Source organism: Saimiri boliviensis, chromosome 7 (genome assembly GCF_048565385.1).
Source record: "Saimiri boliviensis isolate mSaiBol1 chromosome 7, mSaiBol1.pri, whole genome shotgun sequence".
Lineage (NCBI taxonomy): Eukaryota > Metazoa > Chordata > Mammalia > Primates > Cebidae > Saimiri > Saimiri boliviensis.
The window spans coordinates 95,115,201-95,691,916 of record NC_133455.1 but is presented as its reverse complement, the minus strand read 5'-3'; the positions used below and the strand labels follow the sequence as shown (position 1 = coordinate 95,691,916).

Below are 576,716 nucleotides of genomic sequence, written 5' to 3'. Positions count from 1 at the left end.
CTGTTTATATGTTTTAAAGTTGCTTCAAAATCTGAGAAGGAAAATATTAATAAAATAAAAGCCATGTAAAATCAGTTTTAAAAACTCTTTCAATTAAATTTTGAGGGAAAATTTTCATGCAGGAAGCAAGTAGAATAATATTTGCTAGTAACTGCTGCAATGAGCCTTACCTGCTTGAATAAACTTTATCTGATTCCATGCCCTTGGGGCTAGTCTGGAATGTAGGCCTTTCCTTCATATTTCCAAAACACATCTGTTTGCTTCTGTCATCTTTGAGAATGAAGGCACCTTTTCTTATTAATCTAGATGTACCCAGAAAATGTTAAGGGAAAAATGGTGTTAGAGGATTTACTTTAAAAAAAAAAAAAAAAAAAAGATTATCAGTCATTCTTACCACATAGCTTGACTTAGATTGCATTCTTGATCTTTCTATATACAGCGTCTCCTTAGCAGCAAATACCTCCTTTAAAAAGACGAAAGTCTCTAGCACATGCACTAAAACCCTGGCCTCTCCCTAGTGAGAGGGCTGGGCTTTGGAAAGCAACAGAGAGGATGATGGAGTAACAGCCAGCAGGCACGCCTCCCCATCCCACCATTTTGGATTTTCCTTATCTCTTAAGTGGTTCTGCACATCAGTGATTCTCGGAGCGTGTTCCCTGGATCAGTAGTATTAGCATCACCTGAGGAATTGTTGAAAATGCAAATTTTTAGATCTTAGCCAGACTCACCGAATTAGAAACCTTGGGGATGGGGCCCAGGAATCTGTGTTTTAACAAACCAAGTAATTCTAATATACGCTGAAGTTGAGAAACACAAGTTAGATCATTGTAGCAGTCTAAAATGAGTACTGTGCCCAAATCAGTTTGAGTAATGCCACAATGCTACAAGTTTGTATATTCCATGTAAGAAATCACAGGGTTCCTTAGCAAGTTAAAAGCCAGGCATTCTGTGGCAGGAAGCCTGATTGACCATTTCTGTTTAACATTATTTGATCACAGAAACCGTGAGGAAATTGACATTTTTAGCCATTCAGATCCTGGAGTGAGATATGGCCATGTGACTAGGTTTATCCAATTAAATGTAGGTAGAAGTGATATGTGCCACCCACAGACCTGGTTCCCCAATACCTTTCATGAAAGATCCTCCCAGCTTTTTCTCCTGGCCAGTGGCCTGGGAAATTTTAGAAACTACATGTTAAAGATGGTATAGTCTCTATCAGCCTGAGTCCCTGAATGACTGGAGACATCACCCAATTCCCTCGTGGGAAACTGCCCTGAAATGTTTTTTGAGTAAGAAATAAACTTTTATTGTGTTTGAACTGTAGATTGAAAAAATTCCAACTATAACAGTACTTGTCTGGAAGATATAAAGCTAACAGCTGTTTCATTGCCGCTAGTTCTAACTGGTGGCAAGCTGAAGCTGATAAAGGATCATAAGCTTTTAGACAGAAAGAGGAAAGACCCTTACTAGACATAACTGAAGACTTTTCTGTCCATCAGCAATGGGTCTTGTTATAACCAACCATATGTACAGACATATGGACCTATTCCCTCCTATATAGAGTGCTGGCTTTCATGCTTAATTATCATAGCTATCATGAATGCCTACTTTTTTAGAACTCAAAACTGTGAGTTTTCCCCTTGAGTGAACATGCTATTCAGCAGATTCCTTCACAGGCATGTGATTGCTGGCCTGGTAAGTTAACAGGCTCAGCTTTGTTTATCTGTGTTTAAGTCACCTTTATAAAAAGAGAGATTTCATTGGTTTATGGTGAGGATTAAAAGAGTACCACATGATAAAAATCAAACACAGTAATTAGCTTTAGTAGGTTCTCAAAATATTAGTTCTTTATTCTTTCTGTGTTTTAAAAAGGGTTTTTTTTTTTTTTTTTTTTGAGACAAGAGTGGTCTTCTCAAAGGGAAAGCTTCACCAATGTAGGTGTTCACTTTAGAGCTTATGTGTAAAACAATTTATTTTTGGAAGTCACATTATTAGTTTCTGAACAATTTGACACTCAGATTATTTATTGGATTCTTGTTTCTCTTTCTAGACATCTGCCAAGTGATGAATTCTGTATCATCTTGTCTTACACATGGATTTGATGAACATAAACATTCACAACTGAAGCAAGTCATGGAGTTTATTAGATGTAGGACTGTCTAGAGGTCAATCACCAATGGTTATATATTTAGTAGAGGGCTTTAGGGTAAAACTCCACTTCCCAAGTTTTTCTTTGACAAGAGAAAATGTGGCATACACTGTGACCCATCCAATAGCATCATTTATTTTTATCCTTGTGAAGAGAACGTCCCTTTGTTTGTGTGACAATGTGGCCATGACTCTTTGGCAATGACAGTTTGAGGGGAGAGCAGGGATTACTTTTGACCAGTAATCTAATTACTTTTGAGAAAGATTTTCCTCCCCTGAAAAAGCATAAGCTGTGCAAGAACCTTTTTGCCTTTACCTTGTCCTTTCTCTCTGAGATCCTGTGATTTAAGGACTTTTTTTTCTACCTTTAGTAGCCATTTTGCCATCACAAGGTAACAGCCCACAAGAATAAAGCCAGTAGAATAGAAAGATGGAAAGAGCCAATGTTTGCTCAAGCCACAGAAGCACCTCTAGGACTAACAGCCTCCAGGTTTCTTATAAAGTAAACAATAAAGGTGATTGGAATTCCAGCCATCTTTGGTCAAATTTCTCTTTACTGATAGCAAAGGTGACAGAAATTAATAGCCGATATTGCATGAATGATAGACGTGTGTTTATAAGAAGTTTTAGGAATTCAATGCGAGGGGCATTTTGTTTAAGTGTTTTTTGTTTGTTTTGTTTCTCGCCCCGAGACAGAGACTCATCCTGTTGCCCAGGCTAGAATGCAGTGGCGCAATCTCGGCTCACTGCAACTTCTAACTCCTTGGTTCAAGGGATTCTCCTGCCTCAGCCTCCCAAATAACTGGGATTATACGCACACACCACCATGCCCAGCTAATTTTTTGTATTTTTAGTAGAGATGGGGTTTCACCATGTTGGCCAGGATGGTCTTGATCTCCTGACCTCGTGATCTGCCTCCCTTAGCCTCCCAAAGTACTGGGATTACAGGCGTGAGCCACCACATCTGGCCTGTTTAAGTGTATTTCTATTTAATCAGCCATGGTAAAAATGCTGGAAAATCCACTCATGTTTTCTGGTGTTCTGCCCTTTACTCCGACATACACTTAATGCTTGCTATTCATGTTCCACTAAAAGGTAGTAGTCTAAATAGACACTTTCTGTTTTTGGAAATGCCACTGGATTTTATTTGAAAGCATATTTAAGTGATAATAAACTGTCAAATAATATATAGATGTTGCAGGCATTTGATAAGTCTTCTCTTTTATTTGTGTACAAGAGAGATTTTCATAAGCATGTGTTCTCTTGAGCAGCAATACTGGATGATATAATTGCTTTGCAAAAATGTAAACTAAGCAGATTTATATGTTAATTTTGCCTTTCCTTAACTATAACATTTATTAATTAGAACACAGAAATTTGAAATTACTTAAAAGTTTCTTTTTCATTATGAAAAGAACATTTTTCAGTAAAATGTAAACAAAAGTAACAATATATTTGAAATTATGGCCAGTGCAGTACCTCATGCCTATAATCCCAGCACTTTGGGAGGCTGAGGTGGGCAGATCACCTGAGGTCAGGAGTTTGAGATCAGCCTGGCCAACCATGGCCAACATGGTGAAACTCCATCTGTACTAAAAATACAAAAATTAGCTGGTTGCAGTGGCAGGCACCTATAATCCCAACTACTTGGGATGCTGAGGCAGGAGAACCACTTGAACCGGGAGGCAGGGGTTGGAGTGGGCGAAGATCATGCCACTGCACTCCAGCCTGGGCGACAGAATGAGACTCCATCTCAAGAAAAAAAAAAGTTATGACTTTCTTGCCTTTAAAAATATAGGAAATATCTAGCAAGGCTAACCAAAAAAGAGAGAAAAATATACAATTTATAATATCAGAAATGAAAGAAGCTAGTTACTACTGATTTCATTGACATTAAAAGGATAATAATGGAATGTTATTAACAACTCTATGCCCACAAATTTGACAACTTAGCGGAAATGGACTGTTTCTTAAATAATGCAAGATGAATGAAAATAGAAGTCACTCCTGTGGAGTGCATAGGAATGAAACCGTTTGTCCCTCCTGTAACATGCCGTGTCTACCAGCAAAGGTTGCCATGGTCGGCTGTTTGTGTTCATGTAGGATTTCAATTTATGGAGAGAATATAACAGGCCTCATGTAACTTGTATGCTTTGTAGATTTTTTTTTTTACCTGTGCTTGAAAATGTTTTACATGCTTTAAATGTGACATTATGTTAAGTACATGGATGTGTATAATTTTGTAGCCTATTTACAAGTAATTCAATGAATTCTCTGGGGGAAAAATCCTGCACAGTTACTGAATCATAAAATGTTGGGAGATTCGTGGACACAAGATATAACTACTGGTATTTAGTGTGTTGCCAAATGGCTTAGTTACTATGTGAATAACAGAGAAAAAATACAGTGATCTAGTGTTCCTGACTATTCGTATTATACTTAGAGTTAAAATTTTCCCCATCTCTACTCTAAATCCATGTTTTCCTGTAATTTTTTGGACTTTTAAAAGAGTTCTTATCTTTTACCTGTTTGGTGCTACCATGCCTGTAAATGTTGTTCAGCAGTGTATAGATGTACATATACCTATGCAATTTTTGTTTAAATTATCCGCATGCTGCTAAAATATCTCTTTATCTTAAATGGTAGAATAAGGAGGAACAATTAGCAAATTCATGAATTGTGCTCCCTCTAGTCCTCAAGTCTGAAGTAAATTATAAAATTTATTTTATAAAGGTTCCCATCATAAATCCAAAGGGTTGGTAGATTGAAATTATGATGATGTTCACGCACATACACAAAATGCAGCTTTTCCTAAGGAATGAGTTTTTAAATTTTTGTTCCATTCTAGTTGAGGTAAGCTGAGTAAGTGCTGGCCATAGATCAAGGAAAGTAATTTCCATTTCCTTGATTTCTCTTGAACTATCCCCACACTCAGTCAGTGTGCTTCATGGATATGGCCTATAGTAAGCTTTGTGTGTGTTGACCAGTAAGCCATTTACCCTTTTTGACCACAGGAACCAAGTTTGCTCTGCATTAATGAGAGGTAGGATGGAGAGGAAAGGGGAGAAGATTATTTTCAAGACTCATGAGTAAGTTACCAGCAGTACTATACTGGATGAACAACAGATATAAGAGTTGATTGAGAAGAATTTGGGGGAAGAGAATGGGTTTCATTTTGAGTATGTTTTGTTACGGCAGTGATTCCCAAAGTGTGGACCCTGAACTAGCGGCACCAGAATCATGTAGAAATTTTTTAGAAACGGATTCTCAGGTCCCATACTAGACCTACTGAATCATAAACTTTGGGGATGAGCCCAATCCCATCCCCCAAACAATCTGAGTTTTAATGAGTGCTCCAGGTGCTTCTGAGGCACCTTTCTAAAGTGAGATCCTCTGTGTTAGAATAATCTGTGTCCCAGTGTAGATTTTTGGTAGTGAGTTGGAAATAAAGGTTTAGAGCTCTAAAGTCAGACTTAGGTGGGAGATTTTGAAGTGACCAACACTTAAGTGCTAGCAGAAGGCAGAGAGGCAGGTAAGATTGTCTAGGGAGAGTACTGAGGATGAAAAGAGCAGAGTTCCAACAATAGCACCCTTGGGGCGACAGTTAGGGAGGATGCAGGTGAAGTGCTGGGCCTTCCCGCAGGGCTGGACGGTCATGCCTGCATACCCTTCCTTGGGGCTTCCCAGTCCTAAGGCAGCTTCACCCCTAGACCTAGAATCTATGAGCCCACAAATAAAATGGTAGCATAATGAACATATTTGTAAGGCAAGTTTTTTCATCCTAGAAAATTAGGTGTGAGAAACATATGATTTGTGGGGTGGGGTGGGGGAAGGAAAACTGTTTAAAGTTTCTATTTCCTTGGTTTTACCTACATGCTGACCTTTTTTTTTTTTTTTTCATTGTTTGGAATATGCTTTCCAAGCCTAGTTTGGTTTGTTTTGTTCCTATGGTAACATTTCAAAGCCTCCTGAAGCTGTGCTGCTCTTCATTACTTTTCTAAAACTATCAAGCCAACAAACACACTCAGTGAGAAACAATTGTGAAGAAATTTTAGTAATTATCTCAATCAGTCTTCACTTAATTCTTTTGTGTTCAATTTCTAGCCATGCTATAAGGTCATTACACCTGAGTTTCTTACAAACTGAAACTTTAAAAAATCATAGTATATAGAATACTTAGTTAAAAATAAATGTACCTTTTTGTAAATATTTATACTCTCTCTATATATTCTGGATTATAGGATTATTTCAAGTAAGCTCATTGGCAAATAGCACTGTTACTTACATCAGTTGATCGCAATTTTTTTTTTTTTTGAACAGAAGCTATTTTTGTTACTTTATTTTATTTTTGACACAGGGTCTTGCTCTGTCACCAGGCTGGAGTGCAGTGGAATAATCATGACTCACTGCAGCCTTGACTTCCCCGGGCTCAGGTAATCCTCCCACCTCAGATACCCGAGTAGCTGGGACTACAAGTGTGGGCCACCACACTTGGCTAATTAAAAAAAATTTTTTTTTTTTAGAGATGAGGTTTTGCCTTGTTGCCCAGACTAGTCTTCAACTCTTGGACTCAAGCGACCTACCAACCTGGCATCCCAAAGTGCTGGGATTACAGGCATGAGCCACTGGGCCTGGCCCAAATTTTAATTTCATAGAAATCACCTGGAGATGTTATTGAACTAACGATTCTGCATTTCTAACAAACTCTCATTGATTCTGATGTTGCTAATCCACAGACCACACTTTGAGTAGTAGCAAAGCTTCAGATAAAATAGACTGAGTCAGCTGAGATACATTAATTCAATGGAATATTTTGAAGTCATTAAAAAAATAAAGGCATAAATAGAAAAGTCTGCAAGGTGTGTTGTTTAGATAAGAAAGATAAAATGAAGAACAATGTATATGATGACAGCATGTTTCCAAGGAAATTTATATATGCAAAGAAAATTCCTGAAATAATACATAAGAAACTTAATTAGAGATTGTATTTCAGGAGCGTCAGTGAGGGCCTGTGGTAGTAGGTACACTTTCTTTTATGATGTCTTAACATTTTTGTTTTACTCAATAAATATTTAAAATATACAGAGTATAAAGAACATTATAAACAAAACCTCCCAAATATAAAAAGTTGTTTTAAAAAAATTGCTGCAGATCTTTTTCTTAATATATTGTCATGTTAATAAAACAATTAAAGCTCTTTTTTTTTGTTTTGTTTTCAACCCTTTTTGATCCCAAACCACAGACATTGGAGGGGTCATTTGACCTCATGGGGCCACAGGTTCCTCATAGATAATCTGGTTGCTCCTACGTTCCTCTAGCTTCTAACAGTCCAGTTATGAAATATTTTAATGCATACTTTCTTTGTCCTTACTTTATAATTGACTAAGACCTCAGATTTTCACTGAGATTTCAGGAAGCTAGCATCATGCTTTACGTTTTTCTTTTTTCTTTTTTTTTTTTGCCAGTTGGGTATTATATTGGCTTTAAAGACAGATTTTGGCTGTGGGCTGACCTGTAGGCTATTTCCCCCTTAGGAAATAACCAGACAGCAAGGAGGATAAGAGGGCCAAATAGAAGCATCTGGTCCTCCTGACAAAAATGCTGGGGAATGATGTCTTCTGGTCCACCCTCTCTTGAATACTCATGAATGGAGTGTTTCTTTTCAGGTTGAGGTGTGACAGACTTCAGTAGTGGCAGTGAGTGCTTTGGTTACCACTGGTTTTGCCGTCATCACTGTCACTATTTAAAGTGTTTTCTTGGCTTAAACATACTGGGAATGTGAGATGCTGTGGATGCATCAACCACTCAGAGGAGCCTCGTGCAGGCCTTGGCTGGTGATGTGGTTTGGCTGTGTCCCACCCAAATCTCATCTTGAATTGTAGCTCCCATTATTTCCATGTGTCATTGGAGGGACCTGGTGGTAGGTAATTGAGTCCTGAGGGCAGGTCATTCCTGTGCTGTTCTCATGATAGTGAATAAGTCTCATGAGATCTGATGGTGAATAAGTCTCATGAGATCTGATGGGCTTATAAAGGGGAGTTACCTGCCCCAGCTCCTTTGCCTGCCACCATGTAAGACGTGACTTAACTCCTCATTCGCCTTCAGCCATGCTTGTGAGGCTTACCCAGCCATGTGGAACTGTGATCAATTAAACCTCTTTGCTTTATTAATTACCCAGTCTCATGTATGTCTTTATTAGCAGGAATGAGAACAGCTGGAAAGGTGAGAAGACACGTTAGAGGGTCAACTCAGCTTTCCCCTCTGTTGCCAGGATTCATTTCAAAGAAGGGAAAATAGAACCATGCAACACCAAGATCATGAAATTCAGAAAGGAGCTACAGAGCTTATAGCTTAAAGTGAACGCCAGGAACAAAGTACTCAGTTCCAGCTGAGTGGGGTTATGGGATAGTTTTTCTGAGAGGGTTCACCCAGCATCTGTCTGCCAAGTATTTATTGAAAAGGCTTGTATTAACTACAAACATCCACTAGATGGTCATTTGAGGTGGGTTGCTGAGTCACCTGTGACCTTGTACACACTTACACGGTGTTTTCAGGAGGCTGTTTTCAGTGTTCCTTATCACACCACACACTTCACTCCCTGTCCTGTTTTCAGAGTCAGAGTTAATTCCCATGCACAAATAACATACAGTGTCTCAGTAATTTTCCATGCCCAGACCTCAAATGCCATGTACATAAACTTGAATATGTTCCATCTTAAAGATGAGCCAGATGAAGTTCATGACGCACAAGTAATTTGCCACAATCCCATAACTTCTATATTGCGGAACTTAAATTCAAGCTGCGCTTGACTCCAGAGTACAATGTATATGCTACAGTCAAAATACGTGTCAAGTCAATATCTGGAAACCCCTAGTTTGAACAGAAAGCCAAAGGAGGAGTCTAATGTTGAAGTCAGATTTGTGACTGATATTAGTGTTGCTGTGTGCCCCCTATCTCTCCCCCTTCTTTAATTCTTTGTACATGCTGGTCATTCAATGCAAGGTAAGCATCTATAATTTTTCCTTGGTCGTAGATGTGTCAGGTGATAGCACAGAGCCATCTGCAGATGCTTAGCAAACAAATACAAAAAAGAACATAAGTATGGCAGCCGTCACCCAAATGTGTATGTTTAACCCAGACAACCAAGTATTTGGGTTTAACCATTGAAAGCCTTCTTGTAATTGCTGAAGGGTACTTGTTTGTAATTGCTGTGACCATTCTTCAAGTTGTTTTTGAAATTCACACTCAAGAGTGGAAATTTGAGAAGACAAATGGCCATGATAAGCCCCTTGCAGATGTGTTTTTCTAAATAACTGCAAGGTGGAATCTCCTTCTAAGCTTCGGGTTAAATTTACAGGCAGCCACAATTCTGCATGCTGTTTTAAAATTGTAACATAGGTTATATTTTACTGCTTAACATTTTGATGAGACAGACATGTAGCATCCCAGCTACTGGAAGAGAATTTAATACTATAAAAGGATTGATTCTGCTTTATGTTAGGAATACCTTGCCCAAACAGAAGCATATAAAAGTGTGTAGCACAAATCAGAATTATATCAGTAACGTTATTGTGCAAAGAGAGGGCATAGTTGTTGCCACTAGTAATGTACTCACCATGTGAAAGAACCCATTCAAAAAAGGAAGACCTAGTCTCCTAATTTAAGTACGAGCAGGGCTTAAAGTTTGTTTCCCTTTTAGTTGTAATGTTCTGAAAGCCCATACTCTGATCAGGTGATAAAACTATTGAGGGACTCCCAAATCCAGTAGTCTAATTTGTAGTCCTAAGATATCCATGAGGGACTCAATCAAGTAAAGTGTCATTATCAAACAGTGGCCCTTGGCACAGCACAGGTTGTCTGCATGGAGACCAATGGATGGCCTCAAACTTAAAACTTGAGTCTCTACTCGGATGTCCTCTAGGAAGATTAGACACTTGTGAAGGTTCACGAGAGACCTCAGTAATATCAGTAGTAATAGCAGAAGTAAAGGTCAAATTTGCAAGCTTAGCATGGGCTGATAGTAAAGTGAAAAAACACAGGGATTACAAGACAATAAAGTCAAGTCATTGAATTTAATCCATCTCAGATTTTCAGTTCAGGGGTAGGATGGGGGCATACATTGACCTGTCCAAGAAGTATCATTGGAAGAAAAAGGCAGGTCAGCATCCCACCATGTAATAACATTAAAAGCAGGGGGATTTAGAACATGACTCCAATAAACATGTTCTTGAGCTGATCTCATTTGGCAAATGACAAGAATTACCAGTCACCCTAACATCTGTGCCTGCCTTACTTTCTCGGTTTTCCCAATTACCGCCAGATACGTAAGAAACGGGTTCTCTGCAACTGTAGGGCCTTCCACGGTGGCAAGCTGGATAGCTGCGTGTTGATACAATCTCTTTAGCTGTCCTCTGGTGTCGGGTGCCTTCCGAGCCATCACCATCATTGCTGATCCATTCTCCAATGACAGGTCCTGCTCTCAAGAAGAAAGCCCCATATTCCCCCTTTTTTGTTTACTAAGATATACTTTAAAGAGTTTGATGAGTTTATTCAATAATGGCCTGACTGGTTAAATGACAGGGAATGCCAGTTTTACGTTGTATGTGTTAAAGTTGCAATGCATATGCAAATTGAGCACTAAGATAGTAAAGACTATTAACAGTTTTTATAGTTCGTTGAAGGCCTAAAGTCATAGTACATTAAAACAGAGGAGCAGTTGCATCTTTAGTTTTTTCTCTGGTACAGGGGGTAGCATGTATTAAGCCTGTGTAAGTGTCCACAGTAACATGGGGAAATTTAAAATGTCCAAAGCGTGGATACTGAGTAACATCAGTTTCCCAGATAGCATTAGGCACCAGACCTCATGGATTGGCACCAAGCCCTAAGGAAAAAGGAGAGAGAGAATGCCGTTGGCAATCAGGACACGTTTTAATAATCATGGGAGCTTGAGAAAGTGTTAAACGCTTGTTTAAGACTGTGAATTTTCCAGTGAAAAAAACGCATGATTAGCTTGAGCTTGCAAAAAGCCGGAAAGTCTGCAAATCATGTTTGTGGTTGCACCAGAGCGTTAGCTTGAGTGTTCCCTTCTGATAAGGGACCAGGTAACCTAGAATGAGGGTGAATAGGGGTAATGTAACGATGGTGACAATGGGCACAGAGGAGCGCTTGCGCTGCAAGAAACAAAGCTATTAGAGATTCATTAGTAATGCCTTTACATGTGCAAGATCTAAATGAGTGATACTATACAGTGCATAAGCAGAATTACTATATTTATGTTTTGATGAGGAAAGGTTTGTAAGACCAGTATCAGGACACCTAACTTCACCTGTTAAAATGTTTCTGGATTTTGTGTTGCCAGTTTTGCATGGCATCTTACCACACTATAGCTGTCTTTTTAGGTTTTTTTGGAACCATCCGTAAAGACACTGGTGTGAAGCAAGGGCTTAGAGACAACAATAGACACAAATTTAACAGGCACAGTTTGTAAACAGTTCAGGAGCTGACAGGCTGGTAAATGGAAGCTGATGTTACCAATAAAGTCAGCCATGGCTACTTGCCAATCAAGATCACAAGCTAAGAGAGTATGAACTTGTTCCTTACTTAATGGTAGGAAAAGATTAACAGGATTATATTTTGATAATTGGATGCAACATCAGCGCCCCTTTATAAGAAGAGAAGCTATTAAATCTGTCATCTTTGTATAAGTTTAGAGGAATTATGAGACATGTAAATAGCACAAAAAATACAGAAATGGTAAAAGATAAAGCCTACTTACTAAACTAAGGCATGGAAGGGACAGATGTTTTAAGTAATTTTTACCATATTTTGGCCCTTGAAAGTCATTAGAATGTGACTGCAAGTCACCAGGATAATAAACCTGCATTGAATTAGCTTAAGTGTGAAAGAAGAAAAAAAGGAGAAACGTTTAAAAATGTCTTCAGGTGCTGGCCATTTTCCTGCATTAGCCTTTAGCTAGAATGTCTTAGAGATGAGCTTGGGAAAGCAGGGCTGTGGTCAGTTTCTTCCCATTTGCTCTGGGCTCCGTAGCCTCTCTTTTTAGCAGCCTGCCACCTGTTGCTACTCTTGTCTTGAGAGGAAGGGAGACTGCAAGTGGTAGAGGCCAGAAAATGACCAGGTGGTAAAGTGTGTGTGTAAGCGTGGAGGCAGGAGGCAAGAAGGTAACAGGCTGGGAGAAAACTATTCCACTTACCTTCCAGGCCACCTAAGCTTGGAGCCAACCCTGTTAGGTAAGATACTGAAAATACACTGGGCTTTTTGTTATTTTTACTACCCCCAAGCAGAGGCTCAGTGGAGGGGCAGACATGCAGCATCGGGTCTGCTTCGAAGATTCCTACCCATGGTGTTTTTAAACATTTGATAAAAAAGCAAAACATTCCTTACTGCTGTGTCTGTTGTCTGAAGATGACAGCAGCTGGCAGAGCTCGTCCACCTCAGCCTAGTTAGCATTTAACATGTGGCTAAGGGAGAGCACCCCTCGTTAGCGGGCTTCTCCCCCAGAGCTCTCTACTCTAGGCTGCTCCACACTCCTCTGCCTGCCTTAGGCTAATAATGTTGGGGTGCAATGGACTGTTTCTTAGCTCTTTCCCTATGGGGGCAGGGAAAATAGGAATTTCTTGTCAGCTGAGACATGTGAGGGGTGGCAGGGATGGGCAGAAGTAGGAAAAGCAGCAGCAGAGCAAGCAGCAGGCCACTTTCTGGACACAGTTACTGAGGCATGTGACCATGGTGAGGAGGATTCTCAGGACCAGCTGGAGCTGCCTGCAGCCACCCGGCGACTCGGTCTGTGCCCCTTGGCCTCCCCTCACTCACCACAAACCCAGAAACGGGCAACTTGCCTAGACAGCCAGTGACTAAATGGACATTCCATGGCATCTTAGCAACTCTCTTGCCCCAGGCCCAAGAAAGCCAGAGCTTTCTGGGATAAAACCCAGGAGGCAGCATGCAGCTTTCCCTGATACTCCAAGGAAACGGGGAAAAGACAAGGCCAGAAAGGTCGATGCTGGAAGTAGGAAGTGAGAACTTGCATATTAGGAAGACAATCACAAGCGGACACTTTCCTTTCCTCCCGCAGGCACCCCTCCAGCAGGGACGTGCGTCAAGGGGACGCAGCCACCCGAACATATAGATATCCTCTGACCAGGGGTCTTACCCAAGAACCATCCTTTGGGTGGCCTCCAGTATCCTTAATGGGGATGGGAAGTGTTGTTGCCTGAACGGGGCCAAGGAATGAGGTTCCTTTAATGGTAGAGGAAAAGAAGGCAATCGCTTTTCTGTTGGGGGAGGAAAAGGCTCCGGACTGCCCTTATCCTCACTAGAAAAAAATCTCTTCCTTATTCCCCATAGAAGGGAGTAAAGGGAAGACAGCAGTCTCTCCTTATTGTTCTGGTTTCTGTTTTTCCTTCTCCTTTAAATCTCCTGAATTCCCTTCAGGTGGAGAAAATGGGTGGGTTGACTCAGAGCAATCTGGTAGATAAAGAGAATACAACACAGATCGTACCAGTACCCAGGTGGTCAAAACAGTAACATTAGTCAAATGACCTTGCTCATAGCCTCTTTCCAGGCGGCGACCTACCTGCTCCCATAACTCCAAATCTAAGGTTCCTTGATCAGGAAACTAAGGGCATTCCTACCGAATTAAGAGCATACACTTATGTAGAGCTCCAGGGTCTACAGTGCACTGGAGGGCCTTAAGCAGCTGTTGCACTGTTTTTAAAAAATGCTTTCTGCTCTTTGGTCATTTCTTGACCCATGATAACCTAGCCTCTGGTATTTTACATGTGTGTTCCATCCTCCTGATGGAAGTCAGATTTGTCCCTTACTGGGATTCCCTGAAAATTGATGAGCTCTCCTCCTTCACACGTAAATTCAAGGTGATCACATTGTGAGGCACCAGTTGCAGAGTTTATAGCTTGCAGTGAATGCCAAGAACAAAGTACTCAGACAGTTCCAGCTGAGTGGGGCTAAGAGGTAGTTCTTCTGAGACAGTCTGCTCCAGCATCTGTCCACCAAGTATTTATTGAAAGGGCTTGTATTAACTAGGAACATCCACTAGATGGTCATTTGAGGTGGATTCTGAGGCACCTGTGACCTTGTACACAATCAAAGTGCATTCTCAGGGGGCTGTTTTCAGTGTTGCTTATCACACCACACACTCCACTCCCTGCCCTGTTTTCAGGGTCAAGGAGTTTTATTTCCATGCGCAGTGCCTTAGTAATTCTGCATACTCCAACCTGAAATGCCACGCATGAAAGCTTTAATATGTTGCCATGCACCTCCTACAGGAGCTAAATGATTGCTTGGGAGGGTAGTTTGAGATTTTTGTAAAGGACTAATGGACTTGATTACTCTATAAAATTCAGACATTACTGTAAATGTTGTCTAGAATATCAGCTAAGGAAGAAAGTATATTTTATGATTTTGCTGAAAGGAGCCATAAAAAATTAGTCTTCTATTCAAAATAGAAATGTGTGACTCACATGATGTACAATATATTTTTTGGGGTGAAAAATTTTATAGGGATACATTTAAGGATACAGTGTATCTCTATAAAAAATGATTAACCTCTTTGAATATAAATATCATCTTAATGATGCCAGTTACTTTTCCTCTCCCAGTTTTGATATGAAGGAAATAAAAACAGTTTTTATTAGTAATTTATTGCTGCAGAACAAGGAACCCTCAAACTGAGCTTTAGAAAACAATATTTATGACCCCACGCTATTTCTGAGAACCAGGAATCTGGGAGAGGCTTACCTGGGTATTCATATTCAGCATTTCTCATAAGGCTACAGTCAAGAAATTGGTCAGGATGGCAGGTTTTTTTTTTTTTTTTTTTTTTTTTTTTTTTTTTTTTTTTTTTTTTTTTTGAGATGGAGTTTCGCTCTTGTTACCCGGGCTGGAGTGCAACGGCGCGATCTCGGCTCACCGCAACCTCTGCCTCCTGGGTTCAGGCAATTCTCCTGCCTCAGCCTCCTGAGTAGCTGGGATTACAGGCACGAGCCACCATGCCCAGCTAATTTTTTTGTATTTTTAGTAGAGATGGCAGTTTTTGAGGCTTGACAGGGGCTGGAGGATTGGCTTCCAAGATGGCTCACTTACATGACCATTGGCAGAAGGCATCCTGTTCCTTGATGGCTATTGGCAGGAGGCTTTGGTTCCTCATCATATGGACCTCTCCATGAGACTACCGGCATGTTCTCATGACATGGCAGCAGACTTCCTAGGGCAAGTGATCCAGGAGAGAGAGAGCAAGGAGGATGCCGTAATGCCTTTTATGCTTTAGTGTTGCCCATCACTGACTGTCCCTCTGCCACATTCCATTCATAAAAGCCAGTCACTAAAGCCAATCCTTATGAGGAGGAGAATTCAACAACACTTTTCAAAGTGTGAGTATCAGAAACTTGTGGACATATTTTAAAACCAACAGGATAGTCAAATTAATTAACTATTGAAGCCATCCATAGTTCATTGTACTCACATATAGCCAAGTGTTCCCCACAGATATTTTCAAAGTATGGGACTGAGTAGTTTCAGTGATTATACTTTATGGTTGCTGTCCATATACTGTCCGTATTTTGTGTCACCTGGGCCATCAGGTACCCAGATATTTAATCAAACATTATTCTGAGTGTTATGTCAAGTGTTTTTCGATGAAATTAACATTTAAATCAGTAGATGGAGTAAGGTAGACTGGATGAGGCCCACTCATATTAAGGAAGGCAATAAGTTGAAGGCCTGAGTAGAACAAAAAGATTGGCTTTCCCCATAGGAGGGAATTTTTTTCTTCCTCGTTTACTTTAAAAAGGGTCATCATCTTTTTCTTGACTTTGAACTAAAATGGAAACATTGACTTACTGGGTCTTGAGCCTGCTGACCTTTAGACTGAAACTGTGCAATTAGCTTTCCTTGTTCTCAGCTGAAACTATACTGATATGGTTTGACCGTGTCCCCACCCAAATCTTGTCTAGGTCCCACAATTGTGATGTCATGGGAGGAATCTGGTGGGTGGTAATCAAATCATGGGGCCAGTTCTTTCCTGTGCTGTTCTCATGAGAGTGAATAAGTCTCACAAGATCTGATGGTTTTATAAAGAGGAGTTTTCCTGCATAAATTATCTTCTCTTGTCTGCTGCCATATAAGACATGCCTCTCATCTTCTGCCATGGTTGTGAGGCCTTCCCAGCCATGTGCAACTGTGAGTCCATTAAACCTCTTTTTCCTATAAATTACCCAGTCTCAGGTATGTCTTTATCAGCAGCATGAAAACAGACTAATACATATACCATTGGCTCTCTTGAGTCTTTAGATTGTGGACTTACCATGCATGCAAATCTTTGGTCTTGTTAATCTCCATAATCATGTGATATTTCTTATGATAAATATGTTTATACACACACACACACACACACACCCTGTTGGTTTTGTTTACCTGTAGAACCCTGACTAATGCACCATATATGGCCAATTCTGGAATGACTGGAGATTTACACATCTCTCTTCTAGACAGCCGAGTTAAAGGTCACAAGATATGTTTTAATTTTGTTGCTTCCTGCTCTCTAGCAGTTTTGCACTCCAGGTCTTATGCATTCAGCTGGCTAGTGTAATTTAGGAGGATTAGTCATAACTCCAGCCTTGAAAAGTAATAGCCATCATCTGTACTAGTAGGATTTTGGGAATCACACTGGAAAGGAAAATATCAACTAAAGACTCCTTATTTCAAATAAGTATGGTGTCTTAGATCGCATTCTCCATGTCCCATTCAGATGTATATTCAGTCTTCTCAGGCTCTCAATCACAGCTTCATTCTTTCAGTTTTAGATCCTTTGTAATTAGCCTATACATTGTTCTATTTTGAATAAAAGCGAGATTTTATCTAATTTATTCTGATATATTCAGTGGGTTATAATCAAATTGTTCCCTAAAATTTTATCCATAAATATATAGAAAAATTTTATTTTTATACTATATTTATTTTTCTAATCTATGGATTTTTCTCCCAATTAAATATATTTTCTTTGTTCCAAATACCCATTAACACAGTTTTACTTCCACTTTTGCTAATTTTACTTTAACAAAAAAAGGTCCTATATGACTTATTTGCATTTAATTTAATCACTTCATGGTGTTTGCCCTAATACATCCCTCTTGACTAATGAGTTATTGCTATTTTTAGAGAAGGACAGAGCAGGGAACATTTCTAAACATTATATTACAGATGAGTCTTACATGACGAAGTTTGTTCACCCATTAGGCCTGTTCAGCTTAGTTCTTCAAAATTTGCTATCTTCACAACTAATCAAACTCAGTGACAGTTACTGCAAGACATAAATTGTGGTTATAGAATAGAGAAATAAAATTTTTTGTGCAAATGAAGAGCAGATTCTCCTTGGGAAATTAATTTTCACTGTTTAGTCTGAATGATTATAGCTCTTTATTTACATTTCCTAAGCAATTACAGACATTTACGTGAGTGGTGATTCAGTTCCCACTCAATCATGAAGAAAGGGGAAGCAAAATGGAAAAGAAAAAGACCAAAATTCTGAAAATGGTAAACCCCCATATCCTTCTCAGGCTTTTGGAGGTCTAAGGATGTGCATCTCTTGTCATCAAATGTGAACTGGGTTAGCAGGATACGGAGGTATGAAAGCTGTGCTTGCCTTCCCAAAGGAAACAGCAGCAGAGACTATTAAGCACAAAAATTAAGGGCCAGTAAGAGGGAAAGTCAACTTGGCTTACAAAAGCAACATGCTCAAAGCTCCTGGGAGCTGATGGACATTTACTAGTGCTTCCAGACTCTTTCAAAAAGAAGCTTCTAGTAGAAGGGTAGAGTTACATCCAGATGTCACTGAGAGTGGCATTGTGACACAGGGGGAAGCCACAGGCTATTTGGACAGACGTACCTGGGTTAGGCTTTTGTCTCAGTCACCTATGAGATGTTTGTGGTATGATAACCTTCTCAAAATTCAAAACTGTATACAAAACATCTGGGGATCTTGTTAAAATGTGAATTCTGACTCATTAGTTCTGTGGTGAGGCCCAAGATTTCACATTTCTAATTAAAAATGCCCATGACTGCTGATCTCTAAACCACTCCCCGAGAAACAAGGGGCTAGAGCAAGCTACTTTATTTCTGAGTTTCAGTTATTTCCTTTGACATTTAGAAACAGTGTCTTACCAGTAGTGTCTAGTATGTCTAATCAAAGAATTGCAGCTTTAATTATAAATGGCATATGCAAAGAATCTAGCATACAGCCTCGCACACAGTAGGTGTTCCAGAAATCATGTTAATGTTGAACTTTTCCCCATTTAATCAGCTTCAAGTTCTTTGCCAATTAAAGTCAATGAGCAATTATACCTGTGACATTCCTAGTCCTATTAGGTGTGATAAGATTTGACTAAGGTGGCTTTCATGTTATATATGCATAATAGGGTTCATTTTTAAATGCATGACTAGTTAGATACCTGAAGATTTATGTTTTTTTTTTCGTTTTTTTTCGTTTTTTTGTTTTTTTGACTAGTACAGTACAATGTAAACTGGGAGGAAGAAAAAGTATGAAATAATACATAGAATTTTAACAGTACTACCTAAAGAAACTTTTAAAAGCTCGAAATAAGACTGACCAGGATTTTGTATTCTTCACACAAACTGATGTGCAATATATTTAAAAAAATTACTTGCAGCCAGGCTAAGTGGTGCTGGCAGGCTTACACTGAAGACTCAACCACCAGAAGAGTTTCTAGGTCCTCAGGCTATTTTTCTGTGTTACTCAAAAATTCTTTGTTATTGCTTTCACATTTCAACAATCTAAGGTTTTACCCCTTTGTACAATATCTTTGGTAACTGTTTCTGATTTTATAAAGTTAGGATTTGAGATAATTAGGAGTTCTATTCTGGTGAAAGTACAGGAGTCCTGTGATTACCCAGTGCATTCCACAGTAATTATCTACACTTGTGCCGTTTTCCCCTGTGGCCAAGCGGTCCTGCCTTATTATAGTATGGTTAGTGCTTAAAATGTTCTCTGGGGAGGAAATACCTAAGACAAGGCCTGCTCCCTTTCTCTGCAGGGTGTGAGAAGGTTAGGACAACATGTCTAGATTGCTCTGCCATCGTTTTCCTTTCTGTGGACATCTTGCAAGTGGCTTTAACTTGAGTTGAAGTTTGCGAGAAGAAAATCTTAGTCAGAAGATGTACATGATAAAGTAATAAGATGTTTCAGACATAAAAACCTAAGAGTTACATTTTGTTTCCTTGAGTAGGTAGGTTTGAAAAGTAAAGGACAACAGGAAAAACTTTAAAATTGTTTGAGAAATAACTATTCTTCAAAATCTAACTAGTAAGGGCAGCTTGTTTTCTTTGCAGATAATCTTAAATTAGAATCAATGGTTTTTAATATGGCACTGCATTCTCTTGCTCAGTAGTTTGAAGCAATTTTGCATAAATGGGATGATCTACCTTTAAAACATACTTGGAATACAACTGTGGAAATGCCATTATTATCTCAATTTTGAATATATAGAAGAGAGAGACACAATTTACACTGGCAGCAGATTCCAGGATGAGGTGCAGCAGATTGGACTTAGATGCATTTGTGCCCTGGATTCTTCTGCTGTCTCACATTCTTGTCAATGAAGAATGTTGATACAGCTAAACGTGAGATTTTCTTTTCATCAAAAATTTTAACTCCCTAGATTCTACATGATGATCAAGAAATTAAATCAATTAACTGACAGATATTTGATCGGCATCTTCTATGTGCACCTTCATTGTGTCTGGTGTTGGAATAAAAAGGGCAAGTAGCAAACCAACCACAGTTCTCATCCGTGCAGAACCTGTCATCTAGCAAGGTGAGAGAAATGCCAAATAATCAGATTTGAAGCTCAGAAGCAAGGGTGAGCTGAAGACCTAGATTTTGCAGTCATTAGTATGTAGCATAAATGCATGTGATAGCAATAATTTAAGCATACCCTTAGAATGACCTTATGATGTGGCAGATAAGCTCGAATATGTGTTCCATGCTAGGGAATCTGAGAGTGGCCAATCTGGGTATTTGTTGCTCATGTACGATAAACGTCTGAACCTTCCAGCCTCTCCTATGGAACAGGGGATTGAGGCCCTGAGTTTCTGGATTAAATGAAGGTTTCCAGGTAGAGGCTGGTAAGGGTTAAATGTTAAGTGAAAATGCTATGTAAACTGCATATGTTTGTGGGCAGTTTTCCTGCCTAGCCTGCCACCACTGGTCTGTGCAGTTGTATTATCCATCTTGCTGCCAGTGGGCGGTAGGAAAATGGATATGTTCTCCAGGCCACTACTGTACTATATGTAAGGTAGATACCTTGTCCAGTCCACCATCACTGGACCATTTCTATACATAAGATGGTTCTGTCTAGCCCACTACCAATAGACTCTCTACTGTATATGTAAGCCTCTAATTAAAATCAATGTATCATTTGCTTTCTCTGGGTCTCTTCTTTGGCTTCTTGATCCTGGTGACTTCCCTACTGAGGTTAATAGATCTTCAGGTCAACACAGTACAAATAGTAATTGAAGCTCTGGGTATGAATGAGATTGGGTAGACCAGTAGCCTTTAACCCTTAGTTGAGTATCAGAATAACTTAGGGAGCTTTAAAACATTCTGAAGCTCATGCCCTATCCTATCTCAATTAACTCAGACTATCTCCTGGGGGTGGGCCTTGGCACTGATAATTTTAAAAGCTCCCCAGTTGATTCTAACGGGAAGCAAGAACTAAGAACTGTGGATATGGAGAGGGGGAAAAATAGGCAGAGTTTAAAAGAAGTCATGAGATATGATGTCAGAAAGATGACTAACTACAGGTATCTGCTGCTTATGGTTCCCACTGAAAAAGATCCCAAACAATGAATAAACCATCTTAAGTAGAGTATGTGAAGGAGAATGCTGGAGTACAGCGGGGGTCTGTTGGAGACACTGTAGAACACAGAAACTCAGAGTAGCCACACAGAAAGGAGAGAAGCACCTTGTAGCTGACACCTTACCTTCCAAATGAAAAGCAGCTCAGAACCAGGAGGGACTTCCCTGTACACGAAGAATGTAAGTGGGAGGCTCCTGGCAGCCTCCATTAATTCTGTCAACACCTACAGTTTTGGTTGTTTGGGGAATCCTACAGTTCTTACAAGTCCTGAGCCCAGTTTGAGGAGCACCCAGGAGATGACACAGCTGCATTGCTTCAGGGAAAAAGCCGATGTTGTTCCCCCTCCCCACTGTGACCCAAGCTGCTGCAGCTGAAAGGTGCCATTTTGAAACTGGACAGCCACTGGTAGAGTGCATCCTACCCTGCAGGACAGTAGCCACCGAATCTCCCCATCCTTAAGTCTCTGCCACCATTATACTTTGTAGAGCACCGTTTCCCAGCTGAGCTACTACTTATCCCCTAGGAATAAGCTACCTTGGAGACACTCTAGCTTCTCTATTCCAGGGACTACAGCACCCTAGTCTGGCTACTGGGAGCTCAGATCCAGCTAAAGAGCCATAATTTGATTCTCCACCCTCAGATGAGCAGCACCTAAGCAAAGCCACCAGCCAAACATCCCCCCACCAACTTCCCTGAAGCACAAGCTAGCCCTGTGCCCTGCCTTCAGGAGAGCAGCACCCAAGAGTATGAGTCTGCCACAAAAACTCCTGCAGCCTGTGATACTGAGGCACTCACAGACATGGCTGACTTTGAATATAGCTGAAGAAATTGCACAAAGTCTACACTATTGTACCCACCCAGAACCAAAGCCAACACCCCCTACCCAACTGACACCCTAGGAAACATCTGCAGGTGAAAGGCTTCCTCCACATAAGGCATGTAAAAAAGTTGGAAGAGGTGACCATTCCATCAGATGCGCAGATACTAATGCAGGGATATGAGAAACATGAAAAAACAAGGGAACATAACAGCACCAAAAGCATAGTTCTCTATTAGACTCTAACGAAACTAAAGTTTACAAATTCCCTGAAGAAAGATTGAAACCGATCATCTTAACGACACTCAGCAAGATACAAGAGAATACAGACAATTCGATGAAATCAGAAAAACAATTCCTGATCTAAGATAGAAATTCAACAAAGACATATCAACAAAGAACCAAACAGGAATCTTACAGCTAAGGAATTTAATAAATGAAATAACAAAATACAATTGATCTCCAACAACAGATTAGATCCAGCAAAAGAATTTTTGAACTTGAAGAGAAGCCTTTCCAGTCAGAGGTAAAATAACTCAATCAGATGGGAGGGAAAAAAGTCTGCAAGACACTATTAAGGGAGCAAACATTTGGCCATTGCGGGAGTTCCAGAAGGATAAGAGATGGACAAAGGCACAGAAAGCTTATTTAACAAAATAATAGATAAAAATTTTGCAAACTTGGGAGAAGTATGGAATTCAGATCTATTAAGCTGAAAGGATGCCAGCTGGATTCAATCCAAATAGTTCCTCTATGAAGCACGTTATAATCAACGTTTTTTCTTTTTCCTTTTTTTTCTTTTTTTTTTTTTTTTGAGATGGAGTTTCACTCTTGTTGCCCAGAGTGCAGTGGCATAATCTCAGCTCACTGCAACCTCTGCCTCCTGGGTTCAAATGATTCTCCTGCCTCAATCTCCCAAGTAGCTGGGATTACGTGGATGTGACACCACACCTGGATAATTTTTGCATTTTTAGTAGAGATGGGATTTCCTCACCATGTTGGTCAGGCTGGTTTTGAACTCCTGACCTCAGCTATCCACCCACCTCGACCTCCCAAAGTGCTGGGATTACAGGCGTGAGCCACTGTGCCTGGCCCAAACTTTCAAAAGTCAAGAGAGAATTCTAAAAGCATCAAGAGGAAAGTCTCAAGTCCCACATCAGGGAACCCCTATTATACAAGTATCAGGTTTCTCAGAAGAAACCTTGTAGATCAGGAGAGAATGGGATGATATATTTAAAGTGCTGAAAGAAATAAACTGCAAGCCTGGAATATTATAACCGTTAAAGCTTTCCATCAGAAATGAAGGAGAAATAAAGTCTTTCCCAGATTAAGAAAACCTGAAGGAATTCATCATTACTAACCAAACCTTATAAGAAATGCTTAAGGGAGTGCTTCAACTAGAAGCAAAATAATCACTATTATAAAGACATATAGAAGTCTAAATCTCACTGGTAGAGGTAAATGTATTATCAAATTTAGAATACTCTATTTCTGTAATGGTGGTATATAACCTTTCATATCTCCAGGATGAGGGTGAAAAATCAAAATTGTCAACAATAACTATAGCTACAATAAGTTGTTAAGGAACACACAGAATAGGAAAGGTATAAATTAAGGCCAAAAAAAATTATAGCAGGGAGGGAAAATACCTAGAGTATTTATTATGATCAAAGTTGTTATTGGCCTAAAATAGTCCATTATAAAGGTAAGAATTTTTACAGAAGCTTCATAGTAAACAAATTTCAACCAATTTTGCAGATACACAAATGAGAAAAAGAAAGGAGTCAAAGCTTATCGCTACAGAAAGCCACCAAACTACAAAGGTAAGTAACGAGAGGAAGAAAGGAACAAAGGATATACAAAAGACCCAGAAGACAGTTTACAAAATGGCAGGGGTAAGTCCTTAGTTGTCAATAATAACTTTGAATGTAAATGGATTAAATTCTTCAAGAGTTAGGATGACAAACCAGTGTCATAGTTCCCAGCATTACCACTGTGTGATGGCTGTGGAGTTGGAAAGGGGTACTGTTGAACTTTTATCAGTAAGGGTCAAAACAGCCCTGGAAAGACATTTCTTTATGTGACTGTTTCTCCTCTTCTACTAAAGAAATAACCGAACTTGTACCATCTGATTATAACACACCTTTCCCCTCATGTGTTCCCTTCAGCTTCACATTTCAGATTTTATACCCATACACAAAAGACCTTGTTTTGTTTTTATATTTCAAGATTGATAGGTATTGTTACTTAAGTACAAAATCCACAGTGGGACATAATTCACGTCTGAATTTAAAGAACTCCAAATTCAATTCAATAAGTATCTTTTATTCTGAATGTTTACCACTATAATAAGTTCAGGAAGTGGAGAGGGAAAGGAGAAGGGAGGGAAATCTGACTCCCACTCTCAAGCTTGCAGTACTGATTATAAGTGCTTCCCGTTATAGCAAGTAGTGTTAGAAGAGTTATAATATACAAAAAGAAGGCATTGCGTGTGTGTGTGTGTGTGTGTGTGTGCGCGCGCGCACGTGCGCACGCGCGTGCTATGGAATAAACTCAATTCAGCAGGGCAGAGGTGATGTGTCCACCTTTCACTTTGGGCATAACAAGGTGAAAAGCTGCCTTTCATTTCCTAAAATAGCCTGACTTCCTTTCTTCCTCTGTGTACCACTTTGCTTTATCCTGTGATGAAGGATACTCTACTTTGGACCACTGCCCTCTAGGATTCCATCATTTTGATAAAGTGTCTCTCCAAACTATTTCTTCTGAGACAGAATGGTTTTCTCTTTTACTTGGTATTCCATCTCGCAGAAGTCCCAGAACTTTATGCAAATCCATTCTAGAATTTATTCATTCTTCTAAGTCGCTCTTCTCTCTGCAGGAGGTCTTGATATTTTCTGATTAAATGAGACCGGCAGATTTCCTCTGAGGTGTGAGTGGTCAGGAGCCCAGTTAACCGGCAAAGTGAAGAGAGGCAGAGCCCTAGTGGATAGCTAGTTCTGGCATTCATAGTGAAAGTTGAAAAGCAGAGTCTAGGAAAAGCTGTATACCTCCGTCTCCTTGTCCAGCTTACCATGCATCAAGCTGAGTGCTTTACATGCCTTGTACCATTGAATTCTCTCATCACCCCTAAAAAAGTGAATTCTTACATATTCCACCTTAAAGATGAGCCAGATGAAGTTCATGACACACAAGTAATCTGCCACAATCCCATAACTTCTATATTGCAGAACTGAAATTCAAGCTGTGCTTGACTCCAGAGTACAATGTATATGCTACAGTCAAAATACGTGTCAAGTCAATATCTGGAAACCTAGTTTGAACAGAAAGCCAAAGGAGGAGTCTAATGTTGAAGTCAGATATTGTGACTGATATTTGTGCAGCAAAACCTAGCACAGGTGGGCAGACAACTCTGTACAATTAGAACATGTCTTTTTATATTTAACACAAAAGTTTTTTTCTCCTTACAAATTGACAACTTCTTTATAATATTACCCTTTCATTGAAATTTTGCAGAAAAAAAGCAGGGCAGACACATACATCCCATGCTTTTGGTAAAAATGGTATATTTGGGTTTGTACTGAGAGTAGCTTAAGGCATAGGAAGAGGGCAATCAAAAAAAACAATGGCACTTGGCTCTAAATAGAGAATGATGAAGTGGGCTTTCTTAAATAATTCTTTCTGTGATTACTTTGAAGAGCCCACTACAGAAAGAGTGTCCTGGCAATAATCATCCTGTAATTTATTACTCTTTAATTCTTGAAATATTTCTGTGACTATTTCTGCTTGCTAAAGGTTTCTTCAAATACAGGTTTTTATATCCTAAACCAAATACACGTATCTTTTTTTGGCAGTGACTAGAATGCATTGTCATTAATAAACATAGCCCAGTTAAGTTGCAAAGTACTAGGATCTATTGAGTATGTCTGACATAGACCAAGTGATTTTATTCCTATCAGCCTTCACAGTCATGTCCCAGTTAGTGGAGGATGTATTGAGTCCTATGAAAATGCCCTTTAGAATATATTGCATTCTTATATGGCAGTCTCTGTACTTAAGGGGTTCACAGTTTATTTATTACAGTATATTTGTATGTAATATGATTTTTTACCTGTATATTGTACATCAGCATTCAATACTTGTTTAGCATACTATAAAGATCTATTATGGGAATATGAGTGAAATAAAAGAGTCATTCGTTATTTTTGTCTGGTTATGATCCAGTCGTATATGCCATGATAACTCGGTGATTCTTCTAGACCATTGCAAAATACCGTCCCTGACATTCAAGCATTTCCTGGAGAAATTGTTTCCCGATAAACCATGGAGGAACCAATATATTCCTCTTATCTGATCTCTAAATTGGAATTCCAGCATAAGATCTTATTTATTTAAAAAAAAACAAAAAAACTCGTAAAAGCTCTGAAGCCCACTGATACAGATCCTATTTTCCCAGATTATTATAGTAGTTCATGTGGAACCCATTTAAAAATATATTTTTCAAAAAGAGATGACAGTAATCATTTCCTATTTACTTAGAAGATTCATCACTTATTATAGAAAATATATTATTGTTTTTCCAGTAATTAAATACTATGTTTTATGTGAAAGAAGAGAAAAGATCCTGATTTTGGGGGCATACATTCTAAAGAGACAAACTGCATAATTTTTGCCCCGATAGAGCTCTAATATACTTCTCTAAAACAAGGGTCAGCAGATCTTTTCTGTAAAGGGTCAGACAGTAAATATTTTAGCCTTTGTGACCTATATAGTCTCTGCCACAACTACTCAACTCTGCCATAGTAGCATAAAAGCAAAGTGGTCATTAGACAGTAGCAAATGGGCATGGCTGAAATTGGTCCGCAGGCTGTAGTCTGCCAGCCCCTGTTCTAAACAATCAATGTTAATGTTAATGAAGATATATAGGACAGATTAGAAACAAGCAGCCGTATTTATTAATGATACCTTTTCTCACCCCAAAAACATTAGAAGGCAGAAGTGCTAGAAGATTTTAACAATGACACCTAGAATTTCAGAGAATAGTTCACTGTTATATTTTGCCTAGAATATTAAAGAAGATATGTACTCACAACATTTTAAAATTACCATTTCTTTCTGTAATAACATTAACTCCAAATGAGCTATTTTCATGCACCAATAAAAAGAGCACATGCCATTGCCCTTCTTATTAAACAGTATAAGAAGTGAACCAGGCATGATGCCTTTACCCAGTGCCATACAGAGCAAGACCGTGGATATAGTTTAATGTGAGTTATTGTAATTTTTGCCATTACTTTTAATGGTGTTTCTTAGAGACTGCTCCCCAGTTAGCAGTCTCTAAGAAAATTATTAGGCTGATACAAATTATTGTGATTTCTGCTATTACTTTTAATGCCATTAAAAGTAATGGCAAAAACCACAATAACAGATGGTATTAAAAGTAGTGGCAAAAACCACAATAACTTTTGCACCAGCCTAATAACTTTCTTAGAGACTGTTAATGGGGAGTTGTCGGCTATATACAGCTTAAAGATGGATTTAGTTTGGCTTGCATGGTGTTCTATTAACCTGTTATGACTTGAAATCAGATGATTTGAAAACTGGATGATGTAAAATGTGAATCTGGTACAAAAGACTTGAATTTCTGCATGGCCACCATGAGAAGGAGCTATGCTTCTGTTTCTTTCATAGTTTCTGCCATTCACACATTGCATGCCCTCATTCTAATGTCTATTCCTTGTAACTCATTAAATCTTGGACCTGATCCTGTAGGTATACATGTGTACAGTCTCTCATCCAGGGACAAAGCAGAGATGATCTGCTTAATTCTGCATCAGCTTCTTAGGTACTCAGCCCCAGCAGTCCTCACTGATCTATGTTGGGCTGCTCTCATTGAATGATGACTATTGGTTGGCATGGTGGAAAGATGCTCATCTCAAGGCCATGAGAGAAGTATTGTCATTACCCATGTTTTACAGAGGTAGACTGAGGTACTTGGCAATCAAGCAACTTGCCCAAGGTCACCCAGGGAATAAGGGGAGTTGCCATACCAGGCTGGAGGCCACAGTAGTAATAATCTTAGCCAAAGTTGGAAATAAGAGTTTCTAGTTTTCAGGCATTTGTTATCAGAGAGCTACCTTCTAAAGTTCCTAAAGCTATGCAATTTTACTTTCTATTAACACTGATTCCATAGGGAATGTTGTTTGTAGAACTTTTATTTTAGTCGAAGTAATGTAGACACAAAGTTTAGAAATAAAATGTCCAGTCCATACTGCTCTGTGGAAGTTGCCTCTGATGTTTACCTATAGGATTCTAAATATATACTTTTATTTCTTCATTTACGGATTTTAATCACTGACCTGCTTTTGTGGTAGTTAAGGATTTAAGCTCTTATTGCACCTCACTCTCATTTCTTTCTCCTAGTTTTCCATATAATTGTATTATATTTTAAATTACAATGTTCCTATTTTTATGATAATAAATATTGCTCACTAATAACTTCCTGTACTGTGATCACATTTTCATTTCTCTTAGAATATTTTCCTTCCACAAATTCGGGGAAATAGCATGTGTTATTTATTTGCTTAGTTTTCTATTTATTTAGTTTCCCATAAACTTCTTTTCTTTTCTTTTCAAGGCAGAGTCTCACTGTGTTGCCCAGGCTGGACTTGAACTCCTAGTCCCAAGTGATCCTTCTGCTATAGCCTCCAGAGTAGCTGGGATTACAGATACATACCACTGTGCCCAGCTGTATTTGTTTTGTTTAAAATGCTCCACCAAATCTTTAAACATTGATGAACTCTTTTGCAAATGCTTAAATACAAAAAATAACCTCTCATCCTCACTTTTTCACTCCAGTGTAGAACTCTTTTCTGTGGTTGTCTGCTTGATGCTCTAATCTAGACTGCTCTGTAGTTTGGTGCAGAGTTCTCAGACTCAATACAATTGACTCTTAAGCAGTGGGGGGTGGTGGAGTTGGGGATTAGGGGAACAGATTCCCCATGTAGTAAAAAATCCACAAATAACTTTTGACTCCCTGAAAACTTTATTAGTAATAACCTATTGTTGACCAGAAGACTTACAGTGAACATAAACTAGTAAATTAATACAAGTTTACATTATAGGTATTATATACTATACTCATATAAAAAAGTAAGCTAGAGAAAAGAAAATGTTAAGAATATCATAAGGAAGAGAAAATATGTTTACTGTTCATTAAGTGGAAGTGGATTATTATAAAGATCTTCTTCCTTGTTCTCAAGTTGTGTAGGCTGAGGAAGAGGAAGGGGAGGAGCTGGTCTCACTGTCTCAGGGGTGGCAGAGGTGGAAGAAAACCCTCATATAAATTCAAGGGTCAACTGTACTTTTCACATCCATAAAAGGTTTTGTGTCTTTGACCTGAATTTTGTGTCTTCACCTTTCTTCTTTTCTTACCTCATTTTGTTGAAGCAAACATCTTTGAAGCTTCCTGGAAAGGTGTGTACGGCAGTATGTTTTTTTGCTTGTTTAGTTCCTGAATGTTTGAAAATGCACCTTTTTTGTATACTCACACTTACCCTTTCATCTAGGCTGAGTTCTATGTTGGAAAGTGTGCTCTTAGAATTACGAAATCATTGTCCCTGCTGTCATCTATTGTTTAATGTTGCTGGGAGCCATCTAGTGTCATTATCATGCCAGTTTCTTTGCATATGACTCCCTATTCCCCCAGCCCTGCTTATAGATTTTGGGGTCTTTCACCCTGTTCTGAAATTTCACAGGGTGTGTTTATATGGGTCTTCTGTCTGCCAAAGAGGTAGACAGTGGGGCTTTCAATATGAGGACTTACGTCTTTTAGCCCTGAAAAATTTATCTTTATTTTGTTTTTGATAACTTTTTCCTTTGATTTTTTAAAAAATATTTTGGAACTCTTATTAAGATTTAACCCCTTATGGTGTAATTTTCTAATTTTCCGCTCCAATTTTTCAGTGATTATCTTGATCATGTATCTCAATCTTTCTATTGAAATCCTTGCCGTTGTTCTTAAAAGTGATTTTTTTTCCCATTCATTTCTATTCTGGTTTTATGGGCATGATACATTTTCTTACTTTTCCAAGGACATTATTATAGGCTTTCTCTCTCTCTCTCTCTCTCTCTCTCTCTCTCTCTCTCTCCGCCCCCGCCCCCCACCTCCCTCCCTCCTTCCTCCCCTCCTCCTTTTTTAAAAAATAAAAATAGAGACAGGATCTCACTATGTTGGCCAGGCTGAATTTTGAACTCCTGGCCTCAAATGATTCTTTCACCTTGGCCTCCCAAAGTGTTGGAATAACAGGCATGAGCTACTGTACCCAGTTGGCTTTTTTCTTTTTGAAATTTTCATCTTAATTTGTGGTCATCATGTCTTTCAGGTTCATGGTTCTTTTTTTCCCCCTTTTTTTGGCCTTTCTTCCTTAAGTTGAACCATTTTCTTAAATGTCTCATGGCTCCCTATCTGCCCATTCATATTTAATAGCAAAATACTGAAAAGCATGTTGGATGATCTGCAACTGGAAGTGAGATGTTTTGCCTGGTGAGCTTCATTGCAGCGGGATCAAGTAGCTTGTGAACTTTAAAGGCCACCATATATGTGAGGTAGCTCAGTTTCTCTAAAAAAGGATTATCTGCACACAGTCATAGTTGTTCTGGAAGCAGGACTGGGAAGCAGGATGCAATCCTAGTATTAATTATGGAAATACTCTCTCAAGTCCTTTGTTTTTAACTTTCCACCTCATTCCAGTCCTGAATAAACTTCTGATATCCTGGGAGGGTGGTGGGGATCTGAGGAGTACAGAGAAAGCTTTCTCTAGCCAGGTACATGGCTGAATACACAGTTGATAGATTCAGACAAATTTCCTTTTCATAGAGATGAATCTCAAATATCAGTTGTGCTGCCATATCAATGAATTATGGTAATTAAGGTAGAACCAATTTTAGGGCATAAATATTAGAATTTACTGTTAAATAATCATGACTTTTGTGTAGAACCATTTAACTATAGCTATGTCTTTGGAGAACTTCTTAAATTCATTTTCATAATCAACATGAAAGAAAAGTACAGCTCTGTATGATCATGGATACTGACTCTGCCATACTTACCACTTACCACTAAGTTTTTGAGCAGTTTTACATTTGCTTGTGTTTTATTTATTTTGCTTTGGTTTGTCAAGAGACAGAATGATTATAAACTTTGACTAAACAGGTTAAACTATTCTAAATAATTAAAGCAAAAAATGCTAACATAGAGACAAACCTGTCAATTGTACTTTTGGGGGTGGAAAATGATTTTATGTACTTGAAATATTCACCACATGGAAATAAATTAATACTTTATGCTACTCATATAAGATGCAAAAAGGCTCTGCCTCCTACATGTATTTCAAGATTTTTTTTATTAATAAGCTATCTCCAATTTCACAATGAAAATGCAAGAATTCTATTCCTAGTTCCTACTAGGCATTGACAAATGTCCCTTTAGACACCACCACCCACACCCGTGCTCTCCAAGAACTTGCTAATTGCATCTGAATTATGTCACCAGTGGGAGTCTTTAAATAAGAATGAAAAGTTTCTTGAGATATGTATTTTTTCAACAGGAAGAGGTATAATTCTAAATCTTTTCATAACAAGGGTAAAAATAACATTACCTTCAAAATGAATTCAACATAATGAAATTAAAAATATGGAAATTGCTTACCAAAAGACATAAAAATTTATTTCAGCACGAGTGTTAGGAAGATCTACCTTCACAAGGCAAAATAATAAACTGTATTCATTTTCTGTGGTTGCCACAACAAAGTTTGAGAAACTGGGTGGTTTAAGAAACAGAAGTAAGTTTTATCACAATTCTCAAGCCTATACAGTCCAAAATCATAGTGTCAGCAGTGTTGATTTCTTCTAGGGCCCATCCCTCTTTGATTTATAGATGACCATATTCTCTTTGTATCTGACCATGTCTTCCTTCCATATGTGTCTGTGTCCAAATTTCTCTTCATATGAAAACACCAGTCCTGAATTAGGGCCTACCGTAATGACTTCATTTTGACGTCATTACTTCTTTAACATATATTCAAATCAAGTTACATTCTGAGGTACTGGGGTTAGGATTTTAACGTGAATTTTGGATGGGAACACAGTTCAGTCCATGACATCAAGATTGCAAGAGAAGCTACTAACCTGCAGTGTATCCTTTCTTCAACTTTTTTCTCAAGAGGTCAAAAGGTACTTGGATTGAGTCTGCCAGTGAAAACAATAGATTAATAACTTGTGTGTAGATATTTCCCAATTTAGATATAAGCTACATAATTGCGTTTAACCAGATATGGAGCTGTGGTATTTGCTCAAGTCACATAGTGATAAGTGTGTAGGGCGGTAGTTACATAAAATTTGACCATGTGTTAAGCACAGCACTTTCATATATATATATATTTATTATCTGTCTAAATACGGCAATCCTATGATGAACATTTCAGAGATGAGTGAACTGAAGTTAGAGATGGTAACTTTCCCAAATTAGCACTGCTATTAAGTGGTGAAACTTGAGTTTGACTCTCTGTCTGGTTCCAAAGACCATATTCTCTCCATATTTTGTGCTGCTAAACTTGACCATTCTTCGTATTAAAGACCTTTTTTGAAATATTTTATTGACTTCAATTTTATGTATTAAATTGATACAAAATGCTTTTTAAAAAAATCATCTCAACTTTTATTTTCAAATCAGTGGGTATATGTGTATGTTTGTTACATGCATATATTGCATGATGCCGAGGTATGGGATATGAATGATTCTGTCATCTGCGTAGTGAGCATAGCACCCAGTGTATAGTTTTTTAACATTTGCCTCCCTCCGTCACCCCCTCTAGTGGACCTCAGTGTCTATTGTTACCATCGTTACGTCAACCAGTATCCAGTGTTTAGCTCTCACTTACAAGTGAAAATGTGAGATAGTTGGTTTTTTGTTCCTGCATTTATTCACTTAGAATAATGGACTCTAGCCGCATCCATGTTGCTGCAAAGGACATAATTTTGTTCCTTTTATGGTTGCATAATATTCCACGATGTATGTGTACCCCATTTTCTTTATCCAACAGACCGTTGATGGCACCTACCTTGATTCCATGTCTTTGCTACTCTGAATAATGCTGCAATGAACATGCAAACACATGTGTCTAATTTTGCTAGAACAATTCATTTTCTTCTGAATATGTACCCAGTAATGGGAGTGCTGAGTCAAATGGTAGTTTTAAGTTCTTTGGGAAACCTCCAAACAGTAACCGAACTAATTTATATTCTCACCAACAAGAAATAACCGTTCCTTTGTCTCTGCCGTCTTGCCAGCATCTGTTGTTTTTTGACTTTTAAAAAGCAGCCAGTCTGCAGTTTGTGAAAGGGTGTCTTACCACGGTTTTGACTTGCATTTCTCAGATGATTAGTGATATGGAGCATTTTTCAAACATTTCTTGGCCACTTGTATAACTTCTTTTGGGAAGTGTCTATTCATGTCTTTTGTCCACTTTTGAATGGAGTTATTTTTTGTTTCTGGAATTGTTTAAGTTCCTTACAGATTGTGGATGTTATGCCTTTGTCAGGAGCATAGCTTGTAAATATTTTCTCCCGTTCTGTAGGTTATCTGTTTACTCTATTGATAGGTTTTTGGTTGGTTTTTGTTTTTTGCCATGCAGTGCTCTTTAGTTTAATTAGGTCCCATTTGTCAATTTTTGTTTTTGTTGAAATTGCTTTTGAGGGTTTAGTTATAAATGTTTTGCCAAGGCTAATGTCCAGAATGATATTTCTTAGGTTTTCTTCCAGGATTTTTATAGTTTGATACCTTAAATTTAAATCTTTATTCCATCTTGAGTTAATAATTTTTGTACCTGGTGAAGGTAGGGCTCCAATTTCATTCTTCTGCCAACCAGTTATCCCAGCAGCATTTATTGAATAGGTAATTATTTTCTCATTGCTTATTTTTGTTGACTTTATGTGTTGACAAACTTTTTAATCACCTGAATCCTCTTTGTATTAACTCTGATTTTTGTAAAAGCAAAATGTGAAGGAGAAATTTTAATCAGTGAAAATGTCCCACATCTATGTTCATAAATAAGTGTGTACCGCAAGGCAATGCTCAGAGATTGAAAAATCTTTAATGATACTGTGAACATTATGGCACTAAAAACTCATATGAGAAACTAAATACGATATGGAATTTAAATGCTTAAATATGGCTTTTAAAAATTGTTCATAAAACTTATGCAATAATTTATATTCTTTAGACCTTACTACATATATAGTCACTTTAGTAACACTTCCCTTAATGCATTCACTTTTATGCGCTACTGATCAGAGTTCTAATTTGTTCAACATTTTGAAATGCATGATCAAAAGGAATTGTGCAGGAATTGTGTGTCCTGATAATATTAAATTTTCCGTTAAATTTTATAGAAAAAAATGTTTGACACACTTTTATATGTAAACTTTTTGCACAAAGCAGTCTATCACTTTTAGGTATAATTTTTTATTTCTAGAAAGTTAAATACTATATAATTCTGTAAAAACATTAGAAAATCTAGTATTTTTCATTGTGTGTGTGGAGATAAATTTATTTCATGAAATTTTAACAATAGTAATCTTGCGATTTCTTTGGTCTCTTTAGAAATGCCCTTAGCTTGTGGAGGTCACAATAGTACCATGATTATCTTGAAATTCACTGAATTTCTGAGTGAAACAATTGATCATGATAAAATAGGACATGGGATGGAGAAAAGATAAAACAGATTATAACCCCTGTCAGTAACCAGCCATGAGCTAAAAACCTCAGATTTTAGGGTAGTGAAAAGAAAGGAAAAAAATTGGGATGCAGTGGGTAAAATTTACAATAGAGATTTATTTATTAACCTTTACTTTAGGCTCAGGGGGTACATGTGCATGTTTGTTATATATGTAAACTGCACATCACAGGGTTTTGGTGTATAGATTGTTTTGTTAACCAGGTCATAAGCATAGTATTCAATAGGTAGTTTTTTGATCCTCCTCACCCTTCTCCCTCCTTCTACCTTATGTAGGTTCTAGTGTCGTCTCCCTTCTTTGTGTCTATATGTACTCAACGTTTAGGTCCCATTTCTAAATGAGAACATTTATTTGTTTTTCTGTTCCTGTGTTACTTCACTCAGAATAATAACCTACAGCTCCCTCCATGTTGCTGCAAATGACATGATCTAATTCTTTTTTATGGCTGCATTGTATTCCATGGTATACATGTACCACATTTTTTTTTAATCCATTCTACTACTGATGGGCATTTGGGTCAATTTCGTGTTGCCGTTGTGAATAGTTCTCTAATAAATATATGAGTACATGTGTCTTTATGGTAGAAAAATTTATATTTCTTTGGGTATATACTCAATAATGGAATTTCTGGGTTGAATGGTACTTCTGTTTTAAAGCTCATTGAGAAATCACCACACCAATATCTACAATGGTTGAACTAATTTATATCTCTACCGCAATGTACAAGCCTTCCCTTTTCTCCACAACCTCACCCGCATCTGTTAGTTTTTTGGCTTTTTAATAACATCCGTTCGAACTGATACAAAATGGGATTTCAAATGCATTTGATTTGCATTTCCCTACTGATTAGTGATGTTGAGCGTTTTTTTTTTTCAGATGCTTGTTGGCTGCTTGTATGTCTTCATTTTAAAAATGTCTGTACATGTCCTTTGCCCACTTTTTTATGAAGTTGTTTTCTGCTTGTTAATTTAAGTTTTTTATAGATTCCAGATATTAGACTTTAGTCAAATGCACAGTTTGTAAATATTTTCTTCCATTCTGTAGGTTGTCTGTTTACTCTGTTGATAGTTACTTTTGCTATGCAGAAACTCTTTAGTTAGTTCCATTTGTTAAATTTCATTTTGTTGCAATTGCTTTTGATGTCCTCGTCATGAAATCTCCAGGTCTTATGTTCACAATGGCATTTAGTAGGTTATCTTCAGGTTTTTCATATGTTTAGGTTTTACATTTAAATATTTAATCCATTTTGAGTTGATTTTTGTATATGGTATAAGGAAAAAGCTCAGTTTCAATCTTCTGCATATGATTAGCCATTTATCCCAGCACCATTTATTGAGTAGGAAGTGATTTCCTTATTGCTTGTTTTTTGTCAATTTTGTCAAGGATCAGGTGGTTGTACAAGTGCAGCATTATTTCTGGCCTCTCTGTTCTGCTCCTTTGGTCTGTGTGTCTGCTTTCTTATCAGTACCATGCTGTTTTTGTTACTGTAGTCTTGCACTATAGTTTTAAGTTGGGTAATGTAATTGTTCTAGCTTTGTTCTTTTTGCTTAGGATTACCTTGGCTATTTGGGCTCTTTTTTAGTTCCATATGAATTTTACAGTAGTCTTCTTTAATTCTGTTAAGAATGTCATTGATAGTTTGATAGGAATAGCATTGAGTCTATAAATCAGACAGTGTCTCCATTTTAACAATATTGAGTCATCTTATCCATGATCATGGAATGTTCTTCCATTTTTTGGTATCATTTCTGATTACTTTGCACAGTGTTTTGTAAATCTCATTGTAGAGATCTTTCACCTCCCTGGTTAGCTGCATTTATAGGTATTTTATTCTTTTTGTGGCTATTGTGAATGGGAATACAACCTTAATTTGGCTCTTAGCTTTAATGTTATTGGCGTACTGGAATGCTACTGATTTTTGTACACTGATTTTGTATCCTAAAACTTGCTGAAGCTGTTGATTGATCAAGGAGCTTTGAGACAGAGACTATGGACTGTAGAATAATAACCTACAGCTCCATACATGTTGCTGCAAATGACATGATCTCATTCTTTTTATTTTTATTTTTAATTTTTTAAATTTTTATTTATTTTTTGCTTTTCTGATGCTTTCCATCATCACAGAACACACCACCTGTAATGTGTGCAAAAAGGAAATGTGGGGTGGAAGGAGAGGAAGTTAAGTTGGGAAAGGCTGGATGGTCACCTCATTTCTTTTCTTCCTTCTAATCCTTTTCATTCATGGCCAGGATCATCATGAGTTTTCTGAAGAGAGTAATAAAATCTAAGAAGATGTAAATGCAGTGCCAGATATAATCTTCATCTCCATTTTTTCAGCCTGTACAATTATGAGTTGAGTATCAAAAAGGACAGAACCACACGTAATCACCCGTCCCACATACAGGTTTTCCTGGAAAAGCCAAATGGATCCAAAGAAAACATTCCCCTGGGAAGACAAAAGCCATAGGCACAGGGCTGACATCAAGATGCCTCCCAGAAAGAGGTAGCTATGGCACTTGCCATAGAGGCATAGGTTTTCTTTCTTTTCTTTTCTCCCCATGGGACATTTACTGAACAATTGCAATTAACATCACCATATCCATCCTTGAATCATCTTTCTGTAACAACTGTTTTCTTTTCAAGCAACATTCACTTAGAGACTTTGGATTGGACAGGGATTCAGTTAATGCTTCCCTAATTACATAAGCCAAGGAGGTAGCAGTTAGAGTAAAAGGAAACATTTCAAGAAGCCCATATCCCCAAAACTCCATCTCGACTGCAATTAACAGGAGGAAACCAGCACTTGGAAAAACAAGCAAACCTTGAAGGGGTGAAAATGTTACGTATGTACACACATTTCCTTGCTTTTGTAAAATCCCAGACAGCACTGAGACTTGGGCCTACACGTAGTTTTTTTTCACATGTTGATAGGCTGTTTGATAACTGATTCTACAGAGAGGGGAAAAAAATCACGTTGTTTGTTCTTTTGACTGACAACTTGATTAGAAATAATTTACATTTCAATTTAAAAAGAGCTATTAAATAAAAAGTATGAAAAGCAAAGTACCTTAATGTAACTAAGAAGAAATATGGAATACATGCCTTAGACAAATATTATCCTAACTCTCATCAATTATTTTGATAATTGAGTTACAATAAAATAATTGAGTTACAATTTGGGTTTTCTATCTGTAGAATCGTATTGTCTGAAACAGGAATAGTTTGGCTTTCTCTCTTCCTATTTAGATGTCTTTTATTTCTTTCTCTTACCTGATTTCTCTGGCTAGGACTTTGAACACTATGTTGACTAGGAGTGGTGAGAGAAGCCATCCTGTTTTATTCCATTTTTCAAGGAGAATGCTTCCAGCTTTTGCCCATTTAGCATGGTGTTGGCTATGAATTTGTCATGGATGACTCTTAGTATTTTGAGGTATGTTCCATCAGTGCCTAGTTTGAAGATTTTTACCATGAAGGGATGTCAAATTTTATCAAAAGCCTTTTCTGCATCTATTGAGATGATCATGTGGTTTCTGTTTTTAGTTCTGTTTCTGTGGTGAATCAGGTATACTGATTTGTGTATGATGAATCAACCTTACGTCCCAAGATTAAAGCCTATTTTACTGTGGTAGATTAGCTTTTTGATGTGCTTCTCCCTGTCAGATCAAGTGTCCGTCTCGTGCTGCCAGGATTCCTGTTCAATTCATCCCTACTCCAGCCATTGTTGGGGACCAGGAATGAGTCCCAGTGCACAGGAGCCTCGTGTGGGCTTTCCAGTTTACCCCCACCTTACCCCAGCATCTGAGTCCTTCGTCCATTTGTTTGGAGTGGGTGGTCATCTTGCCTTGAAGCCTTACAATAGAGATTTAGTCATTGCAGTATGGAAGTAAAATTTTAAGCACCCAAAGGAAAAAGGTAGTATTCTTTTTAGCTAAAGTCTTGTGATAAAAGATAAATGATAACCCCACAAAACTTATCTACAAATGTTATAGTGGTGAATTAACAATTTAGAAATTATTGCTGGTGAATTAGATTTTGCTCTTTTATTAAAGATATGGATAACAATTGACAAGACAAAACCAATTTTTGCTGACTATAAACTACAAATGTGACATGCTTACAGTATTAAAATTGAAAGCATATAAGAATTATAAAAATAATTGAGTTACAATAAAGTTTTCATTATATGCTAAGTTATAGGAAGACATACACATTTATTAAATGATTATGTGATAGAACTTGATGTTGACATAAAGTAGATTTGAGCTGATATTTAGTGGTTAAACGCAGGTCTTATGAATATTGCTTTGGATTCATCTCATAAAATTTTATCCCCTGGGAAAACCCTTTGAAGTTATAAAAGATCATATTTTCTGCATAAAATAATAATTATACATAGGCACAGACATAAACAAAATTACACCTATATAAAAATAAAAATATGAAGAGTTAAAACCCAATGTGTTCTTTAATTCAGCTGGATTAAACAGATATTTAAATTTTTAATTATGAATTATTATCAGAGGCTACAGAAAAAGCTGATAATAATAAAGCTTCCTAAACTTGTATGAGAGCAACATGCTTCCTAAATTTGTATGAGAAGTTAGACTATAAACCAATATTTCAAAGTATATGGCAGCAACAGACAAACCATATTATATTTAATAATTTTAAACAAGCATTTTCCTGATCTATTAGATGCTGAATTCGTATACTGCTAAGAGGCAGTTTATAGTATGGCTCCACAAGAAGTTACCTTTCTTCTTGGCTGAAAGAGATTTAACCGTGTTTCAGTCTCATCACTCAGACTTTGTGACCTATCTCACTTTGGGAAGAAAACATAAAAATTATGGAATGATCTGAAATTTTGAAATAATCTGAAATATTTCTATTCACACATATTGCTGATCCTTTCAAACACTTTAGGGATCTTATTTAAATGCAAAAGTAACTTCTAGTCTTATAGTGATAGAACTGTTGGTAACATTATTGCTGCCATCAAATATATATTTGCAATGATCCATTATTGTGACAATTAAAATATACAGAAAAAAAGATATTAAACAGTTGTTTGCTTTCCCCCCAAAAAATTAAGGGAATAATTGACACTTGATAAATTTGCACTTCAAGTAACAAAGCCTTCCTTCCTTCTTTAATAAGAGCAGGAGAGACTGTTGTGATTTCTCATTCAAAATTACAGATCAGACACCCATTGATACTTTGTTGTACCATTTTTATGATGGTGGAAATATAAGAGTTTATTCAAGTCTAAGTTTTCTGTTGACTTTATTCTACCCTAATTTGATTTTCTGTAGAACAGATCTGGATGGTCTCAGTTAATCTGTACAGTCACTTGAGGATGGCGTTGAAATGGGAAATGTTCCCCTGCTGCCCCACAGGGCGTGCGACAGGGAGAGACTGGCTTGCTTCTTCAGTGCCTGCTGCTCAAACCTTTAGGGGATCATACAGAGGGGCAGGCTGTGGGGCTTCGACACCATGACAGCATCTAGGGGTGCGTATTTACAGCTCCTGAAGCCCCAGTGGGCGTGTGTTACCATGTGCTCTTTTAGTTTTGCCATCTATAGGCAGCTTGTATTAACCAGCTGTCAGATAGAACCTCTCCCTTGTTGCAAGGACAGAGGGCTTTCTGTATCCTGGATTCTTGCCTTGGTGTACCAGAAGACTCGAATCACACCTGGGTTTGGAGAATGAGTGCAAGGTTTTATTGAGTGGGAGTAGCTCTTAGCAGATGGGGGACCCAAAAGGGAAATGGTTTTCCCCTGGAGTCTGGCCGCTCAGCAGCCTGTGTGCTCCTCCCACCGCCCCAGCAAACTCCATGTTGCTTTGCTGGTCAGTGGCCTGCCAGCATGCTGGTGCCTCTCTGTGCATTCCTCTCAGTGTCTAGCAGCTTGTGTGTTCCTCCCCTGAAGTGCTCCTCTCCACATGCAGCTACTTCTCTCTCTGTCTTGCTATGGCCTTGGGTTTTTATGGCCGCAGGACGGGGGATGTGGCAGGTGAGAGTGGTCTTGGGAAATGCAACATTTAACCATGAAATGCCTGTCCTCACCTAGGTCTGTGGGGGTACAGCCCTAGCCAGGAACCACGCCCTCCTCTATCGGGCCCTTCCCTTCCCCACTTCTGTACCATTTAAAGGGACCACTCTCTTCCCTTCCTAGCACTTCCATATCAGCACAACACTCAATCAGAAGATATTTATTTGTGAAAGTGAATAAACACAGCTTACAACCAATGATCACTTGTGTAATTATGCTCCAATTAACAATATAGTAAGAGGCATGTAGAATAAAATAGAACTATAAGTCCTCAAATCAATGAAGTAGAGGATTAAACTTAACCAACATGAAAGAATTGGAGAAAAATAGAGAACAATACTGCTAAATTATAAATCATAACATAGATTGCCAATAGTGTAGAAATTTTCAGAGGAAAGAGATCAGTGTAAGCTGAAATCAGGGGTATTTTATGAAGGAGCACGGAACTAGGACTGAATTCCAAAGGCTGTTTAGAATACAGTTTGGTAGAAGGAAAAAAAAAATAGTTTAGCTATTTAACACTGTTTTGATTAGACGCAAAAATACAAATTTATATATTGTCAAGGAACATATATTCAAAATAATTTTTATTGTATAGTGGATTACTTATATGTCCAAATATAAGTGGTTTTGGCATCATCACTCAGAAAATGCTTGTATTATATTTATTTATAAAGTTTCTTAGAGGCACTGTTTTAATTATTTTATTTGAGAAATAAAGTACTGTGGGAGGAAAATATGGTATCCTAAAAATAACTTCAATCGATGCTTGCTCTCAGAGACCACCAGATAAAATCTAGAGAAATAGAAGCAAAAATATTGGCATACGGTTAGTAATTATTCCTAAATGTAAGGCATCATAATTCTAAACATTCTATGTCACTACACATAATAACATTGTAGAAATTATAAATAGTAGCCCATCAAACTTATTTTTCTAATAAAGTCTTAGTGTTATGTAAAAGACAAATGTGGCTTAAGATAGAATTTCCAGGGATGAAATTGCATACCATTTCCCAAATGGCTTTATCTCTAACAGCTTAGATGGAAATGAAAATATATATTCTGGGAAAATGTGTTGAGTATCTCAAAGTTTATTTGGTATTGGTAAGAGGTTTGATATCAAAGATGTATGTTTGGATAAAGTGATTTTCAAGGTAGAAAAGTGATATCAACTAATAGAATATAATTCTGATTAATGTTATAAGTATATATTTGTTATTTCATGTGGCACATGTTACTTATTTTAAGTGGCTCTTCTAGTTGGGAAAATGTAGACTGTCTTACACTCAATATCATTTTCTGTGAAGGTTTATGTGGCATTCTATTGATGACTCCAATAAATGTCACTAGACCACTTCAAGGATGGAACCAAGGCCTATGGAATAAGTTATCATTTTTAATGCCAGTGTCTTTATTTAGTGAGAAGATTATTATTACCAAATAATGTATTGACCTAATTTAATTCTACCTTTTTGTCTAGTCCAGTAACATGTCACTGAGGTGGTCAGGATCACTTGGTCTTCCAGATCTGTGATCTCCAATCTTCTTGCCACTAAGGACCAGTTTTGCGGAAGACAATTTTTCTACGGATGGGAGGTGCTGGAGAGGGTTGAGAGGGTTTGAGGGTAGTTTGAGGATGAAACTGTTCCACCTCAGATCATCAGGCATTAGAGTCTCACAAGGAGCGTGCAACCTAGATCCATCTCTTGCGTGTGCAGTTCACAGTATGGTTCACAGTAGGGTTCATGCTCCTATGTTGCCACTTGTCTGACAGGAGGTGGAGCTCAGGTAGTAATGCTCACTTGCCCACACTCATCTCCTGCTGTGTGACCTGGTTCCTAACAGACCATGGACTGGTACCAGTCCATACCAGTCCATAGCCCAGGAACTGGGGACCTCTGTTCTAAATATCACTCGTCTAAATATCTCTGTTATCCAGCATATTCTTTATAAGTAGATTATTCACTTCAGCAATTCTTTTAGGAAGAAATAAACTGTGGACACATTTTTGTCAAATTTACTGATAATTGACTCTGGCACAAAAAATAAAGCAACATTATCTGTGAAACAGACAGAATGATTTTCATTGAACATGCTTGTTAATTGCCCAACTCACAAAGCCAGAATATGAACTGAAGTATGTTACTTACAATTAATGTTACTATTTCTCCAGTAGCAACAATGATATTTAGAGGTAATTGTTTTGAAAAGGACAGATTATCTAGTATCCAGAATGAGAACTTGATTGATTACATCAATAATTTTCCAAATATATTTTACAATACTGCTCAAGGATTTCTGCAAATGATGTAATAAAATTTAGTTTTAAAATTTTAAGCTGTAGTTGAAACAATGTAAAGCACTATGTGATGTACACATATGTAGCAAATATAGCATGTTAGAAGATGATAAAGTATTAACATGCGTTCTCATTTATTGAATTAAAAAATCAGAAAATGTAATATAAATGGGAATTTATAAAATGATGTATACTGTCTGGTAAAAGAGTACTCTTATCTGTTTAATATATTTGTGTTCCATGTATCATTTTTGTGTAATGTGTACTGAAGAAGGTGAAAACCTAGAAAAGTAAGCAGAGTCAGAAAGCTGGTTTTTACCTTGAAGTGTTTTCTAAACCTGAGTGAACTTGAGTTTAATTTTTCCTGACATGCTGGGCATAAAGGTAATGAAGCAAAGATGTAAGCCTACCCAGTGTGAAAGATCAGTGTTCAAAACGCTTTTGTATAAATATAGGACTTCAAGTGGCTACACACTCAGAATAAAAGTGAACAAGAAAAGGCCTCTTAACGTCAAACTCCAGGAAACTGACAGCAAAATTACCTGTCTTCAGACTTGGCACTGAATAAAGTGGGAAAATCTGTATCTGTGAGGATGCAGAATTGCAAGTTCTCCATTGGCTTTGCAGCTCACAATTCACAGTACTTGGGTAAAAATACAACAACCCACAGTTAATATCTTTTACAACTAGAATTTGTGATTGGTAGAGCCCGCAGTGATTTTTCAGAACAAATACATGTCTTCTCTGAGGAAGCCAACTTTAAACCAGGTCTCATCAAATTCTCAGAGGTAAAGAGATGCAAGAAACATGAAGTTACAGAAAGAAAAAATATCACAGATTATCCAAGGAAATAACAATATGAGTGAGAAAAATCAGAAAAGACTAAAAAATAAAATTGACCAAAACTGTAGATATTGGAAATATATTTAATATATTTGAAAACATAAGAGAATTGCGCCAGGCGCGGTGGCTCAAGCCTGTAATCCCAGCACTTTGGGAGGCCGAGGCGGGTGGATCACGAGGTCGAGAGATCGAGACCATCCTGGTCAACATGGTGAAACCCCGTCTCTACTAAAAGTGCAAAAAATTAGCTGGGCATGGTGGCGCGTGCCTGTAATCCCAGCTACTCAGGAGGCTGAGGCAGGAGAATTGCCTGACCCCAGGAGGCGGAGGTGGCGGTGAGCCGAGATCGCGCCATTGTACTCCAGCCTGGGTAACAAGGGCGAAACTCCGTCTCAAAAAAAAAAAAAAGAAAGAAAAGAAAACATAAGAGAATCAGAAATCTAAGAAAATTTGAAAAAAACAAAACTCCTGGAAAAGAAGATGCATTTAATAGCATAGGAAATCCATTTGAAGAAAGAATTACAGTACTGTAGATCTGTAGAGAGTATTCAGACTACAGCCTGGAGACGTGGAATGGAAAATATGAGAGAGAGGTTGGCCGTAAGCAGGAGAGAGTGGAATGGTCTAGCATATGTTTAACTGTTGCTTTGAGACGAAAAGAATCATAGGGGAGACACACTGAAGAGATAGTGAATGAGAATTTTTAAGAATTTAGCAAACACACCAAACCATAGATTAAGGCATTCTAGTTACCCTAAGCAGGATAAATATAAGAAAAATCTACAAAATTTATACTAAGACACCTTTTAGTGAATCTGAAAACGACAAAAATTAAAAGTTTAAAAGCAAGCAGAAAGGAATATATATATACACACACATAATAATCTACCTACCTACCTACCTATGAATCTATATAGATGGCCTTCAAAGTACTGTATCTACTATTAGGCTTCAAACTGCTTTGCATTGACCACAATGGAAAAGAGAATACTGTGAAGTCGTCATTACAATAAGCTAAGAGAAAAATAACTGTCTTCTAGATTTCTATTCCCAATAACATATTTCAAAAGTAAGGTAATATTTAAAAAACAGAAAACAATGACAGCTTGCCACAACAAGATCTTCACACACAAAGAAGTTCCTGCTTTAATTCAAGTTTATTTCAGGCAGGAGGAAAGATACCCCATATGGAAGCTGTGAGTAACAAGAAGGGATGATAATCAAAGAAAATTCTAAACAATTATTGACTGTATAATAGCAATCTATTTTTAAAAAAGGAAAACATATACATTAAAACCAAAATACATGAAAAAAAGGATGTATTTTAGGAAGGGTCATCAGAATTAAAGGTTCTTTTTCAGAAGTCAGTAAAAACACTTAATAAAAAATGTTAAGTTATATTTGCCTGTGTAAACTTTTAGAGTGAGCACTCAAGAAAAGAAATGAAGTTATAATGACTTCATTCTCAGTTTACTGTCCACTGCACTTGCCTAGGCTACTGGATACTAGATTGTGTGGTGGTGGTGGTGCTCCCTTTTTGAGAGGGAGTCTCGCTCTGTCTCCCAGGCTGGAGTGTAGTGGCACGATCTCGACTTTGTAACCTCTACCTCCTGGGTTTAAGCAATCCTCCACCTCAGCCTCCCGGGTACCTGGGATTACAGGCACGTGCCACCACACCCAGCTAAATTTTTTTTTTTTGTATTTTTAATAATGTGTACTAAAGAAGGTGAAAATCTAAAAAATTATTGGGTTTCACCATCTTGGACAGGCTGGTCTTGAACTCCTGACCTCATGTTGTACCCTTCTTGGCCTCCCAAAGTGCTGGGATTCTGTTTTTAAGACTAGTTATAGCTTTGCACAGTGGCAGTATCATAGCCAATGAGGTTTATCTGAAGAGCCATTATTGCTAATTGAAAACTTTTCCCCAAACTCCGCCATGACAACTTGCAATATAGTCGGCATTGGCAATTTCTGACAGTCTGTATGGAGACTGAATTAAAAAAAAAAAAAAAAGAGAGAGCGAAAAAAAGACTTAAGATTTACATTTCTTAGCACAGAGTCCAATATTACACAAGAATCAATTTCCATTGTCAGATTTTGACTACCATTGAGCAGAGGAAATTGAAGTAAGTAAATGCTATCTATCACTAACTCTCTGACTGGTTTTCACAGGACAGTTCCTGTAATGCTTGGTGAGTGAAGACAGGAATAGCATAGAAATGCACACTGGTTTTCTGTTATCTGTTTGGCAAAATGGTGCTGCTTTTTAATATTCTAGTGAATAGAATTTACAAGTGCTGAACTTTTTGTAGTGGATTCCTCAAATGCCTATTTTAATCAACACTAGTCCTTTGGGTAATTATTTATTCATACTTTTATATTTCTCTTTTAAATAGTCTGTTCCTTACTTGATGGAAAAGTGCGTGTGTGTTTGTATGTGTGTATGCTACATAAGCATTTAATCATCACCAAATTATCAGCAAATATCATATAATTTGTTCCTGAGAAGATTTTTAGAAGGTAGAAGGGATAGATATTAAACTTATTTCAAGAGTTGGAACTTCAGCTTAGTAGGGTGAAGTGATGAACACAAATCCACACAGCTAGTGATTGACAGGATTAAAAAACCCATCTGATTTCCAGCCAGATGTCTTTCCCACCAGTTAATGCTCACTTGCAAATGAAAGTGTTTGGTCATGTTAAAGACACAGAAGCTCTTTTTTGGAAAATTTGCATTGCAAAATTTATATTTTCATTTTCTATTGCAGCATATATCTGCAGCAAACTCTGAATAAGGATTAAAAAAAGACTACTTGATACACCAGGGCAGAAAACAAAAATCTTTTTGTTAAAATTTTAAAAAAGAAATGCATTTATTGGGAAATTTCCAGAATTTCCAAACCTTAGTAATATACTTACAGTGTTAGATTGTATGCATCATGTGACACATATGGATATGCATTTCCCATTCAATATTTGATGGTCGCATTATGGGTTAAATACAAATTTGAGATCAAGTTTTATTCCTACCTATGGATTTACTTTCTCTCTTTCCTTTTTAACCTGTCAGAGAAATACTTTGGCCCTCACAGTCATGGACTAGAATTTGTATATACTTAAGCATCCATCTCAATTTTGTTTCTTTGATGTATTACTTGAATTTTCTGACATTGTCACTTTTAAAGTTTTATTGGTAATAGACTGGCCAAAATCTCACCCTATGAAGGAACTGATGTTCATTAAAGCAGGAGTCCTCCAAACCCTGGGCTGCGGAGCGGTACCAGTCCGTGGCCTGTTAGGAATGGGTGGCACAGCAGAAGGTGAGCAGCGAACAAGCAAACGAAGCTTCATCTGTATTTACAGCCACTCTCCATCACTCACATTACTGCCTGAGCTCCACCTCCTGTCAGACCAATGGCAGCATTAGATTCTCATAGCAGCGAGTGCAAATCCTATTGTGAACTGTGCTTGTGAGGGATCTAGATTGTGAGAATCTAATGCCTGATGATCTGAAGTGGAACAGTTTCCTCCCAACACCATCCCCCACCCCACCCCATCTGTGGAAAGACTGTCTTCCACAAACATGGTCTCTGGTACCAGAAAGGTTGGAAACCACTGCTTTAAAGGACTCTGATGGAAAAAAAAAAGAAATGAACTATGAAGATCAGTAGTATTATGCCCTCTTGCCCGGAATAGTGGCTCCCGCCTGTAATACCAGCATTTTGGGACCTTGAGGAGAGTGGATTGCTTGAGCCCAGGAATTTGAGACCAGTCTGGGCAACAAAGTGAGACCCTGTATTTAAAAAAAAAAAAGTTATTATGCACTCTTGCATTACAGAGCCAGCCTAAAGAAAGTCTACTCCATGGATGTTGTAGCACTTAAGATCAAATTAAGTTCTACATAATGAGAAGCCTTTTGAAACTAAACAATATGGAGTTGATCTATGATAAAAATATACCTTAAAAATCTATCTGTACATCAGAATTGTTTTTCTAAGTTGAAAATACATTTATGATTTTAACTCTATATCCTTGAATTAAAAACTAAAGATATACTCAGGTACAGTGGCTCACACGTATAATTTCAGACATTTGGGAGGCCAAGGCAGTGGATCACCTGAAGTCAGGATTTCAAGACCAGCCCGGCCAAAATGGTAAAACCCCATCTCTGCTAAAAATAGCAAGGTGTTGTGGTGGGTGTCTACAGTCCCAGCTGCTGGGGAGACTGAGGCAGGAGAATTGCTTGAACTTGGGAGGCAAAGGTTGCAGTGAATGAGATCACACTGCTGCACTACAGCCTAGACTACAAAATAAGACTCCATCTAAAAAAAAAAGGATACATACCTCACGAAAATTGAATAGTTCAGAGACCTTTTGGTAAGAAATTAGTTTCCTGACCACTCTTCTTCTATCTTCATTCCCATCCCCACAGCCAACATTTTAAAATGACATTTATTGTAAGTTTCTATTAATAACATCCATAACTATAAATGATTTTTATTTTTTATTCATGTCAATGTTAGAGCACATCCACTTAAATTTTTGTAGAGATGGGGTCTTGCTATGTTGCCCAGGCTGGTCTCAAACTCCCAGCCTCAAGTGACTATTTTACCTTGGTTTCCCAAAGGTGCCTGGGTGATTTATTAACTTTAAGTAACATACTTCTACTTCCTGCTCTGTTTACGTAGTCTATACTTGATTCCCTGTTCTATGAGAGGGTATAAATGTAGTATACCTGCCCTTGTTTTTTTTCCACTCCCTCCTCTGTTTCCTTCCAACTGCTTCTTCCTTATAGCTATAATTTTAGTATTTTGTTTGAAGAATTGTTAGCATTTCTATTATGTTCTTCCCATAACAGAAGTTTTCATCTTTTATCCATTGGTTGACTTGAAAAGCTGACAACTTGTAAACACCATTTTCATTACAGTATTATGACTATGTAAATATTATCTACTAGCTTAAGTAGCACTATATTCTCTTGTCTATATTCCCTTTTCTACTGGCCTAGTTCCTAAGTAAGATCAAGTAGATTCTCCTTTCTCAAACACAAGCTCAAGTCATAGTTTTGTTTGCCTTGTGTTTGAAATACAACTTTCTTGCAAAGGTTTAGTCTACTCCTGATGGAGGAATTTCTATTTGACCAAATTGTATATGTCATTAAATATTTCTCTGCTATAAATTGTATTTTTGTTGCACTTTATATTTTTTGTTGGGGAATAACTTCTCTGAGTTATTTAACGTCCGAAACCAATCTGAATTAGTGGTGCAGCTGAGACAGGAGAGTTCCCTGACCCCACTTCACATAACAGAGGTGTGGCTTATGTGTTTGGCTACTGAGCACTCAAATCCCCTACTCCATGAGAAGCATACAGATGGGCAGTTGCAGGAGCTGGGGCAAGTGCTCTGGGGCTCTGGTCCCAGGGTAGGGCCTAGGTGTGGGTGCCTGCAACTCCCAAAGCCCAAGTAAGCATGGCATGTGTTATAGGGTGCTCTTTTAGTTTTGCTATCTGCAGATGGCTTAAGTGTTAGCCAGCTCAGTGATCCCTTTGTCTTGTTGCCAGGGCAGAGAGCCAGTGTGACAGCTTTCTATATTCCAAGCTCTTGTCCAGCATCCCAGAAGTGAATCACACACAACCTTGAAGGATGGATGTGGGAATTCTATGGAGGGGTGGTGGTGGGATGGATGAGGAGCTGGAAGGGGGATGGAGTGGAAAGATGATCTTCCCCTGGAGTTGGCTGTTCAGTGACCAAACTCCTGTCCAACCACCCTCAGCAGAACTCGTTTCAGAGTTCAGACACTCCTTCTCTTCTCTCTCTGCAGCGTTGTTCTGCCATTCATCTGCTTGTCTCCTTGTCTGCTTGTCTCCTCATCTCCTCCTGGAGCCTGGGGTCTGGGATTTATATGGGTACAGAATGTTGGGGGGTGGGTCCCAAAAGGCAACTTTTTGTGAATGAAAACAGGAATGCCTGTTCTCATTTAGGGCCACAGGTATCTAGGCTTAAGGGTGGGGCTTTTGCCAGGGAACCACCCCTTCTACCTGGTATTTCCCTGGTTCCTGTCTGTATCACAGCTGTGCCTGCTACATAACTGTCTTCTTAGGATTTGAGACTGTTTTCTTCAATGGGATTCCTGGCTTCCTTTACATAGACTTCTGTTACAGATAGCTCTTTTTTCTCTTTTCTAAGAATTGAGTTTTAATTTTTTAAATTGACAATAGATATTCATTTGAGATAATAAGATACTTTTTTAAAAAGGAAACATGGTACTAAACATTGGTGAGGTGTGTTTCCGTATCTGTGGATTTTGGAGAAATATCTATGGCAGCCTTTGTCTTTGATGTTGCCTGGGAGTGAGACATATCCATTTACTTTTCCTTCATTAGAAAATCCATTACTTATTTTACTCAGTTAGATAATTACCAAATGGAACATGAATAAGTAGTTAATGAAGCTTTTCAATAGTAATCATGAACTATGCTTCTTCTGTTTGCTAGCCTTCATTATTTTGTTCAAGATATCTTACATGTTTTCTGTCTTTCCATAGCCCTGAAACAGAGGATTCATTTATATTTCATACATGAGGAAACAGACTCAGAAGGTATATACAGCTTGTCCAAGGACCAGTGTTTCGTAACTGGCCAAGCTCTGATTAAACCCATGTCTGACTTACTCCTTCTTATATGCAAAACTGCTTCTCTCAAAGTAGCTGTTGTTGGGTTTTAGTAACAAAGATAAAAGGTTGTTCCTTGGCCTGTTATAATGTACACAAATAATGAAGCATTTGGGTAATTTCCAACTATTTTAATTACTCTCAAAGTAATCTTTTCAGCAGTATGGATCACTAGAAATAGTCATTAAGAGACAAATAGATGTTAGTATCACTTTACACATCTCATTTGGGACATTTTATCCTGGTTAAGAATCACAACAGAAACTTTAGATATAATTTCCAAATGAAATTGTCAGGTTTTAGTTTTCAAGCTTAGAATGATACTCACATTCACATCTACACATTAAGAAATCAGAAAAAAAATGAAAGGATATTCAATTTCTTTAATAATAGAGATGCCTTGAAAAGTACTCTGCTCAGTACTCCTGTGCTACATGTAAGAAGATTGTTTCAGTGAAGATTTTATTTACAAATAAAAATGATGTTTTTTTTTCTCCTAAATCAGTGACTATAAAGAAGAGAACTAAAGATATGTATTGGCTCCACATTTAGAAGAAAACTAAGAGTATTGTTGAAATTAGGGGGATATAGTTTATGTCATTTATATACCAGCCTCGGAAGTATCATTCTTTAAGACAAAATTGTAGGTAATGAAGTGAAGGAAAGGAATCTGTGTTGAGATATATTCAGTTTTAGCTTGAAAATATTAAGCTTCAATAAGCGTACTATATGGAGTTTCTAAAGAATTATCACACCTCCTTGATCTTTGACAATGTTTTACCAGGAGGCATTACTGCAGTCATTATTCGATTATGTCTTTAGGTCATCAGCAACTCAGTTTCCCATACATCATGACCTTCTCTAAAGTTGCTATGACAACAGCATGATACTTACAACAAAGTAGCTAGTTAAAGCTAAGCCTATAAGTAGTAGGAAGCACTTGAAATATTATTGTCTATTGAATTTTGAGAGCTTCCAGCTGTTTCCACAATTCTAATAAAATGTATTAAAATCCAGATTGCTTCCAGAATTGAATTATTTGTGCCAAGGATATCTTATAAATATGACGTAGAGGAAGCACAACATTCAAAATACTTACTATAACTTAAAATCTAGTACTTTCATAGAACAAGTTATGGCATATTCTCATGATGTTAAATAAATGAGAAAAGAGAAAATCAAATACTAATACCTTAAACTTCTCAAAGAAAGTTATCCAAAGTGATTTTCCAAAGAGAAATTAACCCTATCTAGAGCTTTTTGATCAGAACTTATTCCATGATATAACTTTGGAGCCTCTTTCTTTTCATCTGTGTGGATCTTTCGCTTTTTTTGAGTAGCATGGATGTTAACTCTTGGGGTCACCATTAGTGAATCACCAACACATTTATTTACTTAAGTAATATTTAAAATATTCCTAATATATGAAGTTATAATAGTAATCAAGTTGTTCTATCCTCTGGGAACCTTGGTTTCATTCTCCAGTATATATATATTTTCTTCAGTATATATTATATATATATGTGTGTGTATATATATGTATATATATGTATCTTTATATATATATATGTATATATATATATGTATCTTTATATATATATAAAGATACAGAGAGAAATACAGAAGAGAAAGATTTGTGGCAAAGACCAAGAATCTTGTCATAAATTCCTAGTCCTGGATCCTAATTCAGGGTGAAATTTTCAGGTGTCACAACAGTTAAACCATTCATCATCTGTAGCAGTGTTCCCCAACCTTTTTGGCACCAGGGGCCAGTTTCATGGAAGGCATTTTTTTCTATGGACTGGAGTAGAGGGAGGGGGTTGGTCTGATGATTATTCAGACACATTACATTTATCATGCACTTTATTCATATTATCATGTTATAATATATAATGAAATAAATATATTACTCACCATAATGTAGAATCAGTGGGAGCCCTGAGCTTATTTTCCTGCAACTTAACAGTCCCCTCTGGGGCTGATGGGTGACAGTGACAGATCATCAGGCATTAGATTCTCATCAGGAGCACAAAACCTAGATCCCTTCCATGCCCAGTTCACAATAGGGTTTGCATTCCTGTGAGAATCTAATGCCACCAGTGATCTGAGGTGGAGCTTAGGTGGTAATGCAAGCAATGTGGAATGGCTGTAAATACAGATGAACTTCTCTTATTCACTCACTGCTCACCTTTTGCTATGAGGTTCAGTTCCTAACAGGCCATGGACCAGTACTGGTCCGTGGGCCTTGGGACATTGAGGACCCCGATCTGTAGGGTATGGCTATATAATTGTCCTTTGAAACTTTACAGACCACTTTGTGCTGAAGATGGTTTAGAACTCATTTCAAGGAAAGTGTACTTGTGGTAGAAATGTACTCTGAGTTCCATAGGAGATAGAAGAAAAAATAAAAACATCTTCATAATGCTGACCTTGTTTGATTACAAATTGCATGAACTAGTTCTACCAACAGTGTGTAATTAAATACATTTTACTTCAATAACCATTAAATTGGTATTGATAAGAAGTGCAGTATTTGACAAAGTCTTTAAGGTAAAAGTCTCCATAAAGTATTCCTCACTTAAGGATTATAGATGGTGCCTTTAGTATGTTTTGTTTCAACTTCAGAGTACCTGAGGACTGACTGTCACTTCATTTCCCGTTTTCAAAAATAAACAGCAGAATGCAAACAGTTCCCAAATTTGAGGTTTAAGATGGACGAGCTGAATCTCTTATAAGACCCACTGCAATCAATAATGAATTATGAAGAAAAATTGTTATGTATAATTGAAAACGAATGTCACAAAGTCCACATAGAAAACCTCTGATTTGTTTTTGCTTTTGTTTTTGTGATGTTGGTAACATTAACTTAAGAAATAATCCTTTGTCACAGCCTGCAAAGCAAATCCAACTCCACAAAGCATTAGTTAGCATGAAGTATGGATTTTACTGAGGACATTGTGAGTAGACTGAAAAAAGGTGCAATGTGGTACCATAATACTTGCTCAAAATTCCCATTAAACATTTCCAGTCTCCTCCAGAAATTCTTCTTTAGCCAAAATACACTTCAACCACATCTTCCCTACTGCCTCCTAGCCTCCTCCTTTGCTACTTATAGCTGTTTATTGATTAACAATACACTCTTGTGCTAGCCTTCTCTTTTTAATTTTTTATTTTATTTTTTAATTGTACTTTAGGTTCTGGGGTGCACATGCAGATCATGCAGGATTGTTGCATAGGTACACAAATGGCAATGTGATTTTGCTGCCTTTCCCCTCCATCACCTACATCTGGCATTTCTCCCCATGTTATCCCTCCCCGACCTCCCCACCCCCCTGCTGTCCCTCCCTTGGCCCCCCCAAACAGACCCCAGTGTGTGATGCTCCCCTCCCTGTGTCCCTGTATTCTCATTGTTCAACACCAACCTATGAGTGAGAACATGCAGTGTTTGATTTTCTGTTCTTGTGTCAGTTTGCTGAGAATGATGGTTTCCAGATTCATCCATATCCCTACAAAGGACACAAACTCATCGTTTTTTTATGGCTGCATAGTATTCCATGGTATATATGTGCTATATTTTCCTTGTCCAGTCTATTGTTGATGGACATTTGGGTTGGTTCCAGGTCTTTGCTATTGTAAACAGTGCTGCAATGAACATACGTGTGCATGTGTCTTTGTAGTAGAACGATTTATAATCCTTTGGATATATACCCAGTAATGGGATTGCTGGGTCAAATGGAATTTCTATTTCTAGGTCCTTGAGGAAGCACCACACTGTCTTCCACAATGGTTGAACTAGTTTACACTCCCACCAGCAGTGTAAAAGTGTTTCTATTTCTCCACATCCTCTCCAGCATCTGTTGTCTCCAGAATTTTTTTTTTTTTTTTTTTTTGAGATGGAGTTTCGTTCTTGTTAACTAGGCTGGAGTGGTGCAATGGTGCAGTCTTGGCTCACTGCAACCTCTGCCTCCTGGGTTCAGGCAATTCTGCCTCAGCCTCCTGAGTAGCTGGGATTACAGGTACGTGCTACCATGCCCAGCTAATTTTTTTGTATTTTTAGTAGAGATGGGGTTTCACCATGTTAACCAGGATGGTCTTGATCTCTTGACCTTGTGATCTGCCTTGGCCTCCCAAAGTGCTGAGATTACAGGTGTGAGCGACCGCACCTGGTCCATCTCCAGATTTTTTAATGATCGCCATTCTAACTGGCATGAGGTGATATCTCAATGTGGTTTTGATTTGCATTTCTCTAATAATCAGTGATGATGAGCATTTTTTCCATGTGTTTTTTGGCCTCATATACGTCTTCTTTTGAAAAGTGTCTGTTCATGTCCTTTGCCCACTTTCAGATGGGTTTGTTTTTTTCTTGTAAATCTGTTTTAGTTCTTTGTAGATTTTGGATATTAGCCTTCTGTCAGATGGGTAAATTGCAGAAAGTTTTTCCCATTCTGTTGGTTGCTGGGTCATGCTAATGACTGTTTCTTTGGCTGTACAGAAGCTCTGAGTTTAACTAGGTCCCATTTGTCTATTTTGGCTTTTGTTGCCAATGCTTTTGGTGTTTTAGTCACAAAGTCCTTACCTATGCGTATGTCCTGAATAGTTTTGCCTAGGGTTTTTATGGTTTTAGGTCTTATGTTTAAGTCTTTAATCCACCTGGAGTTAATTTTAGTGTAAGGTGTCAGGAAGGGGTCCAGTTTCTGCTTTCTGCACATGGCTAGCCAGTTTTTCCAACCCCATTTATTAAACAGGGAGTCCTTTCCCCATTGTTTGTTTTTGTCAGGTTTGTCAAAGATCAGAGGATTGTAGATGTGTGGCATTGCCTCCAAGGCCTCTGTTCTGTACCATTGGTCTATAGCTCTGTTTTGGTACCAGTACCATGCTCTTTTGATTACTGTAGCCTTGTAGTATGGTTTGAAATCAGGTAGCATGATGCCTCTGGCTTTGTTGTTTTTGCTTCAGATTGTCTTGGCTATAAAGGCTCTCTTTTGGTTTCATATGAAGTTTAAGGTGGTTTTTTCCAGTTCTGTGAAGAAGGTCATTGGTAGCTTGATGGGGATAGCATTGAATCTATAAATTACTTTGGGCAGCATGACCATTTTCGTAATACTGATTCTTCCTAACCATGGAATGTTTCTCCATCTGTTTGTGTCATCTCTTATTTTGCTGAGCAGTGGTTTATAGTTCTCCTTGAAGAGGTACTTTACATCCTTTGCTAGCTGTATTCGTAGGTATTTTATTCTGTTTGCAGCAATTGTGAATGGGAGTTCACTTATGATTGGGCTCTCTGTTAGTCTGTTTTTGGTGTATAGAAATGCTTGTGATTTCTGCACATTGATTTTGTATCCTGAGACTTTGCTGAAGTTGCTTATCAGTTTAAGGAGATTTGGGGTTGAGATGATAGGGTCTTCTAAATATACAATCATGTCATCTACAAATAGAGATAATTTGGCTTCCTCCTTTCTTAATTGAATACCCTTTATTATTATTTTTTTCCTTGCCTAATTGCTCTGGCTAGAACTTCCAATACTATATCGAATAGGAGTGGTGAGAGAGGGCATCCTTGTGTAGTGCCAGATTTCAAAGGGTATGTTTCCAGTTTTTACCCATTCAGTATTATATTGCCTGTAGGTTTGTCTTAAATAGCTTTTATTATTTTGAGATACATTCCTTTAACACCTAGTTTATTGAGAGTTTTTAGCATAAAGGGCTGTTGAATTTTGTTGAAGGTCTTCTCTGAATCTATTGAGAAAATCAAGTGGTTTTTGTCTTTGGTTCTGTTTATGCAATGGATTACATTTACAGGCTTGCCTATGGTGAATCAGCCTTGCATCCCCAGAATGAAGCCTACTTGATCGTGATGGATAAGCTTTTTGATGTGCTATTACAGTAAGTTTGCCAGTATTTCATTGAACATTTTTGCATCTATGTTTATCATGGATATTGGCCTAAAGTTTTCTTTTTTTGTTGAGTCTCTGCTAGGTTTTGGTATCAGCATGATGTTGGTCTCATAAAATGATTTGGGAAGGATTCCCTCTTTTTGTATTGTTTGTAGTAGTTTCAGAAGGAATGGCACCAATTCCTCTTCGTACATCTGGTAGAATTTAGCTGTGAACCCATCTGGACCTGGGCTTTTTTTGGTTGGTAGGCTATTAATTGCTGCCTCAACTTCAGCCCTTGTTATTGGTCTGTTCAAGGTTTCAACTTCTTCCTGGTTTAGGCTTGGGAGGGTGCAAGTGTCCAGGAATTTTTTCATTTCTTCCAGGTTTACTGGTTTATGTGCATAGAGTTTTTTGTAGTAATCTCTGATGTTGATTTGTATTTCTGTGGAATTGGTGGTGATATCCCCTTTTTCATTTTTTATTGCATCTATTTGATTCTTTTCTCTTTTCTTTTGTATTAATCTGGTTAGTGATCTATTTTGTTGATTTTTTTTTAAAAAAAACCAGCTCCTGGATTTATTGATTTTTTGAATGGTTTTTTGTGCCTCTATCTCCTTCAGTTCTGACCTGATTTTAGTTATTTCTTGTCTTCTGCTAGCTTTTGAGTTTTTTTGATTTTGCTCCTCTAGCTCTTTCAATTTTGAGGATAGGTCAATTTTAGATCTTTCCTTGCTTCTCTATTGGGCTTTTATTGCTATAAATTTCCCTTCAGACACTGCTTTAAATGTGTCCCAGAGATTCTGGTATGTTGTGTCTTTGTTCTCATTGGTTTCAAAGAACATCTTTATTTCTGCCTTCACTTCATTTTTTATCCAGTCAACATTCAGGAGCAGGTTGCTCAGTTTCCATGAAGTTGTACAATTCTGAGTTAGTTTCTTAAGTCTAAGTTCTAATTTGATTGCTCTGTGATCTGAGAGACTGTTTGTTATGATTTCCATTCTTTTGCATTTTCTGAGGAGTGATTTACTTCCAAATATGTGGTCAATTTTAGAGTAGGTGCAATGAGGTGCTGAGAAGAATGTATATTCTGTAGATTGGGGGTGGAGATTTCTGTAGATGTCTATTAGGTCTGCTTGATCCAGTTCTGAGTTCAAGTCCTGGATATCCTTGTTAATTTTCTGTCTCATTGATCTGCCTAATATTGACAGTGGAGTGTTAAAGTCTCCCACTATTATTGTATAGGAGTCTAAGTCTCTTTGTAGGTTGTTAAGAACTTGCTTTATGTATCTGGGCTCTCCTGTATTGGGTGCATATATTTTTTGAATTGTTAGCTCTCTGGATGCATTGATCCTTTTACCATTATGTAATACCATTCTTTGTCTTTCTGGATCCTTGTTGGTTTAAAGCCCATTTTATCAGAGACTAGGATTGCAACTCCTGCTTTTTTTTTCTCTCCATTTGCTTGATAAATCTTCCTCCATCCCTTTATTTTTATCCTATATGTGTCCTTGCACAAGAGATGGGTTTCCTGAATACAGTACACCAATGGGTCTTGACATTTTATCCAATTTGCCAGTCTGTGTCTTTTGATTGGGGCATTTAGCCCATTTACATTTAAGGTTAATATTGGTATGTGTGAATTTGATCCTTCATTTTGATGCTAGCTGGTTGTTTTGCCCGTTAGTTGATGCATTTTCTTCATTATGTCGATGGTCTATGCCATTTGATACATTTTTGGAGTGGCTGGTACTGGTTGTTCTTTTCCTTGTTTAGTGCTTCTTTCAGGAGCTCTCGTAAGGCAGGCCTGGTGGTGACAAAATCTCTCAGCTATTGCTTGTCTGTAAAGGATTTTATTTCTCCTTCACTATGAAGCTTAGTTTGGTTGGATATGAAATTCTGGATTGAAAGTGCTTTTCTTTATGGATGTTGAATATTGGCCCTCATTGTTTTCTGGCTTGTAGCGTTTCTGCAGAGATCTTTTGTGAGTGTGATGGACTTCCCTTGGTGGGTAACCCAACTTTTCTCTCTGGCTGCCCTTAGCATTTTTTTCTTCATTTCAACCCTGGTGAATCTGATGATTATGTGCCTTGAGGTTGCTCTTCTTGAGGAGTATCTTTGTGGTGTTCTCTGTATTTCCTGGATTTGAACATTGGCCTGCCTTGCTAAGTTGGGGAAGTTATCCTGGATCATATCCTGAAGAGTGTTTTCCATCTTGGATTCATCCTCTCCATCACATTCAGGTACACCTATCAAACGTAGATTAGGTCTTTTCACATAATCCCATATTTCTTGGAGGTTTTGTTCATTTCTTTTTACTCGTTTTTCTCTATTCTTGTCTCGCACTCTATTTTATTGAGTTAATCTTCTATTTCTGATATCCTTCCTTCTGCTTGGTCAATTCAGCTATTGAAACTTGTGTATGCTTTGTGAAGTTGTCATGTTGTGTTTTTAGCTCTGTGATGTCATTTATATCCTTCTCTAAGCTGTTTATTCTAGTTAGAATCTCATCTAATGTTTTATCTAAGTTCTTAGTTTCTTTGCATTGGGTTAGCACATGTTCTTTTAGCCCTGTAAGTTTATTATTACACACCTTCTGAAGCCTGTTTCTGTCAATTCATCAGATTTGTTCTCCATATACCTTTGATCCCTCACTGATGAGGAGTCGTGATCCCTTGGAGGAGGACAGGCATTCTGGTTTTTGGTGTTTTCATCTTTTTCATGCAGGTTTCTTCCCATATTTTTGGCTTTATCTACCTATGGTCTTTGTAGTTGGTGACTTTTGGATGGGATCTCTGAGTGGACGTCTTTTGTTAATGTTGAAGCTATTTCTTTCTGTTTCTTAGTTTTCCTTCTAACAGGCCCCTCTGCTGCAGGACTGGTGGAGGTCCACTCCAGACCCTGCTCACCTGGGGATTACCTGTGGGAGCTGCAGAACAGTAAGGGTTGCTGCTGGTTTCTTCTTCTGTTATCTTCATCTCAGAATGGTACTCGCCAGATGTTGGACTGAACTCTTCTTTACGAGGCATCTCTTTGTGTATACAGGGACTGGGGAGCTGCTTGAGGAGACAGTCTGTCCCTTATAGGAGCTCAAGTGATATGCTGGGGCTCCATTGTTCCATGCAGAGCTGCTGAGCAGATATCTTTAAGTCTGCTGCAATGGAACTCATAACTGCATGTTTTCCCAGCTGCTCTGACCTAGGATGGTCGGCTTTATTTTTAAGTTTCTCACGTGCTGCTGCCCTTTTTCAGAGATGCCCTGCTCAGTACGGAGTAGTCTAGTCACAGTCAGCTAGCAGAGGTGTTGCTGAGCTGCCGCAGGCTCTGCCCAGCTACTGTGTGAACTTCCTTGGTGTTGGCGGACTGCCTCTGTGGTGGCAGATGCCATTTCCCTGACTAAGCTGGACCGTCCCAGGTCCAGCTGCACTTGCTGCAATACTCTCAATCCAGAGCATTTCATATTGCCTGTTTTGTGGGAGTGGTACCTGCTGAGCCAGATCGCCTGTCTCCCTGTCTCAGCCCCCTCCCTTTCAGTTGAATGGGTGGCTCTGTCTCCCAGGTGTTCCAGGCTCCAGTTGAAATGGCCACCCAGATTTGTGTGAGTTTCTGTGCGCCAACCCTCGGCACCAGCTGTGTTGAAAACTCATGGTGCTTTTCAGCCTGGGAATCTCCTGGTCTGTGGGCAGTGAAAACTTGTTTGGAAATGCAGTGAGCACTCACCCTCTGCATTGTTCTTGCTGGGAACTGCACTCTGGAGCTGTTCCTGTTTGGCCATTTGGATCCTCCTGTGTTAGCTTTCTTTAGCTTTTCTTCTTTTGTATTCTCCCACTTAACCAGTTCAGCAAGCAAGACTTCCTAGCCAGGATCAACTCACTTTAGAAGAAAGTAGAAGATTATATATTAAAACAAAACTATATAAGCATTTTGTTGTACTTTAAAAGAGTAAACTATTCTCTTTTCTTGACACACCCAGAGAAATGGGAGCAATAATGAAAAATACATGAAGATGACATCAATTCAAGTTATTTCTAGTTCCATTTCCTGTAATGCATTATAAATTTCAGCTAATCTTCTCTATGGGAAAACATTTCAAACCAATTTTCTTCATTTGACTGGCAAAACAAAGCATGATCTATTTTTCTTCTGTGCACTAATACAGAAAGCAACCAAGCTTTCATTTTCAAGCCAATAAATACAAAATGACTCATTAATTCAAGGGTAAGTGGTACTATGAACCAGTTTTAGAGTCTTTGGGATTTGCACAGCTGTAGAAGTTCTGTGCGTACACTTTTTAGTAAGTACTGTTATAAAATCCAACTCAAACTAGTTTCAGCAAAAATGGAGAATTTATTAGAATGATGCTGGAACAGCCCATACAATTGAATGGAAAACTTCTGGAACATAGCAACCAAGAAAACTCAGGACTTGAATATAGAAGTTGACTTCCACGATTCTCTACATTTTTGTCTTTTGTTTATACCATTTTATAAAATGGAAACATGGTAGCCAGAAGCTTTGGTGTCACATTTATATCTGAAGAAGAAAAAGAGGCTCTACCTTGCTAACTCCACTTAGGAAAAGGGCATGGATGGCCTGATTTGTCCAACTTGTTTAACAACCAAAACTGAGGAAGTCATTGCAGTAAAAGATAAAGGTGCACTGCATTACCCAGGCACACATTCACCTCAGCAGTGAGAGGAGGAGGCTCCTGTTATAACATAAGTTGTGGAGGCGATTGTGCCCAGTAGTTACTAGGCAGACAAAACCGTAATTGTCACAAGGGGTCATACTTGTATTTAGAATAGCTATTCCTATGGTATATTTACTAGTGGCTCAAAGAGCATTTTAAAAAATTTTACAATATGGTGCAAAACAAATTTTTGGTGGAAATGTGGAGACTTGACATTTTAATGTGGTACACATGGCTGTTTTAGTTTCCATCTCAAACTGGGAAATATTTTCATAAGTGTTTTTATATAATGTGAGTTGAGATGATCCTTGCCAAATCACACTATTCTTATTTACCTTCTTGGTTCCATCTGTTTTTTCTTGCAAAGAGAATCCTGTTCCTAGACCATTTCTTGAGGCCCTAATTATATACAAGAGGAAACACAGCTGTGAATTAATCGTTGTTACTGAAGTTTTCATGTATGGTATTTCATTATAAATGCACATTTACAAGGTGGTAGCTGCCATACAGACAAAATAATGGTAACTAATCCTGAATTCTGTTATGGTTGCCACTGAGAGTGATAACTTTGTAGGTAACTTAGAGATGTGCAAATACAGATAATTTTAGATTCATTTGAAAAGCTAATGAGAACTCTAGAATCCTGTGCTTACACTATTGGCTAGAGGAGGCCACAGGGTATCTTGAATTTGGTGTAGGAATAATTTGCCTCTGAAAGGGATTTTAGAAGTGATTCAAATGATAGAAAAAAAACTAAAGAATTAAGCAGAAAATAATAATGTATCTGGAAATACTATATTTGGTCTTTCCTTAAATAAGTAAATCAATAAATGTATTAAAATTTCTCACGTAAGTTTATTTAACTGAGACAGAATCGGGAGAATTGTTCACTTCTCTCAGCAAATACCATAAAAAGGGTTGTCATTATATTTTTAAAGTATAATAATATTGCTTTAAATAATTGCAGTAGTTAAAGTATTGAATTGAGAGAGAAAAAAAGCAAATAAATCAATTTTTATTTAATGTCTCCTATATACCATGCACCTTGCTAGGTACTTAGATTGGTAATGTAAACCTCACACGTATATGAGAGGTATATTATCCTTTCAAGGATATAGGAACGAAGGCTTCAGAGACTAAACAATTAATCAAAGGAGCACATCTATTAAGCACAAGGACCAATAATCAAACCATGTTTGCAAGTTATCTATTTATTTCTTCAGCCAGTATTGACTGAGCACCAGTTAGAGCTCAGGTAGTAATCTGAAAGCTAGGAATATAGCAGGGGGAAAAATGCTGAGAACTCCTGCCGTAGCATAATGAAAATGTCATGAATAGGTCCCTGCTAGTGAGGTGTATCTATATGTGGACACACATCAACCAGTATGCCTTGTCCATCATTGAATCAACATCTATATTGACACAGAATCATATCAAACTGAGAAAGTCCAGACTCCTGTCTGCTCTTGCACCATTGATTAGTGAAGTTCTTCCATCTCACTTTATTCTCTGACTTGATCTCTGCTTTGAACCCTAATAAAAAAGCAAGAGTCAGAATCCTTGGATACCTATTTGATCAATCTAAATTATGTTTCTGCTTAATGTCTGATTCCTTCTTCTGATTTTGAGTCTTGTTTATAATTTCAGTAGAGTGGATTTTGTGATTCTAGTTTTACCTGTGACTTGAATAAATACATGAATCCTGTTTGACTCCATGGTCTAAACTCAAGAGGCATTTTGTCTGTTTTCAGAAAATGCTGATGTTTCCTAAAGCAAATTGCAAGAAGATGCTTTTAAATTCTAGTTTATACTTTTCCATCAAATTTAATGGAATCATACAAATGTGACCAAAAGCATGCTAAGGAATTGGGGGTGTGGATCAAATGTAAGGTTGTTGACTAATTCTGCCTTGGGAAGAAGGGATGGTAAACCAGATTTAGAGAGACAGAATTACTTGACAAGAATCACATAGTCACAAAAAGATTTCCAAAACTGAGTTTTTGTTTTTGTTTGTTTGTTTTTAAGACAGAGTCTCACTCTGTCATCCAGGTTGGAGTGCAGTGGCATGATCTCAGCTCCCTGCAACCTCTGCCTCCCAGGTTCAAGTGATTCTCCCGCCTTAGCCTCCAGAGTAGCTGCGACTACAGGAGGGCGTCACTACGCCAGACTAATTTTTGTATTTTTAGTAGAGACAGGGTTTCACCATATTGACCAGACTGGTCTTGATATCCTGATCTCATGATCCACCTGCCTCAGCCTCCCAAAGTATTGGGATTACAGGCATGAGCCCTGTACACAGCAAAATTCAGTTTTTGATTCAAAGTTGTGGTTTTTTTTTTCCTACCAAAGAATTTCTTTTTATTTTTTAACGTTTCAGATGTACTTTATTTGTTCAGTAATGCCATATTTTAATAATGCAGTGTTTTTATTTGGCATCAGTCATGATGCCAATCAGTATTATTATATCAGCTAAAATAATTATTGATCTTTCCATTCCTTTGGAGTGACTTTGCTAATGGGACAGTTCCACTGTATTACAGTTTGTGTTGATGTGTATTTGAATACATATACAGGAGTGGCTCCAGTAGCAACAAAGAGTGGTTCTAATCGCTAATACAGCATTTCTGTATTAGTCATGAAAATCAGGTATAGGTTTCTGGTGGCTCTTCCTTGTATTGTTTGATGGATGCTTTAAACTCAAAGGCAGCTTAGTTCATTTTTGGCTAAGGCAAATATTGTGAAGCTGGCAATGAAACTATAGCAACTTCAGCTATTGGTTTGGTGCAACTTTGTGTCAGGTTGGCTTTTTGTTGTTGTGGTTATTGCTTTATTTTTATTTTTTTCATGATGGTGGTGGTCAAAAATGCATAACCTGAGATCTACTCTTTTAACAGATTTTTAAGTGTATAGTATTGTTAATCATAAGCACAAAGTTGTACAGCGGAACTCCAGAAATGTCTCATCTTGTATGAATGAAATTCTAGCCATTGAACAACAGCTCCCAGTTTTCCCTTCCCCAATTCCCAGGTAATCACAATTTTGCTATCTACTTCTATGAGTTTGACTACTTTAGATACCCCATAGAAGTGAAGTTATGGCTAGGCATGGTGGCTCATGCCTGTAATCCCAGCACTTTTGGAGTCCGAGGCAGGTGGATCACTTCAGGCCAGGAGTTTAAAACCAGCCTGGCCAACATGGCAAAACCCCATCTCTACTAAAAAAAGTAAAAAAATTAGGGTTTGGCGGCACGTGCCTGTAATCCCAGCTACTTGGGAGATGAACCCAGGAGGTGGAGGTTGCAAATGAGCTAAGATCAAGCCGCTGTACTCCAGCCTGGGTGATAGGAATGAGACACAATCTAAAAAAAAAAAAAAAAAAAAAAAAGTGTGACCTCATATTTTGTTCTTTTCAAGAATTATTTGGCTATTGAGAGTCCCTTGCATTTTTATATAAACTTTAGGAGCAGCTTACCAATTTTGCAAGAAAGGCAACTGAGATTTTGAAAGAGATTGTGCTGAATCTATAGATCAATTGAAAGAATATAGGTTCTTAACAATAAGTCTTCTGATTTATAAACGTGTTATCCTTCTGTTTATTTAGATCTTCAATTTCTTTTATCAATGTTTTGATACTTTGTTATAAATCTTATCCTTTTTTTAAAAGTTATACCTATTTTATTCCTTTGATGCTATTATAAAAAAAATTGTTTCCTTAATTACATTTTCAGAATGTTTATTACGAGTATGCTATTTTTATATTGATTTTGTATCCTACAATGTCAACTATTTTTGTAAGTCAAATTCTACAATACATGTTCTCTATTCATGAGTCTTTTAATTCTGTTCTGAATAGAATATAAATTAATTCAATAAAAAGTGTACTCTATCAAAGATCCTCCATATATTAAACTATTCCAAAATGTATTTATAGGATTTGAAATTAAATATTGCATACCATTCAAGTTATCACTGTATAAATTACTCAGTTCATCTTTTGTTCTTGGAAATAAATTTTAAACTCTTTCTACAAGCATTGTTTTCAAGACCTACAAATCACTAAAAACTTCAGAAACTAAACTTTTTTCGTGCTCTATTCAATGAATAATTTCATTAAAGATTTAAAATTGATTGAAATGGCAACCAAAATTTAGACATTTACAAAAGTGTTCAATATCATTGTAGGACAGATAATTTTTTTTTCAAACCTTTCTGAAATCTGATTGAAAAAAACAGACAAAGAGAAAATGAGTATTGCTATGCTGAAGTGTGGTATTCAGTATTAACTTTGTCTTAGGAATATCGTAGTTCAGTTATTATGTATAAAGAAAGAAGATATTCTTATGTTTTGACAATTACAGCTTCTACTTCAATTATTAGATTAGCACAACCTGTTTGCATGCTGCATTAATTATGCACTAATTACTTTAAGTGTTTGATTGCTGAAAGAACTTATAGACCCTAAACATTATATTTATATGGTAGTTTTATTATAGGCTAAAGATACAGTATAGCAACTGCAGGAGAATAACGTGCCTTGAAAGAGGTCTGAGGCAATCTCAAGTTCAGTCTTAGTTGTCCTCACACTTCTGGATCCCACAGGATGCTCTTTGTTTTCTATTCTTGAATGATCACCAGCAGATGTGTGAAACTTCGATTCCCAGGAAGCCCCCATGTCTGCTTGTGGTGAGGGTCATTTATAGTGAGCTGGCTACATAGGCACATTTCTGCTATGCAATCAGCTGCAATCATCAAAACCCCTAGGTACCAAAAACACCAAAGGCAATTGCAATTTAATAGATTGCTAAATCATATTATTATACCTAAACAATGCCAACAGGCTGGTTTTGAAACAGCTCATGAACACATGGTTACAAACACCATTTGTTTTTAAGTTAAAATATTTTATAGTTTTGGCCAGTGGTCAGTACTTTGCTCCAGGCAACTCTGGAGAAAAGCATGCTATCAATCCAGACCACCTGAGATTCAATTGCGTAATGTAGTCCAATCCAGTGACCCTCAGTCAAGGTGTTTTCATAATAAATTGTTCTTTATCTACACTAGTAGCGTTACATCTTGCACACCAGTGATATACCAAGCAAGTCAATAAAATACTAATGATTATTTTTGTAATAACTCAAGCGTGGATATCTACTTTAAAAGGTAGTTCAATCATCCTACAATTCCTCTATGTTGCCTCATGTTTTTGTATCAGTTTAACATTTCTCTTGCCACTTTTGTCTGTTGTAATTTGGACTCTATGATAAGTGTGTGCTGACTGATTTAAAACCATGATTAACTGATTGCTAATTAAATCTAATGCCTCTTCAGAATAGTCATTTTCCACTGGGCTCAGTTATTGAGGAGTTTGAATTCTTCAAACATTTGTTCATCTATATCTGTATTATTGTAGGTCTTATTGACAACTATCAAATTGATGCCACCAATAATTTGCGGTAGGATTACAGATCTCAGACTTATAGTCTAAATTTATCAGTTGTTTTATAACTATATTATTCATTCACTGTTCCTTCCAAACAAATAGAACCTTTTCCCATATAAAATAGTATTTTGTACTAGGGTATAAAGTAAAGGCAATGTGTTATTGAGTTTGGGATTCCAAGTGTTCTGTGCACATAATCAGATACTTTCCTTTGTCTCACAAGACTGAATTGAAATGAATTCCTAGTGGAAGGGGACTTTTAAGATGGACCGCCAACTTCCCATTAGGAGTGTATGAGTAAAATTTATCTACTATCTGTACAGATTATACAATCGAATATGTTGTATTCTGGTTTATTCATGGTGCCAAAGCCGTTAATAGACACTGATGCAATTTATGGTCTCTATTTAGAAACTCTCATACATTAGAGGACCTAACTGTTTTCTGTAAATGGAATCACTGTGACTTCATATTCAGTGTGCCAGGTTAATGGACTTGGGCTACTTCTGCTTCTATTTGAAATAATATATCAAAAAGCCCTGCTTCGGTTAAAGTACAAGTTATTTCCCACCATTGTGCTCCCACACGTCGTCTGAAAATTTGTTCCATTTGATAACCGCATTTTCACACCATGGAGCTTGCTATCATTTGCCTTCTCACCAGAATGGGATATCCTGGAGACATCCTATTCCCGCACGAAGGGCTGAGTAACTGATTTCATTACAACATATTCTGTATGTTCTAAATATTCCTAGGGCTGATCCTATTTCGCCCAAGGCTTCTTTTGTTCTGGAAGCCCCAAGTTTTAAAATTCACTATATATACTGTTACCACTGTGTGCTAATTACCTGGGTGTAATTGTAAAATATATTTCATAGCACAAAATACTGTGTTCCTGGGGGAAAATTTATACAGGTAGCGTTTATTCCTAAATGTCCCATTTGTGTGTGCCAGATGGTCTCCTATAGGCAACATCTCCAGAATTCAGTTATTTTAGAATCCAATATACAAATCTACCATGTGATCCCTATAGATTGATTGAGCTTGACCCACATAATTTTTTTTTTCTCTAATGCTTTTCATCCACAAAAACAGGGTAAACTCTGTCGGCAATAACACCGACATACCAGGCAAATGACAGATAGATTTTCACATTTGTAACCTGGTACTTTTCCTAACACTTCACCATGAAATTTACAGTTACAAAACGATTCCCAGCTCCATTACAGACCAGGGTATTTAAGGGTTGATTTGGAGGAAGAAATATTATAAATAACATCTCTGTATGGAAACCCCAAAGGTAAATGTATCTTTTAAATATGAGCCAAAAGACAGAACCATGTCAGAGCTATTCAGTATAACCATCATTCAGTTTATATTGTTTCATGTTGCCTTGAAGCAGATGTCTTAGTCACCCTCATAAGCTTAGGGCTCAGGTCAGTTGCCTTCCAGTTAAAATAATTTTGTTTTAGTAATGGCAGAGGCTTTGGAAAACAAAGTGCTTCACCCATATGAGCATTTGAGTGTAAACTAAGACAGAAAGCTATTTGTTCTAAGCTTGTCTGGAGGCACCAAAGTTGTGCTTGATTTTCTGTTTTGAAGACTCCATTGGTTAGCTCCTTCAGCCTCAGTCATTATTTCACCTTCTTTCCATTTCCTTCTTTCCATGGGCTTAGTTTGACCCAAGTTTTTTCTCTCTAAATTGCCGCATCAGGCTTGGCCATAAATCTGGTACATATTTCTGGAATATAAAATACCTCAGGCTGGTCATGGCGGCTCATGCCTCTATCCCCAACACTATGGGAGGCCAAGGCCGGAGGATTACTTGAGTCCAGGAGTCTGAGGTCAGCCTGGGAAATACAATGAGACCCCATCTCTATAAAACAAGTTTAACGAAAAACCTCAACGATTTTAGTTTTCTGAATTTGCATCTGATTTTGAGAAGGGAACATTTTTGTGCTGATCATTTGATGAAGTCCGGAACATAGGTGCCTGAGAGCAATGTATGACTGTAGCTTGGCTACCTATTAACCAGAGTACCAGTTCAAGGATTTAAAAAATATATAGCAAAGTCTTATAATTATAAACAACTTTAGCACTTTTGATTCGAATAAAGTTTCCTTCCCTCTCTTCTTTCCTTCTTTGACCTTTCTTCCTTTCTTTCTCTCCCTTCCTCTCCCACTTACTCAGACTGTAAGAACCTCAAACTATTGAATTCTTTAAAGACATACAGACCTTTCAAGTTTTTCCTTTGCCTTTCCAAGCTTCTACAGACCTTCAAAGGTTTCACAGCAGCACCATAAACAAGGTATTATTATACACAAACTTCCAGTCTTTATACTGAAGATGGATGTCCAACCAAGTCCACTCAGCTCTTACCTGAAGAAAAATATCACAACTTGTAGCCACACCCGAAACAGCGGAGTTAGACTCATCTCTGGAGGATAATAACCAGAATAACAGACTTAACTTATAATTTTCGAATAGTAATCTGACAAGACTTACAGAACTCAGTTTTTCAGATTTTAATTTTTTGAAAGATAAAGACATCTTAGATCAATAGTTACATGCAAGTCTGAAAGGGTAAAATCTGCTATGTTCCGAAACAAAAAAAAACCTTGCAAACCCCACAGATCAGTCACAGCAGCTAAGGAACCCAGAAAGTCAGGGAGACACAGGACAGTTTTCAAAAACCTGTTTATCAGGATGTTCCTTGATCCACAGGCTGCCCTCCCATCCACTGGAGTCTCCTGACAGAAGCAGATTTTAGCAGACTTTACAGAACTGCCAAAAATATAGTCTTCAGAATGTTATAAACCATAATTCCCAAACCTAATGAGCATGTATTGAAGTTTTGTTTAATGGGTAATGAAGGAACCAGCCAGTTCAAAAGAGTCTAAGAAAGACCTACATGTACATGGTCAGTGAAGGAAAAAAGAAATAGGAAGGGAGATACAAAATTGGTTAAAGGACTGCAGGGCATCAAAAGTATTACCTTAACTTCAGCACTTTTGGAGGCTGAGTCAGGCGGATTGTGTGAGGTCTGGAGTACAAGACCAGCCTGGGCAATACACTGTCTCTACCAAAAAAAAAAAAAAAAATTGCCAGTCCTGATGTTGTGCACCTGTAGTCCGAGCTACTCAGGAGGCTGAGTCGGCAGAGAGGATCACTTAAGCTGAGGAGTTGGAGGTTACAGTGAGCTGTGACTGAGCCACTGCATTTCAGCTGGGTGACAGAGACCCTGTATCTAAAATCAATCAATCAATCAATCATCAATCTGTCTGTCTATAAAATCTTTGGGTTTATTTTCTCTATCAGACAAAAATAACATAGCAAATAAAATAATGTTTATCAATTTTCTACAAATTAATATCTGACATTACAGAATTATACTGGGTTCAGGTCCTCAATAGTAATAAGTAGTAAGTCAACCAAGCTTTTGTTCCCTTAGAATCAGATGATACTCAGGCCTACTAGAAAATGTTTATATTAACAATAAAGGCTATACATTCATGATTTTGTCTTAAGAATTTTAAATAATTTTTCTTAACATCCCACAAGGCCGGAATAGGCTGACTGTTTCCTTGTCCTGGAGTTAAGGGAGATATATGCTGATGGTAAAGAAACTGGTTCACCCTTGCGTGGAATTGAGGCTCTCCCATTTTATGTAAAATTGTTATTTTGAATTACTGTTATTCAAAAGGTGGCTTCAAGATTTTGTAAGTAAATACTCCTTAGTTAAAATTATAGGCTGATTTTTGTTCCCTTTAAACAGTATATACCTTTTTAATGGTGAGATCTTAATTTTATTGTTGGTTAACTCCTCCATAACATAACAGTTATACAGGCTGGTGGCAGATGCAGTTTCACAGGACCAGGAAAAGGAAACTTCTAAAACAGTTGCAAAAGCTATGGGCTGATAAGACCCCGAAAAAGCAGGGTGTGGACTAAGCTGGCTAAGACTGACTAGACCCAACGTGGCACTGGATTTGATCTAAGTTTCACTGAGGACCTCATTACATACGCATTAACATACTGAATCACACACCAGTCAGTGCCATGACAGTTCAGACAACACCCATATCTGATGTAAAAATGGATATGACACCGCAGTTCTAAGCAATCTCTACCTTTTTCCAGAAATGTTGATGAATATTCCACTTCTTGGTTAAAGAAACCCATAAAGCCAGCAGCCTCTTGTGTGTGACTCGCTCTTAAATATGCCCACACTCCTTTTCTTGAGTGTGTACTTTTCCCGTTGCAATACGTCTCTGTACTTGCATTACTTTCAGACTCATCCTTGAATTCCTTCTTCTGACAGTGTCAAAAGCCCAGACACTGCTGGGATCAGGGTCCCCTGCATCTGGGGTCCTCCCCTAGCCCACTGGAATCAGTTTTACTTGCCATTGCTACCACAGACTTTTCTTACCCTTTTTACAAAATAACAGATTTTAGCACTGTTACTTGACTTTTAAGGTAAAATTCTTGAAAATATTTTAATAATTTAAATGGAAAAAGAATAAGATATGATTGGGAATTCTACATCCTATGGTAAGTTACATTTTGAGGTTATATGATTCTATGTTATAAAACCTAACAGTACGATTTATTAAGATTATCCCTTCATATTTGTAAATGTTAATCAGCTGCAGAAAAACAAACAAACAAACAAAAATAACACAACCTTTTTATTTTAAGGAAATTAAGTCTTGGCATTTTAGCTTTGTTCACAGAGGTCTCCGAAGAATAATTTGCCAAGTCACTATCTCACTAAAGACAATGGGATGCTATCTTTTAATTCACAGCTACTTAGCAGAGTATTTTACTAACTCCCTTACGTTACCCTGGAAACACATGTTCCTCTAGAGGAAGCCCTTTATTATACATTAAGCTTAGTTCCTTCTGCCTGTCTTTCTGAAATCTCAGTGAGTCAAGAGCACGAGGTAGGTACTCAGGAGCATGTTGTGGAATGTAGTTGTAAAATGAATGTATTTGCAATTCACATTCTCTGTAGAAGTCCTTCTAAGCCAAACTATTATGCTTTTCAAAATAGAGAGAAACACTTCTTTTAGAAAGAAAATGTTATTAATCATTACTTGACAGCAATTATTTGGAGCACAATGATGTTCTGTGTCTTGGGACAATTCAGATTTTTTTCCCACTAGTGCAGTTACAGTGCAATGTTTCTCCCTAGCAAGCGTACAAGAGATGGGATTGTTTCTTTTTAAGACAAAATACTTGTGTGGATTCTCCATGAAATTTAAATTTCGGTAAGAAATTAGGTATTTAGACTTAAGCATGCAGATCACTGTTTCAGGACACTGCCCCTTTTTTTTCTTTCGGTTCATTGTTTGCCTGTTTTTATGAGATTTTTCAATTATCTAATTTTTAAGCAGAAAGCAACCTGAAAGCTGGAAAGGGGTTTGGTTATTTAAAAGCATAGATTTCCTAACACTTATCAACTTGACTTTTTTCAAAGATGAGGGTTTCTATTAATATGTTTAATCTCTCATTCATTCACTCATTTAACAAAAAGCTAATGAGCATTTATTTTATGCCAGATATAGTAACAGGTACTAACGATAGAAAAGGAACATTTACATGAAGAAAACATGTCCCTGGCTTCTAGAAACTCATAGACCAGTGGGAGCTAATACAGGACTCCTTGAATGTAAACGGTGTTCTCCCCAAAATAACTCTTCTACTTGTTACTTGTGCTGATCTTGTGAACAGGATTAAAGAAAGTCTAATCTTCCCTCAGTGGTCAGAGAAGGAGTTGCAGTGATAACACATGTATTTCTCCAGGAGAATCCAAACATCAGACCAAGAATGGTTGCCTCGTACTTTCCCCAGCCACAGCATAAGAAACTGCAGCCTGCACTGATTGCCCTTCCTCATTTAAAAGGCTAATCAAGACTAACCCCCTCATGCCTTACACTTCAGTCTATCTTGATTATCTAGAGAAGCCCAGGGCTCCCAGGCCATCCACTTTCCCCAGGATTCTAATTCCTGAAAATTTCTGCATATACTCTATTCTAACAACTAAATCCTCATGGTTTCTTTTCCCTGAAAAACTCTTTCTCTATACTTCTATGCATTTGTTTTCCCTGAGACAGACGCTCACTCTCATCCAGGCTTTAGAGCAGTGGTGCAATCTCGGCTCACTGCAACCCCTACCTCCTAGACTCAAGGGATCCTCCATCCTCAGGCTTTCAAGTAGCTGGGACAACAGGCGTGCACCACCACACCTGTAAAATTTTTTGTACTTTTGGTAGAGACAAGGTTTTGCCATGTTGGGCAGGCTGGTCTCCAGCTCCTGAGCTTAGGCAACGTACCCTCCATGGCCTACCAGTGGGCTGGGATTACAGGCATGAGCCACCACTCCTGGCCATCAATGTGCCTTCTTAATCTTCAGGGTTTGTGATCAGCAAAGTCTCTTTTTTTTTGGGGGGGGGGCGGGGTAGGGAGAAAGAAATAAAGAAAAAGAGAAAGAAAGAAAAGAACGAAAAAGAGAAAAAAGAGGAAGAGAAAGAGGGAGAGAGAACGGGAGTCTTGCTTTATTGCCCAAGCTAGAATGCAGTCTACAAGTGGGTATTGAAAAGCTCTTTTATGTCAATAATTGTGCTTAACAATGGAGACAGGAAGGAATAAGGGAAGAAAATAACAAACAAGCAGCCAACCAATATTTCATTTAAACCTTTGAAATGCTATGCAATTACTGAGGAGTGATTTACTTCCAATTATGTAGTCACATTTAGAGTAGGTGTGATATGGTACTGATAAGAATGTATATTTTGTGGATTTGGGGTAGAGAGTTCTATAAATGTTTAGTTTGCTTGTTCTGGTTCTGAGTTCAAGTCCTGAATATCCTTGTTAATTTCCTGTCTCGTTGATCTGTCTAATATTGACAATGTGATGTTAAAGTCTCCACTATTGTTGTGTGGGAGTCTAAAGTCTCTTTATAAGTCATTAAGAACTTGCCTTATGTATCTGGGTGCTCCTGTATTGGCTGTGTATATATTTAGGATCATTAGTTCTTCTTGTTGCAGTGATCCTTTTACCATTATGTAATGACCTTCTTTGCCTCTTTTGATCTTTGTTGCTCTAAGACTAGGATTGCAACTCCTGCTTTTTTTAACTCTCCATTTGATTGGTAAATCTTCCTCCATCCCTATGTTTTGAGTCTTTGTGTATCCTTACATGTGAGATGGGTCTGGATGCAGCATATTGATGGGTTTTGGCTTTTTGTCCAATTTGCCTGTCTGTGTCTTTTGATTGGGGCATTTAGTCGATTTAAATTTAGGATTAATAATAATATATGTGAGTTTAATACTGCCATTTGATGCTAGCTGGCTGTTTTGCCCATTAGTTGATGTAGATTCTTCATTATATTGATGCTCTTTACCTTTTGGTATATTTTTGGAATGGCTGATACTGGTTGTTCCTTTCTATGTGTAGTGCTTCTTTCAGAAGCTCTTGTAAAGCAGGCCTGGTGGTGATGAAATCTCTGAGTACTTGCTTGTTCACAAAAGATTTTATTTTTCCTTCACTTATGAAGCTTAGTTTGGCTGTATTTGAAATTCTGGGTTGAAAGTTCTTTTCTTTAAGGATGTTGAATATTGGCCCCCACTCTCTTCTGGCTTGTAGGGTTTCTGCTGAGATATCTGCTGTGAGTCTGATAGGCTTCCCTTTGTGGGTAACCTGACCTTTCTCTCTGGCTGCCCTTAGCATTTTCTCCTTCATTTCAACCCTGGTGAATCTGACAATTATGTGCCTTGGGGTTGCTCTTCTTGAGGAATATCTTTATGGTGCTCTTTGTATTGCTTGGAGTTGAATATTGTTCTGCCTTGTTAGGTTGGGAAAGTTTTCCTGAATAATATCCTGAAGAGTATTTTCCAGCTTGGATTCATTCTCTTCATCACATTCAGGTACACCTATCAAACATAGATTAGGTCTTTTCACATAGTCCCATATTTCTTGGAGACTTTGCTCATTCCTTTTTACCCTTTTTTCTCTAATCTTGTCTTCTCGTTTATATTGAGTTGGTCTTTGACCTCTGATATCCTTTCTTCTGCTTGATCAATTTGACTGTTAAAACTTGTGCAGACTTCGCGAAGTTCTCGTATTGTGTTTTTCAGCTCTATTAATTGACTTATATTCCTCTCTAAATTGTCTATTCTTGTTAGCATTTTCTCAAACCTTCTTTCAAGTTTCTTAGTTTATTTGCATTGGGTTAGAACATGTTCTTTTAGCTCACAGAAGTTTCTTATTATCCACCTTCTGAAGCCTGATTCTGACAATTCATCGTACTCATTCTCCATCAGGCCTAGTTCCCTTGCTGAGGAGGAGCTGCAATCCCCTGAAGGAGGAGAGGCATTCTGGTTTGGGATGTTTTCAACCTTTTTGTGCTGGTTTCTTTCCATCTTTGTGGATTTATCCACCTGTCATCTTTGTAATTGCTGACTTTCAGATTGGGTCTCTGAGTGGACGTCCAGCTTGGTGGTGATGTTATTTCTGTTTCTCTGTTTTCCTTCGGTGGATGCCCCTTCCCCACAGAGCTGGAATTTCCTGGGTTCAGCTGTGTTTGCTGTGAAACTCAACTGTCAGCGTTTCCAATTGCTGTTTTTTTGTGGGGGTGGGGCCAACTGAGAGCCCTATCACCTGGCTCCTCACCTCAGAGCTCCCTTTTTTTCTTTTCCTAATTGAACAGTCGATTCTCTCCCAGGTGCCTCAGTTGCCCGCCAAGGCGCTGGGATCTATGCGATTTCCTGTGTGGTGACCCCGCCGGCTGAAACAGTGACGCTGAGATTTGTGGAGCTTTTCTGCCCGGCAATCTCCTGGTCTAGCTCCCTGCTTCAGTCCCCCTTTCAATCAGCTGAATGGGCGACTCTGCTTTCCCAGAGCTCCAAACGCCAACTAAAAGGGCACCCAGTCCCGCATACTCCGCACTGAGAACCGCCACACCGGGATGCTGGCAAAACAGCCACACTGGCCAAAAGAGTCGCGCTGGCGACCTGTGGGGCTTCTCCACTGGGAATCTGGTCTGTGGGCAACAAAAATTTGTCTGGAAGTCTGGCATCCACTCACTCCCTGCACCTTCACTGGGAGCTGCAATCCTGAGCTGCTGCTAGTTGGCCATCTTTGATCTCTCTCCCTCAGCAAAGTCTCTTATTAGATCTTCATTCCTTTTCTGAAATTCCCCTGGCCCCTTGCCTTCTGAGAGCTTTCTCTAATGCCTTTCAAATGCAGGTAGTTTTCTCTCTCACTTAGTGTAACTTAGGGCTGAGAGGTGGGATAGATGCTTCTGATAGAACCATTGTTTCCTCCTGATTTTTATTACAAAATAACTCTTGAAATTCATGTCATGTCATGGAACCAGCTGTAAATCCTCGTTGGTGCTATCCCCAAACCACCACATCCTTTACATTCTTATGTTGAAAATTTTCTTCCTCTCCACCCAACCCTAGCATTTTCTGAATGACTTTATTATTTCATGAGTGAATGATCATGGACCCTGAAAGTACTGGTCAAACCAGAATATCCCTGTGTATCACTTAAGCAGGAAAGATTTATTCTAGGGTGACAAAGGACTTGAAGAATCATTGTGAAATCTGGAGGAAATTACCTATTAAATTAACAATGACTCTAGGATGGACCCCTAAAGGATTTGTTGCCTTCTCTCTAATTAGGAAGCTATCACCTCCAGATCCACCCAATCATCATCATGATAAAGAAGCTACCGTTACAAGGAGATCTTCAATAATGCAACAGCTATGATGTGCACCAGCAAAAATGAGTGTAGTGTTCTCTGCCTCTTTACATGAAAAAGCTAGTGATTGGATGCTGGGACCTTGGCCAACACGGCCTTCATATCCCTGCTGGCCAAGAGAAATAGAAACATCAAAAACATGTTCTCTGTCTCAGATCTGCATTCCAAAAATCAGACTAACAAAAAAACATCAGAGGGAAATGTCCTCATGTTTTATTTCCAACACCAAACCCATAGACTACACGGAATCTCACAGATTCTCAGCCTCTCTTCCTGTAAGAATGTAATAAAGGCTTCTTCTTCTTCTTCTTCTTTTTTTTAATAAAATCAAATTCCTATACTTGGCCTCTGAACACTGTCTTTTCTTTATTTCTCAGGGGCTTCTCTCTTTGCAGTCATGTGTCAACTCTACAGTGATTAATTCCCATCCTTTACATAAGCATCTGATAGAATCACCATGTTAAAAAACAAAAATCTCACTTGACTCTCACAATGATATCCTTTCTGTTGTTGGAATATGGCAAACCCCTTCTGCTCTCCAATCATTTGCTCAATATATCTATTGTACCTTGGAATATTTTCCTTTGTTCTTTGCATGCCTAATCTATTTTTACAGCTAATATCCCAGTTTAAGTCCATCAGAAAAGCCCTCCCTGATCTCCCTCTCCCCCATGTCCACCTTCTCCAATTACTATCCCATCACGATGTTTATTCTCTTTATAATTCTTATAAAATTCTAAAATTGATTTATTTGTGTATTTACTTCTTCATTTATTTGTTTACTGCACTAGAATATAAGCTTACAGTTCAGGTATGGTTCTTAGTCTTTTTCACTTTTTTTATTCACAGCCCATAGCACATAGTTTGGCATACCGGACAAGTTTATGTTGTCCATTATATGTTCAATAATGAATGAGGGCTTTATACCAGGCAGAAGAAAATGGTGGGAGGCATATAAAGGGATGAAGACAAAAAAAAACAAAAAATCTGCCATTCCCTGGTCAAGATTTTGAAGCATCATAAAAGAAGGGCATTCATTTTCCTCTCCTTTCTTGTTCTGGCCTCCCGAGAGTAAGTAGAGCAGATTCCTGACATAATTGTGCCCTACATCTATATTTAAGTTACTGTAGTATTTCACTGATTTCTCATCTAATGGAATTTCTACTTTTTAATGATTTCTTTGATTTAGGAGATATATTTGTGATATCATCTGGTTTACGGCATGATTTTTTAGGTATCTATTTTTCAGCTGCCTCCCCGCTGCCCCCTGCAACTCTTTTTAAAAAACCATGCTTGTTTGCTTTTTTTCTTGCAATAGCTTTTGGTATAACCCATCTTGTTTCTTTCTGTTTGTTTATCTTTCAATCGGGGCTATTTTTCTTGGACCAATTATTTGCTTACTCCCTGTTGCATAGTCTTTCTGCCGAATTGCATATTCTTTTCTTACTGAAGAGTAAAAGTTTAATATCCTTGATTGCTTTGTCTAATTAAGTTTAGTATTATTGCCTCATTTTCTGGTTATGTATTAAATAATTAAGTGTTCCTGAAGGAAGGAAAAATATTTTGGCTTTAGAATCATTTTGGTTCAGAGAATCATGTCTGATTTCACAGAATCATAAAATCTCAAAATTAAGTAAGATCTCAGACAGTATTTACTACAGAACAGTCACCAATGTATGAATCTCTTCTAATATCCACAATAGTATATGGACCATGAGGACAGAGTTGATGCCTATGTTTGCTGCTCTGTTCCCCATACCAAGCAAGATGTCTGACATATAGTGGGTTCTTATTTAACATTTTTTTTTTGGAATGACAAAAGTAAAATTTCCATTTGGGTAACATGATTTTTTTCTAATTCAGAAAACATGAACATATTTTATGATCATTAATTACTCCTAAAAAAATACTTACCCAGAATCTCCTTAAGCTGATAAGCAATTTCAGCAGTCTCTGGATACAAAATCAATGTGCAAAAATCACAAGCATTCCCTCCTATACACTAAGAATAGACAGCCAAATCATGAGTGAATTTTCCTTCACAATTGGTACAAAGACAATAAAATGCCTAGGTATACAACTAACAAGGGATGTGAAGGACCTATTCAACGAGAACTACAAACCACTGCTCAAGGAAATGAGAGGACACAAACAGATGGAAAAACATTATATGCTCATGGTTAGGAAGAATCAATATCGTGAAAATGGCCATACTGCCCAAAGTAATTTATAGATTTAACGCTATCACCATCAAGCTACCAATCACCTTCTTCACAGAATTGGAAAAAAACACCTTACACTTCATAGGGAACCAAAAATGAGCTCACATAGCCAAGACAATGCTAAGAAAAAGAAAAAGAAAACAAAAAACAAAGCTGGAGGCATTACACTACTTAACTTCAAACTATACTGTCATCAAAACATCATGCTACTGGTACCAAAACAGAGATATAGACCAATGGAATAGAACAGAAGCCTCAGAAAGAATGCCACACAACTACAACCATCTGGTCTTTGACAAACCTGGCAAAAACAAGCAATGGGGAAAGGATTCCCTATTTAATAAATGGTGTTGGGAAAACTGGCTGGCCATATGCAGAAAGCTGAAACTGGATCCCTTCCTTACATCTTATACAAAAATTAACTCTAGATGGATTAAAGATTGAAACATTAGGCCTAACACCATAAAAACCCTAGAAGAAAACCTAGACAGTAACATTCAGGACATAGGCATGGGCAAGGATTTCATGACTAAAACACCAAAAGCAATGGCAACAAAACCGAAAATACAAAAATGGGATCTAATTAAACTTAAAAGCTTTTGCAGAGCAAAAGAAACAATCATTAGAGTGAACCTGCAACCAACAGAATGGGAAATTTTTTTTGCAATCTACCCATCTGAACAAGGGCTACTATTCAGAATCTATGAAGAACTTAAACAAATTTACAAGAAATAAAAACATCAAAAAGTGGATGAAGGATATGAACAGAGCCTTTTTTAAAAGAAGACATTTATGCAGCCAACAAACATATGAAAAAACTCATCATCACTGGTCATTAGAGAAACACAAATCAAAACCACATTGAGATACCACCTCATGTCAGTTAGAATGGCGATCATTAAAAAATCTGGAGACCACAGATGCTGGAGAGGATGTGGAGAAATAGAAACGCTTTTACACCGTTGGTGGGAGTGTAAATTAATTCAACCATTGTGGAAGACAGCGTGGCGATTCCTCAAGGATCTAGAAATAGAAATACCGTTTGACCCAGCAGTCCCATTACTGGGTATATACCCAAAGGATTATAAGTCATTCTACTGTAAAGACCATGCACATGTATGTTTATTGTGGCACTGTTCACAATAGCAAAGACTTGGAACTAACTCAAATATTCATCAATTAATAGAATGGATAAAGAAAATGTGGCACATCTACACCATGGAACACTATGCAGCCATAAAAAAGGATGAGTTCATGTCCTTTGCAGGTACATGGATAAAACTGGAAACCATCATTGTCAGCAAACTGACACAAGAACAGAAAACCAAACACCGCATGTTCTCACTCATAAGTGGGTTTTGAACAATGAGAACACATGGAGACAGGGAGGGGAACATCACACACTGGGGTCTGGGGGTTGGGGGGCTAGGAGAGGAATAGCAATGGTAAGGGGATTGGGAAGGGATAGCACTAGGAGAAATACCTAATGTAGATGATGGAGTGATAGATGCAGCAGACCACTACCATGGCACATGTATACCTATGTAGTAAACCTTCACGATCTGCACATGTACCTCAGAACTTAAAGCATAATAAAAAAATAAAATACTTCAAGGATGTTTGTAAATATGTTTAAGAAAAAACTACAAAGAGATTCAGAGCAGCTATTGTTGAAAAGCAAGATACTGTAGCAACATTTATCAGTAAGAAATGGATAAGTGAAATGTTATATATTCATTTGATAGAAGCCTAAATACAGTGGTCAAGTAAATGAACTACAGATACTTATCAACAGGATGAGTCATAAAAATATAGTTTTAAGAAGAAAAAGCAAGTCATAGAAAAGTAAAAAGGAATTATTCCATTCCGTGAAGTTTAAATACATATAAACATACAAAATATATGCTTCAGGAGTCCTTTTGGCTGCCATAACAAAATGTTATAGACTGCGTGTCTTATAAACGACAACAAAACATATTTCTTACAGTTTTGCAGTCTGGGAAGTCCCAGATTACTGTGCCAGCAGATTCTGTGTCTAATGTGAGCACATTTTCTGGTTAATGGATTGTTGTCTTTTTGATGTGTCCTCACAGGACAGAGGGAGAAAGAGTCTCTCTCCGGCAGTCATTATTTCAACACATAAATTTTGTCAGGGGGCACAAACATTTAGACCATATTAGGAGACATACGCATAGCAAAAGCATAAATAAATGCTTGAATATGGTAAGCAAGACATTCAAAGTAAGGTTTTCCTGCTGTGGATGGAAGTGAGTGGTAAGAGAGCACCTATGAAGACTACATAGGGGCTTCATGGTAACACTTTCTTCCTTAAACTGGGTAAAGGATACAGATACTCTTATTTTTCATATTTTTATGTGCTTGAAATATTTTATAATAAATGTCAAATCCCAATGGACTGAAATAAAATTAAGCAAGGAATAAAAGATATTCTTTCTTAAAAAATATAAATATGGTCAGAGGTGGAGCCAGATGGCTGAACAGAAGCCTCCATTAGTCATCTTCCCAACAGGAGCACCAAATTGAACATTATCTACACAAAAAAGCACCATCATGAGAACCAACGATCAGGTGAGCAATTATAGTACCTGGTTTTAACTTCATATCTCTGAAAGAGGCGCTGGAGAGGGTAAGAGAGACAGTGTTGAATTGCCCATACCATCCCTCCTGCGTCCCATGGCAGTGATCATGTAATGCAGAGGGAATCTGGGCACTTCAGGGAGGGAGAGCACATTGATTGTGGGACTTTGCATCGGAATCAAGTGCTATCAACATCAAGCAGAACTCAGCCACTGCCCATGGAGCCACTTAACATCAAGTATTCAGATAAGCCCTAGACAGAGGGGAAGTGCCCATCCCAGCAGTTGAAACTTGAGTTTCAGCAAGCCTTGCCAACAAGCTAAAGTGCTCCGGGGTTCTAAATAAATTGAAGAGGCAGTTAGGCCACAAGTACTGCAACTGCTAGGTGAGTCCTGGTGCTGTGCTGGGTTCACAGACACTGGACTTGGGGTACAAGTGACCTGGTGATACACCAGCTGGGGTGGCTAAGAGAATGTTTGCATCACCCCTCCACCAACCCCAGGCAATGCAGCTTGCAGCTCTGAAAAAGACACTTTTAATCCTCTTGAGGAAAGCAAAGGGAAGAATAAAGAGGGCTTTGTCTTATAACTTGGATATCAGTTCAGCCATGGTGGGATAGGACACCAGAGTCACAAGGACCCCATTCCAGGCCCTAGCTCCTGGATAACATTTCTAGACACATGCTGGGCCAGAAATCCTTCTTGGAGTGCCCTGGCAGGATCCATCACCTGCTAACTAAAGGGTCCTTGGGCCTGAATAGTAAGCAGTGGTAACCAGGTAGTATATACCGAGGGACTTGGATGATCCTCTGAGACACGCTGGCTTCAGGTGTGACCCCGCACATTCTCAGCTGTGGTGGCTATGAGGAGAGACTCCTTCTGTTTGAGAAAAGGAGAGGAAAGAGTAAACGGGACTTTGTCTTGCAGCCTAGGTACCAGCTCAGCCACAATGGGGAAGAGCACCAACCAGGCTCTTGGTGTCCCTGGTTCCAAGCCTTGGCTATTAAATGGCTTTTCTAGAACCACCCTGGGCCAGAAGGGAGCCCAGCTGCCTTGAAGAGTGAGTTCCAGACCCGGCAGCATTCACCACAAGCTGACTGAAAAGCCCTTGGGCCTTAAGTGAACATCAGCAGTACCCTGCAGGCTTCCCGTGGGCCTGTGGTGGCAGGAGGTTAAGAGGAGAGAGAGAATGCTGCCTCAGGAAAGAGGAGGAAAGAGTGGGAAGGACTTTCTCCTGTGGTTTTGGTGCCAGCTCAGCCACAGTAGAATGGAGCATCAGGTAGATTTCTAAGGTTTCTAACTCCAGGCTCTGGCTCTTGGGCAGCATCTCTGGACCTGCCTGGGGCCCAGGGGGACTCACTACTTTGAACAGAAGGAGACAAGCCTGGCTCGCTTTGCCACCTGATGATTGTACAGCCCTATGGTCTTGAGAGAACATAAGTGGTAGCAAGGGAATGGTCATCGCAGGCCTTGGGCAAGATTCAGTGCTGTGCTGTCTTCAGGTCTGGCCTAGGACAGTTCCAGTGGCAGTGGCCATAGGGGTGCTTGTATTATCCTTCCCCCAGCTCCAGGGAGCTCAGCACAGAGACAGAGAGAGAGAGAGAGAGAGAGAGAGAGAGAGAGAGAGAGAGAGAGAGAGAGAGAGAGAGTCTCCATTGTATTGGGAGAAAATAAGGAAAGAGAACAAGAGTCTCTGCCTGGTAATCCAGAGAATTTTCTTGGATCTTATCCATGATCACCAAGGTGGTACCTCTTGATACCAAAAACTTAGTGACCAAAAACTTACATCACAACACCCATGTTCCTTCAGACATCTGAAAAGTGTTCCCAAGAAGGATGGGTACAAACAAACCCAGACTGCAAAGACTCCAATAAATATCTTACTGCCCAGACATCAACAAGCATCCACAAGTATTAAGACCATCCAGGAAAACATGATCTCACCAAACACTTAAGGCACCACTGACCCATCCCAGAGAGACAGATATGTGACCTTTTAGACAGATAATTGGACATAGCTGTTTTGAAGAAACTCAAATTCAGGATAACACATAGAATAAATGAATAATCCTATCAGATGAAAGATAAATTGAAATTTTAAAAAAGGAGAAATTCTAGAGTTAAAAAATGCAGTTGACAGGCTGAAGAATAGATCAGAGTCTCTTAGGAGCAGAGTGATAAGAAAGAATAAGTGAGCTTGAAGACAGACTATTAGAAAATATACAGAGAAGACAAGAGAAAATAGAGAAAGAAGCATGCCTACACCATCTAGTAAATAGCATCATAAGGGCAAACCTAAGAGTTACCAGCCTTGAGGAGGTAGAGAGAGAGGTACAGGTAGAAAAAATGTATTAAAAGGCATAATAACAGAGAATTTCCCATCAATATTCAAATACAAGAAGATTAGAGAACACCACACAGATTTTACTCGAAGAAGATTACCTCAAGGAATTTAATATCATACTCCCAAAGGTCAAGGATAAAGAAGGGATTCTAAAAACAGCAAGAGAAAAAGAATAACATCCAATGGAGCTTCAGTACATCTTGCAGCAGACTTTTCTGTGGAAACCTTATAGGCCAGAAGAGAGTGGCATGACATATTAAAGTGTTGAAGGAAATTCTAAATTAAAGTACTGAAGGAAATTCTATTTCAGTATATTATTCTGGAATAAATTCATTCTAAAATAATTGGTGAAATATCTAGTGAATAATATATCAGGTAAAATATCTCGTTTATGTTTCCTTCATTGAAACAAGAAGGAGAAATAAAGAGTTTCCCAGACAAACAAAAGTTCAGGGATTTCATCAACACCAGACCTGTCCAACAAGAAATGCTAAAGAAATTTTTTCGATCTGAAATAAAAAGGGTATTAGTGAGCATGCAAAATTAATGAAGGTACAAAATTCACTAGTAATAGTACACATAAAACAAAGATATAAATATGTACAAACAGCAAAAAATTTAAAATGCAGGGAGGCAAAGTGTAGAAATTTACTAGTTTTTTTTGCTTGTTACTTTGTTAGTTTGTTTATGCAATCAGTGTTAAGCTGTCATCAGCTTTAAATAATGGGTTGTAAAATATTATTTGTAAGGCTCATAGTAACTTTAAATCTAAAAACATACATAGATGAACAAAAAATAAGAAGAAATTAAAATGTGCCACCAGGAAAAATAACCTACACTAGCAGGAAGAAAGAAAGCAAGGAAGGAAGGAAGGAAGACAAGACCGTAAAACCACGGAAAACAAATAACAAAATAGCAGAAATAAGTCCTCACTTTATCAATAATAACATTGAATGCAAATGGAAACCAAAACAGAGCCGGATTAGCTATACTTATATCAGAGAAAATAGATTTCAAGACCAAAACAATATAAAGACACGAAGTCATTATATAATGATAAAAGGGTCAGCACTATTGACCAAAATGACCTAATAGATATTTACAGAACATTTTACTCAACATTCTTCTCCTCGCAACGTAGTTCATTCTCAAGGAAAGACCACATGTCAGTACATAAAACATGTCTCCAAAAGATTTTTTAAAATTAAAATTCTATCAAGTATCATCTCTCACCATTAAAAAAAAGAAACTAAAAACCAGTAAAAGGAATTTGGGAAGCTATACAGACACATGGAAATTAAATAATGTGCTCCTTAATAATCAGGGGGTCAGTGAAGAGATTAAGAAGGAAATTTAAAAATTTCTTGAAACAAATGATAATGAGAATACAACATACCAAAGCCTATGGGATACAGCGAAACAATAGTAAGAGAGGGTTTTATAAGCATATACATCAAAAAGGAAGACAAATTTCAAATAAACAATGTAATGATGAATTTTAAAGAACTAGAAAATCAAAAGCAAACCAAGCCCAAAATTAGAAGAAGAAAAGAAATAATAAAGATCAGAGCGGAGATAAATGAAATTGAAAAAAAAAATGTAGAAAAAATAAAAGGTGCTTTTTTTAAAAAAAGATAAACACAATTGATGAACCATTAGCCAGATTGACGAACCATTAGCCATATTGAATGATAGAACACTCAAAATCAGAGATGAAAAAGGAGACATTACACCCAATATCACCAAAATTCAAAGGATCATTAAAGGATACTGTGAGCAACTGTATGCTAAGAAATTGGAAAACCTGGAAGAAATGGATAAATTCCTAATAACCTACCAAGATTGGACTATGATGAAATCCAAAGTCTAAACAGACCTATAGCAATTAACAAGATTGAAGTTGTAATAAAACATCTCCTAGCAGCCTGGCACAGTGGCTCATGCCTGTAATCCCAGCACTTTGGGAGACCGAGGTGGGTAGATCACCTGAGGTCTGGAGTTCGAGACCAGCCTGGCCAACATGGTGAAACCTCATCTCTACTAAAAATACAAAAAATTAGCCAGACATTGTGGTATGCACCTGTGATGTCAGCTACTTGGAAGGCTGAGACAGGAGAATTGCTTGAACCTAGAAGGCAGAGGTTATAGTGACAGAGATTGTGCCATTCCACTCCAGCCTGGGCAACAGAGTGAGACTCCATCTCGGGGGAAAAAAAAAAAAAGTTTCCTAGCAAATGAAAGCCTGGGACCCAATGGCCTCAATGCTGAATTCTACTGAATGTTTAAAAAAGAACTAATATCAATCCTACTCAAACTATTCCCAAAAAATAGAAGAGAAAAGAGTACTTCCAAACTCATTCTACAACACCAGTATTCTCTTGATGCCAACAACAGACAAAGACACGTCAAAGAAAATAAAGAAAACTGCAGGATAATATCCCTGGTGAACAGTAATGCAAAAATCCTCAACAAAATAGTAAACAACTAAATTCATCAATCCATTAAAAAGATCATTCATCATGACCAAGTGGGATCTATCCCAGGGATACAAGGATGATTCAACATATGGAAATCAATCAGTGTGATACATCATATCAACCGAATGAGAACAAAAACCATTAACAAGTGTTATTACCTCATTTGACAGATGAAGTAATTGAGGTGCAGAAAGGTGAACTGACTTGATCAAGGTCAAACATTTTGTAAAAGGTGAAGGTAGAACTGCAACCCAGGTTGCCCTGCCTGAAAGTCCAATCACTAACAGAAGTTTCCCACCCATCCCTAATCGACCAATTCTTAGTACAATAGAAAACCGTATTTTTAAAGCTCTTTCAGTTGTAATATACGACAGTTCTGTGAGGAGGAGAGCTCTGAATGCTTACTAAGGCATCAGGCAATTCGTCCGTGCTATATACCCACATCTTTCAAATAACCTTATGAGGTCAATACTGTTATTATCTGTGTTGTACAGATGAGGAAAATGAAGTACAGAGAATGGAAATCATTTTCTAAGCATCTCATAACCAACCGATGGCGGATTCAAGCCTGTAAAGTCGGATTGCAGTCTATGTAGCTTGGCTGTTAAGCCTTGTGCCTCAGAACTATTATTATCCTTCTCTCAGCCTGCAAAAGCAAAACAAACATAAAACTAAATGGAGGTATTATAGAAGAGGGGAAATGGAGAGAAGTGGAAGAGGGCTTTCCGTGTGCAGTAGCAGGGAAAGTGGCGGCAGCTCGCAGTGCGTGGATTAAAATGTTTACATGGAACGCGCCAGTTTAAACCTCTGGCCTTGAAATCCTGCCAGCGCGCTTCCCAAAGCGTTGAGCTAGGTTGAGTGGATGGGATGGATACTTTCAGAGACGCCTGCTCTTCATGGCCCCGGGTGCTGGCGCCCACCACTGCCGGGACTTTGGCGCCGGGACCTGCGGGGAGTTCGCTATCCTCCCTGCTGGGGACCACTCAGCATTTGCGTCCTCCGTCCTCTGCGCCGGACCACGCGCCGGCCACTGACCCAGATCCGACGTCGAGAACTGGGCACTGTCCGCCTGTTTCGTCCCTTGCTCTTGGTGCTGGGTGAGGTCCTGCAGCAACAGGAGCAGGAGCGGGAGTTGATCCGGGTGCGGACGCGGGACGGCTGGAGGCGGTGGAATCCATCTGCTTCGCCGGCGCTCGCTCAGGGCACTCACCGTGGGCGCGCACTTTCGCGCCCATGTCGTCTGAGGGTCACGGACTCTGCCCAGCTCTGGAGGTTGTGGCGGGTTTGGGCGTGGGTGTGTGTAGAAGATTCCTTCCTGAAGCCCAGAAGAGCAAGAGGGACATAAATTGGCGCATTTCTTTTCCACTCCTGTTTGAAAAGAGGGTGGCAGTGGGCAAGTGGGGGCAGGCGGGGAAAACCATGCTCAGGCGCAGCGACTTCGTGCAGCCGGGCAGGTGCGGATTCTGACACTGGGACCTACTCGCCTCCCTCCTCCTGCCTTTCCCACGGTTGCGGCAGGTGGCGCGAGGTCTGCTCCCACCCTGACCCCCAGCTCACTGCCAGGGGCTAAGCCAGGGTAGCTCAGTTGATTGGGGACCCTGTTGGCTGCCGTCGGCAAAGGTGAGAGAGATCTGGGGTGAGCGGTCAGTCCTGGAACCTGCGAATGTTTGGGAACATAACCCAGTCCCGGGAAACCGCTCCACACCCTCCCTCTCCTGCTTTTTAAATCCTCTTTTGACTGTCCCACATGCCTCTGATGGAAAGGAGAGGTCCATTCAGATGGTTGGGGCCTTGGAATTTTATTTTTGGTTTCCAATACATACTGGGTGTAATGATTCAAGAAATTAGAGGTAGTTTGTTATCAACAAAGGTTTTAGAGTGAGGTGACCTCCCTGCATCAGATCAGTAAAATCAATAGTAGATTAATTGCTCAGCTGTATTTAGGTATGTGGTAAAACCAACCTGTAGGCTTTGTTTTGTCTTGTTTTGTTTTGGCATGATTCTTGAGGCAGAAAACAGGCCAGCTGAAACAGCGTTTCAGGGATACCAATCAATTATGCACCTAACAGGCACTTAAACTAGTAACCAGAACTTCCTGCACATTTAACCACTTTTTTTTCACATGACACCTTTCCCCATTTTTCTCCACCCAACCATCAATGTTAGTAAATCCACAGGCTGTAACGATGACCATGCTATTATTAGATTTCTATTTCAAATTAGAAGGCATATTGTGCATTTTTTCTTTATTTGCTATAGGACATTTTTGAGGAAATTGTAAGAAATTCCATAAAGCAGTATGTTATTGCCATGATTAGGTGAGACTTTTCTGTTGAATAGACTAGAGATTCTCAAAATGGGGCCTCTGAACCAGCTGCATCCTCTGAGAAGTTGTTAGAATGCAAATTCTTAGGTACCACCCCAGCCCTACTCAATCAAAAATTCTGTGGTTTGACCAAGAAATCTGTTTTAAGAAGCCCTCCAGGTGATTCTTTCATACTGGAGTTTGAGAATTACTGTAATAGACCATAGCAGGAGGCTTCTCAAGATACGGTCTGTTGATCATTCCAACAAAAACATCTGGAGTGTTTGTTTCAGAAAAAAATCCATAGTCAGTGCTATATCCTTTCTTCCTCAACCATATTCTACACCTGAGTCTGTGATTTGCAGCCTTGCCAGTTGCACTTCTAAGTGGCTCATCAGCTAATTCACGCACATAATGAAGTTTTACAATTCTTATTATAGGAGTCACTATGTACAATATGTGTGTGTGTGTGTGTATGTTTTGGAGTAATGTTTCTCATTTATTTATTTATTTATTTATTTATTTATTTATTTATTTATTTTTGAGACGGAGTTTCGCTCTTGTTAACCCAGGCTGGAGTGCAATGGCGCAATCTCGGCTCACCGCAACCTCCGCCTCCTGGGTTCAGGCAATTCTCCTGCCTCAGCCTCCTGAGTAGCTGGGATTACAGGCACGCACCACCATGCCCAGCTAATTTTTTGTATTTTTAGTAGAGACGGGGTTTCACCATGTTGACCAGGCTGGTCTCGATCTCTTGACCTCGTGATCCACCCGCCTCGGCCTCCCAAAGTGCTGGGATTACAGGCTTGAGCCACCGCGCCCGGCCCTGTTTCTCATTTATTAAAGGAAATGTATACTCAATAAATAACAGGCAGAAGGATAGAATGGAAATACTGGTTTCTTATGTACTGGGAAGAACTAAAGATTAAGCTCCTCTGCACCTTGGGGAGAAATTAATTTTTCAGTTAAATATGGCTGCCTCCAGATTTAATGTATTGTCAGTAATACTCAAAAACCCTGGTCCTATTACTAGCTCTGTGACATTGTCAAGTTACTTAACTTCTTTAAATCTTAGTGTGTCATCTGTAACATGGAAATCCTACTTGATGAATTTTGGGATTTAGCTTAAATGTCATCTCAGAGACCTATCCTGACATTCCAATCTGAAATAGTCGCTGTGACATGCACAGTCTCCACATGGGACTTAGGATCTGTTATTCTTTCTTATTTATTTATTTATTGGTTGGTTGGTTTTATTTGCTTCCACTGGAACATGATATGTGAAGACACAGACTTTGCTTATGTTGTTCATTCTTGTGTGGTCCGTAACTAGAACATAGTAAGTATTTCACAGATATTTTTAAAATGAAGAATGGACTAATACAAAGACTTGTTCAGGGCCTCGTCGCAGTGATAGCCGTGTACGTGGTTGGAGTATGATGCCACAAGTACATGGGAGGTTCCAGGGAGCATGATGGAGTTACCTCTCTAAGGCAAGTCAACAAATTATAGGCTTGCATTTGTTTTCTTGTATGATTTATTTTAAAAATACCTTTCTTTTTTTTTTTTTAAATTTCTGAAGTTTTCTGGTTTTTACCTATGCACATCTCTTTTCTTCTTTTGCATGATTAACCAGTTGGTAAAATTTGATATTTGCGTATATTTAATACTGATTTATTTTACAGAACTAAATTTTCTACCTATGTGCAAATAAATATTTATTGTACAAATGAATGATGAAGCACGTGTCCCAAGTGATGATAATTTTAAAATTGCATTGGAATTACTTCTAATGGGCTTATAATTTTGTCTTCCTCAAATGCTTTTTTTTATTTATGTAAGAAAACCTCTGAAAAACATAAACTCTAATATGTGTAGACACTCATAATACTCATAATACTTGCTAATAAACTAGCATAAAAAACTGTATACTTTAGGTGCTAAAGGAAATAATCTGGTAGAAAGGGGAAACCCGATAATGAAAGATATATAAAGGGAAGAATTGCGGGATTTATGTCCTTGCTTAGGAAAGAGAGAAATGTATTAATATAAAAGTGGAGGGATAGGCATTAGCTTGGAATCAAGATAATGTATCTATACTGTTAAGAAGGAAAGCAGTTTGATTTGCCTTTTAAATTAGTTAAAAGAAGCAAAGGGAAGAAATATTTTTACTGTTCTTTATAATTACAAAATCACATGCATTGTCCCTCTTTGTTTTTAGTGTGGATTCAGGTTACTTCCTGAAGTGACTTGCTTTTAGCCTAAAGAGCTTCCTTTAGTATGTCTCATAAGATGGGTTTGTTAGTAACAACTTCTCTCCATTTATATATAATTGAGAATGTCTTTATTTTGCCATCATTTTAGAAAGATAATCTTGTTAGAAATAAGGTGTTTGGTTGACAGTTACTTTTGATCTTTCAGCATTTTGAGTATGTCATTCTCCTACTTTCTGTCTTCATTGTTTCTGGTGGAAAGTCAATTGTTAATTTGAATGAAGTTCTCTTGTATGTGATGAATTATTTCTCACTTGCTGCTTTCAAGATTTTCCCTTTGTCTTTGACATTCAGCATTTTTGCTATGATGTTTTTGAGTGTGGATCTCCTTGCACTTATCCTCATTAGAGTTGAGTTTTGTACATGTGTATGTAAATAAACGTTTTTCATCACATTGGGAATTTTTCAGCCATTATTCTTTGAATATTTTTTATGCTTCATCCTTTCCCTTCTGTTCTTCTGTTACTCCCATTTCATGTATGTTGGTGCACTTAATGGTGTCTCTGCATTTCTATGAGGTTCTGTTCATTTTCATTTGTTCCCTTTTCTCTCTGTTTTTTAGATTGCATAATCTCTGATGATCTGTCATCAGATTTTCTAATTTCTTTCTTCTGGCAGCTGCAATCTACTATTGGGTCCCTCTAGTGACTATTTCATTTCAGGTAATGTACATTTCAAATCCTCAATTTTAATTAAGTTCTTTGAAAACATCATTTCTGTCTTTTTGTTGATATTCTCTATTTGATGACACATTGTCGTTGTACCTTTTTTAAGTATAATTTCTTTTAGTTTTTGAAACATATTTATAGCAGATGCTTTAAAATCTTCAAGTCCACCATCCAGTCCCCTTCAAAGACAGTTTCTATTGCCTGTGTGTGTGTGTGTGACGCTTTCTTCCTTTTTTCTTATATTGTAACTCTTTTGTTAAAAAGAGAGCTAGACATTTTAGATAACGTATTGTAGCAACTGTGACTACTCTACTCTTTCAGGCTTATTTGCTTGATGACTTGACTGTTTTTTTGAGGTCTATCTTACTTACAGTGTGTAGCCACTGATGTTGCTTCATATAGTGCAGCCTTGGACACACACACAATCTTTCTATGATGACTGTGGTTTTAGAAGGGTTCTCTTTTTCTATTTCTTTGGTTTTTCTAGCAAACTATTCGTTTCTCTTGTTATAAGGCTCAGCTGTAAGCAGCACTAACTGACAACTGGTTACACTACTGTTTTGACAGTGCTGTGGGGCATAGATTGCCTTCCAGTTGCATACAATTAAATCCAGTCCTGTTCACAGGGGTAGCATAGGAAACTAGGCTTTGAGATTTGTTCCTGCCTGCTGAATGCTCTTTCTTTCTCTGATTGTCTCTAGTAAAATTCTGGTTGATCTATGATTTTACTTATTGCTGTCATACCCATTCTTAGTTGCCTACTACAAAATCTCCATTGTTTTCAAAAGTGTCCTTAGGTTTGAAAGTTTCTACATTCTGTTCTATATAAAGTAGGTTTCCTTAGGGAGCTTTTTGAAACTCTCTGTTCTTGTTGCCTGCCCTTCCTCCGGGCATGACTCATTGTTTACTAATAAGGCATTGGTGGGGACAGCAGCCTCTCATCTTCTTGGGTTTTGTCTCCTGCCATGGAACCTCTGCCTTACTAGCAAGCTGTGGGTGAGGATGATGAGGGTCCCAGGATTCTCAGTATACTTTGCCTGCATTGGGCTTCCTCTTTACAAATGAGGATTGTATGGAAAAAGAGGATCCTGTCTCTCTTACCTGCTTGAGAAATGCTCCTGCAGTGTCCTTCCTGGGGAGAGACTGTAGCCTTATACTGGGAGCTAGAGAGAAAGGGAACCCTGTGTTATGGCTTCTCCTGTGCAGGATACGTATTCCATCATGCTGAGCTGGCAGGGTTGCAATGGGGATGAAGTAGCTAATGGTTCAAATGGCAAACTCCTTCAATTTTCATAAAAATTTAGTAGATTTTATTGAATAAATGTTTCTTTTATCATTGTCATATGCACTTAGGACAATTTCCAGAGACTTTAAAGAAGTTTTAACCACTATTCCAGAAGTATTTCCATAAATGATGGAGGCAGGAGAATAGGACCTGGAGGCAGGAAACCTAAGGACTTCCCAGAACGAAATCAAACAGAAACATTCTGCAGTCCAGGATATATCCTTTTCATTTACACAGGGCGTACACAAGTAACCAATGAGAAACCTCTAGAGGGTATTGAAATCCCAGAAAATTCTGTGATTAGGACCCTTGAGCTGCTTGCTCAGGCCTGCTCCCACCTTGTGGAGGGCATTTTCATTTTCAACAAATCTCTGTTTTTGTTCCTTCATTCTTCCCTTGCTTTGTTTGTGCATTTTGTCCCATTCTTTGTTCAAAACACCAAGAACCTGGACACCCTCTACCTGTAATATGATAAAGTAACTGGGGGAGTGTCCCCAGCTCCCAGTTCTGAAGAGATTCTTGGCCTTTCTTACCCGGAAGAATGGGGAAAGGGGCCCCAGAGGCAAGGTGAGCTTACCATTCGAATAAATATCAGGGACCCAAAGAGTTTTGTGGGAGAGCGATTTATTAGAGAGAGAGAGAGAGAGAGAGAGAGAGAGAGAGAGACAGCTCCCCCACTGTGGTGGGAGCCCATCTGGCTTTCCCTCCCTAGCCCACGCACAGGCAACCCACAAAAAGAACTTTACATTTGAAATCCCTCTGGTTCCCAGATAGAAGTGTGGAACCCGGAATCTCCTGCCTTTGAAACCATGCCCCTTGCTATCCGGGAAGAGAAGTCCCTCAATAATTTTATAAGAAAAAGCTAAAATGATAGCATGTGCTAGAAAACATAATCATTCCATTTTTACACTGCTAGCTATTAATTTGCAAATCACATTTATAATAGCTATGACAAGCTGTACATCAACAAATGGTGTAAGACTATAAAGGAAAATTCTGCTGATTAAGACTTTCAGTAATATGTCATTCTAGATGGCCAGGGTTTACAAATAGCTAAATTATTTCCATTTTAAAGCTTTAATCCCTGTGCATGTGAAACTTTCTTAAATTTGTTATATAATTCTCCAGTCTTATTAAACAGATCATACTAAATTTAGTTTCCTTTGGCTTTATGATCAGTCATTGCAAAATTAAGTATTATGGAATGCTATAACATAGTGATATTCTTAGACTTATTGAACAGGAGGTAGCTGACCCCATGTTGAAACAATTTGAATTTGTTTTGTGTTTAAATATGGGAGATTCCCTGTAAAATTTAAATTTAATTTATTTTGAAAAATCAGATCTGTTTAGCTTTCATTTCCATTTGGCTACAGTATAATTCTCCAGCTTTATTAAACAGGTCATACTAAATTTAATTTCCTTTTGCTTTATGATCAGGAATTGTCATTGCAAATATTAAGTATTGTGGAATGCTTGATATTCTTAGACTTATTGAAGGAATTAAGGTGCTTTGTCCTTAAGTTGCTGAAAAACAGGATTTTTATCCATACTCCACAAGCCAGTTATTGGATCTCATGCGTGAACGAATTTGAGTTAAGTCACAGAAAACAGTGAAAGAAGCAAGTTTATTGGAAACTACTCTGTTACAGAGCAGGGCATCCTTAGAAAGCAAGAGAAGGAATGTGCCATCCTTTGTTAGTGCCTTTATTTACAAAAACCTACAAAGAGCAATACTTAAATTTGGAATGTGCAGATGTGCTCACTAAAGGTAGTGGCTATTATGGTTATCAATGACCTATCCTTCAACCTAAGCTTGCTCATTGGTACCATCTTAAAGTACAGTGAATTGCATTCTTAGGGCATCTGGACAGTCTGTGGGCTGGTTGGGAGATACTGTATGTGGCCATAATGTTCTGTGATTATAACTGGTGGTCAGCTTAGAATGTGAATATTTTCAGACTGTAAGTATTAATCTTACAGGTGCCTTGTGAGTGCCTAACTACTCACTTCAAGATGGTGTCACTGTAGTCATGTTTTATTAAACAAGAGGCTTGGTAAGCAGAGGTTTCTCTAATACTTACATGGGAGAGCACAGATGAGTCTGGTACTTTGTGAACCGACACATACAGCCTGCAGATATGTTACAGAGATGTACTGTTTGGCTGACCCCATGTTGAAACAATTTGAGTTTGCCGTGTGCTTAAATTTGGGAGATTCTCTGTAAAATTTAAATTTAATTCATTTTGAAAAATCAGATCTGTGTAGCTTTCGTTTTCATTTGGCTGCAATTGGCTAATGCTGAGCAGTGGCTGTCCCTTGTATTAGGTTGGTGCAAAAGCAACCAACCTAATACAAGTTTTTGCATAATGCCAAAAACTGCTATTACTTTTGCACCAACCTAATAGATGGGCATGTGTTCTCTATTTTGTCTCAGTCTTCACCCCTCCTTACTGCCAGATCCATGGTTTTTTTACTCATTTGCCTGCTTTTCTTACCCTCTCCTGAAAGTATCAGAGTTTGTGCTTCCAACTTTTTATTTCAACTGGACATGGGATCCAGATAGACACAATTCTTAAAAGAAAAAAAAAAAAGGAAGGGTCTGTAAAAGAGTTAGCAGGCTCTAAGTGAGATCACTAAGTGATCCTTGTGACACTTAATTTGCCTACTCAGAGGACTTCTAAAAAATTACATGTAACTTAAAAAAAAATTGCAAATTAGTTTCAGGTCAATGAAGTTTCTAGATAGCTAAATCCTTTAAAAAGGAAGTCTCAATAGAGGATTTTGATGATTATTTTTGAACTTAATGCTATTGATAAGTTGGGCATAGTTTACTACATCCAAAAATTTTTAATAATTCACAGTAGTTATTTCATGTAGCAAATACCTGGTCCTTTTCTGAACCTCCATTTCTTTCTCCAAGATTTAGACCTCAAAACTTCTTTCTATACTCCTGTAATAGCTTCCACGTTGTTCTTTTTATCTTTAGCTTTTTGTCTTCAATAGTTTTTTTTTTTTCTTTTTGAGATGGAGTCTTTCTCTGTCACCCAGACTAGAGTACACTGGCGTTATCTTGGCTCACTGCAACCTCCGTCTCCCGGGTTCAAGCAATTCTCCTGCCTTAGCCTCCCGGATTACAGGTGCCCAGCACCATACCCTTCTAATTTTTGTACTTTTGGTAGAGACGGGGTTTTGCCATGTTGGCTAGGCTGGTCTCAAACTCCTGACCTCAGATAATTCCCCTGCCTCAGCCTCTCAAAGTGCTGGCATTACAGTCGTGAACCACTGCAACCAGCCTTCAATCTATTTTTCATACTTGCTAATATGCTACTTTGAAACCAAAAATCTGATAGAGGCAACTCATGTTTTATTTCTGTGGCTCCACATCTTTAATTGCTATAACCACAACTCTTTAACATAGCCTACAAGACCTTATATGATTCTCTTTCAGCCTCATCTGCTAGTGAGTAAAAGATTATATCTTCAGGTAAATTTTCCACTTTTTTCTTTGTTTAATTCACTAACTTCCCATTAGTGTCCCAGGGAAAATTAATGTGAATATTGAAGTGCATACCTTTTAGACATTTTCATGGCTTATATCTAGCTAAAATGTAATGTTTATTAATTAACAGAACCTTTTGGACAGGTATATTTTCAAACATCTAACTAAGAATCTACTATGTTTAAAATTACCTATATGTGTTTGTGAATATGTCATTGAATTTATTACCTCTATTTATATTTAACCAAGATAGCTAACAAGATCGAAGATGATTCCAGGTGTTTATAAGTTCCTTTGTCTGCAAGCTGCTGTGATGAGAGTGTATATACAAGGTTGTTAAATGCCTGGGAAGATAAGATTAAAATTCAAATCACTTTTGAATCTGAGGAAGGACAATTTAGGCTTGCTGTGAGAAATATGATAGCATGTTGTTCAATCAGAGCCAGTGTAGTAGAGTTCACTTTGTAATGAACACTAAATATAAGATACTCTATGTGCTAAATACAAAGCAAACCAAGAAATGCAGGCTACAGATTTTGTTTCTATAACTGCTTATGAGATCTTAGCTGTAATTAATTACTCTCTTTCTCTATTACTCCTTCTAAGATTACCTTGGACTTCAGCTAGGAGTTCAGTTGGGCAGGGTTCCTTGATTGCAGTGGTATTGGGTAGATTTGCTATCATCTTCCATTAATCTGTATCATCAAGCAAAGTCATAGAGAAGAGCCCTTGGCTTTCACCTGTACTATCCCTGACTGTTTATTTCTCAGGGGTCACAACTGAATTCTCTTCATGAAGCAAGTACAAAACACAACTGACAAAGTAGGCAATGTGGTAGCTCGGAAAGGAACAACTTTCAAGTCCTATTTGAGCTGGTCCTATACCTGGCTGTGAGGGTCAAATAGAACTCAGTTTAATAAGTAGGTTATATAGCTGAACTATATTTTATGTGTGTGTGTGTGTGTGTGTGTGTGTGTGCGCGCGCAAGAATATACTACAGTCTCTGGCGGGTAAAAGCAAACCTTTTGTTATTTTATTTTGTTATTTAATGTTTATTCAAAAGAAGAAATATGCATTCTATAGGTTAGTAACTGCTTGTCAATTGCCAGGTAATGTGTTAATTTGCAGCAGTAAGAAGACTACATTAGCATTTGGAGTCATTACTGAGTTTCACTTATAACAATTTGGTGCCATTCTCATGTACCCATACATCTTCTGCATGGGCTAAATTAGATAATTAATGGAGGGTATAATATAAATTGCACTAGGTATATCTTTTAAGTATTTATAATGGCATGATTCTCTGCAGTTTCCCAAGTCTTGTAGTTACGGCCTTTTGTTTGCTCTTATGATTGGCAGGAGAATTGATAGTGGCTTCTGTATGGCTTTTCCTTTCAAAATAGGCTTTGCTGCATGGTCAAAGTGAATGCAGAGGCACTGTTAATTGCTGAAGATATCACTCAAGCTTTACAATTAGGAACTAGGGAAATAACCAATGAATGGGATAAAGATATTCCTGAAACTACAGTGAGGCAAACTCAGGATAGAGTACCATTTACCGTATGGATTCCATAGTCCCCACTCTGCCCAGTGGGATACAGTGGCAGTGTAGATCCCTGGACATGAGTGCTGTTTTAGTACCTGTATTCCACAATTTACAAAAGAGTTTGGAATGTTTCCCTATCCCCAAGACAGTTACCCAGATAAAATAGCCACATATATATTTAGATAAGGTTAAGAGTAAGATTCAAGAATACAAAATGATATTAATTTGGCATTTTCTCTCAATGGTACCCAGCCCCTTTCACTTAAAGGCCACTTGGAGTGAATTGACTCAGGGTTTAGAATTGTTTGAGAGCCAGTGTTTAAGCAGAGTAACTTTATCATACTGGTGTTCACTAGATTTGTATTCTTTTTTCTGTTTTATAAACCAGATATGATCTTAGTGATTGCTTATTGGTTTCATTCCTGAAACTTCATGTTTTAGCCAGAATCAGAGATTGTTTCATGTATTAAGGTTTTCTGAACCACATGTGTCCTAGGGCCTGTTAATGTTGATGATGCCACCTGATTTCAGTCATTTTTGACTCCACTGAAACTTGCTGAAACTAGAAAACCTTTTTTATTTGCTATACTTGCTGAAAAAAAACATTATTGGTCTGGAGATCACAATCAGTAATCAACATTTAAAAGACTGATGTTTTCTCCCAAGGGTCTTTATGCAGCAACAGTGGAGATTGATTTGGATTCTAATGGGCAAAAAACGAGGAGACAAATGGGTGAGATGCATAATAAATCTAGCATTCCATTCTTCAAAGCAAATGTAATACCTGTGCCATGCTGAGATCATTTATTTTTTTTTTTTGAGACAAAGTTTTGCTCTTGTTGCCCAGGCTACAGTGCAGTGACATAGTCTTGCTCACCACAACCTCTGCCTCCCAGTTTCAAGCGATTCTCCTGCCTCAACCTCCTGAGTTGCTGAGATTACAGGCATGCACCCCAAGCCTGGTTAATTTTGTATTTTTAGTAGAGACAGGGTTTCTCCATGTTGGTCAGCCCAGTCTCGAACTCCCAACCTCAGGTGATCCACACGGATTGGCCTCCCAAAGTGCTGGGATTATAGGTGTGGGCCACTGTGATGGCCTTAGCTGAGTTCTTGTCCAGGTACTAGAGGAACAGTGAGAGGAAGGTCATAAATGAGATGTATATGCATTCATTCCTCAATATCCCTGAGGGATTGGTTCCAAGAACCTCATGGGTATCATAATCCACAGATGCTCAAGTCCCTTATATCAAATGGTGTAGTATTTACATATAACCTATGTACATCCTACGATATATTTAATTTTTTAATTCATTTTTTTTGAGACAGGGTCTTGCTCTGTTGCCCACACTAGAGTGCAGTGGCGCCATCACAGCTCACTGCTGCCTCAATCTCCTGGCTCAAGTCTCCAACCTCAGCCTCTCAAATAGCTGGGACCACAGGTGTGCACCACCACACCTGGCTAAATTTTAATTTTTTTTTATAGAGACAGGGTTTTGCTATGTTGCCTACCAGGTTTTGAACTCCTGGCATCAAGTAATACTCCTCAGCCTCCCAAAGTGCTGGGATTGCAGGGGTGAGCCACTGTGCCTGGCTGCCATATCCTTTAAATCATTTCTACATTACATATAACACCTAATACAGTGCCTACACATTACTTCATCCTCATGGATTCAACTTAGTATTAGGTGCAGTGAAAAATTCTAGTTTTGCTTCTTGGAACATTGTGCTTTTCTTTTCTGAATATTTTCAATCCTTGGTTGGCTGAATCTATGGATAGAGAACCCATAATTACAGGGACCAATGCATTTCCCTGCAAGAGGGTGAAGATAACCTCAGGTGAAAAAAACTTCATGGTGTTTCTGAGAGATATGGTTTTTAGATTCCCTGTTTCTTCCAATACTTCTCAGATATCAGTGTTAAATTTGTTAATATTTTACTTTTTTTTTTTTCTGAGTAGTGCTTTAATGTTTACAAAAGTGGTCTATTGAGATGGTGTCAGTTTGGAAATCCACAGCAGGAGTTTCTGTATTTTACTTTGAATAAGCTCAGTCTAAAAGGATGTCAGTACCAGACTTACAGCAGATTATTAAGAGGTCCTGAGTTTGATTCCATACCTTGAAGGGAGGTCTTTAAAATGGGAACTTTTATTTTCATTAGGTTCCTTTACATTATTCAGAGCCACTAATTTCCCCAACGGTCTAAAAATCTTCCTGTCCCCTTTATTCTGGTAAAGGGCAGCAGGTAGTTGTCCTGCCAGAGCTTCACCATCTGAGATGACTGCAGCTGAAACCTTGACTTGCCATTTTGCAGTCTAGCAATCAGTGGCTACCAGTTTGCCTTTCTGGAATTTAAAGTAGATTTTTGTTTTCACCGGACTCACCTCAACCCAGTAAGTAAATGCAAATACTGCAAATATGCCTAGGGTTCCTTTGCCTGAATTCTACACTGGTACCAATTTCTCTAATTGTAGCATCCTTTAGTTGCAAATAACACAAACCAGTTCTGGCTTACTTAGGCAAAACGCAATTTGTTTACTCATAGAATAGAAAGAAAATCTGGTCTACTTAGGGTAGGTCAGGGAATTACGGAACTCTCCGTAGGGTATTCTCATCTGTTAGCCCAATTCCAATTGCTTTGTGTCCTGAGGTTCAAACTGGCCTTGACCAAGTCACATTCTCACCTACCCTATGGTGACAGTGGGGCGGGGGTTTGTGGCAGGAGATGGTCCTGGTCCTGTGGTGAGTAGCCCCACCAGCCACTCATGGCATCATGACAGAGCAGGTCTCCCAAGAAGATTGTGAGGCCCACAAAGCAACACAGAACAACCCGGATTACCCACTAACACCTGATTTGGCCTTTTTATTAATGGCTTTTTTTTTTTTTAAAGCAGACTACAGTGGTGTTTAAAATATGTGTATCATATAATGCTTAGAAGATACTTTTCTTGATACAAGTTTTATTTCCTAAAGAGAATTGTTGAAATGTGCAGAGTATCTGGAAAATAACATCTATGTCTATGTAAAAATTATATAATTATTTAATTAAAATTATGTAATTACAGAAAAGTGTGTGATTCAACACGTTTCTTCAAATTTTGGTTATGATGGAGCAAGGTAAAGAAAAATAGCAACAAAAACTAATGTTCTTGCACAATGGGAGAAAGATTATTGTTAAATATATTAAAAAGATAAATTCCTAAGGGTATTAATGGAGAAGGAATATCTGCTCAGCAGGCACATATTGAAAACAATAACAATCTCAACATGAGTCTCAAAGGCATATAATTAGCATACGGAAAAAATAGCTTAGACCTCAGCTCTGGCTGTTAGAATCATGTTTTTAAAAGCACAAAAGCCCTATCACCATTTCCAGGAGTTGTATCATGGGGCCCAGTAGGACTGCTGTGGTGCACAGCTCCATGGGGCTCCATTCACATAGAAGTGTATGCAATGTGTGGCCCTTGGGGTTGTGCAGTGTGTGACCTGTATGGCTAGAAGCAGTGAACTGACCATCAGCATTAAACTTTTTTTTTTTTTTAACCATTATTGTCTTTTTCCACCAGCATTTAAAAAATCTCCCCCATTTTTTTTTTTTTAAACTTAGCCAGATTTGCAGCCACTGGTGAGAATCCTTTGTCTCTTATTCCTATGCCTAGCTTTAGAGTGCCTTTTTCTGATTACTCTTTAAAGTTCTCTTTGTGTTAACCTTGATCTCTACTGAGAACCCTCTCGGAAGAGAGACCCCCACCCAAGCGGGCTGAAAGTATTGAGGGGCAGACACCCAAATAGCACAACAGAGTGGATCTATCCTGGGGACCAGCAGCCTAAGAGTCTGCGGGGCTAACAGCTCTCCAGACTGAAAGCCTTGAGCAGATTTTCATCCAGGTAGTTATTTACTCTTTGACAGGTGATTCTCATTAATACACAAGTGTTCTACACATACACATAACTCAAGAATATACCAACTAGGCACCTGTTACCCGCCTACCACTAATTACAAACTAAAAGTATCTTCCACAAGGGAACCTTGTAAGCAGGGTGAACTTAATGTTCCTCAACAGATTTCACCTAAAGTTTTCTTTTTGTTAACCTTGATCTCACCTGTCTACAGATGGGATTGGTAGAATTGGGGATATCGAACACACAGAATTATTAGCTCCAGCCTGTACCTCACATGGGTGATGCTGAGCACCACATCTTATTCCAGGACAAATGCTGGAAGAACTGGTTATGGCACATGTTTGGTAACACTGAAATGCTCAAATGTGTTAATGGTAAATGGCTAATTTTGATTTATCCCTAGTAACAGCCTATGGCAGAAGAAGTCATCAGAGTAGCTAACTTTTGTGTGTCCTGCACAAACCTTCTTACTTAACCATCTCCCTAGTTTACTTTCTTTTCTGTTTTTTATTTTTTGATAAATATAGGACATGTACATTAATTTAGAAAAACACAAAAATATGAAAAAAATGTTTCAAATCTAATCTAATTAATTGTTGGTGCTGCCTCTGACTTCATTATAAGTTTATGTTATATGCTCAATATCTTGTTTTATGGAGGACTAACTACATATATGGAAAGTTCACAATTTGTGAGATGTTTAAGCCTGTTACAAGAGGTACACGTGAAGCTATTGATATTAATTAAACTCAAAAGGAAGTAATAAGGAAGAGCAAAGGACACACAAGACTCAGAGAATATTCGTGTGATGCTTTAATAAGGTAACGGATATGGTGCAGTGGGGAAGCAAGGCCCAAACCATCAGAGGGTGCAAGGCTTCCAGGGGCCGCCCTCCAGGGGCCATTTCTGGTTTTACAGGTAAACTGAAACAACTCTATACTTATTTCTGGGAGGGCTTAGAAGAATCGTAGTAATAGTTGGATAAGATATGAATGAGATTTACTACTGATTTATAGGATTAGTATATGTAGTAATTTTATATGGTGTATTTATAATATAAATATTTATAATATAAATACACCCGTGATTTATAATGTTTAATGTTCAAAACTCTCCTGGAGGCAGTGGGCTGGCTTATCTACACTGTTGAGGGATGTATGGGTTGATGGTTTACACCTAGAATAATAGTTACACAGCCTGGCTTGGCTATGTGACTGGCAGACTATAAAAGAGTCTACTGTAAACTGGTGATGGCACCATGCTAAAATCAAGGTACATATTTTGTGACTGAGAAAGGACCCCTGGAAGGCTGCACCTGGAAGTCTTAAACCCTTCTGGTTGCTTGAGCTTTGCTTCCCCTGCTGTACCATATCCTTTACCTTTATTAAAGCCTGACATAAATATACTCTCTGAGTCTTGAGTACTTTCAGTATTTGAGTCTGTGTAATTGAAGTGTATACTATTTGCAATTTGCTCTTACCAGGCAGGCGTGAATGAATAAACAATAGATGAATATAAACTGTAATCTGGTATCCCTGTATACCACATTGTGCTTAATTTACTGGTATCCCTGTATACCACATCGTGTCTGATTTTGAATCTGTTTTTATGTTTTTGTCAAAAACATCTTTAAAATTTTAAGCTACAAGATGTCTGCTTTTTGTGAAAAAAAGAAAAAGCCAGAGTACAATGTAAAGCCCTGATAACTTTTACAAAGTTTATTCAGATGATTTGCATATTGTAATAGTTTGAGAATATTGCTCAAATCATAGCCCACTTGCCTAACATTTAAATCAACCTTAAGTAGGCTCCTGAGTGTAAAAGCTCCTTTACATATCATAATGAAAAAAAAATGAGATAAGGCAGTTTTGTTGTTAACATTCTTAAAAGAGGCTTTAATCTGCTAACAAAGAGAATCTAAGAGTTGTGTCAATGTTACCTTTTAACTTGAACTTGCAAACTTCTGCAGCTGCCTATATTTATTCTGTGCTAAATGTTATTAAAATGTTGTTAAATAATTTTTAATAAGTGCATCCATTCAGTGCTAAGAAATATTTCTTATACTCACAGAAATATTATTTAATTTTTTTGCAATGGTGTTATTTCTGTTTTATCTTTAAATTTGATTTTATTTTATGAAATAATATGCTTTTCCTATTTAGCCTATTTATATGCCACTAAACATACATGAAAGGCACCGTATTTGTAAATCTTGGCAGAACGTTGTCATTGCTAATAGAAACAACTGTGTAAATAGGTGAGTTATAAATAAGAGTGCGTTTTGAAATCTGATGTTTAATTTTCCCACCTCTTCAGAAAATTATTTTATAAATTCTGAAAGATTACACTTTTAAGTTGACTGTAAAACTTTGGAGCTCTTGCAATTTTTTGCTGTAATATTTGTTTGCCCATGAAATTGTATCACAGCCTAAGTAAATATATCATTGTGGCATCTCTGCCTTTGTTTTACTTTTGGCTGTATGATCATGGCCAGGGATTTTAGCATCTGTAAAACATTGTTTTACCTGTCATGATCTAAGGAAAGGCCAATGCTCTTCTTTAGCAATTCACAGGTGTTCTTCCTTGTTCATTTAATGTGTATAAAACAGTTCTCAAAAGTTTGAATTAGCCAAAGTACATTTAGTACTCCAAAGGAAACTTACGCTTCAAAGAAATCATTTGTTAAATAATTTTGTAAACTTCAGACACTGTTTGCAAAACAAATCTTCATCCCCCACTTTTTTGTACATTGATGGGGAATCTATTCACTTTTGAAGTCATTGCCCCTATTTTGATCTTAAACTATATTCCTCCAACAGTATAACTCCTGTGAATGTTTACTGTGGATGGGAGAAGGACATATGTCTTATAGGGACTGTTTCCATAGAGCTGAAATGAAAAGGCACAGTGTGTTGGCAGACTGCAGAACATAAACCTGAGAAAATGGTTCCTCTGCAGCTTCCTTAGTAATCCCTTCAGGAAAATATTTAATTATCACTGTCAGAAATCCAACATGTACTAGCCTAAGCAGAAATAGTCAATTTTTTTTTTTTTTTTTTTTTAAGAAGCACGATAGGCTGGCTCACAGCAAAAAAGGAAACTTGCAGGATTGAGGACAATGACCTGGATCTCAGCAACTGGAAGTGAGAACTGAAATGTTACTCTTGTTATCACTCTTATTTTCTTTGTTTGTAGGCTTTGTCTTCATGGACCTAGGGTATTCATCATCCAAATAATGTACATTGTACCCATTAAGTAATTTTTCGTGTCCCCCCTTTGCCCTTCTCTCCTTTGCTGGCTTTGTAGAAGCAATTTGCCATGAATTCTACAGCTCAAGGAGATGAAGTCTGTCAACACCCTGTGGGAGCTTAGAGGCAGAGCCTTCTCCAGTGAAGATGTTACCAGAAAGGGGACCCAATCTACACCCTAAAAGTGGGTTCTTAGACCTCGCACAAGAAAGAACTGGGGTCAAGTCCATAGAGCAAAGTGAAAGCAAGTTTAAGGAAAGCAAAGTAGTAAAAAGATGATTGTTCCATAGGCAGAGCATCAGCATGGGCTGCATGACTAAGAATACTTATAGTTATTTCTTGATTATATGCTAAACAAGGGATGGCTTCTCCATGAGTTTTCTAGCAAAGGGGTGGGATTTCCTGAAAGTGAGGTTTCTTCTCTTTTCTAGACCATTTAGAGTAACTTTGTAACCTTGCCATGGCATTTGTAAACTGTCATGTTGCTGGCGGGAATGACCTTTAGCATGCTAATGCATTATAATTAGCATATAATGAGCAGAGAGGACCAGAAACACTTTAATCACCATCTTGGTTTTAGTGGTTTCTGATGCCTTCTTTGCCACATCCTGTTTTATCACCAGGGTCTTTGTGACCTGTATCTTGTGCTGATCTCCTATTCTCATCCTGTGAATAAAAATGCCTAACTTCCTGGGAATGCAGCCCAGCAGGCCTCAGCCTTATTTTACCCAGGCTGTATTCAAGATGGAGTTCCTCTGGTTCAAATGGCTCTACATTTTCAATTGTTCTTCAAGCAGATACCTTGATTGCAGCTTTTAGGGACCCATAGCAGAGGATCCAGTCAAGTCAGGCTTGGACTCCTGACACAGAGAAACAGATATTAATATGTATTGTCTTAAGCTGGTATGTGGGCAATCATTTGTTATCCAACAACAGAAAAGTAATACAAATATGAACATGATTACTGACTTCTGAAGTTTAGAGTCTCATGGAAGATATAGCCAAATAAAAGAGTTATTTACAATAGAATATGGTAAAAGTAACACTGAAATGAAGGCAGTGCTGGGCTGTGCTCAGGACACAGGGAGAGGGAGTAAGGATAGACATTCAGGAAGCAGAGGCAAGGGCAGAGGACGGCTGATCTGTTGAGTGGGAGGCTTGAAGTCCTGGCTGCCTGACTCCGGGCCCAATAGAATTGACGGTCAGAGAAATGCACAGTAAAACGAGACTGGGGAAAATGGTGGATAGGAGGCAGGACTAACTTGCAGCTCCCAGTCAGAGGGTCAGAGCAATGTGTGGAGACCCGCCTCATGAACTTTGGCTCTAAGAAGTACTGCAGGAACGTGCCAGGAAAGCGGAGAGAATCCACAGTCTTTGAAGAAGGTGGATTGCTCCTCCAGGCTCTGTGGGACAGCTGAGGAACTGTGAATTGGCCTGCTTTCTCAGCTAGAAGGCTTACAGCCTGGGGCAAGTTCTCAGCCCTGCTCACTAGCTGCCTGGAAATAAACTGGGTGCTATTGGTGCAACATGGTGGGAGTGAGACTGGCCTTTTGAGCTTCGAGCTGCATTAGAACTGGGTGAGGCCTCTGGCTGCTGGCATTCCCCCACTTCCCTGATAACCTGTGTGATGCAGCAGAGACAGCCACAGTCCTCCTTGGGAACATAACCGAACTGGCGTGGGAACCACACCCCCATTTCCCCAACATCAGCTGCAGCAAGCCCTGCCCAAGAAAAGTCTGAGCTCAGAAATACCTAACCCTCCCCACACCTGATGGTCTTTCTCTACCTGCCCTCGTAGCTGAAGACAAAGGACATAATCTCTTGGGAGCTCACTGGTCCCATCCACCACCTCCCCTAGGGCAAGATTGGATCCTCCCTGTACAACCGCGGCTGGTGTGCACTTGAAAGCGCCACCTCCTAACTGTAGGCTGACCAAAGCTAAATTAGTATACTTAACAAAAATACAGCCAAGGACCCTCACAGAGTCCACTTTACTACCCTGCTGCTTCTACCAGGCTGGGCGCTGGTATCCATGGCTAAGAGGCCTGAAGATGGATCACATGACCGGACACTTTGCAGACACACCCCAGTACCAGCCTGGAGCCTGGTAGCTCTGCTGGGTGACTAGATCTGGAACAGAAATAACAACAACTGCAGTTCAGCTCTCAGGGAGCCCCGTCCCTAAGGGAAAGGGAGTGCACCACATCAAGAGAGGTCCCCGTGGGACAGAAGAATCTGAACAGCAGCTCTTGAGTCTCAGATGTTTCCTCTGACATAGTCTACCCAAATGAGAAGGAACAAGAAAAACAATTCTGGTAATATGAAAAGACAAGGTTCTTTAACACCTCCAGAAGATTACACTAGCTCACAAGCAATGGATCCAAACCAAGATGAAACCTCTGAATTGCCAGACAAAGAATTCAGAAGGTCAATTATTCAGCCAGTCAAAGAGGCACCAGAGAAAGGTGAAGTCTAATGTAAAGAAATTTAAAAAAGAAAAAAGGTATAGGATATGAGTGAAAAAATCTCCAACAAAATAGATAGCATAAATAAAAACCAATCACAGCTTCTGGAAATGATTCTCTTATACAGATATTAAATGTCAAAAGTTTCACTTATTATCTCCTTTAATTTACTGACTTGTTAGATAAACAGAGGACATTTCAGGGATACTGAAATGATTTTGCTCATAGTTGTAAAACTTATCTTGGAGGAACAATAAAATGTTTGGAATAATCATTTTTATAGTGTGGAAACAAAACTGCTCAAACTTCATTTGCAATTCTATAAACAAGAATAATTACCCTCTTCAATGTACAGACATGTAAAATAGCCAAAGAAAAAAGGTATAAGCAAGCTCACACAGACCCAGCATTCAATTGAAAGTACATCTAGAAATCTTTTGCCCACCTTGGTTTTTCAAAATTCTCCCCAGCAATGATGCTGTTAGTGTTGGAACATATCTGAGATATGGCACCAAAGTATGTTACTGGTGGTGAAAACATATGGATCTACAGACACCCCAATTCTTGCCTCCTCACAAGAAAACATTCAATAGAGAAGGCAGAGGCAGAAGGAGAGACTGAGGCATGTTTTAGAGCAGGAGTGAAAGCTTATTAAAAAGCTGTAGAGCAGAGCAAAAGAAATGGAAAGTACACTTGGAAGAGAGCCAGGAGGGCAACTTGAGAGACCAAGTGAACCGTTTGACCTTTCGAGTTGGGGTTTTATATACTAGCATTCTTCCAGGGTCTTGCATTCCTTCTCCCCTGACTCTTCCTTTGGGGTAGGCTGTCCATACGTGCAGTGCGCCTGCTAGCACGTGGGAGGGGAGCATCTGAAGGGTATTCACTAGAGTCATTTGCACGCTCATCTGAGGCATTCTCCCCTTACCAGTTAAATGTCCCTAGTACATCATATACCAGTTGAACTCTGCTATTTTGCCTCTTAGTGTGCCTGTGTGAGCCCACTCACCCAACTCCTAAGATCTTACCGGGAAGCTACTGATCACCAATTTCAGATTTTTCCTTATTGGGAGCCTGCCTTTCCCTGGTGCTGGCTGCTCCCTATGATTATTTTAGAGAAACCATTAACGACCATCTGATCATCATCCTAAAATTCCTGGTTAGGGGCAGCCCTCTCCCGGCCTGTTTGAGTCTAACTAGCTACCTAATTCAACAGTGGCAAAAATGATCTAGGAGAAAAGTAAGCTCAGGCAGAGACACAAAGAGAAAACTCAGTATAGTCTTTTAAGACAGAAAAGCTTTTCTGTTCCATTAGAGGAGTGAGAGGGCAAGAGGACAGCACTCATGTCAGCATTTTCTCTTTCATAGGTCCAGCTCTGAATGAGTTTGATGTGGTAGAAATTTCAAATACGTATTGGGAAATCAAGAATACTGGAAATCATGCTATGCTTTTCTGGGCATAGCCTGAGGGAGGCTGCAGGCCTACAGGAGGATTGATGCACTTGGCTCAGCGCCAGGTCCAACATTAATGCAGGGAGAGAGTGGATTTGAGGAGGAAAGAGATGAAATAGACAAGCCTGAGGCTATACTCTTGGCTTCCCATGGCCTGCAAGTCAGATGCCTGGGACTGAGAAATGCCTTTTTATTCCAGTCGAATAGATGCAGAAGTGCTGAGAGGATGAGAACAGTGGACGCCCCAGACCACAGGAAGTGGGAACTTCAAGGCCAGAGGCCAGTGCCACACCACCTCCTCATTTTCTTTGCATACTGGGGTGTGTTGTAAGTAAAATTTTCGTCTCCATTTCAATAAATGTTAAAGGAGAGTGCTATTAGAAAATAGAGGCAGGAACATTTGCACATTCATTCTCCTTTTATTCCAAGTGTTTGTTATACTCTTAACCTACTTAGACAATGGGCTGATATCCTTATTTACCATATCTCTTTTAAGAAGAGAAATCATAAAGAAGATACATTGTAGGGAAAGATATATGCATATCCCCCTAACTTCTCCCTTTCTTGGTAGGAAGATGTGTTTGTAGTATTTCTGTTCATAGTAATCTAATTCAAAAATTCAGCTAATAGTTATTGACTGACTCCTATGTACTAGGTGTTATTTTAGGTCTTGGGGAAGAACAATGATTGACACGAGACACAGTGTTTGCTTTCCTTCCAGGCTAGGATGGAAAATAGTCATTAAACAATTATGATACAATGTCATAAGCATGGTGATTGAATAAGTGCAGAGTGCTAGAAAAGGATCTATGGCAGACCAAATCCAGATTTACACCCCATCTTTCAGGAGTGGTTATGTTACTTTTAGGAGACTAGTACTTTGAAATTCTTTAATTTATGTAATAGATATCATGTGTGGAATACTTAGGCTAAGTTACAACCCCACTCAGTTATATGACTCTATTCACATGTCAGAGGGCTGAAAAGAAAATGTGGTCTCTTGCCAAGAAGATGCCTTCAATAACTACCTTCAATAACCAGTAGCCCTGTGGAAGGGCAGCACAAATATTTGCTGGGTAGTTAGCTCTCCCTACCTGATAATTGTTTAGGACCAACTGCTTTAAGTCGGTTCCTCAAATTATGCTTAGACAATGTCCTTGTCCATTCTTGTGGTTTACCAAATGACAAAATTTAGAAGAATCAATTTCATTCCTTTCTATGACCATAAATTATTAGCGTCAGAAGTGTAGATATGCTAGGGTTAATATAATTTAAATTAATTTGTACATGTGACAGCTCTATCAAAGGAAGGACTGTATATTGAAAAAAAAGTTTATTAACCTCAAAGAGCCCATCCAAAAATAGTAAGATGATTCTTGTAAAAGGCTTATGCTTTAGATTCTTAAAATTAGTTTTCTCCTATTGTAGATAAAAATGATGTGTCTTTCCATTCAAGGAGAAAAACTATTTTTGAGCTCTGTGATGGATATCCTCTTTCAAATTCAGATAACTAGTAACAGAATTGTGTCTATTATATCAGACTGCAAATAAGCAAGAAAGACATGGCACTACCATGCTTACTATTGATGAACTTAATAAAAGGACTCTACAAAGCTTTAAGACAAAATTAGGAACATCAACAAGGGATAGCAAAACACATTGAGTTTAGTACCAGTAAGAAGATGTTTCTTCCATGCTTGTGTTAGCACTGGGAGGGAGCAGTGGGAGAACCCAAGACAGAGAGGGCTAGTAGGTGGAGACCATTATCCGGAGTGGCAACTGCAGATAACCAGCATAGCTGTTAATCAGATAAGCTAAATTTCACCATTCATTGTTTCATCTTAATGTTTCCTCTCAACCTCAGAGAAGAAACAATAAATGGCATAATGGTTAAGGGCACGAATTCTGGAGCCAGACGGCCTGGATTCAAATCCTAGTTTTACCACTTTACTTAATATCTTTGTGCCTCAATTTTCTCACCTGAAAAATGAAAATTTACCTCTTGCTGTTGAAAATCTTAAATGGGTTGCTATAAGTAAACTCTTTGAGTAGTGTCTGACATACGACAAATGCTATAAAACTTTCACCTATGTTGTTGGGTCTTTATTTTGATTTTTAAAAAAATGATATACACACACAGCAAGTCCTTATGATGAATCAGTCAGTTTTGAAGTCTGTTAGCCTTGGGTAGACTCTATGAAGTGAGCAAGTTTCTGTCTGCCCACTCTCTTTGGAAACCCCCACTCCTCATTCTTAGGTTAGTCACATGGTTTAGATTAGGCTGTCCTTTTGCCCACTGAGTGCTCACGGTTTAGATTAGGCTGTCCTTTTGCCCACTGAGTGCTCACATATATCTTTCTAGGATATTGATGAAAGACTTCAATTAAGCTAACTAGATATGTTCTTTTGATTAGTTCTGGAACCGTAAGTACACTGGATCCTTTTCACGGGGATAGTTACCTGTCAGGATACTCTAAACCTAGAATTGTTGGTAATCTCTTTCCATTCTCCCTGAGAATGAAGACAACAAAGGGGAAAGCAGGGGAGAAAATGGAATATTTACAGTTGCATGAACCAAGAATTTCCTCATCTTCTTATCTTCTAGTTCAAGTTGGGTGTTGTATTAGTCTATTTTGCCTTACAGGAAAAAGGTACTTGAGGCTGAGTAATATTTAAAGAAAAAAGGTTTATTTTGCTCACTGTTCTGGTGGCTGTATGAGTGTGGTGCCAACATCTGCTCAGCTTCTGGTGAGGCCTCAGGAAGCTTTCAGTCATGATGGAAGACAAATGTGGATCAGGCATGTCACATGATGAGAGAGGGAAAGAGAGAGAGATGCCAGGCTCCTTTAAACAACCACCTTTCATGTGAATTAATACAGTGAGAACTCATCATGGCAGGGAAGGCACCAGGCCATTCATGAAGAATCTGCCCCCATAACCCAAACATCTCCCACTAGGTCCCACCTCCAACACTGGAGATCACATTTCAACATGAGATTTGGAGGAGATAAACATCCAAACCATATCAGGTGTCTCTTGTTTTAACCAAAATTCTTAATTTCAAAATTATATTGTATTTTACAGTTAGTACCAGTGTCAACACTTTCTGTTGTCTAACTATGTTATTAGGCATGAGATTTGAAATATCTCATGTAGATACTGGTAGCTGGAATTTTAAATCTGTAAAAATAGAAATGACAACAAAAGAATGAATATGTAAGACTATTGTGTTGTCATTAATTCCTTTAAAAAACTGCAGGCTAACAATTTTTTGTGAAGAGTTTGAGGTGTAAATATTAGGCGCTTTCTATAAATCATCTAATATTTACCCAAAACTAAAAACCTATGAGGTAGGTGCTACTACTGATCTGTTTCCTGTTAAGGATACTTAGAGAGGTTGAAAACAACTCCAGACTCCTCAGAAATTCTGGGTAAGTAAATCTGTTAGGAAACAGAATATGCTTTAAAAATTATGCTGTATAAATCGTGTTACTGACTTGAAAATATACCAAGTACATATTGTTGATTAAAAAAATAGGCAACAAATATATAACAAATGTAAAACATATAACAAAGTGAAAGAATCCATTTGATTTAAAATATCATTTTTATATTTATATCTTTATGCATTTCTAAGAAGAGATATCTAGATAAAACTATATATAATATTTTATGTTTGTATGTTTTTATAAAGAGATATTTAGTAAAATGCTCACTAGTATACTATATCTTAATAGACATATGTATAGATATACCTACTTATATATGTATGAAACATTTTATATACTTAAGTGTTTCCATATGAAAATTTATTTTAAAATGCTCATCAGTAGTCCTGGTTTATGAGCTTTCAAGTTAGTTTAAACATTCTTCTATTTTTTGTTTTGTTTGAGTTTTAAAAATGATAAATGTGCAGATGACATTTTTTTAAAAAAGAAAAAAATGATAAATGTGTATTATTATTATTATTTTTTTTTGAGATGGAGTTTCACTCTTGTTACCCAGGCTGGAGTGCAATGGCGCGATCTCGGCTCACCGCAACCTCCGCCTCCTGGGTTCAGGCAATTCTCCTGCCTCAGCCTCCTGGGTAGCTGGGATTACAGGCGTGCGCCACCACGCCCAGCTAATTTTTTTTGTATTTTTAGTAGAGACGGGGTTTCACCATGTTGACCAGGATGGTCTCGATCTCTTGACCTCGTGATCCACCCGCCTCGGCCTCCCAAAGTGCTGGGATTACAGGCTTGAGCCACTGTGCCCGGCCAAATGTGTATTATTTTTATAAAAACATACCAATAACTTAAACATGTCAAAAACTCCTCACAGACTGATAAATCATGAATACTTTATCATTAAAAAAGGAGGAAAAAAATTCAAAGTATTAGAATCTGATATAGCAAGCAATGTATTCTATTTTCATGCATTCATTCAATAAATCTTCATTGGGTAGTAGATATTGTGGTAGCTATCTGAGGAAACATGAACGAAGTAGCTGCAGTTTCTAATATTAATGTACAAAATGCTTTTGAGAGCCAGTTCCAGAGCCCTAGCAGAATCTACTGCTTCCATCCATATGCCTGTTCTGGCTGTAATTGTGTTTGTGTTTGTGTTGCGGGAGGCAAACAGATGGAGATAAGGAAGACCATCACCCAAGGCATTCACTGTACGTTGCTGACAACCGTGAGCAGACAGTTCCTGTAATCCCCACGTGGATAAGGTTAAATGAGATCAGGCATGAGGAAGTACTTTATTTAGGTCACTATTCCTTTCTTAGAGGCCTGGATCTGGAAAACTCTGAATACAGGAGAGTTCATAATTTACACTCAGAGGCACATACCCACGATACCTTCCATGAAAAATATTTATCAGACACATTGCATAATTCAAGGTAAAATGGAAAACTGTTTCTAAAAGGAGAAATTGACGGTGGTTAAGAAAGTTTGAAATGTAATTTTCAGCTGCCTTGAACATAACCTGAAAAGCCTTTAGGCAAATTCCTTTCCTGTCTGAGTATTGGTCCCATTATTTTTCTTTTTTTCCCTTTCCTGGTCCATCAACCTATCCTCACCCAACAATTTGAAAATAACCTGCTGCTTGGTCCTGACAGGCAGACCTATCAGAGCAGGAGCACAGTTTAAAAACATATTCTCGATGCTGGGATAGAAAGGAGATCTAGGAACTTGGAACATTTCGAAATGCTCAGCAACAATCCAGGAGTTATGAGGTTACTCTGTGTGCCTCTGGGTATAAGTGCCCGAGTTTATTTCTAATCTAATTTCTTCCTGTTTAGAAGGGAGACTGCTTTATGACATGACCCTCCTAGGTGGCAAAACAGAACATTTCTAACTTAATTTTGATCTTGGCTTTTCTGTGTAAGGCCAGTTTAAATGGTTACGAGGTGAGAGAGCAGTGAACGCCAGATACTTTATCATCTAAGGTAGTGGTCCTCAACCTTTTTGGCACCAGGGACTGGTTTTGTGGAAGACAATTTTTTTATAGACCTGGGGTGGGAGTGGGAGTATGGTTTCAGGATGAAACTGTTCCACCTCGGATCATCAGGCATTAGTTAGATTCTCATAAGGAGCATGCAGTGCAACCTAGATGACTCACATGCACAGTTCACAATAGATTCACACTCCTATGAGAATCTAATGCTGCCATTGATGTGACAGGAGGTGGAGCTCAGGCAGTAATGCTCACTTGCCCAGTGCTCACCTCCTGCTGTGCGGTCCAGTTCCTAACAGGCCACAGACTGGTGGCAGTCCATGGCCCAGGGGTTGGGGACCCCTGATCTAAGGTTAAAATTTTTATTATTAAATAGGATCATTCAGAAAATGGAGAATTGCTTTCCTTTGCCTAAGAAAATAAGACTTTTAGGACTTTTAAATTTTTATTACTAATTGCTCAACTTTCAAGTAACATAATTTTTATTTCTAGGTTTATAATTTTTTTTTCTTTAAAAGTGTTTTAAGGGAGGAAAGTTAACTGGATTTAAGGAGTTAGATTGGATGGTCTCTGAGGCCACTCTGGATGGTCTCTTAATCACATTCTGTGATTAAGTGAGGTAGGCTTGAGATTTTGCTTTATAATCTATGGAATTAGACTGATAATAGTGATACAATTAAGGGGTATCTGGGATGATAAGAGGCACCTGCCTCTCTCACATTAGTGGGTCAGATAGTAGGAAAACACCAAATTGTATTGAATAGCTCATTTATATCCCTACTTTGTTTTCCCCCCATTTTTATCACATGACAAAACAAGGGTTAAAAATTAGAGTTACCATATAGCTATTACATATCATCCACAAATCCGTATTCATATTTAGTACAAATGGCCGACATCCAAGAATCAAAATTCTGTTATGTGGAGTCACATGGATATGATAGAGAACAAAGGGCTATAAAAAACAGAAGGCATTTCAAGCAGAGGCAAATCTATTAGTGATGGCAAAGAGTTGTGCATCAATGAGATTTTTAGGTACTCTGTAGATAGTTCATCATGGCTGGACCAAGGGGTATATGTTATGATGCGGGGGAGGCAGGAGGGAGTAAGTAAAGGCCAGGGCTAGACTGGTAGTCAGGGGACAGATGTGAAGGGCCATGAGGGCTTAGCTAAGAAATTACAATTTTGTTCTTAAGGCTGTGCTGATCCGTGAAAAAGTATTGACAGACTCTGAGCTGGGAATGACACGTCTGACAAATAACTGGGTACACTGATTTTGTACTCCAGCTAGTTAGGGGCAGGAGAATGAAATGCCACAGTCATAAGCACATGACTGTTCATCTCTGGGTACTGGGAGAAATGGGACAGGAATAAAATGGTTATACTGTGGTACACCCACCTTCTCTTTACCCAACCCAGCTCCCCCTGAGAAAGATGAAAAGAAGGATGTGATTGAGGAGTTCAGCCCCACCTCTTGCCCTGTGTTAGAAAGGCAGAGAGTGCTCCTTCCCTCCTGTCTTCATAGGTTGGACTGTGGTATAGCTGTGAAGACCTCCATACCTTTCCAAAGCTGCTTTATTCTTTTTTGCTTTACCAGACATTATCCACTTAAGAACAGGGTTGGGCCAGGCACGGTGGCTCACACCTGTAATCCCAGCACTTTGGGAGGCTAAGGTGGGCAGATCGCCTGAGGGTCAGGAGATCAAGACCAGCCTGGCCAAAATGGTGAGACTCCATCTCTAAAATAAGTAAATAAGTAAGTAAGTAAGTAAATAAATAACAGAGTTGAAGGGAGCAGGCAGCAGCATAGTTTACCTTTTTCCTCAAATCCCCTAAAGAGGAGCTATAGAAGAGGGAGTACTCTAATGGGTAAAATAATGTTTGGAGAAGAATTCTAGAAAATGCAGCATTTCTTGTAATTACTTTGCTGTCATTGATGAAAAGAATCAACCCTATAAATATTTGAAGATATTTATTCTAAGCCAGACATATGAGTGACCAATAGCCCATGATACAGCCCTCAGAAGATCCTGAGAACATGTGCCCATGATGGTCTAGTTATAGGTTTTATATATTACATATATATTTATATATATGTAATATATATTAGAGAGACATAAGACATCAATCAAATACATGTAAGATGCACATTGGTTTGGTCTGGAAAGGCACACCAACTGGAAGCAGGTGCTTCAAGGTCATAGGTATGTCCACAGATTTTCTGATTGGCAGTTGGTTAAAAGAATTAAGTTATTGTCTAAAGACTTAGGAATGTCTGGGTTAAGATACAGGGTGGTGGAGACCAAGGTTTAACCATGCAAATGAAGCCTCCAGGTAGCAGGCTTTACAGATAATAGACTGTAAATATTTCTTATCAGACTTAAAGAGTCTATTCTATCAGTAACTCCAGAAATGAAGAGGGTATAATGAGGCATGACCAGGCCCCCCTTCCCACGATGGCCCTGACTGGTTTTTCAGCTTAGCTTTGAAATGCCCTTGTGGAGAGGAGGGGTCCATTCAGATGGTCAGGGGCTTAGAATTTTATTTTTGGTTTACATTCTTTACATCTAAGCAAGGTTCTAAGTCAACTGCTCAATTTGGACAACTAAAGATTTTGTTTTTCCTCTTTCCTTTTCTTTTTAAAACAAAGAAACATAAAAAATAACTGAGTGTTAACAGAAGAAGTTGATAAATTCTGAGTGAACAAGACAGAAGAGGCCAAAACCCTAAGAAACATTAAATAAAAGGTTAAGGGGAAAAAGTAGCGATTCTTTCATACAGACCTTTTCTGTGTCCTCACTCTACTGCATCACTTTCTATTGCCTTAGAGCAAATTGAGTCTATACTGACTTTAAAGTTTAGTGGGCTTTTTTCCTCCCAGTATGTTTTTGTTTTCGTTTTTGTTTTTTGTGAAACAGGGTCTCACTGTTGCCCAGGTTGAAGAGCAGTGGTGCTATCATGGCTCACTGAAGCCTTTGTCTTGGAGACTCATGCCATCCTACCACCTCGATCTACTGAGTAGATGGGACTACAGGCTTGTGCCATCACACCTGGCTAATATTTTGATTTTTTGAAGTCAGAGTCTCACTATGTTACCCAGGCCGGTCTTGAATTCCTGGGCCCAAGTGATCATCCTGCCTAGGCCTCCCAAAGTGCTGGGATTACAGACATGAGCCACTGTACCTGGTCTGTTCGTTGTTGTTAATTGTTTTGTTTCCTTGTTTGTTTAATGCCCTTAGGAAAACTCAGCAGAGGGCAGGGGATATGTTGGTTATAGTTCAGGGACAGATAATCAGACTTTCTTGGAAAGGAAGTGCTGGTAGATTAGATTATAATATTTTTGTATCCTAAAATCTAGTCCTGAGGTCTATGCCAGTGCACATCCACTGCTATGGCTCGAGTTAAGCAATTTTGTCATGTACAGCTCTTTGATAAATACCAGTATTGAGAGGTGGTCAATATCCAGTTAAAGAAAGCAAACCAAATGCTGACTATGCATACAGAGGTCCATTAAACAAACATTTATTAACAGGCAGATGTAAAACAATTCATACAATTCATTCTGCATGTTTAATAAATTCCTAACTCTCTTCTATTCTGTGTTCTAATAAGACCTAGCATGAAATATTGACTCAAGGCAAATGTGACAATATTCTAAAGGCAGAAGTCAGTTAGATTCATAATTAATATCAGGCAACCTAAATCCTTTAAGCGGTTGAACATAGTTTGTTGCAGAATCAGTCCTTGGGAGGTTTTCTAAAAAGCAAAGGGCTTACTAAAATCTCACATTTATTTAAGGGTTGAAATAGATGTAATATATTTTAGTCAATTCATATATTTTGATTTTCAGCATTGAGAACTCTATTTTGAATATCTGTTGTCTAATTAAAAGTCCAAAAATTTTTACCAGCATTTTTCCTAGCATTCATTATGCCAATTTAAGTCTTTGGTATTGATCAGAGATAATGATAGCAGAAAGGCTTGCAGTAGCAACCTCTGGAGTGTGAATGTTTCTGATTAAATGTTAGCTGATCAGTCCTGGAGTGTGACTGCCAAATTAGGGGAAGAAACTACTCTGATAGTGTCACTTACACTAATACGTGAAAATTATCACATTGTCTGTGCTGAAGTGTTTTAAGTTATAGAGCTCATGACACCTGCCATGGTTAACATCCTAGCCTACTTGCTAATAGGGGCTTCTCTAAAATCGTCCCATATTCCTGGTCAACTAGGTGGCAAGGACTCATAAAAAAAAAAGTATGAAAAGTGATATGTTACTGGTGCTCCCTTAAAGCCATGAGAGCACTTCATATTAAACTACATCAAAATGGCCTTGTTTCTTTGCATTTACATTGATTAACTCATTTATATTCTACAGGAGTAAAGCTTTGGTTTGTAAAATGCTCCAAAATTCAATATGTCAAAGCACAGCATATATTTAATTACATAATTTGATTAATAGTGCTTTAGAACGCATACTTGACGTTCACTTAGGAAATTTGATTCCTTTGGGAATTGTTTACCGCTAAGAGATAAGTATAAATTTATATTAATGTTGCCTTACAAAAGCAAAATTGCCTTTCCTTCAATAAACAGATCATGTCAATTTTGGTCATTTAAAAAATGGAGAATTGATGAGTGTTTTCATGTTGTTTTTCAACAAGGCCAGGAAAATATAGGATACCCATTTCACTGTTGCAGAATACAATGAAATCTTTTAGTATAGGACAACATTGCAACTAAATGCTATTTTACTGATATTTATGTTTAAAACATAAATATCTTTTACTCTTACTGATATTTATGTTTAAAAGATTACTTTTTAAAGTAAAAGTAGCTTAGGCTACCTACCAAATTTTTATTTCTTTATTTCCTGATGAGTAATAGCTTTACTTTATTACACTTGTTGTGAAATGTGACAGAATATGTAAGTTCAACTTAAATATCCCAAACAATGGTTTTTCTCCTTACTTGAGTTTATTAATAAAGTATAGTCATTTCCACCTCTCTCTATGGATTAGTTCTGTTGTATAAGTCAACTGATAGACTGTAATTGTATTTGTAAATATTCTTCAGACCGTCCCATTTGCTATTGATTGGAAAAGGACAAAGAATCAGTAGGTAAGACATGACTGAATGAGGCCCTAGTTACATGGGAACAGTTCTACTGAGCAGCTGGGTGTGAAGCTGAAGATAGGCAATGGGTAGAGTAGAAGTAGTGTTGCCAGATAAAATATATAGTTAGTTTGAATTTCAGATAACACATGATTTTTTAGTATGAGTATATATGTATGTATGTATGTATGTATGTATGTATGGGATGTATTTACACCAAAATATTACTCCTTATGTATGTGAAATTGAAATTTAGGCATTCTATACTTTTTGTTTGTAAAACTTGACGACTCTAGGTAGGAAGTTGCAGATATAGAGAGTCTATATTTCAATTTCTATTTTTGTCTGCATCTTGAATATTGGTTTTAAAAAAGTGGTGATCTTAAATTAAAACTTCTTTAGGAAATGATTCTGGACTGAGATTTAGAAGGTTTTTTGTTTATTTGTTTTCTACTTAGGACCTTGTGAATTTTTCTTGCTGAAACCTGTAATTCAAAATTATGAGCAAAGAAAGCACACTTCACTTGTTTAGAAATGAGTAACTCAGGGCAATTGGAGAGGAAATGGATGGACTCTAATGCTGGCTCATTGGCTGTTGGTACAATTTGTAGATTGGCACACCACCTGAGCTCTGAGAGGCCTACATTAATGACTTAGAAAATGAGATTTAAACTCATATATACTTGAGTCTAACTAGAAAACTTATGATGTGACTTTGAATATTATTGTCTTCCCCAATATAATGAAATGAATGTAACAGTAGTAATCATGTCATGAGTATTAAGTCAAATAACAGTTATAAAATTCTTGGCATAAACTTGACACATGCGAAATACTACAAAAATGGCAGCTTTATTCTCATGTCTTTTCAAATCAAGTGTGTTTGGAACTAAGTTGGATATTTATTTTCTTAAAAATAAGTAAACAAGAAATAAATGTGACCATGCCATTTCAGGGAAAATATTTATTTGCTGTATAAATTAGGCTAAGAAATAGGGGAAAAAATCTATTTTCTGTAAAAGAAGAGATAATATGAACAATTTTGCTTGTGATATATTTTTTCTCTGTTAAAATTTTCTCCTATTGTATTTCTAGAGCTCTATGAATTTTCATCTAAACCCCTCTTTTAAAATATTTCAGTATGTATTACTTACGTGGTTTGGATTTTTGTCCCTGCTCAAATCTCTTGTAGAATTGTAACTCCTAGTGTTGGAAGAGGGGCTTGGTGGGAGGTGATTAGATCATGGAGTTAGATTTCCCTCTTGCTGTTCTTGTGATAGTGAGTTCTCACAAAATCCAGTTGTCCGAAAGTGTGTAGCACCTCCTCCTTCACTCTTTCTGTTTCCTTTTCTGGCCGCGTAAGATGTCTGCTGCTTCTTTGTCTTCTGCCATGATTGTAAGTTTCCTGAGGCCTCCGAGCTATGTATGCTTCCTGTACAGCCTCTGGAACTGTGATTCAATTAAACCTCTCTACTGTATAAATTACTCAGTCTCAGGTAGTTCTTTATAGCAATGAGAGAAGGGACTAATATAGCCACCAATCATATTCATTTTCCATTTTACTAAAAAGCTAAATTTATATCATCAGTAATAATGACAGATCTAGAATTCTATGGAATTTCAATGCAGAAATATTATATTCCCAAGTAGTCAGAAACCTGTGAGGATTTTATTATTATTGTTACTATGATACTTTATCTTTATTTCATGTTTAATTATTTATTTTTAAAGTATTGCGCTCATCCTAAAACTGATGATACGTTGTAAAAAATATGCTATGATGTGTGATCATTGTAGCTAACCATTATTGATATGATGTATCAGGGTTTTTTTTTTTATCTCAACTAAATCAACATATAATAACCTGGTAAGGCAAAGTCTCAGAATCTTAATGGATGGAATTGCTTTTCCAAGGTAGTACTCTTTGGGTTCTGTATGAATTACATCTGCTTATGGTGACTAAACCATCATTCCAATTTTGTGGGTGAGATCACCAATTTCATAAGTCCTCTTTTTGGGAACTTAGGAGGCTCAATGACTTAGAAGAAACCCAGTTTTCTTCAACTCCATATTTGAATTTTTCAGGGATTTTTGTCACCTAATTGACAAGGTTTGGGGAAGTATTTTCAATTAATAGGAAACTGTTTTTGTCAGTCATCTCCTAGGTACTGAGAGTAGATGGAAAAAATGCTCACACTTAAACAATTTGCAGTTACAGGAAGATGGACCACCAGTATGTATAATGTGGTTGGAAACAAGCATGGTTAGAAAGGGAAGAGAAATAAAGGAGGCCAGGGAAATCTGAGCTGAGGTATGTAAGTGACAGCAAACATGAGGCCCAATGACTTGGCAACACCTGCCACTTCCTGAAAGTAAAAGAATTGGAGCAGGTTAAGTTAAAGATCTCCACTGAAAATGACCCATTTAGAAGACCATAAGAGGAAAGTAAATGGGGAAATTTTGCTTAGACTAACAGCATTGAATTTTTAAACATTTAAAACAAATTCTTCTTTCATTAACACTTGACTAGAAATAACAGCAGAAATAATATTAGGTACAGTCAGCTGTCTATGTGTTCCACATTTGCGGATTCAACCAAACACAGATCAAAACTATTGGGGAAAAAATGTGTCGGTACTGAACATATACAGACTTTTTCCTTGCCATTCGTCCCTCAACAATACAGTATGACAACTATTTACATAGTACTAGGTATTATCTATAAATGACTTAAAATATACAAGAGAATATGCTATAGTGTGAAATACTATTGTCATTTTATATCAGAGACTCGAGATTTTGGTATCCACAGGAATTCCTGGAACAAATTCTCCATGGAAACTGAGGGTTGACCATGATTTATGTGCATTTAATATGTACCAGGCACTGTGCCTAAGCTCTATGTATATTATCTCATTTCATACTCACTACAGCTTCTTAAAGGATCCTTGTCCCCATTTTACAGATGAAGAAGTTGAGGCTAAGGGAAGTTAAAAACTAGAATTTAGGTTAAAACCTAAGTTTGTCTGCTTGGCCTGTAGTATAATTTTTATAAACTGCTCCTCTTTAATTCAAGGAGCAGTTTGCTTGATATTCTTCTCTTCACTCTAAGAAGGCAGAACAGAAGAAATCAACAGAAGTTCTTAAAATTGAATTATTAGCATTATCTTGTATGCTCTTTCACTCACACACAAAGAAAATATATGCACTCAGCTATTTACTCAGAAAAAGAAGACTAATAAATGTCTTGTTTCTTATATTAATGTAATTATCTAATAGAGAGGAGAAAAAGCAACAATAAGTCAAGTGTTTGCCTATTGGCATAGCCCCAGAAAACTGAATCCATTTGGACGGCTAAAGTGGAAACAGTTGTCTATACAATTTCCAAGTGTTTTTTTGTTTTGTTTTGTTGTTTTTTTCTCCGTTGAAAAGGAGGTTGTGAGCTTTATTGTAAATACATTGGGTGATGAGATCCATGTCTTAGTGGATCTGTGTTTTAAAGACTTGTAGGTGGCTAACTCTGTGACAGAGATAAGAGAGCAGGGACGAAGATAGAAATTAGGCAAATACACAGTCAACAAAATGTCAAGAACCAGAAATGAGGATAATTTTTCTGCATGTATTTATTTACAATTCAAGCTGCAACATAAAAATTCCGTTCTTGGGGAGACACTCTTAGAGCAGTCTTCAGTGTCTCCACCAGAGGGCAGTAATGTCTTCTGCTAGGCCTTAAGTGACGGTGACTACTCATCATTGGGATGGAACAGTGGGGGAGTGATTTACCCAGTCTGCATTTGGACACAGGGTGAATTTGGTACCAAAGCCCAATAGAAGACAGAGGAGTGATATTACAGCAACAAACATACAGCTGCGAAGGCCTTTAAATCAGAAGCACAAACAATAATACGGTCGTCAAAGTTGATTGAATTGGGATGGTATTCAAAATTCACAGTATGGTTAATCCCGGAAGATGTCATCTACAGTGTTCAGTGAGCATGATGGCAAAATCCTTGTGTCTCATGAAACCACAGGAAAATAATCTTTTAGACCAAAAAAGAAAGCTAGGGCATTTCTTCTAAGAAGCTCGAATATCTAAATCACCTTGCCTTGTGCCATGGGGTAGGTCTCTTGTGTCTAGTTACACCTGTCTCTCGTTCCATTATTGCAGACTGATTTAACTAAAATTAGATACTAAGAATCTGAGGTGCGAAATCCTCACAATGGTCCAGCACTTGGGAAAGGAGGTGGGAGAAAGCCAAACTGGGCACAGCATGAAATTGGAATGTGATCCAGGCCTGGCAAAGCCTTGGCTAACGTGGCCAAGGGCCCTGGTATAAGAATTGCCCACTAGTGTTTTGTGTTAGTTGAACCCGATGAGGTCTTTATGTCACTGTCTCACTCAGTCCTGGATGTGAGCTGCCCCTCGAAGGGCTGAGGAAGTCTCTGTAGGAGCTGTGAGATGCAGGCTATGTGAATCTCTGAAATGGAACTTTTCTTATTTATGACAGATAAATTCAGTTTTGGGATGCAAGGTAAAGTTGGCCTAGAGGCTCCTTCCTTGTCATTCCAAAAGCGTCCTTCTTCAATGCAGTCACACTGCAATTTTTCTAAAATATAGTATTTCCCTATGGTTGTAATGGATTTCCTTTTCCATAAAATTACATAGCTGAAAGAACTACAAAAGCTTTCTCAGCCTAACCTACTCAGTTTACAAATACAGAACGTGAAGTCTCTGAGAGTTAAGTAACTTATTGGCAATTACACATATAAGTTAGTAGCAGAGAAAATTCAAATCTCATTAGATTACTCAATCCAGTACTCATTCTAATTTGTCAACATGTACCAATCTAGGCACACGCTACTGCCAATAATTTTTTTTTGTAATCAGTGACATCAATAATATACCAGCTTCTATAGAATAATAAGTGATGGTGTTATTGAATTTTATTAACAGTCATATTTTTTATTATACAAATTACAATAGTAACAGTAATTTGGCCTCAGTTTTTCTTTAAATTTCCCTCATTTACTATACTCATCTCTGTTCCACAATTGTTCATTTCCTTAGCAATGGATGACTCAATCTAGAAATCTATCCTGCCCCCGTTTTTAGCTGTTGACATCTTTCTTTCAAGGTCAAGTTCAACTGCTGTCTCCATTCTGTTTGGTTGAATTTTCCTTTACTTGGTGAGAAAGGAGGTATCGGGTGATTCTTTTCTTCCTGGTTGGAAGCCAACAGAAAGCTGATTTAATGAAACTCTTCATGCATTCCATTAGTGGTGGAGGAAAAAATGAGAAAACTAGGAGCAAGAGAGGGGAAGAATATAAGAAGGTAGATAGCTAAAAAGAATTTGAGTTATGACTCAAGCCAGTTTTTAAAAATTATTATTTCATTAATTACTATGAAGACAGCAGATTCTTTTTATTTTTATTTATTTATTTATTTTTTTTTAAGACGGAGTTTCGCCCTTGTTACCCAGGCTGGAGTGCAATGGCGCGATCTCGGCTCACCGCAACCTCCGCCTCCTGGGCTCAGGGAATTCTCCTGCCTCAGCCTCCTGAGTAGCTGGGATTACAGGCACGCGCCACCACGCCCAGCTAATTTTTTGTATTTTTAGTAGAGGCAGGGTTTCACCATGTTGACCAGGATGGTCTCGATCTCTCGACCTCGTGATCCACCCGCCTCGGCCTCCCAAAGTGCTGGGATTACAGGCTTGAGCCACCGCGCCCGGCGCCAGATTCTTTTTATTTTTAAGATTTCAATAGTTTTTGGGGAACAGGTAGTGTTTGGTTACATAAATAAGTTCTTTAGTGGTAACTTCTGATATTTTGGTGCACCCATCACCCGAGCAGTGTACACTGTACCCAACGTGTAGTCTTTTATTCCTCACCCCTTCCCCCGCTTTCGCCCGAGTCTCCAATGTCCATCATATCATTCTTATGCCTTTGTGTCCTCATAGCTCAGTTCCCACTTATAAGTGAGAACATATGATGCTTGGTTTTTCATTCCTGAGATACTTCACTTAGAATAATGGGCTCCAATTCCAACCGGGTTGCTGCAGATGCCATTATTTTTTTCCTTTTTACAGCTAAGTAGCATTCCATGGTACACGTGTACCACATTTTCTTCACCCACTTGTTGATTGATGAGCATTGGGACTGGTTTTATATTTTTGCAACTGTAAATTGTGCTGCTAAAAACATGAATGTGTAAGTTTCTTTTTTTGTATAATGACTTCTTTTCCTCTAGGTAGGTACCCAGGATAGAGTACTGGAACAAATGGTAGTTCTACTTTTCAGTTTTTTAAGGAATCTTCACACTGTTTTCCACAGTGGTTGTACTAATTTACATTCCCACTAATAACGTAAAAGTGTTCCCTTTTCACGACATCCACACAAACATCTATTTTTTTTTTAATTTTTTTGATAATGGCTATTCTTGCAGGAGTAAAGTGGTATCACATTACAGTTTTGATTTGCATTTCCCTGATAATTAGTGATGTTAAGCATTTTTTCATATGTTTGTTGGCCATTTGTATATCTTCTTTTTAGAATTGTCTGTTCAGTCGTTAACCACTTTTTGATGGGATTGTTTTGTTCTTGCTGATTTGTTTGAGTTCCTGATAGATTATGGATATTAGTCATTTTTTTTGATGTTATAGATTGCAAAGATTTACTCCCACTCTGTGAGTTGTCTGCTTACTCTGTTGATTGTTTCTTTCACTGTGCAGAAGCTTTTTTTTTTTTAGACGATGTCTCACTCTGTTGCCCAGGCTGGAGTACAGTGGCACAGTCTCAGCTCACTGCAACCTACGTCTACTGGGTTCAAACTATTCTCCTACCTCAGCCTCCTGAGTAGCTGGGACTGCAGACACATGCCACTATGCTCAGCTAATTTTTATATTTTTAGTAGAGATGGGGTTTTACCATGTTGGCCACGATGATCTTGATCTCCTGACCTCGTGATCCACCCACCTTGGCCTTCCAAAGTGCTGGGAATTACAGGCATGAGCCACCATGCCTGACCGGAAGTATTTTACTTTAATGAAATCCCATCTATTTATCTTTGTTTCTTTGGATTTGCTTTTGGGTTCTTAGTCATGAAGTCTTTGCATAAGCCATGTCTAGAAGGGGTTTTTAAATGTTATCTTCCACAATTTTTATGGTTTCAGGTCTTAGATTTAAGTCTTTGATTCGTATTGAGGTGATTTTTGCATAGTGACAGATGAGGATACCGCTTCATTCTTCTGCCTGTGCTTTGCCAGTTATCCTAGTACCATTTGTTACATAGGGTGTCCTTTCCACACCTTAAGTTTTTGTTTGCTTTGTCAAAGATCAGATGACTGTTAGTATTTGGCTTTATTTCTGGATTCTCTATTCTGTTTCCATTGGTCTCTATGCCTATTTTTATGCCAGTACCATGCTATTTTGGTGACTATGGCCTTACAGCATAGTTTGAAGTTGGGTATTGTGATGCCTCCAGATTTGTTCCTTTTACTTTGCCTTAATTTGGCTATGCAGGCTCTTTTGTTACTCCACATGCATTTTAGGATTGTTTTTTCTCATTCTGTGAAGAATGATGGTGTTATTTTGATGGAAATTACATTGAATTTGTAGATTGCTTTTGGTAGTATGGTAAATTTTCACAATATTGATTCTGCCCATCCATGAGCATGGAATGTATTACCATTTGTTTGTGTCATGTACGATTTCTTTCAGCAGTGTTTTGTAGTTTTCCTTATAGAAGTTTTTCACCTTCTTGGTTAAGTATATTCCTAAGTATTTTATCTTTTGCAGCTATTGTAAAAGAGGTTGGGTTCTTGATTGATCCTCAGCTTGGTAACTATTGGTGTATAGCAAATAAACTGATTAGTGTATATCAATATTGTATCCTGAAACTGTGCTGAATTCGTTTATCAGTTTCAGGAGCTTTTTGGATGAGTCTTTAGGCTTTTCTAGGTATATGATCATATAATTACTAACTAGCAGCAATTTGAATTCCTCCTTACCAATGTGGATGCCCTTTATTTTTATTTATTTATTTTTTTTGAGACGGAGTTTTGCTCTTGTTACCCAGGCTGGAGTGCAATGGCGTGATCTTGGCTCACCGCAACCTCTGCCTCCTGGGTTCAGGCAATTCTCCTGCCTCAGCCTCCTGAGTAGCTGGGATTATAGGCACGCGCCACCATGCCCAGCTAATGTTTTGTATTTTTAGTAGAGACAGGGTTTCACCATGTTGACCAGGGTGGTCTCGATCTCTTGACCTCGTGATCCACCTGCCTCGGCCTCCCAATGTGCTGGGATTACAGGCGTGAGCCACCGCACCCAGCTGTGGATCCCCTTTATTTCTTTGTCTTGTCTGATTGCTCTGGCTAGGACTTGGCAGTACTATGTTGAACAGAAGTGGTGAAAGTGTTCTGTTTCACGTCTCAGAAGGAATGCTTTCAGCTTTCCCTGTTCAGTATAATGTTTGCTGTGGGTTTGTCATAGATGAGTTTTATTACCTTAAGGTGTGTCTCTTCTATGCCGAATCTGCTGAGGGTTTTAATCATAAAGGATGCTGGATTTTGTCAAATGCTTTTTCTGCGTCTATTGAGGTGATCATGTGATTTTTATTTTTAATTCTCTTTAAGTGGTGTAACACATTTATTGACTTGTGGATGTTAAACCATCCCTGCATCCCTGGTGTGAAACTCACTTGTTCATGGTGGATTATCTGTTTGATCTGCTGTTGGGTTCTGTTAGCTATTATTTTGCTGAAGATTTTCACATCTCTGTTCATCAGAGATACTGTCTGTAGTTTTCTTTTTTGTTACGTTATTTCCTGGTTTTGGTATTAGGGTGATATTGGCTTCATATAATGATTTGGGAAGGATTCCCTCTTTCTCTGTCTTTTGGAATACTGTCAATAGGATTGTTGCCAACTCTTTTTTGCATATCTGATAGAATTCAGTTGTGAATCTATCTGGTCCTGGCCTTTTTTTGTTGGTAACATTTTAGTTATGATTTCAATCTTGCTTTTTGTTACTGGTTTGTTCACAGTTTCTCTTTCTTCCTCGTTTATCTAGGAAGGTTGTATATTTCCAGGACTTTATTAATCTCCTCTAGGTTTTCTAGTTTGTGCATGTAAAAGTGTTCGTAGTAGTCTTTAATGATTTTTTTGTATTTCTGTTGTATCAGTTGTAATAGCTCTCAGTTTGTTTCTAATTGAGCTTATTTGGATCTTCTGTCTGCTTTTTCTGGTTAATCTCACTAATGGCCTATCAATTTTATTTATCCTTTCAAAGACCCAACTTTTTATTTCTTTCATCTTTGGGTTTTTTTTTCTTTCAATTTCATTTAGTTCTCTTCTAATCTTGGTTATTTCTTTTCTTCTGCTGTGTTTGGGTTTCATTTGTTCTTGCTTCTCTAATTCCTTGAAGTATGACCTTAGGTTGTTTATTTGTGATCTTTCAGACTTTTTAATGTAGACATTTAATGCTGTAAACTTTCCTGTTAGTATTGCTTTTGCTGTATCCCAGAGATTTTGATAGATTGTATCACTGTTATTATTCGGTTCAAGAATTTTTAAATTTCCATCTTGATTTCATTGTATAGCCAACAATAATTCAGCAGCAGATTATTTAGTTTCTATGTATTTGCAGGGCTTTGAGGTTTCCTTTCAGAGTTGATTTCCAATTTTCTTCCACTGTAGTCGGGAGAGTCCTTGACATAATTGTGATTTTCTTAAATTTGTTGACACTTGTTTTGTGGCCTATTATATGGTCTATCTTGGAGAATATTCCATGTGCTGATAAATAGAATGTACATTCTGCAGTTTGTTGGGTAGAATGTTCTGTAAATATCTGTTAAGTTTATTTGTTCTAGGGTCTAGTTTAATTCCATTTTTCCTTTGTTGACTTTCTGTCTTAATGACCTGCCTAGTTCTGTAACGGAATATTGCAGTCTCCCACTATTATTGTGTTGCCATCTCTCTCATTTCTTGACTTTAGGTAACCTGATGACTATATGCCTAGGTGATCTTTTTGGAATGAATTTCCAAGGTGTTCTTTGAGCTCCTTGTATTTGAATGTCTAGATCTCTAGCAAGACTGGGAAAGTTTTCCTTGATTATTCCCTCAAATATGTTTTCTAAACTTTTAGATTTCTTTTTCCTCAGGAAAATCAATTATTCTTAGATTTGGTCATTTAACGTAATCTCAAATTTCCTGGAGGCTTTGTTTATTTTTTAAAACTCTTTTTTGTTTGTTTTTGTTGGATTGGGTTAATTCAAAAGCCTTGTCTTTGAACTCTGAAGTTCTTTCTTCTTGTTCGATTCTCTTGCTGACTTTACAGTGCATTTTTCATTTCTCCAAATGTGTCCTTAATTTCCAGAAGTTGTAACTGTTTTTCATTTATGCTATCCATTTGACTGGAGGTTTTTCCATTCATATACTGTATCATTAAAAAAAAATTTTTTTTCAAGTTGCAATCCACTTTTCTCTGATGCCTCCTTGATTGGCTTAACAATTGGCCTTATGAATGCTTTTCCTGGCAATTCAGAGATTTCATCTTGGTTTGTATCCATTGCTTGTGAGCTAGTGTGATCTTCTGGGGGTATTAGGGAACCTTGTTTTGTTTGTCACATTACCAGAATTATTTTTCTGCTTCCTTCTCATTAGTGTAGACTGTTTCACAGGGAAGATCTGGGGCTCAAGTGCTGCTTCTCAGACTCTTTTGTCCCACAGGTTTGTTCCCTTGATGTGGTACATTTCCCTTTCCCCTAGGGATGGGGCTTCTGGAGAGCTGAACTGTAGTTATTGTTATTATTACTCTGGATCTAGTTACCCAGTGGAGGTATTGGGCTCCAGGCTGGTATTGGGGAGTGTCTGCAGAGTCCTGTGATATGATCCATCATCAGGTCTCTCAGCCATGGATCCCAGCAGCTACTCCAGTGGAAGTAGCAGTGGAGTAAAGTGGACTTTGTGAGGGTCCTTGGTTGTATTTCTGTTAAGTGTGCTGGATTTGTGTTGATTGGCCAGGAGATGGTGTTTTCAAGAGTGCATCAGCTGCAGTTGTATAAGAAGGATACAAGCTTGCTCTAGAGTCACCTTTGGATAAGTATTCAGGTTCCTCAGGTGGTAGACAGGGCTATAGAGCTCCCTAGAGATTATGGCCTTTGTCTTTGTCTTCCAAGATAGATAGAGAAAGACCATCAGGTGGAGGCAGGGTGAGGTATGTCTGAGTTCAGACTCTTTTTAGGTGGGGCTTGCTGCAGCTGCTGTAGGGGATGAGGGTGTGGTTCCCAGGCCAAGGGAGTTAAGTTCCCAGGGGTATTATGGCTGTCTCTGCTGCATCGCACAGGTCATCAGGGAAGTGGGGAAAAGCCAGCAGCCACAGGCCTCCCCCAGTTCCCACACAGCCTGCATTCTGAAAGGCAGGTCTCACTCCTACTGTGACCCCTCAACAGCACCGAGTTTACTTCCAGGCAGTTAGTGAGCAGGGCTGAGAACTTGCCCCAGGCTACAAGCCTTCCAGCTGTCCCACAGAGCTTAGGAAGTGGCAATCCACCTCTTTCAAGGTCTGGGAATTTTTTCAGGTTTCCTGGTATGTTCCTGTGGTAATTCTTGGAGCAAAAGTTCATGATGTAGGTTTCCACATGCTGCTCTGTCCCTCCAAGTGGCAGCTGCAAGTTAGTCCTTCCTCCTATTGGCCATTTTTCTGATAACCAATCTTCAAGCCCATTTTGAGGTTTATTATGTTACACAATTAATGATGATGATGATGATGATGATGATGATTACCCTTATTATTCCATGTTACAGATAAAAAAATTGGGGCTGGGATGAGTTAAATTATTTGGGCAGATTTAGGTAGGATTTTCTCTCCTTCCTTCCTTTCTTTTTCTTCTGTTTGTCCATTCAGTCTTTCATCGCATATTCATTAACTGTACTGTGTCAGACACTCCAGGGTATATGTGCTTCACGTTGGACTGTGTTGTGTACGAAGGAAATAACCTTTTATTTCTTAAGCTACTAAAATTTGGTAGTTATTTGTTTTAGAGGTTTTTGGTTTTTATAACAATCTACACCTGATTAATACAAAAGTACTGGTCAAGTCTGCCTTTGTGACTTCAAATGTTGAAAAAGTTAATATATGAAATTGTTTCCTTCTACTATGAATACCACATTTGAGATGGTATGGTTATAGTGATGGGACTGTATGACAGCTTGTTGCACTACTCACAGTTCTAACGTATTTCCTATATGTTTACTTGGAGATTAAACCACATGCCCTGTGTATTATTCAAGGTGTGTGCATTCATTTTAATCTGGTACTTTTATTCTATTTGTACTATGTACAGAGCTTTGGTCTCTCAATTCTAATCAGTTTTCTCTTTCTTTCTCTTTGTACTCTCAATTGTTTTAGTGTTTAGTTTAGTAGTTTCTAGTCTAGTAGTTTATTTGGTCTTTCCTGAAATGTTTCTTTAATCTTTGTGATTTTTTTTCACAGTTTTATCTTTTACCTCTTTAAGACTTTCATTAGGTAAATGTTCAATGATGCACACAATTTTTTATTGAAGACAGAAACACTCTGAAACTTACATTTTAATAAGGTCTTTAATGCATTGTATTAAGTGCAGAATCAGTGGTGCATGTTTAATATCATATGCTTAGCATGTTTCAAAATTAATTTTCACATATTAAGCCAGCACATCCTCAGAAATGCATTCAATTTTTTAAACCTGACATTGTCAATTTTTACAATTTTTTCAGGAGTGTCTTTCATATTATCAGTGGGAACTTGTCTTTTCATAGGTAGAGGCAATTATCTGAAAATTCACAGAGCTAAACCTTGGAAAAAGATAAGACTTTGGATTTTGACTGGTTCTTCAACAGCCCTGTAAAATTCATATATGAAGAAGAAATAAAAAACAGCAAAAAACTGAAAAACATTGGAAGCTATATTCAATTTCACTTACTTTTATTCTTAATAAAGCAGGAGGACAAAGGAATTATAGATTTTCTGAAAGAATAATTGTCAGAAAGTTTCCAGAGTAAACTCCATTGACTTAGTTCATTTCATGTAGTCATTGAGTAAACTGTCACTCTGTGCTAGGCACTGGCAATACAAAGATCAGTAATCTGTGTTGCTCAAGTATCTATGGATAGAGTCAGTAAGAGGCAGATATGCAAATGGGCAATTACAATACAATACTTAATTTCCCTAACAGAGCAAGCCTTGTACAAAGAACAAACATTTGACCTTTCTGGGAAAACAGGAACACTTCATGCAGGGTGGGCCAGTAATACAAGAACTAATAGGATTTGGTAGAGAGAAAAGGGCATCCGATCCAGGTAAGGTAGTATAAACAGCTCTGGGTAAAGACAGGAAAAGCAGTGAGGCTTAGGAAATTCCAAAGGATTTGATGTGCTTGGAGAACAAAGTGAGAAGTGGATAGGGTGTTGGGTGGGAAGGGTGAACGTGGAGATGACAAAAAAGCCTTGTAGGCAATGCTACTGGAATAGGAGTTTATTCTTAGGAAATGGTGTGTTATTGTGTGATTTTCAATCAAAGAGTCATAGGGTTAGAGTTATGTTTTAGGAAGTTCATCTGTCAGTGGTTTGCAGGATGCAAGAAGTTGCCAAGGATGATGGCCAGAGGGTAGCTTAGGAGCCTGCTAGCTTAGTCCATGCACAGAATGAGGACGGACTAGGTGAGGGCCATAGGGCAACACAGGAAGGGAGGAAGAGATGAAATATTCAGGAGATAGAATTGAGTGGATTTGGTACCTCATTCGATATCATCAATGAGGAAGGAAAAGGAGTCCAGGATAAATGTCAGGTTTCTGGCTTGCCTAATTGTGTTCTCAGTGTTTTCACTCATAACAACAGGAAATGCAGGGTGTTGTGGACTGAATTGTGTCCCTCCCCATTCATGTGTTGGAACCCGGACCCTGCACATCCCTGGGTTTGGACACGGGGCCTTTAAGGAGATAAGTCAGGTTAAATAAGATGGTCAGTGTGGGCTCCTCATCTGATAGGACATATAAAAGGAAGAGAATGCAGATCTTTCTCTTTCCCTCTTCCTTGTTCTCCCCCCAACACCTCCTTTCTTTCTCTGTCCTCAGGATAAATGCTATATGCTGACACCTTGATCTTGGACCTCAAGCTTTCTGAATTGTGATAAAGAAATGGTTATAATAAAGTCACCCAGTCTGTGCTATCTTGTTATGACAGCAGGACCTGGCTAATACACAGGGTATGTGGCAAGTTTAAGGGTGAGATGTCTTTATGAAACATTTGAATCGATCACAAGTTCTTTTGGAACAACTAAGGAAAGATGTCCAGTAAGCAGATGAATGTGTCTCTTTGAGTCAGAAGAGTTCCGGGTTGGAGATATAATTTTGGAAGTTACTAGGAAATACACATAGTAGTAGAAACCTTTAAAATGGTTATGAAGGTTCCCAGTGAACAGGCTGATTCTTTCATCTATTTAGGAAATAACTAACAAATACTTATCATATTCCAGAAATCCTGGGCACTTAGAGAGTGAATAAAACAGTGATCCCTGAGCTTCTAGAACTTGGAGAAAGACAGTATATGATAACTGTGTTATGTAAGTATATTATACAGAATGTTAGAATAAATGATGTAGAGTTAAGATAAAGTTAACTAGGATAAGAGGAATTGGGAGATCTGGATTGCGGTAAGGTGCAGACTGCACTGTTTTACAAGACAGTCAGGTAAAAATGATTTGAAGGAGGGAGGGAGACCACGAGGACTTGTCTCAGTGAAGAGCATTCCAAACAGAGGGAGCCGGCACTGCGAGGGTTTATGGCTGAGATGCGTTTACCGGGTGGTCAGTGTGGCTTGGGCAGAGTCAGTGAGAAGAATGAGAAGAGTGATGGTAGATTAAGTCAGAGAATTCTTAGTAGGGTTGCTGTTCACATCAGGGCTCCATATAGGCTAAGGACTTTGACTTTGAATCAAATGTGATGTAATTGGGGATTTTAAGTAGAGAGGGATGACAGGCTCTGCCTTATGTTTTAAATGCATCTCTCTGGCTGCTTTGTTGAGAACATAAACTTCAATGGGGCAAATGCTGAAGCAGAAAGACAGGATAGAAGGCTATTTCAGAGTTCCAGAAGGGAGATGGATGGTGGTAGCTACCCACTTGCTGACTGCAGTAAGGGAGAGAAGTGATAGAATTCTGCATATGTGTTGAAGGTAGAGCCAGGAGGATTTGTTGCTGGATTGGTAGAGTTTAAAAGAAAGGGAAGAGTCAAGCATGAGACCAAAGTTTTCAGCCTTAGCATCGAGAAGGATGGAGTTCGCTTATACTGAATTGGAGCAGATTTCTCTCTTTGTTTTCTTTTTGGTTTCAGTGGGGGTGGGGGGTGCAGAGACAGGGAAGTAAGGGAAGCTTATTCTTGATATGTTAAATTTGCATGTCCAGTGCATGTTGAAGTGCCTGCGTGGTGACGGTAGTTGGGTTGTTTGAGTTTGAATTCAGGAAAGCAGTCTGTTCTCAAGTTACAAATTAGAAAATTATCAACACATAGATGTTATTTAATGCCATGAGACTGGATACGACCCCTAAAGAATGTATTATGGACTGAGAAAAAAAGAGAGCTCAGGCCTGAGTCCTGGGGCACTCTAATGTTAAGAGCTTGAAGAGAGAAGTAGAAAACCGAAAAAGAGATTGAGAAGGCGTGACCAGTGAAGTAGAAAGAAAACTGAAGAAGTGGGGTCCTGGAAGCTGAGTGGAGGAAGCAGAAAAGGGATGTGTTAAATGCTCCTGATCAGTCACTGATACTTAAGGACTAAAGTGGAAGTTCCCAGTTTTTCTTGGTTTATATCACCGTGACTGGCTCAGTAGTGATTTTTACGGGTCTCCTAGGCCATAAGAAATATATAACAATTTTGTTTATTAAGTGGCCTTGCCCCAAACATTTCAGAAGTGTTTTTGTCCTATCAACTTAGTAGCCATTTGGAAACCTAAAACATACAGATTTAAAGGAAAAAAAATGAATACTTAATTTCATTCTAACATAACGGTTACTGCTTTCTAATGAGATGTGTGTGCGTGTTGGATGTGAACAGCTTCGAAACCCGGGAACCTCTTGGGGAACTGCCAGGTTCGTTTCCCGTTCCACGCTGGCTTTTGTACAGACCTTAACTTTTTATTCCACACAGCAAACACCAGAAACTCAGATCTGCAAGAGGATGATACCATTGAAAGGAGTGCCGTGCAATCCTACCAACTCTAGTTAACCCACAATAACATTGTAATTGTGGGTTAACTAGAGTTGGTAGTTTGTGCAGAATTTGACAGATACGTTTTCTTTGGAACTTTAAAATATCCCGAGGGTCCAGTGAGTTTGCCGGCTATTTAGGGAGCCTTGGAACCTAGAAGGAGAACTGAGATGCTGAGAATCGACCACTGGGTTTTGCAGCCGGATTCATAGATAGGTAGACCATATATTTTATCCTCCACATGTGAAAAAGGGATAACACACATGTGAAAAGCAAGCGGGGAACTAGCATTAGTAAGTGTGACATCTGGAATAACTCAGATTGTTGGGGGAAACTGAGAACTGTTGGCTACCTTGTAACTTAGGTGGAAAGGTGGGGGCGAGAACCCGACTTAAGTGGCTTTAAGAATGAATGAGAAAAGAGATGTTGAAGGCAATGAGTATTGAAGAAAAGTGAGAGTTGAGAACACGGCCTAGTATTTATGGAGCTAACGGAGGATGAGAGAGCAAAATGATAGGAGGGAAGGAAGAGGCAACCAAAGGAGAGAGAAATTGAAAGGTGGCCACGTTTAATGGCATCAAATGCAAAAAGTAAACAAGATAAAACAATTGAAATGTATGCAGAGTGTTTGCAAGAAAGATGAGAACAGTCTTTGTGGACCCATGGGGATTATTAAGCTAACATTTAGTTGGCTGAGGCCCGTAGAAAAGAAATAGAGGCAGCTCGTTCTTTGTGAAATAGATGAGGGGGTGCAAATGCTGGAAAAGGTTGCATGTAAGCAGGCTGAATTATTTGAAAATGTCTCTCAGACTTGAGAATCACCTCACGTTTTTTTCTTAAGCATTTGGTGTAATGTGATTGCTCATCTTTGTAACTGCTTTGTAACTTTTGTAAGCACTTAGGATCACTGAATTTATTCTCATGGGAAGAAAACCTCCAAAACATTTCAAGTCCCATTTAAACTTTCATCTCTTCTTCAGTGCTTTCAGAAATCTACTGAGATTTATGCTTTCTTTCATTTCTTTTTTAGAATTTATCATTTTGTTTTTGCATTTAGTCTTTTCTTGCTCTCTTATTTTCACATCGTAAGCTTGGCCTTCCCAGTAGCAATAAACGTTCTGAACTGTGACCCTCCTGGCACACAGCAGGAAGGCTCTAACCCTGGACCCTTACATGGGCTGCTTATAAAGCCTCCCTTCTTCTGTGCTGCAGATCTGTGTTCAAATGTGCCCTTCATAGAGAGGCCTGTCCTGGGCACACCTATTTAAATTGCAACCTTTCTGATACACTTTTGATGTCCCCTCCAAATCTCATGTTGAAATGTAATCACCAGTGTTGAAGGTGGGGCCTGGTGGGAGGTGTTTGGATTATGCGGCATGACCCTCGTAAATAGCTTAGTGCCATCCCGTTGGTGATGAGAATTCTCTGGAGGTCTAGTTATTTGAAAGTGTCGTTTCCCCCTTCTCTCTCTCTTGTTCCCACTCTTGCCATGTAACGTGCCTGCTTCTGCTTCACCTTCTGCCAGTGGTAAAAGTTCCCTGAGGCCTCCCTGGAAGCTGAGCAATGCCAGCACCTTGCTTGTGTGACCTATAGGAACATAAGCCAATAATCAAACCACTTTTCTTGATAAATTACCCAGTGTCAAGTATTCCTTTATAGAAATGCAAGAAGATCCTGACACACCTTCCTTCTCTCACCCCAATACCTATATCACAATCACTATTACCTTGCTCCATTTTTTTCCTATTGCATTTTAAAATTCTGACATACAATTGATTTTATATTTAATGTTAATTTTCTGTGTTCCACGAAATAGAACATCACCTCCACCATGGCAGAGATTTAGGAGAAAGACGGATGGTCTGTTTTGTTCACTGATGATTGCTAACAGCCCAGCATATAAAATATGCTCAATAAGTTACTTGTTGAGTGAATAAATTTGATTTTTATGAATCTCCTTCAGCAAGTCTCCTTTGTGACCTCAATATGTTCTTGTTTCATTTCAAAGAACTGACTTGAATTGGTTCAAAATTCTTAAAAGTTCCATAAATTCCCAAAGCCATGACAATTGCTTCTTTTATCTCTTAGTGGGCTGAAGGACACATTTATATCTAGATTGGCTAGACAAGAGCTTTTCTTTCTTTTATTTTTCTAAGCTTTGAATAAAATGCTTTTTAAAAATTACATGGGCTACTTTCATGTTCCACATTTTTATTTAGAATTTCTTTAATTGACTTTTATCTTTTTTTATTTGTCTCTTTTGTGTCCCCTCATACATTTAATACAGCTTGCTACCCCACAAAGCTGCTCGATGACACTGGCTTAGAAAATAGAAAACAGATTTTTATTTTCTCCAAAGAAATAAAAAACTTTCCTCTATACTCCAAGGGATATACAGGAAGAATAGAAATATGAATTTGAGTTATGACTAAGAGTCAGCATGTACTTTCCTTTCTCTGGAAAAAGAAAAGAAAAAAGCTGGAGAAGTAGAGCTCAGAAGCACCGTTGGGTATGGCTGAGTTAAGTAGAACTTCATGAAAAATAAAGACTGTCTTATACAGAAAACGAATTTTGCTCTTTCATGTAGAAAAAAAAAGCCCACTTGTCTTTATTTTTAAAATGTCCTGAGTTGAGGTAAACAACATCTATTTTTGCTATTAAAAATTATATTTCTGTCTGATACTTTTTCCAGCTGATAGAAGTCAGAAGAATACTCCTAGAGAAATTAGCACTAAAATGCAAAAGCACTGTAATGGCTTCTCTTTGATATTGTGAATTGGCTTTAACCTGATTTGATCTCTCAGTTTCTTAGGTTATTTCTGAATTTTGTTTATAGTTTATTAGCATGTTAAATATTTTTTTGTGATTTTGGATTTGTGTACGCATGCAATATTTTGGTTATTTTAAAAATGAAGTAACTGGTATATGTTTGCTGTCACTTGGTGTAAGCCTATTTCACATTGCTTGTCAGACTTGTTTAGTTAATAGGGTGTGTTAGCCAGTGTTTTCTGTATATACTTCAGAGACTTTAGAGCTTTGCAGTTAAGCCCATTGCCTTTTTAAATTACTAGGATAGAGTGGTTTTAGGTTTACAGTGAAATTAAGCAAAAAGTATGGAGTTGTCACACACTGCAATTTTTCCCTGATCCCCTACTCCAAACATAAAACAACACACAGCCTGCCTTGCCATTGAGATGCCCTACCATGAACAACTGTAAGCCAACAAATTGGAAAACCTAGAAGAAATGGATAAATTCCTGGATATATACAAGCTATCAAAGTTGAATCATGAAGAAACAGAAAATCCGAACAGATCAATATCAAGTAACAAAATTGAATTAGTAACAAAATGTCTCCCATCAAAGAAAACCCCAGGATGTGAAGCCTTCACTGCTGAATTCTATCAGACATCTAAAGAAGAACAATCTGAACAGATCAATATCCAGTAACAAAATCAAATGAGTAATAAAATGCCTCCCTTCAAAGAAAAGCCCAGGAACTGATGCCTTCACTGCCAAATTCTCTCAAACATTTAAAGAGTTAATACCAACACTCTGTAAATGATTCCAAAAATTGAAGAGGAGAGAATACTTCTAAACTCATTATATGAGGACAGTATTACTCTAATACAAAATCAGACAAGGACACAACCAAAGAAGAAAATTATAGGCCAATATCCCTTATGCAATTAGATGTAAAAGTATCAACAAAATATTAGCAAGCCAAATTCAACAGCACATTAAAAATACCATTAACCATGATCAAGTAGGATTCATCCCAAGTATGCAAGAATGATTCAAGAATAACTGGGCCAGATGCAGTGGCTCACACCTGTAATCCCAGCACTTTGGGAGGCTGAGGTGAGTGGGTCACCTGAGGTTGAGAGTTAGAGACCAGCATGACCCACATGGAGAAACCCCATCGCTACTAAAAATACTAAATTAGCCAGGCGTGGTAGTGATGCTTGGAATCCCAGTTACTTGGGAGGCTGAAGAAGGAGAATCACTTGAACCTGGGAAATGGAGGTTGTGGTGAGCTGAGACTGTGCTGTTGCACTCCAGCCTGAGCAATAAGAGTGAAATTCTGTCTCAAAAAAAAGAAAGAAAGAAAAATTGAGTTGAAACCGATAAACTTGATATATCATATTATTAACAAAATCAAAACCAAACACAAAACCCATGTGGTTATTTCAGTAGACACAGAAAAAGCATTTGGGAAAATTCAATCTTTCTTTATGATAAGAGCTCTCAACAAATTAGTTATAGAAAAATATGTACCTCAACACAGTACCATAGCTAACATCATATTGAAGAGGGAAAAGTTGAAAACTAAACCTCTAAGACTTAGAACAAGACAATGATACCTACTTTCACCACTGTCATTCAACATGGTACTGGAAGCCTTAGCCAAAGCAATTAAGCAAGAGAAAGAAATAAAGGGCATCCAAATTGGAAAGGAGAAAGTTAGATTGTCCCTGTTTGCAAGCAACATACTCCTATAAAAAGAAAACCCAGAAGACTCTTCCAAAAAACCTTTAGAACTAACAAATATAGTAAAGATGCAGGATACAAAATCAACACACAAAAATCAGTAGCATTTTATACACCAATAGGAAACTACATAAAAAAGCAGGAAAGCAATCCCATTTATAACACCTATAAAAAATACATAGGAGTAAATGTAACCAAGGAGGTGAAAGATCTCTACAATGAAAACTGTAAAACATTGCTGAAAGAAATTGAATAGGACACAAAATAAATGAAAAGATATTCTATATACAAGAATTGGAAGAATTAATATTGCTAAAATGTCTATACAACCCAAATAATCTACAGATTCAATGTAATATCTATCAAAATACCAAAGACATTCTTAATGGAAATAGAAAAAAAAATTATATGAAAATGCAAAAGACTCCAAATTGCCAAAGTAATGCTAGGTAGCAGGAAAAAAAAAAAAAAAAAAAAAAAAAACTGGAGACAGGACACTACCTGATGTCAAAATATACTACAAAGCTGTAGTAACCAAACGTCCTGCTATAAACATAAAAATAGACACATAGATCAATGGAAAAGGAGGGAACACTCAGAAATAAACCCACTCACTTATAGCCAACTGATTTTTGATAAAGGCACCAATAACACACATTGAGGAAAAGATAGTCTCTTTGATAAGTGTTGCTTAAAAAAAAAACTAAACATCCACCAGTAAAAGAATGAAGCTAGATCCCTATTTCGCACCATCTACAAAAATCAACTCAAAATGGATTAAAGCCTTAAATGTATGACCCAAAACTATGAAACTACTAGAAGAAAACAAAAAACATAGAGGTAATGCTTCATGGCATTGACCTGGGTAAGGATTTTTTTTAAATAAGAATTTAAAAACAAAGGCAACAACAAAAATAATAGACAAATGGGATTACATTAAATGAGAAAGTTTCTGCATAACAAAAGAAACAGTCAAGAGAATGAAGAGACAACCTAAAAATGGGAGAAAATATTTGCAAGCCATGCATTTGCCTAGGAGTTAATATCCAGAATGTAAAAGGAATTCAAACAACTCAATAGCAAGTAGCAAATAATTTGATTTTAGAATGAGAAAAAGGCCTGAATAAATATTTCTAAGATAAAAGACATACAAATTGCTAAGAGGTATAGGAAAAAATTCTTAACATCAATAACCTATTGCTCTACATCCTTGCCACTTTGTGATAGGAGAGCCCATCACTTAAATTTTTTTTTTCTGGTTTATTACGTTAGGATTCCCAGAAAAAAATGAGACATCAAAAGCTAGAGATCAATTAGTTAACTTTATTCTTTTTAGGGGAGACAGACATAGAGAGGGAGAGATAGGAAAGAAGAGATGAGAAGGGAGGGGGCAGGATGAGATAACAAAAGAGCGGAGGAATGGGAAAGAAAGAGAGGAGAGGAGACAGAATAAGAGAGTTCTTTTCTTTATAGAATTTCTTAGTTCTGAGGTTTCCTTAGTATCTTGTTGATATAATTTAGCTCTGCCTCTCCACCCAAATCTCATCTTGAATTGTAATTCCTGCATGTTGAGGGAGGGACCTGGTGGGAGGTGATTGAACTATGGGAGCGATTTCCCCCATGCTGTTCTCATAAAAGTGAATGACTCTCATGGGATCTGGTGGCTTTTTAAGTGTTTGGTAGTTTCTACTTAACTCACGCTTCTCTCTCCTGTTGCCTTGTGAAGAGGGTGCCTGCTTTCCTTTCATCTTCCATCTTATGTAAGTTTCCTGAGGCCTCCCCAGCCATGCAGAACTGAATCTATTAAACCTCTTTCCTTTATAAAGTACCCAGTCTCTGGTATTGCTTTATAGCAGTGTTAAATGTGCTAATACACTTGGAGGCCATTCCTGGAAGAGAAAATGTACTGACAAGATTAATAACCATGAAGAATAGTTTGAAAAGGATGGACAGTAAACAAATGTCTAGATTTTGAGTGCTACGTAAGCAAGGTTTAATAGCATTTATTTAGCAATATTCAATTAGAACTATACACTTGACTTCATGTTTACTTCTATTGACTATTTTTTACCTTCTATTTTTGTAGCACTTAAATTAGATAAGAGCCTTTCACCATATGTAATATCACCAATATCTCAGGTTGATTGAATAGCATATATATTGAATCCATTACCTCCCTGTGCATTCTTGAAATGTTTGCAAAGTTACTGTTGTTAAAATAATTAATAATAAATACATAATTTATCATCTCACAAACCAAACAATATAAAGCTTTTATTTTGCAATATTCTTGCAATGTGAATGTATCACTTTTATAGTGCCCAAATTCTGAATTGTACTAATTGGCATGGTTTCTGCAAATTGAATTACAAATTCTGAGTTTGGATAATTCACCATAGTCAAGACGCGTATTTCCCACCTGAGGCCCAAGCCTAAGCACTGTCTTTAGCAGACTCAAAGGCCCTAACATGCAAGGTCATGTCTGTGAACTTCAGGAAGCCTTAGCGTTTTCATTTGGTGATTCATAAATCCACAAGGGTATAAAAAAGGATTCCCATTGGTTCATGAATTAAAGGTGACAATAGCATCTACTTAATTTCTGGTAATAAAAATGAATAAATAAACAAGTTGCTAATAATTTTGTACCACTTTAAATTGGAACAATGCAAAAGTCTCTGTATTAACTAAATGTACATCATGAGTTGGAAGGAAATCAAGATCAGAGGAGAGGAAGTGGCATGCTGAGGACTAGGATGGTCCAAGTTACCACTAAGCTAAAGAGTAGCAATAGTATTTTAAAGTTTTTAACTTTTAAATTCTCACATATTGTTTAATTTGTAATCACTAATGGTTACTAGTTCAAGTCAGAAGCACAAGAAAAACAGATGCTAAAATGAAAAAAAAAAGATCAATGAAGACTGACAAAGTGATAATTCTTTAAATTCACCTAAAGAGGATATTTCCCAGACCTGTGTCTAGCATCCATCAGATCAAATTATTCAAACTTCAAGAAACCTCTTACACTTCAAAAAATAATGCTAAAAACAGAAAGCGTTTTTTTTTTTTTTTTTTGGAGGCAGTGTCTTGTTCTGTCACCCAGGATGGACTGCAGGGGTGCCATCTTGGCTCAATGCAACCTCTGCCTCCTGGGTTCAAGTGATTCTCCTCCCTCAACCTCCCTTGTAACTGGAATTACAGGTGCATGCCACCATGCCCGGCTAATTTTTTGTATTTTTAGTAGAGAAGGGGTTTCACCGTGTTAGCCAGGATGGTCTCAGTCTCCCGATCTTGTGATTTGCCTGTCTCAGCCTCCCAAAGTGCTGGAATTACAGGTTTGAGCCAACATGCCAAGCCCAAGAAAGTGTATTGTTAATAGATGATTTGGGAGGTTTTTGGGTTATATGGGAATAAATACTTTCTGTAACCACAATGCATTACTTGAACATAAATGTTATTTTTAAAAAGCCTACAATCCTCTCTAGAAATATTTTTCAAAATGTGTTTTAAAAATGAGTCATAAAATTTAATTTTATGTAAGAATAATATTAATAAGACCATAATGTATACAGGCATTGACAACGAAAAATACACAAATACTTTAGACATGCAAATTTGAAATTCTAATCAAGAACATGGAAAACAATCTGGAAAAATGGAGTGACATTCCGTGCACTTAGATGGAATGACAATATTGTAAAAATGTTACTTCTCCCCAAATTAATCTATAAATTAAGTGCGATTATAAACGTTTCGGTTGGATTTTTGAAGAGCTTAGTAAAGACCCTCTCAAGTTTATTTGGAAGGATACAGATCCATGAACTAAGTCATCTTTAAGAAGGAATGTAGAAGTTTGCCCTCCGAAGTTGCCCTTTCTTTTCTCTGTTTTATAAACACACACACACACACACACACACACACACACACACACACATATAAATAATAAAATATAATAATATGGTTTTATCTGCAAGAAGCACCTAAAGGTTTTAAGAGTATTTTAAGAAAACCAATGCTCTAAAAACTTAGAGATATATTAAACATCATGAAAAAGAGATAATTTTACATGTACCTCAACTTACAGTCATAGCATGAGCTCTGAGAAACTTTAAGCTTTTCTACTTAGGCAAATACTATTTTAGTCACAAGAATCAGCTTGTATGGTTCCTGTATTTGCTTAGCTAAACTGATAAAGTGTCTTTGGTTTGGACTGAGGTCTCCTCAGTTTATTGCAGCTCTGTTTCACCTAATTAAACAGTGACAAGCTTGACTTTCACATATAGGTGTGAATTGCCACAGTTTTGATGGCTAACAAGGACCTACCATAGTGAGAATTTTCACTGAATGATGTCCCCTGAAGTATCAAGTTCTCACTTAAACTACTGAAGTGCTTAATTCATGAAGCTGCCAATAGCCATTTCCTTTGTAAAACACTGCGAGCCGTTAGACTGTTAGTCAGGCTAGAAAATAACTTTGTTTTTGCACTGGAACCCTTTCTCCTTAATAAATAAGTCCACCATTTAAAAGTCTTTGTCTTCATAGTTCCTGGGTAAAGGTCATTTAAATAAAAGCCTTTGTTGAGTCATTTTTCTTTTAACTAGGGATTGTTTTGTGATTCAAATTGCACTTTATATATAGTGACAGTTAATGCTGCTTCTAGGATTTCTAATTAAAGATTTGTGAAAGAGATATAAAACAAGTAACTTTCTAAATAGAAAGCCTTCCTCTTTCAATTTTTTCTGATTAGAAATCAGAAATACATACTCACTAATATGTTTTTTAAATGGGCATTTGGGCTGGGCACACTGGCTCACACCTGTAATCCCAATACTTTGGGAGGTTGAGGCAGGACGATTGCTTGAGGCCAGAACTTTTGAGAAGCCAGGATAGCACAGTGAGACAACATCTCTAAAAAATAAAAATAAAATAAGGAGGGCATGGCGGCATGCACCTGTAGTCCTAGCTAGTAGGGAGGCTGAAGTGGGAAAATTGCTTGGACTCAGGAGTTGGGTTATAATGAGCTGCAATTGTGCCACTGCAATCCAGCCTGGGTGACAAAGTAGAAAAAAAGAAAAATAGCGCATTCAGTGAAAATCACACACAAATTTATGAATTTGAGTTGTTGCATTTCACAACGTATTATAAATATTTTTCCGTATTATTAAAAATGTTCAGGCCACATACTGTGGTTCACATCTGTAATCCTCATGCTTTGGGAGGCCAAGGAGGGAGAATCATGTGAGCTCAGGAGTTCCAGGCCAACCTAAGCAACATAGTGAGACCTCGTCACTACTAAAAACTAGAAAAAAAAATAGCTGGGCTTGGTGGTTTTTGTCTGTAGTGGCTGAGATGAGAGCTATTCAGAAGGCTGAGAGAAGAGGATCACCTGAGCCTGGAAACTATTTAGCTATTTTTTTTTTACTCTCCTAATTAATGTCGTAACAAAAAACGAAAACATTTCTTTACAGTCTCTTTACTGGGGTAAACGAAAGAACAACCTGCAATGTGCACTATTTGTGGGAATAGGAAAGAGGGTTTCTAATTGTAATTGTAGTTACAATATGTAACTACAGTATGTAATATTGTAATATTACAATATGTAATAGTTATAAGAAAGCTAGTACTTAATTGGTTTAAGGTGAAATGTTATTGAGAGTCATACTGCATATACCCATTCAGACTCTTTGTGATTTTTGCAAGAAATCATTTAGCCATCTATCTCTTACTACTTCCTAGCAAGAATGAGGCAGCAGGACATGGAACTGGTAAATATGGCTGGTAGAAAGTCCTGGAACATGGGTTGCCACAAGGTAGATAGGTTGATTAAGTCTTCAAGTTGGGACTTTAGGTAGACACAGGAGAAGTAAATGACTGAAATGGAGGATTAGAGGAACACTTTCAGAAAATAAATGTACATCATAAATCACACATACAAATCACGTCATCATAAAAACTATGATGTGAATGATTGCAAAATCAAGCAGGCTTTTAAATTAAACACTAGTAACTTTTAATATTGTAAGTTGATAATAGCATGGCCCTGATTACTTTTTAAGATTAGGTCATCTTGCCAGTGGTAGTAAATATTTGTTCATTTTGTATGGAGTTAGCTATGGTCTGAATGTTGTGGTCTTACCAAAATTCGTACTTTGCTGCCTAAACCCAGTGTGATAGTGGGGCTTTTGAGAAGTCATTAAGTCATAAGAGCTCCTCCCTCTAGGCAAGAGAGTTGGACTGTGCACTTACAAAAGAGGTTCCACAGAGCTCCCTGGCTCCTTCTGTCATGTGAGAATGTAGCAACGAGGCACCATCTATGAAGCAGAGGGTGAGCCCTTACCAGACATCAAATCTACTGGCACCTTGGTCTTGGTTTTCTAATCTCCAGAACTGAGCAATAAATCTGTTTTTAATAAATTACCTAGTCTAAGTTATTTTGTTATCACAGCCTAAATGGAACAAATAAATAAACATATATATTATATGTGAAATAATATATATGTCGTTATTTTATAAGAAATGCCATATATATTATTTTACATTTATATAATTTATAAATATATAAATTACATATAAATGTATATAATTACATATATATTTAAGAAATTACATATAAACTCCGTTTGCAACCATATTGATTATGAAGAAGGTACAAGGTAGCTTTGTTAGGAGGAATACTGTCAACTAGGTGTTTTTAGCTTATTGGTTCTGGTATCATTGAATATATTTTGACTCAAAAAAAGGTTTTGACTCCTTGTTAACTAAAGTATTATTGGCCAGTCGCAGTGGCTCACTCCTGTAATTCCAGCACTTTGGGAGGCTGAGGGAGGTGGATCATGAGGTCAGGAGTTCTAGACCAGCCTGTCCAGTATGGTGAAACCCTGTCTCTACTAAAAATACAAAAATTAGCCAGGTGTGGTGAGGCGCACCTGTAGTCCCAGCTGCTTGCAAGGCTGAGGCAGAAGAATTGCTTGAACCCAGGAGACAGAGGTTGTAGCGAGCTGCTATTGTGTCACTGTACTCCAGCCTGGGTGACAGAGTGAGACTCCATCTCAAAACAAAACAAACAAAAACAAAAACCCCATAAATAAAGTAATATTTGGGGAATGTCTCCCAGTGAGTTCTGTGAATAATTTGACTTAACCAGAATTGTTGGTTAAAGTTTGACTAGAGGTTTCCTAAAGTGTGTTATTTACATCTGTGATTGAAGAGTAGAATAAAAGATCCATTAAGAAAAATTTGCCTTTCTGGGCTGGCCTGGCTTATTTCACTTAACATAATGTCCTCCAGGTTCCACTGCAATACCACAAATGACAAGATTTCCCCTGTATTTAAGGTTCAGCAGTATTCCATCATGGTTATATCCCTGAATTTCTTTATCTATTCCTCCAAGGTTGGACACATAGGTGGCTTTCCTATCTTAGCTGTTGTGAATAATGGTGCAGTGAATATATCTTCGGTATACTTAGGAGTTCAGATATCTTTATGGTAGACTGATTTCAATGTGTTTGAATATATACCCAGAAGGGAAATTACTGGATCACATAGTAATTTTATTTTTAGTTTTCTGAGGAAACTCCATATTGTTTTCTATAAAGGCGGTATTAATTTACATTTCACACTTTCCCAGGAGAAATGCACCAGCAGTGCAGAAGGGTCCCTTCGCCTCCACATCCTCACCAACGTTTGTTATCTTTTATCTTTTTGATAATGGTCATTCAAACACGTGTCGGGTGATATCCCATTGTTGATCACATTGTACGCCATAAATATACACAGTTATCTGTCAGTTAAAAATCAATTAAAACAAATTTAGTGACCAGAGAAGATTAGACAGTATATTGAAAGGTAAGCCCGGAAAGAACATTGCTAAATTTGGAGAAGTGAAGTAAAACCTGTTTACTGAGATCCTGCAGGACAATTTTCAAAAGAGCCTAAGGCTTGGTGATGATTAAAGCAATTTGAGGTCCTTCCCCTTACCCCTCCTTCCTTCCTTCCTTCTTTCCTTTGTTAATACTCCCATGTATTGAGGTGTGAGTATGAGTCAGTGGATAGTTAAGTCATTTTTTTTAGTTTGATTATTTCTGTAGGTAAAATATTTAAGTTCAATAAAGTGTTAAGTTGACACCTTTATCTTTTGACTGCTTTCAGAAGGTGGAATTTATGGGAGACATAGGCTTTCTCAGTCTGCAGCATAAAGATCTGCTCATTACTTATCACTAAGTAGCAATGGGGATTGGGGGTGAGGGTGGGAGGATGTAAGTACTGAGGCTAGGCTGCTGCTGAATTTGCTATACTACTGAAGACCCCTGGGTCTATGGACTTGTGGTCATGCTCTCCCCTGGGAAGGTGAGAGTAGCTGACTTAGGTTATGCTTCAAAAAAAGTATTAAAAGCAAAAAAAAAAAAAAAAAAAACCAGCCAATATTACAGTGGATTCTTCACTGAAAGTTAGATTTTGTACATTATCTTTTCTGTTTAGTAGGGTATGCTTTTACACATGCTTCTAAGCATGTTCCAGTATATCTATTCCTCTATCTTTTTCCCCGACATTGGAAATTTATAATGGAAGTTGTAATTTATCTTGAAATGTTGTAGTGGAGCAAGCATAGAAATTCAACACCAAGACAAAAGTACAGTTTGCCAAATTGCAGGGTCTTGATTGCCGGCGGCCACGGAGGACTCGCGTCTCTCCAACCCGTGGCTCCACAAGGAGGGTGTCAAGACCTTTTATATCTCTACAACCAATTCGGGAGTGAAGGTGAAGGGTGGGGGTGGGCGTGGGGGTGAGGGGCTTCAGACATTCCAAGGGCTAGCTTATTCTGTAAATTACCTCCTGGGCGGAGATGAGGGTGAGAGGCTCCGGAGGATAATATGAGGGCCAGGGGACTTTTGACATTCTGATTGTTACTTAAGTGGTTCACAAAAATCAAGATAAGCATTTGTTTACACATTGTCTGGATAGAGTGGAAATTACAAGTCACAGGGGCCAAGATGGCGTGGGTTTGGATTGCTTGCCTGTCACATTTGGGTTACAGAGAGCAGTTTCAGCAGAAAGCCAAGGTATGGTTGAGGTATGCAGGTTTATGGAGCTTTTTACCATGTCACAGAAATATAGTTCCTCATTTCATTAAGAATTGGCAAATGATGACTTAGTTACTTTTCTTGAAAATAATTCAACCAATATTGAAAAAATACCAACAGCTTTAGACCACTATTAGATGTAGAGGTAAAAGGAAAATCCCAGGCATGAAATGAAATTTGAGTCTGGCTAGAAATGTACTGATTTCATGTTGCTATAACCCAATTAAAGCCCTGTGGCTTGGCACAGCCGTAGCTTGGTGGCATGGATCTCCTGTGTCCTCCCACTGCTCCCTAGGGATTCCTGTTCATGACATTTATCAATCACCCTGCTTTGTCTGAGAGGGCAGGATTTGTGTCTGTCCTGCACAAGTTGTGTGTCCAGTACCTAGGCAGCATCTAGTCCATAGGTAGTGCTCAGTACATATTTATTCAATGAATAGATTTATTACCTTTTAAAAATCTATTTTCTGAGCAGAAATTATAACTAAGAAATATCTATAATGGAAGTATATATAAATGTGATAAAAAAAGTGTTTTGAATTATGTAAGGATCTGGAAAAAGAGAAACTTACGGGTATGCGTGTGTGTGTGTGTGTCTGTGTGTGTGTGCACATACACATCCCTCCCAGATTTATTATATTGTTCAAATGCACATGATAAATAAAAAATACCTGTGGCCTGTCTGCCTCACCATTTTTCCGTCAAAAAATCACTGGTATATTCAGGATGATGTTGAAGCAATTACTGATTTAGCTCTGACCTTCTTTCCCTACATCCGTTATATTGAGATCCAGCCATTTTCCTTATTAGACTGCGTCCTGAATATTCCATTTCAATATCTTTCTTATTTAGATTTAATATCCAGAATGCTCTCACAAGCAGATTTTCTACTTAAATATGCTGAACTTTAGAAATTGATGGATGTTTGTGATCTATATGTCAATGTGAAAAATGAGAGACAGAGCATATTAGGATTTCTGTTTATATAAGCTTAAAATAGCAGTTCACTGTTAACATGAATGAAAAATATTGTGCCTTCTATAATCAGCATAATCTGCTAATGAGATTGTCAAAAGGGGGTGATTATAATCAACTTAGTAAATATGTCCCACAGTAAATATGTCAGAAATTACATTCTTATTGTAATTTGAGTTTTAAGATAAATTATTTTAATAAACTTTTGAGGAGGAATAGGATTTGTCCTTAGGGTTTCATGTTATCAACAGTGATATAACACAGTCTACAAAGAGTGTAAAACCATATAATTCTTTAATCCTAAGGAATTAGAGGGTATTGCAACTAATTAAGGTGGATCACAGTATAAATTTCTTTTTATGCATCTGTTCCTTTCTTTGAATGTATTGAGTAAATAAAAAATAAATAATTAAAATATACAAATACAGCTGGGAATGTTAAGCATATGTCTAGGATATACATAAATTATTAGTATAAGTGTGCTTATATAAATTTTTCTTATCTAGTGGGAAACAGCATGGGAGCTAGACATTTATGAAAATGTTAAGTTTTTAACAGGAAATTTGAACAAACTTTTATTGCAAGTCATCTCTTATTTTAATTTAAAAATAATTACATGTGTAACATCATATATAAAAGCACATTTCTAGGAATATTCTTAACTTTCAGCAAATGATGAAAACTTTCAAAAAAAATTTTTTGAAAACACACTGAATCTGACCCTAAAACATATTTAAAATGTTAATAAAATACGTGCTGTCAATAATTGTGTAATTAATGTTCCTGGCCATTTCCTACTTTGTCACACTGTGTATAAATCATCCAAGTTTTTCTTGTATCTAAGATTTTTCCATTCTATCTGAATCTTAAATATTCTATCTCATTTTCCCCATAATAGCAAATTAATTTGTTATATGTTATATCTCACATTTTCATATAAAATTATGGGCACCAGAGACATATGAGCTTGACAAGTTGTAAAATATGTAGAACATTTTTTCCTGTAAATAGTTTATCATATTTCCAAGTTTATCTATTGAACAGTGGCTAAAATCAAGCTTACTTTATTTGTGCTGTTTACATGGCCCTTTCACGTGATCCACTTGAAAAGTAGTGCTGTAAAGTGGCAGTGTATGATAGACATGTGGGCCTTGCTTTTCAAGAGCCCTCATTGGGTCATTCAGATGATAAAACAAAAATGACTGGCTTGCCAGCAATAATATTCAAGAGGATGATAAATGTGGTGCTCTACTTACTGAATTTTAAAATATCTCTACCCTAAACCCCATTGAAATCATAGATGTGTGGTTCAGTTATGGTTCAGACCCCAGCCCTGCTATTTGTGCTGGGATTCTAGCTTCTTTATTCCATTCTGAATTCTGCTGTGTCCAGGCAGAATTTTCTACAAGGAACCAAGTTCTCAGGAAGCTACTGGTGGAAGCAGCAATGCATTTGCTAAGAGACTCAGCTTCCCACTTAAGGGGATTAAGAGATATTTATGTAAAATTCTGAGAGACAACAAGTTTGTCTTTGAAAAAATTCTCTTGTTCTTTTCACTAATGTTTGACGTTAACTGCCCCCTTCCCTTCCCTGATGACCAGATCCCGCGCTTCCTGTGCAGATCATTAACAGAGCCAATGAGTTGGTGTGGATGAACTAACCGAGGATCCTTTTACTTCTCCCAGGCTCTTTCCTTTCTACTTAGAAAAAAATTTAAACTCTTCCTTTTCCCTTTCTTAATTTAAAAGTTACTTCCACTAAAATATAACTCCTAGTCCTTGTAATCCTGAAGCTGAGACTTCCTGGTTGGGAGAAAGCATTTTATGCTATGGCTTGTGAGTGTGATGGAAGGACACGGGAAGACAAAAACGAAAATAAATAAAAATTTAAAAAAACCAAAAAACCTATCATCTTGTGACTTTGGTTCTCTTGAGTGGCCCTGTAAGTAAACTTGCCCAACCCTAACTATATTGCTCCCACATTCCCAGCCAAAGTACCGTGACTGAATTGTCAACAAGAAATAGCTTAAACTACTCTAAGAGTTAGAATTTTCAAAGTTTTGAAAGAAGAAATTATAATTCGTTTGCAACTTCTCTCACCTATATCTTAATTCCCTTAGTAGCTCAAGGGACCTAGATCATGTCAGAGGAAAAAGTGCCTGATTACTCATGGATAACAATGGTGGATACAGACAGCTTTGTACAGCTCCTAAACATTTATGGGTATGTGTGTTATATGTAGTTATCAATGAATAATAACCTTAGGCTATGGTTATAACAGTGATCCTCACCCCACGCCCCTGAAATAGACAGGGCAGGTATTATATCCATTTTACAGATGAACAGTCCTTGACTCATAGAGATTAAATGACACACCCAGACTGCCACAGCCAAGGGAGAGCTAGATTAAACCCTAGACCACCTGTATGCTAATCTCATATCTTTCTACTATGTGGTAGTTCCAGTCACTGGTAAGCCTGTGAGACCTTGAAGGAGTTCTCCTTGGCCTGGGTTATACCTCATTGCTCTGTAGAAAAAAATTCAAGGCCAAAACAATTGATTCAAATTGTTCTATATAAATACATCATATTCCATGAACAAATGTCACTTTCCTGGGATCATGAAGGCCATAAGACTCCTCCATTTTTGTTCCATGGTCCTGGCAGGTGAATAATTTATGTTTTGATAATTTTTTAACACTTTTAAAATCAAAATTAGTACAAAATTTTAAAAGAACTGGTAAATCACTAATCTAACATTTAGTCTTTCATATATTACTATATATTCCACATTAGCTTAGACAAGAATCAAACTTACAAGCTAAGCTTTACCATTGCTGTTTTAAATATGATGGAACTAAACTTAGAAAGTTTGAGTGGCTTATCTAATGGCATGCAGCTTCTAAGTCCCAGAGCCATGTTGACCCCAGGAACACATCCCTACAGTTGGTGCAGAATAAGGAAGGAGAACTGGAAAATGGCGGTGAGGAGACTTTTGGTAACACGTAGGAGAAATTTAATGAGAAGCTCATGTGAACAAAGAATAGAAAACATAGTAACTTGAGTACAGACTGAACTGATAAAATAATAAGGGAAAGTTAGGACGAGGACCAGATGTTTACGCATGAAGCTATTCATTTAATGATAGTGTTTGGTTGGTTTGAATTTTGACAAACAGAAGTGAGAGAATGAAGTTTTCTATTAATTGGAGTTGGCATTTTGTTTTTGGAGTACTTTAAGAATAAGCATTCCCAATTCAATCAATCAGGTGATATGGAGGAGTGGTCTTTTTACTCCAATTTTCATCCTCCTGCACATATATGATGTTTTTCCTAGGGGTAGGTGGGTATAGACAGCTTTGTGGAACTTGTAAGCATTTATGGGTATGTGTGTTATATGTAGTTTGATAGATACTGTTAAATTCCCCTTAATAGGGATCACGCAGTATTTTAATCTCTGCCAGCAATGTACATATGAGAGTGCCTATTTCCCAAAAAGATATGTTGATCAATTTGATATCCAGTTCTGAGGCAGATGTTTCATGGACCTTACTTGCAGAAACTCAGTTTAGAAATCATTTATAATAGAACCCAAAAGAGATAAAAATGTTGCTTGTGACTGCTATTAAAATATTGATTAAACTGTATTCAATTTGGGATCTTGGAGCATAAGTGAATTGCATCTGTATTCCAACGTATTCAATTTATGGGGGACAAGGACTAGTAACCATGAAGTTGATTACATTAATAGAATAAAAGTCCCCCAAATATCAAAGAGAGAAAATAATCCGCATTGGCAGTGCAAACATAGGGTTTTTAAAAAGTAGAAGCCACAAAAGAAAGGTGATGAACAAATATACCAGTGTTACAGCTTTTTTGAAGGTATGGTATCTGTTAACTTAGAGAAAGCATGTATAGACATTTTGGCAGTATTATTATTGGTAGTCTGACAACTGGTATCCAATCTGTAAATGAAGGAAGGCATAGCAAACAGGAAAGAAATAGTTATGTTGACTTTTGTGAAATCCATTTGGTAACATTTAGAAGATGATAATGAATAGACAACTAAGATTGAAGAACCATAAAATATGCATGTGCTGAAAATATTACAAGTGACTAAATAATAAGTGTTAGTGCTACATTTTTAATGGACAGGTTTTTGTTTTACTTAGGCTAACAAGTTTACAGTAATTGTTTCATATCCACCAGCTATTCCACTTGCAGTCTAAGCATTTTGAGGTATACTTTGTTTTTTAAGTTCCACATGTGTCTTGATTAAAATGTTTTCAGGTTATCTTTTCACTTAGGTTGCCCTGTTTTCCTTCTTGGTTCAATTCTATTCCAGCCAGTTAGTTCAAGTTCATGCTCAGCATCTCCAGCTGCCCAGTTGCGCAAGGACTGTCACCCTGATCCTGGAGTTCCCCAAGACGATGTTTGACCAGGAATTGCTGCTGGTCTCCATCTAAAATGCCAGGGATCTCATGGCTTTTTGAGAAAATTGACTCATGCTTTGTGGTAGCAACCTCTGAATGAATTGACTGTTCTCCAGAGTCAGGGGCAGATGAAGTTTCCTGTACGAAGTGTGGATGTCATTGGTACGTTGCCAACAATAAGGTTCCATTTTGCTTCTTTAATTCCAAACAAGAGGCCACTTGTGCCATGCGGTTTCCCTTTCAGAAACACATCGATTTCCACCCTTAACCAGGAGCTTCTCGAGAAAGCCGTGAAGCTAAAGGCTGCTTCTGGTGTTCCACAACCACTGTTGACATTCCTTGGTGCTTTTACCCAGCAGATGGTTCATATGGCTACACCATAAATGACCAACCTGAAAAGACAGATCTAGCATGGAGGTATATATGTTCTAGAACTTTAAATAATCATTTCTCTCATCTAAAATTTCTGATCTATACCCGTGGGTTTATTTGGTACAGGATGACCTGTCATGCTCAGAGATTACATTCTATTTTGATTTGCCATATCCTGGGAACTCAGAGCCTTCACAGTGAATGAAAAAGCCAAAAATGCATGGCTTTTTGCTTCTTAATCATTTGTACTTCTAAATCATTGTTAACTCAATTGTTGAAGAGGATGTTACACTTTTTCTTCTTTCTCAGTTGCATGGGCCCTGATAAATAGCCTGAAATACTCGTTATTTTGTGTAGAGAGATGATTCATTGCAAACAAGTTGGGCTAAGGTAAAATTCTTGTCCTTTATGGTATCATGTGAACCTTTTGAAAAAAAGCTTTCTTTGTGTTGTGTATTTTTGTGAAGTATGAGACAGCATTTAATTTTCAGTGAAATGACATGAAAACTTAAGAATGAGAAACTATCCTTAACAGCAACTATTTTATAACATCTGAAAGCATACTCTAATCAGAGTACTTATTCTAATAAATAAGTACAAAAATAACTCAATTACAAATGTTCTGCTTAACTTTTGTAAGGAAAAAAAGATACTAATTTTTTATTAAGATTCTCAAGAGAAAAGCCAGATTTAATGTCGAATGTCACTTAAAACCTTTGTCCATGCACTGATTTTTGGAGACTAGATTCTTGATTTTGAAGTGTTGGATATTTTCTGGGAAATGTATGGAATGTATACAATTGTGGCATTTACTTAGTTGGAGCTGAGCAGAGTGTTCTGAAAGCTAACTTTACTTCAATTTCTGTTTAGAATTTATGAGATATTTTCTCTTTATATTGCATGACCAGGGCTTGAGAACTGTGTCAAAATCTGGTTTTTAGTTACATTTCTTACTGTGAAGTAATGTAAAATTGAATCATGATGCTTAGGAGAAAAGATTTGGAGGACCGTCCTCTTTAAGGACAAAGGCCAAAAATGACTATAGAGACACAAGCAAGAAGCAGAAGAGTAAAATCTTGGCTCAGAGGAGCTGATTTGTAACAGGATAGAGCAGGGTAGTCTCAGAAATACAATGAGTTCCAAATTCAAGGAGAAGAAAAATATCATTACATTTCATTTTTATTGCTTCTGGACCTTGAAAGTCCTCTGCTTTGAGGAAACCAGCCTATTTTACAGGCGAGAAAATAGAACTTGATTGAGCTAACTTATATTATATGCTATTTTCTGTTACTCTAAATTTGCCATTGGTTTGAGTTTTTACAGATTTTAGCAAAGACCATTATGGGAAACATTTTGAATACTGATTAAAATCTGAAGTTAAAAGAAAGATTTCAGGAAAAGTAAGAGCAGTAAACCATAAAATTTAATAAAATAAATAAAAATCAGGTAAGTTAAATCATTAGCAAATTAAATTCTGTCTGGGAACAGAGGTTAAATGGAACAGAATTGCCTAAGAGGTGGCAGAACTTTGAGCGATTCACTAAGACAGATTGTTAGTGTTTTCATTGTCTGAACTGTCTTTGTCTTACTTGTAATGAGTAACTAAACCAGCACTTAATTCTGGGCCTGGGAGATCTCATTATGCCCCAATTTTACCATTAGATCATTTTGCTTACTGATTTTAGACAGCTCCCAAATTTTAACGGATTCCTTGTGAATCAGGTCTTTGGAAAGAATCTTCCAGAGCAAAACAATGTAAGAGGAACTTTGCCACATTAGACTGAAAATTGTGACCCTCACTAATACTATACCTGAGGAAATGGGCCTCTGTCCTTGAACTTGAAATGGGAAGCCTCAGTTGGAGTGGGTGTTTGGGTGGTGGTGATGGTGGAGACAGTGGTGATGGTGGTGTTGATTGGCGGTTCAAGCAGCTGAGATGCGAGTGACCATTTCACAGACAGTTGTGCAGGGTGAGGAAGGAGGTTAGCACTAGGAAGGCAGAAGCTGTGCCTAGAGCTTCAGCGATCACCTGAGGCTGCCCACTGATGACTTCCAGGGCAAGGTTTTAGAAGTTGTTGACGGCTGACTGAATATGACTAGAGGAAAGCCCCCTGTTTATTATTCCATTCTACTACAGAAAAGACTGTATTGTGATCAACTAAGTCAGAGTTAGATGATCATCTCTGTAACCGTTGTAGTTTTTCCTATTCCTAGAGATATACTGTGAAGGGAATTAGTAGCTGTTTCTTATTACCACTGCAATATCTAACATCCAGTCCTCAATGTTTTTGCTTTTACTTGGACATTTTGTTTTAATTTTCTTTTTCTCATTAGAATAAAGTATTTATTTTTCTTTTTATCGACATTCTTTTAACCTAAGGAACTACATTCATTTGTAAAAATAAATATGTTTCATTTGAACTAATAAAATCAGTTTATCTTACACAATAATATTAAGTAAATGTGATATTAAATCTCTGTTTGGAAATGATATTTCCCCAGTTGCAATAGGATATAGAATTTCATAATTCAGATCAGCTCTAATTTAAGGTAGGTGGAACTGATGGTCTATATTTTTCATGAATACAATGTTTCTTCATGGAAGATTTCAAATATCATAACATCATTTGATTAAGTACCTCATGATATCTTATTTTGGCAGTAACTACAAATTTCCCATTTTACTTATTGGTAACATTGAAACTGAACATAACATTAGAATTAGATCATTTTTAAAAAATTAATACAATTTTTGCTCTTCTAATATGTTTTAGATTTATGATTCTGGTAATAAATTATTTGAAGTTCCAGTCAATACTTGAGGCTGCTGATACAAAATATAACAGGGAACTGGTAAATGACAGGTTCTCTCAATTAAGAATTGTAAGAAAAAAGACAAAGACAGTTTTGTAAGTACAATTTGTGCTAACATGATCTTAGTTTTGTCCTTAGAAACAGCACACACCTGGAGAAGTTATGGGGGTTTTGGAATTAGCAAACTTCGAAATGTGTTAACTTTAAAATTATATGGTGAATGGGAAAACTTTTTCATTTAGCTTCTTGTTAAATTGTGTACTCAGAAGAATTGAGTTTTAAAAATGGTTGTCATTCTGTTTTAAAATTCTGTGTTCCTTTTCAATTCTGATTGAACTGGTACATGATACCTGTTCAGTAAGTATCAACTGTTATTACTGCACTGTTGTATTATTAATCAGTGATGATATTCTTGACCACTGTGGTAATTAAAAACATGCTTAATAGTTCAAAAAAATCATGTCAATTTTTGCTTAGGATTTCTAAGTTTATCTACATAATTATGACCACTCAGTTTCTTTCAGTATATATTTGAATTATAATACGGTTATCACTATATAGAAAGTGAAGCTCTACTTGGTTTAGTAACTCAGATGATCAGCTTCTGATTCTAACAGTCAGTGCCACACAGCTTTCGGTGTTTATGCTGCTCACTTAGCCATCTTTGTTCCACGGGGCTACACTGAGTTTCTAACTGTGATAGATTAAAAATGGCCACAAATACTTTAGAGTTCCTCCCATCAAGAGGTGGGATCTCTACTTCCTCGTCCCTTGAATTTGGGCTGGCCCTGCATAATGCTTTAACTAATAAAATGCAAGGGACACGACCTGAGGCTTGCAAAGCTGGTCTCAAAAGGCTTGGCACCTTCCTCTTTCATCCTCTCAGACCACTTTGGCCATCATGTAAAGAAGCCTGAGATAAAAGTCTACACAGAACGAGAGGTCTAGTCATTTCACTTGTTCCAGTCATCCCAGGTAAGTTTCTAGAGAAAGAGTGAGGCCTGTTGGACCATCCAGCAGCAGCATAGACGACAGCTGATTCCTTTCTGACCACAAGGTGCATCAATCCTAATTTATGCTTGTATTAGTGGTAAGCCCAGAATCATTGCCAATCAGCTCACACAATCATGAGAAATAATACTTTTTAAACCACTAAATTTTTGGGTGTTTTTGGTATGCATAAACTAATAACTAATACATAAAATGTGTTACAATGGCACACTTTAGAAATGCAATGCCATTTGTATCATAAACATAAATCATTTATCAGCAGGGCGTGGTGGCTCATGCCTGTAATCCCAGCACTTTGGGAGGCTCAGGTGATCAGACCACCTGAGGTCCAGAGTTTGAGACCAGCCTGACTAATGTGGAGAAACCCCGTCTCTACTAAAAATACAAAATTAGTTGGGCATGGTGGTGCATGTCTGTAATCCCAGCTACTCGGGAGGCTGAGGCAGGAGAATCACTTGGACCCAGGAGGCAGAGGTTGCAGTGAGCCAAGATCGCACCATTGCACTCTGTCTGGGCAACAAGAGTGAAACTCTGTCTCAAAAAATAACAGTAATAAAAATAAAAATAAATAAAAATTAAATCATTTATCATTGGCATTAAGACCCAGTGATGGGCAGAGGCTGTAAAAATAGTAAAAAGTTAATAAAAGTTAGTGGGATGGTTAACAACAAATTGTTAATGGAAGCTAGAAAGATGGCCACTCATGTTTTATGCTATTGCCTACAATAATTTGGAAGGTAGAAAATGTACCTAATGAACCTGCATATCTGACAAAAAAGATTTCTGGGCAGAATACTGAAAACTTTGACCTCTTTAAATTGTGTTTACTGTTATAGGAGAAGAGAAATAAACCAAAGGAAAATTAGAGTGAAAAACAAAGGAATTTAGAAAGCAAGCAGAAGGTCTTGGACTGGCTGAGTTGGAATATCAAACTGTTTCTCATCCTTAGTCTCTCCAGCCAGCAAAATATTCCCCAGGAAAGACATGGCTGTAGGTAAAGATCAACAAGTATGTGGCTATGAAAGCCTTTGTTGAGACCACGGAATAATTTACCAAACTGTCTGATAGGCCTTCTAAACCAGACAAAAGGGCTTTAAAAAATCTTAAGGACATTTTCTCACAGCACCCTGAACACAAGGAAGGGAACTCTATCTCAATAATAATTATGAAGGCTTTTGGAGCATAGAACGTACTTCAATCATGCTTATAAAATATTTACAAGACTTTAAGGGCATTACATTACAGCCTCTGAGACTCCACTCTCTATGGCCAGCAAGTAGGATTAGAAAACTACTCAGCTGTAAACACTGACCTCTTTTTTTTTTTTTTTTTCCTGAGGAAAGAAGGACCTCTAAAAAATGAAACCTGGAGCCATAAACAGGAGTGAACAGTAAAAGAACAATGGGTTAGGGATCAATTTTAAAGGGTCCTCCAGAGTAGGGGACCCTGACAACGTGTGCTGTGTGGATTTCAGAATTGCTATGCACCAGATATTGCTATGTATTTCCTATCGTTTCTCTTTTTAATTAGGAATGATGATTGCAATTCCCCTATCCTTGTTCAACATTTGTGTATGTTGGGTGTGCAGGGGCAGATATTTCACCTTTGGATCAAGATGACGGGGCCTGAGGAGACTTACCAGGACCATGAGATTGTGGATGTTTAACTAGATGTTATGGGTTGATCCTTTTAAGGATTTTAGGAGCAACTAAATTTGCATGTGGAAGGAATGCAAATAATTTGTATACAGAGAACAATCTGTAGTGAATTAAAAATGGCCAACAAATCCTTTTCATTTCCTCCTACTAAAAGGTGGAGTCCAATTTATCATCCCTGGACTTTGAGCTGGCCCTATCACTTTCTAGAACAATAAAATGTGATAGAAGAGATGTATGATTTCTGAGCCCCAGCCTCAAGAGGCCTGACAGGTTCCATCTGATGTCCTTGGAACGCTTCTGTTTCATGTGCAGAAGTTTGGGATGAAAGCTCATGTGGTAAGAGAAGATCAGTTAGCCCACCTGGTCCAGCCAACTTAGCTGAGCTGCCAACCTAGTCATCAGCTGACGGTAGCCGCATATATAATCCCAAGCAAGATCAGCAAAGAACTGCTCAGGGCATTGTAAGGAATTGCAGTTTTGATATTCTGATATTCTAATTTACTAAGTTTTGGGGTGGTATAATGCATAGCAATAGAAAATTGATACAAAAACATTGATCATCTGTCTTTCAGCTCTGTGTCCTTAGTCACAGTGGACAGGGTAAAAGAGAATGCAGTGGGTAGCAAGTTTACCATCATGGAAGGAAAAGAAGTTTAAAGCACATTTTACGGAACATGGAAGTGGTAATATAACCTTCTTAGGGATTAAATGAATATTCAGACATTCAGACAGAAGAAATTCACCATAGTCAAGTGTATAGTCATCCCTAGGTATCTGTGGGGGATTGGTTTCAGGATCACTCCCTTACCCCCTGCAAATACAATATTTTCATCCAAGGATGGTTGAATCTGTGGATGTGGAACCTGTGGATACCCAGGAATAACCATATAGTCTTTGGGTCAGAGGAACTTCAATCCAAATTTCTGCTGTCCCACTTCGTTTGCTGTGTTAGCTTGGGGAAGTAATTACAAATTTTGAAGTGTAGCTCCTTTTTCTGTAAAATTGGTTTTCATTAGGGTTGAGTGAAACAATACAGGCAAAGCTGTGTCCTCCATAGATTGTAGTTGTTACTGTATTTGCTCTCCTTCACTCTGTGTTACAGGTACATATTTTATCTTCTTATCAATACTTGAAAATTTCTTGTGAATGTTTTTGGTTGTTTTATGTGTTTATCATCTTCTATTAGAACAAATGATCCGTCATGGCAGGGACTCAAGTTTTGTTTCAGCATCCCCAACATATTGGTCAGTAAATATTTGCTAATTGTGAACTTGAATCTACTTAAATTTTCTTATTCATCTGTGTGGAGAAAGCCACACATTAAAACAATCCTTTATAATTTCACCTTGGTGCTTCCTCTCTTCTTTCTGTACTTTTCCCTTCCATGCTGTGACTTTTCTGGACACCCCTATTCTGCAGATCTTTAAATCTCCATCTAAAGTTTTGACTTGCTCCACTTTCATACTTTCAGCTCCCTATTGGACAACTCCACTTTATTGTCCTGCTAGTCCTTCAACTTTACATATCAAAAATTTGGTTTATACTTCATATCCCATCCAAATTTCCCAGTGTTCTTTGTACAATCTACTTCCAGTCAGACTGGACTAATGGCCTGCTATTTCTGGGGTCTGTTTTATACTTTTCCTCCTTTCCACATTTATTCAAACTGTTTCCTCTCTCTTCCATTTCTTGAATGCCTTTCTCTGCTATCTCTGCATATCCAGATTCTTCTAATGCTTAATCTACCTTCTTCATGAAGCCTGCCTGAAAGCCATACATGGAAATAATCTCTCTTTCTTCTGAACTTCAGGAGCACCAAATATAAAATTTCCTTCAAAGTCTTATTTATAGATATATATAACATGTATTTAAAAATTATAAAATAGTATTTATATTTACAATATAAATATTTACTATTCTATTAAGAAAATTACATTTTCTGTCTTGAAATGTATTCATTCACTTCACTATCTTATTTCTCCCTCCGTATTTTAATCTCCTTATGGCAAAATTAATGTCTGGCTCAGTTTTGCATGTTTCACATCTCCAAGCATAATCAATATTCAATAAGTAAATACCAGCGAGTACTCGTTCATTGCTCTGTAAATACCTTTTGAGATGCAAAGAAATAGCAAGACACAATTGGATTGAAATGATAGAAATATGAAGTTTCTTCACCTAAACTGAAAAGAATGCAGAAAGTGTCTCAAAAAGGAGGATGTGAAAAAATTCCATCAACTGGACTGATAGATTAAATAATACGAGGACTCAGAATTGAACATGGTTTATAGCGACATGCAGTTCTTTGTTCATCTTGATAAGAGCCGTTCCGGTAGGGTTTTGTGGAGGTTAAGGCCTGAGATGAGTATCTTCCAGAGAGAGCAGAGAAGAAATGAAAAAGATTGGGAGTAAACAGTTCTTTTGGAGAAGCTGATTTAAGGAAGAGAGAAATAGAGTGAAATGAGGTCAAAAGAAGAAATACAAGTTGTTATTTTTTGAAGATGAGATAAGAATGTGTGTTGTATGGATGATATGAAAGATAGTATAAGAAAAAGGGGAGAAAGGCTTGAGTCCAGTGAATTGCTGGAAGAGTTCATTTCAGGAGCTCAGGCAGTTCATCCACCAGAACAGATGAGAAGGTCAAGTTGGAGCACACGGGCATAGAAACAGTCAACTTCGCGGCTGAGCTATGTTTATAACCAAGTTATTTTGAAATGACTTAGCAACACATGGAGGGGTTATGATACAGTGAGAGTGAAGGGCTAAGAAAGGCAACCAGGTTCTATCCTTTTCAGCCTGTCGTTTTAGAGAAACAAGTCACAGAAACCTGAAGAAACTTGTCTGTGTCAACTAAAAGTAGACATGAGACTAGAACCTTTATTGGCTCACTTTCTGCTTAGAAGGCATTTCCCCTGTATTACATCATTCAAGATGACTTTCGCCCTTTAAGGAAAATATCTCAGCTGCCTGCAGGTCTGGTGGTTAAGGCTGAGGTGTGGGTATTGCCTTGACATCCTCTATGACTGAGGGCGAGCCTGTGGAGTCATGTTTGCTCTGACATCCAATGCTCCTGTGTGTGCTATGGTTCGGGAGTTTTGGTCAATACATCTTCTGTCTCCTCACCCCACTCCCATTAGGCAGATTGGTAGGGCTTTCTCCAATGACTTGTGAATTACCATGTACCTAAAGTAGAGAGTGGAAGACCTGAGTTTTCTAATACTATGTATAACATCATTCTTAAATAGACATTTAACAAATTATGTTACACCTTGTGTTTTCTCCAAGTATATAGAAAAATAACCTTTTCTCAATATTCACTTGGTGTTTATTATTGGGAATAAGAAGGAATAAAGGACGTACTACCTGTTCTCAAAAGGGCTAACTAGGACAGTTAAGAGAATGAAAGAAAAAAGCCAAATGGAGGTGTGCGGAATGCAAAAGGAGATTTTAATTCTGACAAGAATTAGATAAGAGTTCAGGGAGGAGAGATTTGCACTGAGGAACTGCCTAAGAAAGGCACAAAAGAAGAAGAAGACTGTAGGCATTTTGTGGTCATAAAAAGAGTAGTATGAGAGGAAGTAAAAGGAGGAAATACAAAATGCTTTTATAATTTCTGTCAGTACATAGTTCATATAATAAATGCTAGAATGCATGTGTTAGAATTCCATCATCTATTCATATATACAAAAGATATAGATTGGCTAGACCAACCCTTCTCCCCTCACATTCTAAAAAGATAATATTTATTCATGTAAGCCACAGTATGTCCACCTCTGCTTAGCTGAAAAGAGAGATAGATAAATATGGAGAATTCCTTATAATAACAAATGCATATAGATAGTTATCTTTTTTGAAACAATAAGTAAAATACTGACAGTTTTATTTCATTTTTAATACATAAATTTCATCTGATCTAGTTAATTTTATTTTATTTATAAAATACTTAAGAGAAAAGTAATGTGGAATTATTTTATTTTTATGTGCTATTATTTTAATTGCACTTAAATAATTTTAGTTTCACTAGAACAATGAGAATGCTTTCTTTGGATATCTTTTTAAAACTCAGCACTGTTGACATCATGCTGTTTTTTTCTCTTGTTAGTGTCTAGTTTGTACACTATTAAAGCCCTCATTTTTTAATGTCCAATGGAGGTAATTTCAAAATAGTGAAATTTGGTTTCTTATTCAAGAATTTTTTTCCTTTCCTTTGTGTGATTTTCTTTTCTTTGTATGCAATCAGTGTTCATGAAATGAAAGCGGAAATAGAGAATATTTGTCAATATGGCTTAGGAAAATCTCAAGAGACTGTGGACTCTCTGTAATGGTGCTAACCATTTGAGAACATTGGAAGTTATAAAAAGAAGCGAGCGCGAGAGAGAGGACAGGCACAGCTTATGCCTTTATAACAATTATTCCCCAGGGAACTGGCAATCACAACTCACAATGTACCACAAACTATGGCAACCCAGTGGTTCCAGAACAACTAATGGGAATTTTATGGATAGTGATTAGATTCATTTTCTGCTAGGGAAAGCAGAGTCCAAAGGTGTGTACTTAACAAAATACATCTACGAGGATGCATTTCAAGTTTGTGGTTCAAACTAATGCGACACATAGCATGTTGTCGTTCATTCTGCTTGCTTTATGTAAGTAAATAACACTTGAGACAATTCCAAGGAAACCAGGTTCTTCTGTAAACAGGAGCATAAATTGCTTTAGGAAGGATGATTGATGGTGTACTATCAAAGCTTAATTGATACTATTCTTTACATAGAAAAGTAAAAGCCAAAAGTTTTCTCTTAAATGACATTTTCTGTGAGCTAAAGTTATCTTCAAGCTTTAGAAGTAAATTGAATTAGAAAATAATTTCTGAGAGCCATGGTGACCATCCTTAGAGGCAGAAACCAGCATGGTCATAGCGGTTGTTAACATGTTAAAATACTTCCATAATAGTGAGTAGCTGCCGCCCTAGGCCAGTCCCACGTCTCCCCGCTGCACGGTTGTCCTGCAGCCCCTCAGCCACTTTACAGCTTCCTGAGTTCCAGCAAAGGGCCAATACCTGAAATCTCATTCTAGCACAGGGCCAATGCCTGTCAGCTCCTGGGGTGTTCAGGTTCCTGCTACAGGCTGTGACCCATATGGATTCTGATTGGTGGGCATATGCTGAGCTAATTTTCATTATTTTGAATATTACCCTTTTGTACACCTTTTATGAATGATTTCCTTAGAGCTCCACCTCAAGGTAGCTTCTTAAGTACTATTGATACTCTTATACAATCTTTGAGACAGATGCTTTAATAAGAGCATATCTTTCTCTCATTCATATTCATGAACCAGAGTGGTAGCTCACACCTATAATTCCCGTGCTTTAGGAAGCTGGAGGCAGAAGGATTGCTTGAGGCCAGGAATTTGAAACCAGACTAAGCAACATAGTGAGACCCTGCCACTACAAAATTTTTAAAAAAAATTAGCCAGGCATGGTGGTACACACCTGTAGTCCCAGCTACTTTGAGAGGCTGAGGTGGGAGGATTGCCTGAACCTGGGAGGTCGAGGCTGCAGTGAACAGTAATCACATCACTGCTCTCCAGCCTGGGCCAGCGTGAGATACTGTATCAGAGTGAGATACTGTATCAAACACACACACACACACACACACACACACACACACGCATACATCTATAATATATGTATATATGTTAATGTATAATATATGTATATATGTTAATGCAAGAAAGACGTGCTCTTTTTAAGCATCTGTCTCAAAGATTGTTCAAGAATATCAGTAGTACTCAAGAAATTACCTTAAGAGTTTGCGCTTCAAAGAAATCATTCATAAAAGGTATACAAAGGGGTTATAGTCAAAATATTAAAAATTAGTTCAGCACATGCTGACCAATCAGAATTCATATGTGTGTGTGTGTGTGTGTGTCTGTGTGTGTGTGTACTTACACAATCTTTGAGGCAAATGATTCCTGTTAATTAATTAATCAGAAAAGACTCCAGTAGCATTTTGGTCTTTATTTCAGGTCTTTTTGGCTAAGTGACTTTTTAATGAATTATTAGAAAGTTATACATAGAGGCTTGGATATTTGTCAGAGAAAAAAAAGAAAGATAAATCTTCTCAGAGGCTCCTGATGACTTGAAAGATAAAATAAGTTTTGTTGTTTATTAGGATCTGAGAAACCTGTATCCAACTAAGAACATGAGAAAAAGTTAGTAAAAGCTTTTTCGTGTGGGAAACAGTTGATAATAGATTGTTCCTATTTGTATACAGTACCTGACCTGCTCATAATAGCTTCCCCTGATATTTTACCTTCTCAGGCTATGATATGTGTGTGCCCCTGTTCTTTGCCCTTATCAACAAGTGCATGTTTATCTCCACATAACCCATTGTGTTGTAATGATCCACTGTTCCTACTGTATATTCCTCAAGTGCCCGGGATAGTTCATGGCACTTGGAAAAATGTCTTTGAATGTGGAGAGAGAGGCTAAAAGCAACGACTTCTACCAAACATATTAAGTAACAGCACCGGACATACCATGCTGTTATTTAGGGGCAGCCTCCTCAAGTGTGTGAGCAACTCCTCTAGCAGTGGACTTCGGTGTACCTGTCTGTCTTGTGGACTAGGATCAGGCATTGAACCACAACAGAGGTGGTGTGAAGTATGGGTTGGGCAGCAGCATGGGGGCTGCCATTACTGTGACTGCTGTACTCTCACCAACACCACTGCTGCCCTCCCCCTTTCCTGAAGTAATTTAAGACAGATTCCACAATCCACAAGCATTCTGTATAGGTTTATATAATCTATTACCTTTTAAAATGTCATATGTGAGAGTCACCTCTTGGAGAACCATTATGCTTGCAAGAATCAAGCAATCTTGGAGAATTATAATGTTCCTCATTAAGAATTCTGAAAAACGAATCTAGCCAGATTTGAGTAACCCAATATTTTCCAATTTTTATTTGAACATGGACTACTTTTATTTCAAGAAAGATCTACTTCCAAATCAACAGACAAAATGCTTTGCTAAAATTTGAGCAAGCAAAACTCACTGAATTTTGGCACTATTATTTGTAAAATTTGAGGCAAGTTATGGGACTTTACTCTTTCTGAGTCTCATTTTCTTCTTTTATAAAATGGAATAATAACGCTTTCCCACACGGTCATTTTAAGATGGAATGAAACACTATAGAATTTATAATTAGTTTATGAGCCAGCATTTAGTAAATACTCAATGGACATGAATTTCCAACTGTTCCCTCAGACCCCCTCACACCTGTTTTTGGTTTGTCATTCTCTTTTTGAGCTAACTCTACAGGATTTATTAAACCAGAATCTAATGGAAAATGACTTTCTCAATAAGAGCTGCCTAGTTACTATCTTCTTCTTGTCTGGAACAGGCAGGAAATGATTCTTGGAGGCCTGATGTTTTTGTACCAGTTTATACAAGTGACAGCTACAGTCCCATCCACTTCAATCTGTGGATCCGTTGAACATGAGCACCTATCCTTTAAGCATGATATGAAATTTGTTAAATGTGGAATGTTTTCCAGAGTTCACTCACCAACAGTAATATGCGAGTATAGATTCCTAATACTAGAAATCTGTTTGCTGAAAGAAGCAGAGACCATGAATAATAAGTTTCCATAAGATCCTATAAATATAAACATGATTTACACTCATAAATGTAAATATGATTTACTCTATTATTAGAGTATATTTGTTATTTACTCTATAACTGTAAATACGATTTACTCTCAGAAATCATATTGGTTTGTACTTAGTTATAAAGGTAAGTTCAAAATTGTACATCTACTCAAGTTATCACTAGTTTTCCTTTTACGCTCACGATAGAAATTATATATTTCTGGCATGTCATTAATTGCTACTGTGTCTTGTTTAGTAGAATAATAAAATGATACCAAACCATCAGAAAACATAATATTTCTTCTTGCTTTTGCAGCCATTTAGCAACCTCTGTGGAGTTCATCCTTTTTATATGTGCATAGAGAATGATTTTAATGCTCATGGTGTTCTCCTGAATTCCAATGCCCAAGGTAAGTGATCGTCTGGTTAAATTATAAAGAAGCAAATGCAGAATTTAAATGTAAATTTTGTCTTTTCTCCTTTAAAAATACTTATTAATTATAAGCAAATAGAGTGAGAGATTGTCTACCATTTAACATTTTGGTTTCAAAATGGAATTTTTTTATGAAAGATATACATTCATTCTAATATATTGCCAAATATCATTAAGACACATCACACTAAAGACATATAACTAGAGAAATCAGAAGCCACTTGAACAATCAGTGTTAGAAATTTCCTGGTAATGTAAGGTCTCTGGCTCTGCCTTATCATTATGAACAAGTTAAACATTGCCAAGGCCACATTTCTGCATTAAATTAGTCTAGAAATATTGGAAACACATTGCTTTTGCAGTGGCTTTCCTTAATTGTGTGCTTGGCTTTAAACTAACCTCCTCTCTTGGTGGTGCGCGCACACGTGTGTTTGTGTGTGCATGTATGTTTGCGCACGTGTGTGTGTGTGTGAGTCTGGAAAAATTCCACCTCCATTATCTAATGCTTCCAGCTTGGTTTGATAATTAAATTGGTCTCAAATAGACTAATAAAAGTATATAGATTTATTTAATACAAGTTTTACATAGCATGGGAGCCCTCGTAAAGAAATAAAGACCTGAAGAAGCAGTTAGAGTCAAATACTTATATGCCGAATTGGACAAAGAATAGTAAATTGTGAAGAAAATAATTAAATCATGTGGGGAAGCTTAAAGGACAAGAATTATTTTAACAAAGTCTGCACAGTATTTTCTTAGTCTCAACGTTCTGTTATTGATGATGAGAATGTTGTATTTTTCTAGTATAGGGTAGGCATCTTTCACATGGGGATTCCAAGTTTTTAAGAAATAAGACAAAGGTCAGAGTGATCTTTTTGCACCTTCTTTTTTTTCAAGTGACCTAAAAGGGCATATTTGAATCCCTTCAATGCATAAGTGCAGTAAGTAACTGACTATGAGCTCTTTGAAAAAGAAAGTTGTGAACACATGGAACTGGGAAATCCTGGCACATACTTAGTGGTTATCACAGTTCTGAGTAGAGACTAGTATAATTAGGCAGCCAGCCTAGGTAGCATACCGGTGTTAGAAATATTAAGAGTAATCTTTGTACTTCTTTTGTTGGTGCTTATTTTGAACTTTGCTTTGTTCTCCTCAGAAACCACTCTGAGACCATATCCTTTTTTTTTTTTTTTTTTTAACATTCCAGACCATTTGGAGGAATTCTTGACTTCTACATGTTTCTTGACCCCACTCCTGAAAATGTGAGTACAGTACTGTAAATAATGCTCACATTTCCATTGACCTTGTTCAGATGAGGAAGAAGCAATTGGTGAGTCTATAAATTACCCATCCCTCAGCCTTCTAATTTCAAGGCTAATTGTGGCTACATTGAGGCCAAGCCTCCTGACTTGGTTGTAACTTTATTAAATAAGGGTTTTAAATCCTGTTGGAATAATACAGGCAGAATTTCCCTGAAATAAAGTTATACCTTCGAAAAGTATTCTAGACTTCTAGACGGAAGCATTTTTTCCCCTCTAGTCACAGCCACAGTTCTCAGTTTTATTACTTCTGCTCTGTCATGTTCTGTGGCACTTGAAAATTCTTCCAAAAGGATTCAAATCCCAGCCGGTCAGTTCAGCAAGGCCCATCAGAACTGAGATTTGAAGAGTCAGTGTTTGGAGGACAACCTTCTGATAGGAAAGAGCTCATGAAAAATGCAGTAGTGACTGTGGTTTATTCCCTGTGCTCTTCTCTTTTCCTATGCAATTTCTAAGTGTTTCCTTAGGGAACTTCCCCCACCTTGTGAACCTCCTGTATATCTATCAGGCATTCTGTACACAGATAGTACCCAAAATATGCTGCTAATGTAGTGCCCATCCCCCATCAAACTATCATTTTATAATCTCTTTTTATCTCAGGTGAGTTAGTCAAATACTCAAATTCATAGGAATTTTTGCTGTTCAAAATAAGAAACTTGGAGATTCAAAGGAAAAACTCTCTAGCAAAAATTATTAGAGGCTTTTTTCTAGGTGAGTAAGAAAGGAGAAATGTTTTGGACCAGGGGCAGACCTTGGCAGAGCTAATAAATAATAATTACTAGAATGACTTTTGTTAGATTCTCACTGAATCTGACTGGTCAGAATTTTGTTATCAAAACATAATGCCAAGGCCTGGCATGGGGGCTCCTGCCTCTAATCCCAGCACTTTGGCAGGCCAAGGCATGTGAATAACCTGAGGCCAGGAGTTTGAGACCAACCCGGACAACATGGTGAAACCCCGTCTCTACTAAAAATACAAAAATTAGCTGGGCATGATGGCGCACACCTGTAATTCCAGCTACTTGGGAGGCTGAGGCAGGAGAATCACTTGAACCCAGAAGATGGAGGTTGCAGTGAGCTGAGATCGTGTCATTGCACCCCAGCCTGTGTAACAAGTGTGAAACTTTGTCTCAAAAAAGCAAAAACATAATGCCAAAAGCCTCTGTTATGATAATTACGGGAAGAGGAAAACCACCTTTCCTAATGGGAGATTTATTAGTTCTCTTAGACACTAGAGGTTGCTGATGAAGTTTGCTGAGCTGAGCTAGAAACAAGGCCTACATCAAATCCTGTGGCTTCCAGGGGTTCTATAACGGGTGCATTGTCTCACCTTCCCAAAGACTGCAGAAGCTTCTACACAGGGTTCAGAAAAGATGGAACTGAGAGTGCAGACATGAGGTTGCAGAGACGGCTAGATAAAGGTGGATTGACAGCCATCCTCCTGAATCTTGCTCCTTTCTGGGTCAATCCTTTTTGTTCCTTGCCTACTGCTGACATCTACCGCAGGGGAATAGGGGATTGGGTTTCCTCACCCACCAAGCACTTCTGGCTAGGACAGGCTTGTTTGATTCTAAAATCCTTTAGAATAGCCGGCAAAGAGTGGTGACAGAGGTCAAGCAAAAGTTATTTCCATTTACCTTGTCCTTCAAATAATCCTCACTGCCCTGTAGAACTGATCCAAAGCTAGCAGCTTAAAAGAAAGAAATTGTTTCTTATTTTAATCTTCTTGTTGATAATACAAACTTCTCTTAGTTCCTTAAGTATTTCAGATGATGAGCTGGTTCTATACATGTGAATAATTGGGATTTCAAGTAAGAATGGAGGTACTAGGATACCTGGGTTTGAATCCTGTGTCTTCCCCTTACTTGTTGTGTGATCTTGAACAAGTTACTTAACCTTAAACAAGGTTAAACCTTGTTTACAATCAAGTTAACCAGAAGGTTAAGTAACTTGTTCAAGATCAAGTTAACCAGAAGGTTAAGTAACTTGTTCAAGTAACTTGTTCAAGATAATTATAGCACCTATTTCACAAGGTTGCTTTGATAATTAAATGAGATAATAAACTTAAAATGCATTTAACTCCCCCTTTAAGCTGCAACGAATTATATGCTATGGGCACTTTTCTTATTGGAATGGACTTTTCTATGGCTTGGTGACTGCTCTCTCCTTGAATACCTCTTGCTAGGCTTCTGGAACAGTATTTCCTCGTTCTCTTCCAGTCCCTCTGGCTACTGTTTCCTAATCTCTTGACAGATGTTTTACTCTCCCCATAAATGTTGGTATTTCTCAGAGTTCTGTATTCTTTTCAAAAAGGGCAGCTACCCAGCAATGGTATCTACACTTATGACATTGCCTACTATGCATGCATTGATGAATCACACATTTCTCCATCCAATCAAAAACTTTTATGGGAACATCCACATTTTTTTTGTCTATTAGAAAGTGTACATTTTGGGTACCACATGCACCACAGCATATTCTTTAAAAACGTAATCATCTTTACCTAAACTTCATACAAACTAGATCTTCCCTTGTCATTATCTTCTAATTGAATAAAATCATCAGGAACCAAGACATCCAAACAAGAAGCATAAAATTTATCTTCTTTTCAACCCTTCATTCACTACAGCCCGTAGATGGACTCCATTTCTTTATTTTATTTCCAGAGCTTTTGAGAAGCTCTCGTTGTCTCTCCTTGGACTGTTAGAATAGCTGAGAACTGTCTTTCCTGCCCCCATTTGGTTTTCCTACAAACTATCCTTTACATTTTTCCAGGAGGATAGTTGTAAAATGCAAATCCCAACTTTTCTCTACTCTATTAAAACATGTAACTCTGCCGGGCGCGGTGGCTCAAGCCTGTAATCCCAGCACTTTGGGAGGCCAAGGCGGGTGGATCACGAGGTCGAAAGATCGAGACCATCCTGGTCAATGTGGTGAAACCCCGTCTCTACTAAAAATACAAAAAATTAGCTGGGCATGGTGGCGCGTGCCTGTAATCCCAGCTACTCAGGACGCTGAGGCAGGAGAATTGCCTGAACCCAGGAGGCGGAGGTTGCAGTGAGCTGAGATCGTGCCATTGCACTCCAGCCTGGGTAACAAGAGCAACACTCTGTCTAAAAAAAAAAAAAAAAAAAAAAAAAAAAAAAAAAAAAATATATATATATATATATATATATATATAAAACTCTAAAGCAGCATTGTCAAGTAGAAATAGAATTCTAGCCACTTCTAGCCACGTATGTAATTTTAAATTTTTTAGTAGTCAGTTAAAACAAGTAAAGATGGGCAAAATTTATGTTAACAATACAGCATATTGTACTTAGCTCAATATAGCTAAGATATTATCTTTTCAATGCATAATCAGTAAAAAATGTAATGAAGTGTGTTCCAGATTTTTTTCATAATAAGCTTTTGAAATCTGGTGTATTATTTTACATTTATAGCACATCTTAATTCGGGTTAGCCACATTTTAAGTGCTTATTGCCACATGTGGCTCATGGCTTCCATACTGGTCTGCACAGGACCAACATATAAAATGTCCAGATTCATTTACCTGGTTTATGTAGGCCTTTGAGTATGTGCTTCTATTCCCCATCTTCAGCATCACCTCCAATCAACTTCTCTACAAACTTTATATCCTAGCTCTGCTGAAATTTTTCAAAATCTGCTAAGTTCTTAGTGTCCATGCTTTTGCATATATTATCCCCTTTACTTGGGAGAGTGCCTATCTTCTCTACTTGGTGACCTAATTGTTTTTTACACCACTTTATCTGAGAAGTCTTTCCAAGTGGTACTACTGAAGACCCAGATGCCCACTTTTCTTGTACATGTCCCAGCTCATTTATGGTGTGAATGGAAGTTTGTTTGTTGTTTATTTGTTTTTATAGCCCATGCCCTCCTGGTTCTACTTTTCCAACTAGTCACAGGTGAATATCAGTCCTGCCTTGAATTCTACAAAATCAGATATTGTGAAATGTATCATCAGTTGGCATAAGGAGATGACATATTTGAATCATATTTTATTTCTTTAACCCACACTCTGAACAATTTATTTTTATTATTTTAACTATAATTTATAAGCCTACTTTTAAAAATGTAAACATTCGAGGTACGAGGTTCATCTTAATGGGACTGCTTGGATAGTGGGCATAGCCCAAGGAAAGCAAACTGAGGCAGGGTGGGGCATTGCCTCACCTGGGAAGTGCAACGGCTGGAGGGCCCCTGCCTCCTACCCAGTGGAGGCCATCAGGGACCTTTCCAGCCACTCCGGTGCTCTGGTTTGGATGCTGTGCTTCTCCTGTGGTCTTTGCAGCCCACAGATCAGGAGATTCCCACTGGCCAACAGGTACTGTGGGTTTCCAGTGCAAACCAAGCAGCTGTTTTGGCTGGCACCTGGAGTGCCTTCAAGACAGAGCCACACATACTCCTGAGAGAAAGGGGGCTGAAGGCAGAAATTCAGGTGATCTGGCTCAGTGGGTCACCCCCACAGAGACCAGCAAACTGAATCCCACTGGCTTGGGGTTTTCACAGCCAGCCCAGCAGTTTGAGCTCTACCAGGAATGGTCAAGCTCAGTGGGGGAAGGGCGTCTGCCATTACCAAGGCAGTCAGCTACTACCTAGGCAGTTCACCATTACTGAGGCAGTGTGCTATTACTGAGGCAGTTCTAACCTTACCTGTGGAAACAAAATCATGGCAAGTTTACACAGCAGCTGGGCAGAGCCCATGGCAGCTCAGCAACGCCTCTGCAGGCAGACTGTGACTGGACTCCCTCCTTGCTGGGCAGGGCATCTCTGAAAAAAGGCAGCAGCCCATCAGGGACTTATAAATAAAGCCCTACCTTCCTGGGACAGAGCACCTGGGAAAAGGGTAGTCATGAGTTCCTCTGCAGCAGACAAACGTCCCAGCCCAGCAGCTCTGAAGGGAGCAGTGGAGCTCTCAGCATGGCACTTGAGCTCTGATAAAAGACAGACTACCTCCTCAAGCAGCTCCCTGACCCCAGTATATCCAAAGAGACACCTCAAACAGGAGAGCGATGGCTGAAATCTGGCAGTTTCCTTCTGGGGTGAAGTTACCAGAGGAAGGAACAGGCAGCAATCCTTGCTGCTCTGCAGCCCCTGTGGGTGATTCCCAGAGAAGCAGGAACTGGAGTGCATCTCCAGCAGTCTTGCAGCAGAGGGGCCTGAGTGTTAGAAGGAAAATTAAAAAAACAAAGAAAAATCTTCAACATCAACAGAAAGGACATCTACTCAGAGAACCCATCTGAAAGTCACCAACTTCAAAGACCAAAGGTGGATAAATCCAAGAAGATGGGGTGAAACCAGTGCAAAAATGATGAAATCACCAAAAACCAGAATGCCTCTTCTCATCCATGGCATCACAGTTCCTTACCAGCAAGGGAACAAAACTGGATGGAGAATGAGTTTGACAAATTAACAGAAGCAGGCTTCAGAAGGTGGGTAATAACAAACTTATCTGAGCTAAAGGAACATGTCTTATCCCAATGCAAAGAAACTAAGAACTTTGAAAAAAGATGAGATGAAATGCTAACTAGAATAACCAGTGTAGAGAAGAACATAAATGACTTGATGGAGCTGAAAAACACAGAACGAGAACTTCATGAAGGATACACAAGTTTCAATAGCCAAATTAATCAAGCAGAAGAAAAGATATCAGAGAAGGTCAACTCAACGAAATAAAATGATAAGGCAAGATTAGAGAAAAAAGAATGAAATGAAATGAACAGTCTCCAAGGAATTTCGGATTATGTGAAAAGAGCTAATCTACATTTGATTGGTGTACTGAATGTGATGGGGAGAGTGAATCCAAGCTGGAAAACACTCTTTAGGATATTATCCAGGAGAAATTTCCCAACCTAGTAAGGTAGGCCAACATTCAAATCCAGGAAACACAGAGAACACCACAAAGATATTCCTCAAGAAGAGCAAACCCAAGACCCATAATCATCAGATTCACCAGGGATGAAATGAAGGAAAAAATGCTAAGGGCATCCAGAGAGAAAGGTCAGATTACCCACAAAGGGAAGCCCATCAGACTCACAGTGGATCTCTTGGCAGAAATCCTACAAGCCAAGAGAGTAAGGGCCAATATTCAACATCCTTAAAGAAAAGAAATTTTATATCCAGCCAAACTGAGCTTCATAAGTGAAGGAGAAATAAAATCCTTTAGAGACAAGCAATCACTGAGAGATTTTGTTACCGCCAGGCCTGCCTTACAAGAGCTCCTGAAGGAAACACTGAACTTGAAAAGGAACAAGTACGAGCCACTCCAAAAACATAGCAAATGGTAAAGATCCTCAGCATAATGAAGAAACTGTGTCAACTAACAGGCAAAACCACCAGCTAGTGTCATAATGGCAGGATCAAATTCATACACTACAATATTAACATTAAATGTCAATGGGCCAAATGCCCCAATTAAAAGACACAGACTGGCAAATTGTTTAAAAAGTCAAGACCCATAGGTGTGCTGTGTTCATGAGACCCATCTCACATGCAAAAACACACATAGGCCCAAAATAAAGGGATGGAGGAGGATTTACCAAGCAAATGGAGAGCAAAAAAAAAAAAAAAAAAAAAAAAAAAAAAAAGCAGGGGTTGCAATCCTAGTCTCTGATAAGATGGGCATTAAACCAACAAAGATCAAAAGAGAAAAAGAAGAGCATTACATAATGGTAAAGGGATCAATGCAACAAAAAGAGCTAACTATTCTAAATATATATGCACCAATACTGGAGCACCCTGATACATAAAGCAAGTTCTTAATGACCTACAAAGAGACTTAGACTCACACACATTAATAGTGGGAGACTTTAACACTCCACTGTCAATATTAGACAGATCAACAAGTCAGAAAATTAACAAGGATATCCAGGACTTCAACTCAGATCTGGACCAAGCAAACCTAATAGACATCTACAGAACTCTCCACCCCAAATCCACAGAATATGTATTCTTCTCAGCACCACATCGCACTTACTCTAAAATTGACCACATAATTTGAAGTAAATTGCTCCTCAGCAAATGCAAAAGAACAGAAATCATAATAGTCTCTCAGACCACATTGCCATCAAGTTAGAACTCAGGATTAAGAAATGCACTCAGAACCACACAACTACAGGTAAACTAAACCACCTGCTCCTGAATGACTACAGGATAAATAATGAAATGAAAGCAGAACTAAAGATGTTCTTCAAAACCAATGAGAATGAAGACACAACATACCAGAATTTCTGGCACACATTTAAAGCAGTGTCCACGGGAAATTTATAGCACTAACTGCCCATGTGAGAAGTGAGAAAAGATCTAAAATCAACACCCTATCATCACAATTAAAAGAACTAGAGGAGTAAGATTAAAGAAATTCAAAAGCTAGCAGAAGACAAGAAATAACTAAAATCTGAAGGAGACAGAGAGACACAAAAAGCCCTTCAAAAAATCAATGAATCCAGGAGCTGGAAAAGATCAACGAAATAGACTGCTAACCAGACTAATAAAAAAGAAGAGAGAAGAATCAAATAGATGCAATAAAAAACAATAAAGGGGATATTACCACCAATTCCGCAGAAATACAAACTACCATCAGAGATTACTACAAACAACTCTATGCCCATAAACATAAATCTAGAAGAAATGGATAAACTCCTGGACACTTACCACCTCCCAAGACTAAACCAGAAAAAGTTGAATCCCTGAATAGACCAATAGCAAGGTCTGAAATTGAGGTAGCAACTAATAGCCTACCAAACAAAAAAAGTCCAGGTCCAGTTAGATTCACAGCTGAATTCTACCAGACGTACCAAGAGGAGCTGGTACCATTCCTTCCGAAACTATTCCAAACAATACAAAAAGAGGGAATCCTCCCTAACCCATTTTATGAGACCAACATCATCCTGATACCAAAACCTGGAAGAGACATAACTAAAAAAGAAAATTTCAGGCCAATATCTATGATGAACATCGATGCACAAGTCTTCAATAAAATATTAGCAATTCCAATGCAACAGCACATCAAACAATTTATCCATCACGATCAAGTAGGCTTCATCCCAGGGATGCAAGACTGGCCCAACATACACAAATCAATAAACATAATCCATCACATAAACAGAACCAAAGACAGAAACTATATGATTGTCTCAATAGATGCAAAGAAGGTCTTTGACAAAATTCAACAGTCCTTTATGATAACTCTCAATAAAGTAGATATCAATGAAATGTATCTCAAAATAATAAAAGCTATTTATGACAAACCCACAGCCAATAGCATACTGAATCAGCAAAAACTGGAAGCATTTCCTTTAAAAACTGGCACTAGACAAAGGTGCCCTCTCTCTTCATCCCTATTCAACATAGTGTTGGAATTTCTAAACAGAGCAATCAGGCCAGAAAGAGAAACAAAGGATAATCAATTAGGAAAGGAGGAAGTCAAATTGTCTCTACTTGCAGATGACATGATCGTATATTTAGAAGACCCCCAAAATCTCCTTAAACTGATAAGCAACTTCAGCAAAGTCTCAGGATACAAAATCAATGTGAAAAAATCACAAGCATTCCTATACACCAATAACAGAGAAACAGAAAGCCAAATCATGAGTGAAGTCCCATTCACAATTGCTACAAAGGGAATAAAATACCTAGGAATACAACTAACAAAGGACATTAAAGACCTCTTCAAGAAATACAAACCACTGTTCAGGTAAATAAGAGGGGACACAAACAGATGGAAAAACATTCCATGTTCATGGTTAGGAAGAATCAAAATTGTGAAAATGGCCATACTACCTAATTTATAGATTCAATGCTATCCCCATCAAGTTTCCATTGTCTTTCTTCACAGAACTGGAAAAAACCACCTTAAACATCATATGGAACCAGAAAAGAGCCCTCGTAGCCAAGACAATACTAAGCAAAAAGAACAAAGCTGGAGGCATCACGATACCTAACTTCAAACTATACTACGAGGCTACAGTAATCAAAACAGCATGGTACTGGTACCAAAACAGAGATATAGACGAATGGGACAAAACAGAGGCCTCGGAAGTAATGCCACACATCTACAACCATCTGATCTTTGACACACCTGAAACGAGCAATGGGGAAAGTATTCCCTATTTAATAAATGGTGTTGGGAAAACTGGCTAGCCATATGCAGAAAGCTGAAACTGGACACCTTCTTTACACCTTATACAAAAATTAACTCCAGATGAATTAAACATTTAAACATAAGACCTAATAGCATAAAACCTCTAGAAAAATACCTAGGCAATGCCCTTCAGGACATAGGCATAGGCAAGGATTTTATGACTAAAACACCAAAAGCAATGGCAACAACAGTCAAAATAGATAAATGGGATCTAATTAAAGTTAAGTGCTTCCACACAGCAAAAGAAACAATCATTCGTGTGAACTGGCAACCAACCAAATGGGAAAAAATTTTTGCGATCTACCCATCTGACAAAGGGCTAATATCCAGAATCTACAAAGAACTTAGACAAATTTACAAGAAAAAAACAGACAACCCTATCAAAAAGTGGGCAAAAGATATGAACAGGTACTTTTAAAAAGAGGACATTTATGTGGCCAACAAACATGAATAAATGCTTATCATCACTGGTCATTAGAGAAATGCAAATCAAAACCACTCTGAGATACCATCTCACACGAGTTTGAAGGGTGATCATTAAAAAATTTGGAGACAACTGCATATGATGTGGAGAATGAGAAATGCTTTTACCCTGCTAGTGGGAGTGTAAATTAGTACAACCACTGTGGAAGACAGTGTGGCAATTCCTCAAGGTCTAGAAATAAAAATACCATTTCACCCAGCAATCCCATTACTGGGTATATACCCAAAGAATTATAAATCATTCTATCATAAAGACACATGCACACATATGTTCACTGTGGCACTGTTCACAATAGCAAAGACTTGGAACCAATCCAAATGTTGTCCATCAAGGATAGAAAATGTGGCACATATATACCATGGAATACTATGCAGCCATAAAAAAGGATGAGTTCATATCCTTTGTAGGGACATGGATGAATCTGGTAACCATCATTCTCAGCAAACTGACACAGGAACAGAAAATCAAACACCACATGTTCTCACTCATAGGTGAGTGTTGAACAATGAGAACACATGGACACAGGGAGGGGAACGCCACACACTGGGGTCTGCTGGGGGGTGGGAGACTGGGGAGGGATAGCAGGGAGTGGGGAAATTGGGGAGGGATAACATTAGGAGAAATATCTAATGTAGGTGATGGGGGGATGGAGACAGCAAACCACCATGGCATATACACATACCTATGTAACAAACCTGCATGTTCTGCACATGTACCCCAGAACTTATGTATAGCAATAAAAAAAAGCAAAAAAAAATCATAATTAAAACCTAAACATGCCAATAAATATATTTCTGCACCATGACTTATTCATGCCTACATGATAGTCTATCATACTGATGCACTGCAATTTACAGAACTCATTGTTGGCTAAAAAGATTATTGCTGATTTTTTCTTATTTTAAGCAATACTAAAGAGAATGTATTCATAACAACAAAAACATGTAAACATTCAGAGCCTCTTGAAGTTATATTATCCATAGTTGTTTTTTATTTCTTTCATAGCACTAAACACGCAACAGAATTAACCTTGAGGAAAGCATGAATAATTTTAATTAATTAACTTGCTGATCATTCTTTAGTTTGTTTTTTTTTTATTTTTCAGCCATACACAAATGACTTGTAAACAAGTTCTTAGCATAATGAGACTTTAAAAAATCTTTATTTATTATTATTTAAAAGCACATCTACATTTCTAAATAAGCATGCCCTTTGTGAATATTCTGGCTTGTTTATAATGAGGTTAGAAAATAGTTTTCTGCATATGTTTATGTTTAATTTCATATGTACTTTGGAAATTTGTTCTCCAGTATCAGCGTCAAATGATTTAAAAGCACATCCCCAAAGCCCCCTGCATTTAGCAGAAACAATCACTTTTAACAACTTTGCAAATATTCTTTCAGATATTTACTGTGAATTTACACACATATATTTGTATTTTTCCCTTCTGTAGAAATGGAATCATGCTAGAACTACTTTTGCATGATGAATTTTTAATTTATTTCTGTGAGGGAGATCTTTCCAGTATCAGTATGTACGAATCTACACCATTCTTTTCAAAAGTGTATATACCAAGTGACATTTAAGTTGTTTTCAGTGTTTCACTGTCATAAAGAATGTTGCAACAAACATCCTTATTCAAATGTCTCTGTGCATGTCTGTGTTTTTGTAGGATACATTCTTATAGGTGAAATGAATGAGTCAGTTAAGGGAGTCAAGAATAAGCCTATTTGAAATTTTAATAGATATTCCCAATGCCCTCTTTTAAAAAAAAAAGGACTACCTTAAGGTAGTATAGTTTGTTGGTGGCAAGGGCACAAGGTCAGGCATCTGAGGAACTGGTTTCTATTCTCCTTTCTGACGGTCTGCTTAGCTCTGTGACATGGCACTTAGTCTCCTGTCTTCCTGGGTCCTTTAACATGCTACCTCTAAAAAAACGCTAATACAATAGATGCAGTTTCTAGCGTTGGCTTTCCAGCATGTAACAGAATTTAACATGCTTAACATGCAGTTTATGAAAGCTGCATTTCTAAATTAATCTGATAAATCTTCTGCTTGCTGAAATTCCTTCAGAATGGAGCCGAACTCAGAAAAGTTAAGATCTTCAAGACCCACTCACCTTCTCAGGAGCCAGAGCTGCATTTCTTGACTCAGAGCCAGCTCTTGACTGGCTGTCTAAGGCTGGTTGGGATTCCAGGCAGGCGGCAGACAGTCAGTTAGAAAGCCAGAAGAGGTGAGGTGGAGGGACAAAGCGTGGCAGAAATCCACTTGACAAGTATTCTGGAGAAAATTCTGTGTTGCCAGACTAATCGATTTCTCAGTATTTACAGGTAGAGTTTTCCATATAAAAGAGTTTTATTTCCCAAGCCTGTGCCAAAACAGCCATCAAGCTGTGACTAAGTTAACTTTTTTTTTTTTTTTAACCAACGTTACTGTTACCATTGTAAATGTCTGGCTTAAATACAGTTGTACTGTGAGATGGTGGAGATAAAATCAGCTGTGAGGCAAAACCTGATTCCAGGTTTTGCTGAACAGTGAGAAAGCGATTAGTGGGCCAACTGTATATACCTGTTTTCTTTCTCCCTTTTAAATACTCATTTCAAAGTGGAAAAAAAATGAAAGGGTCTTCAAACCAGAATTCTGAAAGCGAGAGGAAAATTACTAAGGAATGGCAGCCTAGGCCATTTGGTGCCTCAGTGTTGCTGTTCATTAGATTTTCCTGGTTTTGAAAACGACTGGGGAAATGGAGGTTGGGTGGAAGTGGGATAGGGAAGGGCAGTACAGTTAGAGGACCACTATTCAAGTCCTGTGCCCTCCAATATGGCAGCCACTAGCCCCATGTGGCCATTGAATTCTTGAAATGTATCCAGATTGTTTTGAAACATGCTCGAAGACTTAGCACAAAAACAAAAAGTAGTATCAATGGCCAGGTGTGATGGCTCATGCCTGTAATCCCAGCACTTTGGGAGGCCAAGGTAGGCAGATTACATGGTCATGAGATCAAGACCATGCTGGCCAATGTGAAAAGTAAAGAAGTTCCTCTTCAAAGTTTCCCTTTTTGTTAAAGAATAAATAATAAGTGTTAGAAATAATGGTTTCTTTTAAAAGAAACCATTTTGAAAACTGGCTTCCTTCAAGCTTCCTTGCCTTTTGCTAATAACTCTTTGTTAAGCCCTACGTAGCTGTTAAATATAATAAGGGAATAAGTATATTCTATGTCCTTATAATTTAACCGAGTTATTTGTTCTGGCCTATAGCCTGCACAGACATGTCTGAACATGCCCAGGCATTTCCTGGCTTACAGCCTATATCTCTTCCTTATTTGGACATAGGTGCATATCTGATTGCCTCCTTCACAAAGGCTAATCAGAAACTCAAAAGAATGGAACCATTTGTGTCTCACCTGCCTGTGACCTGGAAACTCCCTCCCACTTGGAGTCTTCTTGCCTTTGCTTCAAGTTGTCCCACCTTTTCAGACCAAACCAATGTACTTCTTACATATATTGATTGATGTCATTCCTTATTATACTCTTGGTTTTCCATAAACAACCCCCTTCCTTTCTTTGTTCTCCATCACAGGTAAATTTTTAGCCAATCAGGATCAGTCTAGATTGTGTGGTCCAGCTCCAGCCAATGAAGGTAGGACACAGCAGTGAGGATCCTGTGTCTCAGGAATAAAAAAACCTCTGCTTTTCTTTGTTCAAGGAGCTTTCACGACAATCAGACTTCCAAGAAGCACCGTTTCTACAGAAAGTTAAATTGCCTTGCTGAGAAAATTCTTTGAGTGCTAGTTCTTCCTTTCAGCACCGAGGAATAAGCATTTGCTTCTGACACCAACATGGTGAAACCCCATCTCTACTAAAAATACAAAAATTAGCTGGACCTGGTGATGCATGCTTGTATCCCAGCTACTTGGGAGACTGAGGCAGGAGAAACACTTCAACCTAGGAGATGTAGGTTACAGTGAGCCGAGATAGCACCACTGTACTCCAGCCTAGCAACAGAGAGATACTCTGTCTAAAAAAAAAGTAAAATCAATAATTAATATATTATTAACATCATATTTTATAGTTACATATTATACCTTAATTTTGTTACATTAATGATATTGTTATGTTAATGGAATTAAAAGCAATTAAATATTGTTTTATCTGGATTACATGTGAGAATGATAGTATTTTAGATATATTGAGTTAAAATATATAGCTAACATAAACTATTTCTTCTACTTTTTAAAATGTGGTACTAGAAAATTTTAAATTACATATGTGTCTCATATTTATGGCTTGCATTGTGTTTCTGTTGGACCATGCTATATGTGATCAGCTTAGGCTGATCTCTGATGCTGCTTTTGCATTCACACACTAAGAAGAATAAGGGGACTGATTAGAGGGGAGGAGGAATTTCTGCTTCAGGCTTAAAGTTTCTGTGGGGACAATTTTAATTTTTTTATGACCATAGAAAATTTTGTCCATAAGGTATTGTAAACCCAGAAAATCTAAGACAGGTCTCAGTTAATTTAGGAAATTTATTTTGCCAAAATTGAGCACACGCCTGTTACACAGCCTCAGGAAATCCTGTTGACATGTGCCCAAGGTGGTTGGGGCACAGCTTGGTTTTGCATGCTTTAGGCTTTAGGGAGACATGAGACATCAATCAGTATATGTAAGAAGTCCATTGGTTTGGTCTGAAAAGGTGGGACAACTTGAAGCAAAGGCAGGAAGACTCCAAGTACAGAGGGAGTTTCCAGGTCACAGACAGGTGGGACACAAATGGTTCCATTCTTTTGAGTTTCTGATTAGCCTTTCCAAAGGAGGCAGTCAGATATGCACTTATGTTAGTGAGCAGAGGGAGAACTTTGAATAGAATGGGAGGCAGGTTTGCCCTAAGTTTCCAGCTTGAGTTTTTCTTAGTGATTTGGGGGCCACAAAATAATTTCCTTTCACAACATAGTCAACCACTTTGAAAACATAGTTGTCAAACTAATGTCACCTGTTACATTTCTTTTTCCTCCATTTTGTAATGTCAAGGGAAATTTAGCAAACATTTTTATTTTCTAAATTAAGCTTAATAATTGCTTAATAATACTTATTTTCAAGTAGTCCTCTCATATGCCTGAAGCCCTCTGTTAAAGAACTGACTTCCTTTGTGAAGAATGCAATGAATGTAGTAGGAAATTTACTGATTTCTCCAAAGAGAAAAGAAATCATGTGACCTTGAATCCTAGCACATCAAACTGCCTGTTTTTTGTGAATTTTTTTTTTAATCAAGGGAGAATTTAAGAGATATAATAGTAGTCAATATTTAGCCAATCTGCTAGGAAAGTTAAACTCATCATTTTTTTTAGTAGTTGCCTTATTTCCTAGCAGTGGGAAAACCAGAAAGCCAAGTTGCCTAAGAACGAATTTGCAAAGATGTAGGATTCATTCAAAATTGATCTGGCAAGGAAATCTGTGAATGAAATCCACTTAAGTGCCACATACATCAAAAAATGAGAAGAATACAGAAAGATTGAGAATTTAGAGTAAAAGCTGTAAACACGTCAGAAAATATAACACCCTCATAGGTATATGTCAGTGGTCTTATTTTCTTAATAGAGAATTATTGCATTGCTTTGCAAAATTTGAAATTTTAATAAATTTTATCTTAATCACTTTAGGGCTTTGAACCTTGGAGGTGGAGGTTGCAGTGAGCTGAGATTGCGCCCTTGCACTCCAGCCTGGGCAATAAGAGCAAAACTCCATCTCAAAAAAAAAAAAAAAAAGAACCAACTTTGTAAGTATGTATTTATCCTGGCACATTCTAGATTCTCAATAAATGGACTATTATAAAATTGCATCACGAACAGAAACAGCTCTAACTCTCAGGTGGGAGTGGGAGTTTGGGGAAAAGTATAAAGACTTCTGAATTTCCCTAGAATATCAAAATGTGTATTAGGTTTTGAGAGGCCAATGGTATTAACGCATGGATTGGAAAGATGAGTGTGTATTATCAAAATTACGGGAATGATCCAACTTGCATTTTCCAGATACTTTTACCTGTATTTTATCAGCTATTTATTATAAAATTTGAAAGAGATTCAGAATAGACATTATCATCCCAATTTTAAAAGCGAGAAAACTAAAGCTTAAAGAAATGGAATCCATTTACCCAGGAATGCAAGACAGAAGCGAACTACAAAATTATGACATTTACTTCCCCATTTTGGTTATTTGTATCATTATGATTATGTCACATTGTTTATATATGAAATGCTGCTAGTAAATGATAAGTATTTTCTAGCTATTATAATACATTCATTTAATTTTACCATTTTAATCCCTTTCTGAAGGAATCTTCCTCAAGGGAACTTTTCCTCAAACAAACTTACATTTGTATACAGTTAGCTCTCCATATCCAAAGGGTTCAGCATCCATGGATCCAACCAACCGAGTATTGAAAATGTTTGAGCAAAAGGATGATTGTGTCTGTACTACACATGTACAGACTTTTTTATTATTATTATTATTCCTGAAATAATTCAGTATCACAACTATTTATATGGCATTTACATTGCACTAGTTATTATGAGTTATCTAGAGATAGTTTACAGTATATGGAGGATGTATGTAGGTTATATACAAATAACTACACCACTTTATATCAAGGATTTGAGCATCTGTGGATTTTGGTAGCCACAGGGAGGACCAGTCCACAGGGAGGAAGCAATTCCCCTTGAATACTAAGGAACAATTGTATATACAACCTACACAGATTATATCTTTGAAAATATTTTAATTAAGTTTTAGTTCTTCAGACATGTAGCATTGAATCTTGACTAACTTAGAAGCAATTTCATTGGTTGAAGTTTTTATAAGCAAACCTCTTGGAAATATGCATTAAAAATCTTCAAATAATTGGAATGTTAATGTATTCTAGGTACTTCTAAAATCTAAATTACAAAGGTTATTCTTTATTCTAAAGCCACATTGGCCTCAAGTAAAATGAAATTTTTCTTTTGTATAGCATCAACAGTGACTTAATTTTTTGCCCTTAGTTAAGGATTTCCATGGTTATTTGCACTGTATTAGTATTCACCTTTGTGGACAAAGCCATTAAACAGTTTTAAGGAAAGAATTCCCTCTTCTTTAAGTTTTGTGATTTTTATGTTAGGTTACACTTTTTTTTTTTTTTTTTTTAAAGACAAAGTCTTGCTGTTTGCCCAGGTTGGAATGCAGTGGGGCAATCTCAGCTCCCTGAAACCTCTACCTCCCGGGTTCAAGCAATTCTTCTGTCTGAGTCTCCCAGATAGCTGGGACTTGGGAGACTGAGTTTCCCTGCCACTACGTCTGGCTGCCACTACGCCTGCCACTATGTCTGGCTAATTTTTGTATTTTTAGTAGAGATGGGGTTTCACTTTGTTGGTCAAGCTGGTCTCAAACTCCTGACCTCAGATGACCCACCTCCCTCGGCATCCCAAAGTTCTGCGATTATAGAGGTGAGCCACTGTGACTGGCCAGGTTTAGATTCTTTAAGTGTATGTAATAACTCAAAAATAAAACATTTAGTGTATTGCCTGTGTAGTGTTCTAATTTGGCCATAATTTTGGAATATTATTTCATTTGTTTGATTTACTTTGAGTCTGTCTAGTTATTAGTCTCTAGATCACAAGATACTTGGCTACTGTAGTTTGAACTCTCAACACTGGTTCTATAAAGCCAGATGGCAGGGGCTTTCTGATATTTCGTTACCATTTGAGTTTGAAATAAGATTTTACCTCTTATACACATAACCATGTATAATAATTTGTTGAAAGAGTGCACTTCAGTTGATAAGTCATTGCTCAGAAACCATTTGAACACAGAAACGAAGAGGGAAAGGGGGTTTAGATAACAGGGCTTTTGAATTTTTATTTTTATTTTTTGAGACAAGAGTTTCACTCTTGATGCCCATGCTGGAGTACAGTGGAGTGATCACAGCACACTGCAACCTCTGCCTCTCAGGTTCAAGCGATTCTCCAGTTTCAGCCTCCTGAGTAGCTGGGATTATACCTATGCCACCACACATAGCTAATTTTTTATATTTTTGGTAGCGATGCGGTTTCACCATGTTGGCCAGGCTGGTCTTGAACCCCTGACCTCAGGTGATCCGCCTGCTTGGCCTCCCAAGTGCTGGGATTATAGGTGAGCCACTGTGCCCGGCCAACAGGGCCTTTAAAACATCCCAGATCTTATTTCCTACAACATAAAGTCCTTTCAGTTTAATAACGTATTCTATTTGGTCTTACAAGCTCCTTCAGGAGATAGATCAACCCATCGTTGCAGAGGCTCTGAAAATCTCCTTCATAATTCTTTCTTACTAGATGGTTCACACAGTTATTTTTGGACTCAGCAAATCAAATTATTGGTTTAGTAAAGCCCTACAGTTAAGGCCAGTTATTTTATCAAGTGGGGCTTTTTGCAGTTCAGGCTGTCACCTGATCAACACAAACACATGAGATGTTTTCGTTAGAGCCTAATTTAATTCACTGCTCCTTTCAAGACTATACGAAGAATGGCCAGTAGTTTTCTGGGCACAACTCAAATGCTTATGGGACTGGACTGCTAAGATAAACAAATAGAGCAGGTGGTAGAGACTACGGCAAATTGGAGAGTAAATATTCCTGCCAAGAATGAGAGGATGGGATGGGGCCAGGAAGAAAGCGTTCCTGAATGGGATACTCTGTTAGTTATTTATACTATTCTTTGAGGCATATAGGTTCCTCATTCCTTTTGAATGTCCCCAGTCACCTGGAACCTGACATACTTCTTCTACCTATGTTCCCAACTGGCAACCCGAGGCCCTGTTCCTGATGCATGGTGCTTTTGTTGTAAGGGGCAGAGATGTGGAAAAGTCGATCTACCTGCTACTGTCACTGGAGTATCCAACTAGCTAGTCCCTTTGTTGCTGGTGCCAGAACCCAATATCTGACTCTCCACACTCTGAGTGTGCTCAGAGCCACTCACACTTTTTACAGGGGGCTTCTACTATGCATTTGATTTCTACTTGAATCGAATTCCTCTGCTTTCTCTCTTTCCAGGATTTATCTTTGGCTATTGTTTACCGGGGGCACCCCTTGTAATTTTTCAACTGATAAATTTAGTTTATAAAAAATATATTTAATTTTTAGAGAATTGGAGTGTGATATAGAGGCTTCAGGAAGTCCATCATATCAGAGCTCACCTATTTCTATTTTATAAAAGATAATCAAATTATTGAGGAATAGAAATATACTGAGTATGAGGCCAGCATTTTTAAAAATAATAACATTTATTAGCTAATGCCTATATACTATTTTGTTTTTGTGTAGCACAAAGAAATCATTTGCTTATAGGAAGCTGGTAATTTTTTTGGTTGACTTTTTTTTTTTTTAATTGCTCTTCCTGGGGCAGCACATCTTCCAATGCCTTCCAGCCAATTCTTCTTTGATTTTTTTTTCTAAACTTATCCTAACTTAGCTGCCTGAGATCTGACAGAAGCGGAGTGTGAGACTAACATTATAAAATTAATGTGTACCTACATGCTGATACAAACTGTCGAGTGACTAATCTTTTTTTTTTTTTTTTTTTTTTTTTTTTTTGAGACGGAGTTTCGCCCTTGTTACCCAGGCTGGAGTGCAATGGCGCGATCTCGGCTCACCGCAACCTCCGCCTCCTGGGTTCAGGCAATTCTCCTGCCTCAGCCTCCTGACTAGCTGGGATTACAGGCACGTGCCACCATGCCCAGCTAATTTTTTGTATTTTTAGTAGAGATGGGGTTTCACCATGTTGACCAGGATGGTCTCGATCTCTCGACCTCGTGATCCACCCACCTCGGCCTCCCAAAGTGCTGGGATTACAGGCTTGAGCCACCATGCCCGGCTGAGTGACTAATCTTAATACTCATGTATCCAATTAAAGGAGAGATTGAGAAGGAAGCATATAAACAAAATCAAAGAGTTGTGTGGCAGTCACAAATCTGTACTCAGAGTAGCTTCAGCTATTCACCATATGTCATTTTCACTTTTAGGAATCTGAGACATATGAGATAATGAAGAACATAGAGTTAAATATCTCATGTCCACAGTTTATCTCCTTGTTTTATTTTTTTATTGATCTCCCCAGGGTTCGTTACAGTTCTTGGGATGTAGGTGGTGGGTAATGAATGATCCTAGAAAAGATGAAGACCTACCATCTATTTCAGACATTTAAATTATTTACACGTATAGAAGCATACAAAATATAATTATTAAAGTACATAACTGATATTTATTGAGCACTTAATGGGAAAGGCATGGTCAATTGCTTTTTCATGTTAACATTCTTTATTTTCACCATGACCTCATTTTATGAACTAGGGAACTAACTAATAAATAGAGAGCTGAAGAGACACAGGTGACAAATGATAGAGCAAGGATTTGAATCCAAGGTTGTTTGACTCTAGAATCTATGCTTGCAACTCGTCTACTTCTCAGCCAGTAGACTGAGAAGTGCTCGAGAAGTTCAAGACCAACTCTGTAAACAAGCAAGTCAAGAAATAATTAATTACACGGGTTGTTCAGGTAAAATCTTTGGGTTCCTTAGAGATGGTTACTATGTTAGAGAAGAATTCCAAGCTTAGGAAGCGCAGATTGTTTTAACTCGATGAACAGTTTATTTTCATTCTTTGTTTCTTGAATTGTTATAAAAATAATGTATGTGGGCCGGGTGCAGTGGCTCACGCCTGTAATCCCAGCACTTTGGAAGGCCAAGGTGAGTGAATCACGAGGTCAGGAGATCGAGACCATCCTGGCCAACATGGTGAAAGCCCATCTCTACTAAAAATACAGAACTCTGTTAGGCATGGTGGCCAAAACCTGTAGTCCCAACTATTCAGGGAGCTGAGGCAGGAGAATTGCTTGAACTCGGAAGGTGGAAGTTGCAGTGAGCCGAGATCCTGCCACTGCAATCCAGCCTGGCAACAGAGCAAGAAAAAAAGTTTTTAAAAACATATGCATATAATAATAAAAATCAAAGTTGTATACAATGTTTGAAATTCATCCCCACCTCTAGTCTTGCTCTGCCTAAGGGAGGCATGTTTATTTCTGCAGGTATTTCATTTAATGATTATTTCCATACCATTAAATAACATATTTATAGTGCTTCTTCTGTACTAGCCTCTATTTTAGGGGCAAGGAATATATGAATAAACAACCGTTAGAAACATACTTCTTGTGGAGAGAACTCTCTAATCAGGAGGCAGTCAATAAACAAATAAATAAGCAGGGTAATATCAGAGCAGCCAGGGTCCTCCTGAAGATAATGATATGGAGTACTATATGGAATGGTGTGAAAAAGTAGTAAGGGAAATGCAGGTGACTGCCTGATTCATCTTGGAAATTTAGCTCTTCTCTTTCTTGCTTCTGTTTTTCGCTTAAGTATCTTGTGGCATTTGGGTAGCTAATCTTATTTTTAAATGAAGGACCAGGTGGATTGTTAAAGGTGGTTTCTCATGCCTCCTCATTTACAAGATCAGATCTGTGCAGGCGAGACAGCTTCACTTTACGGTGTGCAGCTATGAAGCAGAGGTCAGCTGCACCTTCCCAATCACCAGGCCAAAGTGGGAGGGATTTACTCTGAAGTCTCTACTAACAGTGGAAATAAGTTTCAAGGACTATTTGAGACAAGCAGGTTAGATAAACAAGTGAAGCTTCCCAGTGAGAGAATTTTGCCTCTACCCTGTCCCCACCGGATTGTTTCCAGAAAAGAATGTGAGTATAGTATGGATGGATATACCCTATTGAATGGCAAATGCAGATTTTTATATGCAACTTCTGATTGCTAAGTTTTGAGACCATCTTTTAAAAACTGTCAGTAGCCAAATGGAATATATGAAAAGGGCCATGGGTTTGTGACTTCTCCTTCAACACAGTGCTCCCAATCTTTTTCTTTTCTTTCTTTTCTTTTCCTTTCTTCCTTCCTTCCTTCCTTCCTTCCTTCCTTCCTTCCTGTCTGTCTGTCTGTCTTTCTTTCTTTCTTTCTTTCTTTCTTTCTTTCTTTCTTTCTTTCTTTCTTTCTTTCTTTCTCTCTCTCTCTCTCTCTCTTTATAACACAGAGGAAATATTTGGTGGTACATTGTGGTAATAGATTGAGGTTGTTCAGTCTGGCCTGGGACCTCTGGTTGCCTCAGCTTACTCAAGAGCTGAAAGATCAGTATCTCAGGACACACATAACTAGCAAGTCTATACTTGCACATTTGCCTGTGACAGTCTGTTTACACCTGTTGTCCTAGAATAGTTATTAACACCACTCCCCTTCACTCTCAAAAGTCTTTAGATTTAAACAATAAGTTATATGGTCACACCACCCATAACCCATTCATGGCATACACTGGTTGGGGAGTTCTGGGAGTCTTTTCCCGGGGACTAGATACCATTCCTTTAGAGATAAAGTGTCTGTGTTAGGTGCAACCTCTGTTGCTTTTCAAGAAAGGAAGGCGGGGCATGGGCAGCTGAAATTGTACAACTTTTCTGTTAACTCTTCTCAATTAAATAGTTTGATTTCCATTCCACTACATTTTTCCATTTCCATAAATGCCTACCTTGAGACTGAGTTGCTGAGAACTCAGAGAAAAATCTCTCATCATCTCTTACTGCATTATTCCATGTGCTTCCTGAGTAATACCTCCCTTGACTCTTCAGAATAATAATAAAATTCATTGTGTTTTATGGATGACAACAATTCTTTAAATCATGAGCTTGCTAAATTGTCACCCCCTTCTTAGTAGTATTAGTGAATAGATACCTTTCTGAATTTTTAAATTGTATTTTTAATGGAATTTGATTATGGAGAAAAGAGAAACATTGATATTCAATTCAAATTCTTGATCTAAAATCTTTTACAACTTTTTCATATTTACCCAACTGAAATTGGAAACATAGGCCCTGAATTCTGCTTTCTTTCTAGTTCCCTTGGTAGGCTTTTGCATGCTTAATAAGGGCAGAACTCCTAAGTGCAAGGTTGTCATCTGCATGAAATTGAGCCAAGCTTTATCCAGATTTCTGTTCAAACACATTCAGGGATTTTGTCAGATCTTGGCCTGTGGCAGTGGGGTCGTCCTGCCAGTTACATCCCAAGAGTTGCAGACTATCCAGATAAATGAGATAACAGCAAAAATCATGTATCTACCATCTGTGCAACACAACTTCTGTGCTGTTCAATGTCAGTGCCGCCTTTGAGTCTCAGCTAGTGATCAGTTTGAGACTGGACCCATTTAATTAGGTTGCTTCTTTCAACTCTCCCTTTCAAAGTAGATTTGAGGTAAGATATTTTGCAAAGTTAGTAGTGCTCTTGTCCTGAAATGCTCTAAAGGAGGAGCCACAAAGAGGCATTATTAAATAGATTAGCCGCAAAGTGCCAGTGACATTTTATAACCAATGCTTGCCAGTGCTTTTGAGATTAGGAGTGGGAGAAAGGGAGAGGATTAGAAAACTCTCATTTAAACAATGAGCTTTGCCTATCTCTAATAAGCTGCTTCCTTTCTTGCCTGGCAGTTTCCTAGGAAATAAGCTGTCTGTGACGCAGCATGGGCGACATCAGCAGCTTTACCTTTTTGCCTGCTTCAGTGAACAGGCACTGTGCAAACTATGTCCACCAGTAAATAATTTAATTTTGTTATCTAGACTGAGGAGTTTGCCTGTGAAAGGAAATCTTTTAAAATGATCCTGTCACCCAGCACACACAGACACTGCAGGAACAATGGAGTGAATGGTTAGAAAAAAATCAAGCTTCTACAAAAATCAGGGGGTAAAGCTAGAAGAGTAGCTCTTGTTTCAATTTTTAGAGACCACTTACCAGGGAGTTCTGTTCTTTTCTTTCTTTCTTTTTTTTTTTTTTTTGCAATGAAGTCTTGCTCTGTTGCCCAGGCTGCAGTGCAGTGACATGATCTTGGCTCACTGCAACCTCTGCCTTCTCCCAGGTTCAAGCAATTCTCCTGCCTCAGCCTCCCGAGTAGCTGGGACTACCTGCATGAGCTACCACGCCCAGCTAATTTTTGTAGTTTTAGTTTAGATGGGGTTTCGGCATATTGGCCAGGCTGGTCTCAAACTCCTGACCTCAAGTGATCCACCTGCCTTGGCCTCCCAAAATGCTGAGATTACAGGCATGAGTCGCTGCACCCGGCCCTTAATATTGTCTTTTTTGAATGGATGGAAAAGAAAGTGATGTCACCTGAAAGGGAAGCGGTTCAGGGAAGCATTGCCCTTTTTGGTCATTATTAAATCCTTTTCTAAAAAAGAGATTGAACCTTGGAAAACTGTACAGCTAATTATTATGCCCATACAGAAAATGTAAAACAAGGCAGCCCTACAAGTGGATCTTAAAGGACATATTCTAGTCAAATCATTTTTGGAAAATTAGCATAGAAGGGTTTCATACCCAGAGGGCATGGGTCCAATGGAGTCCTATCTGTGTCTACAACAGTATGAACCTGGCCAAGTCCCTTAACCTTTCTGTGCTGTAGATTTCCCACGTACACAGAGAAGTGAGGATACTGGGTCTGTCTAATCACAGAGTTCCTGTGGGCCTCTCATACATTTTAAATACATTTAAAAATTATCTGAAAAGCTGTGAGGAATAGCGAATGTGAGGTAGTGGTATTTTATATCTTTGTCTTGAAATCTGACAGCTAAGAAGTTTGTCCATCTTGTGTAGGCGGGGAAACTATTACTTTACATAGGCATTTTCCTTTGCAATTTAAACAGGCTGAATTGTCGGTTATCTCAGCTGAAGCTAAACACAGATGTGTGTACGGAATCAATTTTCTTTCATTCCAATTTCTTCTGTCATTGATCATATGATTTAATAAGCTTAGCAGTAATAAGAAATGTTTAACAGCAGCATTCTGATATTGGTAGGAATTGAATTATTTGGTTATATCACGTTTCACTCTGAAATTTTTGATGTCTTTTACTCTCCTGTGATTTTTTTCCATAGACCCTTATGTTCTGCTTCAGAGCTACTTGCAAACTAATTTTCCATCTTCTACCTAAACTCTGGTTCTCTTTTAATTTGATTCCTGCATACTGAACCTAAATCTATGTTTTATATTATATGATGAGAAAGCAATCAATCAGCCTTCTCCTCTGTCCAGTTTTGACAAATACATAGGGTGAAGTTTCGAGCTCCTATGTAATTAAGGTTTCTTATAACTAACCCGTATCACTACAGCAGCTAATTTAAGAACGTTTTTCCCACTCAGATTTTTATAGCTTCCTCCTACATTGTTACTAAGAAAAAAAAATAGATAAATATCACTTCTTTAGTCATGAAGTATGTGTCTCATTAGGGAGTTCTTACATTTCAAAGAAATTTCAGGGTGAATCCATATATACACAGTGCTCCCTGAGATGTATTAGGCTGAAAAAGCAAAAGCTACTTACTGAGCTTTTGAGTTTTGAATCAAAAGGCATTGCCCTGCCAAGGCCTACACACAATTCATATGAACCAATCACAGAGGAGAGAGGACTTTCGTAAGAATCCTTGTCCAGACATTTTGTTAACTGAACTTGGCAGAGATTGGCAGAGATTGGCTAGCCTTCTTAAAGTCACACTGCTGGTCCTTAGGTGCAAGAGCTGGAACCAGAATACAAGTCGCCAGCACAGTAAGGCCCCATCTACTCCTTCATGGCACCTCCTACATGCTTTGCTTCTCCATGTGCCAAACCTTAAGAAAGTCAAGAAATAGAAGAATTTTGCCTGTTTGGATATTTCATTTTCCAACCAAGAGCAGTCTATTAGATTATTGGGAAAATGTTGGAGAATGGACATGTGACATAAGTCTTCCTGCTGTGAAATTTAGGTTTTTTGAAATCCAAACACAGTTGGAGAAATGTAATTAAACATCTCAAATCGTTATCAAATCGAATCAAGAAAAAGGAAATTTCCACCCAAGTGAACAACTGTGTTGAAAAAAGCGTGTCAGCATAAAAATAAACTTGTTGATTTCTGAAAAGCAAATTAATTCTTCCTGTTCTCCAGAACGGACTTATTTAACCTCTGCATTAAGAACATTTTACTGACTGACTTTGGATAGAATAAAGAATCTAATGATTTGTTTAAGAGTAAGGAGAATTAGTCGAGCCCTTGCTTGGTACCCAAACTTTTGCTTAGTGCTAATGAGCTTCTTGGTGGACAAGGCAGTTTTTCCTTTCTAATTAATACATGCAAAATCATAAGAGCAAAATATACCTCATGGCAACTGACTGCTAGTCAGGTAATGTCTTACTATCATCACTACGGGTTGTCAGCTCCTTATTTACTAATTATTTATGCATCTGGCTCACAGAAGTTTGGGCATATGAATTTTTCTAAACATATTGGAGGTTTTTTCAATTTTTACTTCTGTAAATAATGTAGGACTATGGTTCTAGTTTAAAGATTAATCTTAAGAAGTTACTTGAAGCTCATTGGTAATAAATTTGAAATTGCAAGTAAATCTCATGTGATGAAAGCATCATGGTGCATTGAAAAGAGTAATAGATTTGGAATCAGAGTAGCTGTTTCTATCTCTTGTTGATTGAGTGATCTTCAGAAAGTTACATATGTTCACTGAGCTTTAGTTTATTATATGTTAAACTGATATAAACTTCTTATTTTATTTTATTGTTTTGAATTTTTTGAGATAGAGTCTCTCTCTGTTACTCAGGCTGGAGTATAGTGGCACAACCATAGCTCACTGCAGCCTCAACCTCCTGGGCTCAGGCAATTCTCCCACCACAGCCTCTCAAGTAGCTGAGACTGCAGGTATATACCACCAAGCTCAGCTAATATTTTTTTCTTACTTTTTTTGTAGAGACAGGGTCTCAATATGTTGCTCAGGCTAGTCTACAACTCCTGGACTCAAGCAGTCTTCTGACTTTGGCCTCCCAAAGTGCTGGGATAGCAGGTGTGAGCCACAGCACCTGGCCAACTTCTTACTGAATATTGTTCAGATGGTTGCATGAGAAAAGATTTTTGAAATTCAATAAGGGAAAATTATTCTAATATAAAAATATAATTCAGTGGATAATAAGGAGAGCATGACAGGGTTAAAATCTAGTAGTTAGTGATGGGAAGCTTTCAATATTCTTTTTTATTCCTCAGGATACTTTTTATTTCTCAGAAGGAACAGACAGGAAGAAGATAGATTGACAGTAAGGTTGAGGTTTGAAGCATAAGAGGCTAGGATAGATGGAGGGTTCTCTGGAGGAAGCCACATATGACCTGTGCTTTAGAAGATCTAAGGTGTCTGGATATGTTGATACTGAGGAAAAGAGCCTTTTAGGAAAAGGAAACAACATGCTTAGGAATCTTGAGACAGGAAATTTGTGAAACATATGGAGTTTGGTAACTGTGGCACTGAACTGGGGTCCACTCACCTGGTGCTGTAAAACTAGATGTCTTCACCAAGGTTTACAGCAATAAAAAGAAAGGCATGGCTGGGCACAGTGGCTCATCCCTGTAATCCCATCACTTTTGGAGGCTAAGGCAGGCAGAGCACCTGAGGTCAGGATTTCAAGACCAGGCTGACGAATGTGGCAAAACTTTGTTTCTACTAAAAATACAAAAATTAGCCTGGTGTGGTAGGGCAGGCACCTATAATGCCAGCTATTCGGGAGTCTGAGGCAGAAGAATTGCTTGAACTCAGGAGGTGGAGGTTGCAGTAAGCCGAGGTCGTGCCACTGCACTCCAGCCTGGGCAACAAGAGTAAGACTCCATCTCTAAATAAATAAATAAGTAACTAAAAGAAAGGCATTTCCAGAGCACCAGGCAAGGAGGACCAGGCAGCTAAACACTCAAATCCTGAAAGGTAGGAGTAAATTTCGGGAAAGCAGAAGCTACTGTTAAAATAATAAATCAATATATGGAGGTTTTGGTTTTGGCCTAAAAAGTGGTATATCTTGAAGCAGGGGCTTATAGGTCATAGGTAGTTTCAAAGATTTTCTGATTTGCAATTGGTTAAGGGAGAGAACTTTGTTCAAAAATTTGGAATCAGCAGAAAAGCGCTAACTAGCTGAGGGGTGCGATTTTCTCCAAGCCCCTCTGGAAGAAGGAATGATGGTCAGAGTTCAGTCTTCAATTTTCCCTCATCTGAGGTCTGCAGGCCAGTGGATCCATTTGATGGGCATCCTCATCAGGGGTGTGAGTCTCTGGAAAACAACTCAGGGACATGTGTGAAAATATCATTTTTAGTTTCTATAAGGAAAACAAAAATCTGTGAACTCTAACTTCCTTGGTTATAGTTTTTTGCTACTATTACCTTCTTTTTTTTTTTTTTTTTTTTTTTTTTTGAGACAGAGTTTCACTCTTGTTGCCCAGGCTGGAGTGCAATGGTATAGGCATGTCTCACCGCAACCTCCACCTCCTGGGTTCAAGCAATTCTCCTGCCTCAGTCTCCCAAGTAGCTGGGATTACAGGCAACTGCCACCACACCTGGCTAATTTTTGTATTTTTAGTAGAGAAAAGATTTTAACATGTTCACCAGGCTGGTCAACATGGTGAAACTCCTGGCCTCAGGTGATCCACCCATCTAAGCCTCCCAAAGTGCTGTGATGACAGATGTGAGCCGCCTCGCCCAGCCCTGTTACAGCCAGGTGGTAGAGATAGCAGCACAACCTCTACCTGTAACAAGTCTTTAACAAGTCACTTATTTGCTTCTGTGATTAGCTAGCTAGATACCTGGAATTTCCCTTGTAGGAATTCAGGATTTTACTTTATTCCATCTTTGGAGGTCCACAAGACCCTAAAAAAGGTGGGGGGAGGGTCCCTGCTTTATCTCAGGACAGGTATGAAAAGGAAATAGCTGACAGCAATTGAGAAAAACAAAGAAAACTTCCCAGGCCCATAGGCAGGGATTCTAACGTAAAGAGCTTTTAATCCCTCCTGAAGATTCTCTGTATCATTTTATTTGGGTCTCTTGATGATTTTACAGCATAGTTCACTCTTTCTGTTCAGCATAGTTGACATGGCCTTTCTCATCAGAGCTTCTTTGGCAGCAATCCCAGATAACTTTCACCTCTCAGGAACATAGAGATCCATTACCCCTGTTTGAGGTTTTTACTCTAGAGTAAAAAATAATGCAAGGTAAGGTAATTTGAAAGAAACACAGATCCTTAAAATGATTAATGGCCTCTCTAGTTGGATGCTGGGTTGTCCCAGACCTGTCCCACTGTGTAAGCTTGAAATAAGGTTAGGAAGTTTGAAGCTTAGTTGTGAACATTTTACAGTTATAGAACTAAAGATACACAGTTCTTTCCTTCAATATTAGAATGTGATGTCTTACTTTCCAAAGGCTGCTTAGGTTACATTCTACATTGGATCCAGTGGGTAGGACCTTATAAGAACAAGGTTCAGAGTGGACTCCACCTTCAAGCATTAGGAGAGCGGGGAGACAGCATGTACCCACAGTGGGAGCAAGTAGCACCAACCCTATCAAAGCTGAGAGGTTTTTATAATCCTAGTATCTTAGCTCTAGATACTAGGGTACTGCACACACTGGTGCTGCTACCTCTACCACCTGGCTGTAAATTTTTTGTACATACTGTAAGGGGAAAATTAATTTGCTCAGGGCATGTAACTTAACCTCAGAAAGAGTGACCTTATTAGTGCAATTTGCACATCAGAGAATGATACTTTCTATGTTGTAAAAAAGTTGTGTAAAGCAAGTTTCTAACCTCACCCACAGACCTAAGTACAACTTAGTAAGAGTGAACAATCACTGGGTTTTAGTATCTGGTTAAAGGCGGGAGTTACACACTGGATTGCCAGTATTACCTACCAGTTGCTTGTGAATAAATTTTAATGAGAGCCTGACATAAGGGATATGAATAAATGACTGAAATTCAAATAGCTCATAATAGATACCAGTCCTGGGCAGGCCAATGTACATACACAGGGTGAGTCTGGAAGAAAACATGGTTTTGTTTGGAAAGTTCAGAGTCATTACAATTTAATTTAGGACTTACCTTCTGCTAATTTGGTGTATAGAGGATGCACCAAAGGTCCTTCTCTTTTTTCCTTTATGTCATTCATAAATGAAATAAAATGTTTTACCAAGTCTTGACTGGATTCAGAACTGGGCAATCGTGACAGTATCTGTTAGTAGAACGGAAAGCAGTTAGCGTTCCAAGCTGTGTGTCTTCAGTTTATTTGGAATTCAGTGTCTGTTAAGTTTTTGTTTTTGTTTTTGTTGTTTCATAAGAGAATGTCTTGAAATAGCTCAGATGACGATTTTGCCATCAAGAACTTGATACGTTTATAATGTATGACAATAAGCCCTATTTTTACCATGAAACATTTTGTGAAGAATCTCAGTTGGAACCAACTTTTCTGTTGGAGTCCATTAGTCTATTGGAACTTCCACAAGAAATCCAATGAATTGGGCCAGAACCTTTTCCTCCTGTTGGTGAGAAAGAGGAATTGATGGAGAGGTGATAGTGGAGTTTTTATAGATTCAGAAAACATGAAGAAAGCTTTCGAGTCATATGTGACTTCCAATCCATTACTTAGTTTCTTGAGTTCTACTTCTTTCCTTTCAAAGTTCCTACAGAATATACATATGACATAAAAGTAATTAATTATAATTCTCCCTTCAGTTGCAATAGCAATGGAACTTTCTTAATGTATCCTCTGTTCTTTATGCCCTTCTGAATTAATTTTGCAAAAAGCAGACCAATATTAGAAATAACGTCCTTTCAAACTAGGTGTCAAGTGGTTTTACAGGGATTTTTTGGCATCTAAATGAGAATTTCTCAAAACTTCCTGAAAGGCTGGGGTCTTCTGACTAGGATTAGAAGGTGGGGACTGCACAAGAACTGGTTCCCTCTTCCCTGCTATGGCTGTTTTATTTTGAGAATAGCTATTTCTCAAAATAAGTCCAGATTAGGAAATATATTGAATAATATTCAAAATTCTTTTTTTTGCAATCCCATATCCCCCCAAAAATGGATTCAGAATCTTTGTATTTCCTTCCCCGGACCTTCTTTATTGTCTCTTCTAACAGTTTTTTCTGATTATGCTCAAAGGAAAAAATAGAATATTTAAATAATTTATTCAAAGTGATTTCTAAAATCCTAAAGAGCAAACATTGTTCTGTTATTATTTTATGTACAGTAAATGATAAGTATCTGGCCATTTTAGAAGATAAGTACCTTTCTTTGGTTGCTAGATTTATTCTTACGGTTGTCTGTAACTGTAATGATATTTAAAGTAAAATATACTTTAATACAGTAAGACATTTCAGATATATAATTATAGAGAATAATTCACTAATGTAAAGCTTCAGGATTTTAAGCAACAGGTCAATTTTTCTTCCTTAGGGAAAAAATACTTTGTCAAAAACCCATAACCAAACTCTTTGATACTGCCTATTAGCATCGGAGAAAATTAACATAGCTAATTGAACAAAGATTTGTATTATCTCTCTCCCTCATTGACCATTTGGATTTGTTCACCCAAATTTTGGTCCAACTATAAGTCATCCTTACTGGAATAAAATGGAACCTGGTAATAGAGGTCTAGTTCTTATGTATAATAATTTACAGAATTCAACCCATTGTACTCAGTCAATTTTATGGGATTAATTAGGGTTCCATCAGAGAAGCAGAACCAGTGAGAGGTATATACGTGTTACAGGGACTTTACCATATCCATATGTGTAAGCTTCTTGGCTCTCCAATTATCCCATAAAAATCTCCATTATGGTCTAATGGAGAATTCTGGGAAATGTAGTTTACCTAGCTAAGTCATTATATGACAAAAGCACCATATATGGTTTAAGATTTAAATAAAATCACATGTCATTTAATGGTGGTGATATGCTCTGGGAAATGCATCATCAGGTGATTTCATTGTTGTGCAAACATCATCGAGGGTTTTTACACAAGCCTAGATGATATAGCCTACTACAGCCCTAAGCTATATAATATATCATTTACATGGTATACCTTTTGCTTCTAGGTTACAAACCTGTATAGCATGCAACTGTACTAAGTACGACAGGCAGTTGTATTACAGTGGTATTCGTGTATCTAAACATAGAAAAGTTTCAGTAAAAATACACTGTAAGAGATAAAAAATGATACACCCTACAGGGCACCTACCTGGAGTTTACAGGACTAGAAATTGCTCTGAGTGAATCAGTGAGTGAGTGGTAAGTGAATGTGAAGGCCTAGGACATTGTCAACTATTGTAAACTTTATATATGAACACTGTACACTAAGACTACATTAAATTTATTTTAAAAATTATTTCTTCAATAAACCGTAGCTGACTGTAACATGTTTTACCTTATAAACTTCTAAATTTTATAAACCTTTTGACTCTTGTAATAACAGCATAAAACACAAGCGCAATGAACGGCTATACAGAAATATTTTCCTTATATCCTATAAATATTTTCTGTTTTTTTTTAAGTTGTTATTTTTATTTTTAACCTTTTATGCTTTTCTGTTTAAAGCTAAGAAACAAGCACACACACTAGCTTGGGCCTACACGTCAGTCAGAATCGTCAATATCCCTGTCTCTTCCACCTCCACATCTTGTCCCGTTGGAAGGTCTTCAGGGACATTAACATGCATAGAGCTGTCGTCTCCTATGAGAACAATGCTTTTTTTTCTAGAATACCTCCTAGAAGACCGGTCTGAGGCAGTTTACAGTTAACATTTTTTTTTTTTTTGTAGTAGAAGGAGTACACTCTAAAATAATCATAACAAGTATAGTATATAAAATATATAAACCAGCAATAGCCAATTATTCCCATTATCAGGTATTCTGTACATAATTGTATATGCTATCCCTTTATATGATAGACAGGGCAGTAGATTTGTTCACGCCAATATCACAACAAACAAGTGGGTAAAGTGTGGCACTATGATGTTAGGACAGCTACCACATCACTAGGCAATAAGAATATTTCATCTCCGTTATAATCTTATGGGACCATCATTGTCTATGTGGTCCATCAGTGGCCAGAATGTCATTATGTAGTGCAAGACTGTACTTTAAACTTTCAGAGATTAAAAAAAAAAAATTGTAAAATGCCCCAATCTGCCTCTAGCTTCTTGTAAATCATCTTAATCAATCATTAGAACTGTAAATAACACAAAATGGGAAATTAAACTAACTTTACAAAATCCTGCCTCTTAAAAATAGTGATCAATAAACCATATATCAATATAAATCACACATATATTGCTTGTTATTAGGCAGAACAGGCATGCCTCAGTTATTTCTGGTTCTGTTTCAGACCACTGAAATACAACAAATATTGCAATAAACTGAGTTACACTGTTTTTGGTGTCCTAGTGCATATACAGGTTATGCTTACAGTATACTGTTGTTTAATAGCATATGTCTAAAAATCCAATGTGTATACCTTAATTTAAAAATACTTTATTGCTACAAAATGCTGAAACAGAGACACAGAGTGAGCATACACTGTTAGAAAAAAAGGCATTGGCCGGGCGCGGTGGCTCAAGCCTGTAATCCCAGCACTTTGGGAGGCCAAGGCGGGTGGATCACGAGGTCAAGAGATCGAGACCATCCTGGTCAACATGGTGAAAACCCGTCTCTACTAAAAATACAAAACATTAGCTGGGCATGGTGGCGCACGCCTGTAATCCCAGCTACTCAGGAGGCTGAGGCAGGAGAATTGCCTGAACCCAGGAGGCGGAGGTTGCGGTGAGCCGAGATCACGCCATTGCACTCCAGCCTGGGTAACAAGAGCGAAACTCCGCCTCAAAAAAAAAAAAAAAAAAAAAAAAAGAAAAAAAGGCACAATTTGACTCACCTGATGCAATGTTACCACAAATCTTCAATTTATAAAAATGCAGTATCTGGGAAGGACAATAATGTCATGGGCAATCATACAAGCTATGCCTGGATAATAGAATGAATCAGAGCAAGAGCTTTGAAATCTGACACTTGGAGAAATGTGAGTGCTGACTCTTCTAAGTTGCTAAACCACCACTTTCTCATATACAAAAGGAAGGCAATACCTAAATCTTAGGATTGCTTGGAGGTTAGTTAATGTATTACATACATTCTTTCATCTAGCTCTTTGCATATAGCACCTTGGACCTAGTAACCACTAAAAAAATATAACCATAGTTATTAATAAAATGTTCACCATTTAAAAAATATTTTTTGGCTTTTATCCATACTCTATAAAAAGGTGTATATAGAGATTCTAAGGTACATTTTTGATACCTCATTGATTTTTCAAGTTTATGAATTTTAAATCTCTAGTGCTGAAATGAGCTTTCTGCTGTCACTCGTTTGCTTCAGGGCTGACTTGTTTTGAAGCCAGTGGGCAGCAGAGAAAAGCACCTGGTAAGTGATGCAGCAGGAGAAAACTCCTCCGTTGAAACACACTTTTCTTATCCTTGTCATTCCTGTACAAAGCTACTCTATTTGCAGTCGGTCGAGAACCTGAGGCCAAATAATAAGCAAACGCAATTAGGGGAAATGTATAAAATTTTCTTATGTAAGACTGACTTTCCTTCACTCCTCAGGCTGCAGGAATTGTAATTATTTGTAGCAGGAAGTAATAAGGGCAAGGAAATTTATTCTGGCCCTATCCTATAAAATGGGTGAAAGTGGTAATTTGTAATCCTCAGTGGGTTTGTTTCATCTGCCTGCTGAAGAAATATTGTGCTTGTGCAGTCTTTTCAGACAGGAGAAGGAACTTAAATCCCTCTTCTCTCTGTCAACAATATCTATTTTAGGAAAGCCATTCAACTCTTGGAAAACAAATGTAGAATTTTTCAGAATAACAATAGATTGAATAAACCTTATTCTTATATGACTGCATTCTGAGAGTACGGGACCGTACGGCATAAAGGACATGATGATAAGGGAGAGAATTTTATCCCTTATTTTCTCAGCAATTCTCATCAGACATAAATGAAGAAATATTTGAAAATATGGAATGACATCAATGGTATTGAAATTTATTAGAAGATCTGTTTGAGCTATAGTTCTGCCACCTGCTATTTTCTTTAGCTTGGTACTTATGATCTTGGACTACAGATTTATTCACAATAAAACCAGGATGATAACATCTGTTCTATTCACCATATAGTATTGTTGGAAAGATTAAATATTATGAAGAAACATCATACATACTTGTTATACATGTTTCATTATACATGTTTCATTATGTTATTTGATAATAGAGATGCCACTACTTTCTCTATGACCAAACTACCAATGAAGAAACACAATAGGACTAAAGAGGTAGAATATGCCTCAAAGTAAATTTTCAATAATTTTAGGGTTGTCATTTGTTAGGTCAATATTTATTGCATATGGCTAATGGATTTAATAATTTTATTTGGTATTCTTTACATATTATATACCAAGTAAAAATATTATTTATAATAATGTTAATTGTGGTGGCATGATTTAAATTTCAAGCCCTAGAGGCTGTCAATCTAAATAACAAACAGAGAGGCTCTCTAAAAGAAAATGATGTTTATTTGGGTATAGGCATTGCAATGGGAGTATGTGTACCATAGAAACCTATCTGCATATTCAAAAAGATAAGGCCAAAGATTTTTTTTTCTTTTCTTTCAATGAGAAGAATTACATAATTATTTTGAAACAATTGTCCTTGACTACAAAGAGCAATAACAGTTAGAGCTTGGACAGGCGGTTTCTGAGCAGATGTCCTCCTAGAAGTAATTTTTTGCATAAGGTTGCGATGGTCTTTGTGCAAGTTGTGGTTTTTGCTAGTCTTTTATGATAGTTCTTGTTATCTGGCATGTGTACATGACAAGCCTCCCTTCATAGTCTTCCTACCTCTATTTGTCAGGGTTTTAAATACAAGTGACTCCATTTTTATTCTGACAACTTTCATGTTGTCTAGAAAAGTACAAGGTGGTATGGCTGCTCTAATACTTAGTTTAGTATGAAGGATGTTTCTGAACATGTATTTGAACTTATGGGACAGGGAGGCTGGTACACATAATTTCAGCTACTATGGAAAAATGAAATCCACATTTCCTTAGATGTTCTGTACAGCTTTATACTGTCAGTATGTTGTTTTTCTTCTTTTTTATTTAAGCTTCACCACCAGTCTGAAGTCCATGTTTTGCATGGCTATGGTTTGTCATCCTTAAAGCATATTTTCTTGTTATCAGGCCTTGTATCCCAGCTGTCTCCTCCTTTAGTTTCTCTACTGTCTTTTAGGGGAGGTGTTTGCTGTGCCATTGAGAAGGTGGAGATAAAACATTCATCTCTTCTTACAAGGTGATAATGAAAGAAAATGAATTTCAAAGATAGCAGCTGAGACTAACTTTAAATGTAGTGGTACAAGAATCAGTTGGCTAAGGATTAAGAGATTCAGGTCAAAAAAGTATTTGGTGAGAACTGAAGATAAGACAAGCTTGGGTCTGGAGATGGAGTTACAGTGCAAAGCATAGGGCCTGCTCCCCAAGAACTCACAATGGAGTATAACAATTCTCACACCTCATTCTGTACCAATCACCCAGAGGCCTTTAAAAATACAGATACCTGTGTTAAATCCCTAGAAATCCTGATTGAATTATTCTATGGTGGTCCTCGGAGAAGTACATAGTTTTAATTGCTCCCTAGATTATTTTATCTAATCAGTTCTGGTTTTATTCATTCATGTACTACAAAATCAGGCAAGTCTCAAAATATACTTCTAGCCTACCTATCTATGGAACATGGATGATACCATCTGCTCTTTATTCATTTATGCCGTAAACAGTTGTGGCATTCATATTTTGTTAGACATTATGATGTGTCGAAGAGAGAGGCGAGTTACAGTACCCATTGTAAAGAGGACTGCAGGAAGAAAATCTGAAGTAAAACTATAAACCTGAACAGCAAACTTGTTCATGGCTTTTGACATCAACTCTGTACACAGCAGAGCAGACAGGAACTTTGAGCTAATTGATTGATCAACTCAGTTCCTGCACCTCAGCAGCTGGAAGCTTCTGGCAAAAAAATCACCTGCTTGTGGGCTCACCAGTTTTTCTTGAATTTAATCTCAAGCACATGTCACTGACTGGTAACTTTACTCAATGTGCTAGTTTAGTGATTTAAAAAAATTTCGCTTTCATAAACTACTATTTCACACTCTTTACAAAACCTCCAACATCACCTCCAGTCAACTGTCTGTTACTGACATTATTTATTTTACTTAGAAAATCAGAAGCAATTAACAAAGAATCACATTCTTTTTGAAGTGTCAGATTTATCAGTTTGCCAACATACATACCCAGATGTTTTGCCTTTCTTTTTGTTATGGTTGTTCCTGCTCATATCTAAGTCTAATTCTGTGTTCTAAATTTACCTGTGTTTTCAGCTATCAAAGCACTTACACAATTGTCTGCACTCTCACCTGTGTCATCAATTTATCCCCGTTTGCCAGATCTATCCCATCAACAAATAAGCACTAACGGCACCTACCTGAGAAAAACTAAACAAGACTATCATCCAAGGAACCTACAGCTTCCTCCAGCTCTGAATCTCATCTCCCTTCTGCTTCTCTGTAAAACTTCTGAAAGTATCTGTATATGCTGTCTCTACTGCCTCACCTCACCACATCCCAGTTGAGTCCTTAATTATATCTATATATTTTCTAAAAATGTCTTGTTCTCCTTAAACTACACATAATACATATATACACTCCCTGTAAATGTCTTAACAGAAGAGACAGTGGTCGAGTGTCTGTTCTCCTCCACATCCACCTCCAGATGGCATTTCAACATAGGCAGCCACGTCTAGGAACACTAACCAATTACTTACTTTTAGTCTCCTTTGATCCTGTCCTCCAATGTTGAGCCTCCCAGAAATTAGTCCTAGGCCCTCCTTTTGTCTCTGTCAGAACTCTTGCTGTCTCCTCTGGTTCCACAACTATCAAGTGATAGACTATTAACACACTTAGTCTACAGAGAAATAACCTGCAGGTGTATATATCGACCTTTCTTATACCCTGAACTCTCTCTGCACAAACCGGCTCTTGCTCCTCCTTCAGTCTTACCTAACTCAATGAATAAAAATAATTGTCCTGCTTTTCAACTGCAAAACCTAAATACCAACTTCCATTCCTTTCTTCATTCTACCACATCAAATCTGTCAGGAAGTTCTGTTAGCAAGATATCCAAAATGTATTCCAGTATGACCACTTTTTGACATCATCAGGTTATCCCTTTGGTTCAAGCTTTCATTGTTGACCTGACAGTTCTCCTCAGGCATCTAAGTGGTTTCATTGCTACCACCTTTGCCTTCCAGTAATTTATTTGACAGATTTGTCAGACTCATTTAAAAAAATCAGATTATGTTGCTCACTTTAATGGCCTCAATTGCAATTTGAATATAATCCATCTCCTTTAAACAAATCAACTCTAAAAAGACATTTTTGAGATTATTAGGGAAATTTGAATGAGTATTTGAGCATTTTAAGGGATTATAGTTAATTCTACTTTTATATATGTTAAACAGTTTTTATTGATTCATATAGGTTAAGTTTCTAGCCGTTTGTCATGGCCCTAGAGGGTTGAATATTTGGCTGAGTCCCTGGCCTTTCCTTTAACTCTCTCTTTGTTTGGTTATAGTTGAGCCACACCCAACTGCTTTTTCTGAACACTTCAAGCCTTCACACCTTCTGATACCTCTGGCTGGGACACTTCACAGAACTGGCTTATTTAAGTCTTACTGCCAGAGATGATTCCCCTAACATTTCCCCATCTCTCTTCTGCTTCCCTGTAAAGCTTCCCATCTCCACCACCTCCACACAGCTTTATTTTAAAAACGTAGGTGACTTTGTTTACTTGTTTATTATTTCTTTTTCTCTACTAGAAATTAAGTACCAAGAGTCAGAAACTTGGTTCTAAGATGGTACATAGTGGGTATTCAATAAATACTTGTTAATAAATGAATTGTCCTTTACTTTTTATTCCATTTTTTAAATGAGGAAACCAAGACTGTAAAAATTAAGTAATTTTTCCTAATTCCACAGATGTTAAGAGGCAGAACTGAGATGTAAGTTTTTCTGATGTAGGAGCCCTTTAAAACTCTATTACATAATTTTCTGGTGGAATAAATTAACAGAGGACAGAGGCAGAGCATAATCCCCCCCTCAAAAAACTGAAGGAAGAATTGCCTTTGTAGCTATGTTTACTTGGGAAGAAATTCTATTCCTTTTCTTGGTTTCACAATGGAGTTCTTGAGCCCCCAGATTTTAATCATTGTTTCTTTGGTTGCTACCATGGCAACTTACAATGTTAGAGGCTCAACACAGTATGGAAAATTTAAACTGCTTGCTGACTAAAGCATTATGTTATCCAGTCCTAAACATCATCATTTGTCAACATTTAAATAACTTTTCTAGATTTAATAATTTTTTTCACAGGCTACTGGGCATCCCTATTTGCCTCCATACTGGTCTCTGGGATTTCAGCTGTGTCAATGGGGTTTTAATAGCCTAGATATGCTGGAAAACGCAGTTGGATGTTTAAGACAATATGATATTTCTCATGGAATTGTACTCAAACAGCATGGAGGGAATTGAGAGGAACAAGGAAATCAGACAGTATAGTAATTATATGGTTATATATATGTATGTGGTTGTGTGTGTGTAAGAGAGAGAGACATGTAAGGGGAATCATTTTCATGTATTCTCAGTTCCAATAAAATAATCATTTTCATTCTTTTTCTTACAAGATAACCAAAATCTCACACAAATATTTAAATTTCTTATTGAATGCAGTCACTTATAAGCTACTTGTGATTCTTCAACAATATTTGTTTGTCTGTTTTTCTGATGTTGGAATGTCATATCTGTGTAGCTCCCTGGTACAAGATGTTCAGTATTGTGATACTGACTTCACGGAATGCCTGATGGACTTCGCATATAATGAAGACAACTTTGCTGGTCTGCTTGAATACATTAAGGAACTGAAAAATGATGGAATGCATTATGTTATTGTTTTGGTAAATTTCTTTTGAAGATCAAATAAAATATTTTAATTTACTTTTCTAAGTATTTCTAAAAGTATATATATTACAATTAATTTATCAAAAAGTAGAAGTCCTATTAAAGGATAATAGATTATAATTACATTTTATGTTATTAATGACATTATACATGTCATCAAGTGATGAATGAATTAAGTTTTTAAAACTCAGTGTTCTTTCTAAAAGAAAGTTAACATATGGATTTCCCCATCGAGGTTTTTTCCATTATTTCACAACTTTATCTCAAATAAGAAGCAACAAACACAAAACCAGGAAAGGTTGCATGCCAAAATAGCAAGCGTATTTCCTTCATCTCTTCATATAACTTTCAAAACATTTATTTAAAATTTTCGTGGGTACATAGTAGGTGTATATATTTATGAGGTACATGAGATGTTTTGATACAGGCATGCAATATGTAATAATCACTTTAAGGTAAATGAGGTTTACCTCAAACATTTATCCTTTGTGTTACAAACAATCCAATTATACTCTTTATTTTTAAATGCACAATTAAATTATTATTGACTGTGGTCACTCTATTGTAGTACCAAATGCTAGTTATGCTATCTTCTTTTTCTTTTCCCTTTCCTTTTCTTTCTTTCTTTCTTTATTTTCTTTTTCTTTTTCTTTCTTTCCCTCCCTTCTTCCCTCCCTCACCCCTTTCTCCCTTTCTCCCTTTCTCTCTTTCTCTCTTTCTTTCTTGATATGGAGTTTTGCTCTTGTTGCCCAGGCTAGACTGCAATGGCATGATCTTGGCTCACCACAACCTCTGCCTCCTGGGTTCAAGCAATTCTCCTGCCTCAGACTCCCGAGTAGCTGAGATTACAGGAATGTGCCACCATGGCTGGCTAACTTTGTATTTTTAGCTAAGACAGCCTTTCTCCGTGTTGGTCAGGCTGGTCTTGAACTCCCAACCTCAGGTGATCTGCCCGCCTCAGCCTCCCAAAGTGCTGGAATTACAGACAAGAGCCACCATGTCCAGCTCTTTCTATTTCTCCACATCCTCACCAGCAATTTATTATTGCCTGTCTTTTGGATATAAAACTTTTTAACATGGATGAGATGATATCCCATTGTATTTTTGATTTGCCTGTCTCTGATGATAAATACTGTGCACTTTTTTATATACTTGTTTGCCTTTTGTATATGTTCTTTTGAGAAATGTTTATTCAGACCTTTTGCCCATTTTTAATTCGATTTTTCCTACAGCATTGTTTGAGCTTCTTATATATTCTGGTTATTAATCCCTTGTGAGATGGGTAGTTTGCAAATATTTTCTCCCATTCTGTGGGTTGTCTCCTTGTTGTTTCATTTGCTCTACAGAAGCTTTTTAACTTGAGATCCCATTTGTCCATTTTTGCTTTGGTTGCCTATGTTTGTCGAATGTCACTCAAGAAACCTTTGCCTACTCGAATGTCCTGAAGAGTTTCTCCAATGCTTTCTTCTAGTAGTTTCAGAGATTCACATCATAGATTAAAATATTTAATTCATTTCAGTTTGATTTTTGTATATGGCATGAGATAACGGTCTAGTTTCATTCTTCTACCTACAGATATTCAGTTTTCCCAACACCATTGATTGAAGAGACAGTCTTTTCCCCAAGGTATGTTCTTGGCACCTTTGTCAAAAATGAGTTCACTGTAGATGTATAGATTTGTTTCTGGGTTCTGTATTCTGTTCCAGTGGTCGATATGTCTCTGTTTATGACAGTACCATACTGTTTTTGTTATGATGGCTTGGTAGCATAATTTGAAGTCAGGTAAAGTGATTCCTCCAGTTTTGTTCTTTTTGCTCAGAATAACTGTGTATTTTGTTGTTCCATATAAGTTTTAGGATTGTTTTTTCTATTTCTATGAAGAATCTCATTGGTATTATGATACAGGTTCCCTTGAAACTGTAGAATGCTTTCAGTAGTAGGGACATTTAAACAATATTGATTTTTCTGTTCCATGAACATAGAATATCTTTCCATTCTTTCGTATATTCTTCAATTCCTTTTATCAATGTTTTATAATTTTCTTTGTAGAGATCTTCACTTCTTTGGGTAACTTAATTCCTAGGTATTTTATTTTATTTGTGGCTACTGTAAGTAGGATTAACTCCTTGATTTCTTTTTCAGATTGTTAGCTGTTGATATATAGACATGCTACTAATTTTTATATGTTGATTTTGTATCTGCAAATTTACTGAACTTGTGTATCAGTTCTAATAGATGTTTGGTGGAGTCTTCAGGTTTTTCCAAATATAAGATCATATCATCTGCAAACAAGGGAAATTTGACTTCTTCCTTTCCAATATATATTTATTTCTCTTTTCTGATTGCTCTAGCTAGGACTTCCAGTACTATGTTGAAAACCGTTGATTAAAGTGGATGTGCTTGTTGTGTATCAGATCATACAGGAAAGGCTTTCAGATTTCTCCCATTCAGCATGGCATTAGCTGTGGGTCTATTGTATATGACTTTTGTTATGTTGACATATGTTCCTTCTATATCCAGTTTTCTGAGGGTTTTTATCAGGAAGAATGTTGAATTTTAACAGATGTTTTTGAGCATCACTATTAATGATCATATGGTTATTGCCCTTCACTCTGTTGATGTGATGTATCACATTGATTGATATATGTATGTTGAATTATCTTCACTTCCCTGGGGTAAATCCCACTTGTTCATGAATGACTATGTTAATGTGTGGTCAAATTTGGTTTGACATTATTTTGTTGAGGATATTTGCATCAATGGTCATAGGGGTACTGGCCTGTAGTTTTTGTTTGTTTGTGATGCATCTTTGTCTGTCTGGTTTTGTTATTGGGGTAGTATTTGTTTCATAGAACAAGTTTGGAAGTATTTCTTTCTCTTCTAGTGTAAATAAGATTGGTGTTAGTTCTTCTTTAAATGTTTGGCAAAATTCAGTAGTGAAGCCATCAGGTTCTAGACTTTTGCTTACTGGGAGACTCTGTATTACAACTTTGATATCATTACTTGTCTGTTCAGGTTTTGGATTTCTTTGTGGTTCAGTCTTGGTAGGTTGTGTGTTTCTAGGAATTTATTTATTTCTGCTAGTTATTCCAGTTTATTGGCATATAGTTGCTCATGGTAGCCTCTAATGATTCTTTAAGTTATGCAGTATTGGTTGTAGTGTCTCCTTATTTATCTCTGATTTTGCTTAAGTGGCTTTTCTCTCTTTTTTTCAGTCTGGCTAAAAGTTTGTTGATTTTGTTTATCTTTTCAAAACATCAACTGTTCCTGTCTTTGATCTTTTTTTTTTTTTGTTTTCTATTTCAATTTCATTAATTTCTGCTCTGATATTTATATTTTCTTTCTTCTACAAACTTGGAGTTTGGTTTGCTCTTTCTTTTCTACTTCTTTAAAGTGCATTGTTTGGTTGTTTACATGAAGTTTTTACTGTTTTTTTAATGTAGGCTTTTATAGCTATACTTAACTCTCATTTCTGCTTGTACTGTATTCCATCAGTTTTGGCATGCCATGTTTTCATTATCATTTGTTTTGAGAAAAAATTCAATTTCCTTCTTAATTTTTTCATTGGCCTACTAGTCATTCAAAATTATGTAGGTCAATTTCCATGTATTTGTATAGTTTCCCAAATTCTTCTTGTTACTGATTTTTAGTTTGATTGTATTGTAGTCAGAAAGGATACTTGACAATAAATATTGTTTTAATTTTAAGGCTTTGGCATCACACAGGGTCTATTCTTGAGAGTAATTCATGTGCTGAGTAGAAAATGTAAATTCGGCCAGGCACAGTGGCTCAAGCCTGTAATCCCAGCACTTTGGGAGACGGAGGCGGGTGGATCACGAGGTCGAGAGATCGAGACCATCCTGGTCAACATGGTGAAACCCTGCCTCTACTAAAAATACAAAAAATTAGCTGGGCATGGTGGCATGTGCTTGTAATCCCAGCTACTCAGGAGGCTGAGGCAGGAGAATTGCCTGAACCCAGGAGGCGGAGGTTGCGGTGAGCCGAGATTGCACCATTGCACTCCAGCCTGGGTAACAAGAGCGAAACTCCGTCTCAAAAAAAAAAAAAAAAAAATGTAAATTCTACAGCAATAGAATGAAATGCTCTGTAAATATCTATTGTAACCATTTGGTCTGTGGTCCAGATTATGTCTGATGTTTCTTTGTTGATTTTCTGTCTGGATGACCTGTTCAGTGATGAAAGTATGGTGTTGAAGTCTCCAGCTGTTGTTGTATTGGGGTATACTTCCCCTTTTGCTCAAATAGCATTTGCTGTATATGTCTGAGTGCTGCAGCACTGGGTATCTATATATTTGTAATTGTTGTGTACTCTTGCTGAATAAACCCTTTATTATGATATAATTGTCTTCTTTGTCTTCTTTTATAGTTTTTTTCTTTAAATCTGTTTTGTCTGATGTAAGTATAGCTTGGATTTTTAAAATCCATTTAGCCATTCTCTTTTGATTGGACAGTTTAATCCATTTACATTCAGTGTTGCTATTGATCAGTAATGACTTACTTCTGTCATTTTGTTGTTTTTCAGTTGTTCAGTTGTCTTCTTTCCTTTCCTTCCTTCCTGTCTTCCTTTTAGTGAATGTGATTTTTTCTGGTGGTATGTTTTAATTTCTTGCTTTTTATTTTTAGTGTATCTGTTGTATATATTTTTGAGTGAACTTAGCAAGAAGCTTGCAAATAATATCTTGTAACTCATTTTTTCAAACAGATGACAACTTGAAACTGATTGTATAAACAAACAGGCAAAGGGAAAACTAGAAAATAGCCTCTAACCTAATGTGGCTGAAACACCACTCCAGCACTCCATAAAAAAACTTTCTTTTTTATGTCTGAAGGATATTTTCACTAGAAATACTATTCTAGAATAAGTGTTTTTTTTTTTTTTCCTTCAGCACTTTAAATATGTCATGCCACTCTCTTCTGGCCTGTAAAGTTACCACTGAGAAGTCTGCTGCCAGACTTACTGAAGCTGCCATTGTATGTTATTTTTTTTCATTTCCCTTGCTACTTTTAGGAATTTTTCTTTATCCTTGACCTTTGAGAGTTTGAATATCTCAAGGCAGTATGTGGATTAAATCTTCTTGGCATTCTATGACCTTCTTATACTTGAACATTGACAACTTTCTTTAAGTTTGAGATGTTCTCTGTTATTATCCATTTGAATAAACTTTCTACCCGTGTCTCTCTCTCTCCCTTCTCTTTGGGCCATTTACTTAGATTTGACCTTTAAAGGCTATTTTCTAGATCCTGTATACATGCTTCATTCTTTTTCCTTTTGTCTCCTCTGACTGTCTCCAAATAACATGTCTTCAAGATCACTAATTCTTTATTCTGCTTGATCAATTCTGCTGTTAGGAGACTCTTATACATTCTTTAGTATGCCAATTGCATTGTTTAACTCCAGAATTTTTGGTCTTTCTTTATTTCAATCTCTTTTTAAAATCTGTCTGGTAGGACTGGCCAGGCATGGTGGTTCACACTTGGAACAGCAGGACTTTGGGAGGCTGTGGGTGGATCACATGGTCAAGAGATTAAGACCATCCTGGCCAAAATGGAGAAACCTCGTCTCTACTAAAAATACAAAAAAAAAAAAAAAAAAAAAAAAAAAAAAATTGGGCATAGTGGCATGCACCTGTAGTCCCAGCTACTTGGGAAGCTGAGGCATGAGAATCACTTGAACCCAGGAGGCGGAGGTTGCCGTGAGCTAAGATCATGCCACTGTGCTCCAGCCTGGGGGACAGAGGAAGACTCTATCTCAAAAAAAAAAAAAAATTGTCTAGTAGGAATCTCAATTCATTCTCTGTATGGTCTTGAGTTTCCTCAAGTTTCCTCAAAAAGCTATTTTGAATTCTCTGTTTGAAAACTCATGTGTCTCTGTCTCTCCAGGGTTTGTGCTTGGTAGCTTATTTTGTTCATTTTGTGAGGTTATAGATCATCTTGATGCTTGCGGATGTTTGTGAATGTCAGAGCATTGAAGAATTAGGTTTGTCATAGTCTTTGCAGTTTGAGCTGTTTTGTACCCATCCTTCCTGAGAAGGATTTCCAGGTATTTGAAGGGATTTGGGTGGTGTAATCTGCAGTTTTGATCTCTGCAGTTGAATCTGCATTAAGAGGCACCCCAAGCCCAGTAACACTGTGGCTCTTGCAGACTCATAAAAGTACCACCTTGCTTGTCTAGGATAAGATCCAGAAGAATTCTCTGGATTACCATGCAAAGACTCTTGTTCTTTTTCCTTACTTTTTCCCAGTCTCCACCTCCCTCCGCACCCCGCTCTCTGCTGAGCTGCCTGGAGCTGGAGAAGGGGCGATGCAAGTCCCCTGCGGCCACCATCACTGGAACTATGTAGCCTCAGACCTGAAACCACTATGGTGCTTGGTCTTGCCCAATGCCTACTATAATCACCACCTAGCTACCACCAATGCTCTCTCAACACCCTAGGTTTCTACCGTTAGCAGGTGTTAAAGCCAGATGGGCTTGTGTTCTTTTCAGGATGGTGAGTTTCTACCAGCTCTGGATGTGTCTAGAGATGTCCTCTGGGAGCCAGAGCCTGGAGTCAGCAACCTTACGAATATGCCCGGTGAGCCTACTGTGGCTAAACCAGCACTCCAGCCATAAGACAAAGTCCTTCCTACTCTTCCCTTTCCTCAAGCAGAGGAGTCTCTCTCCTGGTGACCGTCACCATGCCAGGCCCACAGCGAGTATAGCCTGGGTATGACTGATGTTCAATCAAGGCGAAGGGCTCTTCAGTCAACCTGCGGTAAATGCTGCCAGGCCTGGGACCTTTTCTCAAGTGAAGTTGCTTATCTCTTGCCCAGGGAAGGTTCACAAGTGCTGTTCAAGAACCAAAGTCTAGAATCAGGTACTCTAAGAACCTACTTGGTGCTCCACCCCACTGTAGCAAAGCTAGTGACTAAGCTGCAAGACAAAGTCTCTTTAACTCTTCCCTCTTTTCCTCGAAAACAGTCTCTCACCATAGCCACTACAACTGGGAATGTCCTAGGTCACACCTGAAGCCAGCACATCTCTGAGTCTCACCCAAGTCCCAGGGCAAGTACTGCCTTGGCACCACTGCTGATCATTCTGGGCCAAGCAATGTTCAGTTAGTAGCTGATGAATCCCTCCAGTAGTGAGTCCTCCCCTTCAAGGCAAGGGTTCCCTTTAGGCCCCGGGTGTGTCTAGAAATATCTGGAAGCTAGAGCCTGATATGAGTGCCTCAGGACTCTGTCCAGTGCTCTATCTTATTGTGGTCGAGCTCATAACCAAGTTGCAATACAATGTTCCCTTTACTCTTTGCTCTTCTCTCCTCAAGCTGGGAGGAGTCTGTCTTGGAACTGTCAGCTGCACGGCCTGGAGTTGAGGGATGTGTGATGCAAGCACTTTTTTGACCACCTCAGCTGGTATCTTCCTAGTCTGCATTCTCCCCAAATCTGCTGCCTCTGAGCCTACCATAGCACCAAGAATTGCCTAGGAACTGCAATCCTTGTGACCTAGGCAGACTTTTAAGTTTGTTTAAGACCCCAGAGCACTTTCGTCTGCAGGGCTGTTGTTTGCTGGAACTCAAGTACCAATGGCTGGTATGGATGGCTAGGGCTGGTCTAAATGCTCCCTCTGTGGGTTCCAGCTGAGTTCTGTCCAGTGCTGCTTTCCACTGCAGTAGGGCAACAGAGTTACAATGCAAAGTCCCACACATTCTCTTTCTGTGCCAGGTCACTGCGAGGGGATGGGAGAGGGTTGGTGTTAGCAATTCAAGACCGTCTTTCCTACCCTCTTCAGTGCCTCTTTCTGTAATATGAAGCTAAAACCAAGTACTGTCATCACTTACCTGATTTTCGGTTCTTCTGAAGGTGCTTTTTTATGGGGATGGTTGTTCAATTTTGTGTTCCTGCAGAGAGGATAATCATTGAAGGTTTTTATTTAGCCATCATGTTCTTCCTCCTGCTCCTATACCATTTTTAGTAAAGAAAATTGGATATTTTAATTAGAAGAAACTGATTCCACTGTTAAATTAACATTGCTTGGGTTCATATTTTGTAGCACTAAAAAATTTCATAGAAATAGTTCTTATATTTGTAACTATACTGAATAGGTGGGAAGATCTTAAACTGTACAATATTAAACATTGTTTATATGAATATTAGAGACTTTTATTTTAAACATTTCTGTAATGTTTACAATTAAATATCAATTAACAGACAGACTCTTACCAGTGACAATGTTCTTGGGAATTTGCAGGATCCCTTTTTGACCAAAGAGAAACCACAAGGTACTTATAAGCCCTGTGAGCTTGAAGAGGAAATGGGAATTTGGGTCAATAACTCTGATGGAGTTATGTCAGCTACTGGCAAGGTAAGCAAGTTAAAGAATAGATGACAGCCTCCTCTCTGTATTGAATATTTGATAAACAAGTGCAATTCACAGGGCCTCAGTGAACTGATATTGCCTGAGTTCAGTTCAAGAAAATTGCATAAAGCTTCTCCAGCTGTGTTAATTCCTGAGTATTTAGAGCACTGGCCTACATAATAAGACTTTTTAAGAAATATTTAAATCGCAGAGAATTGTCAAGAAATTCAAAAGAAATATTAGTACACTGTGTAATATCTTTTGAAAAGGAACTCTTTTATAATTACGGTAAAATCATGGATAATGTTGATTGATAATATATTGGAAATTTAGATTTTTATAGATTGAGTAATGAGATATATAATATGCATATTAAGCAAAAAGAAGTTTTTAACTTTTTCTTTTGCACAATACCCTTAATGCTTTTGCCTGTTTATCAGATTAGTACAACATTGTAAAAAGTATTATGTAATACTGATTTTTAAAAAGTAGAAAGTGACAGTCCTTCTTTATTTTCAACTCTCTAAAATATCACTTTTATCATTATAGTGAATATTCCTCCAGATTCTTAATATATGTGATTATATTTTTAAATGGGAAATAAACTATATGTCATTTAAACCTTTAAAACTGTAACAATATTGTACATATATATTTTTATGTTACTACAATATCTCATCTTTTTAGTTACATGACATTCCGTTGTTCCCACATAAGAAAACTAGTTTTCCCACGTAAGAAAACTAGTTTAACCAATCTCTAATAATGAATATTTTCTTGTTTCTAGTATCTTAATATGATACTATCAATATGAATGTTTCAGTAAACATTTTATTAGAGTATTTATCTATCTATCTATCTATCTATATGTATTCTTGTATTTCTATATAAGATATTTTAATGAAATAATTATATTTAAAAATATACATCCCAAATCTATAAAGTTATTTTCTCAATGTCTTCAAAATGTACCAATTTGAACTCTTCCCAAATAAGCCTTTTTACTCATTGACCAACACAGGCAACCAAAGAGGTGGAAGGTATTTTCTTGTCTTAATTGCAGTTTTTCTATTATGAGTGAGGTTAAGTATTTTTTTTTCATAATGTTTCTTGCTGCTTCTATTTCACTGTGAAAAATCACTTCCGTTTTTGTCAATTTACTACTGTGGAATTCTTTCTTTTCTTATAGATTCGCAAAATATTAATTCTGGTTTTTAAGCAATTTATTCTGACTTTCGATAAATAGATTTAAATTTTTTCATAGCCAAATTGGTTTTCTTCTTTGTGGTTTCTGCCTTTGGTATCATGTTTCAAAGAGCATTCCTCAACTAAAATTTGTAAAAACTTACCATCTCACCCATTTAGATGCTCAAAATATATCTGTTGAATGAATGATCTTTGTGTTCTGTTACCTCGATGGAAAGTAAGAAAACTGTTTCCATTATTATTCAGTGAGTTCCTATTTTTATGTAAGGATATAAATGAACCAGTCAATTTTGGGACAGGCCAGCATCCAAGATGTGAAGAGAATACTCTAAACTACCCACCTTATGTACCTGGTAAATACACTGAAAATGCCAAATAGTTTTGAAGCATTTTCACGTCCTGTAAGGAAGTCTTACTGCTGTCAGTTTGTCTTAGGAAAATATAAACTCACCAATGTAGAAATAAGTAGTCCGTAGCTCACCAATCTAAAAATAATCCTGAAAACTAAGAATATGTATGAGTACCTAATACACCCCTTCAGTGGGAAGACCTTGGAATGTCTGAGAATCGTGTCCTTATTTGCCTAGGAAAGAGTCAGTGAGTCTCTTCATGGACTATTCTTCCAAGCAGGCAGGTTCTGATGTTGCATCTGACTCTTAGATGACTAAATTCTTCCCTTTGGCTACAAGGCATGTTCACTTTATGGTTTCCACACTTTTTGCTATTTCTGTAACGAATCTACAATCAAAAATGCTACAAGATGGAAAAGTCGTGAAAATTCAATTGAGAAGTAGAGTTTTGCAGTCAGAGTAAAAGACGCTTACCCTTGGCTGAGGATTTCAACTTTTGAGTGTTTATAGTCCTTCATTTACATTTCCTTTGCAATTATAGCCATTTCAACTGCAGTGATTCAGTTCCCAGTGAAACCTTAAAAAAAGAGAAAAGCAAAATAGGATAAAATTCAGTTCAGAGAACGGGTGGTCCATAAAGTCCTTCCTTGAATCCTGGAGACACTGACTCCTCCCTCCTCCACATTTTACTTATTAGGCAAAAGAAATGGCGTGCAATAGTTATTTCCTCTTTTATCTTTGTCTGAAATATCTAAATGAAAATATCAAGTAGGAAGCAAAATATGTAAGTCTGGAGAGAAGTCATATGGGTTTAAGATTTAAAAAAAACTGGGAATTAGATGCATAAAAATGGCATTTAAACCCACAGGGAAGGATGATTCAATAAACTAAGAATGACAGAGTATAAAAAGTTAAATCAACAAGCGGGCCTCCCAACTCTGAGTTCTAAGTGAACCTGCACCCCAACAGTAAGACTTTGTAAAGAATAAAATATACAGCTAAGAAAACCAAATTGAAGCAATTGAATAGGGAGGAAGAATGGCAGGAATTTGTGACTCAGCTGAGAAGACTGCATAGTCATTTCTATCAGATGCTGCCAAATAGTCAAATACAATGAGTGAAGACTGTGTAGCATTCAGCAATATAAAGATTGACAATGTTAGTTTCAATGGAGTAGTGGGAATGGACATCAAACCGAAGTCAGTTGGAAAGTGAAAGAAAGGCGAGAAAGTAGAGACAGAGGGTCTTATTGTTGCTGGAAGAAGAAGAAAACATGTGCAGATGCATATACAGTAGATGGAAGGATTCAGTTTTTAATATTCGTTCATCAGTGGGAGTGATACGGGAAATGTGATTGAATTTGGGGAGTAAGACGTTTGAAGAGAGAGAAAAATATGAAGGAGATATGCCACAATCTTATCAGAGGATGGCAAAGTGAATTTTTGAAAGAAGCATAGTGGGATTCTCAGGTGGTGTTGAGAATTCATTTGAAGTTTGCATTCTTGAAGCAAAAAATGAGGAAAAATAGAGATAAGAAAATTTAGGTTTTTGGAAATGAAAAGGTCAATGTTGCTCTCTGAACTGCATTTGATCAAAATGTCAGGGAGTCCATGAAGTCACACACAATAACTTCAGCAATCAGACATCTGTGTCCTATGGTACACAGTGGTATAGAAACATTCACCCAGAAAGTCAGCTCACATGACACAGGTACATGACAACATGACGCAGAGAACAAGCGTGGGTGTTAGTGTCACAGTGGCTCTCAGTCCTGGCTCAAGCACTTTCTTGGCTCACAAATCCAGAGAAGGTCTTTCACGTCTTTTGACTGTAGAATAGGGAATATGAATACCATTTGTAAGTTAAGTTAAATGGAATATTAATACAATTTACATTTAAAACACTTTATGTAAGTAAAGTGAGTGATTGACATGCAGTAAATGTACATAAGATAGCTATGACTGTATCTATTATAAACAATTTGGGAAGACTTGCATGTAACTCCAAATACTTGGAAAAACACCACAAATAAACAACTAATATAGCCGATGGTTACTATAACAATTCTCCTTGTCTTCATTCTCCAGAGTATGAAGACAGAATTGTCTATCAAAGCAAGTCCTCATTTTTGCCCGGACTGGAATAATTCTTTCACAACTGATGGTCTGGTTCTTAGCTACCTTATTTCTGGTTTATATTCTTTTAGTGAACAAATATATAACCATGTGATACTTAAAAAAACAAAAGGAGAGAGAATGGATCAAAGAAGAGAATGTTAATGCCAACTTGGAACATGAAAGAAAGAAACAGAGCCAGTTAAGCTCTCAGATGCATTACTTCTAAAACAGATTATTGTAAAACGTTCTGGAGAATTATTTTTGCAGTCGTTGTGAATGTTATGAAGATACTGAGCCTAAAGACTATGAAGGCCTGAGGCAGCATCCGATGAATATTCTTTATTCCCTGTGCTATTTTTAAACAATATTAAATTTCTTTTTATCTCTTTTACAATTCAACAATCTGAGGTTTTTACTGTTTTGTGTAATCTCTTTGCTTGGTAACTGTTTCTGATTGTATAAAGTTAGGCATTTGAGATAATTAGGAGTTACATTCTGGTTAAAGTACAGGAGTTCTATAATCACCCACTGTATTTCAGTGGGTAATTATCTACATTTGTAACTTTTTTCTTCCTGGCTGATCAGGGTGGCTCTATTACGATATTGTGAGTGGGAAAAATGTTTTCCCAGAAATGGAATAATATGATGAGGTAGGTGCCTTCATCTGCTGGGGTAAGAAAATTATTACACAATGTCTAGATTCCTATATTCCTGTGTCATGGTTTTACATGTATTACAAATGGCTTTAACATGAACCAAGTATGCAGTTAAATTTAAGCCATAACTGACAGCCAAGGTAAGGTGATTCAGGTGTTCTTTACATACCAAAAATCATGGAGAGTTTCAATAGACTTATTCTCAAATATGCAGATTTGGAAGTCAAATGTCAAGAGGCCCTACAGCTCTTTAGATATATGTTATCTTCTAAATTTTCACAGGTTGAGGGAAAAGTTTATGCTAGAAACAGTAATGCTTGAAATGGACAAAATTCTCCCTTCTCCTCTTTCCAGGAGATGAGCCCTTTGGCATTTATGATCTTATATGTCTTCAAAATGTATCATAAATTCAGCTTAAAATTATATTAATGTCTCAATTTTACTGATACGTATCTAAAAGAGAGGGAAACATTTCAAGGCAATAAAACTAGTAGTAGGATTAGATTTCCTTGTCTATGAGACTCTAATCCTTGTTGCTGTGTTGAACAAAATGGAGTTTAAAAGGTCATAAAATCTGAAATTCATGATTCCAAGGAGAAAGGCCAAGAAATTACAGAAAAATAAGGAGAGGGCAGCTTCCAGTGTGAATCCTACAATGGAACACATTAAAAGTGGTGCATCCAGAGATGCCTTTGAGTAGACTTGTTTTAGATCAAGCTTTTGTGATACGTATTGGATATGTTTTGAGAGATGTGATTTAACACTGGGAATCTTTGGATCTAGGTACAAAGGAGATATGTGGATATGAGGCTTTTGGAATTCTGCTACCCTTGCTTGAATATTAGGCACATGTCCATAGCTCATGCCTTCCTAGCAGCACAGCAGCTGGAGGTATATCATCTCTAGGCACACACGCTGTTTGACCCACCCACTGCAATGTGAGAGTGGGTCTGTTGAAAGACAAGCATTTGACCAGAGGTTGCAACTTTTGCTTGAATGCTGAATGTTTTATGGCTTTTAGAACAGAACATATCTTTTTTTTTTTTTTTTTGAGACAGAGTTTTATTTTGTTACACAGGCTGGAGTACAGTGGCATGATCATAGCTCACTGCAGCCTCAATTTCCTGAGCTCAAATAATCTTCCCACCTTGGCCTCCTGAGTAGCTGGGACCACAGGCCCAAAGACCCACAGGCCCATATGCCACCACACCTAGCTAACTTTGGTTTTGTTTTGTTTTGTTTTGTTTTGTTTTGTTTTGTTTTGTTTTGTAGAGACAGGGTTTCACCCTATTGCCCAGGCTGGTCTAGAACTCCTAGGCTCAAGAGATCCACCCACCTGAGACTCACCTGCTCTACCTGCTGGGATTACAGGTGTGAGCTACCACATCCAGCCTAACATACCTTTTTCATCTTGGTCTTTCCGTGGCCTTTCCTTTCCCATGTTGCAGTTTTTATACCCAGAGTAATCTTGAGAACTGTGGAAAATATACGATAAGAAATGTCTTCATATTTTAAAACCTTGTGTATAGTAGGATGCTATTAGTGTGATTAAGATCATAGAGAAATATTATTTCATCCCATGTGTAATCAAATATACATTCAACTCACTCCAAGTGTTTAGCACAGAGATGGAGAATGGGGAGTTATTATGAAGAGGAGCTGAATTTCTTAGGGATACTGGACATATACTAAGCAGCAGTTCATGAAATACAGGTAGGCCTTGGAGATATTGTGGATTAGGTTCCAAACCACTGCAATAAAGCAAATATCACAATAAAGAGAGCCATGTGAACTTTTTTTTGTTTTCCAGAGCATACCAAAGTTACATTTATACTATACTATAGGTTAAGTATGCAATAGTATTATGTCTCAAAAATGTAAATTGTTAATTAAAAATACTTTATTGCTGAAAAAAATTTTATCATCTGTTATAATCTTCATCGAGTTATAATCTTTTTGCTGGTCTTGCTGATGGCTGCTGACTGATCAGTGAGGTGGTTGCTGAACGTTGGAGTGGCTATGGCAAGGTCTTAAATAAGACAGCAATGAAGTTTGCCATATTAATTCATTCTTCCTTTCACAAAAGATTTCTCTGTAACCTGTGATACTATTTGATAGCACTTTACCCACACTAGAACTTCTTTCAAAATTGGAGTAATCAACCCTCTGAAGCCCTGCTACTGCTTTATTAACTAGGTTTACGTAATAATTATTCTTAGTCCTTTCCTGTCATGCCAACAATGTTCCCAACACCTTCACCAAGAGTAGATTACATTTCAAGAAATCACTTTTTTTGCTCATCCATAAGAAGCAAATCTCATCCATTCAAGTTTGATCATGAGATTGCAACAATTCAGTCACACCTTCAGGCTTCACTTCTCATTCTAGTTCTCGTTATTAGTACCACATCTGCAGTTATTTCTGCCACTGATGTCTTGAACCCCTCAAAGTCATCTGTGAGGATTGGAATCCACTTACTCCAAACTCCTGTTAATGTTGATATCTTGACCTTTCTCCATGAATCACAAATATTTTTAATGGCATCTAGAATGGTGAATCCTTTCCAAATGCCTTTCAATTTACTTTGCCCAGATCCATCAGAGGAATCACAATTTATAGCAGCTATAACTATGACATGTACTTCTACAGTAAGAAGAGTTGAGAGTTAAAATGACTCCTTGATGTATAGGCTTAAGAATAGATGTTGTGTTAGCAGGCATGAAACAACATTAATCTTGTATGTCTTCATCAGAGGTCTTGGGTGACCAGATGCATGATCAATGAGGAGTAATATTTTGAAAGAAATCTTTTTTTCTGAGAAGTTGGTCTCAACAATGACTTTAAAATAGTCAGTAAGTCATGTTGTAAACAGATGTGCTGTCATCCAGGCTTTGTTGTTGCATTTACAAAGCAGATCTAGCATAGAGTAGATTTAGCAAAATTCTTAAGGGCCCTAGGATTTTAGAAATGGGAAATGAACATTAGCTTTAACTTAAACTCATCAGCTGCATTAAGTCCCAACAAGAGTCAACCTGTCCTTTGAAGCTTCTAAGCCAAGCATTGACTTCTCCTCTTTAGCTATGAAAGTCCTAGATAACATCTTTCAATAGAAAATTGGAAAATAGAAGACTGAAAATCTACTGTTTAATGAATCTACCTTTATCAATTACCTTAGGTATATCTTCTGTATAACTTGCTGCAGCTTCTCCGTCAGCACCTGATACTTCACCTTATACTTTTATGTTATGAAGATGACTTATTTCCTTAAGCCTTATGAACCAGACTCTGCTGGCTTCAAACTTTTCTTCTGCAGCTTCTTCACCTCTCTCAGCCTTCACAGAATTGAAGAGAGTTAGAGCCTTTCTCTGGAAGAGGCTTTGGCTTAAGGGAATGTTGTGGCTGGTTTGATCTTCTATCAAATTTCTCAAACATTCTCAAATATCAACAATAAGGCTGTTTCGCTTTCTTATCATTCATGTGTCCACTGGAGTAGAAATGTTAATTTCCTTTGTGGACTTCTCCTTTGCATTTACACTTTGGCTGTTTGGCAAAAGAGGCCTAGCTTTTGGCCTGTATCGACATTTGACTTGCCTTCCTCACTAAGGTAAGTTATTTCCAGCTTTTGATTTAAAATGAGAGATGTGACTCTTCCTTCCAGTTGAACATTTAGAGGCCATTGTAGGGCCACTAATTTACCAAACTTCAATATTGTTGTGTCTCAAGGAGTAGGGAGACCTAATGGGAAGGAGAGAGAAGGGGCAATAGCTGGTCAGTGGGTCAGAACATCCACAACGTTTATTGAATAAGTTTGCTGTCTTATATGGGCACAGCTTGTGGCACTCCCAAATAATTATAATGCGAATATCAAAGATCCCTGATCACAAATCACCATAACAGATGTAATAATAATGAAAATGTTTGAAGTATTGTGAGAATTACCAAAATGTGACAGAGACATGAAGTGAGCACATGCTGTTGGAAAAACGTGCCAGCAGACTTGCCCCATGCAGGGTGGCCATAAACCTTCCGTGTGTAAAAAATACAGTATCTGCAAAGCAAAGTGCAGTAAAATAAGGTACATCTGTGTAAGGTAATAGTATTAAGTGCCAGAGAAAATAATACGTCTTTGTATGTTTAGCAAACTAGTCTTTAAAAAGTTACACTGAATGCAGAGCTTTTTAAAAAAAATTTTATGGACAACTTAAAATAGCATATATTTATGGTACAGAACATAATATTTTGATACATCTATACATTGTGGAATAACTAAGTCACAGTAACTAACATATCCATTACCTCACATACTTATTTTTTGTAATTAAAACATTTAAAATCTCTCAGCAATTTCAAGTAGATTTATATTCATCATGTTCTACAATAGATCTGAATTTATTCTTCTTGTCTAACTAAAATTTTGTATCTTTAGAAAAACATCTCAATTCCCCACCAGCCCCTGGGAATCACTATTCTACTCTCTGCTTCTATGAGTTTGACGTTTTAACATTCCACTTTAAAGTGAAATCATGTGGTATTTACTTTCCTGTGCCTGTCATTTCAGTTAGCACAATGGCATCCAGGTTCTTTTTCACTTGAGAACTCAGTGTGCTTCCTAACTCTAAGAGGGGGCAACCACAAGCTACTTCTCACTTGCTCTGTAATTGATACCATGCTATCAGTATGAATACTTAGAATTCTTGTAGGTTACGCAGTAGGAATACTTAGAACTCATTAGTGGGAATGAGTAAGGATTACATCAGTAGGAATACTTAGAACTCTTGCAGGTTAATCATGCAGGTTAGTTTCCTGTTGCTGCCATAGCAAATTACCACAAATGTAGTGGCTGAGAAACATCATGAATTTGTTATCATCATGCAGTTGTGCAAGTTAGGAATCTAACATGGGGCTCACTGGGTGAAAATCAAAGTATTGGGAGAACTGTCTTCCTTTCTGGAAGCTTCAGGGGAGAAACCCTTTACTCTCCTTTCCAGCTCCCACATTCCTTTGCTCATGGCCCCTTTCCTCTGTCTTCAATGCTGGCAATGTTTTTCATATCTCTCTCTGACCACCTTCCAGCTTTACATCTTTCTGAACGTAACTGGGAAAGGTTTCATTCTTTTCATTCATGTTTTTGGATTGGACCCACCTGGATAATTCAGTATATTCTTCCTATCTCAAAGGTCTTAATTTTTTAAATTGACATGTAATAATTGTACGCATTTATAGGGTATAAAGTGATGTTTTGATACCTACAATGCATAGTGATTAGATCAGCATAATTAGCATATCCATCATCTCAAACATGTATCATTTCTTTGTGTTGGAAACACTCAATATGCCTTTCCAGCTGTTTGAAAATATATAATATATTATTGTTAACTCTAGTCATCTGACAGTGTTATGAAACACTCTAGGACCCATTCCTCCTATCTAGCTGTAATTTTGTGTCCTTTAACAAATCTCTCCCTATCCCCTACTTCCTCCTCCTCTTCTCAGCCTCTAGTAACTTCTGTTTTACTTTTTACTTCTGTGAAATCAACCTTTGCTTAGCTTCAGTGCATGAATGAGAACATGCAGTGTTTATCAAAGTTCTTAATCTTTATCACATCTGCAAAATTCCTTTTGCCATAGAGGTAACATTCACAGATTCCCAGGCTTGTGTATAAACAATTTTGAAAAGTATTGTTCTGCATACTATACCATGACCACGAAGCTTTATTACCATCTGGTCTTGTTTTGTTTAATTTTGACTCAGTAGACTTTATTCTTACTTTGGTTTCAAATTGTGCACAAACTTTTTCTCAACCAGCTTACCACATTATTTGGATTTGATAATTTTTACCAAACTCCTCCTCATTCTTTTCCTACTAAGTCTGATCACTTTCTCATTCATTAAACTCTGTGGATGTCTTACAACTCCATTTTAATCTAAATCATGGCTATATGGGAAGTATTGCATTACTTTATTTCCTTTAAAACAAATCAAATGTTAGCCCCTTCTCAGGTGGAAAAACCTTTCTAATCTCAGTGGCATTCAAAAACCCTAAGTGTTTCAGGCAGAGGAAAGCTATTTGAGAAAGATGTTTTGGTCTTTATTTTCTGTGGAGATGAAAGGCCCATTGTTCAAGCCCAAAGTCTGCCAAAATTCTTCTTGTTCTCTTATTTCTTTGCATGCATGTGGGAGATCTTTGCAGGGCTCAGGAACTTTGGAGTCTACAGATAGAGATTGCCCCCTGAGGTGCTCTTCATACTCATTTTCCTTTAAATGTCTTTTTTTTTTTTCTCTAGGGTATTTGAGTGTAGATTCAAGGCTGAGCACCAAATCTCTCTCCCCTCCTAGTGCCTTAAAACTAATATCCCCTACTCTAACCTTGGTGAATTTGCCTCTTTTCCCTCATTGCCTTCGTATACAAGCACCTTTCTTTTTTCTTTTTTTTTTTTTTTTTTGAGACAGAGTTTTGCTCTTGTTGCCCAGGCTGGAGTGCAATGGCGCAATCTTGGCTCACCGCAACCTCCGCCTCCTGGGTTCAAGCGATTCTCCTGCCTCAGTCACCCAAGTAGCTGGGATTACAGGCATGTGCCACCATGCCTGGATAATTTTTTGTATTTTTAATAGAGACACAGTTTCACCATGTTGGCCAGGATGGTCTCGATCTCTTGACCTCATTATCCACGGCCTCCCAAAGTGCTGGGATTACAGGCGTGAGCCACTGCGCCCTGCCCGCAGGCACCTTTCTTTTACCCCCTCACATAATTTCCTTTAAAAGATTAGATTTCTGGAGGTAAAACTTGGAAATAAATTAGTCTGCTGAGACCTACTGTTTGTGAAAGCCTTCACAAACATCTGTTGAAATAAAGGAGACATCTTGAAACAATGGGGAGAAAACGTACTGCTAAAATGAAACACAAGTTAATAATTTCCTAAATGATGTCTTCATGCCACAGTTTACTTGCTAGTACAGATTTATGTCACTCCAGGACTTATCTTATTAGTTCTCCAGCTAGATGTGCACAGCAGCTTCCCTTCAAGTTGCAATAAATGCCTCGAGGTTAGACTTTATTTTTAGGATAAACAAATAAATAGAGTCCTAGTAGGTAGGCTGAAACTATGCTTAAAAGGCCTACATTGTACAAGACTGTAAATTAGAAAATATTTTATGTCATATAAAATAATAATTCATCTTACTATTTTTAATATAAATATGTGTTTATTAATATTAACTATTAGGTAATAATATGAAAAGACCTATTATTTATACTAATTGTTTCATTTAATTCTCACAAAATACCACTGAAGTAAGAATTGCTAGAACCATTTTCCATATAAAGAAACTGAAGCTCATGAAGTACTTTACTCAAGGTCACAGTGTTAGTAAATGGCTGGGCCACGACTTAAGCTCAGATCTATGAAGATCTGGGCTTTTACCAGCATTCTGTGCTGCTCATAGTGCAGTGTATTCACCAGTGGACTTTGATCTGGAGGTCCAAGGTCAGTAGAAATGCCACATTAGTAAGAGTTCAGGTTTAAAGCTGACCCTCGAAACGGAATTTTCATCTTTGGAGTTTGTTTGACAGAATTCAACAGAAGTTGGCAGAGAAGTACGCACACTCCAGTCTTGCGCTTGTCTGTAATCTGTAGTCAGTTTGAAAACCTCTCAAACTCATTACCATTTTATTTTATTCAAATAATGCAGGAGATTATAAAGCAGGACAAAAAAACGAATCCTTTTCAGGCTTCCCTTTGCTTTACAGTCACTATTGCTGAGTTAATATTCTATACAGCCTAAGGCATAGGGAAAAATAATTTTTCAATCAAAGGCAAAGTTTTCTCTAAACTTAAATAAAATGATAAAAGTTGCTACATTTAAAAATAGCTTTCTTTTTATAAGGACTTTGAAGGATCTATTCTTACAGAGTGTATCTTTTATAACCTTTCGGAATCATTCTCCTACTTTTCATATTTTAGACTTTTATGCAGCAATGTTTTTCTTACTCATCTTGCTTCAGCTGTGTAACACTAATATGTTTCAGAGATAGGTATTGTATTTTCGTGTGTGTGATTCGTTGTGATATTACAAAAAAATACATATATTTTGGAAGGTGCTATGCCCACAGGGTACAAGGCACCATTCTTGATTATTTACGTTCCTTTCACTTCTGAAAGAAATGGCAAAGCAGAAGGGAATGGGTTAATGCCTACTGTGAATAGTTTTTAGGAAACAAGGATTAATCTCCAGTCCTTTAACTTATTTGTTTCAACACTCAGTTAATTTGGAGGGAGAAGTCCCTTCGTGCCCTAATCTCTCCTTTCCAGAAAGTTCCAGGTTCTGCCAACAGTAGATAAAACCTTTATTCCCTTCTCTGTATATGCAGAAGCAAAGATTCTTACAGCAGGAAGGACACATTAATGATACCTAGCATTTTCTCCTACTTAGCAGTGACAATGCTCTAATTTTTTTCTACAGTTTCAAAGTCTTCTATTCTTTAAAATTTTCAGGAAGAAAATTATTATTTGGTCTGGTAATATTTTTCTTATGCTTAACCTAATCTTTGTGTACTATACACCTATTTCCTCTCATTCAGCTATTTGTAGGAATGGGAGATAATTTCCTAGTTATTGTGCTATGTGTAAGAATCCTTTATACGCTTGCTAAAGAATCATTCATTTGGAAAATATTCCTTGATCATATGCTATCTGTTATGCACAGTACAAGATGCTAGATACCACCCATTTACCCTCTCTATCAATGGGGCAGGATGTACACACCTAAAAGACAGCTGTCTCTAGAAAGCTGACAGTCTAGTGAAGGTGATCAACATGTAAACACATAGCTGAATATAATCAGAGATTTCCAGGTGATAATGGCAAAATAAAACTATACTCAGAATCTCCAGTAATTAATGAAACTTTTAAAAATGGGAAAAAGCAAAATTTATCAGTAGCAACCAAAAAAGGAAAGGGAATTCTTTCTTAAGCCTTTACCTTCAAAAGTGGCACAGGATGTCACAGTATGGACTGTTTAGAAAACAAATACTGAGGAAAAGTTTATCTGGCAAATGCTATTTTGATGGGGAGGGAATCAATGCTAAGCAGAAGGGTAAGGAAGAGAGGGAAATGAGGCTGGGAAGAAAAGGAAGCTAATACAAGGTTGCATGTTAACTGGTTGCACAATCATCTCAATTTTGATCAAAGTGGTGAGTGTGAAATGTCAATGCATTATGTATTTAATTTGCATATCTCTGATTATAAATGAGACTAAGCATTTTCCCTCTTTGTTAGCATTTTAGGTTTTATTGACTGGTTCAAGGGTTTTACCCATTTTTCTATCAGAACATGAGTTTATTGTACTGATTTTTTTGGTTAGATGTATTAAAATATCCCAAATAATTTCTGGCTTATGTTTTCACACTCTTTTTAGAATCTGTTGTTGAACATATTCCAAACTGAATATGTCTTAACTAAAATATTGCCAAATTCACCAATCCTTTTATTGTAACAATATTTCTGAAGCTGTGGGCATAAAGATATATTACTTTAAAAATATTTCAAGCCGGGCGCGGTGGCTCAAGCCTCTAATCCCAGCACTTTGGGAGGCCGAGGCGGGTGGATCACAAGGTCGAGAGATCGAGACCATCCTGGTCAGCATGGTGAAACCCCGTCTCTACTAAGAATACAGAAAATTAGCTGGGCATGGTGGTACATGCCTGTAATCCCAGCTACTCAGGAGGCTGAGGCAGGAGAATTGCTTGAACCCAGGAGGCGGAGGTTGCGGCGAGCCGAGATCGCGCCATTGCACTCCAGCCTGGGTAACAAGAGCGAAACTCCGTCTCAAAAAAAAAGAAAAAAAAAAAATTTCATGGTTTTGCCCTTTTACAGGTGGGCCTTTAATCAGCTTCAAGTTGATTTTGACAAGGATGTGGTAACAATCTAGATTCATTGTTTTCTATATGGAGAAAGGATTGTCCCAGAACCAATGAAAAGTCTATCCTTTCCCCCCAGTGATCTGCACTACTTATTTTTTCTCATGACAGATATCCATTTATACTATGTGTTGCCTCTAGACATTTTCTGTTCATTGGTTCATTTTTCTTTCCCTTCAGCAATTTGCCACTGCCTTTTTTTCTATTGATTTATTATAAGCCATCAAATAAGGTGGAAGATAGGTCTTCCCATCTTGGCCTTCTTTAAGATTATTTTGACTGTTGTTGCCATTAAATCCATGTAACAATTTGAAAAGAATCAGTACCTCCTTATACAGAGTTTCCACAGCTGTGATATTGCTCATCCTGTATTTGTCTTTAAAATTACTTTTCATAGAAGTTTATAATTTCTTTATGAAGTTTGCGACTCATTTGGTTGACCGTATTTCTAGATTCTCTATATTTTTGATGTTATTTTAAATGCTCTATTTTAAGGCTTTTCACTTACTATTTGTTGCCAATTTATGGAATGTAACTGAGTTTTTATATTGATTTTGTACCTGGAAAACTTGCTATACTATCATATTAATTCTCATAATTTCTCTTTTGACATTTTAGGGTTTTCTGTGTAGATAGTCTTAGGTGTGAATTATTCATAGCATTGGTTCCCATTCTAATTTTTTTAATGTTGGTTTCTTTTTCCTTGAGTTATTCCTAGATGAGAACTCCAGTTCAGGATTGAATAAAAGTGGCAACAGCAGGCACCCTCTTGTTCCCAATCTCAATTAACTGTGTTTTGCTTTGTTTTGTTTAAATTTTAGAGACAGGGCCTAGTCACGAGTACAGTGGAGCGATGATAGCTAACTGAAGTCTTGAATTCCTGGGCTCAAGAAATTCTCCCATCTTGGCATCCTAGAGTTGAGATTACAGGCGTGAGCCACTGTACCTGGCTGAAGCATTTTTAATATTTCACGGTTATGTGTGAGATATACTACAGATTGTAGATAACCTTAATGAAGGTAAGAAAATTTTATTTTATTATTATTTAAGAAATGTTTTTATCAATAATGAAGTTGAATTTATCATTTTTATATCTCTTGAGAATTATATTCTTTTAAAATATATTAATATATTAATCATGTTGCTTCACTTTTTAAATGATAAATTAGTTTTATATTTCTGAGACAAATGCACCTTGGTCTTGATATTAATATCCAACTATGTCTTAAGTTCAAGATACAATTTAGGCCAGGTGCGGTGGCTCATGTCTGTAATTCCAGTACTTTGGAAGGCCAAGGCGGCGGATCACAAGGTCAGCAGATCGAGACCATCCTGGCCAATGTGGTGAAACCCCATCTCTACTAAAATAGAGACGTGGTGGTGTGCGCCTGTAGTCCCAGCTACTCAGGAGGCTGAGGCAGGGGGGTCGCTTGAACCAGGGAGACAGAGGTTCCAGTGAGCCAAGATGGAGCCACTGCACTCCAGCCTGGTGACAGAGCAAGACGCCACCTCAAAAAAAAAAAATACAATTTAAAATTTTTGTCATATCAAGGTAACACTGTTTTCATTAATTAAAAAGACATTTAATGTCTCCAAAGAGCTCATAGACTAGTGAGGGTGACCAACATGCAAACAGGCAAATAAAATACAAAAATATTTAAATTATGTTAAGAATGAATATTTATTTTATTTAATCTTTAGATATCACAGCTTAGACTTTTGGCTCAGAAAACATTATGCCCTGATTCCAAGACTTATCTGGGATATCATTAGGCCACACATTCTCTGTTTGGCTGGTCACGAGCAGTACCTACTTTTAGTGCTTGGCTTGTAAATCTTCTTGAAATGTTTTTGATGTTTTAATACCCCAAAATTATTATTAAAATATCATTTAAGAAATAGGGGAAAACTGTTTACAGCAGGTGTTACTTTTTGTTATATCATATCTTAATTTGTAAAGGACTAGTAAACAATCTTCCTTTTCTAAGGTTTTACCTTGCTGATTTTACAAGTATTTCTAATAACCCACCAAAACAGCACAAAAGCAGAGTAAAATGGCTTTAGTAGAAGCATAAAAACTTGTCTAAGACAGGAAAAAAATCAAATCAAGATTTCGGATATGTGTTGGAGAAAACAGAATTTTGGAACAATTTTATAATGTAGAATGTCATTGTTAACAAATGCTGCAGTTTTAAAGGTTGTGTGCACTAATATTGCCTTTATCTTGCTTCGACTAAATTATCTTTTATGCTGTTAGCTCTGAATAGAGCCTTTTTAAAACCTGATTAAATATTGATGTGTAAAGTCCCTACCATTAGAGTCATAAGTCAGGATTTACCCACGTTGTTACACTGAGTGCAGTATACACCACGCTTGGCAGGTAAAACCTTTTCTCTCCTAGAGTTAACAATTCCAGATCGTGATGTACCTTCTTGGTCAGCACCTGATTCACGCTGTTCCTCTAATGAGGGTTTACTGTGCTGCATTATTTCTGTGTTTTCCTTTTTGTGTCTTTTAGGAGACACTCCTAGCCTGCATTAGTAGAAATAGGTTTATGGGCTCAGGGATAGAAGACTGTGTTTCCATTTACTGCATCCTTGTCTGCTTAAAACAGGTCTTCATTTCAATTCAGGTTTATTACAGTACTTTGACAAGATATCATAAACATGGGTAAAATATATATGATTGATAGAATCAGCCTGTCTGATTTACAGAGTGAGCTCTCAGAAATACCAATTTTTAAGGTATGAGAATCAAGATAGAACTGCTTATTTAGGTCATATTCAAGTATATACCATATTAGTGTTTTGGAATAGAGTCCTTTTTCTAGACCATTACATTCAGAAAATGTAATGAAATTTGGTGAAAATAATAGGTAATTACAGAGCTAAAGATGAACATGAGACATTTAACTGGGCTCTCTTAACTACTACTGAAAATTCTTAGGTTTTGATTTGACCAAAAACAAACTGAACAAACTATCTAGTAAACTTGATGGAGAACGTTCTGAATATAAATTTTTAAAATATGGCAATTAAATATATCTGCCAAAAATATTACTCATGGACTAGTAAAAAAGAAGTTACCTTTAAATATAAAAGTAGCAATACATTTAAAAAATGGAATCATATGTCAAGGCTATAAAACAGAGAGTGGTTTATAGCTATTTTAGGTTTCTATTTTCAATTCTAATTAGGATTCTAGATGTCTAATCAGTTCTTCAGAATTTAGAATGTACCACACGTACCTAGGTGGCCCAAGAAACTGCTACTTGTGTCTACCTCATAAAAGAATTTGAGCAAAGGGGAGAACGGGAAGGGGCGGGATACAGGAGGAAGAAATTTAGACATGTATTCCTTCCAGAGTTGAGAGATATGTATCTGAACACTTTTCGTATCTCCGAGATAAAGTAAACATAACTTCCAAATTCTGAACTTCACTAAAATCAAACAATAAAAATTTTTCCTGAAGGACATAACCATTTTGAGTGGAAGCACTAGCAAGATTCACCTTGATAAGGCAATAGGGGTGTTTACTGAATTTATTAGTGGAGCGTCTATCAATCATTGTCATCAATTGATTCAACTTTTCTTTTTTTCTCATTATTTTAGCCTTGAGAGACAGAATAGTTGGTCCTGAAGTTCTGGGTAAATAATGGCTAAAAATGATATTCAAGTTGTTTAGCTAGGATGAAGTAGATTTGCAGCTATAACTGCTCAACACAATTTACTTGTTAAGTACTGTTGTGATATATATATTCTTTTAAACGTTACAACAGTCCTGTGAAGTTAAGTACTATTAGCTTCATTTTACAGTGGTTAAGTAACTTGCTCAAAGTTACAAATATTTTTTCATGGAAGAGATAGTGGAGTTTAAACTGGATCTGTAGATTTCAATGCCCATTTCCATTTTTTCTTGATTTATAGGTTTGATTTAAAAATGACCAAATATACGAGTTAAATTCAAACAAAAAATAACCAAAGCAAACACTTGTAATAAAATAATTCTGCTAAAAATAGGTAAACATTCTTTTTCATATACATGATTCACTGGGTAAATATAATCAATTATCAAAAGAAAATTACTAGCATTTCCAACAGTGCTATGACAGACAACAGGGCAGCCATATTGGAATCACAGAATTTTTTAAAATACTGATTTCCAAGTCCCAGTCCTAGATATTTTGATTTAATTGATTAGGAATGGAGCCTTGGCATTGTTCTATTTTGTTTTTTAAAGCTTCTAGAAGTTTTTTTTATATAAAACCATGGTTTTATATGAAAATTCTTGAACTATAGGATAACTCACAAAAGAGTTTAGTACAAGAAAATTTGATTTGGATAATTAGCATTGGCCTTAACAGCCTTTTCTTCCCCATAAAATATGCATAATACCTTAAAAATGAAAACTTCTTTTTTATTAACTTTATTTACTCCATTTCATGTTTGTACCAATTTACCCTTTTGAGAAAATATTGGAATTACATGACTATTAGGGTCTCATTAATGTATTTTAAAACCGTGTGTTTCTTTAATTAAAAAAAAGGATCATTTTAGAATAATGCTGAAGACAGCTTTTCTGATGTTTCCTCCAGGGCTTCTTAGAATGCTACAAAAAAGTGAGCATTTGTTTTGAGTTGTTCATCATTTGTTGAGAGTGGGAAATACCCTGACCGTTAGCTGGGTGATAACTTCTCATGTTGGAGAGACGTACATTTGTCAATCATTGGAATGCTAGAATTTAATCTCTTTGGATTTCCATATATAAGTTTTAAAATTAAACAAGTAGACTACATATTTTCAGGAAGTTACAAATAACACGCTTCATTTTGTCACTGTAGAAATTCTCTTAACCTATGTAGATCTCAAGACTACCACATCTTTCTAAACTATTTTTTGTTCTTTATGTCTTAAGTCACTAAAGTACTTGGTCGTGGTAAAACTGGTGAAGTTTATTTTTTCTGCCACTCATTTTTTCCCCTACCATATCCATGACTCTTCTACAACCTATTATTATAAAACTCACAGATAATGGGGAGAAAAGAAGGGACAGATCATTTGGATAGAAAATTCATGCCAGGAGTGTCTCCATCTCCTATGAAAGGAAGAAGTGCAAAGAAGCAAACAAAATGCTCCAAATACACAGTAAGATACTCCCTAGTGATAAATAACAATTGAACTATTAAATAATTCCCTGCTCTGTTACCAAATTAGAATGTTTTATCATAGCGGTTTTTCCACATCTCAATGACACTTTAAAATACAAACTGTAGAGCATTATTTGCTTTATCTTAGAAAGCTGCAAATACGATTGTCTACTCTGAAATTTAATGTTTGTTCTAGATAAACAATTGAACTATTAAATAATTTGACCAAAAACAAACTGCTATGTTACTAAATTAGAATGTTTTATCCTAGCAATTTTTCCATATCTCAATGATATATATATATTTTTTTTTCTTGAGACAGAGTTTTGCTCTTGTTACCCAGGCTGGAGTGCAATGGCGTAATCTCGGCTCACCGCAACTTCCGCCTCCTGGGTTCAGGCAATTCTCCTGCCTCAGCCTCCTGAGTAGCTGGGATTACAGGTATGTGCCACCATGGCCAGCTAATTTTTTGTATTTTTAGTAGAGACGGGGTTTCACCATGTTGACCAGGATGGTCTTGATCTCTTGACCTCGTGATCCACCCGCCTCAGCCTCCCAAAGTGCTGGGATTACAAGCTTGAGCCACCGTGCCCGGCTATCTCAATGATATTTTAAAATAAAAATATAGAGCATTATTTGCCTTATTTTAGAAAGCTGCAAACATAATTATCTACTCTAATATTTAGTAAGAATTGTATTTGTTGTTCAAATGATGAATTAGCTACATTCAAAGAAGAATTACTAAATATTGAAAAGGAAATAAAGTTTTAAGTTGTGTCTGGATCAGAAACTGACAGAAGCCAAACTTTTAATAAGCACATTCAGAGAGAAAGGTATCATGAACTGTTTTTTCTCCAGGGAAGGCCTTATATCAGGCATCCCCAAATTACGGCCCGCAGGCCGCATGCGGCCCCCTGAGGCCATTTATCCGGCCCCCCGCCGCACTTCAGGAAGGGGCACCTCTTTCATTGGTGGTCAATGAGAGGAGCACAGTATGTGGCGGCCCTCCAACGGTCTGAGGGACAGTGAACTGGCCCCCCGTGTAAAACGTTTGGGGATACCTGCCTTATACTTTAGTGGAGTATATAGTACAACCACTGTGGTTTGAAGAGCTAACATTTTTATTGCAATCAACATATTGTATGCCTCCATACCGTACTTCTTCAGGACTTTTTAACCTACAAGCCTTGACATTAACCACAGCTTTGGGGTTAAAGGTTACATTTCTGAGAGAACCAGAAGAGCTCTGAAATAAAACAACTTGAGCACTGAGAGAGGACATCGCAGATGTGAGGAAGCAAAGGATCTGTAATTTATGATTTACAAAGAGAGCATAGTCAGGTGCAATAGTCCTGGGCCCTTTTGTCCCAGCTGGAGTAGTTAACTCCTAAGGCTCCTGGATTAGCTAAATACATTGTGAACATTTTGTGTCTTTTAGTTTAGATTGATACAGGAAGTTTATAACACCGTACTTGAAAATAAGCATTTTTATGTCAATTTGATTACCCAAAAGACTCCTTGCTTATACCACAATGTAGCCCACAGTTTTCTTTCAATCAAGGCTGGATAAATGGGACTTGTCACTATTTTATTTCATACGCTCGTCTCAAAGAACACATTTACACTGCCAGATTCTTCCTGAATATGATATTGATATCCTTGTGGGCTTAAACATATTTGTCAATTCAAAGTAGTGTAACCTGAAAGATTTCAGAGTGGCTTACATGACAAAATAATAACTGATATATTTTGAAGTCAATATATTTTTCCCCCAGAATGGAGCATTTATATACAGATTTGATAAAGAGACCACTATGAACTTTCCCTGCATTGGATGCAACTTGGGGCCTTTTATCCCTTTTCCAGAAAAAGTAAGGCCATTGGAAATAAGGCAAGTGACAGACAGTCAATTTAAAATAACTACCATGCTTGATACTAATCTGTAATTAGAAACTTGGTTTAGAAAAAATATATGAAATCATTAAAATATAAACAAAAATCAAACTGTTCTTTGACAGCTTTCAAAAATATGTAATTGTTTTTTGAAAAAATAATTTACATGTCATTCATTTTATCAAGAGAGAATGCCAAGAAATACATCTTGGAGAAATAGCTTTTCTAAAATTGTTTTTGAAAATGCATTCATTGTTCATAATTTCTAAGAGAGAGAGCATATTACATCATTTTAAATAACCTGTGAAAAATCTTTTGCTTTATGACCTAGGTAGCAGCATACAAATGTATGATATTTGAAATTATCCTTAGTAGATCAGTAATTGACGAAATTACAAGACTTATTTTGATGGCAGGAAGATTATAGTGTGATCTTGTGCAAGATTCTCTCTTCAGTCTGAAGGCAGAATTATTTTTCAGTCAAGTGCCTGTGAAATCACCCTCAATTATTTGAGGCTTTGCTGGGAGCTGGGCATACAGACTATATACTACACATTATAATATATGAACTTTTTTGAGTACATCTAATGCACATTTAATTGAGAAACAAATCTGTAATCGTGTACCTTGGTGAAAGGCTTTCAAGTAGAGAGAAATAATATTCAAAAATTCTCTGCTTCTCCTTAACACCCCCGAAAAGAAAAAATGCTTTATAAATTCATACTTTAGTTAATAAGTGTGTTAAAATGTTTCTTTTTAATAGGAACAAGACCCTAGAGTGTTTGGAGAGGAGTTTGCTGCAATTTCTCATTCTGCATTAAGGATTACATACTTACTGTTGCCTTACTCATACACTATTCTCATGTCAGGGGACATACAGTGGTCAGAGGATTGATACAAAGGTACGTAATATTTAATAGTTATTCAGGTCTTATATTTTTCTACCATTGAGATCCTGTAAGTCGGAGTTTTTCTACTAAGGCAATTGTTTTGGAGGTTAAAAAAAAATCAGTTTGTCTTCTTTATGACTATGATTAGAAATGAATTACAAGTTTGGCAAATTTAGTTAAGAAAACAATCAATTATCAAAAAGGGAAGGCTGTATCTTGTTGTCTGAATAGTGTGTGTAACATATAAAAAGGATGAAATGATTCTTCTCCATAGAGAACTGGATCACAAAAAATTTGAAAAAAATTGATTACACTATAGAACAATATATATTTATATCCCAAGTACGTGACTCAAGCTATAGAATGCAGTAAAAATTCAAAGAAAGGTAAAGTTAACATGAAAGAAATAGGAACAGCAAGAAATAGGAGGAGCTCTGTGAAGAACGGGGGAATTCGTGCTCAATATTTGAAGGATGTTCAGAATGCAAAAAGGAGCAACAACAACAAAAAACAGACAATTTGATTACTTGACACTATTTTGACCTTAGGTTTAATAACCAGTTATTGTTGGGTAAAAGAAGACAACTTATGCCAATTGCTTTACTTGCTGACTAGATTTTTATTTCTAAAACACTGTTTGTACCCCAAACCTTTCCCTGTTGTTACCTTTTTGGTCATTTTGGTATTGATCACTATGCACAAAAATTGATTGAGTAAAACTTTAATTATTTATTCAAATATGTAAGTTTGATTAAAGTAATGGGTTTTCACTCTAAAAAAATCTAGATTTCCATCAGATCCTAAAACCCATGAAATCAACAGAGCATTTCTCTGGGGGCCAGCTTTGAAGATTGCTCCATTTCTTGAAGAGGTAAGTACTGGAATTTTATATTATCACAATATAGTTATTTAAAGCAATTTACAGAGTGGCCTTTTTTTTTTAACTTACAACCAGTCTAGACTTATCACACTTCCCTATTTTTCTTATATTATTTTTGTTCTTATATTTGAAAACAATGCATTTTACCTCATAAATGCATGTTACCTTATATTTGAAAACAATGACAATTTTGCCTCAAGTCAAATATACTTCACATTAAGTAAATGTGAACAAAAATGAAAGATATATTTCTGTTATTCAGAAATTCTGAGATTGGTCTCAAGATAATTCACAGAAGTATAATCTTGATCCTAAAGTATATACTACATTAAAAAGAATGAAGGTAGAAGTCCTTTTTTATGCCAATTTAAAAGCAAGGAAGCCTATGTGAAGAACATCAGTAGCTTCGTTTAGCCTTTCCTAAACAAAGCCAAAGCCTAATTGGTTCAATTTTGCTCTTTCCTTCTCCTCCAGATGGTTATCTCACCCATGTTTAATTACAAAGGAAAGTATAGATCATGTTGGGTCACAAAACAAGTATAACAAATTTAGGAAGATTGATATTGCACCAAGTGTCTTCTTGCACCATAGTGGAATGAAACTAGAAATTAATAGCAGAAGGAAAATTGGAAAATTGTAAATATGTGAAAATGAACCTATACATTTTTTAACACTCAGCGAGTCAAAGAAAAAATCAAAGGGCAAGTTAGAAGATATCTTAAGATATGGTATAATTTCAAACTTCTTAAATTTGTTACTATTTCTTTCACAACCTAACATGCAATTTATCCTAGAGAATGCTCTATGTATGCTTGAGAATAATGAATATTCTCCAGCTGTTGAGTAGAATGTTCTATATATGTCTGTTAGGTACATGTGATCTATAATGTTGTTAAATTTTTTTGTTTCTTTGTTGATTTTCTGTCTAATTGTTCTACATATTATGGAAAGTTTGGGTATTGAAGTCTTCTACTATTATTATATTGCTGTCTATTTCTTCCTTCAGTTCTGTCAGTGTTTGCTTTATTTATTAAGATATTCTCATTGTGAATGCCTATATATTTATAATTGTTATATCTTCCTAGTTGATTGACTTTTTACCATTATATAATGTTCTTCTTTGTCTCTTGTGGGAGTTTTTGACTTCAAAGTCTGTTTTGTCTGATATAAGTATAGCTACCTCTGCACTCTTTTTCTTGCCATTTGTATGGAATATCTTTTCCCATTCCCTCGTTTTTAATATTTAATTGATTTCCTTAAATCTAAAGTAAGTTTCTTGTAGCTAGCATATAATTAATTGGGTCTTGTTTCTTTATTTATTCGGCCTCTCTCTGTCTTCTGATTGGGGGATTTAATTCATTTACATATAAAGTAACTATTGATAGGGAAAGATTTACTATTGACATCTTAATTTTTTTGTTTGTCTTGTAGTTGTGTTGTCCCTCCTTTTTTTTTCTTGTGATTTTTCTTTGTGTTTCATTGATTTTTTGTGATTATTAAAAAAAATTATTTTCTCTCTCACTCTCCCCCCACCTCTCCTTTATTTATTACTTTTATAGGCATTTTACTTTTAATTATCATAGGGCTTAAATAAAATATAATAATATATTTTAAGCTAACAACTTCATTCCCATAGAAAAAGTCTGTTTTTATTACTTCCCCACCCAAACTTCATGTTACTGATATTACAGTTTATATTCATTTATATTGTGTAGTCATAAGCATACTTTCTAGTTGTAATTATTTTTAATACTTTTGTCGCTTGATTCTTTTACTAACAAGTAATTTGCCCAACACCATTACAATAGTAGTTTTCTATATTTGTCTATTTATTTACTTCTACTGACACGTTTTATAATATATTATGCAGTATTGCTTTTCAGTGTCCTTTTATATCAACTAGAAGACCTCTCTTTAGCATTTCTTGTAAGGCAGACCTCATAGTGGCGAATTTCCTCATCTTTTGTTTATATGAAAGAGTCTATGTCTCCTTTGTTTTTTTAAGAACTACTGTTTTGATATAGTATTCTTGATTGGCAGATTTTTAATTTTTTTTTCTTTCAGTAGTTTAAATAGATCATTCCACTCCTTTTTAGGCTACAAGGTTTCTGCTGAAAAATCTACTGATAGTTTTATGGGTATTCCCTTATATATGGCAAGTTGCTTTTCTCTTGCTGTTTACAGCCTTCTGCTGACTTTTCATAATTTCATTATAAAGTGTCTTGATGTGGGTTACTTTAGGTTCACCTTCTCTGGGATTCTTTAGGATTCCTGGAGCTACATTTCTGCTTCTTTTCCCATTAAAGAAGTTTCAGCAATTAATTTTTTGACCATGCTTTCTGGTCCTTTCTTTCTCATAGTTCTTCTAAGACTCACAACGTGTGTATATTGGTTGCTTGATGATATTCCATAAGTCTCTTAAGCTTTCTTCACTCTTTTTCATTCTTTGCTTCTCTGATTGAATATTTTCCAATTACCTGTCTTCGTATTTACTAATTCTTTCTCCTGTTTCATATAGTCTACTATTGAACCCCTTTAGTGAATATTTCCAATATTTACTAATAATAGTTCTAATATTCTCCAGCTTTATTATTTCAATTTGGTACTTTTTATATTTTTCATTTCTTTGTTGAAATTCTCCCTTTCTTCTTGCATTATTCTCCTGATCTTGGTGAGCCTCTTTAAAAAGTTTATTTTAAATCTCTGTCAGGTAGATTTCCTGTTTTATTAGGGTTGATTTCTGGAAATTTATCTTGTTCTTTAAAACATGTTTCTCTGTTTCTTTTCTGTTTCTTTTTTTTTTTTTTTTTAACTTTCCGTGTTGGTGTCTACACATCAGACAAACAGTCATCCTTCTTAGTCTTCATGTAACTGGACTTGTGTAGGAGTCTTCTCACCAATCAGTGTGGCCTGATTCAGGTGGCCTCTCCATTCCTGAAGGATCTGCCCCTGCAACTCAAACATCTCCCACTAAGCTCCACCTCCAATACTGGGGCTCACATTTCAGCATGAAATTTGGAAGGGACAAACATTCAAACTATCTCAATAAGCATTTCATATTTTACATTTTTTCCATAACTATATGACAATTGTCATTGAGTTAAAATGCCACAAAGTAATTGCATGGTATTTAATAATCTATATCTACATTACAATAAGACATTAATATTTTGATATATAGCAAATTCAATTGTAGAAGACATTATGCATATCATACACTAAAATTCCATAATCTAGACATAAACTACATTTTCTGATAGAACATTAATGTTTCATGTAGATTCTCCAGCCCTTCTGCATAATATTCTGTGAGTTCACTGGGATTTGGTTTGAATACTAACTAATAAAAGATTAAATATGTATAGAGTCTAATGCATTTTAACGGGAATATTTTAATTCAACAAAATAATTTTATAAGTCAAATATTTCCTTTTTTCCAAAGGGGAAAGATCTGTGTATGTGCATTTTTCTGAAGCAACTTGGTTTAACTTTCATCTATTATGTGTATTTAGAAAAAAAAATGTAAATTTTTTATGTGGGGATTTTTTTAGTGTTTTCATGTGACTTGTAGAGTCTTGGTCTGTATAATTCTGATGACTTGGTTCTTTGTGAAGCCCTATGTTTAGGACTGTTTACTTTTCTCAAAATAGTGGAATTGGCCATATATAGATCAGCAAATATTTAAGATAAAAAGTGTGATAATTTTTTTAAGAAGCAGTCTGGACTTACTTATTTCATGCAAACATTTAAATTCTTAAGAGCAAATGGGGCAGCCAGAGAGAAAGGTCGGGTTACCCACAAAGGGAAGCCCATTAGACTCACAGCAGATCTCTCAGCAGAAACCCTACAAGCCAGAAGAGACTGGGGGCCAATATTCAACATCCTTAAAGAAAAGAACTTTCAACCCAGAATCTCCTATCCAGCCAAACTCAGCTTCATAAGTGAAGGAAAAATAAAATCCTTTGTGAACAAGCAAGCACTCAGAGATTTCATCACCACCAAACCTGCTCTACAAGAACTCCTGAAAGAGGCTCTACACATATAAAGGAACAACCGGTACCAGCCACTCCAAAAACACACCAAATGGTAAAAAAGCAGCAACACAATCAAGAATCTGCATCAACTAACCAACAAAACAGCCAGGTAGCATCAAAATGACAGCATCAAATTCACACATAACAATACTATCCCTAAATGTCAATGGACTAAATGCCCCAATCAAAAGACACAGACTGGCAAATTGGATAAAAAGCCAAAACCCATCAGTGTGCTGTATCCAGGAAACCCATCTTACATGCAAGGATACACAAAGGCTCAAAATAAAGGGATGGAGGAAGATCTACCAAGCAAATGGAGAGCAAAAAAAGGCAGGAGTTGCAATTCTCATCTCTGATAAAATAGACTTTAAAGCAACAAAGATCAAAAGAGACAAAGAAGGACATTACATAATGGTAAAAGGATCACTGCAACAAGAAGAGCTAACCATCCTAAATATATATGCACCCAATACAGGAGCACCCAGATACATAAGGCAAGTTCTTAATGACTTACAAAGAGACTTAGACTCCCACACAATAATAGTGGGAGACTTTAACACCCCATTGTCAATATTAGACAGATCAACCAGACAGAAAATCAACAAGGATATCCAGGACCTGAACACAGACCTGGAACGAGCAAACCTAATAGACATTTACAGAACTCTCCACCCCAAATCCACAGAATATACATTCTTCTCAGCACCACATCACACCTACTCTAAAATTGACCACATAATTGGCAATAAATCACTCCTCAGCAAATGCAAAAGAACAGAAATCATAACAAACAGTCTCTCAGACCACAGTGCAATCGAGTTAGAACTCAGAATGCAGAAACTAACTCAGAACCGCACAGCTTCATGGAAACTGAACAACTTGCTCTTGAATGTTGACTGGATAAACAATGAAATGAAGGCAGAAATAAAGATGTTCTTCGAAACCAATGAGAACGAAGACACAACATACCAGAATCTCTGGGACACATTTAAAGCAGTCTCTAGAGGAAAATATATAGCAATGAGTGCCCACATGAGAAGAAAGGAGAGATCGAAAATTGACACCCTATCATCAAAATTGAAAGAGCTAGAGGAGCAAGATCAAAAAAACTCAAAACCTAGCAGAAGACAGGAAATAACTAAGATCAGAGCAGAACTGAAGGAAATAGAGACACAAAAAACTCTTCAAAAAATCAATAAATCCAGGAGCTGGTTTTTTGAAAAGATCAACAAAATAGACAGACCACTAGCCAGATTAATAAAAAAGAAAAGAGAGAATAACCAAATTGATGCAATAAAAAACGATAAAGGGGATATCACCACAGATTCCACAGAAATCCAAACCATCATCAGAGATTATTACAAACAACTCTATGCACATAAACTAGTAAACCTGGAAGAAATGGATAAATTCCTGGACACCTGCAACCTCCCAAGCCTAAACCTGGAAGAAGCTGAAACCCTGAATAGACCAATAACATGGTCTGAAGTCGAGGCAGCAATAAAGAGCCTACCACCCAAAAAAAGCCCAGGTCCAGATGGGTTCACAGCTGAATTCTACCAGACATACAAGGAGGAGCTGATACCATTCCTTCTGAAACTATTCCAGACAATCCAAAAAGAGGGAATCCTTCCCAAATCATTTTACGAGACAAACATCATCCTGATACCAAAACCCGGCAGAGACTCAACAAGAAAAGAAAATTTCAGGCCAATATCCATGATGAACATAGAGGCAAAAATCTTCAATAAAATACTGGCAAACCGATTGCAACAGCATATCAAAAAGCTCATCCACCATGATCAAGTAGGATTCATCCCGGGGATGCAAGGCTGGTTCAACATACGCAAGTCCATAAACGTAATTCACCACATAAACAGAACCAAAGACAAAAACCACATGATTATCTCGATTGATGCAGAGAAGGCTTCTGACAAAATTCAACAACCCTTTATGCTAAAAACCCTCAATAAACTAGGTATTGACGGAACGTATCTCAAAACAATAAAAGCTATTTACGACAAACCAACAGCCAATATCATACTGAATGGGCAAAAACTGGAAGCATTCCCTTTGAAATCTGGCACTAGACAAGGATGCCCTCTCTCACCACTCCTATTCAATATAGTACTGGAAGTTCTAGCCAGAGCAATCAGGCAAGAAAAAGAAATAAAGGGTATCCAAATTGGAAAGGAGGAAATCAAATTGTCTCTATTTGCAGATGACATGATTGTATATCTGGAAGACCCCATCATCTCAGCCCAAAATCTCCTGAAACTGATAAACAACTTCAGCAAAGTCTCAGGATACAAAATCAACGTGCAAAAATCACAAGCATTCCTATACACCAGTAATAGACTTCAAGAGAGCCAAATCAAGAACGAACTGCCATTCACAATTGCTACAAAGAGAATAAAGTACCTAGGAATACAACTAACAAGGAACGTAAAGGACCTCTTCAAGGAGAACTACAAGCCATTGCTCAACGAAATAAGAGAGGATACAAACAGATGGAGAAACATTCCATGTTCATGGTTAGGAAGAATCAACATTGTGAAAATGGCCATACTGCCCAAAGTAATTTACAGATTCAACGCTATTCCCATCAAGCTACCAATGACCTTCTTCACAGAACTGGAAAAAATCACCTTAAACTTCATATGGAACCAAAAGAGAGCCCGCATAGCCAAGTCAATTCTAAGCAAAAAGAACAAAGCAGGAGGCATCACACTACCGGACTTCAAACTATACTACAAGGCTACAGTAATCAAAACAGCATGGTACTGGTACCAAAACAGAGATATAGACCAATGGAACAGAACAGAGGCCTCACAGGAAATACAACATACCCACAACCATCTGATCTTCGACAAACCTGACAAAAACAAGCAATGGGGAAAGGACTCCCTGTTTAATAAATGGTGTTGGGAAAACTGGCTAGCCATGTGCAGAAAGCAGAAACAGGACCCCTTCCTGACACCTTACACCAAAATTAACTCCAGATGGATTAAAGACTTAAACATCAGACCTAATACCATAAAAACCTTAGAAGAAAATCTAGGCAAAACCATTCAGGACATAGGTGTAGGCAAGGACTTCATGACCAAAACGCCAAAAGCAATGGCAACAAAAGCCAAAATAGACAAATGGGACCTAATCAAACTCCACAGCTTCTGCACGGCAAAAGAAACAGTCAGTAGAGTGAATCGGCAACCAACAGAATGGGAAAAAATTTTTGCAGTCTACCCATCTGACAAGGGGCTGATCTCCAGAATTTACAAAGAACTAAAGCAGATCTACAAGAAAAAAACAAACAAGCCCATTCAAAAATGGGCAAAGGATATGAACAGATACTTTACAAAAGAAGACATACAGGAGGCCAACAAACATATGAAAAAATGCTCATCATCACTGGTCATCAGAGAAATGCAAATCAAAACCACACTGAGATACCATCTCACACCAGTTAGAATGGCGATCATTAAAAAATCGGGAAACAACAGATGCTGGAGAGGATGTGGAGAAATAGGAACACTTTTACACTGTTGGTGGGAATGTAAATTAATTCAACCATTGTGGAAGACAGTGTGGCGATTCCTCAAGGACCTAAAAATAGAAATCCCATTTGACCCAGCAATCCTATTACTGGGTATATATCCAAAGGATTATAAATCATTCTACTACAAGGACACGTGCACACGAATGTTCATTGCAGCACTGTTTACAATAGCAAAGACCTGGAACCAACCCAAATGCCCAACGATGATAGACTGGATAGGGAAAATGTGGTACATATACACCATGGAATATTATGCAGCCATCAAAAACGATGAGTTCACGTCCTTTATAGGGACATGGATGAACCTGGAAACCATCATTCTCAGCAAACTGACACAAGAGCAGAAAATCAAACACCGTATATTCTCACTCATAGGCGGGTGTTGAACAATGAGAACACATGGACACAGGGAGGGGAGCACTACACACTGGGGTCTGTTGGGGGGAAATGGGGGAGGGGCGGGGGGTGGGGAGGTGGGAAGAGATAGCATGGGGAGAAATGACAGATACAGGTGAGGGGACGGAAGGCAGCAAAGCACACTGCCATGTGTGTACCTATGCAACAATCTTGCATGTTCATCACATGTACCCCAAAACCTAAAATGCAATAAAAAAAAAAAGAAAAAAAAAAAAAAAAAAAAGAGCAAATGGGGCCACACACAGTGGCTCATGCCTGTAATCCCAATGACTTTGAGGTCAAGGCAAGAGGATTGCTTGAGGCCAGGAATTCATGACCAGCCTAGGCAACATAGTGAGATCCTGAGTCTACAAACAAAGCCAAAACAAAAACATTAGCCAGGTACGGTGGCATGCACTTTTAGTCCTAGCTCCTCAGGAGGCTCGGGTCTTTGAGGCTGCTAGTGAGCTATGATCATGCCACTGAACTCCTGCCTGGGTGACAGAGTGAGACCCCATTTCTAAAATAAATAAATAAATTCTTAAGAGCAAATGAATCCCTGCAATGAGGTTTCTTTATAGTAGAGTGCAATAGAGATTACATATAATCCGTAAGACAGGTACTTTATCTTGCAAAAAAATAGAAACCCATTATAGCTAGCTTGAGTATAAGGTTTATAGTAGGATGTAGATGAACTGACCAAAGAAATTTCATGGAAATTCAACAACAGTAACTATGATAGTGCTGAATTTTATGCAGAAATCCAGGGTCAATTGCAAGGGTTGGTGAAGTTTCAGCCTGGTGTTGTGCCATTCTGAGGGCTCCCTGCATTCCATTGGACTGTTTGATTTTACTAATAACTGGCTTCCAAAGGGGCCTCAGCTTGTCATGAACACTTCGGGCTTAGTGAGGCAGGACAATAGGGTCTGGAGGCAGGGAACCTACAGCAGTTTCACGCTGACTTCCTAGAACTAAATTGAAAGGAGAACCCTACTTTTCTATGCCTAAGTAACAAAAGGACCAGAGGCCTTTCCCTTTGACCTTGTCTACTGGCACATGGAAAATCAGCTGTCCACATCAAATCAGACTGATTGCAAGTCCAGTCTTTGTTTGCAACTTTGTAACTTCACTCCAGCCTCTGAATGGTTGCTTCCCACAACCAATCCGACTGATTCAGGTGGAGTCTTCATTTGCTTAGAAGTATAACTTTGTAACTTCACCTCTGATTGGTTGCTTTTTGCAACCTATCAGACATTTGCACAGGAGTGTGACCTTCGTAACTTCACTTCAGCCTCTGGTTGTCTGCTTTCTGCAACCAATCAGATTGATTGAGGGCTACCACTTCATTTGCATGAGATGAGCATAAAGTGACCAACAGGAAACTTCTAGGGGGCATTTGAACCCAAGAAGATTCTGCACTGGGGCCCTTGAGCCTCTGTTCAGCCCGCTCCCACACTGTGGAGTGTACTTTCATTTTAAATAAATCCCTGCTTTGGGTCTTTTGTTGCTTCATTCTTTCATTGCTTTACTGGGTGTTTTGTACAATTCTTTGTTCAAATCACCAAGAACCTGCACAACTTGCAGTCACAACTCTCCATCAGTTACACTAACAAGAGACTTTTATATTTAGATAGCCTTTGTGCTTCTGTGATAAGTGGCAGGTTTTTTTTTTTCCCACATTTTGTAGTTCAAATTATCCCCCAAATATAATATTATTTATTCAACTCATCTTTTCATCCAAGATATACCTCATCTCTTAGGCAGTGGGAGTTACAGTTGTGATGATCAAGCAGGGTGTGGACTGTGAGAGAGAAGCAATGTGTCATCTCTGCGACAGAACAGTCATTTGAACTAATGAGCTCATTTCCCCCATTCTTTTAGTGTGGTTTGATGAACATTGGCTAATCTTTCCTAGAAATGTTTCAACAAATTTTTATGGGAATGAGTTTTGACTATAAATGTAGAAATAATCTCAAATTGGAAGCAAAGATATGTGACCTACAGTTTTTGTTGTTTTTTGAGACCGAGTCTCATTCTGTTACCCAGGCTGGAGTGCAGTGGTGTGATTTCGTCTCACTGCAACCTCCGCCTCCTGGATTCAAGTGATTCTGGTGCCTCAGCCTCCAGAGTTGCTGGGACTACAGGTGTGAGCCACCATGCCTGGCTAATTGTTGTATTTTTAGTAGAGATGGGGTCTTACCATGTTGGCCAGGCTGGTTTCGAACTCCTGACCTCAGGTGATCCACTCTCCTCGGCCTCCCAAAGTGCTGGGATTACAAGTGTGAGCCACCATGCCCAGCCATGACCTATTTTTAAATTACCAATTAATTATGACTAACTATAATTATTATTATATTAAATTTTAACACTTTTTGATATGAGGTGTGGTTGTAAAGTTAAATTTTTGAAATTAAGTATATGCTATTATAATAAATGCTACTGTTAAGTGTTTTACATATTGAAGTTTGTAAGATTTTTTTTTTAATGCAGTGAATTAGACATTTCAAATCATACTTCCTGTTAGTGAATTCTATGGATGCTTTGTGGAATTTAAGTAGAAGTTTAGATTTCAACTTTCCATGTCTCTTGAAATGCATGACTTCTTACCAGTTATATAACTGGAACAGTTAACTCTGGCTTGTTCTATGGTGGGGGGAGGGATCAAATACCACCTTCCTGGCAAAAGAAGTTTGTTGAAGTTCCTGCTCCTCTAAATGTAATTCCTCTTTTCATTCGTGAAGGATACATTCTGCTTACACAGTTTCCAGCCAGAACAACAAAGCTGAGGTAATAGGAACATCCTGTCACATCCTGTTGGGAGACATCACAGGCAGCATCTTTAACCCTTCTGCTTGGGGAGTGTCCAAGGAGGGGCTGTTGTGAGTAGGGGGCCAGCAATGAGAGATTGGGGTAATCACCAGTTCAATTAGTTCTCTATGTGTGAGTTCATACATGTGTCTCTGCATATGTGTGCGTGTGAAAGACAGAGAAAGCAAAGAGGAAGAAAAGAAAAAAGGAATGAGAGAGGTCAGTAGTGTTCTGCTTGAGCATGTGGTTCAGTTTCAAGCTATCCTTCTCGAAATATATTCCTATTATCACTTTAAAGTTACTAGTGATTTCAGATAAACGAATTCTCTCCAAGGTTTTATATAAAGACTAGGTCAGGTTCCAAAGCTTTTATTTCCACCTAGGTTATATTTAATTTATCATTTTTGCTCCATAGATACCATGTAATCAAAGACTTAGTCAAGCAAATAAGCAGATTTTTAAAAAAGCAATAATTCGCTCATACTTCTATTTTACATCAAAGATACATAATAGCAACTCAGAACTTTTAATCAAAACTAATTAAAAATTAAAAATTAGTTAAAATTATACATCATTAGAGAGTTTGACCAGACATTTAAGAACATTGAAAGCACACTGTCCAGCTTGGGCAACATGGCAAATCCTCATACCTACAAAAAATACAAAAAAATAGCTGAGCATGATGGTGCTCTCCTGTAGTCCCAGCTGCTTAGGATACTTGGGAGGCTGATGTGGGAGTATCACTTGAGCTTGGGATCCTATGATTGTGCCACTGCACTCTGACCTGGGTGACAGATCAAGACCCTGTCTTAAAATAAAAAGTACTTGGAGGAGCCAGGGACTAGAACTAGATCCATAGTTTGTTTCTTTCTCTGGTCCTCCCTGCCTCTTTGCTTCCCTCCTTCCTTTCTTTTTCTTTTTCTCTTTTTCGTTCTTTCTTTCCTTTCTTTTCTTTCTTTCATTCCTTTCCTTTTCTTTCTTTTTTCCTTCCTTCTTTCTTTCCTTTCCTTTCTCTCTTTCTCTTTTTCCTTCCTTCCTCTCCAAACACCCCTCCCCCCTTTCTCTCTTTCTCTCTCTGATGGAGTTTCACTCTTGTTGCCCAGGCTCAAATGTAATGGCACAATTTTGGCTCACTGCAACCTCAGCCTTCTGGGTTCAAGCAATTCTCCTGCCTCAGCCTCTCAAGTAGCTGGGATTACAGGCATGTGCCACCATACCTCACTAATTTTGTATTTTTAGTAGAGATGGGGTTTCTCCATATTGGTCAGGCTGGTCTCAAACTTCCAACCTCAGGTGATCTGCCCTCCTTGGCCTCCCAAAGTGCTGGGACTACAGTCATGAACCACCTCGCCTGGACTAGATCCATAGTTTCTAAAGACTAACTTGAATAATAAATCCATTTGAACTTCAAGTTATTGTATTATTCATTGCCAAGAAGAGCAGGTCTTATGTCTAACTTTCATTTCAATAGGAAACTTATATTGACGTGAGTTTATTTTATATAAAACCAAAACATGTTTCTTAAGGAATTCTCACTGTAACTCATGTTCTCCAAAAGTAAGTTTGTTTAATCATTTGCATTGTGTAGTTATTTTCTTGTTATGCAAGTTTCTGTTGTCAAGTGGTTAAAATCAAATTCTTGAGTCCTGTCTCTGCTGTGAAATAACAAAAATGGGGCTCATGGATTCTGGCACTTTTGCCCCTGCGATATTAATAAAACTCCAAGCTTTGCAGACAGTATTACTAAGTTATTCAAGCCTCATTCTCCGTATATTTCCATTGCTCATACCTTAAAATCAGCATCCAGGATCTCTAATCCAACAACTTTGGGACAACTTTGTCTTTGTGGTAGATAAGCCAAAGAAACTGAGGGATAATGCCCTCAATCAGCATGGTATAATAATTATATCATTTTGTTCATCATAAAAACCTTTCCTGTTTTTCCAGTGGAAGGCTTTTTGATAATTGGATTTGGTAAGAGGTCTGTGCCATTGCTACAACTTTTTTTTTTTTTTTTTTTTTTTCTGATTGAGCTATTCAGAGTTAAAATAGGTTCCTTAGGGATATTTTCAGTTTCTTATCACTGGAGGTATTCAAAGATTAACTTGAACATTTGGAAAAGATGATAAGTGAAGATGGGTAAAGATGTTTCAGGAAGGACTTGACAATTTTCTGCATAGTTCTGTAAGATGATTGAAGAGAGACATTTCTAACCCTGAAACTATGCACTTATGAAAGAAAATTAATACCAATTTTCACTCTTCCTCTATAGCAATCCGAATCCCTTTGGCCTCATAATTCCTCTAGACAAACAGGGAGAAGCATCTGGCTTGCCTTTCTGGGATGATAGTGATTCTATTGCTAAGCAGATTAACAGCACAGTAGTTGAAATTCTGGATTTCAGTATGACTTTATGTAACATTAAGTATTGGAGACATAGGCCAACAAAGTAAGACTGATATAATGAACATCATAGCAAGATTCTGCTTTTTCAACATTACTGTACGGGAACATGAAATTTTCCTTATCTCTGGCACTCCTCTGGATTAAGCAACAAAGGTGTTCCAAGGTGATTTACATTTAACTATAATGCCAGGCTTGAAGAGTCAGTCTATGTGCTTTGGAACACCCTGTATAGCCTCATTAAATAATTGGTATTGGTGAACCTGTACAGGAGATGCTCCTGGTTCTAATTCCACTAACACCGGTACCTGATTTATAGCTAACCCAGGTGGGTTATTTTCTGCCCATATATTAGAAATTTTGATAAGTAATTCAAACATTTCAAGAATTCCTGGCTCAGGTGGTGCTTATGCATAAAGTCTCCATTCCTCAGCCCTTGGGAGGGTGAGGATTAACACCATAGACTTAGGCTGACTTCGATCAAGAGTCATGTTTTCTTGCAGCCCAAAGGTGATTTGTACCTGCAATTTTTGGAATAAGTCTCTTCCTAGCAAAGGGACTGGGCAGTTTGGGAGGTAGAAGAATTCATGCTGTACCCCTTGTCCTCTAATAATGCACCTCCTTGACTGGCAAAAAGGTCTTTTCTCTGAAACTCCAATTGTCTCAATAATGGTAGTATAATTTTTAGGTAACGGCCCAATGGGTTGGGTTACCACTGACTGTTCTGCTTCAGTGTCTACCATGAAGTCCATCTTTCGGCCTCTGATATCTACTGTGACCATAGGCTTCTGGGGTCCTAAAGAGATGGAGCCCAGTGTGTGTCAGTTCTCACAGCCCTCAGCCTCTGCCAAGGCGATCAAGTCAGAGTCCTGCTTCTCTAAGGTGCAACAACTTGTGGCTAGAGGCTTTGGCCAAGCCTCTCTGCAATGACTACTGCCCTCACCCTTTTCTGAACATTCATCCTTCCAGTGTCTTCTTTTTGCATTGCACACACTGGTCCCTCTCAAGCCTAGGTTGGCTCTCATATCTCTGTCTACCTTGACCTCTTCCACAACCATGACCATGTCCTTCTCCCCTCACAATGCCAGTCTTTCTTTCAACAGTCCTGACTTTTTCTTAAGCCTCCATTCAGCCTCTTTCTTTTCCTCTTGCTCATGATTGACATACACCTTTGTAGCTATTTCTATTAGCTGGGTGGCATTCATGCTTGCAAAACCTTCCAGTTTCTGAAGTTTTCGGTTAATGTCTCCCTGCGCCTGACCAACAAATGATGTATTTACCATGCACTGATTCTCAGTAGCCTCAAGGTCAAATGGCATATAGAGCCAGTATGCCTCACAGAGCCTTTCATAGAACTGACTTGGGCCCTCATCGGCCTTTTGGAGTATCTCTGAAATCTTTCCTATGTTCATTGTCTTTTCCCTACCGGCCTTTATCCCATTTAGGAGTACCTCTCAATACGTTTGCAGGCGCTGAAGCCCTCCTGCCTCATTTGGGTCCCAGTTAGGATCTGTCTCTGGGAACTGCTCCTGGGCATACTGCCTGACATTATTTGTGCCTTCAAGCCATTGCTCTTTAACAATTGGAAAGCTGCTTGGGTCACTCTCTAGTGCTCCTCTATATTGAACCACATTAAAAGGAGATGTTGGCAGTCTGTCTGTCTAGGTAGGGGTATGAGTCAAAATTACAGACTGCATCAAGTCTATAAGAGCCTGGGGCTTCTCTGTGTAGGAGGGAGTATGTTGTTTCCAGTTTGGGGGGTCCGTAGTGGAGAAACGCTGACAGACAAAAAATCGCTGCCTTTCCCAAACTTGGTCCTGTTTATCATGGTTATCATAGATTTGTGCCCAAGTTTCATGGAGGGGCATTTGTAAGGCTTGGGTGTGGCCAGATCGGAGGCGACTCACTGCATTGTCTTGTTTTCTACCCTGACTTCCATGGGAGGAGGTCCTGGTTCTCCTCTGTGGGGTGATGTTTTAGGCTCGCCCCCTTCCAAGTCTGACTCTTCAAGGACCATTTGCTTGGCATCCTGTCCTAATCCTGTCAAGGATGGGTATATTGGAACATAAGCGGTGGGCGGTGGGGTGTGGGAGGAATCTCTCTTTCCTCGGGAGGTACTTGTAGGACTGGCTTCTCCTGGCTCCCCTGCTGCTTCCTCTTTTCCTCTGGGGACCCTGGCAGCGTTGGCGCTCTCATTACTTTAGGCTCAGTCTGAGCCACTAAGGTCTTACAGTAAGTTGACAAGGCAGCAGCCATTTTGGGTGTGTCTGGACCACAGTTATCCAGGAGTCAATGTATGGAAACTGGTCTGTATGGAAGTTGTCCTCCGACTCTGGTCACTACCCTATATACACGGCCATTTGTTTTCCTATTGATTGTTCCTTCTGCTGACCATCTGACGTTGAAAGAAGGCCATTCCACGTCACATAGAACCCTTAACCTTGGCAGGGGACAACTTAATTCCATAATCTTCTCCAAAATCTTTCTAAAAATTCTTTAACAAACATTCCAATGGGGTGGCTTTTGATGATTTCCCTCCCATTCCTCCCTTTATGATGCACAGTCACTCTGTCTTTCCCTCTGGACCGACCAGGCCGTTTCCTGTTACGGAAGTTTCAGACACCCATTAGCTAGGAGAGTACCTTATTCCCACTATGCTGCAGTGGTAGTGCAGCTCCTATTAGCCATATGCAGAATCACCTCAGCCCTGGTAGGCGCCACACTCGCTTCGCGGAGCACACAGTCCACTCTAAAAGATCTGTCTCCCCAGGTCACTCCCCGTGTTGGTTCCTCCGGGAACCATCTTGAACGTCTCTTTCACACACGTTCACGCACCTCCTCACTCCCAGTTCCCTTTCTTTAGTTGAGGTGGCAAGAATGCTACCACTGAACTGGAGAGCTACTCTCACCTCCTCCAGTGTCTTTTTCCTTAACCAACTTAGCCAGCCACCCTCACATCCTGCGTCAGTTGGCGTGTAAGTTTCATCTGAATTGGTGAGCCACTGCCGTAGCTCCCAGCTCCTCTAGGTCAGATTAGTAATTATACCCCAGGAGGTGATCAGGCTCCCCTTTCATCCTCACAGGATGTGTCTTGCCCTGGGTCCAAAACCTTACTGTGGCTCTGAAGGAAGCACGCCGCTCCTGTAATCATCCTGTAGCCCTTTGAAGGTTCCATTGTTCTGTCAGGCAAGGGCACCAGGATGTGGGAGAGCCAATGTCTTCTCTAGGCTGAAGTTATCCCATTGGTGCCAAGGGTCTTGGGTCTCCCCTGGCCTGAGGCTCCAGTCCTATAGGCAAAGGAGACAGTAATTCTGCTGTTTCCAATCCTGGATGAGCGCCCAGAAAATGTTGTGAGAGATCAGAGAACTGGAGAGACCGCAGAAGTTACAGAGGGTTTATTTAAGGTGTACACCGGCCTAGCGGATTCATATCCAGAAATTCTGAGCACCAGACAAAGAGAGCAAGTACCTTTTATGCACCCAAGGGCTGGAAAACACGAAGCAGGAAGCAGGCTTACTGAAGCAAGAACAAAAGCAGTTAATCAAAGCAGTGACAGGCTTACATATGACTCTTGGTTTGTGGGCCAGGTGTCTTTATCTTAGGCTCAGGCCGGTTTGGGCAGAGCCATGGGCAAACTTTTCTCTTAGCCTTTTCCCTGGCACCGTGGTGTCTGCAGTTTTGGTCTGCTCAGTCGTTTCTCATGGCCTTCTCTGTGTTACATAGATTAAAAAACAGATTACATGAAGTTATAACACACAGGAAGCAGATACCTATAAATTCCTAAGTTTACTCATATGATCAGGGTAAGAAAAATTTATGTTTTCCTCCTTATGTTGAGGGAGTGTTGGGAAAGTCTCTAGAGTACATTTCTCCAAGCTCTGGCTTCTAAGATAGGTTTTAAAGTTTTTTTCCTGGGCCTGGGCCCCGCCTGTTAACGGCCTTCAGCCTGACACAGAGATGATTTTCTTTTTTCTCTTTTTGATTTTAATTTTCTTTCATTCCTTAATTTCTCGCCTCATTAGAACAAGAGAATGTGAAACCAGATAGGAAGATACTCTCCTAATCTTACATATAGATAAGATGGCTGGTTGCTTCTGGTTAGAAATTAAGGGAAGGTACAGAAGTACCCCAGGGCCTGGATTTTCATGATAATCAGAACTCTTTTAGGTCCCTTTTAATTTTCTTTTCTTTCAGTGAATTATCTCAGGATTAACTGATTAAATATCTAACACTTGAAAGAGATTGTTTCTGAATTTTAGAGGCAAGAATTGAAATCAGAAGAATATTGGTAGTGGGAGAGAGAGAGATGTGGATGTCTGCCTGTGATTGCGTGTTTACATGTATAGACAACATAGAGAAATCAGGAGGAGGTGGCCCACAATGTCATTATACTATATCCCTCCTTGCTAAATGAAAGTGTTGAAAGCATGTCTAAAACAAAGCTCTTTTCTCTTATTTTGTCATATAAAACAAAGGAAGAGAATGAGGAAAAAGTAGAAGGCATGGTAAAATGATAAAGTCTACTTTACCAGATTAACTTTATTTTTTATTTTCCAAAGAGCATCATGAAAAAATGTATGTTGGAAGCCAGTGATCAATTAAAAAAAATTTCCCCCAGAGGATTCTAAGTAAACGACCTAGGACAAGACCTTTGGACCTGGAGCTTAGTTGATGAAAATCTAAATTTTAAAAAATAATGATAACATTGACCATTATTTTCTAAGGTTAAAGTTTGTTTTGCAGATTCTGTTGAAAGAAGGGAGTACTTCTATGTCCAACACACATTCCATGATGTAAGTTTAAGCACTCAGTATTTGTAACATAATAGTTCATTTTTCTGAAGAAAAATATGTACCAAGAGATCCTAAAAATAAGTGTTTCAAAGTATTGGTAGTTCTCCAAATTATGTTTCATTGTACATTTCTGTATATGTCATCATTTGTTTAAAAATGTTTTTCTCCCCTCTGTAACAACAGAGAATGCTGAAAAACACTGTGATTAAAAATGTCTGCCTTGGAATCAGCAGGTTGGCATAGGACACGGTTCAGATCCTCGGTCTGACGTCAAAGCCAAATAGTATTTCTTTAAATCTAGAAGCAACAGACTACAGTATAAGTCTAATAATAGGGTAAAGTTTGAACACTATTGACTTAAATGGCAACATTTCTTTAATTAAGTCATAAGTGCCAGTAATTGAATTTTCCCTGAATACTGCCTCTTTGCAAAAGCTTCAGTAAATCACATTTCTTAAATAACATATTGCATATTTCGGAAGCATATGATAAGCATAGAGTTATGTATCCAGATAGAAGAACTCTTCCCATATCACGACTAGAAACTTTGTTGGATTAAGTGTCATAGACAGTATTGTGCAAGGCTGGTGCATTCTCTATAACATTAAGGGAGGATAAATAAGGATCTAAAATAAATGGAAATTAAGTTTATAGAAAATTGAAAGTGGAAGTTTTGTATTTCAATTCCTTCATTTAACAGATATTCATTTAACAGATATCCTTCATTTAACTGAACAGGAGGTAAAGTGACTTATCAAGGTTATATATTCTTAATAACTAACAATACTGAGTCCTGATCTTGAAACTCCTGACGGCTCATGCCTCTTTCCTTCTACACCATTGTATCTGGAAATTAAACGTATTTAGTGAGCTGCTACTGAGAACTTGAAAGCTATGCTGTAGATACATCACAGTTCTGGCTCTGGACAAACCCAATGAATAGCATGCTGAATAGACACCACTTCCCTACAATATAAGGAGATCTAGAGATTTTAGAGTCTCTGAAGTCCCTGTGTCTAATACCTTGTTGCACAATACAATATAATTATCTTTATAAATATAGAGAAATGGCATAGATATCAAAATACTAGGTTTGCTTTTTTCTAATTAAAAAATAATTGATAACAAGGTTATTTGACTTATAATCTATTCAAAATGTACCCTTCTCTAAATTCATTTCTCTCTAATTGGGATTTTTTTTACTAAGTTTGATATCTTAATCATAATAATTCTTTACTTGAAGTTTTATAATTTACAAAGGATTTTTAACAACATGACTCTATTTGGTTCTCAGCATGCCCCTGGGAGATAGATCTGCATAGCTGACATCATCATGCAGATTTTAGAAAGGAAGAAATGCTGTCTTGAATGATCTTGTGGTTAGTAATGGAGTGGAAGGAAACTTTGTCTGCCCTCCCTGCTCTCTCTGTGTTATTTCTCTTTTCTAAGCTACCTGACAAACTAAAGGTGGTTGTTCAGGTCAAGAAAAGAAAAATACTTCTTCTGGGAAATTAGTTTCACAAACTTTTTTTTTCCTATATGTGTGTGGCTGCTCTTGAATTTAAAAAAAAAGGAAAAACTTGATAAAGATCTGTAGGTTACAAAAGTCACTTTCTAATGAAATAAGCTATTGAATTAGAGGGGTCCATAGACTTATCATTTTAATGTCTGTAAGTAATTTAGTCCAGTATGTGTGTATGTGTCTGAATACATATGCATTATATATATGATCTGTTGTTATATATATAATTATTATCATATACACATTATTACATATAAATGTGTAAAAGTTTTCCCTTGGCCCTTGATAACATTTCATTGTCTTTGTGTCTTCGTAAGTTAATTCTGATGACTTCAACTTTAATTAAATTTCTTTATGTCAGTTTACTTTCACTAATTTATTTCCTTTCTCATCTGTAACAGAAAATTATTTTATAGATATTTGCAGCCCTTTCCCCGGAGCTGACCATTTTATTTCATTAATTTGAAAGTTTTGAAAGTAATAACCAAAATGGTAGTGAAAAATTATCTATATGTTATTTATAACAGCTGTAAATTATTTGAATAATGTGGACATTGTATAAATATCAATACAATTAAAATAATTTAACCTGTGTGTTGTCTGTGTTTATTACTCAAATTATCTGAGAGTATCTCTTACAAAAGCTGGAAAATATGCTAAATAAACTTTCTCTGCCTTATAAGAACTAATATATGTTGAAATGCTGTGCTGATAAATAAGATTGTTTCTTGGTTCTCAAAGCAAGCCTCTAAAAAGTACACTGGAAAGTTTTTAGTTTAGTAGAAGTCTTATAAACCCAATGAAACTTGGTAGATCTCTGGCAAAAAGTATCATTTTGCACTAACTTTTCAGTAGAAAATGCTTTTAAAAAAATGGAAACATATTCTCATTTTATATTAGCTGATTTTTTTCTTAGGAGTAAAATAATAAAACACAATTTCTGATTTTTGTGACTCTGAGTCCAAGTTTCCTAGTGACGTTCAGGCATTTAAAGAAAGTATTTATTTATCTTTTCAGAATGCTGGCTTAAGTATTTATTGCACCAAATTAACTATTGAATAATGACTACAGTATTGAGGAGTGGCGTTGAAGTAGGAGGAAATCAAAAGAAAGTAAGAATCCAAGAACCAAGTGAAGAAAGTCTTTCATGAAGGAGAGAGTAGACCTCTGGTTAAAATGCTATGGATGGGTCAAGTAAATAGACACTGAGAAGTGTCACATCAGGTTGGTCAAAGTGAATGTTGTTAATGAACATGACCAGAGGGGATAATGTGAACTGGAGTAGGTCTAAGAGAGAATGGGGAAAAGGCGTGACTAGAGAACACTCTTTAGAGGAACTTAGCTGTAAGGGGGAACAGAGATTGGGCAGTTGTTCCAGGAAATGTGAATACGGAGTTAAAATTTGCCTTGCTTTGTTTTTGTTTTAAGAGGAGAGATTTTACAATGTGGCTAGTATGAAAAATAAGATGGATAAATACAGATAAAATTGACAGGGATAAGAGAGGTAAAAACTTTGGGGGCTAAGTCCTTTAAAAAAGTGTGAGTGGAAGGAATCTAATGCACAAATAAAGATTTGGCATTAGATAAAAGCACAGAGAGTTCATACATCACAATGGGAGAGAAAATAGATGTGTACTGGTAGAGTTAAGGGCTTACTTGCAAAATTGGTGTTGGAAAGATGGAGTTTCCTTTTTAATGGCCTGTCTTTTTTCAGTTAAATAAATAATGTTATCTGAGAATGAGGGTACGAGGTGATAGACATCTGCAGAAAGAGAAGAAGATGGGAGAAGAAAAATGAATTGATGAGAAAGATTAATGAGATTGTTATTTAGCACTAAGGGCCCACTTAAAGTTACATCAGTTAGTATGATTTGTGATTTCTCCAGCCAGATTCAGCTGTTTTGGTGCAAGTGGGAATTAGATGGAGAGTAGAATTTAGTCAAGTTGAGAATTTGGCCATGGGAATAAAAAGGAAGCAGAGAGTAGAAAAGAAATGGAAGGATGAAAGAAAATAATTATAATAATGAAACATGGAAATTTGAGCTGAGCAAGAAAAAAAAATGACATGCAGTATGTGAGGGACAGAAAAAAATTGATAGGGCCAATAGCTCGGAAGTCTCAGTGAGCTGGAGGAATTGCTGGAGAGAGAGAGGGTTGGGAAGTTGGCAGTAGAGAAGTGGGATTCTGGAAATTAACTTTATGTAAGCAGTGTCTGTTCACTGACTACCACTCATAAATGTGTATGTGTATGTTTGGTTGTGGGTTCTTTTTTGTATGATTTAAAAATAAAGTGTAGGCAATAATCTGGTGATGTCTAGTATCTATGTTTAGGGGTACTCTGAGCTTGAAAAGACTGAGTCAAACCCCACTGTACACCTTTTAGAATGGCTAAAATCTTCTAAAACCTGACAAATACCAAGTGGTGGTGAGGATGCAGGACAATAGGAACTCAAATTCAGAACTGCAAAATGGTACAGCCACTTTGGAAGACAGTTTAGCACTTTTTCATAAAAGTAAATATAGACTTACCATAACTTATGCCCACAAAAAAAGAGCACACAAATGTTTATAGTGGATTATTCATAATTGCTAAAAGCTGGATGCAACCAAGATGTCCTTCAATAGGTGAATATATATGCAGCAACAACACTCCAGCAGCAACAAGCACAATTAGCACTCAGATCTTGGTGTCTAAAAACATTCTCCAGTATATGGAACCAGGCCAAGCATCCCTGGAGAAATGGCTTTTAGGGATGAGACAGGAAATATACAAGATGAGTCTGGAGCATAATATAGTTCCAAAATGTATGGAAGTGTTCAAAAATGACATGATGGGAATATGTCAAAGGGACACAGGAGCCAACATAAAGAGCTCCCAATGGCTGAAGCTGGAGACAGATTTTACCTTGAGGATAAAATACATATCTAGGCTGGGCACAGTAGCTCATGCCTGTAATCCCAAGACTTTTGCGGGCCAAGGCACACAGATCACAAGGTCAAGAGATTGAGATCATCCTGGCCAACATGGTGAAATCCTGTCTCTACTAAAAATAAAAATTAGCTGAGCGTGGTGACGTGCGCCTTTGGTCCCAGCTACTTGAGAGGCTGAGGCAGGAGAATCACTTGAATCCAGGAGGTGGAGGTTACAGTGAGCCAAGATCACGCCACTGCACTCCAGTCTGGTGACAGAGTGAGACTCTGTCTCTAAAAAAATAAATAAATATCTATAGGCCCATAATAATATGACTAAATGATTGAAAGTAGGTAAATGTGGGGAAAGAGATATATCTCTCTTAAAGAAGAATTCTAAATAATTTATAAAAAGGCTTCTCCCTCAACTCTAGGCTATACTTAGTGATTTTCTTCCAAAGAGTGCATTATAGAAAAGGGAAAAATAAAAAAGTAACCGTACAGTGGAGAAACCTGACAAACACTACCTCAGACTGGTAGTCAAGGTTAATATTATACATGATAAATTGTGTTGATGGAATGTACTCTTGATCTGTTATGTCGAAAATGACACTTCACCCATTATGAGCTTCCTCTCAAAAAAGTTACAACCCTAGTCTAATAATGAGAAAAATATCAGACAAACTCAAATGAAAAGATAGTCTACAAAATACCTGACCAATACCCTTAAAAACTATCCAAGTTATTAAAATCAATGAATGCTTGAAAAACTGTTATATTCATAGGAACCTGAGGAGATATGATGGTTAAATGTAATGTGGTACCTTGGACAGGATCCCGCATCAGAAAAGGCCATCATGGAAAAGAAAATCCAATGAAATCTGAATGAAGTGTTGAATTTAGTTTATAATTATGTGTAAATATTGATTCATTAATTATTGACAAATATACCATAGCAGTATGTTAACATCTTGTTACCAAGATGTTAACTTTTAATAGGAGAAAGTAGATCAAGCTCTATGGAAACTCTGTACTATCCTTGAAACTTTTCTGTTAGGTCTAAAATGGTTCTAATGTAAAAAAGTTTATGAAAAGAAAGCATATGGAGCTTCATAAGGGTCCATATTTTTGCCTGAAATTTAGCATTGTCTTCCCAGCAGGAGTCATTGCAGTCACTGTTAAATTATCTTTTCAGGTCATCACCATTTCAACTTCCCATTCATTATGACTTCCTCCAAAGAAAGTTGCTGTGATACCAATATGGTATTTGGAACAAATGGACTGGTTATCTTAACCCTGTCCACACTGTAAAACAATTATGGAAATATAATTATCTTTTTAATTTCAAGAGCTTGCAGCCGTTTACACTATTCTAATGAAAATGTTATTAAAATCCATATCGCTCCCAGTCTTAAATTTATGGTTGACTCAGGATTAGAGAGATACAATAAATATCATGTGGATATACTTAATGATTTTCACAGTTTGTGACTCCTAGTATTATCAGCATGAGACAAATAAATTCATGTCTTTATTGAATAAATGTCTGTTGTGGGCTTCCTGTGTGACAAGCATTGTGCTACCCGCTGGGGATGCCATGAAGGAGCAAGACATCATCTCAGGCCTCTGACACTGATATCCTTCTTTAAGAAGCTATGTCAGGGACAACTGGGAACGAGAGAGTAACTTGTGGCAAAGACCAAGCATCTAGTCAAACTGTTTTAAAATCTTGAATGTTGATACTGAGCCCACATCCCTATGACTATCTCCATGGGACAGAATAAAATGTTCCAAAGCTCCTTGAAGGCATTCCTGCAGATCAGGAGAGACAGTAGATTTTTCCAAAACTGTACTCTTTGTCTTTAACCACCAAAGGAAGAGGCATGAAACGTTTCTCACTGTTGAAGAACATCTTACCCTATAACTTGACCCCCAGAGATGTTTTAAATTTTCAGATGAACTTTTAGCTACATAGAACAAGTGTTTCCTTTAGGAGAGACAGCTCTCATTACATGGCAGTGTGTCGCACCCCATCCAAATGTCATGACTCTTTCTGCCAATGGGCCTTTTCTGTGGTAAGGATCTTTCAAGTGACTCCCTTGAATTCCTAGTTCTTTGAGACTATACACGATCTTTCATGTGGTAGTTTTAAGAATACATGTGATTTTATAAAGAGAATGATTTCAAAACATATTGAAACTAATCACTTGAATATCACCTTTAAGATACTCCTTAACAATTTGTTTTCTTTTTCCTTTCTTTCTTTCTTTCTTTCTTTCTTTCTTTCTTTCTTTCTTTCTTTCTTTCTTTCTTTCTTTCTTTCTTTCTTTCTTTTTCTTTCTTTTGTTTTGGAGACAGAGTCTTGCTCTGTCACCAGGCTGGAGTGCAACGGCTCCATCTTGGCTCACTGGAACCTCTGCCTCCTGGGTTCAAGCAATTCTCCTGCCTCAGCCTCCCAAGTAGCTGGGATTACAGGTGCATGCCACAACATCCAGGTAATATTTTTTTTATTTTTAGCAGGACGGGGTTTCACCATGTTGGCCAGAATGGCCTTGAACTCCCAACCTCATGATCCGCCCCACCCTTGGCCTCCCAAAGTGCTGGGATTACAGGCATGAGCCACTGTGCCCAGCCCATTCACACTTTCTTAAACCACTATCTTGAACTTTTTAAAACCTGAGGTCTTTTAGAACTGAGACATGAAATTCTTCTTGCAGCATCCAACAACAAAAAGCTATAAATTGGACCAAGCATGATAGCTCATGCCTGTAATCCCAGCACCCTGGGAGCCTGGGGGAAGGGGGAGAATTACTTGAAGCTGGGAATTTGAGACCAGCCTGGGCAACATAGAGAGACCCCATCTCTACAAAAAATAAAAATTAAACATTAAAAAAATTAAAAAGCTATATATAATTTCCTTGGCTTTTTAATTCTCCATAGTATATAAGGCTAGTGGAATTATTTTATGAGAATAAACAATATTCAAAACAAAGTTCAATGAAGATATTATGGTTGTCAATTCTAACCTTCTTGGGAAACATGCAATTATTTTCAAACATGATATAAAGACCAAATTTCTGCCTGTTTCTAACAGAAAATGTAAACTCAAAGCATATGTCAAAATAATATTACCTTACTCCAGTTTCAGCCTCAGCATATGTAACAGGTGGACAAATTGGAGGCTTTCTCACAAAATACATATTTTTTTGTATTAATTAGGAATCGGTTTTTCTTATTTGTAAGCAAAATAAAGCCCTCTTGTTACTTTACTCAGAGTATTGATACAGAAAGCACAGTCACTCAGCTTTTCCACACCAGGAAAATAAATGATACTGAAATTGGAAGGAAATTAGTGCCAATTAAGACGATTATGCAGCTGTGAAAAGGGACATGTTTATACTTAGATTGCTGCCCTTGTGGTATGCTTAATAATGGAAAATCTAACAATGTGATGTATAAATCAAGGCTTATAATTTTCAACAAAGTTTTAACTTTTATTTTCAAATGGTACTATTTTAATTCTGGCTCACAAATTAGAGCATATTTGTGTAAATTACTTAAAATGCATGCTGGAGGGTTCGTTGTACCATCACATTTTTCTATTTGCATTCCCCATTCCATCTGTCTTTTTTTTTTTTTTTCTGTGAGAATTCTGTACATGTTAAAATAGATTATTTCTTGAGGTGTTAATTATGTACAAGAGAAAACCTAACTGTGAATGGGTTGTCATCATCAAGGGCTTCACAGTTTTACTCTTTATGTGCTTTCTTGTATGTGGTAGTAGAGCGTTCAGAACTAGGCAGACACAATAATGTTAGTGGCAACAGCCTACAATCCTCAGACATTTGTAAATGAGATTGTAGGTGACTTACAGACATACAAGTGAAGAGGCTCCCTAGCACTAAGCAAATAGACATGAAAAGAAATATGCATACTCTATAGAAGGCAACATTTCTTGAGGGAGAATGCAGGTTTTTGTGGAAGCCTCAGTTAATATAAAGGTGCTCCTCTGGTTGGTGGAGGATTTTGTACATAGCAGAGATTTCAGAAGCTTCCAAATAAATAAAGCAAGCAATCTTGTTAAACCTAAGAAAGGTAGTTTGAGGGGATACACAAAGTGGGTGTCCTTGTGTGTCCCCTCAAAATGTGTTTCTTAGATTCAAAGAGGAAAGCATTACAAAACTTTTCAAAAGGAGGGAAATTGGCTGACCATAGGGAAGAAAAAGAAACAAGGGAGTCCAGGACATTGTTTATGGTGGAGGTATGCATAAGTATGTGTGTCTTTGCAGGTATATGGGAGCATAGAGCTACATACACAAACAATTCACTTCCCTCTCCCACAACACACACACACACAAATGCAGGTATTCAGTGATATATCTAGGAGACTACATAAGTATCATGTAATTTTAACTTGTGGATTCTCTAAAAAAGATAATGTAGGCGTGAACATAAAGCAAAATGGAAAGTATTATGTAAAATAGAAAGTAGGGAAATAAGGCCGGGTGTGGTGGCTCACATCTGTAATCCCAACACTTTGGGAGGCCAAGGTGGGTGGATCATGAGGTCCTGGCTAACATGGTGAAAACCCATCTCTACTAAAAATACAAAAAATTAACCCAGCATGATGGCGCACACCTGTAGTCCTAGCTACTCGGGAGGTTGAGGCAGGAGAATCATTTGAACCCAGGAGGTGGAGGTTGCAGTGAGCCGAGATTGTGCCACTGCACTCCAGCCTGGGCGACAGAGTGAGACTCCAGCTCAAAAAGAAAAAAAAGAAAGAAAAAAGAAAGTAGGGAAATAACCAAAGTTGTCTTCTCACTACACTCAAAGCTGTATCCTGGTGAAGAAGTATCACAGCACGGACTAAGCATGGGAGTGAGCTCAAGAGTCTGTCATCTGATCATGGTAAATGCTGCCTCTTAGGAGGTCTTTTCAAGTCAGGTTAAAAGTGTGATGAAGGCATTCCTCTTCTACTGAAAGTGAATAAAAAACAAGATTGTTTCTGGATAGAATATGATCACCAGGATTGCATTTACGCTCCCACCTTAAACAACTAAAACAAAAACCGAACAAGAACAGCAGCAGCAACAACAACAAAAATAGAAATAAAAAACATAAGAGCAAGAGTGTTCTGGCAGTGGATAACAGGTAGTGAAGAGCACGGGACAGTGAGAGCCTGAAACAAGTGAGGTGAGAGCCCTTCCCAGTTTCCTGTCTGGAGAGAGCTCCCAGTCCATGGTGCAGAGAGGGAACCCAGGAATAGCCCAGCTGACTCCACAGTTTAAGAGAAGAGTTTGGAGTCTGAGGAGTCCAAGGCAGATAAAATGTGCAGGGCAGAGGAACAGAGAGGAGAGAGCTGCCCTACATTGCTATTAAAGCAGCTCCAAATTGCTAGAGTGAAAGAAATTAAATACTATAGATACTGAGTTCTTACCTTCTAATCTGCTAGTGTAATCCACCAGTCAATTCCAATCTAATTATAAAATGCCTTCATTTCTTTCAATTACCATTAAAAAGTATAATTTATAATCCATCATAGCTCTTTCTAAAATTGAATTTTGTCACCCTCTGCAGCTGAACTTGCAGGGTAACTTGAGTTCTTCAACTTCCCAAACCCCCTCAAGAAACCAGAACTGTCCTGGTCTTGGCTTTGTTGCCTCCCCCATTTGCTCGCATCTCTAGACTTTTCTTACCAGTTCTCCATATTGCCATCATAAAAGCCCAAGGACTAATACCTAAAACTCTCCTTAAGGAAGAGGAGGCTGAGTGGGCTGAGAAAGATTCTTCTGAGCAGTGTTGGTGGAGGAGAAAAGAGGGAGGACAAGAGACATCTGCATGTGCATGCTCTTGCTCTTTTTATAAACAGAGGCTCAGATGCTTAGAATTCTCCTTTTGCAAGAGTTAAATAATCTCTCCAATGGTATTCCCTAAGAGCAAAATAACTGCATTCTGGGTATTCTTCAGAACAGGCAATGCTGAATTTGCAGTTTGTAATATTTAGTATGAATCTACTGTGACAAAACTAATAATTAATTCAACTCCAAGTATCCCCACATTCTTCATTTGGGAAAAAAACAAAACTGCTAGAAAGCATTTTTGTTTTTGCTTTTTGATAATTTTCTGGCAAAACCTAAAAATATTGAATTTACTTGAAGGAAACAAACCAAGTTAGAAGCCAAGAACAGTATTTCAATCCTTTATTGTTTTTGAATAACAAGTCATCTATTTTCATCAGAATCTCTCTCTCTCTCTCTCTCTCTCTCTCTCTCTCTCACACACACACACACACACACACACACACACACACACAGATGCCAGATCCCCTCCACATCGATTTTTATCAGTAAATAGAGAACATTCAGTTTGCTCTCACAACGAATGCTAAATAAAACTTACAAAGGTGATACTGAGCAGATGGACTTATAAAATAACTCTAATAAATGCATGAAATGTGTTAATCTCTTGAAAAGAAGGGTAATCAAATGAGATTATTGTACATTCATGTACTCTAACCAGCAAGTTCTGAGTAAAATCACTTGATTGCAAATTTTGAAGCACGAATTTTAGGCTAAGTGTTATAACTGCAAATAACATGATCAGAATTTTCCAAAGAAAAAATATCATTGAAAAAGAAATACAAAAATACATTAACATTTAAATTATTTGATTTAAATGCTACCAGACAAAGATGCTTATGGGATAAAAATAACCTATAAATAAAAACCTTTTCTCCTCAGAGCCTTGATTTTTATTTCAACACCAAACGCAAATATAAGTTTTGCTTTCATCTACAAGTTTGGATTAATCACATAACCAATATCTTATAGAAATAAAGATGATTTATATGCATATTTTTAAGCATAATTAAAAATAGGGCAGAAATAGAATTTCTCAAGTTGAGGATACAAAGATGCCCTTAATTTGAGGCAGTCTATTTACCTATAGTATTAAGCAATCTATATATTAGGCTTTGTATAAAGGTATAAATCTGTACTGAGAGAAGTCATGGCATCATTGCAATGAGGAAAATCTGAAAAGGAGCTAAGTAATGACACTATTGAAACTCAATGGAGACAAAAGAAGAGGGTTGAATAGAGTGCCAGGATCTTTCCTCGCTTCTCATATGGGGAGTTAGTGCTGTAAATTTCCCTGTAGATACTACTTTAAATGTGTCCCTGAGATTCTGGTATGTTGTGTCTTTGTTCTCATGGGTTTTGAAAAACATCTTTATTTCTGCCTTCATTTCATTTATTTATCCAGTAGTCATTCAGTAGCAGGTTGTTCAGTTTCCATGTAGTTGTGTGGTTTTGAGTGAGTTTCTTAATCCTGAGTTCTAATTTGATTGCACTGTGTCTGAGAGACTCTTTGTTATGACTTCTGTTCTTCTGCATTTGCTGAGGAGTGATTTACTTCCAATTATGTGGTCAGTTTTAAAGTAAGTGCTATGTGGTGCTGAGAAGAATGTATATTCTGTGGATTTTGGGTGGAGAGTTCTGTAGATGTCTATTAGGTCTGCTTGGTTCAGATCTGAGTTCAAGTCCTGGATATCCATGTTAATTTTCTGTCTCATTGATTTGTCTAATATTGACAGTAGAGTGTTAAAGTATTCCCCTATCATTGTGTGGGAGTCTAAGTCTCTTTGTAGTCATTAGGAACTTGTTTTATGCATTGGGTGCATGTATATTTAGGACAGTTAGTTCTTCTTGTTGTATTGATCCCTGTGTTATTATGTAATGCCCTTCTTTGTCTCTTTTGATCTTTGTTGCTTTAAAGTCTGTTTTATCAGAGACTAGGATTGTAAACCCTGCCTTTTTTTAAATCTTCATTTGCTTGGTAAATCTTTCTCCACCCCTTTATTTTAAACCTATATGTGTCTTTGCATGTGAGATGGGTTTCCTGAATGTAGCATACCAGTGGGTCTTGACCCTTTATCCAATTTGCCAGTCTGTGTCTTTTGATTGGGACATTTAGCCCATTTACATTTAAGCTTAATATTGTTATATGTGAATTTGATTCTACCATTATGATCCTAGCTGGTTTTTTGCTCATTAGTGGATGCAGCTTCTTCATAGTGTCGATGGTCTTTAAAATTTGGTATGTTTGCAGTGGCTGGTACTGGTTGTTCCTTTCTATGTTTAGTGCTTCCTTCCGGAGCTCTCGTAAGGCAGGCCTGGTGGTGACAAAATCTCTCAGCAATTGCTTGTCTGTAAAGGATTTTTTTTCTCCTTCATTTATGAAGCTTAGTTTGGCTGGATATGAAATTCTGGGTTGAAATTTCTTTAAGGATGTCAAATATTGTCCCCCCACTCTCTTCTGGCTTGTAGGGTTTCTGCAGAGAGATCTGCTGTGAATCTAATGGGCTTCCCTTTGTGGGTAACGTGACCTTTGTCTGTGGCTGCCTTTAGCATTTTTTCCTTCCTTTCCTCCCTAGTGATTCTGATGATTATGTGCCTTGGAGTTGCTCTTTTTGAGGAATTCTTTGTGATGTTCTCTGTATTTCCTGAATTTGAACGTTGGCCTGCCTTGCTAGGTTGGGGACATTCTCCTGAATAATATCCTGAAGAGTGTTTTCCAGATTGGTTTCATTCTCCCCATCACATTCAGGTATACCGATTAAATATAGATTTGGTCTTTTCACATAATCCCATATTCTTGGAGACTTTATCTCATCACTCCATCATCATCTCCTAAAGATGCATCCTGACTTATCTCCACACTTGCACACTGAGGAATGCAACATGTTGATTAACTTGCTTAAGGAATGTCACAAAAATCACAACATTCTGAAATTTTTTGGTCATTGTAACGATTTTGATCAGGAGGTGACAAAATGCATGAAGAAGGAGTACATAGAAAAGAGGAACAAGAGCAGGGAACATGGCATTGCAATGCGAAAGAGACTTATTAATCTTCCAGAGGAATCCAAAAAATAAATTGTATTTTCACTGGATGCCTTGGCTGAGAGAAGACCTAAAGACTCCGGGTTGATACATGAAATGGTCCTGTCTTATTTGGTCTCCAGAATCCTTTGAATGGAAAGTGACCTGTGGGAAATTGAACCATGGAGAAATATGAAAACCCTGAATTCTGAATATTTGTTGGGCAGAGTGTTTAGTACCATCTCCCCTTTACCAACAAACCTGACTTCACCATGTTTCTTCCCTTTGCCTACAGCCGGTTAATATCTGAGTAACTAATCTCTGTCAATAAAATAATTTATTCAAAAAAAATTTTTTGAATAAATTATTAAATTTATTATCAATTATCAATTAAATTATCAGTTAAACTTTGTTTCATTGAGTTAATCTTCAATCTCTGATATCCTGTCTTCCGCTTGATCAATTCGACTATTGAAACCTATGTATGCTTCACAAAGTTCACATGCTGTGTTTTTCGGCTCCATCAAGTCATTTATGTTCTTTCTACACTAGTTATTCTAGTTAGCATTTCATCTAAGCTTTTTTCAATGTTCTTTGTTTCCTTGTATTGGGTTAGAACATGCTCCTTTAGCTCAGAGATGTTTGTTATTACCTGCCTTCTGAAACCTGCTTCTGTCAATTCATCAAACTCATTCTCCATCCAGTTTTGTTCCGTTGCTGGTGAGGAGTTGTGATCCCTTGGAGGAGAAGAGGCATTCTGGTTTTTGGTGATTTCAGCCTTTTTGTTCTTCCCATCTTTGTGGATTAATCTACCTTTGATTTTTGAAGTTGGTGACCTCAAATGAGGTCTCTGAATGGACAGCCTTTCTGTTGATGTTAAGCTATATCTTTCCATTTTTTCATTTTCCTTCTGACAGTCAGGCCCCTCTGCTGGAGGTCCACTCCAGACCCTGCTTGCCTGGGAATCACCCACGGGGGCTTCAGAACAGCAAATATTGCTGCCTGTTCCTTCGTCTGGTAGCTTTGTCCCAGAGGGGTACCTGCCCAATGTCAGCCACAGCTCTCCTGTATGAGGTGTCTCTTAGTCAGGTTAAACGGAGGTCAAGGAGCCACTTGAAGAGGCAGTCTGTTCCTTATCAGAGCTCAAGTGCTGTGCTGGGAGATCTGTTGCTCCCTTCAAAGCTGTTGAATAGGGATGTTAAAATCTGCTGAATCTGAACCTGCAATAGCCCTTTTTCCCCAGAGCTTCTGTATGAGGAAGATGGTGGCTTTATTTATAAGCTTTTTTTCAGAGATGCACTGCAAGAAGGGAGTCTAGTCACAGTCTACCTGAAGAGGCCTTGCTGAACTGCTGTGGGTTCTGCCCAGTTGCCATGTAAACTTCCAGGAGACTTTGTTTACACAGGCAAAGTTGGAACCACCTACCCGTGCCTCAGTAATGGCAGGCACCTCTCCCCCCACCGAGCTCAAATGTCCCAGGTTGCTGTGTTGGCTGTGAGAATTTCAAGCCAGTGGATCTTAGCTTGCTGGTCTTCGTGGGTATGAAATTCGCCTAGCCAGATCACTTGACTCCCTGGCTTCAGCCCCCCCTTTTTTTTTTTCAGGGGAATGAGCAGTTCTGTCTTGCTGGTGTTGCTTTTCTAAAGAGATAAAGGCAGAGAAGAACAAAGGAAAAGAGGAAATAAGTGAGAAAATGCTTCTCTAAGCATTGGAATAACATTTCCAAATAAGGAAGGGGAATAAGCTATGACCTAAGACTTGCCTGGCCTTGTCTCGGCATGTCAGGGTGAATATCTAGGTTAAAATGTAAGAACTAAGGACACAGGGTACACTTATTTCTTTATTACAACTAACAGCTACTTTAAGATTATTAGCAGAAGCTTTAAAGTAAATTAAGCTTTGAAGAAACTATTATTTATTTGTAATTAACTAAGAGGAAAGCTTTGAAGAGGAGTCTTTTATTTATTCTTATTTTCTACAGAGTAGTGATAGTGAGGAAAAGAAAGAGATATGGAGGGACCACTGGAATTATCATTTGAGAGAAGAGGAGTCTATTAAAAGTTAGAGAACAGGAAGAATAAAATTTCCAGGAAAGGGCAGAGAATGAGTAAAAACAAAGACTGCAGGGTAAGATGTTTAAAGTTCTTAGTTTTCAGGAACTTCTTCCTCAGCATCATGTTATTGAATAAATCTTCCTTTCTCACTGATTTTTAGTATTATTTTAGTCATATTTTAACTTCTTAGATGGACCAGTTTATCCAATGGGATGTCTAAATTATGCTATTGCACACATTTGTCTATTTGCTTTAGAGAATCTCTACAATACTAAATGCTATTAATAACATGTCGCACATGTTCGTAGTCTGTTTATCGAAATCAAAAGTTTGTTCAAGAAAACTAATCAAGAGTATGGGCTGGGCACAGTGGTTCACACCTGTAATCTCAGCACTTTGGGAGGCCAAGGCGGGTGGATAACTTGAGGTCAGGAGTTCAAGACTAACCCGGCCAACATAGAGAAACCCCATCTCCACTAAAAATACAAAAATTAGCCAGGCATGGTGGCGAATGACTGTAATCCCAGCTACTCAGGAGGCTGAGGCAGGAGAACTATTTGAACCTGGGAGGTGGCAGTTGCAGTGAGCTGACATCATGCCATTGCACTCTAGCCTGAGAAACAGGAACAAGACTTCATCTCAAAAAAACAAAAACAAAAACAAAAACAGAAACAAAAAACCTAACCAAGAGCCTATTATTCATTATTTTAAAGAAAAAACTGTAATGCATTATACTTCATCCCAAATTCACCAGCAAATTTTCTGAAAGTCGACTAAAATTTAGTAAATACAAATATAACAGGATATTGCAGTGTTAGGATCTATAGTGCTTTAAACATAGCTTCTACAGACCATCAGTCATTGTTTTTAAAAAACACAACTTTTCTTTTTATACAGTAACATGTAGATTTCTCATGCTGTACTCTGGTAAACATGCAGGAAAAAATAATTTATTAGAAATAATGTGTATAAAAATAATGAAAAACAGGAAAATTTTCTGTGATAAACAAAACTTATAAATGGAAGGGAGTTTAAATGCATATTCACTCAGTATCCTCTTCAAAATGTCTAGCACATGGTCCCAACAATGTACCCAATTGTATACAGAATGTAATTTAAACAGTTTTTTGCAGTTCCTTTTGTTTAATGTTGAATTGAATTTGGAAGAAATTACATTAGTCTTTCTAAATAAATATTGTCCAATAAATCATGGATTGATAGATACTTGCCTACTATACATTTGGATACTAAAAACTAAGAAGCATGAAAAAGAAGGTGAAATGTGAATAAGGATTTATATTTGAATTAATGGCATTGTGCCAAAGTATAATATCAATATTGTTGTACTAGTATTGATTTCCTGGTTTTGACAATATATTATAAGTTGATTTCCGTGGGGGAAGCAGAATAAAGAATAGCCTCCATACTCTTTTTTGGCAACTTCTTATAAATCCAAAGCTATTTCAAAATAAAATGTAATTTTAAAAAAAGCATTAACTGAGAATATTATGTGGAAGATGCCTGTACTTTGTTCTTGTTGTTGATTTATTCTATCAGTTTACACTAGGTTCACAGAATTAGTTATAACTATTCTTCTAGGCTTAGGCTGGTTGCAGTGGCTTACACCTCCTAGTACTTTGGGAGTCTGAGGTAGGAGGATCACTTGAGGCCAGGTGTTTGAAACCAGCCTGGGCAACATAAGGAAACCTCATCTTGACTGAAAAAGAAGAAAAAAAAAAAGAATTATTCTTTTATATTTGGCATTTCCCTTTACAGATGGTTAGAATATATTGCCATGATTTGATTACATTACTCTGAGTAGGTACTAAACTACTTGTGGTAAAAAAGAACTTCGATAGCATTTATATAACTTGTTGGTAAATCAGAGTCAATACAGTGAATGAATTAATAGCTTCCAGCTGAAGAAATTTCTGTTCTATAAAATGTGATGAATTTATTGTAGGTTTTCAAAGTTCAAAGTAATAATTCCTACAGATATTAATCAGATTTGTGTTTCCATATTTTATAACAGGATAATAACCATCTCTACTTATACGCCAAATTTTAAGACTATGGTTTTTGGGTGAGCAAAGAAGAATGGAGTAAAGAACTTCATAGTTACAGAACATCAACTGTGTATCAACCTCTATGGTAGGCATTTTCATTTTCTATTAAACCCTAATGACTCTGCAAGTCAAGTGTTACCAATCCCACTTGAAAGATATGAAAGTTGACTACAATAGATTAAGCAATTTTTCAAAGGTTTCACAGCTAGTAAGTGTTTCGGGCCATGATTTAGCCTCAGATCTTCAGGTCTCATTCAGCCCTCACTCTCCTCCACTGAGAGGGCATGATGATACTGATTTGCTACTAGCTCAGTAATTGCACTTGTCTGTAGAGACAATAAATCTTTGACTGATCTCTGCTTTGCATGGTATTCTGTATTGATCATTATGTCCTCCTAATCTTCCTGTACTTATAGAGAATACTTGTTCAGATCTGAGCTAAACTCTGTTCCTGAGCACTTCTAATTTCCTACCATGTTCCACATAAATGATTCAGTAAGTTATTTTTACCCCAACAATAGAATATACTCCTATCACCTCCACAAATAAAGAATTTATTTAAATGATATTAGGTAGGCTAGGCATGGTGGCTCATGCCTATAACCCCAGCACTTAGGGAGGCCAAGGCGGGTGGATTACTTGAGGTCAGGAGTTCAAGACCAGACTGATCGACATGGTGAAACACTGTCTCTACTAAAAATAGGAAAATTAGCCAGGCATGGTGGTGCATGCTTGTAATCTCAGTTCCTTGGGAGACTGAGGTGGGAGGATCACTTGAAGCCAGGAGGTGGAGGTTGCAGTGAGCCAAGATTGTGCCACTGCTCTCCAGCCTGGGCAACAAAGTGAGACTCCATTTCAAAATAAAAAAGGTATTAGGTAGATCACAGAATCTTCTGTTGAGGCAGATCTTCTGATGAGGCAGAGAAGCTAAACAGCCAGAAAAAAATCTGCAACCTGATTGTAGACATAGGTAGCTAAAATGTCATCTCCTACTGCTGTATGGTTTCTATGACACTCAGAACTGATCATCAGAAACTCTGATAGTGCTTTTTTCCACAAACCAGTGCCTGTATCACACTAGCCAGAAAAGCAATTCCCCTCAACACAACTATGGCCACATAATGCATTTTCACACCCAGGACACATGCATACAGGTATCATTGGCAAAATCTAGATCATGTGACTACATCTTGAGTAAACATTTGAGATCCATTTGTGGTCCACTTGAGGAAATACCTTTAAACAGTGACGCAAGTAAAATCTTCTTCCTGGCCTTCATCAAAATAACTTTAGCCATTTATCCAGGTGACTGTGCAATGCAGAAGGAGAAATGTCTAGGAATTTCAGGAATAAGTACTCACTGACTCTGAACTGATATAAATTCCGTAAATCCTAAAATGCCTTCATGCTTCATTAGAGTGGGGATTTATGGAGGCCAGAAAATAAGCAAGATTTTGGCTTAAGTTCCTTTCAAAATGAGTCCCTAGGTCCATGAGTTTACTCTAGAGTTATTTCCCAAGTTTCTGAATTCATAATTGGGGTAGATGATTCAGCAGTTGCTGAATAGCATTCTTTCCAGCAGCAAAGACCTACATTGAGTACCTGATGCAGCACCTTTTTCTACAGAATCATCTAATCATTTCTCCGTCCATTGTGGAAATGGCAGAAATTTAATGTTCACTGGGTGCTTCATTAAACATTCTGGTATCCAATGACAGTATTACTTCTAATCAAAGAACTAGTTTTATAGCAAAACAACTAAAGCTCTTCTCTTAGTCTTGTATTCATGAGAATCAAAAGTATTACCACATACACTGTCAACAGAGCTACTAACTTGAGATAACCATGTATAATATATTAAAAACTGACTTAGATTGCAGATTTAGTAATGGACCATGAAGGGTTGATATGCCGTCCCAAAGATTCACTAGGTACTCTAAACCAGTATCCAGTTTATGGTGTTTTATCTCCCACATTCAGTATATATGGGTCTGGGAACTGAGGATGGAAAAGAGATAGAGTTTTTTGTGCTTTCATACCCTCAAATTTATGCTCTATTAGTTTAGAAGAGTTGTTTCCGAGGGAGACAAGAAAAGGAAAGGAGAATTATGCTGGATAAAGTGACTGGTTCCAATTGCCATTAAAAAAGAAGGCTGATGCTACACAGCAGGGATTGGAAGTGTGGAAGTGAGAGGATTCTATGCCCTTGGGCACTTTTTATAATTTCCATACAGTGATAGAACAGAAAGATGATATCAGTCTAATGCAGTTAGGAGCATTAATGACAGATCCGTTTGGAATAAAGTTTTGGGTAATGAAACATGGTGAAACAAACAAACAAAACTGAAGTGACTTACGATTACTTAAAGGACCAGGTTACAGGTATTAGAAGAAGGGAACAATGCATATCAAAATGGCTTCACAACTAGTTACAGAATTAGGACTGTATAAGCTACAGATATTTTCTACCTTGGTTTGTTATATATTTATATATGTTAATATTTTCCTTTTCACTCTCATACCTTTATATAGGATGCGTTGGTGATTTTTATTTTTATTTTTATTTTTTTTTTAGACAGAGTCTCACTCTGTCACTCAGGCTGCAGTGTCGTGGTGCCATGTCGGCTTACTGCAACCTCCAACTTCCAGGTTCAAGTGATACTCCTGCCTCAGCCTCCTGAGTACCTGGGATTACAGGCATATGCCACTATGCCCAGCTAATTTTTGTATTTTTAGTAGAGATGGAGTTTCACCATGTTGACCAGCTTGTCTCGAACTCCTGACCTCACGTGATCCACCTGCCTCGGCCTCACAAAGTGCTGGGATTACAAGTGTGAGCCACTGCATCTGGCAACTCTAATTCTATAGTTGATTTACAGAGTGACAAAAAGAGATCATGATTGCTAAAATGATAATAACCATTATCCACAAATGGACATGGTATTTTATGGGAATTTGTGTTACTTTTGCCTACAGGGCTCTGGTTAGATTCTGCAATATGAGGCAATCATGAAAAATTCATAAGGAGAGAATGAAAAACAATCATTCTCTAGTAGCAGCTGCCAGAATATTCATGAAGATCAACAGACAGCAATGTCAAGAGCAGTGAAGGGTTGGAGGTCTTATTCTGCTTGCATCAAGTTAGCCCATGATAGGTTCATAAATTCTGGCAGAAGACATGAACCGCTGGGTCAGAGACAAAGAACTTTATTATTCATGGCACATCAAGCAGCATGAGTTTCATGTTCACATCAGGTCCCCTTGCTCAAGTCCCATAGGAGTGATGTGAAGCAATATAGGAGAGTGACTTTGTGTCATAGCTGAGAAATCCTGAATTTAGGATTCCTCAATGTTAAAAGGCAGCTGCTAGAAAACTTGAGCAAACTTTGTACAGGGGGAAGGATATTATCTTTATTATCCTGATCTGGAAACACATCTGTTCTTTGCCCCAGAAGGAAACACTATTGTTATATTTCAAGGCTATTTGCTATTGAACAACCTTGGGATGAAAGTCCAGAACAAGAACTAATACAAGATATATAGAAATGCCATGGTGAATTGTCTTTTCATAAACTTATGTGGTTGCGTGAAATCCCTTCCAACTCAATTACTTGTTTTTCTAACCAAACATGGGCAAACACTGTTGTTTTTGGAAATTCTAGCCAAGAAAATAAAATATAAAACAGATAAAACAAAAGGGGACTAAAATTACTATTTAGATATCACATAATTTTATTCCAGGAATACACTATGGAATTCCGTAAAAACATTGCAATTACTCGAAGTCCATTAAAGTGACTAGAAAAGTATATTGGATATAAAAATATAAAAATTACTAACTATCCTATGTATCAGTAATAGCCTGTGAAAACACCTTGTCAAAAAACCCAAACTTATAACCAAGGGCGAGTTAACTGCACAGCATCCAGGAATTAAATTAACAAAAAGAATTACGTGAAGAAAATGAAACATTCTTATTACTAAATGTCGAAGAGTGATTGGAACAAATTAAGAGAAATAGAGAGCTCTTGGGTCATACAACCTCATGATATATTTACATTCTTTCAAAATTGAAGCTATAATGCAATGTTTATCAAAATTCTAATAGCATAAACAAAGGGTTAAAACAGTGAAAAGTGAAACTATGTGTGATGGTTAATACTGAGTGCCAGCTTGATTGGATTGAAGGATTCAAAGTATTGTTCCTGGATATGTCTCTGAGGGTGTTGCCAAAGGAGAGTAACATTTGAGTCACTGGACTGGGAAAGGCAGACCCACCCTTAAGCTGGGTGGTCAGCTGCCAGCATGACCAGAATAAAAGCAATCTGGTGAAAGAATGTGAAAAGACTAGACTGGCTTAGTTTCTGGCCCTGTATCTTTCTACTATGCTGAATGCTTCCTGCCCCTGAACATCAGACTCTAAGTTCTTCAGCTTTGGGACGCTTGGACCTTCCACCACGGACTGAAGGCTGCACTGGTGGCTTCCCTACTTTTGAGGTTTTGGTACTTGCACTGGCTCCCTTGCTCCTCAGCTTCCAGATGGCCTTTTGTGGGACCTCATCATATGATTGTGTGAGTCAATACTCCTTAATAAACTCCCCTTTACATATACATCTATCCTATTTGTTTTGTCCCTTTAGAGAACTGTAACTAATATACTGTGGAGAGTTGTATACTATTATACTAGTTGTATACTAGTATACTAATATACTAAGGAATGCATCATCAAATATTCAGGAAGAAAAGAAATTCAGGTCTAGATGAGTTCAATAGGCATTAGAACAGAGAAAATAAATCAGGATCTCCTGGTTCAAAGTCCATAGTTCTTTCATTCAAAGTCCATATATTCTCATACAGTCTACCATAAGTTTAAATTTTGTGGACATTTCCATCACATAGCAGATTAATGAATAATTTTATTGTTGGCCAACAGAATTTCTTCAATTTAATCCTAGTATTTTAAATATAAGGAACTCTCAGAATAGTAAATGTTTTTATTATATATGAATCTATTACCAAAGACTACAGCCATGTTTGGAAGACTTCCCAATGGGCTGTGATTTTTGTTATTCAGCACTTCTGCTCCACCTTTTTGATAATAATGCTCTTATTCTTTAGGGAAATGCCTCAACCTCATCCTCATTCCATGTGTCTTGATGCACCCTGACTTCTCAGCAGTCAGGAGTTTGCTTGAAAGAGAAAGGAGTGGGGGTGGGGAGATAGCATCCCAGCTCCCTGGCCACCGTGATTAAATCAAGGTTGTGCATGGGCCTCGCTCATACCTAATGAAATGTAATGAGATAGCTTTTTGCCATGTTCACATGGAGAGAGGCAAATTTTCTCCTCCAGTGTAGCTGCTGGTATGCCTAATGATGTGAGACGAGGGCCGATGGAGTATAATGAAACCAAAAGAAGGAAAGAAGATAATCATTTGAACTCCTGGGTCAAGCTCTGCTTTAAAAAATCAAATACTGTTCCTGGGACTTTTTAGTTTTTTATTTAATAATATTTTTAAATCAATCGACTGGGTATTCTGTTATAGTCAAAACCAGTTCTCACCTATTCAACCAACTATTTTAAAATGAATATAGTAGTCCTCCTTTATCCCTGGCTTTACTTTCCACAGTTTTGGTCAACAGTAGTCTGAAAATTGTTTTAGTAGTCTGAAAAAAATACATTACAATTAGATATTGAGAGAGAGGGAGACAACATTCACATAATCTTTATTACAGTATATGGTTGTAATTGTTTCATTTTATTTTTGTTTTTGTTTTTTGTTTTGTTTTGTGTTTTTTTTTTTTTTGAGACGGAGTTTCGCTCTTGTTACCCAGGCTGGAGTGCAATGGCGCGATCTCGGCTCACCGCAACCTCCGCCTCCTGGGCTCAGGCAATTCTCCTGCCTCAGCCTCCTGAGTAGCTGGGATTACAGGCATGCAGTTTCATTTTATTATCAGCACTTGTAAATCTCTTACTGTGTCTCATAAATTAAACTTTATCATAGGCTTGATGTATGGGAAAAACACATATACAGAATTTGGTACTATATGCAGTTTCTGGCATCGACTGAGGATAAACTGTATATTAATAGAACAACACAAAATATAAATGTAATAAAAGAAAACTTCAGTGTCAGTATTTTTAAAAAAATTTTAAGCTCTATTCATAAAATACCTATAGCTTTTGCTTTGAGTTAGGTAATCCTTTGGTGAGACACTTCCTTTTGTATGAAAATTTCCTTAATATTTAAGGAACTCCATTTGAGGAAGTGATATGTAGTAAATGATAGTCAAAATAAATATGTATTTAAATTTAATTTTGGGCCAGGTGCTGTGGCTCAGGCCTGTAATCTCAGCACTTTGGGAGGCTGAGGTGGGCGGATCACTTCAGGTTAGGAATTTGAGACCAGCCTGGCCAACATGGTGAAACCCTGTCTCTACTAAAAATACAAAAATTAGCCAGGTGTGGTTGCACATGCGCATAATCCCAGCTACTTGGAAGGCTGAGGCAGGAGAATCACTTAAAGCCGGGAGGCAGAGGTTTCAGTGAGCTGAGATAGCACCATTGCACTCTAGCCTGGGCAACAGAGCAAGACTCTATCTCAAAAAAAGAAAGAAAGAAAAAAAGCCAAAAAAAAAAAAAAAGACAACTTAATTTTGAACAAAAATGTGAATCACTTATAGGAGGAAAATACAACTATATGAGATTTTTACAAGATTTTGCTTGACTACTGAATTAACCAATAACCAACATGGATATAAAAATATTTTCTTCCTAATTGCTGTCTTTTATCTATGTCCCTATCACCATCACATAACTGACATCTTTGGTCCAGGTTGGGTGTGCTGGCTCACACCTGTAATCCTAGCATTTTGAAAGGCCAGAGCAGGAAGATCACTTGAGCTCAGGAGTTCTCAACCAGCCTGAGCAACCCTGAGACCTCATCTCTATAAAAATAAATATGTAAATAAAAATGTAAAAAACCACAACTTTTGTCCAGCCCATAGGAGACCTCAGCATCCATGTGGTCAACCATTTCAGTTCCTTGATCTCCTCATCTCCTACTAACGATTTTATAAAATAGTTATCAAACTCCTAGTCACTGCTATTGCAGTAAACCAAAATGGTTAATCAAACGCCTGGTTATTACCCACTGCAGAAAACCAAAATAATTTTTTTCTAACTGCAAGGGGCTTACATTCTGCTGGAAAATACTTGGAAAATAATAAATAACTGTGTAATGCAATGTCAGGTAATGAAGTGCCATGAAATTAATGCAAAATGAAATAATAAAACATTGTCCAAAATAATGCTATTTTAGCCGTCAGGAAAGGATTCTGAAGAGTGATGTTTAAGCAAAGATTGTGATGACCTAAATATGCTCTATGCAACATCTTGAGAACTGATAGAACAGCAAGAGTATCCTCCCCAAGGTCACGTTTGTTTGTTAAGTTGGAGAAAGAGCAAGAAGCTCACTGCCTGGACCAGAGGAAAATGAACCTGGAAAAGTGGCTAGAAGCCAAGTACATATGACAACTTTTGTAAAATAAATTTTGAATTTAATTCTAAAAAGCCATTGAAGGGTTCTGAACAGGAGCAAATATTAGATGACTTGCACTTTAAAAAGATTACTCCAGGCTGGGTGCAGTGAGTGGCTCACACCTGCAATCCCAGCACTTTGGGAGGCTAAGGCAGGTGGATCACGAGGTCAGGAGTTCAAGACCAGGCTGGCCAACATAATGAAACCCCATCTCTACTAAAAATACAAAAATAAGCCTGATGTGGTGGCGCATGCCTGTAATCCCAGCTACTAAGGAGGCCGAGGCAGGAGAAAGGCTTGAACCTGGGAGGCGGAAGTTGCAGTGAGCCAAGACCATGCTATTGCACTCCAGCCTTGGTGACAGAGCAAGCCTCCATCCCAAAATAAATAAAAAATAAAAGATTACTTTGGTTGATGTACAGAGAATAGGGTATTCTCTGAGATGATGGATAAAAATTGTATGAAGGGAGGCAAAGAGAACAGCCAGAATATTGCATTAGGCCAGGAGAGACATAGAGCTTTAGCTTAGAGTGAGAAAGTGGAGTTTGTGTTCTTGGTCATATACTCCTGAGGTTATACCTTCCTATCTTGTCATCTTTATATCAAAACTTGTTCTACAACCAAAAGTTTTTAACAGTCCAGGTTATTGGATTAAGTTGTCCAATTATGATCTTGCTTTGCCATCACTAGGGTATACAGACCACTGATCCCCTGCTTTATCCAAAATGCCTTTTTTCTTTCTGGTCCTATTCAGCTTGGATGGCATGGTTAAGTAACACTCACGCTAACGTCCCTAATATCCTTGTTCTTCAGATTGTTCATTTTACCAATTTGGAAAAAATGCAGATCTAGATGACTCCATGATCTGCTTATTCTGTTTCTGCACCACAACTTCGTGCCATTACTCAACACACAGACAAATCTGGGTATCATTCCTAATACCTCTTGCCCTTCTCCCTTATCTCTGACATGCATTCCAAAATATCCTCAAGTTCTCTCAAGCTCTCCAGTGGATCCACTTCTTGCTATGTGTAAGACCTCACTCTTGTCCTGAACTTCTTCAAGATCTTCCAACCAGTCGCCACAACCTCCCACCCTCTACTGTACATTGATGTAACCAGAGTGACTTTTAATTTTTTACAAGAAGCCTTAATTATGACTTCTTTGGTTAAAATTTCGATGAGTTCATCTTGGGATAATCTTTAATAAAATGGCTTGTAGAAAGGGTGACTATATAACTTATAGTTCAGAATGAGACACTTTAGAAAGTATAAAGGGGAACTATTAATAGATGTGTTAGGACAACTGGCAGAAACCTGAACTACCCTGGGAAAGCTGAAACATATGGCCAGACAACATAATATCCTAGGATCCTATTGATCCTGTTACTCTCTAACTTTCCCATCTCATCTCAATTTCATTCTCATTTAAAAACATTCCAGCCACAATTTCACAATTTCTACTCATTCTGTAATTCATGCCAATTTGGCTTCTCTCTCTTCCAGGAAAATAGCTTCTGATCTTCCAGTCTAGGCCAAGTCCTTCTATTATATTCAGTTAAAACATCAAGTACCTCTCCTCCTTGCAATTTTATATTTACTTGTCTCACTTTCTAGACAGTTATTTTTGCTTACTACATAACTGAATTTTCCGTAAAATGTCCACTACGTACTGATAATAAATATTTTGTAGACACAGAATAAGTAAATGAAAATTAAAATCATGTTGCAAAGTGGGTAATTATGCTTATCACTCTGTTCTGCTGAGTGGTAGATCTTAGTTAAGTCCCTTTCTGTGTATTAATTCCAACAAGGTTTGAATGAAAAAAATACAATTTTTTCCAATATGCTCCAAATATTTGCAACTGCTTTTCAGAGACTGTATAGCTTTGCTCTGTCCAACACTGAAACCAGGTTGAAATAGACACAGCTGTAGGGTGTTTTTCTCTCTTTTGTCCCTTATGCTTGCTATTGTTGTTATCAATAAGTATGACATAATGGGATATAAGAATAAACACATGTATATGCGCAGCAGAAATTGCCTGTGCATATATTTTTACCTGTATCATGTCCCCACTCCCCCTACCATCTTCACCAGGAAATTAATTTGGAAATGAGACAGAAAATTTCATACCTAAATGAATGCAAACAATTTTTTTTCCAAAAAAATAAAAATAAATGTATCAAGGGAGTAGAGTGGGATGGAATAATCACCTTTTTGCTGTATTCATGAGCTGGATTAATTCTTTGGGTTCATTATGACTCTACATTGCCATAATGAGATAATTATTTCCTCAGTACAATGTAGACACTATTACAAGCCAGCCAACTTGTAAGAGCAAATTCTGTGACATAACAGCTTAAATCTTTTCAAAATTTGTTGTGGTCTGAATGTTTGTCCCCCCAGAAGCCCCCAAATTCATATATTGAAATTTAATCCCCAATGTGTTGGTATGAAAGAAGGGACCTTTGGGAGGTGACTAAGTCATGAGGGCTCTGCCCCTGTGAATGGGATTAGTGTCTTTATAAAAGAGACCTCAGATGGCTGTCTTGCTCATCTGTCATGTGAGGACACATAGAAGGTGTCATTTATGGGGAGTGGGCCTTCACCAGGTAATAAATCTGCTGGCACCCTTACATTGGATTTCTCCAGCTCCAGAATTGTGAGCAGTAAATTTCTATTGTTTATAAATTACTTACTCTTATTGTTTATAAGTTACTTTGTTATAGCAGCCCAAACAGACTAAAAAAAAAAAAAAAAAAAAAAACTATAAATCTCTCAAGAGTCTAGGCAATGAAGATTTATGGCCACTAGAATCCCAAAAGTGGCTAGTCACCTGTTGTGCTATCAAATACCAGAACTTATTCATTCTATCTAACTGTATTTTTGTGCCCATTAACCATCCTCACTTCCCTACTCACTACTCTTCCCAGCCTCTGGTAACTATCCTTCTACTAGCTCCATGGGTTCAATTGTTTTAATGTTGAGCTCCCACGAATAACTGAGAACATGTGAAGTTTTTCTTTCTGTTCCTGGCTTATTTCCCTAACATATTGACCTCCAGTTCCATTCTTCTTGTTGCAAATCAAAGGATGCCTTTCCTTTTTACAGCTAAATAGTACTCCATTGTGTAAGTGTACCTACCACTTTAAAAAAATTATTCATCTATTGATGGACATTTAGGTTGCTTTCAAGTCTTGGCTATTGTGTATAGTGCTGCAATAAACCTGAGAGTGCACGTATGTTTTTGATATACTAATTTCTTTTCTTTTTTGTATATACCTAGCAATGAGACTGCTAGATCATATGATAGCTCTATTTTTAGTTTTTTGAACAACCTCCAAACTGTTCTCCATAGTGGTTGTACTGATTTACATACCCACCTATAGCGTACAAGGATTCTTTTTTATTCACATCTTTGTCAGCATTTTTTATTGCCTGTGTTTGGGATAAAAGCCATTTTACCTGGGGTGAGATGATATCCCATTTAGTTTTGATTTGTGTTTCTCTAATGACCGATGCTGTTGAACAACTTTTCATATACCTTTTTTTCATTCATATGTCTGCTTTTAAGAAATGTCTATTCAGGTCTTTTGTCTATTTTTAATTGGATTATTGGAATTTTTCCTTCAGAGGTGTTTGAGCTCCTTATATATTCTGGTTGTTAATCCCTGGTCAGATGGGGTGTTGGCAAATATTTTCTCCTACTCTGTTGGTTGTCCCTTCCCTTTTTTGATTGCTTCCTTTGCTGTGCAGAGCTTATTAAGTTGATCATGATTCCATGTGTCCATTTATGCTTTGGTTGCCTGTGCTTGCAGGGTATTAATCAAGAAATCTTTGCTTATTCCAATGTCCTGGAGAGTTTTCTCCAAAGTTTTCTTGTATTAGTTTTATAGTTTGAAGTCTTAAATCCATTTGATTTAAGTTTTGTGTAAATGAGAGATAGAGGACTAGTTTTATTCTTTTGAATATATATATCCAGTTTTTCCAGCATCATTTATTGAACAGGCTATTCTTTCCCCAATGTATGTTCTTTGTACCTTAGTCAAAAATGAGTTCACTACAGGTGTTTGGATTTGTTTTGGGGTTCTCTATTCTGTTTAATTGGTCAATGGGTCTGTTTTATGTCAGGACCATACTATTTTGGTAACTATAGCTCTGTAGTATAACTTAAAGTCAGGTAATACGATTCCTACAGTTTTGTTCTTTTGCTTAAGATAACTTTTGTTATTCTGGGTATTTTATGGTTCCATATAAATATTAGGCTTGCCTTTTCTATTTCTGTGAAGAATGTTTTTGATATTCTGATTGAGATGACATTAAATCTGTATATTGCATAGAGTAGTATGAGCATTTTCATAATATTGATTCTTATAATACATGACCATGAAATAGCTTTCCATTCTTTTGTGTCCTCTTCAATTTCTTTCATCAGTGTTTTACAGTTTTGTCATAGATACGCAAACATAGAAACATAGAAATTCCTACGTATTTGATTTTATTTGTAGCTATGTTGTACATATACCGTATGTTAAGCATGCTCTGAATGAAGGGACCACCTAAACAGGCTTTTTGTGAGCAACAAGGCTGTTTATTCAACTGAGTGAAAACAGAATAGGGATTGAAGAGTTAGGTATTTCTTGTAGTGACTGTATTGCGCCCATTAATCTTGGGAAGGCTTTCCAACTATTCAAAGGGACATGTGTTGTAATTTAAGATTTTGATCACTGCATCCATGTCACATTAGTGGGTACTCCAAGCCAAGTAACACTGTGGATCTTGCAGACTCATAGAGATACTGCTTTCGTAGTCTTGGATAAGATCCAAAATTCTATGTATTACCCTTACTTTCGCCTAAACAAATGGAGTCTCTTTCTCTGTTCAGAGCTGCCTGGATCTGGGAGATGGGTAACACAAGCTTCCCTGTGGCCACCACCACTGGAAATGCATGGGATCAGATCTAAAGCCTGCAAAACACTGAGTCTTGCCCAAGGCCCACCTTAAGCACTGCCTTGCCACTTACTATGTTCACTCAAGGCCTTAGAGCTCTGTAACCAGTAGTGTCAAAGCCAGCCAGACTTGTGTCCCTCCCTCCAGGGTGGCAAGTTCCCTCTGGTCTCTGGCACATCCAGAAATGCCATCCAGAAGCCAGGGCCTGATGTTGGAAACCTTAGGCATCTACCTGTTACTCTATTCTACTGTGGCTGAGCTGCCAACCAAGCCACAAGACAAAGTCCTTGCCATTCTTCCTCCCATTTCCACAGGCAGAAGAGCCTCTCCCTGTGGCTATCACCACCCAGGCCCCCAGCAAATACTGCCAGGCTACTGCTGATGTTCATTCAAGATTCAAGGGCTCCTTAGTCAGTCTGTGATGAATGCTGCCAGGCCTGGGACTCTCCCTTCTGGTCAGTGGGCTCTCCTCTGGCCCACGGCAGGTCCGAAAATGCCTTCCAAGAGCCAAAGCCTGGAATCAGGGATGTCAAGAGCCTGCTTGGTTCTCTAGCTCTCTCTGGCCAAGCTAGTGCCTATGCTAAAAGACAAAGTCCCCCTTACTCTTTCCTTTCCTTTTCTCAAACAGAAGTACTCTCTTCTCATAGCCACCACAGCTGGGAATGTGCTGGATGACACCTGAAGCCAGCATGTCTCTGAGTCTCCACCAAGTCCCAATGCAAGTACTGCCTGCGTACTGCTGATGATTATTCAGGGCCCAAGTGCTCTGTAGTTGGCAGGTGATAAAACCTTTCAGGTCTAGGTCCTTCCCTTCAAAGAAGTAAATTTTCTTCTAGAAATATGCAAGACTAGGGCCTGGAGTAGGTGCCTCAGGACTCTGCCCAATGACCTACCCTACTGTGGCTGAGCTAGCATCCAAGTTGTAAGACAAAGTCCTCTTTCCTTTTCTCTCTCTTCTCCTCAAGAGGGGTAAGGAGTCTCGCCTAGACCTCCCAGCTGTGCTGCCTGGGGTTAGAGGAGGGGTGGCACAACACTTTCTTGACCACCTCTGTTGGTGCCTCACTAGGCTGCATGCCCCTCAAGTCCAGTTGCTCTAAGCCCAGTACAACATCAGGACTTGCAATCCTTGTGGCCTTGACTGCCTTTCAAGTTTATTTAGGACCCCAGAGTTTTTTAGCCCATAATGGCAAGACTTGCGCTAACTCAGGATCCAACTGCTAGGATGGGCAATTCCTGTCTGGCTAGGGCTGGTGTAAAGTTCCTTCTCTGGTGCCACCTGAGCCCTGCCTGGTGCTACTTTCCACTCTGAAGAGCAGCACTGAGTTCCAAGGCAATGTCCCACAATCACTGTGCTCTTCCTCCCTCCTCACCACGCAACCACTGCCAGGGCTTGGAGGGCTTGGGGTGGTATCAGCAATTCAAGTCTGTCTTTCCTACCGTCTTCAGTGTGTCTTTCAATGATATCAAGTTGAAACCAGTTACTGTGATTGCTTACCCGATTGTTGGTTCTTATGAGGTACTTTTTTGTGTGGATGAATTGTTTAATTTGGTCTTTCTGTGGGATGGATGACCAGTAGAGGTTTCTACTCAGCCATCTTGCTCCACGCTAGAACTTCATCTTTTAGACCTACCTGCCAAGGTATTATGTTATGGTTGAAATGATATGGTGTCTGGCATTTTCTTCAAAATAATCTGGGAGAAGGGTAGAAGGGAGTCGGGTATAGGGAAACAAGATGGTTTTGAATAGATAATTACATTAAAAAGGTTATGGGTATAAGGGATTTTATTGTACTGTTGTTTATATATTTTAAATTTTTTATAATAAAACCTTAAATTAAAAAAAAACCTAATGAAATGAAGCAATTCCTTTATTCTCTTCTTCTCCTTTTCCTAATCCTTTTCTTTCTTTCTGTCTGTCTGTCTCTCTGTCTCTGTCTCTGTCTGTCTCTCTCTCTCTCTGTCTCGCTCTGTCTCTCTCAGAAATGGAGGCTTAGAGAGAGAGGTTTATCTAAGCCACTCTGAGTTGAAAACTTGCAGTTTCTGATATTATTAATTTCACATTCCTGCAATAAACATCTCTGTGTGCATGTGTGCATGTCCTTGTGTATTTTACTCCCTGTGAAAAAGCCTTTTTATTGTAATTTCAAAGAAATGTAGAATCTGATGTGCATACACAACTGTAGAGTACATGTACTCTATGTTAAGTGTGCTCTGAATGCAGAGACCACCTAAACAGGCTTTTTGTGAACAACAAGGCTGTTTATTCACTCAGGTGCAAACAGGCTAGTCCAAAAAGAGAGTGAGCAGAGGGTGGTGGAATAGGAGCTGGTTTTATAGGTTTGAGGTAGGCAGTGGAAAGTTACAGTTCAGGGTTTTTGCAAGCCAGGGGGTGTGGCCGGGGTGGTGGAGAGACACAAGGTCTGCTGTCACAAGGTTGGCTTATCAGTTGAAGTAGGAACCGTTGAGGCAGGAACAATGGTGGCATGTTGCAAGGTTGGTTACTCAGGCACTGCCAGAGCTAGCTATTCTTCTTTTGTGTTTTTTCCATTACTTCAGACTTTCTGAAGCCATCTGGAGTTGTACATGCAGGTCACAGGAGTCACCATGGCTTGACTCTGGTGTAGTCCATGGTGCAGTCAGTTCAAAGGACGTTACACTTTATTTCTCATAATTTTCATTGAATGATTATTCTTATGTATAAAGGTGATTTTCAATTGATTTACTATAAATGGTAAAGTATATACCTTTTGTACCTTTAGTCTTGACCAAATTGAAGGTGTAAAATAATTGCAAGCTTCATCTCTGAGTATTTTTATCAAAAAGAAAGAAAGTTTTGTTTTTATTTCTAATTATTCAAGAAATACATTATTCTGATAGTCAATAAACCCTCCAATAATAAGTATAGAGAGCAAAAAAGGACATCTTATTTCTCTGGAAAACATGTCCTTCAGAATATCCACTATTTACAGTTTATTTTTATTCATTCAGAAATTGCTATGGATTTACACATTTTTATGTTTGCACATATATATGCTTTAAAAAATATATAAATGGAACATCTTGTATGTTTTTTTCCTGTGACTTTCTTTCTCTTAACAAGAATTATAAGCATATAATTCTTTGCAAACTTACGTAGATTACTTCATTGTTTGACCACTTTGTTTTGGTGAATAGTATGGATGCAGTATATTTTAACTATATTCATACTGATAGATGTTTGTTTTTAGTGTTGGTATTACAAACAGTATAGTGGCACACATCCTTGTATGTGAAACTCTGTGGCATGTAAAAGTATTTCTGTTGGACAAATACCTTCTTATATAGATAAATTGCCCTAAGTGAAATTACTGGGTCAATCGTCTTATTTAAAATTATATTCAATACTACTAAATTGCCTTCTGAAAAGCTATATGAATTGCTTGCTCACCAGCAATGAATTTCAGAACCCATTCCCCTATATCCATGGTAATAATGGTTATTATCAATTCACTGAATTCAACTTTATGGCTGAAATGTAGTCAGTCATATTTTTCTGATTACTAGTCAGTTTGAATGCTATTTACAGACTTAGGAACCATTCTATATCTTTTATGAATTTCTGTCTTCTATATATATTAAAAACTTTTTTGTAGACACACTTTCTATACAACCAATATTGCTCTTCTATTATATTAACTTCAGATATCTTTTTCAGTCCTTTGCTTGTGTTTGTTTTATTTTATTTTATCTGCAATGAACATACTTGTGCAAGTGTCTTTATAATAGAATAATTTATAATCCTTTGGATATATACCCAGTTATAAGATTACTGTGTCAAATGGTATTTCCAGTTCTAGATCCTTGAGTAATCACCACACTGTCTTCCAAAATGGTTGAACTAGTTTATACTACCACCAACAGTGTAAAAGTTCTCCTATTTTACCACATTCTCTCCAGTCCCTGTTGTCTCCTGATTTTTTAATGATCACCATTCTAACTGGTGTGAGAATGATGTATCTCACATTGAGAATGGTATCTCACTGTGATTTTGATTTGCATTTCTCTAATGACCAGAGATGATGAGCTTTCTTTCATACATTTATTGGCCACATAAATGTCTCCTTTAGAGAAGTATCTGTTCATATCTTTCACTCACTCTTTGATGGTTTTGGTTTTTTTTTCTTGTAAATTTGTCTAAGTTCCTTGGAGATTCTGGATGCTAGCCCTTTGTCAGATGGATACATTGCAAAAATTTTTTTCCATTCTGTTGGTTGCTGGTTCACTCTAATGATTGTTTCTTTTGCTGTGAAGAAGCTTTGGAGTTTAATTAGATCCCACTTGTCTGTTTTGGTTTTTGTTGCCAATGATTTTGGTGATTTAGTCATGAAGTCCTTGCCTATGCCTATGTCCTGAATGGTATTACCTAGGTTTTCTTCTAGGGATTTTATGGTGTTAGGTCTTGCATTTAAATCTTTAATCCATCTGGAGTTAATTTTTGTATAAGGTGTAAGGAAGGGATCCAGTTTCAGCTTTCTGCACATGGCTAACCAGTTTTCCCAATACCATTTATCAAATAGGGAATCCTTTCCCCATTGCTTGTTTTTGTCATGTTTGTCAAAGATCAGATGGTTGTAGATGTGTGACATTATTTATGAGGCCTGTGTTCTGTTCCATTCATCTATAGCTCTGTTTTGATACCACTACCATGCTGTTGTAATTACTGTAGCTTTGTAGTATAGTTTGAATTCAGGTAGCATGATACCTCCAGCTTTTTTTTTTTTTTTTTTTTTTTTTGTTGTTGTTGTTGTTGTTTGTTTGTTTTTTGCTTAGAATTGTCTTGGCTATGTGGGCTCCTTTTTGTTTGCATATGAATTTTAAGGTGATTTTTTCCAATTCTGTGAAGAAAGTCAATGGTAGCTTGATAGGGAAAGCATTGAATCTATAGCTTACTTTGGGCAGTATGGCCATTTTCATGATATTGATTCTCCTAACCATAAGCATGGAATGTTTTTCCATCTGTTTGTGTCCTCTCTTATTTCCTTGAGCAGTGGCATGTATTTCTCCTTGAAGAGCTCCTTCACATTCCTTACTAGTTATATTCCTAGGTATTTTATTCTTGTTGTAGCAACTGTGAATGTGAGTTCACTCATGATTTGGCTCTCTATCTGTTACTGGTGTGTAGGAATGCTTATAATTTTCGCACATTGATATTTTATCCTGAGACTGCTGAAGTTGTTTATCAGCTTACGGAGATTTTTGACTGAGACAGTGAGGTTTTCTAAATATACAATCATGTCATCTGCAAATAGAGAAAAACTGACTTGCTCTTTTCCTAATTGAATACACTTTATTTCTTTGTCTTGCCTGATTGCCCTGGCTAGAACTTCAAATACTATGTTCAATAGGAGTGGTGAGAGAGGGCATCCTTGTGCCAGTTTTCAAAGGGAATGCTTCCAGTTTTTCCCCATTTAGTATCATAATGGCTTTGGGTTTGTCATAAATAGCTCTTATTATTCTGAGATGCATTCCATCAATACCTAGTTTACTGAGAGTTTTTAGCATAAAGGGCTGTTGAATTTTGTTGAAGGCCTTCTCTGCATCTATTGAGATAATCATGTGATTTTTGTCTTTGGTTCTGTTTATGTGATGGATTATGTTTATTGATTTGTGTATGTTGAACGAGCCTTGCATTCCTGGGATGAAACCCACTTGATTGTGATGAATAAGCTTTTGATGTGCTGTTGGATTCAGTCTGCCAGTATTTTATTGAGGATTTTTGCATCAATGTTCATCATGGATATTGGCCTGAAATTTTTGTTTTTAGTTGTGTTTCTGCCGTGTTTTGGTATCAGGATGATGTTGGTCTCATAAAATGAGTTAGGGAGAATTCCTTCTTTTTGTATTGTTTGGAAGCATTTCAGAAGGAATGGTACCAACTTCTCTTTGTACTTCTGGTAGAATTCAGCTATGAATCTGTCTGGTCCTGTACTTTTTTTTTGTTGGTAGTCTATTAATTACTGCTTCAATTTCAGAACTTGTTAATGATCTTTTCAGGGATTTGACTTCTTACTGGTTTAGTGTTGGGACAGTGTGAGTGTCCAGGAATTTATCTATTTCTTCTAGATTTTCTAGTTCATTTGCATAGAGGTGTTTGTAGTATTCTCTGATGGTAGTTTGTATTTCTGTGGGATCGGTGATGATATCTTTTATCTTTTTTTATATAACTTTTTTATTGCATCTATCTAATTTTTCTCTCTTTTCTTCTTTATTAGTCTGGATAGGAATCTATATATTTTGTTGATCTTTTCAAAAATCCAGCTCCTGGGTTCATTGATTTTTTGAAGGGTTTTTAATGTCACTATCTTCTTCAGTTTGCTCTGATCTTAGTTATTTCATGTCTTCTGTTAGCTTTTGAATTTGTTTGATCTTGTTCCTCTAGTTCTTTTAATTGTGACATTAGAGTGTTGATTTTAGATCTTTCCTCCTTTCTCTTGTGGGCAATTAGTGCGATAAATTTTCCTCTACTCACTGCTTAAATGTGTCCCAGAGATTCTGGTACATTGTGTCTTTGTTCTCATTGATTTCAAAGAACATCTTCATTTCTGCCTTCATTTTAGTAGTCATTTATCCAGTTGTCATTCAGGAGCAAGTTGTTCAATTTCCATGTAGTTGTGTGATTTTGATTTGGTTTCTTAATCCTGAGTTCTAATTTGATGGCACTGTGTTGTGAGAGACTGTTAGGATTTCCATTCTTTTGCATTTGCTGAAGAGTGTTTTACTTCCAGTTGTGTGGTCAGTTTTAGAATAAGTGTAATGTGGTGCTAAGAAGAAGGCATATTCTGTTGACATGGAGTGGAGAGTTCTGTAGATATCTATTAGGTCTGCTTGGTCCAGATCTGAGTTCTGGATATCCTTGTTAATTTTCTGTCTCATTCATCTGTCTAATATTGACAGTGGGGTGTTAAATTCTCCCACTATTATTGTGTGGAAGTCTAAGTCTTTTTGTAGGTTATTAAGAACTTGCTTTATATATCTTGGTGCTCCTGTGTTAGGTGCATTATATTTAGGATAGTTAGCTCTTCTTGTTGCATTGACCCCTTTACCATTATGTAATGCCCTTCTTTGTCTCTTTTGAACTTTGTTGGTTTAACATCCATTTTATCAGAGACTGGGATTGCAACCCCTGCTTTTTTTGCTTTCTCTTTGCTTGATAAATCTTCCTTAATCCCTCTATTTTGAGTCTATGTGTGTCTTTGCACATGAGATGGGTCTCCTGAATACAGCACACTGATGAGTCTTGACCCTTTATCCAGTTTTCCAGTCTGTGGCTTTTAATTGGGCCATTTAGTCTGCTGCTCTCTTCAAAGCTGTCTAGCAGGGATGTTTAATATTGTTATGTGTGAATTTGATTCTGCCATTATGATGCTAGCTGGTTGTTTTGCCCGTTAGTTGATGCAGTTTCTTCATAATGTTGATGGTCTTTACAATTTGGTATGTTTTTGTAGTGACTGTTACTGGTTGTTTCTTTCCATGTTTAGTGCTTCCTTCAAGAGCTCTTGTAAGGCAGGTGTGGTGGTGACAATATTTCTGAGCCATTGCTTGTCTGTAAAGGATTTTATTTCTCCTTCACTTATGAAGCTTTGTTTAACTGGATATGAAATTCTGAGTTGAAAATTTCTTTTCTTTAAGGATGTTGAATATTGGCCCCCACTCTCTTCTGGCTTGTAGAGTTTCTGCTGAGAGATACTCTGTAAGTGTGATGGGTTTTCCTTTGTGGGTAACCTGACCTTTCTCTCTGGCTGCCCTTAGGATTTTTTTTCCTTCATTTCAACCCTGGTGGATCTGACAATCATGTGTCTTGGCATTGCTCTTCTCGAGGAGTATCTTCAGGAGTGTTTCCCAGGTTTGAATGTTGGTCTGCCTTGCTAGGTTGGGGAAGTTCTCCTGGATAATGTCCTGAAGAGTGATTTCCATCTTAGTTTCATTCTCCCCATCACTTTCAGGTACACCAATCAAATGTAAATTTGGTATTTTCACATAATCTCATATTTCTTGAAGGCTTTTTTCATTTCTTTTCTCTTTTTTCTCTAATCTTGCCTTCTCATTTGGTTTCATTGAGTTGATTTTCAATTTCTAATATCCTTTCTTTTGCTCGATTGATTCAGCTATCAGACTTGTGTATGTTTCATGAAGTTCTCCTGCTGTGTTTTTCAGCTCCATCAAGTTGTTTATGTTCTTCTCTACACTGGGTATTCTAGTTAGCATTTTGTCTAACCTTTTTTCAAGGTTCTTCGCTTCCTTTTGGGTTAGAACTTGCTCCTTCAGCTCAGATAATTTGTTTTTATCCACTTCCTGAAGGCTACTTCTGTCAATTCATCAAACTCATTCTCCTCCCTCTTTTGTTCCCTTGCTGGTGAGGAGTTGTGATCCCTTGGAGGAGAAGAGACATTCTAGTTTTTGGAATTTTCAGCCTTTTTGCCCTGATTTCTTCCCATTTTCGTGGGTTTATCTACCTTTGGTCTTTGAAGTTGGTGACATTTGAATAGGGTTTCCGACTGAATGTCCTTTCTAATGATGTTGAAACTATTTCTTTCTGTTTGTTAGTTTGCCTTCTAACAGTCAGGCCCCTCTGCTGTATGTCTTCTGGAGTTTGTTGGAGATCCACCCCAGACCCTGCTTGCCTGGGAATCACCAGCAGGGGCTGCAGAACAGAAAAGATTGCTGCTCTTTTCTTCCTCTGGTAACGTAGTCCCAGAGGGGTACCCGCCAGAGCTCTTTTGTATGAGGTGTCTGTTGACCCCTACTAGGAGGTGTCTCTCACTCAGGATACGCGAGGGTGAGAGAGTCACTTCAGGAGGCAGTCTAATTTCTACCAGAGCCTGAATGCTGTGCTGGGAAGTCCACTGCTCTCTTCAAAGCTGTCTGGCAGGGATGTTTAAGTCTGCTGAAGCTGTACCCACAACCATCCCTTTTCCCAGGTGCACTGTCCCAGGAAGGTGTGGATTTATTTGTAAGTCCCAGATGGGTTGCTGCCTTTTTTTCAGAGAGGCCCTGCCCAGCAAGGAGGGAGTCTAGTGACACAGTCTGCCTGCAGAGGCCTTGTGAAGCTGCTGTGGGTGCTGCCCTGTTCAAATTTCCTGGTGAATTTGTTTACACAGGTGAAGTTAAAAATGCCTACTTGAGCCTCAGCAATGGTGGATGCCCCTCCCCTCACTGAGCTTGAATGTCCCAGGTCAAGCTCAGACTTCTGTGGTGGCTGCGAGAATTTTAAGCCAGGGGATCTTAGCTTGCTGCTCTTCATGTGGGTGGGACCCACCGAGGGAGATCACTTGGCTCCCTGGTTTCAGCCCCCTCTTTTAGGAAAGTAAAATGTTCTGTCTGGCTGACATTCTGGGTACCACTGGGGTATGAAAAAACTGCTGTGGCTAGCTTGGTGTCTTCCCAAACAGCCGCCCACTTTTGTAGAAACCTGATGGCCCTGGTGTTGTAGGCACCAGAGGGAATCTCCTGGTCTGCTGGTTGTGAAGACCATGGGAAAAGCACAGTATCAGGCCTTAGTGCTGGGAACAGTCCTTAATGGCTTCCCTTCCTAGGAGAGTGAGTTCCTGGCCTCTTGCACTTCCCAGGTGAGGTGATGCCTCACCCTGCTTTGGCTCACCCTCCTTGGGTTGCACCCTCTGACCAACCAGTTCCAATGAGATGAACCATGTAACTCGGTAGGAAATGCAGAGATCACCTGCCTTCTGTGTCGCTCTCACTGGTAGCTGTGCACCAGAGCTGTTCCTATTTGGCTATCTTGCCAGCAGTCCTGTTTAATTTTAATTGTAATAAACTTTGACATACAGGAATCATTTTTATGGAATTTTTTAGTTGTTGTTCTGTAGTGTTTCTCATTAAGAAAGTCTTTCCGCACATCAAAATTTTAATAAAATGTATGTATATATACATATAGATAGATTTTTAAATACATTTGACCTATGAACAATTTGCCGTTTATTTTTTGAATAGGGTATAATGTAGGGATTTTTTTTTCCAACTTGATTGCTAATTCTCTTAATAGCATTTTGTTTTATGTTTTTGAGATGGAGTCTCGCTCTGTCAACAGGCTGGAGTACAGTGGCATGATCCCATCTCACTGCAACCTCTGCCTCCTGGGTTCAAGTGAATTCTCCTGCCTCAGCCTCCTGAGTAGCTGCGACTACAGGCACATGCCACCACACCCAGCTAATTTTTGTATTTTTAGTAGAGATGGAGTTTTACCATGTTGGCCAGGATGGTCTCGATCTCTTGACCTTGTGATTCTCCTGCCTTGGCCTCCCCAAGTGCTGGGATTACAGGCATGAGGCACTGTGCCCTGCCAGTAGCATTTATTAAATAAATGATCTTTTCCTTATTGATTTGAATTGTTAATTTAAACATAAACTATTTTCATTAAGACAGATTACTTTAATCCAATACTTTTGCCAACACAATGTTTTTTGTTGGCTTTAATTAGCAGAGGCTTCATAAACATTGACACTTATTGGTATGTATTATACGTATAACATCATAATATAAGTAATGTACATTTTATGAATAATTTTTATAAGGCTCAGGTATTCATGCACATTTCCTCTTCTTTGTGAAATTTAGAATCACAAGTCCCTGCTGGTATTTTATTAAAATTTCACTGGATTCATAGAGTAATTTCAAAAATTTTATTTTAATTTATTGGCAAAAGTAAAATGTATCTATTTAGTTGGGGCTTCTTTTACACCTTTCAGCCAAATTTGATAGTTTTATTCCCGTAGCTATTAGACGGTTCTTATCATGTTCCTTCTAGTTCTGGGGAAGGAAAATGTGTAAGATGAACCTAAAATGTGTTTTCAGACCAGAAAGCAAAGAAACCATCAAAGACTACTGGAGTCATGTCAAAAAGAACACAGGAGACAAGTTGAATAAACACCTAGGCAAAAGCTGAGAAAAGCAGTTATAAAGCCAGTGTCTTCAGTAGATTGAATTGAGAATGTCTCAATCCCTGTGTATAAAGTGACACACACAAAATGACTTATTAACTTTGGAGATTGTTAGAGAACTCATTATTTGAAAAAATCTGGCAAATAGAAAAAAATTGAGCATTTATCATACCTTTTCTATCTAAACTGTACAGTAGGGTAATTAAATATTTGACATAGGAATGTTTCTTTTTATTTATTTATGCCTTTATTTATATACATACTTCCAGTAATAAAAAATTATTGCCATTTTGAAAATTTTTATTAATTAAATACTGTGGGTAATACAGTAAATGCTCAAGGAATGATAGCTATTATAATAATTATCATGCAAGTAAATCTTTTGGACATTTAGGGTTGGAGTGGTTATAATCATTGTTAATATAAGAATAGACATGTATATCCTAATGGAAATCTACAATATCACTTACCAGGTACACTTACCATAAAAATGAAAAATGAAAGTGAATCTGATCAAGCTACTAGATCCAACTATGAATTTATAAAAAATACAGGGACAGAGAATATTTTAACAGATAAAGCAGAGATGCATTTAATGGAACAAACCCTGTGAAAAACTCTGCAGGACAAACAACCCAGTTCTTTCAATAGCAGGAACTACCCTCCCCATGGGGAAAAAAAAATCACAAGAGAAAATGTAGTGAGGAAAACTATAGAATACAAGAGACTTGAGGCTTATCAAACAACTAAAACACCATTCTGTTCCTGATTCCAGCAAACTAAAGAAAAAAAAAAAAAAAACAAGAAAATGGTTAAATGTGAACTAACTGGAAATGTGATAATATATGAAAATTATCATTACTTTTTTTTTTTTTTTTTTTTTTTTTTGAGACAGGGTCTCACTTCATTATCCAGGCTGGAGTTTAGTGGTGCCATCTCGGCACACTGCAGCCTCTGCCTCTGGGGTTCAAGTGACTGTCCTACCTCAGTCTCCTGAGTAGCTGGTGTGTAACACCATGCTCAGCTAATTTTGTATTTTCAGTAGAGATGGGGTTTCACCATGTTGCCCAGGCTGGTCTGGAACTCCTGAACTCAAGTGATCAACCCATCTCAGCCTCCCAAAGTGCTGGATTATAAATGTGAGTCACAGCTCCCAGCCGATTGTTATTTTTTAAATGATATAATGAAATTGAAGTTATTTTTAAAACTGCATTCTGGGGGGATTCCTTTTACGTATCTTACATCTTAAGAATGTAATCCTTACTGATAATTATATTGCTATTAAGTCAGTTTGTTGAATTTCTTCTATTTTAACAATAACTTTTTATAGTTCCCTAAACTCCCTTTTCTAAAATGTCATTAATGTTTTGTGATTGTAATAGCTTTTTATGATTTCTTTGAAGACATTATTTTTTAATGTATTTAAATATATTCTTCTGCTCATTCATTTTTTCCTATGAATGTTGTTGAGTGCTGGATGTTTTGTTGACTGAACCTAGTGATTCATCATGTTGATTTCCCTTCAATTTTTACAACTCTTCTTTACATCTTCATATTATTCAGTAAGTGTAATATCTGAAGTAAGACTTGATATGTATATGGGAATTACCTAGATAAAGGGTACAGCAAGGCTGGGAGTGATGGCTCATGCCTGTAGTCCCAGCACTTTGTGAGGCTGAGGTGAGTAGATTGCCTGAGGCCAGGAGTTCTAGACCAGTTTGGCTAACATGGTGAAACCCTGTCTCTACTAAAAATACAAAAAAATAGCTGGGTGTGGTGGCATGCACCTATAATCCCAGCTACCCAGGAGGCTGCAGCAGGAGAGTGGCTTGAACCCAGGAGGTGGAGATTGCAATGAGCCAACATGGTGCCATTGCACTCCAGCCTAGGTGACAGAGTGAGACTGTCTCTCAAAAAAAAAAAAATAAATAAAAAGTATGGTAGGAAGAATGATTAAAGTGAGAAAAAACTAAGAGCTAGAATAGACATGCACATTGTTTAGTATGGCTGAAATAAAATTGCTAAAGGGATGTGATTATAATACAGTAGAACAGAGAGTTAAAAAAGAAAAAAAAAAAAACATGTCAGGCAAGGCTTTTTCTGCCACATAGGACATTTTAGATTGTGTTCTAAAATCAATGGGTAGTAATATCAGATTTGTGACTTATAAAGATCATTATGGGAGAGTGGTTTCTAAGGAAATAGAGAGCAATCCCTTAAGAAAATTCGCTTTTGAGATAGAGGCTTTGTTTAATAGCTGGCTTAACAACTTACAAGCTTTGTATACTAGGGCAAGTTATGTTACCATACCTTTCTAAATTTCAGTGCCTTTCAAAAATTGTAGCTAATAATATCTACCTTGCAGGGTAGTTGTATGAATTAAATTAGATAATCTCGCATTGCACTTACCGTGATAATGTATGTAGTAAATGCCCATGGAAGGATAGCTATTACGATGATCATCATGCAGGTAAATCTTTCAGACATTTGGAGTTGGAGTAGTTGTAGGATATTTTTAAAAGCCAAGCAACTGGCATTTTATTCTGGGCAAAGATTCTTAGTGCCCAGCATCTATCCTATATTTTCTCACCTTCCTTGCAGTAAGTTTGGACCATAGAATTAGTTCTGGCCAATGAAATATGAGAAGAGGCATATGCCCATTCCATAAGAAACTTGTAAGTTGTGTGTTTCAGATGGTGTGGATAAAATATAGAGGTGGGATACCTGATTTGCACAGGATTGTGGTATGAGGGGAAAGTAAAACTTTACTGTGTTAAGTTACTGAGATTTGAAGATTTACTTGTTACTGCAGTCTATTCGATCTTATTAATATTCAAATTGATCAAAATGATAGATGGTAGAATGGAGAACATAGAAAAACTTTTTAAACCGCTGGACTATAGCTAAATGTTTTTAAGAGTGAGCTTATGATTTGGCTATGGATAAAAGGGGGAAATTTTTGGACATCAAGAATAATAAAGAGTAGAACAAGGGGAGCATACTGAAAGGGCAGACTCCAAGGCCCCCCACAACCATATGGATCTTTTATGGGTAACCCAGATGATAAAAAGTTTGAGAATCTCTGATCCATAAGAAGGCTTCAAGATATTACCCAAATAACTCAAAAAGAAGATCGAATGCTTAATAAGTATCATGTCAAATGTAAAAATAAAGCGTTAGGACAGCTGACAGTATGTTTCTAAGATCTGTCTGTACCTCTTTATTAGCACTAGGAAAAGTATGAAGAAGGTGGTATTTGAGATGGAGGATAAAAGGGTAAGATTTTGGTGGATGAATATAGGCATTTTGGATGCAGGGAATGATACAAGCCAAAGGAGAGGAGACATAGGTACTGAACCTTTACCTAAGGTAGTCTGATAGCTGATATTTATATAAAGTGCCTAAGAAGTTTTAGGCAGGAGATTCTTAAGTCTAAGTTTCCAGTTGTAATTTCTCCCTCAAGATCCTAACATGAAGACAAATGTTAGACTTTTTTGGTTTCACGTATATGCCCATACTTCACACTGCAAAACCTTAGACATACTTTCTGAAAACGGCAATTTCATGATTAGATAAGTAGTATTTTTCTGCTAATACAGGCTGATGTTGTCATAAATTTATAATGCTCTGATGGCATGACTTAAATGTATTACTTATTTAGATTTTTTTTTCCTACAAATGGATGGATTACTAATCCTTCTTACCATGACAACTGTTGGATTTTCTTAGTTCTTCCACCAAATAATAGTTTTTAGAGCTCTCCTTGGATTCTGAGTCATAAAAGATCTCTGAGATGTGTTAACTAATGACTTCCAATGGAAACAGAGAAGGAGGCTGTGGGGGAGTGATTGATATTTACATCCTGTGGTAGTTGAGTTCAATTATACCATTGAAACCTAGAACAATGCAAGGCTTTAAAAATCAACTTCTCATATTCTTAAATGTGCTGTGTCTACTTATTCTAGAGAATTGTAGGTTACTTGCAGGATCTGGAAGAAATAGGCTTTTGTATTTTAAGGTGGGTGAGAAATCAGCAATTTGAGTCTGTTGTTTGTGATGCTACCTTGTCATCTGCAGTACCACTATGGCACTTACACAGTATTTCTCCAACTACTGTTTAGTACATTACCGTACAGACACATGTTCACATACAAATACCTCTTTTGATTTAAACATTAATTTTATCTCAATTTCCTCCTCATAATAAGTGGAATAAGTGTCATAACATGGAACAGAAATATTCTCCATGTAAACCACTGTGTTAACATTTCCTGCTATTCAAAATACAGAGAATGACCTGTGTAATTTCCTACAATTCCTTGGTAGAAACTATATAATAAGGCATAATGAGTAAAACTTTTCAAGACACCGTCTTGCAATAAAACCAAGTCTTGGAATAAGGCATGCATTTTCTGTCTAATTTTAGGCATAGTGGCATAGTGCTACTTAATGCCAAAATCAAAGCAGGAAGTAAGAAATTCATTTTGCCTTGTAAAGAAAATATCAAGTGGATGTCCCAAGCGTCAGCATTTATGTGTCATTAGGTTATCATTTTAAGGCACTGGACTTACAATATTAGCCTTTTCTGTCAAGTAGCCCATATGGTTATATTTTCCTGCCTAAATTCCAGACTTGACAAAGGGTGACTTAGGAACTAGGGAAAAGGAATCCTACTGACTTTTGATTTAATTAAATAAATGCTCTTACTTCAAATAAGCTTAATTTTCTCTCAAGTTATGTGTGTCAGATAATGGGGTGGGCGGAACACTTCATTACTTTTGATGTGGACAGCTAACAAAATCATTCTGCTAGGGTGTTTCTTCCTAGTTCATTCATTCATTAAACATTTTTAAAGAATTTATTCTATGCTAAGAGTACTATTGCAGGTGCTAAGAGTAAATCAAGAAATGACTAAGACATAGTCTAGTGCTTGGTCTCCAGAAATTAATACAGTTTAGTGTGAGTTAAATATCACCCTTATATCCAGGAGAGGTTTTACATTATTGGTTATTTAAATGTGGTGTTTGCAATTGACTATGCACGTAAGCATTATTGGGAGAAATTCTGTTTTTTAAGAAGGCATCATATTCTAAACTGCTAATATAGAGAAGGAACAAATTTCTCACTCTACAAAACTTATGTTCCAAAGACAGCTTTATTTTTTCTATAACTGAACTTAGTTTCAGTCTCAAGTTTCTATTCTGCTCAGTGGTGGGCAATCTGATCTTGTAAATTTAGGGTAAACTCCATCAATCTATGGGTATTCTTATCCTGTTCTAGTTCCCTAGGCATTTAATTTTCTTGAGGCTTACATAACAACATAAGCCTACGATCTGTTATTACAATTAAAACTAAGAATGCATTTATGTTTGCTGCATATCCCTCTGTCTGTCTCTGGCCTCTACTTCATTATTTTCTCTCCTGTAAGGTAAGTTCCTTGGACAGAAGCAATTTTATGCGATGTACCATGACAGTCATGAAGGTTCAGTGTGTTAGTACTCAAGGCAGTCAACTTTTAACGAGTCAACAAAGGAATGGATCTGTTAGATTAGAAGGTATGACTACCAGCTGGACAGCTAATTCCTTATTTATTTATTTATTTATTTATTTATTTATCTTTTGGAAACGAGTTTTGCTCTTGTCACCTAAGCTGGAGTGCAATGGCACGATTTTGGCTCACTGTAACCTCTGCCTCCTGGATTTAAGCGATTCTCCTGCCTCAGACTCCCAAATAGCTGGGACTACAGGTGTGTGCCACCATGCCTGGCTAATTTTTGTATTTTTAGCAGAGACAGGGTTTCATCATGTTGGCCAGGCTGGTCTCAAACTCCTGACCTCAGGTAATCCACCCTCCTTGGCTTCCCAAAGTGCTTGGATTACAGGCATGAGCCAACATGCCGGGCCTGGACAGATAATTCTTATCTGACATTTTGAGGCCATTCAGTTAGCTGGTATTCAGTAGATACAGGTTTGTAGAACAATAGGCTGATTCACACAAGATGAGGTTTACTGCGTCTCAGTGTTGTAGGTTTGCAGTATTGAGAGGGTGTTGTCTTAGAAAATAGTGGAAGACTCAATCACACTGCAAGCCTGGAGACAAATTCTTTTGAGGGTGAGGTGTGCTCCTGTAGGATGCCTGATATTCCTGGGACTCATTAAATGGTACATTTTCTTTCATAGTCACAGTATTTGCTTCTTTTTACACAACTCTGGATCTTCTTGCCTACATGTCTGAGAGTCTGTGGAGGAATGCTTTTGACTAGAGATTCTAGAAGAATGCCATTGAATTGGAATCTGAGATTGCTACCACATAATTCTAGGCTCCAAATGCATTTAATGAAAGACAAAAATACTCAGGATTGTGGTGGTGGCTTGGGTGACTTATAGCCTGACTCTCAACAGGAAACAGATTTGCTACTAAAAGCAGGAATGGAAAAGAGTATGGATAGAGCCCAGGAGATCTCTGGCATATTATGTTTACAAAGCAGAATAAAAAGCAGTAACACAGAGGCAGGACTTCCAGGAGTTGGTTTCTAAGAAATGAAGTCATAGGTCATAAATTTAGGCAATAAACTCAGGCCAGATTAGATTTTAGCTAAAGGAAAAGGGAACAAGTAACTGAAATAATTAGTGAGATATGGAGATTGTCAATACCAACTATAGCCTTATTACTAGTTATAGATACAAAGTAGAGTATATCTGCATTTTTTCCCTGCAGTCATATGTATGTGCACACATACATTCTCTCTCTGATAATTACTGTCTTTTTTTTCCTTTCAGATTATTTTGTTCATACTTTAAAGATTATTGATACAGAATCATGTTGGAAGAAATAATGGAATGAGCATTCCCTAGAGATATTGAAACTGTGGTAACTGGTAAGTCTTTGTGGAAGAAATGAGTGTGTATTTGATGTGCAAGGCATAGATATGTGCCATATGTGATCACACAGGTAGTTTTGTACATCCAAATATATATTTGGAAATGTCAATAGGAAAAGAACTAGATTTTTTTTGTATGTCAAGTGCTGTAATTCTATTCTACCTTTGAATTACTCTTACTTTGTGAATTTTGCTGGGAGACACACCCTAACTCTCACTACAAATGTGAATAAACTCTGTATATTCAATTTTCCAACTTTCCTTACTCCTGAAGAATAGACACCTGCTCTTAACCAAATGTCCCAAGATAAATAGATAAGTTTGTCTTCGCTAGTGATGGCAGTGATGTAATTGGTGTAGGTAGTGGTTGCAATGGTGAAGAAATGGCAGTTAAGATGGTAAAAATGGTGACAATGGTAGCAAAAATGGCATTCTGGGCTGTGGTGCTACATGTGAGTCCATTTTCCAAGGCCAATAATGGAAGTGGTACTAGGGGCAGTTTGAGTAGCTACTCTAGTAATAGCAAAAATATAAGGGCAATATCTAATATTCATTAGTAGAAGGAATAGAGTCCTCATTAGACCAGTCCTGAGATGTGATTTGGGGGCAGTTTAACTTGATTATCTTAACTTCATTGACTTTGAGCCTGGTTCTCCTGAACTCTAGTGATTCTGGGAGCAACCCAATACGTAATTAATTTTATCAGTTTTCTACTTAAATAAACCAGAGTCAGCTTTGGTTGCTTGCAATTAATTAGCTTGACTTATAAGACCTGTTAATTGAAAGCCTTCCTCTGAGAGAAAGGTATGTGGGGTCAGGGAGAAGTTTTGTCAGTTTTCCTGACAACAAGGATGTCTTCATTCTTCTCTGATTACATTCTTCCTTTAGATATGAGCCTTGGAATTTCCTCCCCATATCTAAGTTAAACCCACAAAAAACCTTTCTTCAATAACACACACACACACACAAAATGTATATGTATATACATGTGTGTATATACTGTATATAAAATTATACATATATATAATTAATTTATGGGTACTTTAAATTATTTTCCCAAATACCGATTACTCTTTTCTTACCTTCAGTAGAAGTTTTCTTATATGATATCTTCTGGGGTTTCTTGTTGGGGGGAGATCTTCTCATTTAAAAAAATCTTAAGTAGCTTATAAAATCTTATTTTTAATCAATGTTTTTACTCAGTATGAGAGAGGAGAAAGCAAAATGACTACTTAAATAAAACTAGAAAAGACCTTTTATTAAATGCTATATACCTGGAAATTTTGAGATGACTAAATTTAATACAAGCTAAAAAAATTAAACTACTGTTTATTTGTTACAAAAAGGATCAATGAGAATTACCTGTTTGGAAAATGCAAAATAATTCATGCTTCTTGAAATTAACTTCATTATGTCATAAACTCATTTAAAATAAAACGGATAACATTTTAGAGGGGCGCTACATATGTACAAGCGAAAAGAACAGAAAATTTTCAAATTCTTTATGTGTATTTATATTATGATTTACAGTAATTTAAATATGTCTACCATTATATCTTTTTTTTTGTTTTTTAGCTTACTTTTTGTTCTGAAAAAGTTAATGATAAAAACTATACCTCTTATCAGAAAAAGCATTCCAACAAACAACATTTTGTATGTAATTTTATGGGATTCATGGGCCCTTTGAAGTCCCTTCATTAATTCTTTTTTGTTTTGTTTTGTTTTTGAGATGGAGTCTTACTCTGTCACCCAGGCTGGAGTGCAATGGCATGGTCTTGGCTCATTGCCACCTCCACCTTCTGGATTTAAGCAATTCTCCTGCCTCAGCCCCCTGAGTAGCTGGGGCTACAAGTGCATGCCGCACACCTAGCTAATTTTGTATTTTTAGTAGAATGCTATGTTGGCTAGGCTGGTCTTCAACTCCTGACCTTATGATCTGCCCACCTCGGCCTCCCAAAGTGCTGGGATGACAGGTGTAAGCCACCAACCCTGACCTCATTAATCCTTTTTTAGGATCTTTGGTTATCATGTTAAACATCTTTAATCTTTAATCTACAAAGAGAAATTCAAATTTTCAGCCAGGTAATTTAAATTTATATTATTATAGTATTGATTTAAATTCTTATTTAAGAATATAAGCTTAAGTTATTATAAATAATCTTATTCCATTGAGTATCTTAGGAATAGAGTTTGAGGAAGCATAATACATTAAAGAATAAATGCCATTAATTCCTTTTAAAACAGGGTCCTATTTCTATTTTATTGACGTAGTACTTTAAGCAAAAGAAAGGGAAAAAAAGTATTTAGTTAAAACAAAGTAATAAAAAAAATTTGAATCTGAGCAGTCACAGCCATTCACAACAGCAGGAAGAAAAGTTATGGTAATAAAGTCAGTTACTGGTTATTTGTACTCCCTAACAAGTAGGTATGTGCCACCTACTGGTCAGATAGTTTGAGCTGTGAATATTCCCAGTATGTTACATGCATGAGTCCAGAGCCTGGAGTGTGTATATATTTTTATAAAGCAAAACCTGTTGAGACTCTCTCTCTCTGTCTCTCTGTTTCTGTCTCTCTCTCTCTCTCTCTCTCTCTCTCTTTCCTTCTGCATCTATCTTCTATCTACTCTTCCAAAAGGAGGTATTTATATTGTAGCATAAATCTTAATACCCATATAATACCCATAGATTTAATTTATGAAGCTATGATGTTAGTTATATATTTGAACTGAGATCTATTCACTGCACAAGCATAAACGTTAGCTTTGATGTTGTTGTTTTCCCTATTTACTGAATCTCTTTTTCCACCAAAGCATATATATTATTAGATAATTTTCAATCAAATTATAGAAATGATCCTTGGGCTAGGACTTAGCTATTTATCTATCTTTCATGGTCTGAGATGGAGATAAACACTAAGTGGCTTCTCAAGACCGCTTATGATGATGTTTGAGGATTTATGGACAATTACTTGAACTAAACATGGACAAGATCATAAAAGAAGTCCTCATACACTCAAAACTGTATTATATAATCCATTTATCAGACATCATAATTAGATTATTAATTACTAATAAAAAGGTGATAAGATCCTCTTTTGAGAAAAAAAGATGTTGCCATAAAAATCAACTGGTTAAAATGAAATTCGTAAAATATGTGGAATAAAGCCACAGTCAAAGTACAGTTAGCCCTCTGTATCTGTGAGTTTTACATCCATGGATTCAACCAACCACAGATCAAGAACATTTTTAAAAACATTTCATCTGTACTGAGCATGTATAGACTTTTTCCTTGCCATTATTCCCTAAAAACTACAGCATAATAACTATTTACATAACATTTACATTGTATTGTTATGCTATTATAAATAATCTAGAAATGCTTTAAAATATACTGGTGAATGTGCAGATGTTATATGCAAATACTATGCCATTTTTTATAAGAGACTTGAGCATTTTGGTGTCCATATGGGTCCTAGAGCCAAGCCCCCATGGATACTGAGGAATAATTATACTCTATAGCAAAACTCGTGGAATGCAGCTAATGCAGTACTATAGGGAAATTCATAGCTTTAAATCATTGTATTATAATACAAAACAAGACTGTGAAAAACTAAGCATTAATCTTAGCAAGTCAGAAAAAAATGAAAACAAAGTAAAGACAAAGACACATAAGAAAAGAGCAAAAGAAAAAGAATGGAAATTAACAAAAAAAAAACCTGATAAAATGATACACAATTACAGGCTGCGTCAGCAGAGCTAAATGATTCTGAGCAATTGTAAATGCTATGGACATACAGAGGAGGAAAGCTAAGTGCTACAGTGAGGAGAATTCTACCTTTGGAGCTATTTGATTGGAGCTATTTGCCACTTGCTCTAGACATGTGACCCTTAAGTCACTGAGCTTCCCTAAGTCCACATTTTCTTACATGCAAATGGGAATAAATAATACCTATTTTAAATAATACTTCACAAAGTTTTGATGAGAATTAGTTATTGACCTTATTTAGTATACATCAGCTTTGGCTCTCACTGCCTCATCTGATACAGAGAATTTCATTAGAGATTCTGAAATGCTTAATGTATACATTTTAAAATGTTGTTTATAACCTACAATACATATGTACATGGAAACAAAACATCTTTATTATTATAATTCTAGATTTTAAAAACTCTGGATTGAAAAATCATACTGCCTCCCATTAACTCTGCCAATTTTCCTTCACATTAAAAACGAACAAACAAACAAACCCTCCCATTTTTAATCCATTTGTCACCTGTTTAATCCATAAGTCACTGTGTGCCAGGTCCCGGCCTCAGCAGTCAGATGTCTTGGCTCACTCTCAGCTGATGGATGGCCACAGTCTCTTGGAAGCTGACTTAATGGTTTTTTGTGGGCCATTTTGTTTTGGTTGAAAACATGTTTTGTTTTTGCAATTATGGAAGGCTGGGTAGAGATCATTTGCAACCAGAAACAAAAAGAGAGCTTTTTGGAAGTTTTTAATGTTGTTTAATTTTTTTCTCCAATGGTTTGACTATGTATATTGGACTACATACAACTTTTTGCTTCCTTAACCAAATCTATTTATGTGGACCTTTTATACTGTTGTTAAACAACCATCTGGAACTTTATCGTTCACTTGCAAATGCTGGAGTCATGGAGCTACCATTTGTGTGGGAAAAAAAGCAGGTTTATGAAAGAGATTTGCACTGAAGATGTATCTAGCATTCTAAATATTGAAGTTACATAATATCCCGTTATTTTTGGCTATGGTCATAATAAAAAGAAAGTGGTAGAGAAAAGTCCCTTGTAAAGAATAAGATTAATGTGTCTTTCCAATCTGTAATTCTTTGAATGCCAGTACATTATGAAGAAAGAAAAGATACCGTTTTTTTGTTTTTGTTTTTGTTTTTGTTTTGAATACAGAGTTTTACTCTATCACCCAGGCTGGAGTGCAGTGGCACGATCTCAGCTCACTGCAACCTAGAGGCATGTGCCACCATGCCCTGGTAATTTTTGTATTTTTAGTAGAGATGGTGTTTCACCAGGTTGGCCAGAATGTTCTCAAACTCCTGACCTCAAGTAATTGTCCACCTCGGCCTCACAAAGTGCTGGGATTACAGGTGTGAGCCACTGCACCAGCCACCAAATTTAAAAAAATTTTAAAATCCAATATAGTTGTCAATCCTGACAATCAGAACAATTAACTTCCCAGCTAATATAATGAGTCACACTAGAAATTCTTCTTAAAACAAGCATAGCAACCACCACCACCACCATCACCAAAACCTAAGATTTAGTGGAAAATGGTTTTAGTGGCCTCTTAAAGGTAAACCATTTTAAAAATATGTGGAATTAATGAATAGACTCTTTAATTTTTCTTTTTTATGTTTGTTGACATTCTTTGACCTGTTGGCTCATGCTGGGATAAGCATGAGTTTTCTTGTGCTGATTTTAAAAGCTCTTAACAGAGGTACATTGAGATTCTGTTAACACCAGACAGAATACATAGAAATCAGTCTTTTTCTCTCTGCCATTGGAGATCTATACCAAAAATGTAGTATCCCAGAGGCCACTGCAAATCTGTGGCACAGCATGATACTAATAGTTTATGAAAAGAAAACAGAAGGAAGCAGAAAGAAGGAATGGTGGGAAGGAAAGTGAGAGAATACACACCTGCAAGTACGATGCTTCTAGGGTCAGCTTGTGGTCAGTAGGCTGGAAAGGATCACAGTTGGAGTAAAAAAACAAGCAATAGCTGGTACAATTGAATTGCTTGAATCTTTTCTCAAAGCCCTAAGAAATATTTATCAAATGTTTAAAGAATTAAGAGTTTTAGCTAACTGTATGTATCGTAACAAAGATTTGAGAGTAAAAACTGTCTTCCCTTAATTGAGTGACACAATCACACAATGATCAGTTTATTCATGCCTTGGAGTATGTAATCTTCTGATGTCATGAAGCCACTATTTTAATTTTTTTTTTTTTTTTTTTTTTTTTTGAGACAGAGTCTCTCTCTGTTGCCCAGGCTGTGTAGTGCAGTGGCACGATCTTGGCTCACGGCATCCTCCCCTGTCTGGGTTCAAGTGATTCCCTTGCCTCAGTTCTGGGACTATAGGCAAGTGACACCATGACCGGCTAATTTTTTGGTATTTTTTAATAGAGACGGGGTTTCACCGTATTGGCCAGGATGGTCTTGGTCTCCTGACCTCTTGATCTGCCTGCCTCAGCCTCCCAAAGTGCTGGAATTACAGGCCTGAGCCACCACGCCCGGCCCATTTTAATTTTTAAGAGACCTAAGTCTTCCTGTTTCTGCATTATTGCTTCATTTAGCTACAGCCTAACAACATGAAAAGATTTGCTTAACAGAATGAGAGCATTCAGGAAAATCATTGCAAATAACATTTAAAGCAATACTAATTAAAGTTCTGCTAAACTTCAGCTCTTTGGGGTTTAGTCGTGTTATGCAATACGATAAGTAAAATAATTTTACTTTCTCTGAAAAAGAAATAAACAACATTCAAACGAAATCAGTAGTTTTACAACAAAAATTCTCTCTCATGCTTTTATCTTCAAACCATCCACATTCTAGGACAGAAACCAACAATTATTACCAATTTCATGTGGACCCTCCAAGAGATATTTTTTACCTTTTGCAAACATAACTGTATATATGCTTCATTTTTTTAAATATGAAAGTTAGCATGATATATACACTATTCTATATCTGGTTTTTATTACTTGAATATTGGAGATTGTCCTCTAGCGGAAGATAAAAGAATTTGTTCTTTATTATGCCTGCCTAATATTCAACTGTGAAACATGATTGATTTATCAAATCCCCTACTGATAAACACTTAATTGGTTTCCAGTCTTTTGATATTGTTAACTGGTGTGTTAGGTAATCTTAGGCAAACATAATTTCACACATTTGCAAACATTTCTGTAGAATAGATTCCTGAATTAGAAATTCCAGGTTAAATGATATGTGCATTCTTTTAAAAAAGGGTTTATTAAGGTGGTATTGACATACAATAAACTATATGTAATTAAATTGTTCATTTTGATACATTATGACATATGTATTTAACCATGAAAGCACCACCACAATCAAGATTATGATTATAGCCGTCACTCCCCACTTTTTCACTATTACAAATAAAGCTACTATACACATTCATGTATATATCTTTGTATGAATATATGTGTACTTGGGTAAATACCTCATGGTTGAATGGCTACATCATATGACATATGATGAGTGTATGTTAAACTCACACATCATATGATCAGTGTATGTTTAACTTTTTACAAATGTCCAGACTTCCAAACTGTTTTCCAAAGTAGCTGTATCATTTTACATTTCCACCAGCAGTATACGAAGTTCCAGTTACACCATATCCTAACCAATACTTGGTATGGTCAATTGTTTTTATTTTAGCCATCCTAATATGTGTGCTGTAGTATCTCATTGTGATTTGAATTTGTACTTTTCTAACGATTAATGATATTAAGCATTTTTTTGAAGTATTTATTTGCTGCCTGTATATCTTCTTTGGTGAAGCATGTGTTCAAATTTTTTTTCAGTTTTTCAAATTGGGTTATGTTTGTTATTTAATTTTGAGTTATTTATATATTCTCATTGATCAGATGTATGTTTTGCAACATATTTCCTCTCCTATGTGATTTGTTTTTACTCTCTTAAAAATGTCTTTCAAATAATAAAACTTTTTAATTTTGATGAAGTTCAGTACATCAGTTTGTTCTTTTATATATCAGACTTTTTTGCCTCAGCCTTCCAAATAGTAAGGATTACAGGCACCCACGACCATGCCCAGCTAATTTTTGTATTTTTAGTAGAGATGAGGTTTCACCATGTTGGCTGGGCTGGTCTCGAACTTCTGACTTCAAATGATCTGCCTGCCTCGGCCTCCCAAAGTGCTAGAATTACAGGTGAGAGCCTTCACGTCCAGCCAAACCTTACAGTGTTCCAAGGGACTCATTTGTGAAACAACAATTTAATTATTTGAACTTTCAGTAAAGAATATTACATCCATTGTGACAAAATCATGGTAAATTTAACAGAAATTAACATAAATATGAAAAACAGTTTTGTGAATTACAAGTTTTGCCTGAATCTCTTAGACAGTTAGAGAAAGGTCCTGTAGTAGTTTAACATTTTCTTCTTAAAATAATTATTTTCAAATATACCCAAAAGGCTAGGTTAGCGCATAAGAATGTCAAATAAAACAAGTTACTAAACACCCAAGGTTTATATTCTTTTTTCTCTCTGTCTCTATTTCCCCAGTTTCCAATAAAACTTTTACTTTTTTTGCATGATGGCACGTTCTAATTGTCCAAGCAGGAAAGAAACCAGAGCAGACGCTGACCGCATACTAATTAATGCTTATCTGCGCTGCTCTAGCAGTGATCTACATCAGGTTTGGAAAGGAGGCATTCGTTCCTCATACATCTGGCCATAATAGGTCAGAGCGGGTTGTTCCTGTGTGAGGTCCTCAGCAATGCAATCGCTTACTTAAGAGCCACTTTCTGCATTCATGGCATCTGAAGTAGGGTGGCCTTTATTCTCAAGACAGCACGGTGGGAGCTACAGGTGGGCTTCTAGGACATCTTGGCTGAAGAATCTGAAAGACAGTCCTGGGATGATGACAGAAAATCTTTAGAGGATTCTGTAACATTGGTAACTGCCCAAGAAAAAGAGTGAGGCAACTCACAGGGACAGTAGAAACAAGGCAGGCATGTGGCCTTGGCAGCTTCTACCGCAATGATCGCAATGATCCCATGGGCATCTTTCCTCATCATAGCTGCTTCTTTTTATTTAATGGCTTAATGCCTTTTTGTTTGCTTGTTTTTCTTTTCCTATTTGTCCCTGTGCTTCTTCCCAACTTGTTTCCTTGTTGGGACCTTTTTTTTTTTTTTATTTTTTTATTTTATTTTATTTTTTTTTTGTCTTTCTCTCCCAAGGCCAGATACTCGTTAGAGTTGATCCTTATTTTTCTTCTTTTCCTTTCTTTCCTGGAGTACTAACCAAAATGCTTAGCATCAACTACTAATTCTAAGCTACGGATTCCAATGTCAACAATCCTGTGCCCTCACCAACCCCAAATGCCTGTTGGACTTTCCATCTTAGTGCTCAGCTCTCGCTTAACTCAACTTATCAAAGCGAATTTAGGTACTTTCAATGGTCCTTGGCCAAATAGCACCTCACTCACATCGGTGTACACTGAGTCCAGGAGACAATCAGTGAGTAAGAGAGGTGGACCCCTAAAGGCTCAAAGTCTAGAAGGGGAAATAGGCATTAAGCAAACTGTCAAACAATACTTATTCTAATTATGATAGTTTAAAAGTTATCATTTAGGCCGGGCGCGGTGGCTCAAGCCGGTAATCCCAGCACTTTGGGAGGCCAAGGCGGGTGGATCACGAGGTCAAGAAATCGAGACCATCCTGGTCAACATGGCGAAACCCCGTCTCTACTAAAAATACAAAAAATTAGCTGGGCATGGTGGTGCGTGCCTGTAATCCCAGCTACTCAGGAGGCTGAGGCAGGAGAATTGGCTGAACCCAGGAGGCAGAGGTGGCAGTGAGCCGAGATCGCGCCATTGCACTCCAGTCTGGGTAACAATAGCGAAACTACGTCTCAAAAAAAAAAAAAAAGTTATCATTTATTTTGGGCATTTAGAAAGGTTTCTGTAGGAACCAAATATTTTAGACTACTTACTACTTTTACAAGAATGTAACTTTTCTTGTATTCTTTTGCTAAGTTTCAGAATTCTTTAGGCCTGCCCTTTCTGATTCATTCTTAAAAATGGATTTCTTTTGGCAGCCCTGAAGAATCAAACTCTCTGAATTAGCAGATTTAGTGAAAAGCTACTTAGAAGATATTTTTGATAAATTTAGAGTCTGAAAACATTTATAAAAAATAAGTCTTGTTTCTGTGCTTAATAACCAGGAAAAAATTTCCTTGTAAAATCCTTATGGACAGGCCCCTTTTAAAGACATCTGGATTCCAAGGAGTAAAGGCTTTATTCTAGGAAGTCTCCCAATGTTAGCTGTGTATCAAATAAATGCCTACAACTCTAGAAGAAATATACTGCCATTTTCTTTGATAAAAGAATCCTCAAATTTCATATATGTCTCTTCTCTATGCATTGAGTAACTTGTCCTGCTAGATTCATTATTTAAAAATCAATGCAAACGAGAGTATTGAACACTTTTATGAGGAAATGACATTTTAGATATGCCATGAGGACTGAAGAGGAGTTGGCTAAATAAGACAGAATTAAAAAGAAGTACAGTTTAAAAACTTTGAGAAGGAGAGGGGCGAAGTAAATTAGAATAGTTCGGGGAAGGCTGTGTGGCTGAACTGTAGTGAACGTGGATGCCTCTTAGTCATATAAGCCACATGAGTAATTTTAAATTGTTACGTGGGAGATAGGTAACACTCAGAATTCTCCTCTGGGAAGCTTATGTAAGAAAATAGAGCCAGAGGGTTTAAACCATCACCATCAAATTATGGTCATCACTGTAATCAATGTCACTCCTCTCATTTTAAGTGTTAGGTGTTAAATCCGTGACATATGTTTTCTCTAATTTCCACTAACTGTGTATCACATAATGGTATCATTTAACAGATAAGAATACTGAGGTTCAGAAGTATCTGAAAAGGCTTTGTTGAGAAAGTGACATCTGATTTGGAGCCAAATACGTAAGTGTTAGCTAAAGGAGAAGGCAGAGAGGAGTATTACAGGCAAAGAGAATGGTATAAATGATTTAGGAAGGATTTTGACAAGATCAGATTAAAGTGTATAAAGTGCATTCTAGCCATGGAATGAGGAACAGGTTGGAGGAGGGAACTGGAAACAGGGAGACAAGGTAGGAGAGTGTTCCACTAACCAGGTGAAAGATGGCACTAGACTGAACTGATGTCTGCCATGAATGGAATGGCAGAGAGAATGTGAAAGTTGAAGAGATTTCAGAAATATTTAGGAAGTAGAATAGGTTGTCAACACTGTCCATTAGAACTTTAGAGAGTAAGCCGGGCACCATGGCCAATGCCTGTACCCAGCACTTTGGGAGGCCGAGGCTGGTGGATCACCAGAAGTCTGGAGTTCAAAACCAACCTGGCCAACATGGTGAACCCCTGTTTCTACTAAAATACAAAAATTAGCCAGATATGGTGGCAGGAACCTGTAATTCCAGCTACTTGGGAGGCTGAGGCAGGAGAATTGCTTGAACTGGGAGGTGGGGGTTGCCGTGAACTGAGATCACACCACTGCACTCCAGCTCTGTGTCCAAAAACAAAGAAAGATTCAGTCGTAGTAAAATAACTAGCCTCAGTTTGGTCAGCTTTCTGATCTACGCTCTCCCGCCCTCCGCTCCTGCAAGTTTATGGCCTCCCTTTACTAAATAGCCAGTGGGTGGAGCCAGTTGACCCTGTGATAATGAAAAACAAATATCCAAACCAACTCAAGACCTTCAAAACATCACGTAAAATAAATTGTTTTAAATGCTTAAATACAAAGTGTGAAATTCTGAAATTTGAAAGATTTTCCCTTCGATGTTCTCTCTTAAGTGTAAAACTTACTTTGGAAACATTTACTTGAGACTAGGTTTACCTAAATAATCATACATGATCCCTTAGAAAAGTGTTACTTGATTAAAATACTGAATTTAATGTCTCTAGACAGTTCCTCATGACAGATCATAACTTTGTTATTATTTGTAGTATTTGAAAGTTCATTTTAAAGGTGTTAGTCTTCCGACTGCTTTAGCTATTGGAAAAGTGGTAATTTATGAGGTTGGTGAGACATTGATCTTAGTCACAAAGGTAACTTTAAGCAAAAAGTGTTAGTGATATTGACAGTTTTAATGTCTGAAATGATTGAATTGTTTACAGACTTGATCCACTTTGTATGGTTTGAAATCAAGTGGTTATCTGATTTAGAGAGAAAGCAGGTACTCAGAAAACATGTTTTGGCCACTCATCACAATATCTTCCCTCACTGCCACTCTTACAATCCAACAACTAGCCCATTTTTGCTGTGATATAAGTTTATTTTATTTTAAGCTGTATCTTCACGGAGCAGGCCAACTAGTAAAAGTAAATATACAGCTATCCACAAAGTTTAGAGAGCTGTGTATTTTCTTCAGTTTCCTGAGGGTACTGTAAAGGTGAGCATACGGCAATGCTGATATTTCTGACTTACCTTTGGCAGGCATATTGTTGGATCCAATAGAGCAGAAGTTCCACTGATGAAGCTATACCCAGAAGAAATGCTCAGTCCCATTTGTTCTGGATTTCTGTGTGAGCTGATACATCACTTGCCAGGTAAGGTAAATACATTTTATCCTTACATGATAAGCATACACTGTTTCAGGCACATTCTTCAAAAAGAATGTTAACTTCCTTCTGGTTTGTTGCTCTCATTGGAGCCTCAACAGTGTTTTTTCCCCTTGTTTGGCCTTTCTCTTCATGCGTTTTTCTCATTAGCCTCTCCTTAACCAAGCTATTTTGTAAATAAGTTCTGAAAATAATGGTTAATAATCATTTAATTTACCAACTAAAGTCTCCTCTAATCTTGTGAAAGAATAAAATCTCAGAAATGAAGAGAACTCCATGATTCACAAAAACCAAGATATGGAATTCATGTAGGAGCCCATCAACAGTGGATAGGATAAGGAACATGTAGCACATATACGCCATGGAAATACTATGCAGCCATAAAAAAGAACAAAACCATGCTCTTTGTAACACAGATGCAGGTGGAGGCTATTTTTCTAAGAAAATTAATGCAGGAATAGAAAACCAAATACTTCACATTCTTTCTTATATGTGAGAACTAAACACTGGGTGCTCGTGGACATAAACATGGCAACAACAGACACAGTGGAGTAAGAGAGGGGATTGGGAAGGAGGGAGGCAAAGGTTGGAAAACTAGCTTTTGGGAATTATGCTCACTATCTCGGTGACAGGATGATTTGCATCCCAACCTCAGCATTACACAGTCTGTCTATTTAGTAAACCTGTGCATGTACCCGAGATCTAAAATAAAAGTTGAAACTATTAAAAGACAGAGCTCAGTGATTCCGTCAGTATAATCTTTACCCAATAATGTACCTCCTTGCTAACTTCTACTTGGTCGATAAGTGCCAGAAAGAGCTTTAGCTCTTAGATCTGGTACAGTGCCTAGTGCACAGCAGACATTCAATTAATGTTTGCTAAATCACTGATTCAGCGAATGATGGTTTTTTATGTTATAGTAAATGTGACTTATCTTTGATTTTTACCATATTAGAAGAGCTTTATACTATTAATTTTAATAAATGTAAACTTTTCATTATAAAATCTCCAAAATAAAAGTTAGATGTGTCATAATTTATATTACTAATTTTTTAAAAAATTACATTCCTTTTTGTATTGTGCTAACTATATTAATATAATTTGAGTATACGTTCAAAGTTTTATCCTTTAAAGCTTTCTTCACTATGACAAATTTATAAGCACTGAACTTGAAAGAGTCAGCGAAATGGAAATAATAAATGTTATTGATATGTATTACTTTTCCTAGAGCTGCTGTAACAAATTACTGCAAACCGAATTGCATAAAACAACAGAAGTTTATTCTTTCACATTGTTGGGGGCCAGAAGTCTGAAATCAAGGTGTTCCAGGGTCAAGCTCCATCCAAGGTCTCTAAGAAAAATCTTTCCTGGCCTCTTCCAGCTTCCTGTGGTTACTGACAATACTTGATATTCTTTGCTTTTGGTGGCACAACTCCAATCTCTGTCCCTGTCTTCACATGGCCTTCCTCTCTGTCTGTATTTTTCCAAGTCTCTCTCTCCTTAAGCACAACAGTCCATTGCTGACGGATATTAAGGAAGACCTAAGTAAATGGAAAGATACAGAATGTTCACAGATCAGAAGATTAATTTGTATCAGATGTCAGTTATTCTCTAATTGGTCGATAAAATCAATGCAACCCCAGTGAAAATCTCAACAAGACATTTTGTGGACCTTGTCTAGCTTATTCTAAAAGTTATATAAAAATGAGAAGGATTAAAATGAAAAAAATATTTTTGAAGAGGATCAAAGTTGGAAAAGTTATACTATCTGACTTTAAGAGTTATTTTTAAAGTTTCAGTAATCAAGACTCAGTGGCATTGGTTTAAAGAAAGACAAATAGTTTAATGGAATAGGATAGAGTCTAAAAATGGACCCATACATATATGTTAAATTATTTTTTTGCAAAGATTGCAAAAATTTTTCAGTGAAAATTTAGTATTTTCAACAAATGGTGTTGGAAAAATCTGATGACACGGTATAAAAAAGAGAATTGGATTAGAAAAACCAAAATAAATTATAGAGATAAATGTAACACCTGAAACCATGAAATTTCGAGGGGAAAATAGAAAAGATAAATTTTTGTGATCTCACATTAGACAAATATTTCTTAGTTTTGACATCAGTATTATGATTTATAATAAAGTTGAAGAACTAGATTCATCAAAATTAGAAACTTCTGCTCTTTGATGGACAGTTAAGAGAATGAAAACACAAACCACAGACTGAAAATATTTTGGGATAAAGGTCTTGTGATAAAGATCTTGGATACAGAATAGATAATGAATTCTCAAAACTCAGAAATAAGAAAACCAACAACCTAATAAAAAAATAAGTAAAATATATGAAGACACTTCATCAAAGATGATATGCATATACATAGGAAAAAGATACAAAAATACTTTCAACATCATTATTCATTAAACCACATGAAATATTACTACACATCTGTTAGATTAGCTAAAATTTAAAAGACCATAATGTTGACAAGTATGTGTGCAACTGGATCTCTTATATACTGTTGTGAAAAAGAAAAATATTAAAACTGTTTTGGAAAAAAGTTTAATAGTTTCTTAAAAAGTTAAACATACACAGTCCCTATGATCTGGCTATGGAAACTCCTAGGTACATACACAGAAGTAGTGAAAACATATGTTCACAGAAAGAGTTGTACATATATGTTCATAAGCAGTTTTATTTGTAATTGCCCAAAGTTGCAAGAACCAAATTGTCCATCAATAGGTAAATGGACAACAATTTATAGCACATATATACAACAAAATACTATTCAGTTAAAAAAAAATGAACTATTGATGCACTCAATAACATAGATGAATCTCAGAAGAATTTTGCTTAGTGGAAGAAGCCAGACCAAAAATACTACCTGCTGTATGATTCCACACACATAATTTTTTAAAATACAAACTAATCTATACTGACTTAAAGATTCAGTGGCCGCCTAGAAGGTCATTTCAGTGATGAAAGGAGGTGCTGATTACCACATAAGAAAACTTTTGGGGTGATGGAATGATTCATTATTTTGATTTTGGTGATGGCTTCACAGGGAGATACATGTGTCAACATTTATCCAATGATGGATGCACTTTAATTATGTGCAGTTTGTTATATATCATACCTCACTAAAGTGGAAAAAAAAATTAGAAGTAAGTATCCCACATGTGGACTACTGAAGTTCTCAACTTTCATTTCTTCAGTAGGCTTATGTAAAGTAAAATTTTGGTGAGCTTTAAAAAAATCTAGATCTCTTTGCCAAATTAATTTTGAGCAGCATAACAGAAATGCGTGGAGTTTTAGGACATTTCCAAATCGCAGTAAACTACAGTTTAACTTGTAATAGGACAAGAGGAAGGAAAATAAAGCAAGAGTCGGTGGGTGGGGAAATCAGGAAAGGAAACCAGGAAGAAACGGGAAGTGCACTCGGCAGGGGAAGTGGCAAGACTGCGCCTACACATTCTCACCCGCCTCTGTAGATTCTCTAGGCAGGTGGCTGCGAGTGGAGTAAAATGTTACAACGCAAGGCCTGTCCTCCACCACAAAAACGGTTCCTGCCTGTTAGCCCCACCAGCTGGAAACGCTGTGCTTGGAGCGTTAAATCGGGCGGACACCCGCCCCCGCGCCACCCTCCGCCTTCCAGCTGCGCCGCGCCCTGCTCTCTGTCGCCGCCTGGCGGCGAGCGCCCGGGACCCAAAGGCGCTGGGGAACAGACGTCTCCGCGCTGGACGGGCGCCGCGGCTACCTCCAGTGGCTTTCGATGCGACTGCATCTTGGCACCAGCCTTGCTGCCCTGGAATGTCGTTTCCCAAACGCTGCGCTCACTCCGGCTTCTCTACGCTTTTATCTGTCAGGTCCCAGGTCTTGCGGGAGGGAGGCGGGTGAAGGAGCTGCGTTATCGTTATATGGTTGTGACACCCCCTGCCCCCCGTTTTCAAGGCAGAACTTTCATGCCTTTGGAAACGAGGGATCCAGAAGAGCCCTGACTGTAGGAGCATTGTCGCCGCTAGACCTCCGAGCTCCAAAGAACCGAGATGAGACAGAATCCAGATTGCTCCCTTAAATCCCAAGTAGTACTGTTTTTTCCACCTTAGAGTCCACCCCGCCCCCACATGTCCCATATATGGATCGGCCGCTTCACCACCGCGTTCCCAGGTTGGAGAGCGTCACAATGCCCCACTGTTCCCAACTCTCAAGTGGCCGACGGTGGGCAGTCCAGAAGCTGGGACCACACTCATTTGCCGGAGGGCACAACAGGAGGGTCCCTCCGGAGCTCCGAGGGTGACATGAGAACCAGTGGGGGAGAGAGGGGCGTTATAACGGGGCAGTTAGGAACGGACAGAGGCGCCTCCACCTCCAGCTTCTAACTCAGGCGAGGAAACTTCGAGACCTTCCTGTCCACACCTGATTGACAGGAGGAAGCTGTCGCGGCCCCGGAGGAAAGTGTGCGTGTGCAGAGGTGGAGACCCAACCTGAAAGCACGCGGAGCCGCCAGGGCTCGCCCTCCTGGACGGTAGGGGTCTGCGTCTTCTGGTGCCACCTACTCCGCCCGGCTGCCTGCTGGGTCCACCAAGCCTGACACCCCCAGCCAGGAGGGGATCACGGAGTGTGTCCCCCGCCCCGGCTGCTGCCTGCCGGGAGGGGGCGGGGAAGCCGGGAGCCCCGAGCGCCACTTCTCCGGCAGCGTCAGTTTCACCCAGGACCGGCTCGCGGTTCCCTCGCGGCTCTGCGCGGAGGTCCGCCTCCTCCCGCCCCTCCGCCATCCCGCGCGCTGCCTCCGCCTCCTTCGTCTGCCTCCACCCTCCACCCCCATCCCCGCCTGACGGCAGCGAGCCCTCAGTCCGCCCGAGCTCCGGTTGTGGGCGCTGCACAAGTCCAAGGCGCCTCCTCCCGATATGGACAGCCGCTACACCAGCACTGCGGGCATCGGGGACTTGAACCAGCTGAGCGCCGCCATCCCGGCTACGCGGGTGGAGGTGTCCGTGTCCTGCAGGTGAGGACGCAGCCCTTCCCCTCCCTCCTGCCCTCCCATCTGCGGGGTTGGTAGCACCTGGAGAGCGCTCGGGGTAGCACGAGGCTTTGCGCGGGGGAGAAGTTGCACCGTGAGTGGGAAACATCTCAGCAGTGGGGCTGGAGTTGCCCCGGGTCAGGTGACACTGAGAGGGGAGCGGGAATTAGAAGCGCGTGGTGGGCCCCGGGACTGAGACTTTTTATTTTCTTTCTGGGCAACGCTGTAAAAGTTGGCTGGGCTGTGACTCAGCTGCGGGAGCACCGGCCGCCGCCCACTTTACAAGCCCGGTTTCCGTCCCAAACCGGGGCTGGGTGGTTGGGTGACGACCGGAATCGAAGGGGACAGCACTGCCAAAAGCGCTCGTGACCGCCGCACGCATTGGCCTGGGACTCCGTCTGCGAGGCGTGTGCAAACGCGCTGTTATCGGGGTTGGCTCCAACCTGGGCTGCTTCCTCCCCACCCTCTTCCTGGAGCCCTCCAGCTTGCTTCCACTCCACCCTTTGGGGCTTTTTGTTTTTTGCTTGGTAGGTAGAGGTGTCGGCCCTCCTTTGCAGACGAATCTATGCCTTACCTAAGATCTGAGAAGTCATTTTTTTTCCCCCGGGCCCTAGCACATTTGAATGCTTCTAAGAACTGACTCTCGGCCGGGCCGGGCGCAGTGGCTCACGCCTGTAATCCTAGAACTTTGGGAGGCTGGGGAGGGCGGATTATGAGGTCAGGAGTTCGAGACCAGCCTGACCAATATGGTGAAACCATGTCTTTACTAAAAATACAAAAATTAGTTGGGCGTGGTGGTACACGCCTGTAGTACTGGCTACTCGGGAGGTTGAGACAGGAGAATCGCTTGAACCTGGGAGGCAGAGGTTGCAGTGAGGCGAGGTTATATCATTGCACTGCAGCCTGGGTGACAGAACAAGACTCCATCTCAGGGAAAACAAAAAAACAAAAAAAACAAAACAAAAAACTGACTCTCAACCCTGTCGAGAGACTGTAAATTGCAAACTCGTCGTGACGTTCTTTTGGTTATAACAGCATCACCTGCTCAAAATAAAGCAGCATCACCTGTTCAAAATAAAGTAGTATCACCTGCTCAAAATCGTAGACGATTTTGAGAAGGACGTGAGTGGACGGTGCTAAATTGGTGCTGGTAACTAATTTGTGAATTAATAGTAGTAACCTGCAGCCCACTCCTGTGTTTGCATAATTGGGTCTGTCTCACTGGAACATTCTCTCCTTATTTATCCATTGCCCTAAGGTGGTTTTTATGCCCTCAAATCATCTCTTTCCTTAACAAACTTGGCTTGAAGAAATCTAATAAATTTGGGTAATCTTGATGTAAATAAGTTTAAAATTCCATTAATCTTGACTTTGTATTTTCACAAACTGAGCCTAAAGCAAAGGAATTCTTTTCTGGGGGTGGAAATTTGAGCACCAGCAACCCTGGTAGAAGTATTCTTTGAGGGTAGGGGACGGCCTTTAGCATTAAAACTGTATCACCTGATTGCTGCCTCTCAAGACTGATCTTGGACTATGGAAATAATCATGCTGATACTGATAGGTAACATTAAGCTCTTGCCTTGCCTTATTGCCCTCACGGCTTTAAGTGCTGCTTGAGATTTTTCGGTCAGTGGAACAGGTGAAGCTGTATGGAAAACTCTTTAGACAATTCCTAGGCCTTTTTCTTTTCTCTGAAGCTGGCTTTGGATATTAGAAGGCAGTTACTGATATATACAGATAATGGATAGCCAAAAAGTCCAATAACAGCTTTACTAGAGTTCTTATCCTCTACTCAGCAGTCTGCAAAGTCTGAATGACATGTAGCCTCTACTTGGAGTGAATATAAAAGAATATTGTAAATCAAATCTGAATATTCCCATGAGCTTTTTAGGGGAAATTATACCTTGACTGGTCATTCTGTTTAGTAGGGCCCATATTTAATGCAGCCCTTATTTGATGCGTGTTTTCTGTGAGTGTGTTGGGCATACTGAAGTCAATTGGCTTAAGGCAATTTGTTTCAGCTTGCTGCCTCCAAACCTGGAAATCCCTTGTTCCAGCTTTTTTTCATAGCATTGCTTTGACATTTTGTTTTTAATTGTTAAGATTTCAAATAGGAAAAAAATCCTGAAAGAGAACCCAAATACTTAGTGTCAAGCATTTCTGCCAGGGCCAGCGGTGCTTAGTCTATTCTTTAATTGAGTTGCTCCTGACTCAGCTTACTATTTACGATAAGTTTGATGTAAAAAGCATCTTTCGGGCAAACAGAAACATAATTAAATACCCAAGTTAGTGCCTTTGGAATAGGTTTATATTTCCTGAAAAGGTGGGTTAATTTTATTTTTAAATACATTAAAGTTCAAAAATAAAAATTTTTGAGTATTGTTGAGACTTGGATCTTGTGACAATAGGAGGTGATGTAGTTTGGGCTTTGGCATCGGAGACTTAAGTACAAATTCTGGCTTTGTGACTTGTTCTTGCTACCTTGGAGTAAGTTCCTATTTAGTCTAAGCATCCTCATCTTCAAAAATGAGAATAATTATGGTATTTACCTTATATAGAATGGTATCAAGGTGATGTGTGAAAGCACTTACACAATGCCTGAAACAAAAACATGTTTTCAAAAATGTTAGCTATTATTAAAATATTGTTGAATATATATAACATTGTTGAATAAATATGTTATATATGATTCAGGTATGGACTTCTGTAAACAGTCCTTCTCTTTTGAACTTCAATAAGTTGGTAAAAGAACATAAGGATAGAACCAGAATTGAGATACCTGTTACTTCTTTCTCTATCCTCTTTGATGTGCATAAAGAACATGTTTTCTCGAAAGTTTATGGGGATTTCACTTAGCAACAAGGCACAGCTGGAGGCCTCTGAGCCTTACCATGGGCAGGCAGAGTAAGGAATTCCCTTTCCTTACTATACCAGAGACTTGTGAGGATTTGCTGACACTTAAAAGCAGCTCAGATTTGAATAAAATCTTCCATTCCCTTCCTCTCTCTTTCTCCTTCCTTTCTCTTTCTCTCTTTCTCTTTCTTTCTTTCTCTCTCTCTTTCCTGTCTTTTCTCCCTCTCTCCCTTTCCCTTCCCCTTCTCTCACCTCCTTTCACTGTCCCCTATCATTAAAAGTTTTATGACAAAGTTTTTCTTCATTTTGGGGAAGGTGAAAAAGATCAACAATTGAAGCTTGAATATAATTCATGGAAATCATTTAGTCTGTTCACTCACCAAGTATCGGAGTGTCTTTTATATGTCTATGTTTATGCTCTGGCCTATGAGAAATGCAAAAGCAGTTCTTTTCTCTGAAAATGTAAGATCTGATTCAGAGATAAACATTACCTAAGACATGGTAACACAGGTCTAAATTCAAAGATGAGGCTCATACACGAGAAAGGAAAGGATCATTGTGGAACAGAGTACTTGGAATATATTACAAAGGGGAGATGCGGCTTGGGCAGAGACAAGATGAATAGGCATGGTTTGGATTAAAGAAGGGACAGTGTACGTGGAAGTTTTGTAGTGGCTATAAATTTTGTGTGTTAGGGTGGTGAGAGGTACCCTTTCTCGATGTATTTATGTAGAGGCAAGCTCCTGCTATTTGACTTCCTCTTCTACCCATTGTCTAGCTCTTCTTGTATTCATTTTCCTTTATTGTACAAATTTATAGATTTTTAAATTAATTAGCTTGCTAATTAACTAAACATGCCGGTAGCTGAAATGATACAACCTTGAGAGATAAACTAAGGTAATCTTTCCGTTTTATTCTGAAAGCTTATTACTATAGAATGAGGTAAATTCACCGGGAAAAATAATATGTAGTAAATCACCTGTGTTCCTTGGGTTCTTGGTTTGTTGCACTATTTCAGTGATTATTGTTATTTTTCTCTGATTGAGAAGTCAGCTTATCAATTATAAAAGCAGTGAGAACATTGTGTATTTCTAGACTTTGTATGTTAGCTATCAAGTGTACATCCTCTCACAGAAATAATCCTACAGTGGTGATAATACTATTTATTTATTTGAGATGGAGTCTCACTCTGTGGCCAGGCTGGAGGGCAGTGGTGTGATCTCTGCTCACTATAACATTCATCTCCCGGGTTCAAACGATTCTCCTGCCTTAGCCTCCCAAGTAGCTGGGATTACGGGTGCCCACCCCCACGCCCAGCTAATTTTTGTATTTTTAGTAGAGAGGGGATTTCGCCATGTTGGCCAGCTGGTCTAGAACTCCTAACTTCAAGTGATCCACCCACGTTGGCTTCCCAAAGTGCTGGGATTACAAGCCTGAGCCACCACCCTGAACCAATACTGACTTTAAGCATTCAAGTGGAAGGAAGACTATGAAGTGGAACTTGATTGAGTGCCTACTTTGTGCCAGGCATTCTAAAAAGCCCTTCCTGACCTGGCATAAGTCTATTGCCTCATCTCCCATCACTCCTTGCATGAACCCAGCAACTAAATATAGTCTGATAGAGGTGCTTAGCATCTGGCCAAAATGCATGCCAGATATATACAGCTAAGAAATGCTCATAAAAGGTACAATCCCCAAAGCATCAGCGTTCCTCCTCCTAGTCAACCAAATTCCTCATGCTTTTATGGCTACACAGGTGCTGCTTTTTGCCCTGAGCATCCCTTCCTCTCTTCCCCTTGTTTTCTGGATTAGGCCGTGGGCTTTTTTCAAGACTCAGGTAAAACATCATCATCTTTCACAACCCCTCTCCCAAGCTGGATTAGTCCCAAAGTACTGGGGTGTGCCAGTGTCATAGGTATATTACAACTCTTGGCCTTTCCACTTTCCTTGAGAACAAGTTTTGTCTCTTTCATGTTCATGTTCTGTATTCCGAGCTTGGCACAGAATTTGTAGTTAGTAAATATTTGATGCGATAGTTCTATAGCCAAATTGTCTAATGTGGGGAGAGGGATTTCTCCTGTTAAAATATCACTCCTAGGTCCCATAGCAGATCTATTGAGTCAAAATTTCTGTGGATGGAACCCAGGAATCTGAGCTTTTAACAAGTCCATCATGAGCTGGTTATACACACTAAATTATTTAATTTGCTGGTTTCATGACTAAATGACTCTGACAATAGTTCCTTGATCTGCCTTAGCAACACCTACCCTACTGGGGTGTTAGGAAGATACTATTTTATGGTGTGCTGGAGCTGCCTTAAAGGAGTTTGAGCACCAAAAAAATCTGTAAGCCAGTTGTTAAGGTGACTATTAAAAATTGAATTATATAAACTTAAATTATATTAAAAATAAATTTAAGAAATGCTCAAAGGTTAGAACATCTTAATTGTTTTACTACATTTTACTGTCACCTATGTTTTTTAAATAATCATCTAGTCTCTATTTCTTAATCTGTGTGTTGAAAATATTCTGCAGTGGTGTGCTACTGTTCTCTTTCCAATTCATGTATGCCACCTTGGCATCTTGAAATCAGACATAGTGGGAATATTTACACCATGAAAATTGGCAAACACTGCAAATCTGCTTGACTTACTGTTTTGTCATCTACACTTAAGAAAGCCTTCTGTGGGAATCGGTTGCCTCTATGGAGTTTATAATAAAAAGTAGTAACTTATTATTTGTAGATTGTGTGCTAAGCTACATACTCTATATATCAGCTAAAAATAAATTTTGTACACACGCACATTAAGCTTTTTATTGGAGATCTTCTTTTAAAATATATGCTTGCATATCACTGTTGATGGACTTTTTGCAAAAGGTAAAGCCTCATATAAAAGAAAATTCTTATTGTTTGCCTGGTTCAGTTATGGATACTATAACAAAGTACTAGAGATGGGGTGGCTTATAACATCAAATATTTATTTCTCACAGTTCTAGGATGGACGCCTGTGATCAGGGAATCAGGGTTCCAACATGGTCAGGTTCTGGTGAGAGGTTTTTTTCAGGCTACAGGCTACCAGCTTCTCACTGTGCTTTGATATGGCCGACAGAGAGTGAGAGAGCTCCCTGGAGTTCCTTTTATTAGGACACTTCCCGTTCATAAGGGCGCCATCATCATGACCTAATCATCTCCTAAAGGCCCTGCCTCCTAATTTCATCACATTGGGGGTTAGGATTTCAACACATGAGTTTTGGGGGGACACAAATATTCATTTCTTAACACTGTTGTTAGACTGTCACTATTAGAAGTGGTAGTGTCAAGTTCAGCAGTATCTCTGGTCTTCCCTTCTCTACTGGAATAAGTGGGATTGTGTGCTTTTTATCATCCACGAAAGTTGTGATAGCCAGTGTATTGCAGTTAGGAACTTACATACTTTTAAATTTCTCCCTTTCCTTTTCAAGTGGTTCTCTCTACATCTTTATTCTTCTCTTACTTTGAAGTTGTATTTTTATTTGTCTGTTTCTCCATCCACTGGTGGCACACACATCCTTTGCAAGTTTACATGTTACAGTACCAGCTACACCTAGTGATTAACTGACCACCTGCGAAAGCAAAGTTGGATTCCAAGAGAGAGCACCTGACCCCTTTTGGCATTGGCCGTTTGCGGTGGATGCTTGTGCCGTCGTCATGATCTATGGTGAAAGGAATCAACAGTTTGAACACAACAGTTGGAGGCTCCACCTTAGTCCACATTGGTTCATCTCTTAGCACACTTTTCTTGAGTCAGAAAATTTGAAGCAAATAGGTTTTCCAGTGATGTTGCTAATTGATACGTTATATTAGCTGGGGATATTAGACTGCCCATTGTGCTGTTAAGAAGACATATGACAGGTAAATGGAGAGTAAAGCTGTTAGAGACCATAACATCATACTCTGTCTCTACAGCTCCTGAGATCCTGTGGTTCAAGATTGTAGTCACCCCGTAGTGCCTTTTTGGATCATGTTTAGGTTTGTCTTAGCCCCAGGGTTTCAGTAAAATGTGTCCTGGGAACACTTCTGAACTGTGGCGTTGAAGTCTTACGGTGAGAATTGCCCCAGTGTAGTATTATTATTATTTTTTTTTTTTTCAGAGAAACGCCTTCTTTAACGTTGTTGTTCCACCAATATTTTGGTCTGCCTGTTTTATAGCATTTGGGGCCTGAGGGGTTCTAAAACAGCCCTGGTATGTAGAGAACGCTAGTCTAGAAGCAGTTTACAGGACAGCATCCCGCAAGGGAGGGTGGTAATAGCTGTGCTCCTTTCGGTCTGTTATTTGTGGGCGGAAGTCTACATCTCCTATTTGAGTTTACTCAAGGCAGAGAAGAAATACAATTCCTCTCAAAGAGATTTCATCTAGCTCTTAGCCTGTTTGAGAGCCAGCGTTGCTTAGGGTTGAAGAACATGTGTGGGGCTAGATTAGCTCTACACGCAGTATCTAGAAAGTTACCTAATCTCTCTGTTCCTCAGTTTTCTCATCTGTAAAGCGGGGATAATAATAGCCTCTACTTCTTGTATTTGCTTTGGGGATTAAATAAGTTAATACATGTAAGTGAGATAAAACACTGCTTGTGACATTTGTTAAACGCTTGATGATTACAAAAGGGTAATAAAAAATTAAAATCCTTCACTATTCCATCAAGCTGTGAGCAGATGAGTTTATTTCTGTCCCATGTATAGAATCACATTTATATTCTCTCTGTGTATAATATTAATATATACACACATATATGATGTAATATGTAATATATTAATAGTGTGTATATAATATAGAATATAATTGTATGATCTATACAATTTTTTTTCTGTACTTCTCTATTAATATATCATGAATAATTGTTACTAGTCTTTGGAAATACAACCTTCCATGTCTGTGTAGTGTTCTATTATATGGGTATGCTATATTTATGTAACTTAACTCTGGTTTTCCAAAATTTATTTCAAAAAGTTGCTATTCAAAACAGTGTTAAAAATGAGTATTCTCTGTCACAAACATATACCATCTCTGATTATTTTTTTCCTGGAGATAGTTTTCTAGAACTGAAATGATTAATAAGCTATCTTCTCAAAGGGATTTTAGTAGCTTGTTTGGGTTATTTCCACCTCATTCCTATTTAAATTTGCAGAATCAAGGCTAAGCTACTGGCTGCACTTTTCTAAATACTTTTATTACCATAGAAAGTTGCATTTAGAGATTAATGAGAATTTGAGGCAGCAGAGTATAGCAGCAAGAAAATGGAATTAGAAATCAGATGTCTTTAAGTCTCATTTTATCCCTTTTTGGAATGTTATTTTGGGTAACCTGTTTCTACTTTTGGAACCTCATTTCCTAATCTGTAACATAGAAATGATTTAAAAACCAAAATTTCAGATTGTTGGATAAGTAAATGAAATAAAGAATGTACAATGCCCAACCTGGCACAAGAAAAGCACGAAGTGACTATTAGTCTTATCCCAGTTTCTTCAGCATTTTACTGTGTGGCACACAAGCAACACAGAATAAGCTATCTGTACTTCGTAAAAATTTATAGTCCATTTGGGGAGCCATAGAAACCTAGAACCAAGTTAACAGTGATGAAGCTGAATGACTAATTCTATGTGGAGAGAGTGGAATAAAACAGTGGTTAGAATAGTGTGGATTTGTAAATACACACTCAGTTTCTACAGATTCCACCCCAAATCCCCACTTCTGACAAGACATAGTCATGTGGGATTTGACAGGAGGTAGTCTGCTATAATAACCAAGTTTTAGAACCAAAGAACGTTCTAACATGTTCTTGTATCTGCCAAATAAAATCAATGGGCTGATATTTAAGACATCTCTTTTGTGTTGGACATGATAAAACAGATAATTGCAGTAGATACGAATACAGGCTGTGGAAAGGCAAGTATTTATTGCCGGTAATAAAATAAGATGTATTTAAAAGGTACTTGCCCCAGGGACCGATGTCCTGATTCACAATGCCATAATATTGGCAAACTTAATGACAACTTTCAGTGTTTATGTCTGTCTAACCAGGACCATTAGCTACCAGACATTTCTTGTTCAAATTGTGAGGTTTTTTTTTTGTTGTTGTTCAGGTTTATTCTATGAAGAGTAATGCTCCAGACATTCTGAGGATTACATCAGCTGATTTTCTGAAACTCTAAAGAAACAAAAGATCACTGATAGTCCCTGGCAAATATTTCTATTAGACAGTAAAGGAATTCAAATATAAGGTGTTTTAGTGAAGCCAAGAAATATGCAACTTTTGCATATTTGCCATTTATTTTCTTTAGATTAATGTCAAAATCTAAAAAATTTGCAGAATCAAGGCAAATCTTTGTCAGACAATGTCTAAGGTGGTTAATGTGTGCTCATTCATTCAATCTTTGCAGTTCTATAAAAGAGGTGACGTTATGCCTTGTTTTACAAGTGAGGAAATTGAGGTTTAGAGACAGTGTAAGTAATTTGTTGAAGTCACCCATCTAGTAAGCGGCAAAGTTGAGTTCCTAATTCCTATATATCTAATTCCTAAGCATATGCTTATGACCATTAGCTAGATTATGTTGTTCTTCCATAAATTCTTTATTGTAGGCTTGAAGAGAGGAGCTCTTTTCTATCAATATCAGTGTGTTACTAACTGAATAAATTATAAAGTTTAGGAGATGCAATTATAATAGATGATATCAACACTAGTCTACCACAAAGTTATATTTCTCTGAGGATGCAAAATTCAAAATTATTTCCTGGTTTTCTATTCCCTATTGGTGAGAGCTTTGAGTAGAGCAATTCAGAGCAGTGGCATAAACTTTAACCACATGATGCTTTATTTCCAGTATTGATTCTTTTTCTGATGCTGAGTTACCTAATGAAGATGTGGGAAATTAAGTAATGAGAAGACTATTTAGCTAGAAATCAGCAGGCAGGGTGAGATGAAAATTAAATACTGGAGAGAGGTGATGGACTGGACAAGCGAAAAGAAAAGAAAAATTAATTGAATTGACTATGTGACATTCAGATTTCACAGTGGAGTTGAGAATTGACCTCAGGCCCTACCATTTCAGTCCAATGCTTTCTTAGTAATGGAGAAGCCACCATTTAACTTGCTAGCTTTTCAGTAATACTTAATTCCAGAGTTTGCCTTCATGAGTTTGTAAAAGTCAGGTTTTTTTTACCTTGCTAATTAGCTTCACGCTCTCTCTATGTATGTAAAATAAGTAACAAGTGACACATTAATTTCATTAAGAGCGATCTCAAATGTCAGAGAGTGTAATGAACCAGAGATATGATTATAATTGCCATAACTGGTTGAAGGCAACACATTTCTTTGCCTTAGCTTAATAGTGGTTTTATAATCATTTTGATCAATGTAATTGTTTCTCATTGTCTGCAGATACCTCTTATTGCATCTATCTTCTATAACTCTGAGCATTCCTATGAACCTCTTGTGTCTAAATGTACTCCTATAAAGGGAATATCATACTATTTGTGGATTTTTTAGGTAATTGAAAGTAACTCATTTTTCTTTAATGTTTTAATAGGTTTTTGTGTTTCCCAGCTGTAAGCAAAGAATATGAGAGAGAGAGAGAAAGAGAGAGAGCGCGCACGCATGAATGAGAACGAGTGCTAGAGTGAGAGCAAGCAGGACTGAGGGATACTTGAGAACTACACCAGAATAAGAAATTTATTTGCTGAACCCATCTAAATTATCTACGATTTTAGGCATACCTTATTATCTGACTTATCTTGGTATCTCCACTCTCAAATTAATGATGGAAGCAGAGATATTAGAAAGTTGATTACAATTGATTTTTATGCCAGTGGTTTCATCCAAAGCCTCTTGTAGGCATTGGGGAAAGGAGCCATAATCAATATCAAGTGACTAGTGAATTTCTCTTTTAATTGATAATTTACATTAGTAAATTAAAAAAATTTTTTGGGAAAAGTTTAAAATATACTACCTAAAAGATGATTGATTTTTTAGCTTAAGATGTGTCTTACAATGGTTTCAGTTTCTTTGTTTCACTTAAATTACTGTGCCATTGGAATGTCACATATATGGCATCTTGCTTCCTTGTGGAACACTTCAGCAAAGATCCTTGAACTTCTGTTCTGTTTCTGGAACTAGCTCTGTGATCTTTGACAATAATGCCACTTCTCTGGACCTCAGATCCTATAAGAAAGTTGGGTCTCTGATCAAGATGACCTATGATACTACTTGGAGCATCATAACTTTATGATTAGACAAGCAGGACCTTGGACCTTGAAATAAAATGGAGACATAATCCAGTTTAAGAAAATAATGTGATTGTCAATGCCTGTTGTAACTCAGCTAAACCAGGTGGCAATAATTTGAGTTTTTTTTTTTTTTTTTTTTTTTTTTTGAAACGGAGTCTTGCTCTGTTGCCCAGGCTGGCGTGCAATAATGCCATCACAGCTCACTCAAACCTTTGCCTCCTGAGTTCAAGCAATTTCCTTGCTTCAGCCTCCCGCGTAGCTGGGACTACAGGCATGCGCCACCACACCTGGCTTATTTTTGTATTTTTAGTACAGATGGGTTTTCACCATGTTGCCCAGGCTGGTCTAGATCTCCTGACCTCAGGTGATCAGCCTGCCTCAACCCTGCAAAGTGCTGGGATTACAGGTGTGAGCCACTGCACCAGCAAGATAATTTATGCTTAATAAATCAAAAAGGATATTTTACTTTCAAAATATTTATCTCTGAATGTCTTTAAACAGACAATTCCTTGAGTGTATTTAAAATGATATTGATATATGAATATTTTTTCTTTTCTTTTTTTTTCATAAGGCAGAGTCCCCCACTGACGCCCATGCTGGAGTGCAGTGGCACGATCTCCACTCACTGCAACCTCCACCTCCCAGGTTCAAGTGATTCTCCTATATCACCTTCCCCAGTAGCTGGGATTACAGGCATGTGACACCACGCCCGGCTATTTTTTTCTATTTTTAGTAGAGATGGGGTTTTGCCATGTTGGCCAGGCTAGTCTAGAACTCCTGATGTCAGTTGAACCACCCATCTCGGCCTCCCAAAGTGCTGGGATTACAGACGTGAGCCACCACACCTAGGCATAAATTTTAATTTTAATCACAACAACTTAAAAAGTACAGATATAGAGTAAAATTTGTTATCTTTGAGTTTTTTAAAATAAAAGAACGGTTGTGAAGAAAAAGTAATAGGGACAGTAATAGTATTGTTACCAGAAATGGATCCGGACCCAGACACCAAGAGAGGGTTCTTGGATCTCCTGCAAGAAAGAATTAAGGGCGAGTCTATACAGTAAAGTGAAAGCAAGTATATTAAGAAAGTAAAGGAATAAAAGAAGGATGACTCCATAGGCAGAGCAGCCCCAGGGCTGCTGATTACCCATTCTTATATATGCCAAACAAAAGGAGGATTATTCATGCCTCCTCTTTTTAGAACATATAGGATAACTTTCTGATATTGCCATGGCACAAATTATGATGGCGCTGGTGGGAGTATAGCAGAGAGGATGACCAGAGGCCATTCCCATCGCCATCTTGGTTTTGGTGGGCTTTGGTCAGTTTCTTTGTGGCAGCCCGTTTTATCAGCAAGGTCTTTATGACGTGGATGTTGCTGACCTCCTATCTTATTATGTGACTAGATGCCTTAACCTCCTAGGAATGCAGCCCAGCAGATCTCAACCTTATTTTACCCAGCCCCTATTCAAGATGTAGTTGCTCTGGTTCAAACACCTCTGGCAGTATTAAAATATATTTAGAAAACCTTAATTTCTCCCAAGCAGTTTAACTTTGTTGCCATTATTACACTTGATTTTCTAGACATAGGCTCTTAAACCTTTGTGTGACCAGAAGGTTTTGAAAATGGAGGCTCTAATCCTAGTGTCTAAGGGTTTTTTTTGTTTTTGTTTTTGTTTTTTAAGAAATATTATGATAGATTATTTATAATACCAGCTACTTGGTATTGCAATGTCCACATTTTCCTTAATATTGTCCCCAAGAGTTGTCAAATTCTGCTGTTGCTGTTCTAGTTTTTTCTCAACAGAAATCTATAACAAACTGTATTCATGGAAATGAATAGTGTTTAATATGAATAGATATCTGTGCCTGTTCAGTAATTTACGTTTATAATATGTTACTTTAAAAAAAATCATTTATGTATCTTTGGCAAACAGAGAGTTTGTAGTAAAGGTGTCAGATGGGTTCAGTCTTACGTGCTTCCTCTGATCAGCTGTCACTGAGTGTGGGCTACCTGGGCTTTCTGGAAGAGTTGACTTTCAAAATGAAATAAGCCAACACTATGAATCACGTATGCTGTTACTTCCCTATCATTATGCTTGACTTACTATATTTCATAAACCTCGTGAATGGTTTCAGTACTTCAAAAATTACCTTATCAGTCACAAAGACTTGTTTATTCCATTCTCCAAAGTGTTGGTCACCTCTTTTCCATTTCTGCTATCTCTGCTCTGGCTCAAGTAGTCATTTTTCCTCTTCTTCACATATTGTGTAGTTAGCTTTGTAAAGGTTGAATTACATGGTTTTTCTTTGCAGAAACTTCCACTGTTTCAGCTTGTCCCCTTTGTTTCCAGAGTAAACCCGATAGCATGTGTTTAGAGAAGTTACTCATCCTGCCCAGATATCCCTTCCCAGTCTCATCTCTCATGGGCACCATCCAAAGTGGACTGTGTGTTAATCCCCATATTCCTTTTATCTTCCCTTTCCCCACCCCTGTTGACACTTTCTACAGCTTAAGAAGCCTTTTCCCCATTCGTGGTTCTCCTCCCCTGGTTGTCAACACGTACCTCACTCAGTGCAATTTGAGGTATTTTACTAGATTCTTGAAACTGGAATTGATTGTTGCTTCCTTGGAGTTCCCAGAGCACATTTCTTGTATGTCTTTTTTTTTTTTTTTTCATTTTGACTTAAAATTTTAGGTTGTTGCACACCTGTATCCCTAACCAAGTTTAAAAATACCTGTTTATCATTATTACAAAACCTGACTGTGCTTTGCACATAAAAGGTTTTCAATAAATGCTTGCCACTTGATAGACTGGAGGAATGAATGTGGACATCTGTGAATTTGACTATGTTTATATCCTTAAAAATATTAGTTTATACACATAGCAAGAACATTAAAGTGACTGCTTTTGCTATTCAATAAAAATATCATTATTTAATCTTTGTTTATATAATGTTCTGCAAAGTTTTATTTGTGAAGAAATGAGAAACAAATTTAAGTTAACATACATTACTCTCAAACAGAGCAAAGCAAATTTTAGAAGTGGCTACAGTACTTTCTAAATATTGACAGATAATTTGGCCAGATGAGGTGGCTTGCACCTGTAATCCCAGCGCTTTGGGAGGCCAAGGTGGGCAGATCATTTGAGGTTGGGAGTTTGAAATCAGCCTAGACAACATGGTAAAAACCCATCTCTACTAAAAAATACAAAAATTAGCCAGGCGTGGTGGTGGGTGCCTATAGTCCCAGCTACTTGGGAGATAAGTCAGGAGCATTCTCTTCAACCCAGGAAGCAGAGGTTGCAGTGGGCCGAAACTATGCCACTGGACTCCAACTTGGGTGACAAAGTGAGACTCTCAAAAAAATAAAAAATAAAAAATAAAAAAATGTTGACAGATAATTTGCTTAATTTGGGGATGAATATTATGCAAAAAAAGAATAGAAGACTTTGCATGTGTGATATCCCATATAAAACACCCAAGTAGAAAAATAAGTGAACATATATTTTCCTCAAGGAAGATTTTTGTCTTGGGAAAAAATGTTTCTTAAAGTACTTGGTGAACTAATCAAGTGCAGCAGCACATGATGGTTTCAGTTGGATATAATCTAGGGTAAGAAGAGCTGTTTGGTGGCCTGGCTACTTGAGGAAGCAAAAATTTGCTTATGTGCTAATGTACTTCTCCCAGACTCTGTATTTTGTAATCACCAATTTAAATTTTGTGCCACAAAATGCAAAGCAAAATGTTAGAAAAGTCAAAATCCAACCAAAGTGTCAAGGATGAGAAGATGGAAGAGAAAACAATGCTTTGTGCATAAAAAGGAAAAGGCAGAACTGGTTTACACATGTTCAAGTTAAAAGTGAGCAAGTTTACTTAAGTCACTATCCATAAATCATGTCTTTCCTACCCTTGTCTGGCTATAACGTTTCCTTGGATTGCCTAAGTAATTTCCTAAGTGCTTGTACCCGCTGAAGTATCTGAATGCTCAGTTGATTATATTTAGCCTAAAATGTTGTCATGCCTGATTACATCAAGTCTTTCCAGAGAAACAGACCTCATTAGTGGCTATAACTATAAATTTAGAAAAAAAAAAAGAAAAAAGAAAATGATAAAGCCACTTTGTTTCTGTGAGATCAATAAATGATAATACAAGGTGATGATGATGATGACTGATGAACAATTTCCAGCATGCATGTAAAATGCTGTGACGTTAGAAATGCAATTATTGTGTGGTTATATCATTTTCATTTTGGGAGCATGGTCCAAAACACCTATTGTCTACAAGGGGCATCATCAAAATTACTTCTGAGGTTTTGCTAACTACTTATGGGCACTCCTGAAAATTCTAGGTTGCTTTCCTTACAAGGGACTAAGTCCTCCTCATCATTTTCTCTATGCCTCCAATACCCCAGTAAAACTTCTGTCAGTTGAGCCTCAGGCCTCGCCCTCCTGTTCCTTCTACTTCCATATCATCTCTTTAACATAGCTGACCATTTTGCTAACTAGGTCCAGGGAAGTCTGACCATTGCAGAGACTATGTACAAGTTCCCTGATTCTTCCAAGCTCACATCCTCTCTGGCCAACCTCCTTCTCCTCGCCAGGAATCTTGTACGTTGAGCTGGTAGAGTTATACTCAAAAAGGGCAATTGACAGCATGCTGTTACTCTCTTTTTAAAAACCCTCTAGTTGCCTATATAAAGAGTCATCAGGATATTCTAAACCCTGACTTAAATTTTTAGCCTCATCTCTTTCTCTCCTTGTCCCCCAACCCGCGCCTTCTCTGCTTTTACCTCTAAGCTCATTCCTAAACTCTAAGTCACTTCAGACACCTGCATTTCTCAAGAAAATCATGTTGTTCACACTGTGGTTCTCTCTGGTAGGAACAGTCAGCCTTCTGTTATCTTACCTGATGGACTCTGCTAATAGTTCAAGCATCACTCTTACTATAAAGACTTTTTTCTGATCCTTCAGATTGAATTGTCCACCCCCACTTTCTGTAATTTGTGATGAATTTATTATACATATTCCATATTTCATATTTGTTTATAAATCTGTCTCCTTAATGGAATAAAAGTAATCTAGGGCCTGGAGACCAATGTCTTCATATCATGGTCTCCAACACCAAATCCTTTGTCTGGCACTTAATAACCTAGTGCTGGTTGAATAAACATTTGAATGAGTATCAGACAGCTATTAAACTATAAACTCTCATAGAATAAGAATCATGTCCTATTCAGCTTTCCATCACACTTAGCTTCTAGTCCAATGTCTTGCATATAGAAAGTGCTTAATAATTATTTATTCAATATATAGTTGAAGAAAGGAAAGCTAGTGAAAGAAAGGAACATCACATATGAACAGGAACCACAGCTGGAAGGCATAAAGGCAAGAAAGAGTATAGTATTAATTGAGTTTGAAAAAAAAAATCAATTGTAAAAAGGCAGAGTGGGCTGGGTGCAGTGGCTCATGCCTGTAATCCCAGGACTTTGGGAGGCCGAGGCAGGTGAATCACATGAGGTCAACAGTTTGATGCCAGCCTGGCCTACAGGACGAAACCTTGTCTCTACTAAAAATACAGAATTACCCAGGTGTCGTGACAGGTGCCTGCAATCCCAGTTACTTGGGAGGCTGAGGCAGGAGAATGGCTTGAAGCTAGGAGGTGGAGGTTGCAGTGAGCCAAGACCATGCCACTGCACTCCAGCCTGGGCAACAGAGCAAGACTCTGTCTTAAAATAAATGAATGAATGAGTGAATGAATGGCAGGTTGAAGGAGACATAGCTAAGCAGTTGCCTTGGCTATGGCAATTGCTTCATTCAAATGCCTGTTTCATTCAGTGATTGTCTTTAGGACTTGTACAACTGTAGGTGGGATGGGTTGCTACTGAGGTTTTGTTTCCATTGTTATTTTGCTGGTTTTGGGGTCTAGATGAGAGCCTTTGAGTCAGGGTATACTTCTGTTCTACTCACTTGTGATGAGGATGAAAGATACATATGAGGAAGTTATTTTCATTCTCCCATGTGGTCATTCATGCTGCCCCACATATTCCCGTTCAGCTGGTAATTGATGCTAAGCCACATACTCCCGTTTCGAATTAGTTCCTTCTTTTGTTTAAATTCTGTTATTGAGTCCGCAAATCTCAGATTACTCCTAGGCACTTTTGAATTGTTCATTGGTCCAAAGAAATGACAGAAGATACTGCTTAAAATCTGGAGGAAGAAAAAAAAACCCTGCCAATCTAGCCTTACCTTTATAAGCATGTTATGGTTTTCATTGTCATAGCCTATGTATTGATTCATGAATCTTAAAGAGAGCTGACTCAAGACAACCTTGCATATAAAGATTTTCTTTTGAAATGTTGATCCTGAATATCCATGGCTTTTCCTCCCTTATAGAAGCAATATATTGTTCAACAGCTAATAGACAAAGAAACAAAATGTTAGAAAATCCAATCATATGATCAATATATTTTGGGAGTGGTGCTTGGAAGGCAGCAGTATCTGAGCTGATGTTGGGTAGAGTAATGTTAACCTCCAGCTTTCTACTTAGTGGAGGTTTGTGGATACATCACAGTCATCAGCTCTTGCTTCTTGGATGAGTGATCCATCGCATTGACACTGGGAAAAGCAATAAACCCTAAAAGACTATTAATCTAGCTAATTGTGTAAAATATTTGGAAGTTCATTGTGCACTTAGCTGTTAGCAAGTGGGCTGAAATGTGGTTACTGCTTTTAGAGTGGGCAGGAGGACAGACTGAGAAAAATAATGATATATAATCCTAAGTGTTGTAGCATAATTAGGATGGTGTAATGTATTACAGGCTTAGCAGAAGTTTAAAACCAGAAAGGTCTGGATTTAAATGGCAGCTCCATACTTTACCAGCGATGAGAGTTCAGATAAGTTAGTCTCTTTGTGCTTCTGTTTATAGATGGGGATAAAAATTCCTTCTGATACAGTTATTTGAGGATTGTGTGAGATAATTTTAATAAAGTGTTTTGAAAGTTTCCGTCCCTTAGCAAGGAATTCTTGTTTTTATACAGGTTTTATACATATTTCCAACTGAAATATTTGGAAAACAGTGGACCACTTCATGAAGATAAAGTTGTAAAAATATACCAAAAAAAAAAAAAAAAAAAAAACCTAACCAAACTACGTTGAAAAAGAGCAAAGGAGAAAGTGCGAATCACCTCAACTTCCTTACCCAGCAATAGGTCAGGCCAAGCAGATAATCTCTTTGTGCATTTATTAAGAGGTATATAAAGCATATTTCCATTCATATTTGTTTTACAATGACTTAGGTAAGATGAAACTTTCAAAACACTTTATTAATATTATCTCACACTATCCTCAAGTTTTTTTTCTTAGATTTTGGCTTTAGATACTAATATCTGAACCTAGCTGATGCTTTGGAGGCCCAGTGCTCCCTGCCTGGAGAGCATCTCTGCAAAGGAATGACCTCAGCTGTGTTCTCAATACATCTCTCTTCCTATCTGTCTGCCTCCATGAAGGCCATAGAGACTTCACAGCTTTTGTTAAAATATCACTGTTGACAGTGCCACTGGGAAGTTTCAGTAATGCCCTATTGCTACAGGACCTGGCATGAGGCCTTTCTGCCTGCTGTCCCTGTAACCCTGTAAGTCTGCTCATGGCCTCCTGGTGCTTGTCTCTCTTGATTTACCAGATCTTTGTGGTTCTATGTGGTCCCAGTAGGTTCAACCCTCTGTCAGGAGTCGTTAGTAAAGACTTCCTGGGTGCCATTTCTTTAAATCCATATATTCATAGCTTTTTTTCCTCTGTGGGCACACACTCTACAGTTCCAGGCTCCAGACTGTGTGGGTCATGTCTTTGTCTCTGAATCTGGGTGTCCTATCGCTCCACCTTCTTTTCTCAAGAAATTTCTCTCAGAGGTTCCTGTTATATATTCCTTCCACCAGGCCCAAGCTGGGCCAACGGTATAAACAGTATTCATTTTTTCATTTTACCAGGAGGCTCTTCAGTCACTTTCAATTTCATGGAAGCCAAAGGAACTTGGAGGAGCAGTCTTAGGCTTACATTACATCTCTTCTTTCTTCTACAAAGTGGACTCGATATCAAGGCTTAACTATTCCCATACACTATACTTACTGCCTAAAGCAATGCCTGACACATAATACATGCTCAATAAATCCGTGTAGAAAGAAAGAGTGAATGAATGTTTTTGAATGAATTTGACCTTTTTCCTTAATCATAATTTAGGGCATTGCACACCCACCCTACATTATTGTATTTGCCTTTGCCTCTAGATAGTTTTTCTAATATTGACTGTATTAGAAATATTTTGCTCTAAGTGCTTTTTACTTACTAACTTACGCCTCAAACAACTCTATGAGGAGGATACTGTGGTCATCCCCTCTGTTACAGATAAGAGAACTGAAGCCTAGAGAGTTTTACGTTACAAAGCTAGTACTGGTGGTTCCCAGTTGTAATGACTGTTCAGAGGTGGCACTCTACCAGGTGACAAGTCCATGAGATCTTGTGATTGTAATGAAGGGGGTAAAAACAGTCTCTTCTTGGGTACCAGAATTATAAAATATGAAGCTAACAACCCCAGACGTCTATATTACTCTGTTCTCCCATTGGTATAAAAAACTAAGTCTTGGTAATTTATGAAGAAATGAGATTTTATTGGCTCATGATTCTGTAGTCTCTGCAGGTAGCATAGCTGGGGAGGCCTCTGGAAGGCACAGGGGAAAGCAGGCACATCTTCACATGGTAGAGCAGGGGGGAGAGAGAAACAGAGAGAGAGAGAGAGAGAGAGAGAGAAGGAGAAAGGAGAGAGAGAGAGAGAGAGAGAGAGAGAGAGAGAGAGAGAACTTTTAAACAACCAGATCTCCTGAGAATGAACTCACTATCACAAGAACAGCAAGGAGGAGGATGGAAGGCCTCCATGATCCAATCACCTCCCACGTGGCCCCTTCTCCAACGTTGAGGATTACAATTCTACATGAGATTTGGGTGGGGACATAGAACAAAACAATATCAGCATCTATGTTTCCCACCATGTAGTTCAGAGAAATAGAGGAAGCAGTTGAAAAAAAAAAAGGTTGAAGTAGATAATACATGCACACAGAAAAAGAGTTTTGATCTTTCTGCCCGTGTTTTTGTTCTTCTCACAGGGTCAGCTACCTGCCTGAGTCTGGGCTTCATAAAATATATGTATTTTCACCATAAACTTCCCTTTTTTCTGTAACTTAAAACTAAATGGGTTCTGTTCATGCAGCTATTTGTCTATTTCATAGTAGAGCATTATCTTAATATTTATTTTATTTGCATATCATTGCTTATTATTCAGCATGAACTTATTTAAAACGTGTGTGACCAAGTGTATTTCTTCTTCCTATACAATGCCAATCCACTTCTTTCACTAATTTTACTTTTGGGGTGCTTATAAGATTTTCTCATCAATTTAGGGAAGGTTTTGTATATTTATAGTCTTAACATTTTTATATATGATACATGTAACACATGTATTTTTAGTTTAATTATTATATCATTTTCTGTATATAAGTTTCAAATACATTCATTATCATTTAAATTAATCTTTTCTCTAGGCTTTGTATAAAGCTTAGAAAGTATCCTTTATGCCAATATTTAAAATTAGTATGTTACACTTTCTTTCAGTTTTTTTTTTCAATTGATTCTGGTTGATGATATCCTTTTCTGTAATTTGCTTTAAAATATTTCAGTAGATAGTGTCATATAGGTGTGTGTCTTAGACTGTAGAGTTAAATCTCAAGGATCCTAACCAGTTCTACATACTTTGGGTGTGGTGAGTTAGCATTGGAAGTTTAATCAGTAGCTCATGCTCTGGAAGTGTCTACTCCTCCTACCTGTTATACTATCTTTACCTTTTATCAACACCAGAGCGTTTTGTAATTACCATGGATATTAGACTTAAGAAAAAAAAAACTGGTAAAATGTATGGTGATCAGATATGTGGATTGACCATTTCATACCACTAGATGGTTATTAAAAAAAAGACTGGCAATAAAATTGGAGAGGAGATGGAGAAATTGGAATTGTTATTTGTCGCTGGTAGGAATGTAATTTTTTCAGCTTTTAAAAATAGTGTTACCACAGGACCCAGCAATTCTGTTAGGTATATACCCCAGAGAAGTGAAACCATATGTCCACATAAAAACTCTTGTACAAATCTTCATCACAGTATTATTCATAAAAGCCAAAAAATAGAAAAAACCCAAATATCTATGAATTGATGAACCACAATGGTATATTCATACAACCGAATAATAAAATGGAATGAAGTACTGATGCATACTACATGGCCGAATCTTCAAACCATCATGTAATTGAAAGAAGCTAGTCACAAAAAGAGCACATATTGTATATGATTATAATTCTATTTACATGAAATGCTCAGAATAGGCAAATACATGGAGACAGACAAATTAGTGGTTACCAGGGGCTGGGGGAAATGGAATAGGGTGTGATTTTTCATGGGTTCAGGGTGCTTTTGGTGGGAGAAGAGAGGAAAATATTTAAAAATTTAGATAGTGGTGATAGTTGCACAACTCTGAGTATGCTACAAACCACTGGACTGTACACTTTAAAAGGGCTAATTTTATAGTATGTCATTTATAACTGAATAAAGCTGTTATTAAAAAGATGTGGATTAGCTAGAAATATTACACAAATGAATAGGACATACATGCTTAGTAACTCAGGGGGTTATGCCCTTTTGAGTGGCGTCTTAGGCCTAGGGACGCCTTAGGTCGTGGGTATAAATGTTTAGATAATTCTCTACTCTTATCTGACCAGACAGTTAGATACTGTCCACAGAATATTGTCACATCTGCCCGAAGGTGTATTTAGAGTATCTGAAAGGACAGGGAGCTGGAAGTTGATTAAACTTATGGAGTACATTGTGTGACTGTTCCGAGTTCTTCTCAGCAATGAATATTTGTCACTTTGGCACAATTTAATCTAAGACTTGCTTTCTTGGTAACATACTGTTTTGGAGTGAGGTTACAGTGAGAGCTGCAGAATTCACATAATTCAGCAGTTAAAGGCAACAGATAACTACCAAAAAGCCTAATTGGATAGAACAATTATTAACAGTTGATACCCAAGACAATTATTGACTGTTATGTACTCATCATGCTCACAATCACTCTACTGAATTATCTTATTAATTTAAAAAGCTTTTATTTGTTAATTCTCTTACTTTCATTTTCTCTGTACAAAATTAAATCTTCTGCAAGTAAAGATAATTTAATTTTTCTCTTTCCAGTACTGGCTAATTTTTATTTTATATCTTTCTCCATAGAGCCTCTGAAATGATGCTAAATAATAACATTATTTGCAGCTTATTTCATTTTGTTCTCAATAATTTAGAGGAATGGTCAGTGTAACAAATATAGATATCAAAAATCAAAATTAAATTCAAAAATCAATAGGAAATTTTCAAAAGAGCCTCCAAGTATTTGTCTTTTCTGTGACCTTGGCCACTTAATCTCTCTGAATTTGATTAACTTATTTGGAACATAGATTCTGCTAATAATTGCTAGTTGGCAGGATTATGGTGAGGGTTAAGTGATTTATGTAAGTGCCCAGCTCAGTGCCTGGCACTTGACTCAGTATATACAGTAGGTGTGCACTTTGTGATACAGATTCCTGTTGAGTACAATGGGACACCTGGGGGGAAATAATCAGTTCTACATGCCAGGACAGAGCCATGGAGAGAGGCAGAAGGAGGAATTCTCGTTTCCTCACAGGAAGGGGGTTGGTGAAGAAATCTTGGGAAAGAGAATGCTGTGGGTGAAATATAAGTGTAGAGAAGTGTGAGGCAGGATGAGTTTGAGGGACTGCAAAGGATCTGAAGTATCTGGAAGCAAAGTCTGTAAGAAATTATTTGGATAGAGGTGCAGCTGGAGATGTAGAGGTCAGAATGTGGCGAATGTTGAGTGCAAGGTTACAGAGTTTGGAATTTCTGCAGGGAATGGGTTTTATGCAAGCAAGGCATTTGCTCAAGTATTTACAGTAGAGAAGTTTCTTCTGGAGGCATCTTGGTGAATGAACTGGGGTATGGGAGACAAGAAGAGCTGTTACTGAAGTGTCTTGTTTGGAGGAAACGTTGGACAGTGTTGCTGTGTTAGTTTCCTGTGGCTGTTGTAATAAATTGCTACAATCTTTTTGGCTTAAAAGAACAGAAATTTATTTTCTTACAGGCCGGGAGGCCAGAAGTCCGAAATCAGTATTACCGGGCTGAAATCAGGGTGTTGTCAGGGCTGATGTCCCTCCAGGTGCTATAGTGGACAATCCATTCTTCACCTTTTCCAGCTCCTGGTGGTTGCTGCTAGCATGTTTTGGCTCGTGACTACATCACTCTAACCTAAAATCTACAAATCTCTCTGTGCTGTGTTCACATCACTGTTTTGTCTCTTCTGTAAGTGTCAAACCTCCCTCTGCCTTCCTTTTATATACGAGATAATGTGATTGAATTTGTGGGCCTCCCAGATAACCCAGGGTAATCCACTCATCTCAGAATTTATAGTTCAGTCACATCTGCAAAGACCTCTTCTTCCTAAAAGGTCACATTTACAACATTTACAGGCTCCAGGGATTTGGTATGTTTGGGTGTCCACTATTTTTCTTTCATAGTTGTAATTTACTAGGACAGAAAATACAGGAGCCGTAAGATTGGAGAAAAGATAATTTAGTTCTGTACTTGAGACTTAGGTGTTTAAGAAGACCCATATATCCTGCTGTCAGTCTGTTTTTCTTTTCATGCGTTTTTTTTTTTTTTGTTTTGAGACGGAGTTTCGCTCTTGTTACCCAGGCTGGAGTGCAATGGCGCGATCTCGGCTCACCGCAACCTCCGCCTCCTGGGCTCAAGCAATTCTCCTGCCTCAGCCTCCTAAGTAGCTGGGATTACAGGCACACGCCACCACGCCCAGCTAATTTTTTGTATTTTAGTAGAGACGGGGTTTCACCATGTTGACCAGGATGGTCTCAATCTCTCGACCTTGTGATCCACCCGCCTCGGCCTCCCAAAGTGCTGGGATTACAGGCTTGAGCCACCGCGCCCGGCTCATGCGTTTTTTAAAGAATAATTGTTATGTTTTCCTTTTCCAGGTGAAATCAGGAATTGCATTCTGTATCTTTTTCTGAAATCTTGCATTACTCTGAGTTAACCCTTCATTACTTCAAACCTATAGGTTCTTCTTTTATCTCAGGCTAACCAGAGCTCTGACATGTCCACTTCTGACAAAATATAGGTTTCTTTTTAAGTAATTTCAGGGTAATCAATCATAGTTGAATACCTCAGAAGGAATATAACAAACTATACTGTTAATTCTCTTTCCCTCAAATTTCTGTTAGTATCTAACCCAAATTCACCCATGCAAAGGTTGCAACTATAATTTTGTAACTGGCCTTTCCAGCCTAACATTACTAATAAGTACTTTGAATTTCAGCAAAAACTGAAAAATAAAGTTTCTTTTATTCCTAGTTCCTAGTGCCTGTTGGGTAATATCTGTCATTTATAATAAAGTCCTTACTGTATGTTCAGACTACCAGAGGAAGCTGTTGATCTAAATTTTTTAGTCTATTTGTGCAGCATCAAATCTCAAAGTCTGTTTTTACTTTCTCAAACAGATAATCTTGTTAAGTATTTTTCAATGACCCTATCCTTCACAATTACTTGGTACCTTAGATTCTAGCTGACTTTGGCTTTTCAGTAAGTTTGTTTTAAAATATTTCTTTTGTTTTTGATTTTTAAACCTTTACTTTTTGCCTGTACACCATCTGGCTCCCCTAGCTATAGAAGTTGTAGTTTTGGGAGAAATATCTTTTCCTGAAATTTGTATGCTAAATTTCTTGGGATGTTTATTCAGTGAAATAAAAGAATAAATGGATAAATCAGAGAGAATTAAACGTTGCATTCAAATCACTTCCAAAGATTGAGTAAATTTGCTTTCAGTTGCTCAAAATGTTTTGATTTCCTTGTCTTCATAAAAAATTCTGAAAGCTATTTTGTGTGTTTGTACATTAAAAAGTCCATAATATAATATAATGCCCGAAATCAAGACTGCGGGCATGGTTCAGTGACATGGGGCTTGTTTACAATTCCATTGATCCTGTCACTCTCAAGGATTTTCAGTTAATGGATTACCTATTAGGGCAAAGGCCTCAAATGCTGGAATCCCCTTCTACTCTGCTTTCTATAATAAAACACCTAACCTTACCTAAAGTGAAAAAAGGTGATGCTTTAGACTGGAGACCTAAACTCCTCATTCATTCAGCAGGCGTTTGTTGAGCCCCACTTACGTGCAAGCTTGTGCTAGTTTCTGTAGCTGCCTAAGCAATATTTGGTAAAGACTTTTGCAGGCTCCCAGTGGTCCAGAGACTACACTTAAAAATAGGTAAATAAAAGGCCCTTAATAATTTCCAAAATTTTAATTAAAATCAGAATCATTCTGCTTATTGACACAGGGCAATTTGCAGGGGACACTATGATTTAGCGATATTGGTCTCTGTCCACATGTGGAAAATTTATGCAGGACAGTGTTTGCAAAATGATAAAGCATTGTTTGGCTCTATTTATGAGCTATATTTTTGTCCCTATAGAAAATTAATTTTTTTTTTGTTGGGCTCTATTTACAAGCCATATTTCCATTCTTGTTGAAAATTAAATAGAAAAATTGCACTCAAGGTACAGCAGTAGATTCCTTTATGTGTTGGTTTACCTCTGCTGGTCGCAGTCCTTTTTGAAATTTTATGTCTCTAAGTTGAGGACTTATCCCCTAAATGAAGTGCTTGTGTGTTTTTTTATTAGAACTTTAAAAAAGTCACAAATAGAAAAATTGCCTTTACTCTGTAACTATTAACTTTAAAATTCATACCCATATCAAGTAGGTTGTGTTTTTCAAGTATCGTCTGTGGAATTATAATGATATTTGTTTCCTTTTTTTTTTAATTTTTGAGACAGAGTCTCACTCTGTCACCAGGTGCCAGGCTGGAGTTCAGTGGCACAATCTTGGCTCACTGCAACCTCCGCCTCCCAGGTTTAAGCGATTCTCCTGCCTCACCCTCCCAAGTAGCTGGGACTACAGGCTCATGCCACCATGTCCAGTTAATTTTTATATTTTTAGTAGAGACAGAGTTTCACCGTGCTGGCCAGGCTGGTCTCTGGCTCCTGACCTCATTGATTCTCCCTTCCCGGTCTCTCAAAGTGCTGGGGTTATAGGTGTGAACCACCACGCCTGGCCTGTTTCCCTTTTAAATGATTTTTTAACAAGAACCTTTACTAGGTGATTTTATCTGCTGAGTAGGAAAGAGCGAGTAGCATGCCTGCAACTTTAGGATTAACTCACAAGTCACTTTTTACTTTAAATACATCATGTTATGCTCATTTTACCTATGAAGATTCAGTCTTTATTTTCCAGTATTAAATCTTTATTACATATAAATATAATAGAAAAAATACTTAGCTTTTAAAAAATAATGTTGCAGTATTTTTTTCCTTAGTTAAGCTAAAGACAGGGTTTTTGTCCCATGGTCATGAAAATTTAGCCTTGCAGACAATTTGAGGAGTGAGAAATATGGGATGTATGCAGCAAAAAGGCAAAAATACAGAAAACAGAGACTGTCCACAAAGCCAGTCCCTGCTGGGGCACTTCCTGCCGGGCAGTTTTTTGTTGTTGTTGTTTTGTTTTGAGACAGAGTCTTGCTCTGTCACCAGGCTGGAGTGCAGTGGCGAGATCTCAGCTCACTGCAACTTCCTCCTCCTCCTGGGGTTCAAGCCATTCTCCTGCCTCAACCTGCCAAGTAGTTGGGGCTACAGGTGTGCAACACCATGCCCAACTAATTTTTGTAGTTTTGGTAGAGAATGCGTTTCTCCATCTTGGCCAGGATGGTCTGGATCTCTTGACCTCGTGATCCGCCCCTGGCAGTTTCAATCTCAGGTTCCACACAGGAAGAGGAGTGGCCAGGCTTCTCCCTGCTGCAAATGGGACAAACAACTGTGGCTCTACCCCAGTGTGCATTCCCAGTGCACAGGCTAGTTGGAGTTTTGCCAGGGACCCCTTCCCATCTGGCTGTCTCAATATGGCACTTATTTCAGGATATGTATTTATTTACATCACTTAAATTATATATGATCTATCGATTGTTTGAAACATATTTGGAATAAGAGCTAATTACTGCACCTGGCTTTTGTTGTTGTAGCTGAATCAGTTTAACACTGTTTTTAGGTTACGGTTCTTTCTCCTCATAATAAACTGTTATTTTATATACCATCCTATATTGCTATTTAGTTATTTCCATAAGTGAAATTCAGGCTTCTTGAAATAAGCCTTTAATACTGATTGTATTTTTGATAGTGCTTAGTTAGGTGTTGGTCATAGATTAGTTGCTTGAAAAATACTTGCAGATTTGCTTTGAAGTTGAAAGAGAATTGCTATTTTCCAGGTTGAGAAAGACAAGCCTGAGATACAGTTTTAAAAGGCTAGCTGTATGTTCCGTTCGGGTCCCAGAATGCCAATTGACAATAAAAGCTACAAAAGTAAAGACAACCATGATATTCATATTGGCTACTCAGTAACTGCTATATGGGAAATTATTTTAAAATTGGAAGGTGGCTTGTGGAGCATAAAATCAGGGGAGGCTGGGTTATCAGATGAACTAACTGACTGTTGTCTTTAGGGGAAGGTAGCCTGGCTTCGGTCTCTATTCTCAAGGATGAATATGCATGAGAATTGACTGGGAAGGCAGAGGAATCTGGGAATTCTTTCTCTTGGATGGTTTTGGAAAGGTGTTGTTAAATTCCCGCTTATCTACTTTTTAATGTTACATTTCGTGCAAAATACACCTCTCCAGTTAACCCAGTGATGTTACCAGAAAGGTGTCCCTATCCAGACCCCAAGAGAAAGTTTTTGGATCTTGCCCAAGAAAGAATTTGAGGTGAGTCAATGAAGTGAAAGCAAGTTTATTAAGAAAGTAAAGGAATGAAAGAATGGCTGCTCCATAGGCAGAGGAGTGCCAAGGGGTGCTGGTTGTCCATTTTTATGGTTATTTCTTGATTGTATCCACAAGGTATGGATTATTCATGCATACCCTTATTTAGAACATATAAGGTACATCCTGACATTGCCATGGCATTTGTAAAATGTCATGGCCCTGGTGGGAGTGTAGCAGTGAGGAAGACAAAGGACACTGTCATCACCGTCTTGGTTTTTTTGGGTTTTGACCAGCATCTTTACTACAACCTGTTTTATCAGAAGGTCTTTATGACCTGTTTCTTGTGCCTACCTCCTTACACTGTGACTAAGGATGCCTTAACCTCCTGGAAATGCAGCCTAGTAGGTCTCAGCCTTATTTTACCCTGCCATTATTCAAGATGGAGTTGCTCTGGTTGCAACACCTCTGACAGTATTTTTTCCTACAGGTTAGATTTAAATTAGCTGGGACTCGGCTTTAGTTATACTGTTTTAGTTATCCCCCTTTAAGCTCATAGTCCAGGAATTTTGATGACATCTGAGGATGAGTGGATACTAGAGCAAGTCAGGCAGTTTATAGGTTATACTTTTGATTGAGTATTTTATCAGGTAATTTTTCTGACTCGTACACTGTATTTTTCCAAAATTTCTTTTGTAGAATTTGTTCTTTCATATTAGCTGCATCTAGATTTGAAGAATAGAAAGACACATTCAGGATTTTTCACCTAGCGCTGGTGTTGAACATCATGTTATAAAATGGTAGGAGCAAAGTTACAGGCATCCTAGCTCAAGCAGATGACAAGTCCCTGGAGGGAAGAGTAGCCTTCCCGTATAAAATCTGGTCATGTAGGGATGTGTGTGTGTGTGTTTATTTTTAAAAGTGCATCATATATTAAACAAAGATTTTTTTTTCTATGAAAAGTATAGTGGGTTTGACCTCTCATTCTGGTCTTCTCTCCTCGTTCTATAAACAGCATCTCTTTTTATACAAATCTGTGAACAGGAATTTATTTTCCTTTATATTTTGGTGATTGGTAAAATTGGAAGCCTTTGACATTTTCAATACTCATAGAAAATAAGAAGTCTTCTGGACTTCTCCGGAAGCTGAGGTATTTTGTAAAGAACAGAGGAATCAGATTCAGAAAGGTTGGTACCATTAGATTATTCTGTACTGGGCTGTGTACACTGACTCATTCACTCACTTTCTCTGGGCCCCAGCTTAGTTTCGGAATTTATCAAATGGCCTTCACAGTAATAGCTATCTTATTTTACTTAATGTGAATGGGCTTTGTTTCTAATAGGATCTTTGGAAGATAAAATTCTTATTCCTAAAATAAATCCAAACTGAATGATGCATTTTAACAATCACTGGCCTTTTGCAGTGCATATATTACTAAGAATATTTGCCTTTTCCAACTTTGCAATCATATATGCTTGAGTAAAGTAGTCTTTTGGGAATTCAATCTGTCAGAGACAGTCTATTCTATTATATTCATATGACCAAAGTACAGGTAAAATTATTGCCAAATATAATTGGAAAGTTAAATTGCAAATTTCAGACTATCATGAAGAATTTATAGAGTTTTAATTTTCATTATACAAAGGGCTTTTTGTTGGCTTGTTTTATTTTTGATCTTACCATTATGTGTTATGAATCACAATGGCTGAATGAAACAAGGTGACAAGTAAAGTTTATGTTTAAGAATACTAATCTCGGCTGGGCATAGTGGCTCATGCCTGTAATCCCAGCACTTTGGGATGCAGAGGCAGGTGGATCACCTGAGGTCAGAAGTTCAAGACAAGCCTCACCAACATGGAGAAACTCTGTCTCTACAAAAAATACAAAATTAGCCAGACATGGTGGCACATGCCTCTAATCCCAGTTACTCAGGAGGCTGTGGCAGGAGAATTGCTTGAACCCAAAAGGCAGAGGTTGTGGTGAGCCAAGATCTCACCATTGCACTCAAGCCTGGGCAACAAGAGTGAAATTCCGTCTCAAAAACAACAACAACAAAAAACTACTACTCTATGCCCTGTTGTTTTTAGAAATCCCTTATTTTTATACTTGTGGTTAAAACTTGTAGTTCTTTTTTTTTCTTTACATTACCAAGGCATTGAAACATTATTTTCTTTTAAATACATATATAGCGTAATTTTTGAGTCCCAGCTACATACATCACAATATTGTGCATTGTTATCTCCATTTTTTTTTGTGTGTGTGAATTCTGAAAGAAGCAGCATAACATTTTCCTAGGATACCTAATGAGCAAAAGCTGGAGTCATAGGAAGGATTGGGAGAGTTCCCACTTAAGTGGAGAACTCCCTTTGTATAATAACTGTAATATCACAGTAATTTCTCAAATGGAAATGTTTTAATTTACTGTTTGCTAACCATTGCTGGAGTCATGGTGTCTGCTCAGGGGACAGAAAGGATTAATTTAATTTGATTACTGACTAGTGGTCTTCGAATTTGATTTAATTCAAAATATGAATATGTCTGATATTTCTCTTCTTTCTAGGAATATTTCAAGACATGATCTAATTTCATTGTGCTGCACTGTTTAGTCGAATATGTATTTATTTTTTCAGTGTGTAGGGATTCAATAGAGGCATTCACTTTTGAGAACCTAAAAAAAGGATATGAGATTCACATGAAATAGGGACTTTTCAAATACCAAGGCCAGTACAAATCAATGCACGTGAATAGTAGTCTTTGTGGAAAATAAGACAGCTTGAACATGAGATTTTTATTTATTATAAGTATTACAAATAGAAATGTAACACAGCTATTCCAAATTATTACCAATTAATGGAAGATGAATATTAAACATAAATTTGAACTTTTGGAACCCTCAAGTCATCATTCTAGATAATCAAGTTTTTCAGAAAGAGATACAGCTTTAAATCATAATTTTACAAAAACCAATTTTATATGGAAAATTTTCCAGTAATTTTCTGCCTTGTGAATCAGAGCATACTGAATTGGATACTTTTAAAAAGCATACTTTTTAGTGAGAACTCAGGGTTATTGCTGTGAGTATAAAGTATAGGACTGCATTACTGCCATAGAGGGTAGCAATACGCTGATATCTGAGGAACCCAGGTTTTCCTGCTTTCTAATTTTCCATTGTTATTCTGTTTTGGAAATATCTGTTTTTTTTTTTTTTTAAAAATGCTAATAAGGGCCTTGTGAACTTTTTTTTTTATTTTTGAGATGGAGTCTCGCTCTGTTGCCCAGGCTGGAGTGCAATGGTGCGATCTCGGCTTACTGCATCCTCTGCCTCCCAGAATCAAGTGATTCTCCTGTGTCAGCCTCCCAAGTAGCTGGGATTACAGGCGTGTATCACCATGCTCAGCTAATTTATTGTATTTTAGTAAAGATGGGGTTTCACTGTGTTGCCCAGGCTGGTCTCAAAGTCCTGAGCTCAGGCAATCCACCCACCTCGGCCTCCCAAAGTGCTAGGATTACAGACATGAGTCACCATGCCCAGCTTGTGTACCTTTATTTATTTATTTATTTATTTTTGAAACAGAGTCTCACTCTGTCACCAGGTGCCAGGCTGGAGTGCAGTGGTGCAACCTCAGCTCACTGCAACCTCCACCTCCCAGGTTCAAGCAATTCTCCTGCCTCGGCCTCCCCAATAGCTGGCACTACAGGCGTGTGCCACCACGCCCAGTTAATTTTTTTTTTGTTTTTAGTAGAGACAGGGTTTCACCATGTTGGCCAGGATGGTCTCGATCTCTTGACCTCCTGATCTGCCCACCTTGGCTTCCCAAAGTGCTGGGATTACAGGCGTGAGCCACCACACCCGGCTGCTTGTGTACCTTTTAAATCTTTACTGAAAAGAGTCTTCAGGCAAGGTCTATATATTCAGCTTAAATTCCTAAACTGTAATAGCAATATAAAATTCATCAGGGTTGATGTAATACAAATGTCAATAGATGCTGCTTCACAATTGCATTCTAATTGTATGGACTAATGCTATCATGTGCTCTGAACTGCAAACAATTTTGCATTAATAACAGCTCACAATTCAATTCAGGAAGCATTTCTGAGCATCTTTATATTCTTAATGAAGGATTAAATGGAAACGTAAAATGGCTAATTCTTTCAAAGAGATTTTAATCTCAGGATGTAGGGAGTCATGCTGTTGGTTAACTGCAATGCAAGTCTGAGGAAATAAAAGCTTTCTCTTATTTTCAGAGTCCAGTGATGTTCAGTCTGAATAAATACAAACAGACCCTTAGGGCATGTATTTGTCATATATACGTGTATGCTTATATATACATACAATTATGTATATATACATTTTAATATGTCTGTATAAATATAAATATTTTGTGTTTATATCCGGCTAACATTTTCTGTTTTATTCAACAGGAATCTTCTTGACAGAGACACATTTTCTAAATCTGATCCGAGTAAGTATGTATTTCCTGCCTTTTGAAAAATCTACTTAGTTTTTACTCATTTGATTTTGCAAAAGTCGTATGAAACTCATAGTTCTTGTTTAAAAGTTTGTCTTAAAGCCTTGAAAGTGTCAGGGGACTGCTCCCAAGCCCTACATACTCATCAGCCCGGGCAATATTACGGCTAAAGAGGCATTCGCTGAGCACTTTGAGAATAAAACGAGAATACAGATGGCTCCAGTGTGGGACAGTTCACTTTGAAATTAAAACCTCATGCTATGGCCTTTTGGTAGAAATCATTGCATTTGAAAGAAAACCGTAATGGGCCATAATTTAAAGTTGTTTAGTCACAGAGTAATACTTTTTTTTCTTTTTCTTAAAATAAAAATTGTAGTCAGACAAGGTGGTTCATGCCTATAATCTCAGCACTTTGGGAGGCCCAAGCAGGAGGATTGCCTGAGCCCAGGGCTTTTAGACCAGCCTGGGCTACATAGTGAGACCCCCCCACCCCCAGTCTCTTAAAAAAAAAGAGAGAGAGAAAAGGAAAATAAAATAAAAGTGATGTATAAAATTTATAACCAAGTGAAATACATAACGTCTGATATGAACCAAAGTTTGTGATTACTAATTAGTGGTATTGAAAATTGGCAATAACTTTTAAAGTGAAAAGGGTAGTTTGAATTAGAAAACAGCAGAATGAACTATATAAATCAATGTGCTTCTGAATCTTGTAATATTTAAAAATGGATATGCAACAGTTCTCTATCTCTACAAATGTGTAAACAAATGTTGAATTACAGAAGAAAGGTTTTTGTCAGTTGTCAGAATTCTTGAAGTAGTCATTGGGAAAAGGTATTGCAATTGCGGATATTAAAAATTCCTGGGGCTCATTTGACAAGTGGGTGGGGCACTTCTTACCCTTAATCTTTACCCAAAGCCCTTACTATCCCTTTTGGGAATTCCTTTCTTGGTTGACGCAATTTCTTACCTATTTACAAATATTCAGGGTAGAAGCTGTAAATATTAAATGTAGAGCGTGACTTGTCCCAGATTTTCCTTCCTATTATGCCTAAGGAAGAACTTGACTTGTGTTTCACAACATGATGAAATATTTCAAATTGTTTAAACTATGGTTTTAAAATTTATCTATGAAGACCTTAGCAAATACTTATTGTTTTATGTGTCAAGTGCATTACGTATTAAATTATGAAGATCTGACATTGTTTTCTGTTTATTTAAATTAATTTTTAGTCATTTGATGATTTACTAGCTTTTTTTTTTTTTTTTTTTTTTTTTTTTTGTGAAGGTAAGCCTAGGAATTAGGTATTTAATTTTCATGTAGCTTTTGGACAGCTGAAAAATAAATTGTATATATTCACATGATTTTCATAAAAGACATTTATATATGTGTGTATTTTTTCGTCTTTTGTAGTTTGTGTCTTATATGTACAAGGAGTTGGAAATAAAGAATGGAGAGAGGTAAGATTAAAACTTTTTAAAAAAATTAATGGGCTTGAAGATATAGTACGTTGTAACTTGATCAAGATGATACTTCCTGTTTTTCGACCTAAAGATTGAGTTGTTTTTACCTTAGGAAAGTTACCCTCCTGTTTTGTTTTTAGTAACAGTGAGTGTTTAGCTTACTTAGGACCTTCTTGTGTAATATTCTAGGCCTGAAACTTGTACTTCCTTTATTCAAACATAAATTTAATGTGTTGCAATCTAGTTGCCGTCTAGTTGACATGATTTCTTACATAGTTAAGTTTGTGGATTTAGTCTTATTTTTAGAGATCAGCTGCTGACATTTATAAAATGCCACTTTAAAATATTTTGATTGTGCTGCTTAATACCAAATATTACTTGCTTTTTGCAGCTTATATAATAATAAAGTGGAAATTCAGCTTAATACAAATGTATGCCGTTTAACGAAGCAACAGTGAAGAGACTGAATTGTTACTTTAATTTGTTTTCTGGAGTGTCTCCACATGCAGATGGGTGGATGATCACTGGAAGGTGGAGGGCATATTAAATAAAAGGCATTTTCATCTTTCTACAGTTGCCAGTTATCTCAGGAAGTTAGTGCATTGTTTTAATGAGGTTACAGTTTCTGGCTAGCTTTCCCTAGTGAGGTTTGTGCTATTTGTTGCCACAGAGTGTATTTGTCAGTCATTTTGCCACTGTGTCTCAATTTTGAGTAGAAACTAAGAATAAATCCTTTAATTTATTCTTAAAACCTGGGGAAGATAACTCAGAACTTGTCCCTACTGATAATGGGCTGGTGGTCAGTGGTCTGCTGAACATGTTTCTAATATCTAACTGCTTCTGCCTACTTCGATTTGGTTCAATATTTACCTCAAGCTCTATATATTAAATGTAAACTCATCATCTTTACCCTTTGCCTGCTTCTTCTTTGCTTCAAATATAGCTAAACCACCAGCCAAAATATAAAACTGCAATTTTTGTAGTCATCCTGACTTTCCCACATTTTCATCACTTAATGTCATCTAGTGCTATGAATTCTCTTTCATGAAAAAGAAAAATCCATGACTATCAGATAAGTCACTTTTTTTTTTTTTTTGAGACGGAGTTTCACTCTTGTTACCCAGGCTGGAGTGCAATGGTGCGATCTCGGCTCACCGCAACCTCCGCCTCCTGGGTTCAGGCAATTCTCCTGCCTCAGCCTCCTGAGTAGCTGGGATTACAGGCACGTGCCACCATGCCCAGCTAATTTTTTTGTATTTTTAGTAGAGATGGGGTTTCACCACGTTGACCAGGATGGTCTCGATCTCTTGACCTCGTGATCCACCCGCCTCAGCTTCCCAAAGTGCTGGGATTACAGGCTTGAGCCACTGAGCCCGGCCAGATAAGTCACTTTTATTCAGACCCATTTTATCTTTTGTCTTCCCTGCTGCAGCAATTCTACCTTAGTGTGTGCCCCTTTTTTTTTTTCCATGTTCATCTGTCTAATCATTCCTTTGATTATCTTCCTGAAAGATACGCTGTCTTGTCATTCTTGCCGGAGTTCCCTTTCTCAAAGGCCTGAGACAATACAGTGTATCTACTGACAGACCATAGCTGCCAGGCTAGATGGAACTGAGCATTGACTAGGGTGTCCAGAAAATGACTTTGCTTCAGGCACCAGTAGAGTAACCGGGATAAATATACCTGAGTTATAGTGCCAGATATCTGGGCCAATGCAAATGCCTAATAATGAGGCAATTTGAAAGTTTATTGGATAAAGAGAGTTTGAAGAAGGACAACAAAAACTTTTGGACTTAAACCAGGGTTCTGGGAGTTAATTCTTAAGTGGGTACTGGCTAAGTGGTATTGGCTAGTTTAAGGGCAGCCTCAGCTCAAAATCTCCCTTCCTTAAAAAATTTCTCATGCCTTCCTATTGCCTAAGAAATGAAATATAAATTTCTTACTTAATTTACAACTTTTATAATAATGATGGCTCATTAGTGTTCCAAGCCCTTTATAAATATTCACTAGTTTTCACAGCAATTTTAAGAGGTAGGTTATATTATAATCCTTTTGTTATATGGATTATACAAGAAAAATGGATTATAGAAGAAAATTCGTTTATTATATGAGAAAAATGAAATGTAGAAAGGTTAAATGACCAGACCAATATTACAGTTGTAAATGACAGTGGGAATGCCTACCCAGGCCATCTGACTCCACAGCCCTTGCTATTAGACCATCTTGCTATGCAGAATTCTTGTCTGATACCAATCTTCACGTTCTTATTTTATAAAGGGAAATAAACTTTACCAATCAATGTTTAGGTCTTTATTATTATTTTCTCATGCTTGACTCAGAAAGAAAGACAAGTAGAAAGAGAAAGTCTACAATTTATGAGAAATGGCATAATAAATAGAGTATTAGGCTTATATTTTATTTCTGAAGTAGTTGTAAGTGGTAAGAAAATAGTGGTAAGTTGGAATAATGATGAAAAAGGGTTTGAAAACAAGATGAAAATGGAGAAACTAATGAGAGAAGACCCATAATTATGTAGAGTAGGTGGGAGCTATAGATAGCTGAAGATGGGGAAATACAAATTAAGAGGCATTTTCAACGTAATTTCAAAAGAGTGAAAAGTATTGAAGAAAGAGAATGGTCTGGAAGAATATAAAGGAAGTGCCAGATGCAAGAGAGAAGCATTTTGGAACATTAAGCAACTAATGAACTTGCAGGATAATGAAAAGAGATTTAAAAAAGACACTATGTGTGTTACTAATTCCTGCAAAACCATTTGAGAAAGATAATTTTGAGAGCCAGTGTAATGTTGTGGTTGAGGGCGTACACTTGATCTTTCAGTGACTCTGTTTCCTCATTTGTAACATGAGAATAATGAACATTCTGGCTAATATAGCTGTTACGAGGATTAAATGTGAATGACTTAGAACAGTATCTGGCACATAAGAAGTACTATACAATTAAGGATATAATTTTAAGACATTAAACAACTTGTAAAAGGATAACAAAACTAGAAAGTGGCAAGTAGGTAAATTCCAGCTTTATAAAATTCTGTAAAATTCTTTGCACAAGGCCAGCAGTTGATGGGAAAATGACCTATGGAATTTACTTGGCCTCAGACCTAATATGAAGCTGTGGTGTTAGACAGCTGCTAAAAGCCTGGTGCAATCTGAGGATCCATTGATGGATGTTCAGTGTTTACATCAAGAAAGATAATGCTATTATGTTGAACCATACGAAATTGTCATTTTTTATAGGTTAGAAATGATTGAATGTTGGCAGTTTCATGTGATTCAACTGAATACTATTGCACTTTGCTCCAATGGGAAATTGCTTTTTTACCTGCATTTTAAACCATTGAAAAGCCAAATCTGTATGTGAAGAGGGGTACCATTTTGAAGAAAGGGATAGAAGCTATAGTGTATGAATAACCTAATATTTAATCTGAAAAAATGCAAAGACGGAATAATTCACAGTACTTTCTTCAGACTCTTAAAATATTTTCATTTGAAAATGGGGGTATACTTGATGTTCAAGAAAAAAACCAAAAAATTTTGACCAAAGGTTGGAGAGACAAATAGATATCATTTAGTCCACCATGAAGAAAAGCTTGCTAACACTTAAAGTATCCCACAGTAGTAGGTTTCCCGGAACTGTATCCTGAAAGTGTAGTGCATTTCCTGTTACAGGAAATATTGAATTGGAGGCTGCACTGATTCATCAGGAAAGAAGTTGAACTTGATTAGCTCTATTTCCTTGCAAGTTTTTGATTCTTATGAGGCTATGGAGCTCAAAGCGTTTCCTAGTAATTTTATTAATTCTACCCAGTATCTTCTAAGTATTGAACACTATTTTATAAGGATGAAAAAGAGCTAAACCACTCTAATAATTACTGTTAGAATTATTTGAAATCAGACTGGGAAAATTTATAAACTTTATTAATGGTTTTTAAATATATCCTTTATTTATTAGTTTGACCAGCATTTATTGGATGCCAATTATGTAGTGGTAGATAAAATTTAAAAATAGATAGTGTTTCTACCTCAGGGAGCATGCAATATAATTGGAGCATTTTCTCAGCAATTTTGGCATATCTGTAAAATCAATTTATTGATGGAAGTATCAGCATTATCTCAATAATATAGTGGTTGTGTTTGTATTTAAATTCAGGTATACTTTGGAAAAGTATGTAGTAACAAGAAATATGAATTTATGTTCTGAGATTAATCACTTTTATAGAATAAGGGGAATAAGTGAAAAAATAAAGCTTAAAAATGTGTTGAAACAAATTCTCCATATAAAGAAATACAAAATTATTTAAAATTAATCTGCAGTTGAAATTTTCAATTTAAAAATTATCTCTAACACAATTATAATTACCACTGGATCATTGATAAATTATGACTGTGAATTCTGAAAAACTTTTGAAGTAATTGATTTTGTAAAACAAATTATTTTTAGAGTATAGTAATTTCAGAGCTAGAAATGATGTTTAAGCACCATGAATTATGAAACTATGAAAACCTCCTAGTGGCCAATGGAAATCACAAAGTAACATCTCTACAAATGCCCATTTTACTCGGGGTTGGGAACATGTTTCAACTAATTTCTTGAAGTTAGATTTTAGTTATCCATAGGCAATTCATTTTGTGAATTACTTTTAAACATTTAAAATTACAGAATTTGTTCCAGATTCCCTAAGTTAGTATATGATGAAAGAAGGCAAGCTGAAGTTGTTTATGAACTACAGTGATTATAGGATAGAGGCAAACAGATCTACTTTCAGATGCTGATTACTACAGTTTGACATTGTCTCTGCTCTGCTCCATTCCATTGACACTGAGCTATTTTAACATTTATTCATCTCCATACCGAATAATACTTGTTTATGTAGCTCGCTCACTCTCTCTCTCTCTCTTTCTCTCTCTCTCTTTCACACACACACACACACACACACACACACACACACACACACTCTCACACATTCACATCTAGGACTTTTTTGTAAACTTCCTCTCTTACATGTCTTAGCTTCACTGTTTAGCTTTGTGCTTTCAAAGGTGAAATGTTCTGTACAGCATTTAGAATATGGCTTTCTTTGTTCTTAAAAAGTGTTCAGGGCCAGGTGCGGTGGCTGACACCTGTAATCCCAGCACTTTGGGAGACCAAGGTGGGTGAATCATCTTAGGTCAGGAGTTTGAGACCAGCCTGGTCAACATAGTGAAACCTCATTTGTAGTAAAAATACAAAAATTATCTGGGCATGGTGGTAGGTGCCTGTAATCCTAGCTACTCAGGAGGCTGAGGCAGGAGAACTGCTTGAATCCAGGAGGTGGAGGTTGCAGTGAGCCAGAATCGCACCATTGCACTCCAGCCTGGGTAACAGAGTGAGACTCCATCTCAAAAAAAAAAAAAAAAAAAAAAGTGTTCAATTAATATTTGATTGAACACTCAAATGTAGGGACACCGGAATTTAGCCTCGCAACACAGACACACGCAGTTTAATGTTCATGGTTTCAGAATTTATGTGTTGGAAGACTCCATAGAGATAATTTGCTTTGTAGGCTACATTTTTAATATTAAATGTGAGGACATGTACGTGTCATGGTAACTAGTTATGAGAGCCCAAGACTTGTTCTGCTGCTCTTTGGTATAAGCTTTAACTACATATTTTGGAATTTGAATTATGATATCAATTCAAAACATGTTACATATCTATTAAGGCTTAGGGTTATTCATTACATTCTTTCATTTTTGGTTTAGAAAAATATGATGATGAAACATAAAGCTATTGATACAGGAGAGAGGAAACTTTCAGAATTTTTAGGTCATCACTGTTGCTAATCTGTTAAGGATTCTGCATGGCTACTGATACGTTCTTCACTATTGAGTGCATGTTGCAGAGCAACTGATTTTGTTTTCTTTTCTCTCTTTCAGAAAAGATTTGAATTGCACTATACTACTGTGCATTCAATCTACAGCAGTTACATCTTTTTTAGTAGATGTTGGAAGGAGTCTCACAATATGTGCAAAGACTTTCTGTGATTGATTGAGGGGACTTTATCAGAAGACATTTGCTATGTTCTTGTAAAAACAGTTGTGTGGCATGTGGTTGAAAGAACTTAGTAAAGCCAAAATATTCTTTGAAATATGTGGCCATTAATATTTTAGCAAAAATAGGTTGTGTGTTACTAAGACAAATACTTTATTGATCCATTTGGATTTCCAATGTCAGCAACACCAGTTTTGGAAAGAGATCTGCAGATTGGCATTGGAATCTTTCTGTTCAGAAAAGGACATAAAATAATTTTTACAAATATTCCTGGATATAGATAAGTAGAAGTTGTGGTTTAACCAAAGTTACCTGTAGTTTGTAAAGCTCAGTTGAAATCTATTAGCATTGCATATCATGTGTTCAATTGAACAAGAAACACACTTCAGAAAGAACTTTTCTGGTTGTGAGCTGAGAAGCAAATCCAGAATATTTTGATCTCTTAAATTATTTTTTCTGTCCCGTTTTTAATATACTTTTTAAAAATCAAAATAAACATCCAAATGAAGGGCACAAATTATACAGCACAATGCATTGGAAGTAAACACACCCATGTAACCACCATCCAGATCAACAAAGAGAACATTGCTAGAAGTCCAGAAATTTTGATTGTGCTCCTTCCCTCCTTTTAAATTGATCTATCATTCTGACTTCTAACCTTATTGAATAGTTTTGTCCATTTTTAAGCCTTATATACATCGAATCATAGAGTATATGCTTAGTTGTGTCATTTCTTTCAGTGAGCTCTATCCATGCCTCTGGCAACAAGTTGTTCATGTCCGTTGCTGCATGGTTCTCTATTTTATGAATATGCCCTAATTATCCATTGTACTTTGGACAGATTTTTGGCTTGTTCCCAGCTATTGAATATTATTATCTGTTTAGAATATTCTTGAACATAGTTTTTGGGTCTTACATTCACTTATTCCTAATATATGTAGGAGTGAAATTTCTGAGCCATAGGGGCAATGCATATTTTCATCTTCAGTAGTTACTGCCAAATGGTTTTCCAGAACTTCCCATCTGCCACCTGCTGTACTTCCTCGCCAATACTTTGTATTGCCAGTTTTAAAAATATTTCCATTTTGGTTAGTGGGTAAAGACATCATTTTTTGTTTTTGTTTTTGTTTTTAACTTCCTGATGATTAATATGGTTCAGAACGCTTAGGTAAGTTTAATGACCATTTGGCTATCCTCTTTTAAGAAGTGTTGTCTATTTTCTTACTAATTTTCAGGAGTTATATCTTCACGACAGGAATTCCTTATTACTTGCATATCTTGCAAATATCTTCTCTCCTTGTGGAGTGTGGATTTCTGTTCTCCAAATAGTGTATTTTGATGAACAGAAGTTCACAATTTTAATTTAATCCAACATAGCAATATGATCCTTTATAATCACAACAGTAATCGTAACAGATCCTTTATGATCTGTGCTTTTGTTCTCTTTAAGAAAATATTTCTTTGAAGGCCATGATGATATTTCCTAGTGTTATCTTTTAGACATTTTATTGTTTTATCTCCCATGTTTAGACCTATAACATAGGTTTGAGATGAATTTACTTTGATGCCATATACTGTCTAATTGACTCAGAAACATTTGTTGATGGGAACGTCTTTCTCCACTGCACCATTATATCACCTTTATTATAAATAAAATAACTGTACATGTGAAGACCTTGTTGAGTATTCTATTGGATAATTTCATGCTGTTTTAATAACTAGTTCCGGCTGTCTGAACTTTGTAGTTTTTTTTTCTTCTTCTCCTTTAGGATATTCTAGGCTAGGGGCATATCTTTTTTTCTGTAAAGGGTTAAATGTAAATAGGAACCAGGGCAAAGATTTTAGGCTAGATGGGCCTTATAGTCTCTGTAGCTACTGTAGCATAAAAGCAGCCATCAATAGTACATAAATGGATGATGATACGGCTATGCTTCAGTGAAACTTACAAAAACCAGCAGCAGGCCAGATTTGGCCTATGGGCCATAGTTCTCAAACTCCGTTTCTAGGATATCTTAGCACAGCTCCACAGAAATTTTAGAATCTGTTTCTCAATTTATACATACACATCCACACACACACTATGAGATTTGAAATTACATTGAAACTATAGATCAACTGAAGAGAACTGAAATCTGTAAAAAAATGTGCCTTGTAATTCATGGATGTGGATGTCCCTCTACTTATTTAAATTTTCTTTAGTTTTTGTCAGTAATGGTTTATAATTTTCTGTATAGAGGTCTTGTATGTCTATATTTGTATTTATCCGAGTTATTATATTTTTAATGTTGATGTAACTTATTTTTAACTTTTATTGTGGTATATAAAATATAATTTATTTTTTGGATTAAGTCTGAAGTGACTTTGCACAATTTATTTACTAAAAATAGTTCATGGGCCATAGGCGGTGGCTTAGGCCTGTAGTTTCAGCACTTTGGGAGGCCGAGGCAGGTGGATCATGAGGTCAAGAGATAAGACCATGGTGAAACCCAGTCTCTACTAAAAAATACAAAAATTAGCTGGGCGTGGTGGCACGTGCCTGTGGTTCCAGCTACTTGGGAGGCTGAGGCAGGAAAATTGCTTGAAACCAGAAGGCAGAAGTTGCAGTCAGCCGAGATTGTGCCACTGCACTCCAGCCTGGCGCCTGGAGACAGAGCAAGACTCTGTCTCAAAAAAAAAAAAAAAAGTTTGTGGATTTAAATTTTCTTTTTTGTAAGCTACACGTTTTTTCTAATCATGTTACTTACTGTACTGACAGGGGTCTCTTGTATAGTGTTGAGTGAAAGTGGTGACAGGAGGCATTCTTGCTGTTGATCCCATTGGTAAAATTTTCATGCGTTTGCGTTTATTCAGATAATTATATGATTTTAATTTTGTCAGCAAGGTGAAATATGTGCTTGATTTTCAGTGCTAAAAAACATATTTCTGTAATGTTTCCCACTCAGTAATGATGTATTATCTTTTAAATATATGGTTTGACAGGCTTTGCTACTGTTTGTTAGAATTTTGCCTCTGTTATAAATAATACTGATCTATGAATTTCCTTCTTTGTTATAAACTTGTAGCTTTTGTTAAGATTAGGCAAGCCTTATTACTTATGTTTGAAAGTATTTTCTCTTTGAAGGAATATGAATAAAATTTGTGTTATATTTTAGTTAAATGTCTGAAAAAATTTGCTGCTAAAACATTCTAAGTCTGGACATTTCATTATAGGAGGTTTTAATATCAGATTCAATATCTTTGTTATATACGTGTCTACTTAGAATTTTAATTTCTTCTATCAGTTTTATGTGCCATGATTTTTCAGGAATTTGTCCATTTTGCCTAAATTTTCAATTTATTGGCATAATGCTGCTTTTAATACACACTTATAATATGTGTAATTTCTGTAGGATCTCTAATGATGTCCACTTTTTACCTTCTTATATTGATGATTTGTGGTTTTTTTTTTTTTTTTTTTTTTTGGGTCCTTCTTGGTAAAGGTTTATTAATTACTAGTCTTTTCAAGAATCAAATTTTGCCTTTGGGGTTATCTCTAATTAAAAACCTGTCATTGGTTACTGCAACTAATTTATTTTTCCTCATTTTTGGATTTAATTTGATCTTTTATTTCTTTTTTTGAGACAGAGTCTCATTCTCTTGTCTGGGCTGGAGTGCAGTGGCATGATCTTGGCTCACTGCAGCCTCCACCTCCTGTGTTGAAGTGATTCTCATTGCTCAGCCTACCAAGTAGTTGGGACTACAGGTGTGTGCTACCAGGCCTGGCTAATTTTTGTATTTTTGGTAGAGACATTGTTTTGCCATGTTAGTCGGGCTGGTCTTGAACTCCTAACCTCAAGTGATCCACCTGCCTTGGCCTTCCAAAGTGCTGGGATTATAAGCACTTTACCATTGCACCCAGTCTTACTCTTCTAAGTTCTTGAGAACAACAGCTTAACAGTTATTGTCAGTCACTTTTCTAATATATGCATTTTAGCCTAAAAATTCTCTTTTGAGAGGATTTAATTATATCTAAGTTTGTTGTGTTATGCTTCTGTTATCTTCCAGATTCAAAGCTTTTTTTTTTAAATTTGAACGATGTCAAATTGTCAGAAAAGGTGCGAATATAGTATAAAGGATTTTTTCCCTTGAAACTGTTTAAGAATAAGTGCTGTCATGATGCCCAATGACATCTGAATGCTTTATTTACATAAAATATATGCTCCTTCATAACCATAATATAACAACCAGAATCAGGGATTTAAATTGATATGTTTCTACCCATCTAATCCTCAGAATTATATAGGAGAAATATATAATGCTTATAAATAAATAATTTTTATATAAATATATAATTATATAGCATATATATAGCTTATTTAGATCTAGTTTGACCTATAGTTACACAGTCAGTATCTTGTTGATTGTGTGCTTATGGTACATTGCATTATGTTTTTTCTGTTCTTTGCAATTCTGCAGTTTGTCAAATTGAATCTGAAGGTTGACTAGAGATTCAGCTCCTTTAACAAATCTATTGATGGTCGTATGAACTTTCATTAGAAAGCAAATGATGTCTTGTTTTCAATCTTTCGTGATATTAGTATTCTTTGATGCTTAGTGCTTAAATTACTGGAGATTTTCATGTATTCGTTGGAATAATGTTATGCTATACAAATATTAGCAGATTATATTGCCATTCATCCTTCATTTTATCTCTTTCAGCCACAATTCAGTCTTAGTTCTATAAGTAATGCTCATCACTACTCTGTATGTCAATATTTCTCTAGTAATTGGGTTAAAAATCAATCTTTATTAGATTAATTAGAGAAGTTCATAAGAACAATATTTCCCTAGTTCTTGCATGTTGATAACAATTTGTGTCCTTTATATTTGAAGAACATAAAATCTTCTGATCACATTTTCCTTCCTTGCATATATTTAATATATTATTGCACTTTTATTCTGTCAAAAAGCATTTCTGACAAAAAGTTTGATGGAAAATATAATTTTAAGTCATGTACTCATTCTGCATGAATGGCTAGTGGATTATTTTTCTTGCTTTAATGATATTAAGTACTTTTACTAGGCTGTATTATGGTATTAGTCATTCAAGACTGATATTCTGAATAGGTCATGTGTTCTTTGAATGTTTCAAATTTTTTTGTGTTTGAAAGTTTAATAAGTTTTTAATGTTCCTTCTGATTTGTTTTGATTTTCTTTATTTTTTTGTGATAAGAACACTTAATGTATACCCTTTAAGAGTTTTTAAGTGTACAATATAGTATTATTAACCATTGGCATAGAACTTACTCATCTTGCATAACTAAAACTTTATACCCATTGAACAACTCTCCGTTTTTCTCTCCCCACCAGCCAATGGCATCCACCATTCTATGCTGTTTCTATAAGTTTGACTATTTTAGATGCCTCATATAATTGGAATTATACAGTATTTGTCCTTCTATGACTTGTTTATTTCAGTTAATATAATGTTCTCCAGGTTTATTCATGTTGCTGCATATGGCAGGATTACCTTCTTTTGTAAGGCTGAATAATACTCTATTGTATATATGCCACATTATTTTTTGTAATAAGAACACTTAACATGGTATCTACCCTTTTAGTAGATTTTTAAGTATTGGATACAGTATAGTTAACCATAGGCGCCATGGTGTACAGTAGATCTCTGAGGCTTCCTCGTTTTTCATAACTGAAACTTAATACCCTTTGACTAATTCTTCCCAGGTTCCCCTCCCTTCAACCCCTGACAACCACTCTTCTATTTTTTGCTTCTATGAATTTGACTATTTTAAATTCATCATACAAGTGGTATTATGTAGTATCTGTCCTTCTGTGACTGGTTTATTTCACTTGGAATAATGTCTTCCAGATGCATCCACATTGTTAGAAATGGCAGAATTTCCTTCCTTTTAAAGGCCGAATCATGTCCCATGGTATGTAGACTATGGTGAATAATGCTGCAATGAACAAAGGAGTGCAGATGTATCTTAAGAGTATTCTTTCGATTCTTTTAGATATATACTCAAAAGTGGAATGCTGGACCGCATAATAATTATATTTTTAATTATTTAGGAACTTTCATACTGTTCTCCATAATGGCTGCACCATTTTCCAATTCCACTAATAGTGCATTAATGCTCTAATTTCTCCATATCCTCAACAACAGTTCTTTTTTTTTTTTTTTTTAATAATAGCCATTCTAACAGGAATGAGACAATATCTCAGTGAAGCTTCAATTTATAATTCTCCAGTGACTAGTGATGTTGAACATCTTTTCATATACTTTTGACCATTTGTGTGTCTTCTTTGGAGAAATATTCATTCAAGAATTTTTTTGCCTATTTTTAAATTGAGTTATTTGTTTTTTTTGCTGCTGAGTTTCAGATTTCTTTGAATACTTTGGTTATTAATCCTTTATCAGATGGACACGAATATTTTTTCCTTCTTTATGTTGACTTTTGACTCTGCTTTCCTTTGCTCAATAAAAGCTTTTTAATTTGAGTTAATCCCACTTGTCTAATTTTGCTTTTGCTGCTTGTGCTTTTGTTGTTAAAATAAAAAACTCATGGCCTAAGACAAATTTCATGAAATTTTACCCAGTGTTTTCTTCCAGGAGTTTTATGGTTCCACATCTTACATTTATGTCTTTAATTCATTTTGATTAGTCTTTTGTGTATGGTGTAGGATAAGTGGCCAGTTTCATTCATTTGCATGTGAATATAACTTTTTCTATGACATCTGTTGAATAAATTATCTTTTCTCCATTGATGCCCTTGTTGAAGAGCAGTTAAACATCTATGTGTGAATTTATTTATGTGCTTTCTCTTCTATTCCAAAGATCCGTTTGGCTGTTGTTGCATCAGTACTGTGCTACTTTAATGACTGTAGCTTTTTAGTGTATTTTTAAATCAGGAAGTGTGATACCTTGAGCTCTGTTCCTTTTCAGGATTGCTTTAGCTGTTCAGGATCTTTTGTGGTTCCATATAAATTTTAAAATTGTTTTGTCTATATTTTTAAAAATGTCATTAGGATTTTGATAATTATTACATTGAATCAAAGATCAAGATCACTTTGGGTAGTATGATTATTTTGATAATATTATATCTTTCAATCCTTTAACATGAGAGGTTTTCCATTTCTTTTTGCCTTTCTTATTCTTTTCATCAATGTTTTATATTCGGTGTACAGGTATTTTACCTTCTTAGTTAAGTTTATTACTGAGTATTTTATTCTTTTTGATTCTATTGGAAATTGTTTCTTAGGTTTCTTTTTGAATGGTTCATTGCTGATGTATAAAGGCATAACTGGTTTTTGGATATTGAGTTTATATCTGTAACTTAAGAATGTGTTTATTATTTCTAACAGTTTTTGTGGAGGCTTTGGGATTTTTTTTTTAAGTTTAAGGTCACTTGGAAACAAAGATAATTTTACTTCCTCTGTTTTGATTTGGAAACCTTTTATTTCTTTTTCATGCCTAATTGCTCTGGCTAGGATTTTTATACTATGTTGATTGGAAGTTGTGATAATTGTCATCCTTGCCTTTTTCCTGGTTTTGGGAGAAAAGCTTTCAGTTGTTCACCATTGAGTATACTGTTAGCTGTACACTTTATATATATGGCTTTTATTGTGTTTAGGTAAAGCCTTTCTATTTTTTTAATTAAGTATTTTCCTTATGAAAGGTTGTAGAATTTTGTTCAGTGCTTTTTCTGTGTCTGTTGAGATGGTCATGTTATTTTATCTTCTAATCTGTTTTATTGAGTGTTGCATTAATTGATTTGCTTTTTTTGAATCATTCTTGTATCACAGGAAAAAAAATCTCATTTGCTCATTGTGTCTAATGAGGTGGGAGTTGGGACTCCACTCCAGAGGTAGGGCTTGGGCACCAGACCAAATTAAGGACTAGCAAAAACAGGGCTGGTGTGAAAGCAGCTTTACAGAAGATGTCTACCAGTGTGCCATGTCTGTTTACCATTGCCATGAGAACACCTGGAATTTATTTTCCCTTTCCATGGCAACAACCTGATGATCTAGACATTTCCAACCTTTTCCTAGAAATTTCTGCATAACCTGCTCCTTAATTTGCATGTAGTTAAAAGTGAGTATAAATATGACTCCAGAAGCACCTTTGAGCTGCGACTTTGGCACACTGCGTATGGGGTATCCCTGCTTGCAAAGAGCAGTAACTCTGCTGCTGCTGTACACTGACACTTCAATAAAAGTTGCTGTTTAACGTCACCAGCTTGCCCTTGCATTCTTTTCCGGGTGAAGCCAAGAACGCTCCTAGGCTAAGCACCAGTATGGAGGCTCTCCTGACCTGCATCATAACCATCTATGTTAGGTAATTGGCTATATGTCAAAGAAAAACAAACTTCCTGTCTTTAGGACAAGACGTAGTTTTGCAACTTGAAACAATGACTGTACCAACATTAGGCTCCTACTTTCTCACAGAAACTGAGAGACAGAGGTGCAGTTTATTTTGATGTTTACATTATATAAAGATGGCTCCTATGCTCTTGAGAAAGACATTCCTGGGTCATAAATCTGACCAGAGTTTTCAAAAGGATTTATATACATTTCAACGAGAGAAACTGCTTGTAATTACATGTATTCCAAAGTAAATGCTCTGAATAAAAGGAGGGAGTGAAATATTTTATCTTATTATTAATAGAGAGAATTAAGCCTCTTATTTTTAATTTTTGGTTTGTATTTGCCCTTACATAAGAAATAATACAGAGAAATCCTACGTCCTGTTTACTCACTTTCCGTGAATGGTAATATCTTAAAAACTCTAGTACGTTATTACAACCAGAATATCTACATTGATAATGTAAAGAAATAACTATAAAAATAGAGAAACAGCTCCATCTTTCTGGAAGTGAAAGTCCCATCCTTAAGCCAATCAATAAACAGTGACTGCAATCTATGGTTTATTTATAGTCAATATATTTATGTACTGCTGAATATATTACAAAATAAAATATGAATTATTTGAGTTGTATCTGTGACTTTAGTTAGGTATATCTCTTTCTTGTGGAAAGGCTTCATTGGCATGAATAATACTGATATATTTCATTGACATTTATATATGTTAAATCAGTGTTTGACAGGGTTTTGCTATATGAATCAGTAACATTTGAAGGAAAAATTTGAAGATTGCCAATACAGGTTTGCTAGCCCATTATTTTGAAAATTAAGAAAAAGACAATAAGATTAAGGTAAACCTCCAGTCTCATAATTTATTTCCAAATAAAGGTCATTTATTTTTTACCATAATATAAAACCCTGATACTCAAAGTATAGTCCAGTTAGAAACTTTATGCAGTCACAATTTCCCTTAAATGTGCTGTATTTAAAGTTTTAAATAAAGATAAGTCACAACATAAGATTTTGTGATAGTACATGTATATTAAAAAACTAGAGCATAAAATTTTATTCTACTGTTAATCATTGATATAGTAGCTGTCTTCTCCCAAGTTTTAAATGTGATGATCAGTTTCTTGCAGTGGAACATGAAGTACAGAACAATATCCAACTTATTTGTATTTTTATTTTATGGGCATTATAAAAACTTCTCGTTAGTGTTTTGTTGTATTCTTCACCTTTTTGGTTAAATTTACTCCTAAGTATTTTGTGTGTGTGTGTTTTTCATGTTAGCGTGAATGGGATTTATTTTCTTAATTTCTTTTTCAGATAATTTATTGTTAATGTAAAGAAGCACTGTTGATTTTTGTGTGTTGATTTCATATCCTGTAACTTTACTGACTTTATCAGTTGAATCAGTTTATTGGTGGAGTCTTTAGAACTTTCTCGACATAAGATCGCATCATTAGCAAATAGAAACAGTTTCACTTCTTCCATCCCAATTTGCGTGCCTTTTATTTCTTTTTCTTGTCTAATTGCTCTAGCTAGAGTTTGCAGTCCTTTGCTGAGTAGAAGTGTGAGATTGAGCATCCTTGTGTTGGTCCCAAATTAGAAGAAAAGCTTTCAGTGTGATGTTAGCTGTGGGCTTTCCGTATGTCTTTTATTGTGTATTCCTTTAAAACTTTTTTTGAATTTTTATCTGGAAACATTCTTGAATTTTGTTAAAAGCCTTTTTGGCATCCATTGATGTGATCATATGGTTTTTATATTTAGTTGTGTTAATGAAGTGTATCATCTTTATGGAGTTGTGTATGTTGAACCATCCTTGCAACCCAGGGATAAATCCCATTTATCATGATAAATGATCCTTTTAATGCGCTGTTGAATTCATGCTGATAGTATATTGTTAAAGATTTTTGCACCTGTGATCATTAGAGATAGCTGCCTGTAGTTTTCTTTTCTTATAATGCTTTTGTCTGGCTTTGGTATCAGGGTATATGAGTCAGGATTCTCTAGAGGAACAGAACTGATAGGATAGATGTAGGTACAAAGGGAAGTTTATTAAGGAGTATTGACTTGCACAGACACCAGGTGAAGTCCCACAAATGGCCATCTGCAAGCTGAGGAGCAAGGAGGCCAATCCAAGTCCCAAAACTTCAAAAGTAGGGAAACCAGCAGTGCTGAGAGCCCCTGGCATACCACTGGTGTAAGTACAAGAGTCCAAAAACTGAAGAACTTGGAGTCTGATGTTTGAGAGGAGGAATCATCCAGCATGAGAAAAAGATGAAGGCCAGAAGACTCAGCAAGTCTGCTTTTCCATCTTCTCCTGCCTGCTTTATTCTAGCAGTGCTGGCAGCTGATTAGGTGGTGTTCACCCAGATTGAGGGTGAGCCTGCTTCTCCCAGTTCACTGACTCAAAGGTTATTCTCCTTTGGCAACACCCTCACAGACACACCCAGAAATAATACTTTGGATATTTCAGTCCAACCAAGTTGACACTCAGTATTAACCCATCACACAGGGTAATGCTGAACTTGTAAAGAATCTGGAAGCATTCCCTTTTCTTCAGTTTTTGGGAGAATTTGAGAAGGATTGGTATTACATACTGATTCTCCCTAATCTGAAAGCTCAAAATCCAAAATGCTCCAAAATTTGAAACTTTCTGAGTGTGTGCATAATGCCACAAGTGGAAAATTTTACATGTGACCTCATCTGATGGATCACAGTAAAGTGTGATCAAATCTTTGTTTCATGAACAGAATTATTAAAGGTATTGTATAAGATTGCCTTCAGCATATATGTATAAGACATACACTGACGCGTAAATAAAACACATACTGAAGCATAAAACAAAGGCGATTCATGTTTAAACTTGGGTCCCATTCCCAAGATATCTTAATATGTATATGCAATATTCCAAAATTAGAAAAATTCTGAAATCTGAAATACTTCTTGTTCCAAGCATTTCAGATACGGGGTAATCAACCTGTATTTATTCATTAAATATTTGGTAGAATTCTATGTGAGCCTTGTTTTCCCTTTGATGGGATTTATTATTATTATTGATTTAAACTTTTTACTCATTATTTGCTTGTTTAGGTTTTCTATCTTTTTTTTTTCAGTCTTTGTGGGTTGTATGTTTCTGTGAATATATTCATTTTACCTAGGTTATCAAATTTGTAGGTACCTAATTGTTTATAGTAGTCTTTTATGATTGTTTGTATTTCTGTGGTATCAGTTATAATGTCTCGTCTTTCATTTCTGAATTTATATATTTGTCTTCTCTTTTTTTTTCTGACTAAAGATTTGTCAAGTTTGTTTATCTTTTCAAAAAATCAGTTCTTAGTTTTATTGATCTTTTCTATTGTCTTTCTAGTCTCTTTTGTTTTTTCTTCTCTGATCTTTATTTTTTCTTTTTTTCTACAGACTTCGGTCTTAGTTTTTTCTTTTTCTTTCAGTTATTTGAGGTATAAGTTAAGTTTATTTGAGATCTTGGTCTGCTACATGCTACTGTGATCTACTACATAGAGCTGGAAGCAGAAGTTCTCATTTCTGATGATAATTGCTGCATATGGTGTATGACAAATTAGAGGTAATTTAAAGGTTTGAGTGATTTTGTATTTTTCTAGAGTGGGTTTACTTTTACTTCTGAAGATTTAGAAAGGCTAGTAAAAGGTCACCTTAATTCCTTAAACATTTGAATGACTCTAATCTGGTTTTCATTGCTGGTAAGGGTTGTTCTTCTGATTCATCCATCTCAGTTCTAGCCCTTTGGGATACCAGCCCTTTGTTGACTTATTTTTTGTTTTTTAATTTTTCTCTCTCATTTTTAAAAGGTTTAGCCCTATTAAAAAATGGAAGGAAAGAAATATAGAGTGAAAATGCACATACACTTTTAAAACCTCTACGTAGTTTGGCCTTTTTATTTTTTCCAAAAGAGCCTTTATAGCTTCTCTACTGGCCTCTCTTTTCTCCATGTTTTTTTTGTTCCATAAATTATAACCTTTTGCTAAGTCTTTGGCACTTCCAAAATGATTTTTAACACTACTTTGTCCACCTTTTCCAATTGTTCTCAGGGGAAGAGTTGGTGTAAAACAACCTAATTTGTCATTGGCAAAGTAAAAGTTTGTTCTGATCACTCATGAATGAAAATAATGTTCAGGCTTAGTTTTGCAATGTTTCTTGTTTTCCTGCAAAAGTCTTAGTACAAAATTAAATAAACAAAACTAACAAAAATAAGCATTGATAATTTGAAAATATTAGTGCTCAACTATGCCTAAAGATATTTTACGCAGTACTTTCAGAAAAAAAGAGAAAGTATTATAAAACTTTTGCAAAGGGAACAATGGATTTTAATAATTCTAAAAAATGTGAGAATTATTGCTTTGGAAGATTTTTAAAGATAATCGATCAAAAGTTTGTTTTGATTTTATGAAATTTATTATTGTTTACTTCGTAATGAGTGCTACGCAACAAAATTTATAGAGCATTCGTGTGAACTGTTTTGAGATGTTCAAATACTTCAGGTTTGGTGCGAATACATTATGTATTTTCAAGTTTACTTTCAATTGGATTTAGATGACCATCTAAACTAAAATAATCTAACTTAGAATAGTCTGCCCAGTTCTTTTAAAGATATTTTGTCTTACATACATGAACATCTAACTGATAGGTTATAAAATTAATTCATAGTTCCCAATAAGGATCTCTTGGATAAACTGAATTGGTTTTTTTTTCCTTCAGAAAAGTTCTAAAACACTATAATATAATTTTAAATGCTGGTAGACTTTACTTCTTTCCATATTTTATGTGTGAAAATGACAGAGACATGATGTAGGTATTCATTTGTTGGTGGTTAATGATTTAGGTAAGTTCCTAAAAACAGAAGATCCTAAAAATTAAATGACAGTCCCTTATATGAAATATTTTGTCTTAACCAAGAACATCAGAAGGAAGTCATTTAACATCTCTCTCTCTGTAGTATGTATATGTATTTTTATATCTATAGCTATATCTCATTGATCTATCATAACATAAGATCTAGATAAAGACTTCAAGTATTCTACTTGTTATAATAAACTAAGTTTCAGATTGTTGAATTGTGGAAAAAAATGGCTTGCATAATGAATTATATAACAGAACTGTATCTCTTGCTCTTAGAAGAGAGCTGTGGATTTTCTGATGAGGCCAATGTTTCATTTCCAAGAGGAAGAGTATGAAAATCTAAACCTTCTTTGTGTGTGTGGCTGTGTGTATTTGTGTGCTTGGTATCCTTCATGTAAGATGGATATTTATAGTCCTAAATTGAGCTTTTCGATTAAATTTATCTTAATATTATGTCAGAATATTCTGCGGGCTGTACACATGTAATTTACTCTTGTCTAATCTCTGGAAATGATGGTCTGTGTATCATGGCTATTGAGATTTAATTATAACATAATAATTGAATTAAAGATGTGCAGTAGTTCAGATGACCTTTTTTCTTCATCACTTCACTTCAGTTGGGCAAGTGAATGTGAGGCTGGGTAGTTGTGCTGGGCCTTTATAATATATTAAAACTTTGTGAACATTTTTATGAAAACAGAGTTCATCTGCTTGGTGCCATAAATAGATGAAGTTACTGAGTGTTCTTTCCAGTACTGCTTCTCTGAAGTAGTTTAATAATTAGTTGATTTGGAAATGAGGAGTATTTCTATTCTATCATTTTCTGCAAGATTTGTTCCTAAATTGGAAAAGTAGCTATTTATCCAATTAGCTCAAGCATAAGACAAAGGAAAACTTTGAAAGACTTGATTGTGAATTGTTTTTCTTTTTTTGCTTGGAGTTTTAAAAGGAAAAGTGTTTTATGGTTTTAACAAATTTAAGTTAACATACTTTTTTTTTTCAAATAACTGAAATTTTTATATTTGGTGAATTAAAGAATAGTTTTTTAATTATAAGACTATGAAAACTTAATACAGTATCATTATGTTAAAGTGCTTGGCTGTCCACATATTTGTATACGTACACTGTGCCAGAGGCTATTGTAATTAGGTTCATAGGTACTTTTGATAATCTAGTATTACTGATATTCAGAACACAACTTTTTAGGACGCAAGTTAAAATTCTTTTAAAATGCAGCTGTTTCTGGGTATATAACATCAACAAATATTGTTAATAATTGTCTTTCCTCAAAATTTTATACCTCTCTGCTGGGCATAGAATGATATACAACTTCACATTTTCCAAAGAATTAGAAATTATTGTGTAGTGTAAGATATTAGCTAAGATATAAATTGTATTTCAAGTCAAAAATAATAATCACCTGGTTGATAGGTAGTATATTCCAGTCTCTGGGAAATAACCAACGTATTTCTCATGAGCTGAACTAGCAATAACGTATTTGTAGATTTCTTACTATTTCTAGTTTTCACTTTTTATAATAAAATGAATTAAAAACAGGAACATTGGCTGAAAGTTTGTTTCTGATTTTAAAAGTAAATTGTACTCATTGCAAGTAATTGGGAAAACCCAGAAATGTATAACACATTTTAAAAAAATTAAATAATTGTTACATTCTGGTACACCATATTCTATTTTTATCTGTGTGTGTGTGTGTGTGTGTGTGTACGCATATATATGCTTATGTTTTAATCAAATTGGTATTATGCATTTACCAAAATTCCTTTTTTTTTTCTGAACAATGTATCTCAGATCTCGCTTATTTAACCATTTGTTCAATTTTATTCAGGTGTAAATGAAACATTTGCGTCCTGTTCCTTCATGAAGCTTACTGTCTAGTGGGGGAAACCTAAACACTTAAATGTACAGTTCCAAAATATAAGTTTTATTAAGGGGAAAGACAGGTGCTGTTAGAGAGACTAACTTTAAGAATAGAGGACCTGGCTGGGCTCAGTGCCTCACACCTGTAATCTCAGAACTTTGGGAGGCTGAGGTATGCAGATGAGGAGTTGATGACCAGCCTAACCAACATGGTAAAACGCTGTCTCTACTAAAAATACAAAAATTAGCCAGGCATGGTGGCATGCATGCCTGTAATCCCAGCTACTCAGGAGGCTGAGGCAGGAGAATCGCTTGAACCTGGGAGGCAGAGGTTGCAGTCAGCCAGGATCATGCCACTGCACTCCAGCCTGGGTGACAAAGCAAGACTCTTTCTCAGAAAAACGAAACAAAACATCACTTTCAGATTGATGGTTAGAGCTGGAGTGCTGACATTTAAATAGAGGCTTAATGGATGAGAAAAAGTTAGCCATTTGAGAATGGGGTTAAGAATATTTTGGTGAGAGGAAATTGCAGGTGCAAAGGCCATGAGGTGGGAAAGGGTTTGGTGTGTAAAGGGCCCACAAGAAGGCCGGGAGGCTGGAGCAGAGAGAAAGGAGGGATATTACCTGTGATGCGGTTAGAGAGGAAGAAAGGAGCCAGATCTTGTTGACCAAAGAAAAGAGATTTTATTATAAGTACAATGGGAAGCCATTAAAATTTTTTAGGCTGGTGAAATGACATGGCCATGTTTATATTATTCAGAAGATCACTCCGGATATCATTTAGAAGATGAATTGGAAGGAGAACAAGACAAGAAGCAGAGATGTAAGTTGGGAGGCCATTGGGGTAGACCATGAGAGGAACGAAAAGCTTGAATTAGGCTGATGATAGGAGCTATGGAGAGAAGTAAACAGCTGTGAGGCATGTTTTGGAGTTAGAATCGATAACTTGTGAGGTAGTAATGAGTAGGAGTTGGCAGATTAAAAAGGAAGACTTGAGATTGATGACTTTCATTTATGGCCTGATAAATCAAGTGAATAGTGGTAGCATTTATTGACAAGAAGTAGACCTGGTAGGCACCAGTATTCGGGTGATGTTTGCGATATAAAATAATTAGTTTATGTTTGGATGATACTTTTGAGGGCTGTATTTAAGTTAAGAAAGCAGTTGTATACATGTATCTGTACTTAGAAGTGAGTCTGGGGGCTGATGACATACCTTTGGAAGTTATCATGTAGATGGGATTTAAAGCCAAAGAAATTATCCTGGTCTGTTTTGTGCTGCTATAATGCAGTGCCCGAGACCAGGTAATTTAAAAAGAAGAGAAATTTATTTTCTCACAGTTCTGAAGTCTGGGAAGCCCAAGATCAAGGCACTGGCATCTGGTGAGGGCATTTTTGCTGTTTCCTCACATGGTGGAATGGTGGAAAGCAGAAGGGCAAAGGATGGCCAAATGCCATATGAAACCTCTTTCATAAGGACCTTCATTCCATTCATGAGAAAGGTGCCCTCATGGCCTAATCATTTCTTAAATGCTCTACCTCTTAATACTGTCACATTGGTAACACCTGAATTTTGGAAGGGGTACATTACAACTATAGCAGGAACCTTGAAAAAAGTGATTGTAGAGAGAACAAGAGTGCCTGGAACTGAGCTCTGCCAATGAGATGTTAAATGCTTGAGAGTCTCAGAACAAGAGAAACACAGAGGAATGTGGTGTCAAAAGCCAGGAAAGACGGCTTCCAAAAAGAAGGAGTAGACAGCTGTGTCACATGCTGCTGAGAGGTCTGGCACAATGAGGGCCAGAAGCGACCACTGTATTTAGCAATATGAAGGTCACTGGTGATATCAGCAACAACAGTTCCAGGGCTGTGTGTTAGAAGACATGATAGACATGGTCACAATTTATAGGTGATTTTCTAAAACCAGGTTTTAAATGGCGACAAATTTATCTTCACTAGAGATAGCAGAGTACACTCAACCACTCCTACTGCTGAGGAGCCAGTATTCTATGAAAAACAGGTGTGTGTATGTTTTAAGGGCTCATAGACTCTGGGGATTTTCTGGCTGCACCTCAATGGGGCTCACCCTGGGAAATTTTACTTCGTTTTTAAAATTTCTCTCTGAGTGTGAGTTTGGGTTAAAAATTCAAATACTTGGGAATATGGGTGCTGGCTGAGCTGCTTTTTAGAGTGTGTGCATTGACTACTTTGGTGCTTTCTGTTCTGGTCTGGAACCCATCTTTCCTCCCAGCAGTAGGAAGAATGGGAGGGTGCTGGGTCCCTCTGATTTATATTTTAAGCTGCTGACCTCCGTACAGTTCTCTTGAAGTATATGAGCACTGCCAGTCCTGGAAATTTGGGTATATTTCCTTATTCCCACTTCCTTCAAATTAGAAAATTAAAATGGATAGGCTAATTGTTGGATCTTCTCCAGGGCCTGTGTTTTGTGCTTAAATAGAGGAGAGTCTTAGAAAGAATGCAGGTTTTGTAGCCACAGTGACTTAGGTTGAAACTCTTTGCCTCAATTTTCTTATCTCTAAGATGGGGTTAGTTCTACCCCACAGAATTATAGTAAATATTTAAAGTATGTGAAAAGTGCTTGGAACAAAGTAAATAATAATTGGTAAATAATAATTGGTGGCTGTAATTAATATTATTGTTTAAAGTAAATCTCAATGTTATTGAAATGTTGAAGTAGGAGGAGGGTGTCTCCTAGATTATATTTTAATATATTAAATATATATTTAATATATTTGAATATATAGCATATTTTAATATATAATAATTCTATATTATATTTTAATATAATATAGGTTATCATAACCCAGTGACCTGGCTTATAATTTATCTATATGATAATTGGCCTATGATATAAAACATTGTCCAATGGCATAGACCTCTGAAAATTTGTTCTTTTTAGGGGTGATCAGTTGACAGTAGCCTTAGTAAATCCTGTGTCATCAATCCTGTGTCATCAATATTTTGTACTATCGTTTTATTATTACAATTTAAGAAAGCTTCACATTTTAATGGATTAACACAGTTCTTCCATTCTCCTATTAAAAAGATAATATTTCATTGAACTTTAATAGAAGTTGGTTCTTTGATAAGACAGCATGCTTCATTGCCTAATATTGCTCAGAACTAAGGTTAAAATTCTCTCATTAGAATTCCATGGCAGTTGGAAGGGAAGAATGCAAGCCAAAGACAGAAAAGAGATGTAAAGTTAATATTTGTGCTCTGTCTTTGGGAGAAGTGCCTAATGGCCTTCTTTCACATTGAAAGGAGGGAAGACTAGAACTGGAATATTTTTTTCCTGTTTTCCATTTGACCTAAGATGGAGAAACTTAGTTATTCTAAGCAAAAGTGCAGCACATTGCTTGAAAACATGCAAGAATAATGGGTCTTATTTTAGCTGTCTAGATATAGTAAGAATTAAAACATGATTAATCAGAAACAATGGATTGTTGTGACATATGTGTGTAGGAGATTTTCAGAGCATTCTTCCCAAAACATGGCTAATAAACTGTATTGTATATAGGGCTGTTTTGTAGAAAAGGAGGAAGAGGGTTACGAATAATCTCTTCAATTATAAGAATATGTATTGCCTGGCCTTCTTATTATAAGATTAGGAAAATAATTTATAATATGTTTAAATTTTAGGTAAAATCGCTTCTTTTCATTAAAAGAGGATCTAACTGTCAAGTAGGGAGAGGAGAGGGAGAAGCATTATTGTTTGTCATATGAATTTTGGGGAGAAGCTGATTTTTGAATGAACTCAGGGCTTATTTTCTGATTTCCCTGAATGAATAAGAAAGCTGATTTGATCTCTAAACACATTTCTATTATTTGAACATTTTTTGCTTATTTTTTAAAGGAATTGTGTGGTGTTATGTACTGTACTTTTAATAAGAAGCCATACAGAGTTTAATTTTAAATTATCTCTCTTTCCACAGTTTGGAAGAACTGAAGTAATTGATAATACTTTAAACCCTGATTTTGTAAGAAAGTTTATTCTGGACTACTTTTTTGAAGAAAGAGAAAATCTTCGTTTTGACTTGTAAGTTCTACTAAAATGTGCATTTAGAAAAATTTGATTTTTAAAGAAAATATTACTAATGTAATATAACTAATGTACTATGGTTGCACTGAGTACTAGGTTATATTGGCAGGAAACCAGATAATTCTGTTCAGAGTATGGCCCAAGCAAGCCCCCTGCTTTGCATTTTGTAGGTCTGAATAAATGTTGAATGAATAATTGAGCAGTTTAGCCATGCAGGACGGTGTATGCGGGCGTTCTTTCCAACCGCCCCATGCTTCAGTGGATTTCCTACAAGTTCTACGTATACTCCAAAGTTATCACATCTACTCCCATGGCTGATGTCTCTCAGATCTTTTAGTTTGTCTCAGCAGCTTCTTAGCATAGCACATGGATCTCTGCCTAACTGTGGCTTCCTTTCATCCTTTGGTAGACTTGTATTTTTGCAAGGGCCAGGATAATGGAGTCAGCATGTTAAATATTTTAAGTATTCTTGTTACTTTGATACTAAATCTGGCATATTAAAACATTATTGTCAAATCCAACTTCCTGGCCACGGAGAACCTAGAGTCAGTCTGTTTATATTATTGTAGAGATTTTGTTTCACAGAAGTGAACTGCAGTGGTTGTTAAAGTATCTGGATATGGTTAAAAGGAAGTCTGTTTTGGCAAGGTGGGTAAACTATGCTTAAAATGTTAAAATAATTAAGGGACATTTATGAACACTAAAAAGATAAATGTCTTATTTTAAATAGCTGAAAAAATCATGAGGTGCCATACTTTTATAGTTTATAATACTTTTTGATAACAAAAGCTATCAATATCTGATTGTAAAAAGTCATAATTTGCTTTATAATGTAAAAACTAAGAGCTCATTACTTTTAATGATCATTCTCATTTTCCTCTTAAATATACACAGTAAAATAACCTGCAGGTGTTTGTGTTTAAAAAACGTCCCAGCTTCTTTCTTCAGGAGTACTATTTGTCATATTTATCAAACAAAATGTATTACATCCATATTTGGTTTTTATTTTTTAGAAATTCCTTTCCAAATAATAAAAGTGAGGCTCATAAGAAGAGAAACTGAAATGGAATGTAATGACTTCCTGATTATGTTTATTGTAAGAGGCTGCACATGGTGTTGCCATTCAAAAACAGATATAAATCATGTACGATGTGGTTGAATTCTCCCTTTATTCTGGGCCTTCTTAGCAATTGCTTAAGAATTTTCTTTTACACCAGCATGGGACTATTGATTTTTTCTCCTTAATCCCAGACTTATCTTTATAGTAAAACCAGCCTCTATTTCATCTATGATTCCTTGTTCCCTCTCTTTGTTTTTTTCTTTTTCTTCCTTTCTCATTCATCTGCATTGTTTTCGCTGTTAAAAGTAATAAATATTTATTACAAACTTTAACTGATACAGATATTTAAAATGAAAGTTTCCTGTAGTCCTAATACAAAAAAAGCCCACCCCGCTCCCAAATCTGCAAATGATTCAATGTATATGCTGGGAAATATTTTTTTCTTTAAGCATACATGTATGCATACAGGAATTGCAATAAATATGTTTTCCTTCACCTTATATTTTGCAGATATCCTTTTATGCCACTAACTATACATATACCACATTCATTTTAAAGATTATATAATTTCTTTTGTTCAAAAGAACTGTCATTTATTTAACCAAACACTTACTGATGGGCATTTGGCTTGTTCCATTTTTCCAACTACATATATGCTGCAGTGAGTTTCGTTGGTTGCAAATCTTTTTGTAATATATATTTATATATACTTTGCATTTTCAGAGGACAAATTACTTGGAGTTAATTTTTAAGATTATAGGATGTGGACATGACTGCTCACTCTCTGGTTCTAAATCTTTGAAATCAACTTGGTGTGAAAGTTGATTATATGAATTGGGTCATTTGTGTCATACCCAACCAAATCAGAGTCAAGAGGCCAGGGGGGGAAAGCAATAATGGCACCTGCTCCATGAATTGAATTTTCTACAAGGGCAGTTGCTGAAACTGTCTGCTGTAATCCTAAAGACCAATTATGACCTGTCTTGACTCTAAGGCTAGTTTTATCTACCACCATCACTCACCAATCGCCTCTTTTGGGAGCTCCCAAATGTTTCTCTAGTGCCAATGAGTTTTCTTTCAAAACAATATATAGCATTTCTCTTTCTAATAAGTCTCACAAACTTCTCTTTGCTTTTTGTACATATTGAATGAAGACCACCGTGGTCTGTGTATATGCCCTGAATTGCAATTCTGTAATTCCCAAATGAAATAATTAATTTGGAGATTGATCTCTGTATTTTATTTTGATTTCAACATTGGAGATTCTATAAACTTTGTTACTCCCCTGAGCTCCTTCTCTGAGCTCCTTGTCAGTTATTTAGCTCTGATTTTTAGATCCATGTCCTGCTCTTCATTCATTACCTGATACTCATAACTTGTCTGTTCCAGGAACATTTATTTCAGTGTGACAGGAAAATATAAAGTAATAAATTAATATTAAGTAAATGAATGTATTTTGACTTCCTCAACTTCCTAATTGAAGTTGAAGCAATTTTTACAGAAACAGTGTAATGTTTGAAATGTGAAAGCATATTGCAAAATGGAATTAAATAAGTATCGTTTTACCTTTTGCATGTATTTGGTTAATTTCAGAAATTCAATTCAAAGAAAATCTCCATTTTGTGTGATTGCTGAAAAATTCAATTAGGCCTAGAAAGGGTTACCTGCAGAAGGTTATCAACAAGAGTAACAAGCCTATCCTCTTTGTTCATGTAGCATCTTTGCTATCACTTTAATTCCTTTTAATTTTCCATTTTTTTAGAATACTCACATATAACCTTTAAACTGAAAAACAGGCTTATTACTATTATTTTTATTTTTATTGTGATTTCTTAGGATATCTACATAAATATATGTGGAAGTAGTGTAATAGCTCACTAGTTGTTTGTATTAGACCTGTGATTGGTTTTTAAAATTTATCTTAGCAATGTGTTAGTCCTAGTAAAAGAAACAAATTCATGGTAAAAAAAAATAAAAAAATGGGAAAATAAGGGATAAAGTAGGCAATACAAATTACCAGTAGTCCCAACCTCTGCCACCCAGAGAACTACTGCAAATATTCTGACGTATTGGCTATATCAACCTTAAGTAAATATATACAGAGATTAATCTCTAAGAAAAGGGTTTATTTGGTAATAATACAGAATAATTAGAATTGCAGTGTAGACACGTACACACACATACCAGAATGGATTCTGGCGTGTTTAGAGAACAAAAGGAAAGGCTAGAGTTTCATTGGGAAAGGAGAGAAGTTACACAGGTTGTTTTGAAGGAAAGTTTGCTGGTGCTGGTTTTGTCTTACAGAAGCTGGTGATTTCTGATTGGTAAGGGGTGGCAATTACTAAGTTACACTTATCTCAAAATCACAGCAGGTCCTTGAGGTTTTGGATTGCGCTTGTGAGGTGTTGGTGGCTCCTGAGTGATTTTTCCCCATGGCTCTGCTGCCCTTTCAGCCCTGACTGTGTTTTAGTTGAGTATGACAAAAATGGCCCCATTTTGTGTGATCAGTTTTCACTGTCGTTCCTTCGGGGAATGGCATGCTGAAAGATGCGCTGGTGTAACTTGACCAAAAGTGGATGTAAATGGTTTTCAGAATTGTTTTGGATTTACTGAAGCCTATGAATTTTATAAAATTCTAAAAAAGTTAAAAAAGAAACTTTGAACGTATTTTACCTAAACTGTATATTATAAGAGATTTTAGAAATGGCTTTTATAAACTTAAAAATAAAATCAGTGCTTAAATAATTATAACAATGAGAAAGTAAGAGATAGAGACAATGTATTTCTGCTACCACTGACCCATATTCTTGTAAGTAATATAATAGTTAACCCATGTTAATTTTTATTATTGTTAGTATGATATGTCTGAGATATATTTTCCAGATTAGTTTATCAGCTATGAATCCTAAAATTCCCTTGCCTTTTTGATCCAGTATGTACTTATTCATTCAAGAGACATGGTTTCTGTCATCAGGCTGTTTATATATCACAGAGAAAGTCGTAAACTTTGACATTTATTTTTATTATAATTATCACACTGATGATAATACATGTTCTTAATAAATTCACTTTGTTGTCATGACTGAAAACTTTATTATTGGTAGAGTAGCTGTACCAAAATGTGTTTGAGCAGGAAGTGTGTGTAGCTTTATCACTTCATAGTGTGTGCCAGATATAGGAGAATTTAGAAATTACACTTCTCATTTGTTTTTTTCCATTCAGACCAGAATAGTGAAAAGGGACTCCTGAGTCTAGATATGATTTACCCAGAGAATTATTTTCTTTCTTGACAAATAAAATGGTAATAATTAAGAAACATATAATGAATGTTATTGTAAAATATTTTAGATGAATCTCAGCACTTTGAGGGAAAATAAGTGTTTTTTATTTTTTCTTCTACTAGTTGTTGTCCCAACACCATGTCAACTCTGGTTTTTCCCATTGGTCAAGGGCTCCCTTAACCATGTCAAAGTCTAATTTCATGCCTTTTCAGTCACTTTAAATTCTTAGAAGCATCTTGCTCTGTTAATTGTTAAAGACTTTTTATTTTAAAACTTTAATCTCAAGCTTCATTTAAGACTTTTCACTTCCTCTCTCTTCAGCTGGACCTACTGCCCAGCTCCTTGCAGGACCGAATGCGAAAGGGTAGATAGTGTTGGGAGGCAGAGACGTGGGTCTCCTACTGTCCCCAAAACCTAGACTCTGTGTGGGGTCAGCCTCAGGGGACACATTTTAAGCACCTGCTGGTCTTGTCATGATGAAGAAAGAGCTAAAAAGGACATAGGTCTACGTTTTTCATCTCGCAGAAAGCACTTTCTAGAACTTCCCAGTGAGTTTTCCTTCCCTCGACTGCCCCCGGGTGCACTTGCAGCAGGACTCTGTATCTTAGCGATGAGCCAGATGCTGTGCTCTCCTTGCCGGCATCCCAGATTTTGGAGCCATACTTTACTTGGCTTTGGGGAGTGGGAAGAACCTCCCTTCTGCCCCCCAACAGAGAGGGAAAAGTCCTCACTTACGAATAACGTGTTCATCACCTGCTGTGGACTGGTCCCTGAGCTTTGGGGAGAAAGTATGTGACTTATGTGATTGACTCAGTAGCTCTGAGCTAAGCATGATCACATTTTTTTTTCCTCTTTGGGCCTTAGTTGGAATTCCAGAAATACAAGACAAATTCCCATCAACATCTGTTACTCTTGAATCAAAAACATAATCCTTAAGGTATACCCAAGCCAGCTACTGCCAATTTATTACTGTAGTAATAAGGTTTCAATGGCAGGATGAAGTTGTTTACAAAATTTGTTACTAACTTCAGGCACAGTGGATGCATCCTGTTAGGAGAGACTACCAAGCTTCCTATATGATCATATATTCTCTCTTCCTTAAATAAAGTGTGGAACTCACTAACAGATACACAGCTACATGTTTACATTGTAACCAGTTAGGATATAGTGTTTATGTTATGACCTGTGAGAGTGAGGACTAGAGAAGTCTTGATATGTTTAGAAAAGTTAGAAGAAAAATTGTTTTAAAAGAAAGATGGTAATTTTAGGCCAGGCATGGTAGCTCACGCATGTAATCCCAGCACTTTGGGAGGCTGAGGGGGTCGGATTACTTGATATCAGTAATTCAAAAAAACCAGCCTGGCTAACATGGTGAAACCCCATCTCTACTAAAAATGCACAAATTAGCCGGGTGTGGTGACTGGTACCTATGTGATCCCAGCTACACTGGAGGCTGAGGCAGGAGAATTGCTTGAACCTGGGAGGTGGAGGTTTCAGTGAGCCTGCAGTGAGCCGAGGTCGCCTGGGCAACAGAGTGAGACTCTATCCAAAAAAAAGAAAAAGAAAAGAAAAATGGTAATTTCTAATGCTTTATAATCTAACATATTGTATTCAGGGGTGTGATGTCTATTACCTACGAGATACTGGCATTAAAAAAAGCTTTGTAAAATACAGTGAAAGAGGATTGTATTTGAAGATACTTAAGCTTTTTGTGATGACAATATGTTCCTTTTACTTTTTAATTGAACATTTGATGTCCCTTCTCCCCAGTCCATACTTAGTTCTTTTTAGAAGATAGTTTCCAGAGTTGATTTTTGAGAAGGAGTTAGCACAGCTATGTTTAATCTCTGACATTAAGTTGCTAATTTCAATCTTACCTTAAAAAAAATTTTCTTACATAAGAAACATTTCTTGAATAAAATACTTTTTTTTTTTTGTACTAGCAACTGTAGTTCTACAGTAGATGTTGGCAATTTTCTGTTTTACAGTTCCAGGCTGTAGCTTTTGAAAGTGCTCAGAATGCCTTGATGAGAAGAAGAGTAACTTGTAATTCTTCTGATGCAGATTTTTGCAACATGCCCCCCCTTTTTTTTTTGCTGTTGTAAAATTTAATTATAAAATTATGAAAATAAATTCATTTACATAGGTAAACAGGTCATAATGAGTATGTGCTTTTGGAAGAGAGAGACAATTAACTTCCTCCTTTTTGAAAAAATAAGTTCCTCCTTATTGAAAAAATAAGAAGTTATATTCTCTGCATTTAATCCTTGATCTTTCTGCTTCTCTTTATGGAAAGGAGGCCACAGGACTTCTAGAGGAGAGACTATTTTGTTGAAGACAGCAAAAGCTCTAAATATTTTAACTTTATCATGGACATTTTTAAGCATATTCAAAAGTAGCATATGCATATTGCCAATTTGGTTCATTTATCCCCTTCAGACTATTTATTTGTTTATTTATTTTGAGACTGAGTCTCGCTCTGTCACCCACACTGGAGTGCAGTGGTGTGTTCTTGGCTCACTGCAACCTCCGCCTCCTAAATTCATGCAATTCTCCTGCCTCAGCGGCCAGAGTAGCTGGGATTACAGGTGCACACCACCACACCCAACTTTGTGTTTTTAGTGGAGATGGGGTTTCACCATGTTGGTCAGGCTGGTCTTGAACTCCTGACCTCATGATCCACCCTTCTTGGCCTCCCAAAGTGCTGTAATATAGTTGTGAGCCACTGGGCCTGGTCCCCTACAGATTATTATAATTTCACCTACCAATACTTCAAAATAAAGCTCTCACGGATAAGGATGCTTATATATGACCCTCCTGTTTGCTATTCTCCAACCTTAGGCCAAATAAGTACTTAATGGCAGCTAGCTTTCAGACCAGTTGAAAGTTTCTCTGATAGTCTTAAAAATGTCTTACAATTAGTTTGTTTAAGTCAGGCTCCAAACCAGAGTCACACATTCTATTTTTGTCCTGTGCCTCCTGTATTCTATAATAGTCTCCTTCCCCTTCTTAATACCAGTTATCTGTTGATGAGAATCAGAATATTTTTTAAAAGAGAAGGTGAGGCAAGAAATTCCATCTCTGTAGAGTGGCTCTGTGTGTTATCTCTCACATCCCATCACTTGGAGTGATGCTAAGATTGATCCATGGGTTCAGGTGCTATCTGTCTTATCTATTCATTAGAGAAGTCTTTGTTCTGGCTGGGAACGGTGGCTCACGTCTGTAATCCTAGTACTTTGGGCGGCCAAGGCAAACAGATCACCTGAGGTCAGGAGTTGGAGACCAGCCTGACTAACATGGAGAAACCCAGTCTGGGCTTAAAATACAAAATTAGCCATGCGTGGTAGCACATGTCTGTAATTTCAGCTACTCAGGAGGCTGAGGCAGGAGAATTGCTTAAACCTGGGAGGTTGTGGTAAGCCAAGATCTTGCCATTGCACTCCAGGTTGGGCAACAAGAGCAAAACTCCATCTCAAAAAAAAAAAAAGAAAGTAAAGTCCTTTTCCTTTTACTTCAAAGCCTTAGTATCCTTGGATGATTACTGCCTAGAGCCATTCCAATTTTAAAGCTAGTTTATGGTATACATTCTTTGCTAGTAAGTGAATGCCCTTCTCCCCAGTATCCATATACTCAGTGAACTTTTATGCTTTCTTTAATTGTGAAAACATTCTTGTTATGTGAGAGAGGAGACTTTAATTAACCTTTAAAATGGCAGTTAATTTTTGGTAGGAAGCTATTTACAGGAAGTGTGAAATGAATATGATTTGGGAGACGGTCTGTAGTCAGTACAAATATTTGCTTATACAAGAATTTGGCAAATGGAAGGTAATTTTGACTATCGGTGCCCTCTCTACTTCTACAAACTCTGTAGTGCCAGGGAATAAAGTGATGATGAATGATCTTATTGTAGAATCTCTCCAAGAACTGATTAATTTCCAGTACCAACTGGCTAAAACCAGAACATATGGTAGTCTCATGAAATATGTTTCTGTTTCCATAAAATGTATGTTTTAAGTCCTCTGATTAGGGAAAAATAATGTCTCATTACTCCAGCCAATTTAACAATAGCATTTAAGATATTAAGAATTAAAATATATGCTAAGGACAGCCGGTTTACCAGGATCCGTTTGTTAATTAATTTGATTTTTTAAAGTAAAATAATTTATTTTGAGATAAATATACATTCATACACAGGCAGTTGTAAAAAATAATACAGAACTTATACAGAGAGACATGTGTATCCTTTACCTAGGTTCCCTCAGTAGAAATATCTTGCAATATCACAAATAGGATATTGACATTTATCCTGGCAACATATAGAACATTTCTATTACCTCAAGGATCCCTGGTGTTGCCCTTTTAAATGATGTCTAGAGAAGAGGGCTTTTCAGTTTTTAAGGAATTTTGAAGTAAGTTGAACAGTACTAGGATACTGATACACAGAAAAGAGAAAGTTTAAACTTACCGAACAGCAGAATTGATTAATGAGAAAATACTAAGACTTGTTAGGTCTTTAGAAATGAGAGAATGCAAGGATTGTCAATTCTACCATTGGCAGTAAGCCACAGATTCTGTGAAACTTTTAAATTTGCTAAGTTTTTCTTCCTATTGGTGTTATTTTGGATTTCATAATTTATGATTTTATATAATTTATGTGTTTTGGAAAATACTGGTGTTTTTCTCTAGCTGTATTTTGTGGAAATAATTTGAGTTTTATATTTCAATCTTTTAGGTATGATGTTGATTCAAAGAGCCCTAACTTATCCAAACATGTAAGTTCATATTTTTATGTTTTTATAACGTATGGTTTATGATTAATATGTATGCTGATTTATTATTATTAAAGTTATATATCTATTATTTTTCATGTAACGTGATTGTCATAGAAAATAAGTAACATTTTAAAAGATCCCCAGAAAAACATTTTGGAGGAGACTATTAAAGGAAAGTTACCTTTGGTAAGTAAAATAGGCTAATCTTTTTAATTTTTAATTTTTATATTTTAAATAAATGAGGATTACAGTTTCCTGTGATATTTGAAATTGGATTAGGTTACGCAAGATGAAATAACGAGCCTGGGTCTTTTTGCAAGGTTTAACTTGGGAGAGAATGGGAAGTAGTTGGGTGTAGGTAGAGTGATTTGTTGTTCTGTTTTTTTTTTTTTTTTGTAGTTCATTTGTTTACCAGTATTTCCTAAATACCTGTATATGCCAGGCACTGTGCTAGTTTCAGAGGGCATAATATGGGCAAGATAGACTTAATCTCTGTCCTTAAGTCACTTATAGTTGTGTTTTCTTTTTTGGGTCCCTCCTTCAACTTATTCCTCTTTTCTCAAGAGCTCCAGTCACTAGGCAACAACTGTTACCTGGGGAACTGTCTGAGTCCAGGAGTAGTTGGGCATCAGAGCTAGATGGAGAAAGAGGTGCAGATGGGAAGGGAGGAATGAGATTGAGATACTCCAGCAAAACATTGTGCTAATCCATCCGTTTGTTTATTGATGTGTGAAGTTGGAAGTAGGCCACCCCCAGTAGGAAGGGCTGCATGTGGGTGAAAACAGCATTCTGAAAGGGGATAACTGAGGTGCCAAGTGAAATCTGGGTGCACAAATGTAGAATTAGCAGCTGTGCCAGGGTTAGAAGGCTGGCTGGCTAACAATGCCCAGAAATGTAGGAGGAAAGATTTTTTTTACTTTTTCATTGTTACAGGCTGTCAAACTAGAATAGATGATTTCCCATGAAGTTTGGAGAGGGGGAGTGTAATAATTCAGAAAAGAGATGAGACAGAAAGGGGGATTACAAGCTAAGAAATAGATTTGGAAAATCTAAAAATCACAATTCACTGCTGCCTCCTTCATTGACTGAAGTATGAGACTTATTTGTGCTGTGAAGCATACAGCAGAATCACGTGAAGAAGTATTCAGGAAGTCTAAGTGATTGACCTCTTTACAAATGGAAAAAAATGCTGCAACAAGCTTATTGCGCTCCATAAGTAAAGTTCATTGTGGTTGCCATGCCACCCCTCCTGCTCGTGATTAAGGTTTATAGCTTTGTGACTACACATTTACAATTTATTTGCATAGCTTTATATTGGAAGTTTTCCAGATGTCCTGAAAGAGTCAGAAAAGAAACTGCATTTTATAGTCAAAATTGTTGAGTTGTAAGAAAAGAAATGCATTCACTTTTTACACATAAGTGGTTTATTAAAGGGATTATGGGCATGTCATAAATGTGAAGTGTAGCTTGGCCTTGTGGGAGCTGGCACTGGAAACAGGATGGTGAGTTGTGAGCGTGAAGCGATTTTCTCCATTTCTCTTTCTCTCTCTCAGGCCACATATTCTTTTTACCATGTCTTTTACTGAGCTTCTGCCTCTCTCTGAAGACCAAGTTTCTCTGTTTATTCATCATTGTACGCATGGGGAAATGACCTCACTAATTCTGACTGGACGTAGACTTCCAAGTACCACTCTCCCTGCATATATTTTCTGTGTTTCTTAGTTCAAACTACTCTTCATTTTTTTTTCTTTTTTTTTAAAGACGAGGTTTCACCATGTTGGTCAGGCTGGTCTGGAACTCCCGACCTCAGGTGATCCACCCGCCTCGGCCTCCAAAGTGCTTGGATTACAGGTGTGAGCCACCACGCCTGACCAAACTACTCTTCAAAGGGCATAATAACTGGGCAGGTAAGGACATTTCCGTGGGATTGGATATTTTAAGTCAAGTTGGGAACATGTGGTTCCTTTCAGTGTAGTTGCCTTGAGTACAGGGCAGAGAGAAATGTATAGGGTAGGAAGGTATCTCAAACATAGCTAATTCTTTTCCCTTAAATAGTCACTACTGACTAGATATTATTATGTAAGAGAGATTCCTCCTAGAAACCACACATGTATATTTCCTTTTAAATCTTTCTCTTTTGTAGAAATGCTTTTATTTTCATAAGAAAAGTTTCCTGTCTCCCTCATCCTCAGAAATTCTATGTTGACACTGCTTTACCCTCATGATACCTCTTTTACTCTCTCCTCATCAAATTTTCACTTAAACTACCCCAACATGGGCTAGATCAAGATCGAGTGGCCTCTCTTCACTCTTCACCTCGTAATGTCTCCCTCTCCCTCTTTTTTCCCAAATAGAATTGACTACTCCATTCTTGAAACGTTCATCTCTAACTTCCACAGAAACCCCTCCCTGGCCAATGGTGAAACCTTGTGATCCACCTGCCTCGGCCTCCCAAAGTGCTGGGATTATAGGCATGAGCCACTGTGCCCTCCCCTTTCTGTCTCCCTTCCCTTCTTGCTAAAACTGCCTTAGTTCAGATTCTCATTATTTTTCTACCGATGTATTGCCTCATCTCCTATAGGTCGCGTGGTTTATATTATTTCACATTTTAAGCCATCCTTTATATTTGTGTCTGTGTTATATATTTAAAATACATTAGTTGACTATACAGATGAGTTAATAAGTGCCTGAGCTTGTAAGTGGGTGAAGCATGTGGAAAGAGAAGAAAAATGTGCTTTTGAATTGTTATAAGAACTGTTAGAGATGACTGTCTAGAATTTCTGTTAGAAATTAACAGCAAAAGCCCTTTCTTAATTAAAAGCATTTAAGTACAGATTTTAGGTAAAGGAGCATATAACTCATTCAACCCAAAAGGAATTCATGAAGCTTTTTGAAGATCAGATAGAACCAATAAACAAGATAGGTCTGTTTCCTGAGGATATGATTCTTTAAGACGGTTGTCTACCTGCCAAGTGAAATAAACTGGAACCTTTTAGGAAAGACTGCTAAATGCCTAGGTTGCATGTGGCATAAAGGCACTTATTTACTTTTTTACAAAGCGATTTTGTAGCAAGACAGAACCCCTTGAATTAGTTATATATATATATATATATATATATATATTTTTTTTTTTTTTTTTCATTCTCATTTCAGATAATTGTGAAAGAATTTTCTTTCAGGGTGACTTTATTTGGTGTTTGGTACTTAAGACTCTTGGGTCAAATTCCTATTTTTTGATACTGTTAGGGAAATGGAGAGAGAATATAGCACCACACCTTAGGTTTTTAACATGGCAGATAAGTATGACATAAGACATAAAAGATCATAATTGATTGATTCTATTTGTGGTGGAAAAGTGTGTTAGTGAAAATCATTGTGTGCCAGGAAAAGTCTTATGGAATCTAGGGATGTCTTTCTTTAGAAGATTTATTCTGTTTATGATTCTCTGAGAAAATATCTTTACTAAAATACTTTTTGCTATAGTTTTAGGTTCTGTGAATAAAACATGGCATTTTGAATTCTGAGTTTCTGCTCTAAGGTGCTAGTGAACCTACTCATCTTAATACCATTAGCAGAACTACATTGCATGCTTTAATTTGCATAATTAAATTGCATGAGCCAAATCATTAATGAAAGGATTAATGACAGGCCCATAATTAGTGTGTATAGGATTCTGCTTGGCATGTTGGACTAGATGGCATAGAAACTATAGTCTGTGTATACTAGATTTTCATACCCACAAGGCAATCTAAAATACATTTATCCACTTGGTTGGTTGCAGAAGGCACCACTACAATTTTTGTTTCAGATGTATTCATGGCTCCGTGGATTATTTTGGCCACTAGACACTAGCCTTCAGTGAAGATGTGTATTTTTTAACACACTTTCTAAATACTATATATGTAAACTTTCACATACAGATCAGTTATATTTAAAAATTTTATTTGAATATTGTTTGGACCATGAAATGCAGTTTCTCGTAGAAACAGATTTTTAAGTGGGGCAAGATGCTTTCATTAGAATATAAAGCTAATTTAATCTATATATAGCTGAACTGAATTCTAAAGTATTAACATGTATTCATATAGTCAGACAGACAATAAATCTAGGGCAGACACTTGTCATGCTGGGGAATATAGCAATGAATAAGACAAACAAGGCCTCTCGTCTCAAGCAGCTTACATTTTGTAGTTGAGGAGGTGAGGTGGGCAGATTTTCTCTATGTACACAAATGCAATAAATGATTAAGACACTTTACTTTCTTTGCGGCCCTTAAGCTAATAAGATATTGATACTGGGAGAAAGTGACTTGAGAAGCACCAATAGTTAGAAGCTGAGGTTTCCCTAAACCAGCCAGCATGGTTCTATGTCATTTATCACCTTGGGTATATAATTACTGAGGAGGAGGGAATGACTGAAAATCTAGGAGAACAGCATCCCTGGCAAAAGGAAGAACAGTATAGTGGCCTTGAGTCAAGAAAAAGTTTGGAATGGTGGTGTGACAGAAAGATGGCTGTCATATGCAGGATGTTATGAGTGGTGAAGGGAGTGGATTGAGATAGTTTGGAAAGATCCATAGGAATCAGACGATGGAGAGATGTGTAGGCCACAGTTAAAAAGGAGTTTGGATTTTTCTTTGATGGATGTCACTGGAGGACGATGTGATCTGACTCATGCACTTAAATGCTGACTGTGACAGTGGCAGTGGAGAATGCGGTTGGGGCAGCAAGACTGGAATTAAGGAGATCAGTTATAAGGCAGTTGTAGTTTGACTTGGTGAGCAAGCTGTGGTGGTTAAAACCATTGAAGTGGTAAGACGTGGTCGGATTTGGAATATATGTCTATAGTATGACTGATGATGAATTGGATGTCCACTGTAAAAGTAAGAGAAGTTAGAGTGGTTATTAGGTTCCTGATAAGAACAATTGGGTAAATAGTAATATGGTTTACATAATGAGGTACACTGGGGAGAAGAGATCGAGGTAGAGGGGTGGGGATTGAGATACCCATGGTAAGGCCAAGTTCATGTTAAACTTGAGACCCCCAGTAAGCATCCAAATGGAGATATTGATTAAGCAGTGTTTGAAGACTAAGATATAGATTTAGTAACCATCAGCCAATTAAGTTGGAATCCAGTTATCTAAAGAAAATGCAAATGGAAAATAGAATAGAATACAATCTTGAGGGAGGAAGTAGGTAGAATGATAATTTTAAAAGCCAGCTAGGACATGTCACTTCCCAGTATAAACCCCACAATGGCTTTCTTCCACACTTAGGATAGAAATTAGTCTTTATATAGCCCCTGGTTGCCTCCTGTCCTGCCATTTTCACCATTGTTCACCCTGCTTTCACCTGCTGTCTCTCTTGCTTTTCCTTTAGCACCCAAGTCCTTGTCTCAGGGACTTTGTTCTTGCCTTTTCTTCTATTTGTAATGCTTCTGGGAACCATTCACATGGTTCCCTCCCTCACATTATTCAGGTATCTACCTGACTGCCTTGTGTCAAAGAGCTCTTCCTGTTATGCTCTGATGCTTTTTCAATAAAAACTTTCTTTTTTTCCTGTTGCCTTCTTTCCGGTTCTTAATAGATGATGAGAGGCAGCTTTATACACATACACAAGCTAAAGTGTTTATGACTGTTACTATAAATGCCTGTCTTTCCTATTTGCATTTTCAGTAGGGTCTTATAGTATCTGCCTTAGACGTAGAGATAGGGAAAATGCCTGCAGCGGGTTTGAGTATAGTCACTTCAGCACTCGTTAAGTTATATTAGGTGGGATTGTTTGCCCGTAACACTGGCCGTTACTCAGGGGTTAGTATTTAATAATGATACTGTGTCATAGTATAATGTCATACTTAATATTACTTAATAATGCTATATTTCAGATATTTAATCATAATATTTAGTAAGTTTCCTAGTTATTTGGCATAGCAGCTGTGTCACCATGTTTACTAGCAGTGAGAATATTTACCTGTTTCCTGTTAACACATTACATGTTGAACTTTGTTATGGATGAGAACTAGCGTTCTGTCAAAAGTGATGTGCTGTCACAATGTAAATATTTTCCATAGATTTGTTATATTTGTGAATATAAAAATATCTCGAAAATCAACAGTTGTGCTAGTATAAAATAAATGCATACATTCAGGGATAGGGTATAATTTTAGAAATTGTATTTGAAATTTAAGTTTAGAACTTTATATTATCTCTTGGAGGCTGGATTTAGCATTTTGGTTTGTAGATGGATCTATCCATTAAAAAGACAAATCTTTGCTTTGGAAAAAAGTTGTACTATTATAATATTAAAATGTGAGAAGTTGTTTCAACTAAAATATTGAATTGAGGCTGAGTGGTGGCTCATGCCTATAAATTACTCAGCTGTTTGGGAAGCCAAGGCAGTTGGATCACCTGAGTTCAGGAGTTTGAGATCAGCCTGGCCAACATGGTGAAACCCTGTCTCTACTAAAAATACGAAAATGAACTGGGAGTGGTGACACACTCCTGTAATCCCAGCTACTTGGGAGGCATGAGAATCCCTTGAACCCAGGAGGTAGAGGCTGCAGTGAGCTGAGATTATGCTATTGCAGTCCAGCCTGAGCCACAAAGTGAGACCCTGTCTCAAAACAGAAAAAAACAATCCCAAAATATAATCAAATTGTTCCATGTTGAGTTTGCCTTAGCTCCAAACAGCATATAGATGTGCTAACAAGTAATAAAAAAGTAGGAGTAACTACTGGAGCAAAGAAGTGTCATGTTCATTTATTAAAAATGATTGCCATGTTTGTATATTGCACAAAACATAACTAAGTCATACCTAATTTTTATTGTAATGTGATTGTATGAATTAACTAAATACAAAAGAAATGAGAAATATCATCAGGAAGTACCAGCAATAAAATATTACCAGGTAATATCAACAGTACAGTTTTCACAGTTAATGTCAGTTTTTATTTTTCACCAATCTTTTACCACAACAGTTAAAATATTGCAAAAGCAAGAAATTTTGAAGCACTTAATTTTCTCTTAATTTGACTGCCATTGTATGAATGTGCTAAAAATCAGTTAAATGACCAAGAAATGGGTGGAAGCAAGAGACTGAAGCAAATCAGGTTCTTAGGAAGAAATCGAATGATTAACTCTTAAACAGTTGACTGCACCCAACTACTGTGCTGTATTAAAACTCAACTACCAGTAAACCTACCTCATGTCTTTTAATCTAAATTATTAATTAGGGAAACTGTATTTTCAGATGCTCCTTGATCACTTCATAAAACAGAAAAGTCATGTAAATAATATCTTTAGTAGACCATTAGGAGAAAGATGCCACACTATTGAATGTTTATGAAATGGTTTATGATGATGTGTTGATTACTTTATAGTAGTATAAAGATTAGAAATTTCACTTACAGTTAATGCCTCCTGGTTTACTATTTCGTAGTTTGTAAAATGTAATTCACATGTATATGTGTCTTATTTTATAATAGCTTTTATAATAAGCCTTTGTTTAAACAAACGTGTATTGACCATGACTGCAAATTAGTTTTGGAAAAGAAAGTAAATTATCTTATTTAGCTAATTATAATATCTTCAGTATTGGAATCCAGTAGCAAGTAACAAGTTTTGAATATATAGTAATACTCTCTTAAAGGAGTAGGAAGGATTAGGGAGACATAGATTATTAGATGTTTATCATTCTAAGTATCTGTTTTAAGAACTTTGCATATATTATCTGTGTATATTATCTTATTTAGTCTTCTGTACAGCCTGTAAGATTGGTATTATTCCTTGTGTCCATTTTATATATGAGGAAACAGACACAGAGACATTAGTAAATGGTTCAGTCCTGACATACATGCAGGCAGCATAGAACTGCAAACCAGATCTTTGGCTGCAAAGTAAATTTCCAATTTACGTATGTAGAATTGCCACAGCCAGTAGTACTAATGTAATTTTCATGAATACAGACTGGTAGCAAGCTACATTATAAAATAAAATGTAGATGGGAGGGATTGATCTGTAAACATTGGCACATAAGAAATAAAGTAATAATTCTGAAGGAACAAGATTATGGTCATGCATATAGTTCGACATTCCCCTGAATATTAGCATGAAAGTCAAGAGAAACATAAATGTATTTGTATACTAATCAGCTGAAACCTGATGGCACAGCAATGTTTCCTTGAATGTTGAGCCATATATGAGTAATAAATCTAGATTAGGTTGTTACAGGGATAATCCAAACACATTCCCTCTTATTATCTGGTTAGTTGTTTGAAAACTACCTATGCAATGTGAAGCTCATGTTATTGCTGTAATGCTTTGTATTGCTCTACTCTCTATTTTTCTGTCTCCCTCATTTCTAACTCAAGTCTTTCTTCTTTAATACCAGACATTGAATTTAGATTTTTTTTTTTTTTTTTTTTTTTTTTTTTGGAGGCAGAGTCTCACTCGATATCGCTATGCTGGAGTGCAGTGGCATGATCTCTGCTCAGTGCAACCTTCTCCTTCCAGGCTCAAGCGATTCTCCTGTCTCTGCCTCCCGAATAGCTGGGACTACAGGCATGCACCACCATACCCAGCTAATTTTTGTATTTTTAGTAGAGACAGGGTTTCACCATGTTGGCCAGGATGGTCTTGATCTCTTGACCTCATGATCTGCCTGACTAGGACTCCCTAAGTGCTGAAGTCCTGGGATTACAGGTGTGAGCTACGGTGCCTGACCGGATGTTTTTAAGTGTTAGAATGCATCCTGTGTACAAACAATACGGCTCATGTACATTTAAACACATTCCAAAACTAGGTTCCATTTAGATTGTAAAGTAATAATTCGCTCATTCAATAAATTTTCATTGATCTCATAGCCAGTTTGGCGAGAGGCCAATAGCTAAAATAATTCAATAAATTGAAGCATTTCTCAGCTACTAGACACTCTAAGCTAGATTTGGTTTATGTGTGGGTTAGAATTGTGGAAAGGTGCCTGGATTTATTACTGGAAATACTACTGTTACCTAGATTTAATGATGCGTCAACTAAAACACAATACCGGAATAAGAAGTGACAAAACAGTTCATATTATAGCTATATTTTATTTTCATCTTTATCAAACCGAAATATCTAGAAATGTCTACTAAAAGCACTGTATCTTTAGTATTGTGTAAAATACTTAGCAAATGTGAACCATTAAGATGGCTAAAGATGGATTTGGTAGAACTTTTCAACACAGCAAGTAATGGAAAAATATTATATGCTAATTTTTGCATTGTGACTAATATATGTGTTGTTTTGATAGGGAATACACAAACACACAGAATTGTAAAAACAACAACAACAGCAACAACAAACTACACAAATGCCATTAAATGTGGGGGCAAAACATACAGTACTTGTAGAGGCCTCCATTCAAGTAGTAATATGTGCATTATACTTTCCTGAATTTGGAGAGCAACAGGCAGAGGTCTTCTATAGCCTTATACTTCCCAGATTCACCTTTAAGGGAAAGGCCTGGCACGTAATCTGGCAATACTGCCCTGTATGGCCGTACGTCCAGCTTATGGCCGCAGGACTCTGTTTTCCTTCTCGGCTGATGTCTGTGCTTTTCACATTTGTCATTCTGCGCCTGTGTTGATTCTTCAGCAGTCCCAGCTGAGCTAATTGGCTGATGGCATTCCTCTGAGCTGGTGGAGCTGGGAAAGGAAATGACTTCTGACCTAGTTTTCTCCTTGGGCTTTTTCTGTAGAGTCCGGTAGTGTGTGTCATAGTGTTGTCAAGCCATATACACTTTCTTATGCTTCTTGTAGGTATGAAATAGCTCTCATTACCTAGCACTCAGGTGTTTTTAATTCAGGGGTTTATCAAACCAGTCTAGTGGAGTTCTGGCCACTCAGTTAGGACTGGGCAGAGCTGTTGACACCAGTGTGTGTGTGGCCTTTGATACAGACACACATCGATTCACATCATAACTTTTCGGTGCACATTTTGTTGATTTTGTTCCGCCAAGATGATGTTCATGTGTTCTTTTGTATTTGTTAGTATGTCTCCACGTTAGTATTATCCTGCTCAATATTTACGTTTTATTCTTTTGAGTAATTTTGGCACAGATGGCTTTTACTGAGACTTGCTATTCCATTGGCAAAGTCCATTTAATATGTAGCATTTGCAGGTGCCCATTAGCGTAACTATCCTTAGAAAAGAATTCTGGAATCCCCCTTGTATGTTGTTTTTGCTGCTGACTCAGAAGAGCAGTGATACATTTCAGATCTTCAGTATTTAGCTCTTTCTAGCTGTCATGAGACTTAAAGAAATTTAGGTTTATTAAAATTCCATAAACATTTGTAAAATCTGTTTTGACATTGATAAAGAAGGGCCATTATGAAAGATAATTTAAATATGTGAAAGCTTTATCTCAACTTCTCTTGATGCCTTTGAAAGCGAATTTAAAATGATTTGTAGTTTAATGAAGGTATATCCCTGCTGGCAATATCCAGATATCACATGTGCAGTTATTTTTTGCCTCATATGCAGATAGGGCTTTCACCAAATCTTGTGATTTTTCTGTGCAGTCCTGTTTGGGGCCTTAACACTTTGCCTCTTATTAACTACTGTCGGCTTCTGATTGATCTGGCTTTTGTTATTGTCCTCATTCCTCAACTCATTCTGCAAATAGACACTTGAGTAATCTTCTGAATGCACCACTCTAATGGTGTCCCTGAATTGGCGAAAGGCTTCTGGTTGCTTCTGATTACCCTAAGACAACTTTGGTGTCTGCCTGTGAGGACCCTCTCTAGGCTTGGCTCCTCCTCTCCATTTCTACCTTTTACTTGAGTCCTTTCTCTTTGCTCATTATTCTCTTGCCTGTCAGTCTGAACTGTTCTCTAAATCTAGAATGTCCAGTTCTCTTCTCTCCAAGCAAGATCTGATCTGATTTCTTACTGGCTCTCAAGAAAGTTAATTCTTTTGGGAAAATGTTCCCTGGGCTATCCGAGTCTACAGAGGTCTTTTCCTCCTCTTTTTAATTAATGTCCTTCTCCACCCCCACTTTTCCTCCTTAACACTGAAGAACATAGTTTTTACTTTTGTGGCTTGGTAAGCTTATATGTGATTGGGTGTCATTCCTTTCATTAGACTAGAAGCGGAGAGACAGCATGGCTTGACATAGTGGTTAAGTGAGTGGTAAGTCTTGGGTTTAGACTTGGGTCTACATTGTAGCTCTAAGCAAGTTACTTTCTCTGTGCCTTAATTCCCGTATCTGAGAAATGGGGCTGATAGTAATGCCTAAACATGAGTTGGCTTTTTTTCTTTAATTTGAGAACAGTCATTTCTCTCTAATACTACTAAGTACAATGCCTACTAGTACTGAACACATTTTGTTTGCCATTAATTCTCTCTCTGTCCATCCTTCTTAGGGATTTTCTTGGTCCAGTTCACTACACAACCAATTTAGAGAGATCGCTCACCTTGTTTAGAACAGGGCAATTCTTTGAATCATATACAGGCTAAACTAGAAGGCCCGTGTCTTTCCCTGGAACAACTTCACATTTTCTTGACATACATATCCAGATAGTGTCGGTGTCCTTATTTTATGGACATATGAAATTGCATTGTATTTATGGTAGTTAAGTTCTTATGTGACATAACAGTCTAGAATCAGAACATCGGAGTTTGTCCTGGCTCTGCTATTTATAGAAAATCAACCTTCTAGAGTTTTAGTTTCTTTTTTTTTTAAATTAAGTTAAATTAAATTTTAAAATTTTTGTGAGTACACAGGTGTATGTATTTATGAGGTACATGAGATGTTTTGACATAGGCATACAATGTGACATAAGCACTTAGTTTCTTTATATGTGAAATGCAGTGTTAATATCAGACCTCTCATTTTAAGTCTTATTCTGAGTCTTGAAAATAAGAATCATGTAGTTGTATGTTAATGAATGTCATAGTGTATTTTACTTAATGAATTTTTAGGCACATATTGTAAAATATGCTGGTATTAACTCATGTAATAACTAATTGAACCAGCAGAGCAATTCTGTGAGGGGATACTAATACATTATAGAGAAGATCAAACTACAGAGCTTAATTAATTAAGCTATGTGCTTTCTCATTTTGTCTCCTCAGCCAACAGTTCCAGTAATTTCAGAGGCATCTGAAGTTAAGCCAATTATGTATTTGAAACCTCCAACATTTTTCTATTTTTATTTTAGCTTAAAACAAAACAAAAAAAAATGCAATGCCTCTGAACTCAAAATAACAAAACTGTGATTAAAAGCACAAAATGCTGTGCAAACATATGAAAGTCACATGGTAAAATTAATGGATATTGAGCTAATTTTACCTATTATTGGAAGTTGGATATGTCAGTATTTCAGCAATGAAAACATTGCAGATGTGTAATATACAAAACATATACTGTGAAGATAGTTTGGAAACTTATGAGCTTTAATCTTTTTATCTATTTCAGGACTTTCTGGGACAAGTGTTTTGTACATTGGGAGAGATTGTTGGTTCACAGGGAAGTCGCCTGGAAAAACCAATAGTGTAAGTATTTTTTAATTCAGACAATGAAATGCCTACTCTTAACAGTTTTCCATTTTTTTCAGTTTGAAATTGGTGAATGCATGGTTGTGGACCAAAAGGGGTTTTAAAATCTTGTTTGAGTGTTTGTTTTTTCCAACAAATAGTTTTGACACATTTTTAAAGAAGAATTTCTTTGTCACCTGTCATAGGCTATGCTGAAAAATTTTCCCAAGATGAAATGAGAAAATTTAAACAAGGAAATTTGTTGTTTTCCTTTTGCTTGTAGTATTAATTGTTATATTTAGTACTTTTTGAAAGAGATTTTACTCTTTGGGGTTAGTAACTGTATATAGTAAACTACTGTTAATACCATGTATTTCATAAACATATTTTTGGTTATTGAAATTTTAATAATTTTTACCATGGAAGTGGCTGGTAGAGAAAGCTGTAAGTAGGTAAATATTGAGAGAGGGTAATGGCTAAGAATGATATCTTTCATCTTCACCTTCAATTACTAGGATCATGTTTAGATTTCAGGTAAATTGCATGAGTTGATTCTGTTTTGTTCAGTTCCAAATAAGGCACAGAGCAAATTTTAGAAATTTTTCATGGCTTTATTCTCCTTTTCTCTTTCTTTCCCCTTCTTAATCTTGATTATTTGGATTGACTTAACTGTATATGAAATTCAGAAGATCTAGAAAGAATAGCACATTTGCAGAGCTAACCACAATGTCCAAAGCTTTAGGGAATTTTGAAGTCTTTATCTTCAACAATCTTTTAAGAATCTCAAACTTAAAAAATAAATATGTTAATACTCCTTAAATCTGTTTATCTTGGACATAAAACAAATACTTGAAATGGCAAGGCATTGTTCTCACATTTTCCGTATAAAATTAAACTTTTATTTAGTGTGTTCAGTGCTACGCAATAAATTATTAGGCTAATAAGAATTCTGTAAATTATAATTTTTTGAAATTTAATTTGATTTTCTTAGAAAATTAGTACTGAATGTCAGTTTGAAAATTTTCATATATCAACTACCATTTTAAATTCCTTTAGTGTTTATTTTCACATGATTATAGGACTTGGAAGCTTATCACTAAAATATATTTATGCTCACTCTTGTCAGTATTAAGCAGTCTGTAAGGCAAATGCTAATGTTGTATTGAGTGCATGTAATTCTAATTGCATTTTCTAGTCCAGTGACTCATGCTTACAGTGATTCCGAGGATCACTAAATCTACCTTTTGTTTTTTGCCACAAAAAGTGTCAATAATATGTACAATACCACCTTAAAGATGCCTTTAACATTCTTCAAGAGAAATCAAATGCAATTAAAATACAGAATTTTTATTTCCAAACAACAGAATAGAGATTTTTATAAATTGGCACACTTTTTTAGTATGTATGTATGTATTTACTTGTTAGCTTTTGTTTTAGGTTCAGAGGTATTCGTGCAGGGTTGTTGTATAGATAAATTGTGCAGCTCAGGGATTTGGCATACAGATGATTTCATCACCCAGGTAATAATTATAGTACTTGATAGGCAGCTTTTCAGTCCTCACTTTCCTCCCTTTCTCCACCCTCAAGTAGGCTCCAGTGTCTGTTGTTTCATGACTACTCAAAGTTTATCTCTCACTTTTAAGTGACAACGTGGTATTTGGTTTTTTGTTCCTGTGTCAATTTGCCTAGGATAATGGCCTCTAGTTTCATTCCTTTTGCTACAAAAGATAAGATCTCAGACTTTTTTATGTCTGTCTAATATTCCATGTTGTATATTTACCACATTTTGTTATCCAGTCTGCCATTGGTGGGCATTTAGGTTGAGTCCATGTCTTTGCTATTGTGAATACTGCTGCAATCAATGTACACATGAATGTCTTTGTAGTAGAATGATTTATATTCCTTTTACTATGTACCCAGTAATGGGATTTTGGGGTCAAATGGTAATTCTGTTTTAAGTTCTTTGAGAAATCACCAAATTGCTTTATACAATGGCTGAACTAATTTACATTTCCACCAGCAGCGGCATATAAATGTTCCCTTTTCTCTGCAACCTCACCAGCATCTGTTACTTTTTGACTTATTAGTAATGACCACTCTGACTGTTCTGAGATGGTATCTGCTTATGGTTTTTCTTTGCATGTCTCTAATGATCAGTGATGTTGAACATTTTTTCCTATGCTTGTTGGCTATGTGGTATACATATTTTTAAATTAGTCATTTATTGGAAATTTTTATCTGTTTTTTTTTTCCAACATAAGGAAATCATAATTCTTATTTCAGAAAACTGTTAAATTATTAAGTTACAAAAAAATTTCCCAGTAGAAAATCCTATTGATATTCATTTTGGAACATGTTAAAAATTTGATACTATTATAACGTATTGATTGGGGTATGCGGTGAATAGAACATAGCACAAGATAATGGTCCTTGTTCACTGATTCAACCATTCCCACTAGGTGAGACCAACAAAAATATATTCATGCTAAGAGGTGAAGATACCTAGGATAGACTGATAGAATTTGCAGATGTTGGCCAGGCACGGTGGCTCACGCTGATCATCTCAGCACTTTGGGAGGCCAAGGCGGGTGGATCACTTGAGGTCTGGAGTTTGAGACCAGCCTAGCTAACAGTGAAACCCCATTTTTACTAAAAATAGAAAAATTAGCACAAGCCTGTAATCTCAGCTACTGGGAAGGCTGAGGCAGGAAAATCGCTTGAACCCAAGAGGCGGAGGTTGCAGTGAGCTGACATTGCACCACTGCGCTCCAGCCTGAGTGACAGAGCCAGACTCCATCTCCAAATAAAAGAATATGCAGATATTGGGAGAATTTGCTGGGGCTTGAGTCATAATCATTTATGTCAGCAGAAAGGATGAGATACCTTAGATTTTTCTTAGCTCTTGCTGAGGATGGAGTATAACGTCTATATATTTCACATAGTGTAATCAGAGAAAGCCTTCGAAACTTGTTCATCCATCATGGATCTATAGTAACCACATGTTGTGCTTCATCTAGAGTATTCTGAAATTTAGACAACTTTATTGAAGACCCTCAAGTTCTATCTTTCTTACTGAAAAAGGAACAATTCTTTTGATTTTCTAAGTTTATATAACTAAATTTTTATTCAGCCCTTCATCTCCTTGGACAGTCTTCTCAGGCAAATAAACATTAAGAAAATAGTTTAAAGGTAAGATTATTGTTTGAGCAGTGGAAGATTTTTGAATTATTCTAAGAAAGCTTAGCTAGACAAGTTGTAGTAGTAAATGGGTAGTGCAATGTAAAGCTTGAGTGTAGCAAAGAGATGGGATACAGAAGAAAAAAGCAAAGAAAGAAAACCTTAGGAATTGCAGAATGATGGCAGTTACATTCATTAAACATGAGTGAATTGGATTAGATACTTAGATAAGCAGAATAGAGGAAAGAGATGAGAGGGGGAAATGAAGTAGGAGAGATTAAAAATGGGAGAGTAAAAGTGAGTATGATTAGTTTGCTAATGGAAGGATATTTTGGTTTTATATATTAAGGCATCTAGTGACATGTGCGATCACTGGATCAGATGTACCAAGGCAGGTGAACAATGGATTGGAAAAACCATTTAGAAGTCACCCATCCTCTTGCATGAGAAAAGATTGGGTTTAATGAAAAACTCTAGCTGTGAGAGAGTCACGTGTCTTGCGGAAGAACGTGTGGATTGAAGATAAAGGTCCATTGGCTAAGTGTTAAGTTTAGGTACTTTAAGAGAAGATGCAGCTTCTATGCAAATAGCATTGTACCTCAAATGAAAAACAATCAAAACCATTCATACTTTTTGTTTGAAAAAGCATGGTTGGGTTGAGGAAGAGCAAAATGCTGTTTGCGTGGAAACTTTATCTGCCAGTGATGCCAAAGTAGCCCGACAGAGCAGCTGGTCCACTCCATGGACTCCTAAATTCTGCATTCATCCTGGCTGGCTCCTGCTCTTCCATGTACTTTAATTTTTTTCCCTGGATCAATATAATAAGCAAATAGTGGGAAGAAATGGGAACACAGTGGAAGATGGAATGGAAAAAAGGATGAAGCCAGGGAAGTTATTGGAGATGGTGCAGGGTCAGGAAGTGTTTTCTTCTCATGACAGGAAGCTTGGTGACAGACACAACTTCTAAGCCTCTATGTTTTCGTACAAATAAATAAAAGTAGTAAAATTTACTAATTCATGACCAAAATAATGGGGAAATTGACAATGGGGAAATAATAGTTATTTTAGGTGTAGCTCTTCCAACTAGTCTTCCAAGTTTCCACTACTTCCTGCTATCTTCCTGCCTGAACCTGCCCGGGCCATATATCTTTAACTGCCTGGTTGAAGATAACATTGTAGGACAGCCGCTAAACATGCTACTGTTTTTCATGGTCTGTTCCTCATGACTGGGGATACAAATAGAATTTGCACACTTCTGCTGCTACTGCCATTACTTTCTGCAATCATGTTGGTAAGGGGTTAGGATTTTCCCTATCTGGATGGGCATTGGCTTCTGAATTGCAGTGTAGGACACCTCCAGAGGCAGATATCCAGAGGCAGATAGTCCACTCTCAAGTAACACACAATTAATTTATCATGAATTAAAGTCTTTGTGTGTCCAAAATGTTATTTAAGTAGCATTAGCCAAGTACCTCTTATTTATTAATTTGTTTTAGGTTAGAGATTTATTTTCCAATGAGTTTCCCATTTATATTCTAAGTTATTTAGAATACTTCCTTGTTTTTTTCCTTTCCTTTAAATGGCCTAATTTAAATTATTTTCTGAAAAGATACTGAGAATAATTTCTCTAGCTGTTTAATTGTGATTGTGTTGTAATATCTCCTTAGAAGTAGCCTTTTTAAATTTATGATAACTATAAAAATGGGAGTTTTAAAGGAGACAAATAAGTATTTGAAATTATTTAATATTAATCAAACTTTTGACAACTAAGGATTATTACGAAGGTAAAATGATTTCTTGTATGTAGCCTCTTGCCTCATTAAGTAATGAGGACTTGAACTTAACCTCAGGCTTTTTTACTTTCTGTGTTTTGGTTATTGTTGTCATTTATAAAATTAGATTTTCTGATTTTACTAGAAAAAAAATTTAAATATTTTATATGCATAATGATGACATAATTTGAAATTGATGTTCAGTAGTTTTTAGTTTACTTTTTAATAGCAGCTCAAGATTTTTGCAATTTCAGTAGTCTGTTCTGTTGGATTTAAGCTTTGAGCAAACACGTTTCTTATCTGAATTCCATCCTACACTTTTGGTCTTTTCCTGGAACCCTCCTAAAATGAGTCTTGTGCTACTTAATTTGAGTGAAACATTTACCGTGCTTCCTATGACTCATCGGCTCCTCTCTTTAAATCATCCCATTATTATTTAGCATTATACCCACTCAGCAGTGTGTTTTCTCATGCTGTGAGATTGTATCCAATTTTCTGTGTGATGCTGTCAAAGAGTCGTATGTCTTCTATCTTTAGGGATCTCAGTGATGGATTCAGCAAAGCCTTCCAAAATGCAAGAATCAGCATCGGTTTAAGAAAGATTGTCATTCTCTCCTCCGGGAGGAAAATATTTATTGTGTTCCTCAAGTAATAGGCCTATTTGTTCCTGTTACTCTCAGCCAGACATGGCTGGTTCCATATAAAAGGATCAGGCAAAAAGGCAGGGACTGGTAATAATTAGAAACTAGATTCTTACTCCAGGGAGAAGCAGGATACAAAGTACAATGTCAAGAAGCAGTACCAGCGGTAATGATACCAGCAGCTGTTTTGACTAAAGGACACTTAAGAGAGCAAAGACTATGTTTTTTGTAGGCTGGCAATAGCACTTTGTGATCTTGGCAGTTGGTAATGGGTGGAGGATTAAGGGAAGATTCCTAGATGGATGAGTGAGTGTCCTAGCAGGTGAAGAGAACAGGGACGGGGACTTGGAGGCAAGTGCGAATTGAAAGACCAGGTTGTAATTGTCTAATGGATGTGGGGATCTCAAATATGACTTAGGGTTCAAGGACAGAGACAGGTGCTGAAGGGCAACAAGATAAAAGCAGGGAAAGGAACAAAGCAGAAAGGAAGCTTCAGAATAAGGAAGAAGATTAAAGTAGAAGAATAGCACTTAAGGGGTCTTGAAGCAGAGACTTAGAGGGTTGGTTTAAAGATTTGGCTCAAATGTGGACTTATCCTGACAGCTAGGTTTTGACTGTGAATGCACTTAGAGATCAAATGTCTGTGAGAAGAAAGAGCAGGAAGAGGAATAGGAGAATGTGTAGTCATAAAGGTGGGAAACACACCAACTTACCATAAAACTGGGCATGTTTTTACCATGCAGCCTTTTGCTTGTAAAAATGTAATCAACTTTGGGGGAAATTTTGAGGCTCAAAGTAATCTTTATTAATTACATTGATATTGTTATACTCTCTAATTTACTTTAGTCGAAAGAATATTGAGCTGGACCCAGAAGACGGTGTTTTTAGTCCCATCTCTGCTACTAACTTGCTATGCAATATTAGGCTGTTTTTGCATCTATACTACCTTTTTATGTCTGTGGGTCACATTTGTAATAGAATTTGGTGTAGAGATAAATGAATTGCCACTGTAATGGAGTTGATAGTACATGAGCTTTGGAAGCAGTCATACCTGGCTGTTACAATTGATTAGGTATGTAATTTGAGCAAAGAGCATTAAAGTTCAGAGGCCCAGCTTCCTCATCTAAAATATCTAAATAATATTCATTTTAAGAATATTATTGTAAGTAATATCAATACTTTATATAATTCATTTGTGATGGAGCATATTAGAATTTAATAAACACTCAAATGGTGACTATTACTAACGTTGTTTTTATTAAAAATAGCCAGTATCATTCCTTTCTTTCTTCATCTTTATTTTTCTTAGAGAAGTGTTTAGCTAGGAATTCAGTAAGTTTAATGAAAGGATCATGTTAAACCAAACTAGATTACATTTATGTAAAATGTTAAGTATTATCCAAATGTAAATATTAAGAACTATTTTATCTGTTTTCAGTACGTAACTGAACAGTCAAATAGGGGAACAGAGTTAGATTTGTACTTTTCTTTAGTTTGGGTTTTATAAGATAGTTTTGGAAATATCCTGAATTTCTCATGTACATATGTAATTGCAAAAAATAATCTAGAGTTCAATGTCAGTTAAGAATTAGTTATATTTTATTTGCAAAGACTACACAGATGTGTATACATGTTTGTAATCTTCATATTATTCAACACATGAAAAATAAAACCACTAATTGCCTTTCAGATAGATAGTAGATACTTCATCAGCCTAGAGTACAGCTTTTATCTGCGTCTGGGAAAGCCTATCTGAAAAATGGCATGTTCTTTTTAAAGGCCAAAGATAGAGGGAATTTTAGTACATTTACTTATCATACACAAGCTTCTCAATTTACATATAATCAAAGTTTAATGAATTTTGAGTTGAGCCACTTTCTTACATTCATTTTTGAATGTGAGCTCATTCTCTGGAATGATCTCCAGGGAGATAAACTGTTTACTCTAAATAGGCAGATTGTGGATTTCTGCAGATTCCCGTGATTCTCTGCTCTACTCAGAAATTCCAGTAGTGACAACTAAAGTCATATAGATGAAGAACTCTTCTAGATAGAAAGGATTGTAAAGGATGTGACCAGTCATGAAAGATATAGATAAAATGAATGAGTTTTTTTTTACAAAATAGCCTTTAATTTCATTGTCAGAGACAAGCCCCAGGACGATTGGTTGGTTGTTCTGACTTGGTGTGACATGTGTCCTGTTTTTATGAGACTTGTGTACAGGTAAGTCCTTTGGGCATCTAGTTTAAGAGAAAAACAAAAGGAAAAATTATTTTACTAATGGTAACTTTATAGAGCAAATAATTTACTGGCAGATTCTGGTAGATGGAGTCTAAGTATAATAGAGGTTTTAGGGGTTGTATTTAAAAAAAATAATTTATTCAACAAATCTTTACTAGAAATTGATTATGGATCAGAAACTGTTAGTTACTAAGCATACAATGATGGAAATGCCAAGTTGTTCCTGTCTTTATTAATTTTTAGAATTTACTCATTCAATGAATAATCACAGAAATAAGTATACTTACATATTGATACAGGCCCTTTGAACATTAGAATATTAGCTTAACGTACAATATGTAGGTCATTTTTAGTACTTAAATCTTATCATAAATGCAATGGGAAAATTTATGATTTTTGTTCAAAGAAGTTCATTGACTTCTGTTTAGAGAATGGTGGTATGTTGTTAACAGATAGTTGTTTAAGATGAGGAAAAATGGGCAGATGAAGAATATGTTCTGAAGGCTGATTTCACAAGGATTGATGAAAGGTTGATGGTCTAGATTGAAGCAGATTTCAAGGAACTTCAGATTTCTTGTATGACACAGTGGATGTAAGGAGGATGTATGCCGATAAAAGGAAGATCATCCATTTTTGAGGTTGCCACACAGATTGGTGAGCTTTAGTAGTAGATGGGCCATTCTGTTCATGTGTTTCAGGTGCTAGTATTCACCCAGAGTTTCAACGGCAAGATATTTTTGTTTATTTTTGCCTAACCTCATTGGGTTGGATTGAAAACCTGCTGGAAACATTATAACTGAAGGAAACAAATGATAAGATATCATCTATGTTATTTTGGAGTGTGAGTTCTAACAGTACCTACCACCTTTATTGATTCAGTAAACATTCTCAGTTATACCCAAATAAAGATAATACATAAATAAAACTAATTTTAATAGTTTTACTTCAGTGAAACTGAAAATATTCTTAGTTTTCTAAATCAAACTAATTTGTTCAGATGAGCTTTTTTTGTTTTTTGTTTTTTGTGTTTTTTTTTGAGACAGAATCTCACTCTGTCACCCAGGCTGGAGTGCAATCAAACAGTGTTAGCTCACTGCAACTTCTGCCTCCTGGATTCAAGTGATTCTCCTGCCTCAGCCTCCTGATTAGCTGGGATTACAGGCACATACCACCATAGGTATCTGGCTAATTTTTGTATTTTTAGTAGAGGTGGAGTGTCACCATGTTGGCTACGCTAGTCTCGAACTCATGACCCTGTGATCCACCCACGTTGGCCTCCCAAAGTGCTGGGATTACAGGTGTGAGCAACCACATTCACTCCATTCAAGCAAGTTTCTAAATGGTTGCTTTTTGTATAGGAAATGTTTAGAAGTTACATTGTGATAAAATCTTTCAGAGAAACTACACTTTCCTCTACTGTGAAATTTATTGTTCCTTTCTTATTTTTTACCTCTTGTGTGTGACATAATTTAATAATTCTAGGATTCAAAATGCAGGCTAAGAATATTAGTTCTGTAGTTGAGAAAACCAGTAGGTGAAGAAAGACCTTTATAGACCAACCTTGGAATGTAAGTATCATTCTTATCTTGGTCTGAGTTATAAGGCACTGGTAAAATGAGTGTTTGGAAGAAGCATTTGGGAATTATCTCTGCTCTTAAACTCACACTTAGTTGGATCTTAGTTATCAAAGCAAATGGAAGTTGTGAATTGTTATTTTAAATAATACTATTGGCTAACTTGATCACATTATAAGAAGTCAGTTATGACTAGCTATATGCAGAAAACTGGAACTGGACCTTTTTCTTACAACTTAAACAAAAATTAACTCAAGATAGATTAAAGACTTAAATGTAAAACCTAAAACTATAAAAACCCTAGAAGAAAACCTAGGCAATACCATTCAGAACACAGGCATAGGCAAGGACATCATGACTAAAACACCAAAAGTAATTACAACAAAAGCCAAAATTGACAAACGGGATCTAATTAAACTAAAGAATGTCTGCACACAGCAAAAGAAACTATCATCAGAGTGAACAGGCAACCTACAGAATGGGAGGAAATTTTTACAATTTACCCATCTGACAAAGGGCTAATATCCAGAATCTACAAAGAACTTAAATTTACAAGGAAAAACAAACAACCCCATCAAAAAGTGGGCAAAAGATATGAACAGACACTTCTCAAAAGAAGACATTCATGTGGCCAACAGACACATGAGCTAGGCAGATACTGTTATTATTCCATTTCATCAGAAGAAGAAACTGAGACAGAGATTTCTGAAAAAACCCAAGTTCAAGTACAGGGTGTTTGGCTTAACCACAGCATTATTTTGCCTTCCAAAAAGAAAAAAAAAAAAAAAAGAATAAATTAATGTGTAACTTTGAAAGAAATTTAAAAATTTTGTTTTACTTGTACTATAGAATCATTTACTGAAAAGTAAAGAATATCTCTAGATGTGAGAAGAGCTTCCAGGGAACACCCATTCTGATTTAGGTCATTACAAGTATGAGGTTCCTTCCTGGTGTCTGTTACCTATGCAAATCTTCCTCAAGCACAGTTCAGTGACTCACCTTTTCCTGAGATAAACAGGGCCCAACTGTTTTCCAGCACAGTCTACATATAGGAAGGCTATTAAAAGGATTAAAAAATAAATTCATTTCTAGTTTTAGAAATAAATAAGTACTTCTGTTTCTTTTCCCCCTTATCTGGAAAATCATTGCTTTGAACTGACAATGTGGTAACGAGGAAATTGCACGAGGTTTTCATCCTTCGTGGTGATTTTTTTCTATTCATTGTGATTTGCCCAATATCTAACTATACAGAACTTTCTAGGGCTTTCTATCCTTTCAAAAGTTCCTTCTTGAATGGCTCACATATTCCTTGGAGAAACGGAAGGAGAGAGATTAGACATACTGTTAGTGTGTGTATTCTTTCATTCATTTATTTAAAAAGCTTTTGAATATTTCACCTTGATTGGGCAGTGGCATCATTTTAGGATGAGATGGACTCAGAGCATCAGGCTGACCTGAGAACAAATGCCAGTAAGCAAAAATTCCAGTAATCTTGGCATTTCACTGTTTCCTTTGATAACAACAATAGTGACTGGATCCTCCCAGGAATTGTGGAGATAGATCAACTGGCTCTCGATTCTTTCACAGTTTGAGGTAACTCTGATGAAAGATTCTAAACATGAGCAGTTTAGTAAGTAGACATTTACAAATATGGTTATATTCCAGTATATGTTTTTAATCATTAGCAAGGATGTATCCCAGTTTTTAAAATAAACATACAATTTCTAGCTAACTCTGAATTGTTAGCTTCTCCTAGCATTAGGGCGATGATTCTTTCTCCCCTTACTTTCATACTATTTTTGTTTGTCTTAAATTATCAATTTTTCTTCTTAAGCAGGTCTGCTTAACAACAAAACAAAACAAAGAACCTCCAGTAGTTATTCCTATTATGTTTTCATTAATTCTTCTATATACTATGTCACTGGGATTCCACAGCATGCTGGATCAAAGTACCTGAACAAACTTCTAAAACTCAATCAAGAGGCTGAATACCTTTCCCCCGTTTCTTTCTTTATAGAACAATTGTGAAAAGACTTAAAAAGAAAACATTATATTCCCTGTATTGTAGGGACCTTTGTGTCTTGTGAAAAGAATTCGATAAATGTTTTTTGCACTGAATTTCCAGGATGTTAGTCACATTTACATGATTCTTCTTTTTCTCTTGAGTATTTTAAGGATCTCTCCTGCACATTGTAACTTTGCACTTGTTTCCCAGGACTAGGAACAGAATTTTAAAATTATAATAGCCTTGCTGCATGTGTATCTTACCACATTGCAAATACGAAGTATGATCTTAGTGATTTTAGAAACCTCGTATTTCTGTAGACGGATTGATAGACCTAGCTTATCAGAGCACAACAATTTCTTGAAACATTTTTGACGAATGTGGTATGTAAGAGCTAGGAATATGCCGCTCTCTTCAGTAATTGTTTATTTTTAAAAACAAAATCTGAATCCCCAGAGATTGAGCAGTTTACTTTGTTTTTGTTACTGAAAAGCTATGTGTCACATAATTTATTGTACTCATGATTCCTTACCATGATAATAACTATCTTGCTTTCCTTTTAATGTCAACATTTACATTCTAACTATAAAATGATATCCCATTTAATCTAATTACAATGTTAAAAATTGCTGGGTAACAGATGGATTTCTTGATGAGAGCATAGTGTTTTAAATTTTAACCAAAAGTTGCAATTTTAGTTTCTGGCATATGTTATATTTGAATAGTGAACATAGTATGTTTCATGTGTGACAGCTGATTTATTAAAATCCTAGAAATGACATTTCATTAAAAATTTAGAAATAAAAAATGTTGCATAGAAAGATAAATGCATCTGCTTTAAATTAAACGAGTCATTAGTTTTAAAAACCTGTACTTGCATACATCTTTAATTTTTAGTTGAGGAAAGATTGAATGACATGTGAAAAGCTCTTGGGCACAGTGTGATAGATGATTAAATAATAAACATGACAACTAATATTCAATATGCTATTATCTACTCTGAGAGTAAAAGGTGAGATTGTAAGAATAAAAGGCTACGAGTGGTGGGAAGAGGAAAGGGTGAGTGATGGAGTGCTTGAAAAAGGTTATTCATAACATTTGGAGAAGCTACTGAGCAGAAAAGGAAAATGTGCTTGGGAGGATCACAGCACATTGCAGATGGAGCTATGGCTGGATCCCAGGAACCAGTGGTGGCACCAGCCAGTGTGGTTCTGTGCTAGGATACTGCAGTGCTCATATCACATGTTTCTACCTAGGTCCAGAGAAGGCACATAGTTGGGGTTGACAACACCGTAGAAGGATGAGGTCAGTATGAAAGGGTGTTGAAGATGTGACAACAAGTTGAATGAAATGTGTGACCAAAGCAGAAATTATCATACATAAGGTATTGCAGGTCTCATTTGGCTAACTTGAAAAATAAAGTTAAATTGTTGACATAGTTGCTAGCAAAATCTAAGTGTTTCAGTGGGGTCCGTGATGAATCTACAGAGATTTCTAAAAGGACACGAAACAAGAAATAAAAAGTTCTATTATTTGCTGACAGGTATAATTAGTGTTACTCTAGTTTATAACCTAGTACACAATATGAAATGCTATATGTTAATAGTTATATACAGAATATTCCAGACTGCCTCAAAGAATAAGATGTAGGCCTGCAGATGGGTATTTAGCCATAAGATCTCAAAATTCCATTGTTAAGCAAAGAAAAATAAAAGCCACATAAATAGCCCACCCTAAATCAAGAGAGGAAGTCAGGAGCAGGACTGGTTTTTAAAAGTCAGGTCTGGCTCCTTAAATGTTCTTCAGTTTTTGTTCTCACTACAGTTGAGATGTATTTTATCTCTTCTCCTGTCTTAGTTGAGCCTGTTTCTCTTCTTCCCCTAAGCAGTTGCATCTGTCAGAGCTCTGGATTTCAGCACACATGGACCTCTCTAGAGACCTTGCCTGCATCTTCACCTTTCTCGCTACCAGCCCCCAGACCCACAGTTCTGGTTCCACCTCATGCTGCAGCTCTCCCTCCATTCTTTCTATCCTCAGAGACTCTTGTTGTATAGCTACTCAGCTACCTGCCACCCCTTCAACTCATTCTTCGTGATTCCACTCCAGGGGCTTGCTTGGGGTCACGGACCTCCTCTGTGTCATATGCCCCCAGGTACTTGCAGTTGTTATATTTGGCCTCTTTGTGGCTTTTGGAAATCTTGACCTCTTCTTCCCTGAATATCCTTTTTCTTTGCTTTAATGACACCATCTCTGAGTTTTTCTTCTGGCTCCCTTGGTAGTCTTCACACTCTCCTTCACAGGCCTAAGAATGACCTGGAATTTTATGCAGAATTCTGGGTGAAAATCTTTTCCTCAAAATCTCTCTAGCTCTTAATGGAGTCTCAATTGTATTTGTGAATCAACAAAGTTTAAATCTACTGCCTATAGTGTATATTAACCCGAGTGATCTCTTACGTGCCCCTGATTTCAGAGGTCTACTTTATGCCATCAGTGTTCATGTCTTATATCAATTATATTTCTCCCCTTGGCACAACTGCCCACTGAACTTAGGTGTCCCAAAGAAATCTCAAACTTAACCCCAAACTGAATTTATCATTTTTACTTTAAAACTCCTCCCACTCAGTTTTATTTCCGTGATAGCGTCACTAGACAGTTTTCTAGGTTAGATAGCCAGAATTCATATTCCAATCTTTCTCCCTCTATCCTTCTTTTCCCAATTAGTGACCAACCTTTTGAGACTCCCCTGTTCGTCTTCACCTCTATTACCCTTGTATAGCAACGCTTCTTACTTAGATGATTATGCATCTCTCACTACTGGCCTTCGATGTGTATGGTCTCAGTGTGTGTTAGTCCTTTCTGCGTGTAGCAGCTCCTAATTGTTTTTCCTGGAGTAAGATATAAAATTCAGCCCCTTTTCCTTGTTTGAAATTCTCCAATTCTTTTCCATACCCTTTGAAGAAAAAAAAAATCTCAACTCTTTATGATAGCACTTAAGACCAAGCAGTTTACTCTCATATTCCTAAACATACAATATGCTCTCAACTAATTATGTTTTCTCCAGTGGGCTGTCTTCTCACAACAATGTATCTGTTCCCTATGTCTGAGAGGTAGTTCTCTTAGTCCATTTTGTACTGCTGTAACACAATACCTGAGACTGGGTAATTCATAAAGAACAGGAGTTGATTCTTTCACAGTTTTGGAGGCTGCAAAACGCAAGATCAAGGCACCAGCATGCTAAGGGCTTTCCTGCTGCATCTTTACATGGAACAAGGCAGAAGGACAAGGAAGGGGCACACTCTGTTCTTGCATGGCAAAAGAGCAGAAGAGTGAGAAGCCACTTCCATGAATGCTTTTTAGTAGTGGCATTAATTCATTCACGGGGGTGGAGCCTTCATGACTTAAATGCCTCCTAGAGGCTCCACTTCTCGATTGATACGGTTTGGCTGTGTCCCCAGTCAGATCTCCTTGTAGCTCCCATAATCCCCACATGTCACGGGAGGGACCCAGTGCGAGATAGTTGAATAATGGGGGTGGTTACCCCATGCTGCTGCTCTCCTATAGTGAATCAGTTCTCATGAGATCTGATGGTTTTATAAAGGGCTTTTCCCTCTTTTGCTTGGCACTTCTCCTTCCTGCTGCCATGTCATGAAAAATGTGTTTGCTTCCCCTTCTGCCATAATTGTAAGTTTCCTGAGGTTTCTGCAGCCATGCTGAACTGAGTCAGTTAAACCTCTTTCCTTTATAAATTACCCTGTCTCAGGTATGTCTTTATTAGCAGCATGAGAACAAATTAATACACCAGTACTGTGCCATTGGGGTGAATTTTCTAACACATGAATTTGGAAGGGACACATTCAAATCATAGGAGTATTTCTGTGCCTGTTCAACTTGCCTATTCCTACTCACCTTTTAAGTAGACCCAGTCTCTGTCACCTTCTGTGCTAAATCTTCTTTCTCTCTGCCAGACCAGGATTATTGCCCTATTTTTGGCCTTCTATAGCCTTTTTTGTACTTCAATTATACCGCTCATTTTCCTTTGTTGTTACAGCATCATCAGTTGTGACATCATGGCTATGTGCTTATTTGCTTTCCTTCCCAAGAGACCCTTTAGTCTGGGGACCATATTTCTTCAACTTTGTGACCTCACCAGCTAACAATGTCTATAAAAGGAAAAGCACTATATACCTTTTTTAAAGAGATGGAGTCTTGTTGTTACACAGGCTAAAGTGCAGTGGCACAATCATAGCTCACTGAAGCCTTGACCTCCTGGGCTTAAGAGCTCTTCCTGCCTCAGCCTCCCAAACAGCTAGGACTATAGGTGTGCACCACCACACCTAGCTAATTTAAAACCTTTGATTTTCTTGTAGAGACAGGTTCTTACTATGTTGCCTAGGCTGATCTTGAACTCCTGGCCTCAAGTCATCCTCCAGCCTCAGCCTCTGAAAGTTCTGGGACTTCAAATGTGAGCCACCATGCCTGGTCAATACATGTTTTTAAAATAATTATATTATGAAACCTAAGTGTGATGTTTTATTTTTTATGTTTTTCAACTTATGTAACTAAAATCTTACTGTATATATTTTTGTGACTTGATTTCTTGCTCAAAATAATTTGTGAGAATCATCCATGTAATGTGTGAAGCTATAATTTATTCATTTTTAAAATGCTATATCAATTTTAAGCAATACTGCAATAAAACTTCTATGTCTTAAATGCCTAGGAATGGAATTGTGAGGGGTATGTGCAGGGTAGAAAGGAGAATTTTGGTTCTCAGGATCTTAGCTATGTGGTGTCACACCCATAGTTAGGCTACTTTACATGGCAGGAGGAAGTTTATGGGTATAGTTAAGGTCACTAATAAGTTGAGCTCAGGATGAGTGGTTTATCATGCAATGTCTAGATAGGCTGAATGTACTCACATGAGCCCTTCAAAGAGAAGAGAAAGGCAGATGAGGAAGACAGAGAGATGCAGTAGATGGGGGAAGTCCAAGAGACTGAAATGAGAAGGATTTTATCTTCTTCTGCTGGCTGGAAGATGTAGGGAGCCACATGGAAACATGAGAAGAAAATGAATTCTGCCAACAACATGAATGAACTTGGAAGTTAAGTCTCTCTCAGAGCCACTAGACAAGAACATAGACCACCTGACACTTTGATTTCAGCCTTTGAAATTCTAAACAGAATGCCTAGCTGATCCTGCTGAAATTTTGATGTACAGAACTGTCCAATAATGAATGGATATTGTTTTAGCCCTCTAAGTTTTTGGTAATTTGTTATGGCAATAAGACAACACTTATCCTCTACCCTCTCCCATTGGATTGACGTGGGTGGAGAATGGGAGAATTTTGAAGAACATGTTAGAAGAAACCTAGAAAGCTTTGAATAGTCATGATGAATTCGGAACCCTTAGCCTACCCAAATGGTCAAAGACTCAAATGAAGAGATTCAGTATCAGGAAAGTGTATTCCAGAAAGAAGCAGCACGCTGTGATTCTAATGCTCCTGCTAAAACTTCAGGGAGATATAAAATTAGAGTATTCAGGAACACAAAAGGCTCTTTGAAGAGACTAAATATGTGATTCCTAGATACTCTCAGTTGTCTCAACAGAAAACAGAGATAGTATTATCTAAGAAAGATCTGTAGAGGATACATTGTTTGGTGGATTGAGTTCTCACGACACATGCAGGAGACTCATAAAGATCTTGAGGATTTTTTGTCAGCATAAACACTGCCAGCTTGGACTGAAAGAGAGGGCAAGTACAAATGAAAGTAGATTATTAAACTCTCCAACTTCTTCTGGTAGGAAACAGGCTGATAAAACTACTCAGTTGCAATCTCTTGCTACACTTCTACTGAAAAGGAAGAATGACTCTGTGGAGCTGTGAACCATGAAAAAACTTAATAGAGTTTGCTCAGTTGGATTTCAAAATTTATTTTGGGCTCATGACTCCATTTTACCTTTTATTTCCTCCCTGTTTGAACTGGAATGCCTATAACTGTTATTCCATGCCTGACCCCTCATATGTTGGGAGCAGATAATTTGTTTCTTTAGAGCCACAGGTCCCTGATAGAGGGAGCTATGTCCCCATGATAGATTATATACAGAGCCTCAACTATACCGGATTTAAAGGATTTAGATGATGAGATTTGAAACATTTAAGCTGGTAAGATCTAGAGAAGATTTTTGAACTGAGTTTATGTTATAATGTGATGATATCTTCAGGGACCTGGAGAGGTAGTGAATGTGTTTTTATAAAGGAGGACCATGGATCATGAGAGCCAAAGGGTGAACTGTGGAAGCAAAATTCTGCTTCCATGAGCCTCACTCTCTGATGCCACAACTATAGTTATGTTATGTTATGTGGCAAAAGGAACTTTAGAGGTATAACTGAAATTACTTATGCTTATTAGCTGACCTTAAGATAGGAAGATTATCTTAGACTGTGTAGGTACAGCTAATATAATCATGTGACTCTTCAAAGGCAGAAGAGGTGCAATGCAAGAAAAAGTTAGAGACTTGTAGAGTGAGAGCCACTCAACCTACTTGTTGCTAACTTGAAGACATACAGGCCACGTGGAAACCATGAAAAGGAATTAAATTATGTTTACTATCAACCTGAGCCTCCAGATAAGAACTCAAGCTGGCTGACCCCTTGATTTCAGCACTGTGAGATCCTAAGCAGAATTCTCAGCTGAACTCCCTAGACTTCTGACTTCATAACTGTGAGAAAGCATTATCTTAGCTGCTAAACTTGAGATAATTTATTTTGGCAGTTATAGAAAACTAATATAAGCAGCTTGAAATGTATTAGATTACCAAATTGTTTTCCAAATGGTCATACCCAATTTACCTTTCACAGCAGTATAAAAGAATTCCACTTGTTTTTACTTTTTGTTAAAACTTGACATTTTTAGACTTAAATTTTTTCAATATGTTATATAGTTTAATGTTTCCCTCTTTACTAGTGTGCTTGAACATCTTTCCATATATTTATTGCCTGTTTATATGTAGAACAAATATTCTATAAAATATTTGTTCATAACTTTGCCCATTTTTTTCTGTTAGGTGATTGGCCAAAATTTTCTTACTGATTTTTGATAATTTTTTATATATTCTTGATAGGATTTTTTTGTTGTTGTTTGACTATTTTGAAAACATCTCCCAGAGTATGATTTTTTCTTCTGTTTTTTTTTTTTTTTTTTTTATATATATAGTGTGCTTTGATGAATAAGAAATCTTAATTTTAATGTCAAGTTGTCAATCTTTTATCATTTTTACTTTTATGACTTGTTAAAGAAACTTTTATTCTAAATTTGCATTATTGTATAAAAATTTTGTCTTTTCCTTTTAAGTTCATTTTTTTTTTTTTTTTTTTTCGGGATGGGGCTCCACTCTGTCTCCTGGGCTGGAGTGCAGTGGCATGATTTTGGCTCACTGCAACTTCTGCCTCCCTGGTTCAAGTGATTCTTTTGCCTCAGCCTCCCAAGTAGCTAGGATTACAGGCATGTACAATCACACCTGGAACATTTTTTATATTTTTGGCAGAGGTGGGGTTTCACCATGCTGGCTAGGCTGGCCTTGAACTTCTGATCTCAAGTGGTCTTACAAGTGTGAGCCACTGTGCCTGGCCTAAGTTCACGATTTAAAAATGTTATATAGTCTTGTATTCTCAGAATAACCTTAACTGGTGATGTTGTATTACCTATTTTTTATCTATCGTCTATCTATCTGTCTATCATATATTTACCATTTTAAATGTACAGTTTAATAGTGTTAAATATATTCACATTGCCGTGAGACAGATCTCTAGAACTTTTTCATCTTACAAAACTGAAACTCTATATCCATTAACAACACCCGTCTTCCTCTTCCCCCTAGTGCTGGTGATTACCATTCTACTCACTCTTTCTATAAATTTGATTACTTTAGTTGTCTCATACATATGGGATTATACAGTATCTTTTGTTACTGGCTTATTTCACTTAGCATAATGTCTTCAAGATTCATTCTTGTTGTAGTATGTAATAGGATTTCTGCCATTTTAAAGACTGTATAACATTCTGTCCTATGTGTATACCACATTTTGCTTATTCATTCATCTGTTGATAGATTTTTGGGTTGTTTCCACTTCTTAGATATTGTGAATAGTATTGCTATTAACATAGGTGTGCAAATATCTCTTCAAGATGCTGTTTTCAATTATTTTGAATATACACATGGGAAAAAGATTGCTGGATCACATGGTAGATCTACCTTTAATTTTTAAAGGGAAGTCCATTGTATTAATCAGGGTTCTTTAGAGGGACAGAACTAATAGGATGTATATGTATATATGAAAGGAAGTTTACTAAGGAGAATTGACTCACCCAATTACAAGATGAAGTTGCATGATAGGCGGTCTGAAGGTTGAGGAGCAAAAAAGCTAGTAGTGGCCCAGTCTGAATCCGGAAACCTCAAAAGTAGGGAAGCCAACGATACAGCCTTCAGTTTGTGGCAGAAGGCCCAAGAGCCACTGGTGTAAGTCTAAGAGTTCAAAAGCTGAAAAACTTATAGTCTGATGTTCGAGGGCAGGAAGCACCCAGTACGGGAGGAAGACGAAGCCCAGAGGCCTCAGCAAGTAAGCTTCTCCCACTTTCTCCTGCCTGCTTTATTCTAGCCCTACTGGCAGTTGATTGGATGGTGCTCACCCACATTAAGCATGGGTCTGCCTCTCCTAGTACACTGACTCAAGTGTTATTCTCCTTGGGCAGTACCCTCACAGACACTCCCAAGAACAATACTTTGTATTCTTCAATCCAATCAAGTTGACAATATTAACCATCACATCAATACTGTTTTCTGTAGCAGTTGCATTGTTTTAAAACCCACCAATAGTGCACAAGAGTTTCAGTTTTTATGTCATCACCAACACTTGTGTCCTGTTGTTCTTTTTTTTTTTTTAAATAGTTATCCTAATGGGTATGAGGTGATATTTAGTTGTGAATCTGATTTTCATTTCTGTAGTGATTAGTCATGTTGAACATCTTTTTATTTATTTGGCCATTTGTATATCACCTTTGGAAAAATGCTTAGTCAAGTCCTATGCTCATTTTTAAATCAGGTTATTGGGAGGAGTCCTTTATGCAGTTCTTATGTATTATTAACTTTCTATTAGATATATACTTATTGGGCAATTTGTATATAATCTTTGGAAAATGTCTACTCAAAACCTATGCTCACTTTTCAATCTGAATATTTAAAGGAATTATTTAAATATTTTGGATATTAACTATCAGATTTATAATTTACAAATATATTCTCCCATTCTGTAAATTGCTTTTTCATTCTATTGAGTGTGTCCTTTGATACACTAAAGTTCTTAAATTTAATGCAGCCCCATTTGTCTATTTTTGCTTTTTGCTGTCTATGTTTTTAGTGTCCTATCCAAGAAATTATTGGCAAGACTAATTTCAGGAAGCTTTCCTCCTGTTTTCTTTTGGGGGATTATATTTAAGTCTTTAATCCATTTGAGTTTATTTTTGTGTGTAGTGTAAGATAAGCATCCAAAACATTATTTTGCATGTGGATATCTACTTTTCCCACCACCAGTTGTTGAAGAAACTATCCTTTCCTTATTAAGAAGTCTTGGAATTCTCATTAAAGACCTTCTGATCATGTACATTATGGCGTATTTCTGAGCTCTCTCTTATATGTCATTGGTCTATTTGTCTCTCTCTATGCTAGTAACATACTGTATTGATTAGCTTGTAATATGCTTTGAAATCTTTAGGTGTGAGTTTTCTAATTTAATAATATTTCAAAATTGCTTTGATGATTTGGAGTCTCTCGAGGTTCTATGTGAATTATAGAATGATTTTTTCTATTTATTTCTGCAAAAAAATGCCATTGGCACTTTGGTAAAAATTACATTAAATCTGTACCCGCTTTGGGTAATATGGACATCTTAGCAACATTAAGGCTTCCAATCCATGAACATGGGATGTCTTAACATTTATCTGTGCCTTTAATTTTTTTCAGCAGTGTTTTGTGGTTTTAATTGTAAATGCTTTTCAGTGCTTGGTTAGGTTTATTTCTAAGTATTTTGTTCATTTTAATGCTATTGTAAATGAAATTGTCTTAGTTTCCTTTTTATTATTGTTAGTACATAAAAACACAACTGATTTTTAATACTGATTTTGTATCCTGCAAATTTGAATTTGTTTATTCTAACTCTGTGTGTGTGTGTGTGTGTGTGTGAGAGAGAGAGAGAGAGAGTGTGTGTGTGTGTTTGTGATTTTTTAGGGTTTTCTACATTGTGTGTGTGTGATTTTTGGGGTTTTCTACATATTGGATGAGCTTTTCTGTAAACATGGATAATTTTGTTTCTTCATTTTCCATTTTGATGACTTTTTAATCATTCTTGCCTAATTGCACTGGTTAGTACATCCAATATTATGTTGAACAGAAATGGGAGAGTGGGTATACTTGCCTTCCTCTTGATTTTTGAGGAAAGTCTTTAAGTCTTTCACCATTGACTATAATGTTTGCTGTGGACTTTTCATATATTACCTTATTTATGTGGAAGTAATTTTCTTCTGTTTCTAGTTTTTACCATAAAAGGCTGTTGAAATTTTGTCAAATGCTTTTTCTAAATCAGCTAGGATGATCATGTGGGGCTTTTCTGTTCCTTATTCTGTTACTGTGGTATAATACGTTGATTGCTTTTCATATATTGAAGTATCCTTGTACCCCAAACATAAATACCAGTTGGTTATGGTGTATAATTCTTTTAATGTTCCATTGATTTTAGTTTGCCAGTATTTTGTTGAGGATTTTTGCATCAATATTCATCAGGGCTATTGATCTATAACTTTCTTTTTCTTTGTATAGTGTTTTTCATGGTTTTGGTGTTGGGGTAATTCTGGTCTCATAGAATGAATGCAGAAGTATTCTTTCCTCTTAAATTTTTCTGAAGCATTTCAGGAAGACTGGTGCTAATTCTTCTTTAAATGTTTGATCAGATTCTGTAGTTGAACCATTGGGACTTACGCTTTAATTTTGTTGTAAGGTTTTTTGATTCTTATTTATTTATTTATTTTTGAGATGGAATCTTGTTCAGCAACCCTGGCTGGAGTGCAGTGGTGCAGTCTTGGCTCATTGCATCCTCTGCCTCCAGGGTCCCTGTTCAAGCAATTCTCCTTTATCAGCCTCCCAAGTAACTGGGATTACAGGCACGAGCTACAATGCCCAGCTAATTTTTGTACTTTTTGGTAGAGACAGGGTTTCACCATGTTGGCCAGTCTGTTCTTGAACTCCTGACCTTATTATCCGCCTGCCTCGGCCTCTCAAAGTGTTGGGATTATAGGCGTGAGCCACCACGCCCGGCGGTTTTTTGATTCTTGATTAAATTTGTTTGCTAGTTATTAGTCTGTTGAGATTTTTAATTTTTTTATGATCTATTCTTGATAGATTGTGTATTTCTAAGAATGTGTCATTACTTCTAAATTATTCAATTCCTTGGCCTACAGTTGTTTATAGCATTCTCTTATACTTTTTTTAATCACACTTTTTGACATCAGTTGTATTGTCTCCTCTTTCATCTGATTTAGTTATTTCGAGTCTTGTTTCTCTTTTTCATAGTCAATCTTGCTAAGAGGCTTTTAGTTTTGTCAATCTTTTCAAAACACCAACTCTTAGTTTTTTTGATATTTTTGTATTGTTTTATATTCTCTGTTTTATTTATGTGTGCTCTAAATTTTATTACTCCTACCTTTTCCTGGCCTTGGGTTTAGTTTGTTCTTGTTTTTATTAGTTCTTTGAGGTATAAAGTTAGGTTGTTGACTTGAGATTTTTTTGTATTTGTTTTTTTGTAAATTTATATGTTTACAGCTATAAATTTTGTTGTTAGTACTACTTTAACTATATCATAAGTTTTGGGATGTTCTATTTTTATTTTTAATCGTCTCAAGGTTTGTTAAAAAAATTTTTCTTATAATCTCCTCTTTGACCCATCGGTAGGTGAAGAATGTGTTAATTTCTACTTATTTCTGAATTTTCAGTTTTCCTCTGCTGTTGATTTTAAATTTCATTCCATTGCAATTGGAAAATATGCTTTGCCTGATTTCAAACTTTGTGAATTTGAAAGACTTGTTTTGTAACCAAAAGTGTTGTCTATCCTGGAGATGGTGTTATGTTCACTTGAAGAAAATGTATATTCATTGTTATTGAGTGACATGTTCTGTATATGTCCTTTAAGTCTAGTTGGTTTATAGTGTTGTTCAGGTATTTCCTTGTTGATCTTTTGTCTGGTTGTTCTATATATTATTAAAGATGTGGTACTGAAGTCTCATATTATTTTGTTTCTGTCATATTATCTTTTGTTAGCACATTTCAGGATTTTTGTTTAGTTTTTTTTACAAAGTAGTAGAATGTTAGAAGTATTATTTTCATTATTATGCAATTCTAAATATTCTTTTCCCTATTTTTATTCATTTTCTTTAACTAATAAGTTATTCAGAAATGTTTCAATAATTGCCTTAGCCATAAATGTCTAACTCAAGTTTTTGGTTAGTATGATATATTTTAATAACTGTTCTATGACATGTCGATTTTGGTCTGTGTTTTCTAAGTTGAAGCTAAATTTGAAGAACAAGAAGAAATAACTGGGATGAGAAAAGGTCATTGAATAGTTAGTAGGGTCAATATTTGAGGTAATGTCTTGGAGAAATGAAACATTGTTCTGAATTCAGGTGACTCTAGTAAGGTGGTGGGAAAGATGAAACTAGACATTTAACAATGTCTGTATCTTATGAAGGATGTTACATCTTAATAAGTTTAAAATTATTGTATGATCTATATAGAGACACTGGAAGATGGAAGTGTGCATAGTTAAGGTTTATTGCCAGATCAATTTGGCCTTTAATGGAGAGTATAAATTAAATGAGACCACTGTGGAAGAAGAAAACTTCAGGATTCAAAGCAAAATATAAAGATATTAGCTAAAGCAGTGGCAGATATAATGGAGAAATAAATAGTAAGAGATAGGGAAAATGTTACAAAAAAAAAAAAACTACAACAATCAGTACACACAAACTGACTCTCACAAAAAGCAAATGACCCAGTCTCTCAAAGTTCATTTATTCTTCATGTACTCAGTTTTTTTTGTTACTGTTTTTAAATTTTTTTTGTTTTTTATTTTCGTGGATACATAGTAGTTTATTTAAGATGTGTGTGAGATGATTCAATACAGGCATGTAATGTATAATAATCACGTCATGGAAAATGTGTCCATCTCCTCCAGCATTTATTTATGTTACAAACAGTCCAGTTATACTTGAAATAAAACAATTAAATTTTTATTGACTAGAGTCATCCTGCTGTACTATTAAATACTAGGTCTCATTTCATTATTTAGAACTATTGTTTTTCTATTCCCATTAACTACCTCTGTATAACCCCGAGCACCCACTACCCTTCTCAGTTTCTAGAAACCATCTTTCTACTCTCTGTCTTATGAGTTCAATTGTTTTGATTTTTAGATCCTGTAAATAAGTGAGACCATGCAATGTTTGCCTTTCTGTGCCTGGCTTACTTTACTTAACGTAATGACCTTCAGTTCCATCCATATTGTTGTAAATGACAGGATCTCATTCTCTTTTATGACTAATACTCCATTATGATAAGTACCATATTTTCTGTATGTATTCATCTGTTAATGGAAAGGTAGGTTGCTTTTAAATCTTGGCTTTGTGAACAGTGCTGTAACAAACATGGGGTGCAGATATCTCTTCAGTATACTGATTTTATTTCTTTTGTATGTATGCCTAGAAATGGAATTGCTGGATTTTACAATAGCTCTATCTTTAGTTTTTTTGAGTGTTCTCCATAATGGTGGTACTAATTTACATTTCCACTAAGAGAGTCCAAGGCTTTCTTTTTCTTCACATTCTTGCTAGCATTTGTATTGCCTGCCATTCAGATACAAACTATTTGAACTGGGATGATGTGATATCTCATTGCAGTTTTGACTTGCATTTCTCTGATCAGTGATGTTGAACACCTCTTTATATATCTGTTTTCTATTTATATGTCTTTTGAGAAATGTCTATTCAGTTTTTTTGCCCATTTTTCAATCAGACTAGTTTTTTTTTTTTTTTTTTTTTCTATAGAGTTGGTTGAGCTACTTATGTCTCCTGGTTATTAATTCCTTGTCAGATGGATAATTTGCAAATATTTTCTCTTATTCTGTGGATTGTGTCTTCCCTGAGTTGACTGTTTCCTCTGCTGTGTGGAAGCTTTTTAACTTGATATGATCTGATTTGTCCATTTTTGCTTTTATTGCCTGTGCCTGTGGGGCATTACCTAAGAAATTTTTGCTCAGACCAATGTCCTGGTGACGTTTCCAAAAGTTTTCTTTTTTTCATAATTTGAGGTATTTTGTTTAAGTATGTAGTTATTCTGATTTGATTTTTGTATATAGCAAAACATAGGGATCTAGTTTCATTCTTTTGCACATGGATTGGATATACAGTTTTCCCACTACCATTTGTTGAAAAGACTGTCTTTTCCTCAGTATATGTTCTTGGCATCTTTGTTGAAAATGAGTTCAGTGTAGGTGTATGGGTTTGTTTTGGGTTCTCTATTTTGTTCCATTGGGCTGTGTGTCTATTTTTATGCCAGTACCATGCTATTTTGGTTACTATAGCTCTATAGCATAATTCAAAGTCAGGTAATGTAATTCCTCCAGTTTGATTCTTTTTGCTTAGGATAGCTTTTCCTATTCTGGTTCTTTTGTGGTTCCATATAGATTTTAGGATTGTTTTTCCTATTTATGTGAAGAATACCATTGGTTGTTTTTTTTTTTTTTTTCTTTTTTGGTGCTGTGACTCAGATGCATTGGTATTTTCTTAGCGATTGCACTAGAACTATAGAATGCTTAGGGTAGGATGAACATTTTAGCAATGTTAATTCTTCCAATATATGAACATGGGACTGTCTTCTCAGTTTTTGATGTCCTCTTTAATTTTCTTTCATCTGCATTCTATAGTTTTTATTATAATGATCTTTTACTTCTTTGGTTAAGTTAATTCCTAGGTGTTTAGTTTTATTTGTGGCTATTGTAAATGAGGTTACTTTTTAAATTCTTTTTCATATTATTCACTTTGGCATACATAAATTCTGTTTTGTTTTTGTTTTTGTGGTTTTTTTTCTTTTGAGAAGGAGTCTCATCCTTTCACCTAGGCTGGAGAGTGCAGTGGCATGATCTTGGTTCACTGCAACCTCTGCCTCCCAGGTTCAAACAATTATCCTGCCTCAGCCTCCAGAGTAGCTGTGATTACAGGCACCCACCACCACACCCAGTGAAATTCTACTGATTTTTATGTTGATTGTATATCTTGCAATTTACTGAATTATCACTTTAAATAGTTTTTTTAGTGGCATCTTCAGGTTTTTCTAAATATAAGATCATATAATCTGCAAACAAGTATAATTTGACTTCTTTTGTTTTGATTTGGATGCCTTCTGCACCTTTCTCTTGTCTGATGGCTCTAGCTAGCACTTCCAATACTGTGTGGAATAGCAGTGATGAAAGTGGGCATTTGTACCTGTGTTCCAAATCTTAGAGGAAAGGCTTTCAGTATTTCCCCATTCAGGATGATATCTGCTGTGGGTCCATCATACTTCAACATACTATATGCTTGGTGTAAAAGAAACATACTTCAACACAGTAAAAAGAAAGAAAAAGAAAAAAAAAAAAGCTACAGGCAAATATCTTTGATGAATTGATTCAAACATCCTCAACAAAACACTAGGAAACTGAATTAAAGATTATTTGTGAGATTTATCCTTGGAATGCAAGGATGGTTCAACATATGCATATCAATAAATGTGATACATCAGGTCAACAAAATAAAGATGAAACCATATCATTTCAATTGATGCTGAAAAAGCATTTGATAACATTGAACATCTCTTTAGCATAAAAACCTTTAAAAACTTGGTGTAAAAGAAACATACTTCAACACAGTAAAAACCATTTTACCGAGGAGGTAAAATTTCAAGGATAAATCTCACAAATAATCTTTAATTCAGTTTCCTAGTGTTTTGTTGAGGATGTTTGAATCAATTCATCAGAGATATTCGCCTGTAGCTTTCTTTTTTTTTTTTTCTTTTTCTTTCTTTTTTTTTTAACGTGTCTTTTCTGGTTTTATCAGGGTAATACTGGCCTTGTAGAATGAGTTTGGACTATTTCTTCCTTCTCTATTTTTAAAAATATTTTGAATAGGATTGGCATTAATTTTTCTTTAACTGGTGGAATTCAGCAGTGAAGCCATCAGATTCTGGGCTTTTCTATTATGATTTCAGTCTCCTTACTTGTTATTGTTCTGTTCAGGTTTTTTGTTTTTTTCAAGGTTCAATCATGGTAGATTGTAAATGTCTAGGTATTTGTCCATTTCTTGTAGATTTCATAACTTATTGGTATATAGTTGCTTATGTTAGAAACTAATGATCCTTTGAATTTCTGTGGTATCAGTTGTAATGTCTTGTTTTCCATTTCTGATTTTATTAGTTTGGATCTTCTCTTTTCGTTTATTAGTCTGTCTAAGGTTGTCAATTTAACTTTTCAAAAACCTAACTTTTTGTTTCATTGATCTTTTCTATTTTTGTCATTTCTATTTTATTTATTTCTGCTTTGATCTTTATTATTTCTTATCTTCTACTAATTTTGTGTTTGATTTGCTCTTGCTTTTCTAAGATGCACTGTTAGAGTGGTCATTTGAAGTTTTTCTTTCTTTCTTTTTTTTTTTTTTTTTAAGGAGGTACTTACAGCTATAAACTTTTTATTACCACATTTGCTGTCTCCCATAGGTTTTGGTATGCTGTGCTTCCCTTATGAATTTTTCAAGAACAGTTTTCAATTTTCTTCTTAATTTCTGACCTGTCATTCATTCAGGAGCATATTTTTAATTTTCATGTGTTTCTATGATTTCTCAAATTCATCTTGTTGATACCTAGTTTCTTTACATAATGTCAGAGAAATGCTTGATATTATTTCAATTTTTTCTTGAATGTTTTCAGACTTGTTTTGTGATGTAAAATATGGTCTATCCTTGACAATGATCCATGTGGTAAAGAACATAATGTTTATTCTACAGCTGTTGAATGGAAAGGTTCTCTGTCTACTAGGTCCATTTGGTCTATGTACAGATTAAGTCCAATGCTGCTTTGTTGATATTCTGTCTAGAAGATCTGTCCAGTGCTGAAAATGGGGTTCAAGTCTTCAGCTAATATTGTATTGGGATCTGTCTTTCTCTTTAGCTCTGATAACATTTGTGTTATATATCTGCATGCTCCAGTATTGGGAACATAAGTATTTAAAATTGGGTGTTCCAGTCTCCAGCTATTAGAATCTCTCTCTCTCTTTAGCTCTGATAATATTTGTTTTATATATCTGGAAGCTCCAGTGTTGGATGCATATGTATTTAAAATTCCTAGGGCCACTTGCTTAATTGATCCCTTTATCTTCATATAGTGACCTTGTTTGTCTCTTTTGATAGTTTTTGTCTTCAAACCTATTTTGCATGAAATAAGTATAGCTACTCCTACTCTTTTTTGGTTTCTATTTGCATGGTATATTGTATTAGTCAGGGTCCTCTAGTGTGACAGAACTGATAGAATATATACATACATATATATATATATATATATATATATATATATATAAAATATATATAACTCATATATGTAACTCATATATATACACGAGTTATATATATGATTCATATATATGTAAGTCATATACACACATATGTGTATATATATACATACATATGTATATGCATACACACATGTGTATATATGACTCTCATATATATGAATCATATATAATGTATATCTGTATACACGTGTGTATATATGTGTACATATATATGTGTATGCACACGTATGTATATATGACTCATATGTCATATATATAACTCATATATGAGTCCTATATATACACATATATATGTGTGTGTGTGTGTGTGTGTGTGTGTGTGTATATATATATATATATATATATATGAATTTTTAAAGTATTAACTCATGCAATCACAAGGTCCCACAATAGGCTGTCTGAAGGCTGAGTAGCCAAGAGAGCCAGTTTGAGTTCCAAAACGGAAGAACCTGGACTCTAATGTTCGAGGGCAGGAAGCATCCAGCACAGGAAATAGATGTAGGCTGGGAGGCTAGGCCAGTCTCTCTTTTCACATTTTTCTGCCTGCTTTATAGTCTGGCCAAACTGGCAGCTGATTAGATGGTACCTACCCAGATTAAGGGTGGATCTGCCTTTCCTAGACCACTGACTCAAATGTTAATCTCCTTTGGTAACACCCTCATAGACACATCCATGAACAATACTTTGTATCCTTCAATCCAGTCAAGTTGACACTCAATATTAGACATCACTAGTCCACCCCTTGTCAACTTGAACCCATATGCAACTCCTGAGATCATACATAATTTTCAAATGAAGACAAAACTAAGGTCATGATTACGCCTAACATAATACAACTATCCTTCCTACAATGAGAAATGCACAATCCCCAACCCAAATACTATCACATAAAGTTAACAATACTTAAATGCTGATGTGACATCGATAAATGTTATGTCACGTGGTAAAAGAGAAAGGAAATAAAAGGAAGATATTTTCTTAGTGCAGGTGTATACATTCACAAACTCGTTTTTCACAAAAGGAGGAAATACTCATGACAATTATAGTCCTTGTTTCTGCAGCTGGTCATGTGGTCGTAGCTGATATTGATGACTACCTTTTTCTGCTACCCATTCTGTATTCCCTTTGCCTTCAGCAAGCACCTCGGCAGGTGTTTTTATTTGTTGTTTGTGTTTTGTTTTCCTGGTAGAGTGACTCAAACCTTCATTCCAGAAGAGTCTGGGTCATGTGTAGTCCTGCCTGGATTGAGCTGTTATAGTTTCCCATTGACCTTAATCACAGGGCATGGTAATAGAGATGCCCTAATGGGTCTCCTGCATTCTATGCATACTCTTCCTTACCCCTATTGTGGAGTATGAAGTATGTGACCTTAATCACAGGGCATGGTAACATTAAGAAATGCCCTAATGGGTCTCCTGCATTCCATGCATACTCTTCCGTACCCCCATTGGAGTATGGAATGTGTGACCTTAATCACAGGGCCTGGTAATATTAAGAGATGTCCTAATGGATCTCCTATATTCTATGCATACTCTTCCTTACCCCCATTTTGATAGTCTGGGTCAAATCACCTCAGCCAATGCTTAACTTCCCTTCTTAGCCTGTTGACTTAAAGGTAGGAGGAGCCGAAAGTGTCTAGGTCCTTTTTTTTTTTTTATTTTTTTGAGACAGATCTTACTCTGTAGCCAGTGGAGCAATCTTGGCTCACTGCAACCTCCACCTCCCGGGCTATGGTGATTCTCCTGCCTCAGCCTCCCAAGTAGCTGGGACTACAGAAACCTACCACCACACTTGGCTAATTTTTGTAGTTTTAGTAGAGACAGGGTTTCACCATATTAGCCAAGCTGGTCTTGAGCTCCTGACCTTATGATGCACCCCTCAGCCTTCCGTTGTTGTGTCTTCTTATGGCAGTGTTCCTCCCTCTGGAACTAAGACCTCTAGGCCAGCAGAATGTAATCTTGTGGGAAAAGAAAGCAAAAATTTTCTTAGTGGATCACTAGGGGTGATGGTGAGTGATGTCACTTCCACTTCTACCCCTTGATTCCTGGGCCTTTGAATCCTGGCTATGGGAGAAACAGTACCATATATTGGATGCTGATTCAGAGCATACACAGGATTCGGGAGAATGTTTCCTCTGCCCTGCAAAGTATTGTCACCTACTTGGCATTGTAATTATGACTTGAAAAGGCTATTCCATCTTTCTATCAATCCAGCTGATGGGGAACATGGTAATACCAGTGATTCCCATGAGCATGAGCCTGCTGCCACACTTCTTTTTTATACATACATACACACACACACACACACACACACACACACACATATACATAAATATACATACATACACATATATTTATATGTGTATGTGTGTGTGTGTGTGTGTGTGTGTGTATATATATATATATATATATATGTATATATATATATATAATTGCACTTTAGGTTCTGGGTACATGTGCAGAACATGAAGGATTGTTAGATAGGTACATACATGGTAATGTGGTTTGCTGCCTCCATACCCATCACCTATATTTGGCATTTCTCTCCTGTTATCCCTCCCCAATTCCCACCCTCCACTGTCCCTCCCCTAGTCCCCCCCAACAGACCCCAGTGCGTGATGCTTCCCTCCCTGTGTCCATGTGTTCTCATTGTTCAACACCCGCCTATGAGTGAGAACATGTGGTGTTTGCTTTTCTGTTCTTGTGTCAGTTTACTGAGAATGATGGTTTCCAGACTCGTCCATGTCCCTACAAAGGATGCAAACTCATCATTTTTTATGGCTACATAGTATTCTGTGGTGTACTTGTGCCACATTTTCCTGGTCCAGTCTATCATCACTGGGCATTTGGGTTGGTTCCAAGTCTTTGCTATTGTAAACAGTGCCACAATGAACATAAATGTACATGTGTCTTTATAATAGAATGATTTATAATCCTTTGGATATGTACCCAGTAATGGGATTGCTGGGTCAAATGGAATTTCTGTTTCTGGGTCCTTGAGGAATCACCACACTGTCTTCCACAATGGTTGAACTAATTTACACTCCCATCAACAGTGTAAAAGTGTCCCTATTTCTCCACATCCCCTCCAGTATCTGTTGTTTCCAGATGTTTTAATGATTGCTATTCTAACTTGCATGAGATGGTATCTCAATGTAGTTTTGATTTGCATTTCTCTAATGACCAGTGATGATGAGAATTTTTTCATATGTTTGCATCATATATGTCTTCTTTTGAAAAGTGTCTCTTCATATCCTTTGCCCACTTTTGAATGGGTTTGTTTGTTTTTTTCTTGTAAATCTCTTTTAGTTCTTTGTAGATTCTGGATATTAGCCCTTTTTCAGATGCGTAGATTGCAAAAAATTTTTTCCCGTTCTGTTGGTTGATGGTTCACTCTAATGATTGTTTCTTTTGCTTTGTAGAAACTCTGGAGTTTAATTAGATCCCATTTGTCCATTGTGGCTTTTGTTGCCAATGCTTTTTGTGTTTTAGTCATGAAGTCCTTGCCTATGCCTATGTTCTGAATGGTTTTGCGTAGGTTTTTTTCTAGGATTTTTATGGTTTTAGGTCTAATGTTTAAGCCTTTAATCCATCTGTAGTTAATTTCAGTGTAAGGTGTCAGGAAGGAGTCCAGTTTCTGCTTTCTGCACATGGCTAGCCACTTTTCTCAACACCATTTATTAAACAGGGAATCCCTTCCCCATTGCTTGTTTTTGTCAGGTTTGTCAAAGATCAGATGGTTGTAGATGTGTGGTGTTGCCTCTAAGGCCTCTGTTCTGTTCCATTGGTTTATATCTTTGTTTTGGTACCAGTACCATGCTGTTTTGATTACTGTAGTCTTGTGGTATAGTTTGAAGTCAGGTAGTATGATGTCTCCGACTTTGTTCTTTTTGCTTAGAAGTGACTTGGCTATGCAGGTTCTCTTTTTGTTCCATATGAAGTTTAAGGTGTTTTTTTTTTCCAGTTCTGTGAAGAGGGTCACAGGTAGCTTGATGAATATAGCATTGAATCTATAAATTACTTTGGGCAGCATGGCCATTTTCACGGTATTGATTCTTCCTAACCATAAGCATGCAATATTTTTCCATCTGTTTGTGTCCTCTCTCACTTCCTTGAGCAGTGGGTTGTAGTTCTCCTTGAAGGGGTCCTTTACGTCCTCTGTTAGTTGTATTCCTAGGTATTTTATTTGCTTTGTAGCAATTATGAATGGCAGTTTGTTCTTGATTTGGCTTTCTTTAAGTCTGTTATTGGTGTATAGGAATGCTTGTGATTTTTGCACACTGATTTTGTATCCTGAGACTAGGCTGAAATTGCTTATCAGTTTCAGGAGATTTTGGGTTGAGACCATGGAGTGTTCTAAATATATAATCATGTTGTCTGCAAACAGAGACAATTTGACTTCCTCCTTTCCTAATTGAATACCCTTTATTTCTTTTTCTTGCCTGATTGCTCTGGCTAGAACTTCCAATACTATATTGAATAGGAGTGGTGAGAGAGGGCTTCCTTGTTTAGTGCCAGATTTCAAAGGGAATGTTTCTAGTTTTTGCCCATTCAGTATGATATTGGCTGTGGGTTTGTTGTAAATAGCTTTTATTATTTTGAGATATGTTCCATTAGTACCGAATTTATTGGGAATTTTTAGCATAAAGGGCTGCCAAATTTTGTCAAGGGCCTGCTCTGCATCTGCTGAGACAATCATGTGGTTTTTGTCTTTGGTTCTGTTTATGTGGTGAATTACCTTTATAGACTTGCGTATGTTGAACGAGTCTTGCATCCCCAGGATGAAACCTACTTGATCGTGATGGATAAGCTTTTTGATGTGCTATTGCAATCAGTTTGCCAGTATTTTATTGAGGATTTTTGAATCTTGTTGAGTCTCTGCTGGGTTTTGGTGTCGGAATGATGTTAGTCTCATAAAATGATTTGGGAAGTATTCCCTCTTTTTGGATTGTTTGGAATAGTTTCAGAAGGAGTGGTACCAGCTCCTCTTTGTATGTCTGGTAGGATTCAGATGTGAACCCATCTGGACCTGGGCTTTTTCTGGTTGGTAGGCTGTTAATTGCTGCCTCAACTTCAGCCCTTGTTATTGGTCTATTCAGGAGTTCGAATTCTTCTTGGTTTAGGCTTGGGAGGGTGCAAGTGTCCAGGAATTTATCCATTTCTTCCAGGTTTACTGGCTTATGTGCATAAAGTTGTTTGTAGTAATCTCTGATTGTAGTTGGTATTTCTGTGGAATCTGTGGTGATATCCCCTTTATTGTTTTTTATTGCATCTATTTGATTCTTCTCTCTCTCTTTTTTAAATTAATCTGGCTAACGGTCTATTCTGTTGATCTTTTGAAAACACCAGCTCCTGGATTTATTGATTTTTTTGCAGGGATTTTTTTATGTCTCTATCTCCTTCAGGTCTGCTCTGATCTTAGTTATTTCTTATCTTCTGCTAGCTTTTGGGTGTTTTTGATCTTGCTCCTCTAGGTCTTTCAATTTTGACAATAGGGTGTTAATTTTAGATCTTTCCTTGCTTCTCATTTGGGCATTTATTGCTATAGATTTTCCTCTAGACACTGATTTCAATGTATCCCAGAGATTCCAGTACATTGTGTCTTTGTTCTCTTTGGTTTTGAAGAACATCTTTATTTCTGTCTTTATTTCATCATTTATCCAGTCAACATTCAAGAGCTAGTTGTTCAGTTTCCACGAAGTTGTGTGGTTCTGAGTTAGTTTCTTAATTCTGAGTTCTAATTTGATTTCCCCATGATCTGACAGACTGTTTGTTATGATTTCCATTCTTTTGCATTTGCTGAGGAGTGATTTACTTCCAATTATGTGATCAGTTTTAGGGAAATTATGATGTGGTGCTGAGAAGAATGTATATTCTGTGGATTTGGGGTGAAGAGTTCTGTAAATATCTATTAGGTTTTCTTGCTCCAAATCTGAATTCAAGTCCTGGATATCCTTGTTAATTTTTTGTCTTGTTGATCTAATATTGACACTAGAGTGTTATAGTCTCCCACTACTATTGTGTGGAAGTCCAAGTCTCTTTGTAGGTTGTTAAGAACTTGCTTTATGTATCTGGGTGGTCCTATATTGAGTGCATATGTATTTAGGATCATTAGCTCTTCTTGTTGCATTGATTTTTTTTTTAACCATTATGTAATGCCCTTCTTTGTCTCTTTTGATCTTTGTTGTTTTAAAGTCTCTATTATTGAAGACTAGGATTGCAACTCCTGCTTTTTTTTTTCTCTCTCCATTTGCTTGGTAAATCTTCCTGCATTGCTTTATTTTGGGCCTATATGTATCCTTGCACTTGAGATGGGTTTCCTGGATACAGCACACCAGTGGGTTTTGACTTTTTATCCAATTTGCCAGTCTGTGTCTTTGAATTGGGGCATTTAGCCCATTTACATTTAAGGTTAATATTCTTATGTGTGAATCTGATCCTGTCATTTTGATGCTAGCTGGTCATTTTGCCCATTAGTTGACACAGTTTCTTCATTGTATTGATGCTCTTTACCATTTGGTATGTTTTTGGAGTGGCTGGTACTGGTTGTTCCTTTCTATGTTTATTGCTTCCTTCAGGAGCTCTTGTAACGCAGGCCTGATGGTGATGAAATCTCTGAGTATTTGCTTGTTTGTAAAGGATTTTATTTCTCCTTCGCTTATAAGCTTAGTTTGGCTGGATATGAAATTCTAGGTTGAAAGTTCTTTTCTTAACGGATGTTGAATATTGGCCCCCACTCTCTTCCGGCTTGTTGGGTTTCTGCCAGGACATCTGCTGTGAGTCTGATGTGCTTCCCTTTGTGGGTTACATGACCTTTCTCTCTAGCTTTCCTTAGCATTTTTTCCTTCATTTCAACCCTGGTGAATCTGATGATTATGTGTCCTGGGGTTGCTCTTCTTGAGGAATATCTTTGTGGTGTTCTCTGTATTTCCTGGACTTAAATGTTGGCCTGCCTTGCTAGGTTGGGTAAGTTTTCCTGGATAATATCCTGAAGAGTGTTTTCCAGCTTGGATTCATTCTGTCTGTCACATTCAGGTATACCTATCAAACATAGATTGGGTCTTTTCACATAATCCCATATTTCTTGGAGGCTTTGTTCATTTCTTTTTACTCTTTTTTCTCTAATCTTGCCTTCTCGTTTTATTTCATTGAGTTGATCTTCAATCTCTGATATCCCTTTTTCTGCTTGGTCAGTTCGGCTGTTGAAACTTGTGTATGCTTCACAAAGTTCTCATGTTGTGTTTTTCGGCTCCATCAATTCATTTATATTCTTTTCTAAGCTATTTATTCTTGTTAGCATTTTGTCAAAACTTTTTTCATCATTCTTAGTTTCTTTGCATTGGGTTAGAACATTTTCTTTTAGCTCAGAGAATTTTGTTACTACCCACCTTCTGAAGCCTGTTTCTGTCAATTCATCAGACTCATTCTCCATCCAGCCTTGTTCTGTTGTTGGTGAGGAGTTGTGATCCCTTGGAGGAGGAGAGGCATTCTGGTTTGGGGTGTTTTCATCCTTTTTTGCACTGTTTTCTTCCCATCTTTGTGGATTTAGCTACTGGTGGTCTTGGTATTTGGTGACTTTCAGATAGGGTCTCTGAGTGGATGTCCTTTTTGTTGATGAAGAAGTTATTTCTTTCTGTTTTTCAAGTTTCCTTCTAACAGTCAGGTTCCTCTGCTGTAGGACTGCTGGGATTCCACTACAGACCCTGCTTGCCTGGGGATCACCTGTGGCTACTGCAGAACAGTAAGGGTTACTGCCAGTTTCTTTTGTTATCTTTGTCCCAGAAGGATAGCCACCAGATGTGAGCCTGAGCTCTTCTTTATGAGATGTTTCTTTGGATATGCAGTGGTTGGGGAGGTGCTTGTGGAGACAGTCTGTCTCTTACAGGAGCTCAAGTGCTGAGCTGTGAGCTCCACTATTCTATTTAGAGCTGCTGGGCAGGTACATTTAAGTCTGCTGCAGCGGAACTCATAACCACCTTTTTTTCCTGGTGCTCTGTCCTGGGAATGTGGGGCTTTATATATAAGTTACTGACATGCTGCTGCCTTTTTTCAGAGATGCCCTGCCCAGCGAGGAGGTAGCCTTGTTACAGACTGCCAGCAGAGGCATTGCTGAGCTGCTGTGGGCTCTGCCCATCTACTGTATGAACTTCTTTGTGGTTTTGTTTTTAGAGATATATTTAGAACTGCCTCGCTAATGATGGACTGCCTCTGTAATGACTGACTGCCTCAGAAATGGCAGATTTCCTTGGTAATGGCAGACTGCCTTGTTAATGGTGGACTGCCTCAGTAATGGCGTACTGCCTCGGAAGTGGTGAACTGCCTTGGTAATGACGGATGCCATTCCTTCCACAGAGCTGGACTGTCCCGGGTCCAGCTGTGCTTTCTGTGAAACTCTCAATCCAGAGCATTTCAGATTGCTGGGCTTTTTAGGGATGGGCCTACCAAGCCAGATCACCTGGCTCCCTGTCCATTTTTTTTTTTCAGTTGAATGGGTGACTCTGTCTCCCAGTCATTCCAGGCACCAGTTGAAACAGCCACCCAGATTTGTGTGAGTTTTTGTGTGGAGACCTCCTGCACCGGCTGAAACAGCTATGCTGGAGACTTGGGGCACTTATCTGCCTTGAAATCTTCTGGTCTGTGGGCAATAAAAACTCGTTTGGAAATGCAGTGATCACTCACCCTCTGCATTCTCACTGGGAACTACAATCCAGAGCCGTTCCTATTTGGTCATTTTGGATTGTCTCCCCCTGCTATACTTCTTTAGCTGTAAACTGAGCCCCTTGGTCAGAGGCATTGCTGTGTGAAATAGGATGATGGTCGATAAGGCACTGCATGAGTCCACAGATGGTAGTCTTGGCAGAAGCATTTATGCAGGATAGGCAAAGCCATATCCAGAGTAAGTGGATAAACCTCTGCCCTTTCCATGATGGAAGAGGTCCAATATAATCAACCTGCCACCAGGTCGCTGGCTTATCACTCCATGGAATGGTGCCATATCAAGGATTCAGTGTTGTTCTCTGCCACTGGCAAATTGGGCACTTGCCAAGGCTGACGTCACTATCAAGGCGAGCCTTGGACTACCCACTAAGGGTCACCTTGGTAATCAGGTCAGCCTTGCTGAGTAGAAATATGTGTTGCTGAGCCCATGTGTACCCTCCTTTCCTGCCACCATGGCCACTTTGTTTATGGGCCAATTGGGTGATGACAGGGGTGACAAAGAAAGAGAATAAGTGGTATTCACAGAATAGGTCATTCTATCCACTTGATTATTAAAATCCTCCTCTGCTGAGGTCACCTGTTCATTAGCACTCACATGGGACACAAATATCTTCACAGTTTTGACCACTCAAAGAGGTCCATCTACTCTTCCCCAGATTTCTCTGTCACCAATTTTCCAGTCATGCTTCTTTCAGGTTTCTGACCATCCAGCCAAACCATTGGCTACAGCCCATGAATCAGTATATAATTGCACAGCTGACCATTTCTCCTTCTATGCATAGTGTACAGCCAGGTGCACTGCTAGAAGTTCTGCCCACTGGGAAGATTTGCTTTTACTGCTGTCCTTCAGGGATGTCCTAGAAAGGATTGATGGTGCTGCATCCACTTTTGGGTGGTGCCTGCATGTTGTGCACAACCATCTGTGAACCAGGCCTTAGTCGTCTCATTCTCTATCACTTGATTACGGGGAACTCCCCAAGAGGCCATCGGTACAGGCTGGTGGAGAAACAGCAGGGTGGCAGGAGTGGAGACCATGGCCTTTGAGCTACTTCCTCTTGTACCTAACTTGTGCCTTCAGGACCTGCTGGTGCCCAATCACGTATATACCATTACCATTTGATGATGGAATGCTACTTTGCATTACCCACTTTATGGCTAGATAAGTCAGAAAGCGCTCAGTTCATGATAGGCAGTTAAGGTTGCATGGTGACCTAATGATCCATAGTCAAACATTCAGTTTTTACCAAAGCCTGGTAGTAGGCCAAGAACTGTCTCTCAAAAGGAGGGTAGTTATTTGCAGAAGATGGCAGGGCCTTGCTCCAAAATCCTAGAGGCCTCCACTGTGATTCACCTATGGGGGCCTGCGAAAGGCTCCAAACAGCATCCCAATCTGCCACTGACGCCTCAAGCATCACTGGATCTGTTGGGTCATATGACCCAAGTGGGTGAGCAGCTTGCACAGCAGCCTGGGCCTGTTGCAGAGCCTTCTCCTGTTCTGGACTTCACTCAAAACTGGTAGCCTTTTGGGTCACTCGATAAATGGGCTGGAGTAACACACCCAAATGAGGGATTTGTTGCCTCCGAAATCCAAATAGGCCCACTAGGCATTGAGCCTCTTTCTTTGTTGTAGTAAGGGCCAAAGGCAGCAACTTATCCTTCACCTTAGAAAGAATATTTCAACAGGCCCCACACTGCTGGACACCTAGAAATTTTGCTGAGGTGGAGGGTCCCTGAATTTTAGTTCGATTTATTTCCATCCTCTGTCAGGCAAATGTCTCACCAATAACTTCTGTGTGTTTGCTACTTCTCACTCACTGGATCTAATCAGCATAACGTTATCAATGTAATGGACCAGTGTGATACCTGTTGTAGCAAAAAGTGATCAAGGTCTCTCCAAATAAGATTATGACACAAAGCTGGAGAGTTGATATACCCCTGAGGTAGGACAGTAAAGGTATATTGCTGGCCTTGCCAGCTGAAGGCAAATTGCTTCTGGTGAGCATTATGGACAGGAATGGAGAAAAAGGCATTTGCCAAGTCAATGACTGCATACCAGGTACCAAGGAATGTGTTAATTTGCTCAAGCAATGAAATCACATCTGGTACAACAGCTGCAATTGGAGTCACCACTTGCTTAAACTTACAATAATCTAATGTCATTCTCCAAGATCCCTCTGTCTTCTGCACATGCTGAAGGGGAGAGTTGAATAGGGATGTGGTAGGAATCACCACCCCTACAGCTTTCAAGTTCTTGATGGTGGAACTAATCTCTGTAATATTGTTTTTGATTTACTATTTTTCTAGGTGTAGACAGTTCTAATGGCTTCCGTTTGGGCTTTACCACCGTAATAGCCTCACCCCATCAGTCCGGGAGCCAATGTGGGGGTTCAGCCACCTGCTAAGTATGTCTATGTCCATTATGCATTCTGGCACTGGGGAAATGATCAAAAGATGAGTCTGGGGATCCGCTGGACCCACTGTAAGTTGCACCTGAGCTAACAATTCATTAATTATCTGATCTCCATAAGCCCGTCCTTTAACTGGAGGACCAAAATGAAGTTTTGCGTCCTCTAAAATCAACATCAGCTGAGAGCCAGTGTTAAATAGTCCCTGAAATGTCTGATCATTTCCCTTTTCCCAGTGCACAGTTACTCTGGTAAAAGCCCAGACATCTCCTTGGGGAAGGGTGGGAGAAAGATTCATTGCATATGTTGCCAGTAATGTAGGGAGTTATTTCCTCAAGTGGATCTAGCCTCCCCTTCATTCAAGGGGTTCTGGATCTACATACTGGCTCAAATCTGGAAATTGATTGAGGGACTTTGATTCTCTGATTTTGTAATATAAATTAGTCTTTTTTTCATTCAACCTAGAAGTTTTCTGTTGTATAAATTACATAGTTATGCAGTAGGCTTCCTATCAATTTCACTTTTAGGGATACCATGATTAATTAACCAATGCCACAGCTCTGCATGAGTCAGACTATTCTGATTGCTGCTTTGCCTCTGCTGTCATGTGGTAGCTATGCTCACCTTGCTTTTGACCATTGAATGCTACCACTTTGCTTCTGCCACCTTGGGATCCAATTATTCCCATTGTATTTAAATTTTATAGTGGAGCAACTGCGGTTCTCACTGTTAGATATAACATACAGAGAAGGGCAATTACAAGGCTCTTCAGAAATGCAGGTGCTGCCCTCACAAATCTATTTCACAAGACATTGGTAAAGGGTATATCTTCTGGACCCTCCCAACTGGGATAAGTAGGTGTAAAGTGACTAACCCACTCTACCATCCTAATCCACTAAGCCTTTGGATCTCTTTCTCTACTTTAACCCAGGGGAGATCAGGCATTTCCAGTTCACTCACAGTGAGTCATCTTTTAATCCATATTTCAGCTAACCAAGCAAATAAACTATTAGAACTTTTTTTCTTTAACTCCCCAAGCTGCAGTATTAAATGCAGAGTCCCTACTTAGTGGGCCCAAATGAGTAAATTCAGTCTGATGCAATGCAGGTTCCTTCCACCATATCCCACATCCTTAATATCCATTTCCATGCCTGTTCTCCAGATTTCTGTGTATATGAATTAGAAAACTCAAGCAGTTATTTTTGAGTGTAGTGCACCTCCTCATGGATTACACTTTCAACCTAACCTCCAGGGGCCCACTGGGACTTTAGTCTAGTTATAAGTCTAAAAGCACACAGGGATGTAAAGGGTGGCTCCTGAGGAGAATCAACATTATCTTGCCTGGTAACTACCTCAGGGGAGGCCATCATTGTTGCCTCAGGCAGTGCAGGGTTTATCTCCTCTGACAAAGGTGGAAAGGCTGATGCAGCATGGTTTGAGGAGGAAATGTTGCCATTACTGGGAATGGGAAGTTATTCCTTCTGGCAAAAAAAGTTCATCAGAATTTACAAACTGATTGTCCCAAGTTTCATCATCAGGTTCCCATTCCAAGCTGCAAGGTCCCATTTTCTTCTAACTGATGCCCTCACTTTACTAGTAGACATCTGGCGAGGCTGTGCATGCACTTTTTGTTGCAGATGCATCCACTTGCCTGGTAAGAGATTGCATCTGTCTTTCCATGATTTCTGCTTTTTCTCAATAGGAGGTAAAACTCTTATCAGGGCAATCTTAGCAGATTTCAGCTTCACTATCTGCTTCTGAAGTCATGAGACGGAATGCCTGAGTTCATCTTTTTCTTTCATCACTTTGTCCACAGAATTAGGAGCAGACAATGAGCTTCATTATGTTCTTTGGTTCTCCACATATGGTCAAAGGTATTAGGTATAGTGTCACTAAGCTCCTTGGCTCTCTGGTGAATCAGGAGTGTCAAATGCATTTATTTTCAATAACTCTCTAAACAGTTCACACCAAGGGCTGTCAGTGTTCGCCATACTATTAGAAGTGAGTCATTAGCATTTTCGAATCTGATTATGTTAAGCAACCAACTCCAGAAACCTCAAAACCAATGAAAGAACTTGATTCTTAATATTCTGCTTCTCTAGAACCACTGCTGGTACCAACATCTGTATAAGTCAGGGTTCTCTAGAGGACAAAAGTGATGTGTGTGTGTGTGTGTGTGTGTGTGTGTGTGTGTGTGTGTCTTGTATTTCTTGCTTTTTATGGTTACCATGAGGCTTGCAAATATCATCTTACAACTCATTGTTTTAGCCATTTAACAACTTAACACTGCATAAGCAAGGAAGTAAGCAAAAAGACAACTCATAAACTGTATGCTTTAACTTTGTTCCTCTGCTTTTTAACTTTTTGTTGTGTCTGTATATGCCTTCTTGTATGTCTGTGTCTTCCAAAAGTTGTAGTTTGTCTTAATCTGTTCTCATGGTGCTAACAAAGACTACTTGAGCCTGAGTAAATTATAAACGAAAGAGGTTTAATTGACTCTCAGTTCCACATGGCTGGGGAGGCCTCACAATCATGGTGGAAGGTGAATGATTAGCAAAGTCATATCTTACATGGTGGCAAGCAAGAGAGAACATGTGTGCAGAGGATCTCCCCTTTATAAAATCATCAGTTCTAAGACTTACTATCACAAGTACAGCCTGGGAAAGACCTGCCTCCATGATTCAGTTATCTCCCGCTGAGTCCCTCCCACAGCACATGGGAATTATGGGGAGCTACAATTCAAAATGAGATTTGGGTGAGGACACAGCCAAACCATATCTTTTTTTTTTTTTTTTTTTTTTTTTGGATTGGTTAATTTTTTAGTCTTTTTACTTAAGGTTATTTTATACACCACAGTTACAAGTTATAATGTTATTCTATGTACTTAGTACTATCAGTGAGTTTTGTAGTTTTGTACCTTCAGATGATTTCTTATTTTTCAATAAAGGATTCTTTTTTTTTTTTTTTTTTTGAAACTGAGTCTCACTTTGTCACCTAGGTTGGAGTACAGTGGAACAATCTTGGCTTACTGCAATCTCCACCTCCCATGTTCAAGTGATTGTTTTGCCTCAGCCTCCTGAATAGCTGGGACTACAGGCTCATGTCATCACATCCAGCTAAGTTTTGTATTTTTAATAGAGATGGGGTTTCACTGTGTTGTCCAGGCTGGTCTCAAACTCCTGACCTCAAGTGATCTGTCCACCTCGGCTCCCAAAGTGCTGAGATTACAAACATGAGCCACCACACAAGGCAAGGTCCTTTTCTTTCTGAGTGGGATACTCTCTTTGGCATTTCTTATAAGAGAGGTCTTGTGTTGATGAAATGCCTAAACTTTTGTTTGATAAAATCTTTATTTCTTATTCATGTTTAAAGGATATTTTCACAAGATTTATTATTCTAGGGTAAAATTTTTTTTTCCTTCAGCACTTTACATATGTCATGCCACTCTTTTGTGTCCTGTAAGGTTTCTACTGAAAAGTCTGCTGACAGACATGTTGGAGCCCCTTTGTATGGTGTTCGTTTATTTTCTCTTGCTGCTTTTGGGATCCTTCCTTTATCCTTGACCTTTGGAAGTTTGATTATTAAATGTCTTGAGGTAGTTTTCTTTGGGTGAAATCTGATTGGTGTTACATAACTTTTTTATCCTTGGATATTGAGATTTTTCTCTAGGTCTGGGAAGTTCTCACTGTTATCTCACCGAATAAACTTTCTACTCCTGTCTCTTTTTTGCTTCCTTTTTAAGGCCAATATTTTTTGGGTTTGCTGTTTGGGGGCTTTTTGTGTGTGTGGATTCTGTAGGCATGCTTTATTGTTTTTTATTCTTCTATCTTCTCTGAATGTCTATTTTCAAATAGCTTGTCTTCAAGCTCACTAATTCTTTATTCTGCTCCATCAGTTTTGCCATTGAAAGACTCTGATGCATTCTTCAGTATGCTGGTTGTAGTTTCAGCTCCAGAATTTTTGTTTGATTCTTTTACATTATTTTAATTTTTTGTTAAGTGTATTTGATAGAATTCTGAATTACTTTGTGTCATCTTGAATTTGAGTTTCCTCAAAACAGCTATTTTTACTTTTCTGTCTATATGCTCACATATCTCTGTTTCTCCAGGATTGGTCCCTGGTGCTTTATTTAGTTCATTTGGTAAGGTCTTGATACAAGTATCAAGAATATCTAGGTTTTCCTAGATGTTAATTGAACATTAAAGCATTAAAATATAGATATTTATTTTAGTCTTCACTGTCTGGGCTTGTTGGTACCCATTGTTCTTGGCAAGACTTTCCAAATATTTCAGAAAACTTGAGTGTTGTGATCTAAACTGTATCTACTTGAGGGGCACCCAAATGCTGTGGTTCTTCCGGACTAGTAGAGAAACTGTGTTGATAGTCTTGGACAAGAGCTGTAAGGATTCTTTGGATTACCTCGCAGAGACTCTTGTTCTATTTCCTGACTTTCTCCCAAACAAACAGGGTCTCTCTTTTTCTGTTCTGAGCCACCTGAAGCTTGTGATGCAGTGACACAAGCCTTTCTTTGGCTGTCATCACTAGGACTGTGTGACTGTGCTAGGGCTGGTTTTAAAGCTCCCTCTGTTGGTGAGCATCAGCTGAGTTTGGGCTGGTTTTAACTTTCTGCTGTAATAGGGCAGCACTGAGTTCTAACAATTGCTGCACTCACCTCTCCGCACCAGACAGAAATGTTCTCAGTACCACAGTGTAGCTGCAGGGGTATTAGGGAGAGGTGACGTTGGTGATTCAAGACTGATTTTCCTACCTACCTCTTTAGTGCCTCTTTTGATGATATGAAGTTAAAGCTAGGTACTGTGAATGTGCACCTGATTTTTGGTTCTTATGAAGGTGCTTTTGTGTGTGTGTGTGTAGATAGTCATTAAAATATAGTTGTTCTTGCAGGCGGGATGTTTAGTGGAGCCCCCTATTTCATCATCTTGCTCCGCCTTCCACCAGTCGTACCTATGTACTAAAATTTTAACGATTACACATCTCTAATAATTCTCTTCAGATTATGTTTAACTGTAATGTGGATGAGTTTTATTATTCTTTCTATGTTTCACAAAATGTAAGAATACACTTATGAGAAATGATGCTTAAAATTGATCTTTTTTGGTAACTTTCTCTTTTGGTATAATTTCTATTGCATGTAAAATTTGCAAGAATAGGCAAGGTGGAGTCGTTGATGCCTGCAATTCCTGCACTTTGGGAAGCCAGTTCAGGAGGATTGCTTGAGCCCAGCAGTTTGAGACCAGCCAGGGCAACATAGTGAGACCCTGTCTCTAAAAAAATGAAAAAACATTAGCTGAGCATGGTGGTACTATGTGTATTCCTAGCTACTTGGAAGGCTGAGGTGGGAAGATTGCTGAAGCCCAGGAATTTGAGGCTGAAGTGAGCTGTGATCACTCCACTGTACTTCAACCTGAGTGACACAGTGAGACCCTGTCTCCAAAAGAAAAAAAAAAAATGCAAATGTAGTTCAGAACCTCCTGTTTACTTTCATCAGGAGCTGACTTTATTCTATTCACTTTTTTAAACTCTTTCTCATTCTCTTTCTGCTTCATATTCTAGATTTTTCTTTCTGAGTCATTTGAGAGTAAGTTGAAGACATTATTTAAAAAAATGTGCCTTCTGTCTTCTAAATACTTGAAAGTGAATTTCTTAATAAGAATGTTCTTTTACATAACCACAATATGATGCTCAAAATCAGGAAATTTCACAATGATACAATAATATTATCTAATCTATGCATCACTCACATTTCAACAATCGTACCAATAATGTCATTATAGGTATTTTTTCTCTTCTGAAATTTAATTAAGAATCGTAATTTTTTAAAAAAGAATCATAATTGAGATTAGTTGTTTTAATTCTAGTTTCTTTTACCCTGAAATAGTTTTTTAGCCTGACTCTGTCATTTTTTGACTGCATTGTTTCAGTAAACTTTTTATTTTAGAATAGTTTTATGTTTATAGAAGAGTTACAACAATAGTGCAGAAAGTTCCTGTATTCCTGTCACACCAGTTTTTTTTTTTTTTTTAAACATTAACATCTTGTGTTACCATGGCTTAATACATTTGTCACAACTAGAAAGACAACAGTGGTATATATATTACTATTAGCTAAATTTTAAGTTTTACTTGAATTTTATTCATTATTTCACTAGTGTTCTTTTTATATTCCAAAATTCATTTCAGGATATAAACTTTCTTTTGATCTGATATGTGACAATTTCTTAGTCTTCCCTTGTTTTGTATGACCTTGATAGTTTTGAAGAAGTATTAGATACTTTGTAGAATGTCCCTAAATTTGGGTTCGTATGATGTTTTTCCCATGGTTAGATTGGAGTTAAGGATTTAGGGAGAAGGCCACAGGAGTGAAATGCATTTCTCCTTATATCCTATCAGGAATACATATTAATATGACTTATCACTGGTGATAGTAATCTTGATCACTTTGCCAAGGGTGATTGCCATGAAATTGTTCAGCATACTGGTATATTTCTCTTTTTGTAGTTGTATCAGTTTTGCTTTATGTATTTTGGAACTATAATAGTAGATGCATGCAGCATTGAGGTCACTATATGTTCCCAATTAATGGAATGTTTTGTCATTACACAGTAACTGTTTCTTGCAACCTTTTCAATTTTAAATCTGTATGTATGCTATTAATTTAGGTACAATGATTTTCATTAAAATTAGTTTTTTTTCTGAGATATCTTTCCATTCTTTTCTTTCGAATTTTCTGACTCAAATTTTGTTATCAATTTTAAATAGTTAATGGCTGAATTTAATTTTTATAGAATTACATACAATATTTGCATTTAATCTGGAGCATTTTGTTCATTTACATTTACTTCGGTAACTATTTCTCTTGGCTTATTTCTGTCACTGACTTAGTGCTTCTCATCTGCCCCATCCTTTCTTTAGTCTTAGTTTCTTATGAATTGATTGCATTTTAGAAGCATGATTTCACAATTTTGTTTTCTAACCTTGAAATTATAAAGTACTTCAATAATTGTAGTTTCCTCAAAGTTTTTAAACATATTTACTCATTTTTTATGAAATTCTGTTTTCTCAGTGTACTTAATTTCTTCCTGAAAAATTAGAGATCATGAGAAGGCTTTAACTTAAATTATCATTCTGCAGATTAATGCTATCATTATTATTTGTATTTGTTATTTAAGTTTTTAACATTAGTGTTACTGATTTAAGATTAACACATATTTACTATTTCCTTGGCTTCTCTCATTTTTTCTTTTTTCATCTTAGATCTTCCATCTGTGATCATTTACTTCAATTTGAAGCCCATTGTTTAGAAACTTCTCAAGCAAGGATCCTTGGATATACATGTATTATTTCTTAATTGTTTTAAAATATCTGTGGTTTATGCTTGCTCTTAGAATAGATCTTTACTCTTTACAATCTTATATTTACAATTATTTTCTTTCAAACCATTGAAGATATTGTTTCAATTATCTTTTGGTTTCCAGTGTTGCTTCCACCTAGTCAGCTCTTAGTTAAATCTTTGCAGATTATATCTTTGTACATCCTCTGTCTTTTCTTTCTGGTTCCTCTAGAGATACATTCTTCATCTCTCATGTTTTTCTATACTACTATCATGTGCCCAAGTATAAATTTATTTTTATTTATACTGATTGGAATTCATTAAGCTTTCTGAATTTGGAAATTGAGGTGTTTCACCATTTCTAGAAGTTTCCCAGTCATTATCTCTTCAAATATTAGATCTGCTCTATTTAGTCCTTCTTCTACTAGATTTGATTAAACATGTATTAGAGCTTTTGCCTTTGTACTCCATGACTCCAAACCTATTCATAATAGTTCCCATGTCTGATTCTCCATGCTGCATTATGGATAATTTATTTATATCTGTCTTTCAGTTTACTGATTCTCTCTTCTCCTCTGTCTAATCCAAACCTATATAGTCAACTAATTTTTTACAAGAGCACCAGTAGGACAGTATGGGGAGCAGATAGTCTCTTTAATAAATGGCGCTGAGAAAACTGGATTTCCACATGCCAAAGATTTAAATTGGACCCTTAGTTTACACCAGGTGTCCCCAAACTTTTTACACAGGGGGCCAGTTCACTGTCCCTCAGACCACTGGAGGGCCGCCACATACTGTGCTCCTCTCACTGACCACCAATGAAAGAGGTGCCCCTTCCTGAAGTGCAGCTGGGGGCCGGATAAATGGCCTCAGGGGGCCGCATGCTGCCCGCGGGCCGTAGTTTCGGGACGCCTGGTTTACACTATACACAGAAATCAAATCAAAATGGGTAAAAGACATAAACATAAGACCAGAAACAATAAAGCTCCGGGAAGAGAACATAGGGGAAGAGTGCCTGGACATCAGCACTGGCAGTGACTTCTTGGATTTACTTCTGGGCCCTCTATTCTGTTCCAAATATTCTTGTTTGCTTTTTATAATCCTTTGCTAGTTATTCATATTTCCATTTCCACTTTACATTTTAAATATATTATAAATACTTTTATTGTGTATACTATTCATAATATTTACAACATTCTAAATCTGTGTTTGATTCTGCAACCTGTTGTTTTGGAGATTCTAATTCTTGGTGGGTGCTTTTTTCCTTGTGTATTTTTCGATATTGTAAAATGAGCTTCATATTTACTTTTAAAACTTTAAATGTGAGATATTTTGAAATGTAATTTGAAGCCAAACTCTTCTAGAGAGGATTTGCATTTACTAGGCACCCATAGCAGCTTGAATTAAATGTAATTCTTGGTTTGAAGTTTTGGTAACTACTCAAATGGTGTCAATTATGGCAGCAAACTTGCTTGAGCCCTAAATTATTAGGACACATTTTTTTCTCTTTCATTCATCACCACGTTTTAAGGCAGTGATGTATTTTTTAGGCCCATAAAGTGGATGTTTATATGTAACTCATGCTACCATCAGGCAATCTAGTTAATGAGATATAAGCTTTAATGCTGTGGATTGACTTTTTACTGAATTTCCCACCTTGTGAGTCCTACCTCCTCTTGTTTTTCTAAGTTTTGTACCCTAAGTAACCATGCAAGGCAGAAGCCTAAGATCAGATTATTTGGTATTCAGTTTATCTTTCCAACTTCACTTTCAGCTTCTGATTGATCCTTACTTTCTGGCCAAGTTATCCGAGCATTTATAAAGATCTTTGCATATTTTATTCAGGATTTTAAAGTGTGTTCAGGTTGATAGTCAGGGTGCTTAATTTTCCATAGTTCACAAATGGAAAATATTAAACTCATAGTTCACAAATGGAAAGAAGATGAGAAAGGTACAGCTTGACTAGAAAAATTAACTGATTAAGGATGATGGAAAGATGCTGAAAATGATAATGTAGTAATATAAAACAAAATGTGCAATGTTATATGCATTGAGTTCTTAGTCATAAGGACCTAGGGAAAATGGAAGATCTTGACATCTGCAGTTACCCTGGTTAAGAGTAAAGATACGGTGGAAACAAGCATTAAGCAATGCATGACTGTATATTATATACCTACTTATAGACAAAACACCTGCTGTATACAGACATTTAACTCTGTGCTTACAAGAGGTTTATGTCATGAAAATTGCTCTTATAGTAAGCATAATCAACCTGAAAAAAGAAAGGTTAACAATTTGTGATTTTAACAGTTAAGGAATAGTTAAGTGCTAAACCTTACTGTACGGACTTTAACATCAGTAGGAATACAGAAAAGGCTGAGCTTTGTGTAAGGCCACCTAGGATAAGGTTTTCTTGAAATAAATTGAACTTCATCTGGGAATATGGGAAGTTTGAGGCAAAATTGGGCACAGGTAACAAGCTATAATATGTCAAAGCTTGGGAATGAACACAAAGAAGAAATAAGCACAAAATGTCCCCAACTTGATGAAAGGAGAGGGAAACAGTGAAACCCAAGGTTTTTGATAGGTTTTAATAACGTAGTAGAAAACTTAGAAACCATAGGAACACTTCGTTATATAGTCATGCGCTACTTAACAACAGGGATATATTCTGAGAAATGTTTCCTTAGGTGATTTCATTGTTGCACAGCCATCATAGAGTGCATTTACACAAACGCAGATGGTCTAACCCAGCAGTCCCCAACTTTTTTGGCACCAAGGAGCAATTTTGTGGAAGATAATTTTTCCACACACTGGGAGGTTGGGGATAATTTTGGGATGATTCAAGTGCATCCTGAACTTCAAGTGCATTACATTTGTGGCGCACTTTATTTCTATTATTATTATTATATTGTAATATGCAATGAAATAATTATACAACTCACCATAATGTAAAAATCAATGGGATCCCTGAGCTTCTTTTCTTGCAGTTAGGCGGTCCCACCTGGGGGTGATAGGAGACAGTGACAGATGATCATGCATTAGATTCTCCTAAGAAGTGTACAACGTGGATCCCACAGTTCACAATAGGGTTCATGCTCCTATGAGAATCTAATGCCACTGCTGACCTGACAAGAGGCAGAGCTTAGGTAGTAATGCCAGTGATGGGGAGGTGCTGTAAATACAGATGAGGCTCAGCTTGCTGATGCCTGCCACTCACCTCCTGCTCTGCAGACCTGGGGTTGATGACCCCTGGTCTAGCTACTACATACCTAAGCCATATGGTATGTATTATCTCTGTTCCTAGGCTACAAATATGTAAAGCATGTTACCTTCTGAATACTTTAAGCAATTGTAACGTAAGCATTTGTGTATCTAAATGTAAGTAAGCACAGAAGAGACACAGTAAAAATATGATATGAAAGTTATACTATAAAATAGTATACCTGTATAGGGTACTTACCACAAATGGAGCTTACAGGAGTGGAAGTTGCTCTGGGTGAGTCTGAGCAAGCAGTGAGTGAATGTGAGGACCTAGGGCATTGTCTTCCTGTAGACTTTATAAACACTATCTAATTAGGCTATACTAAATAGTTTTAAAACATTTTTCTTTCTTTGATAATAAATTAACCTTAACTTACGATAATGTTTTTACTTTATAATATTTTAAACTTTAAAAAAAGTTTTAATAGTAATATCTAAAACACAAACACATTGTACAGCTGTACAAAAATGTTTTCTTTCTTTATATCCTTATTCAATAATTGTTTCTGTTTTTAAATTATTAATTTATTTTTACTTTTTAAACTTTCTTTGTTAAAAACTAAGACACAAACACATACCTAGGCCTACACAGGTTCAGGACCCTCAATATTCCTGTCTTCCACCTCCACATCTTGTCCCACTGAAAGGTCTTTGGGAGCAGTAACATGCATGGAGCTGCCATCTCCTGTGATAACAGTGCCTTCTTTCTTTTCTGTTTTTATTTTTGAGATGAAGTCTCACTCTTGTCCTCAAGGCTGGAGTGCAATGGTGTGATCTTGGCTCACTGCAACGTCTTCCTCCCAAGTTCAAGCGATTCTCAGCCTCAGCTTCCTGAGTAGCTGGGATTACAGATGCCTGCCACCACGCCCAACTAATTTTTGTATTTTTAATAGAGATGGGGTTTCACCAAGTTGGCCAGGCTGGTCTTGAACTCCTGACCTCAGGTGATTTGCCCACCTCGACCTCCCAAAATGTTGGGATTATATTAGTAAGCCACTGTACCTGGCCAACAGTGCCTTCTTTTGGAAGATCTTTTGCAGAACCTAACTGAGGCTGTTTTTACAGTTAGCTTTTTCTTTTCTTTTCTTTTTGCATAGAAGAAATACACTTTGAAATAATGATAAAAAGTATAGTATAGAAAATACATAACATAGTTGTGTTATGTAAAAATAGTTGATGTTTACTAAATGGACTGTACATACATACTTTGTATGACCGGTAGATTTGTTTGCACCAGCATCACACAAACACATGAGTAATGCTCTGTGCTGATACTACCTCACTAGGCAGTAGAAAGTTTTCAGCTCCATTGTAATCTTATGGGGCCACCCATGTGTATGCAATCTGTTGTTTATTGAAGCATAATTAGGTGATGCATAACTATGATATATTAGAAAATACAGAGATATTGAAGACTCTTCAGGAGAAGATCGACATGTTTAAAGTTATGTTAAAATTTAGCCTCATTGGGGGCTGGGTGTGGTAGCTTACGCCTGTAATCCCAGCACTTTGGGCAGACAATGGGAATGGATCACCAGAGGTCAGGAGTTTGAGACCAGCCTGGCCAACATGGCAAAACACTGTCACTACTAAAAAAAATACAAAATTTAGTGAGGTCTGTAATCCCACCTACTCAAAATATATTTTGTTAGGGAAGAACCCTTTTATTATTATATGCTCTTTATTAGATTATGTAAAAAAAATATATAAATTTATATAGTATTAATATAACATAATAATGTATATAATTCCATTTTTGTTGTTTTAGAGGAATTCCAGGGAAGAAATGTGGTACAATCATACTTACAGCAGAAGAATTAAACTGTTGCAGGGTAAGTAAATATGTCTTTGGTTTAGAAAAATTTTCATACTTCAAATGCTATATCTAAAATTGTACTTAACTAATTATTTTTAAGTAACTGTAGAAAAAGTATTATACAATTTTATAATCCATAAAATATCATTTTAGATACTTAGTCTTGTGACCAGAGAGAGTTTTTCGTAATCTGAAAAGTATAATGAATTATTTTAATAACCTTTTTTAAAAATTGAAAGTGTTAAAATAAAACCTAATATTAATACTGCTTTTTAAGCATTAGTATAAGGAATTATCAGTTATACCAGTCAGTTTAATTACTGTAAAACCACTGAAGACTTGTATATAATTTTGAAGGAATATTTCTTGTCATTTGAGTTTAGCCCTTTTGTATAACATATTTTCCCCCAATTTTTCTGATTTAATTAATTCAGAATTCATATTGATTCCTTCTCTTGTTAGCTTGTTCTTCACATTTGGAGAAATGATTAGCTGCCACTCTAGCTAGCAATATGATTGCCTAGAGTGCATACTCTGTATTTTTAGAAGATTGCTACTTTTAGTTGTGATTTGCTGATGAACTGGTTGACTCCTGTTTAATGATTTCACTGTTGTCCAGAAATGGGATGATAAGCTATGACATTCCATGCTGAAAGTAATGGTGGCTAGCCAAATCTGAAGTCAATATCATCTGTTTAATGTAGGCCAGCAGATCTCTGGGAATTGGTATTTCCAGAGGAAAAAAAAATTTGCCTAGATTATACCTCTAGTGCTCTTTATTTTTAATTGCAGGAACAGAAACTCACCCCAAATACCAAAAACTTAACATGTTGATATTGACCATGGTTTTTATATAGAGACCATAGCTTGTTTTATTATCTCAAGAAGTTGCCTTTTTAACTTTTAGATAAATTCTGTGGCTTTCTTATACAAATACATTTCTGGTCAGACATGGTGGCTCATGCCTGTAATCTCAGCACTTTGGGAGGCCAAGGTGGGAGGATCCCTTGGGTTCGAGGCTACAGTGAGCTATGGTTGTACCACTGCAGTCCAGCCTGGGCAACAGAGCAAGACCCTGTCTCATTCGTGTGTGTGTGTGTGTGTGTGTGTGTGTATACACATTCTGTATCTCTCAAATGTAGATAGATGACAGCTGAGACAATATGCTCAGGAAATCATATGATATTACTTGTCAGCAAATGTTATAAACTGGATACAGTATTCTAATTTATTACATACCTTTGAGATTCTGGGGGTGGAGGTAGAACAGTGAGATAACAATAGGAACTACAACAACAGGTGAGTGGAAATAATTAAACACTAATATTAAAATTTAAGTCATTATAAGTAATATGTACATTGAAACTTCCTATTCTTCTTATTGTTCTTGTCCCCCTGGGCATGTCACAGTCGTATCAGCCTCAGTTTTCTCATCTATAAATACCCAAACATGCCCACATATAATGCTGTTAAAGACCATCAGACTCAAGTTAAGTTTTGGTTTTGCTACTCATTTGTACTTTGTCTTATCAAGACACTTGACTACTCTGAGTTTACTTTTCATATTTGAAGGGCAAAAAACAAAAATATGTGAACTAATCACTAGACTGTTTTGAATAGATCTTCCAGTCCTGGCAATCAACCACCATAACATTAAGTTTGGTAATATAATATATACATAAGTAGTCTGCATATACTAATCAATGCCTTAGAAAATATAGCATAACTATTTAAAGGCAGAGATGTTACCTATCATCCTGGTTTTTTAGTTAAAAATGATACAATGATTTTTTTTGATTATATTATCTAATCATTGTTTTACTTCTTGTCTCAATTTGTAAATGTTTAAGATAATGTATGTTTTGCGTGATGAAAGAGGAAAGAAAAAAAGTTCACAGTCAATAAGATACATATTCTTTATGGTGATAATAACATGCTATTTTGTCAAAATCTTGAGTTTATTAAGCAGATTTTGTGTAAATATGCTATGAATACAATATTATCAGTTCTATTTCAAAATAGAACCAAGATACCATGGGCACAGCTTGAGTATGGACAGGCTGCATCCTAAATATCTTCTGCTTTCAGAAGTATTCTGAAGTACTTCTGAAAGTAGAGGATATTTAGGATGTTCTGTTCTCTTGTTGGAAGAGCCTGGAAAATTATTTTACCAGTTCCTGGTAAGTGAAAGGGAATGTGTCTTTTAGTGGTCTAGGTATTTTTATCTCTCTTTTTACTATTAATTCTATAAGAACATCTGGAATTATCTTTCAGTGAGTCAACACATTTTTTTATAATTAGAAATTATAGATCTAATATTTTATCAGTGTTGTTTAAAATCTTGGTGTCACTTCATTTTATGTTTTCTACATCCTGATTCTTAGCTACAGCCTTATTGAGCATCAATGTCATCATTAATACTAATAAACTTGAAATAGTATTTCATTGCTATATTAGTGTAGTAGAATGCACAAGTGTACTCAAAGCAATGTTCATAGTTTCTTCAGAAGAATTGATGCTTTTTAAATTTATACTTTAGCAAACATTAAAAGTATGGGGCATTATTATTTAGAATGTTGAGTGTCATGATTTTAATTCACCCACAACATTATAAAAATCTGTATTTTTTTCTTTAAAACAATTAGTTATTAACTTTTGCAATGAACATAGGCTTTGGAGTCAAGACACCTAAATTTTAGTCTTGCCTTTTTCACTAGTCAGCTGAGTGAGGTTATATTGTTGTAGATTTAACATATGCCTTTGTAAAATGACAATATCTCTTTTAAAACCAGTTTATTACGGTATAATTGGCATAGAAATAGCTGCACATTATTTCATGTATTCAACATGGTGAGTCTGGAGATAGATATATACCCATGAAACCATCACTACAATCTATGTCATAAATATATTAGTCACTTCCAGTGGTTCCTCCTACAATGCTTATTTATTTATTCTTAATATTTTTATGATTATAAACAGCATAAGCTGAACCCTCTATTTTTAAATATACAGTGCAGTATTGTTAACCGTAAATACCATATTGTATATAGTAGCTTTCTATGACTTATTCATCCCATATAACTGAAATTTCGTGCTCTTTGATAATGCTTTCCAGTCTCCTCTTCCCTTCAATCCCTGGATACCATCATTCTGCTTCCTTCTTCTATGATTTTGATTATTTTAGAATCTTCATGTAAGTTGCAGCATGCAGTACTTATCTTTCTATGTTTGGCTTATTTCACTTATACAGTGTCTTCTAAGCTCATCTATCTTGTTGTAAATAGAAGGATGTTCTTAATTTTTAAGGCTGAATAATATTCCATTGTTTTATATGTGTATATGTGTGTGTGTATGTGTGTGTGTGTGTGTGTGTTTATAAATTGTGTGTGTGTGTGTTTATAAATTGTGTGTGTGTGTGTGTGTGTGTGTGTGTGTGTGTGTAACATTTTCTGTATCCATCCATTTGTTGATGGGCACTTCGTTTGCTTCAATATCTTGACTTATTTCTGAATAATGCTAGAATGAACATGGGAGTGCAGATAACCCTTCACGATACTGATTTCAGTCTTTCTTTGGATTTATACCCAGAAGTGGGATGGCTGGATCATATGGTAGTGCTGCTTTTAATCTTTGAGGAACCTCCTACTATTTTCCATAGTGGCTGCACTAATTTCCATTCATACCAACAATGCGCAAGAGTTTCCTTTTCTCTACAACATCACTGACGCTTCTTCACTTTGTGTTTGTTTTATGATAATAGGCCTTCTAAAGATGTCAGCTAATCTTTTGTATTGATTTGCATTTCTCTGATGATTGGTGATGTTGAACACCTTTCATATATGTTTTTCTCATTTGTATGTTCTTATAGATATGCTTATTCATTTTCTTAGCCCATTTTTAAATTGGGTTGGTTTTCTATTTTCATTTTTATTTATTTTAATTTCTTTGCTATTGAGTTTGTAGGAGTTCTTTATGTGATTTGGAAATTAACCTTTATGGTATACAGTATCTTAATCCATTTTGTGTTGCTATAAAAGAATATCTGAGACTAGGTAATTTATTTTTAAAAAGAGATTTATTTTTCTCACTCTTGTACCAGCTGAGAAGCTGAAGAGCATGGTACTGGCTTGTGGTAAGGGTTTTTATGCTGTTTCACAATGTGGCAGAGAAGGTGAAAGTGGAAGCAGACGTTTGTGAACAGAGGGAAACCTGAGGGGCCCCCTAGCTTTATAAAAACCCACTCACAAGAGAATGAACTCATTCAGAGAGAATTAATCCAGTCTCACTCAAGACTGTGAAAACAGCACTAACCTGTTCGTGAGGGATCCACACCCATAACCCAAACACCTTCCATGGGGCTCCACCTCCCAGTACTGTTACTTTGGGCATCAAATCTTGACATGAGCTTTGGAGGGGACAAGCCATAGCAACCACAGAATATTTTCTCTCATTCTGTAGGTTGCTTTTTTATTCTATTGATGATTTTCTTTGCTGAGCAGAAACTTTGTGGTTAGATGCAATCCCATGTGTATTTATACTTTTGTGGCCTATGCTTTTGGTATCATATACAAGAAATAACATACAAGGCCAGTATCACAAGACTGTGTTTTCTTCTAGAAGTGTGAATATTATTACTACTTCCCTTAGATGGATACTCTGCAGGAAAGAAATGTGTTGGGATTCGCTCAGTGTGGCTGGCAAAATATTAGGGAAATAATAGAGAAAGTTGGAAGATTGTAATCTCAAACCTTTTGGAAGGCCAAAAGGTTTTAATGGAACAGGATGAACACAGCCAGTTCATTACATTAGAATTTTAAGTCATATGATACGATTAAGATAATAAAACTTCCCAGGTTAAGACTGTTTACCCCACATTCCTTTGTCTCTGTTTACTCATTTAAACTTTATGCTGGAAGGTCCTCTCAGGGGAAGGTCAAAGGGGAATTACCTGTTAATGGTGTTTACTCTGGGCCCCAGAACCAAGACCTTTTATCATTTGTCAAACCATTCTTTTAACCATATTAATTATCCACAAGTGTGTTGACTTAGAACCTCTGTTATGAAATCTATACTGAATAAATGTGAAAAGGACAGGGAGTCATCATCACTTAGCTGCAAATACCCTTTAAAAGCAGCTGACGACCATCCCTAGCCCACTCAGATTCACTGTGTTCTAGTGTGTGTGAGTGCATTCATTCATCCGGTCATTAAGTCAGGGTCTGCAGGACGGACCTCCGTAGGTGGTGATCACTGTCTCAGGTGGTGACCCCAACTTGATGCCCGTCATAGCTGGCACTGAACAAGGACACTGATGTGACTGATGCCACAGAAATGGTAGCGTTTAAGAGATGTATGTCATAAATTTATACAAATATTTATTTGTAGTGTAATAATCCTAATTAACTTATTTTGACATAGTTTTATTCAAATGCTCATTTTATACTTCATTAAATGCCATAGTGAAAACTAACGTAGTTTTAGAAGTTTTGTTGGGAGTATATCTTCACTCAGTAATTTTTTTTTTTAAGACAAGGTCTCACTCTATCACCCAGGGTGAAGTTCAGTGGCACAATTATGACTCACTGCAGGCTTTGAACTCCTGGGCTCAAATGATCCTCCTACATAGTCTCCCTACTAGCTGGGACCATAGGCATGTACCACCACACCTGGCTAATTTAAATTTTTGTTGTTGTTGTTGTTGTTGTTGTTTGGTAGAGATGTGGTCTTGCTGTGTTGTCCATTCTGGTCTTGAACTCCCAGACTCAAGTGATCCAACCTCCGCTTGACCTCCCAAAGTGCTTGGGTTACAGGCATGAGCCACTTTGCCTGGCTTTTCATGTCGTATTTTAAAAGTAGCTTGAAATGTTTCACAAAGAGTATTTTTTATTTTTATGGATTGATTGATTCAACAGTGTTTACAAAATGTTACAATGTCCTTGGAACGAATGCTTAGAGTAGAATGGCAAGAAAAAAAGCAATACAAAACACAACAGCACAACCTTCAACCCTGGTCCTTGCTTTTGATGAACACATAATTTGTGGGAAAGCGAGACATTAGTCAGCTGACTATGCAGGGAAAATATGTCATGATATGTGCCAAGTGATTCAAACATATTATGAGAGAGTACAGTAGGTATCTAATTTATATTAAGCATCGCGGGGATCACTGGGCCTCTTTGAGAAAGTGACATTAAAGCTAAGTCCTAACGGAGTAGTTGTTTGCCAGCCCAAGGATAAGAATTCCAGCAGACACAGCCGTATAAGGTCCTGGAGTGGGAAAGACATGTGTGGGTCTGATGTGAGACAGCCAGGGATGAGCAGTGGGAGATGACTGAGGTAAACTTTTCCAGATGAAGGTGGAAAAGGCTGGTCAGAGCCCATTCGATGTTGGCCTTGATAGACCATGTTAAAGATTCTGCAGTTTTCCTAAATGCAAGAGAAAGCCTTAAAGCATTTTAAGTTGTGAGCAACATGAAATGTTCATGTTTCAAGAATCTTACTACTCTGTCTGCTGAATGGAGAATGGATTGGATACATGAAAGAATGGAAGTGGGAGTAATGAATAAATGTCACTGTACATGTCTGGATGAAAAATAAGATTGAAACTGGAATGAGGTGGTGGCAGTGGAGCCCAAGTAAAGAGTTGAGCAAAATTTTAGAGATAAATGGTGCAACTTGTGGTGGATTGGATAAAGGGTCAGGGAAAGAGAAGAGTTAAGAATGGCTTCCTTGGGCACTTGAGTAAATGGCAACGCCACTAATGAGCTGGGAAAATTATAGGAGAAGCAAAAATTTCTGGACAGACATTCGATGTGCAGATTTGAACCTGTTGGAAGTGCCTGTGAAATGTCCAAGTGGCTTCATTCAATAGAACGTTCCTTATATGTAGAGGATTAAAGAGAGGTTTTAAATATGTATCAGGTGACATTAAGCATAAGGCATAAAAACAAAACTTTGCAGTGATTCTTGTGTATTTCTAAAAGTACATAGATACCTTTCCTTCCAAACAAGATTTATTTTGTGCTTGATACAGATGTACCACTTAATCCCTGCTAAGCTGTTAACCTGGGTAATTACAAGCACATTATTTTTCTAAGGTTATATAATTTTCTGCATTGCAATAAATGTTTATTTTGAATCAGTTATTCATTTTGCAAGCCTTAAGGAATATAATTTGAAAAATTAAATTTAGTATTACATTTACCAATGAGCCAAAAAAAGTTCATAGTTTAGTAATAATACATCTCTTACGTTTTGTTCACAGTCTGTTTGAAATAAACATATTTCATTTTTTATTATGCATCTTACGTATACAGAATGTTTCTTGGAAGTTTATATTCTGGTCCAGGTGCTTTGGGAGAATGTGGTAAAGAATAATGTTTTTCTACAAGAACAATGTCCTTTGAATGTCCCCAGATTCTTAGAAAGCTATTCTCTCCCAACAGCATTTTAATATATATGGAAATGAACGGGCATTCAAAATAAACAAACCAAACCAAACAGCTCGCCCTTTTCAATGCTGCTCTGGATTTTATAATGTGATCTTCCAGAATTATTATTTCACTGCTTCTTTAATAGATAGTTAGAATTTTTTGATCTTTAAACTTCAAATCTGAAAAGAAACATGATATGCTATAATAGGTTTGAGGTGATAGTGATGTCCATATTGTCCTTACCTCTGTGCTTGTTTTAATTTTCTTCAAAATATATATTGTCACTATGCCTGACTAGAATATATTCCCTGCTCTGTTAGAAATGTTCTCTGATAGAAGTTACCACAGCTACATGCTAAAAGTAAAGTCAAATAACACTATACCAATACTATGGGAAATTAAGAAATCTGACCTTTCTAAAGATAGCAACTGCCTTTTTCATTACCCTGTTCCAAGATTCTAGCTTGACTATTGCTTGAGAAATGTTTACTAAGTAAGTAAATGAGTGGATTAATGAATGATAAAGATAGCATCATGTTTTATATACTCTTCTGGAATTACTGAAAGGAAATAATAAAAAATTTAGGTGTATCCTTAATAAGTATAGATGGGCTCTGTAAGATAAAGAAGTGATGAATAAAAGAATGTTTTTTTAGACATTGTTAGCATTTTGTCATGTAATATTCAAAATTGTAACCTCTTTGTTTAATCTGAATTACTTTATCACACTTCTTTGCAACATTTTAAGCTTTCCTGTTCAGTTTTAGTGTTACCATGCAAATATGTAATTCAAGTTACAGAAGAAAATGAAGGTGCTTTTTTTCTTGAAGCCCAATATCATAAAAATTGTTTTTAAATGTAGTTATTGATTTATTATAGTACACTTGTATATGATTACGAAGGAACTTTCCTGTTCCTAGATTATAAACTGTGTGGTCAGTGTTTATTTTTCTTACTCCCCATCTAATCATCTGGTACATCTCAACATTTGATACATAGTAGATATGTTGTAGATACTTAGTAAATTTTTTTAATGAATAGGAATTTTTTAAGTTTGTTTTAAAAATGTGTACCTGTGTAACTGAATATATGAATGAGGATCCTATATATATAACATTGGGTACCTGGCATCACCTAGCCTAATATCACTTTTCAAGGGGAAAATGTTAAAAGTTTTTAAAAAGTAATAGTTTTGTAACTAGAATGAAAATTACCAGCAAAATTTTTAAAGTCCTGTAGTCCTTTAAAAAGCAATTTTATATTGTCTGGGATTCTCCCACACTTGGCCATTTGCATTAAAATGGTAAATTTGTTTTCTGGTCAAGTCTTGTTTGTGATCTGCAGTTTCCAATTATTTATAGCCCAGGTTTTGAACTATTTTATTAATTTTGTTTCTAGGATGCTGTTTTGATGCAGTTTTGTGCAAACAAATTGGATAAGAAGGACTTCTTTGGAAAATCAGATCCTTTCCTTGTATTTTATCGAAGTAATGAAGATGGCAGGTAGATTTGTCTTTTATTCATTTTAACTATATGGTAATAATGATACTTGAATTACAATTATTTTTTTCAGGGAAGCTCATTAAATTGCTAAATGGAGTAAAATAATTTGAGATTTTAAAAATTAATGGATTTTTGCATCTCATTGTACAACTTTATAAACGTTTTATATGTTTTGATACTTAAAATGAATAATTTCTAGTTTCATGGAAATATTTCCTCTTTACTTTTTATAAAATTATAACAACTGGGTGCAGTGGCTTACGTCTTTAATCCTAGCACTTTGAGAGGCCAAAGTGGGTGGATCACAAGGTCAGGAGTTCAAGACCAGCCTGGCCAACATGGTGAAACCCCATCTCTACTAAAAACACACAAAAAATTATTTGGGTATGGTGGTGTGTGTCTGTAATCCCAGGTACCTAGGAGGCTGAGGCAGGAGAATCACTTGAACCCAGGATGTGGAGGTTGCAGTGAGCCAAGATCACGCCACTGCGCTTCAGCTTGGGTGACAGAGTGAGACTCCGTCTCAAAAAAAAAAAAAAAAATTATAACATTGACTTAATAGTATAGAAGAATTATATTTTGTGAAAACCTGAATGCTGAAACAAATATATTTTTTTATAGATTTAAACCTAAACCATTTTCTTAGAGAAGAGTGTGGAGCTTATGGGTTGCTTTTTTTTCTTTTCCCAATATCTTAAGTCTAACTTTCAAGGAAAATGTTCATTATATTCTAGTAATTTGAATACTTTTGCTAGTTATGATTAGACTAGTTTCTATAAATTTTTGAATATGTCTTTATGAGTTATATACCATAATTCAATATGTATGGATCTACTATTAAATATATATGACTGCTTTTTTTGTGATTCATATTGTACTATTAGTATTTGTGAGAATGTTTAGTTGTTAATAATATGGCTAATTTCTGTTGTCTAGATTTAAATAATAACCTTGCTATTTAATATCTATAGGACTAAGGCAAGTTTTTAACCTACATGAGATTTTCTTCTCACCTGTAAAATGGGGTAGTAATCATAGCTACCTCACAGAGTTGTTGATCAGATTAAACTAGTTACTATACAAAAAAAAGTCTAAATTTGTCCAACACATAAGAAGAACTTCAACATTAGCTAATATTGTTATTATGTTATAGTTAGTGTTTTCTTTTTTTAAAACGATGTGTAACATAACAGCTAAAGAGACCATGTTATTTGGAAATTAAAAATTAGGGGAATAGAATGGAAAAAAAATCTATCACTACTGCTACACTTATATATGAAACTATTCAATGTGTTATGTAATAAGTATAAAATGCTACATAATATAGAAAGTTTGCTGTTTAAAATGAATGCACTGGCCATTTTAAAATGATGGTTTACTTATTGGGAGATGTTTGTTGATGCAGCTGCTGAGCAACTGTTAGATATATTTGCTATAGTGTTATACCATTAGATTTTGTGTATTTCCCTTCTTTTTTGGTGGTAAAATGTCAGCATGTCATATGCATCTGAACACTAATTTTATTCACACGAAAAATGTTGGAGAGTGAGGAAAATAATATTTGGCCAGGCATTTCAAAAATAGAGAAAAACCTCAAGAATGATTCAGAATTTCTTGAATGAAAATGTTCTCATGAACTACTTGCTCCCTGAATTTTCTATTTTTATTATTATTAGTTTTCTCTATAAAGATTAGTTGTACACTTGTAAAATTTCACTTTATCACATATCTAATGCTACCAGGGATACTTTCATTAGAAAATTTATTATGCTTTTAAAAATTATACTCACTCATTAAATAAAATGTATACATTAAGAAAAATATGAATAATCAAAAAATATCAAATAATTTGAAAAAACTTTTTAAAAATTGGTGAGTCTCATTTCAGAAAACTTTCATTTACACACAGAAACCTAGTTTGCCAGCTTGATCCAGATATTTTATGTATATATATGCATGCATATGCTTTGTTGTATTTTGAATATATACAGATGCTTTTATGCCTCACTTTTTGTCTCTTATTTTTAACTGCAAAGATTCTACCTTTATTTTTAATATGTATTTTAATAAGAAGCTATTTTAAAAATTGCCTAATACCTAGTATATTTGTGGCTTATTTCATATTTCATAAGAAAGAGAAAAACTTAACTTCTACTGGAAATATTAATTGAAAACCTTAATACTATATGGTCTCATAGTCATATCCTGCTTTGACATTTATCCAGTAACAACACTGATTTGTGATTGGGTAATACTTTTCCTTTGGAATCGTTATTTTTGGTAAATGGCCTCAAAGTATCATAATTCAGGTTTTTAGTAAAAATATATTTTCTTATAATACTATTTGTAATACATACACACATTATATAGAAATACTTATGAACATTAGGAAAAGCTACATTGGACTCCTGGCAGAATTTTTACTGGTTACACTAGGACTGGAATGCTTACCAGTGAGGATTTGCTGTATATATCATATCTAATACATTACAAATGAGAATGATTAATAGGCAATATGTGACTACATGCCTCATAAATATCTCAGTAAGAAGGACGTCCCTTCCTTCAGAGGAAATGTTTCAAGTATCAGAAGTATTTAATTACTGCAGCTGGTGACACTGGGAATATAAGAGAAATTTTGATTTAACCATAAGCAAAGAGGCCAAAAAGTCAGTAGATGGTTGAACATGTTGGTCTGAAGATGGTCAGCTGGTCTCTGAGTCTCAGTCTCCCTCTCTCTCTCTGTCTCTCTCTCTCTCTCTCTCTCCCTCCCTCCCTCCCTCTCCCTTCCCTCTTCCCCTTCCCCCTTCCCTCTCTCCCTCCCATCTATCTAGCTATTATCTTTCAAGCTATCTGTATTTATCACCATATCAAAGACTTGCTATATATTAGAATATGAAAGAAGAGAAATGTCCTTTGTAGATCTTTAAGAATGTATTGTATTTTTATGAATGGATCTTAATGAATATGTTTGTTTCTGAAACAAACCAACATACAGCTCTGCATTCCCTCTGTAATTTGTTTTCTATGAATATTTCTTGACAATTTTTGGTACCTTTGCCTTGTTTCATTTGTTTCCCTCTGTTCTGAGTCTCTACAGCCCTCCTCCAACTTCCCTTGTCCACTTTGATTTTTTTCCTCTGCTTTAAACATCTTCATTACCTTTCCAGGAGTCTTCTCTGTCTGCCCCTCTGTCTTACTTGTAATGCTTATTCTCCCAGTGACTCCTAATTGCTTCAGGTGAGTCACCTCTGAGAACATTTGAACACAGATACATTTTTCTGGGCTCTAACAATTTACTGACGTGAGTTTCCACAGATGGGCGAGGATACTACCAGGAAGGAGAAGGCACTAATACCATCAGCCTTATAATAAAAACTTGATCCTTATATAAAATATTATGTTCCATTTTATCTCTTAATAGAAACAAATCCCTCTTGCTTGAGAGTAGGTAAGTGAACTTAAAGATTTAACAAAGAGGGGATATTTCTTTGTGGGGGCTAGGGGAAGTATATTCACTATGGGATTTATTAATATTTTCATGTTCCATGACTGTTAGATACTTGCATTTGAAACACTTCATGGCCTAGGTCTTGAGAAGGCTATGTTTATGTATTGTTTCAGTGAAGATCACTCTAAATGTTTCTAGCTCAGGAATTGCTGCATCAGTTCACACGAAAAAAGAACATATATCCAGGAGCTGATTGATGTCTTAAGATTGAACGGTTTTGTGGAAACGACACTGGAATTTGAATTAGAAAACAAGGCTCCGTGAATTCTGCCCCTTGTTGTGAATGGCTGTCTTCCTTCCCTTGGGAATTCTTTAGATATATAGAACCAACAGTTTAGATAAAGAAAGAACCACACACTGAATGATCTTTCTATTGATTCATGATGTGATTTTAAACTTAAATGGGCTCCTGGGGCTCCCTGAGAATTCTACCCCTTTTCCTTAATCTACGAACATTTTCTTTATCCCAGACACTTTATCACTTATGCTTCATCCTCCTCCTTTGCTCATTATCATGCATCCTCTTTCATAAGAACATGGTGGCAATTGGAGAGCTTCCTCATGATCTTACCACAACGTCAACCAATGTACTCTGCCTTCCTGAATGTTCTTGAAAAATGACTGGCCTCTCGATGGCAGCTCCTCCACTGATGCTCAGGATCCCATCTGCTCTCATCCGCTGGAAAGGCATTGCTCCCACCTTTCTCTCATGCGTCAGAAGTGGTGTCCTTTCTCCCAGATCTTTTCCTTTAACAGACAACCTTGCTGTTATTTCTTCCGTCTTGAAAATAAATATTGAGAGTAACAACAGCAAAACCTTTCCTGTGGTTAATCCATTTTTTCCCTTAAATTCTTCTAATTTCTTTGTTTTTCTTCACAGCCAGATTATAAAATGTTCACACACCATGCCTCAGTTTCTCTTCTCTTTCTTAAACCCACTCTAACCAGGTTTTTCTTCCCAGCACTCCAACACAGCTGCTCTTCTCAAAGGTGCTGGTGACCTTCGTATTCTTAGGGACCCAAGGATATTTCTCACTCCATCAGCATGTCACCACAAGGCTTACAGAGATTGTTTACAAAATAGCTTTAGGATTTATTGAATTTTCAGATTGCCTTTGGTAAATTTATCGCAAAGTAGATTATGGTGAGCTGATCTTTCAGGTTTTAAAATTACATGTCTCTTTTCATGAAGTGATGTAGCAGCAACAGCATGACTGATTATTTATCTTCAACAAAAAAGTAAATAGAGGAATGACTACTAAAACAATAGATCAGTTAAAATAATCAAATCATACAAATAACTGAAACTTTCCTCTTTACAGTTTTACAATTTGTCATAAAACAGAAGTTGTCAAAAACACTCTGAATCCGGTATGGCAAGCATTCAAGATCTCAGTCAGAGCATTATGTAATGGAGACTATGACAGGTAAGAAGGACTGTTTATTCAAAAATCTTCAAATAAATTTTAAAAAAATTTACAAAGATTTGGGGAAGAGGGATAAGTTGGCTAATTAAAATTTGGTTAAACTTATTTTCCAAAAATGAAAGTGTGCAAATGCAAAAAATACATTAAATATTAATTTTAAATTTTTATTATTCAGAAGTTATTTTAGACTCTTGATTGCCTTAGCCTTTTTTATGGTACAGTCCTCCTAGAGTGAAACAAGTAGAAACAAAGTTTCAACACTGTGCTTAGATATATTGTCAACCCTGAAATACTCTTCAAAATGTTATTTGGTAGAACTAATGATTGCTGACTCACAAAATTTCCATAGTTGTAGCACAAGAGATTTTAATGTTTTACAATTACCTGGATAAGGTGGTCCTGAGGATTTTCCCATAATATACCTGAAGATTTTTTAATATCAGTTTTTCTCTTATGAAACTTTGTTGTATTATTATAATATAAAAACCTCACCCATCCCAAAAGAAAGGCAAATAAAAAGTAAAAATCCCAATCTTTATTTTGTTACGTATGATAGAAAAAGTCTATTTAACCCATATCATAGAACTATTGATTACCAATATGTTATTAAGTTTAATTTGAAATTTATCACGTCACTTTATATTCTGTTCATTTAGTAAGAGTATTCCCGTATTTAGCTGGACTCATTTTTTCCTAAGAAAGTGGTTCTCATAATGTTCTTCCTGATTAGCAGCATCAGTCAGCATCACCTGCTGATCTCATAGAAATTCAAATTATCTGGCTCCAGTCCAGACCTACTTAATCAGAAACTCCAGGAAAGGGTCCAATAATCCATGTTTTGACAAGTGCACCCCCAGTTGATTCTGATCTATGCTGAGTTTGAGAAACACTGCTTTAAGACAGTGATTTTCAAGAGTGGAGATGTGGGTGCATGCCATCCCTTCTAGGAGCTCTATCGAACTGCACATGCTTCCCCTGTAGACTCTTCTTACTCTCTTTAAGGAATCAATGAAGATTTTAGAAGCCTCTTTTAAGATGTGAATTGGATTGCAGTAATGAAATTGGCAAAGTTAACATCAAATTCATATGTAAAACCTACAAGCATACACTATTTTATCTAAGAAAATCAACTTATTTTTAAATTCTTAGCCATACGTTATTTTGATCTTACAAGTAACTTTATGTGTATGTTTTTTTCCATGTACAGAACAATCAAAGTAGAGGTGTATGACTGGGATCGAGATGGGAGGTAAGACTTTTCTTATCTTCTGACTCTTGAACTGGGTATACTTTAAGAGGCACATACATTGAAATAACCACATTTTTAATTGTAATTTTTAGATTGTGTATTTGTTTTGTTTTTCTAAATGTAACTGATGCATTTACATGAAATTTTAAGAATGAGTGTATTTTCTTCAACCTCGAGATGAAAATAGAGGTTTTTCTTATTTTCGGTAACTAGTAAAGATTTTCAACTTGGATCTGATTATTCTGGATGTCTAATTTTATAGCTGAAGTGAGTATCAAGTTTCTGCATCTCACAATCTCTCTGAAGATTTCTATAACACTGATATTCCATACTGTTCTAGGGAACACAAGCAAGCGTTGCATTCCCCACCAACCTCTGACAAAAAAACAAAAAAGAGGCAAACCACACAACAAAACTTTAACAAAACTTAAGAATTGTGTCCGGGGATTGCCAGACCAAATAGTTGTTTAGAGCTCTGCAATCACTGTAGACCTCTGCATATCAAAGTAGCTATTAAACACTTAAAGAGAGGAAACACACTACTTTTTCTTTTTCTTTTTTAAGCATATTTTGTTTCTACCGTTCTACATAGTATAATGATGTTTGCAAAATGATCTTAAGCCAAGGGACCCGGCAATGCTCAAATTCCATTTTGCCCTGGACAACTGCCTCTCTACATGCTCCCTGAAAGGGCTGAATATGCAGATATCAAAGGAGAATGATAAATGGAAAAGCAAAGAGTACTTCTAATTTTTCACTTATTGCATGTCCTAAACTCGAATCCATAGCTCACTGAGAAATGGATCTGGAACATGAGGTTAAAGCTAAGCAATGCTTTTCTCTCTGCGTTATGTACAAGTCAGCAACCAACGCCAAAGAGATGCAAGTGTTTGGATACCTGAACACTCTTGTGAATACAGAAACAAGTTCAAGAAGGCTGGCCTGTGCTGAGGGGACACCCCCTTCTCATCCCTTCTGCTGCATAGGCAGGAAGATTCTCATTGGAGAGCCACATGCCAGCATGTGTGTGATATTTGCCTGTAAGCTAACTCACACATATGGGGCCATAAGTGTCCTGGAATTTGATGCAAATAATATACTTTTTTTTTGTTTCAAGAAAAAAAAGAGAAGATGGTGAGAGAAGTGGAGATTATTATCCCACAGTTTAGCTGCTACCAAATGAGTATATAAGACTCAAAGATCTCAATCTTTAGGTTGTATCCCAAACATTATTATGCAAAAGAGTTATAACACTGATTTGAAGTTTGCTCTTAGAGATAACTTCATAATAATCCATGCTTTGCTACCAATCTTTACATGTATGCCAGGTATTCATTTGGTTAATTTATTATGTAGTTCTACATGCATTCTGAAGAAATCTTACCAGAAAACCTTCTGTTTTTCCATAGAGACTTATGCTCCATTGCTTCATTAAACTTGATTCACTGAGAAAATGAGTTTTGTTGCTCAGAATAATAGTAAAGGAAATAATGCCAATCTCAGTAAAGGACTTTATGCCCTGTATCATGTAACCTATTCTATATTTTAATCGCAAATAGGCAAAAGTGATGGCTTTTCCCTAGTAACCCATTTCCCATTTAGAAACAAAAAGTGCATCTCACTACCAGAGCTCATTTAATTTTACATAAACACAAGATCCTTGAGGCTGAAACAAATCTGACTGATTTGCAGTGTGAAAATATAAAAACTGTTTTTGGAGTCATTTCTAAACAGAACTTGTGTCTAATCCTAACGTAACAGAAATGTACGTGATACTACATTAGAATTAGAGCAGAGTATTTTGGGGCACATGAGAAATGGTTTAAAACTTTGGGAAATGGTTTTAATTTAATAACATATATAGGGGATATAAATTTAGTTTTTATCTGCATCCATAAAAATCCAAAATTTGCAGAAAATACAGATATTGTATTGTCTTCCTTCAAAAGGTGAGTTTCTGTGACTTTCCTGTTGCCTCCAGTCTACTTCTGAGCCACAAGAATTTTGAGTAGCTTTGATCAGAATTATCTTAGAATTTAATGATCTTTTTTTCTGACTTGAGGACTTTGAGCATTCCTATTCCTAATACGATTTATTGAAGGTCTCTAGCATGCCAGGTATTCTGTAAGCAATTTTAGTGTTATTCCTTATTTAATTTTCACAATAAATGATAGGTACTACCTTCGTTACCTTTTGCAGATAAAGAAACTGAGGCAAAGAAGTAACTTGCCTAAAGTCATAAAACTAATCAGTGGTGGAACCAGGGCTTGAACCCTGGCAGTCACTTCCAATAGTATTTTCATAACAAATGCACTGTGTTTTTTATAGAATTGTAATTCCTGGCATTAAGTGAAAGGCTTCAACCTGGACATTGAACTTACTCTGTGATACTTTGATAATTGCTAATATGATAGTTGTGAAAAATAGGAGGAAAATTCAAGAAACAATCTAACATAATTTATTTTATTATCTGAAATTGTATATTGTCTGGAAAAGTGGATAAAGCATTTCTTAAACAGTTCTTATGTAACTAGAAGTTAGGTAGAAAGAAATGATTGTTACAGATTCTGAAAGAATCCTAATAGACATTGAAAGGGCCAGTAATATGTGAAAGAGAATTGACTTGGATTAAGAGAATGAGAGCTAGAATAAGAGCAAGAATAGCAAGAGAAAGCAAGGGTTTATTTACAGAGGATTTGGGCCATTAGATAGGAAAAGCATTTTTCAATAAGAAATAGTAATAACTTACTTTTGAGACATCAGATTTAGAAGCAAAGAAACTATTTAGATATTGAGATTTTATAAGCATATTTGTCATTGGGTCATCAACGGCTTGGGGGGAAGATTGGCAGTGATATAGGATGTCCTGATTTATTTTCAGATACTCATTTTACTATACCATCATTAACAGCATGTTGAAAAGAAGTCTAAGGAGTTAAAGCTTGTTTGAAAATAGATGGGATTGGAAGGGGAAATATTGGTGAAATTTAAACATTCCTTGGAAATGAATTATATGATTAGTAGAATCATTAGTGGAAAGGATTGTAATTTTGTAAATGTAAGTTTAATGCCTTTTTAATGTTTGAGTAAAGTGCTCTTTTATTACTCCAAACATGATCTATATTTTAATGTAAAAAATTCAGTGTATAATTCTATATAATCCATTTTCACCAAGAAACCTTTTTCAATGTTAGCAAAATGATCACTTTGGAGATGCCATATAAAAAGCAACATTAACATAAAAATTAATTCTTGATAATCCTTTCAATTTAATAACATCTTATATATGAAACTTGAAAGGCACATTCATCTCCAATAAAATATAATGCATAACAGTTTTATAAAATCCTGAAATTAATTTTATAATTTAATAATAATGATCACTGTGTGGATATTTATAAAAATTGATAATGAAGCTTATGATTATGTGTAGTCTAATAACATGGTTATTATACTTTTTACATGTTTTTTTAAACAGACAAAATTGCCCAATATAGATTTTTTTAAAAAATCAGAGTGACTATGATAGGACTCATTATATTTCATGATATAATGATCGACAGAGATGGTGTCCTATTATTTATTTTTGTGTTCCTGTCATCATTGATATTTGTCCTAAATCCTGTACATGTGTCATTTTTTACTTTATTTGTTGATCCAGAACTTTTAATTCTTCTTGTTAAAAACCATTATTTGCTCAGTGGATTTTTTTTTTGACAGCTTGAACTAACATTGTCTAATGGAAATATAATGCAAGTCACATACAATTTTAAATTTTCTAGTGATTACAAAGAAAAAATAAACCAGTGAGATTAATGTAGTAATATATTTTATTTAATCCTGTTTCCAGAATAATATCACTTTAATATAGACTTAATATAAAATCACTAAGAAAGATCTTTACATTTAAAAAATACTAAGTTTGAAATGTGGTATATATTTTAGGTTTACAGTACATCTCAATTCATACTAGCTACATTTGAAGTTATAGCAGCATGTGGGTTGGGGCTGCCATATTGGATGGTGCTACACAAACTAATGAAGTCCATGTAATATGTATCATAAGTAGCTTTATATCAGATGAAATGTTTGTCTACATTTATAGAAGTCTGGAATCATCTCCTTACAAAGTGGGGAAGAGCTACTCAGATATCTGTATTATTTTGTATATAAATTTAGTCACACAAAGCCAATAAGGCCATGTGCTCTTTCAATCTAGAGAGAATATATCAGTCAAATATTAAAGTGGCAGCCAGGCTAACAAAGCAAGATGCTATGAAAAAAATTAAAACATTAGCTGGGCATGGTGGCGTGTGCCTGTAGTCCTTGCTACTTAGGAGGCTGACACAGGAAGATAGCTTGAGCCCAGGATGTTGAGGCTTCAATTAGCTGTGATCATGCCACTATACTCTAGCCTGGGTGACAGAGTGTGACACCTGTCTAAAAAAAATGTAAAAAAAGTAAAGTGAAAAAAATGCTTTATTTGCTTACAGTCACACTTTGCTTTACTAGCTAGAGTGTTTCAGACAATTGTGCTAATAATATTCACAGATTGGGAACTTCAGGAACTAGTGTCCTTTTGCATCAGAATTCAGAGCATTTTTTACTAAATTCATCGACTAAAATTAAATCTGTTAGATACAACTTGTGAATCTATAAAGCATACAAAAATGTGGTAATGCTGTAGAGTATGTAACCAGTTGACATTAAATTAGGTATCTTGAGCTAATCTAGGATAGAAGAGCTATAGTTATCTGTTCTTTTTATTGAAACACATTGACAAGGGGCTGAGAATTACAGAGGCATTGCTTGACCTTGGTATTAGTAATCAGTTGAAATGTACTTAATTTTCAACAAGTTAAACCACAATATTAAAATCATTACTGTATTTCTCATTATTTCTTTTTTTTTTTTTTTGTCTTTTTTTGAGATAGGCAGATGACTATTTCTTTAAAAGATGTTAAGGAAGAATATTTAAAGTTCATTTTAACAATCGAAGAGCTAAAGTGCTGAGAAACTGCCTTGTCCTGGTTACAAAGCAATCATTGACGATATCCTTGAAGAGCTTCAATTGCTTGAAGTTTCTTCAGCTGAAACTGTAGCTGAACTCAAAATTCAGGGAGCATTAGTGGAAGAGCACTGCATTAGTACCACATGGTTGTGATGTGGGACTGATTGTAAAGGGCCACCAAGTAGATTGCTGCCTACCAGAAAAATGAAAGGCTAAGTTAGTGAACTGTCCACATAAAATCCCTGCTTGTGAACAGGGAGAGTAAAAGTTTCATTTTTACCGCTCTGCATTTTATTAAATGTAGCCATTTCAAATAATGATATTTATTATAATTAAATGCAAACTTCATTTGTCTGCAAACTGCCATATTTATGTTGTCATTTTCTCTTGTTACCTTTGAAGATAATATTTGATAAATGCATTTGATGTTTTCATTCTGGGATTATGCATCATCATGACCAAGTGTTTCCTTGCCTAGTGCTTAAGAATGTGTTTTTGAGTTGTCTAAAACATTAGAACTCATTTAGAAGAAACATTTGTAAATCTTTTATATTTTTCTTACTTTGTATCCCCATTTCCTCTATGAAATCTTCCCTCGACCATCACCTACAATTTGCTTGCAGTTAACCCTGAATATCCTAAACCTGTATTTAATAGGCAAGATTCAGTCTCTTTGTCTTATTCTCTTACATATCACTTCTTGAAACTTAAAAATGTTGATAAATGGAATTTCATAATCTATATATGATTCATTGACAATCTATTCTTCCACCTGCTAAAAATATATGCAATTATTTTTCTCAGCTGTAGCTTGTGAATGTTTTATCCCCTTTCAGTTTAATCTATAATTCTTGCTCTCAAGAAAGACTGATTTAATTATACATGTATCTAATATACCTGAAGTGGTAATCAGTTTTTAACTTCTGTACATCTTCATTTGTTTATGACCCAAAATAAATTATTTAATTTATGAAGAAATTGTTATTGAGCACTTACTATGTGTTCAGCTGTGTGCCAGGTGATATGACTTAACTGAAAATTTCAATCTTTATACAACAATATTTTAGTTTTATTTAATGTGTCTTTTTAGAGACTCCAGCCTCTTCAGAGGAAAAGGCTTTTTCTCATTTTCAACAACATTTTTAAGAATATTATATAAACATTTAATATCAGCCCTTTACTAGAAGATATTTGCAGGATTTTGGAAAGAGCTACTCCAGCCAGTTTCACTATGCGGTTTTGGTGTTTGTCCTGTGCCCTTTTATCCCATGTATTTGCTTGGCCTCGCCATTTGGAAAGTCCTTCTGTGATCATTTTGCCTGTTGATTTTCTGTTCAGGTCCGATTTCAGTGCTGTCAGTTGTATGAAAGATTTCCTTACATATTGAAAATAATTTAATTCCTCTCTTCTGTGTATTTACTTTGCCACTTTGGAATGTTTATCAGCACATCTAACACATTACGACTTATATTGAAATTACTTGTTTCTGCTTTGTCCTTCATATCACAGTAATCCTCTCTTACCTGTGGGGGAATATATTCCAATACCTCCAGTGGATTCCTGAAGCCATGAATAGTATGGAACCCTTTATATGCTTGGTTTTTTTCTATACATCCATACTTATGATAAAGTTTAATTTATGCTTTAGGTATAGTAAGAGATGAGCAATAATAATAAAATAGAACAATTATAATATTCTGTAATAAAAGTTAGGTAAATGTGGTCTCTCAGAATATCTTATTGTAGTCTACTCACCTAATTTGGAGGTCATGGTTGACAGCAGGTACCTGAAACCTCAAAAAGTAAAACCGTGTATTAGAGGTCGGGGCAGGGGAGACTTCTGTAATTATAAACTACCTGAAATCAAGGACTAAGTTTTATCATGTTATTCCTTACAATGTAGATAATAGTAGTAGATTCTTGTTAATGTAGTAGATTCTTGTTATGTTACATCAGCATTACAGAAGAGAGGATTTAAAATTGCTCTGATATCTTCTTCTTTTTTTTTTTTTTTTTTTTAAATGGATTCTCTGTCACCCAAACTGGAGTGCAGTGGTGTGATCTTGGCTCACTGTAACCTCACTTCCCGGATTCAAGAGATTCTCCTGTCTCAGCCTCCTAAGTAGCTGGTATTACAGGTGTCTGCCACTATGGCTGGCTAATTTTTGTGTTTTTATTAGAGACAGGGTTTTGCCATATTGGCCAGGCTTGTCTCAAACTCCTGAGCTCCAGTGATCCATGCGTCTTGGCCTCCCAGAGTGCTAAGATTATATATATAAGCCAATGCGACTGGCCAGCTCTGATATCGATCTATATCAACACTCAGTCTTCCATCAAAGCTTATATCCCCTTTATTTTAAATCATAAAATTGCCTTAAATGATATCAGAGCTTTTATACATATAAAAGATAATGAGTAATTGAGATGTCATTTCCTTAGTCTTGTTTTCACAGTTTGCAGGTATCTTAGATTTTATATTCGGGAATCTCATCTTTCTTGTCATGCAAATTAATTACTTTTGCTGCTTTATTTAATATCTAAATACCAATAACTTTCACCAACAGGAGAATGATCAAGTTCAAATTATCAAACACATTTATATTATAATTTTTTATTTTTAATCACCTTACTATTTAAATTCATCTCCATTAGAATGTCATCAGTCAAATTTGGAATATAAATTAATTTCTAATTCGGGTATAAGGTGATATTAGAATCTTAGGGCTAGAAGAGGCCTTTAGAGTTAACTCTTTGCTTACCAAGAAAAGATTTGGCATATTTCTTGATATTTGATCCTGAATGAGTTATTAATTTCACCACTAAATCCGCCTTTTCTCTCTCAAGTTTTATTCTCTTGTGAGATTACCGGGGGTGATATTGAAAATGTTTACCTGCCATCAAAATAGCTGGGAGCTATACAATGGGAATAGAGTCCTGGGAGGCCTTTCCATTGCTGGAGCCAGCCTTTTAATTGCTGGATTATGGGGTGGCCCAGGGAGCCCAGGGGAGATTTCTGGGAAGATGAGGTAGTAGCCAGGCACACAGGAAATGGTGAGCAGTGACTAATTATCAACAGGAGGGTAGATAGATATCTTTGAATTTTTATATTTACTTTGGCTTTACTGAGTTACATGCCTTGAATGTAAGGCCTAGGCATTACTGTAACACCAGCCTTGCAGATTGGAAAGATTGTAGTCATATTAACCCTGCCCTTGCTCTCATCCACTAAATCCAGTCAATTGCCAACTCCTGCATCTGTGAGAAATAAATAATGAAATGTTGCCCCCATTGTAACTAGAATCAATGAATTTCCTGAAGTTAATTATGTAATTATTTATAGTTTTCATGACATAGAAACATGGAATCAACAGAGATGTTTATGAAAAGAGTATAAATATTTGTTCCCAGGGTGAATTTATTTTGCAACAGTACAGTTTATACAACAAAATACTGAGTATGATTTTTTAAAAAGTGAACAGATACTTAAATAAAATAATAGTGAAGAGAGCAGAATAGCAGTAGAAGGAAGTTTTTACAATGCAGCCTGGGGAAAAAGAAAATAAGTCAGAACTAAAGATAGCATGAATAATAGAAATGGCAAAAAGCGATATGTAAGGGACTATTGTGAATTGGACAAAGTACTCTAAGAAGCTGTGGAATGAGGGCAAGTGGGTGAACCTGAGGTTTTATAAATGTCGGTCAGAAACATCTGAGTTACAAATCCAACTTTCCAAAATAAATAATTTTTTATCTCCAGTGCCACTATTGCTGAATTAGGATTAACTCTGTCACCGAAATGAACTCAAGTTACCTGAAAGTGCTATTTTTTAATTTGGCCTGTCAGCATGATATAGTATTGAAATCCCTTGCTTTCTAACCCAACATCCCACAGCAACTCAAGCTGAGAATTGCTATGTGAAGTCCACAGATTTAAAGACATGAAGCTTTATAGGTAAAAATATACAATAAAAAGGCAAAAGATGATTAGAAAATAAATTGCAACATACATAGTAAAATAGGATTAATGTATAAAGAGCTCTAGTACAGTAAGAAAATGCCCATATCTAATTACAAAGATGCAAAACTTTAACAATTAAAAAAAAAAAGGTTAGTAAATATTTTAAAAGTGAAGCTCATTAGTCCATTTTCATGCTGCTGATAAAGACATAGCTGAGATGGGGCAATTTACAGAAGAAAGAGGTTGAATAGGACATATAGTTTTGAGTGCCTCGGAAAGCCTCACAATCATGGCAGAAGGCAAGAAGGAGCAAGTCACATCTTACGTGGATGGCAGCAGGCTAAGAGATGACTTGTGCAAGGAGACTCCCGTTTTTCAAAACCATTAGATCTCATGAGACTTATGCATATCATGAGAACAGCATGGGAAAGACCTGCCTCCATGGTTCAGTTACCTCCCACCGGGCCCCTCCCACAACACATGGGAATTCAGGATGAGATTTGGGTGGGATAGAGCCAAACCATATCATTCCACCCCTGCCCCCTCCCAAATCCCATGTCCTCACATTTCAAAACCAATCCTGCCTTCACAGCAGTCCCCCAAAGTTTTAACTCATTTCAGCATTAACTCAAAAGTCCACAGTCCAAAGTCTCATCTGAGACAAGGGAAGTCTCTTCTGCCTATGAGCCTGTAAAATCAAAAGCAAGTTAGTTACTTCCTAGATACAATGGGGTTACAGGCATTGGATAAATGCAGCCTTTCCAAAAGGGAGACACTGGCCAAAACAAAGGGGCTACAGGCCCCATGCAAGTCTGAAATCCAGCAGGGCAGTCAAATCTTAAAGCTCCAAAATGATCTGCTTTAACTTGATGTCTCACATCCAGGTCACACTGCTGTAAGAGGTGGGATCCCATGGTCTTAGGCAATTCCATGTGGCTTTGCAGGGTATAGCCCCCCTTCTGGTTGCTTTCACCAGCTGGCTTTGAATGGCTGCTGCATTTCCAGGTGCATGGTGCAAGCTGTCAGTGGAGCTACCATTCTGGAGTCTGGAGGACTATGGCCCTCTTCTCAATCTCACAGCTCCACTAGGTGGTTGCCCCAGTAGGGACTTTGTGTGGCGGCTCCAAATCCACATTTCCCTTCTGCACTGCCCTAGCAGAGATTCTCCATGAGGGCCCTGCCCCAGTAGCAAACTTTTGCCTGGGCATCCAGGGGTTTCTATACATCTTTGGAAATCTAGGCACAGGTTCCCAAACCTCACTTCTTGACTCTGTACACCTACAGGGTCAACACCATGTGGAAGCTGCCAAGGTTGGGGCTTACACCCTGTGAAGCAGCAGTTAGAGTCCTGGGAGGCCTTTTCATTGCCAGAGCCAGCCTTTTTTGCTGGATTATATCCTTTTCTCTCATTCATTTAATTAAGAGATGTTACACTCCAATCTTATTAGTTCTGGAGATGAAGACAATTTAAGTCCTATGCAAATTCAATCACTTTTTTGTATATAGGAGTTTAGTTTCTGTTTGAAAGTTAAGCAGTAACAGAGTAAACTTTTAATTGCACTTCATATTCTCTGTAAAAAGTATCTCTGTATCTGCTTTACAGCTGAGGATTTTGATTCAAGTCCCTGTTACCATCTCCAAGGTGTGTTATTTCTTTGCCCTTAAACTGAAAATATTTCTGTTTCTGTTTTAATCTAAACATTTATGAACGGTTTCTTATAAAGATGCTTTCAGCAAAAGGAGTCTCTTAAAGAAAGCAGAGTTCTCACTATCAGGTTGAGACACCAACACTTGTGTCACATGATATTTAGTCATTCAACTCTGAAGCACCTCAGCATTGTTTGTTGTTGTCAATTTTGCTATCATTTTACAGTGTCTAACTATCTTACCATTTGTAACTTCAGAAAAAAATTAGGCTGGAAAAATACAGTTATTTATATTATAACATGCATGAGAAACATACTTAGGTTTCCAAAGGAACAAAGTGAAAGCCTGACCTCTTTCCCCCATTCGTGGTTATCCTTTCGACCACCTAGTTACTGCATGAAATACTTCATTGATAAGCATATTTGTGACTTCAGGTAAAATCACCATGTACATCCCAAAATATTTTTGATTTGTGTTCAATAGGGTTTTTTTTTTAACCTTTGTTTGTATTGAAGAATATTTTGACTATCTCTGTGATGATGTTGTCATCTCCATCCTATGAAATAGAATACTTTGACCTCTTTTTGTAATCAAGAGCAAAATATATTGAAATTGCCTTACTAGTTGCCAGAAATACATATCCTGTGCCTCTTTAATTAGTGGTTTCAGCTGGAGGTATGCATGAGAATCACCTGGAGAGGTTTTACTGAAATATCACTTCTCCAGATGCTCCTTCAGGATGTTCGGGATGTGGTCTGTGAGTATTTGGGAAGAAAAAAAAAAAAACTCTCCGGGTCCATCTGACTCAGATTTGGATTAAGAACCATTGCTAGAAATTCACTCTTGAATAGCATAATAAAAAAAATCTATGGAGTGCTCTGGCTCACGCAGATAATCCCAGCACTTTGGGAGGTTGAGGCAGAATTGCTTGAGCCCAGGAATTTGAGACCAGCCTGGGTAACATAATGAGACCTTATCTCTACAAATAATTTTTTTTAATTAGCCCAGCATGGTGATGCACCCCTGTGGTCCTGGCTACTTAATAGGCTGAGGTGGGAGGATCGCTTGAGCCCATGAAGTCCAGGCTACAATGAGCTGTGATCATGCCACTGCACTCCAGCCTGGGAGACAGAAGAAGACTCTGTCTCAAATATACAAACTTAATAACCTCACTTGGTGAAACTGTTATGTTTTCACAAATGTTTTCTGAACATCTGTTAGGTATCGGTCACTATACTAGTTACTGCAGGAGAATTTAAAAATGATTGCTACCCAGCCTATGAATTGAAGAAGGTTATGTTCCTACAAAGTGTGCAATAAAATTCCAGGAACAAAATACCCGGCAGAGCATGGATGTTTCCTGAAAGAGGGATAATGTGATGCTGGATTTCAGGAAAGGGTAGTTCACATCTGTGTTGAAGTATCCCAGATGTGTTCATGATAAAGTATGATGTGATTTATCTGAAAGGAGTGTAGGAATCAAAAAAGGAGGGATATTGTGGTTGAAGAGTTCTGCTTTGGCCATGTGGTTCTGAGTAGGTTATAATGAATTAGAAGGAATTAACAAGAAATGCAGACATAGAAAGGTAGGTCAAGATCATGTGGTAGAAGGCTTATAATGACAGACTGGGGATTATGGATTCAATCCCATTGAAACTTTGAAATCTTTGAGAAAATTTTTGACTCTGAGTCAGGTACATTTTGGCATGACCAAAGGTGTGGGAAAATGTCTGTAGGATGAACTGGAATCAGACAGATACAAAAGTGCAAGGACTAGTTGGAAGTTATGGAGGTCATTAAGAGAGTAATGAAAACCTATATTTGGTTGGTAGCGAAGGTAAGAAAAATAATAAAACCATTTTTAGGAATGCCATCTAAAGTACACTCTGAATATGTGTAGAGCTTTTCAATTTACAAAGTACTTTCTTACATATTTTTCCATATGAACCTTGCAAAAATCTTAATAGGCCTGCATAACTTATGGTCTTTGTGCTTTTGTGGATAAATGGATTGAAGCTAAGTTTCTTGCCCAAGTTTACTTAGGTGACGGCTTCAGAATGTGGAGCCTTTAGATTTCACATTTCTGAGTTTTCGTTTCTCCATTTCTCATGAAGTTGGATGGTATAACAGCTACATTATTTTCATTGAAGATGAATGTAAAACCCAATTCTCAGATTCTAAATGTAGTTGACAGAGAAGCATGTGTAGTGTTATTGGTGGGAATAGGAGAATAAGGAGTTGCTAACTTGTCAGTTTTGGGGGATAGAGGGGTCGATATAATGGACTTAGATATTGAATGGGTGAATTTTAAATTCTAATGTTAGCTTTTCTTTAGTTTTGATGAAGAGACTCGCGAATGTAAACCTATCAGATAGTTACAATCCAGATAATACTGAAATCTGAGTACTTCATGCCAGAGGAATGAAAATATTTCAGATTACACCAACCTGAATCTATTGTGCCTTCTTATGTAAGGTTTAGTTCATGCTTTCTAAGACACAGATGTTTCTAAGACCTCCCTGTGTTTTCACTCTGGTTCCCTTTATCTGAAAATCAGATATTTCTTCTTATATTCAGAAGTCCAGAATCTTTTCTTGAAAGCACAGATTCTTAACCTTTAGCACTTGATGCAATTATAGAAATAACCTGAGATAATTTAAACAAAAACATGTTTAGCTATTTATTCATCTTATAGTGAAATCATTGCCTGGAATGGAAAATTTCATGATCGTTTATCTGGCAGAAACAAAGACCTGTAGCATATTGTCACTGCCAAAAAAAAAAAAAAAAAAAAAAAAAAAATTAGCTTCGATAAATACTCAGGTATATTTCAGTGCTGCTTTTACTTACTTTTAATTTGTTTTGACTGGACGACTGACAGATTCTTCTCTAGTATACTGACAATACTTTACGTATCTCCTAATGTACCCTAAATATTGCTGTATGGCCTGAAGTTTGATTTTCTGCTCACTAAATCAAGAATTTTGTCCTTTCTTTTAAATTTAGTCTCTGGAGTTCAACTGTGGTATTCTTAGTTCCAGCCTGCAGGTGCACATAGTTTTAGATACTCATCATTTTTAATTTGTGTCAACATATGAGAGAAGGAAAATAAAGTCTTCAAATAGTTTTATTTAAAATATATAGGAAATTTTATATTTCCATGATCTAAGTCATTGCCTCAATTATCCCACATCATTACAAAGGGAAGCCATACTTTTTTCATGGCATAAGATCTTTCAAAATATTTTTAATCATTTTTGCATTATTGTTTTAACCAGATAAGATAGTCTACATTAAGATTTATGCTACTGAAAATTAGAACATATTAATATAAAGCAAACACCACATAAAATCTTTGGCATTTTACAGACTTTGACATCATCAAAGAAATTTAAGAGACTAACCCATTTCCTTCTACTTATTAAATCTATTTCATGTTCATTTTTAATGGTGATAATAACATTATTTGGCATTAAAATTCAGGAAGAGGAAATAGCAAATGCTTTCTGACTAACAAGTAAGGTCATAAAAGGGTTTGCATTTTTTTCAGTATCATAATTCTATGATTAATATTTATAATACAATGTTCTTTAAGAATACCAAAGTGAGGTTTTAGATTTTCAGTTAAATTGTGTATTTAGTTGAATACAAATTAAATACATTAATTAGTATTGTGTGTGCTATGCTACAGAGTGTTTTAGAATTATTTAGACAACTTTTTCCTTCAGAAACCAAACGTTCTAAATTTCTATATTGATGCATACATGGAATAAAATATTATAAACATAAAAAATGTTTATGGGTCATGCTACTTACATTGCTGGTTTTGCTTGTGTTACACTATGATTACAACTCTAGGATAGAGATGCAAACTTGCTGACTTAGAATTTTTGAGTTTACATTGTGTAGTGCATAGAACAAAATAAACATAGCAAACAAGATAAGACATTTCTGATCTGGCATTCTTCCTATGGTTTATGTTTTAAATGAATTCATAGTGGGATTTTTGTTTAGATCTATAGAAAAATATCCTTATATTTAAATCTTCACACATTGACAATGCCTCTTTGAAGTCATTATTATCTAATCATTTCCCTAGTGTTGTGTTTCCTAAAGGTAAAGAATATGACATATACAGAAAGAATCTACCATATTGTAGAGTCTACCTTATTATATCTACTTTAGAGCACAAACTAGTTCTGAATATATTGTAGTAGAAACTAAATAAATCAAGCCATTGAAGTACATGTATTAAAATGTAAATTTTAATCTCTAAAATTAATTTCAGCATATATTAATATTAGGGCTGCATTATTTTCTAAGATAATACTTTTCTTCAAAGAAACCAAGACAAAATTTTGTTATTCCCTAATAAATTATATCAACTTTTAAAAAGAGAATAGGAAAATGTATTTTATCGTTTTGAGGGGGTGAAAAAATTATTAGAAAGCCTACTAATTGACCCAAAGTCAGTAGAACCCAAAGGTAGAACAAACAGCCAGGCATTATTTTTGCAGGACTGCAATGATATTTCTTTTATTTTAATAGAATATTCAAAGATTTTTATAATGTATTTTAGGAACAAGTTACCTACTATGCATATTTAAAAGGAAGCGTTTCCACATACAGATACTATGCCATCCAAGCAGCAGCTCACTCACCTTTTTTAATCCTTAGATTTAATGTCTCTGGGGGACTCAGTCATTCTGAAATTTTACTTCATAGTTTCCAGGAGCCTCCTTTGGTTAAAAAAGTATGTAACGTATACAGACTTCTAACAAAAGAAGTTTTTTATGAGGTGAACTGCAGTATTTTTATGTATTAATGCTTTGAGATCATTTTTATTGTTAAAACCATTTTCATTAAAAAAATATAAGAAATTATTAAAGCCTCTCACAAAATGTGAGAAGTTCGTTTCACCATAAATAGTTTAAGAAAGTAATTTTAGGCTTGGCATGGGACAGGGACGCCTGTAGTCCCAGCACTTTGGGAAGCCAAGGAGGGTGATCTCTTGGGCCCAGGAGTTCAAGACCAGCCTGGCTGACATGGCAAAACCCCATCTCTAAAAAAAGACAAAAAATTAGCTGGGTATGGTGGTATGCACTGTGGACCTAGCTACTTGGGAGGCTGAAGTGGGAGGATCCCTTGAACTGGAGAGTTGGAGGCTGCAGTGAGCCAAGATCATGCCAAACATTCCAGTCTGGGCAACAGAGCGAGACCCTGTCTCAAAAATTTAAAAAAAAAAAAAAAATTTAATTTTGAGAGGTGAAAAGAGTAATAATGTAAGAATCCAAAGAAAGCTTTATAAGTGCCGAATGGTAATAAGTAGTTATTACTTTTAAGTTAGTATTAAAATAAGTACACAGTCCCCCACTGGCTGAAAATTCTTTCAAATCTGAAAGGCCTGATTTGCCAGATAAAATCTATGTCAAGGATTACAGTACACTGTCAGCTCTAAATTTAAAATTTCACCGAAGTGGTGGGGTTGTATTTTAAAATTGTATAATGTTCATTTTTTGACTAACTATCCCTTGTCTACACAGCACAAAATAAAATTAAAATTTGTGAATTACTTGATTTATTTGAGTGAGGCAAATATTCTAGGCAATTTGGTGGAGCTGGGATGAGTGATTTTGGGACTTGAATTATCTAAATTGTTTCCACATATTGATTGATTGAAAATGACAATAGGAACAATTTATATAACTTTGTACTGGGTAGACATGTGTTTTTGGGGTTTGCAAGTCTATTAAATCTAAAACCCTGACCTGACCAAAGGATGTACTCCCAAATGCATTTTCCCCCACAGGTTTGAAAGAATTTCAATAGCAAATTTACTTCAGTCTCCTCCTCTTTGTGACTTAGCCTTTGCAGTTGATCCCTGTTGCCCTTTTTTGGAGTCCCTCAGTCTGTCAGGAAGATAATGAACAGTATGGAGACCAGTGGCCAGAGAAAGCATGAAAACTGGGAGCCAGCTCCACAAGCAAGAATAGCAAGGGAGTTAGAACACTTACCAGGCCTGTTGGCAACTCTGGCATGACTATGGGAAGTGGTGTCCCGAAATACAGAGTGGAGAGGATATGCTAGAGGCAAAGAAGGGACTGTTTGCCACTGAAAAGACCCTACCCTTGGGTAGCAGTGGACTATAGAGTTCAACTTACCAACATTTGCTACTTCAGGCTGGGGGTTTTGTGTTATATACTAATATACAGGAGAGAGAGAGAGTGAGTATGTGCTACTCCTGGCAGATTTTTTTTTTTTCTTTTTACATTCCTATCAAAATATGAACCTTAGTTCAAAAAGTTATGGACTCCCTGTGGCTTAATCTCTGTAAAAATTGAGAGAAATTGAGATGAAATTATTATCTTTCAATGCAATATGGTGGCAGTGATGGCTGACAGAGAAAAAAACAAAGCTAGCAATATAATATCAAATCTAGGGAGGTGATTATGTTAAACTTTACTTAACTCAGGCAAATTTGAGTGAAAAAAAGATAGAATAAAAAGTACTAATCTATATTTAGCACTGGTCCAGAATTATTCCAGTATGTAAATGAGAAGGCTGTAACAGTATACGCTACATAAAGTAAAATTTTTTGAACTACAAATTTAATTTGTTTTGCCTGCTTATGAATGAACTATATGTGTACATTTGTTCCTGAATAAAGGTATCTGTTATTAGTATGTGAGAAAGTAAGTGATTACCTTGAATTGCAATTATTTAACCACAGACCAATGACATAAAAAGAAAAAGATACAAAAATACAGATTTAGTAGCACAGTTGTTTTTAACCTCAGTCTTTGTTCAGCATTGCATTTGTCATTTTATAATCTATTTTTTTGTTTTGCTTATAATAATGATAATTATTGTTATTACTGTTATTCCCATTTCCTTGAAAAAATATACAACTTAATGGTTTATGATTTAAACTTTTGAAACACGATACTGAGTCATACAGACTTCCTTTTCTAGAGATTAGCACTCAAGCTAAAAACGAAATTCAGTCATATACAGAGAAAAAGTATGTGACAAGAATGATGTAAATGTTTTAAAATCCATGAAGCTGGACAAGATTTTAACCTCAGACATGATCACAGTAAAGTTTCTAATTTATATAATTCTAAATAAGTATCCAAGGTCATAACTGGATAAAGAAACTCCATTCTACTTTTTAATGGATTAATTTGTGAAACTATTGCTAGATAAAATTTATTTCCTATTAAGAATTTTTTATCTTAACTATCATATGCTTTCTATTTGTACAGGCAAATTTTAAATTGAATGGGGAGCTTTTGTTTGACAATATGCTGGTGCATTCAGTTTGTTAGAAGCAATAAAAACAGAATTAAAGATATTTATATTTTAAAAGTTATACCTTATGTCAAGTTAAAATTTAAATTATGTCTAATAGATACACATGCAATTTAAATGAACTAAAATTATGAATATACTTTAAAATATGTCTATATCCTGTTTTTTAAAAATAATTTGGCATAACTAAGTGGGCATAAAATTTTTTCTTAAATGTGATAAATCACTATATATAACATATCCTTAACTATGGCATATACACTTGCTATACCAACGTAAACCACAATAAAAATATCTTCATCTTAGAAAATACAGTTTGTTCTAGTCTTTGTGTATCTTTGTGTGGATCTAAGAAAGAGATGAACATCAAATAAATAGAATATTCAATAATCATAATAGATGAAATTTAAACATACTAAAATTTAGAATTAAAGAAATGTAATATTACACACACATACATACCCAGCAGGGCATAGAACTTATTATATATGAATAAAAAGATATTATATCATTTAAAAATTCTGTATTAGAAATGGATTAATGAGCAGTTGTGGATAAGACTGATAAAATTGGCCTAGTTCTGATGAACTCTTAATTTCTGAGAGTGATTTTATCTATTTCTTTCTTGGAGATCCAGAGTACTATTGTAATCTACACAGGGAGCAAAGAAAATGTAAACCTCAGCTGGGCGCGGTGGCTCACACCTGTAATCCCAGCACTTTGGGAGGCCGAGGCAGGTGGATCACGAGGTCAAGAGTTCAAACCATCCTGGCCAACATGGTGAAACCCCATCTCTACTAAAAATACAAAAATTAGATGGGTATGGTGGCATACAACTGTAATCCCAGCTACTTGGGAGCCTGAGGCAGGAGAATCTTTTGAACCCAGGAGGTAGAGGGTGCAGTGAGCCAAGACTGCCCCATTGCATTCCAGCCTGGTGACAGAGGGAGACTCCATCTCATTTAAAACACACACACACACACACACACACACACACACACACACACACACACACAAAGAAAGAAAATGTAAACCTCTTGAAATGATTTAAAATTTCAACAAAGCTGGATATAAATGATCACTTCTACATTGAAAACATTGATATATATCTTATATATAATAATTTATACTGTTAACAGTACTTTATGAAGAAAAAATTATTTTGGTCAAAATATGCTTATAATTTATGTTTACTGGGGCAATTAATTAAAAATCATGCTAGTTCTGCAGATTTAGACATGGATCAGCTCATAATCTAGGAATGCTGAAAGGTCTTATTTATTACCTTTGTAATAAACTAAATTATCAGGATTTGAAGAAGTTAAAAGGATAAAAAGGCTTGATCTTGTTGATGTTTTAACTGTTTTAAGTATCAGTGAAGGCTGTTGATGTTGTCATGTAAAGAAATCATTCTTAGATGCTGAAAAGTTTGTCCAACACTGCCTAGAACAAAAGCAAAGAAAGTTACCAAAATTAGGGAGAGCTAATGAATTGTTATCTGGACCTATGAAGATGGCTTTTTGTGGTGATAGTAGGAAAGCACAAGTCTCATGATGCACTTTATTTGTAGTCATGGAATTAAAGGCTTGGTTCAGATCAACTCTGAAACACTCTGCTGCTCTCTGCCCACAAATACGGGTTTAAAATTAAAAATGACTGACATGCATTTAATTAAGGTCTCCATAACTACATTTCATTCAAAAAGGTCTTTCATTTTGGTGAGTGCTCCATTTTCAAACTCACTGTTTTGAAAAATCTTAATGTGCACTCCAGGACTTGAAAAGATTTGCAGACAGGAAAACATGGGAAATCACTGCGCTATAGTACAAATGAGAGACAAAAACTGAGGACGTGGTTCCCATAAGTAAGATCATGCCAATTTTTGTTCCAAAATCCCTTCAGCATCCAAATTAGAGAAATTGTCTTTCATATACAATTTGTTTACAAATCCTCATTTGAGATATCCTTTGATACATACCTGAAACATGTCACACTGTGGTATACTTCAAAGGAGAGATATGTGCCTTGTGAGTTAAACATACCTGCGTGAGAGTGATACAAGCCACATGTATATGTAACTCCAAAATATTGTGATACAACACACATCCATTAAGAAGCCTATTACTTCTTCACAAATTATTTTGAGTAGAGTTTGTTTATTGACAAAATGTATACATGTCTGGAATTATAGTCTTCCTAATTCGATTTTATTCTAGAAGTGTATTTTTGATAAATTAGATGCCTTTCATAGAAAGAATCAAATGAATTCTCTGGGCTGATGTTTGAAATAGAAAGTAGGCATTACCTCCAATTTTGAGGTAAAGACTTAACGGACCCTGAGGTCGACTGACTGACTCAAGACAACATGGTGGTAGAGAAACAGATGAGATGGGTTAGGTGTTATATGCAAAATAAGATAAATGTCAGGAAAATAAGAATTATCTATTGAAAGGCAGCCTTCAGGAAAATATTCAGATGTACCAAAAAAAAGGCAATATTCTCTTTTTTATATAGCTTTGTTGTAATTATGTGGAGGCATTTTCATGGGAAATCATAGTTGTCTGCATTACTTCCAGAGTTGTTTTAAGCTGATAGAGAAGGTTAATGTGTTTATTCTGATTGGCACCTGTGCCATTCTTTTTGGCTGAATATAGTTGATGTGAGGCAAAGTTTTTAATATCACTGGCAAGGTAACATCACAGCATGACTGCGCTATTGCCCTAAGTATGTTTGCAACATTCAGCTGTGCCAATTGTGTAGCAGCTATGGAGGGGGATGCTGGGAATCCTGAGATGAAGTTATCACCTTTCTTGCCTTGAAAACATAGGTGAAGAAAGGCAATACATGAATAGATGGGTTTAACACAATATAGGAAGTGTGATGAGAGATACTGGTTGTTTGTTTGCTTGTTTTATGTTTTTGAGAGCAAAAAAGATGGGAATGAAGCAGAAAAGCCTTCTTGGAGGAGATCATAGCTGAGCTGTAGAGTAAAAGATAAGTGATATAGGGGAGTAATATACTAAAAGTAGGGGAGAATGGATAAGTTTATAGACTGTCCTACAGGTTTCAGGTATAAATGTGACTATGCATAAGACCATTTCCCCGCTATTAATGAAGCATAGAAATGATCATAATAAACAGATTTTATTAAACAGTTAAATCACTTAAGGACTTTTAAAGCCAAATTACTAGCTATAGTAGTAATCAATTTGCTCAAAATGCCTCTTGAATTCATCCCCTCAAACTTTAAATAACAAATATATGTAATAAAAGGTATGGGAAAAAATCGAGATGTAAACAGACACAAGCCAGATAAATGGCACTGGAGTAAACTTTATTTTGTAAATGCAGTCAGAGAGCTTGGGACTTATAACATAGAGTAATTATTTTAGTTAGAATTAAATTAACAGGAAATAGCAAAACAGTATTATTGAATCACAAGGAAATTATTGGTTGTGATTTATTATCAAAGTATTTTTCATCATCAAAGTTTTTCAAGATAGTGACAGTTGTTTCAATATTATAGTATTGAGCATCATGAACAGATAAAATATTAAAGTACATTGTATTTTTTTAATCTTAGCAAAATCTAGGAATAGTTGATGATAGGGTAAAAGATAATAAAAATCAGTGAACAGTACCTTTAATGTTCTCTTTAGAGTACTTATGTGTGATTTAAAATACAGTGTTTGAGGTCAGACAGCTTATAAAGGTTGAAAATTATAAAAATATCCATGTATTCAAAGAGATCTGTAACAAAATTGGCCTGAGAATCTATCCACTTATCTACCCAGATTCTTCAGATATATATTCTTGAGACTAGACATCTTATATCTAGGGTTGGCTATTTTATTGTTATCTCCATATATTGCCTTATGTTTATGACTTTTGGTAAATCCTCACTTCTGGATCATCTACTTCTCTAGATGCTGAATGGATACAACAATATATTTTCTTAGTCTTACAGAAATGTTGTGTTGGAGGCCGAAATGCAATATGTGATCAACATACTTTGTCCTACAATACATGGATAGCATTGCATTTACATGACATGTAAATTCAGTGTTTTATTCAAAATAATCGTCTTGAACAAGATTTAGAAAGCGGGACTAACATTTTATTCATTGTTGTATTTATGTATGTCCTATCTTCTTCTGAAAAGGATCCAAGAAAACTTATAGAGATGCTTGTACTATGAGAGTAAACTAAACTGGCTGGGGACATGGAAACCAAGGGATAATATAGGGTGAGAAATCTGAAAAGTCTTCAGGGGACAGCAGGTCACAAAGACATGTCTTGCTAGAGACTTTAGCTGTAAGCTCTCTAACCACTAATGCAGAGGAGAAAGCTCTCTCCCTTTCATGATAAACAGGGTCCTTTCAGAGCAGAAAGCTTAAGTGGGCAGGACGCAAGATTCCTAGTCCTGATACCAAAGAGATTGTCCTATACCTGTTGTTCATTACTCAATTCTGTAGACATTTACAAATTTAACTAGCACAAAAGAGAACCAAATATCAAAGAACTGCTTCTTTTAAAGTTTCCCAATAACTTCAACACAGGCATATCAATGTGTAGTTTGGTAAACTTGACCATTGCAGTTGGGTCTAGGTTTGTTATTCTGTCAGACTGACTTTATCCAGATGGATGAGAAATTGGATTTACTTGAGACCAGTGAATTATCACTTCTTTCTGCAATGTTTTTGATAAGCATTGTGTGGCAGGAATTTAAGTGTTAACAATTAAGAGTTGAACAGTGGATTGAAATAATTAACCAAGCATGGGTAAGTTTGGCGCCATCAGAAAATGATCATAAAGGCTTAAGTGATTCAGGCATTTTTAAGGCCCCTATATTAGGTTCCTACCACTGCTTTGGTGAGCCCTGTTTATATAAGGCTCTTCTATACCCATCGATATCAAAAGGTTGTGTTCGAAGTGCTCTAATAGAACCTTTTATCTCAGTGGTTATTAAGATACCTGAAACTTGCATAAGAATGGAGGAGGATGCGTTCTAAACAAAACCTTCCTAACTCAGAGAATTTTAAGATTGCAGTGAAATAAATCATGAAATAGCTTACACTTTTGAAGGTCAAAGATAATTATTTTATTTGTTCTTATTAAACCAGTGTTACCAGATTTCGTATGAATTGTACTACTACAAAATTACTGTGTAACACTGAAGTGCTGTTTTGTGATTTTTTTTCCTGGGTAACTTGAAAGCAAGTTCTAGATGTCTGGGTTCATAAATAGGAATATGTCACAGCCTACAATTCTCTTTGCTTTTCACATATTCATACTAATCTGCTTCTGAAATTTAAATCTAGAAGAGGTCAATGTGATACAAAGAGTAATGTTTCACATAAAATACTATGATATATTAATATATACAAGGGATTCTAGGCAGAATAGAGGACTGGATACTTACATGAGTTTTATCTCAAATAAGCTCTTTTAAAAATTTTCTTTTTACTGTAAAAAGTCTACTAAAATCAATGGCAGCTAGCTTTTTTAGCCTGCCATATTTAGTCTTTAACAATCAGTATATTCATTGGTTAAACACAACTTGTGTATTGCTTGTTGCTGATTGCCAGATCCGTGAAAGTTTCATGGATTTTAAGTGATTCACGGCTAAATATTAAATTGGATGGGATTTGAGGGAACATTCATTTTTATGGTGTGGAATAGCTTGCATTTGCCAAACAAATTGACAGAACTTAAATTCTATTATACAAATGGCCTCTGTGACATCTTTTATGTTTGTTATGCTACTTTAGCTCCTACAATCTGTATCTTTTTCTAACATATTACATTTCACCATTGCACTGAATACCAGTATTTTGGCACTTACTTCTCAGCAGTAGGTGTTCAACTTAGCATTGGCCATTAAATTAACTCGAAGCAGTAGAACAAGAGTCTGCTCTAAACTGCCGAATGCTTAGCATGTTTTTTGTATTTGCACAGGTCAAACTCAGTTGATAAAGCTTTTTAGTGAGAACTAATACATGTTTACTCAATCCTTACCCCTCCTCACCTAAACTAAGAATGCACTTGAGAAGGTAGTGATGATCACTTTAAGGTGAAGAAATCTGAATTAACATGTTGGTACTGATAAAATATTTATTAACTATTAATATAGAAAAGAAAGTTTAGTGACTAATATTCATGTTAATATGTTATGCTTTTAAAAAATAGCATCCTAGTATACTCTGGCCATAGGAAAGTTTGAAGATTTTTTAAATATTATATTTTAAAAATAGATATTCATTGATACGGACAATAATAAATTTATTAGTATAGTTTCTAACTTTCATCCTAATTAATCAGTTGAATAACAGATGATTTAACTGTTTTGAGATATCAGTTATTAAAACTAGTATACCTGTTTGAAATGCTAATACTGGTGGAATAAACATTTGAATATTAAGAAAATATAATTGTTCAGTATACATAATTTTAGATTGATGAATATGTAATTATGTATTAGTCCTTTTAAATATCTTATAAGTTATTGTTATATTCATAATAATATCAAGTATTTTTTATGATTAAACTTTTCTGAAAACTCTAAAATACAATTGAAAAATATATGAAAGCTGGGGCCGGGCGCGGTGGCTCAAGCCTGTAATCCCAGCACTTTGGGAGGCTGAGGCGGGTGGATCACGAGGTCAAGAGATCGAGACCATCCTGGTCAACGTGGTGAAACCCCGTCTCTATTAAAAAAAAAAAAAAGAAAAGAAAAAGAAAAAAAAATGAAAGCTAATATTATGTACTTTTTTCCTTTAATTTTAGTCATGATTTCATTGGGGAATTTACAACAAGCTATAGGGAACTTTCTAGAGGCCAATCACAATTCAACGTATATGAGGTAAGAGGCATTTTATTTTACAGTTGTTTTTTTTCTAGAATAAATAAATCTATGCTTTAAAAGTATGGATTCTGCAAAATGTAATTGCCAGGGCTAAGTGCCAATGTGTGTAAGAATCTTTGAAGTTGTTGAGCATTTTTAGATTCGATACAGTATTACTTCTTCAAGTCACATTTAAATGTCTTTGATTTTTAATTCTTGTGTATAAAGCATTTGACTTTAAAAATATGGATATGAGTTCATTGTTTCTTAAGCTTCAGCCTTTATGTTTTGCCTTTCTACCAGCCTCCTCTTCCACCCCTTCCTAATAAAGAAAAAAATTAGGCATTTTAATTGTGTCAATGTGTCATTATAAAATTAGCTGTGGTCTGCATATATATCTGAGCACCTTCACTACTGTTTTGGTGGAGACTGAGGGAAATGACAGGATAATAAGCAGTCATTAAATAAATCCAAGTTGTTAAAGCAGACACATTATAGTTATTTCCGCCTAAAACCACTGTGCCAGTTAATCACCAGATATTCGTTAAGCATACAGTATGTTCTAGCACTGTTATTCCTTGAGGTATGGTATCTGTACATTTCCTATAATTTTAATATATGTGGATACCAAAAGAAAATATCTCAGTGTTTAATCAAGAATGGTAATACTTCCCTGCCTGGTTGATGTTAAAATTGGCCTCTATTAAGTAGAGAGTAAAGAAATCTCCTTCTGTTACTTTATTCCATCATCATTTATTCATTCATAAAACATTTTAGTAAGTAGTTTCTATATTTCATGTTTTGTGTTAGGCCCTGGGGATACAGAGGTGAATACAAATTTCAGTGTCTTATGGGAGAGACAGATATAAAATACGTTTTGTATAAAATACGTTTTGTGTCGATTGATATGTGCTCCGTATAGTAATATACTTACTGCCCTGTGAAATTATTACAGAGGGGCCAAACTCAGTTCAATAAAATTTCTCAGTCAGAGACAAAGATAAAGTAATGCACCAGTCTGTCTTGGTCTTTTATGGAAAGATTATTATGGCTTTAAACAGGAAATATGTCATATAAGACGTGTTATAATTATATAAATACCTATTTTGTCTGCCTAACATCAAGGCTGAGAAAAAACAACAGGTGCACACTAGTTCTCCTTGTACTGAGGCATCATCTACTGCTGATCAACCATAATACTCCAGATAGCTTTTATAGCATTTTCTCATCATTGGTTTCATTCCGTCTCCAACTTCTCTTGTCCAGCAAAGCTTGCTAAATGACAAGACTGATGCCACATCTGATGAGATGACAAAGAAGCTTAATGTTTATTTCTTCTTAAATACTTGTAAGACCATGACTTCAAATATAAATGTCTTCTTATTATACATATATATTTTCAAAAGAAGAGATCAGTCTGAAGAAAATGTAGGAGACCATTATGAATTATGTACAAGTAATTTTAGGGTTTCAATGGACAATCTGGTCCAACACATTGCAAACTTCGTTATCTGTATTTGTGCAAGGCATTCAGATTTATCAAGGCAACTGAAAAAATTTCCAGCCATTCGTCCTTCAAATAGTTATTTCTGCCATTTTCTCTTTCTCCTCTCTCTTTTTGGTACTACCATTTTACTTCTGTTGTTATGCTTAATGGTGTCCCATGGCTCTTTTAGGCTCTGTTTGGTTTTTTTTCCTTTTTCTTTTTTCTTTTTTTGTATTGTTTCTCAAACAGGAAAATCTCAATTGGCAAATCTTCAAAATTACTGATTATTTCTCCTGCCAGCTCAAATATTCTGTTGAACCCTCCTGGTGAATTTTTCATTTCAGTTGTACTTTTCAAGTTGAGAATTTCTGCTTGGTTCCTGTTTATATAATTTTGATCCTTTTTTTATATTTTCTATTTAGTAAGGAATTATTTCATACTTAATCCTTTAGACATGATTTCCTTCTTTCTATATATCTGTAATGGCTGATTTAAAAACTTTGTTTAATAAATCCCATGTCTGCAAGTCCCCAAGAACAATTTCTGTCAACTACTTTTTTCTATGTATAGAAAAGTGTGATCCATACTTTCCTGTTTCTTTGAAAATCTTATTTTTGTTGTTGTTGAATGCTGGAAACTTTAATATAATGGATTATATTGGAAATTAGATTCTCTACCTTCTCCAAGGTGTTTGTTTTTGCTCTTTGTTTAGTGATTTTCAAGGACAAATTCTACAAAATCATTACTTTTTGTTGTGTGGGCTACTTAAGCGTTTGCTTGGTTAGATTCGTGATCAGCAGATATGTGTACATTTGGGCACTCCTTATGTGGTCCAGCAATGTCAAATCCTGACTTAGCTTTCACTTGTTTGAGCAGAGACTTGAGACTGGATGGAGATAAGAATTCCCTAGGTCTTTCCTGGGCATGTGTATAGCACTTCAAAAGGCATGGCCTTCCAGATTTCCAGCAATAACCCAGAGCTTTTAAAACATCCCATTCCCTAGATCTTCCTTTTTGATTTTTGAGTTAGCCTTTTACTTGGCCCAGATTAAATCATCACCTCCAGCAGATATGCTGTTACAAACCTGCCACCGACTGCTTTTCACAAATGTCCTGGAGATAGGGCTTCTTCTCCTTCTGAGCAAGCTTTAAGTCAGTTAATGACAAGCCCAAGCCCTATGAATGGAGCTTTTCCAGAAAGCTTCCATATAGGTCAGTTAATGACAGTTCTCTAGAAAAGACACATTCTTTTAAGTAGTGTATGGTGTTTATATATATATATATATATATATATATATATAGTGTAATGATCACATCAGGGTAATTATTACATTCGTTACCTCAGACACTTTTTGAAGAAGTTTATACCCATTCTGTCCCCTCCAGTGGCTTTTAGACTGTCAGCTGCTGTAGTTGCTAAGCTGATGATTTTCAGTGCTATTACAGAGCTGAGAAAAGTAGGACTGGAGTAAAGCAAATTAAAATGACATAATAAGATTTACTCTTTTTCTTGAATGAGTGATTATTGATTGTTGCAAGCCTTTTATTAATTTCCAGATTCATGAAAAAATTTGATTTTGACAATTTTTGCTAATGTTCTTATTGTCTTTATGGACAAGCAGTTTTTCAGAGCGTCTTATGCCATCATTCTAAAGTGACTTCCATAGTCTGTTATTTAGTTTTAGAAGTGACAAATGCTACTTTATTTATATATTACATAACTTTATTATTGTTATATCAGATGTATTATTGGTAACTGAAATGATCCAGTATGATTAAATTAAAAAAATGTATGTAATTAAATTATATAATTTAAAACCAAATCATCTGAGGTAATTTTTCTGTGACAGTAGTACATTATGATATACTGACAGGCAAAAGACGTAATACGAACTAAAAGATGCTTTTGAAATTCTAAAAGTGGCTCCTAAAATTTAGGAAAACCTCTTCTAAGCCAAAAGCATAATGCTAGATGAATGATTTTTAGGTAGAAAAACGCTGAAATACAGTTTTTCAAGAAAAGTGTATCACTGAACTCTTTATTTTCAAACTTTTGATTGAATGAACTTTAATCACTGATTTCTTATATATTGTTGAGAGTTGTGTGTTTCTCCAATTATCTGGAAGAATTGAGTAATTCTTCAAACCTCAAGATCAAACGTTACCTTTCTCCTCCAAACAGCCTTTTCCATACTTAATAGTATAACCACTGAACCATCTGAAAAATGTGTGATCTTGCTGGTGATACCCACCGCCCTTACTGATGCATGTTTTCCTATAGAATGTGTTCATTTAGGACTTTCTGAAATACACAGTAGGTAATACATGGGATGGATGACCATTTCTTCTTTAGATTTTCTACTTTAACCTGCCAAATGTACTTTATTCTGTTTTCTTAATTTTTCTCTGCAAACAATTTTCAATGGGGCTGCTGCATTTAATGCTTCATTACTTCTTGCATAGACTATTTAAAATAGGACTCTTACTGTTGCCTCCATTTTCTCTCCTTACAACTCTATTCTGTAGACCAGGGGTCCCATCCCTCAGGACACAGACTAGTACAGGCCTGTGGACTTGTAGGGACTGGGCCGCACAGCGGGAGGTGAGCTGCAAGCATGGGAGCATTACCGCCTGAGCTCTGCCTCCTGTGTGCTCCTCATAAGAATCTATTGCCTGACGATCTGAGGTAGCAGTTTCATCCCAAAACCATCCTCCTCACCACCATCCATGGAAATTATTGTCTTCCATGAAACCAGTCCCTGGTGCCAAAAAGGTTGCGGATGGCTGCTGTAGACCTATTAGATCATTCTCCTGTTAAACATCAACTAAATAACACCCAAACTCCCTGGCCTAGGATTAAGGATCTTAACATGGCCTCAGCTTATTTTTTCAGATTCACTTCGGTCCTGGTTGTGTGGGCGGTCTACCCCAGCCAACCTGGATCAGTTGCTTTTTCTTCTTTGTAGAATGGTGTATTTATTGATTTTTTTAAAAAATTGAAGCCCTGGTTAAGGTAATAAATTATGGTTCAATTAATACTTATTTACAAATTATTTCATCATCTTTTCCTGTCAAATGCTTTCCCCGTGTTTTGGATTGAGATGATCTGAAGAAGTCTCTCTTCAGGCAATTATGTATTATATTTATCCTATTAGATTGGCAGGTCTTACTTATCTTAATATTTCCTATATCCCCTAATGTTTTATAAAACATAGAAGTGCAGTCAAATTTATGAATGGAACAAATAGTCAAAAGGCCAATCTTATATCCACAAACCAGACATTTACCAATTACTATGTAGCATTGGTAACTGGTGGAAATTACTATCATTATAAAGCAATAGTTAGGTCAACAGATCCTTTAAATATTCACACATTGGATGATTTGCTATGTTTGTGTATTTAATCTAATATTTAAAGTTATGTCATTTGAATATACTTTAACAACCCATCATTTTTCTATAAAGCATTCATTAGTTAGGACATTAGATGTTAAAGGTCTCTATCATATCAAGAAGATGATCACAATTAAGGGTAATTGATATGTACAGGTGAGAAGAATATTACAGGCAAAACATTTTTTTTTTAAAGATAGTCAGTATTAACCTTTGCAGAGAAGTTTTGGCTGAATGACTGTCCAAAGTCATACTGAAAGCATTTGTAAATGAATACATGCATAAGAAGTGAAGGCAGCAAGTTGAACTACAAATGTTTTCTAAGTCAGTATAAACCCTAACACATTTTAATTGTTTTGTCTGCTTTTTAAGGTGGTGAATCCCAAAAAGAAAGGAAAAAAGAAAAAATACACTAATTCTGGAACAGTAAGTCAAATTTTATGTTATTTTTTAAAGATTAAAATAAATGAATAAGCATATATGTATATGGCATCTTTAATCCTACTGGAAGCGATTGAAAAATCTGAGCTGTGTTTCACTTAGTGTTTTAATATGAAGAAACATAATAGAAAAATCAACTTCCCAAGGGACTGATTGTAATGGAGAATACCTGATAGAAGGTAGTGACTTGGCTTCTTGCAGATTATTTTAGGGGCTGCAAGGCCTCTGAAGGAGGCTGAAGGTTGTTTTATGAACTACTCATTCAGTGGAATCAGAGTAGAGTGAATCAGGCAGACATAAAAAAAATATAAGTGGAAGTAAGAAATACTATACTCTTTACAGGCTGTACTTAATAAGTAAGACTCATTTCATGGTATGTGTATGTGCTCATTAAAAAAAGTTGTCATTACAATTGACAACTCTGTGGGAATGATGTGCTAAATCAGTACAGAAGGGTAGAAAGATGGAAGTATCAATCATAAAAAATCAGTATTTTAAGCAAAAATGTACTGCAGAGTTTTTACTTCAGATTAACTTTTTTGGGGAGAAGCAAAATCTAAGTTTTTTCTGTTTTCTTTCTAAGTTATGTCTGTATAAAGCAAGACAGTTAAAATATTAGATGGGCTCTTTACAGAAACATGACTGAAAACACACATTTCGTCTTGAAGGCTTTGCCCACTGATTTTGGTTTTGTGATTTTAACTCCCTTTCATCTTTCCTTTTATCTACAATGGGAAATAACACAATGTCCTTGTAGATAATTTTCATGCTGTTCTTCAAAGGAAGTAAACTGGTCATGGAAAGACATTGGTTAATTTTTTTTGGTCCCTTTCCTTCAGATAATTTTAAATGTAAGGACAATCAGTCCTAGCAGATGTTAATAAAAAATAATGTCTTTAGTGATTTTCAAAATGCAAAGAAATGTGATTTTTCTCTCTAATAGAAAAGAGTCTATTTGGGGTTACAAACTACTAGAAGGTAATTTTGTCTTTTTCTTTTTCAGGTAACTTTACTCTCTTTCTTGGTAGAAACAGAAGTTTCATTCCTCGACTACATTAAGGGAGGGTAAGTCATTCTCTGAAATTGCTTCATTGTTTAGGCATTTCTTTAAATGTGTGTAACAAGTGCTACCTTGAGGTACCTGGCACTGAAATAATCACCTTTATTATATTTTGATGGCAAGCCTATTGAAAAAAAGGGAAAAGGAAGAATGTTTTTGTTTCAAATATAAAGAAAAAACTTACCTACCTAGAGCTATTACTTTTGGGGAAAATTGTAACTTTTCTTTAACCAAGAGAAAATACTTTATTGTATGATTGATAGTTATAGATAAGGTTATTATGCACACTTTAATAGGATGTTTTTGTTTGCCTAATACATAGGAAATTTTACATGCACTATTTATTATTTGTAATATAGGTGAAAAGCTTGGGGCTTGATTTAAATGTATATACTGGGTTAAGAATATTAAAGGAGAGCCAGGCACGGTGGCTCACGCCTGTAGTCTCAGCACTTTGGGAGGCCGAGGTGGGCAGATCATGAGGTCAGGAGATCAAGGCCATCCTGGCCAACATAGTGAAACCCCATCTCTGCTAAAATGCAAAAATTAGCCGGGTGTGGTGGCACATACCTGTAGTCTCAGCTACTCGGGAGCCTGAGGCCAGGGAATTGCTTGAACCTAAGAGGTGGAGGTTGCAGTGAGCTGAGATCACGCCACTGCACTCCAGCCTGACAACAGAGCAAGATTCCATCTCAAAAATAATAATATTAAAGGAATGTACCTTGTCATTACATCAGAATGCAGAAATAGATGGAATAGTCATTTACTTGGTCCCACAGCTCTCAGATAGGAATGCTTTTCAGGAAAAAAAAAACAGTTGTAATCATTTTTGGAATTTTTCAAAACCCAGACAGATCCTGTGTTGGTAGTGTATTATAAGTTCTTACACCACCATAAATAGGGAAATCTTTTTAATTTTTCCTCTTATTTTAACCTATTTCTTCATTTTCTTAACCTGACCAAGTATCCCCTGTATTACACTGTTCTCACAATGCTATAAAGAGACTACCCGACGCTGGGTAATTTATAAAGGAAAGAGGTTTAATTGACTCACAGTTCAGCGTGTCTGGGGAGGACTCAGGAGACTTGTAATCATGGCGGATGGCTGACAGCCAAGGGGAAGCAAGGCATGTCTTACATGGCAGCAGGCAAGAGAGTGCCTGTGAAGACCTGTCAAACACACATGAAACCATCAGATCTCATGAGAACTCACTATCATGAGAACAGCATCGGAGAAGCCACCTCCATGATCCAGTCACCTCCCACTGGGTCCCTCCCTCAACACATGGGCATTGTAGGGATTACAATTTGAGATAAGATCTGGGTGGGGACAAAGCCAGACAAAACCATCTCCAGAGATTTAAAACAAGCATTCATTGTCTTGCAGTGTAAAATGTCTACATATGCTGTTTGCCTTCATCTTGTATTTTCAATATGCAATAATGCAGTGAAGCAAATTTGAATGCGTTTAGTAACTTTATGGTGAATAACTGTTAAACAGAGATATTACTCATATGAACTCTTCCTAATTATGATTCAGCAACTGCCCCACCCCCAACCCATACAGACTCACTGGTAGAATGTCCTCAGGCTGAAGAAAGGGATGAGGGAATGGGGAGGGGGCCAGAGGAACAAAGATAGCTTCACAAAATCCAGAGAACTTGCCTCTTATTGCTCTTAGTTAAAGAAACAAAGCAAACAAACAAAATACCTACTTAAATGAGTAATCTTTGCTATAGATTCACATCCGAAATGCAAAGTAGCTGCAGACTCAGAAGCAACAGCAGTTGTTTCAATAAACTTAAAAGTGCGAAGTAGAAAAAAAAAGTTTGCCAACTCTTAGTATTTCGATGTCTGTGCCTGTTTTTATTTTTAGAAGATGGAAAAATAGAATGCTGAATTTGTCATAAAAATGTATTTTACTTCTATAAAAACACCTGAGTAGTTGTAGGTAATAGTGTTACAGGATCTTTAGAGTGTTGTTTTTCTGGCCTGAAACCTCTGGCCGGTGGCACCTTTTCCTGAGTTTTCTTGTTCTTGCCGGGCTCATTCGACCCACTTGGCCTGGCAGGCTGCACTTTTCTCATGCTACCAGCCTGGATCCCACGCCTGCCAAGGGCAGATCAGGCATGGAGTGGCGAGGGGTGTGTGAGCGTGGGATCCGGCCATCGTGCAGCCAGACATGCTGGCTACTGCAGCAGGGCAGGCAGCTTTGGGTGCTGGCACAGGTGCCCGCTCTCTGCAAGGCTGTGGCAGGCCCAGACACACCACAAGCAGCTTCCCTGGCTGGCACTAGGAATTATGTGGCACCCAGCAGCTTGAAGATGCTGGACTCTGCAGGACCCCAAAGATGAAGTCACAGCCCTGGTTGAGGGAGCTCCCAGGTCTGGGCTCCTTCAGGGGCTGCAGCTATTCATTCCTTTGACTGCAACATGGTGAACAATGGCCATGTTTTAGCCCTGTTTGTGTTATAGCTCTTTTACCTTTGCCATTTGGCAGGTCCCAAGTTCTTCTGTGAACAGGACTGATGAGGTACACAGAGAAGTGGAGGGTGAGCCAAGATGAAGAGTTTGAGCAATAGAATAGCTCACAGGAGACCCACAGGGGTAGCTCCTTTTTGCAGTCAGGGTGTCCCAAGTGTTTAGCTCCTAGCAAAGGGGGGACCCCGGAGTGGGAAGCTCCTCTCTGCAGGCAGGTGGTCCTGTTATCTTCCCAGTTCCTAACAGATAGGAGGCCTTGGAATGGGTTGCTCTTCTCTGCAGGCAGGCCCTCTCGTCATCTCCCCAGCTCCAAGCAGAGAGGAGGCCCTGGTGTGGGTTGCTCCTTTCTGCAGCTGATAGTCCTGGTGTCCTTGCAAGTCTCTAAAGTGCACAGCAGAAAGGAGGCCCTAGAGTGGGTAGCTCCTCTCTGCTGCTGGTCCTCCCCATCCTCACCAGGCATCCACCTCCCACTGCTGTTCATGGCACCCAGGCTCAGCCTGGACTTTGCTGCAAGATGAGAGTGGGTGCAAACAGCAGGGAGAAGCCAGAAAGTGGGAGCAGGCACTTCTGAGCCTGTGAGGGCAGGGGCCCTTTCTGGGCCCCCAAGGATGCAGGGATGCCTGGGTGTGCAGCCATGGTTTGGGCTACTGCAGCTGTGTGGGGAAATGGAAGGCAGCGGCTCCTGCCTGCTCAATGGAGGAGGTGTGGCCTGGGAGGCCCCGGTCTGTAGCTGTGTTTTGAATGGCTGCAGTGCACCAGGGGAGCTACTGCCTCAACTCAGAAAAGGCCAGGCTCCCACTTGGCCTGACACCCACACACTCCATGGAGCATGCAGCCCCAGCCATGCCTCCCTGCTGCAGCCAGCGTGATGGCAGTCGCAGGTTCTCTGGAGTAGCTGCTGCCATCAATAGTTGATAAAGAAATGAGGTAAGTAAATGGACATCACTAAGCACCTTGGTATATTTGGTTATATTTTACATATAGAAATACTGATTTGTGGTATTGAAATGTTATAAATTTCTTTCAGTTTTTGTCTTTTGGTTTATGAGCATGTGAACAGTATGTATGTGTATATATAAGATATGTCTAATATATTTGGTCAACATTGTAAATCTAACAGTATGTGAGTGTGAAACATTTTCAGAATCTGGTACCAATAAATCGTTTTTATTGTTTGTTCTCATTCTCCTGTTGAAAATTCTTATGGCTAATCAGAGCAGATGGGTTTCTACAGTACCTAGAGCAATGACAGTTTTAACTCTATCACACTGATAGAGTTTGCATTTTTACCGAAGGCTTACTCTAGCCTATCAACTTACTCTCAGATGTAATTCGTGTATGATAACGGCTAACGTCTGCTATTTTCATTATTTTTTATAATAGTGGGATCACACTATGTGCAATACACTGCATTGTATGTTTTGTTAATTAAACGTATTGTGTGTATATTCTAGTACATCACTACCACCTTTTTTAAAACCATTTTCCATTGTATGATTGTACATCATTTAATTTAAAAATTTCCTGTTAATACATGCTTTAGTTACATCCATTTTTTATTATAAACAAAGCTGCAACGTAAATACACGGTATGTGTCATTTTGTGCACTTCATTAGTGCATGTGTGTATAGATATGCAATGTCTGTAGAGTCCCTTCCTAGAAATGATGTTACTGGATTTAATGATATATGTATTTCACAACTTGTTAGATATTTCTAAATTGTATTGCTAAAAGACTCTAAGAATTCATACTTTCCAAATCTGTGCAGGATGTTTATCATATCCTTACCCTTACCTTAATGTGGCATCATCAGTTCAGGGATCTTTTTTCTTTTCTGACTTAAAGGCTTCTTTCTTTCTTTTTTTTTTTTTTTTTGAGACAGAGTTTTGCTCTTGTTACCCAGGTTGGAGTGCAATGGTGCGATTTCAGCTCACCGCAACCTCCGCCTCCTGGGTTCAGGCAATTCTCCTGCCTCAGCCTCCTGAGTAGCTGGGATTACAGGCACGCGCCACCATGCCCAGCTAATTTTTTGTATTTTTAGTAGAGATGGGGTTTCACTATGTTGACCGGGATGGTCTTGATCTCTTGACCTCATGATCCACCCGCCTCAGCCTCCCAAAGTGCTGGGATTATAGGCTTGAGCCACTGCGCCCGGCCAAGGCTTATTTCTTTATAGTTTTTTGGGGTACAGGTGGATTTTGGTTACAAGGATAGATTCTTTAGTGGCATTTAGATCAGATTTTAGTGCATTTATCACCTACGCAATATACACTATACCCAATATGTAATCCCTCTCCACCCTCATCCAACCTTCACCCCTCAAGTCCCGCAAAGTTCATTGTATCACTCTTATGCCTTTGCATCCTCATAGCTTAACTTCCATGTGTAAGTGAGAACATATGATGTTTACTTTTCCATTCCTGAGTAACCTTACTCAGAATAATGGCCTCCACCATCACCCACTTTGCTGTAAAAGACATTATTTTGTTCCTTTTAATGACTGAGTAGTATTCCATGGTGTATATATACCACACTTTCTTTGTTCACTTGTTGGTTGATAGGCACATAGGTTGGTTCCATATATTTGTAATTGCAAATTGTGCTGCCATAAACATGTGTGTACAAGTGCTTTTTTTCATGTAATCACTTCTTTTCCTCCAGGTAAATGCCCAGTAGTGGAATTGCTGGATCAAATGATATATCTGCTTGTAGTTCTTTAAGGAATTGCCATACCGTTTTCCATAGCGGTTGTACTAATTTGCACTCCCACCAGCAGGGTAAAATTGTTGTCTTTTCACCACATCCATGCCAACATCTATTGTTTTTGGACTTTTTAGAATTATGGCCACTCTTGCAGGAATAAGGTAGTATCTCATTGTGCTTTTAATTTGAATTTCTCTGATAATTAGTGATGTTGACCGTTTCTTCATATGTTTGCTGGCTTTTTGGTATCTTCTTTTGAGAATTGTCTATTCATGTCCTTTCCACAGTTTTTGATGGGGTCATTGTTTTTTTCTTGCTGATTGGTTGGTGTTCCTTATACATTCTGGACACCAGTCCTTTGTCAGACGCGTAGTTTGCGAATATTTTCTCCCACTGTGTGGGTTATCTGTTTACTCTGCTGATCATTTCTTTGGCTGTGCAGCAGCCTTTTGGTTTAATGAAGTCTGATTTGTTTATTTTTGTTTTTGTTGCATTTGGTTTGGGATTCCTAGTTATGAATTCTTTGCCTAAGCCAATGCCCAGAGAGTTTTTCTGAGGTTATCTTCTAGAATCCTTATGGTTCAAGTCTTCAGTTTAAATCTTTGATCCATCTTGAGTTGATGTTTCTATTCGGGGAGAAATGGGAATTCAGTTTGGTTTTTCTACATGTGGCTTGCCACTTTTCCCAGCATCATTTATTGAATAGGGTATTCTTTCCTAGTTTTTATTTTTGTGTGCTTTGTTAAAGATCAATTAGTTGTATTTGGCTGTATATCTGGGTTATCTATTCTGTTTCTTGATCTATGTGCCAACTTTTTGCCAGTACCATACTGTTTTGGTAACTATAGCCTTGTGGTATAATTTGAAGTCGGGTAATGTGATGCTTCTAGATTTGTTTCTTTTTACTTAGTGTTTATTTAACCATGCGAGCTCTTTCTTTGGTTCCGTATGATTTTTAGGATTGTTTTTACTAGTTCTATCAAGAATGATGCTGATATTGATGGGAATTGCACTTGAGTCTGTAGATTGCTTTGCGCAGTATGGTCATTTCACAATATTGATTCTTTCCACCCATGAGCATGGGATGTGTTTCCATTTGTTTGTGTCATCTATGATTTCTTTCAGCAGTATTTTGTAGTTTTTCTTGTAGAGATCTTTTACCTCCTTGCTTAAGTATATTCCTAGGTACTTTGTTTTATTTTATTTCTTTTTTGCAGCTGTTTTAAAAGAGATTGAGTTCTTGATTTGATTCTGAGCTTACCATTGTTGGTGAATAGCAGTGCTACTGAGTTGTGTACATTGATTTTGTAAACCTGAGACATTACTGAATTTATCAGATCTCAGAGCCGTTTAGATAAGTTTTTAAGGATTTCTACATATACAATTATATCATTGGCAAACAGCCACCGTTTGCCTTCCTCTTTTCCAGTGTGGATGCCCTTTATTGCTTTCTCTTGTCTGATTGCTCTGGCTGGGACTTCCAGTACTATGTTGGGTAGAACTAGTGAAAGTGGGCATTCATGTCTTGATCAAGTTCTCAGGGGTAATGCTTTCAACTTTTCCCCATTCATTATGATTTTGGCTGTGGGCTTGTTATATATGGCTTTTATTACTTTGAGGTAAGTCCTTTCTATGCCTGTTTTATTGAGGGTTTTTATCATAAAGCAATTCTGAATTTCATCAAACATCTTTTCTGCATCTATTTAGATGATTATGTGTTTTTCTAAATTCTGGTTGTGAGATGTATCACATTTATTGACTTGCATATGTTCAAACGATCCCTGTATCAGTTTAGAGAACTATTTGCCGTAACCTTTTCATTGTTGAGTTATGCTCATGTTGAATCTGAATTGACAAGTAAAGCTTGAGGTCATAAAAAGGGTGAAAAATCATGAGGTAAGATATCATTAACAACAATTATATTGATTCTTTAGCTAGCTCTGGTTCATTTAAAATACTTAGTTGAGCTTTCGTGATTTTTTTGCTCCTCTACATTAATTTTATAAAACATTTCTCTTACATCAGATGCAAGGGAGCATGGCTATAGAGAAAGTGTAAAACAGGCAACTGTCATGAATCATTTAGTAATTTTGCTGAGTCAAAAATTACAATTAAACTCACAGAAAGAACTAAATTACAAGAGATAAAATTTGAAATTTTATTTCTTCTTATTTTTTCCTCACAAAAAATAATGAAATGTAAAGTTATAAAAATGTTAAGTTGTTTTGTTTCTCATGAATCCATTAGAAAAGAGTTAAGAAAAGTTAAGAGTTAAGAAAAGACACATTTAAATACTAAAACAAAATGTTTTAATAGCCTTTTAATATCTTTTCCTTCAGATGAACTTCTTTTTAGGCCTGGTTTTTAGTATTCAATATTATACACTGCCTCTAGTTTAGTTATTATTGATATAGATATTTACATGAAAATACAAGCTTGATTGTTTGGGAAACCAGGTTGTTAGTTTGTTACTTTTCATTCATTGTCTCAGTCCCTAAAATACTATGTTTAGCTGCAGTAGACAGATTTATGGATTCAGGTACACAGTGAGAAAGTGAGACAGATCCATACTAAATCAGCCAAAATCCAATTTTTATGCAAACATTTCCTGAAATCCAAACTTAATTTTCAGAATTTTTTTTTTATAAGCAGTGCCATGTTTTTTATGGAGTATGAGATACCTTCTATGATTTGAAATAGTAAAAAGTTTTATTTTCTATACAGAAGAATAATATTCATAAAGGAGCTTTGTTATAACTTAATAAACACTGATGGTCTCTTCTGGATTATTGACCGTTGTGTCTTCATTTTTAATCATACTCTGTGCTTTTATCCCTATAGTTAATTTACTTCTCCTTACTTATTAAAAATAATTTTAGATATTAAAATTTGAACACAATTGACTACTTAAAATGTTTAGTAATCTCTAACTTTTGGCATTGAATGCTTCAATTATTAATAAGGACAATATCAGATTCACCTCAAATTATATACTGTTATGAAATCTAAGATAATTTCTTAGGTAGCATCATAATTATTTCAATTGTTATTATTTGCGAATTGGGTTAATTCACTTTTACGGACTTGGAGAATATATATTTCCATATTCCCCGTAGCTCACACTGTAAGTATCAGAAGACAGAATCATACATTTCAACTTGGTTCTTCTGCCTTTTAGTCTTCTGTGTCTCTCAGATGTTATGAAACTCTAGTTTCCCATCACCATAACTAAGGAACAAATATCTATAAAGTTTTCCACATCTCTTTGATTGGCAGATGAAGGGGGAAAACAGATCCTAAGGTTTGTTGCACAGTGAGTCCCTGCTAAGCCACTAGAATTTCATGTCAACATGAAATCCTGGTCTATGCTTTTGTCAGAAAATTGAGTGTGTTAGAAACTTGGAGGTCTACAGACTCTTTTTTTCCTTTGAAGAAAGGCCAAACTCTCATCCAGCCAGTCCAGGTGAGCTTACACTAATTTCTCTAGGTGTCATTTAAATTTTTATTTGTATGATTTGTTAATTCAAAGAGATGTAATTTTAAAAATATTTTTTATAGGTCTGAACATAGAGTGGCCGTTGAATAAATACAGAGTAATTAGTCATTTGAAGCATGATTTTCCACTCTTTTTTTCCTCCCAAATTTTTTAGCAAAATTGAAACCTAATGAACAATAAAACTTTAAATACTGAGTGTGACAAACTGCAGTACAAACCCTCACATCTGTCTCTCTCAGACTTTATCAGTTTATGTTCTTACTCTCTCCCTGAGTCATACAGCAATCAAATGAAACAGATGGACCAGGCTTTCTGGAAAAAGAAAACATGCTTTTGTGTTGCCTCTACTAGAATTTGTCTCAACTGAACTTACTATCCTCATTGTAGTTACTTGGAGGAAAGGCAAAATCAAGATGCGAAGCCCAAACTGCTTGTTTTCTTCACGCCTTAAATGAGGGGGAGCATGAGAGAAGGTAACAGGAGAGACAGGAAATGGACAGTAACTTCTAGGGAAGAAACTCGGTAAGGAATCAATGGGGAAAAGTCAGCCCACTCGCAAGGAAGTGGCTGCTGATAATTGAGGCATTGTATGGTAGTGGCCAAGAATTTGGGTTCTGGCATTAGTTGTACAGTTCAAATCCTAGATCTGCCTCTCGTTAGCATAACCTGTTTTCATTTCTGTGAAACAGGAGTATAAATAGCAATGCCTATTTCATAGAGTAGCTGTGCGGGTTAAATTTCATATGGTTAACCCGCAATAAATGCTAGCCATTTTTATGAAACATCTCAAAGTTCTAATATGTCTAAGCTCATTTTGTCATCATATTGTTGTAGTTAATTGCCCCAGTTATGAGAGACATGAAGAAAAAAATATGTATTCAAATTTAAAAAGCCAGCAAAAGTTACTTTCTTGTAGTTCATTTCTATTTGAGGCTAACTCCAGGATATTTCCTTCATTCCAGACAGTCCTGTTCGCCCCAACCCAAACTCAACCCTAAATCTAAAACTTGTTTGAAAAACCTTTACAAAGAGCTATCTACGTATCATAAGCTAATCTTAAAGGCTAAAGTGAGCTTCTTGACATGATAATTTTAGAGGCTAGTTGAATATCAGTAAGTTCCTTTAAAACAAGCCCCATACAGATTTTTTTTTTTTTTTTTTTTTTTTTTTTTTTTTTTTTTTTTTTACTTAAAAATACTTGAAACAACTGAAAAGATTCTGTAGAACATTTAACTTAGTTTTATATAATAGGTGGCAGGCTGGGCACAGTGGCTCACGCTTGCAATCCCAGCCCTTTGAGAAACTGAGGCAGGTGAATCTCTTTGGCCCAGGAGTACGAGACTAGCCTGGGCAATATAATGTGACCACATCTCCATAAAAATTAAAAAATATAATAGTTGGGTGTGGTTTCACGTGCCTGTTCTCCCAGCTCCTCAGTGGGCTAAGGTGTGGGGATTGTTGAACCCAGGAGGTTGAGGCTGCTGTGAGCCATGATTATGCCACTGTACTCCAGCTAGCCTGGCAACAGAGCGAGACCTCTTCTTTAAAAAAAAAAAAAAAAAAAAAGTGTCATTGCATTGGGTATGTTGCTTCAGGGAGCACATCTTGCCAGAACATGCAACACTCTAAAGTGTTTTTCTTTTTCCTTAATCCAATTTCTTATTCAAAAACTGAATATACATGTCTAGGATTTTTTTATAATGCTGCTTGTTGTGGCACCCAAGTGCTTTGCATTCATCATATCAGTGGAAAGCTAAACCCTGCAGTGCTGAATAGGGATAAATCTAACAAAAACAACCCAATTCAGCCTTCTGTAAATATATTCACATGGAATATTTTCATATCTAAACTGAATTCATCTAAAGTAAGATTTAGAAAAGATACTTTTAGGAATATTAAGAAGACTGTCATAAACACTGATTTGGTTAAGGTTTGAATCTCATTTTTGTATGTTTAAAATATATACTTGGAAAGCGTAGAGATGTATAGTTACATACTTTACCATTGTGATTTCATTGCCAGTTTATGTTATGCTGCAGATAATTTTTTTCAGAGCCCTCCATCTCAAGTCAAAGGAAACTCTTCAGGTATGCCTCATCAGGAATAGCACTAACGTTGCCAAATATTGACGCTCTGTTGGTATTGCGCAGTTTCATAGTTACATTCCTTGATTACGGTGTGTACTTTCAGCCACACACAGTGAAAACTAAAAGAACTGAGTGATGCAACAGCAATGAATTTTTGCAAGACTATTATTAATACTCGAAAAACAACTTTAAACCTTTTCCTCCTAATGGTATGCTAATAATTTTCTCTTTAAACATACCACTTTTCTTTGAAACTAAGAAACTTTTATAGGAACAAAATTTTATCACCTATTTCTGTGAAATTATTCTATTCTAGACAACACACTTTGCTATTTCTAAAATAGTTTCACTATGGTGGGCAATTAGAAGGTTGGGGGTTGGGAACAGGAGAAGCAGAAATACATAAATAAACAGTAGCTTACCAAGGGCAGATGATAGTAGGGTAGGAAAGAATTTATCAGTAACATTGCTTAGAATTGCTAGTGTATGGTGATAATAAAATGTAGGCTGCATATGCATAAGTTATATTTTACTATATTTAAGTTCTGTGCAGACAGTGTACCCCTCTATTCCCTGTACTGGTTGGATCTTTGTTGCCCCCACCCTTGAGACATCACTCACCCACATTAGGGGGAAGACTAATGGAAAATAAATTTGTGTTAATTTTCTGACCCAACAGAGGAAAGGATTAGTATGAACCAGGAGAAAACGGCATGGGTTGCTCAAGGAATTTGTCCTCCAGAATATAGAGTATTTGCTATGTGCAGTTACTTTCGAGTTTTATTTCTAACATTTAGAAGTCTCCTTCAAAGTAGTATTTACGTCTCTGTCATATGAGAAAATTGGGGCCCAGAGAGTTTATAGTTTTGCAAGGCATCACAACTACCTAGCTAGTGGTGATTCTGGGATTCAAACTCCAGTCTATACCACCCAAGACTTCAACTGTCTTCCTACTGGGCGGGCATCACCTCTCTGGAACCTACCTCATTTTAAATGGGATTCTGATGGGTAGTGCTTACATTTTCAGTTTGGGGTTGATTTTTTTTTAATTTGTATTTTGATTATGTCACATATATTTTCTAACTGTTGGTTAAAAAAAGATTGGCAATTTTGCATACCTTTTTGATAAGGTGTTCTTTTTTTTTTTTTTTTTTTTTTTTGAGACGGAGTTTAGCTCTTGTTACCCAGGCTGGAGTACAATGGCGCGATCTCGGCTCACCGCAACCTCCGCCTCCTGGGTTCAGGCAATTCTCCTGCCTCAGCCTCCTGAGTAGCTGGGATTACAGGCACGCACCACCATGCCCAGCTAATTTGACTTGCAGGAAGATAAGCTAGCCTCATGAAGTTGTACTTCAGAGTACTCTTATTGTGTGAAAATATATGTAGAAATCAATCTTCAAAGTCTAGAGAAAGTAGAAAGTTTTATTAATTTGTAAAAACTGGATTCAGTAAGGAGGAAGAATAAAGAGTTGAGGAATCGTATCACTCGTCTCCAGTTATTTTTTTCTTTATTTTTACTTTTGACATTTCATGGATCCTTCAGGAATCCAGAGTCTGTGAAGGAAATAAAGGTTAGAAAATAAGGCAAAAAGTCAAAGTTTATCATTACCTCATGCAATATAATTTTGTTTGAGAAAGTGCCTAGATATCACCTAATAAAGTTAGATCATATATTCATGGTGCAGTTTTGGGTTGGGCAGTTTGGGACCTTATTAGTGGGTATGAAGGAAAGGAAATCTGACTGACATGGAGGGTCAGATACTGAGCAATGACCCAGACCCAGAAATCTGATAAGAATTATACAATCCAGTATTCAAAGAAGTATGCTATACTCAGGTTCTGAAAAACTAGTATCAATAATCGTAATAATAAGGAATCAGCTACTTCATGGGCCTTCTAAAGGATGGGTGCTTTTATGGTCCTCACAACAATCCCAGGAAGGTTTTATAATTCTTTACAAGTGAGCTGCAGAAAGGTTGAATCGTTTTTTCAAGATCACGTGAATCATAAGTGCAAGTATTTATATCTAAATTTGCGTTTGTGCATCTCAAAACCTGCCCTCATTCTAGTAGATCTTACTTGGCAAGGGCAGTTAATTCACAAAGTAGTTTATGGGCAGGGGATGCCAGAATTTTGAAAAAGCAGTGACGTTTGGAATCAGGCATCTCTCTGCATGGTCAACCACTTTTGAGAAAAGCAAAGAGAAAAGACAGAAAGGGGCTCAAGGTTTAGCCTACGGTGGGAGAAGGTCAAGAAGGACTAGACTGGATGATGGTGTTTAAGGCAGGTGTACTGGGGGTTCGGGGCATGTTCCAGAACCAAAGTGGGAACTAGAATGCATATTGGTAAATCAAGGCAGAAGCCTAGTCCTGGTACCAGTATGGCAAGAATGAGAGGAATATTATAGTTGGGTGAGCATCCTAACTACTTTTACAAGTTCTAGATACCAACAGCTAGTGGATCTGAATCTGTTTGTCAAGATTAATTTAAAGAGGAGGGGGAGAAATCCATTTGATAATTTACAAAGTTCAGTTTGTGTAACTGAACAGGATTTGAAATTGGGAAGAAAGGAAAAGAGGCCTTCTGCACAACCCTCTCACAGTTGTTAGTTCTCTGTAATTAATTCATAATAACAGCTGTAGAAGATACATGTTAAGATAGTATTTCTCTCTCTCTCTCTCTGTATATATATGTGTCGAGTTTTCTTTGACACACACACATATATATATACTTGTTTCCTTAGGATCTTTGCCGTGCTAGTAAATTATTTTCATCTTGACATTCGATTTTTCTATAATCCACAGCTTTTGGAAATGTGGCAGAGTAAAAGGGACATTTTCCAAGTGCATATTTTAGTAGTATTAGGACATATGTTTTGGGAAGTCTCATGAGATGTTAGTGCTAACTCATGCAATTTGGCAGGCATAACTTTTATATTCTAAAATATAATGCTGCTAACTGGATTTCATGAAATCCTGCTGTCTTGTCTGCTTCTAAAACATAAAATGACAGCTAAAGTAACATTTCCTAAACAAAATGTTTCTAGGATTTAAATGTGATTGTTTTATGAATATTCTGTCAGGAGTAATCTTGTATACATTTGATTTTTTTTTTTTTTTTTTTACTTTGACACATGATTGATTTTTTTCCCTCTGTCACTAGGCTTCAAGCAATATTAGAGAATGAAAAGGGGTAACAACATTACTGATTAAAATGTTGTTTGCTTTACTTTTATGGCAGATAATTTATTGAAGTCTTCAAGAAACCTGTTTTATAGCCTTTGAGGTTATAGTATTCCTAGGAACTTTCTTTAAAATTTTTATCAGTTAATATTTCCTAAAAACATAGACTGAGAGACTTAATTTATAAGTGTATATTATAATATGAATGGAAACTCCTAGGAGTCATGAGATTAAATAAACTGGTATCACAGTAAATGTGCAGTTGAGTTTTAGGTTATACTATCGATTTTGAATTCGATGGTAAAATCCTGTGCTATCTTTGTCATTGTTTTTTAACAGTATAAAGCTGTAATTTTGCTCCATGAGTACAAGAAGGATGTTTTATTTGCTCCTGTTTTTCTTCATTCTATAGCACAGTACTTGGAAATTGGAAGATGCTCCAGAAATCATTGTTGAGCTGTAGTTTTCTAAGTAGGAAAATGTCAATGGTATGATAGTACACCAAGTGACCATCGCTACCATGAGCTGCTTTGTTTAGCAAGCCATAATTTTTTTCTTTCTGGGCTGAATGCTGCAGCTGATTCAAAGTAATAAAGGCGAGAGATTCTTTCTGACAGGCAGAATGAGACAAAAAAATAATCAAATCTTATCATCAGTCAGTCACTGAATATGCATCAGGATTCTGCTTTACTCATTGAGTGTCTCTGTTGCAACATAATTACCAAATGCTCTTATTTATCGTTAAGTGCTAAATGAATGCATCCACCTTTTATACTTAGGCTTAGAGTGTCCTGGGTTTCAACAGTACTCTTTGGTCCTGCCTTTCTTTCTTCACCCTTTCTTCTTTCTTACCTTCCTTCTCTCCTCTCTCTTTTTCTCATCTTTTCTTCTTTTCTACAGTGCATTATGTTTTATGTACATAGTCTACATGGTTTTGTAATTTAGTTTAGCTATTGAGTTTTAGTAAGTTAGTTTAATTCTAAATGTCTGCTTTTTTTTATTTTTTAAGAGACAGAGTCTCACTTTGTTGCCCAAGCTAGAGTGCTTTAGTGGAAGTATAACTCACTGCAGCCTCAAATTTCTAGGCTGAGGAGATCCTCATGCCTCAGCCTCCTGAGTAGCTGGGACTACAAGTGTGTACCACCATACCCAGTTATTTTTTAAAACTTTTTATACAGACTGGGTCTCAGTATGTTGCCCAGGCTGGTCTTGAAGTCCTGGCTTCAAGTGATCCTCCCACTTCAGCCTCTCAAAGTGCTGGGATTACAGGTGTGATACACTGTGCCTGGCCTCTGCTGTCTCGTTCTTTTTTACTATTCTGTGTGGTTCTTTAGTTAGTAGCCATAACTTTTCTTTGTAGCTTTGGGAGGCACAGCTTTGGCTTTGAGAGGACCTTTGCATCTATGACTATGAAGTCTTGTATCTGCAATTAATGCTTCTAAGAAGTGGACAGTTATGCTACATCTCTTAAGCTACCCTGGAGACAACAAGTTAGAAACAACCTTAAAACAAATGCATCCAGTTGCCCAGTAAATACGGTGAGGTTTCAATATGTGGAAAGCATTCTGCAGACACTGTTATGGGAGAGAGTTGAATCAAGATAATGATGTGTCTTTCTCGGCAGTGTAGAGTTTGAACCAAAGACTGAACTTCTAAATTGATCTTTATAATAAGCTAAAACATATATTCTTAAAGCTCAAAGTTATTCTTTATTCCTAATGAGATGTTATTTTGAATAAAATAACATAAAAAAGAATATGTACAGATTATTTATGTATTTGATAACATACTTGATAGAAGGAAAATTTTGCCCAAGCATGAGATTATATCCAGATGCTTTTTATCATTAAGAACCTCTGTCTAGTGTTTTTTATAGATTTGCAGCATAATAATCAGTATTCCTTACTGTGTGCCTATTATAGCCAGGAAGTTTGCAAATATTTAATTGGAGAAACACATTAGTATAGGGGTTATGATTATGGTCTTTGTGATTGAATGTGAATTCAAATTCCATTACTGTCGTTTATTAGTGTTGTGGAAATTTATTACGTTTTGTGCACATAGATTTCCTTCTTTATAAAAAGAGGATTATAGTATCTTCTCTATAAAATTATTTGTGTTGTTAACTGGTACAAGCCATGTAACCTCACATTATATATAATGTGTGATATATATAATGTGACTATATTGTGATATATATGTGTATATATATATATATATTATGTGTATAAAATAAAATATATATGTAATAGCTCATGTTGTTTCCTTTCAATTCTCATTTCATTTCTATGTGCCAGGCTCTTGCCCTCCAAGAGTTCTGAAATTTGGCTAAGGTCGCCAACTGGGTTGCTGGGACTCAAAACCACTTCATTCAGATTCAAAATCCACACCCTTTCTAATCTACTGTACTGCCATGTATTACAGTCATTTCTCTCTCTAGCACAGCATGATGAAGCAGGGTGCTGATGGTTCTTTTCAGCCCCTCTAAAGGGCTTTTATCTGACAGGGTTCTCCCAGAAATCTTCCTATATTCTTTTTCTAAAAGTTTGTACTGACTTAGGTTCATTCTGGTTAGTGTTATGCTCCAAGTTAGCCTATATTCTTAGCCTATAAACCTGATTTCTACTTTGAGAAAAAAAATACCATATAACTATTAATATAAAGGGAATCTATACTAGTTTTTATTAAATGTAAGCATGAAAGGTTGTTTTTCTGTAGGAGAAAAAAATGTGTGAATTTGATTCAGTCCCTTGATTGTACTTAGGTCTTTTCAGGCTGCATATTTGGAAAATGAAGGAAATATCCTTATACTTTTTACTGTGAGAACTACAAGGGACCCTATGCTGTAGTAGCAGAATCAGATTGCTCTATTTAAATCCCATCATTATTTATCCAATGGTTCCAAACTTTGAAGTGTTAAATCAATTGTGCTGTGTTTCAAAAGTAATTTGTTGCTAAAAAGTAGTCAAAGTCATGTTTTCAGATGATTTACTTTTTAATTAAAAAATATTTTGTAGATTAGATGTGATTCCAGGTTGTTACAGTAATTATAGCATTGTCATGTATTTGTGCTTTTACATTTTCTCTGGTAAGAAAAAGGTGGAATTACATATAGAGTCATAGATATATTCAAAAGTGAATTACTTATGTGAATGCCACCTCATTAGTTTCCATCAGGAAAAAAAAAGAAAAAAAAATAAACTAATTCAGTAAAATAACTTTGGGTAACAACTGAGTCCTGAAATTTAAAAATATGTATACAGATGGCCCCCAAATTACAATAGTTCAACAACATTATTCTTTACCATGGTGCAAAATCAATACACATTCAGTAGAGTGATGCTCTCTCCTGATGCTGAACAGTGGCCAGAGCTGGATCACTGGGTAAACAACTGATACTCTACAGCATACTGTGTTGCCAGATTATTTTGTCCAACTCTAGGTTAATGGAAGTGTTCAGAGCAGAATAAGCTAGGCTAGAGTAAGCTATGACTTTCCTTAGGTAAGTTATATTAAATGCATTTTTTGACTTACAATGTTTTCAACTTACAGTTTATTTATCAGTATGTAACCCCACTGCAAGTTGAGCATTTTATAACATATTTCATCAATTGCTATATATCTGTACTTACCTATATCTGTAAGTACACATACACACACATACACATGCACACATACACATACACACAAGCACAGAGAGAAATGCTGTGAGCAATAAAACACTAGTGTCTGGAATACTTCATTTCTGAAGAAAACAAAAAAAAAGAAAATCCTGTGTATTTCTTTTTCAACTTTTATTTTAGATTCAAGAGTTAGACATGCCTGTTTGTTACCTGGGTGTATTGGGTGATGATGAGGTTAATGGTACAAATGATCCTGCAAACCCAGGTACTGACTGAGCATAGTACCCAACAGTTCATTTTTGAGCCCGTGCCACCCTTCTTCCCTCTCTCCTCTAGTAGTCAGCATTGTCTATTTTTGACATCTTTATGTCCATGAATATCCAATGTTTAGGTCACACTTGTAAGGGAGAATATGTGGTATTTGCTTTCTGTTCCTGAATTAATTTGCCTAGGATATTGGCCTCCAGCTACATCCATGTTGCTGCAAAGAGTATGACTTCTTTTCTGTGGCTGTGTGTATTCCATGATGTGTGTGTGCAACATTTTCTATATTCAGTTCACTGTTGATGAGCACCTGTGTTGGCTCAATGTCTTTGCTATTCCAAATAATGCTGCGATAAACATGGAGTGCATATGTCTTTCTGGTAAAATGATTTCTTTTCGTTTGGGTATATACCCAATAATGGGATTTCTGGATCCAGTGTAGTTCTAAGTTCTTTGAGAAGTCTCCAAACTGCTTTCCACAGTGGCTAGAACTAGTTTACATTCTCACCAACCATGTATAAGCATTCCCTTTTTTCCACAGCCTCGCCAACATCTGTTGTTTTTTGACTTTCTAGTAATAGCCATTGTGACTAAAGTGAGATGTTATCTGATTGTGCTTGTCATTTGCATTTCTCGGATGATTACTGGTGTGGAGCATTTTTTCATTTATGTTGGATAGTTGTATGTCCTCTTTAGAAGTGTCTGTTTATGTTCTTTGCCCATTTTTTAGTTGGGTTTTTTTGTTTGTTTGTTTTTGTTGTTGTTGTTAATTGGTTTAAGTTCTTTGTAGATTCTGGATGGTAGACCTTTGTCAGATACATAGTTTGTGAATATTTTTTCCTATTCTCTAGGTTGTCTGTTCACTCTGTTGATAGTTTCTTTTGCTGTGCAGAAGCTCTTTAGTTTAATTAGGTCGCACTTGTCAATTTTTGTTTTCGTTGTGATTATTTTTGAGAACTTAGTTACAAATTTTTTCCCAAGCCCAAAATCCAGAATGGTGTTTTCAAGATTTTCTTTTAGGATAATTACAGTTTGAGGTCTCATACTTAAATCTTTAATCCTTCTTGATTTAATAATTTTTATATAAGGTGAAAGGTAGGAGTCAAGTTTCATTCTTCTGCATGTGGCCAGTCAGCTATTCTAGCACCATTTATTAAATAAAAGTTATTCAATAAAATGCTGCTTAATAAATTTCCCCATTGCTTATTTTAGTTAACTTTGTCAGATATCAGATATCTTTAGGTGTGCAGCTTTATTTCTCAGCTCTCTATTCTGTTCTATTGATCTGTGTGTCTTTTTTTGTACCAGTACTATTCTGTTTTGGTTACTGTAGTATCATACTAAAAATTCAGATAATGTGATGCCTTTGGCCTTGTTCTTTTTGCTTAAGATTGCTTTGACTATTCAGGCTCTTCCTGGGTTCCATATGAACTTTAGAATAGTGTTTTCCCAATTCTGTGAAAAATAATATTAGTACTTAGATAAGAATATCACTGAATTTTTAGATTGTTTTGGGCAGTGTGGCTATTTTAATTACTTTGATTCTCCCAATTCATGAGTATGGAATGTGTTTTCTTTTGTATGTTTTGTGATATCTTATGGCAGTGTTTTACACTTCTTTTGCTAGAGATCTTTCGCTCCCTTGTTTAGATTTATTCCTAGGTATTTTATTTTTTGCGTATTACTCTTGTGAATGGGATTGCATTCTTCATTTGGCCCTCAGCTTGAACGTTGTTGGAGTATAAGTATGCTACTGATTTTTGTACATGATTTTGTATCCTAAAACTTTACAGAATGTGTTTATCAGTTTCAGGAGCCTTTTTATAGAGTATTCAGGATTTTCTAGGTGTAGAATCATATGGTCCATGAAGAAGACAGTTTAACTTATTTTCCCATTTGGTTGCCTTTAGTTTCTTTCTCTTGCCTGATTGCCCTGGCCAGTTCTTCTAGTACTATGTGAAATAGGAGCGGTGAGAGTGGGCATCCTTGACTTATTCCACTTCTCAGGGAGAACGTTTGCAGTTTTGACCCATTCAGTATGATGTTGGCTGTGAATTTGTCATACATGGCCCTTATTATTTTGAGGAGTGCTCCTTCGATGCCTAGCTTCTTGAGGGTTTTATCAGGAAGGGATGCTGAAGAAAATCCTATGTTTGGGGGATTGTCAAAAAGAATTAATTTAATAAATGACATTATTAGAGATGATTTTAGTAATGCAACACTTTTAAGGGGAATACTAATTTTACAATTACTGCAGAACAATTTTGGATACAGATAAATTAATAAATTGTGGCATTGAGGCTGGAAAACAATTATCTGCAGTTTGGCTGCTTTGTTATGAGTCACTCACTTAGTTACCGTATTCCAAAGTAGGAGCTGCTTTTATTCCTCAGACTCTGATTTTCATTTTATATGACTATAAACATATGTAACAATAAATATATTTTTGCCGAGTTCTTACCATGTAAAACTGCCTATCGAGAAAATTGGTGACATTAAAAAATATAACCCAAATGGAAAACAAATTCCTTTTATGAGGTTATTTCATTAATAGCAATTTTTGTTTATTTATATTCTAGAACGCAAATCAATTTCACAGTGGCTATTGATTTTACAGCATCAAACGGTAAGTGTTTTGATTATCTCTTGATAAAAATCATCAGCAATTACATGAAAAATAAATTTGTATTTTCATGAGGGTGATTTTCATATATTTACATATTTCTGACATTTTGCATATAAAATATACATTTTTAATATGAAATAGTTCAAATATGCAAAAGGCTAGAAATAATGTAACAAAAATGCTAATAGTCTCTGTCAGACTTGTTAAAGATTAAAATACTGTCATTATTGCTTTACATGTGTTTAAAAGAATACACATTTTAGAGGTATTGAAGCCCACCGTATATCTCTGACCCATTCTCCTACCCGCTGTTCTTTCCCATATATAATTCTGAAGTATATCAAATTATAATCTTCATTTTATAGTACTTTTGTATGTATGAATTTATATGAATGTAATTCAGTAGTATCTGTTCTTTATAAAGTTGGTTAACTTTTAATCAATTAGTAATTTTTAATAATTACTCATGTTAACATATTAATATCTAATTCACTCAGAGGGACTGATATGTAACAGTCCATATATAGATATTCATAATTTATATATTAAAGCTTTTAAGAAAAAAATATAGTGGGCTTTTATTTTGACTCAATTTTATTTCAGACAGAACCATCATTTGAAATTAATTATTATGTATCATCAGAATATGAACCTCTTTATGTCACTTTTACTAGAAGTTGCCACTAGTTTATATTTGTCTATTTTTTCTTTCAAATGGCTTATTATGTCTATGGATCTCACCTTGTATTCCTTTTATTTCATTTTTTTATCTTGCAATGTTTCACATTTTACAAAATAATAGAAATTTTAGGGAAGAAAGCACCTTAGAGATCACTTAATTGAACCCTCCTCTTATACAAATAAGGACACTCAGATCCAGGGAATCCTTTTACTAATAAACACACTTGGCTTGTTAGTTCTAGAGTTAGAGCTACAGATAAGATCAGACTCTAATTCAGCTTTCACTGCATGTCACGTTCATTTTCCAACATTATGGCTTCCAATGAATGATTTTTACTCATGTTTTATTCAGCATAATATAGAACATAGAAATAATAGCTAAGGATAGGCATGATGGTTCACCCCTCTAATACCAGCACTTTGGGAGGCCGAGGCAGGCAGATCACCTGACATCAGAAGTTTGAGACCAGCATGGCCAACATGGTGAAACCCCATCTCCACTAAATATGCAAAAATTATCCAAGTGTGGTGGTGCACACCTGTAGTCCCAGATACTCAGGAAGCTGAGGCAGGAGAATCACTTGAACCCAGTAGGCAAAGCTTGCAGTGAGCCAAGATTGTGCCACTGCACTGCAGACTGGCCAACAGAGCAACATTCCATCTCAAAAACAAAACAAAATAAAACAAACAAAGGAATAATACCTAAAATCCAATTGCTTTAAAATACTAGATTTTTGTTCACTGATGAATGTTAGCACAACTAAGATAAGCAAGAATTTATTCAATAAAAAGACAAACATTTCTGACATTGACTTGAGAAGAAACAGATAATCAGAGTAGATCTGTAACAAGTAAAATGTTGAATTAGTAGTTTTAGAAGACTACCTACAAGGGTAATCTAAACACAAGGCCAGGTAGCTTCACTAGGAAATTATACCAAATATCTAAAGAAGAATTAATACCAATTCTTCACAAACTCTTCCAAAATATAGAAGAAGAAAGTTACTTTCCCAGGTCATTTTATGAGGTCCATATTATCTTGATACCAAGAGATTTATATGCCTAACAAAGATTTGTTATTGGAATGAGAGTATTTTTAGTATTTAAAAATCAAATAATATAACACACGTGTATTAGTCTTCTCTCATGCTACTAATAAAGACATATTCAAGATTAGGTAATTTTAAAGGATAGGGGTTTAATTGACTCAGTGCCACATGGCTGGGGAGGCCTCACAATCATGGCAGAAGATAAATGAGGAGCAAAGTCATGTCTTACATGGTGGCAGGCAAGAGAGCACGTGCAAGGGAACTCCCCTTTATAAAACTATCAGATTTCATGAGACTTATTCACTGTCATGGGAACAGAATGATAAAGACCCACCTCCATGATTCAATTACTTCCCACTGGGGCTCTCCCATGGCACAGGGAAATTAAAGGAGCTACAATCCAAGATTAAATTTGGGTGGGGACACAGCCAAACCATATCAACATCCTATTGATAGAAGAAAACACAGAAACCACATGATAATCTCAATTGATGCAGAAAAAGCAATTTTACAAAGTCCAATCCACTTCCATGTTAAAAACACTCAACAAGCTAGAAATGGAGACTTCCTAACCTGATGAGGGAATCTATGTAAAGTCTACAACTAACATCCTACTTAGTGGTGAAAACACTGACATTTTCCTCCTGAGAGGAAAAACCAGACAAAAATGTATGCTCCCACTTCTTCAGCATTATACTGGAGGTTGTTGCCAAAGCTATCAGGGAAGAAAACTAAATACAAAATATCCAGATGAGAAAGGGAGAAATGAAAGTATCCTTATTGCAGATGACAGGATCTTGTATATAGAAAATTCTAAGGAATCCACTGAAAATCTACCATAACCAATAAATAAGCAAGTTTGCAGGATAGAAGACCAATATATAAAACTCGGTTCTTTTTTATGCATTTCCAAGAAACAATTAGAAAATGAAATTCAGAAAACAATTCCCTTTTATCATAGTGTCAAAAGGAATAATACACTTATGAATAAATTTAACTAGCAATTCTAGTTCTGGAAATATATATATAATATAGATTTACCTGCACTCACGGAAAATGCCATAGTGTATAATGTCATTCATAGTAATTTGTATAAAGTAAAAAAAAAAAGTTCAGAAAGCTTCATAGAGTATATCAGCTGGGTACTGGTGAAATAAACTGTGGTTCAGCCACAGAATGAAACAGTATGCAGCCACGAAAAGAAAAGAAAGGGGAAGGAAGGGAGGGAGGGAAGGAGGGAGGGAGGGAGGGAGGGAAGGAGGGAGGGAGGGAGGGAGGGAAGGAAGGAAAATTGACTCTTTCTACTAATATGGAAAGACTTCTAAGATATATTGTTAAATATAAAGAACAAAGTAGAGAACAGAGTTATCAATTATTAGTGTGCCATCTTTTATATAGGAATATAAATTATATAACATAAATAAATGCATAAATATTAGAAGTACATATAATAAACAAAAAGTGATCAGCACTAATGAATTAGGTGAACTAAGAACCTCCTTATGGAAATCTTTTTATAGTATACTGATTGTGAAATTGTGGATACTTATTCATAAAATAAACAAATATGGTTAAAATAATGGAAAACAAAAGAAGTACAAAACATAAAGTCCAAAAACTTGGAAACAAAATAAGTGCAAACTATTTTCTGAAAAAACTTTGTTGAAATAAATTAAATATCAGAATAAAGAGAAAAACAAGCCATGCTCATGGATTAGAAGACCCCACATTGTTAAGGTAGCAGTGTTTCCCAAACTGATCTACAGATTTAAAGCAATTTGTATCAAAATCTGAAAGAACTTTTTGGAAGAAATACATGAATTTATGTAACATGAATTACATAAATTAATATGAGATTAATTTAAAGCAATCTTTATCAAAGTCTGAAAAGATCTTTTGGAGGAAATTCATATGTAAATTAATATGACATTGCAAAGGACCTAGAAGAGCCAAAGCAAACTTGGAAAACAACATTTAAGTGGGAAGAGTCATATTTCTCACTGTTAAACTTTACTACAAAGCAACAGGAATTAAAGCAGTGTCCTAATGGCATAAAGAGGGTTATATAGCTCAACAAAATTGAAACATGTTTGCAAAAGTAAACCCCTGTGTCCAAGGTCAACTAATTTCAAGAAGAGTACCAACACATTGCAATGGGAGAAGACTAGTCTTGGCAGCAAATGGTGCTGGGACAACTGGATAGCCACATGCAAGAGAGTGAAGCTGGACTTTTCCCTCACATACAAACATTAAAGTGGATCCAATACTTAAATGTAAGAGCTAATGTGCTATAATTCTCAGAAGAAAACATAAAGATGCATCTTCATGACTTTGGATTTAGCAGTTGATTATTAAATATGACACCAAACTCATGAATGACAACAAAATAGATAAAATGAACTTCAAAATCAAAGCTTTTTATGCTTCAAAAGACACTATTAAGAAAGTGAAGACATCCTCCAGAATGGAAGAAATATTTGCAAATTATATCACTCATGAGGGACTTGAATCTAGAATATATAAATTACAATTCAATAAAAAAGAAAAATCCAATTTTAAAAGTGAGCAAAGGATCTAAATAGATATTTCTCCAAAGAAGAATATACAAGTGGCCCATAAGCACATGAAATGATTTTTGGCAAATTTAGGCATCAGGAAATGCAAATCAAAACTATATAATGAGATATTATTTCTTACCCACTAGGATGACTATAATAAAACAGTCAAATAAAAAGGGCTGGTGAGGATATAATGAAACCAAAATTCTCATAACATTGTTGGTGGGTATGTTAGTTCATTTGCATTGCTGTAAAAGAATACCTGAGGCCAGAAAATTTATAAAGAAAGTAGGTTTATTTAGCTCACAGTTCTGCAGGCTGTATAAAGATGACACCAGGTTAGGCCCAGGAATCTTTCAGTCATGGTGGAAGGCAGAGGGGCAGCCATCACATCACATGGTGGGAGCAAGAGAGAGAGAGAGAAGAGGAGGTACTGTGCTCTTTTAACAACCACTTCTCACATGAACTAACAGAGAGAGAATTCCTTTGTTACCATGAAGACAGTATGAAGCCATTCACAGGGGATCCTACCCAATGATCTAAACACCTCCTACCAGGCTCCATCACCAACATCGAGATTTGGAGGGGACAAACATCCAAACTCTGTCAATGGGAATGTAAAATGGTACAACCACTTTAGAAAAACACTTCACTACGTTCCTCAAATTGTTAAATGTAGAGTTACCATATCACCCAGCAATGTCACTCCTAGATATATGCTGAAGAGACATAAAAACAAATGTCAGCACAAAAATTTGTACATGAATATATGTGTGTGTGTGTGTGTATATATATATATATATATATATATATATATATATATATATATAAAACAGCATAATATCCCAAATGTGGAAGCAACCCAAATGTCTAACAAGTGATAAATGATAAAGAAAATGTGGTGTATCCATACAATGGAATAATGTTCTGCAATCAACAAAAAGAAAGCATTAATACATGCATGCTACGAGAGAGATGATTGTTGAGATCTTTAAGCTAGGTGAAAGCAGCTAGTTACAAAAGATCACATATTAGGTGATTCTGTTTTTATGAACTCTCAAGAAGACTCAAATCAATGGAGACAGTTGATTAGTCATTGTTTAGGGATAGGGTGGTAACTAATGGGTACAGTTTCTTTTCAAGGTGATGAAAATGTTCTAAAATTCACTATAGTGATGAATGCACATAACTATTAATATACTAACAATCATTGAATTGTTTTTTGTTTTGTTTTGTGAGATGGGGTCTCACCCTGTCGCCCAGGCTGGAGTGCAGTGGAGCAATCTTAGCTCACTGCAACTGCTGCTTCCAGGGCTTAAGCGATTCTCCAGCCTCAGTGGGATTCTCCCAGCTCAGAGTAGCTGGGACTACAGGTGCATGCCACCAACTCCTGGCTAATTTTTTGTGCTTTTTGTAAAGATGGGATTTTACCATGTTGCCCAGGCTGGTCTCAAACTCCTGAGCTCAAAGCGATCCACCCACCTTGGCCTCCCAAAATGCTGGGATTACAGGTATGAGCCAACATGTCCAGCTGAATTATATATTTCAAATGGTTAATATGTAACTTATGTGATTATGTCTCAAACTGTTAAAAATATTCAACTGTGTTTTTTTTTTACAAAGGCATAGTACAACTCTAAAGCAAAATCAGATATAATTTCAATAATATTCTGAGTTTAAAATACTACAAAATCTTTAAGAGTTATAACTAAAAGGGCTATAAAAGCTGAGTGCCTGAATTCATATTCTAGTTTTACTGGTTATTACTGTATAATTTGAAGCAAGTTATTTAATCTGAAAAATGTGTATAATAAAAGTATCCATACTGTAAGTTTGTTGAAAGGATTAAGTGAGATATAAAGTGGTCCATACATGTTAGGTTCCGTTTTATAATTATTATTGCTATTAGTTGGGCCCCAATGTTACTAACCCACGACAAATTCATTGTTTATCAGCATTTTTGCAGGTACAGAGGAAATATAAACACTGTCCCAGACTCGAGGAGTTGACTCAATATTTAAATTGCCAAATTTTTTTTGGTACCGAACACAAGATCCATAACAGTATAAGAGAAAAGACAATGAGGGCTGGAATAAAAAAAAGAGGGTTGTCTTGTTTATGTGAGACATAAGTTGGAGAAGAAGGTAAATTTCAGGACAGGATGGCAACTTGAGAGAGAGAGGTGGGAGGGAAAGTATCCTTAGAAGTACTATGGAGAGACTGGGGTAGAGGAGGCTGCTGGAAAGAAATGGATGACATCTTTGTATGAGTACAAAGGGCCCAGCTATGCATGATAGGTTCAAATGTTTAAATGTTTTGGGGTATTAAGACTATTTTTTTATTCATAGTTTTCATAGTGAAGTAGAACTTTGCCATATTATCGCCACTGGGTTAAAACTCTTCTGTAGTTGTGAGTTTGAGAGTTGGAGAAGGTGTTTGTTTGAGACAGGGTCTTGCTCTTTTGCTCACGCTGGAAGTACAGTGGCACTATCAGGGGTTCACTACACCCTTGACCTCCTGGGCTTAAGCAATCCTCCCACGGCATGTGCCTGTAGTCTCAGCTAGCTTCCCACGTAGCTGAGACTATAGGCACATGCCATCACACCCAGCTAATTTTCGTATTTTTTATAAAGGCAGGGTTTCACCATGTTGGCCAGGCCGGTCGTGAACTCCTGAGCTTAAGTTATTTACCTGCCTCAGCCTTCCAGAGTGCTAGGATTACAGGCATGAGAGTCGTGTTGAATAACCATTTAGTATTTTAATGATATTTTTTATCTCTGATTCCACTGGGCTTTTGATCGAGTGGCAAAGTCCCTATTTTAGTAGTAAATGTCAAAGAAAATTCACACTGGACAACTTAAAAAGGCAAGAAAGGCTTTATTTAAGTCCATTGCAAAGGGGTCAAGACTATTACAATAGAGGACAAACATTGAACACATCTACTCCAAAACAAAAGGCTGGAGTGTTCGTGCTTGCTGAGGTGAGCTACTGGAAAGGTCCTGGAGGATGTTAGCACAGAGGTTGGTGTGTGTGCCTAGGCCATCTCTGTTTGCTAATTGGTGCTTATTGAAGTTAGGCTTCTGTCTTCTCAGGGAGACTGGAAGATAGGGCTGCTGTTTTTCTTGATGTTTATATTTCAAAGGGGTGGCTTCCATGTCCTTGAGAAAGGTATTCCTTGGTTGTAGAAGATTTACATCTCAAAGGAGGCAGAGGAAGAATTTACAATTGCAACTTTTCTAAATTGAGTGTGTAAGAAAAGACTGGTCAGGGTCTTATAGTCGAGAAGAAACTTTCTTTCTTTCTTTTTTTTTTTAAATAGAGACAGGGTTTCACCATCTTGGCCAGGCTGGTCTTGAACTCCTGACCTCATGATCCACCTCACCCAGCCCAGGAAGAAACTTTCTGAAAGTTTAGTCAAGTTGAGGGGAACATTAAGGCGATAGTGGACAGAAGATACTTTTTTAGCAATTTTATTATATGGAGCCAACCCTGGAATACTGATAACTCTTGGAAATATATATTTTTTATATATATATATATATATATATATATATATACATATATATATATATATATATATATATATATATATATATATATATAAATGAATTAGTTTTAGGACAAACGTATTCTGTGTATAATTTCCTGTCAAATAACCTAAGGGGACATCTTTATTTTGTTTCTCTCTGGATCTCAAGTGCTCTTTGTTATTTTTTTTCCTTATCAGAAAAACTATGCCCTGAGGCTTTTCTTCTTCAGGCAATGCTTTAATGTAAAATTGAGCTTTATGTGCTGTTACAAGTCTCATTTAACTTTCCATTTTCACTTAAGAAACCAAATGGACTTTCAGGCTGCCTTTATGCTGGTAATTAGGGCAAATGGATGTGAATCTCAGTGTGTTTGAGTGGTAGCACATATTAATACATGACTCTTGCTCTCAATTTCATCACTATTCAAATACAACCTCCTACACAGGATAAACATTTTTGACACTCAGAAGAACCTTGTGGATGACCCAGACCAGAATAACTGTAGCAGTTCAACTTACAATTCTATGGTGCATTATTATTTGTAATCACTTTTAAACATGTAGTCTCATTTTGTCCTCCTGGTAAACACAGTGGTAGGATTTATTTTACAGAGGCTGCCATACAAATGGCAAGACTTGACTCTGGCCTCTGGCTCTTAGCTTAATGTCTAGTTAGAAAGTTGTGAAGAATTTTGTAGATGTAGTTATTTAATCAGCCTGCCCTTGAAAATCACTATGCTTCCCTTTTTAAATGCTAAATTGGGATATTTCTCAAAAACTCAGTTTATATTGGTGATACAACATTATGAAGCCTTCATAATTATTGAAATTCGTCTATTGGGTCATCTTGCTGTAGGCATAAGGATTCAAGCTAAAGGCACATGATTTTATTTAAAAATAAAGTTTATAACAAAATAAGATTAACAAAAGTACTTTTATACTTCCAGAAGTGAAACTCAAAAATAGCCTGTGGCATTGAAATGAAGTCATTTCTGAAAAATTCTGCATATGCTTTGGCATATCTTAGAACTTTCTATATGTCTAATATAATGTAACAAATATTTCTGTGTTAATAGCCATCCAAAAAGAAACAATTTGACACACTGTAGATATAGGCAGAAAAATGTAGTTTTGAATATTTCATTCTGAAATAGACACCAAGAAAAATCTTGTTAAATATATGTAGCCTAATCGCTTATGTTTGAAATATGTGTTCTATCATCAGGCAACCCAGCTCAGCCCACTTCCCTCCACTACATGAATCCTTACCAGCTGAATGCCTATGGTATGGCACTGAAAGCAGTGGGAGAAATTGTTCAAGATTATGACAGTGATAAAATGTTTCCAGCTCTAGGTTTTGGTGCAAAACTGCCTCCAGATGGAAGGATATCTCATGAATTTGCTTTGGTAAGAATATATCAAAAGGAGACCTTTTAGTATGGCTTTGGTGCTTATTCTTTAGTTATATAGCAAGCTTTTCTGACTGTAGCTACATTTTGGTAAGTAACTGACATTGGAGTGTGAGCTTAATGGGAAAAAGAACAGCTAAATAGCCATAAATCTACCTGAAGTGCACCCACCTCATTTATGAATAGGGGGTCTATTTTGGTTATCTATTGCTGCATAACAAACCTTCCTAAAACTTAGAGATATAAAACAATATCATTCTATTATGCTTATGATTTGTGGCTCAGGAATTCAAGCAGAACATTAATGGGAGATAGCGGGGTTTTTTGTTTTTTGGTTTTTTGGGTTTTTTTGCTTTGTAGTATCTGGAGTCTTAGTTTAGTTGATTTGAATGGCTAGAGATGCCTGGAATTGGTGACTGGGGTCATATTTTTCAACTTAGTTCTGGCTGTCTGTTGAATACCTTAGATCTTCTCCATGTTATGTCTTCTGGGGCTGATATGTCTCCTAACATGACTTCTTTGCTCATGTTCGTTCATGTCGTGGGCCTGAGATGGAACAGCTGAAAAGCTAGGGTTGCCTAGGCAACTCTCCCTTGCTTTACATATAGCCTGTCTCTGTAGTTACAGAGGGCTTCATAATTGTATGGTGGTCTCATTGTAGTAGGATTTCTTATGCAGCTGCCAGCTTTCCCAGGGTGAGTATTCTAAAAGTCTGCGATAGAAACTCCAAGGATGTCTATATCATATTCTTGGAAGTCCCAGAATGTTATTTCTGCAACATCCTATTGGTCAAGCAAGTTATTAAGACCATCCCGGGTTCAGGTAGAAGAATTAACCTTCACTTCACAATGGGAAGAGTATCAAAGAATGTGTGGCTATCTTTAACCTACCATTGTTTTTAAAAGCTAAGAAGATAAATTGTGTTAAATTCAATGAGGTTTGTTAATTTTCCTTTCATATGCTTCTCTCAACCTTGAATTTGTCCCTTTCTCTGTCTCTGTAATTCTCTCCTTTGCTGCCTTTCCTACCTCTATGTTCATTCCTTATAACCAAACCTATAATAAAAATATACAGGTTGAGCATCCCAAATCAGAAAAGTAAATGCTCCCAAATCTGAAAAAGATGCTCAAAGGACATGCTTATCAGAGCAATTTGGATTTTGGATATTAAGATTTGAGAAGGTCAACTGGTAATTGTATAATTATTTTAAAATCCAAAAAAAGAAATTCAGAATCTAAAACACTCTGGTTTCAGATAAGGGATACTCAACCTGTCCTGAACACTTCCTCAAGTGTTAAGGAAGTATTTGTGCCTTACTTTCTCCTCCTCCTCCTCCTTTCTTCTTTCTTCTTCCTCTTCCTCCTCTTCTTCCTCTTCTCCTTTTTCTTCCTTTCTTCTTTCTTCTTTCTTCTTCTTTTTTCTGCCTCTTCCTTCTTCTTCCTCCTCCTCCTCCTTCTTCTTCCTCCCTCCCTCCCTTTCTCACTTCCTGCCTTTCTTCCTCTTTCTTTTTTCTTTTCTTTTCTTCAACAGAGGCTTGCTCTGTTGCCCAGGCTGGAGTGCAATGGTGAGATCAACTCTGCCTCCCCAGTTCAAGCGATTCTCCTGCCTCAGCTTCCTGAGTACCTAGAATTACAGGCATGCATAATACCTGGCTCAATTTTGTATTTTTAGTTTTTAGTAGAGACAGGGTTTTCAGTGTGTTGGCCAGGCTGATCTCAAACTGCTCAGCTCAGGCGATCTGTCTGCCTCAGCCTCCCAGAGTGCTGGGATTACAGGTATGAGCCACTGTGCCTCACCTTCATTTGTTATTTGAGCCCAATTAAAACACGTATAGGATGGATTTTGCTGTAGCTTCGATGTTTCCTTCCAGTGTTCAGGTGCTGCTAATGTAATAGTATTCAGTGAGGCCCTTAAAAGCTGGTTGGTCTGCGAGGGCTCCTCCCTCATGAATGAAATTAAGGCCCTTATAAAAGAGGCTTTACTCAGCTTGTCCTGCTTTCTGTGAAGTGAGAACACAGCGTTCCTCACCTTTGAGGACACAGCTCTCACCAGGCAACTGAACCTGCTGGCATCTTTATCTTGGACCTTCTAGCCTCCAAAACTGAGAAATACATTTCTATTATTTATAAATTACCAAATCTCAGGTATTCTCATATAGCACAAACAGATTAAAAGAGGTCAGACTTCTTTAAATCTATGAAAAATAGTCTCCCACGTTGATGATGAAAATAAGAATGATTATGTTGTTGATGATGATAATGTTTGAACTTTAGTCTTGCCTGATGATTATGTTACTTTAAATTTTTCAGAGCACTTATGTTTTCTCAGATAAGACAAGGGTTGAGTAGGTTTTCAGTAAAATAGTATTTGACTTAATCCTGAGTATCTACTGAGTATGGAGTCTCACCCTTTACACTCATTATCTTATATAATCTTCACAAAATTCCTATGTGATAGATATTTCATGCTGACACATTACACTGCTCTAGAAACTGCCAATCTCATTACCTGTGGTAAGAAAAGTGCTCCCAGGAGTTGTGTAACTCAGTTCAGAGGCTCAGAAGTTGACCGTTGTCCCAAAGGACAGGACTTGAACCCAAGTCGGTCTTATTTTAGAATTCATGCTCTTAACTACAGCTAAAACACATCTTAAAAAAGCACCTGTAATCTCACCTCTTGGATACATGCTTATTTTAACACCATGATATATGTACTTTTATATAAGATTTCATCTTTCTCAAATATGTTTTAAGAGCAGTATTACATTTTTATTTTTGTATTTATTCTTTTCTATTTCATCACCCACACAATTTCAAGAGAGGTTGCTGAAGGGCTTCTTTCTTCCATGAAATAGCCCACATGCCACACTCCCAATGTCATATAAAAATGAGTATCTGTTGGGATTTTGTTGTGTCTTAGAAAATTAAAATCTCCAGAAACTTATAAAACCATGAAAATCACTCATGTGATTCTAAATCTAAAGTGCCTCAGGAAAAAGGTCATGAGCTATTTTAAAGACTAAGAAAAGGAATAATTGTGTTAAGCTAAATGAGAGGTTGATTAATTTTCTTTCTGTACATTTCTTCTTCTGCTAGTGTGTATTTTTTTTCCTCTTTCCCTTCCTCTACTTTTCTCTTTTTCTGCTTTTCCTACCTCCACATTTACCCCTTGTAACCAAACCTACAAGAGTATCTACTGCTAAGGAATTATATATATTTATTATTTATACCATAATCTGCTCCTTGAGCCCAATTCAAACATTTATGGGACAGAGATCATACCCCTTTAAATCTATGAAAAAGTCTTTCAAATTGATGATGAAAACAACGATTGTTGAGGATAATGCCTCAACTTTAAGATTACCAAATGATTAATTTTTTTCAAAGCACTTCTGTTTCGTTGGATAAAGAAGGCAGGTATGGTTAAGTAGGTCTTCAGTTAGATAGTATTGTATTTGATTCTTGCTGAAGTATTCTGTGCTAAGCTTGTCCTAAATCACTGCAATATGTGTCTGTACCTACTGAAAATGGCAAATACAAAAAGTTCAGTTTCAGGACAGCCTGGCCTTTCATGAACTACTTGGTGTTAATAAATCCTCATATTTCCATGGTACAAATTTGTGGTATATATTTACTAACAGTAACCTATTTATCTCACCAAATTTACATAATTCTTTTAGATAGCAAGGGAGTCTTCCGAAGAACTTAAGTATCCCCCAGTGTGTAAGTTTTGGCTAGCACAGATGTTAAACTTAAGCTTTGCTCAGTTGAAAGGGTCTCAGTAAACCTCAGCTTTTTATGTGAGACACACTATGGGAAAAGACAGAAGAATGGGAGAGGAAAGGAAGAATTTCCTGATATTACCATGCCAACACTTATGGTTATGAAAAGGATGAGTCATTGCTCTCCGCTCATTATAATTCTTGAAGACTCCCTTTCGGGTTATAACTGAAAATGCAGTCGTGCAGAGCTCTGGTATATTTCTAATGAGCTTGTGGCCAGTGATTGTTAAAAGCAGGTCTTCCACGTGGACCAATAGAGAAATGCTAACACCTGTCCAAGTGGTTTCTCCTGCTAAATACCTAAATGGACTTGCATGCTTTTCACTTATTTTGGCATTTATACAAATGTATGCAATTTAATATTTATGTGTATGTATTTTTTCCCAGTAGACACCAGCAATTTAATAACCAAGAAGTCTTTAACACTGTACCATATATAAAACAGAAGCTCAATAGGTGTTTGTTTATTGAATAAAAGGAAGAATTCTCTCAGCTTTTCCCCACAGTAAGCAACAGTGACATTTCAGAGTAGAGCGACAGCCCCGAAGAGCTTCTCTTCAGTATTTTGTCAGCTTGTTAGCCCTGCTGAAAAGTGTCGCAGGCTGCAGGCAGCAGGCGGCAACAGAGATGACAGGCTTCTTGCATGATGCCGAATCCACACCCTCAGGACAATCCCTGAGGGAGCTAAATGGGAGGAAGAATGTGTGAGCGCTGGACACCCTCCCCACTTCAGTCTGAGGGGTGCAATTATTGATCATTTTAAAGTCAGATCTTTATGCTCTTCTATGTGTTCTACAAGTTAACGTATTATTTTATAAATGGAAAGTTTAATTAGGAGGGAAATAGGAAATAGGACATCCATTATCCTCTTCATTAATAAGCAACAAAATTAAATGTGCTTACGAAAAAAATTATGTTTTATTTTTGTGTCAGAGCCACACATGGACTCATTCTAATTCGTTTTAACAAGCAATAACGAATTCCCTGCATAACATTTTCAAGAAATGAGTTTTTAAACACACTTAAAAATCTGTTTGTTTCAATAGTTTTGGGGGAACAGGTGGATTTTGCTTACATGTGTAAGTTCTTTAGTGGTGATTTCTGAGATTCTGATGCACCCATCACCTGAGCAGTGGACTCTGTACCCAGCATGTAGTCTTCTGTCCTTCATCCTCCTCCCACCTTCCCCCTCATCTCCAAGTTCATTATATCATTCTTACAGCTCTGCATCCTCATAGCTTAGCTCCCACTTATAAGTGAGAACATACAATATTTGGTTTCCTATTCCTGAGTTACTCCACTTAGAAAAATGGTCTCCAGCTCCATCCAGGTTGCGGTGAATGCCATTGTTTCCTTCCTTTCTGTGTGTGTGTGTGTGTGTGTGTGTGTGTGTGTGTGTGTGTGTGTACATTCCAAGTTTGCTTTATCCACTTACTTGCTTATTGGTATTTAGGCTGGTTTCATATTTTTGCAATTGCAAGTTGTGCTGCTATAAATGTGTGCGCAAGTCACAGATTTAAAAGTCTTTATAACTCATTACAACTTTATTGTTAAGAAGAAAATCTCATTTAGTAGCCATAAAGTATTTAAAGTAATCCTGATATAATCCAGAGCATATACTAAAAAGAAGGCATAATTTTATGTTGTAAGGTATTCTTATCATCTAAGACATATGAGGAAACCATAGAGCAACTTATTATGGTATTAGGACTAATTCAGAAATCAGTGCTTTGAACATTCCATGATGATGAATAGAAAATCTAATTACCTTTCCACTATCAAAGAAGAGAAAAATGATGACCTTGTAGTTTCAATTCCAGAGAAATAGTGGTAACATACAGTTACATCAAAATGTAAACCTCCAATCAACATGCTAAAAATTAAAAGTAGCTCAGGACTACCCTAATTTGTAACTGTTCCCTTAAGATAGATACATAATACATTTTTATATGCCCAAAATCAGTAATGAGTTTTAATTTTAATTAGCTTCATACCTTATCAAGGGAAAAGAGCACCATAAAATCTTAAAGGAAGGTTAAATAGGTCACCTCAGATTAACATCAAAACTAAACATTAACTGCTTTGTGCTAAATGTTAAACTTTTCTTTTACATTCTGTTTCAGCCAAGTTATATAACCAGTTTTATAATGTAAAGAGGGCTTTTATTATTTAATGCTTTCAAAAATGCATGAGGGTTAATAAAGTGTTTGAAGAAAAGACAAAAAGAAAAAAATGGATATAAATCCCTTTCTACCAAATGATAAAATAGAAATAGTTGGTAACATTTGGCTCAGTTTTCTAAGATTCCAGCCTTGTAGAAAGCTTGGGGTCTCATAATTTGGTGGCATAGTGGTGTAAAGAAATTGAACTCTGGAGTTAGACCACCTGGTTCAAATATTAGCTCTCCTAGTCATGTTGTGTGACCCTGGGCACAGTATCTAAGTTCTCATTGCCTTGGTTTCTTAATCTATAAAGTGGGGTTAATGGCAGTCCTACATTTTTAGGGTTATGAAGGTTATATATGTAAATATTTTAGTATAAAACCAGCACTTTGGGAGGCCGAGGTGGGTGGTTCATTAGGTCAAGAGATCGAGACCATCCCGGGCAACATGGTGAAATCCTGCCTGTATTAAAAATACAAAAATTAGCTGGGCATGGTGGCGTGTGCCTATAGTCCCAGCTACTCAGGAGGCTGAGGCAGGAGAATTGTTTGTTCAGGTAAAAATATGTATGCTAAAATTATTGCTAACCATGTTTAAATGTAGTTACTATCACTAGTGCATAAATATATATATATATACACACATAATTTTGATATTCCCTTTCGAAAAGTGGAGGGTATCTCCTTTTTCTCAAGTGTGAACAGATTCAGTAACTCATTCTAGCAAGTGCATTAAAGTAGGAGTGATGGAGTGTAACTTCAGAGGCTGGCTTATAAAAGGCATTGGGGCTTTGTCCTTGCTGTTTGCTTGGGATTACTCAATCTGGGGAAAGTTAGCTGCTGTGTTTTGAGAACACTCAAGCAGCGTATGGAGCATCCATTTGGCCTCATGCCAACAGCCATGTAAGTGAGTCTTTTTGGAAATAGATCCTCCGGTCCACTGTCAAGCTTTCAGATGATTGCAGCCCAGGTCAGCATCTTCACTGCAACCTCATGAGAGATCCTGCTCAGGAACCACCCTGCTAAGCTGCTTCTGAATTCCTGAGACTTCAAAAATACATGAGAGAGTAAATATTAATTGTCTTAAGCCACTATACAGAGGGTATAACTTTGGGGGTAATTTGTTACATAGCAATAGATAACTAATACATGGTCTTATTTGTGTTATTTGTATCATCTGGACTAGGAGAAGTAAACCTAATAATGACAGAGCATTTACGGTATGAAAAAGCTAGCCTAGGTGTCCAGGGTTAAAGTTGCCTTTCCAGGTCCTGTCCCTAGAATAAGAGCTTCCGTTAAAGTTGCCTTTCTGGGCACTGTTAAGAATAAGAGCTTCTTAACAGCATCAGCAAGCTCCATTTCCCTTGAATGACATGGGTATTTTTTTTTATTCCTTTTCTTTTGCATTCTCTTGATGTTTCCTACACCAAATTATATTCCCTCTGACTCCTTCTCTACTTGGAGTTATGAATTGTGGCCTGAAATTATTCATGTGGCAGATATTTTACATTTTTCCTGCTATTGGGTTAAACTATTTGAATTGATAGCATTTATTTATCTATTTTAATACATGTTTACTGCATAAAAATTGGAAAAACGTAGACCAGGTTAAAGGATGCGAGGAAAGTTAGCAGTTATCTAACCACCTAGAAGTAGCCACTATTAATACTTTGGTTTTCTTTTTAGGATTTCTGGCCTATCTCCACATCTACACAAACCTGTGTAAATTACGATACTATTAATTTTAGAATGTTGTGGCGGTCAGCTTCGCTTAATATTATTTAAAATTTTCTTCTGCCATTTTTTTGAAGAGTATGGATTTTTAATGATTGCACATTATGTGTTATGATCTTCATAATATATCATAATCTATTGTTGATCACTTAATGTATTGTTTTGCTATTGTAAATTTATAAATGAGTGTTCCTCCAAAAATATTTATGAGTATCAACATGTATTATTCTCTTGTCATTTTCAATTGATATTCACAGAGATTTTCTCTTTTACTGTGGTTTTGTTTTTGCCTACATTTCTGCAGAATGGGAACCCTCAAAACCCTTACTGTGATGGCATTGAAGGAGTCATGGAGGCTTATTACAGGAGTCTGAAATCTGTACAACTATATGGGCCCACCAACTTTGCTCCTGTAATTAATCACGTAGCAAGGTAAGTAGAGAGCAGACAAGGTGTTTATTCTGATGTACTGGACCATGGTGAAGTCATAACATTATTGTTAGCATGAATTGACAAATGAAAGTTGTTTTCTTTTAATTTGCCTCCAAGAAAGTGAAGAAAAAATGTACGTTAAAGTTTCTATCAAACTATTGTGATACTTTGCTGAGAAGAGTACATTAAAATCTCAAGAAACATACACCGGGTTATGTTAGCAACTATCTTTGTTCAACTAAGAAAAATGTTGTTTTCTTTGAAAAGGCATCTGTGAGAAAAATAAGATCAATGGCGAGGTCAACTGCGTAAGTCATACATCTCTAATATCACATTCCATGTAGCAATGAGTAGCATAGAAATAGTAAGAGACTGAATTCTATTAGCTATTTGAAGCTTTCAGTGATATATAGGGCACATTATTTTAACCTTTCTGAAATTAATATAGTAGCTAATTTTATAAATTCCCAGTGCTCTACCTGTATATAGTACATAGTACTGAGACCAGAATATAATGCTTATGACTCCAAGTACATATTCTGAAGAAAATGTTAAAATGTAAAAAATAAATCTATATGTACTTACTTTTTTCCTTGGTACATAAATGGATTAAACACTTTTTAAATCCCTAGAAAATTTGGCCTATGTAAATCCTATGACTCCCTGACTTAGAGATAATTAGAAATTTCTTATCCTTTCAAATATGTAGCCATAACTCATCAAAATACCGAATTTTTTTTTCAAGTTTCTCAAGTATAAAGGCAATGTGAAACCCCAGTTCTCTGAGGGTTCTGGTACTTTACCACCTTCTCTAATGAATATTACCAACAACTATAGTGCGCTCTACTTTTCATTATCTGGGACATCGACAAAATGCTAAAATATCCCTTACACCCAGGGCTTACCCCAGTGCAGCTTCCCCGTGGAACTCCAACTCAGGTTGACAGTGATACATTGATGACTGTTGTCTGAGTGTGACCCTTTGGCTTGAATTTTTCAGACATTTTCATCTGCAATCTCTACTAAAATACGAATTGCATTAATACATCTTAATCTTGTACATATATGTCCCCCCAAAAAAAAAAGTTATTCATGAAATGGTACTTTATGTTTTATCTTTATTTCTATGGCACCTGTTCTTTTCTATTTCTCTTTTTTAAAAATGCAACCTTGACCCCCAAAATTGATTTCATAATCCACTAATGATATATAGCTTATTATACTAGCCTATGTAAGTAATGTCATGTATACTATATACTGATGGCAGTTAAATATAGCAGAATATAATACATTATTAATGCAAGATAAATTATAATCAACTGCCAAACTACCATAGAGATCACTTTTTTATAAAAAGAGAAAAATGACAGGACTTATTTTGTGGGAACTTGTGCTGATTATTAGGAAGGTCCTTATCCGTGCTTACCAAGTAATTTCATAACTTTTCCTGGTATATATCTATTATAAAAGTTAAATATTAGATATAAAATTTCTAGGTGCATTTCTATATACATTTCAAACCAAATGCTCCACAGTGTTCTATGACATTTTTTATGTTTTATACAGCATTTTGTAAGTTCTTGAATATAGGAGCACCTGCTGGTACAAATCTTTAAGACTGCTTGAAAATGAGCCATGATCCAATAATGCTTTATTATTTTTTACATGAGAAAAACTAAGAAAAACAGTAAGATATGGCTTCTTAAGAGTTATCTTTTCCTTCCAGTACAATAGGAAGTTCCATGTATCTATTTTTTAAAATTATACTTCAAGTTCTAGGGTATATGTGCAAAATGTGCAGTTTTGTTACATGGGTATACACATGCCACAATAGCTGGCTGCATCCATCACCCCATCACCTGCATTAGCCATTTCTCCTAAAGCTATCCCTCCCCTAGCCCCCCAACCCACGACAGATCCCAATGTGTGATGTTCCCCTCCCTGTGTCCATGTGTGCTCATTGTTCAACATCAACTTATGAGTGAGAACATGCGGTGTTTGTTTGGTTTTCTGTTCTTGTGTTACTTTGCTGAGCATTATGGTTTCCAGATTCATCCATTTCCCTGCAAAGGACATGATCTTGACTTTTTTATGGCTGCATAGTATTCCATGGTGTATATGTGCCACATTTTCTTTATCGAGTCTATCACTGATGGGCATTTTGGTTGGTTCAAAATCTTTGCTATTGTGTACAGTGGCACAATAAATATACATGTGCATGTGTCTTTATAACAGAACTGTTTATAATCCTTTGAGTATATACCCAATAATGGGATTGCTGGGTCAAATGGTATTTCTAGTTTTAGAGCCTTAAGGAATTGCCACACTGTCTCTCACAATAGTTAAACTAATTTACACTCCCACCAACAGTGTAAAAGCATTCCTATTTCTCCACATCATCTCCAGCATCTGTTGTCTCCTGACTTTTTAATGATCACCATTCTAACTGGTATGAGATGGTATCTCATTGTGGTTTTGATTTGCATTTCTCTAATGACCAGTGATGATGAGCTTTTTTTTTTTTTCATATGTTTGCTGTCTGCATAAATGTCTTCTTTTGAGAAGTATCTGTTCATATCCTTTTCCTACTTTTGATGGGGTTTTTTTCTTGTACATTTGTTTATTTGTAGATTCTGAATATTACTCCTTTCTCAGATAGGTAGATTGCAAACATTTTCTCCCATTCTGTAGGTTGCCTGTTCACTTTGATGATAGTTTCCTTTGCTGTGAAGCTCTTTAGTTTAATTAGATCCCATTTGTCTATTTTGGCTTTTGTTGCTATTGCTTTTGGTGTTTCAGTCATGGGTCTTTGCCCATGCCTATGTCCTGAATGGTATTGCCTAGGTTTGCTTCTAGGGTTTTTATGTTTTTTTTTATATCTTACATTTAGGTTTTTAATCCATCTTGAGTTAATTTTTATATAAGGTGTAAAGAAGGGATACAGTTTCAGCTTTCTGCATATGGCTAGCCAGTTTTCCCAACACCATTTATTAGAGAATCCCTCCCCCATTGCTTGTTTTTGTCAAGTTTATCAAATACCAGATGGCTGTAGGTGTGTGGTGTTATTTCCAAGGCCTCTGTTCTGTTCCATTGGTCTATATATCCGTTTTGTTAGCAATACCATGCTGTTTTCATTACTGTAGCCTTGTAGTGTAGTTTGAAGTCAAGTAGTGTGATGACTCCAGTTTTGTTTTGTTTTTCTTAGGATTGTCTTGGCTATGCAGGCTCTTTTTTGGTTCCATATGAAATTTAAGGTGGTTTTTTTCCCACTTGTTTGAAGAAAGTCAATGGTAGCTTGAGGGGGATAGCATAGAATCCATAAATTACTTTGGGAAGTATGGCCATTTTCAAGATACCGATTCTTCCCAAGGATGAGCATGGAATGTTTTTCCATCTGTTTGTGTCCTCTCTTATTTCGTTGAGCAGTGGTTTGTAGTTCTACTTGAAGAGGTCCTTCACATCCCTTGTTAGTTGTATTCCTAGGTATTTTATTCTCTTTGTAGCAATTGTGAATGGGAATTCACTCATGATTTGGCTGTTTGTCTACTATTGGTGTATAGAAATGCTTGTGATTTTTGTATCCTGAAATTTTGAAGTTGCTTATCAGCTTAAGGAGATTTTGAGCTGAGACAGTGGGGTCTTCTAAATATACAATCATGTTGTCTGCAAATAAGCATGTTAAAGAATGCTTATTCTTCTTAAGAATAACAGTTTTAAGCTCATTTTTAGGACTCATATCTATGTATCTCTGATCTGTTTGACTTGCTAGATAATATTAATGAGATAACTATGGTGTAAAATAGACAAGACTCAAAGCATTAAATTTACAAAATTTGAAGGTTTTCTATGCTTTTTGAGGCTTTCCAGCTCCTATTTCTGATTTCCTGCCTTTCCAGTCCTCCTTTCCCAGAGCTATCTGGAGAGCAGCATTTCAAATGATGTAAAATCCTACTCAACATCTGTTGATGCCTTGTCATAAATTTAAGTGCAGACGGTTTAACTTGCTTGCTAGAACATCCAATATTCAACCGGTACTAACCCATCCAACCTCATTTCTACATTCTCCCAAATGTACTACCCTTCAGTCACAGATTCACTGCTTCTTCTGGCCTATATCATTCCTCGCGTATGTGTAGTACTAATTTGACACTACTGTGGTTACATGTGGATCTTTTCCACACTGAAGGGAGTGATTATTCCTTGTGAATTATTCATACACATGCACGTATATGCATATACAAATATAAACCAGAATACTTTGGATATATGAGATATCTGTCCCTGTTTAATTAAATTATCTGAATACTATATGAAGGTTTTTTTTGTTTGTTTGCTCTGTCGCCCAGGCTGGAGTGCAGTGGCACATCTCCGGTCACTGCAACTTTGCCTCCTGGGTTCAACAAGCAGTTCTTCTGCCTCAGCCTCCCGAGTAGCTGGGCTTACAGATGCCTGCCACCATGCCCAGCCAACTTTTGTATATTTAGTAGAGACAGGTTTTGCCACGTTGGCCAATGTCATCTTGAGCTCTCGACCTCAGATGATCCACCTACCTTGGCCTCCCAAAGTGCTGGAATTATAGGTATAAGCCACTGTGCCTGGCCAAGTTCATTTTAGTTAACAAAGTTATAATAAGAAACTAAAGAACCTTTTTTTGTTTTTGAGACAGTCTCTGTCACCCAGGCTAGAATGCAGGGATGCAATCTCAGCTCACTGCAACCTCCACCTTCAGGGCTCAAGCAATTCTCATGCCTCAGCCTCCTGAATAGCTGGGATTACAGGCATGCACCACCATGCCCAGCTAATTTTTGTATTTTTAGTAGAGAGGGGGTTTCATCATGTTGGCCAGGCTGGTTGGTCTCCAACTCCTGGCTCAAGTGATCCACCCGCCTCAGCTTCCTACATGCTGGGATTACTGGTTTGAGCCACTGGGCCTGGCCTAAAGACCCTTTTAAATGATAATGCTTAATCAATCTTAATGACCTGTGGAAATGTGATTGTGATTAACACCTAATATATCAGCCAGGGTTCTCCAGAGAACAGAACCAGTAGGAGAAATATAAACATCGACATAAAGATATAGAGATATATTTTAAGGAATTGGCTTGTGCAATTGTAAGGGATAGCAAGAATGTAATTTATAGGACAGGTTGGTAGATTGGAAACTCAGGATTTCATACTGCAGTCTTATGTCAGTATCCTTTTTTTCTGGGAAACCAGTTTTTGCTTTTAAGGCCTTCAACTAATTGGATGAAGCTTCTTTAAAGACATTCGATGGTAGATATTAACCACATATATAATCTTTGATTAAATAAGTGGGATTTACAGTCTAATTGACACATAAGCATTATCATCCTTCTGACCAAAACAAACACATTGCCATCATGTTGTAAATAGACAACAAATTTAAATTCTTAGCAAGAATTTTAGGGCCTTCCAGATTTAAAATGAATACTATGTCTAATGTCTATAACACTACGTTTAAATATTGTTAAAATAGAAAAATATTTTTAAAATAATGGTTTTGTGGACTGCAGTTTGAAAAATGGGGTTTTAACCAACCCGATTAGTCTGTTTTCCTCTTGTGTATGGTGTTAACCTTTTTACATTCCTGTTATTTTTTTAAAAAAAATTTCTATTCATCTAGAATTCTTCATCCATAATTTTAAGTAATTTAAAATAAATGTGCTGGTATATTATACCAGCTTAATATTTCAAAAATTAATATACCAATGAAAATTTCAAATCTTTTCAGTCATGAAAATGTCTTCATTTGATTTAAATGTATTCATTATTTCCTATTAGTTTTTTGCTTCCTATGCCTAATTAGGTACTTGTTTTGAGGCTGTCACATTTCAGTTTTTACGGGGGATTTATCATTTTCTACCTTTTGGCCATTTGTAATTTTTTTCTGTTTTTTTCTGATATTGAGAACCTTCTAAATCCAGATCACTATCCAAAATGAATTTTTATTTTTTAGGAAATAACTTTTTATCTTGGAATTCTCATAACTAATTTTCAAATTCACTCCTGTGTTATGCTTTATTCAATCTGCACAATTAATAATAAAATAAAAACAGTAAAATCTTATGGAGACCATGATCTATCTTTAGCAACGTGTACAATGCTATAATGTGGATTATTCATCTTCACAACTCTAAGAGGTGACAGTAGTGCCATTTCCATTTTGCTGATGATAAAATAGATACATAGGGGTCATTTGTGGTGGAGCTAAAATTCTAACCAGAATAATCTTACTCCAGATCACTGTGTTATGATGCCCTCCGTCGTTAAGCCTTTTTATCTCTGCTGTAGAGGTAAAGACACAGAAGAAAGTGTAACAAAGCTCTCTATCTTTGTGCATGCAGTGATCCCTTCATTGCCCAGTCAAAAGTAGTTTGGGGTGACACTTGGTAACATAAAATTTGCTGTGCTACTTTGGGTTGAAATATTTAAATACATTCCTTTATTCATTGTTAAGTTTTAAAACATTGTGTAAATCATAATTGAACTACTTAAATGAAACATCCCTAATTCAGTTTATCTTGTTTTCTTGCCCTCTCTATTCTTGTGAACTAATAATAAGCTGAAAGAATATTCCACGAATCTGAGCCAACTAGATATGAGCTTTTACAAAAACAATCCCAGAAACTTATTTCAAAGAAATGCAAAAGAAATGTGTTTGAATTCTACTACACTGACAAAGTTAACCTCTCTCTCAGATATATCATAGTAATATTAAGATATAAATTATAGATAGGCTATATTTCAAAAAAGACAGCTGGCTTTTAATAATAAGACTTAATTATGCAATCTATAAAAGGACTCCCCATCAAGTTCTTTTAAGAAGCAAGCCTCGCTAATACCTTTATAATATAATTTGAATCTGAGTCTATATGTCAGTGTCACCTCCTAGAAAAAGTACTGAGGTGTGGCCAGCTTGTAATTTTTAGTTCACCCATTTCTGTAGCATGTTAATTATTTTATATATTTTTTAAATTAAAAACTAAATTAGAAGAAATGGCAGTACTTTAAAATAAAAGGCTAAATTAGAAGAATAAATGGTAGTGCAACATTGATTTAAAATGTAGATTTACTTGCAAAGTGCAACAGTGTGCCAACATGTAGAACAAGCACCATCAAAGCAATAGCTTTTTTAGCAGCAGGCACTGACATTGCAGTTATTCTAGTGTGTTATTTCAGATAATTGTGTATTTGAGAATTTGCATAAGATATAATTCTAACATGTTCAGATATTTTATTGAGATTAAAATGTGTGGCCAGGCACGGTGGCTGGGAGGCTGAGGCGGGCGGATCATGAGGTCAGGAGTTCGAGACCGTTCTGGCCAACACAGTGAAACCCCGTCTCTGATAAAGATACAAAAATTAGCTGGGCTTGGCGGCAGGGGCCTGTAATCTCAGCTACTCAGGAGGCTGGGGCAGGAAAATCACTTGGACCCAGGAGTCAGAGGTTGCAGTGAGCTGAGATTGCGCCACTATACTCCAGCTTGGGTGACAGAGCTAGACTCTGTCTCAAAATATATATATATATATCTTGAACCCCTCCTACTTGATTTCGGCATCACCTTAAAGTAACAAAGCCTTTAATTAAAAAAAAAAAAAAAGGTAACTTTTCCAAATTGTATTACCAACCATCACATATAGAAACTGTTTTACTTTCCCTACCTTTTTGTTGCCTTTCAGATATGCTTCTTCTGTAAAGGATGGCTCCCAGTATTTTGTGCTTCTGATTGTTACAGATGGTGTTATCTCAGATATGGCCCAGACTAAGGAGTCCATAGTTAACGTAAGTGGGGTCACTCAGTATTGGGCAGACTACGTGACAACATGATGCTACTTAGAGACTAGAGTCTATTTTAGTTAACAATAAAATAAAATCCCTACACCTTTGAGGCAGATTGCATTCTTAACCTTATCCAGACTATGCATATACATCTGTACCATTGATCCATGGGGACCAAGCTAAGGGATATGACTATTTGAGTTAAAAAAAAAAAATCTTGCCTAAAGAAAAATAAATAAATAGCATAACTTTCACAGGCATGGGTGTGTTTACCTCTGTTAGTTTGATCTATTTGTATACAATCTTGTGATTTGTATAGATTATTTCTTAATATTTGCATTCTAGTTGGAGGAGAACTAAAATAGCTAATTGCTGTTTCTGTAGAACTGGATAGTAACTGATTAAAAAACCATCCTGCTCATTATAATTCCTAATTGTGTGTTTGGTTTTTTAGGGTTAGATTGTTTACTAATCTATAAAATCTATATTTACTAGATGATAATCTGTAAAGTAATAGTTTTTACTCACCAGTCTCTAGGTTTAGAAGTGTTTGGCGTGAAGTACGCATTTGATGAAATAGGCTGCAGGAATGAATTGCATTGATACGCATTTTAAAATATGGCCTTAGTAATTTAGGCTTAACTAAGAGGACATGATGCCCTGAGAAATAGCCATAATTCAGTGACCTTCATAGAGAAAGATGTGGTTGTTGTAGTGTTCTATGTGTCTGTTGCTGGATCTATCTCACAGTCTTACCATTAAATTATTTAAGTGATGGTATGTGATACGTTTTATGGAAAAACATGAAGTATTTAGTCTCCCTCAAAATCTCAAGGATATTTAGTGCATAAACTACCAACTTTCTATAATGATCATTTTTGTTTGCTCACTCACTGTGAAAATTGCTTTTTCTAACCTTGGGTATAAATGAGGTAGATTAGGGTACCACTTTCCCCCTTTAGCAATGGAAATATTTTTGGAAGAGAAAGAACACGAAAAGAAGACAAAGATACCCAAAGCCAGCTTAGAAGTTTTTTTCTGAGAGTAGCAAGTGGAAGTAGATGCTCCTTACCTTTTATTTGATCTTACCCAGGGCTGGTTCTCTCTGAATAATGTCCCTCAGGATTAATGTGTACAGAGAGTTTGGAAAGGATAAGAATGGAATCAAGTATACTATTCTGTATTCATCATTTTGACTGTGCTCACATTTTAACAGCTGTGAAAAAATATTAAATAAAATTCCAGCTATATTTGCTTATTATTCCTTTTTCAATTTTTTTTTTCAGACGGGATCTCACCCTGTTGCCCAGGCTGGAGTGCAGTGGCATGATCATAGCTTACTGCAGCCTTGAACTCCTAGGCCCAGGTGATCCTCTCACCTCAAACTCAAGTAGCTAGGACCTCAGGCACACACCACCACATCTGGCTAATTCTTTTTTGGTACAGATGGGGTCTTGCTATGTTGCTCAGGCTGGTGTCAAACTCCTGGTCTCAAGCAGTCCTCTTCCTTTGGCCTCCTAAGGTTCTGGGATTTCAAGTGTGAGTTGTTATGCCTGGTCTTTAATTATTTTCTTAAGAACTCAGTTTCTTAATTGAAATCTAATTGTGTATTCTCTTTGAAGGCCTCAAAACTTCCAATGTCAATAATTATAGTAGGTGTTGGACCAGCAGAATTTGATGGTGAGTAGTAAAATTTTAATAATACTCCTTGGGAATTTAATCTGATGTGACATGCTCTTAGGTTTCTGCCATTCTTGTCTCTGTAGAAGGATGTGACTGTATTTGGGTTTGTATATAATGTTCATGTGTCCATATAGAGACATATATATAGATAGCTTGTGATTGTGTCTATTAAGGTGTGCCAATTAAAAGATCCTGTCTTTTGACTAGGATATTATCTCTCTAGTTTATAGATTATTTCAACATGTAGCTTTCCATTTCATTAGAGCTAGTTTGTACTCAAAATAGTATTTCCTAAGACTGACAGAGTGATAAATTGAGTTTTTGTTCCCAAGGCAAAACACACTCTGGGTTCACTAAAACCCTTCAAGGATGAATGCTAAATTAATAAATCATTAGGTTGTGAAAAGAAATGTTAACATAAGCATAATATGCTAATTTAAAGGGTTTTCAGGCCCTAGCTAGTTGACAGACATTAGCCTTGTAAATGAAGAAGTTTTGTCATGTGGAAGAGCAAAGTAAAATGAAAATGGAGCTGACCAGCATTGGCATGCTGGGTAGGTTTTTATTCAGGTCTGGCCTTGTTCAAATGCCAATTAGGAGGCAATGCTTGTGTAACACGTGATCCAGGTAAATCTTTTAAAGGATAGTGTGTTCCTAGTCATCTGATAAATTCCTTTAAGAGAGCCTAAAGTACAATTACCAAAAAAAAAAAAAAATCACAGAGCCTTTAACAACAAAAAAGAAACAACACTATTTCCCTTGCAATCTTTTCTTCTGGAGACACGTAAATTCCTCTTTATCATATACCCATGTTTTGACTCACTTAAGTTATATTTTCTGAATAAATGAAATTCAAGACCAAAAGCAGAACTCTGTGCTAGACAGCAAGTGCACAGCCATGTAACATTCACCTGGTTCAGGTGATTTTAATATTAATAATGGCAGCTTATGTAGCTTGAGGCTTTGGAAATGAGAATGCTTTGAGAATGTTTGAAACAATCTTTGGTAAGTTACTGGTTAGCTTGGGCACATCGGTGGCTACCTAGAGTATAATTATCACTGGGGTGATACGTATTTAATCACTAGTCTCTCCTCAATAAGGATAATACAGATCTGTCCATCCCAGATAAAGCACCACAGGCAAGTTGTATTGCTGACCCTGGACTCCCTAGATTCTGTGCTTGGCTGGTCATCCTTTCTAGCATTATCATCTTAGAGTTTCAAAGGCAGAAGTCATTTATCCCTCACTGACACCGATTCTGCTGATATTTTCTCTATCTCTATTTGCATCTGCTTGAGTTGCACTTCAGGCATTAATTTCAGACACTTTTCTGGGGACAGGAAGGCTAAGATACCTTTCCTGTCAATGCTTCGTGCACTTGACAATCTGCATTAATTAGTGATAGACTGTGATTCACAAACTTCACCAGTTGGTGGCTAAAATAACTCATGCTTTCTTCTTTGGCTACCTATTTGTTTTTGCCTTTGAAAGATGTATCTTTTTTTGTTTATTATACTTTAAGTTCTAGGGCACATGTGCAGAACATGCAGGTTTGTTACATAGGTATACACATGTCATGGTGGTTTGCTGCATCCACCACCCTGTCATCTACATCAGGCATTTCTCCTAATGCTATTCCCCTATGCCCCGACAAGACCCAGTGTGTGATGTTCCCCTCCCTGTGTCCATGTGTTTTCATTGTTCAGCACTCAATGAATGAGAACATGCAGGGTCTGGTTTTCTGTTCTTGTGTTAGTTTGCTGAGAATGATGGTTTCCAGTTTTAATCCATGTCCCTACAAAGAACGTGAACTCATCCTTTTTAATGGCTGCATAGGATTCCATGGTGTATATGTGACATTGTCTTTATTCAGTCTATCATTGATGGGCATTTGGGTTGGTTCCGAGTCTTCGCTATTGTGAACAGTGTCCCAGTAAACATACATGTGCATGTGTCTTTATAATAGAATGATTTATAATACTTAGGGTATATACGCAGTAATGGGATTGCTGGGTCAAATGGGATTTCTATTTTTAGGTCCTTGAGGAATCGCCACACTGTCTTCCACAATGGTTGAACTAATTTACACTCCCACCAACAGTGTGAAAGTGTTCCCATTTCTCCACATCCTCCCTAGCATCTGTTGTCTCCAGATTTTTTAATGATCACCATTCTAACAGGCATGAGATGGTATCTCAATGTGCTTTTGATTTGCATTTCTCTAATGACCAGTGATGATGAGCTTTCTTTCATATGTTTGTTGGCTGCATAAATGTCGTCTTTTGAGAAATGTCTGTTCATATCCTTCTCCCACTTTTTGATGGGGTTATTTTTGTAAATTTGTTTAAGTTCTTTGTAGATTCTGGATATTAGCCCTTTGTCAGATGGGTAGATAGCAAAATTTCTTTCCCATGCTTCTGTTTCCTAGTTCACTGTAATGATAATTTCTTTTTTTTTTTTTTTTTTTTGAGATGGAGTTTCACTGTTGTTACCCAGGCTGGAGTGCAATGGTGTGATCTCAGCTTACCGCAACCTCTGCCTCCTGGGTTCAAGCAATTCTCCTGGCTCAGCCTCCCAAGTAGCTAGTTTACTGAGAGTTTTTAGCATGAAGGTTTGTTGAATTTTGTCAAAGGCCTTCTCTGTGTCTGTTGATATAATCATGTGGTTTTTGTTTTGGTTCTGTTTATGTGATATATTACATTTATAGATTTGCGTATTTTGAACTAGCCTTTCATCCCGGGGATGAAGCCGACCTGATCGTGGTGGATAAGCTTTATGATGTGCTGTTTGTTTGATTTGCTTTACCATTATTTTATTGAGGATTTTCACATCAATGTTCAAAATGGATATTGGCCTGAAATTTTCTTTAGTTGTGTTTCTGCCAGGTTTTGATATCAGGATGATGTTGGTCTCATAAAATGAGTTAGGGAGGACTCCCTATTTTTGTATTGTTTGGAATAGTTTCAGAAGGAATGGTACCAGCTTCTCTTTGTACCTCTGGTAGAATTCGGCTGTGAACTTGTCAGGTCCTGGACTTTTGTTGGTTAGCAGGCTATTACTTGCTGCCTCAATTTCAGACCTTCTTACTTATCTATTCAGGGATTCAACTTCTTCCTAGTTTTGTCTTGGGAGTGTGTAAGTGTCCAGGAATTTTGAAGGATGTATCTTTCATGGGTATGTTTCAGGTCTCTCAGACTCCTATGGAAGTCCACCATTAGGCATATCACCTCAGAGATGGTGAACCTCAATCAATTCTCCTTTTTTGAGAGTCCAAACACCTGATTCATAAATGCAAAGCCACTGACCCTTCCTGGTGTGTATTTCTATACAGAGTAGCAGACACAGCTGTTTGGCTGCTGCCCTCATCCAATAGCAACAGCTATTTATTTTCTTCCTTTCTTTAGTTCTCAGTAAATTTGTTAGGCTTTTAAGGTATGATAATTCATCATTTCTCTTTCTCAGGTCCTGAACTAACTGGAAAAAACATATGCAAGTATCATTCTGATCAATCTATCAGCTTTATTACTACCAATGCAGAATTTGAGAGCATTGGGTTAACGTGTGGACAATCACATTCTCATCACTTTTTCCCCCAAAGATTAAATTATCTCTCTTATCTCCTGGACTTCTCTTTATAGAAGTCGAGTTTTGCCTATTAAGCATGCCAGAGAGAAATTACACTCATTCTCAGGATAATGCTGTGCCAAATGGGAGTGATTCAAGCTCAGTTATTTCTTCTAATCTTAGTAACCCTATAAATTGTTCCTCTTTTCATGCAGAAAGGTGAATGAAAATTGTAGATAAAAAGGGATGTTGCTTTCCCAGAAATTAGAGTGAAATTTTCTTCTGGAAACATAGGAACAGGATATTAGACTCCTGTAACAACTAGTTTCTTTTTTCACCATGATGGAAGTTTTAATGAGACACAAAAACTTTCAGGTCAGGTACTAGAAAAGTAGATTATTCTGCCTGGGGACAATAGATGCTTCTCTAAAGTAGTTTTTTTTCCTTTCAAAACATACCTCTTCATGGCTAAAAAGAAAATGAGAGAATACTCATGTTTAATAGAGAGAAATCTCTGACTAGACAAATTGCTGCTCTCCTATTAGAGGAGCCTCTCATGGCACTTCCAAATCTACTCTAGAGTAAGTGTATGTATCACACATATAAACTGACTGCCCAAAATCCAACTTGCAAACTGTATTAGTCCATTTTCACACTGCTATAAATAAATACCTGAGACTGGGTCATTTATAAAGGAGAGAGGCTTAATTGACTCACAGTTCCACATGGCTAGGGAGGCATCAGAAAGCTTACAATCATGGTGAAAGGGGAAACAGACACATCTCACATGGTGGCAGCAGAGAGAGGAAGAGCATGTGAGAGGGAAAGAAAGACTGCCATTTATAAAACCATAAGAACTTGTGAGAATTCATTGACTGTCATGAGAACAGCATGGGGGAACAACCCCTATAATCCAATCACTTCCTTCCCTCAACATGTGGTGCTTACAGGTCCCTCCCTTAATACACGGGAATCACAATTTGAGATGAGATTTGGGTGGGGACACAGAGCCAAACTATATCACAGATTTCTTGAGCTAACCACATAAATCCAACATCTGCACATTTTTTAATCTGGAAGACATTGTTTCCATGGGCAAGAAATACAGTATTTTGCCATCTGTCCTTTGAAGGTAGAGGAAATAAGAATGAAATCTTGAGTATTTAAATTTAACTCTGTATGTTGTTAAGACCATTTAAAAACTACATAATTTTCCTCATTGGTGCATATTTACACCCCAAAGTAAATTACTGAGAATATTTGAACATAATGAGTACAAAAATATTAATGACTTTGTTTTCACTCCTAAAGAAGAACCCTTATTACGAATAAAGATTTCTCAAGGCAAGATTTCTTTATACCTAAAAGGCAATCAAAAAGTCAAATTAAAGCAGCATCTCATTATTTGATCTGAGTTAGACAAAGGGGATAAATGAAGGGTTTCTAACTTCATCGTGCCTTCCATGGCTAGAAAGAAATGCAGATCTGTCTCTCATACACCTTTACAGGAAGAGGTAAGAGTTGATCATCTTCATGTGCCTGAGGACCAGATGGTCTGCAAACCTGGAGTAGACCTGATCCATCCACCACTTACACACCATCTGTCTTCTTGTTCTCAAAAGCATAGCCTCTGCTTCTTGCTGTCTACAGTGTTTTAAACCAAAGGACATGCTGAAAAGTGGGACATATTTATAGGACCTCATGCTAATACAGTATTGCCTGAATGACTGTCCTTTTCTCCATTAATAGGAATGAAACACTCACAAAAACCAATGGGGGTTGTAGAGAACTGAGGAATGTGAGATCTAGATTATCATCTAATCCTTGTTTCCCATTTTAGCATAAAATGGGAATTGTTATAAGTTATTAACATTAGAGAATAATGGAAAAGTGTCTGTGACCACTGGATATTACCATTGGTGTATATTTATGTCCCAAAGTAATGTGAAAAATGTAAAGGCAAATTTACATTTAAAAGGAATTACTAAAAATATTGGAAATAATGAATTATGTTTACATATTCAAGAAGTGGGGGAGATTAAAAAATGGCTTTTGTGTTGAAATAATTATCTTATTAGTAATATACATATGTTACATAATTATATATATTATACATCTTGGCAAATTATTGAAAAGTAGCTCTCTGTTAATTATGAATACTAGTAGTATTTCAGGGCAAGCATTGACTTATGAACATGTGTAAAAAGGTAAAATTGAAAACAATGTTTTTAGCCCAAATACATTCAGCACTGAAGAGAAGCGTAAAGAAGTGAGGACTGTATGCTGACTGAGCTGTATTGAGGCTGAGGACAGAGGTGATGAGGCCAAAATTATAATTGTTAAGTGGCTCTCTGGAGTCTGGTGAATGTCAAGTGTGTACAAAATAAATTATCAGTAATGGAATTATACTTTAAGCACAAATTAGTATTCCTCATGTAATTAATTATTTAGAGAATTCTCACTGAAAATAACCTATAGGAAATGTTCCTAATTACAGCACGTCATTACTGTATCACTAGCTGCCCCATTATATTGCAGCATTTCCAAATATCAGCTGATCTAGGAAATGCTGACATTATTTCTTAATTAACAAAAATATTATCCATCAGAAAAAGCATACTTTATCCAATGAGTGTAAGAGCAGAGAAAAAAAAATTGAGCAGCGTCTGTGTGTGCACACGCAGCTTTGTGACAGTTTCAATGAAAATAAAATTCAACATGTAATTGAAAATTCTATGATTATTAAGGCCAAGTTTCTTTTTTTTTTTTTTTTTTTTTTTTTTGAGACGGAGTTTCGCTCTTGTTACCCAGGCTGGAGTGCAATGGCGCGATCTCGGCTCACCGCAACCTCCGCCTCCTGGGTTCAGGCAGTTCTCCTGCCTCAGTCTCCTGAGTAGCTGGGATTACAGGCACGCACCACCACGCCCAGCTAATTTTTTTTGTATTTTTAGTAGAGACGGGGTTTCACCATGTTGACCAGGATGGTCTCGATCTCTCGACCTCAAGATCCACCCGCCTCGGCCTCCCAAAGTGCTGGGATTACAGGCTTGAGCCACCGCGCCCGGCCAAGGCCAAGTTTCTTAAACTAGAAAAGTTAAAATTTGATGGATTAACATCCCTTGCTTAATCAGTCGTGTAAGCATATAACTGGAAGTTTAGAACTGGTAGCATGGAGAGACAGACCCAGAGACAGTTTCACAATGACTAGCTCTGCTGTCCTTTCAAAGGGTCACACAAGATCTTGGCTCACTTTCTTTATCTGTAAAATACACACTTAGTCAAGTTCTGTGTGAGGAATGTAGAGATGAAGGGATGAACATGCTCTCTGTCTTTTCGTAGGACATTTTGCTACTTCATAGATAGTGATTTCCTTATTGTCCACATCGTTTTAGTATTTGGCTAAAATGTACTGAATAAATGATCATATTTTCTCTTCCAGCAATGGTTGAATTGGATGGAGATGATGTAAGAGTCTCCTCTAGAGGAAAATATGCTGAAAGAGACATTGTTCAGGTAAGAAACTAAACCTTTTCCTACTTTACTATTGCTAGAAAATGTCATTGGGATCTTTAACAAAATGAGAAGGTAGAAATATAACAGACTTTTAAATGATGCTTATCTATTTTTTTGTCTCAACAAAAACTAAATATTTTAATCTGATAGATATTCAGAGTAAATAAATTTAGTAAAAATGTACCAAAAAACTTTGCATTTTCATACTTTCCTCATAGATTATGGTTAGAAAAAATAGGGAAATCGATTCTAAAATATGTCATACATTAAAAAAAACTATACCTACATGTAGAAAATTTTAGAATTAAGAAAAATAACTAAAGCCTATTATTTTGGGAGTGAATATAAACAATCCATAATTAAACATAGTTAACATTTATAATTGAAAGCAAGTTATTAATGAACTAAATAGTTGCATAGGATTTCCAGATTTTTTAGGATGTCAGAATGGAAAAAAAGCTATGAAGTTTATCTTTTTGGATCAGAAAAGGAAGAAGGTCTCAGTCCATTTAAGCACATTTTATCAAAATTTTAAGAGAGCAAACAATGAACTTTATTATTACTTCCTAAATAGTAACATATATTCACCCATAATACAATCATTAGAGAAAATAATTTGGGATTGTAAGAATTAAAGAAAGGAAAGAAACACCAGGGTGGCTCTAGAGTCAACAGGCTTATTTCAAACCTGGGAGGGACTTCTGACTGGGTTAGGTCAGAAGCCACACACTCTTACAGACTAACAGTTTTTAAGGAATCAGGGTGGAAGCGTTTATCAGAGGCTTGGACTGCTTCTGTCTCTCTTTGTTGTGTTTGTCTGGGAGCGGGAGGAAGAACTGTGTGTCTGTTTCCATACATCTTTCTGCAGGTGTAGCTCCCATATCTGCTTTTAGCTTCCTTACTGCACCGTAAGGAAAAAGAATGCACTTCTTAAGGCCCACTGTTTTTCTGGGGTCCATTGTATAAGACTAAAGTTTGGCAGTTACCCAAGAGACTTGCTCCCTATGTGCCTGAAATGTCTTATCTGTCTTTAACTCTCTGCTCTTTCTGGTTGCTTGTAGTTTGAAGAGAAGTAATTGCCTTAAAATGCATGAGGCTAGAAAGGGGGCGGGAACTTAGAGTGGCAGCATTTGTCCGAGATGACAGTGCTCCTGCTCTCTCAGGGATTATATAGAATTTGGTTCTAATTCTGACTTTTCCGCTATGATAGCTTATAAGCTTTCTAGATTTCAGTGTTTTGGGGGATAAATAGAACTATGAAGATTAAGTCAGATAATACATATAAAATACATTCCTGAAATAGAACTTCTTTTAGACAAAAGAACCACAAAAAAAAGAAATGCTTGAAATAACTTAAGGAAGTAATAATATAATCTGTTAGTGTGATAAGGTAAAGAGTAATGTTGATAAAGATCAAAAATATTCATTAGTCTGCAAAATTAACTTTAAAAACTTTTATAAAATGTTTTTTTAAAAAAGATAACTGACTATGATGTAAGCTTTTTAACCTACAATACTTGATACAGTAAAAATTACACTCACATAAATGATTAGGTTAAGAGCAGCTAAGAAAAAGAACCTGGTGATATGGTCATTTAAGAAGCTTATTGTGTTTTTTTTTTTCATAATTGGACACATGATTATTCACCTTAACCTCATCAGTATAATTATAGATCTAAATAATTATACTTTATTTTAAAGCTCTCCATAGTATCTGTTCACAGTTTCAAAAAAATCAAATTACTGCATGGAAGTATGAATTTGAAGTCTTTAGAATGTGTTATGTTGCTGTTTCAATGCATTTTTACCAGGTTAGCAGAGGCAACGTCGTATCTCATAGTTTCATATAAATGACGTGTAAGAGAAGCTTGGTATTACTTTCTTCAGTAGGAAGTAGCTAAGATTGCTCACGTCATTAAGGTTTCCTTTAAGAAAACCAATAGATTAATCATTAAGTTTTCCTTTAAGAAAACCAATAGATTATGTTAGTGACAACTTATTTGCATTCATAAAATAAAAATTATCCTTGAACACAAAACTAAGCACTCAACAGATGAACAGAGTATTGTGATAGGACCCAAATGATCTATGAAACTATAATTTTGTCACTCACATCTTTAACAAGTAAAAAAATTTGTCTTTGTTTCATTATCTGTAGACTCTAAATTCACTCATCTTTGCTCCTCCCATGATGTTGTGAGTCTCAGATGAAGTAATAAAGTACTTTGTTACTTATCAATAGCATAGGTCTATTAGTATAATTATGTAGTTTTTATTTGAAAGTCACAATCCTTGAGAGCAGTCTGTCATCATAAAGTAACAATGGGATCCCAAAGATTTTGAACACACCTGGGGATATAGGTGAACACTCAAGGGATTCTGCCACATAAAGCCCAATGGAGGAATAGTGAGGTCTTAACATTTACTGAACAATAAATTAAAACATCCCTAGGAAATTTACAGCACCCTGAATGACAGTGACATCTTCACTTACATTCCTACATTGAGTTAGAGATTTGATATACTCTTTTCTAATTTCATAGACGTTTCCAAATGGTGTTTGTTCCTTTACGTATCACATTGATTATTTACATTCACATTGTGTAAAAGAATTGGCACCTCCTCTCTCACCTTGAATAAGACTAAACATTCCACCACCAGAGTTTTCCAGGTTCTACCAGTCACTAAAAAGTTTTTAAAGCAAATTTTAAAGGAGAGAAACATGATTGACTATTTAGAATACTAGGGTTGCAAGTATACATGCGGGATAGCATTTTCAATCTTCCCATGGTCAGAAAACAACTGTAAACCAATTGTCTAAATAGAGTCTATTTTAGGCTCTCTTACCTTTTCTCTGCTTTCCATTTCTCACTATTTGAAGGAAATCCAGTTTACACACACCACACAGTTGAAATTCCAGATTTCTCAAGTGGACAAACGAAACAGTAAGGTTGCAAATAATGGTAGGTAGCTGAGGGGGTTCAGCAGAAAATTAGGGGTAGTAGGTGGGGCTTTATTATTAAATACATTTTCATATAATGATATTTAATCCTTTAGTGTTTCATGTGCTAGGCAGGCTAAGACTTATAGCATTATATCACTCAGTCCTTAATTAACTTCATGTAACAGGTACTTTGATTACTGCATTTTATAAAAAAGGAAATGGAGCGAGCTCAGTTCCTCTTGCCCAGTCACATAGCTACTGAGAAGTGGACCAGGATTTAATCCTAAAATGTCGGACTCTAAAATTCTTCACATGAATACCTAAATATGACATTTAAGATTCTCCATGACCTGACTCCAGGCTCTACTTTAGCTACGTACAGACAGAAACAGACAAACACACTGTACTTAACAAATTAGCTTCCCGTCACACATTTCCATGGTTCTTGCTTTTATTTTCACTCATCATTTTACCTGGAATGCTCTTCCTCCTCATCTGTGCTGATTGAAATCCTGGACTTCGAAATTTCTCAATGGATAGCGTGTCACAAAATCCTCTCCAAAGACCTCACTCACCACACCGGGATGAATTTTCACTGTGTTCCCATATTACTTCCTATCTTCCTAAAAATACTAGTCATAATTATTTACAGATAAGGAAATTGAAGCCTCATGTCAAAATTAAATAACTTTTGGAAAGTTATTTAGGTCCTAAGTTGGTAGATCCAAATTTCCAACAGTGTTCTGGTTCCAAAACCAGTGTTATTCCTATAACACACTGTCCTAAAAGATGACATTTTAATGAAAATGATTAAGATCTATTATACTCTTTATATTACTGAAGTGGCTAATGCATTCAAGTCACATCCATTTGAGTTCAAACAGTGATTTTAACATATACTCAGAGCTGATCCTGGATATGTTAAACTTTCTAAGTTTCAGGTTCCTCTTAAGTAAATGCAAAGTATATAAGATACTTACTTGTGAATATTAAATGACATATTGTGCTAAATCTCCTAGCAGAAGATGCCCCAACTACTAGTTGCTCAATAAATGCATTTTTATCAGAACAGTATGTTTGCAGTGGGAAGAAATTTTTTGTCATTTCATAGTAGTTGTGCCCTAACATACGACAAGGTAGTAAGTTTTATATGTGATTTAGTCTTACTGCTTCAGTATTTAATTCCAGATCACTATAGTATCAATCGTAAGCAGGATGAGTTTCCATGGTTGTCACTCTAAAACTTAAGTGACTTATTTTCTTAAGTCAGTATACATAAAGACTTTCTATTTGTTTGTTTATGCTATGGATTGGCCATTCTGTATAATGCAGTGCATCCCCCCTGGCTGCATGTAGCTTCTGGCCAGCCTATCATTTCCTTACGAATTTTATTTAAATCATATTTTCCATTAAAAGGAATGAATAATAACCTTGAGGGCTTAGACTTGAAAATCACTAACGGAGCTCTGCACCGTAGGAAAAATCAAGCAAAATTGAGCAGAGCAACCACCAAAAGCCCATTTGCCCAAACTAATTCAAATTCGTTTTTACAAATAGGCAAAGCAAGTAGTTAGAGCAGCCCCATGGAACATTTTCCTTATACTGAGTGGATGCTGAAAAAAGATGTAGTGGAACAAGTATGCCATATTTTCTATAGAACAAAATGCATTTATTGGTATTTCTATGAATGTGAGAAATCAATGCAAAGTACAAATTGATTTATTCTTCTAAACTAAACATTATTAACCATTATAAGCATCCAAGTTACCTTATGGCCAGCATACATTCACCAGTGTGTGGGAGCTATTTTGTACAAGAGGTTCCCAGCTGCAGGAATCAGAAATGAGGGACTAACTATAGAGGTAATAAACAGCGTGGCCTAAGAAGTTGAGTGGAAAACTGTAAAGATAAAAGGATATGCACAATCTTCCAGGAAAGATGGCATTTTTTGTCATGAAAATTTTACAATTTGAAGTCACTTGTCTTTTTCTTAAAGTACCTTGTGACATGACTGAAGAAATGAATGTTCCTTTGGAAAGGTTCAGTTTAGGCTAGTGACTTTTTTTTCCTACTCCAGATGGTGGTATGGTACTTATATCTGGATGTACTTATATCCTGGATACATATATCCAGGATACTCCTGTTATTAACAGTGACTTCCTTTGACAGTGGTTCTCAACTTGCGGGCAGTGCCCCCTAATGTCCAAATGGAGTATCAGACTCTGTTCACCTAACAAACCTAAGCTAAATGTGATATATACTCCCATCCTAGGTTGAAATTGAGGATTTATAAACATGTTTAAAATACCAGTAGAACTGTGTGTATTGTAAGAACAGTGATAATTATGAGCCTTAGCTGTCATCTTCCTGAGTGTCATAAAATTCTGAAAAGTGAAATTCAACTTAACTTATCTCAATTAAAAAAAATCAGCATATCCTGTAGGACTTGCTGGAAAGGTGAAACAACAAGTGTTTTAAAATAACAAAACTTCAGGAATTAGTGTTTTAGATTAACTGATACTGCATTCCAATTTGAAAGATAAAATTGATAATAATCTTTCTTGTATTTAATGTTTGATATGCATATAAATTGAAAACTAACAAAATAGTTTTATACTGACTATATGTGTAAATTAATGAATAGAAATAGTAATGATGACAATGATGGCTTTAATACATATTACAAATTGAACTGTTACTGTTTAAGCACTTTAACTTATTTAATACAAAAAACAATGAAATAGGTATAATTAATCCTTATTATTGACATAATTATACATATTTATAGGGTATAGTGTGATATTTCATTACATGTATGCCATGTGTAATTATCAAATCAGGGAATGCATACCCATATCTCAGACATTTTATTATTTTGAGACAGAGTCTCACCGTCACCAGGCTGGAGTGCAGTGGTGCGATCTTGGCTCACTGCAACCTCCCTCTCCCCAGTTCAAGTCATCCTCCTGTCTTACAGTAACTACAGGTACATGCCACCATGCCCAGCTAATTGTTGTATTTTTAATAGGGACGGGGTTTCACCATGTTGGCCAGGATGGTCTCTATCTCTTGACCTCATGATCTGCCCGACTTGGCCTCCCAAAGTCAAAGTGCTGGGATTACAGGTGGGAGCCAGCGTGCCCAGCCTACATTTGTTATTTGTGTTGGGGACATTCAAAATTCTGTCTTCTAGCTATTCAAAAAGATGCAATAAATTATCATCAACTATGGTAACCCTACAGTGCTAGAGAACAATAGAATGTATTCCTATCTAGCTTATAATTTTGTATTTATTAACTAAAAAGTCTCCTTACCCCTCGTTCCCAGCTATCCTTCCCAGCCTATGGTAATCACTGTTCTACTCCCTATTTTTATAACATCAGCATTTTAAGCTTGCACATATGAGTGAGAACACGTGGTATTCATCTTTCTGTGCCTGGCTAGAGGAGAAGCTTCAAACAGATTCAAAAACTAGCAGAAGACAAGAAATAACTAAGATCAGAGTAGAACTGAAGGAGATAGACACAAAAAAAAACCTTCAAAAAAAAAAAAAATCAATGAATCCAGGCAGTGGTATGTCCCCTTTTAAATATCTATTTATAAAAACTGCTCTGAGTTTTCCTCCTGGAAACAGGGTAAAGGCAAATAAGGGGGGGGGGGCCCACGGTGGCTCATGCCAGTTGTCCTGGCGCTTGAGTAGGCGAGGCTATGCATTCGAGGCCAACCAACCTGGGCAACATAAGAACCTCTCATTCATTAAAAAAAAAAAAAAAAAAGACAAATAAGGTAAAATTTTGGTCATATACTTATGCTTTCTTGTAGTGTGTCTTATTTTTAAAAGAAAGGAATAATTTTTTCTTCCTTTAAAAGACTACCTTTACTGTGTAAAAGACATTAATATTTGATTTCCTAAAAATTTTTTTAGTTTACCTATAGCAACTTGATCATTTCAAATGCTGTCTAATAATAATTATTTTCTAAAGGCACATATTGAATAACTTTAAACAAAAAACAAACTTATTTTTCAAAATAAATGTTCAGTGGTATTTTACAGCCTGAGACAGGATTGTTCTTTGTCTTCATCTGGGAGAAAAAATGACTTAATTCAAAATTTTAAATATTATACTCAGAAATTATTCAACATATTAAAATATCTTCACTATGCTTTTTCTCTGAAGACTTAAAATTACTGTGCTTTTAAATTATCACAACATTAACAGTTCCAATCACTTGAGAGTTGCTTCAAGCATCATTATGTCCCTAAGAGAAAATTGAACTAATGCCCTCAAACAGCACAGTGTTTATTAACTTAAATAACCATTATAAATGAGAAGGGATTAAGGCAATCTATTACAGGAACATTTGGTGTTGAGCTGATAAGGGCTTTCACATAATAAAGATAGAGTAATCATTTTTATTAAAGGTGATGCAAAAGTGATTGCAGTTTTCGCCACTGCAAATTACTGCCAAAACTGCAATTCGTTTTTGTGCCAACATAATTCACTAAGAAATATACCCAAATTTTATGCCAAGGTCTTTTTTCCTGTCTTCCCAAATTATATTTAAAAATCAACATCTGATACAAAACTCAATGTATGGAATATTTCAGTTTCCTATTAATATTAGTGGAATGAATTCTATATTCATAGACCATGTGATTTTTGTCATGGCAATAATTAAAATAATGTGCTTAGGACTCCTTAATAATGTACAGTATTATTTTTAACCCTGAATTAGGTAGTATTTTTATATCAGAACCTGAAGTAGGCATATGTTAACTCCATTTGATAGGAAACCAAGCCCCAAAGAGGTTAAATGCTCCATCCTGTTGGGAGTCAGGCTAGGTATAGAACCCAAAACTGCAGAAGACATTTGGCAAATAATGAGCATGTTAGGATTCAGTGGCATGAGTTATTGGGGGAGAAACAGGAAACAACTGCATTCCTTTTGAGATAAAGTATATATAAGTTTAGTCACTTATAGCTATTTGTAGTATATTGAATTTTTTAAAAATGTGTAATATTCATCTCCCCATTATTCTCAGATTCCCTGATTTTCTATGACCAAATGTGTATATGTGCTGATTTTTCTGTTTATTACACAGCCTCTAAAGTCTGAAGTAACTTTTCATCTGTGTTTTAGTTTGTGCCATTCAGGGATTATATTGACAGAAGCGGAAACCATATACTGAGCATGGCTAGATTGGCTAAAGACGTCCTAGCTGAGATCCCTGAACAGTTTCTCTCCTATATGAGAGCCCGAGGAATCAAGCCATCACCTGCGCCTCCCCCATACACCCCACCTACACATGTGTTACAGACTCAAATATGACTGCACTCTCAATTGCTAATGTCAACGACACATCAGTTAGAACTGCTGAGTTAATGCTTTGTGCCTGGTGCTCTGTAATGAACCAGGTAATGGGATACTTTTCTCAGTTTGGTTTCAGCAGTACTGGTTAATGTGCTTTCTTGGATCCAAAATTAATTCTCTTCCTAAACCAAAACTGTAAATATGGTTGTTGCATGAGCAACAGAAAAATTGTTTAAATGCTTGAAGCAGAGTATGGATGTCTTACCTAATTTTTTTTTTTCTTTTGGACAGACACAGCTAATTTCCAATGCACTGTTGGGAAAAAGCACAAACTATGTTTTTAACTCAAATATTGTCTTTGACTGCTACGTGTATAGGACAGCAGTCTCTGTATCAATGTTTACATGTTACTACTTTTTACATTTCAATACTTTTGTAACTGTTCTTAAGAATAAAAGTTTTGAATACTAAATCCTTTGTCTTCTAAATTGCAATAGCTATAATCACAAGAGCAATATCTCTTTGAATGACTGTCTGGACAAACACAGTTGCAAATAAGGGAAGGGAAAAATGCTTTTATATTTTCTCAGTAACTGGATTGTCTTAAGAAGCCACATCTGCTTAATAATCAGTTTCTCAGCAATGTTTGCTGAGTTTGGGGAGTTAAGCCTGGCAGATGTGTCTCCTGGTTGGACATGCATTTTTCATGGAGTTTGGTTTCTAAATTTAGACTGCAGCTGGTTTGTGTTTCATAACACTAAGGAGAAATTACAAAAAGTCAAACATTGTGATCTATAAATGCACAGAAAATGCTTTGTAAAAAGTAGCATCCTTAGATAATAATGCTATTTAGAAAGCCTGAAACCAAGAATATTTAACTGTGAACCATGTCACAGATGTTTTAAACTTTTTATTCCATTATATCTTGTCTAGATATTTTAATTCAAAGGGATACTGGCTCTCTTGATTGGGATTTCTGGTTATCACCATTCCACGTTGCCACGCAAGGTGCACAGGCTGGAAGTCTTTTGAGAAATTACCAGTTAAATAAATATATACAACTGTGTGACTTAGTGCACAACACATTTGTGAAATAAACTACTCCTATATACTGACCTGCCTGTCCACAGTTAATTGTAAAGAGTTTTTGCATGTACAGTTTTTATAAGAATTACAGTTTTGTGAAGTTGTGTCTAAATTAAAGCATTTCTTTAGAACAAATGGCCTTAAATTCTCACAGAATTCCTGGAAATGATTGTGAATTGCCTTCAAATAATAGAAAAGTGTATTTATTTATGTGTGTGTATGTATGTAACTGCTTTATAATATTTTTTCCTTACCTATATATCCTATTTAATACTTGGTTTATTTCTACTGTACATTGTTTTCTTTGTCCCAAGTTGACCTAGGATGACTTTTATAAGCATGAAACTATTTTACTGGAAAGAAAAATATGTACATCCACATATCTAACAGTATCAATGTGACATAACTATGTAATACTCAACTGTCGATTTTTAATTATGTATTAAAATCTTTAAATCATGACTGTTTGCTTTGTACATTTTATGTATGAATTACAATGGAGTTTGATGGTTTCCTTTACTGATCTTAAATATTTATGCCATTACAATGTATTAACCTACAGATTTTAAAATTTACCTTTATTGATCAACCCAAAGACACAAAAATAAATAAGATCAGTATTATTTTCTTGTCAAACATGAGTTATGTTTTTGAACTGTCCAGAGTAAACCAAAGTTATACAATTCCTTGTATAAATAATAGTTTTTTCAAACCTAGTGGGAGTAAATACCCAGGAATGAAGCAATTTCTCTTTCCAAATATTATCATTTATGTGGCAGAGAATGATTATCAGAAACTTACATGGTAATTATATATGTAAGATTAGAAAATACTTAAATCTTGTGTGTTCATTGAAACCAAGATTGGGGGGATTAAGTGGTTTATCCAAGACTATATAACTAGAGAGGAGCTCATTAATGGAAATGTTTGTTGTAACCACTTACATTGTGTTAGATGCTATGGAATAAAAAATTCCACAGACATGCTCCATAAAGGCAAACACATGCTAATAGTTATAAACTGGCTATCAGGGATATTCACACTTAAGGTTATGAACAATGAGAAAGGTGTGTATTGAGAAGAGGTGATAGATGCAAGTCATTAAACCTGCTTCAAAAGTCAGTCTTCAAGTGGTGCCTTCAAGAACCCCAAAGATTTTAGGCACTATCCTGTCTTTCTAATCCCACTTCTTTCCTCTCTAATGAAAGCCTTTAATTATCATTTGAATTCCAGGATGAACTCCTGGTGTTATTTTCAAGTACCTCCATCATCTGGTTTTGCTCAGGTACATAATGCCCATTCCCATTGCTTCTCAAATGAGTATTAAAACTAACCAGGCCTACCTCATTCCTTTTCCACAACCACTTTATCGGAGTCTGTCTAGTGTTCATACTTCATTCTTTCATTAGGCCCTTTCTTCTGGTCTTCACCTGAGGATATCCTTTGCACTTGCCAACTCAAGCCCCAACTCCTCTGAACCTTGTTCTTCAAAACTTCAGTGCTAACAATAATCAGTGCCTTCTATGAGCTCATGTTTGTATTGCATTTTAGCATATTAATTGCCTCAGATTACTTCTAAACTATTTTACTTTATCTGGGTATCTTGTCTCCCCATCCTTATAGAATAGTATTTAATAGCACCTGGATATAGGTACATTTTAAAAGCTTCCGAGTGAAATTGCTGCAGTTAAAGAGTATTGGATGACTCAGTTACTACTTTTTAAATTATCTCTTCCAACATGCAATACTGAGAGAAGAGGTGGATGTGACTCTGGTGGAGGTGAAGTGGGAAGAGAAGGGATTGAGAATTAGGGTTGGAGCTCAGGTTATTTTGTTCTTCAGGCTCAGGGAAGGTAATAGATGGACTCAAGTACTTTTTAGTACTGTGTCGTCATCAGCTTAGGAAATAAAGACCTCTCACAAGGATGAGGTAGGTGTGGTTATTTCTTAGGGGATCTGAAATGCCAAAGATTTCACTGAAAAGCGTGCTTTTTCTTTCAGCTTGTGTGAATTTTTTAGTTATTTAATGCCTTTGTGTTACATATATCTGTAATTGAGACAAAGTGGTCAGATTCTTCATAAAAACAGAGTAAAGTGTAATTTTGTGATTAGTACAAATCAGATACATTTGAGTACATGTGGAGTATTACCTCATGAAGATGGAAAAAATGGAAATCTACTTGCAAAACGTCACACTGCAGCAGAGATTTCTCATCAGTGTATGGGGTGGTACATAGTGCCTCAGGTAATTGGAGCACCTTTGACTAACCTCAGGATATTTTAACAAACATTCCTATTTTTAATGTGTATCTTGAAATATAGGGAAGCACTGCATTACAGAGATTATTTCTTAAGTAACTTCTGCTTACAACTAGTTCTGACTTCATTTTTTCCTACTTATATTCCCTAGCATATTTATACTCAAATTAAATTGACAGAGTATTCACATACAATTCCATGACAAATGTATTATAGCAAGTAAAGTCCAGAGAATTGAGGCATGAATGTCCTCATGAGAATTTTGTTTGCATTAATCGCGTATAACTTTTTACAATGCATTACTGAATTCCCAAGGAAATTTTCTTGCCTTTTTCATCACCTTCTTTACAAACATCCCACTACTCACAGAAATCTGTGTATCACCAAATGACCCAGAGGACATTAAAGTAGACAGTCAAAGAGATTCAACCTGATTATTTCCTTAGAATAAGCACAGTTCTAGAAAACGTCCTCCTCTCCCCACCATGACTGTTCCCCTTACCCTACTTTCCCACCAAGTATCACTCCATTTGCTCTACTGATAGCTGAGCACCATTTAATAAGCAAAGCCTTTCATTTTACAAAACCCAGGGAAGTGCTGGCATCAGATACACGGATCTTAAGAATAAGCACATTTTAAAAACATATTGACATAATTCTTTATGCCAAATTTTTTTTCTAAAAACCTTTCTTCATCAGATATTTTACTAAGATATAATTTTGATAAGGGGAGACTTGGTATATCATGAACATACACGTTTTAAAGAGCTTCCTTTGGAAACATGAAAGGGGAAATACAGAAACAAGAAACACGAGGATTTTTTCATGAGTGACTGCCTAAACTATGTTTATAATGCATGAGAGATGATTATTGTAGCAATGCTCGCCTCCTAAATTTCAGGTTTTATAACCTGGAATACGGAGATACCAAATAGAAATACTTTTCCAACCCAGAGTGGCCCATAACAAAATTATTTTTCTTTAAATTGATATGACCCCACCCTACCTCCAGCTACCATTTTACTATATAGAATCCTACTTCTTAGCCTTTAGGCAAAATATGGAACCTAATAGTTCTAATTCATATCACAAACTTCTGAGCAATATTTGAGGCAACATATTCACACCTCGTCAGGGTTATCGCCTACCTCCTACTTCATCAGTGCACCCCGCAACCCCAACGGCTAAGCTTGCTTTTATTTTCTGAGCTCTAGAGATATTCTGAATGTCAAACTCTAAAAGGAAGATGACACTAAACTTTGTGGAAAAAGCAAAAGCAAACTGATCTAAAGCTTTGCTCATTTTGTTTGGAAGCAATAGTAGCCATGACCTCATGATTTTCTCACCACAAAGTTATCCACTGATTTAATTTCCATGAAACAGGCCTGCTGGGCATTCCTAATGTATTTAGATAAGCTGATTTCATACAGATGGGATTTGCTATCAGTCAAAGGGGTAGATATCATTGACCTTACAAATTAGGGGGAAGGATGAAGGAAGAAATATGCTTAGTGTTGGCTTAAAAATAGCTACCCTTTCAAAGATCTTCTTCTCCTTACTAAATATGTGAATTAAAAGAAGTTCTAAGACTGATTCAGTAATTTCGACAGAGAACAACCAGTTTGTTAACCCTTACAATTTCCACAAGATAATGCTGACAGCAACAAAGCACGTTTCAAATATTTAAAACAGTATTTATATCAGAATCTGCTTCAAATTCACCAAACTATTTCATTATCACTTTGAACCATGGCAAAAGGCATATGCTGTAATTTAGACATTGGCAAATTTGACATGCACTTTAGATGACAATTCCTTGCCAGATTTCAAAGAAAGCGGGCGATCCCTGGGAAAATGAAATGACAATCACTAGAAACCACTTTGGGTCATCAAGTATCAACTTTTAAATCCCTAAACATTACATGGACCTAACCCATCTCCCTTCAAAAAATAAAAATCTGTGACATCATTTGCAAATCCTGAGATAGGTCATTAGATCACAGTCTTGAAAGATGAATTATAGTTGCCTTTTATCTTTCATTTGTTTTCTGAGGATATCTTTTTTGTGGGGTGAGGGAGGGGGAGGAGATGGAGTCTCACTCTGTCACCCAGGCTGGAGTACAGTGGTGTGATCTTGGCTCACTGCAACCTCCACCTCCTGGGTTCCAGCAATTCTCCTGCCTCAGCCTCCCAAGTAGCTAAGACTACAGGCACCCACCACCATGCCCATCTAATTTTTGAATTTTTAGTAGAGATGGGGTTTTACCACGTGGGCCAGGATGGTTTTGATCCCCTGACCTCATGATTTGCCCACCTCGGCCTCCCAAAGTGCTGGGATTAGAGGCAGGAGCCATTGTGCCCAGCCTATCTTCTCATTTCAATCGATAATTTGAAACCCAAATCTGAAGTTATATATGTGCTTGGTATCTTCTATAAGCTGGTTATAAAATTGCTAGAAGCTTCAATGGAAGGAGTGTGACTCATCAATGTGTCATCTTCTGAGAGTCAAAAAACCTGAGTTTCCATCTTGGCATTCTAATTTTGGGAAAATACCACATAAATGTTGAACTTGATTTTTACTATCTATATAATATGGCGATATTCCCAAGGGTCCCAAGCACTCTCTTTCTACAGTTCTCTCAAGGACAGAGGTTAACTTTAACTGAATCACACCTGGCATCTTGGCTGTTTAATAGTGAGCTGGGAGGAGGTTATTAAATAAACAATATACTGAGCTGTAAAGTATCTTCTTACAGATTGTGCAGCAAGATCTGTTTCTTATTTTACCAGGCAGATTCTTAGCTTGGCCATTACTCTAAGTCAGTCTTGTATTCTCAACATATTTCTTTTCACCTGAGAATCAGGAGGATATGGGAAAGACGGGAGAAAATACCAAAGTCCCACTGTTCTGTGAAGGTCTTTGAGACTATCTGTATGCGTCCCCATGCTTGTGTCATTCAAAAGAGGGCTTCTGGCAGGGCGCAGTGGCTCAAGCCTGTAATCCCAGCACTTTGGGAGGCCGAGGCGGGTAGATCATGAGGTCGAGAAATCGAGACCATCCTGGTCAACATGGTGAAACTCCGTCTCTACTAAAAATACAAAAAATAAGCTGGGCATGGTGGCGCATGCTTGTAATCCCAGCTACTCAGGAGGCTGAGGCAGGAGAATTGCCTGAACCCAGGAGGCAGAGGTTACGGTGAGCCGAGATCGCGCCATTGCACTCCAGCCTGGGTAACAAGAGCGAAAACTCCGTCTCAAAAAAAAAAAAAAAAAAAAAAAGGGCTTCTGGACACATAGTGATGGTCTAGATGCTCAGCAGGTGTTTTCTCTTTTCTCTTTAATGACTTGCCTGAAAATAATACCAAGGCTACTCAAAACAATGATTGAGTGCACGACCTCTGCCCCAAATACTACTTGGCTAGCTGCTGCTTGTCACATCTCCCCTTTACACGATTCCCTGATAAACTACACATGGACTGGATTCAGTCCCCTTGTTCTGCATTCCCACAGCACCCTGCGCTTACCCTCCTGTCATTCATCACATCTGTAATTCCCGGTTTGCTGTCTATATTTCAGTTTTGCCCACGAACTTCAGGAGAGCGGGAAGGAGGCAAGTCTTGTTCACTCATCTGTCTCTAACACATAACCCAGGGCCTGGCTCTCAGTAGGTTATCAATTAAATTGTGAAAGTGAATTGAATCAAAATATTGGTTGCTAAGAATGCTGCATGATTAGTATTTTAATATTTTAAGCCTGAATTTCAGCAAATCAAGATTAAGAAGACCTGTAATATTTTAAAGCAGCACCAAACCTCACTTTTCCCATATTTATTTTTCCCTCCTTTTAAACCAGAACTGTGAAATTGAATAAAAAGAGATCAACAGCTTCTCTCTACCTGCCCTCAGGGCTAATTACCAGAAAAATGGTCAAAAGGCTCACAGCAGCAGGAGAGAAGAGATTAATAAAGTGTTGACACAATCCAATAGCCTACTGGTCTTGACTCATGACAGACTGAAGAGAAAGTATTCACAAGATGCCAGGATCTTATGTCAGCTCTGAAATTTCCTTTGACTAAGCATGTTAAACCAAGCAATACAAAACAAAACAATATAAAAGAGTCTTTGAAGCATATGTTGACCCACATTCGCCCTTAAAAATGAAATCATTTATATTTAGGTAGTAGAAAGGTCTTCTAAATCCTTACCTTTGCCTTTTGGCTGTGTCTATGTGTGTTTCCAAGTTTGTGATTATGCATGTATGTGTATGGGAGTGATTACATGCCTTCACTTATGCAGGCACCATCATATATGTGTAGATATCAGTAAATGTGGAGATAATAAATAAGGGCAGGGGGTGAAGAAGTGACAATGCTTTACAAGCATGTACTGCCTTTTCTCATACTTATAATTTATCCTAGAGGAAGTATTGATGACCTGCACAGAATGTGGACAAGAATTCAGAAGGTTAGAACTTAGCGACTGCATTCATAACAGGACACGTTGACTTGCAAATCCTACTTTGCTGATATTTATGATTTTTAATATATTCTTACATCCTCTGCTTAGCAACAAGGGAGAAAGATTTAATGAATATGAATTTGACTGTGGGAAAGGAATGTGGAGGACTGTAGTTCTTACATATTGTTATTTTAGCTTAAAATTCCACCCACTAGTTGATAAGACTGAATTCCATTTAACTTTCTAAGAAGAAATGAATAAACACTCCAAATCCTACCAGCATCCTCTGTTAGATAATCTATTTTCTATAATCGTCAGTATAGTAATATTGTTGGTTTAGCATTTAATCACTTAGAAAGCACTATCTTGCATGTAACCTTCTGTCTTCACCTGTCAAAACTGCTCACTCACCAAGCCTCAGCTCAAATGCTACTTTTCAACAAAGCTTTCCTGTATTCTCTTGATTACTAGAACAATCTCTTTTTTTTTTCCCCCAGGCTGTATATAGGCCTTCTACTCTGCCTCTCTAGGGGCGGACTCTGTTTGCAGTGGGGAAGTCTTACCGCCCTAACGCTGTTGTCACAGTCTGTCTGATTGAGGCTGATTAGCAGGAAACCCATCTGCCTAAATATATGAGTCACATTCTCCTGTATGACCTTTGTCAGAAGTAAATTCCTGCTTCATCCTCCATATGCATGGCTCCTTTGTCCTATTTTCTGATTGCTTCAGAGAAGCAGGGGTAATTTCTCTGTTTCTCCCAAACAATCTCCCGAGGAGTCCCCTGCCTGCATTGTTGTTCATTATCCTGCCTGTCTCTGTGTAGCGCCCCCCCTCGACTAGAGTTTCTGCTACCTTGCAAGACAGAATCCACGAGGCTTAGTTTGTGTTCTCTTAGAGTAGAGCCTGAGACCAAGACTTGGGTGCTGTAGTTTATTAAGAAAACAATAACCTGGGGCAGGAGTAAGGAACTTGGGAGAGGGAGGAAGTAGGGAAATCCATTATAAGAGTAGGTTATCAAGCTCACCACTGAAGGTTAACAAAGCTCTTACTTGTCCTGTCAACTTCTGAGCATCATATGTTCCCTTCTCAAAAGTGTTCCCATGAGGACCAACTGGAAGTATTTAAGTTCTCATATCCTATTGGTTAGGGTTGCCTGCACTTCTGCACTGTTTGTATAGGCTTGAGGAAAGAGCATTTGAGTTTCTGCAGCATTAGAGCCTTTCCAGGGTGAAACGGTAAAAAACAAGCAAACAAAACCTGCGGTACCTGGTTGAGGTAAGACACCATCTACAAAAAGGAAGCTGAAGTTAGAATGGAAGCCAGTCATGTTTGAAAAGCAACCTCAGGCTAAGAGAATGAGTTGAGTCATTAAAGGCACTTGAAACACATGACCAAAGCCCACACTGAGTTGTCATTACCTTTATTTCCAGCTTCCTATCCTTTCACTTCTCCTTACCACAGAAAAGGCAAATTGCATTAAGGAGCATGCAGTTCTACAAATACCCCATTCCGTTTCATACTTTATGCATTCCATATGCCAACTCTTTCACATTCTCACTCCTACACAGCTTCCAAAGTCCTGCTTAGGTGTCTCTGCATAAGAATCTCTTCCTCCTTTATTTTATGTAACTTTTCAATTGAAGTAAAAAAGATATTTAGAAGTATAAAAATTATAAGCACATTGCTTTAGGACTTTTTGCAGAGAAACATCTATGTAACGATTTCACAGATCAAAAATCCAACATGATCAGCACCCTGGCATCCTGCTTTTGTTCCACCATAATCACCCACTCCTCCTTAAAGTAATCACTATTTTGATTTTCCTCACCATAGGTATTTTTATCTTATTTTCAAATTTTACATAAATGGAATTATACAATTTGTACTAATGTCTGACTTCTTCCATCCAATATTTTGTTTGTGAGATTTACCCAAGTACTAGTACATAGCAAAAGTTTTTCTCAGTTTTGCACAGTATTTCTTACAGTATTATTATTACGATTTGTTTTTCTCCTTTTATGCCCATTGGATTTTGTGCTTTGAATATTATGAAGAAAGCTTTATGACTAATGTCATACATGACTTTTAATAAAAAATACACATCCACTGCTATTAGATATGTACCTAGAAACGCTTACTGCCTTAGAGCTTATTGGTCTGAAATTAGTATAGCTAAACTCTATCTACCTCCATCCTGTTACTTAGTTTTTCTTATCCTTGTATCTAAGGTTTATTTTGGGGTAGCAGCATTTACTTGGGTTTGTACTTTTGCTTCTCCATGAACAGGTTTAAATTTCTAGTGGGAAGGTTTGCCCATAGTTGTGCTGTTCTTGGGTTAATCTATTTAGTTCTCAAGTTATTAGGGGATGATTCTGCCACAGTCATACTCTCCACTGGGAATAACGGTAGTGATAATGGTTCACCTAGGTTTACCAGATAAAACACATGTTCAGTTAAATTTGAATTTCAGATAAACAACAAATCAGTTTACTCCCATCCATAGATGTGCTTCTAACATGCTTATTACCCACTTACATGTCTGTTTTCCTCACCATGTTGTGAGCTCTGAGGATAGGAACTGAATCTGTATTGATTATCCACTGGCACACATGGCCTGGTACACATTTAGAACTCAATAAATATAAGTTAAAATGAACTGAATGATTCTTGGGTAGAAAGTATAAAAGTGGACCAGAACCATGTGCATAAAACTTAACTCAAAAAAAAATTTTTTTTTTTTTAGACAGGGTC

At 36.9% G+C, this 576,716-nt stretch overlaps 1 protein-coding gene, 1 non-coding gene and 1 pseudogene across 5 annotated transcripts; all 3 read left to right on the top strand.

Annotated features, from left to right (window-relative positions):
• The first annotated feature begins 45,709 nt into the window (after nucleotides 1-45,709).
• Nucleotides 45,710-45,850, top strand: LOC120365260 (U4 spliceosomal RNA). The gene has a single exon (XR_005580263.1). It is a non-coding gene; the product is annotated as a U4 spliceosomal RNA (small nuclear RNA).
• A 225,910-nt stretch (nucleotides 45,851-271,760) lies between these two features.
• On the top strand, nucleotides 271,761-272,032 carry LOC101044049 (COX assembly mitochondrial protein 2 homolog pseudogene; annotated as a pseudogene).
• Nucleotides 272,033-323,400: 51,368 nt separating this feature from the next.
• CPNE8 (copine 8) lies at nucleotides 323,401-567,708 on the top strand. 4 transcript variants are annotated; one of them, XM_003926648.4, is made up of 20 exons: nucleotides 323,401-323,734; nucleotides 356,239-356,279; nucleotides 357,700-357,746; nucleotides 382,876-382,979; nucleotides 392,056-392,095; nucleotides 404,552-404,628; nucleotides 457,223-457,286; nucleotides 466,105-466,208; nucleotides 471,042-471,146; nucleotides 472,354-472,395; nucleotides 497,109-497,184; nucleotides 502,419-502,472; nucleotides 503,491-503,552; nucleotides 523,964-524,010; nucleotides 533,053-533,234; nucleotides 541,217-541,344; nucleotides 549,046-549,148; nucleotides 550,768-550,825; nucleotides 557,833-557,906; nucleotides 565,993-567,708. In XM_003926648.4, the coding sequence occupies exons 1-20, from the start codon at nucleotides 323,637-323,639 to the stop codon at nucleotides 566,179-566,181; spliced, it is 1,695 nt and encodes a 564-aa protein (XP_003926697.1). In that variant the 5' UTR covers nucleotides 323,401-323,636; the 3' UTR covers nucleotides 566,182-567,708. The 4 variants fall into 4 exon arrangements, with proteins under 4 accessions (XP_003926697.1, XP_074259158.1, XP_074259159.1 ...); XM_074403057.1 differs by lacking the exons at nucleotides 323,401-323,734; nucleotides 356,239-356,279 and adding an exon at nucleotides 379,680-379,742; XM_074403058.1 differs by lacking the exons at nucleotides 323,401-323,734; nucleotides 356,239-356,279; nucleotides 357,700-357,746; ... (1 more) ...; nucleotides 392,056-392,095; nucleotides 404,552-404,628 and adding an exon at nucleotides 404,635-412,422.
• Nucleotides 567,709-576,716: the final 9,008 nt, after the last annotated feature.

Bases quoted from the DNA above. Each gene is read 5' to 3' on its own strand.
- CPNE8 (XM_003926648.4), top strand. From the start codon at position 323,637: ATGGACAGCCGCTACACCAGCACTGCGGGCATCGGGGACTTGAACCAG. The intron at 472,396-497,108 runs GTAAGACTTTTC...CTTTAATTTTAG, and splicing joins GACTGGGATCGAGATGGGAG to TCATGATTTCATTGGGGAAT. The intron at 502,473-503,490 runs GTAAGTCAAATT...TTTCTTTTTCAG, and splicing joins AATACACTAATTCTGGAACA to GTAACTTTACTCTCTTTCTT.